The sequence below is a fragment of the Lynx canadensis genome, chromosome D2 (assembly GCF_007474595.2).
Source record: "Lynx canadensis isolate LIC74 chromosome D2, mLynCan4.pri.v2, whole genome shotgun sequence".
NCBI classification, from domain to species: Eukaryota; Metazoa; Chordata; class Mammalia; order Carnivora; family Felidae; genus Lynx; species Lynx canadensis.
In genome coordinates this window covers 6,294,885-6,870,257 of record NC_044313.2, presented here as the reverse complement: position 1 = coordinate 6,870,257, position 575,373 = coordinate 6,294,885, and the positions used below count along the sequence as shown (strand labels likewise).

The 575,373-nt window shown below is 47.0% G+C and overlaps 7 protein-coding genes and 2 long non-coding RNA genes across 19 annotated transcripts; 5 read left to right on the top strand and 4 right to left on the bottom strand.

The window, feature by feature from the left end:
* Positions 1 to 252,986: 252,986 nt before the first annotated feature.
* Positions 252,987 to 259,512, top strand: LOC115527365. Its single transcript, XR_003972896.1, has 3 exons — positions 252,987 to 253,066; positions 257,226 to 258,933; positions 259,093 to 259,512. It is a non-coding gene; the product is annotated as an uncharacterized LOC115527365 (long non-coding RNA).
* A 5,996-nt stretch (positions 259,513 to 265,508) lies between these two features.
* TEX36 (testis expressed 36) lies at positions 265,509 to 277,362 on the bottom strand. The gene is made up of 5 exons (XM_032595133.1): positions 277,312 to 277,362; positions 272,704 to 272,835; positions 271,914 to 271,994; positions 266,051 to 266,299; positions 265,509 to 265,544 (listed from the first exon to the last, which is right to left on the bottom strand). The coding sequence occupies exons 1-5, from the start codon at positions 277,360 to 277,362 to the stop codon at positions 265,509 to 265,511; spliced, it is 549 nt and encodes a 182-aa protein (XP_032451024.1).
* A 28,266-nt stretch (positions 277,363 to 305,628) lies between these two features.
* Positions 305,629 to 349,062, top strand: EDRF1 (erythroid differentiation regulatory factor 1). Its single transcript, XM_030335472.1, is given in 29 exon segments — positions 305,629 to 305,673; positions 306,887 to 306,992; positions 309,350 to 309,578; positions 310,637 to 310,843; positions 312,684 to 312,750; positions 313,403 to 313,528; positions 314,455 to 314,579; positions 314,823 to 314,979; positions 318,453 to 318,554; positions 318,822 to 318,943; positions 319,618 to 319,729; positions 322,504 to 322,651; positions 322,723 to 322,831; positions 323,120 to 323,231; positions 324,669 to 324,929; positions 327,069 to 327,140; positions 327,325 to 327,475; positions 329,728 to 329,916; positions 330,245 to 330,445; positions 331,890 to 331,946; positions 331,949 to 332,107; positions 334,169 to 334,332; positions 334,334 to 334,393; positions 336,324 to 336,482; positions 336,632 to 336,781; positions 338,095 to 338,248; positions 339,681 to 339,796; positions 340,895 to 341,046; positions 348,253 to 349,062. Coding segments are annotated over 29 exon segments (3,969 nt in total). The 3' UTR covers positions 348,410 to 349,062.
* Positions 349,063 to 350,857: 1,795 nt separating this feature from the next.
* On the bottom strand, positions 350,858 to 357,843 carry MMP21 (matrix metallopeptidase 21). Its single transcript, XM_030334795.1, is given in 8 exon segments — positions 350,858 to 351,157; positions 351,414 to 351,586; positions 354,021 to 354,278; positions 355,470 to 355,611; positions 355,812 to 355,951; positions 356,710 to 357,188; positions 357,190 to 357,226; positions 357,687 to 357,843. Coding segments are annotated over 8 exon segments (1,686 nt in total).
* An 8,605-nt stretch (positions 357,844 to 366,448) lies between these two features.
* UROS (uroporphyrinogen III synthase) lies at positions 366,449 to 401,776 on the bottom strand. 5 transcript variants are annotated; one of them, XM_030334776.1, is made up of 11 exons: positions 401,689 to 401,764; positions 392,614 to 392,669; positions 391,677 to 391,765; positions 391,411 to 391,494; positions 389,676 to 389,772; positions 386,221 to 386,295; positions 376,483 to 376,557; positions 371,154 to 371,234; positions 370,145 to 370,230; positions 369,196 to 369,294; positions 366,449 to 366,844 (listed from the first exon to the last, which is right to left on the bottom strand). In XM_030334776.1, the coding sequence occupies exons 3-11, from the start codon at positions 391,737 to 391,739 to the stop codon at positions 366,788 to 366,790; spliced, it is 717 nt and encodes a 238-aa protein (XP_030190636.1). In that variant the 5' UTR covers positions 391,740 to 391,765; positions 392,614 to 392,669; positions 401,689 to 401,764; the 3' UTR covers positions 366,449 to 366,787. The 5 variants fall into 5 exon arrangements, with proteins under 5 accessions (XP_030190636.1, XP_030190635.1, XP_030190637.1 ...); XM_030334775.1 differs by lacking the exon at positions 392,614 to 392,669 and having other exon boundaries at positions 401,689 to 401,776; XM_030334777.1 differs by lacking the exons at positions 386,221 to 386,295; positions 392,614 to 392,669 and having other exon boundaries at positions 401,689 to 401,772.
* Positions 401,777 to 402,203: 427 nt separating this feature from the next.
* LOC115527265 (BRCA2 and CDKN1A interacting protein) lies at positions 402,204 to 416,264 on the top strand. Of its 3 annotated transcripts, none has more exons than XM_030334773.1 (7): positions 402,204 to 402,398; positions 407,108 to 407,182; positions 408,072 to 408,152; positions 412,186 to 412,275; positions 412,914 to 413,101; positions 414,399 to 414,573; positions 415,813 to 416,264. In XM_030334773.1, exons 1-7 carry the CDS (start codon positions 402,231 to 402,233, stop codon positions 415,978 to 415,980), a joined length of 945 nt encoding a protein of 314 aa, XP_030190633.1. In that variant the 5' UTR covers positions 402,204 to 402,230; the 3' UTR covers positions 415,981 to 416,264. The 3 variants fall into 3 exon arrangements, with proteins under 3 accessions (XP_030190633.1, XP_030190632.1, XP_030190634.1); XM_030334772.1 differs by having other exon boundaries at positions 415,810 to 416,264; XM_030334774.1 differs by lacking the exon at positions 412,186 to 412,275 and having other exon boundaries at positions 415,810 to 416,264.
* Positions 416,238 to 468,972, bottom strand: DHX32 (DEAH-box helicase 32 (putative)). Of its 4 annotated transcripts, none has more exons than XM_030334767.1 (14): positions 468,711 to 468,972; positions 459,500 to 459,594; positions 457,307 to 457,538; positions 453,971 to 454,495; positions 442,746 to 442,939; positions 438,884 to 439,256; positions 432,752 to 432,997; positions 431,332 to 431,431; positions 431,086 to 431,244; positions 422,206 to 422,397; positions 421,377 to 421,526; positions 419,686 to 419,873; positions 417,665 to 417,846; positions 416,238 to 416,591 (listed from the first exon to the last, which is right to left on the bottom strand). In XM_030334767.1, exons 4-14 carry the CDS (start codon positions 454,250 to 454,252, stop codon positions 416,420 to 416,422), a joined length of 2,238 nt encoding a protein of 745 aa, XP_030190627.1. In that variant the 5' UTR covers positions 454,253 to 454,495; positions 457,307 to 457,538; positions 459,500 to 459,594; positions 468,711 to 468,972; the 3' UTR covers positions 416,238 to 416,419. The 4 variants fall into 4 exon arrangements, with proteins under 4 accessions (XP_030190627.1, XP_030190626.1, XP_030190628.1 ...); XM_030334766.1 differs by having other exon boundaries at positions 459,508 to 459,594; XM_030334768.1 differs by having other exon boundaries at positions 457,307 to 457,532; positions 459,508 to 459,594.
* A 155-nt stretch (positions 468,973 to 469,127) lies between these two features.
* Positions 469,128 to 574,445, top strand: FANK1 (fibronectin type III and ankyrin repeat domains 1). 2 transcript variants are annotated; one of them, XM_030334770.1, is made up of 11 exons: positions 469,128 to 469,189; positions 548,485 to 548,662; positions 554,797 to 554,921; positions 561,995 to 562,076; positions 563,098 to 563,172; positions 564,349 to 564,414; positions 570,420 to 570,585; positions 573,114 to 573,257; positions 573,782 to 573,859; positions 574,052 to 574,096; positions 574,199 to 574,445. In XM_030334770.1, the coding sequence occupies exons 1-11, from the start codon at positions 469,177 to 469,179 to the stop codon at positions 574,262 to 574,264; spliced, it is 1,038 nt and encodes a 345-aa protein (XP_030190630.1). In that variant the 5' UTR covers positions 469,128 to 469,176; the 3' UTR covers positions 574,265 to 574,445. The 2 variants fall into 2 exon arrangements, with proteins under 2 accessions (XP_030190630.1, XP_030190631.1); XM_030334771.1 differs by lacking the exon at positions 469,128 to 469,189 and having other exon boundaries at positions 548,525 to 548,649.
* Positions 479,899 to 482,429, top strand: LOC115527268. Its single transcript, XR_003972877.1, has 3 exons — positions 479,899 to 480,665; positions 480,956 to 481,042; positions 482,254 to 482,429. It is a non-coding gene; the product is annotated as an uncharacterized LOC115527268 (long non-coding RNA).
* Positions 574,446 to 575,373: the final 928 nt, after the last annotated feature.

Here is a 575,373-nt window from a genome sequence, read left to right as displayed (position 1 = left end):
CCCAGAGCCCGATGCGGGGTTCAAACCCATGAACCTTGAGATCATGACCCGAGCTGAAGCAGGACGCTTAACCTACCGAGCCACCCAGGTGTGCCTAAGTAATTCAGCTTTTAAAATCTATGCTAAAAACAATCAGAAACATAGTCAAAATTTATAAATAACAATGTTTACTATATATCATTGTTTACAGTAGCACAAGACTAGAAACAAAAATAAAATACAAAAGGTAGAAAAAAGGGTGAACTATTGGAGAGACTAAGATTTTTTTCATGCTCAAAAGAGCTTATAATTGAGGTCAGATGAATTTTACTTATGAGATTAAAAAAATGCTAACACTAAATGATGGGAAAGATAATGTAACAGGCAGTATTATAAACTTTGGGTGTGAGTTCGTAGTGGCATAGTTTTTTGGGAGGGAAATCTGGCAGCACTAATAAAAATTTTTAATGCACATACCCAGGGGCGCCTGGGTGGCTCAGTCGGTCGAGCGTCTGACTTCGGCTCAGGTCACAATCTCACAGCTCGTGAGTTCAAGCCCCGAGTCAGGCTCTGCGCTGACAGCTCGGAGCCTGGAGCCTGCTTCGGATGCTGTGTCTCCCTTTCTCTCCGCCCCTAACCCACTCGCATCCTGTCTCTGTCTCTCTCAAAAATAAATAAACCTTAAAAAAATAAAAATAAATAATAAATGCATATACCCAGCAGTTCTACTTTTGAAAACTTCCCAATAGATATATTGGTATAAGAGTAGGAAGACTTTTGTAAAAAAATGTCGTCACCTTGTAATTTGAAACCCTCTCAGTGTCTTAACAGTAGATGACTAGTTGAATTACGGTAGATGCCTATGCTGAAATACACTATCGAAGGCATGTGATTAAGAAAAAAGGGGTTATGTCTCAGTGTGGGTTTCCCTGGACGCAGAGCCTGAGACAAGGGTGCGGTGCAGGTAGTTTCTTTGGGAAGAGATCCCAGGAAGCAGGAGTGAGGTGGCAGGGAGAGTGAGTCCGGGAGGAAGAAAAAGCAATATCATCACATAAAATGGGAATTGAAGGCTTCATCCACCTGGAACCTCCTGAGAAGAGGGCGGAATTGCTCCAGAGATGTCCCCTGACTGCAGGACGGGAGACAGAACCTCTGGGACAGAAGATGAAAGGGAAGGTGGGCAGTATGTGTGAGAGGAGGTTGGTGCTCACATACAACTGCCTGGCCCCGTTGGGGCTGAAATCGGGAGTGGTCCAGGGGATGTGATCCAGGGTCCCAGAGGAGTCCACTATAGACTGATTCAATTCGGTTAAAAAATAGTTTCCATATCTACATAGAGCTATGCACCCGAAGCCTCTTGACCGTGAACCGATGAACTGGTGCCCTCCATTCCTTGACGAAACATGGTTCACACTTGTGGAGAAAGCATGGGACCAGCAGGTTGCTCTGCAGGGCAGAGGTTCTCAAATGTTAGGGAACATCAGAAGTACTGGAGGACTTGTTAAGCCATGGGCTTCTGGGCTCCACCCCCACAGTTTCTAATTCAATAACTCTGGGTGGGGCTGAAGCGTTTGCCCTTTTCACCAGTCGTCAGGGATACTGATGTTGCTGGTCTAGAGATCATTCACTCAGGACATCTATGCATTTTCCCCACCGGCTGGATTGTGTGACCGCCCAGAGTCTAATGTGTTAGTTCCCAAACCTGTTTATGTCAGTTGCCCTTGTAACCAGTCATCTAATTTAGTGTTGACTGAATGAATGACATACGGGGGGGGGGGGGGGGTAAGGGAAGAAGACCTGTATCTATAAAATATGAGTTGGAATGCTATTAAAAAGACACGCTATGGATAAGTCATTGAAAAATTGCTATAGAATTAGGAGCAGCTGAGACAATGATTAAAAAAAATCACAGTAATTGAAAACTGAAGAGTCACAGGAAGCTAGAAAATTTTATTTTATGAAAGAAAGTTTTTTTTTTAACATTTATCTATTTTTGGGAGACAGAGACAGAGCATGAGCGGGGGAGGGGCAGAGAGAGAGGGAGACACAGAATCGGAAGCGGGCTCCAGGCTCTGAGCTGTCCGCACAGAGCCCCGGGTGGGGCTTGAACCCGTGAACCGTGAGATCATGACCTGAGCTGAAGTCGGACGCTTAGCAGACTGAGCCACCCAGTTTCCCCTAAGCTAGAAAATTTTAAAAGATTATTTGCGAGTGTCTAAGTTCTTGTTCCATGGTAAAGTTCCTCAAAAATGTATGCCAGTGTGTTAATGGTGTAAAAATTTCATATGTAAAAAAGACATTGGAAATGCATTTGAATACTTTATACTGAAAGAAGAGGTCTTGTCTCTACATTAGAATATTGTCAAATCCATGTAAATTTATTTGTTTTGATTTTTTAAAATGTTTCCTTATTTTTGAGAGAGAGAGAGAACGTGAGTAGGGGAGGGGCAGAGAGAGAGGGAGACACAGAATCCAAAGAAGGCTCAAAAATAAATAAAAAACATGAAAAAAATTCAAAAATGGCAATTTCGTGTTTAAATTGCACAAACTTGTACATTTTATGCATTGTTGTTGCCAAACTCTTTGAGTCGTTACCCTGCCCCCAAGTACACACAGAATAAAATCTAAATCCTTGGTGTGGCATTCAGAGATTTCTTTGACTTGAGCAACATACGTCTGTCACTCCCCATCACTTCTCTCTTCTTCCCCTTGTATACCTTGAACAACACCTAAATTATCATTTTTTGAAACCGTGCTCTTTCCTTTGCTCAGCTGTCCAGAGAACCCCTATTTATCCTTCAAAGGCCAGCCCAAATGTCCCATCTCTGGGAAGCCTTCTCCAATTCTCTCCTTTATTGCAATAGTTTTGTCCATAATCTTTTTTTTGTTAGAATATTAAAATTTTTTGATGTTTATTTTTGGGAGAGAGAGAGAGAGAGAGAGAGAGCGTGCATGAGCAGGGGAGGGGCAGAGAGAGAGAGGAAGAACAGAGAATCCGAAGTAGGCTCCAGGCTCTGAGCTGTCATCACAGAGCCCAACGCAGGGCTCGAGTCACGAACCGCGAGATCATGACCCGAGCCGAAGTCGGACGCTTCACTCACGGAGCCACCCAGGCACCCTATCCATAGTCTTTGATAGTACTTGTCAGATTGCTTTGAATTGTTTCGCTTTAGTTTCAATAGAAACTGGCGAGTCTTAGCTTTCAATGTCTAGGACATTTATAATCTTTTACTCCATTTTACTTTACCATTTTCCCTGAGCTTTGTTCCAGTCCTGAACTGGCTAGGGACTCAGTAACATTGCTGAAAAATGTGAATGAATGAATGAATGGATACTCACAACCTCTTACATGTTTACACTTCTTACCCAACCACCTGTAGACACAGAAACTCACTGCAGTTTAAATGACAACTTAAGTATAATACACATTGTCTTGAATCACATCAATCTCTTAATGCTTAGCAATTGCTTCTTGTCTTCATAACCCAAACCCATCCCTGTTCTGAAATCTATCTTAAAAACCCAGGAGTGAAACTCAAAATTGCTGCAGAGATAAGTAGCTTTATAAAATATGATAGCGTCAGCATTTTACAATGTGGCAGTGAAAATTCTCCACTGGGAGAACATGACCTTGCTCAGTCTTATCAGCTGTAAAGTGGGGGCGATAATAGAATGACATCTCGGGATAACGGGGGGTATCTAGAGAGAGAATTTATGTAAGGTATCTGAAGACAGCAGGGCACCAAGAAATTAATGGGCTGTATTTCGCTGGGGATTTAACTGACTACACTTTTGTTGAATCGAGTTTAAAAATAGTTAGAAACTGCATCGCTGTAGAGCGGAGAGCCAGCCGTATGCATATCTTAACTCAGGACTCCCACACCGAGGTATTTACCCAGTTGAAAAGCTCCCGCAGGTGCACCAAAGGACACGACGAGCATGTTGATAGCATCGGTCCTCATAATGGTCCCCAATTTGAAACAATGCAAATGTCAGCAGGAGAATGGATAAGTCCGTGGTGTTCTGTTCACACAGTGAGACGCACAGCAACCAGAACAAAGGAAGAACTACAGTGGGAACAACGTGTTGGAATCCATAAGCACAATGCGGGGAGAAAGGAGTCAGAGGCAAGAGAGTGCATGTGGTATATGCGATTGATACACACTTGAACGACAAGCAGACCAGCCTGTGGTGACAGAAATTGTGAGCGGTTACCTTTGGGCGGGGGTAGACGCTGGCAGGGAGGACCCAGGGGCTCTGGGATGCTGGGACGCCCTCGATCTGCAGCCGGGTGGTTATCCGGGTGTGTTCGCTTTGTGAGACTCCATAAAGCTATTTATGATGTGTGCTTTTCTGTCTGGGTGTCATACTTCCATAAAAAGCTTCATTAAAAAGACAAAGGACAAAACTGGCTGGGCGATTGGAAGGACCGACTTGACAAACAAAATGACTAGGAATTCCCAGGGTTTGAATAGTGGCAGAGAGGCGGGAAAGGCAGCCAAGAGAACACAGCAGGAACATATCCTCGAGTCTCTGTGGAGGGACGAGAGACAAAACCTCTGACAGTAATGACTTGCTTTCTTTTCTGTATGACACAGCAAAAATGTCTGTCATCTGATGAGACCGGAGAGTAGCTGTGAGGAAAAGTAAATCTATGATCTCAACTTTACACTGTCCATCAGGATAAACTCTAGAGGGGTCAAAGATGTGAATGTAACCATGCATTTGCCAGAAGAAAAACGGGAGAGTTCCTTTTTAATTTTGGAGTGGAGAAGTCCTTTCTAACTATGACGCGAAAGCCAGAAAATACGCACAGTACTAAAAGCCTCCCCGGTGGCAAAACCACCACGATCGCCTCACAGGATAGAAGAAAGCAAACAGAAATCCTACGAAGCAGAGCCAAAGCACAAACCAAAACTGAACGGATAAAGGGCAACCCATTTGGCTCACCTTGTAGCAAAGGACTGACCTTCTGAATATGTAAAGAGCTCCCAGAAATTGATGACAATACGACGAAACCTAAGCGCTCAATAGAAAAACAGGCAAATGATGGGTGGCTCAGTTGGTTAAGGGTCTGGCTCTTGATCTCAGCTCGGGTCTTGATCTCGGGGCGGTGAGTTCAAGCCCTGTGCTGAGTGTGGAGCCTACTTAAGAAAAAATAGGCGAATGATACAGTTGACAATAAAGGAAATACAAGTTCCTCCTAAACCTATGAAAAGATGCTTACTTAGCCTCTCTCATAAGTAGAGGAAGGCAAAGAAAAATGGAGTCTCCAGTTTTCGCTTATTAGATTGGAAGAAAAACATGTTTTTTTTTAAAAAGAGGTTGGTTGCGTTTTTAACTAAAAAAAAATTTTTTTAACGTTTATTTATTTTTGAGAGACAGAGAGAGAGATAGAGCACGAGCAGGGGAGGGGCAGAGAGAGGGAGACACAGAATCCAAAGCGGGCTCCAGGCTCTGAGCCGTCAGCACAGAGCCCCATGTGGGGCTCGAACCCACAAATCGTGAGCTCGAGACCTGAGCCGAAGTCGGACGCTTAACCGACTGAGCCACCCAGGCGCCCCTGTTTTGTTTGTTTGTTTGTTTTTAAGTTTGTTTTATTTTGAGAGAGAGAGAGAGAGAGCAGGAGGCGCGATCGTGACCGGAGCTGAAACCAAGAGTCAGATGCTTGACTGCCTGAGCCACCCAGGCGCCTCAGGAAAGACGTGTGATAATATCATGTTGGTGAAGGGGCGGGGGAAGAGGCATAGGTATGCGTGACTGCCGTGCGTGTAAATCGGTGCAAACCTTCTGGAGGCTCTTTGGCAATATCTAGCAAAGTGCCAAAGGGCTATCCCTGGGACTCTGGATTCCAATTCTGGGACTTTGTGTACACGTCTTCTGGCCCACATGTTAGTACGGAGTACGTGTCTGGTTATTCACTGCAGCACTGTCACCGGGAAGCCTGGAGACAATCCAAGGCCATCAACAGATGGCTGGTTACACGGAGGATGCTTCCACATGATCTCTATTTAGGTAAAGAAAGATCTCCAGGGTACACCGTTGTGTGGAAAGAAGGAACAGTATATATAGTATGGCACTTTTTACATAAAGGTACGCGTGGTGGGCGGGGGCAGAGGAAGAATCTATATTCGAGCTTGCTTGACTCGGGTAAGGAAACTTGGAGGAATACATTAGGAATCTGAACACAGGTAACCTCCGTAGCGAGATGGGGGTGATTTTAATTTTTTTTTGTTTGTTTACATTTATTTTTGAGAGACGGAGCACAAGCGGGGGAGGGGCAGAGAGAGGGGGAGACACAGAATGGGAAGCAGGCTCCAGGCTCCGAGCCATCAGCCCAGAGCCCCGACGCGGGGCTCAAACTGACGAACCACGAGATCATGACCTGAGCCGAAGTCGGACGCCCAACCGACTGAGCCACCCGGGCGCCCCAAGATGGGGGTGATTTTAAGCTGAGCAGGTAGCGGACTTTTCCCCGAGGACCTTTTCCTATAAACGGTTTACCACAAACACATTATTGCCCGTCAGTCCGCCCCCGGGGGGAGTTTGGGGTAAGAGGCCCTGCCTCCTCCTTAAGCTGGTGACTTGGCAAAGTAAAGATTAGAGAGACAGCATTTGTGACTTTGTGGTCTTTTGTGGGCTCAGTCTTGGCATTAACACAACAGCAGATAGAAGTCACAACACTACCGCAGAATCATATTTTTACCATGGCGTTTGGTAAACGAAAGGGATCTAAGTGGGCTGCCCAGCCTGCTTTTGAGACTCACGGTAAAGCACAGAGTTTTGGAAGTCGACAGCCGGGCAAAGAGGCTGGACCGTGGGACAGGTGTTCCAGTTGCTTCCTCGCAGCTTCGCAGGCAGAGAGAAGGTGAGTGAGGAGAGGGGGCTGGCGGCGGGGTTTGGCGAGAAATTGAGCACACGCCTCAATTTCCTCAACCACCTGCCTATTTGACACAGAAGTAGCTCTCAGGGGAGCAGTAATTCTGGACAAGGGTCAGCGATTTCTTGTTGTTGTGCCTTTGGACGGCGACTCGGACCCCACTGCCCATCCAGGTCGCAAAGGCACAGCCCCTGGCTTAAGGGCAGGATGTGTGGGACGACTTCCTGGGCCAGCGGCCCGGATCAAACCATTCTTTGTGTCTCTGGCGTCTGGGCGGCACGCGCGCGGGTGCAGCCGGCAGAGTGGGAAGGACATTAACATGCGCGGTGCATGTGGCGGCTGGACCCCGCTCGGTGAGTGGCTCTCCATTAATTAAAGAGAACGTGAGGCGCAGTCGTTCTGTGCGAGTTCCAGACTTTGAGAAATTGTCTCAATAAAGGAGAACTTCATTTGGCCTTAGGTAAAAGCCAATCAATAAATTAGTCGGCCGAGGGCAGAGACGTGAAGGGAGAAAGAATAAGGGTCAGGACAGCGATCGGTGTAAAAACAGGACGGCAGCGAAGAGGCGAGGAGGTGGGGGGCGGGGGTGCGAAGCAATCGACGGAGGGCAACAAAATGCAAGGGAAAGCTGCCCCAACCCCCGCGTGCCATTTCCCGGTGATGTATGCACTGGCCGATGCTTCGTTAGCGCAGCGGAGAGGGCGCAAGGGGGGGGGGGGCGATGGCCACCGCCCCCCAGTCATCTAGCCGCTCCCCCCCACCCGGGGATGGTCTCCATTAGGGGAGGGGGCCATCCATCAGCAGCCAGCGGCAGGCGCAGGCATCCCGGGCCCTGTCATCGTGCGCTGAGCTGCAGGTACCGGGGGCGGGGCGGAGGCCGGCGGGGGTGGGGGGCAGCTGGCCTCGCACACCTGGAGTCATGGCGACAGCAGTCTTCCCGTCGGTTCGCCGTCCCGGCTACGTTAATGTTATTTGGCATCCACCCGCCATCCGTAAAGCACTTCATTGCCCGTTTGTTTGTTATTTCTGACTCTCCTGAGGTTGGCTGTTCTCCTTCCCAGTCTGGAGGGGAGAGGGAAGGAGGGATGGAGAGAGAGAGAGAGAGAGCGAGCGCTCTGTCCCAGGCAGCTACCTGCTCCCCCCTCCCCGCGGCCCCCCACAGAGGCCCCTGCACAGGTGAGAAGCCCGCTCCCTCCCGAGGGCCCTGCCCCCCCTCAGCCGCTGCACCTGCCGGTGAGGGCGCCGGGGCTGGAAATACGGGGGGCCTCACATCTGGCCCTCTCTCCCCACTGTTGCCGTTGTACGACTGTGGGCCGATCTTTCAGGGTCCTGAGCTGTGAAACGGACAAATCATGACGGTCCCTCCCCGCCTCCGCCTCCCCCGCTCTCCCCGCGGAGTCAGGCCGGATCTTTTGTTTTTCCCTGCTGCAATAAATCTGGGAGACCAACTATGATGATCAAGAAGCAAATTCACCGAGTTCTAGGAAGGACACGGTTGTCTACCCTCCCCTGCTCACCGGTGTCCTTGCTGCAAAGGCCGCCCTCCGGGGAGGAGTCCCCAACCCCTCTCCCCCTCCACTTCCCCGACTTCATTTCAGGTCTGTCCCTGCACAGTTTCCAAGCCCTCCAAGGGCCGGCCGATCTCACTGGAGGCGAACCGGGTCCCGGGGGCCTTAGGGGAGTCGCCCCTACCCTTCCCTTGCAGCCAGGCCTCCTCCCCTCCCGGCCCTGCTCTCTGTGCTCCAGCCACCCGGGCCTGGAGGCGCCTGCATCGCACCTGCCCGCCTCCGCCCTGGCTGGTTCGCCAGGCAGCGAGCCGACCGGGCTCCGCTCTGACCACACCTTCTCAGGGAGGGCCGCCCTGACCATCCTGGGCACCCCCTGCCTTATTTTCCTCCTAGTATTTACCACCAGCTGGCTTGCTTAGCACCCTCCCTATGCGTTTGCTCCTGTCCGCACCCCCAGACCCGAGCACGCCCCGCCCAGATCCGAGCCCCCCCAGACCCAAGCCCCCCCAGACCTGAGCCTCCCCAGACTCGAGCCCCCCACGCCCCAGATCCGAGACCCCCCCAGACCCAAGCCCCGCCCTCGCCCCAGATCCGAGACCCCCCCCAGACCCGAGCCTCCCCAGACCCGAGCCCCCCATGCCCCAGATCCGAGACCCCCCCAGACCCGAGCCTCCCACGCCCCAGATCCGAGACCCCCCCCCCCCAGACCCGAGCCTCCCCAGACCCGAGGCTCCCCAGGGCAGGCGTTTTGCTGCTTTTTGTGCCCTTGTCTTCAGTAACCTCACTGGTGTGTGACTCTTGGTAGACAATAAATATTTACGGAATAAGTGAACATAGCGCCACTGTCGCAATTAATAGCGATAATAGTAAACATTTGCATTACAATTTGCAAAGCGCTCTGAATGCAAAGCCGCTTTCCCCCTCTTGTCATGCATTTCCTGGTCACAGACCGGGATGTGCAAAGGTGATCACTTTCTGTATACTGGGAGTGAGTGAACTTGTCGCCAGACCCCCGATTCCCCTGAGGGCGGAAGAGTCCTGCGGGTACAAGGGAACTCTCCATTTTCTTCCCTCCCACGCTCCCTGGATAGGCCCCAGGGCACCCACGTCTGCTGTGCGGGGGTCCTCTCTGGCTGGCCTGGCTGGAGAACTGGGGGGGGGGGGGGGGCCTCTGACATGCCTCACCCTGACCCGGTTTTCTGGGGTGCTCACCCTAAGAAGGGCCACATCCTTCCGCCCCGCCAGGCTGGGGATCCCACCGGTGGCCTCTCCCTGGAGCCCCGCGTGCTGGGGACCAGGCGCAACAGCACAGGTCCTCTGGCACTCCGTTCAGGGCGGGGGGACGGGAGTCCTCAGTTTCCAAAGCCCTGAGGAATCACGGGTTCTCCCTTCTGCCCCCCCCCCGGGGGGGGGGGTGGCGCGTGTTGTGAGATCACCACGCTTGAAGACTCTTTCCTCTCAGAGTGCTGATGGGGAACAGTTTTGTGTTACCTAATTTTGAGTCTGCAGGTCCATCTGGGGAATCTCAGATGGCAGCCGGGGTGTGGGGCGGGAAGAGGACCCTCACCAGCGTTTAGACCCTAGCCCCCCTGCCCCAGTTCTCTTAGCTTTCCCCACGCATCCCACACACCCTTCTCTCGGCTGCAGTTCGCACCGGGTTTCAACCGCGATGGGCCGCTGTTGGTTTTAGAAATCCCTGGAGCCATTTCTCTTGGTTCCTGCAAAGGAAAGGCAAGGCTGGCTGTCAAATAACCGCCAGGCATGGACTTGCAAAATTTCTGTGTGGAAACTCGCACAGAAAACACGGGAACTACCCAGAAGGAAAGTATGTTGGATAGTATTTCAAAATATTGTCTGCATGCATACGCATTGGCAATTTACAGCTTGCCAAACATTTTCACTTACATAAGTGATACAGTCCGGTTGTAGAGACAAAACAGAGACCTCCCCGGGGAAGAAGGGCACTTCCATCCTGAAATCCAGTCTCTTGGTTCTAAAACTTTTATTTCTTTCCTTTTTTTAAAATTTGTTTATTTGTTTTCAGAGAGTGGGGGAGGGACAGAGAGAGAGGGAGAGAGAGAAAATCCCTAGCAGGCTCTGCTCTGTCAGCTCAGAGCCTAACGGGGGCTCCAGCCCACCAACTGTGAGATCATGACCTGAGCCAACATCGGAGGCCCAACTAACTGAGCCATCTAGGCGCCTCAGCTATTTTTTATTTTCTGTGTTAACTTTGCGTCTTCGGGTTCTAACTGGTGGTAAATATTTAATGACCTGTCACATTAGCCTAGAGACCATATCTGATTGAATCCCATGTCCTACACTTAAGGGACATGTGTGGATTGAGAATTTCTGCTCTTCAAATGTAGCTATCCTTGAGGGACCTATTATAGGAATCAATTCCTTTTATCTCTTGGTCTGTTTCCCTTCTTCTGGTGTTTGCTTCTCTTTTCCATGTCTGTGGTGTTATCTTGCTGGATAATTTTTTTTTTTTTATATATTTCCCTGCCCAATGTCAGACTAATAGGTACTTTATATAACTTTCAAGTAATAATTGGAAACAGCCAAATGTTCAACAATCGGGAACAGGTTTGTTCAGTGAAATATTATCTAGGCCCTAAAAATGAAATTAATGGATGGACAAGGACATTTTTAAAAAAATATCTGCATGTTAAAAAAATGAATAGAAATGGTCTGTAACTCCAGGCTTACGGCTATGTAAAAATGAATCCGTGTTGCTAAGAACTAGAAGGAAATATGTGCAAAAAGAAAAACAACTTTGGGGTTATGGTGATTACTTTAGTTAAGGTGATGCAGGTAGTTTGAAAAGAGAAACTCTGAAATCTCAGAGGTTTAATGCTCTAGAAGTGAAGTTTTGCTCACAGCAAGTCCAGTGCGAGTTTTCAGGAACCCAGGCTATCTTCCAGCTCATGGTGAGTCCCTCCTGTAGTGCTTTGGAATCTTCTCCATTCAGTGATGGATAAAGAGCCACGTTCTAACCTAATTTGGCCAAACTCACATTTGATTGGCCTGAGGGAGTCACATGGCCCCATCTGGAGGCAAGGAAGGCTGGGAAATGTAGTCCCAGCTGGGCTGCCGCTGCCTAATCACAAGTGCACACTATGAAAGGGTACACAATATTCTAGTATACTTAAGTACTTTAGTACTTTAAAACTTTAATAATCATCTATATCTGTCCTAGTGATATTTTCTTTCCATAAAATTTTCTTTCGTTTCATTACATGTATTTTTTAAATAAATGTAAGTTATTTAAAGACTTCTGTATACTCTTTTATTTCAGGAAAGTGAAACAAGGACATAGAAACTCAGAAAACCAAGATAACCTGGGGGTAGGAACTGGTAGGTAAAGGAGAAAGCATCAATCAAAGTGTACACCTTAGTGCATATCAGCGTCCCCTCTCATTTCCAAACTTTTGTTGAATTATTATCTGTTATGGACTGAATTGTATCCTCCCGAAATTCATACACTGAAGCCGTAACTCCCAGTGGCCATATTTGGAGACAGGACTTTAAAAAGTACTTAGGGTTAAACGAAGTCATAAGAGTGGGTCCTTATTCCAAAAGGACTGGTTTTCTTATACGGGGAGGAAGAGACACCCGGAGTGTGCACATACAGAAGGGAGGCCATGTGAGGACACAGTCAGCTGGCCGTCTGCAAGCCAGAAAGAGAGTGCTCAGGAGAAACCAAGCTGCTGATACCTTGATCTTGGACTTCTAGCCTCCAGGAATGTGAGAAAGTAAATTTGTGTTGCTTAAGCCACTAAGTCGGTGAGATTTTGTTACGTAGCCTGAACAGGCTAACACATGACCACTCCCCCCACCAATTTTGAGTGAGCATTTGTCCCTTAAAGCTCAGGTAGGACACTGCCTCTTTTGGAAAGCCTGCCTCTACCCCAAGCTTCATTGAATGTCTCGCCCTTGGACTTCCCCAGGTGTTACTCTGCCCACATCATTTATGAAACCCAGATGCAGTGCCACCTCCTTATCTAGAATGTGGACCCCACAATGGGAGGGACTATATCATGTATCTCTAGGTACCCAGCACAATGTATGGAACACAGTAAGCACTCAAAAGGTGATGGATAGCAGTTGGGGAAAATAATACACAAACAAAGGGTTTAAAGGAAAAATCTAGGAAATCAGATGTCCACAGGGAGCTTTGGAATCTCTGACATATTGTTAGGAATCTAGAAGGCCATGCACATGTTTGTACACATCTATAGGGCTATACATATGCTTAGGGAAAGGCCTGAGAAGGCTCTAAGCTCTCAAGTTTGAAGAACTCTGAGGCTCTGCACAAGCAGGAAGTGAGGCTAAGACAGAGTTATAAGCCTCGTGGCTGAGTGTTGAAGTTGTGCCCAACATGCACACAGAGCCCCTCATCAAAGACTAGGAGATTGATTGGTTTTGAGTATTTAAGGAAATCTCTGCCCAATGATTAGCTGACCACTAAGCTAACTGCACAGACTTTTGTCACCTAACGAAGAATAAGACATTGCAGAATTGGTTCAGAAAAGTCAATAAAAAGCCAACAGCAACCATAACAAACAGCAATAACAATAAACCTTGGGGTTGGGGGAGAATCTGATTTCAACAGTTGCCCCATTATATTATTTTAAATGTCTAGTTTTTAGGAACAAACAAACAAAAACAAGACACAAAACTCGCAAATAAACAAGAAAGTGTGGCTCAAATACGGGGGGGGGGGGGGGAAGTCAATAGAAACTATCCTTGAGGAAGCCCAGACATTGGAATTACTAGACAAAGACTTTACATTATTTATTTAAAATATGTTCAAAAACTAAAAAGAAATCCTGTATAAATAACTAAATGAAAGTACATGAATGATGTCTTACCAAATAGGGAATATCAGGTAGGGACAGAAATTATGAGAAAGAACCAAATAGAAATCCTGGATTTGAAAATTATAATAATTAAAATGAAAAATATACTAGAGGGGCTTAGTTATAGATTGGAGTAGGCAGAGTGAAGAATCAGAAAACTTGAAGACAGGTCAACTGAGACCTTCCAGTCTGAGGGCAGAAAAAAAATAAAATGAAAGAAAGAAAGAAAAGAAGGATGAGGAAAAACAGAGATCTGTAGGACTCCATGAAACATACCAAATATGCATACTGAAAATCCCAGAAGGAGAGCAGAGAGAAAAAGGGGCAGAAAGAATATTTGAGGAATTAATGGCCAAAAACTTCCCAAATTAAAAAAAAAATTTTTAAACATTTATTCAGTTTTGAGAAAGAGAGAGAACGTGGGTTGGGGAGGGGCAGAGAGAGAGGGAGACACAGAATCTGAAGCAGGCTCCAGGCTCCGAGCTGTCAGCACAGAGCCCGTCACGGGGCTCAAACTCATGGACCGCGAGATCATGACCAGAGCCAAAGTCAGCCGCTTAACTGACTGAGCCACCTAGGAGCCCCCCAGAACTTCCCAAATTTGATGAAAAACATTAATCAACACATTCAAGAAGCCCAGTGAATTTCAAATAGGATATACTGAGAGAGTCACAGCTAAACATATTATAATCAAACTATTGAAAGCCAAAAACAAAGAGAGAGTCTTAAGACCTGCATAAAGAAGCAACTCATCAAATACAGAAGATCTTCAATAAGATTAACATCTGAGTCCTCATCAGAAACTATGGAGGCCAGAGGGCAGTGGGAAGACATATTCAAAGTGCCGAAAGATAGAGGCTACCAACCAAAACTTAAATCTAGCAAATTATCCCTTGAAAATGATAGAGAAGTTAAAATGTTCCCTGAAAAACAAAAACTGAATATTTTGTGGCTAACAGACCTGCTCCACAAGTAATACTAAAGGGAGTCCTCAAGTCTGAGCTGAAAGGACTCTAGGCAGCAACTTGAATCCATATGAAGAAATAAAGAGCAGTGGCAGAGATCATTACACAAGCAAATATAAAAGACAGTATTAACGTATTTTTAATTCTTCTTTTTCTCCCATCTGATACGAAAGACAACTGCAGAGAGCAGTAGTTATAAATTTGTGGTAATTGACCAACAATGTGTACAAATGTCATTTATACACTAATAACAACGCAAAGGATGAGGGAGAGAATGGAACTATAGAGGAGTACAGTTTTTGTAGTACATTGAAATTGAGTTTGTATTAATCCAAACTGTTGTAATTTAAGTTGTAAATTAAGATGTTAACCACCGGGTGGTTCAGTCGGTTAAGCATCTGACTCTTGATTTCAGCTCAGCTCATATCTCATATTTTGTGGGTTTGAGCCCTGGGTGGGCTCAGGTACACGTATGTGCGTTTAACTAACCAGTTTTAATTGAAAACCACCTATATGCGTTAATCTAAAAAAATTACATTCGCTCACATGTGTGTTCTCTCTCTCAAAATAAATAAAATAAACTTTAAAAATATGGTAATTATGATCCCTAGGGCAACCAGTAAGAAAATAGCTACATTAAAAAAAAGAAAGAAAAGCTAAAGTGGTGACAATGGTATTAAAATGATGCACGAGAAAATATTTAACATACAAAAGATGATAATAGAGGAACAAAAAAGACAAAAGATGTAGATAAAGCAAATAGGAAAACTGCAGACATAAATCTTATCCTATCAATGATTATATTAAATGTAAATAGAGTAAAACTCCAATTAAAAGGCAGATATTGGCGAAACGCATTTAAAAAAGATTCCATTGCATGCTGTCTATAAGAGACATGTTTTAGCCAAAGACAAAAATAGGTTGGAAATCGAGGGATGGAAAAAAGATATATCGTGCAAACAATAATCAAAAAAGAGCTGGAGTGGCTATACTAATATCAGAAAAAAGTAGACTTTATGTACAAAATCGTTAGTAGAGACAAAGGACATTTTATCATGATAAAAGTTCAAGAAATTAAGAAGATATAACAATAATAAACATTCATGCACCTGAAATAAAGTTCCAAAATGCATGAAACAAAAACTAACAGATTTGAAGACAGAAATAGACAAGTCAACAATGACAGTTGGTGATTTTAATGCCTCGCTTGCAATAGCAGAGACAACCAGGCAGAAGATGAACAGGGAAATAAACAATTTGAGCAACGCCGTAATCCAACTAGACCTAATAGACATCTGCAGAACATTCCACCTGGCAGCAGAACACACATTCTCCTCAAGTACAAAATAGAATATTCTCCAAGATAGAGCATATGTAAGGTCATAAAACAAGACTCAGTAGATTCACAAGGGTTGAAATTATACAAAATATGTTCTCCAGCTAAAATGGAATGAAATTGGAAATCAATCACAGAAGAAAATTTGGGAAATTTACACATATGTGTAAATTAGTCAACACGTTCCAAAGAACCAATGGATCCAACCAGAAATCACAAGTGAAATCAGAAAAGTCCTTTGAATGAATGGGAACGAAAACACAACACACCAAAACTTATGGCACATAATAACCATAGTTCTTAGATGGCACTAACTACCTATATTAAAGGGGAAAAAATATCCTGAATCAATAGCCCAAACTTACACCTTAAGAAACTATAAAAAGAAGAGTGAACTAAATCCAAAGCTAGCAGAAGAAAGGAGATAATAAAGATTGGAGTCGACATAGGTGAAACAGAAAGTAGAAAAACAATAGAGAAAATCAATGAAGACCAAGAAAATAAAAACATTGAAAAATCTTTAGACTGACCCTCTCGCCCACCAAAAGAACTGAAAAAGGAGAAAATACCACTATGAAAAAGGACAGCGAGGCAGTACTATGAATAATTGTACACCAAAAAATCAGGTAACCTAGGTGAAGTGGACAAATTCCTATAAGGACAGAAATTACCAAAACTAACTTAAAAAGAAATAGAAAATCTGAATACAAGGAGATCGAATTAGTAATAAAGAAAACTTCCCACAAAGAAAAGCCCAGAACCAGATGGCTTCACTGGTAATTTCCATCAAACGTTAAGGAAGAATTAACACTAGTTCTTTGCTAAGTCTTCCAAACATAGAAGAGTGGGGACCACTTCTCAAATCATTCTACAGGCCAGTGTTACCCTGATGTCAAAACCAGACAAAAGACATCACAGGAAAACTACAAACCAGCATCCCAATAAAATACCAGTAGAGACAATACAAAATTTCCCAATAAAATACCAGTAAACTGAATCCAGCCACATATAAAAAAGATGAGGGGCGCCTGGGTGGCGCAGTCGGTTAAGCGTCCGACTTCAGCCAGGTCACGATCTCGCGGTCCGTGAGTTCGAGCCCCGCGTCAGGCTCTGGGCTGACGGCTCGGAGCCTGGAGCCTGTTTCCGACTCTGTGTCTCCCTCTCTCTCTGCCCCTCCCCCGTTCATGCTCTGTCTCTCTCTGTCCCAAAAATAGATAAACGTTGAAAAAAAAAATTTTTTTTTTTAAAATAAAAAAAAAAATAAAAAAGATGACAAACCATGACCACATGAGATTTATCCTTGGAATGAATGCAAGGTTTGTTCAACCTATGAAAATCGATCAATATAACGGACCGTGTTAATGGAATAAAGGACAAGACCCACGTGATCACCTCAACAGCTGCGGAGAGACTGTGTGTCAAATTCTGTCCCTGCCACTCACTGACTTTGGTGTATTTAGCAAATGTCTTGACGTCTCTGAGCCTCAGTTTCCTCCATGGTAAAGGGTTAAATCAGTCAATAGAGCTAGGATGATCTATATATGTTAGTAATTGTTAGTGGAGAATGTGAGAAATTCTGATGGATCAGGAGGAGGCTCAGGTACACGTATGTGCATTTAACTAACCAGTTTTAATTGCAAACCACATATATGTGTTAATCTAAAAAAGTTCCATGGATATATAGGATACAAATCTTCTCCCCAGCGGTGAACGGTTTCAGACGTTTTTGTGTACATTTTCCCACCCCCTCTTCGACGAATGCCGTGGGGCGCCACCAGGGTGCCTCTGGGTGCCTAGATTGAGACTCATCGTACGTGTGAAACATCTTGGCACATAGCAGGTGTTCAGCGAATTTCATTTCCTCCCCTCTTCTCCCGATACATTTCTCATGCCTCTGGTATGGTTTTTATGGAGCTCGTTATCATTCACAGCGTTACGAACTGTATGCTTTGTCTTCGGAGCTAGCTTCTGAACTCCTTTGGCGGGAGGCGGGAGGGGAGGGGGGCTACGTCTTGTGCTTTTGTGCTCACCACGGGGACGGACAGACGGCAGCTGCACAGATTTACTTTTGCAAAATACGTTGCTGAGAACATATTAGAATGGATAAGCCAAAGGAAGTAATGAATTTGCTTTTATTTTCACTCATAAACTCACCTGGAAACGTTATAATCTAGCAACGGTACACTGGCTAGATTCGATACACTATTATTTCCTCCCTTGTAGCACTTGGCCTACAGTCTACCATAACCGCAGACCCTAGGTACATCTCACCGCGTAACACCGAGCAAGTAGTGGGTACGCAGCAACTGTTGAATAGTGGTGAAATATGGGCTCCTTGTTATTGATGAGAAGAACAAAGGAAAACACAGAACCTGTTTAAGACATGAAGGATGTTAGTGTCAGGATGAGCAATGAGTTTGCACCTACACCAAATGTGCAAAGCAGGTTTTTGGAGGCGAAAACAAAAGGTTATTTTGAAGGCAATCAATTTTGTTTAATTTTAACATGGCCACATTTGTGCCAAGCGATTAACATTTTCTCGTTAGCTTAGCAACTGTGATATGGCTAAAATATTTGGCAAAATGCTGATTTTAGAAGTCAGATGTTGTGCCAACCTTGCTAAATGATCCAGATATAATTTTTAAACCACCCAAACGTTTCATGATTATTTAAATGGGCCATAATAGCTTTTCATCCAAAGAACGGTATTTTTCTTCTCGGTGGAAGGGAAGATCTTTCAAGTACTGAAGATCATGCTGAATATCAGAAGAAAAGGAACACATTTGAGGTGTTTGAAAGGTACAGGTATCGGGTATTAAAGAAAAATCGCTCCCTGGAGGAATCCGCCACTAAGGCTTTCACAAGGCCAAGAGCGACGGAAAGGTCCTGTGATGCGGCTCCCGGTCCCCCCCCCTCCCCCGCCCGCCACCGCCACCAGGCCCCGGGGGGGGGGGGTGGCCGTGAGGATGAAGAATCTGTACTGCTCGCGCTGAAATTCATTTTTATTTTGACTTTGCCTTTTCATGTCAATTAGAGACTCTTTGTTAAAATGATTACATAATTTTCACAGAACTATGTTATTGCAGACTGGAGGATATAAACCCTCTTAAATGTGACTAATGTACTCACAAATTCCTGCCCGGAGCACAATTTCTCAAGGGGGCCTTCTGCATAGCGTCTTTTTAAAGTGCAGCCTAGAGAGATGTAAATACCCAAGAGATACACGCGCGGCTTTTGGCTGAGATGGTGGGCAAGCTCCTTGTTCAAACCGCCGGCAGGGGTTACAGGGACCTAGACCGTCCTTTGCCTCGGACTCGTCTCCACGCTCCCTTCCTGTCTTGTGATAAGGTTACACTGAATGGGGCTGGCATCCTTCAAGGTTACTGTTCCAGAAAATATTTGCAAATACGTTGACGGCCTGTCAGCTAGCAGGCTGCAGTGGATTCTTCGAATTCAACATTCTAATGTAGTTTTTCATGCCTTAAGCTATAAATAAGTCGGATATGCAAAAGTTGCTCTAATGTTTATTTAATAACAATATTTAAAAAATAAATCTTGATTATTCCCTCGCGCTCCAGTGGAAGTCTTCCACTCTGATGGTTGTCTGTGACCTCAGGCGGTTTCTTCTTTCCTTTGTCTCGTTTGATATCACTAAAGAAACATGCTTGTTTTTCTTCTCAGGCTTTTGGAAGTAGAACTCTGGCTTCTGCCTACACGCCTCTCATCTCAGCCTCTGCTTGTTAAATGACTGAACTCCGTTCAAGTTGGATAACCCCAGCGGGGTGGCGCCTTCCTTTGTGGGCGCAGGGCTCTAGGCTGGGGCCACAGGAAGATGAAGCAGGCAGCCCCAGACCCGCGGTCCCCGACTCACGAGAGACGGATCCTGTCACCACACGGGTGCCCTTGACATTAAGAGAACGCCGGAAGGGCTTACCGAGCAGTTCGCGGAGGAAGTGGCCCTGAGTGGGACCTGCGAAGAGGTGTGTGAGATGCCACCAGGCACCAGGTGGAGGGACGGGAGCAGGGCAGTGCGACCTGCCCGTGCACACAGGGAGGCGGCAAGAGGGTGGCCTATCAAGGCAAGACAAATTGTAGTGGCAATTTTTCTACCGGTAAGTTTCTGGAATGGGGTCATTTAGACTCGAGATCCGCTGAGGGCCTCCGCACGGCCCCGGGCGTGCCTTGCAGGAAGCCTCCGGGAACTTCTTGGAGCCGGGTTGCAGCCAGGAGCACAAAGGCTCGTGTCCGAAGCAACAGGATCCCAGGTACTGAAGGACACCTGTCCCTCCTGAGGGTCCAGGCTATGTGCCCTTCCTCTGGGTTGCTGTCCCTGGTCCTAGAGGAATCTGGTGGCTGACAAGGAAAGGACTCTAAAGACGTGACCGTTCTTCACCCCCACACCCATGTGGGGTTTGTCCCACACTGTCCACAAGGTTGGAGCGGGGACGCTCTAGAGTGGCAGGGGCTGGAGGGAGGGAACAGCCTTGTGGTTTCACGTGGTCCCCAGGGGTGTCCCCAGAGCCAGGGCTGGTCCTGCCTCTGGGGAATGTAGCCATGCTCACAGAGGCAGCCGGTGTGCTGGGGACAGCTGGGACAGAGTAGGTCAGCATCCGCCCCCTCGGGGTCAGGAGGTGTGGCTTCTCTAGTCGCTCTGTCTAGTTTTTTTTTTAAACTTTCTTTTTAATTAATGTTTTTTATTTATTTTTGAGAGAGAGAGAGAGAGAGAGTGGGGGAAGGGCAGAGAGAGAGGGAGACACAGAATCCAAAGCAGGCTCCAGGCTCCAAGCTGCCAGCACAGAGCCTGACGCGGGGCTCAAACTCACGAACCGTGAGATCATGACCTGAGCCAAAGTTGACGCTTAACCGACCGAGCCACCCAGGCGCCCCTAGTTTTTTAAGAAAACAACTTAATTGAGATATAATGCACACCCCATACAATTTGCCCACTTTAAATGTACAATTCAGTGGTTTTATATTCACAGTGTTGAGTATCCACCACCACAATCAATTTTAGAACATTCTAGTTGCCCCTCAAAGAAACCCCACACACCTTACCTGTTCCCCACCCCCCATTCCTCTCTCCTTCCATCCCCCAGGCCCCCAGACACTTCGTATGTGTGGAATCGTATAATATGTGGTCTTTCCTGCTGACTTGTTTCACTGGGCATGTTTTCTAGGTTCATCCATGTTGGCTCTGGACTGTAAGTTCCTTAAGAAGCTGATACACAGTAGGTGCTGAAATAGGTGTTGAATGAGGGGCGCCTGGGTGGCTCAGTGGGTTAAGCATGGGACTTTGGCTCAGGTCATGATCTCATGGTTCACGAGTTCGAGCCCCGCACTGGGCTCTGTGCTGATGGCTCAGAGCCTGGAGCCTGCTTCAGGTTCTGTGTCTCCCTCTCTCTCTCTGCCCCTGCCCTGCTCACGCTCTGTCTCTATCTCTCTCAAAAATAAATAAACATTAAAAAATATATATATATATACACGTATGTATATATACGCATATATACGTATACGTATATATACATATACGTATATATGTGCGTATATATATACACATACGTATACGTATATATATATATATCGAAGGAAACAGCGCATAGGTGTAAGTAGCTGTGGGAGAGCCACGGCCCCCGCCTGCCACCTGAAGAACTGGGTGCCTTCCCCCCCAGCTCTCCCCTTGCTGGGTGCCTTCTCCCCAGCTCGCCCCTGGCTGGGCTTTTCCTTTAGTTATGCCAGGAACATGATCTCCAGTTCATGGAGACTTGGAGCACTCGGCCACTGTAAATGCGTTTTGGAAATTGTAATGTGCTATCCAAATTTAGGGAAATATTGAGACCAGGGCAGTTAAAGAAGACAAAACATGTTCAGCCTCTGGGGCAGAGCAAAATCACGTAGCAGTGGAGATAACAGTTTTATGAAGACTTCCTCCCCCCCCTTTCCTCCCCCACAATAAAACATACAGATAAAGGTTAAACCAGGCTTGAAAATATTTTCTGTTGCTTTCCCAACATACCCAATTTTGGGGGAAAGAATTTACTCATTGTAGTTATACTCTACTAAGCAGAAATGTATCTGTAACTATGATGTCTTTTTATATTTTAAATAAGTAGACTGGCCTTTTTTTTCTCAAGCAAAGTCATAATTGTATTTATTTTAAATTTATATCCTGTCTGCTTCAAAAAGGAATTTGAGGCAGCCAGGAAAATCATAAGCTATAAAATGAGCAAGCTCCATTTTATACTAATAAAATAAAAGTTAGGATCTCATCAGTGAAACAACTTCTCTTTGTGCTGTACTGTGTGCAAATATTTGGATTACTAAAGTGAATTTATGAAGCAATTACTTTTAATGCTATAAGAGGAAATTAAGTACTCATTGATTCTTGATTTATAAGCTAGAGCTAAAGATCATGAAAAAGCAAATATAACTTAATTAAATGTCCCTTGGCTTTGCTACTATTGAGGTCTTCACTCATAAAGTTAGTAAAACAAACCATTCCTAGGACATAAATGTATATTGGTTCTTCCAGTTGGGAAGGCAAATAATTTACTGGTTAAATATATTCAGCAAAGTTAACCCAAGTGAGAGATTTTCCCAGTGTCCTCTGGGGCTGGAAGAGATCAAAGCTATTGTAGTTTTAAGGAAACCATTGTCCTGGGAATGATAGGCACTAACTTGCTGTAAAAAGGAGTAAACAAAAGGGCATCTCATTTTTTTTCTATTAGAAAATATATTTTAATATGCTCGCCAAAGAGACTATAGATCTGTGAAAGAAATGGAGCTTTATAGTCTATTCATTGGCTATGTACTTGTGGTTTATTCATGGCCGACAGTGAACGCATTAACCTGGGATAATTTAATTGAATCTTCTAGTAATGTTGCTATTTTTCTACTCTGAAGTATAAATGATTTTTAAAAATTGGGTTCTAAAATGTAACACTTCGAGTGATGTACACAGCAAATCAAGGAGCCAGTGCAGGTTGCCTTTTGTCCTCTATGACTTATTGATCAGAAGAGAAAGGGAAAATAAAAGAAAGAAAAAACATTGCCGCGGAAGGGTGGGAGATGGAAAGCGGACCCACTAGACACCAGGAGCGCTCGCTGTGAGGAACCTCCGTCGGCGTGTCCCTTCCCTGTGATTGGTGGTCCTTCACGGCGATGAATGGGGTGGGGTCAGGGTTTCCATCTCCTATCAGGTTGAGTAATGGGAGGATATATTCAAATAAACCATAATGAGCACGTGCAGCCGGACTTTCCAAGTTTCTCCTGGTTAACGTAGGTTTTGACCAGTTCTCTTCTCCATCACTAGGACAGATTGGCATCTCAGCTTCAAGGACATATCATGCTGGTTTGAGGAGGGAACTAGTAAGATCAACGGCTCTTAGATTCTAACCAGGAAGTATTAGGATAACAGTTATGAGAAACCGCATGTGTTCACCTCAAGGGGATAAAATGAGCACCCGAAGCATCTGAACTTCGTGGACAATTTTTAGGAAGTATCCGTGGGCTGGCAGACGTTGTGTCGGGTTGTCTTGTGCTGGGCAAACATTTTTGTCTGGTGGTTACTTTGGCATTAGAGGCATTCTGTGGTGATGGAGATGTTTCCCTCCTGACCCCCACCCTGTGACTGGGCGTGTGACCTTGGCATCATTGGCATCTTTTTTTAAAAATTTTGATGTTGATTTATTTTTGAGGGAAAGAGAAAGAGCGAGTTGGGGAGGGGGCAGAGAGAGAGGGAGACAGAGAATTCAAACCGGGCTCCATGCTGACAGCAGAGAGCCCGACGTGGGGCTCGAACTCATACATCCTGAGACCATGACCTGAATCCAAATGGGACGCTTAAGCGACCAAGCCACCCAGGTGCCCCATATGTTCTAATCACAGGTACTAACTGGCCCCAATCTGCAAGCTGAGTACTAAGAGTACACTAAGAACATAAGAAAATCAAGGTGAAGAGACATATTAGTTTGCTAGGACCGCCATAACAAGTACCTCACACCAGGGGCTTACGCAACAGACATTCATTTTCTTTTGGTTCTGGGGCCTGGAAGTCTGATATCAAGGTATCTGCAGAGTCGGTGTCCTCAGAGGCCTCTGTCCTTGACCTTCAGATGGTCCTCTTCACCCTGTGTCTTCACCTCATCCTCCTTCTGCGTGTCTGGGTCTTAATTTCTTTTTCTTGCAAGAGCACCTGCCATAATGGATTAGGCATTATCTAGCTACCTACGGAGGTAGGCTGGTTTTCCTCTTGGGAGCGTTTGATGAACAGGATAACCTTGAACTTTGATTTTCATAGCTCCTTGGGAATGGATGGAGTCTAAAAGAAGAATCCCTACTGGTAATCTAAAGCAGCTGTTCTTTTTTAACCGAGGGGTGATTTGGCCCACCAGGGTATGAGTGGCAATGTCTGGAGACATTTTTGTTTATTTTTGGGGCAGAGAGAGACAGAGCATGAACGGGGGAGGGGCAGAGAGAGAGGGAGACACAGAATCGGAAACAGGCTCCAGGCTCTGAGCCATCAGCCCAGAGCCTGACGCGGGGCTTGAACTCACGGACCGCGAGATCGTGACCTGGCTGAAGTCGGACGCTTAACCGACTGAGCCACCCAGGCGCCCCTGGAGACATTTTTGATTGTCATGGTCAGAGAGGTGCTACTGGCATTTTCTGGGTAAAGCCAGGAATGCTGCGAAACACCCTTCGATGTACAGGACAGACTCTCACAACAGAGAATTATCGGGTCCAAAATGTCAGGAGTGACGAGATTGAGAAACCCTGCTCTGAAGGGTTATCTCATTAGTATAAGAGTAAACTAGACAGGTGCTTGGGTGGCTCAGATGGTTAAGAGTCTGACTCTTGATTCCAGCTCAGGTCACGATCTCACGGTTTGTGAGATCGAGCCCCACGTCGGGCTCTGCACACTGGCAGTTCCAAGCTTGCTTGGGATTCTCTCTTTCCCTCTCTCTCCGCCTCTCCCCACTCCCTCAAAATAAGTGAATAAACATTAAAAAAAAGAGTAAACTCGAAATGAAACCACTTTTCTCCCATTCCCCAAAATGCCGGTAAAATTGTTTCTGAAACATGGTGTTGGAGGAAGTGCGCCTCCCTGACCATCTATAAGCACAAGATTTATACCTAAAATGTAACCTGAGGCTAATTTATCTGCAGCAAATTTAAAGGGGTTCCAGGCTGGTTGTCTTCCTAGAAGCTTAGCAGAAGCAAATCATCTCTCTCTTCTCTGGACAAATCCACCTTCAGCTTGGGCCCCAACTAACCCACACGTATAAACTTCCTAGAAATATATACACAGTAAAAGCCACAAGAAAATAATCAAGAGTGAAAGCCAGCAGAGAGGGGAGAATCAGATTCCCAAATAAGTCATGGTTGAAATTATCACATAAAGAATACACAATAAGGAGAGTTCAGTGTTTACGTTGAAAGACATAAAATGAGTTAATGAAAAGATGATTAAACAATAAGAGATTATAAATAAATGACTGAGCAGGTTTGAAAAATAAACAGATAGAATTTTAAAATGAAAACCAGAATGATTAATATTGAAAACTCGACGGAAGGCAATGAGACACAGCTGACAAGAGCCCGTAAAGGAAAAGTCACATCTAAAAAATTTCCCAGGGAGCCACCGAGAGATTAAGACATCGGAGAGTAGGAAGAGTGACAAGGAGATGTGCAGGGTGGAATGAGACGGTCCAACACACGTCTGATCAGAGTTTCTGAAAGAGAATAGGGACAAAATGGCTCAGAGGCAATATTTGAAGAGGTAATAGTCAGTCATTCCCCACAACACAGATTGAGAAAGCCCAGCGAAACCCAAGCAAGATGGATGAGTAAAAGGAAATCCTACGCATAGACTCATCACCACACATAGACCACCAGGAACGGAGACAAGCGTAAAAAATATCCAGAGGGAAGGAAATCACCTTCAAATGAATGGCAATGAGACTGACCCCTGATTTCTCAGTAGGAACCACCGAATCCCAGGCAGGAAAGAAAGGTACCATCACCATCCTAAGAGAAAATAACTGTCTACCTAGTTCAATGTACCCAGCAGAACATCTTTCTAGAAAATGGAGAGACTTTGCTCCCTGTAGACCCCTAAGTAAAGGAAATTCTAAAACATGGATGTTAGGCAGAAGGAATGCAATCCAGATGAAGGTCTGCGGTGCAAGAAGGAACAAGGAGTGAAGAAAGTACGTGCACCCAAACATGGGCTGAATAAAACAATATTAGCAATTCTCCTGGTTGAAAAAACAGAATTCTTATAAAATAGCACTAATGTCTGGAGGGGGTTCTCAGAATTAAAGTGTTTTTTTAAAAAGTTATGTATGTATGTATGTATTTATTTTTAAGTGATCTCTACACCCAATGTAAGGCTCGAACTCACACCCCAGAGACGTAGAGTCGCACATTCTTCCAAATGAGCCAGCCAGGCGCCCCTAGAATTAAACTGTCCTAAGGCCTTATATTGTTTCAGAGGAGAGTAAAGATAGTCATGAGTTATACATTTTGGTAAATCAAATGTGTGTGTTAAAATCTCTAGGGTAGCTATTAAAATAATGAAAATGAGAAGCATATTTTCTTAAAAAAATTTTTTTTAATGTTTATTTATTTTTGAGAGAGGGGAAGAGACAGAGCATGAGCAGGGGAGGGGCAGAGAGAGAGGGAGACACAGAATCTGAAACAGGCTCCGGGCTCTGAGCTGTCGGCACAGAGCCCGACGCAGGGCTTGAACTCAGGAACCGTGATCATGACCTGAGCTGAAGTCGGATGCTTAACCGACAGAGCCACCCAGGCGCCCCTAATTTCTAAACGAATAGAGGAAAAAGGGAAGGACTCACATGCAAAAGTTTAAAAACAAACAAAACTAAAATAAATATTGCTTAGCGATACAAACACATGATACAACTATAGAGAAAATAAGAGTGATAAACACCGAATTCACCATCACTGTGACTGGGCAGGGAGCGGAAGGACTCAGATCAGGGAAGGACACACACACACACACACACACACACACACACACGGCACTGACTTCAAAGGTAATTGACAATTTTTTTTCTCAAACTGGGTGATGGGTCCACGACCATTGAGTTGCTATTATTTACATCTTAAATTTAATTCATGGTCTTTGTATCTCATCAACATCTGATTACAAGAAACCCAGCAGATTTTCAAAAGAGAAGGACAAAACAAAACAAAACAAAAACTCCCATCCAAACGCGTTGGATTTTCTGCAACGCTAATCACGCTCTCAGAGTCAGAGAGATTTCTGTAAATGGCTCAGCGCCCTCTCCTTCGAAGACCTTGATGGCTGGGCACAACACTTATCAATCCTCACATCTCCCTTGGCACCTCACTTAGCGTAGCGGACAGAGGAAGTGTTCAACGCACGCTGTTGTGTTTAATTGAGTTTATATAAAAGACGCGATCGCTGTCAGTAAGACGACTGTACCTACAAGTTAAAGGAACGCTCTCCATGCTTCATCAGATAATTTAAATAAACAAAGTTCTGCATGGCAACGGTTCAAATAGTGTCTTTGATCTTGTCTCGCAGGGCCGTATTCGAGGTAGTTTATTTGTAGGGTGATCTTGAGAAATACTGGCAGGGGTGTGAGGAGGTGAGACAGGACAGACAAGGACGCCAAAAAAAAAAAAAAAAAAGGCTGAATTCTGGAGCCACTCACGGGGACGGGCTCCCTCCCTCCGCCTCCAGCAGGAAGTCAACCCAACCACACGCTGAGGCAGCTGGGTAATTGTCACCACGTCCCTGGCAATGGGTGACACTGCCGCCCAGGCCATCCCTCTTCGAAACTTCTGGCTTGTCCTGGGTGCAGCCCAGCCCCCTCCTGGCCTGCAGATAAAGCCCCTGGGCAGAGCTGCGCTGTGTGTAGTAAGGAAGCCTCCTTCAGCTTGTAGAGGCAAAACCTGGGGTGACGCGGGCAGGACACCTGTAGCACGCACTGGCGGCCTTCTGGGTAGAAAGCCGAGACACGTGATCTCAGGTGGGAGCATGGCACTTGGCCTTCGAGGAAACAAGCTGGAGAGAGGAGATGTTGAGATAGTAAAAGGGGTTGGAAATAAAGGGGCAACCGCAGTGAGTGCAATGGTCCCAGCGGCAGAACGAGGGCACAGGTGCAGGGACTTCCAGGACAATGACAGCTATTTGGGGGCTGAACCTGGAGGTGCAGAATTAGGCACATGACAAGCACAAGCATCCTGCCTATGACAAGGGTAGAAAGATCACCGGGGAGCATTGAAGTTACCACAGGACAGGTTAACTTTTTCATGGACGGCAGCTGTGTAAAGGGGTAGTTTGGGCACATGGGTCATAAGGGTGCATCAGTGACGTGGTTTCATTTCTAAAGGACACCAATAGGGGCGCCTGGGTGGCCCAGTCGGTTAAGCGTCTGACTCTTGATTTTGGCTCAGGTCGTGATCTCTCAGTTCATGGGTTCGAGCCCCACAGCAGGCTCTGTGAGCTGGCAGTGCTGAGCCTGTTTGGGATCCTCTCTCTCCTTCTGTCTGCCCCTCATCCGCCCTCAAAGTAAATAAACAAACTTTAAAAAAATAAATAAAGGTGGCACCTGGGGGGCTCAGTCGGTTAAGCGTCTGACTTCGGCTCAGGTCACGATCTCACGGTTTGTGAGCTGCAGCCCCTTGTTGGGCTCTGTGCTGACAGCTCGGAGCCTGGAGCTTGCTTCGGATTCTGTGACTTTCTCTCTCTTCCTCCCCTGCTCATACTCTGTCTCTCTCTCTCTCTCTCAAAAATAAAGATAAAAAAAATAAAAATAAATAAATAAAGGACATAAATAGAAAAACATACTGACACATAGTATATAGGATAGGCAAAACTATGGCAAACAGAATGAATAAAAACAGATTACAGTATGAATATCAAAGAAAGAAAACTTCAAGGAAAGAGGCATCGAATGAGGTCATTGACACGATGGTAGTGAATATTTGTTGATTGCTTTTCCAGAACATTTTTTTCCCAATACTGTATTGTCCTGATCCCCCCTTTGAGGAGTTTAACTTTCTTCTATTAGCCATGTGTCTTGAGCTGGGAAAGACGGACTTTCAGCTTTGGGATGAGAGCACAAAACAATAGGGATGCCTGGGTGACTCGGTTGGTTAAGCATCCACCTTTGGCTCAGTTCATGAGATGTGAGCTCAAGCCCTGTGTCCCACTCTGTGCAGACAGTGCAGAGCCTGCTTCAGATTCTCTGTCTCCCTCTCTTTCTGCCCCTTCCCCGCTCTCTCTCCCTCAAAAATAAACATTAAAAAGAAAAAAAAAAAAAGAACATAGGTACTCATAGATACTCCAAAAGAGTAGAAAGAAGGAAAGTAACCAAGATCTTGGTGATGTCAAATGGGGCTGCTGGATCAAACCTCACCTAAAGCTTGGTTCGTTAGTTACAAGAACCAGTACATTCCATTTATTGTTCAAGCAAGTTTGAGATGGGCTTTCTATCATTTGCAATGTAAAGAGCTTTCACTGACACAAAGGGGATAGTATACAATTAAGATAGAATTGTCATAATCTTTCTTAACTAAATAAAATCTATCACTGGGAAATACTCAAGAAATGCAGGAGAAAAAAATAGAAATAAAATTTTAATGAAAAACCTTAAAACTCCTCTTGGTGGGGGGGCACCTGGGTGGCTTGGTCAGTTAAGCATCCGAATCTTGAGATCAGCTCAGGTCATGATCTCATGAGACTGAGCTTGGTGCGGGGTGTGGAAGCTGCTTAGGAGTCTCTCTCTCCCTCTCCCTCTGCCCCTCTGCCATTCATGGTCGCTCGATCTCTCTCCCTCTCTCTCTCAAAAAAAAAAAAAAAAAAGATTTCACAAAGCTTATAAGCTTAAAACAAAACAAAAGAACCTCCAGTCCTCCACTTTAGGGACCAAATAGGAAACAAAAGTGAACATGCAGAAATCTGAATAATGTAATTAACAAGGCAAATCTAGTAAATATATGAACTTTACGCAGTATGCCTTTTCATATGCCAATGGTACATTTACACATTATCACAGTGAAACCGTTACAAAAACTCGATGTGTTCCCTAAAGAAGGAAAAGTACCACAGTCTCTACCCAATATTCTGGAAGCTAACGGCAAGGGTGGAAAAGAAACTCCAAAAGCCTGCAACCCAAACAAAAACTCTCCCTTTTATCCCATTTTTAAACCAAAAAGGAAAGAAACCCTGTAACTATATATAGAATATCTAGGAAATAATGACAATAAAAATACGATTTTGAAACCTTTGAGTTTTAAAATTAGCTGAAAGTGGATGGTACGGGCATTTTCTGTTAAGCACTTTATTAAATAAAAAAGAAAAATACATAATTCAAGTATCCAATTCAGATAATAAAAAAGAATCTATATTCTGCTCCATTTTGCTGTGACCTTAAAACTGTTCTAAAAATGAAAACCTATTTTAAAAGAGAGTTCAGGGGTGCCTGGGTGGCTCAGTCGGTTGAGCATCCGACTTTGGCTCAGGTCATGATCTCACGGTCTGTGAGTGCGAGTCCCACGTCGGGCTCTGCGCTGACAGCTTGGAGCCTGGAGCCTGCTTCAGATTCTGTGTCTCCCTCTCTCTCTCTGCACCTCCCCTGATCACACTCTGTCTCTCTCTCTCAAAAATAAGTAAACATTAAAAAAATTTTTTTAAAGAGAGTTCACACATTTTAAGAAACTAGGAGTGAAAAACAGACATAAAATTACATGTTAATAAAGTAGAAAATGGCATAACTAAAAAACCCAAGAGATAGTTCTTTGGGAGGCCAGGGGATAATTAATGCATTGTATTAGTTTACTAAACAGCTTAGTCAAGATTTGGGAGAAGAAGCCCACAGGGAAAGTGAGCAGAGATGTTGATAAAATTTGAAGGACTCTACGATGGTGCTTTGCTTATTCCTCTACTAATCAACTTAAACACAAGGATGAGGTAGATGATTTTCAAGGAAAATCCTCAAGATCTTAATCAACTGAGAGGTAACTAGAAAATCTAAATGAGCTAATAACCAAGGAAAGGGCTGGAGGAAGTTAAGTCAGAATGTAAAGGTTTTTATCCAGAGGGTTTCATGGCCAGCTCCTTCAAACCTTCAAGGAACAGAACTTCTGTGCCTCGTTAGCTCTTTGAGAGCACAGAGAAATAAGGAAAGCCTCTCAAATCTTGCTTGAATGCCAGAATTTGTAAAACAGCAGCATACAACAGACCAACCCATGTACGTCACAGACAAATGTCAGGACACGCTCACTCAAAACCCGGGTAAATATTAGAATCCTCTATTGAAATATAGAGCCTATGGGATATCAAAGGTATACAAGACAGAGAGGAGGCCTTAGTAGAAAAGCAAAGCTGACTTAATAGTAAGAAATCTGTTAATATATTCCACTATATATTATCAATAGATCCTAGAACTTTAATTAACAAGCTTCAGCATCTACTCTTTATTTTTAATAAGCCCATGGTAAAACAAAACAATGCTTCCAGATAAACTTTTTATGTGTGTGTATGGTACGTGTGCAAAACAACAGCCAATTTCTGCTTAACAATAAAACACTAGAAACAATGTCCTTTAAAGTCAGTAAGAGACGAGGGTGCCGGTTATTATTACGATGATCACAATTTGAGTTATCCCCAAATTTCCATGCAACGGGTTTTAGCAATTTATTCTCCCATCAACTGAATATGAAAACACCAGTTCCCCTACCCCTTTGCCTACACTGTATGTTATCACTCTTCTAAATCCCTGCCAACTTGATGCAGTAAAATATGTTACCATAGTTTTGATTTTCATTTCTTTTAAGCGTTAGCAAGCTGAATTCTTACACGTTGAAACGCCACGTGTACTTTTGCGAATGACCTGTTCTAGCCCTTCACCCATTTTTGATATAGTTGTCTTCGTAAATTGATACTGTTGATCCTTGGTCATATATCTTACAAATGTTTTCTCAGTTTCTATTTTGTCTTTAATCTTGGTGGTATCTTTTGACATGAAGAAACGTACAGGCTTCATACAATAAAATATTCGATCTTTAAAGTTTTCTGGCCGGGGTGTTTATATTGAGAAAGTACTATCACAAGAGCATAACAGCCTTCCCCACTGTTTTATTCTAACAGCTTTAGAGTTACAGTTACAATTTTACATTGAACCCTTTGATCCCACTGTAATTTATTTTGGTGTAAGGACCAAGGTGGGCATACAAATAGCTGGTAAGGTTTTCCATATCCGCTGATTAAATAACCCATCTCTCACTCACTGATTGCAGGCATCACCCTCAAATACTGTTTTCTTCTCTAACCTCGGGTTTGCGAATGTACGTTCCGTTCTATTTCACTTGCTTGATCGTTGCTGTGCCAGGACATACTGTTCCAGAAACCAGCATTATGGGTTCTGGCATTTGCCAGGGCAGACACTCCATAATGATTCTTCTGTTTCAGAATTTTTCTTGTTATTCTCACAAGTTACTTCTTCCAGATAAGCCCCAGAATTATTTTGTCAGGTTCCGGAGCAATCTCATTAAAACCACCACAGGAAGGTGAGTGAAAGCGGCAATTTCCTCCATCTCCTCCTGGAGTGCTCCGTCTAAATGTAACAGAGGTGTTGTGCTTCTCTGAGCGGCCAGGACCCACACTGACCTGGCCACTCTCTGTGCGAGACAACCGAAGCTCGGTCACATGCTCCACTGCCGTGCGTCCTGACGGATGGCTCACAGCGTGCTCTTAGCATATTACATCACACGCTTCGGCATCGGGATGATTATTCTGTAATAAATGGAAGGATCACATCCTCTGAGGAAGAATAGGCAGCAGTGGGAGATCAATTTCTTAAAAAGATTTTCTCTTTATTACTGTCAAGGGGTTAGATCTAGGATAGTGTAGCATACAGATAATAAAGGTGAAATACAGGATACTTTGCAGATAACTACTATCCACTTTCTTCTTTCTGACAGTTATGGAGGGAAAGGAAAACCACAGATGTCTGATAAGACCCGGAGACGTCCTTTGATTATGTGTCTTAAGAGATAGGAGCAGGGGAGAGGAGAGTGGAAAGAGACATCAGAAAAAATTAGGAGGGCAGAGGAAAAAACAGAACAGTCCTATATTATATGGGTGGTTTCTGATTACTGCACATCTGTGGACAATATTTGAGATTTATTGCCTCTCTCTGGGGATTCCTTTGCTGGGGTAAAGTTGATGTCTGCGGCTCTGTAGAGCTTCTGTGGAGGGGTCCCTTGGCAAATTAAATTCCACGGTTTTGTCTTCATTCATAATCCATACTTTATACATCCCTGCAAAAAAAAAAAAAAAAAAAACCACTGGAATTCAAACTAGAAAGCGACAGAATGGTCCTGGCTGTGGGTCTAAACAAAACTGGAACATTTGGCTCTCTTGCAGTCACCCCTGATCGCTAACAACGTTCGTATGAAAACAGGAAGAAAATCACCATAAACGTTTAAAGAAGAAAAAAGGAAGGAAAAATATCAAAACTCCCCCCGCCCCATGCTGGCCCGGCCTTGAGAACACAGCAGAGGTCCTTTATGAGTGACCACGGGTAATCATGGGCAGCTTCCAGATTTTTAACAGATTTTAACCCATAGGTCCCCATTAGCAAATCCCAAAGTAGTCCAAAGACGTTCATCCAAGCAAGCAGGTGAACCCACACACCCTCCGCCATTGGGGTCGTGGAGATACAAGCGTGCCGTGATCAAATATCGAACGTGGGGTTCCAACTGACCAACTTTCTGGTCAGTTGGAGATGGAAGAATTATCTCGAAACCCTTTAAGTTCAGGTAAAAATGTGTTCTTTTTCTGTATTTATTCATAAGGGGTCAACATTGTGTGTGAAAGAGAAATGAGAACATAGATTACAAAGAAAGGATGAAACAGAGCCCATGAAAAGAAATATATATGAATGTAAATGTAACTGACTAAAAAGAAAAAGGAAAACAAATATCCATAATCACACCACCCTATTATTTTTAGCATTTTAATTCTTTCCCTTCTGATCTTGTTTCCCGTGTGTATATGTATGTAAACACTTTCTTTTTTTAAAAAAAAAAGGTCATAATCACATTGTGATAACATGTGTATCTTGTTTTTTTTAATTTAGCATGATACCATAAGCATTGGGAAAGTTCCTACACAGTCTTAACAATCTATTTAGTGTATATACCACAACTGATGATTCCCTATGAATGCGTGTTGTGTCTCAGTGCTGTGTGTGTGCGTGTGTGTGTGTGTGTGTGTGTGTATAGAATGTTTCCAGCCACATGAAAACATCTCCCTTTTTTTCTTCCTTGCTCCTGGTTTTCCACCTTTATTTTCTTTCACTCTGAATCTCCATCATTATTCCCTTCCCTGCCGTAGGGAACAATTCTAATGCAACGTGTTTGTTTTGGTTTGTAAGGGTTTCTCGAAAACGCGCACCGTTGTTTGCGTGCATGCATTTGTGTTTTCCAGGAATGGTATTTGGTTATGTATCTGACTGTTTCTTACTTTCTTCGCTGAGCACTAAGATGAAGACCCATCCACGCCGCTGAAGGTCATCGCTTCTCTCGGCCATCAACATTCCATGGCTTGCAACCAGGGCCATGCCGAGTAAACCATTCACTCCTCCCCCTCACCCCATTGCTGCCCATCTCTGTGCTTGTCTATGCTCTTTTCCAAGGCTTGGAGTCAGCCCATGTCCTAATTTTTGCCAGTCTTACAGATGTCAAGTGACGGCTCTTCACTGGTTTCACTGTCCCTCTCTGATTACTAACACATTTGAGCGTCTTTTAATTTGCCTGCTAGCCTTTTGGGATTCCTCTGTTGGAAGTCACCCTTACACATCTTCCCCCCATTTTTCTGTTGGGGCTGTCCTTGACTTTTGGTTTGTGGGAATTTCTTGAATAGTCCAGAGATCTCCTGTCGATTCTCTATTTGTTGGGCTTCTGTCTACTGGTCCATCAATTACTGAGAGTGGAATGTTAAAATCATTAACTAGGCTTCCTTCCCCTCCTTCTGCCTCCAGCTGTTTATTTTGTAAGATTTCCCTATGCTCTACGACTGGGTGCAAACACATTTAGAATTGCTTTGTCTTTCCGATTAGTGAACCCTTTTATCGCACCCCCCCCCCTTTATCTCTTGTAGTTCTCCTTGCCTTTAATCTTGTGTCTGATATTAATAGACCCATAGCACTTTTCCTATAATTTGTACTAATGGTAAAGATTATGGAATATCTTTTCTGTCCTTTTACTTGTAACGTACCAGTGCCTTTGTAGCCTTTATATTTAAAGGGAAACTTCTGTAAAAGGCAAATAGTTCTTGCTGTGGTTGTGGCTTTTTAAAAACTCCAGTGGAATTAAGCGAAGAAGAGTCAATTCGGAATAAAGAATTCATTACACCATGATGGGTCCAGGAAATTAGCAGGGAAGTGGGAATTGAAGTAACCAAGGCGGTGTCTGGTTAATTTGGAAGGGAGGACATTTTAAATGTAATTATCCAGGTGGCTTGAATTTACTAAGGTATTTCTTAACCTCTAGCATCAGGTTTTCTTGACAGTCCTGATTCAAGAATAGATTTCAGGAGGGAGGAAGGCACTTAATTTCAACCTCTCAGGGGAAAACGCAACAGGCAAAACATCAAACCAGAAATTTTTGATTGTTTCTCTTTAGAACTCTGCCCATTACTGAAGATGTGCTCACCAGATAATTAAGTACCCTCGTGATAATCAGGGGCGTTAAGAGGCTGGAACAGAAAGAAGAGATTTCCTTATTTTCCAATAACCTGTAGTCTTTAGGCTGTGATGCTCCTAAAATCAATATTTTTATCTCTGTGAGGGCAGTGTGCATTCATTTTGTTACACATCTAGCGTTTCCAAAGAGCCCATTGTTTCACGCAAGTGGAGTCAGCCCAGTGCTCTGTTGTAATGAATTCCCTTCCAAGACGCATGAAGTACTCGGAAAATTGCAACCCCCTGTTTTAACCAGCATGATTTCCAGCGGTTTTAATGAATGTTTTTTTAAAGAAAAAAAAAAGATCACCCTGACAACTAACAGTTATGTTTACCATCTCTGCCACACAATGGTAAAAAGATCTGACTGTTCTTCAGGTAATCAATTTCCGTGAATTACTAATAACAGTTCTAAGATCCAGGAAGTCTCCCAGGCTCCACAACTCAACAGTTGTGTGTAAGCTGTAATTTGCATTAAAAATAGTCCTCTCATGACACAAATCCTGAGATCATGCTAACAGCCAACTTTCATGCAAGAGAAACGGTTTGTTATATACTCAACAAGCACTATCCTGGAAGGCCCCTAACTGCACAGTTGAGGTTTATCGCAGAATTCTTGTGTAGCAACCCTTTTAACTTAACCTCAAAGTTTAGTTTTTGAGCTCTCAAACGAAGGTGAAATAATGTTTTAAAAATTCACAGTTGTAGCATGTAACACAGTTGCAGACTGACCTTTTTGAAGGAGTTTGCTAAACGATGAGAAGAATACAATTTTTAGGGGTGCCTGGGGGGCTCAGTGGGTTAAGCGTCTGATTCTTGATTTTGGCTCTGGTCAGGATCTCGCGGGTGTGAGATTGAGCCCCACAAGCTGGGCTCCGTGCAAGGCGTGGAGCCTGCTTAAGATCCTCTCTCCCTCTGCCCCTCCCCGTTCACATGCTCTCGTGCTCGCTTTCAAAAAGAAAAAAAGAAAAAATATGAATACTAATTTTAAATTCAGGCTTCAAGAAACATACTGGATTAGGGGCGCCTGGGTGGCGCAGTCGGTTGGGCGTCCGACTTCAGCCAGGTCACGATCTCGCGGTCCGGGAGTTCGAGCCCCGCGTCGGGCTCTGGGCTGACGGCTCGGAGCCTGGAGCCTGTTTCCGATTCTGTGTCTCCCTCTCTCTCTGCCCCTCCCCCGTTCGTGCTCTGTCTCTCTCTGTCCCAAAAATAAATAAACGTTGAAAAAAAAAAAAAAAAAGAAACATACTGGATCATAAGCTGGAATGCTGTTTACAAAGCTTGCCCTGACTCACGTTAAGGTTTTCTAGATGAAATAGGTTCTCTGCTGTGCTGTCTTTGAACACTGAAAGGGAAAGATTTAGGTGTGGTTGTCTTCTAACTACATATTTGCATTGCCTCTGACTTTTGTTCACTCTGCTCTGTGAATCTCAACAATGTAAGGGCCACATTAATGTGACACTTGCTAGGACAATGGCCGAGGTCCCTCTTGGTAGCTGAAAATCTAGATCATGAATCTTGATGGAGAAAGATGTCATTCCATAAATATGTAAGATGTCCTTAAGCCAAGAGATCTATCATTTTGGCCCTATTTGTCAGGTGCTGAGGAGCAAGTCATTCTCCTGAGACACTGGGGCGTCCTAGCAGGGCCCCCCTTCTGGAAAAAAGACTTTCACAAGAAGCTGGCCTGCGGACTGTTTACTCCCTGGTTATGTTGCCAGAAGGTCATTCAGCAAAAGTGAAAGACAAAGGGCCGTTATTTAAACTGTACAAAGAGGGGGCGCCCGGGTGGCTCAGCCAGTTAGGCGTCCAACTTTGGCTCAGGTCATGATCTCACGGTTTGTGGGTTCGGGCCCCGCGTCAGGCCTTGGGCTGACAGCTTGGAGCCTGGAGCCTGCTTCGGATGCTGTGTCTCCCTCTCTCTCTGACCCTACCCTGCTTGTGCTCGTGTGCTCTCTCTCAAAAATAAACATTTTTTAAAAAATTGAATAAATAAAGTGTTCAAGGAGAAAACCCCAGCAATCGATCCCAGCTATATCCCTAATCATTTTGATGGGTTAAGCCAAGAAGTTCAGGTAAAAGATGGATGTAAGTATGTGTTTAGGAGCAAACCATGCTCTTTTCTTTTTTTCAAATTTTTTTAAATGTTTATTTATTTTTGAGAGAGAGACACAGAGAGACAGAGCGGGAGCAGGGGAGGGGCAGAGAGAGAGGGAGACACAGAATCCAAAGTAGGCTCCAGGCTCTGAGCTGTCAGCACAGAGCCCCACGCAGAGCTGGAACCCACCAACCGTGAGATCATGACCTGAGCCAAAGTCGGATGCTTAACCGACTGAGCCACCCGGGGCGCCCCAATGCTTTTTTTTTTTTAAGTCTACTGTGTGAATTTCACTTTTTTCTATTAGATATAATTACAAACCACAAGTCAGACCTGGAAACTTGGGCTTGGAATGATTTCCTCCTTAGCCGTACGTAATGCCTGACTCCCAAACATTTAAGCGGGTCGAGGTAACAAGTACGAAATGTGTGCCATAAATTCTTTTTTTTTATTTTTTATTTTTTTTCAACGTTTATTTATTTTTGAGACAGAGAGAGACAGAGCATGAACAGGGAAGGGTCAGAGAGAGAGGGAGACACAGAATCGGAAACAGGCTCCAGGCTCTGAGCCATCAGCCCAGAGCCCGACGCGGGGCTCGAACTCACGGACCGCGAGATCGTGACCTGGCTGAAGTCGGACGCTTAACCGACTGCGCCACCCAGGCGCCCCTGTGTGCCATAAATTCTTAAAGCTCTCCTTCTATGAAAATGATTACCCGTGGTACCAAGTAACTACGGTCTATGGTTCTTGGGGAAAAACAGGAGGAATGACATTATTCACAAAGTCAGATTTCGGATGGTTACCAATGGCTGGTAGGAGAGTAAGGGACAGGTAAAAATGCTACCTGTCAGCACCGAGTAGATGTGACCTCAGGTTCCTTTACCCTTGGCACCCCTCCGATGTTTGAGCCTGTCCTCTACACTCTAACATAGGAAGGCCATGAGATTGTGCGATGCCGATGACTCAGTTTTGTTTAGGGAGATGATACTCTTTGCCACTATTTGTTGGTGACTATGTAGAGGAATGTTGATCAGGAAAGCGGATATTGGGTGAGGGGAACCTTCTGGAAATGTTGACTGTAGAGAGAAAAAAGTTAAAAAATGAAAAGACAGACAACCTTTCTGAAGGAAGATTGCATCTATTCGGCTGTTCGTGAATGCGTGTTGGGTATCCCAGTGTAGACCAGCTTCCAACAAATGTTATGTCTGTCAATTTCAGAGTCTTCAAGTCTAGCAGGGAGGGAGGCAGGGATCCCCGAAGGTACGCAGCTCAGTGTTTCCCCTTGAGGCAGGAATTTCTTAAAGAACATCCCGACAAACAGTTATCTGGATGCCACCAGAACCTTCTGTGAAACTCACACTTCTCTCCCTCATGAGGCAGCTCGCACAACTCTTCCTGGCAGAAAAGTCTTTTCCGTTTGCAGCAGAAGCTCCCTCTCTCTGACAGGCATCCCTCCTGCCACCACATCACCTTCAATGACAGCAGCTTTTCCTGGGATGACCTTCCAACCTGGGGAGAGGGGATTCCTGCGCCTTTCAACCTCCCCTTCTCCAGGCTAACGAGCGTTCGCTTCCCTTCCCCCTAGAAAGCATAGAAAAGTGGCTCTTAACTTTGTTTAGGTCACTGTTCCTTGGAAAGGCAGGTGCCAGCTAGAACGTTCTTCCTACAGGCAACAGACATACGCATAGGGAGTAAGCGGGACGTTTGTTTTTACTTAGATGCTTCTCAGTCAAGCCGTCGACATCAGGGTGTTTGGCTCGAAAACGGAATGCAGGGGAATTGTGGTCAACTGAGGGCTGTGGCCGTGCTGTAAGGCTCCACGTGAGGCCGTGTGCATTTTAGTGTCCCATTTTCCTGGGGAGAACCAGCCTGGCCAGCATCACACGCTGACGGAGCGGGAGACCCAGTGACGGCGAATTCTCTCCCTTCCTGGGCCCCCCTGTGGCATTTCCATTGTCATCAGAAGGGCTACCGCTGGCTCCCCACACCGTGGCCTGTACTTTGGAGTTTAATTGTAACGACACAGGAGTCTCACCGTGACCCGTAAGAGACAATTTCACTCGTTCTCATTTTGCTGCCGGGGAAACAAAGCCTCTGAGAGGGTAAGTGACTGGCCCAGGGTCACGTGGGGAGCTGGGTTCAGGGCCCAGGTGGCCAGGCTCCCCCGGCCAGTGCTCTTATATCTGCACAAAGCCCGCTCCCACCTACGGACCCATGGAGCGGAGTCATAATCCCGTGAAGATGGAATGACAAGAGCCACGTCCCGCCTTCCCAGTGAGCCGTCTAACGCCGTGTCATCACACACACAGGTGGGTGGGAGGCTCCAGGAGCGAGTCCTTGGCTGCTGGTCCCAGAGGAACCGGGGGGGGGGGGGGGGATCAAAGGGGAGCAGCCGCCTTTGCAACGGGGAGGCGACGCTGTCCCCTCGGGGGAGGGGCGGTTCTGGACTTTGGGGGAGCAAACGGCCTTCCCTGAGCTTTTCGTTCAGGGTCCAAGGATATACACTCCTGCCTCAGGATGATTGGAGCCCTTCCGCTGCGGGGCAGATCAAATCTAACAGAAAACGGATTTTTTTTTTTTTAAGAAACCGCATTTTGCCAGTGGCCCCCCCCAAAAAGTGTGAGGATGCCAGCCAGCTCCAGAGAGGCTCCAGAGGGGGGGGCGATAAAACCCCCACAAGAGGAGACGCATTCGGCTGGCAAGCAGCTGCGTGTAGCTAATCTCTGCTTTTGTGGGTCTGATGCCAAGGTCTGTTTGGCTGCGGCAAGGCCCGCTCCGTATTTATGCTCCTTGCTCTCCTTTCTGACCTTGAAAAGGCACGGAAGCATCTTCCTCCGCCGCTGTACTGAGCTTCAGCGATGAAGTTCATTCGCGCAAGGAGGGAGCGCTGGCCGGTCACGCTTTTTGCTGGAAGGCCCTATGGCAAATCGGATGCCCTCTGAGCCGGGAAGCGCGTCCCGGGGAGGGCTCGCAGGCTGGCCAGAGAGGGGGGCAAAGGCCCCTGTGTGCTTCCTTCTGCGCTTTGCAGACAGCTGGAGGCAACACGACCAGGGCAACCCAGCAGGGCACGTCCCGTGCCCGTCAAGCGGAAACCAAAGCGATCAGGGTGCGGTGGACAGACTCGGAGGGAACCCCACGTTGTGCCTTTTGTGGGCTTGCCTTGGCCTAACTAACCCCACGCCATGCAGGACATTTTGGGCGTCGAGGTGGGCCTCCTACCAGGAGAATAGCTGTAAGTGGGTTCGGCGGGTTCCGCTCACTGCCCGTGTGTGGCCTCAGGCACACCCCCGACGGGGTGAGCTGTGCCAGCCGGGGCCCACGGCCCTCCCTCTGGCCACGCTTTGCTTCTAGACGCCCGCTGAGGCTCGGAGGGTGTGGTGAGCAATCTCTCGTGTCAGCTGGAGTGGGCCACGGGGTGCCTCGGTTGGACACGATTTCTGGGTGGCTCTGTGAGGGCGCTTCTGGGTGAGATTAACCCTTGAGTAATCATTAGTGGACTCGGTAAGGGAGACTGCCCTCCCAACCACCCAGCCACCGCGGGCCTGGACAGAGCAGAAAGGAAGAGGAAGGGGAATTGGCCCCTTTCGCTCTCTGCCTCGCTGATTGAGCTGGGACGCCCATCTTCAACCGCCCTGGCCCCAGGATGGACACCATTGGCTCCTGTGGTCCCCAGACCTTCAGACTCCGATGGAATTCTCCCACCGGCTTTCCAGGGGCTCCAGCTTGCAGATGGCACACTGTGGGACTCCAGAGCCTCCGTAACCACGTAAGCCAACTCCTCCTTACAGATATCTACCTATCTCCTACTGGTTCTGTTTCTCTGGAGAGGCATGACCAACACAGAAGGAGACTGCTAGACCAGGGACGTGGCGTAGAGTCAGGGCTCTGACCTGCGTCAAAGACACACAAAGCCAGCGCCGGCGGCCATGCTGTCCCAGGGCCGGTGAGCTGGTGACACAGCTGGCTCCTGGGGTTTTGCCACGGCTGGAGAGGGGACTGAGCCTCACATACAGAGGCACCCAGGCGGTTTGGGCGGCACGGGTGAGGCAATAGTTGCCGACGGACTCGCCCAGTGACAAAGTTACTCAGTTTCCAGTCCCCCTTGAGCCATTCTGGGTCCAGCCAGGCGCAAAGGCCCGTTGGGTGTTGGTCTTAACGCCTTTCTGATGCCAGCCCCAGGCTCAGAGCCTTCTGTAGACAGTGGCTTTAGGCCAACGGTTAATAATACTGTTTTGCGTTTACGGCATTTGTTTTTACGATTATTTTTTCCCATTTGTGTAAGTGATCCTTACTTTCCATTTTCAGAAGCAACAGAAATTTTAAAATTGATACATTTCTTTCACAAAAGAGGATCAACTTTAAGAAAACGATAATTAAATACGAGGATGAACGATGTACAAAGTTCACGAAGTTTGGAAAACATTCGCGCCTGACCTAGGATGCGGTCCTGGCTTTGAACCCGGCTCTGCCCTTCCCTCGTCAGGTAGCCCTGTGCAGATCACTTCATTATTGCTAATAGAATGAGATCATGGAAACGGGAATTGTCCTCGGGGTGTAAAATAATACTATTATTTATTGTCACCGTTACTGAATTGTCTATGAAAAAGTTTCGTATCTCAGTTCTGCTTGTAGTTGTCCTTTGTTGCTAGGACCGTTGGGGGGGGGGGGGGCAAGGGGTGTGCAGAGAGCCACAGTGCCCAGACACGGTAGGTTGACCTGGTGAGGAGTTTGGGGTGGAGTTTGGAGGCCCAGGAGCGGGAACTGTGGACGATTCATCAGACGAACGGCTTCCTGATAGCGTCACAAGGACAAGATATTTGTCCGCTGTGTCAGGGACACAAGCTCCTGGTCCCCCAGGGAAGGGGTGGGGGGGGTCCCTGCCAACACAGGATTCAGAGAGGAGCTTTAGGGAGCCCAGAGCCACGAACCCATCTTTGTGTTCCGGGTAGAGGCTCTCCTGCCAACAGCATTCCCGGTAGCAGGGAGGCCGCCTTCACTGGGGAGACTGGGACGCACATCCCAGTGGCCGTCGGTCTACCCCCGAGATGCTCGGATCCACTTCCTGAGACGGTGTGAGGGGAGCTCTCCCAGGGCTCCAGCTGGCCTCTCATCCGCTGGGGGGCTTCGAAGAGGAAGGTCAGTGGGGTACGTGCAGCTCCTCCGCCATCTTGGGGCCACGGCTGATACTGGTTTTCTCCCTCATTCACTGCTTTGTTTTGCCTTAAAAAAAAAAAAAGAAGCAAGTTTATTAAGGTAAAATTGACATATAATAAGTGACGCGTATGGAAAGTGTGTAGCCTGATGGGTTTTGACGTGCGTGTGCACCCATGACTCACCCTCCACACTCAAGACGACAAACCAATCTGTCTTCCTCAAAGCTACCCGTGCCCCTTAGGAAGCTGTCCTCCCGACCCTCTCTGCGTCCCTGTCCCCAGACATAGCTGTTTTGTGTCATTACAGATGCGTATGTATCTCCCTGACTCTTACGCAAACAGATTCATCCAGTATGGACTCTTTTTTTTTTTGCCTCGCTTCTGTCAGCATAATCATGGTGGAGATCCACCTATGTTGTTGAGCGTATCAGTAGTTCATTCCCTCATGTCGCCGAGTCCGTCGTATGGATTTCCTGCAACTTGATTATACGTTCACCTGGTGACGGACATTTGTATTTTTTCCCCAGCTTTTAACTATCACAAGTAAAGCTGCTACAAATGTTTGAGTGCAGCCTCTGTTGTTTTAGGTTTATTTGCTTATGTTGAGAGAGAGATGGAGAGAGCAAGCGGGGGAGGGGCAGAGAGAGAGGGAGAGAGAGAAGCCCAAGCAGGCTCCGTGCTAACAGCGCAGAGCCCGATGTGGGGCTGGAACTCACGATCCGTAACATCGTGACCGGAGCTGAAACCAAGAGTCAGACGTTTAACTGACTGAGCCATCCAGGCGCCCCTTGAGTACAATCTTTGTGCGAGCATATGCCTCTATTTTGGGGGGCAAATACCTAGGAACGGAACGGCTGGGCCATACGGTAGGCATGCGCTTCGCTTTTTGAAAAAAATGTCGGGGGGGAGGGCCTGGCTGGTTCGGTCCGTAGAGCATGAGACTCTTGATCTCGAAGTTGTGAGCTCGAGCCCCACATTGGGTATAGAGATTACTTCAAAAAATAAAATCTCTAAGAAAATGCCAAAATGTTTGCAAAAGTAGTCACATCACTTTGTCTTCCAACAGCATGTAAGGATTCATTTCAGTTCTCCCAAATTCTTGCCAGCTCTCAGTGCGGTCGGTCCTTTTCCTTCCAGCCCTTGTGGTGAGTGTGTAATAATATCCCGTTGTGATTTTAATTTGTACCTCCCTCACCGAGGACTAATGTCACACAGTCTTTCATGTCCTTATTTGTTGTCTGTAGATCTTCCTTGATAAAGTGTACAAATATTTCCCCATATGTAAATTGAGTTGTTTCCTTTATTATTCCGTTTCAAAAGCTCTTTATATATTCTAGGGACAAGTCTTTGTCCGATGAACTTTTACACATATTCTGTCCCAGTCTGTGGCTTGCCTTTCTTGTTCAGAACAGAGAGTTTTAAAGAGCAAAAGTTTTAAATTTTAGTGAAGTCAATGTACTGATTTTTAAAAATTATGTAGTGTGTGCTTTTTATTTTTGTTAAATTTGAGAAATTTTTGGCAAATCCACATCATTAGGGTTTTCACCTACGTTTTCTCTAAAATTTAAAATTAAAAAAATTTAAAAAAAAACATTTTTTTAATGTTTATTTTTGAGACAGAGAGAGACAGAGCGTGAGCAGAGGAGGGGCAGAGAGAGAGAGGGAGACACAGAATCGGAAGCAGGCTCCGGGCTCCGAGCTGTCAGCACAGAGCCCGACGCGGGGCTGGAACCCACAAACCGTGAGATCGTGACCTGAGCCGGAGTCGGATACTTAACTGACTGAGCCACCCAGGCGCCCCTAAAATTCAAAAAAATTTTAGCACCTACGTTTAGATGTGTGATCTATTTCATGTTAAGTCTTGTATATGATGTGAGGTAAGGGTTTGGGTTCTTTATTTTTTTGCATATGGAAATACAATTGTTCCCGCACTATAAGCTTTTCACTTTAAATTACCTTAGCCCTTTTATTGAAAAGCAAATGATACATGCTTTGATGAGTATATTTGATAGATGCCTGGGTTGATTTCTGGACTCTGTTCTGTCCTACTGATCTCTATGTGCCAAAACCACACCCTCTTGAAGTTATAGCTTTTTAATAAGCCTTGCAATCTCTGTGTTTGGGCTCTATTCTCCTTTTCCAAGTTGTTTTGGATATGCCGGGTCCTTTGCATTTCCACGTAAATTTTATTTGTATTTTTCTTAAGTTTATTTATTTATTTTGAGAGAGAGAGAGAGAGAGGGAGGGAGAGAGAGCAAGAGCAGGGGAGGGGCAGAGAGAGAGAGGGAGAGAGAGAATCCCAAGCAGGCTCCACGCTAACAGCGCAGAGCCCAGTGTGGGGCTTGAACTCACAAACCGCGAGATCATGACCCGAGCCAAAACCAAGAGCCAGATGTTTAACCGACTGAGCCACCCAAGTGGCCCCTCCACATAAATTTGAGAGTCAGTTTTCCAGCTACAACCTGCTCTTGTGCATGACGATGACTCCAGGCATTTTTGCTTTCCTGGGGCACCTTGGAAATACGATGAGTGGGGGCCCTCTGTGTGAAACAACAGACGAGGGACGATGTCCTGTGTCTCTGCCTTCCTCTCTCTCCCTCTGTTTCCCGGTACCCCTTACCCCTAACTGGCTTAATTATTCAAGGAATCCTTCTGGCAATTACAATTCTTATTCTATAGTCATGGTCTATGTCAAACACGTCTTCATGGTTGAATCTCTTTCTCTCATCTGGATGCCAGCAGTCGGGATTCACAGTGCAGATGAAGAGGGTGGGACGCGGATTTTCATAGGCTGGAAGGCTTCCTGGCATGTTTTGAGTAAATTGTGCTACAGTCGTGCAGAACTGGATTAATGTCTGTTTTATAAATAACGTCCAAATGGTATCCCTTTGCAAAGTGTAGCAGCCAGAGTCACCCGGTGACATCCCCGTCTGCTGTGTCAGGGACTGTTCTTGTCCCTATTCTGATTTTTGCCTCAGAAGTGGAGGGAAAGGACTTTAGGTGACAGGGTGCAGGAGGGCTTTGTGTGACAGCCCAGAGCGAACAAACACAGGATCCAAGTGCACGGGCTGTACGGGACGCAGGGCTGGGTCTGGGGTAAAGATGGGCAAGTCTAGAGTGCAGGGCTTAACCGCCCTGTGAGTGAATGCCACATGAAAGGTGGCAGTTGGGTGCCTCCTGGTCCTGGCCCTCGTCCTGGCCCCATGGGACCGGTGGCCGGGGAATACTCCAGAAACTGCATGTGTCTTAGTCATTAAGGACTCGTTTTCAGCCTTGGGTCATGCATTTCCTGCATCCTTTTATATATTTTAATTTAATTTTTTATTTTATTTTAAAATTTATTTAGTTATTTATTTTGGAGAGACAGAGACCGTGCAGGGGGGGAGGGGCATGAAGGAGAAAGAGAGAGAGAGAGAGAGAGAGAGAGAGAGAGAGAATCCCAAGCAGGCTCTGTGCTGTCAGCGCAGGGCCTGATGTGGGGCTCGAACCCCCGAAACCGTGAGATCATGACCCGAGCCGAAACCGAGAGTTGGATGCCGAACCGGCTGAGCCACCCAGCCACCTCCACCCTTTTACATTTATTAAAAAAAAAAAAAAAGATCTTGGCCTCCCTGTGCTCCAGCCACCTCCCAAACCAAATCGAAGCAATAAAAATCCTCACTTCCTGAGTTGAGTTCACAGGGTGGGTTTTAATTAATTCAGTTGTTCGTAAACCAACCCCTTCCCTTTTGTGTGTGCGTGGGGGGGGTGTTTCTACTTTGTGCCGGGCCCTGAGCCATGATAGGAAAGGCTGGGGTGGCCACTGACCTTCAGGAGGGCCTGGCCTCACGGAGAGAGGGATTAAGCCATAAATCATTGAAGGCAGACGGGAGCTGGAAGGGGCCGCAAGGGGACAGGTGCCTCCCGCCGCTGCTTGGAGCAGGGAGGGGCCGCTGCACTTTCAGGGAGACCCTCGGAAGGAAGAAGGCACTTGGCTGAGCCTGGAAATGGGCCCCCGTCAGTTTTCTCAACCTGTCAATGGTAAACAAGGACGACACCACCGTGTCCCAGGTAGGGAGCATTTTATAGGAGCCAGGCATCTGCTGAGTGCTTTATGGAGTTTCTCCTCCAATCCTCAAGACAATCCTGTGCTAAGTATATGTAGTCATTATGTTATATACAATTACGATTATATGTATGTCTTATAATATGTGTAATGTATTACATATGCAGATTACTCCCCTTTCACAGATAAGAAAACTAAGGCTTAGGGAGAGACGAGGCCATTTGGCTGAGGTCTTGCACCTAATAAGCATCAGAGCCGAAATTTGAACCCAGGCTCTTGTGTCAGAGCCCAAACGTTAGCAGAGGAAAAAATCTTCCTTTACATTAAATGCATTCATGTTAATGTGGAAGGGAACTATTTTGGCTCTTTTCTTTGGAATGTTTCAATATTTAAGCTTCATGGTGTTGAAAAGGCGTAGCTCAGCACTCCTCCCCGCCGTAAGGTCACAGCCACCGACAAGGGAGAGCTTCGGGGCGCGCGGGGGAGCGTCGGGGACCATGCGCACCGCCCTTGTGCCCCTGCACGCATTCACGGAGCTAAGTAAGACTTTACTAGCTACAATAACATCCGTCAGTTATCTGTGCTGTAGTGTAAACAATGAAATTCTTATTATGTACTCAGAATCCACAAAGCCATTTCCATGGAAACTGTTTTCATGTCATATCTTTAATGAATAGGTAATGAAAGGTGCCGCGCTTACAACTTCATTACTAGTTTAAAGAAGAGAAAGAAAAGCGTATGTTCGCACACACACACACACACACGCACACCCAGCCATAAATTTGAATTACGGCCACTGTCATGTCTTAGAGCACGGTGAACATCACAGAGGGGTTTTCAAGGCTGTTGTTTTGGATTGAATGAGTGGAAAAAAGAAAACATGTGTATTGCCAAAACCCTACCCACCAGGCCCCAAACTTTGAGTGTTAGCCTCACTCTTGATCTCATTATGATTTTAGTAATTTTGGCATAAAATAGCTACCACCCACCCCCCCCCCCGCCGCCAGAAACAAGCCGTCAGGTGCCCCAGTTGACCTGCTTCTGTTTTTGAGATGATAGGAGTCCGATTTGTCATTAAAACATTGCTTTAATGTAGCATAAAAGATCGTCTAATCATGGCATCTAGTCGCCAAGGGGAACCCATTCTTGCAACATCAGTGCAAGTATCTTAAAAAGGACATTTACAAGGGGCGCCTGGGTGGCTCCGTTGGTTGAGCATCCGACCTCGGCTCAGGTCACGATCTCACGGTCTGTGGGTTCGAGCCCCGCGTCGGGCTCTGTGCTAACAGCTGGGAGCCTGGAGCCTGCTTCGGATTCTGTGTCTCCGTCTCTCTCTGCCCCTCCCCCACTTGTGTTCTGTGTCTCTCTGTCTCTCAAAAATAAATAAAATGTAAACAAATAAATAAATTATTTTAAAAAAGGACATTTGTGAGAATTATTAACGAAGAGCTACGTAGCTTCCATCCTGATGGTGTGATCAAGACAGGTGAGCAGGTCTGAAGGGACAGCAAAACAGCCACCACGTGATAGGGGAGAGGAAGTAGCTGTGAGGCTGTCTCCACATATGCACCCCCCACAATCTTCTGGAACGTTCTCCCGAAGACACGTGGACAGGTACTTCCCTGCTGCTGGCCACACCCCTCTTGACTCCATGCCATGAGCAGGGTACAAAATCTCAGCTACAGGTAGTTCAGCACAGAAGAATATTTAAGATCTTACGCCCATTCCGCCAGTGCATCCTGTCTCCCCATCCTTACCTGGGTCAAGTGACTGACTGCCCAGGAAATGTGGCATGGTCATGAATGATCATGCCATTCAGCGGTGACGTCTTCTTAGTTCATGGGACAGCAGGGTCTCATTCAGCAGACCCCGTCATTTGGGGGTTGTGATATTCTCAGCAAGGACTGGGCTGAGGCTCACCTTTGTGCATTCCTGGAGAGCGTGTGCTAAGAAAGTCCACAGGGAAAGAAGGAAAGCAAAGAAGATATGTAGATTGCTTTCGAGTGCGCTTGGGAAGAAAATGCCCATTTGTCTACAAAATGTAACTTAACCTATTCATTAAAATTCTTTCCCTAAGAGCTTTGAGCAGGTGATAATTTTTTTCAGCGTAACTTTACGTACGTGAAAATAAGGTTGCATTTCTTTAGTAATCCTCTGTGGGCGAGAGGCTTCATGTGATACTGGAGAAGAACGTTGTCTGAGCTCCCTTCTGAGCTGGCTGTGTGGCCGTGGGAAATTCACTTCCTCATCTATACACTGAGTGGGTGGGACAAGATGATCCCTGAGAGTCTTCCAATTTTAATATTTTATGAATTCACGTGCTTTTCACTGAACCCCAGCCGGAGCCCCCACCTCCATTAGGCTGAAGGCCAGAGTCGCCTGCCTGATAGTCTGATCCCAATGCTGCCTTTGGAAGCATCCTCGGGGCCTCTGACTTGGCACATCCCCCAGTTTGTTGTCTCTGTCTATGGTGTCCCTACAGTCTTTGGATGAAGACACAGCCCCTGGTCACTCCTCAGCTTTGGCTTCTCTGGGGGACGTTGGTCTGTGTCTTTGTAGACCCTTCTCGTGAGCTTGTGTGGGCTATGTTGCCAGTATCTTACGTGAGCCCACCTTTACCACACCCTTCAAATCTGGGGACAGTTCTTCTAGCCATTTCTGTGTGGTGAGGTGACAAACCCAGAGACGTACTGGAACATTTACTCTGCGTGGGGGAGCTGGGGGAGGGGAGAGGGGCAAGGGGCCCAGCACCAGCCTTGTAGCTGGACTTTCTGGGTTTGGAGTCTATCTGTGTAATCCTGGGCAAACCATCCCAAACTGTCTGCAAGTGAGGACACTAACACCTACCTCTTGAATACCTCTCTGTGGGGGGGGGGGGGGGGGCTAAGGACAACCCAAGTTGATGAGGTGAGATTGATTTGTCAACTGTTACATGCAATACAAAAGCATTACGGGAAAACCAGGGCAGGCTCAATTGTCTCCCTCTGAGAACTCCCCAGGCTTCCCAACTCCCTCCCACCTCTCTGCTGACGCACGCACCCTTCGGCGTGCACGCTATTCAGAGTTGGGCCATGGTTATGTTCTTCCATGTTCCTCCATAGCGTTTTCGTACAGACTAGTCTTTTGGTTCCTTGTTTGTACTCACAGCACCTTCCACAGTGTTGACAGAAAGGACTCCAGGGGCGCCTGGGTGGCTCAGTCGGTTGAGGGTACGACTCTCGATTTCAGCTCAGGTCATGATCTCACGATTGTGAGATCAAGCCCCTGTTGGGCTCCATACTGGGTGTGGAGCCTGCTTAAGATTTTCTCTCCCCCCCCCCTGCTCTCCCCAACGCGCCCCCCCCCTGCACACGTAAGAAAGGATTCCAGATTTATAACTCTGTATATATGTTTTGGTCATTTGATGATGACCAACTAAAGAATCTACACAAAATACAAAATAGTGTTCCCTACAGCCGCATCCTCTTCTAAAGGACAAATGGTGAAGCTAGAGGGGCTGTGGGACACAGGGGGTCTTTCCCCCACGCTAGGAGCTAGTGGAGCCTACTCGCGGTACTGGGAATGAAGAAGGAGATGTTGGTGACCCGGGAGACAGAGGACGAGCACGTCTCCGAGAAGGTGTTCGGATCGGAGCAGGGCACACAGGACACGGGGGCACACATGGCTGGGCTGGTGGCGCTGGTCACGGGAAGAGGAGGATGACACAGGAGACCTCTCGTGTGTGTGCGTGTGCGTGTGCGTGTGCGGTTTCAGTATAGAGAAGCGACAAAGTGGGGTCATGCTGGGTGCCCACTAGGATTCATGGCTGTGAATTCTAGCCAGGCCCCCAGCTCTCCCAGCACAAAAGTGAGCTCTCTGGCAACGTCCAGCGGCTCGAGTGAGTACGGGGAGGGAAGGAGGACGGTCACATGTGTAGAAAGCCCAAACTAAACAGATGGTGAGGAGGTGCACTAAAACACTCACGGTCTTTCGGTGGTGAGACCATGGTTGGTGCTTTTAATTCCTCCTTTAAATTTTATGTACCTTCCACATATCCTATATGGAGCTTTAATAATAGTGGACAATATAATGATAGCCTATACATAGATATAAAATCATTATATATATCCTTATATAAATATATAAAAATATATATTTGATATTATATTTTATTATATATAATTATATATTAACATATTATAAATATATTTATATATTTATAAATATAAATATTAATATTTATATATTATATATTTATATAATAAATATAAAAATATATTTATATAATGATACATATAATATATAATAATTATATATAATATATTATATATATACATGTATTTACGTTTATTTATTTATTTAGAGAGAGAAAAAGCACTCGAGTGGGGAAGGGACTGAGAGAGAGGGAGAGAGAGAGAGTCCCAAGCAGGCTCCACACTGTCAGCACAGAGCCCCACGTGGTGCTTGAACCCACGAATCATGAGATCATGACCTGAGCTGAAACCAGAAGTCGGGCGCTTAACCAACCAAGCCACCCAGGTGCCCCGATGATAGCTTTTTCAAAGAAAAAAATATGGGAGCAAAAGTGAGGGTAGTCACAGGTCCCTATATGTCAGATATCTTTATCTGCTGGGGTTTCTCGGTGACATTTCAGCAAAGCATTCAGATCTAACTCAGAGTGTTTCCAATTAGCCTTTTTAAAATCAGATTTTATTTGGGGTAATTTGAGATTCCAAGAAAAGTTGCAAAGACAGTACAGAGAATTTCCATATACTATTCACCCAGATTCCATAAACTGACAGCCTCTTATAGGAGCATGTTAAATTTGTCAAAATTAGGAAATTATCACTGTTGTATTACTATAAACCAAGCCACGGGCTTTAATTGGGTTTTGCCAGTGTTTCCACCAACATCCTTTTTTCTTCCAGGATCTCGTCTGAGATACCACATTGCACTTATCCAATTAGCTCTAGAAGATTCCTTGGCCAACGTGCGAAAGTTGTTAACTTTATCGACCTGGGAGAATTAACTGAAACAACCTGTAGGGAAAAGCTTTGTAAACTATAAAGTGCCGTGTTCTATTGGCTGCTGCTGCTACAAACTTCACGTTGGGGCCAGACCCAGGGGCTGGAAGTGAAGGAGAAAAGGTTCACAGACGCTGGAAATGCTTGAAAGTCTCTTCGGCTGATAAAAAGCTGCCATATATTGTTTGCCTTTACGATGAGCTTAGTTTCCTGGGCTGCTGTAACAAAGGGTCACAAACGGAGTGGCTTAAAACCACAGAAGTTCATCGCTCACAGTTTTGGAGGACGGAAATTCAAAAATGAAGCGTCAGCAGGTTTGGATCCTTTCCGGAAACTCTGAGATAGAATCTGTTCCATGCCTTTCTCCCAGCTTCCGGCGATTGCCAGCAATCCTGGCATTCCCTGCGTTGTAGATCCGTCTCTCTGATCTCGGCCTGTCGTGACATGTGTATGTGTGTATCTCTCTCTGTCTCTGTGTCCAAATCTCCCATTTCTTTTAAGGACACCAGGCATCAAAATACAGTGTTCTCTAATCGGGTATGAGCCTGAATTCTAGGGGGACACTAGTCAACCCAGTATAGAGCTTTAATTCATTACCTCATTGCATATGACTTATCAAACTTATGAGGCAGATATTTTTATTAAATCTCAGCTTACAGACAGAAACACGGAGACTTAGAAATAACTTGCCTTAAGTCCAATGGCTTCAGTGGCTGTGCTCAGAGACTGGTCTTAAGCTCCAGATTCTTTATGATCCTGTGTTTCTCTCAGTAGAGTTCAAGGTCATGTCCTTGGGATGCCTCTAAGTCTTAAGAATAATTCACAAAACGTTGTTCTTTTATTCTGATAATACTTGCCTAAAAAATCCATTGGGTCAGCATATTATGGACCCAATATGCCACGTGACCCAACGGGCCCCCAGCGCCTGCCCTTATAGCTGTGGCCGGGACCGTGTTGGGGTCGGGCCGGCCACAAGCACAGAGGACTGTGGGCACTGAGAAGGCCAGAAAATGTCACGGTGTGCTGGACAGACAGGATTCCTGCGGGTTGAACTGAGAAAAGCTTCTGGGGCAGACAGAGGTGAGGACGGCCTCCTCAGGAGACCGTGGGGGTACGATTCACAGAATTCTCCGGACCCTGCAGGGGAACCGCGGGGAGGAGAGCCACACTGCAGAGATTTGGTTTTGTCACCACATCATCTGTCACATTAAATCCATGCTTTTAATTGGACTTTTATAGGTTTTATGGTTTTGTTTGTATTTAATCTTTAAATTTGTTTTGTTTTTTATAGACATATAAAAGCTATAAACATAAGGAGATCGTATCTAATTTACGTTTGCACATATTTAAGTGATGTTATAATGAAACGAATTAAGGTCAACTTGAGGAAGTCGGGAGATTTTTCTCTAGTTGGAGAAAAACCAACCTTCGCGCTCTCTCGCCCGCTGGCCTCGCTCTTGCCGGTGGTGGGCAGAGCACGGCGTGCTCTGGGGGGCGCTCTCCCTCTGCTTCAGTGGGGAGGACACCTGGTCTCAGGGAGAAGGGGTGACCTCCCAAGTGGTGTCGCACAGGTGGCACACGGGAGAGGACCCACCAACCACTCAGGACTCCGAGCTGTGTGGGGCAGTGAACTCCGGTCAAACCAGCTGAAAACTTCAAGGGAGTTTTTTGGTGCGTGTGACGAACTCAATCGGGGGTAAAACTTGCTGTCGGCTGGTTTCTATTCCGGGTCCAGAAATGTGTCCAGGACCTGGGTCCTCGCTTCCTCTTCGGGTCTCCATGACTTCTCAGGTCAGGGGGTCCCCAGGTAGGCACAGGCAGCTCCCAGGACTCGGTGCTTCTCCATTCAAATCCAACAGGGCTATGACAGTCTAGAGGGAACCCCCACACATACTGTTGGCTCTGACTGGCCTACATTCCCTTCAAAGCATCCCTGGGCCCGGCGAAGGAGGCGAGCTGGTTGGTTTCCGCGCACGTCTTGGGCTTACCCAAGAGCCCGTGGTACAGCCACCACCACCAGGAGCGTATGGACTGGCTTTCCCCACGACATCAGGTGAGGTTACTGAGAAAAGAGTAGATGGATGACTGATACAAGTGTGACAGATGTCTGGGAGACAAACACAGTGGTTAAGGTTGTAAGCTTCGACCTCAGTTTTTTTCTTTTAAAGTTTATATTCATTTTGAGAGAGAGAGAGAGAGAGCTTGGGAGAGCGTGTGCATGGGGGAGGAGCAGAGAGAGAGGGAGATAGAGAATCCTAAGCAGTCAGCACAGAGCCTGATGCAGGGGTCAATCTCATGAACCACGAGGTCATGACCTGAGCCGAAATCAGGCGTCCGATGCTGAAGCGACTGGGCCGCCCAGGCGCCCCTCTCACCTGAGTATTTATCCCAACTATACCCCCGTTCCTGCTGTACGACCTTGAACAGTGTCTTAACCCCTTGGTGGCTCAGTGTCCTCAGATGCCAAATAGGGATCGTGATAACACCTACATCGTAGTGTTCGGGTTCGTTCATTTGTTTGTTTTGGTAAAAAGTAAATCAGATAATACACTTAAAGTCATTGGCCTACCATCTGGGACACAGAAGTCCTCACCAGAAGTTCAGTGTTATTCGTAGCGGTTTTTAACTTGCTACCAAAACACAGAGGCAAATAACGAGAACGATGTCCGGGGTGGCGGCGGGGGGGGGGGGGGGGGGGGGGCTCTGCTCCTGGGCTTGACCACGTAAAGAACCTGTACTCATTTAGGACAAATATCCCTGGTTCATCCCTTAGTCACAAAACTTCTTAAAAATGGGACTGATGGCAAGGTTTCCTTAAGGGGGGAAGAGTTCAAGTTCATGGATGTCCAGGATCAAAGCAATGCGTGCACCTGTGTGCACGTGTGTGGAACATGTAAGTATATGGATGCGCGCGCGCGCGTGTGTGTGTGTGTGTGTAGGGGGATTTGGAATAGTGACTTGAGCTCCTCAGACCTAGTCAGGTCTGGAACCACGCATGCAAGGTCATGGTGGTCTGTGGGGACAAAGGCGTGTGAGCCCCAGAAGCTGCTGGAGGCCAAGGTGTGGCTTCAGCCCCAAGCCTGGCGGTTCTCCCTCCAGTGAGGCGGTGCTCTTGCTGCTGCTGAATTTGGCTCAAGAACCGGGAGGAGCCCAGGTGTCAAAACTGTCCCTTACATCAAAGCTCGCGTAGAGACCGTGGACGTCCTGTTAGCATGTGGTGGAAAGCCGAGTACGAAAAGGCGACGGAGTAGGAAGAAGTCCTCTATTTTCTCTGGAACTCCAGCAGAACGCAGCTCTCTGTGCCAGGCGGGGAACGAGGCAAATGGGAAAGGCCAAAAATAAAAAATAAAAAGACACCCCCCAAACACACAAAACCCCACCCCCAAACAAAGCAGAACAAAACAAGACCAAACCACAGAAGCCTTGCCGGGGGGGAGGGGGAGCACGCCGCATTTCCTCAGCTCTGCTTCTCACCAAGTTGTGAATCCTTGGAACTCATACCAGGGGTGTGTGTGTGTGTGTGTGAGAGAGAGAGAGAGAGAGAGAGAGAGAGTCAGAGGGAGAGACAGAGAGACAGAGAGACTCTTTGGCCATCCAGCCAGTGGCTTTCCTCTCCTTCCTTCTCTAGTAATATCTCAACACACAGCCCCCCAGTGGGCACTAGGATGCATGGGGCAGCGAGCCAATAGGCCAGTATTTCTTAGGCAGGACAGGGAACACATTCGACCTTGTTTATCTGCAAAGAGGAACGAATCCTACAAACGTTCTGAGTTTGCTCCGGTTTTTTTTTTTTTAATGTTTATTTATTTTGAGAGAGAGAGAGAGAGAGCACACGTGGTCATCACGACTGGGGTGGGGGTGCTACTGGCCTCTCGTGGTTCCTGCTAAACATCCTACAGCACACAGGATGGAATTACTCAGCCCCAAAGTCGGTAGCGCTGAGGCTACCTCCCTGGCCACCTCCTGGCCACCTCCTGGCCACCTCCTGGCTGGAAGTGTTCTCGTCTCCCCCGCCTCCCATGCAAGAACCTTCTCTTGCGTGTTGTACCTCTCACCCCCAGGTCGTTCACGTGAGTTCCCAGCCCCCACACCCTCTTGCCTCCACTGCTTCCGCGGAGGGCTCCTTCAGGTCTCCTGAAGTCAGCAGAGCATTTTTCGCTCCTGACCACCCACCACACTATGGTCCGAGCTACCTGTCTGCAGTATAGACCTGATCGTTTTGCTCCTCCCAATTTCAAAACCTGTGGCTTCAGGATGTCATTTCTGAGAGCATCACACCATGTGCTCTGGAATGGTGAGCCTCTATCATGTCAAGGACCTTACGACTTTGTGTTTCTACGCATGCCAACTCTTGGGTCTAGAATGTCCTCTTCTACCCTTGACCTGATGGATTCCAAGTAGTCTTCTTTTCCCCTAATGTTTATTTATTTTTAAGAGAGAGACACAGAGTGTGAGTAGGGGAATGGCAGAGACACAGGGGGACACAGAATCCGAAGCAGGCTCCGGGCTCTGAGCTGTCAGCACAGAGCCCAACGTGGGGCTCGAAGTCATGAGCCGCAAGATCATGACCTGAGCTGAAGTCGGACGCTTCACCGACTGAGCCACCCAGGCGCCCCAGGTTCCAATCAATCTTAAAGGCACAGTTCAGATGTCACTTCCTCATGGGACCTTCCCCATCTTGACCCAGGAGGAGTCCGCTGGTCCATCCTCCTGGCTGTCACAGCCCTTGTTCCCCTGTCTGTTCTGGGCATAAACATGATTGTCCACCTTCTTGCGCAGCCTTGGATACTGGGAGCTCCTGAAAGCCAAGTCTGCCTTCAAGGCTCAGAAGCCCAACAGAGATGTTCAGCACATAACAGACGATGTAAAGGACGCCTGTCGAAGAAAGGTATGACCAGGTGTGCGCAAGGGACCGTTCAGGCTATGGGTGTATGTGCATACTTAGTTATGCAGATCCGAAACATCCAGGTAAGAAGTAGATTATCCAGAGGCACGTACAACATTTGGGTCACTGCACGCACCACGATGCTAAGTCTTGAAAACAGGTGAGGCTGGAAAATTCCTTGGGCTCAGGACTCCTGCCAGTCTTCACGTTGTTTTTCTTCTTCTGGAAACATTTTTATTTTTATTATTTTATTATTTATTATTATTTCCAATTCTTTATTATTTCAGAAAAAATTTAATATTTATTTATTTTTGAGAGAGACAGACAGAGACAGGGCGTGAGTTGGGGAGGGGCAGAGAGAGAGGGAGACACGGAATCCAAAGCGGGCTCCAGGCTCTGAGCTGTCAGGGCAGAGCCTGACACGGGGCTGGAACTCATGAGCTGTGAGATCATGACCTGAGCTGAAGTCGGACGTCCAACCGACTGAGCCACCCGGGTGCCCCATGTTTTTATTTTTAATTTGCAAAACACATAAAAGGGAACACTGGAAAGAAAACTCATCACTACCTCGCACTGGATATGGAAAGTAAAAAGGGACTATTTTTCCCTTTCCAGTCCCTCTAATTTCACCCCTGAGAGATAACCACTAATAATAGTTTGGAGTGTATTCTCTGGTTATCTTTCTGGAAGGATACGGATGTGTAGACACGTATACTTTTTGAAAAACAAAATGTGATTTTGCTGTAGGTATTGTCCTACAAATAGCTCTTATCCCTTAAAAACACACCATTTCCCCAGGTCGTACCTATAAAGCCCTTCTTCATTTCTTTTTTAACAGTTATATAGCATTTTTCTACCATCTGGATGTATCATTGCACTCCTGTAATACTACAAACTTTTGCGACGTAAAATAACATATTTGTGACTAATGCTAATAAATTGTTTTGAAGGAACTGCACCCTCAGTAAAGAGCCATGAGCCTAAACCCTTGGCTAAGTGTCAAAATGCATTGTCACTTGCAAAACATGCTTTGCAACTGAAAATAAAGCCTTCTCCCCTCCCCCACACCCCCAGGACTTCTGTTTAAACCTGTGAGCTACCTGTTGGAGATTACAATGATATTTTTACGTTTATCCAGTAAGTTTACAAAAGCTTGGAATAAGAAATGCTCTTCCTTAGAGAGCCTGTCAAAAGAGGACGCCAGCCTCATGCACCCGACCTCCCTCCCAGCCTTTCACCCACTCTCAGCTCAAGGAACCTAAGTGTAATTCTGCTTTCAATGCACTGTAGAAAAGGTCATTTCAATGCATTTGAAAAGAGTCGGTGGGTAACCTTCAAAACTGTTTGGGAGTCTTTTAGGGGCGCCTGGGTGGCTCAGTTGGTTGAGCATCCAACTTCGGCTCAGGTCATGATTTTGAAGTTCACGGGGTCAAGCCCCACGTCGGGCTCTGTGCTGACAGCCCGGAGCCTGGAACCTGCTTCGGATTCTGTGTCTCCCTCGCTCTCTGCCCCTCCCCTGCTTCACTCGAGCTCTGTCTCCCTCTCTCTCTCTCAAAAGTGAATCAACATTAAAAAAATTAAAAAAAAATCCTTTGGGAATTTTTGAGTTATGAGTCCCTGGCACAGGCAAATACAAGTAAATTGCCAAGCAAGGAAGAAGTGCTCGGACTCATTTACCTCTGGGTATATTTGTTTACAAACAATTAGATTCCGCAGAAGCATAGAAGGATATTTCTGTTCTCTTCTACTGAATGCACAATAAAGTTTGGTGGGCCAGAGAAGTCCATGCTCCATACAAAAAACATCAGAAGCTCAGGCTACCACCACAGTATGTTTTTCTTAACACAATTCCTGGAATTCGTGTTGTTGATGAGAGGAATATACTACTCTCAGTTCACTTATAAAGTCAGCAAACACAATTTCAAGACTGAATTTCTTTTGTTGATGATATATGGGGTGTCAGTGAACATCAGAGGCTAAAACCAGCCAATGAACGGACCCAATCTACACAGTGCATACAGCTGAGCCAGGAAATATCAGTGGGATTTGGATTATGTCCTTGAAACTAAAGAATCCATCAGGCCAATCTCTTCCTCCTGCTTTGCTGGTCTCCTGGATCTTTGGGGGGGGGGGAGGGGAGGGGGGAATCGAAGCAACATGCATTGGCTGATGAGCAGTCAGAAAGCAGTCAGTGCCTGCAAGATAGATCTCCGTCAGAAATAAGACTGTGCAGGGGCATGTCGTCTTTAAGACATCAGATGATGAAATGAGGTATTCCCTGATCCCCAAAGTTTACACATTTATTAGAGTTTACTTAGGGTTTATTTAGAACTGGAATGACTCTTGGGGATCACCTGCCCCCCCCCCCTCCAATGCCTGGTTCTCCAAACGGGACATCTGGGGGCCAGTGTGGCAGGAACTCAGTGAGTCACTTGGCTGCTCAGGGGTAAAAATGAGGCTCGATGTAAGGAAGCAGGTTCAGGAGTCATCAGAGGCCAGAATTTGAACTTGGCAGAGAAACTGGAAGTTTAGGGTACCACAAAGAGGAGGAGTCCCAAAATCTGAGTTATTTATTTTTGAGAGAGAGAAGACACAAGCAGGGGAGGGGCAGAGAGAGAGAGGGAGACACAGAATCCAAAACAGGCTCCAGGCTCTGAGCTGTCAGCACAGAGCCCAACGCGGTGCTTGAACTCGTGGATAGCGAGATCATGACCTGAGCTGAAGTTGGATGCTTAACTGACTGAGCCACCCAGTTGTCCCTCTCTTTGTTGTTTTGAAAATCACACCTTGATTGATACACCATTCACAAGGAAAGAATAAGAAAGCTGGAGTGACTACATCAATGATAGACGAAATAAACTTTAAGTCAAAGAGAATCACTAGAGACCAAAATGGATCATTCATAATGGCGACAGGGTTATCACAGCAGGAGGATACAATGATCATAAACGTGGGTCCATGTAATAACAGAGTTACAAAATACACCAAACAAAATGGCAGAACTAAAAGGACAACTAGACTATTCCACAATTATAGTTGGAGATTTCAGCGCTCTATTTAAATGTTGATTTATAAAACCAGTAAAGATATGGGAAGATTTCATCAATACTATTAACCAACCGGACTTAGTTGACATTTATTACATCTAATAAGAGCGGAATGTACATTTATTTTTTCAGGGACATGTGGAACACTTACTAAGGTAAACCATATGCTGAGTCATAAAACAAGTCTCAATAAATTTAAAGTTTGAAAGAGCAAATATTATGTTTTCTAATCACAACAGAATTAAATTAGCAATCAATAGCAGAATGATCTCTGGAATATCCCCCAAACATCTGGAAATTAAACTAACACTTGTAAATAACCCACAATGGGGTGCCTGGGTGGCTTAGTCAATTGAGTGTTTGACTCCTGATTTCGGCTCAGGTCGTGATCCCAGGGTTGTGGGATAGAGCCCTGCCTTGAGCTCAGCACGGAGTGTGGAGCCTGCTTAAAATCCCTTCCCCCTTTCTCTGCCCCTCTCACCCTAAAATAAAAAGAAAAATAAATAAAATAAGTAACCCTTGGGGCACCTGGGTGGCTCAGTCGGTTAAGCGTCCGACTTCAGTTCAGGTCATGATCTCACGGTTCGTGAGTTCGAACCCCGTGTCGGGCTCTATGCTGACAGCTCAGAGCCTGGAGCCTGCTTCCAATTCTGTGTCTCCCTCTTTCTCTGCTCCTCCCCTGCTCATGCTCTGTCTCTCTCTATCTCAAAAATAAATAAAAACATTTTTAAAAATTTAAAAAATAAAATAAAGTAAGTAGCCCATGGGTCTAGGAAACAATTTCAAGAGAAATTAGAAAATATTTTAAATGGAGTAAGAATGAAAACACAACTCTTAAAATTAGTGAGATGCAGTTAAATCAGTGCTTAAAGGAAAATAAATACCTTTAAATGCTTATGTTAGAAAAGCGAACGTTCTCAAGTAAAGTAATCTAAGTTTCCACTTTAAAAAGCTAGAAATAGATGAGCAAATTAAACCCAAAGTAAGTAGAAAGCGGGAAATAATGAGGAGTGGAAATCAATGAAACTGAAAGCAAAAAAAGGTAGACAAAATAATTAAAACCAAAAGTTGATTTTTTTGAAAATACCAATAAGTTTAATAAACTTCTACCTAGATTGATCAAGAAAGCAGAGAGAAGACCAGATGTGCCGATTATCATGAAGAATGAGAGAAGAGACATCACTAAAGATTCCACAGCTATTAAACAAACAATAAGGAACTCGTACGGACAACTTTACACCAAAGAATGCGACAGCAGGTGAAACGCACAAATTCCTTGAAAGGCACAGGTTATCAAAACCTCAAGAAGAGGGATCAGTTTCTTTATCTGTCTTTCTGTTGCTTCATTATTAGTGTATAAGAATGTAACTGATTTCTGTACATTAATTTTGTATCCTGTGACTATGCTGAATTCATGTATCCGTTCTAGCAGATTTTGGTGGAGTCTGCCGGGTTTTCCGTGTATAATATCATGTCATCTGCAAAAAGTGAAAGCTTGAATTCATCTTTGCCAATTTTGATGCCTTTGATTTCCTTTTGTTGTCTGATTGCTGATGCTAGAACTTCCAACACTATGTTAAACAACAGCGGTGAGAGTGGACATCCCTGTCGTGTTCCTGATCTCAGGGGGAAAGCCCTCAGTTACTGATGAATGGATAAAGAAATTATGGTTTATATACACAATGGAATACTACGTGGCAATAAGAAAGAATGAAATTTGGCCTTTTGTAGCAACGTGGATGGAACTGGAGGGTATTAAGTGAAATAAGTCAGGCAGAGAAAAACAGATACCATATGTTTTCACTCTTATGTGGATCCAAGAAACTTAACAGAAGACCCTGGGGGAGGGGAAGGAAAAAAAAAGTTAAAGAGGGAGGGAGCCAAACCATAAGAGACTCTTAAAAACTGAGAACAAACTGAGGGTTGATGGGGGGTGGGAGGGAGGCGAGGCTGGGTGATGGGCATTGAGGAGGGTACCTGTTGGGATGAGCACTGGGTGTTGTATGGAAACCAATTTGACAATAAGTTTCATATTAAAAAAAAAACCTCAAGAAGAAATAAAAACGTGAATAAAATTAAATTCTTGATCGAAATCAGTCCTGCAAATAAGATTCGAGACATTTATGACTTTGCTGATAAATTCTACCAAATATTGAAGGAAGAAATAATGCCAATCCTATAGGAAGTCTTTCTGAAAATACAAGATGGTGGAACGCTTCCAAGTTATTTTATGAGGCCAGAATTACCCTGATATCAATGCCAGACAAAAACATCTGAAGAAAAAAAGAACATATGAGCCAACATCATGCATGAGCATATAAGCAAAACTCCTTAACGAATACTAGAAAACCCAACAGAGTAACAAACGAATGAACCCACACATACCAGGGATGCAACATTGATTTATAATTAGAGAATTAGTCACTATAAATTATTATATTAACAGAATAAGAAGACCATATAATCATCCCAACAGAAGCAGAAAAAGCATTTGATAAATTTCAATTTCTGAAAACTCTGCAAGCCAGCAAGAGAATGAAACTTCCTTAAACTGATAAAGAGAATTTATGAAACACCTACAGCTAATATCATACCTAATGATAAAATAGTGCATACTTCCCTCTGAGATCAGGAATGGCCAAAGGATGTCCACTCTTACCACTTCTATTCCACATTATATTGGAAATTCTAGCCAGCAAGAGCAATCAGATACACACAGATTGGAAAGGAAGAAATAAAACCATTTTTATTCTCAGAACACATGATTGTATACAGAGAAAATGATGCCTAAGGAATTTCCAAAAAGGTCCTAGGACTAATCAGTGATTTTAGTAAGATCGCCAAACAGGAGAGTCAGTATAAGAGACGATGATATTTGTAATGGACTGGCAATGAACAATTAGAAAATGAAATTTTAAAATATCATCTATAGTAGTCTAAAAATGACAGGGTCTTCAGGAAGAAATTGAACACGTGCAAGACCCATACACTACAAACTTTTGATAAGGCAACTTTAAACATATAAAGCAAAGACAAGATATAAACAACATCTGCAAGGACTGGAAGACTCAGTATTGCCAAGATGTCAGCGTTCCCATAATTGATCTGCAAATTCAACAAAATTCTGCTCAAACTCTTAGCAGGTCTTTGTTGTGGAAATTGACAAGCTGATTCTAAAACCTGTATGGAGATTCGAAGGACCTAGAACAGCCAAAACGATGGTTTAAAAAAAGAACGAGGTTGGAGGATCTACCCGATCTCTTTCGTATAAAGTCACAGGAATCAAGACAGTCTCATATTGGCATCAACATAGACAGACAGACCAAGACTCTTATTTATACAGTTAATTGTTTTTACGTAAAGGGACCAAGGTGATTCAAGGTGAACTTTTGGTCTTTTCAATACCTGGTACTAGAACAGGTACTGGAACTAGAATTGGACGGTCCTACGGAAAAACTGAACCTCAGCTCTTGTCTCTCATCTCTACAAATTAACGTAAAATAGGTTGTAGACTTCACTGAGCGTCAAACTCCAAAACTTTTATAAGTCAATGTCAGAGACAAACTTCTGTGAACTTTGGTAGAAAAATAAGGATTTCTTAAAAAGGAAACAAAAAAACCTGAAAGAGAAAGAAAGAAAGAAAGAAAGAAAGAAAGAAAGAAAGAAAGAAAGAAAAGAACGCTTTTGCTCTTCATCAAAATTAAGAAAATAAAAAGCCACAGCCTGGGAAGACATATTTGTGAAACATGTATCTCACAAGGGAGGTGGTGTTCAGAATATGTACTCTTATGACTCAGCTAATAAAAATTAGAAAGAGAAACAACCCAACTTTTCTTTAAAAGACAGCAAAAGATCTGAACAGACGTTTCACCGGAGGAAACCTACAAGGGAAACCAAGAAGCAAATGAAAAGATGCTCAGGGAAGCAATTCAAAACCACAATGAGATACCGCTAATCAACCGTTTGAATGGCTTCAACAACACCTGGGGACACCAAGTGTTAGAAAGGACACGGAGCAAATTGAACATTCCTATATCGCTGGTGAAAATGGAAAATGGAAAACAGGTGGCTTCGTTGAAGTTGAACGTGTACTTGACAGATTACTCTAGCAACACTGTGTCTAGATATCTCCTCAAGAGAAGTGAAGTAAGTCTACACAAAGACTTGAATATGAATGTTTGTAGTAGCATTACTCTTAACAGCCCCAAGCTAGAAACAACGCAAATGTCCACCATACGGTTAAACACATTGTGGTTTATCCATTCGATAGAATATTACTCGGCAATGAAAAGGAAGAAGCGACTGCTATGCGAAACAACGTGGATAAATCCCCAAAACGTGCGAAATGAAAGAAGTCAGACACAGAAGACTCCAGGCTGCACAAGTCTGGGGGATGGGCTGCCGCAGAGCCCAGGGAACTTCTGGAGGGATGGAATGTTCTGTGTCGTGACTGTGGTGGAGGTTATGTGACTGTGCACGTTCGCCCCGAATCATCCAACCGGGCATTTTACAAGTGAGTGAATTTTACGGTATGTCAATGCTAGTCTCCAGATGCATCCGGAAAGAGGAAGTGTAACTTCCGAACCAATGGAGACTTTAAGCAGGACATTTGCAAAAAACGACACGTTCTCCTCCTTTGTTGTACATCCACGGTCTATCACTTGGGAAGCGGTAAGCTGATTCTTGCGTAAGACAAGAGGCCCCTGCCGTTCCTTGGGATTTCGGGGGGCTTTTCCTGTGGATCGCCCACAGCCCTGTACAGCGAGGGTGGCTCCCTTCCCCTCTCTTCTCCGATAGTTGCAAACCTCCGCGACCTGGGCTTAGAATGAATTGCACACCTGCATCTCTCCCCTCTTGTCTAGAATACGTGAGGCAGCACCAACAGAGGAGACCATTTTATTCCAGCAGCTTACCGAGGGGCGTTTGAACTTCCTCTCCTTGCCAAGTCCTCCTTATCCGCTCCAAATCCCTGAGGCTTCCATTTCCTCTCACGCCCTTCGTTTTCTTCCCTGAAAGGCAACGAAGCAAAGCTTATAACCATCTTCTGTAAAATAACCTTTCATACCCTTGAGGAGAATCACTCAATCACACTCCATCGTCACACATTCGTGCCTCTCATGCTCCCCGGGTCTCTCCAGAGAAGGGCTTCCCAGGGCTCTGGCTGAGAGCATGTGGTGGGGAAAAGGCAGCGCCTTCCAGGAGCCTAGGATCTTGTCCTCCAGGGAGTAGGGAACGGGTTCTGCAACTCATTCGTCACGTAACCTTGCAGCTAGGGGCCTCTCTGAGCCTCAGTCTCCTCATCCGATGATTGGCTGCCACAATATCTACGAGAAGTGTGGACGAACGGCAGATGCTCACTGACTCGTTTCCTCCGCCCTTGCTCCCCAATCCAGAAACCTACTAATTCCCCCTTGTCCCTTGGAAAGTGTCCCTTGGAAAGTGTCCCTTGGAAAGAGCTATGGCTGAACTCTACTTACCCAGGTGATTAAGATATTGCTTAGACACTGTATTTTTGAAAATTAATGAAGCAAGATAATAATACCTAGTATTGATATAGTCTTTTAGTGTGTTATCTTAATTATGCTTTATGAAGCTACTATAAAACTGTTTAGTAAGATTACTGCAAATTAATTAATATTTATTATCCTCTTGGAAGCAAAGTAGAGCCTTTCCATTAATCAGGTACAGTGAACTAAAGAAAATTCTTCCTGAATTTGCAGGATCCAGGGCCATGGATGCCGTTGATCCGCAGTGAAATGAACCCTCCAGTGTTGCTGAAATCAGCAGGGACCCCCGTGTGAGAGCTGGTTAGAGGACCTCGAACCCATTGCAAAGCACAAGGTGCTAGATAATGCCTGCAGGACGACAATAGCAGTCCCTTTTCCCTTTTATCCCCCCACTTGGCTTTCACTCTTGTTACTTACTATATACCTGTTCTTCCAGGGGAAGGGGTTGAAGGGGGGCACCAGAGGCAGGGAGGGAGGGAGGGAGGGAGGGAAAGCGTTCGAAGAAGCCCTGGGCCACGTGCCGCTCCCGACTTATCGAACAAACTTGCTTTTTTTTTTTTAAGTTTATTTTACTTTAGAGTGAGAGTGAGCAGAGGAGGGGCAGAGAGGGAGAGGAAGAATCCCAAGCAGGACCCCCAATGCCAGCCCGGAGCCCGATGTGGGGCTCAAAGTCATGAACCGTGAGATCATGACCCGAGCTGAAATCAAGAGCCGGACGCCCCACCAAACTTTGATTCTATCCTGCAGCCACATTTTGTTTGCCTGGCCTCATTTTCCCCCCGTGTGGCCTGGCGGTATCTGCAATTTGGTGACTTAATAAATGAGTAGAAATATTTGGTGTCAGTACCTGTTTTCATGCACGGTGCCTCTGATAAAGCATGAACACGCTTTACATATAGGCTCCCTCCTACTTATCACAGATTTTCTATTCAAGTTTATTTCAGAATTGGTTCACATTTAATTATCTAATGGACTATCTTGACCAATTCAGAGAGAGAGAGAGAGAGAGAGAGAGACTGGTTATCCTACAACTAAGAGTTTACCCCGGGCCCAGAATAGCCACATGTGTATGTGTGTGTACTTGGGCACATATAAATCATATACAAATATTTACATAGAACCATATGTACAAACCATATTTCTAGGATTTGTTTAAGTGTTGGAATTTACCTAGAGCATGGTGTAGGGGAAGGCATATGACATGTAGTAGAACAGGCCTGAAAGCAAATCCTGGATCTCGCACGCACTGGCAGTGAGGCATTGGGAAATCGTTGTGTGTCCTCACTACCTCAGTTTCCCCAACTTTACAACGAAGACCATAACAACACAACGACAATAATCCCACCCAACCCACCAATACTCCTTATTATAAAAAAAAAAAAATTCCTTATTCTATTTTGCGGGCACACATACCAGGCATTTGGAATTGTTTTGTAAACTGTGAAATTCTGCCCCAGGCTAGTCATTGCTTCTAGATTTTAAGGGAATATGGATACCCAGATTCTCAGACCGGAATTGAATTTGGTACAATCTGAATACTAAATTTCTCTAATAATCTAAAAAGACATAACTTCCATGCTTTTCCACGGGTTTCCACCTCATACCCCTTAGAATGGCTACTATAAGACTCAAAAAGGAAAAAAAAAATTCCCCAGAAAACTACAAATATTGTCGAGGCTGTGGATAAATTGGAATTTTTATGCTTTGGCTGGTGGGGATATAAAATGGTGCAGCTACTGGGGAAAACAGTATGGTGGTTTTAAAAAAATTAAACACGGGGATGCCTGGGAGGCTCAGTCAGTTAAGCGTTTGACTCTTGATTTTGGCTCCGATCTCCATCTCACAGTTGGTGAGTTCGATCCCCGAGCTGGGCTCTGCAATGACAGTGCGGAGCCTGCTTAGGATTCTCGTTCTTTCCCCCTCTCTCCTGCTCCTGAGCGCACGCGTTCTCTCTCAAAATAAATAAATGAGATTTAAAAATTTTGAAAAATTAAACGTGGCGTGACCATATGATCCAGCAGTACAACTCTGGGTGTTTACTCAAAGGAATTGGAAGCAAGGACTCGAACAGGTATTTGGAAACCAGTGATCACAGCGGCATTATTCACAACGGCCAGGATGGGGAAACCACCCCTGTCCATTGGTGGATGAGTAGGTAAACGCAATGTGGTCTGTCCATGTGATGGAACGTTATCCAGCCTTAAGAAGGAATGAAATTCTGATACGTGCTACGCCACGAAAGAAACTTGAGGGCATTGTGCTAAGTGAAAGAAGGAGACACAAAAGGACAAAGATTGTAATTTCACTTCTGGGAGGTAGCCGGAACAGTGAAATTCATCCAGACGGACCGTCGAATAGAGGCTACCAGAAACCGGGGAAGAGAAATACAGAGTCCATTTAATGGGTACAGAGTTTCGGTTTGGGGAGAATGAAAAAGGTCTGGAGATAATGCACAGCCATGCGAATGTACTTAGTGCCAGTGAACTGTACGATTAAACATGGCTAAAAAGGTCGATTTTACGTTATGTGCATTTTACCACAGTAAAAAATAAAATAAAATAAAAAATAAAAACCCCCATGATCTTTTCCCCTGATCTGGCTACTTTGATTGGACTTCTGGTCTTTTAAATATCAAATTTCTGTTACGCAGCTCGAAAGGCCCGGTAGAAACTGGTTGACAAAGAACTTCCTGGAGCCTGACCTTGGCCACGTAACCTCGTCCCTTTCGTAAGGGACGCTTTGGCTCAGCCGCAGTGGCTCTTACCGTAAAGCATGGCCGTGGTTTCACGTCTGCTTATATACGTGTATGCATCTCGGTCCATGGTATTTCCTGTACCCTAGTCCACACCTTTTTCAAAGGGGTTCATTTTGCTTTTGCACTGTATCTGTACTGTTTTGAACTTGTGCTGTTTTGCACTCGTACTGACCCCTGGCACCTCTCTGTTGATTTATCATGCATCAATTAAAACGCAACCCTTCACCTGCGTCATCCGTGGAGACAACCTCAGACCTGTCTGGTTTCCTTCCAAGGAACTCGTAACTCACCGGCTGCCTGCCCACATCAGATTTATTTACCCTCCTTTCCTCTCTGATGATGGAAGGCCCTGTCTTCCTCAACCAAGACCTCTTCCACGATATTCCACCTAACAGGTCCCTATTCGCCTGCGGTGACAGCGTTTTCTCATTCCCGGGGACGTTTCCCTCCATTTGTGCGTCTGGTGTGGACACAGTGCTCCCCCAACGCCGCCGGCTTGGTGGGGCCCCCACCGCGTGTGTATCTCGGGGTCAGGACCTCTCTGCTCCTTCCCTTGCCAAGACGTATCTCTGCCTTACGTCAGCCTCCCTCTCTAGTTCACTGTCGTCTCCCCTTGCTGGTGCCTATCCTTTACATCAAGCCTCGAAACAGGAAATTGGAAATTTGAGAATGTTTTCCACGTCCTTCTTCTGCAAATGACATGGTAGTATGAAAAGCATCTGACTCCAAAGAAAATCTCTGAATTTGACGACCGTCCCCCTCCACGGCGGAACTAAACTCACTGTCTTTTCATCCCCTTGGCATTTAATTATGTTAGGCTTCTCGTTCCGTGAGCCGAACTCAGTCTCTGCCCTGCCTCATTGGCTCCAGTTTCCAGCACGCTTCATGGGACAGTGGGTCTGAACGTGGCCCTGGGCAGGGAGGCAGGAGAGCAGGGGACAGCTCAGCACAGCAGTTCGGAATGTGGCTGTGAGCCGGACGTGGGAATTTGGACCTCACATCTGCCACTTGCTGGATTGTTCTAGCTCTGTGAACTCGAGCAGGCAACTCGACCTCTGTGAGCCTCTTCTCCTTGTCTGCAGCGTGAAAGGTCTTTTTTTTTTAATATTTTTTAATGTTTATTCATATTTTGAGACAGAGAGAGACAGAGCATGAATGGGGGAACGTCAGAGAAAGAGGGAGACACAGAATCTGAAACAGGCCCTAGGCTCCGAGCTGTCAGCACAGAGCCTGACGCGGGGCTCGAACTCACGGACCGCGAGATCATGACCTGAGCCGAAGTCGGACGCCCAACCGACTGAGCCACCCAGACGCCCCTGGAAGTTCTTTATAGTATCTCATTCGCTTTGGGCATTGATGAGCTGTCATACGTGAGTGCTGGGCGGCATGACCCCTACCACAGTTGGCAATCATTCAGTGTCCGGACCGCACGCTGTACCCGGGAAGGACCTCGCCTTCCCCGCTGTACCCCGGGGCCCGCGACCCTCCTGGCTGGTGCAGAGGCGAGCACGGACAGAGGCAGGTGGGGGGGAATAAGACGAGTGATGCTCTATGCACGCATGCGCCCAAAGACTCCAGCACCAACTCTCAGAGACTTCTCTAATGACACCCTTCTCCCCGGTCGGCCAGGCTCCCCGTGCTTGTGCCCACAGGGGAAACACATACACTCTTCCTTCCCAGTCTCCTCCTTTCGGTTCTGGCATGTTCCTTATCTTCAGAGATCCTGACCTTTCTTCCACACTTGGATGTCCTCATACCTTTCTACGGTCTCATCCAGAGGAAGCTTGCCTTGTCCTGCCCTATGCCCACCCCAGTCCGGGCTCCCTGGTGGCTTAAGTCCTCATTCACCTTTCCTAGGAGCCCCAGTCCCTCCCTAAGAAAGGAAATCTGTCGTCTGCCTTTTCTTCCTTCCTCCCTCCTCTCCTTCCCTCCTCTCTCTCTCTTCTCCCCCCCCCCTCTTTTTTTTTTAACTAGTGCTTGCGTTTGCTTGCATTGTTTGGGGACCACATCAGCCTTCATAATGAAAGTCTTGTACGTTATTATAATATGATTTTAATAACACAGGGGCTTCCAGGCCTGGAGGAAAGCCTTTTCCCACTTTCAAACACGTCCTCGTCACCGCCCTTCCTGCGAAAGTCACAGCAGAGCACAGGCTCCGGTGCCGGGCAGCCTGGGTTTGCATCCAGCTCTCCTACTCTCTCGCTGTGTGACCTGGGGCAAGTTACTTAGCCTCTCTGTGCCTCCTCCGTATAACGAGGATGATAATAGCTTCCATTTCACAGAGTTGTGGCGAGGACTGAATGAGATCGTGCCCGTAAAATGCCTCGTGTTTGGAGTGTAGTGATGTTCCCAGTGAATGTTTTTATCAGACTCCTACCCCAAGGAGAAGTCTTCCCGTGTTTTCTTACTTTGGCTTGTTCTCAAGCCCGGTCGCCCGGAAACTGCGGGGAGAAACTGGGCCGGGCGGGGCTCACTTCCAGGCCCCACGCTGGGCTGTCCCCGCGTTCCTCCGGCCGCACTGTCATTTGCTCTGGCCCATGCCGTGAGCACTGGGCGAGAGTGAAAAGATGGGTCTCTGGGCATCGCTGTTACGTGGAGCAAGCTTTACGCAGACTTAAAGCTGCCTTTTCTGCTTTTGTGCCTCCAACCATGACCGCCTTCGGTTACTTGACAAACTCCGGGAGCCGGGCACAGGGCGAGGTGGCACAGAGGCGCTTTCTGGAAGCTGGTGGCATGCAGCGCTCGCAGATACCCGCAGCCTCGAACACCCACCCGGAGGGACAGCAGGAGGCGGAGGCTGGAAAGGCCCCAAGGAAGCGGTGCTGGGCCACGCTCGGGACGGGGAAGGGGTGCCGGCGAGGGCAGGGGCGGTGCATCCCAGGCAGGGCGGGCAGCTCGGACTAAGGGATGGAGGTGGAAACCATCTAACCCAGAACCGGAGGGGGTTGGCTCTTACTGGACCGAAGGGGAGAATGCTCGGCTCAGACCAAAGTGCATCAGAACATCCGCCCCCAAGAGCAGAGCTCGATCCTCGGCCACAGGCCGGCCCCCTATGTCCCCTCCCATGTAAACTTCCCTCCCCAGACTGCTGGCCTCTTCCTCAGGGGTGGAGCGTGCCCATGCGTCCACCACGCAGGCGAGCAGAATTGCTTCGAGGAGACGGAGCCAGAGGGGGGCCCTCTCTCTGCTCCCCGGTCCCCCTCTCTGCTTCCTCACTTCCCGCCGCCCAGGAGTGACTTCCTCTTGGGAACTTGTAGAGGGGAGAAGTAGGCCCCTAAAACGATGTGACCCACCGATGCCTGCTGGGCTCCACTCGGTCCCCTGTGGGTGTGCGGGGAGCACAGGCTTTACCCCTCTGTACGAGCTCTCACCACAGTGGGAATTCCTGCCTCCCCTTTTCCAGCCCCGAATCTTGGCTGCCAAGGCCCGCTGCTGCGTATCAGGTGCAGGTATGTATGTATAACACTACCGGGACTCGATTAAGGGTTAAGAACTCTGTAAAGAAGACCAAAGGATGCACTCAGGCATCTTGAAGGCATCTCCAACTCATGATCCTTGTCTATAACCAGTTGCTTTCTCTGTGTGGCCTGTTTTGTTTGGCAAACGTCTCACCAGCCGAGCACGGGGGAGCACTCTCAACCTATCCTCTCCCCCTACCTCTGCTACCAAGTCCCGCCCGCCCATCTTGCCTCCTAAAAGTCTTCAGTCCGTGTTAATCTTCCCCTCTTCCCACCAACCCCCAAGCCCCAGCCACCGCTGTGTCTTTCCGGGGCTCCTAAGAAAGCTCCCAGCTGAGCCTTGCGCCTGCCATCTTGAAACTCCCCCAGTCCATGACGCAGCGATTGTTTTCCAACTGGAGACCTGGTCGTGTCTCCCCCACTCATTGCTTCTCCGGCTTCTGTCTGCTCCCGGGATGAAGAGGAAAGTGCTCGACAGGACCAATGGGTCGTGTGATCCCAGCCCCTTGGCTCCGCCGGTCCCCACGCTGCCTTCTTCTGTCCCCACGCTGCCCCCTTCTGTCCCCACGCTGCCTCCTTTCCTCCGGGGCCTCTGCGCATCCCCTGGGAGACTGCAATTCTGCACCCATGTTCAGCCTGGTGCTCCCTTCAGAACGTCGTCGCACACAGAGCATTCCCGCAGGGAAGCCTCCTGTCACTCGTGGCAGCCCCGGGGGCCCGGGAGCGCGTCCTCGGGGCTCCCTGTTCCTGGCCGGCCTATACCAGGCGGGCCTTGTCCCGCCCCAGTCTCTGCCATCGTTGCCATCATTCTGTCTCTGTCACCAGCTCACAGTTGCCCCGGGGAATGTTTTTGCTCGCTCTGGTCCCTCCAGGGCCCAGGACGGTAGTAGAAACGCAATATAAATTAATGAATTCCTCATTATTAATTTAGAGGCCATCAAGCAGAGACCTACCAGTGGGCTCCTTAAGTGTGGCATTTCATGCCAAATTCTTATGTAATTTTAAACAGTTCTTTTACTAAAATTTGGGGAGAAACGTCAGAAGGAGAGCCACATGGCGGAGGGGGGGCACATTTTACATATATTTGCAGAAGTGGGTGTGTGTGCAAAATGACATTTTCTGCAAAAATTCCTAGACTATTAAGATGAACCCAAGGTGAAAACGAAAAGCCACCGCCTCCGTGAGTTGCACTGAACCAAGAAGCCATGCACGAGGGTGTGGCGTCACCTCAGAGACCTCCAAGCTTCTCGTGACTTTGGAAGAGGAGAAAGAGACTTCTCAAAGCAGACCCGAGTGAAGCAGAAACGTGCTCGCAGCAACTGCTCTAACAGATTCATCTGCGGCTCTCAGATGGTGCACTGGAGACGCGGAATCGGTCGGATCTGTCATTAGGGCCCTAATGAGACAACATCATAGACACGTCCCCCGAAAGCTGCAGTTGAAAGAATGTATCACCGGAAGAAGCCAGAAATGCAGTAATCAACATCAACCGAATCTATTGTTCCCAGGTTGCGAAATTGAGGGATTACTTCTACTGCAAGTCAGAATGAAACCTGTTTGCATTTGTCAGCAGAACGATCACATCGTACACCATTAACATTTGGCAAGACAGAGCGCCCTCCATTAGCTAATCTGCAGATGCCCCAACCACGGATTCAGGAAAACAAAGAACAGCACGATGCTGGCTCATCCCCACTGAGCCACGACGATGAGCTAAGACTGCATCTGGGCTACGACTTGGGTAAGGCGGCGGCATGGCGGGCAAACGGAATGGTTCGTTAAAACAATTCAGGACCTGGTGACCGCTGGGAAAAATGTCACCAGGATGCATTAAATGTCAGGTGGTACTCAGGCGGGGACCGCTGGCACATTAAGATACGCGTGGGGTGGCCATAAAAGGCGGAGGACGCAGCAATAAATAAAAGAAGCAACTCCCCTTAACTTATATCTCAAGGATGGTGAGTGGGCATCACGTATTTGCCTCCAACGTCTTCTCTCGAGCGTTGGTCTTCTCTAGGGCTGAGTGCTGGGTCCTGGGACCCCCTCCTCATCCCCCGGCCTGGCTTTCTCCTGGGGATGTGGCCACGCGACAGTGTCCTCGAGCGTCAGTCCTTCTTGGTGGGATCTAGCCGGCGGCTTTCCCAGCTGTCCTTCCATATTCAAAATCCCCTGGGTGTCGGGGAACTAAGGTCTGGCTCTCATGTACCATCCAGCCCTGGGCCGCTGGATATTCTCTCCAGGGAGAGAAGCCCTCCCGAGATGCTGCAGAACAAAACTCGCCTGACGTAAGACTAGATGTAGCTGAACAACGAGCGGTGAAACCCTGAATGCGGACGGTGCTCCTGATTACTTGGGGAAATTCTCCAGAGGAGCTGTGAATTGCTGCGCACTAGCCCTCAGTCCCCCAGTTTTCCTTGATAAACAGGTTTCTTGAGCCTTATAAATATGAATCTCAGAAAATATTCCGGAATACAAACCCTATAAGATTTATTAAGAGAGAACCATAATTCAGAATTTGTGCCGACGCGTAACGGGTGCTCGAGTGTTTACCGAATGAATGAGTGAATGAATCCTGACCCCAAGAACAGACGTGCTACCGTGGAGTAAAGCGAAGCATTCCATCTTCATACTCAAACTGTCCTTCTCAGCGGAAATCTGACAGCAACCAGTCCACACGAAGCAAATAAATGCAGGGAGCTGGGGGCAGATTGGCCGCAGGCATTTGTTGTATGCGTCAAGATTAGCGATCGTGGAGACTGAGAGTCATCAGTAGACACAACTCTTGGTCAGCAAACACCATCATTGAGTGGGTACCATCACTGAGTGGGTGAAACAGCTTGCAGTGGCCATGACTGGGCTAAAATCCGACTGGCATCTTCTAGCCCAGAAGACGACATTGATGTACTTTCCCAGGGTGGCCCCTACGATAAAACCAGGTTGATCGGGGTTCTAGGAGGTGGCAGTTCTAGCTCACGTTTGCGCATCACTCCGTCTGCACGCACAGCATCTCTGGGAGGAGAGTGGGACGGACCTCATCCTCTGCCGTGAAGATGGAAACCCTACGTTCCAGGAGTCTCCACAGCTTGGCCGAGGGGGGCCGAGGGGTCAAGGGTGAGTCAGACAGAAGCCCCACGCTCCTCCTGTCTGCTTCGGCTGGTCCCGGCAGGAAACACATTTCCACCAGCACACCACATTCTTCCCACTTCTGACTGCCCGTCCGCATATTCTCTCTGCTTAGAAAATCACCGCTCTGCACCCCACTGTTCTACACCGTTCTACACCGTTCTACTCTGTTCTACTCTGTGGGTGGAGAACTCTATTCACATCTCAGTTTAAACAAACTTTACAGACAGGTGCCCTGTTTGAATTTGTCCCACCATCATGTCCTTCTCAGACCTTATCAAACTTTGTCATGACGTGTCTATCTCTGTATATATTTACTAAGGCCCGCCTGGCTCAGGTGCCCTAAGCTGCACGTGGGGGCAGGGACCCTTTCTGGTTTGTTCCCTGCTGTAACCTACTTCATTGTCGGCACCCCATCTGCACCGTGTCTGTTATTAAGCTCTGTTTCCACGCCCCAACCCCAGCCTTCTGCACCCCTCCTCCAGAGATGGGGGCTGAGCCTCAGCAAACACCAACCGTCCTCTGTCAGCTGCTCCCAGTAGGGTGCTCGAGGGGCAGTCTGGGCGGGGGGCAGGCCCCAGGGAGCAGGGATTCGCTCCTTTCTTTTTGCCGCTCTTCCCTCCAGTGTCTCCAGCAGTTTCCAGGGGTTTTTCTGTTCCACCTTCTCAATGTGATCCCTGTAGGCCCTCACTCCCCAACTCAGAGGCTTAGGTCCCCCCTCAGCAGAGTATCCCTGCCAAGGGTGTAAGTTATGTAATATATAATGTATTGTATGTATGATACACACAATATATAATATATACATATATACAATATATATTGTATATGTATACATATATACATATATATACAATACATATATTGTATATATAACATATACACATCTATTGTATATTGTATATGTTATATATACAATATATAATATATATTATATATAATACATTCTGTACGATGTGTACTATATATTATATATACTGCCTATGTATGTGTAATAATATAATATGCATATTATAATATACACAATAATATAATATAATAATGTATATTATAATATATTGTAATATACACTATTACATATACATATGTAGTATATATAATATATAATAATATTATATGTACTTACATATAATATAAAATAATATATTATTATATACCCATCATATATACATATAATATATATATATATATCATGCATATATGACACATATGTAATAATCTCAATGTTCCCCCAGCCCTCGCTCGGTCATGGCTGCTTTCTGCAGTTACTATCGGTGTTCCCATTTCACTTCCTCTGTTCTCCAACCTTTTTTTTTTTTTTTTTTTTTAAATTTTTTTTCAACGTTTTTTATTCATTTTTGGGACAGAGAGAGACAGAGCATGAATGGGGGGAGGGGCAGAGAGAGAGGGAGACACAGAATCGGAAACAGGCTCCAGGCTCCGAGCCATCAGCCCAGAGCCCGACGCGGGGCTCGAACTCACGGACCGCGAGATCGTGACCTGGCTGAAGTTGGACGCTTAACCGACTGCGCCACCCAGGCGCCCCTCTCCAACCTTTTTTTAAACAGTTCCTCATACTAGATTGTCTCTTAAAATAACCGGTGTAGCTTCTGTTTACTAAGCTAGGCCCCTGCTGAGACAATTGCCCTAGTCGTCATCCTCACGGTTAACATCCACTGAGTGTTTATTACACACGACACTGTTCCTCGAGTGTTACGCGGACCCAGTCGAATTCTCCAGCCCCGTGAAGTTCGTAGACGGTTCCTGGAAACTTACAAAAAGAAACGGAGGAAAAGAGAGTCAGTGAGCTGCCGACGATTCACAGCCAGCGAAGGCTGAGTTGGCATGCTTCTGAATGAATGAGCGAGTGACCCCGTCAAGGGCTGCAGCCCCCCGAACCGGCTAACATGAAGGCACACCGCTGCGCTGTGATGGTCCTTGGGTCGTCTGCTTCCCCTGGCTTTGGTCTCCGGTCTGAACGTTTCCAGGTACTGAATGTCTAGCTCATTCTTAGAGACAGGTCTGAGCTGGATGACGAAACTGCCTTCCCTAAACCTCAGTTCCTTCCCGGTCCTCCCCTGCCCTGGTCACCAAACCCCACGAGAAGCCGTGAGCTCCGGCAGGCGGTAGGAACGTCGCCAGGGACGACCTCGGGTGGTACCTGCAGGGATGTGGGTGTCTGTCACACAAATCCCTGGGCTGCCCCGTCTTCTGCCTCTCGACCCTAGAGGGCCACCGGGAAAGGCAGAGCGCTTACTGCGGACACACTTTAGAGGAAGGAAGCTTCGGAATATTGGTGGATGCCCACCACTGACGAGGGCCTACACCTCTGGTACGGCGGCTGCTCCGGCCGAGGGTGCTCGGGAAGAGAAGAGGCTTTCTTCCACTCTGCAGGATAATTACTTCAAGTTCCCTCACTCGCATGGATGTTTAATTTTATAACATTGCTATTGGGCCCAGAAAAAATCCCCCCAGAGCCCATTATTAACATCCTGAAAACGGGAAGCGTAATCTCAGAACAAATAGCTAAAATAATATTGTGCCACGGTTTTATTTTTGCGTTGTGAAGACAGGGAACACTAAACAGTTGCTCCGTGTCTCTCTGCTGGTGGACTTTGGTGTTCTAGAACAAAGTGCTTTAGGAACAAAGGAAACTGAAGCGAATGGGGCAGGGATGGGGGAGGGGGGCTGCATTCCCTTCCAACTTTTCAGCCCCGTCTTCATGCCCTTCGGAGAGGGAGCCCAGCCTCCTTGCACCTCGCCTGGGTGCTCCGATGTGGCGGTCGGGACCCGGGATGGTTCCCCATCCGCTTTGCCTCTTGTATCCGCGAGCTCAGAATTTGGCATCTCTCAGCCAAATAACCTTCCCCTCAAGTACTCCACTTGTTGAGCTCACCGAGCTCTCTCTCGGTCACCGCCAGGCTGTGGGCCCCACCCACACGATCGAATTTTCTGGACCTTTGGGCTGGCAAAGGGTTTGGGACCCAGTTTCTTGGCGCCCAGACTGGGAGGTTGGGTCAGCCTTACCCCGGGGCTAGGGGCAGCTCGGTTCACCCACCACCTGGAGACAGAGGCAACAACAGTAGCTTTTCGGTCTCCCGAGCCCCCTCGCCCTCTGCACCGCATTGGTACCAACGGGCTCCCCACGCATTCCTTCCTGGGTCGCTGTGGCTTTGCTCTCCCGGAGCAACCCCGCCGTGACAGGCATCTTGAAGTAACGCATTTATCAGTTTATTGGTACAGGAAGCTTTCACTCTGAGGCTCCTTCAGAAACACGTCTTAAAACCATAATCCAGGAATGTAATTGGAATTTTAAATAAATGCACGAAACGGCGCAACGTGAACCGGGTTCCGACGTGGTGAGCTTCGGGGGTGAGCGGGGATCTTCTGCGGATGCGGGAGCCTGGGCACGGTGGCCGCTCGCTGGGCTCTGAGGCCAAGGGAGCTGGGCGGACCGTGTCGCCGGGTCACGGGAGCAAGGGACGGACGCTGAGTCCCGTCCCAATGATGCCCTGCGGATCGGATACCAATACATGAGATGCTGAGTTAGAGTCCCCGGCAGAGAAAGCCCCCTCCCTCCTGCCACGATCCCCCTCCTCCCGACCTCCCCTCCCCAAAGCCTCTTCTGCGCACGCTTCAAGCTTTATTTCATCCACTTAATGCACTCTGCTCTGTGCTCAGGTACTTAAAATCTCCCATTACCATCACTCCGGCTCTTTTTACGGCTTTTTTTATTTGCTCTATCATTTCACAGTCCAGTCGCTCTTTTCGGTCAGGTGGACTATAAAATACTCCGATAACAAGTTCACGCTAGGAGCCGACGCCAGGCTCCATCCATAATGACCGCAGACTCTTCTCGTACCAGCGCGGCCCAAATCGGCCTCCGACCCAAGGAACTGGTTTTCCACACTCCTCCGCCGGCTGCTCTGAGGAGAATCTCCTTTCACCCGAACGGTTTTCCTTTGAAATAACCTGGGCCTTTTTTTCACCCTTGCTTTTTAATTACTTCTCTTCCTCTAAGGGCATTTGAGTCCACCGCCGTGCATTTTTTTTTTTTCCAACGTTTATTTATTTTTGGGACAGAGAGAGACAGAGCATGAACGGGGGAGGGGCAGAGAGAGAGGGAGACACAGAATCGGAAACAGGCTCCAGGCTCCGAGCCATCAGCCCAGAGCCTGACGCAGGGCTCGAACTCACGGACCGCGAGATCGTGACCTGGCTGAAGTCGGACGCTTAACCGACTGCGCCACCCAGGCGCCCCCACCGCCGTGCATTTAATACTTTTCTCTCCACGTTGGCGTTTGTAAATACGAAATGAAATCGGTCACGTCGCTCGCTCTGGGGGTGTCTTCGTTAGCACGCTTCGGCAGCTGCGTGGCGCGTCTTTACGGGCCCGGTACCCAGGTGGGGAGGGACAGTGGCCAAGAGCATCGGCCCTGGGCTCAAATGGCCTGTGGGTCCGCCTCAGGCCGTCTGTTCCACGATGTCCAGCCTCGGTGAGCCTGTTTCCCATTTCAGCTGTGAAATGGGCATCATGATAGCTCCTCCTGTGGCGCTTTTCCCGATGACCCTGGTACGTGTAGGTCTCACCACCGCGGGTCGCATTGGAGCGTTTCTCTCCCCCGGGGGCACATCTCCTAGGAGAACGGTGCTGGCTGATCTTGCCTCTGTCCCGACCAGGAAAATTCGAAGCCCACCGTCGCTGCTGCCTGGGCCAAACCCGCACCGGCCAGATGTGACTGCCCAGTGGTTATGGTGATTTGCCGAGTCCCTTAACCTCCAAGAGTTTGAGGAATGCTCTGTCTGACCCTGGCACTGGCTTACACCAGCTTCCCGAAGCTCTCCCCCGCACCCCCTGGCCCCCACATCCCAGAAAGCCCCCCTTTTGCAGACTCCGCTCCTCGGACCACTTGTTCCTTCCTCTGCTCGTTCCTCACGGCTCACCTGTCGCCTCGGATCCTTTGTTGCTCTTTTGCCCGTTCCTCTGGCCTTGCCATTTTGGGGTCTGCCACACTTCCTGTCCTGGCCTGGTTCCAGAAGCTACCGTTGCCTCCTTTGGTCGCAGGGCAGTTCTGTCCTGCAACTTCCCACCCGTCTTCCGAGTTGGTCTAATTCTCGGGACCCGGACCTCCCTCCCGTTAACCCCCATCGCCCTGAGCAGGCCTTGGTCTGGTCCTCAACCTACCACCTTGCCATCGCCTGCTCTTAAGGACTCAACGTGTCTCCCCCAAGCCCTCAATTCACATGTCAAAATACTAACCCCCTATGGGATGGGATTAGGAGGAGGGGATTTGGGGAAGTGATTAGGTCATGAGCATTGCGGATGGCATTAGCGCCCTTATAAAAGAGACCCCAGAGAGGTCTCTCGCCCTCTCGGCCATGTGAAGATGCAACGAGAAAATGGCCACCTGCAACCCGGAAGAGGGTCTCATCCGAACCCGACTGTGCGGGCACCCTGATCTTGGACTTCCTGCCGCCGGGACCGCGAGCAGTAAATTTCTGTCGTTTCGGAACGACATAGAACCTAGGTCTATGGTATTCGATTACAGCAGCTCAAGCGAATACACCGGCCGACCCATCCCCCTTTCCACGGGGCCACCAGGGTCGCTTGCTTATTGGGAGATAAGTGAGCATGTACTGAATAACTGAACGAATCACTCGGTGAGGGAAATGAGTGGATGACTGACAGAAGCCTGGGGCCCTGCCTGGGAGGGCCCATCACCCAAGATCAAGCCCCTGAACCCAGATCCAAGTGTCAGTCTCTAAGCTTTGGGCTCTTTTCTCTGCACCCTGGTCCCATGCTGTGACGGAGCTCCGGGCGTGAGGCACAGGCCGCCGTCCATCCTGGATCCCATGGGGATGATGCGTCCTAGAGCAGTGCCGAGTGGCAGCGCTATCCTGCCTTTGCCACTCCCACGTCTCACGCAGGCTCCCTGGCAGGAGAAAAGTCTAACCATTGCCATTGTCCAGAAAGCTGGGCACAGCCCCGTGCCCTAACTCCTACACAAGGACGCACCTGCTGAGGCACCGCCAGCCTGTCCTCTGGGGGAGGCCACGGGGCTCAGAACAGGACCAGCCCTGGCTCTCCCCAGTGTTCGAGCTGTCTCTGCCCCGGCAAGTGACAGAATATTCCCTGAGAGTGACACTTGGCTTCCTTATGATGCCCGCTCGATAGGCTCGTTTGATGGAAATATCACAAATCCATTTTGTGAAAGCCAATGATATTTGCACCCAAGAACTCAATAACAGGACAGGGAAAGAAATAATCAAATTGTCCATCCAGAGTGGAGTTAAAATTGTCATAAACATTGATCCTTCGTTGCAGGGCACAGAAATAATAAACAGTTCCTGAAATCGCATAGCTGCAGAGATTTCATTCTCTAATTGTCAAAAAGCATTAAACATCAACTATTTATTTTGCAGCAGAAGAAGCGAAAACAGACTTCAGTGCATCCCTTCACCAGGGGTCGCCTCTAATTGTCATGCATAGATTGCGGCAGAGGTTACTGAGAAAAATTGTTTGCATTTATTAATCAAAAGGAGTCAAAGGCATACAAGATATCATCAAGGCTCCCTCGTGCCGGTGGGGGAGGCTGACTACCAACATGCCTGATGAAGTGTTTGCAAGCTGTTCGGGGGGCTTTTTTCTTTGCAGGTGCAAACCTTTCCATCGGAAGCATCAAAGAAACAATTGAAAATTAAACCTAGTAAACACGGGCCAACAGGTTTCAATCTTCCACTTTTTAAGACGATGGGGAGAGGGGGATCGTTAATTTCAAAGCGTTATTTGTGTTCTTTGGAAATTCATTTGTGCCCATTAGCATTTCACCAGTTGTGTAGGAGTCTCGTCTCTCCTCTCTCCTCTCTTTGGCCCCTTTTGTTTTTTAAAAATAAGAAAGTTGAACTACGCCCGAGATGGTTTTTGCTCCCAAGCATCCATGCATAGCTAATCATCTTGCTTGACCTGTTTGATGGGTAGAATAAGTCAGAACTGCCCCAGGAAAGTCAAGTCGGTGGTGGGAAATAGATTAAGGGAAGAAGAATTCCTCTCTGGTAACGGTGAGAACTTTAGAAGCAAACACAGCGTCCCTGAATTTTGCTACTGAATAATGTATTTTAATATACTCATGGTAGGTATCTTTTAATATGTTGGTTTTCTGTAATTGCTCTCCCCGCCTCCACTCCATTTGGTTTTAAACTCCTCTCCACGCCAGATAAATTAAATGAAAATACAGCCAGCATATATTATTTTGCTTGAGCTAAATGTTGGAAGCATGTTTTTTCTATTTTGTTTTTAGCCAGTATCTGGCTTTTGGGCATTGTATTCAACCAGTGATATTTCCTGCATCATCTGAGTTACATACTAATAACCTTTTCCCTTAAGGTCTATTAATTTTATACATCCTGGACAGGAGATCGACTTTCTCAAACAGTATGCAAGGTCACTCACGTTAATAAAAATATAACCCTTTATTGTGCTCCATAAAACGCCATGTAACATGAATTCTGTATTGGTATTTTTTGGGAAACAATAAGGCTGAAGATTTTGATTGAAAATATTTATGGAGTTACTCGGTTACTTTGTCCATTATTCAAGGCTAACGCATATACAACTATTCTACTCGTATTTTAAATCCTTAACTTATGTGGCTCCCGTGGGTGGGGAATGGAATGTTTGCTAGAGAACATTCAGTATGGAGGAGACCAGCTGGGCCTTAACCTTGGGGGTTGCCTTCAGCCCACCCCCCCCCCCCCCCCGCTGGGACAGCTGTGTTTGATGCTTGTTCTGTACACGTCAGGTGCAACAGGACAGGTGCGACCCGCTGTCTACCTATCCAGTGGTACTTCTACAAGCACTGATGGAATGTCTGTTGTAATGTGCTCTTAATATCAGTCTCTTCTCCCTGCTGTAGCGCCCCCTTCCCAAAATAAGCCTGGATGGACAATAATTTATGTTAAAATCTCCATTGACCTTACGGAGTGTTTTCAAAAAGATGTAGCTGGAAATCCATCAATGTTTTCTTTGACTTGAAAGCAATGATACAGGACTGCCCCTGTGTCCCTCCCCCTCCCCCCCCCCCCCCCCCCCCCCCGCCAGCTCGGCACTGACATGGCAGGAGGAACTGAAATTGCAAAATACGAATTGTCACCAAACTGGGACCCATCCACAGAGCCCATGGGTTGCCTGGATCAAGAGTCACCGCCTTGGAGACACGTATGTCGTTCCTGGGCGTCTGCTCTCACATTTGGGGATGTGCTGTCGTCTCTCGCTTGTACCCTTCTACGGGTCTCAGCCGCAGAGATCCTGGGGACCACCGGCAGAGTTAGTTAGCGGCCCGGCCGACTTGTAGTATAACCTCACACCCCAAGGGAAAGAGAAGAAAGGCTCAGCTAGTGACTACATCTCTCCTTGCTTTAAATCCGGCCCGTTCCTCTAGGTTGAGAAGGCGGCGGACTCTGAACGAGAATAAGCGTGTGTGTTTTGGCCTTTTAATCGGGGAGAGAAGTCTCAGGCTTCCCCACCTCATTCAGACAGGCAAGGACTTTGAGGCTTTTTCTTTTTGAAAAGCCAGTAACAAGGTTTGCGTTTCCCCCAAGAGTAGTTCGAAAATGCCCTCTCTCTTCTTTTGTTGCTTTTGCTCTCCCAGGTGTGATCTTTTCACACAAGGCCCCATGTTGTTCAAGCAGCACAAGGAAAGCGGAGAAAATCGGCCACGGGACCGAAGGGTCATTTTTTAAAAAGCTTGACTTCATCACTTCATTATAAGTTCCGGCCAGGAGCGATGTGAACTTCTCGGCTACGGGAAGGCCCCGGGTCCTATGAAATCGCTGAAAAACCGAAAAGACAGATCTTCAAAAGAGTAACTTTTTCATGCCTGCAGGGGTCCCCTTCAGGTGTGTGTCAACCACGCGTCACCTGCCTGACTGCTCAGATACCCCTCGTGTTGAGGCTGCGGGCTCCTCCGACTCCGGGCTGCTTACATCTCTGTCCAGCATCACGATGAAACGGGCGACGGGGTCACTGGAAGAGCACGAGCTTCGCACTGTCAGCCTCTCTCCAGCAAGTAGGTGTTAAAGATCGTACTCGAGCTCCCCAGTCGTTGGCTCGGGCAAGATGTCCCGGAGGCGGCGTTTTGTGCTGGAGACAGTAGGCAGAGAGCGCGGTTTCGGGGCCGAAGGCCTGGCCTGGTGGGGGGGGGGGCGTTTATACCCCACGAGGCTTCCCACGCAGCGGGGTGTGCAGCCTTCCTGCGTCCAGCCCTGAAGGTGACGTCTAGGGTAGCTCTGTTCATTTGCTACGTGAAGCATTTCCGTGACTTCTTGGGGCGCCTGGCTCGGTCGGTTGAGCGTCCGACTTCGGTTCAGGTCGTGATCTCCCGGCTCGTGAGTTCGAGCCCCGCGTCGGGCGCTGTGCTGATGGCTCAGAGCCCGGAGCCTGTTGCGGATTCTGCATCTCCCTGTCTCTGAAAAATGAATAAACCTTAAGAAAAAAAATTCAAAGAATTTCCGTGACTTCTTTTCAAAGACTTCCTTCAGGGGCGCCTGGGTGGCTCAGTCCGTTAAGCATCCGCTCTTGATTTCGGCTGGGGTGGTGATCTCACGGCTCATGAGATCGAGCCCCGCAGCAGGCTCTGTGCTGATGGTGTGGGGTCTGCTTGGGATTCTCTCTCTCCCTCTCTCTCTGCCCCTCCCTCCCCCTCCCCCCCAAAAAAAGGCTTCTTTCAGAGAGGAGAGAAGTTCTGCCCGGATGTACAGTTAAAGCGTGTTCAGTGAGAAACGCTGTGTTTTTCTTCTGAGAGCCTTAGGCCCCATACGGATCAAGACATACACACATTCCGTTTTACACGGAGCACGGCGATTTGAGCTGTGATGAAAAGTCAAAGCATAGAGCTTCCAAATATTTCATATGCCTCCTGAGACTTGAAAATGATTAAATTCTGGAGAGATTAAAATTTCTATTCTACTAAAAGAACACAGGATTATACTCCCTTTTCATGGTTCTAAGACGATTTGCTCCGTGACCAAAGGGGAAAATGTTCGTCCATCCATTCGTTTTGGAGGAAATAGTTACCGAGCACCTACCGTGGGGCAAGCCCTGTGCTAATTTCCAGACATAAAAAATGAAAACCCGCGGTCCTTCTCAACTGGCGTAGGTCTCGGCGGGGAGACGAACACGCAGTCAGGAAAACGTTCGTTTACAAGTGTCACCAAGCTTCAGTCAAAGTCCCCATCATGCTAGGCACTGGGGGACTGCAGCAGACGAGACAGAGCGGCTCTGTCTTCATGGGGCACAGGTGTCCTGCGTGAGACGCAGACACAAAACAAAGGATTATCTAGTTACTTAATGATCTCGGTGGCCAGTGCTGTGAGCCCATGGCACAGGGCGCCCATCCTAGTGCAAGCTTTGTGAAAAAGCGACGCGAGGGACGGCCAGAAGAGAAAATTTTTTTTAAGCATTAGATTGCGGTTTCGAGCTGTCTTTGTGTTTTCCTCCCCATTTTGCAAGCCAGCCCATCTGTGTCAGTGTTTTACGCCCCTGGAAGTCTCGCTCTGGTTCTGGGCTGGTCCTGAGCAGGGACCAGAGAAGGCACGGCCACAGGGATCAACTCGAGGATTCTGGGCATTGCTCTGGGGACGGGGGAGTTTTAGGCAGCTGAGTGGTACTGTCCGATTTGCATTTTGGGGGGCCCCCTTCTCTTCGGTGTGTCTGGGGGAGGTGGGATGGGAGAGGAGAGGAAATGCACGGACACCCGGTGAGCAGGCTCCACACACAAAAATTAGTAATAACTACTATTTACCGAATACTTCCTCCGGACGTGGTCCAGGAGGAGGAAACAGGAAGGACCGCTCATGATGGCGGGAAAAGGTCTGGGGGGTGGGTGCAGGCAGGAGGCACCGCTGGGTTTGAAGGCTAAATAATGAGTTGTTTTCGCAAGGTGCGCTGTGGGAGGCAGGAGATTCTAGGCCCAGGGAGAAGGCTGTGAGGCGGGGGCACCGAGGAGGCTGGGAGGCGATCACCAGGACAGTGGTCATGGGCCGGAGTTGACGCGCCTGCCTTCATGATTTCGCCAACCCCGCCGTCGCCAACGGCAGGAAGGGGAGCCTCGGACTTCAACAAGTAGGACTAAGGCCTTGTTACCGAGTGGGGACGGGTCACTTTCAGTCGCGGACCCCACCTCCCTGGCCCCGTCTCCCCAGCCTCTATGCCTCTTGAGGGTGGCGTGTTCACTGATCAACCCCCGACACCTAATACACGGTCATCTGTACCGTGTGTCCTTAAGAAAAGGGAGGCGGGGGCGCCTGGGTGGCTCAGTCGGTTAAGCGTCTGACTCTCGATGTCAGCTCAGGTCATGAGCTCACGGGTCGTGGGATCAAGCCCCACATTGGGCTGTGTGCTGACAGCACGGAGCCTGCTTGGGATTCTTTGTCTGCCCCTCCCCCTCTCCCGCTCGTGTGTGAGCTCCCGCGCTCTCTCTGTCTCAAAATCAATAAATATTAGAAAAAAGAAAGTAAAGCTCGGCCCTGCCGACGGGCAGACTAAGATGTTCCCAGTGAAATAAAAGCTGTGTTTCTAACGGGTCGTGACAATATCGCATGAATGATTATTCTATCCAGGGTCATGGTTGAGTCCAGAAAAGACTTCTGTGTGATGCTTCTAGCCACTTGGAGACTCAAGATTGTCAGGGTCTACAGAATGAACTGCTTTGGGCTCCCCCACGTTAGTCCTCCCTCCTTTCAACAAAGATTAGTGAGATCCTAGTTGCTGAACTGCCCCCCTTCTTGACAGTATCCACCTGGAGGTGACCCCCTTCTCCCCAGCCCTCCTTAGGCCAACCAGCATGAGCTCACCTCCTCCTGTTGAGATATTCCCAAAGTTCCTTGGGAATACATCCTCCTTTGCTGCATCAAACTAGTCACACCTAGACCGAATTTTGCTGACCAGGGATGCGTCCTTGGTGATCTAGGGCTGGTGGCTCCCACACACTCTGTGGAGAAATGCCAAGGGGAAGGACGGTGTGCGGGGTTTGGCGGTTGGCCAGACTTGGGTCCAATGCCGTTACTTACCGGCTGGAGAGCTTTTGGTGAGTTACTTGACCTCTCTAAATTTCAGCCTCCTTACCTGCAAGATGGGGATAATACCTTCCACCTGGGGTTGTTCATGAGGGCAAAAGGCTGTGACGCGCTTATGGAGTTCAGCGCATGGCTCACAGCAAGGACGTTCCGCTTGGTAAGCGGTGGCCCGGTGGGATATCACGCTGGAAGCTCCTTCGCACCTCTTGTGGCTCTGAAACAAGTTTGTCCACGATAAACAAAGTGGGGGATTTTTCCAAGCGTTGGTGTGGAGACTAGTTGAAGGGCATTTTCTGGGAGTCGAGGCCCCCTTCACGCCCAAAGACTTACCCTGTAAGGCGGCTACAAAAAAAGAAAGGCACCCAACAGATGGAAGGAAGGGTGTTTTTGTCAAGCCTTGTCTTTTGTTTTGAATGGTTGAATTCCTGAGTGATCAATTACTACTGCCTGCAAAAACCTTTCCAGATGGTACACTGTGCCTCCAAAGAAGTGCCTATACTAATAAAAAGTTACATCCACTTTAACGCGTGTGGCAGGGAACAATTTATGAGGGCTCAGTCGCAGCTGACACAGGCTCAAATTCTCCCCGCTCCCTGCCTCCCCCCGACGCCCAAAGCGAAAAGGGGTTTGAGCCACTTGGAGACTCAGGATTGTCAGGGTCTACGGAATGAACTGCTTTGGGCTCCCTGGAGCTGACGTGCTTCTCGGCCTGTAAAAGCTGCTATGTTGAGAAGGAGCCGTGTCCTCGACATGTGATACACTCCCCGCTTCCTGGAAGAAAGACTGTTCGGGACTGAATGTTTGTGTCCCCCACCGCCGCCCCAAGTTCATGGATTGAAATCCGACCCTCAGTGTGATGGTATTAGGACGTGGGGCTTTGGGAGGTGATAAGGACGCCTAATCACCGATGGGACGAGGGCCCTTAAAGAGGGTCCCCTCTCTCCTCCGGCCACAGGAGGACGCAGCCAAACGTCATCTATGAGCTCGGAGGCAAATTCTCCCCACTGAACCTGTGGGCGTCTTGATGTTGGACTTCCAGCTTGGAGAATGGCGAGAAATAAATGTCTGTTGTCTATGAGCCCGCAGCCGCCCTGTGGCGTTGTGTCATCGCAGCCCGAGCTAGGACAGTCTCTTCCAGAATCAAGACCAATGGATGTCGTTTAAAAACAAACATCCCATCTCTGTTTTATCTCACATGAACTCGTAATTAAACGCCCAGTGACATTATCCACCGAAACTCAGCAACAAGTGTATCACCTCCTTTAATGGCAACCAAGCTCTTCCAGACTTTTCGCTGAGTGTTGCCATATTGGGTGGACACGTTCGGAGCTACAAAATATTGGAGTCCCATATATCAAGTACTATTTCAACCAAGTTCTAATGTGTATGAGACAGCTTTTCTGAATTGAAGTCCTGGCCACAAAAAGACAAGGTATAAATACCAGCAACGGAGGCAGAGAGAGAAAATTCGGGAAGACTCCGGTTTGCCGAGTTCCGCGAGGACTGTTTTGCAAACGGTGTCAATGCTTCCGGATTCCCCTTTTTTCCTTCGGGATATGTTTTTAGAATAAAATTTATTATTTCTTTTATCATGAAATAAGTCAGTCATTACTGAAGATTTGAAATGCACAGTAAAATAGAAAACAAAGGGAAAACGGTCACATAATTCCTGTTTTGTGGGTTTTCCCTCACTTCCTTTTCTTGTTCTTCCTCCATAATTTAGATTTTATTGTACATGCCAGTTTGCATTTTCTTTCTTTTTTAAACAATTTTCTTTTATTTTAGGGGCACCTGGGTGGCTCAGTGGGTTAAGCATCTGACTTCGGCTCAAGTCATGGTCCCACGGTTCATGGGTTCGAGCCCCGCGCCGGGCTCTGTGCTGACAGCTCGGAGCCTGGAGCCTGCTTCGGATTCTGTGTCTCCCTCTCTCTCTGCCCCTCCCCTGCTCGCACACGCTCTCTCTCTCTTTCAAAAATAAACATTAAAAAATTAAAAAAAATTTATTTTAGAGAGTGTGTGTGTGTGAGCAGGGGAGAGGGACAGAGAGAGAGAGAGAGAGAGACAATCTCAAGCAGGCTCTGTGCTGAGCCCCATGCAGGGCTCAATCCCACGACCCTGGGATCTTGACCTGAGCTGAAATCAAGAGTTGGACACTCAACTGACTGAGCCACCCAGGCGCCTCTGCATTTTCAATTAACATCACAGGATCTAATTCTACTCTAGCTGTTATGGATTTTCATAAATATCATTTTATACATTTCCAAACATTCCTTCGAGTGGATGCTCTCTGGTTTGTATGACCATTCTCTTACTGCTTTAGACTTAGGTGGTTTACCATTTTTTCTTAGTAAACATACATAGCAACTTACTTGTGCATTAGGGGGTTTTATATTTTAAATTATTTGCTTGGCTCAAGGACGAAATATGGGTTTACTGGATTTAAAAGTGGGTGAGATCTCAGGGCTCTTGAGAATTATGGCGCATTTGCAGGTGTTTGGCTCGTAAATCACTAACCGTGGGTAGCTGAGGCAGCCGGAAGCGCTTTGTCACATCGGCCACCTGATTGGGACCACCATTGGCCGGGTCTCTCCACGGAGGGCCCCGTGCTAAACTTTGCGAGAGGAAAAAATTGATGATGCGCTTCTTGACCTCAAGCAACACATATTCTATTAGCTGGGGTCGCCAGGGGAACATTCGTGCGTCATTGTCACCTTCTTCGTGCCCATTCTTTCCTCTGGGGCTGGTTCTCTCCCGTGCTCCCCCCCCCCCCCAACCTCCTGACCCATTCTCGTGTTCTTTGACTTCTCTGTTGTGCAAGGGTCTGACCTCTGGGAACTGGACTGCCTGGGGTTCTCTGCCCGCCGATTTGGGGTTGCGTCAATGGACAGCGTGGACAGGTTGGAGAGAGAGTGGCAGGGGTAGGAGAGGCCCCACCCCGCCACCCCCACCCCACCGCAGTTCCAGTGGCTTCTGTGGCTGCAGCTGCTGTTGGACGACCCTCTTCCAAGCTCTTGCCGGGCCCTGGTAGCATCGTTCCCTCCCTTTGCTCCTCCGCTCCAGGATCGGGAATGGTGTCGTTACCGCCGCCTTTCTCCGGGGCGCTTCACCACGAAGCATCTCTGCCAAGAGAACCTTCATTAAGCCCTCCTCCAGTTGAGACCTTGTCTGACCTTTTCATCCGTTTCCTTCGGGCAGATACCCCTCCTCCCCCAGCTTCGAGCCACGGTCCGTTCCCAGCACCCACCTGCCCGGCCGGTCCCAAACTCTGGGGACCCTGAGCTGTCCGCTCACCCCAGGCCAGCAGCCAAGCTGGGGAAGTGGGTTCTGCCCTCAGAGTCAGCACGCGACACCGCCTGATGACCCTTCCGAACGTCCTGGGCGTCATGCCCTTTCCTCATCTCACAGTAGCCGGGTCGGACCCCTCGTCTTACCCCCGGGGCCCCGCGGGCCTCCTCTCCGTTGGTCGCTGTGGTCGCCGCGTGCTGTGCACTCGCTGCCGTCCTCCGTGTCTCTGGCCTCGGCCGCTGACACCCTCCCACGTGCTGACCCCGTTCTGGCCGCTTCGGTTTTCCCTCTGTTCCCTAAAGGTCTCAAGCTCCTGACTGGCTCCCGCCCCGAGAAAAGAGACGCCCTCCTGGGTCCACCGGCCGATGCGCCCAGCTGCTTGCACTGGCCCACACGCTCTGGGCCTCCCCTCTCACGCTAGGAAAGCAGCGTCCTTGCTTCTGTGCACAGCAGCTCCCCACCTCGTGTCCTGCCTTGCAGCCCCTGTTTTTGGCCTGGCCACGCAATCCGACCCCCTCGCTCCTGCAACACCAGTCTCTTCTCTCCCCTGCATCATCTCCACGAGCGTGCAAGAAGGTTGGAGTATCTGCCATGGTCAATGCCACCGCCCAAGCCCCGCCCCTGACCCCTCAGACCCCTGCTCTACTCCACGGTCGGATCCTCAGTTCGGGTAACCCTTTGGCACGCTTGAGACGCGCTCCTTGAAAGCGTCTCTCCTCTCCTCTTGGCTTCAAGGTTGCCCCCCTCATGATGGCTTCTCCCCAGTCTCCACTGCATTTTCTCCTCCCCCCGTAGAGTCTCAATGTGTGTGGAGGCCGGTCTCAGCGAGCTGAGGCTTGGTCTTTACCTGTGTCCCCGTCTTACTGATTTCCATGGCTTTCGACGCTCCCGGTGGGCTGATAAGACACCGGGTTCTCGGGTCCAGCCTCAACCTTTCCCTTGGGCATATGTCTCAAGCTGTTCGCCAGGTGTCTCCGGGCACCTCCGGCTTCATCTGGCCACACAGACTCTTGACTTCATCCTTGCCCTTCCTCGACCCACACATCCGAACACGTACCGCGGGAGGAACGTGGGGGTTTCAGCCTCTCCCACTGCGGAGACCTGCATATACGAGACACCGTCCGCCGCTCGCTCCAACGGAGCCCCGCTCGTTCCCCGTCCCTCTTTTGTCTGCCTCTCCCACGTGGGCGGCCCGACCTCCTAACTACTGCCTCAGTCCATGCACATCGCTCCGTCTCACTGCTCCCGCCTCGCCCGAGACCGGTTTATGTCTCACCTGGGTTGGGACGCTTAGCCTCCTGACCAGTCAGTCCCCCCATGTCCCTTAGGACAGAGGGGCTCAAGGCGTCTTGAAAAGAAAACCCTTCCTATGTCATTGCCATGTGTGAAACTCTTCACCAAACTGAGTCCCCGTGTATTGGGAATAAAAGGCAAACTTACGGCCTGGCCCGTAAGCCCCTACTCGTGCTGCCAGCACCCACCCCCCTGTGACTTCAGCCACCAACACCCCTCCTTCGCTGCCCATTCGCCAGCACCACGCTGGGCTTTCTTCTCTTCCTCGGGCGCATTAAGCTCCCAGCTGTCTCTGGGCCTCTGCCCCTGCGGTTCCCTCTGCTGAGAATGTACAGTCTTCGGAGCATCTCAGGCTGGCTCCTTCCTGGGGTTCAGGTGACGGGTCAGATGGCACCTCTTCCCTGAGGCCCTCCTTGACCGACTCACCTGCTCTTGTCTCTGCCTTCCCACCCGGTGCGTTTTCGGTACGGCACTTCTCTTCTGACCTGACCTCATTAACGGCGTTTATTTGACTTATCTGCCCTCTCCTGCCCCTCTAGACCACGTGCTCCGGAGAGTGGAGATCTGTTCTGTTTATTCACAACTAGGTCCCCCCGCACAGAACCGCGCTGGGCAGAGAGTATGTGCTCGAAACTATGTGTTCGATAACACGTGAACTCAGCAGCAAGGTAAATAACCGTAGCTTCCAGAGCTACAACGTGCGGAAGGCAGGACACGTGCTCCGTGCCCTGGAAAGGAACTCAGGCATCTTTCAGCTCTGAGCCCGCTGTTGTGTACAAGGCTCTCGATGAGTCTGGGAGGGAGAGGTTGTTATCCCCGTGTTACAGATGAGGAAACTGAGGCTCACTGAGACTGAGTCACTTGCCCAGGGTCACACAGGGAAGAGCAGAGACAGCGCTGGCCTCGGTGGTACTGTTTCGCTATGGCCCGAGTCCAGTTCTGACCTGGGGCGGCTGTGACATCACAGCTCTTAGATGTCTGTCACCCCTGTGATCATTTTATGTGACAAGTTGGCTGGGCCACGGTGCCCAGATATTTGGTCAAACATCATTCTGGATGTTTCTGTGAATGTGCTTTTCAGATGAGATTGGTATTTAAGTCAGTAGACTTTGGGGCACCTGGGTGGTTGGGCATCCGACTTCGGCTCAGGTCATGGTCTCACGGTTCGTGGGTTCGAGCCCTGCGTCAGGCTCTGTGCTGACAGCTCAGAGCCTGGAGCCTGCATCAGATTCTGTGTCTCCCTCTCCCTCTGTCTCTCCCCCGTTTGTGCTCTGTCTGTCTCTCAAAAATAAAGAAACATTAAAAAAAAATCTTAAATCTGTAGACTTTGGATAAAACAGATGGTTCTCCATAATGTGGTGGGCCTCGTCCCATCAGTTGAAGGCCTTAAAAAAACAAAGACTGACCTCCCCTGACCAAGAGGACTCCATCTGCAGCTCCTCCCTGAGTCTCCAGCTTGCCGGCCTATCCCATCTGAAGGGATTTCAAATTTGAACTACTGATTTATAAGACTTCAGAGTCTACGTTTTCCCCCTGGGCCATGGTGCTTCCCAGAGAAAAGGGAAGAGATAGAGAGGTGTGCAGAGGTTCAAACAAGAGATGACTCCATCTTTCTGTGGCGGTAGTAATCAGGGACCAGGCTCTGTCCTTCTGTGGGCCCAACATGCTGGTCAAGTTCCTGATGAGAATTTCTGGGCCCACTGAGGTTGATGGTATTGATTTGTGGCAAGGGTACCAATGGGCAAAATATCTTGCTAAGACCCCAAATTACGACTGGATGAAATCTGACATCGCCATGTCCCGTGATTTCCCAGCACAACCCGTGAAGCCATCCGAGGACCCTGACATTCAGACAACCCCTGATCCCGGGTCAGGCCAAAGGGAGCTTTGATGGGGTTGTTGTCGCTCCGTTTCCCACGTGGTGTCTGCGACGATCTGGCCCAGGGGCGCTTTGTTGAGAGGTTCGGAGCGTGCAACCCAAATAGTAACTCAAGCCCTTAATGTGGCGTCGTGTCCAAAAATGCTTTTAAGTTGCCGCGCTTTTAATAGAAAGACGAGAACAGAGTATTTTATGAAATATTTATCCCGTTAATAAACCCGAGATAATCACCGCTTTTTATTCTGAATCGACTTTTCTGCTTGGGTTCCACGCACCTTGCGTAGACGTATTCTTTTCTCTCGATGTGAAGGAGCTTAATGGCAGAGGTACAACTGGACTGTCGCTCCGTGTGAAGGTAAAACAGTGGCCCCCACAAAGGCTGTTGTGACGCAGAAACACAATTGAATATGACGGTTCTCTGCTACCCGGGAATTGTTTGGGGATGAAGTTCGGGGGTGATGGGCAATTACACAACAGTAAAATTTCCATGACCATTCGTGTTCAAGGGCTGATTTTCAACGTCAGACGAAAGCCCAGGTACGGAATAAAAGAACCACGACAATGAGCACCCTTCACCCCCCTGTTACCGCGGCAGAACACATGGCGTTGGGTTTGCGTATCAGAAATGAGTGGAATAGAAAATGCACAGCTGAAAGCAAAGAGTCGGTCAGAAAACCCTGTCAGCAAGGCGTGGCAGCTCTTTGTACCTCCTCGGCCAGGCCCCAGGTAACCGCTCTTCCTCCCTCTCTGGTGAGACAAGACAAAGCGGAAGGTGAGTGACCACGGCGTCTGGCACTTGGCACCGTGTGGCACCCGTGGGTGGATGGACGTGGCTGGCTCCTGGTTGGCTCCCCCAGTTCCCAGAAGATCAGTCTGCGGATGGCTTCCCCCAGCAAGAACCGTGGCCCCGGGACCCTGCTGAAAGCCTTGCGGGCTACGTGTGACACAGTGGCCACGGGCGGGTGGTGAGGTGGACAGAATTCACAGACAGCAGTGAGATCGGAGCCCCTGGAGACGTGCGTTGGTGCAATCTAGTCCCCAAACCACCCCCTCTGGCTGGCCTCTGGGACCTGGCCGTGCGGCTCCTTGTCTCCAAAGATAACGGTCCTTTATAGCATCCGGCCCTAGAGCCCTTTGCATCTGGGTTCACCTCCGTGTTTATGCGGCCCCTGAGCCAAGACACTCCTGCCTCCACTGCTTTCGTTGGCTCAGGGATCTCTGACCAGGCTTTTGACTCAGTTTCCCTACTTAGTGACAGTTGGCTGTCCTTCTCCATAGCCTCGTTCCTCATTCTAGGGTGGAACCCGTTGCTTCATCTAGCTCTTGCTAAGCCCCTCCCACAGAGGCTGCATCCCTCCCTGATCCTACCTCGGAGCTCGTTGTCAGATCTTCTGGAACAATGACTACTGCCGGCGGGACTTCTGATTTGTCTCTGGATCCCATCATCCTGGCTAGAAGCCCAAAGATTCCAAAGTCTGGGATGAGCTGGAAGGGTTGCCCTCTCAGACACACTGTTTGGGGTTGTCTGGCTATTCTCTTTATGCCCCCCCACATGCTCCCCTCCCCACAATGGTGACTGGGCTCCTATGACCTGGCTTCCATCTCATTCTGGGAAGGGAGTGAGTCTCCAGCCAATCCCGTATGCTGCCCCATCTCTGACAAATGTCCCTTGAGAAGTATTTGAGGAAAGAATTTTATCTGATCACTACAGGCAATGATCAAAGAAAACTAATTCCACTGTGTTTGTTACAACAACATCAGTGAAAGAAGTCAAGAATATAGTCTCAGAAGGAGCATAAAGTATGCAATAAAGGCCAATACATAATTAATGAATATCATGTCTCTAACATAGCGTTCTGCAAAACTAAGCACACAATGTGTAATTATTCCTCACATCATCATAAAACAGGGAGTGGGCAGATGTTGGTTGCCTCTTACGTGTCAGGAAACAAGAGCAAAACCGAACAATTTTTCCAAAGGAAACCCACTAGAAATTAGAAACGAAACCCCATCATCTTGAAACCCAGTTGTGATGCGCCTAACATGTCAGTAGGAATCTCCATCTCAAATTTCCAGTCGTCTAAGCCAATCCCTTGGTATATCTGTTTTACAGCGTCTGCTGTTGAGAATCCCTGTGCACTCCCCCAGCTCCAACCAGTTCGGGAGTCACCCAAGAAAACCAGTCCGATTAGTGACCACTGGCCACGGGATACAATGGGTAAGGGATTGGAATCCCTGTCTTGGTGCTTCGGGGCCAACCCTAATTTACTACTACTTATATAGCTCTTTTGTAAGATTAATTAAAATCACTACATAGATGGACAGCTAGTTGGTGATGTTTTGATTAATATATGTGCTTGGCATATGGTAAGCACAATGTAACAGTAGCTCTTACTATTACAATATAATCACATTTCATCTTGACCCCAAATGGGAATGAATTCCCCATCTCGATCACCCTTGTTATTCATCACAATTGATGTGAAAGATCTCTTGTTTCAAAAAAAAAACAAAAAACAAAAAACACAAGACAAATATATCTTCTCGGTTAGATAAATGGAATACAGTCAACAGAATCACCCTACACATTCTAAAGGTATTATTAGAATATTCTGAAGGGCCCACAGATTCAAATGTCTCCAGGTGGGTTGCATGAAAGGGAGATGTAATCGGGTGTAAGACAATAGGATAAATTTGCAGGAATATTGGTTAAACAAAGCATCCTTCAGGTGGTGCTCAGAATGAATTCGTTTTAACGGATTTATCTGCACCTTCTTTGGTTATCTTTATCAAATCACTGCTGTCTCTCACGCTTGTAAAAGAAAGGTTTATTTATATATAGTATATACAGACCTTTCATCTACGTACTTTAAAGGAGCCCGTAACTGATTTTAGGCTGGCGCTGAATGTATGGAGCCGGTCCCCTTTGGTTTGGATGATTCTAATGATTCCACGACTCCTCAGCCTGCAATTGGTGAAACATCTTTGTGCCTATTTATGTAAATCTGACTTGTGTTCTTGGGAATTTGGTTTCTCTTTTCTCTGTTAGGATAAAAATTCCTCCAGTGTAAAAACCGTATTTCGACTCAGCCTAATAATCAGACATATCTATTAAGTGCCTAATTGTAGCCAGTGCTGAGCTAGGCAAATAGGAGGGGATTTCAGAGCCTTTCGTTCTTATTGTCTCAGAGGTAGCTAGCTCACGCGCACTGAAATCCTCCATAGAGCTGTGACTACCTCTATGGAATATTTGCCGAGGGGTTATGCCGTGTTAGATCTCTTCTGCGTGCTTTATTATTTCGTTGACTCCTTCAACAACCCTAGAGGGCCATTCCTATGATTATCTCCATTGTACAGATCAGGAAACTGAGTGGAGGAAATTAAATACCTTGCTAGGTAACGCAGCAGGTCAATGGAGACTTCGGATAAGAAACACACTCTAGTCCCCTGTGTGCCTTCTACACAGCACTCGTGGGCACAGCAGACCTGCAGTGAAGGTAGCACCCCTGGAATTCTTGTGCAGGCCTTTTTTGCCCCCCAACACAAGCACTTTCTAGACTATGAATTTTTGGACACATAGAATAACAATACAAGGGCAGGCTAATTAGGTTGGGTGTATGTATCTACTCTTCCTCCTGAATCCAAGCCCTGGACAGTAGAACATTTATTTTAAATAGTTTTTTGAAGTTTATTTATGCATTTTGAGGGGGGAAGGGCAGAGAGAGGGAGAGAGAGAATCCCAAGCACTGACAGTGTGGAGCCCGATGCGGGGCCCGAACTCACGAACCATGAGATCATGACCTGAGCTGAAATCAAGAGTCGGATGCTCAACCGACTGAACCACCTAGGCGCCCCAGGAAGAAAAAAATATTTTTTTAATATTGACATTATAACACCGTGGAGACAAAGAAATTTTAGTGGTTTCCTGGATAAAAGGAAGCAGAGGGGATAGGATTTATGGAGAAATGAGAGTGGAAGAAATCATGGCCACAGGAGACGCTTCTCAGAAACCTACAGATCAAATAGACAAAAATAGAAGTGCGACCATGGACTATTGGAATAGCCCAATTCATAAGCTTGATCTAATAGCTATATAGAATTTCCTAAACCAAAATAGAGAATAAACATTCTCTTCAAACATCCATAAAGCAGTCACAGAAACTAAATATGAATTCTGCTGAAAATAAAATCTCAACTAATTCCCCACAGCAGAAACCTTAGAGGCTACCTTTGCTGCCTATGCTGTCTTAAATCTGAAACCAGGACTACAGGATAGATAAGGAAAAACACAAACTTTGGATAGGAGAGTAAAGACACATCCTTTTGATTTGCTCCACGTTATTCCTTCCAATGTGTGCCAAGTACGACGAATGTAATGAGTAGCAAACATGCCGTGAAGGCAGTTTTACTAGGAGTGTGGACTGGATGGAGATGATCCCGGGCTAAGAGCGATCTAGAAGCAGAACTAACAGACCTTGGGAATGGATTGGACCATCCGCCTCCAGGCCCTCACAGCCTTGCTTTGCCGGAGTAAGAGCTCGCCTGGCTTGTTCAGCATGGGATCCCAGGACCGAGCACAGAACCAGACCCAAGCCAAGGGATTCGTGTAGCTTTGGTGAAAATTTTTATTTAAATCTGTCCACTCAGCGTATAATCCCACCCCGATGGGGCACTGGCATTTAATTACAAGCCTCCCCCCTACCCATCTCCAGCAAATCCTATGCCTGGCCAAGCTTCGAGAGATAAAGGCCACCTTCTATTTACATACAGTCTATAACTGACAAAACTCTTCAGTGCAAATTACCTACTTTTGATCCTAAAAGAAGATTACTATTCCCATTTTCCAGATGCTGCAACTGACGCCCAGTTTACCCAAGGTCACGGCTGGCAAGTGGCAGAGCTAGGATTTGACTCAGTCTAAATGAAAATGGAAGAGTCCATGAAAATAAGTAAATAAGCTAATATGTCTTGATTTCTTGAGTGCCTACTATGTGCTAAGCCTGGTGCTGGGGCTTTATAAAAATGATTACCTCACTCTGTCCTAACGAGGACTTGGCAAGGTATTTATAATCTACAACCATTTTCTTTTTTTTTTTTTTTTAACGTTTATTTGTTTTTGAGACAGAGAGAGACACAGCATGAACGGGGGAGGGGCAGAGAGAGAGGGAGACACAGAATCGGAAACAGGCTCCAGGCTCTGAGCCATCAGCCCAGAGCCCGACGCGGGGCTCGAACTCACGGACCGCGAGATCGTGACCTGAGCTGAAGTCGGACGCTTAACCGACTGAGCCACCCAGGCGACCCTACATCCGTTTTCTATACCAATGAGGAAACCAGATAGCAATGTGCCAACATCACAAGTAGAAGAGCCAGAATTTGAACCCAGGTGATGGGTTCCAAGCTCACGCTCTTTTCCAAATGTGTACTGCCCCTTACTGGACCCCTTCGTTTCAGCTTAACCATCATCAGGGCATTGACATGTAAAACTTTGAATGCAATTTAATTCTGATGAAGGAAGATGCTGCTTTTGTAATAGCAAAGTGATGCTTTATGAAACTAACTAAGCTTAGGAACTATTTGGGAAAGTGAAACGCTATTGATTACCTAATAGCGGCTGCATAAATCACCTTGGACACAAATCGTCTATTACTCTTTAAAGGGCAGGAACCCAATATCTGGAAAAAGCTGGATAAATGGAGCACAATGTGCATTAGAATCTAGGTAGAAAGACCCACAATAAAGGTTTATAAATATTTCACAGGCTCACTAGTTATTTGTCCTATAGTTTTAGTTTTTATAACCATCATAATTAGTTATTTTTAAGAGAATATCTGGAAGGGAGCCTTAAATTCTGATAGGTAACTACAGCAATATTATAAAAAGCACAAATCATCTGGATTCATTTTATGTGAACTGTAGTCTAAGAGATATCAATTTATTGATTTAAGAAATAGGTTTGAAGACAGAAGCAATTCTTGATACCTTCATAGAACAAAATGAATAGCCCTAATTACTGAGTGTGATACCCACATTGTGTTTGCTACAAATTTGAGAGCCATAAATTTTAAAGCTACTTAGTGTTGCATATTCTTTAAGTGTTCTGAAATTGGGATCAATGCCTGGCCACACAAGAAAATCATCCTGAAGGAATAAACTTTACGTTCCCATTTTTCAGAGGGAAATGGACATATGGAGGAGTTTATGTTAGGACATATAACAGGCTGGTAACTGGGCGAATTTTATTCATTCTTTTGCTCATGCACAAGTTCAAGGAGCAATTGTGGGATAGTTACTAGGTACCTGTAGGTTAATAGCTTGGGGGAAGGGGGTAAGGTTTAGGTAAGCTGGGGGTAGCATACTTCACTGATTAGTATCCTTAAAAAACAAAAACTTTACTGAGGGGCGCCTGGGTGGTTCAGACGGCTAAGCAGCTGACTTCGGCTCAGGTCACGTTCTCACGTTCACGGGTTCAAGCCCCGCATCGGGCTCTGTGCTGACAGCTCAGAGCCTGGAGCCCGCTTCGGATTCTGTGTCTCCCTCTCTCTCTGCCTGTCTCCTGCTGGTGCTTTGTCTCTCTCTCTATCTCTCAAAAATAAATAAACATTAAAAAATTTTTAAAAATTCCATTAAAAAGACTTTATTGAGATATAATTGACATATGATAAATTGCACAAAGGGTACAGTTTGATACATTTTGACGTGTATATACACCTGTGAAATCTTCATCACAATTAAGATAATGAACATATCCATTACCCTCAACCCTGTCCTCATGCCTCTTTGTAATCTTTCTGCCACCCCTCTCCACATCCCATACTACGCCGCCCCCCAATTCCCCAGGCCACCACTGATCTGCTTCCGTCAGTATAGATTAGTATGCATTTTGTAGAATTTCATATAGTTGGAATCAGCATGCGTTCTTTTCTTTCTTTCTTTCTTTCTTTCTTTCTTTCTTTCTTTCTTTCTGTTTGGTTCTTTAACTCAGTGTAATTATTTTAAGATTCATCCATGGGGTTGTTACATGCATCAGTAATTTATTCCTTGCATCTCTGAGTAGCAGCCTACGGTGAGGATGTACCATAACTTACTTTTCCCTTCACCTGCTGATACTGTGCTGTTTCCAGATTGGGTCTATTACGAATAAAGCTGTGGGCACTGGGGTACAAGTCTTTGTGCAGATTTAAGCTTTCGCTTCACTTGGATAAATACACAGCAGTGCAAAGGCTGAGCCATATGTAGGCGTATGCTTACCTATGTAAGACCCTGCTGAGCTGTTTTCTTACCTGCTTGCCACGTCACATCCCCTCCCCACCTCCCCACGGCCCCACCCCCCCCCCTCAGCGATGAGAGTTCCAGTTCCTCCTCAGTCTCTCCAACACACCTTTTGGTCAGCCTTTTTAATTTTAGCCACTGTGGGATTCGCAAATATTTTTTCCAATTCTGTAGTTCATCTTACCATTCTCTTACTATTATGTTTGGAAAAGCAGAAACACACATATGGTAGGATCTTGGGTCGTTGCTGTTTTCAATCCAGTCAAATGTCCCCGCCTTTTAATTGGAGAGTATACTCCATTGACATTTCATGTACTTATTGAGGCGGCTCGATTTACGTCCGCCATTTTGCGCTTTGTGTTCTATGTTCCACGGGAATTTTTGTTCATCTGATCCTTCTTTACTGCATTATTTATAGTTAAACAGGTATTTCCTAGTACGCCACGTTTCTTCCTTTGTTGTTGGTTTTTTTAAACCGTTGTGAGTGATTTTCTTGGTGGTTGCTCTGCGGATTGCTATGTCCATGTTACTTTATGATAATCTACTTTAGATTAATACCGACTTAATTTCATGAGAATGGAGACGCTTTACTCATACCTCCTCCCTTCTTTGGGCTACGGCTGGCATATACATTTCATCTATATGTGTGACAGACTCAATAATGCAGTTTGGTAGGCATTGCTTTTGACAATCTTCTGTCTTTTAAAGAAGTTAGGAGAAGAAAGAAGAAAATTATATGTGTAGAATCTTTTACACTAACCTACACATTTATCATGTTGGTACTCTTCATTTCTTCACATGGATTAGAGTTATCATTTGGGGTCATTTCTTTACTCCAATATACCTGCCTTCCGTACCTCCTCCGTTATGCCATTATCTTCATGCAAGTCATGTATTTATATGTTATCAGCTCAATAATAGTTTATAATTATTGCTCATGTAATTGTCTTTTAAATCAATTACCAGAAGAAAGCATATATTTATACTTTTATAATTACCTGTGTAATGACCTTACTTGTCTGCTTTATTCCTTCATGTGGATTTGAGTTACAGCCTATTATTGTTTCTTTTCAGCCTAAAGAGCTTCCTTTGGTATTTCTTAAGCATAGATTTTTCTGCAACCTACCTCCAATGAAGTCAGCCTCTGGGCCACACCCGGGGAGAAGCACTATACCCTGGAGCCAGGGCAGGGGAGGAAGGCAGCCGCCTTTGGCTAAAATTCCACAGGCTCCCATGGTTCCTGCCCAGTTCAATAGTTTTCCTGAATGACTATTTCTCAATCTGCTGTTTGCCTTTGCTCGATTTCTACAGTCTCAGAATGATTCTTTTTGACCATTTTGGCTAGTTTCGTGCTGTTTTTTTTTTTTTAGGGAGAGGACTTGCCAAGACCTGCCCTCTGCCGTTCATAATCTAACACAACCATCTTGATGGCATTGTGGCTCTGCCTTCCGTTCTCGGTTCTCTCCTTCCTCTCTTTGCACCTTCTTCGGATGAATTAGTTATGTTTTAAAATTCTAGTTGATCTATTTTGTTGATTGATCAGCTATTACTCTTTGTTTTGTTATTTTAGTATTTGCTTGAAGGTTTATATTATACATCCATAACCTACAATCTACCTTCCAGTGATATTATCCTGCATCGCATGTGTCATAGGAACCTTACAGGAACATACATCCCCTTCATTCCTCCTGGCCTTTGTGCCACTGCTGTCACACATTTCATTTCTGCAAATATTATAAGCCCCATAACACTTTGTTATTTTTTGTTTAAATAGTTGATTACCTTCTAAAGACATTAAAATAGTAAACAAAGCAAGAAACACCTTTATATTCATCTACGTAGTTACCATTTCTGTCCGGTGCTCTTTGTTTCTTTGTGTAAGCCCATCTTTCCATCTTTCCATCCTGTATCATTTCCCTTCTGCCTGAAAGACTTCTTTTAATATTTCTTATTGTTCTTGTCTGCTGCTGCTGAATCGTTTCCGCTTTTGTATGCATATCTATGTATTGCCTTCAATTTGAAAGATGTTTTTGCTGGGTAAAGGATTATAGGTTGAGAGTTGCTTTTTTCTTTCTTCATTTGTATGTGATGTCTTTTTTTCTCTATTTCTTATTCAGATGTTTTCCTTATCACCTCTCTTTTTTTTTTTTTTAAGTTTATTGATTTATTTTGAGAGGGAGCATGGGTGCGTGTGCTTACACTCACGTGAGTGGGGGAGGGACAGAGAGAGAGGGAGAGAGAGAATCCCGAGCAGGTCCCATGCTGTCAGCCAGGAGTCCAACATGGGGCTTGGTCTCGAGAACTGTGAGCAGAAACCAAGAGTCGGACACTCAACTGATTGACCTGAGCTGAAACCAAGAGTCGGACACTCAACTGATTGACCTGAGCTGAAACCAAGAGTCGGACACTCAACTGATTGACCTGAGCTGAAACCAAGAGTCGGACACTCAACTGATTGACCTGAGCTGAAACCAAGAGTCGGACACTCAACTGATTGACCTGAGCTGAAACCAAGAGTCGGACACTCAACTGATTGACCTGAGCTGAAACCAAGAGTCGGACACTCAACTGATTGACCTGAGCTGAAACCAAGAGTCGGACACTCAACTGATTGACCTGAGCTGAAACCAAGAGTCGGACACTCAACTGATTGACCTGAGCTGAAACCAAGAGTCGGACACTCAACTGATTGAGCCACTCAGACACTCCACTTACCACTTGTTTTTAAGTGACTTGATGATGGTGTGCATTGGTGTAGCCTTATGTTTCTTTAGTTTGTGTTTGTTGAGCTTTTTCTATCTATGGATTTATAGTTCCCATCAAACTTGGAAAGATTCTGGCTATTTTTCCTTTCTTGCTCTTTCCTCTCCTTTAGAGACTCCAATTAGGTAAATTAGGCCCCTTGAGGTTGTCACAGCTCATTGATGCTCTATTCATTCTTTGGTCATTTTTTTTTTTCTCTCCATACTTCATTTTGGATCATTTTCTGCTGCTGTATCTTCAAGTTCACTATTCTTTTCTTTTGAAATGTCTGATCTGCCATTAATCTCATCCACTTTATTTTTAAATCTTGGGGAGTGTAGTTTTCAGTCCTAGGAGTTTGACTTGTGTCCTTTTTTTTATATCTCCCATGTCTGTAACATATTCAACTTTTTCCTAGCTTCTTGATACGGAGTATAGAATATAGCCACAGTAATTGTTTTAACATCCTTGTCTGTTAATTTTATCATTGCTGGCACGTCTTGGTCAGTTTCAGTTGGTTGGTTGTCTGCTGCTCTGTATGCCTGGAATTCTTTATTGGTTATTCTTTCCTAAAAAGTATTATTGTACTTTGATCTGGGATCCAGTGATTTAGAAACCACTTGATCTTTTTGGTCTTGCTTTTGGACTTTGTTAGGTGGAACCAGAAATGCGCTTAGTTTAAGGGTGAATAACCCCATCACTGAGGCAAGAGCCTTCATAGTACTCAGACTAATACTTCATGAGTTATGAAGCTTCCCACTCCAGCCATTACAAACAGGCACTATTCTGTGCCGTCCACGAGTTCAGGCACTATTCTCTCTAATCCTTTGCCTTGAGTCATTTCCTCATACGGATATGCTAATCAGTATTCAATTGAATACTTAAGTGGGACCCCTCTGCGGATCTCCAGAGCCCTCTCCTGTGCAATATTCTTCTTTCTTATCCCTCAGCTGCCTTGGTGTCCCAGGACTCCTTGCTCTGTCTCCTCAACCCAGGGAGTCCAGTCCTCTCGGCTCTGTTTGCATTTCCTGTTTCTGTACCATGGCCTGGAAACTTTCTGTAGGCAGAAAGCCAGAGAAATTATAAGACTCATCTTGGGGTGCCTCATGGCTTGGTTGGTTAAATGTCCGGCTCTTGGTTTTGGCTCAGATCATGATCTCACAGTACACGGGATCAAGCCCCACGTCGGGTGCTGCGCTGACAGTGCAAAGCCTGCTTGAGATCCTCTTTCCCTCTCCGCCCCTCCCCTGCTCACATGCTCGCTCTCTCTCTCTCTCTCTCTCTCTAAGTAAATAGACTTTATTTTTAGAAAAGACTCATCTCATTAGTTCCTCACCTCTTAGGAATCTCTTTCTTTTGTTGCTTAATGGGAAATGTCTTAACAGTCATTGTTTCATATAGTCTGTTTCGCTCTTTAGTTGTTTCTGGTGGAATAGTAAGTCTGGAAAACCTGTGTCTTCATTCTGGCCAAAGCAAAAGTCTGATCAATATTCTTTGGAAAGGGCTTTTATTACAGCTTTTTATTCAACATCCACCCTGTGCAAGGCACTGAGCCTACTATTTGCATGATTCCCTATGGGGTTGTTTTGTTTTGTTTTTGAGACGGGGCAGTAGAGAGGGGAAAGGAGGTGGAATGCACAGGTGGTAAGACAAGATCACCCCCGTCAAGGAAGTCAAGAAACAAGATGGCGGTCACAGTTCAGAGTTAAGAAAACTAACACTACAAACAAGATAAGGATCCAGAAACATTTATTCAACAAGTATAGAGTGAGAGCCTGTTCTAGTTGCTGGGAGGTGAAGTGGTGAGTGAGCCAGACACGATCCCTCCCTACACAAAGCTTCCATTTTAGTGGGAAAACAGACAATAAGCAGATAAGTCAATAAATGTAATCTTAGGAAGTAAGAACAGCAAGGAAGGAAAATTAAACAGGGTAAGGGGACAGAGGATGGCTGGGGTGCTATTTTAAAAGGGGGAAGCTTTTCTGAGGCAAGGCCATTGGAAGGGAGACCCGAACTCAGTAAAGCAAGTAGTAAAAACAAGTGATCCATCCATTTCAAAGGAAGAGGTTTCCTTTCAACGAGGGTGGTCAGGGAAGGCTCAGGAAGAAGGTTACATTTGAACATCCACAGGATTTTCATAAAGAAGGATCCACTGCTGGTGAGAGACAACGATTAGAAAGGGAAAGGCGGGCGCCTGGGTGGCTCAGTCGGTTGAGCCTCTGACTCTTAATCTCAGCTCAGGTCATGATCTCACGGTTCGTGAGTTCGAGCCCTGCATCAGGCTCCATGCTGGCGGTGCAGAGCCTGCTTAAGATTCTCTCTCTCCTTTCTCTCTCTGTCCCTCCCCTGCTCATGTCTTCCCTCCCAAAATAAATAAATACATTTTAAAAAAAGAAAACGAAAGGAAGAAAGGGAAAGGCATTTTTGTGGGACAGGGAATAAAGATGCTCGCCTAGAGATGAGTTTTTGGCAAGGAGTATGTGAAATAAGTAGGAGAGAGTCTTAGCGCCCGACCGCAGAAGACCTGAACCAATGCGTTAGGGAGTCTGGTCAGCTTTGCGGGAGGTGAAGCCATCCGAGCTTTGGGATGACCGCTCAAGTCCCCACAGGTACAGCATGAATCACACATGGCACAATGATGAAAGAGGAAGGGCAGGGGCAGCGAGGGTCGGTGTGTCAGACCTAGGGTGGAGGCAGAGGAAGCGTCAACAGTGCTTGGACACCTGGGGGGATGTTGGGCAGCCAGGGGGTCAGGGGTCAACGATGCCACCGGAGCTAAAATTCACTGTAAAGGCTTAAACTTTAGAGACTCCAGAGTAAGATGGTAACACAGCCTTTCCGCCAAGAAAGACCCAACTTAAAAAATAGGACTGCTGATTTTAAACTAGTTTTTCCCAGTGCCTTTTCTTAATCCACTGATAGGAGGGCAGCGATGCCAGCAGGCTCTCGTGCTGTAACAGACTGGATTTGCAAGTGAGCAGCTCAAATCCAGCATCTCTGAAAGTCGGAAACATCCCACTTTCCCTGCCAACTGAAGGCGATACATTCAAAAAGAAAAGATCGCCATTTGCAGAAAGTCTTTTTAGTTTTCCCATCAGGACAAGGGTTTCTGAAAAGACAGAGGGAAGCTTCTTTAGACATCACAGAAAGCAAACTACGCTCGAGGGACAATTGCAAATGAACTAAGGGAAGCCGCCGCCAAATGAAATGCGACAAACAACTGTCATATTCCAAACGGTCAATCAAAAGCTGGAACAGCGTGAATGTAACAGAAGTCCATTATGATAAAAATAATGATCTCAGGACAAGGGATACTTAATGATTTGCAAATTTAAGTACAAGATAAATATTCATCCGTGCCCACCCGGTAACTTTCAAGTTCTAACCATTGTGTAGGGCTGAGAGTATTACCTGCAACCTTGGGGGCACTTTTAAAGTGAGAGGGGAAACAAATAATTCGTCTTCATTTTAATTTCAATACAATTGCAGAATGCGATGAGAAATGTGAATGATACACTGAGGGGTATCTTTTTTACATTCCGGAGTATCTCACTGGGCAGAATGGTTCTCTTACTGGAATTGTTCACAAAGCAACCTATTATATGGTGAGAGGTACCCTCCGGGCACCATTGAAATTAATATGAAAGGAACAATCAAGAATGCCAAGTGCAGTGCATAAAACGCAGGTAGGTGGTGGAAGACAGATAAGCAGCCATGAGGTTTAAGTTGCCGAAGCTGAAGCTCCAGAAAGAGGTGTCACACAATTTACATTACAACCAGTCACGATTTCAGCATGGGTAATGAAAATCTCATAGAGTTAAGTATTGAGTCCATTAAAACACACACACACACACACACACACACACACACACACAAAACACAAAAAGCTTTGCAGCACAAGGGAACTAAGTCATGGGTAAATAGACAAAGAAGATAATCAGGGAGCAGGGGGGCTGGGGGGAGAAAGCCGGACTTGCTTTCACAAAATTCCTCTGGTTTTTGGTAACTTCACCTGCCCATCACACCTAATGCTATCTCCACACCTGGATTATTTTAAAGGAGGGTTTTTCTCAACCTTGGAGCCAGTGACATTTGGGGCCAGATCATTCTTTGTTGTGGGGCCGTCCTCCGCCTCCTGGGATGTTTAGCAGCATCCCTGGCTCTCCCCCCACCCCCTCCCGGGGCATCAGCAGCATCGGCTCTCTCAGCCGTGAGGACCAAAAATGTCTCCAGACACTGCCAAAGTCCCCACGGGGGACTTCCCGCGCGTTTGAGAAAGCAACAATACGAACTACTCCAGTGAACTACTTATCCCTCGAGTCAATCCTTGAAAGAGCATTACTTACAATAAAATACTAATTCTCGCTTTAAAAAAGACGTGCACACCAAGTTAATCCGGAGGGTAACCTAACAGTAGTTTAAAATAAACAATTTACATGAGTTCTAGAAAATCTCTTTACTGACTTCCCCACCTCGTTCTACCTTAAAACAATTGGGAAAAGTGCTTGGTCTCCTGTCCATTCGCGTAGCGAGCAATATTTTGTCACAATACAACCACGGGCTGTTACCCTCCTAAGCTATGGCAGCAAAATAGGAGTTCAACACTTTCCCCATTTGATGAGATGCAAAAAGAAAGCCAGGTACATTCTGTGGATGAGGGAGAGACACTGACGCAGCAGGAATGGTCTCATGGTCACCAGGCTATCAGAGATATGAGGGAGCCATTTTGATTTTTCCCTAGCACGTTAGTCTTTAACATTGCATGCCCGCTCCATGGTTACTGCTATGAATCAAACAAGTTGTCACTATGTCTTTTCCTAATCTGGAAATAGAGCTAGATTATTACCTCCATGAGGGCAGGGGCGATACCTGGGGGGCCTTGCGCGACACCGAATCTGTAACACCCAGCCCGACGCTTGACCTATCGTCAACACCCAACAGAAGCTTCTTGAGCGAAAAAATGAACGGATGAGGACCGAAATGACTGACCTCTAAGCGAATAGATGAGGATGTCAGTGCCTTACTCTTTTACTTCTGTGCCACGGCCAACTCTGTGGTTGGCAGTTGGCTCCTGGGAGGTGGTCAACAAACGTTGGGGGAACTCATCTGAATGTGAGGTCTCTGCCTGTGTCTTTGGGGCAGTAAAGCCCATCCGACTGAGGCCCAGACAGGTGTGCTACCTGAATCTGGTGGCCAAGCTCACCCATCTAGTTGTGTCCAAGTATGACACAAAGACATATTCCACCATGAAGACCCAAGTGAAGACATTTTGTGTGGAAAGATTTCAATTCGTGCTTTGCAAAAGGACACTGTCACCTTCTTTAACCGCCAAGGAGGCAGATTTGGTCCCTCAGCATCCTGATTCTGTTACTAGAGGATGTCTACGGTGCCACAACAGCGGCCCTTACGCAGGGTGCGACATTATTGGCCGTGCCGCAGTCTAGGCAAAGGCTTGGAAACACACTGTGCAAATGAAATCATTACAGGCATCAAGGAGTTTATCCTCATCTTAAATGGCATTATCTCTCATATTGAAACTTTAACAACTCATCTAAAATGAAAAAATCAAAAGGGTGCCAAAAAGCTGAGCTGCTGGAGGAATAACGATGCGGCTCTTGGGGAAGGTGCCGAGATTCTCTCTCCAAGAACAGAGGGCCCTGCGAGTGGCAGGCTGGAATTCGTGTTAGGCTGGGAGAATGACAGTGCGCAGAAGCTACTGTGAATGGTAATGACAGGCAATAAAATACCCCTTTACGAATCCAGCGAAAGATAAAGACAGTAGATTGTAACGGTGCCTCAATAACCAACCGTTAGTAGATTAGCATGGGCATGGCGAGAAAACACAACTAAAAATTATTCAATCATACCAAATGCTTGCAGGGAAACTGGGCCAAGAAAGCAATCAAAATCAAATAGAAGCAAGGTGTGTTTATATAATTCAGTAGTTCAAAAACATTGAGAAACGCATTGCAAAGATATTTCAAGGGTTTATAGCTCCAGCTTAAGAAAAAAAAAAATTAATGAAGCCTTCGTTAACACGAAGAAAGAGGGAGACAATTCTCCATTCCCTGCCCACCCCCTCAACCAGGGTTACTAGGAGACGTCATATTCCGTGTGAGAATTCCAGGACGCAATCATAAAATACAACACACATTTCTGCAATTTGCATTAAGTTTGGCTCTACTGCATATGTGGCAGACCTCTTGAATTAATTGCATTCAATGTTTTCGGTTATAGAAAGAAGATTCATGACTCATAGATGCCATAAATGAAATACGGCATACAGGTAGTAATTACGCAAATTGCATTCTTGAGTCTTTGAAGATAAATTAGCCAACAATGAGAAATTGATAGCTAATGTTGCAATTAGCCACAGGTACAACTGAGTGACCTATATAACTTCCTATTTTAAAAAATTCTAAAATTTACACAGGTTAATAGCCACGAAAGCTTCTTCATTGTTACTCACGGCAGAAATGTAGTTCTATAAATGCGCTGGCGTGGCCTCCTGACGATAATTGCCTAAGTCTTCGTGCAGAGGAAGAATTAGTCGTGTTAATTCTTAGGACAAGAAAGGCTCGGATTGAACTAACGTTCACTGAACGCTACTGTGTCCTATGCACTTGGACGCATGGCATCTCACTCCATCTTTCCATTGGTCGCATGTGGTTAGATATGCTCCCATTTCACAAACAAGGGAATGGGAGCAGGGGCGGTGCTCACGTGGCCTTCCCAAGGCCACGTGAACTGTGCTTCATGGCCCTGTCCTTAGTGGGCTGGGGATGGGTGTGTCATATGAGATGCCGGTCAAAGCGCTCTTGCTGAGTCAGAAGGTAGGGTTAGTCTATGGGATACAGGGATTTGACTGCACACATCCCTTCTTCTGAGAAACCAGCTCTCCCTCCATCCCTAATTTCTGGGTCTATGGGCTTTGAGTGCAGCTGACCACCGCGTCCTAGTTCGGGAAGGAACACATGAACCAGAGGGCCACTCAGAGCACTGGAGAACCTATTCCTGGGTCTTAAGCCGATAGGACCACATGCGCCTGAGCTGCAGGGGTCTGGTTGTTCCGTGTAAGATAAGTCTACTGAGAAACGGCCAACCCAGGAACCAGGAGATGGAGAGACATAACATTATCATTTAATTGTGCTCTCAAGCCAACTCTATCTCTTAAAATGTTTGCGGCCGTTGTTAACTCCATTCTCTTTTCCAGTTTCACTAGTCTGCCCCTAATGTCCTTCTTCTGTTCCAGGACCCCATCTGGGATGTCCCATTACATTAGCCATCAGGTCTCCTTAGACCTCTCTGGGCTGTGACACTTTCACGGACTCCCCTAGCTGTTATTGGCCTTGACAGTGTTGAGGAGTACTGGTCAGGTATTTTTGTAATATGGCCCTCGGTTTTCGTCTGTCTGGCCCTTTTCTTGTGGTTCTTCGGTCATGGGCTTCGGGAGGAAGATCATAGAGGTTAAGCACTAGCCTCATGGCTTGATACCAAGGGTCCAGGATTTATCCCTGACGATGTTGTGAATGTCCCTCATCGGACCACCAAGAACACCCCTGCAGCTAAAGGAGCTGAATCCATCCCTCCCCCTCCAGTGGGGGTGCACATGTACAGTGGGGAGCTGCGGGCATCTCAGCAGGAGGGGGTTAGAAAGAACCTATGCCAGGTTTTGGAGATTTGGTTGGGGGATTTGCGGGTGGGTCTAAGGAATCAGGAGTTTCCTTTAGATCGCTGTCAGAAAGCGGAAAGTGGGGCAATTTTACGATCGGCATCTCAATAAATCTTATCTACGGGAAAAGGAGACTAACACAAGTTCTCCCCTACTCCGCCCCCCACAGTCAAACTCTATTGAAAAACTGATACCGCATAAAAGATCACAGATGTATACTTTGAAAATAAGACATAATTACGTTGTCTGGCTCGAGTCACTAGAATTACTGAACGGATGGGCCTCTCTGCGACGAAACACAAAGTCAGGAAGGTGTGCGATGAACAGTGCTGCTTCCCTCTAAGTGAACGTTCCTCACGGAGTCTGACCTCTCCTCCGGTAGGTCTGCACGGCCCTGTTGAAAACCCGCACAAAACAGCATTGTCCGAGCACGGCTGCAGACCAGGTTGATCCCGGGCCCCAACCGCAACACGTCACATCTACTCCCTCAGACTGGGTTTTGAAGCAGCTCTTTCTTTTTATGGTTTTCCTTCTCCTCTTCCAAAGACAGACACAGTAAATCTCTAGCCAGAGGCGTGTTGATCCTTGTCTATATTTATCTAGCCGCACATAGACAGATGTCCTTATCTACATCTTGTCGGTGGGCAGGCGAGGCTATAGCGGGAGAGAGAGCTGTGCTTGGTAAAGAGACGCAGTCGCTCCTTCGTGGCTGGGAGAGGGAGCGTTTGCCCTTCTGTGGGTGGCATAGAGACCTCGTTTTTGTCCGTGTTTCGCAAAGGTCCAGAGCGGCCTTTGTCTCCTCTTATCACGGTCTCAGGATAACTTTGGGTTTGATATTCTGTGAGATGGTTCGCGTCTCATCAGAGACTGACGCGGTCCAGCTGTGAGAGCCGGCCCAGCCTCTGAATGTCCGGGGCATTTTCATCCTCAGTGCTCACCCTGGTCACCCATGTTCCCAAGTCCCCCCACCGTATAGTAACTTTCCTGCGTCTTTCCATATTGTCCTCACGCAAGGAAGTCACGTGGCATAGCTGACGTTCGTGGGGTGGTTAGCTGTGTTCCACCTCCCTGAGGGGTCGTCCTTGGACTTGTACATCTTCTTTTCGCTTAAGCTGGTTTGAGTCAGGTTTTGAGGAACGCCCCATCCTCCTGACGAGTGTTCTCAGACCTCAGGGTCTTTCCTGCTATTGGGACTTACTTCAGGCCCTCTTGCGGTTGCTGTTGTTTATTTATTTTTGAGAGAGAGACAGAGCGTGAGCAGGGGAGGGGCAGAGAGAGAGGGAGACACAGAATCCGAAGCAGGCTCCAGGCTCCGGGCTGTCGGCACAGAGCCCGACGCGGGGCTTGAACTCACGAACCGTGAGATCGTGACCTGAGCCGAAGTCGGACGCTCACCCGACTGAGCCACCCAGGCTTCCCTCGGGTCCTCTTGTTAATGAAACCCTCACAACGAAGGCAGCGAGGACATGTCTTCGAAGACAGGTTAAGGAAGATGATCCGTCTAGACCGATGAACTGCATTCTAGGTTTTTCCAGGTACCCCGGCGTGGTCCCATGTACCAAATAAGAAATGTATTTCTGGGAGCCTGGAGTGTCCATCCCGGCCCAGATAAGAATTTAGTCTGAACGTTCATCCTGGCCACAAAACCAAACACTACTCGATGTTTCTGTCTAGAAACAAAAACGTGCCGTACTATGGGGAGAAGAGTTTCTAACGAATGAATGAAGCCTCACTCTGGCCCTGAGCTGGGATGATCCGAAGAAAACAGGTTGCTTTTTAAAAAAAAAAAAAAACAAAAACAAAAAAACCCAAAAAAACCCCAACAAACCAGGAGCTTTTGTTCTGCACTAGAAAAGATAGAGTTCTTTCCTTTCAGCAGCCAGCTTCTATTCACCGCAAGCTTTTTCCTCCTGTGCAAGAAAATCAATAAAGACAATAAATAAATGGCAATCCCATTGAGGGCTGCTTACTAAGTGATTAAATGTTTCAAACCCCAAATACTTGCATGCTTCAGGGATACAAATCTGAATGAACATATGTAAATGGAATTAATGCTCAAATAATTTTCTAGTTACTTAGCACAAATGTGCAATTATTAATACTGCCATAATTTATGTTTGAATATTTATCCCCGTTTTCCTAAGCACCAAACCTTTAATCTACTTTTCTGACATAATTTGGAAATAGATATGGGAATCTTTTTAATCATCTTATGCTCTTTGTGGAGAAACGAAAGAGACAAAACAAAAGCCTCAGGTAAGGAGGGATAATTTCTGACGTCCTGGCTCCCCCCCCCCCCCCACCAGAAAGGGAAACGAATTGTCCTCTCATTTCTGTGATGAATTTGGTGCAAGGATCTCAGTTTCAGTTTGACTCTTTGTTGCAAGGACCCTGACCATGCAAATAAGGGTTTTCACCTCAGCTTGAGAATTATGATCCTTTAGATGCCACCCAAAGGTTTATTCAACTTTGACGCGGGACGGGGAAGGCTCCCTGCGAAACTTCTTCACCGGAACTTCTGTCCTCCCCATCCACACCGGAAGGGGAAAAACCAGGTTCAGCGAAAGGTTGAGAAGACAAGGAAATAGGTTCTTATGCCTGCATCCTTTTCATGAGAGGGAAGACTGGGGTTTGAATTCCAATTCAGCCAGTCCCTCCCTGGGTAACCTCGGAGAAAGAAGTTCTCTGTCCCGCCATCTGTTAAAGAAGGAAGGAGGGAGGCAGGAGAGAGGGTGGAGATGGAAGAAAAGAAGAGGGGAAGGGTGGGGGAGGAGGGCAGTCTCCAAAGCTTCCCTCCAAACTTGAGAGTTCACGGCTCTGAAATTCTCAGAGACGTTTGTCGTTGTTTGCTATGCCTTCCGCTTCCCTGATGTCCTGCCAGCCTCGGCTCTCCCACCTCCTGGCAGCAAGATGCCCGTGGTCCTACTGTCTGGGAGGGTCCAGTGAGCTAAGATTCGTATGCAGAATCTTCACTGGCTACAAGCCTCCAAGGTCCCAGGCACCTAGGGATTGGAGGAGTGACTTGGGCCCCAATGACAATGAGATCAATGTATTTCTAGTTTAATGAAAATTTAATTATATGGTGTCAGGGGAGATTGTTGACATTGACTGTAATAATAGAAAGTGGATGGGGCGCCTGGGTGGCTCAGTGGGTTAAGTGTCCGACTTCAGCTCAGGTCACGATCTCACGGTTCGTGGGCCCGAGTCCCGCGTGAGGCTACATGCTGACAGTTCAGAGCCTGGAGCCTGTTTCAGATTCTGTGTCTCCCTCTCTCTCTGCCCCTCCCTTGCTCATGCTCTGTCTCTCTCTCTCTCAAAAATAAATAAACGCTAAAAAGAAAAAAAAAAAAAGAAAGAAAGAAAGAAAGTGGAGAACCAAGTAAGAAAAGAAAAACAATAAAAAGTTGGTTTGTGGGGTGCCTGGGTGGCTTAGTTGGTTAAGCGTCCCACTCTTGATTTCTGCTCAGGTCATGATCTCCTGGTTCGTTAGTTCTGGCCCCATGTCGGGCTCTACGCTTTGTGGAGCCTGCTTGGGATTCTTTTTCTCTCTGGCCCTCCCCCACCTCGAAAATAAATAAACATTTTTTAAAAGTTGGTTTGGCTATAAAAATAATACAGTAAACAATACAGTCATATATGGTAAGCCCTAATTTATATCTCATTACTACACGGAATCTTGTTATATGTTAGATTAAATAGTTAAAAATTTAAAAATATGTATTTATTATTTATTTCGAATGAAGCATTTCCTTCTCTTTGTGAAAAACACAAATATTTCCAAGTGTATATATAATGAAAAGTCTTCCTTGGTCATCCAGTTCCGCACCCAGGGGGAAACAATGTTCCTACCTTCTCATGTATCCTTGTTTATAAAAGTAAATGTATAGATCAAATACATAGATTATTCTTCCTGCCTTTTTACACAAATGATGATCCACCTTAAGTTGTGTATATTTCATGTCATTAACAGGAGATCATCAGGTCACCTAAGCTCAGCCCTCATAAACTTAAAAAAGTGGGCATTTTTGATTGTCACTGACTGTATTTATTTATGTGTATAATAAATATATATACAGAGCTTACAGCATGCCAAACATTGCCCTAAACTCTTATAAGTATGAACTCATTTGATGTTCATCCATCCTGGGGCCTAATAAAGGAATCCTAAAAGCAAACTCAGTTTATTCAAACAGTTTTTTTTAAAGTTTATTTACTTTGAGAGACAGAGAGAGAAAGAGAGAGCCTGGGCAGGGGGGGGAGCAGAGAGAGAGAGAATCCCAAGCAGACTGTCAGCGCGGAGTCTGGTGCGGGGCTAGAACTCCCAACCGCAAGATCATGACCTGAGCCGAAACCAAGAGTCGGACACTTAATCACCTGAACCATCCAGGCACCCCTCAATTGGTGGTTCTCAAGGGGGCTGTACCGCCCACAGGGGGAATTTTCGAAATTTGCAGGTGTAATTTTTGGTTGTTACAGTGACTGATGGGCACCGCTGGCAGGTATTTGGTTCATACTCTGCAATGAATGGGATAGTCCGACACGGCAAAGCATTATCTTACCTTCAGTATAACTTTGAAATGTCCCATTGCACATTATCATCATCCAATCCTAGAACTTAACTCCGCTCAACATAAAAGCACAAAATACTTTTTGTGCATTGAATTGTCCAAAAATGCAACAATGATATAAATTGAGGGAAGGCTATATTTTGTTTCATTGGGCATTTTATCATGAGCTTTCACTTGTTCAGACAATCATATTGCTGACAGCAATTTCTCTTGTGGGACTGGAGTCTTTGATGCAATATACCCGTATCAGAGCAGACCATGCCCTTGCTAATTAATTCATCAGGCTACATCACCAAGAGGCCCAGACTCACTTGCATATTTCTAACTATGGTTTCAAATCAGGACACCCAGAGATGGATGTTAGGATGTGCTTTCAAACACCTGTAAAAACTCTTTCAACTCAATAGACCATGATCACTACCAAAAATGAGACTCACACAAGAACTCCGGAATGTGTGTGTGTGGCTGTTCCCTTAGGATTGTCTATCCTGCATTATTCCTGATCCCGCTTCACCTCTAGGCAAGTGGGAGCCTGGAACTCGGTACAAGCAGGACTTCTGAAGTGTGGGAGAGGGAGGGACTACTCGAGTCTGTTTCTGAGGCCAGGGCTGGCCCAGGAAAAAAGAAGGCCCAAATATCCAAAACACGTGGGGTGGGGGGCGAGGGAACAGAGACAGGGGAATCAAGAAGCAGAACCTGGAAGATTCTTAGGGTGAGAGCAGTGGGACCTTTGTGATAACCAGAAGGGGAGCCGGGAAACAAGAGGGAGCTGCGAGGACCCTGAGGTGGTTCCCTTCCCAGAAGCAGCTTAGGGTAACAACCAACCACAAGGAACACACACGGCAACTCTCTTCAACTAGCTAGCGCCAAGGTAAAAGACTTTACCATCTGGTTTTGCAGATGTGATGGTGACTTTGTTATCTTCCTCCACATAACAACACAGCTGCTTGAATTTGAGGAAGCAATGGAGGTAAAGGAAAGAAACATTGAACATAAGCAGACTTAGACAACACGTTTATTGACTTTGGAGGGATTTGAATATAGGACAGGCCGTTTAGCCAGTACTGGGTATACATTTTTGATAAACATGACCTAAAAACACTTAGTGTAAGACCAAAGATCCCTGTTCCTTGTTAAGCAGGAAGGACTGGGAGGCGAGAGCCCCGAATGGAGAAGGTCATGAGCACAAGAACTTTAAGGAGCAACTTTGCAGGATTTTATTATGCATCTAGCGTTTTGCTCGTGGAAAGTAAAAGCTACGTCATTAAATTTAACTTTTGGTAAACCGTGCACACTATTGGCGTCAACAGTTGAAAGTGTTTTCAACTAAACAGGTTATACAATCCCCCATCCAACCTCTGTCTTTCCCTTTTCTTATTTCTTAGTTTCTCCGTTTCGGTTTATTATAACGTCACTGACCGTGCTTTTTAGCTTGTCTACATCTGATTTTGTGCCCAGTTCTAAAACACCTTCCTCTGAGTCTATTCTATTTGTTCCTTCCTTGATATCCTTGCTGCGACCTTTCCAATGTAGAGCCTGGTTACTCTTTTTCCTTTTTCATCTTCCATCTGAACATCGTTGACATTAATCTTCACTAAACGGTGCTCAGAGATTGTTCTTCCACTCAAATATTCCCCAATATCTACTCTATCAGGATGCGACTTTCTGCTTCTCTTCGACGTCTTCTAAAATCTGTTTCTACATTTCTTCTCACATTCACTTCCACTCTTTACTCCCCATTAATCCATTCTTAAGTCCTACTGATGCTACCACTGAAATATCTTCCGAATCCATCCACTTTCCTCCATTTCCTCTCTTGTCACTCTGGTCCAAGCCACCATAATCCCTCACCAGGGTCTGTATCCCAGCCAGTACCATCATTTTATCACTTCCCTCTCCTATTCATCCTCAATGTTCAGCCAGACTAAATTTTTACAAATGTACATTTTACAAATGTCCCTTGCTTAAAACCATTCACTGGTTTTCATTAGACTTAAAAACAAAGCATAACTCCTTAATGTGGGCTGTAAGTTCCTGCACAATCTGTCTCCTGCTTACCTCTCAAGCCCCAAATTGTGCTGCCCTTTCCCTCACTCACCATTTTCCAATTATATAAGCAACTGTCACTTCTATCTCTATGCTCCATAAATGTTCCCAGCTTTTTTCCACTTGTGCCCTTACTTGTGCCCATGTTATGACTCCAAAGCCTCTATCTTTCACCTGGAGGATGCCTTCTTATCCGATGGGTCTCAGCTTACATGATAGCATTGTCAGAAATATAAACATTCTCAAGGAGATTAATTAAGACAGGATCCTCATGAAACTCAAGATCAACAGTGAGGTGAAGAAACACAAAAATAATATAAAAAGAGAGCAGGGAAAATTAGAAATTGAGGGTAAAATAAATCTGAATGCAGAACTAACCAATCCATGACAAATAAGGAGAAGAGAATGTGGCTTTGTAGAAAACGGAGTCGGAGATACGGAGAAGAGTTTTCAGAAAGTTGAACAGAACATGGAAAGAAACAGCACTGAAAAGGTAAGAGGCATGATGATAGATGTGGAGGGGAGGCAGCAAAGATCCGTATTCAAATAACCAATGTCCTAAAACAGAGAACACAGAAAAAAGAGCAGAAAGTATATTCAAAAGATAATGAAAAAGAAAAACTTCCTGAAGTGGAAAACCTGAATCTGCCTGTATTAAGCTCTCCAGAGAAACAGAGCCAATATGATATATAGCGATATATATGAAAGTTATCATAGGGATTGGCCCATGTGGTTACAGAGGCTGAGAAGTCCCATGATCTGCTGTCTGCGAGCTGGACAACCAGGAAAGCTGGTGGTGTCATTCGGTCTGACCAAAAGGCCTGAGAATCAGGAGGCCGATGGTGTAAGTCCCAGTCTGAGTCTGAAGGCCCCCAAACTAAGAGCACGGTGTCCAAAGGCAAAAGTAAGTGGTGAGCAAATTTACCCATATTCCACATTTTTTGTTCTCTTCGGTCCTCAACAGATGGAGTGGTGCCCACTGGGATTGGTAAGGGCAATCTTCTTTGCCAGTCAACAGATTTAAATGCTAATCTCACCCAGAAATAAACCTCACACACATACACATCCAGACAGGGTGTTTTACCAGCTATCTGGGCATCCTTAGACCAGACAAGTTGACACATAAAATTAACCATCATACTCCCCATCAAACAGGCTCACCAAATTCCACAAATAAACAATGATCAAAACAGGAAGATACAGCCTGGCAAATTTATTGAACTTCAGAAATAAAGACCACTGCACGCAGCTAAGAAGATAGGATGCGTCTCTTCGAATGGCTGGAATTAAGCTGGCCTCACACAGAGTTCAGCTTGGCAATTTTCGACGCCAACAGACAGTGGAGCAACCTTTATAGATTTTGAGGAAAAAGAAAATGACTCAAGATTCTATGTGCAGCCAAACTGTCAATCATATGCTATGACAACACAAAGACATTCACAAGTGTGCAAGGGACTAAAAACATACATTGCTCCTGTATGTGAATCAGAAAAGTCTTAATGAAGCAAACTAAGGAGCTCAGAGATGATATAAAATAGAAGAGCCACTGTTCTAAAAGATTAGAGATGAACCCTGCATCCACATAAATAAAGGTAAAGAACTATGGCAGTTATGTTATTCAGGACAGAATGGAAATTTACATGAAAACATCTTAACATTTTTCATGAAAAAGTTTAATAATTTAACAAAACTTGTTATTCCAGAGGCTGTAAATGTTTTGTGCAAAAATAAAAACATAATAAACTAGAATAAAAAAATATGCATATACCGATTAAATACACCAGAATATACCAATGAAAGCTAGGGGAAAAAAGAATGAAGCAAGAAAAAGCAATGTAAGGGTCTTAATTTCCTCATGTTTAATTTCCTAAATTGATAAGTGGAGAAAGATCTAAGAATATTGTTTAAAGTTGTAAAGGTAGCCCATTAGTTGGAAATTAAAACAGTCGATGTATCTTCCATATGCCTCCCGGGGCAATAAGCAATCAAAAACAAGCCAAAATTTATAGTGAAAGAGAGAGCACACACACACACACACCAAGAAAACAAAAATTACTACATAGAATTACAAAGTTGAAATGAAATATAGGTATTACAAAAATCAGTGAAAATGACATCAAAAACTAAAGTCATCTATTTGCTCTTAGGGACAAACGTTGAAAGTAGAACAATGGCCAGTGATGTACCAGGCAGTCACAAATAAAAAGAAAGTGGGGTTTGCAATATGAATATTAGACACGCTCGGATGTAGAGGGGGAAGCATTATAATGCTAAGATATAAAATTCATAATGGAAATGCATATTTAATTCATCTTTATACACCAAGCAATATAGCATCAAAATAGATAAAAAGTAAAAATTGCAGGTGGGGTGCCTGGGTGGCTCAGTCCGTTAAGCATCTGATTCTTGATTTTAGCTCAGGTCATGATCTCACGGTTCGTGAGTTCAAGCCCCGCATTGGGCTCTGCACTGACAGCATGGAGTCTGCTTGGGATTCTTTCTCTCCCTCTCTCTCTGCCCCTTCCCCACTTGTGCTCTCCCTCTCTCTCTCTTTCAAAATAAATAAATGAACATTAAAAAAAGTAAAAATTGTAGGAAATAAAAGGATAAAGTATTTGAAACAAAATAGGATGAGGAGACTTTAAAACACTTCTCCTAGTCACTAATGTCTTCCATAGACGAATAATAAGTAAATAAGTAAATAGACCAAAAAAAAAAAATCCTACTGGATCTGATTAATATAATTAGTAGCCATTTCTTTTCAAGTGCCCATATCTTTTGCAAAAATTGGATCACAAATAAAACCTCAGTCAATTCTAAGAAAATATAAATGGCACATGTTTTCTGACTACAATTCAATAAAACTAAAATTAAATAGCAAAGAAAGAAAAGTAAAAATGAAAAATCCCCACTAATAGTAAATGCACACACATCTCCTAAACTACTCTTAAGCCGAGATAGAAATCGAAACCATAAGCAGAGAGTAACTAAAAATGATAACAAAAATAATACACATTAAATCTTAAAGCTGAACTCAGATGAAAACAATTTTAAATTCTTTCACTAACAACCATGAATGAAACAAATGAATTTGACATCCAAATCAAGTATTTAGAAAAATAACACTAAAATAAACACAAACGGGGGCGCCCGGGTGGCTCAGTCGGTTGAGCGTCCGACTTTGGCTCAGGTCATGATCTCGAAGTTTGTGAGTTCGAGCCCCGCGTGGGGCTCTGTGCTGACAGCTCGGATCCTGGAGCCTGCTTCGGATCCTGTGTCTCCCTCTCTCTCTGGTCCTCCCCCACTCACACTCTGTCTCTCTCTCTCTCTGTCAAAAATAAAAATAAGCATTAGAAAAAAAGATTTTTTAATAAATAGAATAAAATAAAATAAACACAAACCAAAAAAAAAAGGAACGAACAAAGATAAATGCAGCTATAAATGAATTGGCCTACAAAACTGGAAGGACTGATACGTAAAATCAAGAGCCAGGTGATGGGAAAGAAATAAAGACCTGGGGTGAAATAAACTACTTGCTAGACTAATCAAGAAAAAAAGCGAGGAAGCACAGAAACACAAAACTGGAAACCAGAATAGGAAAATAACCATAGAGACAAAGGGAATTAAAAGAATTCAAAACGGTATTTTGCAAGACTCTGGCTAATACGTTTGAAAACCTGGCGGAGAAGTCCATTATCGTATATCTGTTCCCCAGCTTCCCGGCCTCCCTTGCCCAAGGGATGTCCGCTGGGGGGCCGTTGGGAAAGCGTGTTTCGGCTACAGAACCAACACGGGTGCACTGGCTCTTCCTGTGTTCCCAAAGCTGCCGCGGTCTCCTTGCAGCCACGAGGGAGACACTAAGAGCCTCCCGGACGACAGGCCACGGGCTGAGCCACAGAATGAACGAACCCTCCATCGGCAGCCTTCTTGTTATCCGAGGAAAAGGAACGTTTCACGTGCATCTTTATGACTCAAGTTTTCTGTTATTTGCAACAAAACGTACTTCTGACTGGAGCACCTACTTGGTTAACTCTGAGAAAGACAGCACCTCACATTTGTTCCAAAAAAGGAGCAAAAAGCAAGGATGCCACTCTCGCTGTTCTCATTTATCATCGTGCTAGAAGTGTTAGCCAACACAAATGGGTGAGGGAACTAAATAAGAACTATAAACAATAAACAGAAGAGGGCAAATTATCATGACCTTAGATGCTATGACTGATAGAGTACCTACCCAAATGGATAAACTGAAAACCATTATTGGGGGCGCCTGGCTGGCTCCGTGGGTTGAGCGTCCGACTTCAGCACAGGTCATGATCTCCCAGTTGGCGGGTTCAAGCCCCACATGGGCTCTGTGCTGACAGCTCAGAGCCTAGAGCCTGCTTGGGATTCTGTGTCTCCCTCTCTCTGCCCTTCTCCTGCTCATTCTCTGTCTCTGTCTCTCTCTCTCTGTCTCTCTCTCTCTCTCAAAAAGAAATAAACATTAAAAAAAACCTTCATTTAAAATATGACCTAATGAGGTGGCTGGCTACACAATTAATATACAAAAATAAATAAGCTTTACTATATAAATATAATCACTAATTAGAGAATATAATGGAAAAAGGATCCCATTTATAATAGCAGAAAAAAAGATAATTACTAGGAACATGCTTGGAAAAATGGGACTTTTTTTTTTTTAATTAAATCCAACTTAGTTAACATATAGTGTCGTAACAATTTCAGGAACAGAATTTAATGATTCATCACTTACATATAACACCCAGTGCTCATCCTGACAAGTGCCCTCCTTAATGCCCCTCACCCCTTCAGCCCATCCCCCACCCAACAGCCCTCCAGCAACCCTCAGTTTGTTCTCTGTATTTAAGAATCTCTTATGGTTTGTCTCCCTCTCTGTTTTTACATTATTTTTCCTTCCCTTCCCCTATGTTCATCTGTTTTGTATCTTAAATTCCACATATGAGTGAAATCATATGATAGTTGTCTTTCTCTGACTTACTTTGCTTAGCATAATACCCTCCAGTTCCATCCATGTTGCTGCAAATGGCAAGATTTCATTCTTTTCAATCGCTGAGTAATAGTCCATCGTATATATATATATATATACCACATCTTTTTTTTATAATTCTTTTTTTAATAATTCTTTTTTTTTAACATTTATTTATTATTGACAGACAGAAACAGAGCATGAGCATGGAAGGGGCAGAGAGAGGAGGAGACAGAATCCGAAGCAGGCTCCAGGCTCCGAGCTGTCAGCACAGAGCCCGATGCGGGGCTCAAACCCACCAACCGCGAGATCGTGACCCGAGTGGAAGTCAGACGCTTCACCAACTGAGCCACCCAGGCGCCTGGATGCCACATCTTCTTTATCCATTCATCAGTCGATGGACATTTGGGCTCGCTCTTTCCATGCTAGAAAAATGGGACTTAAAACCCAAACTCTACTTATTCTTCTGAGGTGATGCTTAACATGATGTTCGTTTTTTTCTCTATGAATTATACACTCAGTACAAGCTTAACAAAAGAAAGCTGGAGGGGCAATATTAAACCAAATGCAAATCATGAAGGAAAATATTAAATGGAACAAAACGGGATGCTTGATCTTGATCAAGAAGCAGTCTCCTAAGAAGATAAAATAGTTATAAATTTTAATGGTTTGAACCATGTAATGCAAAAATGGTTAGAAAAACCAAAACAATATTAATGAAAAGAAAATAGTAGTGGGATAATTTGGCACAATTCTCTTAGAAATTGACAGATAAATGACATGAGGATTTGAAAATCATAATGAACAATCCTAATTTAGAAACATACGTAGAAATACATGCCCAACAAACAGAAAATAGTCACTCTATTCAAAATCATTTAGCTTTCCAAAATGGTTGTATATATATATATGTGTATACACGCATGCCATAATTTATACATGTAGTAATACTATCATGAAAAAATCTAGTTCCTAAAGGAGAAATCATAAATGCCACTTTTTGTCATTATAATTCAATTAAACTAGAAGTTAAAAATTCTAAAACTTTGGGCATTTACACATTTTCTTCTGGATAACACATGTCAAAAAGAAAATAAAAATGATGGAATATTTAGAAACTGATCAAAATCGAGGCACTACAATTCAAAGTTATTGAGATGTGCTCGAAGTAACATTTCAAAAAATGTAACGCCTTAAAGTGCATTTACTAGAAAACAATGAAGACTCAAAATTAAATAATTAAGCATTCAATTCAAGAAATTGAGAGAAAGAACAATGGCCTAAAAGGAAAGCCTGATCTATTCATATCTCCTCTCCAGGATAAAATCAGAAATTACTGCAACAGAAAGCCAAATGGGAAACTTGATCATCACAATCACTAGTGGCTTCTTTTAAAATAGCTGAGGAAACAGACAAATCTCTGGCAATTCTAACCATGAAAAACATAGAGAAAACATACATAAAAATATTAGAAAAGAGATAGGAGACATAATCAAACTCATGGAAAAAACTGAATCAGAGAATATTTGCATACTCTCTCTTCTGCAAAGCTGTTTTAATAACTCTTGTACATTATGTTAAGAGAAATATAACCGCAGCCGGACAGAGGAGAAGATTGTGGGGGCCGTCCCTGCCTGCACGTGGCAGAACTTAGCTTCGCTTAGAAGCGCGCCGTGCATTCCATTTCCACCTCAATAAAGTCATTTCCACCGGTAAAAACACAAGCATTTGGATTTTCAGCTTAAATTTAGACACTGAGGGGTGGCATGAAGTGTTTTTAAAACTGATCGCACTAACATGAAACACTGAGGGAGCAGGGCCATCGTGTTGAGGACCAGCCCTTAGGTCTAAGGAAGCCAAAGGCCTTCTCCACGCCACTGCAGAGACGGGAAGAGGCAGCCCAGAAGTGCGAGAAAGGATTCCACCTTCTTCGGTTTTCTAGAAGAGGGCACCGAATTGTTGGGAAGTTCTTGCTATGAAAATAATATAGTCACCGTAGCCGAGGGCAGATATCAAATCAAAAGAAAACCGAAAAAGAAACAACACCCCAGTAGCAACAAACATGCCAAGGGCCCAGATTTTGGTTTTTAATTCCATTCTCCCGTGAAAGGAACCAGGGGTCCTTGGAGAAATGGCTGCTTCTAGGACTGGGGCAGAAAATATAACAGATGATCCAGGAGCCTGCTTAAGATTCTCTCTCTCTCTCTCTCTCTCTCTCTCTCTGTCCCTTGCCCCCACTCACACTCTCTCTCTAAAATGGAAAAATTTTTTAATTAAAATAAAAAGGACTTAGGTAAAAACTAAAGGAATCTAAATGAACTGTGATCTTTGCTAATCATGTATCAATGTTGGTTCATTAATTGTCACAAATGTCCAATACTAATGTAAGATTGTTAATAACAGGGGAAACTGGGTGCCAGGTACATGGGAATCCTTAGTTTTTCTGAAAATCCAAAACTGGAACGAAAAACAAAGTCTATCACAAAGAAAAAATGGGTAATTGGTGGAGCTAGGGTATGGTCAAAGCAGCCTGACTCTACAGCCCGTGGTGTTAATAAGTAGATAATTTTCTAGAAAAATTAAAATGATCATAATTTCCTTAATAAAGAGAACACAAAACTAAATAGAACAATGAGTCAAGATAAAGGCAACAGGTCCAGATGGTTTCATAAACAAGTTTTTCCAAAGGAACCAATGAGTCCTTTGACATGTATGCCGTTCCAGAGAATTAAAAAAAAAAAAAAGATGTTTCCCCACTAGTTCTGTAGAACTAGTATGATTCTGACACCAAATAGGACAAAAAAATAATACACACACACACACACACATGCACACACACACACGCAAACACACACACATTAAACTAATGCTAAAATGGGATGCAATAATAAATTTTATGCTGAGGAAAGTCAGAGTAGCCCGAGTGAGTCACCAGAGGCCTGGCAGCCACACTGTCTACCTACGAGTACAGAACGAGTTTAATATTTAACAGCTTTATATATGCTTATGTATATGAGCATTGCTGTGTTTTCAAGTCTGTAAATAGATCAGGATCTGGAAGGACATAGACCACACTGCTTACAAGGGTGAGAGAACTGACCGGAGTCACGGTTGGTTTAAAAAAGGGGGGTGTGGGGCGCCTGGGTGGCGCAGTCGGTTAAGCGTCCGACTTCAGCCAGGTCACGATCTCGCGGTCCGGGAGTTCGAGCCCCGCGTCAGGCTCTGGGCTGATGGCTCAGAGCCTGGAGCCTGTTTCTGATTCTGTGTCTCCCTCTCTCTCTGCCCCTCCCCCGTTCATGCTGTGTCTCTCTCTGTCTCAAAAATAAATAAAACGTTAAAAAAAAAATTTAAAAAAGGGGGGTGGATTTTATTCGATTATCTTCCATTATTTAAAAAAAATTTATTGGTTTAAATAAGATACATATATTCAATCCACCATGGGGGAAGGGAAGGGGAAAAAATAGTTACAAACAGAGGGCGGGAGGCAAACCATAAGAGACTCTTGAATACAGAGAACAAACTGAGAGTTGATGGAGGGGGGTGGGGAAGAGGGGAAAATGGGTGATGGGCACTGAGGAGGGCACTTGTTGGCATGAGCACTGGGTGTTGTATGGAAACGATGAACCATGGGAATCTACCCCAAAAACTAAGAGCACGCTTTACACACTGTGTGTTAGCCAATTTGCCAAGTATATATTAAAAAAATAAAATAAAAGTAAAACACAATGTGAACAAAAAAAGATACATATATTCAATCCAATCTAATCAAAATCCTAATGAAAACATTTTTGATGTGATAATATGATATGATGATTTGGTGCAACGAACATAAGACTCATCTGCGGAAAGGAGCATGCGCAAATGGAGAATCACAAAGTTGGGGAATACAAAATTTGGCCTAAACTGATAGTAAAATACCTTATAAATCTCAGTGTTTTAATAAGTGTCCTAGTGACTCAGGAATAGACGGAAATGTCAACAGATTATAGTGTCCAGAAATGAACTCAAGTATATGTAAATTTAATGTATGATGAAAGTGACATTTCAGATCAATGGGGACATAATGGAGGGGGAAACTCAGATGTCTAGCCATTTGGAAAACATTAAGTTAAATCTCTATCACACTGTTTTACCCTGAAATAGAAAGCAGATGTGTCAAAGATTTAAACGCAGAAACCTAAAGCTACACAAGTACTAGAAGAAAACACAAGTGACTTGTATAATGTTGGCAGGGGAAAGCTTCTCTGATACGGCGAGGAGAGTAGAAACCACACAAAACCACACCATTGGGCTCCCAAAGAATACTTGTGCACGATAAGGAATACTGTAAGTAAAATCAAGATAAAAGATAAGCCAGGGAAAATGTCTGCCACATGTACAGGATGAAAATTCATGTCCTACGTAGAAAAATAAGAAAACATGAAAAATCCCCAGACAAACCAGAAAAAGGAAGCAACAGAAAGGGAAACAGGCAAAATCCTCGTTTAGTGCCACGTAGCAATTCTTCCGCACACAAAATGTGCACCCCCTTTCGCCAAGACAGTCCACTCCTAGGGTTCAATTCTCTAGATTGAATTCGCCACAGAAATTGGGAGTATGGTTTGCAATAAGAAAAGAATGTAGAAAAACCCAAAGTACGCTGACGGAGTATTGGTTAAATAAATTGTGGTATATCCATATAATGGAATACTCTGCAACCATCAAAAATGAAAAGGTCAATCTATATGTACTGACATGCCAGTCTCCAAGGTAATTTTTAAGTGGAAAAAAGTTGCACGGCAAAGTGATCACATCTTCATAAAATAATTGGAATATGTATAATTGCATAATCATAGGAAAGGATCTTGGAAGAATGTATACCAATCTGTTACAAGGATGATTTCTAAGAAGTGGGGGGAAAAGTGAAGTAGAGACATCTCTATGCTCTTTCTCACATTTACGTATAGTTTGGATGCTTTGAAGTTTGTACCCTATAATCAAGAAAAACAAGACTTAAAATTCAGAAAGCACTTTAAAACTGTTAAGGTTGTCTTCTCACTTTTACATTCTGCATTTCCTAGCCAAGTGAAAATTTCTAGAACAACAAAAAAGCAACCAACGTGACTGATAAGCCAGCTGAATGAGTTCAGCATCAAAGGCAATATCAAATTTTCAGCCAGAGAGCTAGTTCATTCACAAAGAACATTAAAAACCGGGATTAAGAGAAAAGCCCCACAGAAAACCATCACAATCGCGTCCACAAACTCCACTAGTCCTTCACTCTCCTAGCAGCCTGGTGGTGGCATTAGCCGGGCTCAATGAGCGATGAATAAGCAGCTTTGGATAAGTTGCCATTCCAATGGGATACTTGGCCAGAGAACTGACTAAATGGAAACTCTGTGACCTGAAGAAGGCCCCCAGGCTGGTTGGGACGCTGGTGGCAGCTGTGGCTTAGCGAAGGAACCCTGGATTTGAGAGTCCTGAAATCTGGGTTGGGTATTTCCATCGAGATTGAGTTAGAAAATTAATTATCTTCTTGGAGCCTCATTTTCTTCCTCTGAAAAATGGGATTAATGATATTTATCTCATGGGGTTGTGGCGAAAGATCGAATTTTGGGGCGCCTGGGGGGCTCAGTCGGTTGGGGGTCAGACTTCGGCTCAGGTCATGATCTCATGGCTCGTGGGTTCAGGCCCTGTGTCGGGCTCTGTGCTGACAACTTGGAGCCTGGAGCCTGCTTTGGATTCTCTGCCCTTCCCCGCTTGTGCTCTGCCTCTGTCTCTCTCTCAAACATAAGTAAACATTTAAAAAAGGAATAAAAAAAGAAAGATCAAGTTTAAACATGTGTATGGAACACTGTGGAAACAGTAAGGCAGTGTGAATGTATAAACTGTTACTACGCTACTTGTGGAATGTGTGGGACCGTAACTCTCAGCTCCTGAATTCAATGCACCGTGATAGGGCCAAGGTCGCTGGATAAAATACAGGATGCCTAGTTAAATCTGAATTTCAGATAAACGATAAGTAAGTTGTTAATGTATGTCCTATGATAACTGAGCACAAGTGAGCATTTAGTTTCAACTAGTTGCTATTCTCTCATTTCAAATCAATTCGATGCACCTCCCCAATTATTTTGAAAGCTCTGCAGGAATACAGATCGTATCCTCCGTATGATTACCTACTATCCAGGTGTGCTCCAGGATCTCAAACACTTCCATGCTTATACCAAACACTAAATAAATGATAACGAAAACAAGGATTTGGTTTGGGTGTCGTTAGTCCCTCTAACACCTTTTCAGGGCTTGAATAAACTTGCTAATGTCTACAGGGTGCTCTCATCTGGCCTCCCTGGGAACCTATGATGTATCTAGTGCTCAGGAGCTCAGATACTACATTTCTAGAAGCTAAGGAAAGAAGGTTCCAGAAACCGAAGAGGACATGAATGGAGCTAAGCTCATTCCTATTTGCTCTCATACCACTGTGTAACTCGGGTGCTTGAGTCGCCCACCCTTGGCTTAAAATCTTAATTTCTTCCTCTACTCTGCTTGAGCGTTGCTACATGGCTACGATTCACTACGAGACAAACAAACCTTTGGAGTCTATTTGATTTCTTAAAAAAGAAGAAAGACAATGTGCACTTTTAAGCATGGACATGAACTCAGGTTTTGCTGGGTTTTAGGCTACCAGATTTTGCAAAAAAAAAAAAAAAAAAAAAAAACCCAAAAAACAAAAGACAGCATTTTTAAAACACTGGTCTCTGTCGTTCTTTCTTACTTGGCTCTTTCTCGCTAAACTTTTCAGTGAGGCTTTGGAGCAATCACAAATACCCCTGGGTTAAAAGAACATATTAAATCAGTGCTGGGTTAGAAGAAAGGAGAAAAACCAAAGACTGTAAGAGTTACTCTACCCATAGACAAGATGATGTCTAGACGCACTATGCATAATACGTGGTGTTTTTGTGTTGGTTTTTTTTTTTTTTTTTTTTTTTGAGGGAAGGTACAGGACTTTCTCAGAACTCTTTGATGAACTATACACTTGAATCACACACACACACACACACACACACACACACACACAAATGTGACAAGGAAATACTTTGCATATTGAGTTGTGACCATGGTTATGTAGGAGTGTATACCATTTCCAATTAAACAAAGAAATAGGCAGCAGAAAACACTTTTTTAAAAACCATGAAGTCTCTTTGAAAGAAAAGCAGAATTTGCACTCTACCTTATTCATTAAAGTTAGAAACTGCCATGCCTCTAATGAGCCGCCTGAGGGTGGAGAAAGTGTCTTGAATAGCTATATTCCGAGGAGTACTTGGCATCATCACTGAAACATAATGTGGGATTGCAATTGTGTGGGGTTTTTTCCCCAGTGAATAGGAAGTGATCAAAGATAACACTGCCTGAGAAAGAATTAAAATAGTGTAACATTGCATCAAGTTATAGCCAATGCCAATCATTATATGGATGAATGAACAAGATCCTTTAAATAATGGTATAGACGTGCTGTGGCATTCAAAATATAATGACCAACTTCAGTGGGGTTCAAATAAAAACGCAAAAGCATGTGCCCACTCATCTGGCCAGAACACTGAAGTATAAGCACGTCTCTTTAAATAGATCTGTAAGCCACATCCTTCATTTACATCATCTATAAACCGCTGGACTATAGGCAGTAGATTAATTCAAAAAGGCTGCCTTCGGAATTTTATTTTAGCAAAGGGAAATGCTATCTGCTAGAAGGATACTAGAAAAATTAGAGGCACGAGAAGAAAAAATAAAGTAAAAAGGACTTCTATAATTACAGTGCGATCACCTTTCCCTCCGTGAAGGGACAGGAAAGGAAAGGCACAATACAAGAATTGAAGTCATCATTGTGTGTGAGAGTTCCTGGCGTATAATGCTAGACAGAGCTATTTACTGGAAAAAGTGTTGGTTTATTTACATGCTAAACAGCACCACCTTCTAGCTTCTGCGACTGACAAATAATGGCACAGCAAGGAAGAGAAAGAAAAGGCAATCTTCCTTCTTCCAGAGAGAATCAGAACAAGACAGACAAGGGGTTGTCACAAATCCAAACATCTTGACCCCATCATTATAAAATGGAGTGCCCAGCCTCTCCAAACATCTCCAAAGAGATAATCTTTGCTTTTTCGCTAACAAGAATCGTAGCAAGGAAACTTGACTCCGCATCCAGAAGAAGGGATAAGAGAGAGAGGGAAAATAATCAATATTTGCCTCCATCTGGGAGATCTCCATAGCACAACTCTTTCAAAAGACGGGGAAAATAAAATTTAGTCTTTGTCAGAGGACTCATAAACAAGGCTAAACGCGTCCTTGCGCGCTTGATAAAAACAAAGGTGAAAAATATCTGATTTGATGAACAAAGACTGGGCCAATGAATGGAGTGAATCATTTTAATACAGTAAACAGGAGATCTGAATAAAAAGATCAAAGGAGGCCAGAGAGTGAAATGCACCCACAATTGCAAATGCTCCCCAGGGAATGACAAGAACAAAATCGGGAGATTTTGCTCAGAGAGATACTGCCACTGATTTTAATGTCGTTGTCTGTGCTAATCAAGGCACCGCCTTTGAGCTTTCCTTAAAAGTTTTCACTTCTTTGATTTAGAAAATAATGCTTGCAACTTGCAGTCGGTATATATAAATTCTGGCAGATACTAGGAGGGGAAATGCGGGCACTGAGTGGGGAAACAAATAAAATATGCGGGATATCGTTCTAGTTTGGCCCATTCCTTGGGCAACTATTTCTAAATTTTATATGCTTACCTTATTCCAAATATCTGTGTTTAATAATAAAGCACACTACTTCTCCCCACCCCTCCTTTTGTTTTCGTTTTTTAAACAACTAAGACCGGGTAGAGAGAAGTTACGTAAGAAACTTTATTGACAGGATATCCATCATTTTATTTCCTCGTTTGACATTTAGTTTACTGAGTGGGATTTAGTCCATAAGAAAGTTATCCGTGTACTTTAAAATTTACTTTAAAATTTATTAGCAGTCTACAGTTAATTACGGATTAAAAAAAAAAAAATGTCGCAGCATTCTGGTTGAATTTTAGTTTAGCTAGTCCAAGGAATGACGGTAAGCTCACAATGGTGCCACGCTTGGGAAGGTGGTGATGAAAATGGTGGGGAAAGGGGGGCTGCGGTCATTAGCAGCCTAGAAATTGGCCACACGTCCCTCACAGAATCAAGCGTGTCAGTGTGTTCGCTGAGGGCCTCACGGGTGGTGAGCGCTCACTGAGGGCTGGGACTAGGCCTGGATGTTGGGCCAGGGCCCAACAGACAGAGCCAGCAGCCAGAGCCCATCCGCCGTGGCCCAGCAGCCTTCGCCCCCGCCACCAGTAGCCCGCAGTCTTTGCCCGGAAGCCATTACCCGGCAGTCCTTGCCCGGAAGCCATTACCCGGCAGCCTTTGCCCGGAAACCACTACCCGGCAGTCCTTGCCCCACAGCCATTACCCGGCAGTCCTTGCCCCACAGTCATTACCCGGCAGTCTTTGCCCGGAAGCCATTACCCAGCAGTCTTTGCCCCACAGCCATTACCCTGCAGTCCTTGCCCCACAACCATTACCCGGCAGTCTTTGCCCCACAGCCACTGCCCCATCCAGTTACCTGGCACCATTACCAGGAGATTGTTGTCCCCTGCCATTACCCGGCAGCCATTGTGTGTGTCCCCAGTGAGCCAATACGATGCCCAAGCCGCATTCCTGGAGGGATGGCTGGGCAGTCTTCCTCCATGACCCCAGAGTCCTCGGAACCCGGAAGGCCCGGCCACACACCGCGGAGCGTTCTGGCCCCAGATGTTTGGGAGGCACCCTGGGACCTGGGGCCTGGGCTCCTCGGGAGGGAGAGTAAGTGACTCCTGCAGGGGCAGAAGCTGAGGCTGAGTAAAGCCTGCCCGCCTGGACGCGTGTCCAAGGCGCCAGCCCGCCGGAGGCCTAAGGACATTCTGGAATCCTCCTGGAATCCTAAAGAGATTCGGAGACCGTTCCATTTACTAGATGCCCCTCGCTCTAGGGTTGGAAGAGTTCGTTAAAGCGCTGATTTGGGTAAGATAAATTGCCTAAGTGACGGAATTAACTAGAAGCTTCTGCTTCGCCCAGATAGACGTGCCCTCAGCCTGCCAAAACCCATCCTCTGCGCTTGGCCCAGCCCTGGCCCCAGCAGCGCTCTGCCTCGCCTATCGGTAAACGGGGGAGGAAACTCCTAGAGGCTGTGCCCCGCGGTGGCCAGGACTCGGCCTTACGCACGGTGTCACCCACGTCGAACCCCGGCCAGGGCTTTCTCACTGTGATGTCAGAGGGGTCCGCCTGGGAGAGCTCGGCGTGGAGGAGGGCCCCCGGACAGCAGGCCACGTCCCCCGCGGCAGCTGCAAAGGACGAGAAGGAAGTGGGGGGTAGCATTCGAGAAATCTGTTCTGTGCCTGGCACAGCGGCTGCCTCCTACCCGCCCCTCCCCCCCCCAGCCGTGTGGCCTGGGAAACGTGGCAGGCAGAAGCTGCCGTGGCACCTCAGAACCTGGCCTTCCGACAGGCACTGGCAGAGAAGCCTGCCGGCTTTGGGAGGCATTTCGTAAACAGGCTCCTGTTGTGGAGAAGGAGCGACTTGGGTTTCGGAACCCGGGACCCCTCCGAGGCCCCACACATTTCCAAGCCCGATGAGTGAGGTCGCCAGGCAGTCTGCGGAAAGGCTTCTGTGAAGAAATCAGCAGAAATTGGATTCGTTCCTATTGATGAAATGTCAAACTTCGTGCCAGACCTAAATACAAATCGTGGCCTACGACTACGTCCTCGAACGGCATACAAAGAGAAAGGGTTTGGGGCAAAATATGGCAGTTGCGTTCTGGAAAACAAAATTTGATCTCGGAAGCTTACAGTGCAGGCCTTAAACATTAAAGCTGCAAGCTTTTCACAGTATTTCCAGCATTGACTGGTTATGCAAGTAAAGGGATGGGTTTACCATTTCAAGAAAATACTTCACATCATTTATACACTTTGGGTAAGATCAATTTTTTTGTGGTTTTTTCTTTTTTCTTTCTTTTTTTTTTTTTTTTTTTTTTTTTTTTACATTTTTAGAAGGTATTCTGGATGAAAAAAATTCACAAGGAGAACTACAGAAGCCCCAGCCCCCAAGAAGGCCAGTCTGCAGGCTACAACTATAATACAGCATGCCTCACAATTGTTACTTTTTTTTTAAGATTTTTTTAATGTTTATTTATTTTTGAGAGAGAGAGAGAGACAGAGCATGAGTGAAGGATGGGTCAGGCAGAGAGAGAGGGAGACACAGCATCCGAAGCAGGCTCCAGGCTCCGAGCTGTCAGCACAGAGCCCGACGAGGGGCTCGAACTCACAGACCGTGAGATCATGACCTGAGCTGAAGTCGGATGCTTAACCGACTGAGCCCCCCCAGGTACCCCAACAATTGTTACTTCTTAACTCTGTATTCCCTAAAGGTGGTGATCTTCAAGCAGGAGGAGGGACAGAAAAAGTGGAGGGGCACGTTGGAATTTCCAGGGTAAACTCCACAGTGCAGTGAAGAAAGACTATTCTATAGACTATTTTCATGATACAAATTAGAGACGTTAAGCCTTGACAAAATCTCTGTCTAGCGGGGGATATGCATAAAGAGGAGAAGTTAATTAAACTAAGTCAGCCTGATGCGGGGCTTGAACTCACAACCCTGAGATCAAGACCTGGGATCAAGAGTTGGATGCTCAGCCGACAGAGCCACCCAAACACCCCAATATTAAGTTAATTCAAATAAAAAACAAAGATTGGAAAATGTTCATAATATTAATATTAAGCTGGTAATAAGGTAAAGAATTTATCTACTAAGAAAGGACTTGGGTAGAGGGGCACCTGGGTGGCTCAGCGGGTTGAGTGTCTCACTCTTGGTTTCGGCTCAGGTCATGATCTCACGGGTTGTGGGCCGGACCCCAAGTTGGACTCCTCACTGACAGTGCAGGGCCTGCTCGGGATTCTCTGTCCCCCTCTCGCTCTCTGCCCCTTCCCCACTTCTTCTCTCTCTCTCAAAATAAATAAGCTTTTTTTTTTTTTTTTAAAGAAAGGAGTTAGGTAGAGAAAATAATCACATGAAAGCATAAATATATAGTATAGGCTGATGGAAACTTTCCTAGCTGAATTAAAACTTAACATTGCATTGGAGAACTTCGTCTTTAGGCAGTGAACGATAGACTGTAGATTGCCAAAACTGAGGAACTAAGATCATGAAATTCACCTTTCATTTCTATATTTAGACCCAAATAAACTTATATTTAAATTTGAAAGCAGACAAGTATTCAGATCCTTAATACTGTGATTTTATTCTGAATAATTGCCTTTTATTTTCAATGCCTTTTAGGTCTTTACAGTACCTCATGTCACAATTTAATCTCTCTTTAAACTTAATTTAATGCCCAATTTAATCTCCATATGACAGCTAATAATTAAGAGAACTCATTTGTGTGGCATAATGTTTGGTTGTGTTGGTCATGTATATGTGTCATGTACGATACTGTTTTGTACCATGCAATTTAATGACCAGTGCCACTCGATATGTTTATTTAGGAAGAGCAAAAACCCAAGCTGCCGTCTTCTGAGAGTCAAAACATAGGTTTTCATGGTGATGGTGTGAACAGCAAAAGATTTCACAGGCTACAGGGGGCCTGGGTGGCTCAGTGGGTTAAGCACCTGACTTCGGCTCAGGTCATGATCTCAGTTTGTGAGTTCGAGTCCCACTCCTGGTGGAGCTTGAGCCTTGCTCCGGGCTCCACATTCTCTCTCCCTCTCTCTCTGCTCCTCATGGGATTCTCTCTCTCTCTCTCTTCTCAAAAATAAATAAATAACTAAATAAAATCTTAAAAAGATTTTACATGCTACAGAGGCTTACTTTTTTTTTTTTATCGTTTTTTTTTTTTTATTTATTTTTGGGACAGAGAGAGACAGAGCATGAATGGGGGAGGGGCAGAGAGAGAGGGAGACACAGAATCGGAAACAGGCTCCAGGCTCCGAGCCATCAGCCCAGAGCCCGACGCGGGGCTCGAACTCACGGACCGTGAGATCGTGACCTGGCTGAAGTCGGACGCTTAACCGACTGCACCACCCAGGCGCCCCTACAGAGGCTTACTTTAGTATTTGCACTTTGCACGTATACATGCACAAACCTATAGCATGTGTATCTTACATGTACAGATCTGAACAGTATATATGCACAAATCTGAAACGATCGTTTTGTAAGTATAGTAGGTGGATTAATAATTTGTATTAGTGGTTTTCACCCTTTTCCCCTTCTTTGTCGTGAAATCTTTCAAAGGAATTCTTACTTGGAAGCCCAGTTTGCAAAACAGACACACAGGTATCTTTGCTCGGAGGAAGGTGTTTGTGGGGGTGGGGAATGGGGGGAGGGGCTAAAGGCAGCCTTGTAGGTTCACCCGTCAATGGCTCTCGAGCCCTTTCATGGAGGCCCTTGAACTTCTGAGCACATTTTGGAAATTGTTGTCATATGTGATGCCCTATATCTCTAGAGCACCTTTATAGTATTTCATTCCCCCAGTATTCGATGTTTTTTTCATCTTACGGGTGAGAGAAGAGGGACTCAGATAATTCATTTTCCCACTGCCACATTATCGAGTGATCAAATTTAGGGCTTGAATTCAAATCTTCTGTTCTGACTCGTGTTATTTCCCCATTATTTCATATTGTCTATAACAACAGAAAACATGCTGGGATGTTTTCTAACGTCCAAGTAGGATGAAGTAGAATTTATTGAAAGCATGTGCGTTTCTTAACGTCCTTCTACAGCAAAAGTGAGTGACAACAGTCCCGTGGATCACAGTCCTGTGGTTTGCCCAGGTCACCGATTGCAGAGATGCCTATAACCCGCAGCCTGTGAGCCTGGCCCTTTCTTTCCCACTCGAGAAAGCATGTTGGGATACAGGTCACGAGGGTGATGTTATCATCGGCGTCAATTTTTATCTACGGACAAGATGAACAGCTCACAAACTTCATTTTTAGTGGAAACAATTGTTTTTCATCTTCCTGGTTGACAGGCGGTGCACCTAAAGAAACACAATTAGCGATCAGCATCTTGAGAAATACTATTAGACTGTAATATGAAAATCAAAAGTCACTTTAGTGGGAGAAGAGACTTAATGGGAGCCAGTGAAAAACAGAAAATTAGGAAAGAAGAACAAACTGCTTGGGTATAAGATGGGAAGCGTTTACTGTAATTGGAATTAATGGAGCAGGTGACAAGGACATTCAGTGCCGGTCAGATGTCCAATGACGAGTGTTGGTAAAGATGTGGAGAAAAGGGAGCCCTCGGGCCCCGTGGATGGAATGTAAGTCGGTGCAGCCACTGTGGAAAACAGTGGGGCGTTTCCTCGAAAAGTTAAAAATAGACCTACCGTCTGATGCGGCAATTCCACTTCTGGGTATTTATCCAAAGGAAATGAAAATGGCAACCGATTTTTCAGTTTTTCACCTGCATTGTTCACTGCAGCATTTACAATAGTCAGGACAGCGAAGCCACCTGGCTGTCCACTGTTGGACGAATGGGTGAAGAAAATGCGTGACTAGACCACGGACTACCACTCAGCCCTAAAAAAGAAGGAAATCCCGCCATTTGCAACAGCGTGGATGGGCCTTGAGGGCATTATGCTAAGTGAGATAAGTCAGGCAGAGAAAAAGGTGATCTCACTTATATATGGAATCTAAAGCAACACAAAACAAAACACACCTGGACCCATGGATACAGAGAATAGATTGGTGGCTGCCAAGGGCGGGGGGAGGGGAGTACGAAGTATGTGAAGAGGGTCAAAGCATACAAACTTCCAGTTATAAAATAAGTCCTGGGGATGTAATGTATAGCATGGTGACTATGGTTTATAAGACCATTGCATGTTTGAAAGTTGCTTATGAGAGTAGGACTTAAAAAAATAACTGTAACTGCGTGCTGATGGTTGTTAACCAGACTTATTACGGTGATCGTTTCACAATATATACAAATATTGAATCATTATGTTGTATACATGACACTAATATAGTGTTATATGTCAATTATATCTCAATAACAAAAATCGGCCACAAATTAAGATCTTAGAGAAGATGGAGAATAATATGAGTGTAGGGGAAAAAAGGCTAAGGTTTCAGCTGAACCATTTTGAAGAGAGAAACCTAATAATGAGTGTGGAACCATCTTGTGTCAGTCTCGTAAAGGGCAGGACAAGACAGAGGAGATACACGAGAGAATTTTGCCATGACAGGGGTGGCAGACAAATTAAAATGGGAAAGCCAGTAAAGCTAAGAATCTCATTAAACATAGGAAAATCTCGGGATGCCTGGGTGGCTCAGTCTGACTTCAGCTCGGGTCATGATCTCGTGGTCTGTGGGCTTGAGCCCCATATCGGGCTCTGTGCTGACAGCTCAGAGCCTGGAGCCTGCTTCCGATTCTGTGTCTCCCTCTTTCTCTCTGTCCCTCCCCCACTCACACTCTGTTTCTCAAAAACGAATAAACTTCAAAAAAAAAAAAATTAAAAGTACAGGAAAATTCCTTACTTATCTAAACAATTGAAGTTTGTATTTCAAGGCAAAAGTACTGGGATCCACTTTGGATCTCATACATACAGTTTTGTGACTCCCCTGGCCAACAGAGTGCCAGAGAATTAAAAAAAAATTTTTTTTAATGTTTACTTATTTTTGAGACCGAGGGAGACAGAGCGCGAGTTCGGGCGCACGAACCGTAGGATCATGACCTGAGCCGAAGCCGGACGCTCAACCGACGGAGCCACCCATGCGCCCCTCGAATGCCACAGAATTTTTAGCAGAGGAATTGTAGACACGCAACAGTAGGGGTGTCCGTGAAACGTTAATAGATGGCATGGGAAAATCGGTCCTGCGCTGAAGTCACTCGAGGAGGTAGGTTTACAAATGTATACGGGTGTCTTCAGGATAAGACTTCTCGGACCCCTTGATACGTTCATGTACGTGGTAAAGCTGAGAGCACGAGAAAGTCAGAAGCATTTCCCAAACAGCTCAATAAAGGACTTTCCCCCTACCCTTTCGTACCTCACAGAACACGGGAGTTCTGGAGAATGCCAGTGTACAGCAATGTTGTTAAGCAAGTCAGAAAATCGGCAGATACCTCCTAATTCAGAGGAAAGGCCGATGCGTCTGGAACCAAGGATAGCAATTTCACACCAGTGAAATTTTCCCGCCCCACATCACACCGCACTGGGGTTCCACGGAACACCCTTCGTCCTTTGGGTCGGGCTTTTCTGGCCCAGCTGTTTTCGCTTACCCAGCACAGACTACAGATTCCCACCTTCCTTTCTCTGTTTAATTGACTTTGTCCGCTTCAAATGTCCCGCACCAAACACCTGTTAGCCACGGAGCACGCAGCCCAGGCAGAAGGAGGACGAACTGAAGGATCCCGCCCTCCACAGGCTTCCAGATCGGCATTGCTGCCTCTGACCCAAAGCCTTGCCCATGTTTCCCTGCACTGACTCTTCTGAAGTCGGTGGATGTGATGTTTCCACCTCTCTTATAACTCTTGCCATATTTTGCTTTGTTCCATAGTTATTTTAAACGTAGTATATTAATGTCTTCATAGATATCAATTGCTGTTGAGCGTTCTCATTAATTAGGAGCTATCTGCCAATTACTGACTTCCTTGGGAACACGGCCCTACCGTCGGCATTCTCCAGAACTCCCGTGTGTTGTGAGGTATGAATGTTTGAACTAGTTTGCAGGTATTGAACTATTTGTACAATGCTTCTGGTTCCCTTGGGCTCAGAGCCTTACGGTGTACAGGAGCAGATCAAGGGGTCTGAGAAGTCTTGTCCTGAAGACACCTACATAGTTTTTAAAACTTCGATAGGTAGTAAATATTAAATATTGCCAGGCCCTGTGCTGGATGTTATTCAAGGTGAGGAAAGGAACCTCACCTTCAGAGCAATTAGCACCCAGGGTAAAACGTCCTATGGTACATAGGGAGTTATTGATATTTTTTTCTTCTTTGACAAACTGACAGGTAATTGACAAATAAAAGTTTATGTCTTTATTTTTTTTAACGTTTATTTTTTTTTGAGACAGAGAGAGACAGAGCATGAACGGGGGAGGGGCAGAAAGAGAGGGAGACACAGAATCTAAAACAGTTTCCAGGCTCCGAGCCATCAGCCCAGAGCCTGACGCGGGGCTCGAACTCACAGACCGCGAGATCGTGACCTGAGTTGAAGTCGGACACTTAACCGACTGAGCCACCCAGGCGCCCCTAAAAGTTTATATCTTTAAAGTGTACGACACGATATGTATACATTTTGAAATGACCACCACAGTCAACTTAATGAACGTCCATCACATAATAACCTTTTTTATTATTATTATTTTTTACTAGGAAACAGTTCGCGAGTTTGCCTATCATCCTTGCACAGGGGGCGTGCTAATCTCTATCATTCCAGACATGTGCTGCCAAAGGGACACTAGTCTTCCACTGTTAGCACAACTCTTAAATCCCCTGACCTACGAAGAAATGTAACAATTTGCCATTAGTGGTAGACATTTAAGTATACACCCTCCAGTGCTGTTTTCCTTTGCCTCGCCTCCACTCCCATAGAGGAAATTAAAGACCCTTTCCTAATTTAACTTCAAATTCATGTTTCTTTGTACACATAAATGTGACCATGTCTAAGGTCCCCTGAACCTTTTTTCTTAAAATCGATTTGAAGGAGAGGTAGGAAATTTAATATTAATGTTGTACGGTTTTTTTTAAGTCTTTTGGGGTTACCCTTTATTTCTTAATTGTTTTCCTCTTCCATATTTATTTTTCCACTTAAAGCTAAATAACAAAAGGAAACGAAAGTGGAACTATTAAAAAGAAAATAATGAACAATTAGATATTTACAATACTTAGAATTTTGCTTTATAAAAATATTGTTAAAGCTATTACTCATGTTGAAGTTTTAGCGTTCATTAATGCATGTATTTTGTGCAAAATCAGCAAATTCCGCATTCCCAGTTTGGCTGTTATACACACAAATTAATGAATGTACTTTAATGAGTTTGATTAATATGCAGCAGCTTAAGATCCATTTTGTATTATTAGCCCATGAAATGTTCCTTGTTGAATGCTGCTGAATCAGAATGCTGTATTTGCCTGGGAAGGCTGTCTCTCTCTCTCTCTCTCTCACTCTCTCTCACACACACACACACACACAGACGCTCTTCACAAATAATGTAAAGCTAAGATTTTCATAATTATCATAATTCACTCATTAAGATATTAGCAAACTGTCACAACCACAGAAGAGTCTCTATGCATGGAATTTTCCATCTCTTGCCTTCACCCAAGATATACATGCAGTGCCTGTGCCAGAGAATGTTAAATGGAAACCCTACTTCTGCATTTTATTAGCAAATTTTGCAAACTACAAACAGCTTGAGTGTTGTATAAATTTATAGTTGTACTTGCACATTTGTGACGGTGGTTTTCGGCATGCAAGTTTTATCTAAGAGTTTTTACTTGGAACTGCACACAGCAATTCCAAAACCTCAAGAACTAAAGGAAAATAAAATTGAAGTGCCTTTACAATTGTGTGATTTGTACATTATTTATTTCAAAACAAGATTAAAAATACTGTACTCCCAGAAACATTCTCTTCTGGTAGAAGCCACTGAGATGGAAAATTTCATCTATTTCAAACTGATTTTTTTGCCTGAATGACTCTCACGTATTTTCCTAAAACCCAGTCATGTCAAACAATTTCTTCTACCTTAATAATACTATGCAAGTAGCCAGGAAGATTCGAGGGTTGAACTGGTAGAAGGCACTTGGCCAAGTAGGTGCCCGACTATATTTTGATTTCCTACGCTCAGACGTACTTACTCTTTTTTCATCTTCTGATCCCCTGGCTCAGCAGTACTTCTAGATAAGAATTTCTGCATATTTCTGTCCTAGGAACACTTGGCCAAATTTGAGTTAGAGAATGCATTTTAGCTCAAAGTCTCAAATACGAATACGGTAGCGAAACCCATTTTCCCAGTTTAGGAGGTAATAGAAGGAGCTCAAAATGGCTGACAAAGGGCACATGTATTTTCAGTGTCCTTCCCAAGATGCCATTTGTGCCATCACAATGCCTCTAGTGACAGGAGTGCTTCTCATCTTCTTAAAGATGACTGGTCTACGACAGAGCTACCTGGTTGCGATATAAGGAGTCAGATTTCAATGAAATAATTGATGCTTTTTCTTCAGACTTTTCTCTCTTAAGTAAAAACCTATTTTTGGGGGGGGGGCGCCTCGGTGGCTCAGTCGGTTGAGCGTCCGACTTCGGCTCAGGTCATGATCTTGCGGTCTGTGAGTTCGAGCCCCGCGTCGGGCTCTGTGCTGATGGCTCGGAGCCTGGAGCCTGCTTCGGGTTCTGTGTCTCCCTCTCTCTCTGCCCCTCCCCTGCTCATGCTCTGTCTCTCTCTCTCTCTCTCTCTCAAAAATAAAAATAAAAACATTAAAAAAGATGTTTTTAATTAAAAAATAAATAAATAAGTTGTTTTTTGCTTCAACTACTATTGTCATTGACTCACCACCTTCTCTGGTGACATACATAATTTTTAAAAGAACTGATTTTAAAATAGCATGTAAAATTTTCTCATAGAAACCACTGCTAAGCGGGAAAGGTAATGGGAATGCATGCTTTGGATGGGTCCTTGTCACGATCTTGAATTAACAAGGTAAAGAATGTGGCATAAGTCTTAATTTATGATCCCGAGAAGTATATGAGAAAGCTACAGAAGTAAATTCAGACTTGGAAATTTAGGATTTTCTTTGTAGGAAAAAGATGACAATGTTAGCAATGGCTGGTCAGTCTTCTCAAATGGCTGTCAGCTATTTTGATTCTACTCAACAAATCAAAGAAGCCATCATTTTTCTAAACAGCAGGGGTGAAAAAAAAAACCAACATTCTGAACTAGGTTCTTGATCCACTCACACTCATGAAGAATCTTCTGGGTGAAGGAGTATGATGCTTCCCATGACAGCCCTGGACCATCTACAGAGAAAGAGGGACGTGGCCAGTTAAGCCTTCCCCGAATGACCACGTAACTCATTTTCTGATAACAGAAAATTGAAAAGGCATAAGTCCCGAGCTTTTTCTTTTATGATGCCCCGTTTGCAATAAAGAGGTCATCAGAAAAATGGATTCTTACTTGCTAACCTGACACATGCCGTCCAGGGATTAGAAGGAGATAATTTGTCAATACTGTCAGCCAAATGCAGCTGTGGTCCCATCAGTTACCTAAGGTCTATTTTCATTTTTCCCAATTCCAAGATGTTTGTTTAATTAAAATGAAAAGTGGAATGATCGTGCTCCCTAGAAGTTCATTTTGTCTCCTTCCAGCGGTTGAGTGACATACTTTTAACTTTGTAAAGTCACTTGTTGCAATTTAAAGTTTAGTTACTGCACAACGTGCTTACCTGTATATAGTAGCTAATTTGCCAAGACAGAGGAGAAAGAGAGCCCAGTACCACTAAGTCCTGTGAAGAAAGCACACTCAACAGCATTCTGTCCCCAGTTTGGGGGAATCGTATGTTGTGCGTGTATCAGTAGGGCTCTGTTGTAAATGGTAGGAGGCATTTTCACTATTTTAGGCAGAAAGGGTGCTTTACAGGGAATTGGGAACCTAAACGTGCATTAGAGGGTTTAGAACAACAGGCTCTCCACTGACCTCCGGGAACCACTCCCAGGACAACTTTGTAGAACCCGGCGTCCAAGGGCACCGAATCGGGAAGCTGCCGTAGCAACTGTCACCCCCAGGGTCATGGCAGATCTCTGACTTTAGCTGCCTTCCAGGCGTCAGGAGGCCACCACTGCAGTTGTCGGGTCCAGGAGATTGCCGCCTAGGCTGCAGTCTGCTAAGAGAGTGTGGCCCAAGGTCTTTAGGGCCACGCTGAAATCGGAAAGAGGAAAATGGATGTCCCCACACTGCTTCTCCCTCCCCTGAACCGGGCTCCACATACAGGTCTCAGGAGCTTGCCTCTGATTGGCCAAACCTAAATGGCTCCTTTAACTGCACGGGAGCCTGGGAAATGTACATTTTGTTTTGTTTTAATTTTCTGGCCTTCTCAATCCGGGAAAGCATGCTAACAGGAGGTTAGAACAGAGTTGAGCTAGTTTACCAAATCTCCAATACCCTTAGATTCACTTTCTGCTACTGGTGACCAGGCATAAATTCCTTCACCGGTCCCTATTTTTAACAAACTGGTGTTATTCCTCCTTTTATCTTTTTGGAGATTTTATACTAGTTTTCTTAAAGCCTTTTCAGATTGTTCTATGACTTCCTTCTCACCGGGAGTAAATAAGTCCTGATGTGGTAGGCAGAATAATGTCCTCCTGCAAAGATGTTTATGTCCTAACTGCTTGGAACCTGTGAACATGTTACATTACGTGGAGAATTAAGGTTGTTCTTTAAAAACGATTTTTTTAATTTATTATTATTGAGAGAGAGAGAAAGCACGTGAGCAGGGAAGGGGCAGAGAGGGGAGGGGAGAGAGGATCTGTGTGGACAGCGGAGAGCCTGATGCGGGGCTTGAACGCATGGACCGTGAGATCATGACGTGCGTGGGCTGAAGCCGGACACTTAACTGACTGAGCCACCCAGGTGCCCCGAGAGTTAAGGTCGTTAATCAGCTGCCTTTAAGACAGATTATCCTGGATTATCCAGGTGGGCCTGGTGTAATAACAAGGGTCCTTAAATGAGGAAGAGAGAGAGAGAAGAAGAGTGCAGAGTGTTGCGGCCTGAGAAAGACTCAACGCTCTGTTGCTGACTTTAAAGATGGAGAGGAGCCATGAGCCAAGGAATCCAAGGAATGCAGGCAGCTTCTAGAAGATGGGCAGGGACGAGGTAGTGGAATCCCCCCCAGAAAGCAATCAGCCCTAATAGCACCTAGATGTTAGCCCACTGAGAGCCAGTTCAGATTTCTGAACTACAAAACTGGAACAATAAATTGGCGGGGTTTTTTAAGTTTATTTTTATTTTTGAGAGAGAGAGGGAGAGAGAGAGTGAGCACAGGTGGGGGAGGGGCAGAGAGAGGGAGAGAGGATTCCAAACAGGTTCCACGCTATTGGCCGCAGAGGCTGACTCGGGACTTGATCTCACGAGCAGTGAAATCATGACTTAAGCCAAAATCGAGTCAGACGCCTAATCGACCGAGCCATCCAGGCGCCCGAAACTGCTGTTGTTTTAAGCCTTTACGTTCGGGGCCATTTGTTACAGCAGCAATCAGAAACCGATACATCCGATGGCTGAGTTCGCTGGCTGCGTTTCTGCCCACTACTTCGTCCGCATGAAGTTTGACATTACAAAAAAATTTTTTTAATGTTTATTTACCTTTGAGAGAGACACAGAGTGTGAGTGGGGGAGGGGCAGAGTGAGGGGGAGACACAGAATCTGAAACGGGCTCCAGGCCCTGAGCTGTCAGCACAGAACCCGACGCGGGGCTCGAACTCATGAACCGTGCGTGAGATCATGACCTGAGCCGACGTCGGACGCCCGGCCGACGGAGCCACCCAGGTGCCCCGAGCTTTGACGTGTCAGTTTTTGGGTTCATCTTGAGTGGGGTTTTCCCCTGCTCTCTGTACTTTTCTCACTTTGTCAACCTGTTTGTGGACACACAGAAGCTCCCTGGGACCCCAGGTTATAACCTGGTAATTCCGAGCCCAGTCCCACAGTGATACCCGTGCTGCCCCAGGGTTAGCCGGGGGACCCGCTGCCACGTCAGGGAACAGCAACTGGAGATCCTTCTGGCTCCTTTTACACACTGGAAAGCATGACCCAACCGTTGGTCGTACGTAGGAAGCAAAGCTGTGGTTCCCAGCTGTACACAGGATCTGCCTGTCCAGGCTGCCCCGCAGGAGTCAAATCTTCACCCCCCTGCCTGATTTAGTGTTAAAGCTCTGTAGGCCTCTGGCTCATGACACACTTTGCTTTGTGGTTCTGTTTCTGGTCCATCATTAGCTCATTTTTTTTTTTTTTTGTAGCATAGCCATACTTTTCAATGTATATGTAATATATAATATAATTTATAAAATACACACAAAATACTGGCTGCATATTTTGTCCTTGCTGTTGTTCTGAGCAGAGGGCAGAAAGGCCGGGCACCACCTTGACCACAAGACGGCCGCGCGGGGGGGTGCGTGATTAACATTTCACGGAACACCGTGCACCAGGTTGAAGAGAAAACAGAGCGAGTGGTTAGGTACTTCTGTTGCCATCAGTGATTGGCTTTCTGCATTCCCAAGGATGCACAAATTTCTTCCGCAAATAATACCCTTTTGGCAAAGGCTTGGCTGGTTGGAAATTGTGAGAGAGAGTTTCATTGTATTGCACTTTAAAGTGGTCGTTCCAGAAATTCATCTTAAAACTTGCTATTTCAGGAAAGCCTGGCTCAGCTTCTCCACTTTCTCTGGAGTCCATCAATTCCATAAATTGGCTAGGCGTTGCTCGAGGATGATTGTTAGGGTCAGGACGGGGAGGAACGGAACACCAGGTGTCACCTTACAAAAGGTGGCATGAATCCCTTGTTTAGTCATGTACTTTAAGAGTGTGGAAAATAGCTGTTCCCAGTTAACACCAGAAGTGCTCATTAAACTGATTTTCTGTTGGGAATGATTCCCCCCAAAATGTCTCAGGCTATCAAGTAGCTAAAATTCTATCAGGATTATGATACCCACTGAGTTACAAGTTATAAGAAATGATACTTGAAATAAAGGCTTTGCAGGCAAATTAAAATAGCAATAATTTCAGTTAATGTAATGATATCTTTTTTTTTTTTAAATCCCTTAATATCATTCAGCCAAAATTACATATTTGGGAAAAAAATGAGCTACTAAAGAAGATTTCCTAATTGTATGTAATATGCCCGAAGGCATATTGCGGATGTAATTCAGATGCCTGGACACAGAGGAAGATGGGCTCTGGTGATGATATTGTGCAACAGAACTACATTTCAGTCCCCCACAGTCATCATGTAAAATGATTTCCCGGAGAAAGGAAGCCGGGAGTGTGTTACAGCTTCCACAGTAAGCACTGTAATCCTGGCTGCACTCTGGAGATCATATTTTCGCATGTGCAGGCTTCTCTGTGAGCTCCCGAGCCTTGCAGATCACATTTTGACATCTAGCATCCCAGTATTTTGCAAGTGATGGCACTTATTTTCCCGAAACTCAATGGAGTCTCTTGCTCTCTTTGTTTTGTTTATGCCAACGTGGTATTCTCTCCGCCAATTCATTCTGGCTCGCCCTCGTCTCCTCTGCAGGCTAACAAAGCCCCGAGCTGCTTCTTGAGGTGAAAGCAATACTTAAACCAAGCATGAATCCTTTTAACCATTTACAACTAGAAGTAACCGTTTTAAGACTTTGGTTTTTTTTTTTTTTTTAACTTTACATTGTTGTGCTACAAGTTGTTGTCGAGCGATCTGTCAATTAAAGTTTTTATGTTTACTATAGTTCAAGGGCCACGGTAGCGGGCATCGAATTTCCTGTCGGTGAACATGTGATCTTGACAAGCGACTAAAACTATGTTCTGAGGTGTGATCTAACTCAGGTGAGTAAATTTCGTTCTTGTTTTTGTTTTTTTTAAATGCCCAGGCAGGGTTCACAGACCATACTGGCCAAGGCTCATATAAAAGTAGGTCTCGTGGTGGTCCCTCCAGCCCTCCCCTGTCCAAATCCCATGGTTTCTTTTCTTTGTTCTTGCTGGCTCAGGGGTCAGATACCATCATCTCTGACCTGTTGATTTTAGTCTTCCGTAGATAAAGGCTCAAAACTCATCTGGGCCATATTGTTGTGAGCTCGGCTTTCTTACCAGCGTCAGAGCTCATGACGGTGCCTTTTTCTTCAGCAAGGTTGGTTCCTTTTCTATCCTCCCATGTTTCTTTTATGCTGGGCTAAATGCATTCCACTGGGGCAGCTGGGACAATGGATTCCTTTATTAGTCTGGTTGGCTTCTGGGATAGCCATAGCTCTAAATAGGCTTCTTGGCTGGTGCGTCTGAGCTCAACAGTTCAGCCTCCCTTCTAGGCCTGCAGTCAATTTACGCCTATCTCCCCAAACCCTCAGAGCCAGCTTCGTGATGGCTTTTCAATTGGATCTCGGCACTAGCAAAGGACAGCTGTGGGCTTTAGCCTGTCATTTGGCCTGAGTTGTCACTGGGTTGGGCTTAATACATCCAAGGGAAAACCCGGAGATGGGAGAGCAGGAAGGAACAAACAGTTGTTTCTCTGGCCCCAGTCAAAATTCTCTTCAACTGTTTCCAAACCCTGGGTGAGGCACTCAGTGTTCAGGATCAGCTCAGGCTCAAGTCTTTCCAGAAGACAAAGGAAGATGAGGACCCGTCCTCACCTTCAGGGCAGGCTTTGTAAGAAGACCTTCACCTCACTGCAAAGGTTGGGCAAGATGCCTTCAGAACAAGAAAGCCCCCCTGCGTTTGTTTGTTTCCTAGGAGAGCCCACTGAATAATGGGACCATCCTAGCTAAGAGGATATGGTGGGCACTAGCTGGTATGACCAACATCGGATACTGTGTGAAGATCAAGCTTTGGTTTTTTTCAGGCGACAACATGATGCTTAGACGAAGGTGCAGAATTAGGCTCCACTGGGTTGACACAGACTACCCCTGACCTCTTATCATTTCCTGTTACCACAGAGCTGCCTTCCTGTCTTTACCCTCTGTGTGAAATAAAGATAGTGGGTATAATCCTTTCTCCCTTCACAAGAGAAGGAGTTCAGGTAGACGTTTATGTACCCCGTCTGACTTCTTGTCTGTTGAGCTATGGGTGTGTAGCCTTCCGTCTGAAATGGGTGGAAAAGAGACATTCATGTCACCGAAGAACCTTTAGACTAGGACTCTGAATATGAAGGATTTGATTTGTCACTCATGAGACAGTGTCCCTTAGTTCTCAGTTGCCTCGTCTGCAAAGAGAGTTGACATATGTGAAAAAAAAAAAGCTATGAGGGCTTCCCAGTTTTGTTGAGATCACAAAAGGGCTGTGAAAGCTCTCAGAAAGAAGTCTACCGACATGTGTGAGGAATACCTAGTAAGCAGCAGACTATGTGCCAGACCCCGCTAGTCTCTACAGACTGGAAGTGAAGGACACCAACCCCGCCTCATGGAGACCAGTGCTTTCAGCCACGAGAGGTAAAGTCACAGCCCCAAAGACAAAACATCATTGTAAGTAGCATCTTCAGTTAGGGACTTTAATTCAGTCTCCCATGTTGATGCAGGTAGCTTAATTCCAAGTAACGATGCATATGTTTCTTTTCCTCCACCTCTGCCTAGTTTCTCCCCCCACCTTCCCCATATCTTCTTCTTCCTGCAAAACTGAAGTCGTTTTGCTTCAGTTGGTACCGAGAAATATGTCGGGGATCGGGGAAGGCTTGTTGCAGAGGGGACATCTTAGTTGAGACCTGAAGTTTGAAATGGATTTGATGAGGCCAAAAGGGGAGAAATGATGGAGGAAGAAGCCTGGGCTAAGAGGAAATAGCGTGTGCCAAAGCCCAAGGATGAGAGAGAACACTGGACATTTGGAGAAATGAGAGTAATTTGAGGTCATCGTAGTAAAGAGTCTAAAGGATGGAGGGAAAGAGATGGAAAAGATGAACATTTCCGTTATCTGGATGACAGGTGTGTGGGAGAGAGGTTAGGTTTGCTCTGTGCAGCTAGCCGGCTCCGGGGGCACAACCAGAATCCAGGAGTGGAAATTCCAGGGAGAAGGACATGGACTAAAAATTAAACTACAATCGTGGCTTCCACTTAGTTAGTCCTTCCGGTATCCCAGATACTATGTGAAGGATTTTATATCCATTGGATTTTATATCTCGTCAGATCCTCTAAACAACCCTACGACATAAGCGTCGTGAGAGGTTAAATTAATTAGCTCAGGGTCATGCAGCAAGGACAGGGTAGAGCTCAGATTCCAAAATTGCTTCTCTCAGTCACCACCCTCAAACGGCTTCCTTGTGAGGAGCGTGTTGTTACAGAACAAACGGATGGCTCTGAAAGTTGCCGATCGTTACTGGGATATTGTAGAGGGTCTGAGCATTAAGAGAATCGGGAACCTGCGGAGGATCTTCCCATTGTGAGATCCAGGGATTCGGTGACACGTCAACAGTTGTTAGATACAGAAAACAACCCTGAGAGACAACCACCTTCTGCATTTCGGGCAGCTTTATGTCATGTGTGATGGCTCTCCTGGGGTACCTTTAAGGGGGGGGGGGCGTTCTCAGGTTCCATCACTGCAGTAAAGAGCACTGAAAGTGAGGCAGAGTGAAATGGACCGAATTAGGGCAGCTCAGCCCTCCAATAAAGACCATGCATCTTTCACAAACATCTGCTTTAGCTAATGCTGGCCTTGGGCAGTATTAAATTATGTATTCAGCTCTTAAACTATCACAGATTCATGTTTCGAGAACATAACCATGAGAAAATATTGCACCACGAGCAGAAACAAAACAGCTCTGCTCATTTTGCATTAAATTTTTTTTTTTTTGGTGAATTTCGATAATAATTCTTCATTCTCTTTCAAATTAAAGGGCATTGTGGGAGACCAAATAGGTCAGGATGCATAGGCATTTTTTTCTTCTATTGACTTATTGAAAAAAGGATAAAAAATTGCCTCTTTTGCTCACCATTCAGCGAAGGGTATCCGAATAGCAAATAACAATAAATTATACAATGAATTTGGGCATGGTAGAGGTAGAGAGACCTTAGAGAGTATTCCAAACGTGTTTCCTAGAACTGCCTCTTATTTATAATGAAGTGCTTCTCTAAGGTCAAAAATCATGACCTTCTTGAAATATATCCTGGGGAGGCTGGCTCCCAGCCCCGTTCCAGCAGTTTCTTAAAACGCGAACAGTTGTGGACTATCACAGTATGAGGACTTTACCTGTGAATTTGAGAGAGAGAGACAGAGGCAGAGACAGAGACAGAGAGAGACAGAGAGGGGTGTTGGGGGAAGGCAGGAGGACTCTTGTGTCATCAACCCTGACATATTTAGCCATCAGCAGTCGGGAAATAGTATTTGGAGTTCATCAAAATATGTGCTTCTCAGAAATCTCAATAAAATAAAACATCCAGAGTCTTCAACAAAGGTGTCCTTTGTGATGGCAGCCCAAGATCCTAGATCCTGATGGAAGACATTTTCCATAGCAACGATGAGTGCGGGTGACCTTCTGAGGCCAACTCCAAAAGTGTTGATTGTCCTCTCTCTATAGCTGAGACCAGACATTTCATCGCCTGTCCCTTTCCCCTCCGAACACATAGTGATGCTCACAACTTCTAAGTACTTGCTCAGTTAAAAGCCTGCATTCTGGACTCCTTCTGGTTCTTTCCCTTCTTACATGAAGGGAAAAATCCATCCCACCTATGTATCACCAACATGTGCAGAGCATATACTCTTAAAAAGTTGTGACAAACCGAATTTTTGAAAATCGTAGTCAAAGGCATTACTTTCGCAACCATCGTTTCCAGCCTTACTCCTTCCATAAATATTTAAATATGTTTTCAGATCATTCTTGTTTAAAGAAAGATATACCAACAGCCTTATAAAAAAAAAAAAAAGGATCTTTCTGGCAACTTGAAAATGTAGTTGTATACAATAAATAGTAAAGATTTTACAGCAAGTGCCCTGTAAGTAACAGAATATCTGAGCTGGAATAATCATGTCAGGGAGCAGGCAGGTGGGCAGGTAATTTTTCTTAAATAGAATTCAACCCGCTAATGCCAGCCGCAGTCCAAATGAGACAACAGCTGTGGGTCAAGGCGGGGAAGACTAAACTGTACAAAGACAGTTAGAGCTGCAGTAAACTGAAAACATCTCTGCTCATTTCCTCTCTGGTCTAACGCGCGCAGGAGAGGCATTGATCTTTGCCAGCCAGTCTTAAACACAGTCTGGAAGAAGAAGATGAATTAAACTCAGCCGAAGCGTGCTTGCTCCCGGGCTTCTGGAGAGGAGGGAAGGGTTTGGCGTGGGGGACGCCGCGACTGACGGCGTCTGCAGGTGGGCAAGTGGAGGGATGTCGGTCTGTGTCCGGAGGTCATCAGAGGTTAGGACTTCCAGACCTGACCCCACCCAGACCCAGCAGGAAGTGTCTCAGCATGCATCGCAGTCCAACTGGCGAGGCCTTTCGGACCCCTTGACGACCCTGTACCAGGGCTTAAGTGGCTGGAGGAGGCGTAGAAACCAACGCGAGGTTCTTCTTGACAATGCTTTTCTGTCTAAGGTCTTCAACTAGTCTAAGCAACGGTTGCATCGCATCCATTAAGTCAAGCTGTCCAGACTCACACGAGTGTCTTTGTCAAACATGTTATTCCTCCAAGTCAGCCCCAAACCTGAGATCCGTAGGGTGTCCTGCCAATATTTGGTTTCCTCGTTTCTCCAAAAGCCATTTTTCAGGTTGCATGTTTCTGTACGTGCGTTAAAAACTCAAGACGTCTGTCAAAAACCTTCCATTTAGTATGGTTTTTTGCGTCTGTCTTCTCACGGATAGGGACATGTTTTGTTTTCTTTACTGTTTATCTTCCTTCATCTGGCAAAGCCTGAGCCGTCCCGTCTGCCCCCAGCGATTTAGGACAGGGAGGGAATTAATATCAGGGCTTTGTTTAACAGCAGTGTTACATCTGCCATTAGACGACTTTTACTTCCTCCCTGAGCAGAAGAGAAACTGTCTTTCCTCAACCAAAATGTCAGATGAACGGAGGCCTTAAATAAGAACATGAATTTGACCTTTACCAGATGTCTTTATTCTTTAGCATTTTTCAAAGATACACACTTGAAAGAGTGAAGAGTTAGTGATACCCAGCACGGAGAGCGTATTGCCTGTTGTTTCCAAGATGCCCGAGGCTTTGTTATGTGAACAAAATGACTATTTCCGTCATAACAGAGCACGATTATTTATTCACCTAGCAGAGCAGAGGAAATCATTTTAAAACCAAAAACACGAAATGGGTTGTCCCTACCACAAACTCCCCCCCCCCCCGCCGGCCCCAAGCAGGAATCTTAACTTCGTAAGTAGAACCAGACCCTTACTCCATGCTCTGCCCAGCACAAAAATTACATGGCTTTTAGCTTTAATGGCCTTTTAGGCTTGTCGCCAGAAGAAGTTCCAGAAAAACTTCTCTGGTCCCCATTTGCCCTCTCAGCCCGGCCCTTTGGAAGCAGGGAGGAGAGCCGCTGGAGACCATCCAGAGCCGGCTCTGTGAAGCGGAGGCCAAAGAACCACTTCGCACCACTGGGAGGAGAGAAAAAGGAGCCCCGTGACCATAGTGAGTCAGACTGGAACAGAGCGGGTTTGCGGACGGGGGGCGCAGCTACCGACACCATCCAGGCCGGCGCATCCCGGCGAGGTGGGGCTGCAGGAAACCCCTGCGGTGTGGCAGGGGCCCTCCTCTCCATCACTCTGTTGATCTCCTCTCGTTTCTGTCTTCCAGAAACAAACATGGCCTTTGTTTTTTGTTTTTTGTTTTTTTTTTCTTATTAAGGATTTGAGCTTTTATCTGAACGTTTCATATCCCGGTCCTGGGTCCAGATTGTGAAGCAGAGAAAATGCCTCTTTGGTTCCTCACAAGGATCTTGAAGCTAAAGGGATTTCAGGGAGGATCTAATATCCATCCCTGCTTGCCTAGACATTCTCCCCTCCATTCGCTCCGAGGAAGGACACGCATCCGTCGCCCACGTGATAACGCCATCGTCGGTTGGTTTTCCTCTCCAAACATTAGATTCTCTCCTCATTCATTCGATGACTCTTTACGTGCTCCTGGGCACGCGAAGAGATCCCGGGGTTGAATTCCATTCAGTACTTGACTTCAGAGAGCTTGAAGTTACCCAGAGAGATCAGAGGATGGCACAAAGGACAGGGGTAGCCATCACGATTTGTTCAAATGGGTGAGGGCCACTAGGAAGGCCCCGGAGGGACAGCAGTTCTGTGGTGGTCAAAGATGGCCCCAGGGAGAAGCCAGCACCTGAGCCAGTCTTGAAGGCCCTTTGAGTTGAGATATGCAGAGGCTCTGGGCAGGCATCCCAATTTGAGCCGATGAGGAAGCGGGAAGAATCGTTTTCTCTCCACTTCCTCCAGTCAGGTCAGTTCCTAAGGGAGCTGGAAAATGCTTCAGCAATGCCGGTGGCTGTGCTCCAGGCACTTGCTTCCCCTCACAGCCAGCTAGGTTAATTTTTTTTTTTTTTTTTTTTTTTTTTTTTACAGCTGGCACAAATAGACAAAAATAAAACAAAAACTTAAAATGATCTCGATTTGAGGAACTTAAAAAAATTTTTTTTAAAAAACAAAGAGGGAAGTGCCCTGTAGCTTCCATACATAATTTGGCTGCGTTCTCAATCACGCCTAGATGATCTCTGGGCCCCGCCTTGGAGTTGCTAGAATGTTCCGTACGTCTGAGAGAGTCTCAGACACAACAGGAAGACTAGAGCTCCTCCGTGGAAGCCTCCGGAGATGGAGCTTGTGTGACTGTTATCAAAATAAAGGATGATTCCTGAGAAACAGACACCTGCGAACAGCGTGACAAACTTACACCTCGGATTTCACATGAACAAATCCAAACCTGTGACTGGAATGTTCTCACAGTTATTTAAGTTCCCAGAGTGTGGCAAGTTTTCTCCTAACCATATCATTATTGTTGAAATGTAAGAAAAGGCCAACCGAGAAATGACATCCTTCGGAATAAGTGTCCAAGCACGGGCACTTCCAAACCTTCCAAATATAAGACAACATGGTTAAATCATTTTGACTACAGGCATAAAATAAAAATTAGTATAAAATATTGAATGTTTATGAGCACGACTCTGCTTTTTAACAATTTCTAATTTAGCCGTCAAAATTGTCCCATAATCACTCTCCTAAATACATGAAGTTCACCCAGTTTCACCTTCAGGCATTTAATGGCAAAAGGCCGTAGTATCTTCAGCCACATTTGAAATATTAGCTGTACAGTCAAGCAAACTCTGCCACTGAGGCCTGTCCTTCTCTGTTCCCCGGTCTCTCGATGGCACATGGGATGACAGCAGGCAGGGTGGCAGTGGACAGAGAGTGCAGTTCCATTTCGTGGCACAGACATCAGCTACACCCTGGAGCTTCTGTTTTTAGCAGAACTTAAAGGATGGCTTGGAGAAAGTCAGGATGCTTAATGGGGAGGGTTTTGAAGGTTGCAGAGGCCCTTATGCAGACCTCCCCATGCCAGGGAACAGCACATTCCTCACGTTTGTGTCATATGAATGTCTGTAGCGGTGACAGCTCGCATGGGGGCAGGCCAGGTGGAGCAGGGGAGGGGGCTGTCTCCTGCAGGCCGTGCTAGGAGGCCCCACTAGCACTGCCCCCCTTCCTGAGACACTGCAGCCCCCAGAAAGTCCACTTATATTACAGTGTCTCACCAGGGCGATATGGGCTGGTAAAGAGCTTGATGGAAACCCAGTGCAAAAGCTGGTCAATGGGTTTGAGCAATAGAGGCATCTGTCATGGAACAGATGGGGTTGCAGTGGCCCAGAGCAGGGGTTTGCACCTGGCCGGCCTGAATAGGTGGGGTGTCCATGCTTTGGGGAAGGTAGCTGCCCAGTGCAGGATTTTGGGGTGGAGAAAGCAGGGCATCTTCCCTGTGGGGAGACAGAGATAGAGGTAGAGATAGAGACAGAGATAGAGGTAGAGGTAGACAGGGATGTAGATAGAGGTAGAGAAATATCAGCATAAATGTGTGTATGTATATGTACATACGTTCCCTAGATCTGACCATCGAAAGGACCTGGAAGTGGGGACTCCTCGACTGCATTGAGCAGCGCTAACCCCAGATACTGCTTCCGAAATACCATTCTTTACTAAAAGAAACCAGGGATCCTTGGAGAAATGGCTGATTCCCTGGCTGGCACAGAGAAAGAACGAAATGAACTTGAAACTTCTCTTTGTGCCCCCAAATGAGGAAGTGCTTAAAGAATGAGGCCAGAGGGACACAGGAACCAGACTGAAGGGGCTCCTACTGGCCAAATCTGGTACAATTTGAGTATCAAACGAAATCATTTTAGTAATGCGTTATAACCCATTGAATAAAATTAGGAAACCATGGGGCCCACGCTGATATAAACGAATGAATGAGTAAACTGAAAATATGGTGAGGAACAGGATGTGTTTGTTCATAGTCTCACCACACCTCCCCACAAAATACTTATTAGTTACAAATAGAAAAGGAGAACTGACCCGTGGAGAAGCCTGACAGATTCTACCCTGGACGAAGGATCAAAGTAACGTCAGTAAGGGGACAAACTGAGATAGTATGCCACTTCAGCATCATGTCTGTGCTCTCCCTGCCCCAGATACGAAGTGTGAATCCATTCACAAGGAGATAGCAAACCCTGAGAGGAGGGAAAGTTCACAAGATAACTGGCCTGTGATCTTCAAAGTGTCAAGGTCATGATAATCAGGAAAGACCAATGGGATTAAAGAGAAATGACAGCTACGCTCAACATGTGATTCTGAACTGGAGTATTTTGCTATAAAAACATTATTGGGATAATTAGAAAACCTTGAACGCCCACGAAGGGTCAGACCGTAGTATAATATCAGTGTTGATTTCCTTCATTTTTTTTTTTTTGGTTGAATTTTATTTATGCCGGAGAACATCCTTGGTTGTAGGAATACACAATACCTACTAAATATTTGGGGATGTGGGGACATCACGTAGGCAACTCTGTCTGAAATGGTTCACAGAAAGTTCTTTGTACCATATTTGCGATTTTCCCACACTTTGAGTTTGTTTGTTTTCTAAAGCAGTTAATTATTTCCTCCTTCAATGAACATGGACTCCCCTGATGAAATCAGCCGTGGTTAGCCTGATCAGGATTTGTATTCTCAAATACAAATGTTCAGGAAAAAAAAAAAAATGAGAGTTTGGGAAACATTAGGAATAACTGACTGTACAAACAATTCGATTTCTTATTACTGCAAACAGGTACTCAGTTTTCTTTGTTAATCTTATAGTCTCTCTGTTTTTTAGGGATCGCTATATTGGAGAAGTTTTCAAGCTCGCGATCATGTCCAAATGAGTGCATCGTGTGACGTTGAATATAATTCTTCAGTAGTGTGTCAACAGGATCTTTTCTGAAAAATGATATACTAATGATGCAAATTATTTAATTACACCATTATGAATGGGCCTATCATCTTGATTTATAGAACTTCCGGTATAAATCCTCCAGGCTCATGGAACTTAGGTACGTGAGCCTTTGAGCGTGATATGTCCCCATGAGTAAAAACTTTTTCGCAAGCAGTCTTGCTAGCGATTTACTATCTTTTTTTTTTTTTTTTTGATCCAAACTATCATTTCTCTTGAAGTTATGTTATAGCTTCTATCCTCAGGGAAATCTTTGAGCCACAGAGTCACCCCCTGCCTCGGAATTTTTCCACACTCTTCTTGTGTTATATAATCATTTTGTTGCTCTCTAAGAAATTAAACAGTGTATTTGTATGAATAATTAATGATGTAACATCTTTCAAGTGAGATATTTATGTATCTTGCTTTTCAAACTCCACAAAAACTCATGGAAATCCCTGGGCAACAACTAGTACAACTTTCATTCCTTTGAAAGTGCTGCATAGCATTTCATAACGTGGATGTTACCTGAGCTGTTCAATCATTCTCCTACTGATAGGGTTTATTTTAATTTCCTCTTGTTGTTTTTTTGGATAAATGATGCACAAACATCGTCTCTGTATGTGTTTATGTCGTCCGCCTTTATTTCTGTGAATTGGATTTCTAGGAGTAGAAACACGGTATCTTTAAAAAAAAAAGCTGTAACAATCTACAACGTATGCAGATCCTTCTTTGCTCATCCCTAACGATACTAAGAATTAATATTGAGTTATTTAAACTTGTTTCTAATCCAGTGGCTGTGATTCAGTCACTCACTTAATAAACATTTATTGAGCACCTTTTCCATACCGGGCATGGTTGCTGGCAGCTGTATTGTATACACCTGTGAACAACGGAAGTCAAGTGCACCTGTGCTCCGGGAGGTTCTGTCCTAGAGAGGTAAACTGACGGCGTATAAGTAGTGAGTCAGAGGGGACCGGAAGAGAATGGGACAAGACTGACGGAGGCGGTGAAGCAGGCCGTGCTATTTGAGACAGGGTGCTCAGAAAAGACGTGTCCTAGGTGGCATGGGAGCGGAGACTTGAAGAAGTGTGGAATCGAGTCACAGGACGAGGGGACAGCCAGTGAAGGAGGGCTTTCGGGAGGAACAGTTTCCCTCCAGGGCCTCTACTGGCCAAACTGGCACCTAATTATGTTACAAATACTCTCGCAATCGTTTTTGGAATATTTTACATTATACAGAGTCCTACAAATATTTTTTTCCAAAATTCTTCATTGCAAATATTTTTTTCCAAATTTACCGTTTGTCTATTGCCTTTGTACAAAGGCCGATTTCTCTCCTCAGAGTTTAAAAATTATGTTGAGTCATATACGTCTTTTTTTTTTTTTAAATCTATAACTTCTAGGTTTCCAGTGGTGGTTAAGAAGGCCTTCTCAGCTCCTAGATGGTGTGGATACACCCCTAGATTTTCTTGAGGTTTTTAAAGTTCTATTTTTTACATTTAAATCTTCAGTCCAAGTAGATTATGTTTTTAGTGTGATGTAAGTGAGGATCTAATTATATTTTCTTTCCGACAGCCCTGTACTGACACTATTTATTAAATAACCTTTTCCCACTGAAATGAAACTTTGTCATCTATTATATTTTTGTATTTGCTGGGATCTAATTTTGGATTCTCTATTCAGTTGCGCTGATCTACTTGCCTATTCTTGAATCCACAATGATTTGCTTGCCCACCCACTGTTCTTTTTCGTAACTTTCTTAGCTATTCTTATTCTTCCAAGTAAGTCTCAATATCGTCCCATCCAATCTGGAAACAACTCATTGAGATTTTAATTAGAATTGGATTACTTTTATGTATTAACTTGGGAGAACTGACGTTATGATCTGTCTCCCAATCCAAGGAGAACATCTGTTCAGATCTGGTTTTATACATTCAGTTAGGGCCTTCGGTTTTCTTCTTTTAGTGATTGCACTTTTTGGTTAAATCCATTTCTTTTTTTTAAAATCATTTATTTATTTTTGAAAGAGAGACAGGGCATGAGTGAGGGAGGAGCAGAGAGAGGAGGAGACACAGAATTGGAAGTAGGCTCCAGACTCTGAGCTGTCAGCACAGAGCTCGAGACAAGGCTCCAACTCATGAGCTGTGAGATCATGACCTGAGCCGAGGTCGGACGCTCAGCCGACGGAGCCACCCAGGCGCCCCTGGTTAAATCCATTTCTAAGTATTTGTGGCTTTTGTTGCCATCATGAATGAAACATATTTTCCAGTTTTTACTTCTAGGTGTTTGGGTCAGTATCCCGGCAGGAGATACATGGTATGGGATACTGAGAAGAGTTTTAAAAGAAAGCATTTGTAAAGGTGTGGACGAAGAAGCATGCCGGGGCAAACCCAGGTGGGACAGCAAGGGTCAGCAGGGAGCACTTTACAGACTTGGAGAGAGAGCTGTGGTGGCAAGACAGGACAGCTGGATGGGAGCCTTTGGTAACGAAGCAGCCATCGCCCTTCCCCAGTAGCACAGAAAGGGAGATACCCTCTCTCTCCCACCTCCTGCCAATGCTTTCCAGGGGCTGCACCCAGCTGGAAGTCAGAGAGCAAAGAAGGGGGACAAGGGAGGATCAGGAAGCCACAGGGAGACAGACTGCCCAGCACCATGTCCAAATCTAGAATAGAGAAAAGCTGTTGAATTTTTGTGACTTCATCTTGCATCAGGCCACCTTACATATTATTTTATTAATTCTAATAAGTTAAAAAAAAAAAAACCCAGATCCGTTTAGGTTTTCTGGCTGTACAATGATATCGTTATTTAAAACGGGCAATTCTCTTTTGTCCGATGTTTATATAAATTATTTCATCTTCCTGTTGTATGAGCTTGCGAGGGTTGCCACAACCAAGTACCAAAAATCGAGTGGCTTACGCAGCAGAAATGTGTTGTCCCAGGCTTCCGGGAGCTAGAGGTCCGAGCTCAAGGACGCATCAAGGTTGGTTCCTCCTGAGGACGGAGAATCTGTTCTGTGCCCCTCCCCCAGCTTCTGGGGGTGCGCTGGTCATCTTTGGTGTGTTCCTTGACCAGCAGATGAATCACCCTGATCCCTGCCTTCACCTTCACAGGGCATGCTCCCTGTGCGTGTATATGTGTCCAAATTTCCCCCTTTCATAAGGACATCTGTCGTATTGGATTAGGGCCCACCCTAACGATCTCATTTTAACTTGATCAGCTGCAAAGACCCTATTTCCAAATCAGGTCATACTCTAGGTACTGGGGATTAGAACGTCTTTTGCGGGAGGTGGGGGACATTATTATTATTAAGATAGTGCTTGATAATAACAGCAGTGGCAGGCATCACTGTCTAGTTTCTAACTTAGTTGAAATTATTTTGAGTTTTCCTCTTATAGTATATATTTGCTGTTGATTTTTTGGTAAATAAATCTATTACATAACTTAGTGAAAAATAGTTTAGTAAACAAATAACACTTATTAAATTATTAAATTAAATTATTTTCTCTTTTTCCATTGGACTTAAAAATTGTTTCTAAGTTTGTTTATTTTGAGAGAGAGAGAGAGAGCGCGCACACAAGTGAGGGGAGGAGCGGAGAGAGAGGGACAGAGAGAATCCCAAGCAGGCTCTGCACGGTCAGCACACAGCCCGACATGGGGCTCGATCTCATGAACTGAGAGATCATGTCCCGAGCCAAAATTAAGAGTCAGACACTCAACTGACTGAGCCACCCAGGCACCCCCGACTTAAAATTTTTATTAGTAATGAGATTACCACTACATTTTATCATTTGCCTTTCTAGCGTCTGTGGATTTGTTCAAGTGACTTTACTCTTTTAATTTACAGACATAATGCATTATGTTGATAATTGTAGGATTGTTAAATCTCTCTTGCTTTTCTGTAAAACACTCATTTTGATAAAAATGTCCCATTCGTTTGATATATTGATGGGTTCTATCTGTTAATATTTACTTAGAATTTTTACATCGATTTTTAGAAGTTAAATCAGACCATGCTTCTTTTTGGCAACTCTTTATCAGGTTTTGGTATTAAAGGTAAGTAAACTTCATAAATTTAATTGGGAAGATTTCTTTCTTTATCTCTGGCCTAGAATCATTACGTAATTGGGTTTATTTGTCTGATCTTTGAAAGTTAAGCAAATTTCAGCTGTGAACCCACCTTGTTCTGTATGTTTCTTTTTTATTTATTTATTTATTTATTTAATTTTTTTTATTTAAAAAAATTTTTTTTAACGTTTATTTATTTTTGAGACAGAGAGAGACACAGCATGAACGGGGGAGGGGCAGAGAGAGAGGGAGACACAGTATCGGAAGCAAGCTCCAGGCTCTGAGCCATCAGCCCAGAGCCTGACGCGGGGCTCGAACTCGCGGACCGTGAGATCGTGACCCGAGCTGAAGTCGGACGCTCAACCGACCGAGCCACCCAGGCGCCCCCTGTATGTTTCTTAATGATGCATCTTTATGAAGTTTTACAATTTCTTCTTTGGTAATTGGTCTATTCAAGGTTTCCACTTTTTATTGGGTCAATTTAGGCAACTTATAGCTAATTTGGTATTTTCCTCCTCTACATGTTCAATGCATTTGCCATAGTATTACATGTAACACTCCCTCGTGTTTTTTCGAAGTTCTCTTGTATCTGTGAATCTCTCTCTTTCCTCATTCTTAATCCTGTATATTTTTGCTCTCGCTCTCTTTTCCTTCATCAAACTTGAAAGGAATGTAGATTTTTCAGTGTTATTTGCAAAGAAAGAGCTTTTGGATTAATTTACCCTTCCACTGTCTTTGTTGCTATGGTTTTCTGTTTCATTAATTTTGTCTTTTAAATGAATAAGTTCCGACTTTCCAGCTTCTCTAGGTTTATTTTATAGCTCCTTTTCTAATTTATTTTTAATATTTTATCTTTTAAAAACTTCTATTATTTTTTCCTTATTTTTCACCTTTGGTAGGTAAATACTTAAATCTATAGATGCTATTAAAGCTTTCCGGGGTGCACCAGAGGTTTCTAGAAAAAAGTGTTCTCTTCATTATTTTCTGTGGTTTGCTATTTCCCTTTAATTTTCTTTGTGTATGTGTTTAGGGTTTAGTGATTTTATTGATTTATTTTTTATTGAGGTAGAATCGGCATATAACACTATATAACTTTCAGGTGTGCGACATTATAATTTGACATCCACACGCACCACAAAGTGATCACCACCAAAAGTCTAGCTACCAACCATCACCCCGCAGTTGACCCCTTCACCCACTGAGCCCAACCCCCAACCTCCCTCCCCTCTGGTAACCATCAATCTGCTCTCTGTATCTATGAGTTGGGTTTTTTTTTTTTTATTTTTTTTAATCTTTATTTATTTTTGAGAGAGAGAGAGACAGAGTGTGAGCAGGGAAGGAACAGAGAGAGAGGGAGGAGACACAGAATCTGAAGCCGGCTCCAGGCTCCAAGCTATCAGTGCAGAGCACGCTATAGGGCTTGAACCCATGGACCAAGAGGTCATGACCTGAACCAAAGTCGGCCGCTTAACCAACTGAGCCATCCAGGCGCCCCTCTATGAGTTTGTTTTGTTTTGTATTGTTTTGTTTGTTTGTTTTTAGATTCCACATACAAGTGAAATCAGATGACATTTGTCTTTCTCCATCTGACTTACCTCATTCGGGTCATACCTTCAGGGTCCGTCCATGTTGTCACAAATGACAACATTTCATTCTTCCTTATGGCTGAGTGGGATTCATACACACCACATCCTCTTTATCCATTCATCTATCAAGGGACAGACGTTTAGTTTCCTTCCACATCTCGGCTATCGTGTATGATGCTGTTGTGAACATACGGAAGCATGTATCTGTTCCAATTAGTGTTTTTGTATTCTTTGGACAAACACTCAGAAGTGGGATCCCTACATCATGTGGTAGACCTACTCTTAGTTTTTTGAGGGATATCCATACTGCTTTCCTTGGTGGCTTCACCAATTTACATTCCACCGACAATGCAGAATGGTTTCCTTTTCCCCACACCTCACTTCTTCTCTTTTTGATAACAGCCATTCTAACAGCGGTGAGGTGATATCTCACTGTGGTTTTGATTTGTATTTCCCTAATAAGTAATAATGTTGAACATCTTTTCATGTGCCTGTTGGCCATCTGTATGTCTCCTTTGGAAAAATATCTGTCCAGATCCTCAGCTCATTATTTTTATTTTTATTTTTTTATTTTTTTTTTTTAATTTTTTGTTTTCAACGTTTTTTATTTATTTTTGGGACAGAGAGAGACAGAGCATGAATGGGCGAGGGGCAGAGAGAGAGGGAGACACAGAATCGGAAACAGGCTCCAGGCTCTGAGCCATCAGCCCAGAGCCTGACGCGGGGCTCGAACTCCCGGACCGCGAGATCGTGACCTGGCTGAAGTCGGACGCTTAACCGACTGCGCCACCCAGGCGCCCCTCAGCTCATTATTTTTAAATTGGGTTTGGTTTTTAGTGTTGAGTTGTGTGAGTTCTTTATATGTTTTGGATATTAACCCCTTATCAGATATATGATTTACAAGTATTTTCTCCCATTCGGTAAGTTGCCTTTTCATTTTGATGATAGTTTCCTTTGCTGTGCAGAAGCTTTTTTTGAGTTTGATATAGTTCCGCTTTTTTATTTTGACTTTTGTTTCCTTTGCCATTGGAGTCAGCTCCACAAACATGTCACTGAGACTGATGTCAATGAGCTTACTGTCTATGTTTTCTTCTAGGAATTTTATGGTTTTAGATCTGACACTGAAGTCTTTAATCCATTTTGAGTTAATTTTAGTGTATGGTGTAAGATAATGGCCTAGTTTCATTCTTTTGTATGTGGCTTCCCTTTAATTTTTGATTTGACCTAATGATTAACTGGGACTGTGGTTCTTCATTTACGAGATTTTTGGTCAATATTTCTTTAATGTTTATTAATTTTTTTTTATTTCGGTATAATAACATGACCTTGGGGCACCTGGGTGGCTCAGTCGGTTAAGCGTCCGACTTTGGCTCAGGTCATGATCTTACAGTTTGTGGGTTTGAGCCCCACATTGAGCTCTGTGCTGACAGCTCAGAGCCTGGAACCTGCTTTGGATTCTGTGTCTCCCTCTCTCTCTGCCCCTCCCCCGCCATGCGCTCTCCCTCTCTCTCTCTCTCTCTCTCAAAAATGAATAAGCGTTAAAAAAATAATAAAAATAAAAACAACAACAACATGGCCTTTACATATCTATTTTTCATCCTTCTGTGTCCATGCTTACTTTGGATTTTTCATTGTTGTTTCCTCTTTCTCCTTTAAAAAATTTTCTTGTTTAGTCAAGTTATTCATTTTATTTTCCCCTAACTAATGTAGAATTCTAACTGAACATTTCTCTTCAATAAATCGTTATTGGACTTCCCTGAGAACTCTTAAACAGAAACATATTCCTAAGTTATTATCATTATTCTTAAAGTTTTTATTTATTTATTGAAGTAATATCTACACCCAACGTGGGGTTTAAACTCACGAGCCCAAGATCAAGAGTTGCACATGAGCCAGCCAGGCGCTCCATGAAGTTATTATTTTAAATCAAGATACTAAGTATTTCCCCCTACCAGGAGGCACTGTTTTCTTTTTTCTTCTGGCCAACCCGATAAAGCCAAATCATTTTCAATTTATTTAATTTTTTAAAAAATTAATAAACTCAGAACCAAAAGGGAAACTGGGATTGTGTTAGAAACTGTATTAAGTAGATATTAAGGAGCAGTGGCATTTGAAAACATTTTCTGGATCTGAAAACATGATCTGTCTCTATTCATTAGGATATAATACCCTTCAGAAAAGCTTTGTCAATGTTTTATACCAAAGTTATGCATGTATCAAATTCATTTCCCAAATCTTGTACTTTTCATTGCTACTGTGAGTAGATCTCTGTTTCCATTATATTTTCTAGCTGATTATCATTATGATAAAGGACAAAAATTGAATTTTGTATACCCATCATGTAAGTATTTAGAAAATCGCCAGCTTCCTAAATTTCAAAGTTGATTACCATAGTTATGCGTTTGATTCTCTTGGGTTTTGTAGTAAACAATCATATAACCTATTAATAATGATATATCCAATACTTCATCCAATTAAGTCCAATACTTAATTTTCTTTTTCTTGTTCTATTGCACTGGCTCAAGCTCCCACCCAGGGTAGACTAATGGCTCTTAGAGAAGATATTCTTAACCCTAACTTTAGTCCAAATACCTTTATTTAAAAATATTTAAATATTGTTTGTTTATATTCTAATATGTATTCTATATCACTCGTATGGTTTTATTTTATACCTATTTCCAGAGTTGTTGCTTTTCATTTAAATCCAGAATAAATCTGAAATGTTGTAGGATGCCTTCACGTCTCCTGAATTGACCACCAGACGTTTTCTTAAGCTTTCATTGCAATGATTTACATTAATAGATTTATTAAGAGTGAATTCTCATTGCATTCTTAATCTATTTTATACCCCGTTGTAATTTATCTGCTGAAATTTTCTTTCAGTTTTGCATTTTTGCTCACGAGCGAATGACCTTTAGTTTTTCTATCTCAACTGCCCTCGTCTGATTTTGCTATCAGGAATATGTTAGTCATTTAAAATGTGTCTGAAAGACACTCCAAGTGTGTTTTCACACACACAAAAATATGAAGTACATCTTAATTCTATTGATAAGTGTCAGTCATGCCAACTAGCTCTTGAAAAGAAAGGATTCCATGGTCCAGCAGTTCTGGTTAGAGATTCACAATACATCAGGTACAAAGGCTTTGGAAACTCCTGCTGAGAAGCTTTTTTCTTCAACCCAGGCTTTCCAAACTAATTTGAACACAGACACTTCTTTTTTTAAGCTTACCTATTAAAACATCCTACGCGATATCTTTAAAGAGGTATCCGTTTGGGAAATGCTGCTTTAAGCACAAAGCTGTTTCTTACAAATTATTTATAACAACAAAGATTAGAAAACAACCTAAACCAGAGGGGATGTTTAGGTAAATTATGGTAGAATGGAACATTATGCAGTCATAAACTGCTGTGTGCAAAGATTTCATAAAAGCATGGAAATGCATTCTTTAATGTTAAGTGGAAAATCAGGGTAAAAATATATTATGTCGGGGCGCCTGGGTGGCTCAGTCTGTTGGGTGTCTGACTACGGCTCAGGTCATGATCTCACAGTTCGTGGGTTCGAGCCCCACGCCAGGCTCTGTCCTGACAGCTCGGAGCCTGGAGTCTGCTTCAGATTCTGTCTCTCTCTCTCTCTCCTCATTTTCTCTCTCTCTGCCCCTCCCCCACTCTCACTCTGTCTCTCAAAAATAAACGTTAAACAATGTCATCACATGTACATTAAAACCAAACAAAGAAATGAAAACAGAAAATGATTAGGAATAAATCAAATAAGATTCAAATAGTCATCTTGGATGGTCGGGGTGTTTTGTTTTGTTGTTTTGTGTGTGTGTGTGTGTGTGTGTGTGTGGTTTGTTTGTTTGTTTGTTTGTTTGCTTTTTCCTGTTTCTACAAGCATGGATTGCTTCTGTATTTTTGGGAAAATGGAAATATCAAAATAATAGAAATCTCCCAGTTTCTTCCACGGAAGTGGATGTTTGCTGGCAGAGGGAGGAATGTCTAGGAGAAGGTGGTGGGTGCCAGAGCCTCTGCCTAATATTCTCCTCCCTGTGGAAGGGCTTCCTAGGGCTGGCTGTGTCCCGGGTGTGGACAGCGTCTCGTATGCGCCAACACTAGGCTCTAACTTAGCAAAACAGGCTGCTGCGCCGTGTTTCTTTTCCATCCCGTCCTTGTGGTAACTCTCTCTGCCTCTCTTTCCCATTTGACCGTAGGCTTCTCCAAGGACAGGGACAGTATCTTAGGGACCTCTGAGTTCCTTCTGGTAATTAGCACAGGGCCTTAGGCATGACACATGTCCACAAATGTTTTCTCATATGCTAAAATAATGTAAGTGGTGTCCTTCTGTTTACATGCTCCCAAATCAATCCTGCTCAGCATAAAAGAGTGGAGAAGGAAGCAGAAGAATCCCATAGCTCCCGGAGGAAGAAATGTCAGAGGAACAATTGGCTCTATACGGTCACTGAGGCCACGCTGCATTCTCTCCCTCCGAATCTGTGTTCTCTATTCGTGGCCTTTGGACTCCCCCCACCCCCCTTCAGAGTAGGGATTTTCTATTTTGCATAATGTAAATTGATTGATCTTAATCGGCTACATATGACCGTTCGCCAATTTCAGAGTAACAAGAAAAGTTTGTAGATTGGACAATCACCTAGTAAGGGACATCTTCTTTCATTACAGAGATAGAGAATTGGGATGTCTAGAGACAGCTCCAAGTCTTGACTATTTATCAATGGTGTTCTGGTTCCAATTAATTACATGACAGTTTACATAATTCTTGACCTCTTCTAACACAGAGAACATTTTGCTACACAATTTTTGAAGGCTAAGGATACAGAAGCTCCTATGAGAGCTGAATCCACGCACACGCCTACACACACACGCAAAGTCAAGAGTCTATTTTTCAAGTCAGAACGGAGGAACCTTTTTTCCGCTTTCAAAAATCATGTGCAACGCAGAATCTCTTTGGCCACTGCCTTCCTCAATATTATTTTTAACTTCTCTGCCAGGTAAGGTAGAGCCTCGCTTTCGTAAGACTTTAACCTAGCTTAGACAGTGACTACTTAATACGAAGAGCAGCGTGATCCTAATAGCTCTCCTGGACTGAGCTCCTCCTCGGGGCCAGACCAGGTGACTGTCACTCATTTCATTCACAGAATCCCCCTGGGTTGTAGCTTCTGCTGTTGCAGGTGCACAAGCTGAGGCTCAGGGAGGCGAAGTCACGGCATACAATGGTGTGGCTAATAAATGCGCGGAAAAAACCAGGTCTCACTCTCTCCAGAGCCAAACCGGTTGTCTGTAACAGCTTCGCGGGGAAAATTGGAACTGGCATATGAAAGAGACAAAACTCATACGATAGGATAATAATAGAAGGAACACCCCCAATTGGCTAACCCCCAAGCAGCACTCAATATGCATCAGACACTGTCGTAAGCATTTGTCAGATACGAATTCATGACCTTCATCTCAGTATGACCCTAGGAGGTAGGCGCCATTGGTATCTCCAGTTTGTAGGTGACGCCAGCACTGATAGGTCAGACAACTTGCCCAAGGCCATGCCCCTGGCAGCGGCGGGGCAGAGCTTGGACCCCAAGGGGTCCGCTCTGGATCTGAGGAAGGAGCCACTACTCTATGCTACGTGAGAACTCTCCTCTTGGCTGTCGGTCATCGCCATTAAAACTGATGAATTCAACGCTTGCCCTACTGTCCCCTGCTTGAAGAGACTTCCGGATTATCTTTGGAAATCAGCGAGACATGTTTATTCTGGGCCAAGCAAGCCATCCCAGACTCCTTTCGACAGAACCACAGAACGTGTATCTTCAAGCACCCTTGGGGGCAAACAAGCAGCCAGAGTAATCCGGCTATTGCCTCAATATTTGTTAAATCCACACGGCACTTTGGTAAAAATTGGGCTTTGGGCTGACTGCTTGGCTTTACCGAACATCTATCTCCTGGTGTGCGTAAAGGGATCGTCCTTCAGGTTTTCCAGAATCCATCAAATAATAAGATGGTGGGGAGGAGAGAGAAAGTTCTGGAGTTGGCATCTTAAACTGCCTTAGGGCCACATTAGTGACACTTGGGAAGCTTTATTTTCCCGAGAGACTATCGTCAGAAGAGTGTCTCAAGTTAACGTTTTCCAAGAGCTTCCCATCCCCTTCGTATTTATTATTTTGGCTTCAAATTACCTCAGTCAATAAAATTACCATTGTTGGTTCGCACCTTTCAGAAAATTTGTGTGCATTAAACACTTTGGCAATATTTATTTATTCTGCCATCTGTCTCACCATCTACACACTCTCAACAGTCTGGCCTAGAAAGGGCCCAGAATCACCTGAGCATCGTAAAATTAGTCCGTGGCTGTCAGAGTAACGCACGGAGAACACAGCTGCTGTCCTGCTGCCTGATTTAATGAGGTTCCGAAAGTATGTGGACAAGGATGCTTTCCCTTGGTTACCATGGAAACAGGACGGGCTCTCAGAGCAGGTGTCGGCAGCATCGAAATCAAGACGAATCAGCCGATGGCTCGTCATCCGAGGGAGGCGTTGACCAAGCCACGGTGGCTCCAGTTGGCGCATAATGGCACCCTCCTGCTCCTTCCTTCGAACTCCAGGACAGAGCCCCAAACTCCACCCCGACTTGCCTCCGAACATACCGTGTTACCATATAAGCTTTGTGAGCCTGAAAGGACTTACCCTTGGAGAACTGCACAATTAGAGATGCCCGGGGCACTCCCGTCCTTTCAGATCCTAGTTAGTGGGTGATCCGTTGTTTGATCTGAAATAAATAAATAAATAATACATAAATAAACAAGGCGTGACGCACCCCTGCACCTCCCCTCCTGCCCAGTAAACTTGAGTTTATTTGATTTTTTTCAAAGTCAAACTCATCTCAGGAGGAAACTTGGCGTTTTCATGAGCAGAATAGGATATCCGGCGCGTCTGGCTAAACGCGCCCTTTCTAGGGTCGGAGGCTTTTGACACGAAGCTGGTTTTCATCCTAAATTATGTTGTCGCAAGTGAAGCGGTGTAATTTATGGACTCACGAGTCACTTCTCAGAGGCCACGTCACTTGCAAAGAACGGGGTACTCGAATATAAAATCATTCTTTGCCATTCATCCCGTAAGTGTGGGATATTTTCAGCCGAGAAGGTATGAATGGAGAACGGGGTTGACTAAACTGAAATATCCCTGGAGCATTGAGGACACACGCGAGCACCAGTGCCCGGGAAGGTCCAGTCTGGCACAGAAACTTAAAGCAGAAAACCTTTGGTAAATATAGATCTCTCGTCCCCGACTCGCGCAAAGAGAAGGAATCTTTAACTTCGTGGCTTCGCCTTCTTAAGATTTTTCTCCATCTTCGGACAGGGTCAAACAGAATCCATTAGCCAATTAGCTCGGAGAAAATAAGGCAGCATAGATGCTATTTCATGTAGAAAAAGAGCAAAGTGTTCAATTTTTCTGCTTTTCGGCTGAACTGACAGATATTCTTTGTTCTCTAGGAATGTGATGATTTAGGCCAAAATTCTGCTTCCTGAATAATTTAGATAATTGCCTTCACCCCACACTTTGCTGGAGTTGGAGAGATTTGACTTCAAAAGGCAGGTGATCAAACGAAAATCATGTTTGGACGGACCTTACTTTGAGCTCTTTTTGAAAGAAAAAGACAGATATTTACTGCCTAATTAAATGTTTCTGTGTATTTTGAAAACATAAATCAACCACACAAATACTGACTGTTATTAGTCGAATGTTAAGTGGTGAGCAGTGAAAAAGCTCTTTTGAAACAGAGCTCGATAACCGAGACTTTGTTCCCCAAGAATCATCCAATCAGACGTGTTTGTCGAGCAGATGTTACAGTTTAGATGTTGGAGGAGACAAAGCTTTCATCCGGGCCCTCAGGAGTCGTGGGCACAAAGTGATGCTTGTTACCCGGCTCTGCAGCTGTCAGCCTGCATCAGTCACTCGGCGCCCGGCCCGTGCTGCCCACGGAAGACGGGGGTCAGCGCTAGCCCCACCCAGCGTTCCCGGGGGTGAGGCTGGCACAGGGGCACCCAGCAGGCGCAGAGGACAGAAGTTAGCAGGGAGGAGCAATTCAATTTAAAGCAAGGGGACCGCTGTCACAATCGTCTCCGGTAGTTGGGCAAGAGCGTCATTCGGCCTCGTGTGATTGTTTCCTCACTGTGTGGACGTTTTCTCACGCCCTTGGGTAATGCTACTCGCCTGGCAGGATTTGGCCCGAGCCGCGCGCCTGCCCTGTCCGAGTGACCCGCCTGTGGGGTCGCTGCCTGCGGGGAAGAGGGGGGCCTCACGTGCACCTGTAGCTGCGGAGCAGAAGGAAGAAAGGCGGAAGGCAGAGGGACTCATCCGGCCCTCGCGTCCGCTGCCCCAGGCCCTACCCGGGATGGACCCCACCCTGAGCCAGGTCTCAGCTCCCCGAACATGTCACACCCCGGGCAGGTGGGAGCCTGTACTTGGTGGGCCTCAACTCTGTCCTCTCCAGCTTCTACCGAAGACCATCTTGGATCTCGGCCCTTCCTCCAATGTCTACCCAACTCTCTGGGCCCTCCTCCCAGCAGATGACCTCGTCCCCCGCTCCCTTCCCTCCAGTTCACAGAGAACACAGAAGCCCGCAGGGAGGAACGCGCCCAGCCCCGTAAACTGACCTGGCCTCGCCCATCCTGTCCTCATTTCTCCTGCCTTAATAATCATGTCACCCAAGATAAAGCTTCCAGGGCCCTTACCATGAAGTCTCTGCCTGTGCTTTTTTACTTCATCCTCATAGTACCCCTGTGATGGTCTCATCCCCATTTTGAGGGGCAGAGAGGCTAAGACACTTGTCCGGAGCCACACACTTAGCAGCAGCACGCGTCAGAGCCGGGAGGTGACCACCGTCCAGCCACTGTGCTTAGATGGACATCAGTCCTTCACCCCAGGCGGGTCCCTCTGCAGCCTCGGGGTCCTAACCCACCCCGCCTTCTGAGGGATTCGCTCTAACCATCCCTGCCCCTCCGGGATCATCGGCCTCTCCCTTCTCATTGACTCGTCCCAATCAAGAATGAAATACGCTCAAGCCACCCCCCACCCTGCCCCCAACATCCACCCATTTAAAGAAGTCCTGGATCCCTCTTCTGTCTTCTCCTTCCCCCTCCCTCCCTCTCCCCCATCCCTCCCACCCTTCCCTCTTTCTCTCTCTCACTCTTTCCTATCCTTTTCTTCAAACCCAAGCTTCATGACAAAGCCACCAGCACTCACGGCCACCATTTCCTCACCTTCCACTTGCTCAGCCCGTGGGCGGCTGGTGGCTGCCCCATCGCCCTAGAGATGTCCCTCAGGTGCCAGTGGTCTCCACTGGGTTGTTTCGGTCATTTTCTGGGCACATAATTGGCCTTAAAGAAATGTTTGTGTAGGGGTGGCTGGGTGGCTCAGTCGGTTAAACGCCCAACTTCTGTGCAGGTCGTGATCTCCGCTCTTGGGCTCGAGCCCCGCGTCGGGCTCCGTGCTGACAGCTCAGAGCCTGGAGCCTGCTTGGGATTCTCTCTCTCTCTCTCTCTCTCTCTCTCTCTCTTTCTCTCTCTCTCAAAAATAAACGTTAAAAAATTAAAAGAAAGAAATGTTTGTGTAAACGTGAACAAATGGATACACAAATAAATGGATATAGAAGATCTTACAAGAAAAACTCAGCTTGCTTCTGTCTACTCTGTTCCGCATCCCTCTAACAGCGCCTCTCTGGAGATCCCCCACTCAGCCCGAGGTCCCGGGCCCCCTGCGTGGGAGTCTCACGCCCACCCCCACCCCCACTCGACCCACTAAGTTAAAGTTGTCCGGGTGGGGTCCGGTGTCCTCAGGGTCAGCAGATACCGGAGTTAAAACCCAGGCACATGGTGGCTGGAGGACCAAAGCTCCAAATCTGCCCTTCTGTTAATTTGCATGATTCAGGGGGCTCCTCGTCCACAATTAGATTTAAAGCCAAAAGAGGGGATGGCGCCTTTGAAAATATTCGCCAGATACAAAGGAAAAGCCGGTGCTATCTTTGGCATTCAGTCATGCTCGTGGAATTTCATCGATCCTTGCTGTTTGCTTACAACACTTACCCTTTTCATCAAGGCCGTTATTAAAGGTTGCCACAGCAGAACGGCAGCGGGAGCAATCCAGGCACGGACGTGCGCTCTGAGCAGCTTACGTGTGGGAACTGACATCTCAGAGACCGATGATCGGTTTTCTCTGCTCCCACTTTCTGGGACGAGAAAATCTTCTTGAGAAGGGAGAATTGCTTCTCAGACAAACGCAGATAAGGGAAGGCTTTTCCCCTTGTGTGAACATGCTCAGTGTGTTTCGTTCCGTGCGATCCATAACTCTACGACTTCCTGCTTAAACGTGGGATTGCCACTTACGTACCACTTCCTGTACCGTAGCACGTTTTACTCTAACAGTACAGAGAAATGGGCAGGGCATCCCAGGCCCCGTTCCTTCCACGGATTCCTGACTGCAGGTGCCGGCCGTGAGCCTGACCACAGCCCGGGTACCAGGGGAACGCAGAAGAGGCTCTGACTGGGATGCTGCTGCCCTCTGGTACTTTGAAGGCTGATGGAAGAGACAAGCTAGAGGCACAGCAGCTAATACAACCTAGAAGGCACCTTGAGCCTAGATGGTAAGCTCCCTGAAAGCAAGAACTCGCTCTTTTGTGTCTCTGCACCAAGAGAGGGTCCGGCAGGAGCCAGCGTTCACTTAACTTGGTTAAATGGATGAGAACCATCAAACGCTTTGGAAATTTGGAGCTGGGTTGGGATTAGGGGGTGGATCGCTTCCTGCCTGGGGTAGACCGGTGGACCGGGGCCTCCTGAACAAGGAGATGTTTGGGCCCAGGGGCTCCTGCTGATCTGTAGAACTTCAGAAGATCTCATTTCAACTCTTTACAGATTCTGTATAAATTCATGGGAAAGAGAAGTCAGAATATCAACCTGCCAACTTCACAGGTTGTATCTGGGCAGTAGGATTTCTTTACCCCAAGTGACCACTTGAATTCAGTATTCTCTGATGTAGGGTTAGTTTCAAAGACTTTTCTCCCGTTTTGCCTTTGTGTTTGTTTTTACTCTATTTTTTCATAAGAAAAAAAGCAACACAATCTCATAAACATCTTGGAAAGTAGAGACAGGTTTGAAGAATTAGGGCAAAAATCACCCATTATCCCATAACCTAGAGGCAAGCATGAATATTATTTTTGGCAGATTTCTTTACAGCACTCGTATAGATATGTATTGTTAACATTGATAAGTGCTATTAAAAACACTATTTCGAGTACTTTCCACTGCCAGTAAAACTCAAAAGCAGCCTTAAACCACCATGGAATGAGACATGTTGATAAGGCTGTAACTTAAATTTTCGTCATGTTCGGCATGTGGATTGTTCCAATTTTATGTTAGTATAAATAAAGCTGAAATGAAATCTTTATAAAGTGTCGCCCACATTTTGGGTTATTGGCTTAGAACAGATTCTTTAAAAGGGAAATTCTGGAATCAGTGGAAATAAACATTTTAGAGATCTTAATTAGATTCGTATTATCAAATTGCTTTCTGGAAAGTTTGACTCGGTGTATCCTGCTCCCAGAGGGTTTGCTGCTCTCAACACCTCAGTTCACCGGCTCTTTCGTGATGTGCTGTCGTGGAACAAACTATCCCCCAAACGAGCTGCTAAAAGTTACAGCCATTTGGGGTGCCTGGGTGGTTCAGTCGGTTGAGCATCCGACTTCGGCTCAGGTCATGATCTCGCTGTCCGTGAATTCAAGCCCCGCATCAGGCTTTGTGCTGACAGCTCGGAGCCTGGAGCCTGCTTCGGATTCTGGGTTTCCCTCTCTCTCTGCCCCTCCCCCACTCATGGTCTCTCTCTCTCTCTCTCTCTCTCTCTCTGTCCAAAATAAATAAACATTAAAAAAAATTTTTTTTAAGTTACAGCCATTTTATTCTCTCTCGCAATTTTGTGGGTTAGGAATTCAGGCAGGGCTCAGCCGGCTGGCTCTTCTGCCCTGAGCGGCACTGACCAGAGTTTCTTGGAGGATTAAGTTGGCAGGTGGTCTGGTCTGGAGGCTCCAGGTTGGCTTCTCCACATGTCCTGCACCTTGGTCCCATCAAGTCGCTCCCCTTTCACAGGGTGGCCTTTTCACATGGTCTCTCCCACAGGGAGTCAGACTTGTTGCAGGGAGGCTCAGGGAGCCACAGTGAGCCAGCATTGCCTGACAAAGGACGTGGAAGCTGCCAGTCTCTGAAGGCACACTGTCACTCCTGCCATATTCTGTTGTCAAAGAGGTCACAGAGCCCACCCCGCTTCAAGGGAGGGGATTCAAGCATCATTTCTCGGCGGAGAGAATGTCAGAAAAGTTATGTTCCCTTCCGATCCTCCGTAAGAGCATCGAGTATTAGCACAAGGAATGTTTATTTGCTTGCTCATATGCAAGAAATGGTTAGACAAGAAAGTGGTGTTTTCATAGAATGTATTCATTCCAGTCCTCAACTTTCTCGTGTATTTATTGCCACTTGAATGTTCCCCCCTGCGAATTGTTTGGTCCTGCCCCCGGGTCCCTCCTAGCTCCGCCATTTACAACTTGCAGATGGTGGACAGGTTATTTCAGCTCTCCAAGTCTCCATGTCTTCATCTGCAGGATGGGGGTAAAAATGGGATCTCCCTGAGAACCTGTGAGTGTCTCCGTGAAAGAATCTAACGAGCTGGTTTGACACTGTGCCTGACCCATGACAAGCGCTCGGTACATGCCAGTGACTATCGCTAATCGTGTCATTCGTTCCGAGTCCCGTCCTAACACTCAGGTGCCAGATTGAGGACGCGCAGACGGCAAGATGCGGGGCCCCCGGGTCGCCGGGGGCAGCGAGTGACTTTCGACAGAGGAAATGCCAGGCATCCTCTGTGCTCTGCTCGATGCCAGTTTACAGCCCCAACTCCCTGGCACCTCTGCCCGAGGGCAGGGAGCTGATGGCTTGTGAGTGGGCACAATGCCATGCTTCGAGATGGGAATGAGAACAGGCAGCCAGGGGAACATGTATGTGTCCTGCCGTGTTTGTTAAACAAACCGTTCCCAGCCGGGGAGCGCTAAAACAGCTGTCAATCCTGGTCTTACAAATCCCGCTAATAGGAGATACGCGATCATCAATCCAGTTCTGGGAAGAATTACCTTTCAAACTTTTTTTTTAAAGAAACGGTATAGTACACCCGGCAAATACAGAGAAGTTGATTTATGTCTCATCCATCAGACTGAAATAAATGTTATTCCGTGGAAACGAGACCAACACTTTGAGACTGGAGGTAGTAAATTCATTTGCTGGGCACTGAGGGAGGGGTACTCACATTTGTCACTCCCCTCTCTTGTTTGAAGGTGACACTCTGCACCCGGCCACCACCAGCACAAGCTCTCTTGGTGGCTTTTTCTCCCCCATTGGTGACAGTGGGCTGTGTCCTGCCAGGCACAAACCCCCTTCCTCACGTGAGCCCTGTAGTTCCTGGCCACGGCTGGTAGCCTCTTGGGGGACATGTTGGACCACACAAATCACACAATCAAGTACATCACACAAATCAAACCTTGCCAGTCCTTGGCCCCTCGGGATGTTTTAGGTGGGCGATGGGCTCGGACAAAAGCCGGGCAGGTGCTGGACGTAGTGGGGAGGGACCGGCGGGTGGCGAGGACCCAGAAGGCAAGGGCTCCACCCGCTACCAATCATGTCACGTAGGCTTCCTGAGTCTCGGTTTCTGCGTCTGCTAAATGGGGATACAAATGCCTGCCTTGCTTACTTCACGACAATAGGGAACCACACCAAACAAAAGCCCTGTTACCGTACGAGATGTAATCGTAACCGAAGCAAACATACGTATCCTTTCTGTAGTGTTCTTTTTTAAAACAAAAATTATGTTTCTTTTTGAGTGAGGGAGAGAGAGACAGAGCGTGAGTTGGAGAGGGGCAGAGAGGGAGACACAGAATCCGAAGCAGGCTCCAGGCTCCGAGCTGTCGGCACAGAGCCCGACGCGGGGCTCGACCTCACGAACCGTGAGATCATGACCTGAGCCGAAGTTGGATACTTAACCGACTCAGCCACCGAGGCGCCCCTACCTTTCTTTTCTAATGAAAACATAACGTGAACATTTTTGTGTCATTCTGTGTTTTTCGATGACTCCATTGGGTTCAACTTTATGATTCACTTTCCGCAATCCCCACGGGAACACACTGTCTTCAAGCGGAACAAGGGTATGGTCTGGGTTCCCAGGGCCTTGTTTTTATGCCCCCGTAGGTCAGTCCCAGCCGGGCTGCAGTGAGTTGGGACTCGGCTGGTGTGACTGCAGGTTTCTCACCTGGAGAAGCGCGTAGACACCCATCCTTCATCTTTCTGTCAGTCCACGGGACGCTGGACGGGGAGCCCTAGGTCACTGGGAACAACTCAGTCTGGCCCTTGGGCATAAGTCTTGGAAAGGCAAATGCCCTGCTGTGAAGAGGCTGGACTTGTCAGTCGGGCAGAACTGGGTTTTCATCTCTGTGCTTGCTAGTTGAGTAAGGGACTCCAGCTCTCTGTGTCTCAGTTGCCTCAACATTTGGGGAGAGTAAATCATGACGCGTGCAGCTGTTGGGGGATTAAATAATGTTCAGTGTGCACAGGATTGGGCCCCGTGCCTGGCACAGAGGAGGGGGACAGGCCTTCTTCCTTCTTTCTGTATCATCCTTCTTATCTTCCACTGTTTCCTCCTTCCCTCGGCGTCTTGGAAATAGCTCAGAGATGAGCCACACCCAGCTGACCTTGGAGATTTCTTGAGTAGTCAAGTTCTGCAGATACGCTAAGGCGATGCTAATGGTCCCGGAGCTTGGAAGGACCGGGCTCTGAGGGTGGAGAGAAAGCAAGGCAGAGGTGTTTGTTCATATAATTCAATCCATTTCACCCACGTATTCCTTACTGGGCGCACAGCTCCTCAGGTGCTGGGTTGCAAAATCACCACGGAAGCCCTCGAAGCTGCTCCGTCCGACGTTTCCAAGATAGCCGTGTGTGACCTGAGTGAATCCCGGGGACTGGATTACAAATTCCAATCTCCCTAGAAGATTATCAGGGGAAACCCAAGTTATAATACCTAGAAACACTTCTGAAAACCCCTTTTCCTTCTTTCCTTTTCCCTCCGATTCTTACACAATTCCTGCAGGGACTCTCGGACGCTAAACATTTTACTCTCAAAATTCTGCTTCCCAGCGGCCACCTGGGTGGCTCTCAATTCCATTCTTTCTGTTGATCCCCTCTTCCCTCTTACCACTCCAGCCCCATGTCCCCTGAGCCATTTTTCTAGGTTTGTATCTCAAAAGACTGGCACTGAGTCGGAAAAGGAGGGTATCTCTTCCGAGCGCAGTGGAGACAGAGAGGATGAGCCGGAGAGATGGGAGGTGGGGCAGGTGACAGGGTGGGGGCATCACACAGGAGTATCTTGTCCCCACTGCACGTGCCTGTGGACCAGAGAGGCTCTCTAGCCTTGCCGGTGGGGAAAGCCATGATGATGGAGTGGAGACAAGACACCGGTGAGCTGGTGTCCCCTCACCAGAATCGTCGAGGGTGGATCGTGTCGGAATGGCACGCAAGGGTCTGTGTGCATAAAATGGGGCCGTGGCGCGGTTCCCCAGGACTCTGTGGACACATCGCAGTGCTTTTCAAAACTCCCCGAGCAACCAGGGACAAGTTAGGTAAATTTCACGAGGGCTTAGTTAGATACACAAGTCTCTGATCCAACCAAAGACAATGTATTTTTATCTCCCTGAACGAAATAAAGTTAACTGCAAACTTATCACCTTGCAGGCTGTCACTTTCATCTGCTGAGTGATTCGTAATCTTACCTGCGGCTACGCCTTGTGCGCTCGGCAGTGACTGCCGCTGCAAACCTTTGCCTTCCGCCGGGTTTTCCTGCCTCGCATTGTTGCTTTTACACTGCTGAGCTCAGTTTCTAGAACGCTGGCTTAGGAATTCCCCTGCCCTTTCATTTAGCTTAATGGTCAATGAGCCTGTGTTTGAGCAATCCTTGAAAGAGAGTAGGATATTGTGGGCACCACTAGATGTTTTTAGAACGGAGACTTTTGTTTTCTGTAACGTAGACTTTGTGATACTGACTATGCGACTTAAGTAACACAGTGTATTAAGAGGGTCATGTAGCGTGTTCCTGGGTGGTATGGGTGTGTGTGTGTGTGTGTGTGTGTGTGTGTGTTTCACTGGGCTAGAAGAACGAGCAGGGGGATGGGCCTTTCCTGCTCACCAAGTTGTTGTTCTATCATTGCCATTACCGCCAATAATGCCTTCCCTTGTTAGGGCACACGCCTCACCTGTTACCCCCTCTAGTTTCCCCCAAAGCCCTGTGGTGTTTTTTGCTGATACTCTCTCTTGCACAAAGTTAAGATGTTTTAAAAAAAATTTTTTTAATGTTTATTTATTCTTGAGAGAGACAAGAGACAGAATGCAGGTGGATTAGGGGCAGAGAGAGGGAGACACAGAATCCGAAGCAGGCTCCAGGTTCTGAGCTGTCAGCACAGAGCCCGACGCGGGGCTCGAACTCACGAACTATGAGATCATGACCTGAGCCGAAGTCGGATGCTCAACCGACTGAGCCACCCAGGCGCCCCAAAGTTAAGATGTTTAAAGTGGTCAGGCTTTGGAGCGGGAGGGCTGTACTTCATGATCTAGGCCGATGGGGCCCCATAAAACTTTCAGGTAAGCCTCGGCTCCTCCTGCCAGGAGGGACGGTCGTGAGCCCTGGTCTGCCCCCCCTGCCAACCAGGCCTCTGGCGTGACCGGAATCATCACTTGGGTCCCTCTGCCGGTGTCCTTCCTGGGAATGGACTGGATCCCAGAGGGCTAGAGCCAGAAATGACTTTGAAGCTCACTGCATCTAAAGCCCGGGAGAGCACAGGACTTGCCCTCAGGTCACACTGAGGGTCGGTGACAGGGCTGGGACCAGATTTCCACTGCCCTGAGTGTCTTCACACAGCAGGTGCCTTTTCGAAGGAACTCGCAATCACCCCTCTGCAGACGCAGGTGCTCCCTTCCCCCCCCCCCCCCCGCCGCCCCAGTTCTAACCACTGCCACATCTGGGGACATCAGTGACCCTGGAGAGTGTTCCGTTCTTATTACCCCTGCCCCGGCCCCAACCTCATCTCTTTATTTGTTTTCCAAAAGTCAGGCTGGCCAAGCTACTAGCCAACCTCGGGCTGTCACAGTCTATGTGTCTCCCCACCCCTTGGAGCCCCGGGGCCCGGCCCTGCGGTGCCTGTTTCTCCACCTGCCCCTGCCGCTCCAGCTCCGCTCACACCCCTTTGCGTCCAAAGGAAAAAGGAGAGCTTCAACCCAGGGTCCTCTCACCGCGAACCGCCCCGTCCTGATGGCAGAGAAGTCTGGGGAGAGAGGTTCCTCTTTCCACTTCCTCACGCCTGTCCAGCGCCCTCCTCTCCAGCCTCAGGACCCGAGTCCCGCTGGGTGGTTTCTACTTCCCCACTTCTCCACTTCTCCCCACCCCAATCTCTCCATCAGGCTCCTCCCGCGCTAATGGCCTTTCAGTGGCATCCGCCCTGAACCCAGGGGCTCCCTGGCTCCTCTGAGTCTGTGCTGCCCCTTCTCAGGCCCCCCGGGGCTTCACAAGCGCCCGCCCCTGCCCCATGCTGTTCCCTCTGAGTGCAACACTGTTCCCTCGCCTGTCTTCATCCAGCCACGGCTGACGCGGCTCAGCACCAGCTCCTCCGGGAAGCCTTTCTGACCACCCTCGTGGTCCAGGTGGGGAGCCCCTTCCTTGTCATGACTCTCACTCAGCAAACACCTGGTGGCTGCCTGCCTCCTGCGTGCTGGCCACGGGCGGGCACCGGGGACACAAAGACAAACGAGACGTGGTGTTGACCTGCAGGAAGCTTGGAGTCCCCTGACCCAGAGCAATGATGTCGGGGAGACAGGACAGGACAGTACGTTTCACAGTGTTCTTCCCGGACCATCATGCTCTGTTTGTCTTTGTCTACTCATCTGTCTTCCTCACTGCGCACCCTGGAGTCCCGGGAAGGGTCAGAACTGTGCTCGTATCTCCACGGAGCACGGGTCCTAGCACGTAGAGTCCTGTGCCCTCCGTGAACACAGGAGCGAGCGGGTGGGTGAACAGATGGGCTTGGCCGTGTAGACCACGCGAGCCGCTACTTTCACGCTGCCTGTCACAGCGAGAGGTTGCCGATAACCCTCTTGGGCAGACATACTGATGGGGCAGTCGTAATTTGGAGTTCCCCGAGCAGACGTGGAGGCACAGAAGCCAAAGGGCTTCCTGCCACGGTACTTCTGCTTCCTGCTGACGTGCTCTTTCTCGAAAGCTGGAGCCGTACGCTGGGTTCTGGCAGGACAAGGTTTCAAGTGTGAGTGATTCACAAAGGAAGCGCTCCCGGAAACACGGGTGGGAGTGGGGCGATTTCGGTCTGATCACGTGGAAAGTTCCATAGCATGAGTTACACCGTGATGGCTTATTTTATGCGTCCGCTTGGCTGGACCAAGGGATGCCAGAGAGCCGGCAAAACATTATTGCTGAGGGTGTCTGTGCGGGTGTCTGCAGAGAGGCTGACGTTCGAATCGGTCCACTAGTTAAAAGACGGGTGGGCATCATCCGATCTGCTGAGCGCCTGAGTAGAACCAAAAGGCAGAGGAGGGGCAGATTCTGTGTGTGTGTGTGTGTGAGCTGGGGCATCTCCCGCCCTTGGCCATCCGCACTCCAGATTCTTGAGATTCTAGACTTGGAAGCCTCTGGAAGCTTCCAGACTATACCACCAGCTTTCCTAAGTCTCCAGATGGTAGACAGCACATTGGGCGACTTCTTGGCCTCCATAACCACAAGAGCCAATTCCTATAATATATCTCCTCATGTCTATACCTGTATCTACATCTATACTGTCGGTCCTGTTTCTGAGAGAACCCTGACTAATACAGCACCTCAAAGCTGAGGCCAGGGAAATGAGACCTTGAAAGCCCTTTGGGACCCAGTAGTCCCCAGATGGGCCTCTGAAGGGGCCGCAATGCAGGGATGGCCCAGGAGAGACCAGGGCTGGGAAGCTGGGGGTCTGGGGGGAACATCTACACTTTGTGGGGACAGGAATGCCCAAGACCCCCCCTCCTTGTTTCTGTTTGCCTTCAGAGTCTGTGTCTAACTGAGAGGTGCCAGCTGCCACACTCACCAGGGACCTGTCCCGGGATCACGCTCTCCAGCGGGACGGTGAAGGTTGACGCCACAGCCATGGGCCGAACCCAAACGTGAGCTCCTTCTCCAGTTCTAAGAGGGGCTCTTCCTGTGCCCTCAAGTTCCTTGCTAAGGGCTTTGCCTTGTGGTGCTCGGGGTGGGCAGGGGTGGTTTGGTTAATCCAAGAAGGCAGAGAAAGTTCTTCCTGAAGATGGGAGCCTGCACTTTGGGTCTCCGGCAAACGGGTGGAGATGGTGAATGAGAAAGAAGGTAGCTACAGAAGCCCTGGGGCTGAGCACAAAGAGATCAGAGCACACCTCCCTGCCTTGTCTGGAGTTCATTTCCAGAAAACATCACTTCTAACAATATCATTCAAAGCTACCTTCGCGAACGCCGTGGCCACGATAATTTAGTAGGACGTGCCGTCAGCACCTTGCTCCCTGCTGTCTCGAGTTCCTAGGAACGAAAGCGTTTTCTCCAGAAAAGGTAGAAGGCTGATGTTAGAAGCGCTTGGGGAATTACACCACTTAACTAATTTCCTAAGTGTTTCCAGCCACACAGCTTCAGCGGAAACTTTGGAGGGAAAGAGGGAGCCTTTCAAAGCCTTTCTAAAAGGCAGCGGCACCCCCTCTGCCACCGGGTGGAAGAGGGGGGCCGCGAATAAAAGAGCGTCTCAAGACTCAAAAGGAGGAAAGGATAGCTGGAGGGCGCGAGGGGGGGGCGGTGCGCAGAGAACACATGAACAAAGACATTATTCCCACTTTGCTGATTATAGAGCTCCACCAAATCCTCCCACGCCGGAAAGAACAAAGTGCTCATTTCCAGCAGCCCCAGAACAGAAGAGGGGGATATTGGCGGAATCCCTTCATATTAAGGAGCAATTAAGGTATTAGGAGATTTCAGAGAAGTTCCAACAGAACAGAGCCTTTCTCGTCCATCACGAACCACCCGAGTCCTCGACGAACTCCCAAGACACGAGGCTGCTGTGTTACTTGTTATTTATTTACTTATTTGGGGGCCGTTGCAAGCACTCAGTCACTCAGCAAATATTTGCCAGGTGACTTCTATGCACAGGTCATGGAAAACGATTTTCAAGACCCATCCGCGTCCTGGAGAAGAACGAATCCGATCTGGAGTCGGAAACGCCTTGTAGATTCAAGCCACCGCTTGGCCCCTTGTGGGTTTTGTCACACGCCTTTCAAACTCCCCCGTGGCAGGTTTCCCGCCTGTAAAGTGATCTGATGACGCTCCCCCGGGCCAGGCGAAAGGGCTCTGTGAAGGATACGGTCCTTCGGAAAGCCCACTTGTCATCCTTTTTGAAAAGTTCCTGGATGGGACGGAGCGACCCACGCCCTGGTGTGCCCAGAACGGTCGGAGGTTACACCTGTTAGCAGAGCCCCGCTTCACTCTTCCCGGTGTCCCAGTTTGGCGGACAGATGACAGGATCCCCTACTGGGAGCATCATCTGTGCGGGAGAGAGTGTGAGAGGAGCACCAGAGCGCCAAGCTGATGGCTCTGCCACGGTACGTTGTGGCACCTCGCTAGCTGTTTGCAGAAGCTCCTTCCTGCCTCGCGACACCTGCCCTTTACGAAGGCCCAGCCCAGCTCACGCGGGCAGATCAAGCGTGTTCACGGAAATCAGTGCCCTGCTGCACATTTGCAACACACAGAAAAATAAAAGGAGAGAAAACGTCATCTGTGGAGCACCCATCATGAATGCGGACTCTGGGAGTGAGGGTCCCCCGCACCAAATGGCCTTCGGTTCGTGCACCGAGATCATTTCTTTCCAGGCAGCGGTCCCGCCGGCCTCTCCGATGAGCGCAGAGCACTGGCTGAGTCTGGCAACGGCTGAACCCCAGGAGATCTGGGGCTTCCCACGTGGAATTAGGCGGCAGGGTTGTGGCCGAGCGGGAGACGCGGCCAGAGGCTGGATCCCGGACTTCGGCTCTGGACTCTCGCGCCCTTGGCCGTCTTCCTCAGTCTCGCCCTCCTGCCGTCTCCGGACGCGGGAAGCAGGTACGACTTGAGCACCTGCCTCCTGATGCCATTTTGAGTGGGAAGGCCGAGGCATGCGGGGCGTTGAACACAGCCCCTGGCACACGGCAGACTGTCGTCAGTTGCGGAAGGGCTTAATCATTCTGCTGCTCCCAACGGAAGGCTCTGCAGCGGTTAACGTGCGTTCTCATGGTCAAGAGTAAGGAGCCAGCGTCTGCCCCAGCTTCGAGAAACCCTAGGAACCCATTTTACAGATGAAGAGGCCGAGGGCTGAGGTTGAGCCATCAGGTTTTGCCGTATGACAGAGCACTCCCGACCAGTATCTGAACACCACCATTTATTTAGCTTACGGCGCTGCCCCTCAGCAGTTTGGGCTGGGCTAGACGGACTCCCTCAGCTGACCTCAGCGGAGACCGCGATGCCTCTCTGGTGGGCCGGCAGGTCGGCCGGAGGCGGGTGGATGTGAAATGGCCAACTGTGTGGTGGTTGACGGGGCATCAGCGGGGCGACAGGGATCCCTGGGCCACACTCTAGCCTAGGTTCGTTTACATGCAGATACCCTGCATCCCAGGGCAGCAAGAGGGCAAGCCCCAGTGTGCAGGCACTTTTTCCGCCTCCTCTGGCTTGTTTGCTAAGGTCGAAGTGGCCAAAGCAAGACGTAAGGTCAGCCCAGGGCCGGCGTGGGCGGGGATGACCCAAAGGGTAGATTGAGAACGTGACACAAAAGGTGGCCATCCTGGCAACACAGGGCAAGCGCCTCGCTCGAGGCACATGATAAACACATGGGGGACTTCCTTTTTTGGTCCTTTGGGCACGTGGTAGGCACAGCCTGCAAATCATCTGTGTCCTCGCTGTGTTCCAGACCCGCATAGCACTTCCCGCGACGGCCACGCAAACTTCCCGGTCCTCGCTGGGGCCCCTACTCGCACGTTATCTCAAAGCCTTATGTCTCGGGCATTACATAGAAGTTAACGAATAAATGTATTTCACGACCTTCGGGAAGGCGAGGCGAATCTCTTAGTAGCGAAATTACCTTTCAGAAAAAGAGAAACCTTGCATACGCGATTCTAGAGCCATTCTCCGAAAGCATTTTTATAAGCGGAAGTGGGGGAGTTCGGTAGGTCTGTGCCCTCGTGCCCGCAACGGGTCGCCCACCTGTCAGGCTACTGCTGGGCCTGGCTTCTAAAGAAGTGCCTAGGATTCGAGAAGCGTGCGAGGTCTTAGCATCTAAGCTTTTACTATGTAAATATGCTCAAGTGCTTCACCCATTTTGCACCGTTTATCTGGAAAAGGGCAAAATCATTTTCCAAATTGGAGCAGACAGGGAGGGGGGGGAACGTGTTCGGTGTTCTTGCAATTAGTCACGCTTTGGAATATCCTGGGGAAAGTCTACTCTTGAGTTATTATTGACATAGTGAAGTGGAGGAGGTTAAAAAGAAGTCTGCCGGCACCATTAATTAACCTCTCCATTATTTTTATTTCCCCGTGCATTTTTCTGACAGATAGAAGACCCCTGGGTCAAACCCTACTGGAGCCACCCGCCTCCCGGCATTCACGGAGCCCATGCCTCCTGGTTCCCCAGTCGCAGCGGGCTACTGGGTGGGCATGGCTCCTGGTCCCACCTTGCTTGTGAGCTGGTCCTTCCTCCTAATCCTACCATTCCTTCAGCGGTTGGTCACAGGCCACTTCTCCAGAAAGCCTTCCTAGGATGGATTTCCCCTTCCATGACTCACAGCTCTGCCTTAGTGCCTCTTTGGAGTGGATGCTGGGGTTTTCTGTCTGGTTTCCTTCTTTAGGATGAAAACATACACCCACCCCACCCCCCACCCCCACCCCAGCGGCTCACAGCTGCAGCCCTCACTGGCAATTGCCTTTGGCCACAGGGAATAGACTTGCCCAAGGTTAAACCATCAGGGGAGCCCACAGCCAGTGACTGGCTAAGGCAGGGACACCAAGCCCGGCCCATTTCCCTAGATTTGGACTCGTCTTGACTTCAGAGCTCTTGGAGGGTCGGAGGGGGCTCATGCCTATTGCACCTGCATCATGGACCCACTTCTCCTTCTGCTCAGCCCTTCCTTCCTTCCAGGCCCACCTCCCAACCCATCCAGCTTTCCCTCTCAGAGTCTGTTCCGGGGAATTTGAACTGAGGCGCTCCATGGCACCCTGTGTCTAATTTTGTTAACTGCTCTGAGGCTGAACTCACCATGAAGGCTATTTTTTAAATACCTTGATGGCTAAAAATGAGGGAAGGTGCCGTTTTAAAGTTGCTCGCAGTTTCCTCCTCAGCTAGACATGGAGGCCAACCTGGGAAGAGGCTACACATCTATTTGTTTGGGGGTGGGAGGGACATTTAAGCGTCCTGGTGGTCACGCAGAGTGGAGCCCCAAGCCTGCTCTGGGATGGGGAGGGGGAGGCCACAACACAATCAAACACTGTGTGCTAACGTTCGAGGCTATCTCTGCAAGGCACGGAGTTCGGTCTGGTCTGGGGAACCAGACAAGGAGGGGTGGAGAGGAGGCATGGCTTTGAATCAACTCTAGCTAGAGGGATGTGACAGAAGCTGTCCCCTCACTCCTGGGAGGAGTTGGCTGGTCCCGTTGAGGGTGGACATCTGGGATGGACACCTAAGAAGAAAGATCCAAAAGGGGACCTTGGTGAGGGGCATGGCCGGTAGGCTCTAGCAGATGTGAATTCTGGAATCTATTTTACAAGTTTCCTCATTGGGGCGCCTGGGTGGCTTAGTTGGTTGAGTGTCTGACTCTTGATTTCAGCTCAAGTCATGATCCCAGGGTTGTGGGATCGCGCCCCATGTTGGACTCTGCACTGGGCTTGGAACCTGCTTAAGATTCTCTCTCTCCCTCTGCTCCTCTCCCCCGCTCACATGCTCATGTTCTCTCTCGGAAAAAAAAGAGAGAAAGAAAAAGCTTCCTCATTTACACCTGCAGCCCCTGACGTTACCCCCAAACCTCCACCGCCATGTATACAGAAGCGAAGGGCCCACGTGCAGAGTTGGCACGTAGAAGAGTTCCAGCAGCCTGGATGACGGGAGTGACGGAACGAAGCGGACACGAGGTGATAAACCGTAATTCTGTCACATGCATGGGAAGAAAGCATTCTTGAGAGACTCAGAAATACTTGGAATGGGGGAAGGGGTTCTGAGGAAAACCGATTGTCGGCTGAGTGTTGGAGGGCAGAGGCTTGGGGGAGCCACGTCTATGGACTCTGCTGGTGGGTTGTCTCCCTACTCCCCTCCTGGGAGGAAGGAGTTCATGGATTGCCTCAAGCTGAGAATGCACTGGTGTGTAGGGCCAGTGGTTCCCAGCCCATAGTCTGTGGCGGGCAGAACGTTAAGATGGCTCCCACTCTCCTGGAAGCCCTTCCCCTGCGTATGGTGGGCGATCACTCCTGTAGTCGTGGTACCGCTGTAACTAAGGTTACGAATCAGTTGACCCTAAGATAGGGATATTACCCAGGTGGGCCCCACATCGTCAGAGACACTCCGGCTGGTGGCAGAAAGAGAAACCAGAGATGGTCGAAACACAACAAAGATTCAGCGTATCACTGTTGACTTTGAAGGTGGAGAGGGCCACATGAAGAGCCTGCAGAGTGGCCTATAGGAGCTGAGAGGCCACCAGTCCGCCAGGGCACGGGGACCTCAGTCCTGCAACGCAAGGAACCTGATATTGCCGACAACCTGAAGGAGCAGATCCTTCCTCAGGGCCTCAGGTAAGAGCCCAGCCGGCTGACACCTTGATTTCAGTCTGGTGAGGCCCCTAAACCCAGGGCAGCCAAACCCAGGGGACTTCTAGCCACGGAACTGTGAGGGAATGGGTGTTGGCTCAAGTCTTTGTGTTGGCGTTCATTTGTTACACAGCAATGGAAGACCGCTACAGTCTTCGTTGAGAGCTCTTTGCAGTAGGTTTGGGGGCACTACAGGCTGTGGATGAGTTCCTCTTCTTCTTAGCTTCACCACCTCCGAGCCTCAGTTTCCTCATCTATAAAGGGCTGGATAGCCCTGTCTTTCAGGGAGGTCTCATTTACTGGAGTCTGACATGCGGATGCTCTCAGGGGACTCCATAATCATTCTGCACCTCAGCTGTCTCCTTGTAGAAAGGGCCTCATTAATACTTATCATATCATTGTTCTAAAGATCGTATCAGACGAGACAGTGGAGGAGGGCACGACATCAGTGTCTCTTATTTACATCGCCAGCCTGAGCACAAACCACACACATCACACACCCGAGAACGGGTCAGGAAGGGCCATTTCCCGCAAGCGTATCATCAGGCACTGTCACGTCTGTGTAGCGCGGGCCCCTCCAATTAAGAAAAGTAGCGAATGCTCAGGAGACGTTGCCTAGAGGTTATATTATCCTTGAAAGTAGCCAAATCTCTCCAAGCAACATTTTATTTGCATCGGAAAACAAGATCCCGCGAAGGCTCACCAGGAGAGGTTTTGCCCGAAGTTGTCAAATCAGAAAGCAGGTTGCCATCCGTCTTTTCGTTCAGATCCCACCCCGTGTTGTCCCACAGGGAAAGCTCCTAGTTGAGGGAGGGGAGGCCAGTAAATTGGAAAAAGGAGCCCACACGTCCAGCGCGAAGAAGTCACGTGGCCGGGTGCCATCGTCTCCCGCACATGGCGGCCCGTCTGCGCCCCCGTGATTCACGGGGGCCCCGATCACAGGCCCCACGCTATCTAATAGATTTCTGAAGTTTTCCACCAAGCATTTTATTTTAAGTGACAGTTATTTCTATTAATGGGTGGGCCCTGTCAGTTTCCTGACCCCGGTCGGGAAGGAGATTCTTCTGTTCAAATGGCAGCCATCATTTCTGTGAAGTGATGCATGTAAAGGAGGCAGCCGGTGCAGGGCACCTCACACAGGGCTGTCACTCAAGTTGACATCTCCATGTCGGAGCATTTTCTCAAAGTTTTCTCCATGTGACCCGCAAGTTAAAGATCGGGGGGCTCCCTTCATCCAAGCCATCCAGGTGCCAATCATCCTTACCTAAAAATGAAAGTTACAAACAAGCCGGGGCTACGATTTATACTCGTCCGCCTGGCCCATCTTTTTCCTGTCAATCTCACCCCCTCATTACGGATCCCGGCACCTCTTCTGCGGTGCTACAGCTCAGATTAGCTGCTCCCACTCCTCCCCTATTTGTGTTCCCTCACCTCCTGTGATGCTTTGTAAAATCATCATGTCCGCCTGGCCTCCGTGCCTTTGCTACCTAATAGGAGAAGGGGACCTTTTCCTCTCCTTTGCTTTTCTTCGCCTTCTCTTCGCTTCCCTCCCTCCCTCCCTCCTTCCGTCTTTCCTCTCTTCCTCCTCCTCGGTCCCTCCTCTACTCCCTTCCCTGTCCCTGAAGTCTTCCCACAAGGAAGTCAAGCTATGACGCCGCCCTGCCCAGCTGCCTCCTGCACCCCCCGCCCCAGCCCCTTCCCAGCCCCCAGCCTGAACCCCGGGTTCGTCGGACGTCCTTCCTCCTGGCCCCACTGAGCCATCACGTCCAACCCTCTCCCACCTTCAGCACCCCCCTCCATGTGGGGCCTTTGCCTCCCTTCAGACACCCTCAAGGATCTTTCTTAGCGCCCCCTGATAAAAGGGCTGCTTGAAATGAAGACTCCATTCATTCATTGTGAAGCTTCTCATTGAGCACTTTCTACCCTCCAGACTTTGTATGAAAAACTGTGGATCCTGTAGTTCGTGAGACAGTCGTAGACCCAGCTTGCGAGCCACATGAAGGCCAGTAGGGAAACAGACGCCAACCAAATGTCTAGCAAACTTAGTCATCACGACGGCCACGTATGTCACAAAGGAAATCTGCCATCGATCAACACACGTCCTGTGTGCTTGCCTCCCGGTCAGGACCCTGGGCACTGATGAGTACTTGAGCTGCGGCCCCCGGAAAAACACATTCTGCTTTGGAGAACGCCTGGCCCCTAAGGATGGAAGGCAGACGTGTCCTCAAGGGTGGACATGGCCCTCCGGTCTTCTCCCACTCTTCAGGCACTGGGATGGGGAAAACCACTGGGCTGTGATCCCTCCCCTGGACAGGAAGCTTGGGCCCATGTGCCTGCACATCTAAGCGTTTCCGGCAGCCTCTAGCATGTTCTCCAGCGTTTTGTTCTCACGTGAAGCATGAGCGCGTTTTCTCAGCCTTCCCTTCCAGGCAGACCGCTGCTTCCCAGCCCTAGTCGTTAGCCGTTTGTGTCCACACGGCCAAAGCTCAACTGTGAACTTGAAAACACAAGTGTGTGTACTGAGCCGGGAGAGCCCAAAGATGCCTGTAATGCAGAAATGCATTTTTGCGGAATGCAGAAAAAAAAAACTGTGAGTCTTAAAAGGCACAAAAGTAGCAAAGAAAGAGAAGAAATTCATTAACTCACGTCTTCAGCCTCTATTTCCCCTTGTGTGATGTGGGATAGCCATAGCTCAGAGAGATTTCCCAAGCATTGCACGCATCGTTTGCCCCAATAAATGTCCGTCCCCTTTCCCTGATATATGCCATTTAAGAGTCCCAGTTGCGACCCCAACACTGACACAAACAGGCATGGGAAACTGTACAAAAGGCCTCGGTGTTCCTGGGGGTGGGTTCTGGAAACCCCCATCGGCAGAGGAATCTGCAGATCTCAGCCCAGGACCAGGGAGGGACAACGTAGGGAGAGGAGAGCTAGGTCCTTACCTCTTTCCATTTCCTGCTTCCCTTGTGGATTGTGCCATGGAAGGAGGGGAATGGAGGTAAACTGAGGAACCTGGCCGAACGGGAGAGACTGAGCCCGCCTTAGGGACTTGAGGTTTGCTCTGCAAACCAGCCTGGGTGTCTTCTGCGCAGACATTGGCAACTTAGGGCCCGTGGCAGCTTCATGAACTTTTCTACGAGATGTTCCTCCTCGAGATTTCAGGAAGTTCGCTATATACGCAGAACTGAACTGAGGCAGACGTTGCTGACCTAACCGACAAGGTGTCATCGGGAGATTGAATAACTCTCCCAGGAGTTGAGGAAATTAGGGGTTAAAAAAAACACCCAAAAAACAAACAAAAAAACCCTACCGTTAACTCTCAAACTAAAACAGCAACTGAAAGTCAGACAATTAAGTGGGGAAACCATGCACAAATGTCACACACAGGGGAGGAGATCAAAGGAAACTTCGATCTCTGATAAAGATCAAGAGGGACAACTCAGAATTTTATGGCATATGCTGACAAATGGCTGAAGTGGAAAGAAAAAAAAAAACACCCAGTAACTTGATTTCTCAATACGCTGCGGAGATCAAAGGCGATGAAAGAGCACAAGCAATGGCACACCCTTTGTTTTTATTATTATTCGGGGGGTAATTTGTAGCTCAGAACCATAACTCAGGGTTTGGAAATTTATGAGCCAGTGTCAAGACAGGTCAGTCAGCTGGCTGAACGGGGAGAGATCTCGCGCTTGGAAATTCTTTCCGTACCTTCTCATCCTGCCCTCTCCCTAATGAAGGGAGACCTTTGTAAATTACACGGTATCTCCATTAAACCCTCTGATGTCCCAGAACACTGCTTTTCCTGAGTTCGGGACTATGTGACTCGGTGCACGTGTCAGATATATTCCATCACTATTGCTTTCTGGCATTTTATCTTGTCGTAATACACCCACATCCCCCGGACTTTGCTCCCACCCACCCGCTCTTCAACATCATTTTATCACCTTTGAAGTCCCGTCTTCTTTGAATTGTGTACGGTTACATCTGTTGGCCCGGCGCTGAAAACTAACCACATCCCTGATCTGTCCAAATGTGTAGATATTTGACAGCAGGTAAATAAAACACCCGGATGTGTGACTGCCTCTGTTTTCATCTGGAATTTTCTCATAACGTAGAGATATCTAGCGTGAAAGCTAGCCTCTTCTTTTGATTTTCCACATTTGGTTATTATATTGCTACTTATTTTTATTTATATCTATTTTTATATAATTTACCAATTCATCTAGGTAGCCATCAACAGGCGTAATAATGTGGTTAATATTTTGCACAAACAATTATCCTTCAAGTGTAAGTTAGTAAATGGATTACGAATGAATCCAAGAATATTTTGGCAAATATCCCCGGAAAGCTGCATTGGGACTAAAGCCATGGTAACAAAGAGGCATATTCTGGCTGGGGGATCGATGATGTGTTTGAGAAGCTTAATAAAACATTAAGAGTGTTGACACTGCTGATTCCAGAAAGGTAGGCAGAGCAGTTTAAGCAGGTAACAGGCAGATAACTAGAGAATGTAAACAAAATAGATCAGAAATACATGCCCTATAATCAGTATTATTTGCATCTCTCCGGTAGAGAATTACAGTCAGGCTAATGCTCGGATTCTCGTAATGTGTTAGAGGAATGTGAGAAGCAAAAAAAAAAAAATGCGCCACCTTCTGTCACTAAGTTCCTAGCAGATGCGGTCCCGCGTCTGACCGGCAGCCCTGAGCTCTCTTCCTCTTTGTCACCGGAAGTGACCCAGGTGGTAAACCTGTGTGTCTGCCCAAGTTCATGCATCCTAAATCCCGCAGGATGTTTCAGAGATCCGGATCCCCGATGGTCTTCCTCCGTGTGGCTTTTGCTAAAAGACCGGTGTCCTTTTCTAAGTTACTTTATGTTATAGGAAATGTTAAGCATTTACTAAAACAGAGCAGCATAACAAATTTCAATGTGTCCATCCGCCCCCATTAGTGGAGACCTTTCACCAATCTTCCAGAAAAAAAATTTTTTTTTATTGTGGCAAAAACATTACATAAAACTTACCAGCTTAGCCTTTTGAAATATACGAGTTCAGTGGTAAGTATATTCACACTGTTGTAAAACACATCTCCAGAACTTTTTCATCTCGTAAAGCCGAAACCCTATATCCTCTGAACAACTTCCCTTTTCTCCCTGCCCCAGCCCGGGGAAACCCCCATGCTGTTTTCTGTCTCTAGGAACTTTCCTACTTTAGATAAGTCACATTAATGGAATCGTACAGTATTTGTCTTTCTGTGACTAGCTTATTTCATTTAGCATAATGTCCTCAAGGCTTATCCCATATTGTAGCATTTTTTTCATTTATTTATTTTAGACAGAGAAAGAGAAAGTGAGTGAGTAAGAATGGGGAAGAAGAGCAGAGGAAGAGAGAAAGAGAGAGGAAGAGAGAGGGAGACAGGGAGAGAGAGGGAGACAGGGAGAGAGAGAGGGAGGGAGAGAGATCTCAAGCCCGCTCCACACTCAGTGTGGAGCCCAACATGGGGCTTGATCCCACAACCCTTGGATCATGGCCTGAGCCAAAACCAAGAGATGGATACTTAACCAACGGAGCCCCCCGGGCGCCACAGGATTTCCTTCCTTTCTAAGTCTAAATAATATTCCACTGGATGAATGGACGGCACTTTGTTTATCCATTCATCTGTCAATGAACACTTGGGTTGCCTCCATCATTTTGGCCATTGTGCATAGCGCCGCTATGAGCATGGGTGCCCAAATACCCGATGCCCAAGGTCCTGATTTCGATTCTTGTCAATATATACCCAGAGGTGGAATTGCTGGATCACATGGCACATCTAGTTTTAATTTTCCATGGAAACTTCCCAGCAGTCCCATCATTTTCACAATCATGCCAACAGTGCACAGGGTTCTAATATCTTTACACCCCCACCAACACTTGTTATTTTGTTCTTTGGGGTTTTTTTTTAATAGTAGCCTTACTGATGGACGTAGGGTGATACCCCATTGTGGTTTTGATTTGCATTTCCTTCATGATGAGCGCTGTTGAGCTGGTTTTCACGTGTCTGTTTAGCCGTCTGCATATCTTCTTTGCAGAAATGTCTAGTCAGGTGCTGTGCCCATTTTTTAACTGAGTTATTTGACTTGTTGTTGTTGTTATTGTTGCTGAGTTGTGATTTATTCTTTTTTTTTTAATTTTTTAATGTTTATTTTATCTTTTGAGAGAGAGAGAGAGACAGAGACAGAACACAAGCAGGGGAGGGGCAGAGAGAGAGACAGACAGACAGAATCTAAAGCAGGCTCCAGGCTCTGAGCTGTCAGCCCAGAGCCCAACACGGGCCTCGAACCCACGAACTGTGAGATCATGACCTGAGCCAAAGTCAGCCGTTTAACCAACTGAGCCACCCAGGCGCGCTGTGTTGTGATTTATTCTTAAGTAGAGACGGAAAGAAGGTTTCATGTCTTGTCTTTAACCATAAAAATTGTAAGAGAAAAAACGACTAGATTACTCAAATGAGGATCCAGCTAATTGTACAGAGGTGGTTTCCAGGACAAGCCAGATAGCGTTAGTGGGTTACTTTGAACTATCCATACGGCTGATGTGAGTCAGCATTTAATCATCAAACATTTACTGGCACCCTTCTGAGCCAGCCCTCCTACATTTGAGATATGAGTGTGTAAAAGGCCCAGCCTCTGCTTCCAAAGAGCTTACAACAATTCAGAGAAAGGCAGATTTTTGCTTTAACAGCTTTATTGAGATATACCTCACATATCCAATAACTTACCCATTTAAAGCATATAATTCAATGAGGTTTTACATATCAATTTTTGAGATGATGATGAAATGTATGTAACATGAAATTTGCTAATTTAACCATTTTTTTTAAGTTTGGGTGTTTTTGTTTTTGTTTTAATTTTGAGAGAGACAGAGACAATGTGAGTGGGGGAGGAGCCGAGGCGGGGGTGGGGGTGGAGGGGGGAGAGAAACCCAAGCAGGCTCTGCACTGTCAGCACAAAGCCCAATGCGGGGCTCGATCTTGTGAAACTGTGAGAAAATGTCCTGAGCCAAAATCAAGAGTTGGATGCTTAACCGACTGAGCCATCCAGATGCCCCCAATGTAACCATTTTTAAGTGCACATTGGGACACGAGGCTTTGGGCTAGGCCCTCCACAGACTGTCCAGCAACGTGCCAAGTGACCGGGTTTCTTCTGCTACCTCAGACAGTCAAGCGCTCTTCTTAAGTTGCTTGTGAGAGATGACAAATACACGAGCCCTTATTTCTGCCTGGAATATTCCCTTGAGTCAAAGGACACACATTAAAGAGAAGCCCGTGGGGTGTCTAAATACAGCCTTCCTTCATTTAGCCCCTAAGCACCGATCCTTGGTATGAAGCATTTGAAATTAAATAACGACTTGGTTTTCTTGCCAAGTTACTCATTTATATGGTTCAAACATTGAAAAGAATCCCCAGATGATGCTATTCTCCCATGTCTCCCAACAGAGAATCGGGATTGCTAGATTTTTGGTTTTGTTCTCTTTTTCCTTCCAGAGACTTTAGAGCATTTACAGGCCAATACAAAGATCTCTTATCCCCCTACCTTTATCATAAATGGTAGCACAGTATATGCATTGTTCTGAACCTTGCATCTTTCACTTAACAATATATTTGGAGAGCTTTTTGATGATGAGTTTTTGAGCATCACAAAGACTAAGAAATCAAGACTTGTCATGGGAGTGATTTTTGCAAAGTATTTGGTTATTACTTGATGACTCATGTATGAGTCACTTAGAATCAGCATCTACCAGAGTTCACAGCCTGCATTACCTGGAATTACCTGGAAGGAGACCCCATTTCCACCCCTGACTCATCCAGGCAATTGTGGGTGAGGAGAGGGGGTCTAAGAATACACCACCCTTTCCCATTTCCCGTGGGGGACATACCCTTTCCTAGTTTGAGCCTAACTTAGTTTAAAGATCAGCACAGCTGGGATGTGACTTGAATTGATTCATTGATACTTCAAATGGGAGACGATGGCTCAGGAAGGTGAGAAATGACTAAGTGGGAGCCATCTTATATCCTAGAAGCCCCTCTTCAGAACACTCTGAAGAGTGAATAGCGCACACAAAAGGTGAAAGCTGCTAGTCACCAGAACTGCGGGTTTGACAGACCTTGAATCAGAGATCACCTCCTCCAAGCAAAATGGCACCATTCATCAAAGAGAAAGAGAGCCGCTTGCAAGAGTGGTTTGTGTTGCTGGAAACTGGACTCAACTTGGAAATTTGAGTGGAAATCTAGAGCCCTTCGGTGGGCTCTTCCTGAGCGGAGTTCTTGCTTATCAGCCGGCGAGCTCAGGACGAACAGAACGGTGAAGGTGGATGGAATTAATTGCATCAAAGGAAACAGTGGGGTACAGAGGGGGGTTACTGAGGATTAAAAGGGATTAATTTTCACACATCTCAGCTGATGAAACTTTCCTCTTGACCTTTTGTGGGGAAATAAAACAAGGCGAGAAAATGGGAAGATGTCATCCTGGCTAGAAGAGTCCATCCATGGGCCTCTGTGATAATATTCGCCATCGCCCCATTGGGTCTTCCTCTTCTTGTTAAGTTGTCATCCAGGCCAGACCACCAGCTACCTTCATTCATTCATTGCATCAATCCTTCCATCCCTTTGAAACAGGTACTTCCAAAAGGATCCATTTCTATCTGAGTTCCGATGAAACGAGCAGGCTTCATACAGGTGTGCAGGTTCGAGTCTCCCTCCGCCTCTGGGTAAAGAAGCCCCAGCCCCACTCCTCCCCACCCCCACTCCTTCTGCAGCCCCACACACCCCTCCCTCCCTTCCTCGGGCATCCTCAAGAATTTGCAGAATGTTAGTATCTTCCCCAAATGTCCCACAGTGGTGCCAGTACGATGTTTTCAAAATAGGGGCCCTTGGGTGGCTCAGTCGATTGAGCAGCCGACTTGGGCTCAGGTCATGATCTCGCGGTCTGTGAGTTCGAGCCCCGCGTCGGGGTCTGTGCCGACAGCTCGGAGCCTGGAGTCTGCTTCGGATTCTGTGTCTCCCTCTCTCTCTGCCCCTCCCCTGCTCATGCTCTGTCTCTCTCTGTCTCTCAAAAATGAATAAACGTTAAAAAACTTTTTAAAAAAAATAATCTCTATTTTATTTCGTTAATTCCACTCACACATTTATGACTTAACATTTCATCTTTAGCACCAACGTGTGGGCTTTTAACCAGAGCAAGCGAGTTGAATCACTGGAAATCGAAGCCACAATTATCCCTGAACCCCGAGTGAGAGAGAGAGAGACGCTGGTGGTGAGGCCCAGGTGTGTCCGCCGGGGGATTTGTACCGCCTGCCCCCGAAAGGAACAGGGCCCAAGCAGGAGGGAGGCAAACCCTGGGGTGTGGAAGCGCATTGTTTTGGAGAAGGATAAGATGGCAGGAGGCTGTTATTTAATAACCAGCTGCCTCTGAGCTGGAGACTTAATCACTACCATTAAGTAGTGATCACTCCAGGTGAGGATGTGAGAGCAGGGTCACCTTCGGTGAAGTTTGGAAGGTGGAAAAGCAAATGGGCTGATGCAGTCAGAAGGCCGCCCCTGTTCCAATTGTGTTCCAACTCCAGGGCCTTGCTTTTGGGTTGTGTCCTCTCTCTCTCTCCCTCCCCCTCCCCTTCTCTCTCACTCTGGTCCTGGAAATTAAGATAAACCAACTTGATGCTGGGGACTGGCCCTTTCTGGTTTTACCTACCACGCCTGAAAGTTTTTACGATAAGCCTGTATAATTGTGGTCATCAGAAAAAGCAATTGACATTCTTGACAACAAAAGAAAACAATAGAAAACAATGGGCTCCTTCATTCTCCTTTTTCGCCCGAGCTCCCTCTTCTGAGGATAGGGTTCAAGGCTGTTTACCCAACCGTGGTAAACAACAGCAGATTCTGGCTTCTGCTTTCGGACTCTGCGAGAATTGAGTTACAAGAGCACGGTTTCCAAGGAAGACGGCAACATGGAAAACAACAACGAAGATGGAGATGAAAATGGTCATCATTTCTATCCTGCTGGGTGCGTCTTCTGCTTGCCCTACAGCTCCTGTGAGAAGTAAGGGAGAGGATTCATTACCAGAAATACCAGGGGTGCCTGGGTAGTTTAGTCCATTAAACGTCCACTTCGGTTCAGATCATGACCTCGCCGTTTGTGAGTTCCAGCCCCGCCTCAGGCTCTGTGCGAGCAGCTCAGAGCCTGGAGCCTGCTTCAGATTCTGTGTCTCTCTCTCACTCTGCCCCTCCCCCATTCGTGCTCAGTCCCTCTCTCTCTCTTTCAAGAATAAATATTAAAAAAAAAAAACTATATTAAAAGAAATACCAAATAAAAGCTGTGCTATCTAGTTAGCAGGTTTACAACCTGTTGGAAATGTGTACAAACCCCATCCCCCAAAATGGAGTCGCAACCCTTGGACGCTTCACATCCTGGTTCTCCTTCCCCTCTCCATTTCTGGGGCTTATTTTTCGTGTGCTTTGCAAGGAGCACGCGTCAAATACCTGAAGCGTCTGTGTCACCTCAAGGAATGCACATTTGTTCCAACCACACTGCTTTTTGCCCTACCTGGGCACAGGCGACTTCTGGGGAAGGCTGTAACCTCTGTAGCACTCAGCCAATGAGGGACCAGGGGAGGGACTTACCTCTGTAGTGCTCAACCAATGAGGAACCAGGGGAGGGACTAGCATGCTAGGAGATAAGTTGTCTGCTGTCATTGCCCCCAGTGTGCCTGCCCATCGGGCGCCCACTCTTGCAAGAACGTTGATTAAAGCCTCCCTTCACCGTGCTCCCAGTATCCGCATCCATGTCCGCGGCCCTCCTTTGGGCTTATTTCCCACACTCCACAAAGCCATTCCATGAGCTCTCCCGGGAATCCTCTTTGGCATCAGGAGCCAGAGAACTTACTACATGGGAGCAGGCATGGCAAGGCTCAGGAAGTCTGGACTCAGCCACTACGGCTTCTAAGACCCGCCGCCCAGCCTTGCCTGCAGTGTCAATCACCTGGGGAGCTTTACAACACGCTGGTCTCAGAGTCCACCCCTCACAGACTCCAATGGGATGGCTCTGGGTCCAGGCAGATGATTGTATCGTGCAGCCAAAATCAAGAACCTTCCCCCTTCTCTCAGCTCCACCTCCTGCTTCAGTCAAAGCCCTCCTGCGTCCAGTGTGGTCCAGGGAGCAGAGCATCGGTGACATCTGGCAGTTCAGTAGAGATCCAGAATCTCAGCCCAGGCCTTCTGAATCAGATCCTGCATTTTAACGAGACCCCTGGATGTGTCGTGTGCATGTTGAACTGTCGGCAGCACCAACCTAGGCTCTAGTATCTTCCCGGTACGCATCCACAGTCTCCCAAATTCCCCCTCATTTGAAGGCAATCTCCATAGTATTGAAGGGGCTCAGAATAAGCCACTGTAAAATTATCTTGAGCTGAAGGCATTTGTGATCCTGAAATCTCTTCTCTGTCTAAAAGCAGAGCCTCCCCAAAAGAACTCGGTGGTCATACATCCCCTCTGCAGATCAACAATCTCTAACCCCTACAGACATTGGCACCTGCCCATCCCATTTCCCATCTATCCTCTTGAGGGACCATTTGTCTTTCCAAAATGTCATTTGCTTTTCCATCAGTGTCCTCTCTCCCCTCTTCTGAGAAGGCATTTGTTCTCCCAAAAATACCCCTCTGGCCTCCCCATCCCCTATTAGATGGGACAGAATCCCCAGATTCTAACCACCTCCTGAGTCGCATTCTTTGTGAACTCTGGTGTGCGTTTAATCTGGTTTCCTCTCCTGCTGGTCTGTCTTTTGTCGGTTTAGTTTGCAGGTCCCAGGCACTGGGAGGAAAGCTTTTCCTCCCTGACGTGTTCTTGAAGAGCGAGAGATCACCAGGGAGAGAAGAGGGAGAAAGACCATTGAGAGTCACAGTCTGTGCAAATGCAGCCTGCTGGAGGGCTGTGATGGCTGGGTGCGACCACGGCTGGAGGGCAGGGGCCAGGGGGCCAGGGACCCACAACCCCTCTGGAGAGGTCTGAGGCCTGGTTTTGAGTAACCTTGTTGCCCATCCACACAGCCTTTCGAGTTTTCTCTCCCCAAAGGGCTCTCAGCGCCTCCAGTCGGTGACTCCAGCACCTGGCACAGTACCTGGAATGTAGGAGCTACTCAAAGGAGTAGTTTCGTTTGGGGCACCCTGCTGGCTCAGTCAGCAGACCATGTGACTCTTGATCTGGGGGTATAGGTTCGATCCCCACGTTGGGTGTAGAGATGACTTGAAAAATAAGGTTTTTTTTTTAAAAAAGGAGTTTAATTCAGATCAGTGGATAGAAGACCTTGGCTGCGGGTTCTGAGCCTCTGAGGGCTCTGCGTCTGACACACGGCTCACACGACGATGTTTCGGAGAACACACGGGTGCCGCTGTCCTGGAGGAACCCGTCGGGCAGAGCGCTACGTGCCGCCCCAAACACCCACTCACGCAACAACCGCTCGGGCCCTGGGGAGACACTTCTCTACGTCTCTTGCCCTACGTCCTCGAATCAAAAAGTACCTGAACCCCAGGGCCATGAAGGTTTGTGGGGTGTGCTGTGGGTGTCAGAAACAGACATCGCTTCAACATAGGGGAGGCTTTGAGCAGCAAAAGTGCTCAGGTAAGATAAATGATGAATTAATTGCCATGTCAAACCCTTCCGCCTCGATAGGATGAACACAAGAGATTCTTGCACAGTGAGGCGTTTTTTGTGATGCAGAGAGTCCATTTTCTTGCTTCCCTTTGTATTCCAATGTGCGGCCCAGCTGTCCCAAGGAACACTTAGCAAATAGCTAGAGAATTCATATTGCCCTTAAGTTGGCGTACAGAGGGATCTGGGCTAGATACGACGTGCATGAAGCGTGGTACCAGCTCCTGCGGTCGCCACTAGATGGACGCTGAAGACTGGAACGGAAAGTAATCCTGTTTTTGTAAACTACTTAATAGGATTAGCGAGGCTTTGAAAATTAAATAAAAATTCATCTCTTAGAAAAATAGCTTCCCTTTTTATACCTGTTAATGATATTTTCTATTTTTCCTTTTGAATTTCATGCATAATAATATTCTAGAAGGAAGTAACTTTTAAAAACGTGAAAAATAGGAGCGCCTGGGTGGCTCAGTTGGTTAAGCGTCTGATGTCGGCTCAGGTCATGATCTCATGGTTGGAGAGTTGGAGCCCCACGTAGAGCTCTGCGCGGACAGCTCAGAGCCTGGAGCCTGCTTCGGATTCTGTGTCTCCCTCTGCCTCTGCTCCTCCCCTGCTTGCGCTCTGTCCCTTTCTGTTTCTTAAAAATTAATAAACGTTAAAAAAAATTTTTTTAAACATGAAAAATTATGTTGACTTTTTGTCACATTTGCTTTCATTTTTTTTGATATAAAAATATTTAAATTGTACTTACTTTAGATACAACTACCTTCCGTTTTTAATCTTTAAATCACTGAGAACAAATAAAAGGCAAGATCATGATAGGAATAAAAAAACAGACTGTAGAGGTCAGAAAAGAAAAGAAAACTGAGAAGAAAAAAAGAAACATAATACCTTCAAATAAGTGATCTGCATAAATTTTTTAAAGCCAGAAACAATTAGTGAGAAGTCTATGTCAGGCATGACCCACATAAAACTTGCTAGTAAGACATTAGAAATTCTATATTTAATAAAGTTTTAATTACTGATCAAAACAATGAAAAGGAGCAAGAAAATTGTTCTAATCAAATTCACAACTTCAAGAGGTCAGAGGAAATCCCTGGGACTTCATATTCTCCACTACGTGTAGATTTAATTACTGATCAAAGCCATGAGAATGGAAAAGAGGATTGTTCATAACACATTCACTACTCAGAAGGAGCAAGTGGAACTCTGCCCTATCTGTTGGAAGATGAAGAAAAATCCATTCATGGGTCATCTGGAGCCTCACTCATTTATTGTAGGATGGTCCTTAAAATGGTGTCAAGACCTCTTGGACAGCAGGAGAATGTTCTAGCAAAACACAATCCTATTCAAATTAGCAAATACAATTTTTCATTGGATGAGCATGGCGGAAAACTTAGTATTTCACTTTATACCAACATCCTTTCCAATGGGGAAAGAACCTCTAAAAGCAGTTTTTCATCTTCCAAAGTGAAAGACAAAGTATTTTGTTACATGTGTTATGTAATTCACAACCAATTTCCAAGATCAGCTTTGGCCAGAGGTGTTATTTGTAGCCAGAAACATTTGGGGTTTTTTACTGGAATAACACAAAATGTCATTTGTGCACATATGAACAAAATACACATGCAAGTACTAAAAATTTAATAATAGGACGAAAAAATAGCAAACCACTAACAGTATTCAACAACGACGAGTAAATGCCAGTCTACAGCACTGTTGTGACGTTCTGAAATAATATATTTTGGGCTCAACATTTAGCCAAGAGTTATGGTGCTTTTTTCAGTACTGAAACCCCAATGTCTACAGAAAGCAATAAAAATGTCTTAAGCTTAATAGAAATAATCCCAATTTTTAGGCTAGGATGGCCAAAAATGTAAGATGGATAAAAGCAATAAAACAAACAATCACTATTTAGGATGGGATAATTCAAAATGAGATGATTAATTCAGTAGGGAAGAACATGAGAGAATCAATCCTACATACAATAAAAACATAAGTAACCATTACTCAATGCAACTAGATCGTACCACTGACAAAAGTCATGTTGAATAACAAACATTGATTACATATATTGTTGAAGAAGAAAACAAGAGCATATTGCATTGTTTTTATGCCTAGAAATAGTTTTTTATCCAAGTGAAGAACGGGAAAAATAAATTTGAGGGGCACCTGGCTGGCTGTCAACACAGCATGCAACTCTTGATCTTGGGGTCCTGAGTTTGAGCCCCACGTGGGGTGTAGCGATTACTACTAAAAATGTTAAAAAGCTGGTTGAGAATAAGTCTGTGAAAACGGCACAAACACAGTAAAGGAAAAAGTGTATGGCCCAGAATTTTTTGGCCAAAAATTCAGAAGCATCCCATGTATAGCTCATCATTTGACTTTGTTACGAGGACACATGGTCTCACGCTGGCCCCTAGTGATGCATTATTCAGAATAATTAAGGAAGAATAAAGGGTATTTTCGAGATCTGCCCAAAAAGGGAACAGCTTGATCAAACATACTTCAAATCTGACCTTAACAACCTCTAAGACTTGAAATGGGAATGCCAAGTAAATGCTGTTCAAGCAATTAGATTTAATTTAAACAAGAGTTAAGTAAGCAAAAGAACAGAAGATCCACCAAAAAAGTGAATGTATGGAAAACGAAGTCAATTTTCAATTTGCTTTGTCCGCTGTTGTTGGGTATATATCGTTGCTTGCTCTTAACATTTTCAGAAGCTGCCAAAAGAAAAAAAAATAATGTTAAGTGTAGCTACTTCATTTTTTCATTATGAAAAGATATTTTTGGAAACTTTAAAGAAAACGAGTTTTCTTAATCAACAGAAAATACGTGCAGAATACGTGGCATTCCATTAAAATGTAGAGAAGTTAGAACAAAGAAATGGAACAAACTGGGTAACTATGAAGATCTACATGCAAATAATTCCCAAATTTGTTTCTACAGAGAATATCTTCTGGTCATTATGGATCAAGGAATAGTCTCAGCTAAGATGTGAAAAAAAAAATGAGTATTTTACTGCTATTTTCAGCTTTCTTAATAATATTGAAAAATTTGCGAGAAGAAATGAAGAAACATTAACTCAATCTAGACATTGCTTTAAGAGATGATAAATGATAGTGATTTAGATGATAAAATTCCATTCTATGATATTTTCTAAAATAATGTATCATATGATTCCATTATAACACGTGAGCATGATGTGTACAATCATGGTCCATCTTGGAATCTAAGTATTGCTTGAAGAAGTATAGTGATGACTTCAGTGGTTATTAACACACAGAACAAAGTTTCTCTAATTTGAATTTAAAAGCTAAGAACTATGATAACTCATGAAGTGTCTAATTTGACATTATTCCATAGTATATGTTGTGTGAAAATCTTTATAATGACAATGTAATAAGTGATTTTGGTGAAATTCAAGAAATATAAATTTTATGGAATAAGTATATAATTTATGAATTATGCATTTTTTTTTATTTTTTTTTTTAATTTTTTTTTTTCAACGTTTATTTATTTTTGGGACAGAGAGAGACAGAGCATGAACGGGGGAGGGGCAGAGAGAGAGGGAGACACAGAATCGGAAACAGGCTCCAGGCTCTGAGCCATCAGCCCAGAGCCTGACGCGGGGCTCGAACTCACGGACCGCGAGATCGTGACCTGGCTGAAGTCGGACGCTTAACCGACTGCGCCACCCAGGCGCCCCGAATTATGCATTTTTTTATTACCCATCCACCACTGACCCATCAGTAAAATGTATAGACATACACAATAGTAATTAAATTTGGGGAGCGCCTGGGTGGCTCGGTTGGTTAAGTGTCTGACTCTTGATTTGGGCTCTGGTCATGATATCACCATTCTTGGGATCAAACCCCGCACCAGGCTCTATGCTGACAGCCTGAAGCCTGCTTAGGATTTCCTCTCCCCACCTCTCTCTGCCCCTCTCCAGCTCACATGTGCGCACACACACACACACACACTCTCTCTCTCTCTCAAAATAAATAAATAAACTTAAAAAAATTAGATTTGGTTATCTTTGATATTTTGGCCAACCTCCTGCCATGTAAAACTGTAGTCAGGGGCACCTAGGTGGCTCAGTTGGTTAAGCGTCTGACTTTGGTTCAGGTCATGATCTCAAGGTTCGTGGGTTTGAGCCCGGCATGGGGCTCTTTGCTGACAGCTCAGAGCCTGGAGCCTGCTTCGGATTCTGTGTCTCCCTCTCTCTCTGCTCCTCCCCTGCTCTCTCTCTCTCTCTCTGTCAAAAATAAGTAAACGTAAAAACAAAACTTAAAAAAAAACTATAGTCAAATATATTTTTAACATATTATAACATGTATTTCAATGTGTTAATATTTAACATCTGTCTACCATATTGAAACTTTTTTAACTTCTTCTTATGAAGGTATAGGTCTCAAGTGAGAAAGATGGGACATATTCTATTTAAGAGCTTGTGAGATCGGTGTTATTTGTGTTTTTGTTGTTTGGTTTTGGTTTTGGTTTTTTTATTTTATTTATTTATTTATTTACTTAAATATTTAAATATTTTATTTTAGAGAGAGTGACCAGATGGGGAGGGAGCAGAGAGGGAAACAGAGGATCTGAAGTAGGCTCCACTCTGACAGAAGAGAGCACAATGTGGGGTCCCAAGTCACAAACTGTGAGATCATGACCGGAGCCGACATCAGATGCTTAACTAAGCCACCCACGTGCCCCTGGCTTTGTTTTTTGTTTTTTTTATGATTTTATTTTATTTATTTATTTTAATATGAAATTTATTGTCAAATTGGTTTCCATACAACACCCAGGGCTCATCCCAACAGATGCCCTCCTTCCATGCCCATCACCCACCTTCCCCTCCCTCCCACCCCCCATTAACCCTCAGTTTGTTCTCTGTTTTTGAGTCTCTTATAGTTTGTCTCCCTCCCTCTCTAACTTTTTTTTTTCCTTCCCCTCTCCCATGGTCTTCTGTTAAGTTTCTCAGGATCCACATAAGAGTGAAAACATATGGTATCTGTCTCTCTCTGTATGACTTATTTCACTTAGCATAACACTCTCCAGTTCCATCCACGTTGCTACAAATGGCGAGATTTCATTCTTTCTCATCACCAAGTAGTACTCCATTGTGTATATAAACCACAATTTCTTTATCCATTCGTCAGTTGATGGACATTTAGGCTCTTTCCATAATTTGGCTATGGTTGAAAGTGCTGCTATAAACATTGGGGTACAAGTGCCCCTATGCATCAGTACTCCTGTATCCCTTGGGTAAATTCCTAGCAGTGCTATTGCTGGGTAATAGGGTAGGTCTATTTTTAATTTTTTGAGGAACCTCCACACTGTTTTCCAGAGCGGCTGCACCAGTTTGCATTCCCACCAACAGTGCAAGAGGGTTCCCGTTTTTTCTCCACATCCTCTCCAGCATCTATAGAAGCTGTAATCATCAAGACAGCATGGTGTTGGCACAAAAACAGACACATAGACCAACGGAATAGAATAGAGACTCCAGAATTGGACCCACAAAAGTATGGCCAACTAATCTTTGACAAAGCAGGAAAGAATATCCAATGGAAAAAAGACAGTCTCTTTAACAAATGGTGCTGGGACAACTGGACAGCAACATGCAGAAGAATGAAACTAGACCACTTTCTTACACCATTCACAAAAATAAACTCAAAATGGATAAAGGACCTGAATGTGAGACAGGAAACCACCAAAACCCCAGAGGAGAAAGCAGGAAAAAACCTCTCTGACCTCAGCTGCAGCAATTTCTTACTTGACACATCTCCAAAGACAAGGGAATTAAAAGCAAAAATGAACTATTGGGACCTCATGAAGGTAAAAAGCTTCTGCACTGCAAAGGAAACAATCAACAAAACTAAAAGGCAACTGAAGGAATGGGAAAAGATATTTGCAAATGACATCAGACAAAGGGCTAGTATCCAAAATCTATAAAGAACTCACCAAACTCCACACCCGAAAAACAAATAATCCAGTGAAGAAATGGGCAGAAAACATGAATAGACACTTCTCTAAAGAAGACATCCGGATGGCCAACAGGCACATGAAAAGATGTTCAACGTCGCTCCTCATTAGGGAAATACAAATCTAAACCACATTGAGATATCACTTCACGCCCGGTCAGAGTGGCTAAAATGAGCAAATCAGGAGACTAAAGATTTTATTTTTAAGTAATCTCTCCACCCAGCGTGGGGTTCGCCCTCACAACCCCGAGACCAGGACTGACTGAGATAGCCAGCCACCCCAGATTGGTGTTATTTGTAGTGATCTCCGTTGACATTTGGTCTGAGGGCTCCCACTCTGACCCTGTGAGGAGATATTTAACCCCTGTTCCTCCAGAGACACCCATGAAACTGTAACCATCCTGTCCCTTCTCATGCTGCCTGGTTTAGCTCAGCTGGAAATGGGGGTGGGAGGACAACCTGGCATCAGCCTTTCCCGAGCACCTCTGGACCCAAGCTGCCATTGGAGCGCTCAGTACCTGCCCGAGGGCCCTTCAGCGGGCCTCCCACACAGCAGGCCCCATCGGCTCCCCAACACCCTGTCCCCTCAGCCGTGGTTGGAAGATGGCCCACTTGTGTCATCTTGACCCAGCCCAGACAGTCCACGGCTGGAGTTGGCCTCTCTCTCCCTGTAGGGGTTTCTTACCGCTTCTTGCAACAAAATGACCACAAACTTAGTGACTTAAAACAACACTAATCTATTATCTTACAGTCGTGGAGTGGAGAAGTCTGAAAATCTCCCTGAGCTAAGGTCAATGTGTTGGAGGCTCTTTGGGGGAATCCATTTTCTGGCCTTCTCAGACCTCTGGAAGCTGCCCGTGAACCTTGTGTTGAGGCCCCTTCCATCTTCAAAGCCAGCGATGGGGTGTTGAGTCTTCCACACAGTTGTGTCACCTTGACTGTCCTTCCTGTCTTTCTCTTCCACTCACTGGGACCGGGGGAAGGGCGTGGTAAGACCCGGCTTGAGTCCCACGCCCATTCCTGAACTGGGGTCGGGGAAATGGGGTAGCACTATCGGCTCAATTCGGATCACCTACATCTCATCCCTTCAACCCAGAGGGGTGGGACGCAGCCATGGGCAGCCCAGGGCAGGAGCGCAGGGTCAACGCAGAGGAAGAAGTTCTCTCGTTTCTTGTGAACAAACAAAATAAGAAATATCTGCTACAAATACTTGTGATTTTTAAATCACGGGAAAAGATGAAAAACTCAGAGCAAAAATGTCCCCCGTCATCCTGGCGTCCCCAAACAACCGTAGTGAACACCATGGGGGTGTCGGCCCCGAGTGCTTTTGTCCTAGGCACAGGTGCATGCTGAATACAGTCCTACCGTAGACGTAGACAATTTTGCATCCTGCCCTTTTTACTTGGAATTGTAACAGAAGGATTTGCTCGTGTTACTTCCTTTGACTCCGTGCCCTGCACAGATCCCTCTCCTTTCCCACCCCAGCTCTTCGGCGGAAGAATGTGCAGCCTGCACGAGTAACTGCAGGGAGTGTGGGCTTTTTTGACTTCGGGGAGTTTGAGCAAAGAGAGGAGGAAGGATTAAAAAGCCAAGGCTCTGTGACCTTGGCAGTGCTGCTGAGATGTGAACAGATGACACATTATATGTGAAATCCTTACACCGGTTGTAGTCATTTTCCACCAGATACATTCTTCCCCGATTTTTTAAGTGACCGAGTTCCCGGGACAGTCCCAGGGTGGTGGGAGGTTGTGCTGTCCTGCCACACGGTCCTACCGAGAAAGGAGGGCTTTCCCCAGAGAATCCATAAATGCATCGTGAGGTGTGGGTGGTAACAGGGTTTGTGCAAAGCACTCCCAGCATCAGGTGAGGACAGGATGCTATTCTGAGAGCTGCTGATAATAATGTGCATCCAAACCCACAGACTCTGAAGTTGCTGAATTGAAGCTCACATCCAAACCGCATTCTCGTTTAGCTCAACTGGACTGCCGTGGATGGTGAAAATAAATTCCTGGGTCCCTCCCAAGGAGGGTGTTGGTGTAGAGCTTGTTTGCTGGCCCAGGAATGACATTTTAACTGGAGTTAAATGGTCTTCACTTAACAGAACTAAATTTTATGCTATTCTCTGGCTCGGCTTTTCCCCCCAGGACAACACAGACAGGACCCAGGTATTATCAATGACTCAGAAAACACAGTTCGCCATACAACGCCAAGTTTGGCTGTGGGCGTACTCGGCAGACAACGGGCTCAGCTTTCTTTGAGCAGAACTGAGGCAAGGTGGGGGTGCCATGTTTCCCGCCCCCTCCCATTCTTTTCCTGTGTATCCTGTCCAGCAACAAGAACTGGGTGAAAGGAGGGTCTTTCAAAAACCAAAACCTCAAGCTCACAGCTCAAAATCTTTACCGTGGCCCATGGCCCCGTAAATGGAATCCCTTCCTGACCCACACCCTCCCTCCCTTTCCCTGCACACTGCACCCGGGCCACTCAGGCCTCCCCCTTCTAGTTTCCCCAACATCACAGACTGGTTCCTGCCTCTACCTGAGCTGCTTCTCCCCAGCTCATCACGCCAAGGATTCCCAACCATTTGGCTCTTGACTCCAAGTCAAGATCTTGGGGTGCCTGAATGGCTCAGTCAGTTGGCATCCAACTCTTGATTTTGGCTCAGGTCATGATCCCAGGGTCATGGAATCGAGCCCTGATGAGCGTGGAGCCTGCTTAAGGTTCTCTCTCTCCCTCTGCCCCTCTCCCCAGCTTGCTCTCTCGATAAAAATCAATCAATAAATAAGTCAAGATCTTTCTCAGTGAGGCTTCCCTGGCTACTTCCCACTTTACCGCATTTCTAGCACATTCACTCTTGGAAGAAGCTCGTTTTTTCACTCATGCATGCTTATCTTCTGTCTCCCCAACTCAAAAGTAAGGTCCTCCAAAGCAAGAATGTTGCTGATCTTAGTTAACACTGCTTCTTAAGCACCTTCTGGGTACTTAATAAATGCTAGTTGGATGAAAGCATGAATGAACACCGAGTTCTGAAAAGACATGTTTGCTGTTAGGTGAGGACGATGGTCTGTTGGAGTATCAGTTTCATTCCAGTCAACGTCCCTTTGGTTTTTACCACTAGCTTCCTACACATACTGCCCTTGTCTTTGAGCAACGAAGGAATTCTCTTAACATTCATTAAGGTCAGGCAAGTGAAAGTCTTATTTCTGGTAAAAGAGAACAAAAGCATAAATCTAAAATGTCAATTGCCCTAAGGTGTGAAAAAGATTTTAAAACTCTCCATTGGCTCTTTTGTGGTAGTATCTTTTGTCAAAACTTTTTCTCTAGGGGCGCCTGGGTGGCTCAGTCGGTTGAGCGTCCGACTTCGGCTCAGGTCGTGATCTCACAGCTTGTGAGTTCGAGCCCTGCGTTGGGCTCTGTGCTGATGGCTCGGAGCCTGGAGCCTGCTTCGGATTCTGTGTCTCCCTCTCTCTCTGCCCCTCCCCTGTTCACGCTCTGTCTCTGTCTCTCTCAAAAATAAATAAACATTTTAAAAAATTAAAAAAAAAAAACCTATCCTCTAAATTATATTCATGCCTGATGAATGGGAGAGCATTTTCCTAGAATACCATAAAACACACCCAGCTAGGTAGAGTTCAGGGGTTATAACTGCCTACTCACAGTACCTGGTGCATGGGAAGCAAAAGCAGAGAGGAGGGAGGAGAGAAATCACTGATATAGAGACTTAGAAGACTGACAGGGAGTGAGAAAGGGGAAAATTTAAATTTAGAGTCTAGAAGCCTTCGGAGAGGGAAGGATCAAGACCCCAAACCCTCCTTGCCCGGGTTCAAATTGTCTGAAGCCTGCCAGCTATTTGGGTTGGTCCTGGCCAATGCCCGATGACGAAAATACCCAGCCACTCCCTGAAGCCTCACACCCCCTCTTCTGGGAGCAGACCCCATCCCTCTGATCACGGGGGAGCGAACGACCCATCGTGGGCCAGTCACAATCCTTCAGAGCCTAGACTACCCTGATTGGTCCAGGGATGTCACGTGACCCAGCCAGGCCAATCAGAGTCCTTCCCTGGGACTCTGCTGGCTGGAGCCAGAAGAGAAGAGTCCTCCATGATCTGAATGGACATCGGCCTGGAAGGGATTGCCGTGTAGCTTCCTGCAGACAAACCCTTTGCTGTCAGAGGGAGCCAAACAACCAGCAGGGGCAGACAAAGAAGATGCAGAGTCCCCAGGGCATCTGGGCCTAGAGCAGAAAGTTTGGGTGCCCCTGCCACAGAGCATGGCCCACCTGGGTTCTCCAGCTTCCCGCCTCAAGTCCCAGGGGCTGGCTTCTTCTCTGCCAGTGTTTTCTCCAACATACACAACCTAAAATACTGGGAAGTTTGGGTTCGAGGCAGCCTTCAAGTGGCAGGGGAAGGGGTTTGGTGGGAAGGGCCCCCTCCTGCCCAGCCTGTATTGGATGATTGTGAGGCTGGCTTCTCAGAGGGTCCCCACCAGAGAGCCCAGCTGGGCAGCTCACTCACCACGCTGACACATCTTCATGGCTGTTCTCAGTTCCCTGTTCCGCTTTCCCTTCCAAGTCTTCACTTGGGCTTTCTGGAAACACCTTCTGAATAAATGTCCTACCTTTAAGTCCTCGTCTCAGTCTCCACCTTGGGGGGAACCCAAACTAACCAGGGAGGGTCTGGCTGTGGTCGTCCCGAAAGCCAGTTCTGTCTAAGACCCTTTGGGGGCCAAGCTGCCTACAAACCCCCTTTTTGCCTGAACTCATGGCACTGAATTGGGTTCAGGTCACCTCTAAAGGGTCCTGGAAAAGAGCAGGTGAGCAAGTCACCGCCAGACCAGGCTTGGAGGCAAATGGTCGCTCGCTGGGGGCTGGGGGCGGTGGTGGACTCCCAACCCCGTCCAGGTTCCCCTTCCCTGGAAGTGAGTCTGAAAAGTGGCAGCCCCAGGGGGTCACTGGCTGGGCACACACGTACTTTGGGGGGAGGGGAGGGGGATTACTGTTGGTCCTGCCACCAGGGAAAGCGTCAGCTGCAGCAGCAGCAGCAAGACTGGAGCCTGAGCCCTGCTCCCAAGGCTGTGGTGACACACGCTCTGCAGAGCAAACAGGGGTCTCCGCGCGCTGCGACCCCAGCCCTGCAGCTCAGAGTGGAGAGCAGTCAGCAGGAGTGGCCCCTGATGGCAAGGCGACTGAGTCGGGAAGCAAAGGGACACAGCCTCAGGCCAGGGAGGTGGGTGGGCAGACAGCGGGGGGCACCCTCTGGGTCACCGCTGGGCCCGTGGTCCTTGAGGCGGGAAGCTGGTCCCCACCTGCCGCTGCCTCATCCGAGGGAATAACCGTGGCTGGCGCTTCTGTGCCGTCCGTAAAACACTGTCGCGCTCATTGTCTGACTCCAGGCTTCTCGGCCTTGAGCCTGGAACGCGGACTTGGCGCGCATCTCCAGGAGAGAGAAGCTAAGACCCCGGGAGGAGAGGTGGCCGCCTCTCCTGCAGTGGGGGAGCGTGTCTGGAAAGACGGAGAAACTCCCCCACACCCCAGAGCATGGCCGGGTCTCCAGGGCACCTTAGCTGACGTCACATTGGGTCCTCCCATTCGGCTGGATGCAAAGTGCTTACAGACTGGAACTGGGGACCCAACGCAGTCGATTTCACTGTTTATTTGTGTGAAGTCAACTATTTAATTAGCTGCTTAAAAGTTGAGCTGAAAGGAATGACTCCACGGCACAGACACCGAGAGGCAGAAATCCGTTTGTTCATTTAGACAATCAACAAATAAACCCTAGGAATTTCTGTGGATTAACAGCCCAAAGTCTTCTTGAGATGTCATTTTTCAGAGCTTATTTCACTTTGGGTTGCTAGGAGATAAATTGGTTTAAAAAAAAAAAAAGCAATTTGCATAGAGACCAGGAAAGCATTTTAATAATGTCAATATATAGCCCAATGGACGAAAGTGCTAAAGTGACTATTTTTCACTGGATAATTAAGCCTCCAAATCTAAATGTTATAAAAGAGATAGACTTGTATTCCATGGAGGTCTATTCCACTTAAGTAGCTAATTATTTCTCAAGAACAACACTGAGTCATGTTAGACATCTTCTTGCTAATCTAATAATATTAAGCTACTCCGAGATGGCTCCTGTCCTATCACATCATCGGGAATGGAGAGTGGGTAGGGTTTTAATTGCAGAATGGTGAGAAATTCATTTTTTAATCACTGGCACAAATCTGACAATCTGTCCAGCAGCCAGGAACTAAATTAAAGAAGTTTTCTTTCCCTGATACGTATGCTGTAAATCTCCCTGATTCAAATTGATGGAGAGGAAGAGCCAATCTATTTTGGTAATAAATAAATAAATTACAGATATAGATAGATAGATATAGATATAGAAATAGATATAGATATAGATATAGATAGATCTCCACTGTAGGACTTACTTAATACTTTTTTGGGGGGTTATTTATTTTTGAGAGAGCGAGGGGAAGGAGTAGAGGGAGAGAGAGAGGGAGAGAGAGAATCCCAAGCAGGCTCCACGCTGTCAGCATGCTGCCCAATGAGAGGCTCAAACCCACTGTGAGATCATGACCTGAGCCGAGATCAAGAGTCTGACCCTTAACCGACTGAGCCACCCAGGCGCCCCTACGTAATACTTTTTAATTTTGTCTTTCAAGTTGCATGAGAATCTTGAGTCCTGCACGAAATGATGGATATGAAAGCATTACTCGTGAGTACTGTCTCAACCTAGACTAGAAGAAATAATATCTGTCCCTATAGACAGACTAGAAGAAACTTTGGAAACGACTTCCAAACGGTATGGTAGCTTGCTTATCAGTGTTTACGAGGAGATTGCGATCGTTCTGCCCATCCCTGCAGACCAGACAGAGGACGGATCTGTTCCCCCGCCCTCGAATCTGGGCAGACCTCGTGACTTGCTTTGAGCAATCGTTTGGGGGCGGAAGTAACATTGTGTGAGCTTAGAGCCTGGGCCTTAAGAAGCCTTGCAGCGTCCCGGTCGACCCTCGTGGAATGCCACTGTCATGTAATAAAGCCCAGCTGTCCTCTACAGATGAAAGACCACTTGGAAGGAGAGGCCCAGACATGCTAGGCTACCGGGGACCAAACGGCCCCAAGAAAGTTACCGGAAAGACTTCAGGCAAACTAGTAGAACTACCCACCCGAGCCCAGCCCGAAACCGCTGACCCACAGACTCATCAACAAATTGCTGTTTGAACCCACTGAGTGTTGGGGTCGCTTTTAATGCAGCAAGAGGTAACTGGTACCAATGTGTTTTTTTCCAAAAAAATGTCGAAAATTCAGACATTAGAGTCCAAAAAGAGACAAAACATCCCCCCAATCTTACCTCTAACATTAACCACTATTACTGTGTTGGTATTTTTCTTTCAAATGTTTTCTTTTATGTTTGTTTTTTATAAGAATGGAAACGTATTGTTTTATAAATGGGGGGGTTGTTTTTTTGTTTTTTGTTTTGTTTTGCTTTTTTGAGAGAGAGAGAGATAGAGAGCAAGCAGGGGAGGGGCAGAGAGAGAAGGAGACAGAGTCCCAAGCAGGCTCTGCGATGTCAGTGCAGAGCCCTAGAGGGACTCGAACTCCAGAACCGTGAGATCATCCCTGAGCCAGAAGTCGAGATTCAGACACTGGATGTGTGTGCTTTTTGACACACCCAGCGTGAATGTTTTTCCGTGTCATAAAAGAGTCTTTGTTCGGGGTTCTTTTATGTGATGGTCAGTCAAGCATAGTCACAGGAGGAGACGTAGGAGAGGCTCAAGGAAAGCCTAGTTCATTATGCTCCCAGGTGCTAGAAACAGGAAGCAAACCAGGCCACGCACGGTCACGTGATGGGGAAGCACAGGGTGGTCCTGAGGCAGAAGGGGCAGAAGTAAAGAGAACTTAGGCTTCGCTTTTATTGGAGCCTCCTTGGGAAAGGGAAGGGAAGGCAGGGTATACAGTCTGGATTGGCTAGTTTGAATAATTTGTTCAGGCTCTGGGCTCCAAGGGCGGTCTCTCATTGCCTGCACTTGACCACCCCGCCCCTGCCCCCCGGGGGGGAGGGGGTGTTAATTAAAGGAGAGGAGTGTTACCTCCAGGGGTCTGCAGGACAAAGGACGTAAGGCTCTGGATTACTTAGTTTGTGTGCTAAAGGTATACTCCAGCTGAGCCATTTGCTACCTCTAAGAATTTGCTAGGCCTGGGAGGGGCAGTCTCTCCCCAGCCAGAAACGTTCTTACCATGTCAAAACCTATCCTCCCATAGAGAAAATGAAAAATGTATATAAACAATAGAGTCTTCAACATCATTTAAAATGATGGCTTAGTATAATGTCTTCACATGAGTCTTCTGGAAAAGACGGCCTGGAGCAAGAATCGAAGTGCTGATACTTTATTTGGGAGGTGCAGGCCCAGGGCCTAGACGGCAAGAAAAATGAAGAAAAAAATACAAGGAAAACACAAAGCGATGCCCTGTGATGAGTCACCGTGCTGGCAGCGATTCAGGACAAGCTCCAAAGAGATACAACAGGTCGTTCAACAGACACGCTCCCTTGGCATCAGAAAGGATTCGGGGAGAAAACTTATCACAGCCTCGCTCCCCAAGGGGAGAACCAAGATGGGGTGTATCTGCCCAATTTCCAAGAGGTGGAGGGTCACCCCCATCAGGAGCTAAGTCTCCCACGCTCACCGGGGTCTCGTTCAGTGCATTGGCGGTCACTCAGAAGACCCTGCCTTGCGGTACTTGGTCTAAGTTCGGTACCAGAGGGTGCCCGTGCAGGGGAGACGTGAGCCCGGAAGACAGAAACGAGCGGGCTGTCTGGGGACTCTGAGAAGACACACAAGTTTGTGTCCGGTGCAGGTGTGTATAACGTAATTCATTTAATCAACGCTGCACTCCTGACTTCATACATACAGTTCATTTCCAATGGATTAGTTTCACAAGCTGGGTTGTGATTAACATTCTTGCCAGCCAACCCTTGTTTTCATCTGTGACAACTTCCTTGGCATAAACCCCTAGGAGTGAAATTGTTGGGGCGCCTGGGTGGCTCAGTCGGCTGAGTGTCCAGCTTTGGCTCAGGTCACGATCTCACGGTTTGTGAGTTCGAGCCCCGCGTCGGGCTCTGTGCTGACAGCTCGGAGCCTGGAGCCTGTTTCGGATTCTGTGTCTCTCTCTCTGCTCCTCCCCTGCTCATGCTCTGTCTCTGTCTCTGAAAATAAATAAATAAACATTAAAAAAAATTAAAAAAAAAAAGAAAAGAAATTGTTGGGTCAGAGGTTATATACAATTTTGAGGGTTGTGATAAATATTTGTCACCCAGATAACCACCAGTATACATCATGTAGTTTCGGGTCCTGTGCCTTTCTTTTTTCCTTTTTTTTTTTTTTTCAACGTGTATTTATTTTTGAGAGGGAGGTAGAGTGAGCACGGAAGAGCGGGGGAGGGGCAGAGAGAGAGGAAGAGAGAGAACCTCAAGCAGGCTCCGTGCTCAGTCCAGACCCCAAAGCGGGACATGACCCGGGGATCATGACCTAAGCCAAAACCAAGAGTGGGATGCTTAACTGACTGAGCCACCCAGGCGTCCCCCCACATAGACATTCTTTACCTTTGTAAAAGAGGTCTGTCTATTCCCAGCTTAGTGAGAGATCGTTACTAGAGTCTTGAAAAATATAATCAATATTGGATGTTAAATTGTATTAAGTAGATTTTCAGAATATATTCAGGTAATCATATTTTTTCTTTGCATCGTAATGCATTATATTAACAGATTCTTAATCCCAAACTACCCTTGCATTCCCAGAATGATGTCTTTTCCTTATTTAATACAGTGCAAGAGTCCATTGCTTAGTATTTTATTTGGGATCTCTGCATTTCTTATGTATATTCACATGAGAAGTTACTGTCTGGTTTTCTTTCTGATAATATCTTCGTAAAGTCTGGGCATCACAACCTGTCAGGTGGTTCTTGAGCAAGTTCACCGCTGGGCATCAGTTTGCTTTTTCAAGTCCACATAGATAAGGTCTCTTTTCCCTCAACTACCATCCCCTGTCCACAGAATGTTGGCGGAGAACCACTCATTGGCATCACGTGACCTTGAGGGAGCTCCCCCATACCGCTCTGTCCCACTCTCCACTTTTATTTAAAAACGGGGAGCGTTGGGGTACCTGGGTGGCTCAGTCAGTTAAACGTCCGACTCTCGGTTTCAGCTCAGGTCATGATTTCTCAGTTCGTGAGATCAAGCCCCACATCGGGCTCTGCACTGACAATGCGCGACCTGCTTGGAATTCCCTCTCTGTCTCAAGTTAAATAAATAAAAACTTAAAGTCACAGAGTAAGTGCTCCAAAGGTATCAGATTTAATGTTAGCCTTTATTAATGGTTAATAGCCGTCAATGCCAACCGTATTAGATATTAATAATTCATATTAACTTTAAAACACTCAAATAAGACATTTGCACGTCCATGGGAAACAATTGTCATGTATGATGTCAGCTGCCATCAGCGTAACCGTCTGATGAAGAAATGGTTCCCATCGTGTTCACCTCTTAAACAACGTGGTTTACAGGAAGACACTGGGGCGTAACAGAGATTCACTAGATATAAATACTGGGCATTCAGGAGGTGCACAGTGCTCAGAAAGGTGTTCTGCGGAGCCCTTTCTCCGTGTCTCTGCAATTTTGTTCACTTCAGTCATTTTAACGCCATTGCCCTCCCCCCCCCACCCCCCACCCCGGAGGTAGCGGTCCCAGCAGTGGGGCTGGGAGGGGACCGGAGTCTGAACAACCCCTCAACCTCTCTGTGCAGCCCGGGCCAGCGAGGGTCTTCTCTGTGTCTGCGTCTTTACCTCTAAACGGCGAATGGCCACCTGTCTTGGGAGTGCGAGCACTTCAAACTGAGTCACTGAAGGGGGAGCGTTTGCATTGTGGCTTTGCCCCCCTTCCCCGGGCCCGCCGGCCGGGAGACTGTCATTCAGTCACTTTTGTTCCCGCTCTGGGCTCTCAACAGGAGCGGAGTCAGCTGGGGTGTGATGGCAGTTGGAGAGGTTGTGGACGGCTTGTTTCGCTGGAGGTCCCGGCCCCCAGACCGCCAACAAGCTGGCCATTGAGTTCTACCCATAGTGACGGGGAGGCAGCGGGGCCCAGGGGTGAGAGGCCCCATGCTGCACAGAATCGTCGAGAAGACCCCTCTTGTCAGACCCGATAGACGGTCATCGCTTTGGGTGCAGACGCACGGGCTGGGAACCCTCGCTGAAGACACGCAGTGTCAGCCACGCTTCTCCCTACGCTCCGAGTCGCCGAAGTCAACAGAAAAGCGGTATTCCTGTGTCAAAGCAAATCTTGGTCTTAACGTTACAAGTGTCCTTGCAACGCTCACGTGTGTGCACGGCGCTGCCGTGTGCAAGTGGAAACCGCCTGCGGCTCAGAGTTATCCACGAGCAGGTGCATTGACCCCGGTCTGGTTGCGCAGCTCCGGTCAGCTTTTCTTTGTGGAGACTGACCTCCTCGGGCCCGTGACTCTTGCTCTCAGGGCCGTGAGGCCGAGCCCCACGTTGGGCGTAGAGCTCTACATTCTACGTGGCTCTACGCGGCTTATTTATTTGTTTTATTATAAAAACACATAAATAAAAGCTGGCCTTCCCCGCCCTCGGGACAAGCATTAGTGCCCGCGGAGGCCGGACCCTTGCCCGTCACCAGTCCCGAGCTCTCGTTTCCGAGCAGGGTCCCGGCTCCCCAGGTTCTTTTTCACGGAGGGACAGCTGCAATCGAGTCCTCAGAAGTGACCGTCCCGCGCGATAGAACGGCAAGTAAAACCCTACGTGTCGAGTGAGCTTATTGTGCCCTCTTGTTTGCAAACATGTACACAGCGAGATCTTGATTATTTCGGGGCTTGGAAAAACAAGATTGTCTTCCAGCCTGTTTGAGCACTGGTTGATTTTTCTGGCTCCTGGAGAAATGCCCAACCTTTTTGGAAGAGCGTATCTTCAGCATCCGGAACCCTCCCTCTGGGAGAAAACCCTGATAAAGACGGCAGGCCTGAGCTGGACGGGGTGGTGGGGAGACCTTGGATGTGAAGACACACCCCTCCCCCTCGTGGGCTCCCCACCAGCGGGCCCTGCCCCCACTCCTGCTCTCCCCTCACCACACGCTCACAAATCAACGGGAGTCTTTCTTCGCATCTGCAAAATGTAGTTACCCAAACTTCAGGTTTAGACTCCGGAAGGAAGAAATCGTCCCCGCCTCCGGACCAGTTGCCAGACTCTAGAAAAGTCTGAGTCGACAGACTCAGCCTTCTCGTCCTAATCCGGCCACTAGCTGTGTGACTTTCCACAACATAAGTAGCTTCTCTGAACTTCAGTCTCACGAGGATAACAAGACCCGTGCTCGCCTCAACGAATTGTCGTGAGACTCAAACATCTAATTCGTTCGAAAATTCTTAGAAGGTACAAAGCCTCGCCCAACACGTAGGACACTGCCCTTCACAGGACCATGGGAGGTTAGCAATAACATTCAGAGAATGAGCAGACGCACCAAAGGACAACTACTGTAGGATTCCTCTTATCTGAGGCACCTAGAGTAGGCAAATTCATGGAGACAGAAGTGCAACAGAGGGTCCCCTGGGGGTGATGGCGGTGGGGGGGAGAGGACGGGAAATTGGTGTTCAGTGGGGACAGAGTTTCTGTTCGGGAAGGTGGAAGGAATCTGGGGGTGGATGGTGGTGATAGTTGTGCAAAAACAGTGAATGTACTCAATGCCGCTGAAATATACACTTAACAATGGTTAAAATGGTAACTTTTATGTTATCTATGTTTTCCCACAATACAAAAAAAAAAAAAAACAACACCAACAAAAATAAATGAGCAGATGGCTTAGGGAGACACAGGATTATTTACAACAAGGAATTTCACTTACATATCATCAGAAAGAGCTGTGTCCTTGTGTTTGCTGTGTATATGGAGCCAGGTCTCTTTCTCTGGCCAGACTCTCCGCAAAGCCAAATCCTCATCAGAAGGCATCCGTGGGACTGGTCGCACAGCAAGGGCAACGTCTCCTGCCTTGGCCGGACACAGACAGACACTACCAATATTTGCTCACTCTCCTCCTTTTGTCTTGTGTCCAAGACATGTCCCCTGCACAGAAGAGTCTCCTTCCCTTGGACTGGTCATAATCAAAGCAGAGAGAATACACAGACTCCCTGCTTATGGATGACCATATAATTTGTCCTCCAAAACGGGATGCTTTTGAGAAGGGGGGGGGGGGCATAGCCATACGTTGGGACAGTCCCTGGAAAACCGGGACTTACCGTACCTCTCCCGACCCATCGAGGCGGCTCCAACAGATAAAAATCCTGGCCATTTCTTTCCCCTCACTGTCACTCTGTCCTCTCTAAGGAAGGGGAGAAAACAGCACCCAGGGAGAGAAGAGAGTCATTCTACGCGGCTCTTTGATAAACACTCTGGAGCGGAAGCCGAAACTCTCCATGTGAGCGAGGATAGAATGTGGCTGATGAGCTGGTGAGTGTCGGTTTTCCAGAGGAGGAGGCAGGGGGGACGTGGGGTGAGGCCAGCAAGAAGGCGGAAGGTCGCACACAACGAAATGTTGGGTGAGGTTCCCGCAGGCGTTCGGGGTCCGCGCGCAGGTGGGTGTTTGGGGGAAACCAGTGACGATGTAGGCTTTTACACAGCGAAACACGGACCAACCTCAACAACACGAGGCTAAGCGCAAGATGCCAAACACAAAGGCTCAGAGGGCACGCTTTCATTTCTGTGAATTACCTAGAATTGGAGATCCACAGAAGCGAGAGTGCAGACCAGAGGAGCAGGGAGCAGAACGGGCAAGCAACTGCTGAATGGGTCTGGGGTTTTAGTTTGGGGCGATGGAAAGAACTTAGAGCTAGAAAGATGTGGTGGTTGGCACAACACCAGGAATGTACTAACCGCCACCGAATTGTTCACTTTATTTTTTCAACGTTTATTTATTTTTGGGACAGAGAGAGACAGAGCATGAACAGGGGAGGGGCAGAGAGAGAGGGAGACACAGAATCGGAAGCAGGCTCCAGGCCATCAGCCCAGAACCCGACGCGGGGCTCGAACTCACAGACCGCGAGACCGTGACCTGGCTGAAGTCGGACGCCTAACCGACTGCGCCACCCAGGCGCCCCCGAATTGTTCACTTTAAAATCATTCATTTTATGGGGCGCCCGGGTGGCTCCGTCGGTTAAGTGTCTGACTTCGGCTGGGGTCACGATCTCGCGGTCTGTGAGTTCGAGCCCCACGTCGGGCTCTGGGCTGACGGCTCGGAGCCCGGAGCCTGCTTCGGATTCTGTGTCTCCCTCTCTCTCTGCCCCTCCCCTGCTCATGCTCTGTCTCTCTCTGTCTCAAAAATAAATAAAAACATTAAAAAAAATTTAAATCATTCATTTTATGTTACATGGATTTCACCTGAAATTTTTCAGGTGAATTTCACCTGAATTTCACCTGAATTTTTTCAGCGTGGGCTTCCTGGTGGATCTGATGCAGGCATAGACGGCAGAGGAGCACAGAAAAGGGGCAGAGAAGGAGCCAAGAGCCCTTACAACCGGATTTCCAAGCAGCAGGGGCCCCAGCTGCCATCTGGGTTACACGGGGAGGGGAGAGGGCTCACCTCACTGCTGCCCACACGAACTTAAATTTTCAACTTCTGGTTTTCGGCCTATAGTAGCCAACTGCCTTCTCGAATAAGTAGGGCAATAAGACGATTTACTGGATGCACATTTCAACCGGAAAAGATTGCAAACAAAGGTATGAGAAAGAGATGTCCCAGCTAAGCGAAGACAAAAAGAAAGCAGATGTAGGAAAATTAATACCAGACAAAATTGAATTCACGGCGAAAATCACTGAAGGAAGCACCAGGGATATTTTATATTGATGAAATGTTTAAGCTTAAGCTTGCGTATGCTTGGCAACGTAGCTTCAAAATCTGTAAGGCATTTAGAAAGATCAGATGGGGTCGATGAGCCCACGTTATACACAGCTTAACACACCTCTGCCTGAAATTGATCACATAGACCAAAAATTCTTCCCCCCAAACCACCCCCAAACCCACATTTGTAGCAATTTTAAACACAATACAAAACAAAGTACAAAAATCTGCACATTTTGCTGAATCGCTATTTAGAGGGAAAGTCAGAATCTGAATTGCATATACTGGGGAAAAGATTAAAAATTGATGAACTGACTTCACAAGTTAGCAGCACAATCACAAAGGAAGCAGAAGGAAGGAAACTGTAAAGCCGGCAAGAAATGAACAGAATAAAAGAATAGAGAAAAGCCACAAAACCAACACTATTATTTTTCAAGAGACCGAATTAAACAGACAAATGTTGGGCAAGGTTGAGTGAAGAAGCCACAGAAGAGACAGAGAAAGAAGGCAGAATACAAATGGTGACGCATGGAAGAGGGAAGATAGTTACAATTCAGATTTTAAACATGAGAAGAACGGAGGTGCCTGGGTGGCCCAGTCGGTGGAGGGTCTGACTTCAGCTCAGGTCATGATCTCGCAGTTCGTGGGTTCGAGCCCCGCGTCGGGCTCTGTGCTGACAGCTCGGAGCCTGGAGCTGCTTCGGATTCTGCATCTCCCCCTCTCTCGGCCCCACCCCCCACTCACGCTCTGTCTCTCTGGCTCTCAAAAATAAATAAAACATTTTTAAAAATGTTACAAAAAAAACCCTTTATACTACAATGTTTGAAAACTTAGGTAAAAATAAGTAATCTTCTCAAAATATGTTACGCCAGTGTGATTTTAGAAAAAAAAAACAGAAAGTCAGAAGAGATACATTAAGTAAATGGAATCAGAGCCAAAAATCTCACACAAAAGTCCTCTGATCTAGCTGGCAGGTGCGTTTTACCAAACCTTCAGGTAATAAGCAGATTGTCTCTCGCTTACATAAATCATTCCCTCTCCAAAATATGTATATTAGTAAATAGAGGGAAAGTTCCCCAAACTGATTTTATGGAGCCAGATTCACGTCAATATCAAAATCAGACAAGAACACCTTGAAAAAAGGAAAATTTTGGCCAAGCGTCCGCAGTAGCCTCTTGGCTAATCTCACCTCTGCTATTCTCATCCCCCTCACAGTTTATTCTACTTGCAGCCCAGAGTGATCTATTTAAAGTATAAGTCAGATTATGCCTGCACCTACCACTCTGACCCCGGCCACCTCTCTGCCCTATCCTCTACCTTGCCCCCTCACTGTTCTTCAAGCACACCAAATACTCCTGCCTCAGGACCTTTGCACTGGCTGTTCTTTCTGCAGAAACCACTCCTCTCCCCACATTCACATGGCTCCCTCCCCACCTTAATTCAGCCTCCGCCCAGAGTGACTGCCCTGACCCTGATTACTTTTCTGCACGGTGCATAGCATTGCCTGGTACTGTGGGCTATATCGTGTCTCCCCCTCCCCACAAAATTCCTATTGAAGTCCTAACTCCCAATATGATGGTGTTCGGAGATGAGGCCTTCAGAAAGTAATCAGGTTTTTAAAAAAAATTTTTTTAATGTTTATTTATTTCTGAGACAGAGAGAGACAGAGCATGAGCGGGGAAGGGGCAGAGAGAGGGACACATAAAATCCGAAGGAGGCTCCAGGCTGTTAGCACAGAACCTGATGCGGGGCTCGAACCCACGGACCGTGACATCATGACCTGAGCCGAAGTCAGTCACTCAACAAACTGAGCCACCCAGGCATCCCAGAAAGTAATCAGGTTTGGATGAGGTCATGACAGGAATGGTCCCCTTAGAAGAGAGACCCTGGGGAGCTTTGGAAGAAGAGACACCACAGAGCTTTCTTGCTCTCTCTCCCCCTTTCTCTGTCACGTGAGGACACAGTGAGAAGGCAGCCGTCTGCAAGCGAAGGAGAGAACTCTCAACGAGAACCAAATCTGCCTTGGTCTGGGACTTCCCAGGCCTCAGAAGGCGGAGGAAGAAACTGCATACCGGTGAAGGCTTCCAGTCTGTGCTATTTTGTTCTTGCAGCCTGAGCTAAGACACCTAGTACACTCAAATATTTGTTTGCTCTTTGTCCTTGTTTCCCCCTTGGGAGCGTAAGTTCCTCGAGGCAAAGACTTTGTCCATCTTTTCCCTGAAAAATCCCAAGTTCTTGGAACGGTGCCTGGCACATCATTAAAATATTTGTTGAACGGGGGCGTCTGGCTGGCTTAGGGGGTAGAGCATGTGACTCTTGATCTCAGGGTCATGAGTTGGAGCCCCATGTTGGGTACGAAGAAAGAGTTCTCGGGACGGTAGATGTCAAGATCTTGATGAAAATATTGGCAACGGGAATCCAGCTGTTCTCTTAAAATGCTGATAAGAACAGCATCGTGATGAGGTCGTGTTTATCTCGGGAATGCAAGAGTGGTTTCACATGAGTAAATGTGCATCTACGACTGCTCTGGGCTAAATCTTGGCCCGCCTCCCCCAGATGACTGTGTCCTAGTCCCAGGAACCTGTGAAGGCCACCTTATGTGACAAAAGAAACTTTGCAGGTGTGATTAAGTCAAAGATGTTGAGATTGCAATGTTATCCTGGATTATGCAGGTGGGTCTGCAAGCCCAATGTAATCACAAAGATCCTTAGAAGAGAAGACACGAGGGTCAGAGAGGGAGGCCTGAGGACAGAAATAGAGATAAAAGGGGCAGGGAGAAGGGGGGGGGTGGGAAAAGTGGAGAGGAGCAGGGGAAGGAAAGGGAGATGAATATTTGGACATGATACCCTGCTGGTTTTGAAAATGGAGGAAGGGACCATGAGCCAAGGAATAGGGGCAGCCTGGAAAAGATGGGAAAGGAAAAAAAAAAAAAAGGACCATCCCCTAGAGCTTCTAGAAGGAATGCAGCCCCACCCACACCTTGGTTTTTAAGACTTCTGACCTCCAGAACTGTAAGATATGACACATATACGTTGTGGTTTTTTTTTTAAGTTTTTATTTATTTACTTTGAGAGAGGTGGGAGGAGGGGCAGACAGACGGGGAGAGAGACAGAATCCCAAGCAGGCTCCGCCCTGTCAGCCTGGAGCCGGACATGGGGCTCGAACTCACGAACCGGGCGATCGTAACCCGAGTCGAAATTAAGAGTCGGGGGCCTAACCGACCGAGCCACGCAGATACGTGTTGTTTGGAGCCATAAACATAACTATGTTTGTGTTCATTCGTTAGAGCAGCGATAGAAAACAAATATAGTAACTTATGTTAGCAGCTGAAAAAAAAAATCATCTCCGTGGATGATTGGATGATGAGAGGGCCGTGAGCCACCTGCATGTGACACGGGGACAGCCTCAGCGCTCCTGGCAGGGCCCAGGCACGCTGTTCGTTGCGGGGCTCAGTGTAACGGATGACGCGCGGAGCGACCCGGGGACATTCCTGGGTGAGAGACTCTTGGCTCACGACCCAAATGCGTAAATTTGGACAAGTGACGTCATTTCTCCTATGACTCTTCTCGGATGTAAGGAACCGTACCTACTTCAAAGAGCCCCGGTGGACTGGCCCACGCCACGCTACCAGAACAGGGCCTGAGCTCGGGGAGCGCTCAAGCCACGTCTCTCCTATGAGCTGCCTGGCCTGGGATAGAGCCCTGCAGGTTTTGGCGGGGGGGGGGGGGACCACATCACACCGTTGACTGCACCGTCCGTAGGCCTGCCCGGTGCTTGACCGTCTGGCCTCTCACCCCCGCCAGCGTGGGTGGGTGTCTGGACCTCAGGCCTGGACAGACTCTACTCCCCTTCACCGTGCAAAGTCAGTCCACGGTCCCATCAGTGAAGTCCCTCCCGAGCCCAACCACCCCCTCCGGCTTTGGGCCACCTACAGGTCTGACTCCAGCCTCTTGTCAGCATCAGCAGGATACACGGACTCCCCACCCTTCCCACGTGTGCTTCCAGCCCACCTTCAAAGACCCTAATGCCAATAATCTAACAGCGACAGTGGCGATGAGCATTGGTTGAGGTCACAGTCCAGGGCGGGCCTTGCCCATCTGTGATTTGTGAACCCTGGAGTGTGACAACGGTGGAGGAAACCAGGTCCCGCCGGCTGAGTTAGCGCCCCCGTCACCTGGCCCAGGCCAGGGCTCTTTCCTTCAACCCCGCCTTGAGCTGGGTTTGCACGGCTTGACTGCTACTTCCCCTGACCCGGAGGAAGTGGGTCCTTGGGAAAGTCCGTGCTTCGGGCCCTGGCAACGTCACTTCTCCCCAGACCAACTCAGCCCAGTGCTGAGCATTCATTGCTGAATTGGCCTGGTCTTTGTGCTGAGACAAATGAGTTGAACAAGTGCATTCCTGCCCTTCTTGATGCTATTTATAACTCCAGATTTCACTAATCAGTAGATTTTACTGATTTTTTTCCTTGGAGGTTTCTAGAGACCCAGCTGATTGATTATAGGAAAGTAAATCCATCCAGAGAGGGTAGCCCAGCTCTGTTTCATCACCGGCCAGTCTCAAGATTGTTTCAACAATAACTTACTTTACCTGAATTTAATCGCACCTTTTTTTTAAGAAAAGAATGTCTACAACTGAGTGGTCTTGGAACTTCCATACCATTGTTGGAAACCCTAGTCCAAAATTATATCCTTGGTCCTAATGATAGATGTGAAGCTAAAAGGTGAACTGATCATATCAGCCATGGTTCCATAAATGGGAAACTCCCTGTGGGGTCTTATCTTCTTAGACCATGACCTTGCTCCCCTTCCCACACACTGTCCCTTTGCTGCTCCCCCAAATCACTCACTAAACTATTGAAAGGTATACTCAGCTTAGATATCTCTTCTTTAAAAAAATAGGCAAAAGGGGCACCTGGCTGGCTCAGCTGGAAGAGTGTGTGACTCTTGATCTCGGGGGTGTGAGTTTGAGTCCCATGTTGGGCGTAGAGTTTACTTAAAGAAAAAATAATAATAAAGGGAAAACACATTCTTTCATTATAAGATGTAACCATATTAAAGAACATTTGGCAAATGGAAAAGGAAACAACAACAACAACAACAATACCCATAATCCCAGCAAACTGAAACAGCTAATGGTTTACGGCGGACATCCACAGTGTGGTCCTTGCAGGCATTCCAATGAAAATTCCTCTCAGTGTGTGACTGTGGAGCATCATGTCCAGGGTTTGGGGACAGGCTGAAGACCACACGACATGGGGGACAGGCCCCCATGCCTTCTGTCAGAGGGGCAGCCTTCTAGAACTTTCTGGAACTTCTAGAACTTTCTAGAACTTTCTCCTCCTCTGCATAGCCTCTCTTCATGCTCACCCCTGTTCATTTTTCAGTTTTGACCTTGTTTCTGCATTTCCTTCCAGGACAAGTTCTTCAAGAGATGAGTTATTCGTTACATGTGTTCTCTAGTTCCACACAGGCAGGAGGACGTGATAAGTAGCAAACAGAAAGTGGCTGTCTGCTTGGGGAAAGATGGCTCATCAGTGCACCGAGGTTCCTTGCTCCCAGGGCCACTCACCTCACCAAAACTGGTCACATGTCACGGCTTTGAGCTACTTGGCTAGACAGCGCTGCAATGAAATCTCCTCCACGTTGGGGTGCCTGGGTGGCGCAGTCGGTTAAGCGTCCGACTTCAGCCAGGTCACGATCTCGCGGTCCGTGAGTTCGAGCCCCGCGTCAGGCTCTGGGCTGATGGCTCAGAGCCTGGAGCCTGTTTCCGGTTCTGTGTCTCCCTCTCTCTCTGCCCCTCCCCCGTTCATGCTCTGTCTCTCTCTGTCCCAAAAATAAATAAAAAACGTTGAAAAAAAAAAAAAAAAAAAGAAATCTCCTCCACGTTGTAGCTCAATATTTTGGGACGGGGGCCGGTCAGAGGCTCCAAAAATGTCAGCAGATCCTAGTTGTGATCTTTCATAAATGGCTCGCCCTCTCTGAGCCTCAGTTTCCCCATCTGTAAGCCTAGGAGGTCTCTAAGGACACCTCAGGGGGGCTTTCACCAGCTCCCTGGCCACCCCAGCCCTCCTGGATGGGAGCTGGGATACAGAGACACCCCCCCCCACACACACACACATCCCCAATTCGGCCCTGCCCCAGACTCCAGGACCCGTGCTGACCTGAGGCAGAAGTGATGTATAAAGCTTCAGCCCCTTGTCTGGGATTTGTCATGCGATCCAGTCCTGATGTCCCCAGCCCAGTTCAGGAAATCGGGCGTGGGTCCAATTTATTTAGGCAGCAAACACAAATGAGCCCCCACTCAGAGCCGGGCACTGCGCCAGAATATACGCAGGAGTGGCCCTGGTCCTGCCCCAGGCAGCCCCCGGGGGAGGCAGACAGGACAGCACAACACTGTCCTCAAGCCGGTGCCCAGCCCACTGAGCGGATGTGTCTGGGTCCCTGCACCTGAATTTAGACCTAGCCCGTACCCGCGACCGGCCCGGTAGCCACCTCACACCCCCACTCTCACCCTCGACGGAAACCCCCTTCATGTCTTAGAGTCGTGCCTGAACTTGGTCTGGGGGCACGCAGCCAGGATTTCTAAGAACTCACTCCTCCCAGCCTCCCTGCCTCTGGGCTTCCCCTCCCCTGGAGACCCCGAGACTCAGGGGTAGGCATCCTGGGCACCCCACAGGCTGCGGGGCAGGACTAAGCTGGGGACACCCCCACGCTCTGGGACATCTGCTTGGACCCTCTTCTCTGAACCTTCCCTCCCACCCACGGGGACCCCCAGCAGCCACCGTCCCCTGTCCACTCTGCCACGACTGACTGGCCTAAGAGGGGAACGTGTGGCCCGGTCAAGATTGCCAGAAAAATGCCAGACGCCAGCTAGGTGTGAATTTCAGATACACAATGGATCGTCTTTTAGCCTAAGTGTCACCGTGCGATATTTAGGCGTCCTTTATTTGTATTCACTAACTCCGGCCACCCTACCCAAGGCCGGCCGATCCAATTCTCTTAAAAGCTTCTGAACCCACGGTTCGGCAAGACTATAAGATAGTAACTTGGGGTGACAGGGGGCAGCTACATCCCACCAGGTAGGGAGAGAAGAGAGGAATTTGATCTGCAGAGAGAACGCACCTGAAGAGGGTAAGAAGCAGGCACTTTCCTCTGTGCCATGGTCTAGACTTTTCCCAGGAACGGCTCTCATCCCCGGCTTTGGTGTCCTAAGAGGCCCTGATGTCCTCATCGGTAATTCCTTTCTTAGGGTGAGGGTCCTGCCCGGCATGTCTAAGGTGGAGCCCCCTCCCCGGAATCTGGCAGAGTCTCTGGTGAAAGGTGTTTTTTGGCTGCTTCCTCCCCAAACACCAAGATGGGCTGTACTTTGCTGTGGGTCCCTTAGTGTCCCAGGGCCACTCCAGATTCCTCTCTCCCCTCGCCCCCCCGCGTCCAAATCCTGTCCACTCCGTGTTCTCTGCACACCAAAGCTACCGCCCTTCTTCCAGCCACCAGCGGGGCTTGCCTGGGTTGCTACGATCGCTTCCTGGGTTTTTTTCCAGTATTGTCTCCGCTCCAGCCAAAGCAATCGTCCTAAACATAAATCTGACTTGCCTCCCCCACCGCCACCCCCTCACTTGAAACCCTTCCGTGGTTAGCCCTCGAGTGGTTTAGAGGTCCCTCTGTGATCTGGCCTCCACTGAGCTGTCTGCCGTCACCTCCTCCCTTGCCGTCCACCCACCCTACGCCCGGGATGACAAGCTGCCGCGTCCTCCTCCGGACTGTCCCTCACAGGAGGGCCTTCCCACTCGTCTTCCCCTGGCCCTGCCCTCCACCTTTGGGACTCAGTGGCCGGGAGTCACCAGCCTGTCCTGCCGCCCCTCCCCCGCTCACACTCTCTCTCTCTCTCTCTCTCTCTCTCTCTCTCAAAAATAAATACACGTAAAAACATAAAATAAAATAAATGTAGCTGCTCAAGCCCCCTCTGGACTCCCCGAATCAGAAACTCTGCGGTTGAGGCCCTGGCAGTCAGGGCTCTAAGTAGCCCTCCAGGGTTAGTGATGCTCAGCTAATGTTCGAGAACCACTGGCGTATTGTGATTGTGTACTTAGTTGCTTGAAATAAATAGCTTCACAGCCTTGAGAGGATTAGAAAGACCACGGCATCTTCACCAGCTAATATAGGAACTGGCACATAATAGACTCTTGGTCAATGTCTGTGGGTGGAAGGAAAGGGAGGCCAGGAGAGAAAGCGGAAGAAAGGCAGGAAAACAGGGGGGCGGCAAGGAGGAAGGCAGGCAGCAGCCACAGTCCTGCTCTCTTTGTCTTTCTGACCTTCCAAGTGCTTCTAGATGCAGGCAGCCCATTTTAGCATTTCCCTGCCTCTCCCCTCCGGTCACTGTGAGTTTGGGCACAGAGACAGTGCAGGACACGGGCCCTGTGCACCTGTCATCATCGCTGGGCCAGGGGGCCAAGGAGAGAGAAGATGACAGGCTTATCCCAAGTGTCAACACCTTTCAGCACATGGGAAGGAGGTAGGAAGCGAGGGTAGTCAGGCTGTGAACGCAGGACTTCTGTTATTTTCTAGGTGGGTTTCATACTGCTTGTCTACCCAGTGCACAGTTCCCACTCCCAGGCCCGCTGAGGGCAGGGCGACCTGGGCCACCGCTGACTGGCCCACAGGCAGGCAACTGATCTAAGGGGAGCATGTCCACAGGCTCAGCGGTCACTTGGACCTGTGTCGTCTGCTTGGTAAGATGAACTGGGCCAATCTGACTCTTTTCTCAAGAGGTCGTCAGCGTGAGAAAGCAAGAGACAGGGCAGTTGCTGTGGGAATCAACCACGAGCTGTGCAGAGGCCCGGGAGTGGGTGATGACGGAGCAGAGACTGGGAACCTGAGGGAGGGAAGCACAAGATCTGGGCAGATGCAGGAAGAGATGGAGAGATGTCCCCGGAACGATGGCCCGGCTGTCCCGCCACTGTCCCGTGACAGCCGCTCTACGGGCCACACGGATCCATAAGCCATCCTAGTTGTACTTAGACAGGACTGTCCTTTACTCCAGTTACTGTGGGTGAGTCTCTTCCTTCTTTTTTTTTTAATTGAATTTTTTTAAAGTTTACTTTTGAGAGAGAGAGAGAGAAATAGAACATGAGCGGGGGGAGGGGCAGAGAGAGGGAGACACAGAATCCGAAGCAGGCTCCAGGCTCCGAGCTGTCAGCACAGAGCCCAACGCGGGGCTCGAACCCACAAACCACGATGTCATGGCCTGAGCTGAAGTCGGACGCTTAACCCACTGAGCCACCCAGGCGCCCCACTCTGGGTGAGTTTCTATCCTTACCTGACTGATGTAAAGCGGGAGAAAAAGCAACGCTCACATCTAGGCCACATTCCACACTTGCAGAAACCAAGGACCCCAGCAGCCAAGGAGCCTTCCCAGGCCACCCAGTGATGCCCAGAGGCGCGGTGACAACCCTCAACGCGACCGTCTTTGCATTATGGCGCTGAAGAGGGCAGCGCACAGGCTCCCATCTCTAAGCCAAACACGGATCACCCTGTTTCTAAATGCAGCCCCATGGAAAGATCTGAAAAGTCTCGTGGCATCATCTCATCAGCCTACCAAGGGCACGAGAAGCACCGTCTATGGGAAAGTCACATTTGATTTTGTACATACGAGATGCTGAATACCATGCCCATTTCTGTTTGGGTCTGACCTAAAACTGCATTAATAGCAGAAGCCTATAAGAAACAACATAGATGAGCATAGGGGAAGGGGGAAAAAAAGAGAGAGAGAGAGAGAGAGAGAGAGAGAGAGGGAAGCAAACCATAAGAGGCTCTTAACTAGAGAGAGCAAGCTGAGAGTCACAGAGGCAGGTGGGTGGGGGAGGGGCTAGATGGGGGGTGGGCATTAAGGGGGGCACTTGCGATGAGCACTGGGTGTTGTAGGTAAGTGACGAATCACTAAATTCTACACCTGAAACCAATTTAACCACACGTTAACTAACTAGAATTTTTTTTCAATATATGAAGTTTATTGTCAAATTGGTTTCCAACTAACTAGAATTTAGATAAAAACTTGGGGGGGGGGGGAAGCCTAGCTGATGATTTCAGCCAGCGAGAGCAATTGTTAAAGAATACAGTATCTTTGCCAAGCCCAAAAGCAATTCTGTTTTAGCTTTCTCATTTGGCCAGGGGAGTTGGCACGTGTCAGTGTTGATTCAATTTGGCTGTCTGGTTGAAACAGAAGAATTGGGAAAATTAAACATATTGGTGAAATCTAAGCATACTTCTATTAATGCCCGCATCGTAATATTTTGGGTTTGATTTTGGGCTAATAATAATAGCGAGCATTTACTGTGTGCTTCCTACGGGTAAGACACTTCTAATCGATAATCATATGGAATCTGCACGGGAGCCTATGGGACAAGTACGTCATTTTAGAAACTAATGATTCTACGGGGACTTCCCAGGAACCTGCCCAGGACGCACAGCCAGGAAGTGGAGGCACCTCCTGGGTCTGCACCTGGGAGGCTGTTCTCAGCCTTTCAGCCACACACCCCCGGGGAAGGTGAGCGAAGGAAACGGATGATTGCTTGTTTGCTTGAGGTACAGACAGAGGAGATAATTCAGGAATTTGCCATTGCTCATCCGGGCTGGGGGATATTAGCTAGACATTAGCCTTGACACGTGAATCATGACATTTGTTTCCGGCTGACTTATTACCTATGCACAATGGGGCTCACCAGCTTGCCAGCCTGGGTTTAGAAGATGCTGGAAAAAGATGATCCTCACTGCTTCCAGATGCTCCCACTGTCCCTGGCTCACACAGGAATTCAGGGCTCCCGGCTGCCCCACACCCCTCCCTGCCGCATTGTTAGCCTGCGGTCCCTGGCCTCACTCCTACATCTTCCTGCCCCTGGTTATCTCCTATCTGCCTTTTATTTTTTATTGTTAAAAATTTTTTAATGTTTATTTATTTTTGGGAGAGACAGAGCAAGCCGGGGAAGGGGCAGAGAGAGAGAGGGAGACACAGAATATGAAGCAGGCTCCAGGCTCTGAGCTGTCAGCACAGAACCCGACGCAGGGCTCGAACTCACAAGCTGCCAGATCATGACCTGAGCCAAAGGTGCATGCTCAGCCGACTGAGCCACCAGGCGCCCCTCCTGTCTGCCTTTTAGGAGTCAGCCTGAGGCCCCCTGCGAAGCCCCTATCTCTGGAAGCCCCCTCCCCCCTGGAATTCGTGCGTCCTCCTGCGTGCTCCCCAGCAGGACGTAACATCGCTCTGACTCCACTGTGAATCATTCATTCACTCATCAAACACCGAGTGCTTGCTCTGAGTGCTTGCTCTGTGCCCGGGACGCTGCACACAGGGACCGAGAAGAAAAGGAGGAGGGGCCGGTGCCCGAGGAGGTGCACGGGCGGAGGGGTGCGGGGATTAGGCCGCGTTCATCCCGGACCTCTGTCTGCCCAGTTTTTTCATTCTTGCTTATATTTCCACGCGGTATAGAATTTCATTCCTTCTTTAAAAATTCTCAAAATCTCCCAAGGAATGCGTGTTAAAACTGCACCCCTGGTACGCGGGGCCGATGAGCCCTCGGCGCGGTGTGGGGTGGTGAGTAAGGCGAGCGGAGTTTCCCGGGGCCCCGGGAGCCCCACCGCGGGACCAAATGTGGCAAATGTGGCAAAACAGGGGCAGAAAGAGACCAGGGACAACTTCTCAAGCTCAAGGACCCCGAAAAGGCGAAGGCCCAGCGGTCTGCTGTTCTCAGCTCCCCAGATCCCCTCCAACTACGAGGGCTTAAATCAAAGTACCACCCTCCCCACCCCACCCCTTCGACGCTCCGGAAGGAGGCGGTTTCCACTTGGATTTCTCCGATGGCCAAGGACCCCACGTCCCCATCCCCACGCCAGAAACCTTGGTGGAGGCCGGTAGCTCCCAGGAAAGCCCTCGCTCCCCGCCTCCTCCCCATCCCCCTCCCCATCCCCCTCCCCATCCCCGGTCCACCCTCCCTCACGTCCACCGCCCGGCTCCTCTGCCCTCCTCTTCGCCCCGCCCACCTCTCTGCCCCTGAGCTCGCCCTCGCACCCCCCTCCCCGCCATTCCACTCCCCCCGCCTCTCCCCTCCTTCACTCCTCGCTCTGCTGAGCCCGCCGGTCCTAACCCCCTACTCCCCCTTGGCTCCCACCTCCGTTCCCGCCCTCCTCCCACCCGCACCTCCCCTGCGCCCCTCTGCCACGCGGGGTTTTGCTCCTTTAACACGGCCTCCAAACACAGTAGCACTCCAACTGCGGACTGCGCACGAATAGGGCTGTGCCATCATTCTTGCCTCTAAAATGTGGGCACGGGGCTCACCGCCCATCTGGGGACCCGCTAAAGCCGCAGCCTGAGCGCGGCAGCTGCGGAGGCGGGTTCTGGGGCGGGGGGCGCGCAGGGCCACCTGCTCGGACCTGGGCCCACGGCGGGGGCGGCGCGGGCCTTTGGGCTGCGGGACAGGCCTGCGTCTCCTGGAGAGGACAGAGTATCCACGGCTCCCACCCCATCGTAGTGTTGAAAAACATACTCCCCCACCCCCCACCCCTGCCTCCGCCCAGCCTGGGAGACCACCCGAGAGCAGGACCCCGCGGGAAGAGGGGACGGAAAGGGGGCGCTGCTGGGGCGCAGGGGGCGCAGAGCGCGCCGCGTGGCGAGAATGCGAGGCCCGGGGGTGGGGTGCGCGACGCGCCGCGCCTGGCAGGTCCCCGGTGGCGCACAGACAGCGCCTGGGGAAGAGCTCCGGACCAGGACCAGGGTCGGTGTGCTGGAGTTGCCGACTGGGGAAGGAGACCTGCTCCCCTTTCGCGGGAACTGGGGGCGAAGCGGGCCGCGTGGACCCACCAGGTGCTCGCCCCGGCCGCGCTGTGTTCCTTCCCCTCGCATGTCCGCCTCTCCCTTGATTTTCTCCCCGACTAAATTCTGAGGTGGGACCAGGGCTTTCCAGCTCATCTCAGTATCCGGCACACGGCGGTGATGGGTGAGTGCTTAATACGTTTTTTTGTTGAATGAAAAAACAAACAGGTGAACGAAGGAAGAAGCTCTGTGTCCAAGATGGGTCTAATCTTACATTCTAGTTACAAAAAAAATAAATAAATAAAAAATAAATCTCTCCATCTTTCTCCTTATCTATCAAAACCAACTTTGTACTTTTAAAAAAAAAAAGATGTATTCAATTTATTATCTTAGCAAGCTTTTTTTTTTTTAAGTTTATTTTTGAGAGAGAGAGAGAGAGTGAACAGGGGAGGGGCAGAGAGAGACAGGATCTGAAGCAGGTTCTAGGCTCTGAGCTGTCAGCACAGAACCCCACGGGGCGGGCGGGGGGGGGGGGCTCCAACTCAGACGGTGGGATCATGACCTAAGCCACCCAGGCGCACCCAAGCTTTTGTTTAGAACCTACTGTACAATGTTTGTATTTGGGAGTCTATTGGCCCTGAGGGAACTTTGTATCTGAGAATATGCTTAGACTCTACCAGTGCCCTAAAGCTCAATTTCTAGAATCCCAACCGTTGTATAACCAGGAGTAAGAAAGAGACAGTCCTTCTAACTGACCACCCTTATAGGATTCTTTTCCCCTGTAATGAAATGTATTCAAGAATGACGAGATGTGAATAGATTGCTGAGTTTTCAAACATCTCTTTGAAAATGCAAACCCCGGGCCACATCTCCCTGTCTGTCCAAACAGGTAATTATACTTTGTGTATTAAAGTCTTATATCTTTGACCTATCCAGTGCACAAAAAACAGTTTAACCTTTATACCAAGTCATGTACACCATTTTACTCCTAGACAGAGGAATTTATGTTATTCCGTCAAATCAGCATCAACCTGACCTTTAAACGCATCAGTGTTTCTTGGGAAAATATTATGGCTGGGATACCTACCAGAGTAAACAATACTGGCTGCTCTAGCCGGTGCTGAGCCATGCTGCGCGGAGACCCGTCGGAATAAGAGGGTGGAAGGCGGCAGGGCCCAGGGCTCTTTCGACAGACTCCGCAGGATATGAAGAACAATGTAAATGCCTCAGAGTTGGCAGATACATTTCTACATTACTGTTCCGGAGATAACAGCTTAAGGTGAATCATTTCCCATCACCTACCATTCCAAATTATTTCAAATTCTGAAGGGACCCTATTTATTTCATTGGTAGCTAGCAATTTACTTAGCTGAAGATCATTATATTTATGTGTCTGCGAAATCCTCACAATAATTACACATTTGCGCTGTCTCAGATGTGCCATACGTATTCTCATTAGTCATATACTTGGAAGGAGATTACCCCGTTTTTGTAGCAACCTTCGCAACGTACGTGTAAAGCGCCCAACTGCCTGGGAACTTCGATTCTCTTGGTTTTCTCACAGATCAGATTTATCAAACAGCACAGCAGCCTACGTTCACATGCAAATGCGAGCAGAATGCTAGGAGATTGTCTTAATTTCTCGTTTCTCTCCCTGGCGTGGCAGCCCTGGAAGATATTGTCTTGGGCAGCAGGGAAAAGAGGCCTCGCTGAGATCTAAAATTGCTTTAGAAGCTTCCCGAAAAGTATGCTTCTTTCCCAGTCATAAAGTCACTGGAGGAGAAGCACGAGCGAGGCCTTTGAAATTCCCGGTGTTCAAGCAAGCGTCCCCCAGGCCGAATTCTCTTGGACAGCGTTTGTGAGGCTGGTGGGTTCACCTGAAAGGTCTAGTTTGCTGCTTTCAAGTCGGAGACTATTGGAAGGAAGAGACCGCCTGGTGCTTTTGCCTGTTTCTGCCCTCCGCGCGTTTATTTCGGAAGGGTCCGCTATTATCATAAACGAGACGGTTCTCGAAACGCGTCTAACCTTGATAGCGAATAACCATGATGGGAGCACGTTTCTCCCCGCCCCGAGCAATGGGTTCCAAGAAAACATGACGATTCATGTGCGAGAGACATTACAAGACCGTTATCCTCAGGACGGGGCATGGGGGGCGGGAGGCATTGTCCTGTGGCCCTTGCCATGCTTTACTAGAGCGTATAATTTTGTGTGATCATCGTATTTACGTGTGAGCTCCCCCACTAGATGGTGGGTCGTGTCTGCTTCTGTTGACCTTCGCATCCTCTGCGCCAGAGCCGCGTGTAGCCCATAGCAGTGCCTGGCACAGAGGTGCTCGATAAATGCTTGCCGGGTGTTGGAATATGCCTGGGGGAATTATCTGGACCAACGCTGCTCTGCGCCTTTCCCCTTGAGATGCAATACCGTAACCATCTTCTGGCCCCCAAAGAGCTTCTAGTCTCATGGGAGAGCAGACGTTTAGGCACGAGCTCCCAAGAAAGGAGATTCCCAGAGCAGAGAAGATAGATACGAAATGAGTACACGGCAGAGCGAGGAGAATGTCATTCCGGTTAGTGTTTCTGTGTAACGAACCACCCTGAAGCTTGGTGGCCTAGAAGGGGACTCTGTTGGGTAATGGAAACCTTCTGTGTTTCGGCTGTGATGGTAGCCTCGTGTCTACCCATTTGTCAAAGCTTGGCAACCTATATAACCGAAATGGGTGAATCTTTAAGTTATGCTTTGTAATAAAATGTTTATTTCTCCTTGAAAGAGAGAGAGAGAGAGAGACAGAACACAAGTGGGGGAGGGGCCGAGAGACAAAGAGACACGGAATCCCGAAGCCGGCTCCGGGCTCTGAGCTGTCAGCGCAGAGCCCGACGCGGGGCTCGAACTCACGGACCGCGAGATCGTGCCCTGAGCCGAAGTCGGACGCTCAACCGCCCGAGCCACCCGGGCACCCCAGTATCGGTTTTAACTGCATTTTCCTGACTGCGGGGTGAGCTGAGCATCTCTTCACTTGTGTCGCAGACTGCCAGCTAGCCACCAAACACGGTCCCTCTTTTTCTTGGGTCCAGTTAGACTACATTTCCCAGCCTCCCGTGCTGTTAGCTATAGCCTGGGGTGGAGCTCCCACTGATGGACCGTGAGCAGTAGCCACATCTGGCCCCTAAAAACCTCCTTTCTCTTTCCAGCTGCCCTGTTCCTCGGGCACCTTTGGAAGTCCCCCGTCGAACACGGCAAAGCCTCCAGCAGCCTGGAACCCTGCAGGGCTGTGAGGACCAGAACTTTACCCCTCCTCCCACCAGGCTAGTCTATATGAGCAAGAAATAAGCTTCTGTTGTGGGTCCGTATTCACGGCAGACAGCCCATCCTTGCTGATCTGTGTTCATTGCTCATCCGATTTCCCTCTTCTGAGGATTACCTGCTCACACCCTTTGCCAAACTGACTAGGGGGGTGTTTATTCTTTCTTTCACCTCGCTGTAGGAGTCCTCTATATCCTGGCTATTCAAAGTGTATGTAGTCTGTGGACCAGCAGAATAAATTTCACCTGGGACCTTGTTAGAAATGCAGCATCTCTGCCCCACCCAGGCGCCCCAGAACTTGCATTTTATTTATTTATTTAAAAAAACATTTTTTTATATATTTTTTATTTTTTTAACATTTTTTTTTAATTTTTTTTTCAACGTTTTTATTTATTTTTGGGACAGAGAGAGACAGAGCACGAACGGGGGAGGGGCAGAGAGAGAGGGAGACACAGAATCGGAAACAGGCTCCAGGCTCCGAGCCATCAGCCCAGAGCCCGACGCGGGGCTCGAACTCACGGACTGCGAGATCGTGACCTGAGCTGAAGTCAGATGCTTAACCGACTGAGCCACCCAGGCGCCCCTTAATGTTCGTTTTTGAGATAGAGACAGAGTGTGAGCAGGGGAGGGGCAGAGAAAGGGAGACAGAATCCAAAGCAGGCTCCAGGCTCCGAGCTGTCAGCACAGAGCCCGACGCGGGGCTCGGAGTCACAAACCATGAGATCATGACCTGAGCCATAGTTGGACGCTTCACTGACTGAGCCACCCAGGCGCCCCAGAACTTGCGTTTTAAAAAGCTCTCCCGGTGATTCTCATGCACAAGAAAGTCTGAAAAGCTGCTTCGGAGGTTGTGCCGTAATGCCTCATCTTTCACGTGGGTTGAGCTCATTTACTCCGTTCTGTACCCATCTTTCCATTTTTTTTTTGGTTCTATCTTCTCATGTATAGATTTAAAAAAATGTGTTAACATTGTAGTATTTATCAAAATTTCATTTTCTTGCTTGTCTGTCCCCTATGTGTCCTAAGAAAGTCTCTGCGTGCGGCCAGATACCGAGCTGCATTTTCTTCTCAAAGTTTTGAAGTTTTTCTTTTCACGGATTGTTCTTCCGCCTGGAACTCGTATTTGTGATGTCCCATAAGGCACTCATCTTATTTTTTGTGTGCATGGGTAACAATTATCCCATTCACTGAATTAATCATCCATTTTTTACAGCTCTGTCGTGCTACCCCAGTCGTAGGCTGTAAATCACGTTTCCATACACGTGTGGTTCACATCTCTGGTGTCCCCATTCAGATTTTTCTGTTGGGTAAACTGTTCCCCCCACCCCACCCCATTCAACCGTATATTTCAAACAATTGGTCCACATCCTGAGGTTCTCTGACAATGAATTTGAATGGCTGCCTCGTATCCTACCGTCCATCATTCTGTCCGTCACCTTGTTTTGGTTTTACTCTGTTGTGAATAACTGTGGGGTGAATATCCTTCACGCGATCTTTTCGCGCGTGCATGTTGATTTAAGATAAATTCTCTGAGTGAAATTACCAAGTAGGCACTTTTTTAAAGCATTTGATAAACATTACCAAATTGCCTTCCAGAGAGATTGGACCAATTTATATTCCCACCTGTCTCCTGCCGCCTTCCTTCACATTTTAGTACCCCGGTGTTTAAATCCCTGCCAATATCAGAAGCAAAATAACAGACGTGCTATTGTTGTAACTCATGTGCCTTTTATGACAACTGAAGACACACATTTTTTATATGGTTTATTGGCCTTTTGTACTTACTTTAACATACCTGAGCCCACTTATGTGTGGGTGCACGTGTCTTTATCTTCTTGACGAATAAATCTCTTTACATATGAAAATGACAACTCTCACGTACGTTGCATTTTTTGGCAATTTGTATTTTACCTTTTGCTTACCATGATTTTTCGATGTGTAGAAGCTTTAAATGTTGATATGGTAAAATCTAGCAATGTTTTTTTTTCCTTTAGCGTTATACTAAAAGAAATAAGTCCTACCCCAAAATGATCCCTGAGTGGTTTGTTTGTCTGTTTTTAGTTCTTTTAGATGTCAGTTTTTACGTTTTACTGTTTAATTCGCTTGTTAATGACACTCAACCCTCAGGTGGTAACTGACTTCTCCAGCCAGGTAAAACCCCCCTGTTACGAGCTCGCAGAGCCCCCCCAGGTACCCTACCTCCCTCTCAGCACTTTTCACAATGGGAATGTTTTACGGGGTGTGTGAGTCTTTGACTGATGTCTGTGTCATGCTGTAGCACACAAGCCCCATGAAGGTAGGAGTCTCTTTTCCATCGTGTTAGTCCCAGACACCCGCATCCACTCATGCGTTACCCCCTCTGGTTTTGTGTAGGACACCTGCGGATTTCTGTTTCTATTGGCCCTTACCTGTATCTATTTAGCTCAGCTAATAGGCACATGTAAATGTATGCACACACATACACACACATATATGTGTATAATTATGTAGCTATACAGTCGGATCCTATCCAGGCTTTTTCTGACTTTGCAGTCTCCAAGGGACTGGCTGGGCTCATTTGACCATGCCATTCTCTCCTCCCCTGGCTTGGTAATCCCCCCGGGCTTTATAAACCGGCGAACATAATACCTAAAAATAATTTAGTCTGTCTTATTTCTCCCAGTCCTGATTCACAGCTTTGATTTGTTTATCGCATGGGCTAAAACCTCCAGGACACGGAGCTCTTTCATATTGGGATGGGGGAGAGGGGGTGGGCGGACACATAAAGCCAAAAGAGAAGAAGATTGTATTTAGGTCGTAATTTTTTTCAATTCTAAATTTCGAAAGATCCCCAAATGGTCTCCTGATGTGCGCACAAAGATGATTTTCATCTTTCTCCTATCAGCACTAAAAGCAGCCACCATCCACACCGCCCCCCAGCAGCCAACCGCCCCCGGCAGCCTGTCCCGGTCCCCTCGTGTGCCACGGCAGTGAGATGAGTCTTCCAGTGGGGAGCGAGGGTCGCGTCCCTTCCAGCAGCAGGGTGCAGTGTATCGGTACAACACCTGGGTGTCAGGAAAGCTAGGACACAGTCCCAGCTCTCGCCCGAGGCCGGCCCCCTGCCTCGGACAAGCCACAGCCGCTCTGCGGTTCTCCTATCCCTGCTTCCCGATCGAGGTACCTGCCTCCCACCTCTGCAGCCTAAGACTCCAGGCTTCTGCTGGAGTGGCCCTTCAGGCCATGTGGGTCCTGCTCCCTCCCAGACCTTGATCTCCGAGCAAGGGGATCCCTGCCCAAGTGGATGCAAGCCAAGTGATGATTTAAATAAGCCCTGACTTGAAAGCCTGCTACAGTGAGGGTATTAAGGAGATAAACCTTGGAGAGTATCCTATATTGGCTGAATTGAGCCTACATATACCATGGAGAGAATGAGCCCTAAAGCACTGTCAACTGATGGCAGGAAGCAGAGTGTCCCAGACGAGTGATACCAGGAGAGGACAAAGTCAACAGGAAGCACGAGCAGCAGGTCCAGAGGAGGCAGACAAGGGCTCAGACCGCTCCCCTCCCCGGGGAGCCTTCCCTGGTCCCATCTCATCACCCCCACGTCTGTGCTCCCCGAGCAGCAAGGTAGATGTCTTCACCGCCTTGCAAAGGCTCCTTGAGAACAGGGACCTCGCCTTGTCATTTTTCCCTTCCCCGAGTGCTTTTTCGATGCTCAGATGGTGACAACACTTTTACTCTTGTCAAGTCACGTTTTGTTTCGAATTCCAAAAAGATCAAATGGTTGTTTTAGAATATTTAGAAGCTAAAGAAAGGTACAGGAATATTTGTGATAATCACGTCATCCAGGAATCACAGATTACATCTTGATGTGTTGTATTTCTTCTCTGAGGCTCGTTGGTTGTTTTGTTTTGTTTTATTTTGTTATTGAAAAATTTTTTAAAAAGTGTTTATTTTTAAGAGACAGACAGAGTGCGAGTGGAGAAGGGGCAGAGAGAGAGGGAGACACAGCATCTGAAGCAGGCTCCAGGCTCTGAGCTGTCAGCACAGAGCCTGACGCGGGGCTCGAACCCACAGACTGTGAGATCATGACCTGAGCCGAACTCGGACGCCCAACCGACTGAGCCACCCAGGCACCCCTGTTTTGGTTGTTGTATGAAACCGATCTCATATGTATAACCTACTTGCGTATATCGCTGTAGAAATTTCTTACATCATTAAATATTTTTGTTAAACATGATTTTTTTGATAGCTATATAATTTTCACCTTGTGCCTGAGATTCTCCATTTGTCAGATAGTTTCCTTTGGTCTTTGAGCTGTTAATAGTACCTCTGTGATAAGTATCTTTGCCCCTAAATCTTTGTCTACGTATCTTGTTGATTCCTCGGGATATGTTCTTAGATGGGAGATTATTGGGTCAAAAGATAGGCATTTTTATGGGGCTGCTCGTAGGTACTACTCCGTTTCCTTGTAGAAATATGCCAGTTCTGTTGCCAGCGTTAGGTATTTAAATTATAATAATAAATATCTTTGCTCATTTCATAGTGAGAAATGGAAACTCATTGTTGCTTTAATGGGCTTTTCTTTGATTACTAGTGAAGCTGAAAATTTCCTCATTTGGTTACCGTCCATTTGTAATTTATCTTTTGTGGATTTTCTATTCATTCCTTCTTCCCTCTCTCTCCCTGTCTTCCTCAGACATTCAGTAAAACTGTGCTGTTTACCAGCCCCTGCCCCGGGGGCCACGGTGGATATGGGTCAGGAAGATACAGTCAAGGACTCCGCATACGTGGGCTGATACACACCCCAGCAGGACACTGCCGGACAGAACGCTACCCAGTGACAATTGCTGTGAGGAGGCGACCTTGCATGATTTTTAAAAATTGCGGTAAAATACACATAACATAAAATTTACCATCTTAACCACTTTTCCGTGCATAGTTAAGTATCGTTAAAGTGTATTCGCATTGCTGTGCAACCAGTCTCCAGAAGTTTTCATTTTGTAAAACTGAATTTCATGCCCGTTAAACAACTGCCCTTGACAGTGACCGTTCCATTCTCTGGTCCTGTGATTTTGACTACTCCGGGGGTTTTATATAAGTGGAATCATTCAGTATCGTCCCTTTGCTGCTGGCTTATTTCACGTAGCATAATGTCCTCGAGGTTCGTTCGTGTGATAGCACGTGACAGGATTTCCTTCCTTTTTAAAGCTAAATAATATTCCATTGTCTGTACGTAGATCTATCTCCCACCCACATTTTCTTCATTAATCCAATGATAACACTTGGGTTGCTTCTCCCTCTTGGCTGTTGTGAACCACCCTGCCATGAACCGGGTGTACAAAGACCTCCCTGAGACTCTGTTTTTAGATCTTCGGGATGAATACCCAGAAGCGGGATGGCTGGATCATAAGCCAATTCTATTTTTAAATTTTTTTTTTTTCAACGTTTATTTATTTTTGGGACAGAGAGAGACAGAGCATGAACAGGGGAGGGGCAGAGAGAGAGGGAGACACAGAATCGGAAACAGGCTCCAGGCTCCGAGCCATCAGCCCAGAGCCCGACGCGGGGCTCGAACTCACGGACGGCGAGATCGTGACCTGGTTGAAGTCGGACGCTCAACCGACTGCGCCACCCAGGCGCCCCTGGCCAATTCTATTTTTAATGTTTTCAGGCACTGCCGTACCATTTTCCACAGTAGCTGCGCCATTTTGCGTTCCCATTGACAGGCTGCAGGGTTCCAGTGTCTTCACCTCCTTGCCAACGCTCGTTGTTTTCTGTTGCTTTTCAGTGGTAGTCATCCTGATGGGTGTGGGGGTGCTATCTCATCGTGGCTTTGAATTGCGTTTCCCTGACGATGCGCCACGTGGAGTATCTGTTCACCTGCCCGTGGGCTCTCCGCGTGTCTTCGCAATGGGCGAGTTTTCACGCCGCATTTGCCACGGTTGCGTGGAGCGTGGCGATACTGGGGGACGTTCATCTTTCTGCGTTAGCCCCTTCCTTCTTAGTAGTATCTTTAATATGAAGCTCACTTGAAATCACCCCTGTGATTTGCCAGTTTCTAAATGAGGGGAAAAGCCGGGCATGGTCCTGATCAACCAAATCCTCCACTCTGGTGCAACGTGAAGGGGAGAGGCCCTGTGAGCGTGGACAGGCGGGTCTGAAGTGACTCCAGGTAAGTATGAGAACGGGACTTTAAGTCCACCTTTTTTGCAGCCTCACTGTGAATGTTATATCAGCAAATACGTACCCAGGAATTTAACAGCACATTTAGGAAAAGACTGGAGGTCGACTATTGTCAATGGCTCTCTATGCAGTTGGAATTTACCAGTAATCAGGTGCCTCTTTGCTTTGGCTCCGGAGACACGACCCGAGGGACATACTAATGGTGGCTGTCCTGTCCTTGCCTCAGAGTGGACATGTGTGGACAGGATTCAGACATGTGTGGACAGGCTGTGAGGTTTTCTAAGGCATTGGTGTTTCCCCCGCGGTGTCATTCGTGCTCGCGTCTCCGCTCTTGGAACTATCTGCAGCATCTTTTTTGACGCTGAGCTGGACAAACTGTGGTCTTGGAATGCTTCTCCCGGTGTGAACCGTTGCAGGCTTCAACGAGGTCACAGTAAACCGGCGTCCGCGGACACAACATGTGTTCTGGCTGTCGAATCTCCTCGTGTCTTCCCGGGACCCTCCGCTGCCCGGTATCGTCCTAAGAACGTCCTGATCCAGAGTCAAAGGGTGTGGAGATGGCGCCGGGTGCTTATGTGAATATTGGACAGACCCTCATTTCCCCTTGGAGCCCGAGCCAGTGCGGAGGGCCGCGCTGGGAGTGGGCTGTGACCAGACAACAAAGGGAGAAACCGGAAAGCAGATCGCTTCGTGTCCTACGCTCCTGAGCTGTTCGGAATCCGAACTGAACCAAAGGATTCAGTTCTCAACACTGCCGGGAGAGCAGGGAGGAGGTGAGGTGGGTCCTTACTGGTCAGCTCTTGGAGAGCCAGGCAGACGGCACCACTCAGGCCCTGGGGTGTCCCCAGCTCACCGCCTACCTTGTTACTGGGGTGCTAATCTTAGTTGGAAGTTTTAAAGGAGCGGGATAGGGAATGAACTTCTGCGGGAGGACCTGATACTCAGGAGATGTGCAGTCCTGTGGTTAAATAAATAAATAAATAAAGGGGCGCCTGGGTGGCTCAGTCAGTTAAGCGTCTGACTTCGGCTCAGGCCATGATCTCGCGGTCCGTGAGTTCGAGCCCCGCGTCGGGCTCTGGGCTGACGGCTCAGAGCCTGGAGCCTGCTTCGGATTCTGTGTCTCCCTCTCTCTCTGCCCCTCCTCTGCTCATGCTCTGTCTCTCTCTGTCTCAAAAATAAATAAACATTTTAAAAAATTTTAATAAAGTAAAAAAATAAAGAGGCAAGAAAGCAGGAACTGACACCGTATGAATTTAATGGAGCAGCCTCCAGGGGGACCAGGCAAACGGGGCTTTGTGACAGGAGGCTCAGGCTCAGAGGATGCTGGGAAAGCCTCTGTCCCTCCAACAGCAAGCTCAGGGATCTGAGAGCAAGCCACCTTGTTGCATAGAAAGATAAGGCACCAGTATGAATACAGAAAGGCAAGAGCCTCGAACATAGGGGCCGTGCCACGAGGAGGCCGGGCTGGCCTGGCCTGTGGAAGGAAACGAACAAAAGCAAAATGAGGTTTCCAGGCGATGCGCCAGGGCGGTTAGACGGCGATCTCTCCAAATCTGGCAAGGGGGCACCCGTTCCAGAAAGTTCATGCTGATCCCCGCCCCGTGCGTCTGGCTCAGCCACTGGCTTCGCTCTTAAGTGTGCACCAGCCTCCCACCAGACTGGGTCCCCTCGTCAGCAGGGCCCGCGCCTCCTTCGACCCGGACACAGTCCCTGGCGGAGCAGGTGCGCCATGAGGGCGTGCTGGGAGGGACTGAAAAAGGTGCAGACTCCGCCCCCCCCCCATAAAAGTGTTTAAATGTTCCTTCGAGTGAAATGCAAGCTAACAATGGGCTAACGCGGAGAACGGAGAGGTGTCCACACGTAGAGTGAAGATCAGGTTCGTTCCAGAGAGAATTTTGATGTTCTGGCTCAGTTCATAGTTTCGTGTTAAAATAATTTGTTCCTGTCTGGGGGCTGGCAGAATCGTGTCGTAAAACCCCACTGATGTTTTCTCTTCTGAAAGGAGAAATGGGAGGCAGACTGGAAGGTTAACCCTGACACATTTGTTACAAACATTTAAAATAATTTGAACAGCATTATTGAGATGTAATTTACATAATGTATATAGAGAAGTCAGCGTGTCACAAGAGCGCAACCCAGGGTAACCCCCACACCCAGAGCAAGAGACAGAACGTTGCCAGCACCCCAGAGGCCCTGCCCCGGTGTTTGAGGGTCCTGGCACCTGGCCCAGTCTTTGCCGGCACTTTGGCGGCCGACTCTCATGGATACGCTAGGCTGTGTTTTCCTAACTGAAGCCTGTCTCCGCTGCCGGCGAAGGATTTGGCAAGCCCAGCCTCCTCGGCTCTCAACAGGCTCCCTTGGGTCGTGGACCCCCTAAGAGCTGGTGTAGTGGACACTATGGTGGGCTGCCCAGACCCCAAAAGCACACACCTCCGCTCAAGTTCACACCCCTTCCTGGGGCAACCCACACCCGACGTCTGACCAGGGCAGCGGATAAAGGCCAAGCTGTCGCGACCCAAGTCGGGACCGGTCCGAAGGGCCGTCCTAGCTCAGGGCTCCCCATAGGGACAGCCAAAACCGTCATCGGGCCCCCGCTTCGCAGCTCTCCTCCTCTGGCGGGTGCCACGTCCTCCCCCGGCCCTCAGGTTCTCCCTAGTCTAGCGTCTTGCGTTCTGTAGTCCTCCTGAGTCTGCTTCCTGGGCACCCGGCCTGCAGCCATGGGCTCCCCCAGCCTTCCGGCCTTCGTTTCTGGGCGCCGGCTGTGACCCGGGCCGAGGCCCTGAATCTGACGACTAAAAAGAAAATGGTCATCACCGACGACTGCGCTTCACTGGTCGTCTGCCGCTCTGCTGATGACAAAGCTCTTCCGTGCACACTGCCCACGTGCTTTCTGCTCATCCATCCATTCATTCATTCATTCACTCATTCAGCCCGCTGATCGGTGACGTCCCTGCCCCACGCCAGCAGCGACGATACAGTGAGGACTAAGGCCTCTCCCTCCCCATGAGAAGTCACAGGCCAGCGCAGAAAGCAGATGTCCTGGTGGGATTCTTCGGGTGCTGAGGGCCACGACAGGACAAGCCACGGAGAGGGGAGAAGAGGCGCGACGGGGGAGGCAGGGCCTCTGGGGGGGTGAGGCTGCCGGGGCCCGGGGCCTGCGGCAACAGTGAGACCGCAGAGTGCCAGGGGAGACTCACGGCCGGGCCCTGACAGCCACAGAGCCCGCACACCGACCCCGGGCGCCCTGGGGTCCCCACGGGCTGAACCCCGGTGGCCCGGAGCCCGAGAGGCCCAGCGGGCTCTGGCTTCCCCCTCACGCGCACACCGCTGGTTGGGGCCCAGGCAGCCGCAGGACGGAGAGCGGAAGCAAGGAGTCTGGAGGCACCGAGCGCCGGGTGGTGGGATTCCAAATAAAAGAATCGTGTGATCTTGGCACGTTGTCCCGGGTCCCACGTCAAGCACTAAATTAACTTCAGTCCTTCTTTGCTACTTTCCAGAGTCGACAGGGTTTGTGGAGTTTTGTATCTCTAGTAGGAGAAGAAGCTTGAGAGAACGAGACAAAAAAAAAAAAAAAAAAAACAAACGAAGAAAACCAACGACAACAACAAAAAAACATGTAAAGTGAGACGTTTTTCACTGATCTGAATTTGCAGCCTATTGACACTTGCCACAAAATTGAAATGCTTAATCGTGGGGCCAGACACGCGTCTTTGGAACATCACTGCTCAGAAGAACAACGAACATCAGATTGTGCTTTTAGATGTTACGAAGATGAAAATATAGCTTGCCTCTTTGTGAAATTAATCACCCTAAAATCCAAAGACAAATGGGATTCCTAGGGCAGTATGCAGCCAGTAATTTAATACCCAAGTTTTTCTGATCAATAAGCCATCGGCCTGTTAGAATATTTAAGTCATGCTTAAAGTCACTCGGGAAAGAAAAAAAGATCCATCAACTTAAGTTCTTTGAAAGCATGTCTTTAATTGAAAATGCCATTTTTTTAATTTATGCGTTGCCTTTTGCATTTTTATAAAACGGTAATAAAAAATGGTTAATAAAAATACTTAAAATTTTTTTGAATCAGAGATGTCACAATTTATCATGTCTTTTATTTCACCAGTGTTTGAGCGCCAAAATTGTGTGTCGCTGCGTCGTACAACTCCAGGGGGCGCCATCCTGTTGCGATCTCAGGAAATGGGAGGCTCTTGAGATACTGTTATGGACAGCATGTTTGTGTCCTCCCCAAATTCTTATGTTGAAACCCTAATGCCCAACGTGATACTGTTTGGAGATGAGACCTTTGGGAGGTCATGAGGGCGGAGCCCCATGATGGAGTTAGTGCCCTTAAAGAAGAGTCCAGACCTTCCTCATGCTGACCATGGGTTAAAGGTTATGCAAGTTATTGGTGCCTTAAAAAAAAAAAAAAAAAAGAAACTGGGGCGCCTGGGTGGCGCAGTCGGTTAAGCGTCCGACTTCAGCCAGGTCACGATCTCGCGGTCCGTGAGTTCGAGCCCCGCGTCGGGCTCTGGGCTGATGGCTCAGAGCCTGGAGCCTGTTTCCAATTCTGTGTCTCCCTCTCTCTCTGCCCCTCCCCCGTTCATGCTCTGTCTCTCTCTGTCCCCAAAAAAATAAATAAACGTTGAAAAAAAAATTAAAAAAAAAAAAAAAAAAGAAACAACCACCTTTTACTACTATGTATTTCAGACCGTGTAATGGTAAGAAACATTTGGCACCTGGAAGGGAAAGAAGTTCAAGTGTGCCGTTGTAGAACTCTACCCGATGAAGACATCTGACCTGGGGTGTCTGACCTGGGAGGAAGCAGAGTTTGAAAGGACTTCATGTGGACTCAGAGTTGAAAGCGGAAGATGGGCCGCTTTAGAAACTGCCACCTCTTGTAATAGACCGTCTCCGCCAACGCCGAGCGGGAAAACGGGAGGGAAGGCTTCCTTCATGTGGAATTTTTCCCGAATGATAGCTGGACCTTCAGATGCAGTAGAGAAGCGCGGAAAGGAGCACCTGTTCCGGAGGAAGCTTCTGGAAGCATTTAGGGAGGTCATGCGTGGCACACAACTAGGAAGAGAGACATAGCACTTTCCTAGCATCTTTGTTTTCAAAGTCATCTGTAAAGGTTGTTATAGGGGCGCCTGAGTGGCTTAGTCGGTTGAGCGTCCGACTTCGGCTCAGGTCACTATCTTGCCGTTGGTGGGTTCGAGCCCCGTGTCGGGCTCTGTGCTGACAGCTCGGAGCCTGCAGCCTGCTTCGGATTCTGTGTCTCCCTCTCGCTCTGTCTGCACCCCCAACTCACGCTCTGTTTCTTTCTCTCAAAAATAAACATTAAAAAAATTATAAATCAATTAATCAATCAATCAAATAAAGGTTGTTACAGAACCAAAAGCAGGGCAGTAAAAAGTAATACTAGCTGGCTGTCTGCCCCGCGTCTGCTGTCCCAGGCAGCACGTACACGTCCCCAGGTGCAGAGCTGTGGCCCATTCTCTCAGTCCCTGCAGCGTCCCCTGGAGAGAAACAGAAGCATGGGTCCATCTTACGGAGGGGAAAGCTGAGGTTCAGAGAGGCTGCTGAGGTGCCCGGGGTCACACGACTTTACACATCCAAACTGGCAGCCTGCTGAGCTCCGTGGCCCCATCCGGTGGCTCCGCAGGGGCACACTGCGGGGGGCGAGGGGGTGCTGATCAGCCTTGGATGATTCAACACTATGGGCTCCGGAGGTGCGGTTGAACACCCTGCAGAGACAGTGCTGACCAGACGCCAAGAGCACTGTCTGCATAGCCGGTGAGATGCACTCTGAGGGGCGAGGCTTCCTGAAGTTTATAAGAAATGTTTTGAGGGGCGCCTGGGTGGCGCAGTCGGTTAAGCGTCCGACTTCAGCCAGGTCACGATCTCGCGGTCCGTGAGTTCGAGCCCCGCGTCGGGCTCTGGGCTGATGGCTCAGAGCCTGGAGCCTGTTTCCGATTCTGTGTCTCCCTCTCTCTCTGCCCCTCGCCCGTTCATGCTCTGTCTCTCTCTGTCCCAAAAATAAATAAACGTTGAAAAAAAAAAAATTAAAAAAAAAAAAAAAAAAAGAAATGTTTTGAGGAGACGATTTGTAATCAGAAAAACCCCAGGGTCTGAGACGCCCGTTTCCTCATCTTTCCCGGAGAAATTGAGCCGACTTTAAATTACCCAACAAATTAGTTCATTTTAATGTCAGAATGCATGGAGGGGGGGAAGGGGTTCCGAGGTGAAGGAAAAGTAAGTGTAATTGCTTCTTTTTTTTTCGAGATCACAATATTACTTTGTTCATTATGAAATAATGAAGCATTATTTAATCCCATTATGAAATAAATGAGATTGAGTAAATAGCACATCTGCGTTCACGCAGTGATATAAAGTCAGGAAATGTTTATCCCACTGACATTTAAAAATAGCAGCTCAATTTTTCTTCGTAATGAAATCGTAGGTGTTGTCATTACAGAAATATATTTTATAAGAAATACAAATACGGCATTGTTAAATTAACTGTTAGGGAGCCTCTCCGACCGCACTCCTTCCTGGATCAGGTTGGGTTCTGAAACGTAGATTCACTTCTTCAAAATGGAGCTGATCCGTGGGCAGCGATCGATATCAAACAAAATCATCAGTGAAATGCAAAAGGGGGGGAAACAAGGCAGCAGGAGAGAAGGTGAAGTCAACGAAACCCTAGTTCAGCATCTACACCTGCCCTCTTGTGGTATTCGTCTGTATGGCCGCCCACCGTGCACGTTCAAGACTTTCGGAAATGGGGTGCCCCAGCCAGCGTCCTGAATGGCCGTGTATACTCACCACTGAGCCCTGTCCCCGGATCGTCCTGATTCCTTCCAAAGAGCCCTTGCTGGACACCACATCTGCTAGGGGGTAGAGCCCTCAAGGGGCGCTCACGTTTGGTGACGGCGACATTGGAGCTCAATCCATTTCACTGTCCTGCTGCAGCTGCTAGGACTGCCTCACGAGTGACCCCCCAAAATGTGATGATACAAAACAAGCGACCTGTGAGCTGGGAATTCAGACAGGGGCCGCTTTGGCCGGGGCTTCGCGGGGACTATTGAAAGGCCGTGGGGTGGAAACATCTGAAGGCTCGTTCGCTGTCAGGGGGGTTGGGGCTGGCCGGACGCCGGGGAGTTTCTTCTGCGCGTGGCTCTTTGTGAGCGCCCGTGGGCTTCTTCAGAGTATGGTGGCTGTGTTCCAAGGGTGAGTGTCCCCAGGAGAAAGAATGCCAGGCAGAAGCTCTGTCCGTTTTTATGACCCAGCGTCAGAAGTCAGATAGGGTCGCCTCCACCAGATTCTGTTGACCACAAGGGACCAGCCCCGATGCGGTATGTTAGGGAACATGAACACAAGGAGGCGTAGATCACTGGGGTCATCTTGAAGACTGCCCACAATTTAATAATGAACCTATACTGTGCTTTATTTTTCAGTAAGGTGTGACTGCCTTCACTTCCATGCACTGGGCCCTAGCATGCTCTCCGTCCGGCCAGCATGTGGCACTGAAGTCCCCTCTCCTTCCTGCGTGAGTGTGTCCGGGAGAATGATTAAGGGAGATGTCCCAAATAGAGTGAATCATCCGAGGAAAGAGGCGAGATCTTCCGGGATCTAGCTCTGGAAGGAAAAAGGGAGGGCAGAGGAGGGATGCCAGCACAGATGGGTGGGAGGTGGTCAGGGTGGGGGGTGGAGGGTGGGGAGGAATGGGGACTTCTCTCTTCTCTTCTGAGGCGTCTCCCTCCCAGACCCCCATTCTCCACCCCCGCCTCCACCTGCAATTTAAGAGATTCCATCAAGGACTTCTGGGCGAAATCAGAATGACTAATAAACATTAAAGAAAAAAAACATCTCAAAGAAAAAAAAAACTAGTAACCCTGGAAACAGACATTGAAGCCATAATCAGATACCCTGAAGGAAGGGTGGGGTCAGAATGCTTTCTCAACGAATGGAACCTCCTTTAATCCGAAAATTGACTGCTGCCTATAATTATCTGAATGTAACTCAAGTCTTAATTCAGGTTTTCCATTTTTAAAAATATAAGTGTTTTGGTTCTGAAAAAAAAAAAATAGCCTCGTATTCAGGAATACCACACGCTGGTATTGGCTCACTACCCACAAGCTCTCTCGGAACAGCGGTGTAGCCAGAAGCCCTCACGGTGTGGTCGTCAACTGTAGGACAGAGAACTCACCCCTGATCTGGAACATTCTGCATTGTGGTCAGAAAGGAGCTGATGGAGGGCAGGGCTGGAGAGTTGGAGAATCCTGAGAAGGTGAAGTTGGAGCTAAGTCCTTAACAACAGGTGAGTGGCATCCAGGACCTCCTCTGTGGGGTGTTTGGGAGAGAGAGCACTGTAGGTAGAGGGAAAGCATGAGCCAAGGGCCAGTATGTCAACAGGAGCCGTCTGCCTGGGAAATGACAGGTACCAGTATCCTGATGGGTGGCACGTGGGTGTGGTAGTTAATGGGCATGGCAGGGAGGCTGAACTCGATCCATTGAGATGCGTCCTCAGCGTTTGTAAGCAAGGGCACCAGCACCTGGGTAAATTTTAGAAGAATCCCTGTGTTTGGTGGCCATCCAAGAAGCAAGAGGTGTGCCAAAAGATGACAGCCGGAAGCTGAAAAGCAGGGGTGGCTGGGGCAGTGCCGGTGGGAATGGAAAGGAGGAAAGTACTGGAGAGACCTCTCTGAAGCAGGCTGGCGTTCCAAGAGGGACGCGACTCTTCGTGTCGTATCTCTGATGCCTCGCGTGGGACCTCCGAATCCATGGCTGTCTGCGTAAGTGATTGGCCAACAAAACGCATGTGAGGGAGAGGGGAGGGAAGAGGCGGAAAAGGGGAAGGGCCGGGGAGGCACGTTTGAGGACCCCCATTTGAGAAACGGTTGAAAAAATTCAGGGTAAGAGAACCAGCCCCGCTGATGTTCTGTCCCCAGCTCTTCCCGCGTCAGCAGACCCCGCAGCAGCCCAGCGGTGAGACCCTCAGACGTGGTCCCGGGATGAGAAGATCATGCCGGCTCGCTCAGCCCGACGGTGTGGGCTGAAACGGGTCAGAATCGGTTCTGTCCATTTTCGTGCACAGTCTGCTCTCTCTAGACAGTTCATGTGAATAGTCCGGCTAGTTTCTCCCCATTTTCTTCCTAGACCTGGAATCACACCCCCAGTTCACTGCGTCATCTTCCCATATCATACTTACAGAGGGGAAAGTTTCCCAAATATCATTAATTACCTTAAGGAATTCCGTAACTGGCTGGGGCGCCTGGGTGGCTCAGTTAGTTCAATGGCCGACTCTTGATTTTGGCTCAGGCCATGATGTCACGGGTCATGAGATCGAGCCCCGTGTTGGGCTCGGCGCTGACAGTCCAGAGCCTGCTTGGGATTTTTTCTCTTCCCCCCTCTCTCTCAAAATAAATAAACAAACATTAAAATAAAAAAAAAAAAAAGAATTCAATAAGAACAAAGACCTAAGTAGGGGCGCCTGGGTGGCTTGGTCGGTTAGGCGTCCGACTTTGGCTCAGGTCATGATCTCACGGCCCGTGAGTTCGAGCCCCGAGTCGGGCTCTGTGCTGACCGCTCAGAGCCTGCAGCCTGTTTCGGATTCTGTGTCTCCCTCTCTCTCTGCCCCTCCCCTGTTCATGCTCTGTCTCTCTCTGTCTCAAAAATAAATAAACGTTGAAAAAAAATTAAAAAAAAAAAGGAACAAAGACCTAAGGAAGGATTACTTTTTATTAGTGATAGGAACTTCAGATACCTGTTCAGGAGTCAACAGCCCTCCAGACGAAAGCTAAGAAACGGAATCCGAGGATACCTGAATGGATTTCTCAGTTTTCGGTTGGTTTGCTTCACATCGGAGCCCTCATGTGATGAGCTGGTCCTGAGTACTAGCACCTGATAAACAACTCACTAATTATTTTGCTGATCACTTTCAATTTGGGGGCTTGCTGTAAAACTAAGATAGCAGAAAATTTCGAAAACAGGGGAAGCCATCTCCCGGGATCCTGCGCCCATCACGAAGGTCTGACAACGATTGTAGGGTTCCAGTCCTCGGCCCAAAGCGGATAGTTTCTTAGCTGTAAACACAGTGCACTTCGTGTCCTGCTTTTTTCCACTTAGCGTTATCTGATTCCTTTTTACGAGCAATGAAATGTGAGACGAGGTGGCTGGTCACACGGTGTTTTGAGAGACATTGTTGGAAGGATTGGGGAGTATTTTCTAAGCCCCATCGACTTCAGGGAATCAGGAAATTAAACTTTTTATTTATTGGTCTTTGACTTGCCCGTAAATGGACACAGTTCCACTGTTCCACAGTTCCATTGTTTGGCTGCATTGGTAAAGCAGACACTGGCGAAGCAAAGGCATGCCGGTGAGTAATTAGGCATTAGGTGAAGGCCGGGCAGTGCTTTATGGGGCCATTAGCAGTCAGTCGCTCAGCTGCCTTTAAGGTTCGAGTCTGCTCCTTGGACATCAGTTACCATGAGTTTCTTTGATTTCCAAAAACTGGGGCGGGCGGGGGGGGGGGGCGGGTGCAGTGCAGACGTTTAAAAACAATAAACTGGCTTTTGTCCAGTCTTTTAAGGGAAAGGATAAAAGATGTCTGTTACATACGTGCTTTTTTTGAAAAAAAAAAACATTTTCTGAGTCTGATCAATGTTGTGTAGCACCTGAGGGCTTGGGGACTTAAACTATAGACTGTTCCAGCCACCTCGCAGATGGTTCCGGCCACTGCGCAGAGCCCGCGGAAGCCGCCTCCCTGCTCTCCCAGCCCAGCGGAGGAGGGGGCTTGTGAAATGCGCCTCTGCATATATTTAGTTCAGAGCAAAAGTTGTTATCACAGTGATTAAATAAATAAAGAGTACCTATCTTCAGAGGGGAAAAACCGGAGCATTCTTTTCCCTAAATGTGGCCTCGGTAAAACGCTGTCCTCTTTGTAGAGCTGTTTTTTTTTTTTTTTTTTAACGTTTATTTATTTTTGAGACAGAGAGAGACAGAGCATGAACGGGGAAGGGGCAGAGAGAGAGGGAGACACAGAATCGGAAGCAGGCTCCAGGCTCCGAGCCATCAGCCCAGAGCTCGACGCGCGGCTCGAACTCACGGACCGTGAGATCGTGACCTGGCTGAAGTCGGACGCTTAACCGACTGAGCCCCCCAGGCGCCCCTGTAGAGCCATCTTTACTCACCTGCCACAGCTTTGTAAAGCAAAATGATCGCTGCCGTTTCTAGAATGGAAAAAGCCCGTTTTGTTAAAAATCATTAGGTTCGGGGCACCAGCTCAGCCGGTTAAGCGTCGGACTTCGGCTCAGGTCATGATCTCGCACTTCGTGGGTTCGAGCCCCACGTCGGACTCTGTGCCGACAGCTCAGAGCCTGGAGCCTGCTTCGGATTCGGGGTCTCCCTCTCTCTCTGCCCCTCCTTTGCTCTCACTCTGTCTCTCTCTCTCTCTCTCAAAAATGAATAAACATTAAAAAAATATTAAAAATCATAAGGTTACGGGGCACCTGGGTGGCTCAGTTGGTTAAGCAGCCAATGCCAGCTCAGGTCAGGATCTCGCAATTCGTGGGTTCGCACCCCACGTCGGGCTCTGTGCTGGCAGGCCAGAGCCTAGAGCCTGCTTCCGATTCTGTGTCTCCTTCTCTCTCTGCCCCTCCCCTGCTCACGCTCGGTCTCTGTCTCTCAAAAATAAATAAACGTTAAAAAAAATTTTTTTTTTAAATCGTAAGGTTAAAAAAAGCACCAGAGTTTTAATGGTTGGCTGTTTGGAGACACTCCCTCATTCATTAGTGTCCTGAACGGTGAGTGAGCGTCAGAGGATGAGCTAAGCAAGTGCCAAGGTAAAGGTGAAAAGCAAGGGTGTGAGCCTGTCCACCAGGTGCCAGTAGCCTGGGAGGATGGGGGAGCAGATACTTAACGTACCCTCACACTCAGGGCTGCGAGGAAGCTCAGAGGAGAAAGAAGAAACATTGCTTCCAGCCAGGGCAGTGCAGGGCGGGGGGGTGGGGGAGGGGGGTTGGAATGGCCAGGTCTTCCCGTCACAAGGCAGGATGAGGGGTCAAGGCCACATCAGACCCATCACCAACCCAATACTGTTTGGTTCTCTAGGAATCGATGCAATCCACTGTTGTTGCCGGAGAATCATAACTAGGGACCCGATTTTGTGAATGGCAAATGGCAAAGAGTCTTGACAGAAGGGGGCACCGTCCCAGTGCTCCACTCATCCAAGAGAAGGGACCCAGAGGGGTCAGCCTGCAGGCCTCAGTGGCCATTGGGGTCTTCCAGGAACGCGAGTGGGGAAGGGGCAGAGAGAGAGAGAGGGAGAGAGAGAATCCCAAGCAGGCTCCGGGCTCAGCAATGCGGGGTTCCATCTCGTGACCGTGAGATCACGACCTGAGCCAAAATCAAGAGTCGAAAGCTCAAGCGACTGAGCCTCCCAGGTGCCCCGCCTCGCACTTTGAAGAACGCTTTGCGTGTACCTGTTCCTGTAATCCTTAATTCTAGGAGGTGGGGCCCCGAATTAGACCCCGTAAAAGGATACGAAAACCAAGAGTTAGGAGTGATGTGATCAGCCCACAAAGGTAACAATTGAGCTGGGTCCCAGAGCTGCACTCTCACCCAGTAAGCTAGGACCACCCTTCACAAATGGCCCCTGCAAAGACTTTCCAGAATGTTCTTTTGGCAGTCTCCTTGCACCCATGTTCTGTATGCCAGGCAGATGTTGGGTCCTAGGGAATGGGGGTATGGCAGACAGGGGAAGTGCACAGTCTTCTGCTGTCCCCAAACACTGCCATCATCCAGGCCTGAGAAGCTGGAAGCGTCCTGGTATCACCTTGTGCGCTCAAGGTCCTGCCAGGCCCCGCACGTTGGCTCCTGTTTTCCACACACACTGGCCATTGCTGCACCTTCACTGCGTGAACGAGCTTCTGGGCTGGGGGTTCCATCACAGCCCAGACTGGACCCCAGTCCCCAGAGACTCTTCTCTCTCTCTCTCTCTCTCTCTCTCTCTTTCTCTCTCTCTCTCTGGTGACCGGGCAGCCTGAATTTCTAGGACACCTCAAATCTCAACACATCCTGTACTGCTCAACCATGTTATAAAGGTGATGCATTAAATGAATAACCAAATGAGACTCAGTTTTGATGCCTTTGCAAAAGTTCTAAATAAGTTCACAGATATGACTCATTGAAAGCCCGTGTTCCAGCTCTACAGATGTGCTCCACGCCTGCGCCCCACCATGGCACCGTGGCAGTGCCCACGCCTATGCCCCATGGCCTGCTCAGTGCCATTCCCTCATCCCCATGCTCTTCCAGCTTCTCCAAAAGCCCGGGTGTATTGACAGTATGTGTCCTTCTGTCCCTCCAGCAGCTCTCAGCCTCACTGGCCCTGCAATCATCTGGGAGCTTTTTAAAAATACCAAACTCAGGGGCGCTTGGTGGCTCAGTCAGTTAAGCGTCTGACTTCGGCTCAGGTCATGATCTCATGGCTCGTGAGTTCAAGCCCCGCATCGGGCGCTGTGCTGACAGCTCGGAGCCTGGAGCCTGCTTCGGATTCTGTGTCTCCCTCTCTCTCTAACCCTCCCCTGCTCACATGTGCGTGCGCGCTCTCTCTCTCAATAATAAATAAACATTAAAAAACTAATAAAAGTAAAAATACCAAACCAGACCCCAGCACAGGGACCCAATGTAACTGAGCTGGGTGGGGCCCCGGCCTCAGCTGGTTTCAGGTCCCAGGAGGTCAAGGGTGCAGCCAGCCTCAAAAGCCTTGCCCTAGGCCTTCTCCTGGCATCCACCTGCTGGGAAATCCCAAAGCAGGACCAAGCCCTGTGTCCATCCAGACCATCTCCCCGTGGCTGGCTTTCCCGCCATCACCCGAAAGGACAACTCTACCCACCCCCACCTTCCGCAAGGTTCTGCTTCAGGCACCTGGTTCTGAGCTGCAGCCCTACCCTTTTTCTCCCTAGGACCATGGTCACTCCAGAGGGACTGAAGTCCTCCCTCGCCCTTGAAGTTGCTCTCCTCTCTTCCTCTCCATGCCTGCCCCCTGAGCCTCGCCCGGAGGCCGGCCCCCTCTGGGTGCACACCCACCCAGCACTGCTCTGGCCTCACCTACCTCCCCCTCCTCCCCAGGCTGTCTCAGTCCATCCACGTTCTTCCCGTCTTTGTCTCGTACACGCTACTCTTTCCTTGGTTTAAAAAAAGAAAAAGGCTGAGAGGGAATATGACGACAGAACCGGGCCACGTGGGTAGGACTTGGAGCCACTCTGGCTCTGAGAATGGAGGAAGGGGCTGCAAACCAAGGTGGCCCCAGAAACCAAAAAGGGAAAGGAATTGGATTCTCTCCGTTAGAACCTCTGGGAAGGGATGTGGCCCTGCCCACACCTTGATTTCTGTCCTTTGAGACCTATTTTGACTCTGGGTTCCAAAACTGTAATAAATTTGGGTTGTTTTAAGCCAAAACAAACGAACAAACAAAAAAATCCTTCTGTCGACCCCCCCTCCCCGCATCAAGCTGTCATCCTATCTCCTCCTTGCAGATCTGGTGTTCTTCCTGAGCTGAACCCCAGCGCCCAGCTGCCCGCTGGAAGTTTCCTCTGCTGCCCCTGGCACCTCGAGCCCGACTCTGCTCCCTCCACTCTCTCATCACCTCTCGAACAACCCAGTGCGTCTGCTGTCTCCCCGCACAGCCCTTGCTGCGTGAACGGGGGAGGGGGGAGCACCTCAACTTCACGTCCCAGCCATCGGTGGGAACACGGACCTCACCCCCCTCAGCTGAGTAAACCCACAGTCCCTCCCCATTACCCCACTCGTAATTTCACCTATCATTAGGCTTTCCGTGAGTAAATAAATGAAACCCAGATAACTGCTTATATCCATAAGTAATCAAAATGTATTTAGTGCTGTAGCAAATAGTTTGTTTTTCTAATTTTCCTTTAATTAGCAGGGAAAGAATTAAAATCAATTTCTCATCCAGCAGATAAAAAATTAGGCTCTGCTTCTGCCCGCCCTTACACAAATCCAAATTTTCATGTACACCAGAAACACAAATTCATAATTGTTCTTTAATATCGTATGTATCCAATATTAAGCACATTTCTATGACATTTATCTTATCTCCCTGATCACAGCTTAATAAAATTATAATTACGACCTTTGCAAGTATTATTGCCCGATCCACATTTAATCGGCATTCTTAGCTTGAAACCTCGACTCTTGCAAGGGGGTGCATTTCCTCGGCTGACAGGGAGTCTGGACGGCACGCTCTGAGAGGGAGGGCGAGTCTGTCCCTGCTCAGCCTTGTTCCCCAACGCCCAAGGCAGAGGCTCGAAAAACAGTCGTTGAGTGATGAGTCAACACGTGAGGTGTTTGGGCATGTCTTACATTTATTCAGTTGGTGCCCGTGAGAATGTGGCTCACGAGGCCCAAAGGGAAGGGGGCAGAGCCCTGTTAGGAAGGAGCTAGAAATTAGGCCAGGTTGAGTTGGCAAACATACCTGCTTGGATCAGAACTGTCCTGATTGGCTAAAGACGCTGAGCTCTCCAGTGACTGTGGACGCACAGAGCCAAATCCCTCCTTTTAAAGATCCCGAATGTGACAGATGTCAGGCATTGGTTTGCTCAGGCCTGGGTGCCTGTCTGTTCTCAGGGGAACAATCTGATTTCTCCCATGGGGTGTTGTTGAGACTTGCCCGTCCTTTCTGGGGACCGCCATGGCGTGTGCGGAAGGACTGCACACGTCACTCGTGGCCGACGAGGGTCCTGGGTGCTTTGACCAAGGTTATAAACGGCGGGAGAATATTTACGACGGCTTCAACGTTTCTCCTTCAGGCCTAAGGAACAGCAATGTGTTCTAGGGCAGGGAAGGCCAGATGCTACCGCGGTCACTTACGATCCCGCGAACAACCCTGTGACCCTGGGTCGCGAGTGCACTCGTTCTTTCCCCTGGGAACCAGCTCCACGGCTCCAAGTGACGCGACCAGACCAGCGCCCAGGTGGAGCCGAAACAAAGCTTCTCGGATCTGACTTTCTGACGCTGCCTCCTGTTTGGGCAGGGGGGAGGGAACGAAGGGAAGAAAATGTGATGTGTGCTCTCGTGCCGGTATGGCCCAATTTGGAAACCTGCAGATCTGTTTGATTTCGACTGGGGGAGAGAAGACAGCGTTTGAAGTTATTTTGGTTCTTCTGTGCAGAAATCACACGCTACACCTCACAAATTCGACAATTTCATAGAGCCGTAGTCAAGCGTGTGAGTTACAATTTTATTCATTCCATTTATTCAGTGAGTCAGGCTCTGACAGGGGGTTGATTTGTTGTTTAATATTTGGGGGGGATTATTTTGGTATATTTGCAACGTGTTTACTTAAATACTGGGTGTTAAATGAGATGTTTTCGTTTGTTTTGATAGGTACTTATAAAGGCAACGTACAGCATTTCACACTTACACAGCGCTTTCCGAGTCCTCCGCACGGCACGGGCACTCGAGAATGACTACCCTGTGTGTTTGGGAAGTGCCAGCCTCACTCCGCCCAGAGAAAAGCAGGACTTGAGCCGTGGTGTTAAGCCACCAAGCCCAGACCCGAGCTAAAGGGGCTCGACCCACATCTTGGGCTCCGGATATCGCACTAGGACCCAAGATTGTGGGCAGCAGCAAAGAGCCCAGAGGAGGAAATGGATTCTTCTTGCTTGTTTTATGGTCCTCAGGGTGTTACCATAACAGCATGGATTCTTTCATGAACTCAGCGGAACATATGGGGAACCTATACTTAGCTTGTCATTTCAAGCCCTTCCTCCCCCACACACAGCTCCCCCCCCCAGGAGTCCTCAATATGGTACCAGTTCTGTAGATTAAAAAAAAAAAAAAAAAATGCTCCATTGGGTGAAGCGTCCTTTTGTCTTGGCCCACGGGACAGCGGCGATGTGTCCTGAACTTTGATTCGAGTTGCAGATGACCGCAAAAATGCCAAGTGGACCCTGTTCCGGGGATGGCTAGCCTATCAGCCACGGCAGGAACAGCCAGCCACCGCGTCTGAACCCGGTGCGCAGCCACCAGAACAGGGATGGCTTTGGCCGAAGACGGCGACAAAATGTGCAAAACAAAGAGACGGCACAAGGCAGTCTTTAAAAATAGTCGTAAGTGTCAAAACAGACCAAACGAGAATGTGCTTCTCTGCCTAAAAATAGACAGTGTTCAAGGGTGGGCTTCAAATAGGAGATCATCTCTCTGCTCTTTTAACTCTGATCTTTAAGGGCCTGAGATCTGATTTGTATAAACGAGAAAGCCAGTCGCTAGGCACATGCTTCCAACATGCACAGTAAGTGACGGAAGCTCCCCGGTGTGGCTCCGGGAGGGATATTAGGCAGCATCGCTCTGAAAGAGTATTGCCAAACCATCAGCTGTTCTTTTAGCATCTAAGTCATTTCTAGGATGGCACAAGTCCAAGTCTCATTCGTTAAGACAGCAGAAATCTATAAACACCTGCATGTAATTGATTAGTAAGTTGGGGTTTCTTTAACTGGCTGTTTATTCCTCTGTTCAAAACAACACACTAAAACAAAGAACCAACAATGGCAAGTCATTGACATTGTGCCAAGTTATTAGAGACTTTTATTTCGGTAAAGTGGGTTATTGTACTTGGGGAGTTCACCTGAGTCCCTGAGGGCTCCCCTTCCATTAAAGTGCTGTGTCCTTTGTTCTTGGTTCACCGGATTGAGGTGGTGGGACAGTGGTATTTACATTTTGTGTAGAAAACAATTAAATGAGAAAAGACTGGGTTTAAGGGCCAGTTCTCTAATTTGTGTTTTTGTCGATGGTAAACATACCCCCCATTCTTCAAGCCCCAAGAGCAGAGGCTGATCTTCCCCCATCGCTGTGTCCCTCCTTCACCCAATCGCAGATATGGTTCTGCAAACCTTTTTCGTGAGTTTGTGAATTTCATCCCTAGCACACTGAGTTTGGGGTAACTCCTGTTGGCGATTGTTGGTGTTTGGGCAGAGAGAGGCGAGGCGAGGCGAGGCAGGAGTGAGGCAAGTGAGGGTTTGTGGGGGCACCTGGGAGTAGGGGTGGGGGGAGAGGAAATGGGAGGAAATTCATCCCACATCAGGCTCCTTGTTGACAGCATGGAGCCTGCTTCGGATTCTCTGTCTCCCTCTCTCTGCTCTTCCCTCACCCCCTCAAACACTTAAAAAAAAACCCACAACTTTGTACAGATCTATACTGCTTTCAAAATAAAATTTTTAAGGGGTAATTACACATCCTTTTCAAACACATAAAACAGTTACAAAAACTGACCAATGTGTTAAGCCACAACACTTTCAACCTTTCCGTAAGCAAAAATTATACAGATCTTAATTACTGACCACAACGCAAAAATTAATCAGTTAATGAAATATAGACCATGAAAAATAACAAAAGAATTAACGGAAAAATATAGTCCTTTTTTTAAAGTTTTTATTTATTTATTTTGAGAGAGAGCATGCTTGTGCGTAAGCAAGCGGGGGAGGGGCAGAGAGAAAGAGAATCCCAAGCAGGCTCAGAGCCTGACTCCGGCCTTGAACTCACGAACTGTGACATCATGATTGGAGCCAAAATCAAGAGTTGAATGCTCAACCAACTGAGCCACCCAGGCACCCCACAGAAAACATACTTCGTACTAATTCTTGGGTGAAAAAAGAAAATGACAAGCTACTTGAAAATGGATGTACTTTCGTGCTTTGTCGAAGATTAATTGACCACAGAGTTGTGGGTTCATTTCTGGGTTTCCTATTCTGTTCCATTGATCTGTGTGTCTGAGAGGCAAACCAAGAAACAGACTCTTAACTCTAGAGAACAAAGTGGTGGTTACCAGGGGGGAGGCGAGCAGGGGGAATGGTGGAACGGTGATGGGGACTAAGGACCGCACTTGCTGTGATGAGCACCGGGTGTCGTACAGGAGCGTTGAATCACCACGCTGTACGTCTGAAACCAATATTACCCTGTATATTAACTGGAATGTAAATAAAAACTTTTGTAACAAGGGGGAAACAAGGTAAAAAAATAATAAAAATAAAGTTAACAATAAGTAGAGGAGCATGATGCGTCTACAAAGTGGCATTGGAAAGAAATTGCCTTGCCTACATTTACAAGACAACAGGAAAGGCTGCAAATAATTGAGTTATGCTTTCACCTGGAGAAGCTAGGAAAAATAAAAATAAGCCCTAGAACAGAATACATAAACAGGAAAGCATAAATTAGTAAGATCAAAAGCAAACAGCAGCGGCGAAAATGTAGATTCGGTAAACAGAGCAAAGACATGTGACCAACATTTAACGTGTCGAAGGACAGGATGTAACTTTGAAGCATTAGAGAGAATAACTAGATTAAATACCCAAAATTCAAAAATCCATAAGAAACAGATGATTTCCTCTACAAATAACAGCAACCAAATTTAGATGGGGACCCCTGGCTGGCTTAGTTGGAGGGGTGGGCAACTCTTGATCTCGGGGTCGTGAGTTTGAGTCCCACGTTGAGTGTGGAGATTACTAAAAACAAATAAATAAGCTTTTTAAAAAAGTGGCCACAATTAGAGAAAAAGAAAAAAAAAGGCAGAGAAGATACAGACTAATTTCTATAAAATCCATTGCAAAGATGTTCAAGGATCAGGATATGGACCTGAAAACTGCACCAGGTCTAGGAGATTTAGTAGCAAATTCTATAGACACTTGCAATTTGTACAAGCAGTGTCAGGGCATAGTAAAAATGGATTTTAAAATCCTTTCAAAAATGGCATATCAAATCCTCAATTTATCAAAAGAATAATACATCATATCAGAAACAACCAACTACGGTTTGTCTCTAGGAATGCTAGAGCGGTTCACCATTAGAAAATCCATGGATGTACTTTATTACACTCACAGATTAATATAGAAAATGTATATGATCATCTCAATAGGTGCCAAAACGTCATTTGCTAAAACGTCACCCCATATATTAACAAGAAGAATCATAACAAAGTTGGGGCGCCTGGGCGGTTCAGTTGGTTAAGCATCCAACTCCTCATTTCTGCTCAGGTCATGCTATCTCACGGTCGTGAGATCGAGCCCTGCGTGGGGCTCGGCGCTGAGCTTGCTCGGGATTCTCTCTCTTCCTCTCTCTCTCAAAATGAATGAATGAATGAATGAATGAATGAATAAACAGACATTAAAAAAAAAAAAACTACAACAAGCTCTTAGAATTATTTCATAGTCTCAAAGGAGGTCCTAAGCAAGGCACGAAATCCAGAAGCCATTACATAGGAGATTCATACATCCTATGACACGAAAATATATGCAGAACTAAAAATATAGTGCATACCACACCTGTGCAAGATGTTAACCATAGGAGAAACCGTGGTAGGTGAGGAAGGGGGGAGAGTGGGTGTATGGGAACTGCATACTTCCCATCCGATTTTCCTGTAAGCCTAAAACTGCTCAAAGTCTATTAATTAAAAATATGTACAGTAACAACGAGGGAATAACCAACAAACTAGATAAAACACTCGCAACACATTTGATACAAAAGCCTCCGTATCTTAATACATCAAGAACCAGGAGTGCCTGGGTGGCTCAGGCGGTTAAGTGTCACGGTCCGTGAGTTCAAGCCCGGCATCAGGGCTGCATGGAGACTGTTTGGGATTCTCTCTCTCCTCTCTCTGCACCTCCCCTGCTCTCTCTCTCTCTCTCTCTCTCTCTTTCAAAATAAATAAACTTAAAAAAAAAAAGAAATCATACAAATAATTGAAGAATAAGACAAAAGAACCAATAGGAAAACTAGTGAAAGATGCAGAAAAACAGTTCACAGCAAAAGAAACACCAATGGCTTTTCAATAGCCACACACACACAATGAAAGAGATGCAAATCAAAATACAATGCCAGTTTTTTTTTTTTGTTTGTTTGTTTTTTTTAGCTAACAAATGGGTAAATATCGAAAAAAAACTTTGGCTGTGCAAGCGTGTGGGAAACAGAAGCGCCCGTATCTTGTATCTTGTTAGCGAAGTTGTAAGCTGGAGCATAGCCCCTTTTAGAAAATTTGATCTTAAGATTTTTTAAATGTAACGTAAACTAGGGGCGCCTGGGTGGCGCAGTCGGTTAAGCGTCCGACTTCAGCCAGGTCACGATCTCGCGGTCCGTGAGTTCGAGCCCCGCGTCGGGCTCTGGGCTGATGGCTCGGAGCCTGGAGCCTGTTTCCGATTCTGTGTCTCCCTCTCTCTCTGACCCTCCCCCGTTCATGCTCTGTCTCTCTCTGTCCCAAAAATAAATAAACGTTGAAAAAAAAAAATTTAAATGTAACGTAAACTAAAATTTAAAATCCATGTGTTCTTCGGTTGAACGAGTTTATTTTTATGAATTTTACCACGTAGAAGTGCTTGGAGATGGCTGCAAATACCTACCTATCAAGGTGTTTACAGGAGGAAAAGACAGAAAACTGCATAAATGCCCATCAAAAGATTCCGGGAGCACGACGCACCCGTGTAATGAAATGCCAGGCGGCCGCGCTTAACAAAAGAAGTAGGTTTGTAGGTACTGATACTTACTTTGAAACTTCAAAGACACATTCGTAAGTGCAGTTGTTAGTGGAACAGCAGAAACCAACAGTGGAACGGTGTCTGCCATTGATGTTTGTTAAAGGGTGTGAGAGAGAGAGAGAGAGAGAGAGAGGGAGGGAGAGGGAGAGGGAGAGGGAGAAGGAGAGGGAGACGGAGACGGAGACCGAGGGAGAGAGAGGATCTATACAGGCTGCCTGGAAACATAGGCACGTAAAAAAAGTGTCAGTAGGGCTGACACTGGGAGGAAAAATGGGGACTGAAGTCAAGGATATCAGGGAAACCGTATTTCATTGTTTGATTCTCTTTTTCCCATGTACATACTTTACATGGACTTAAAAAAATATATCTTAGGGGGAAAAAAACAGGAAATAAAGAATAAGAGATCATTCTGGGTGGCTCCGTCAGTTAAGTGTTGGACTCTCGATTTGGGCTCAGGTCGTGATCTCACCGTTCGTGAGATCAAGGCCCTCATCGGGCTCTGTGCTGACCCTGCAGAGCCTGCTTGGGATTCTCTCTCCCTCTCTCTCTCTGCCCTTCCCTCATTCATGGGCATGTGAATGCACTCTCTCTCTCTCTCTCTCTCAAAATAAATAATAAACTTAAGAAAAATGAGATGATTCTTAACTAGATAGAGATTATCTATCTAAAACCTACAGCAATAGTCAGACTTCAGAGTGGCACATTAGAAGCAGCCTGGTTAAGTTCAAAATAAGGACTATCTGTGCTAATATTCAAATTGTGCCTGATGCAAAACCAGAGGGCGGGGGGAAATGTATAAATGGTAACAATGACATAAATTACCATTTTCACGAGCGATATAATTGTCTGCATAGAAAATCCAAGAAAATCAAAAAAAAAAAAAAAAAAAAAAAAAGGGCGCCTGGGTGGCTCAGTCGGTTAAACGGCCGACTTCGGCTCAGGTCATGATCTCTCGGTCTTGAGTTCGAGCACCGCTTTGGGCTCTGTGGTGACAGCACCGCTTTGGGCTCTGTGGTGACAGCTCAGAGCCCGGAGCCTGCTTCGGATTCTGTGTCTCCCTCTCTCTCTGCCCCTCCTCCCTCACGCTCTGTCTCTCTCTCCTTCAAAAATAAATAAACATCAGAAAAAATTTTAAAAAAAAAGAAAGTTATAGAGCATTATGGGCTGTATAACAGTTTATGTTCAAAATGTATATGTAGTTACACATTATAAGCGCACAGAATAAAAACAAATGGTTAACTTACTTCTGGGGACAGGACAAGGATTGGAGATGTGATGAAATCAAGGGGGACTTCTGGTTCCTCTGTATTGTTTGAACTTTCAAAAGAAAAATAGAATCATATATTAATTACATAATTTTTAAAACTTCACCCAAAGGTAATGTGGCAATTTTAAAGTTCCTTCAAATACATTTTTTGTTCAAAATCCTTTCATTTACAGTGTGTGTATCTTCGCATATCTTTATTTTATAAGGACTTGAATGTTTTTCAACCTTATTAAAAAACAGAAATATTTTCAAGGTGGGGAGTGATAACATAACAACATAATGACATGATGATAACGTAATCTGTAGCTTTTCCAGTTTCTCAACATAAGGACTTTAGTCTCTGTTTATCACTGCAAGAGTACTTCACCTCCGCGTAAGGCGTATATAGTCTCTAACCTCTAATGTAAATCCTATTTCAACTAGTGGTGCTGGACCGGAAAACACACGCTTTTAGAATGTCCAGGGCGATACCAATATTACAAAACTCATCCACAGTCTTCTGGAAGGATTTAGGGCTCCCGTGAAGAACCAAAAATTTGTCAATAGTGAAACTTACTTTGGGATTCTTTTTCAAAAACTCTGTATAGCTTCTCTGAGGAATCAATTTAAAAGAGTTCCATATCTCATTATAATGCTTTGGGAAGCGTCTGAAAATTGGGACCACCACGATTTCTTGACAGACATAAGATATTTGGTTATTTGAAAAGCCATCAAGATAAGATGGGACATAGTCACATGCCCACAGATTGAAATTTCTTGAAACGTGTTGCCTTTTCTCTGGGGAGATCTTCCTACGTCCCAGGCCCTGGAGAAGAATTGTAAGAAGATTAGGAGAAAAATATTCAAAGTCAAAGAGTTCTGAAGTCTTTAATAAAACCAGCTACATGATGGCCTATGTCTTAATATACAACATGGCAACGGCTAAGAGAGGTATCCTTTCCCAACCTATAAATCAACACCGAAAGCATGCTGGTGGAGTTTCGTTATTGTTCTCGTAACCTTCCACTTCCACCAATGGATTTACTTGCCAAGGGGATTGGTCTTCTAGAGACATAGAGGGCAGAACCAGAGAGACCACAGCTGGAAACAGCCTATTAGCCAGCCTAGACTCCCAGGCACCCCAGTCAGGTTCTCTGCACCCAGGTGGCACCTCGGTGAATCTGCCTCTGGCTGCATCCCAGCATTCAATGGGGTAGATGGTTCTCACTCCGAGGGAAGCTGAACTCTTTCCCACTCAGGAAGCAACACCCTTGGGGGTCTGCCCACAGGATTCCTCATTAACTCTCCGGACCTCACATGTGAACCTGAGAGTTACCCTGTATTCAGAATTGTGCTTTCGATCTGACCCATAATTAGAAGAAAACACTATGCTTCGACAAAAGACTAGAAGGAAAGGGACATGAGATTACCCAGACTTTACATTATAGATCGTCCTGGACTCATGATGGAGTGACATCCGATAAACCCACGGGAAGCTGAAAAAAATCACACAAGGACCCTCTGTAGCAAAGTGAGTTTGTTGTTTCATAAGGACCGGTATCATTCAGAGTGACAGCAGGTGGCACCCTCAATTTAGGGTAATTTGAAGGGAGTTTAGTAGCGGGACTATTTGTGGGGAACCTCACGGGGACAGTGTAGAGGCTCCAGATCCAAGGGGTTTGAGGAGGAATGTAGTCCCCATAGATGTGTCCCTGGTGCTGGGGCAGAGAGAACGGGAGAGGCTGGTTCTAGAGACACGAAGGGAAGACGCTGCCCGAGCACCTTTCTAACAAGGTACTTGCCGATAGTCCAGGAAAAAAAGTGAAATAAAATAAAAGAAAGAGACAAAATGAATAGGGGAAAGAGGTACAAGGACAGCAACAAGTAAAGCTTGTAATTAAATCTAACTACTTGCCGGGAATAACAACGGGAGCCCTAATCCTTCCAGAAGATTGTTGATGAGTCGGTTAAGCGTCTGACTCTTGATCTCGCCTCAGGTCATGATCTCACGGTCTGTGAGTTCAAGCCCCATGTCGGCCTCTGTGCTGACAGCACAGAGCCTGCTTGGGATTCTCTCTCACCCTCTCTCTCTCCACCCCTCCCTGCTCTCTCTCTCTAAAAAATAAAAAATGAAAAAATGAAAAAAAATGTAAACACATCTAAATACTTGCTGATAATGTAACTATGAAAAATTGAAATAGATTGAAACTTCAGGTAAGAATCCACAAAAAGGAAGGAATGGAGGGGGAAGGAAGGGGGGGAGAGAGAAACAAAGCTGGAACTGAAATTTGCAGGATTTCAATTTGATAGCTGTGAAACCCAGGAGGTGCCACTTAACAGTATCCCATGAAAATGGCACCTCCATGAGTAGGGACAGCACAGTCTGGCCACTAAAGTGAGGAAGGTCAGTACGTTGAAGAACTTGCCATACCCTTGGGGGCTGGGAGTTGGGGGGTAACTATAGATATTACATTTTATATTCATAGGGTAATATAATATCAATGTATTTCTTAAACATTTATAGTTAAGGGTAGCCACTGGTAGACAATAGAAGCCAGTGAGCAAATAAATTCAATCTAGCTAAGTCAGGAGAGGGACAAATTAAAAGAAACAAGGTGCAAACATGGTAAATAGGAAACAGACAATGAAACAACAGAAATAAAACCCAAAACATAAACTATCATTACAATTGGAATGGATGGAATTCTTATACAAAGAAACAAGGACTCTTAGATTTAAAAAAAATGCTCTATTCTATTTATAATTTAAAAAAATACAAGGGCTCCTGGGTGGCTCAGTCGGTTAAGCGTCGGACTTCGGCTCAGGTCATGATCTCACGGTTCGTGAGTTCAAGCCCCGCGTCGGGCTCTGTGCTGACAGCTCAGAGCCTGGAGCCTGCTTGGATTCTGTGTCTCCCTCTCTCTCTGCCCCTCCTCCGCTCTTGCTCTGTCTCTGTCTTTCAAAAATGAACATAAAAAAACCTTTTTTTAAAAAATACAAATTGGGGCGCCTGGGTGGCGCAGTCGGTTGGGCGTCCGACTTCAGCCAGGTCACGATCTCGCGGTCCGTGGGTTCGAGCCCCGCGTCAGGCTCTGGGCTGATGGCTCGGAGCCTGGAGCCTGTTTCCGATTCTGTGTCTCCCTCTCTCTCTGCCCCTCCCCCGTTCATGCTCTGTCTCTCTCTGTCCCAAAAATAAATAAAAACGTTGAAAAAAAAAAATTAAAAAAAAAAAAATAAAAAATACAAATTGACTAAAAAGTAAAAGACAAAGGAATAAACCATAATGTAAGTAATGAATGTTAGCAATAGGAAAGTAATAGTGGTTGCTAGGAATTTACCCAAGGGATACAGGAGTTCTGATGCATAGGGGCACTTGTACCCCAATGTTTGTAGCAGCGCTTTCAACAATAACCAAATTATGGAAAGAGCCTAAATGTCCATCAACTGACGAATGGATAGAGAAGATGTGGTTTATATATACAATGGAATACTACTTGGCAATGAGAAAGAATGAAATCTGGCCATTTGTAGCAACGTGGATGGAACTGGAGGGTGTTATGCCAAGTGAAGTAAGTCAGGCAGAGAAAAACAGATACCATGTTTTCACTCATAAGTGGATCCCGAGAAACTCAACAGAAGACCAGGGGAGAGAGGAAGGGGGAAAAAAAGGTTACAGAGAGGGAAGGAGGCAAACCATAAGAGACTCTTAAATACTGAGAATAAACAGGATTGATGGGGGGTGGGGAAGAGGGGAAACTGAGGATTGATGGGGGGTGGGCATGGAGGAGGGCACCTGTTGGGATGAGCACAGGGTGTTGCATGGAAACCAATTTGACAATAAATTATTTAAAAAAAAAAAAAAGGAAAGTAATAGTGGCAAAGCTAATATTGCAATTCAGAATTCATGCCTAAAAACACTAAAGTATGTAAAAGATGCTTCGTATTGATAAATAATAAGAGCCACCAAGAACATAAAATATTCATGAATTATTATGCAGAAAAATATGATATTAAACTATATAAGGTTGAAAGAATTACATAAGGTTAAAAAAATTTAGAAACTCAAGAATAATCTTAGAAGGAAAAATTGACAAATGAAGACAAAAATTAAGAAAAGGTTATGAAGGATTTGAATAACATAATTAATGGCCTTTAATAAAATTAAGAATTTTGCAACCAACTTTGTAAACACCCATGAAATTTTTGTTAAAATCAATCATGTACAAGATAACAAAGATAATCTTTATAATTCAAAATTCATATTCTATAGAACTTATATAAACCATAGAACTAGATATTAGCAACAGAAGTTGATCTGAAAAAATTCTAGCTACGTAGAAAATTCAAAACATTCTTCTAAATTATTTTTAGAGTTAAAAATTAAATCATAGACTATTTGGAAGCAAATAATAACGAAACTCTAGTTTAAAAACATGTTCAGATTAGCCAAAGCAATAATCTAAGGAAAATTCCTAGTTTTAGTAGGTTTACTAACAAAAAACAGTTACAAGTATATGAATTAAACACGCAACCAAAACAGATATAAAAGAACAGCAAACTAAGAGTATTTTAGGAGATGTTACACCAACAGATTTGGAAACAAATACACTTTAGACACGGGTCAACAAAATCTACCCAAGAAGAAATAGAAAGTTGGGGAGCACCTGGCTGACTCGGTTGGTGGAGTGTGTGACTTTGACCTCGGGGTTGTGAGTTCAAGCCCCACACTGGGTGTAAAGATTACTTAAAAATAAAATCTTAACAATGCACCTGGGTGGCTGAGTCGGTTCAGCATTCGACTTTTGATTTTGGCTCAGGTCATGACCTCACAGTCATGAGAGGTTGTGAGATTGAATCAGGGATTCTCTCCCTCTCCCTCTGCCACTCCCCTACTCAAATGCTCTCTAAATAAATAAATAAACCCTTAAAAATTAAAAAAAAATAGACAGTTTTAATAGATTAATAATCAATGGAGAAATTAAAAAGGGAAAACAGTACAAAAAAACAAAAACTAAAAACGTTCTCAAACTCAAATAATTTTATGGGCAAATTCTACCTAAACCTCGTTAAACTGAAATTCCACACTTTATATAAACCATCCCAGAATGTAGAGGAAGTTGGAAAGCTTCCAGTGTTTTCTATGAGACTAACATAGCTCTGATAGAATATATGTGGTACAATCCTGTTTATATCATTAACAACATATACGCTTATATGTGTATATTTGCATGTGAATTGCAAAAATTTCTCAAATTTTGCCCACCAAACCATTATCTGTGAGTCCTCAAGGTAGGATTGTGAGGAGGGAAAGTAAGAGTGCAAATTTTTAAGAAAATTTATTTAATTCTGTATTCTTTGAAAGTTGTAAAGGACATCTGTTACTTTGATAATTTAAAAAATGATGTTAAACATTCCATTTAGAGAGTCAGGCAGAGTGGGTATTCTCGCTCTGTGTTCAACACTCTGCCAGGGAAAACCAGATTCTTTTTTAGGTTAAACCACTTCAATTTAGCTTAAAGATGGTAGCCTGGAGGAAAGAGTAATTTCGGGCAAGCTTTTTAGCATCACCGTTCTCAGGTTCCTCATCTCTAAATCGGGGATGATAAGAGTAATTAGCCAGCAATGTTGTCGTGATGGTTCAATGAGATCGTAGGAGATGCTAGCACAGGGCAAATGCTTTACAAATGGTGGGTATTATTAACGTCGTCGTCGTCGTCGTCATCATCATGGACTTTCAGAGTTGGTAAAGAGTCTCAGAGATCACGTGATCCAACCCTCTACCTCAGCTGTGTTAACCCTCCCCTGCCTACTTTGACAGCCCCGTGGCCACATGAGCACCGCAAATGTGGGTCTTCTAAACTCAGAGGTGCCACAAGAATAAAACACAAAACTGGATTTTAAAGACTTCGCTTGGGGAATGTGAAATATCTCATGAGTAATGATTACATGTCGAACTGATCATTTGGGGAATTATCGAGTTAAATAAGATACATTAGTAAAATTAATGTCACCTCTTTTTTACTCCACGGGGCTACTAGAACCTTTCCAGTCACGTGTCCGCTCACAACATATAGGTTTCCACGGCACGGTGCTGTGTTAACCACCACTACGTGCTCTCAGACTTTATTTTCTCCGCTGAGGGCAACTCACCCCCTCTAGGGGAAAGACAACTCCAGTTATGGGAAGTCCTTTGTACGTTGTAAGCTCGCCTCCCTCTGACCTGTCCCGGGGGGGGCTTGGTTCTGTCCACCAGAGACACACCTGGGAAACCCCTCTTTCCCGTTACAGACCTTCCCACGAAAGCTCGCAAATGGGGCAGTTCATACTTTGAGAAGTGGGAGGTGCACACATGACCTTGTTCCCGAGTTGGGGAAAGTCGTCTAGCATCACGTGCTAGAGGCGCTCCCAGTTTTGCTAGTACTCTGGAGGGAAATACTCACAGAGTCAAGGTAGCATCCAGAGCTCTGAAAGCTGTAGCGATTGTCGTGTACGGAGAAGGGGAAGTTGTTATCTACCGCTTGCTAGAAGAGATTGGGAAGGAGTTGGAAAAAACACACATCAGAACCCCAGCGTGCTGGCAGAACCTGCAGACAGAGCTAAACCCATCACCGGAGAGGAGCAGACGGCGAGGGACAGGAGGTCATGGGTGTGCCTGTCAACTCAAGGCTTTAAAAGTCAACCTCATTGGTGACCTTGCGGAAAATCATAAAAATTCTCTTTCAAAACACCCTCTTTGGAGGCAAAGAAGGAAAAGTGTATAAGCTCGTGGAATTGAAAGCTGGAAAGGGACTTTGGAGGCCATCAAGACCAAAGTTCTTCCTCTGACCAATAAGGATCCTGGCCCAAGTTGGCTGCGTGAGTTAGCTAAGGGTGAAGTCCACACTGGCTTCTCCCTGAGGCCACTTCGTGCCCCTGAAGTCGCTGGTGAACTGGCCAGGGAGGCAGAACGTGCATGTTAACGATCTGCGAGCTGTAACGAAGATGGTGTTTTCCTGTCCACAGAGGAGCCTAACTTGATTGTCTCAGCCAGGAGGCAGTTCGTTCTAGGAAGTATTTGGGGTGTCAGAGTGACCAGGATAGGAGGTGGGATGCTACCGGCATTTAAGGACCCAAAGATGACGAAAGAGTAGTTCCTTCCGAGGAAGAATTGACAGGCCAGGAATGCCAGTGGGTGCCGCCCCCTTGGAGAGCCACAGGGACGCGTGGCCCGGGCCAGCACTCGGGACTCACCTTCTCTCGAACCTTGTAGATTGGGGGTAGCCTCCCCTCCACTTGCTGAGACACACGTGGGCTGTGGGGTTCTTTCAACATAGCACTTGTGATGGATTCTGGTGTCTTCTGCGTTAGTCCAATCTGAGGGAACTAGAAAACCAGCACAGGCCGTGATTAAAACCAGACACATCTGAACCTCAAAGCCAAGTATCGGGGCTTCCTCTGTAACGTGATCAAAATGCAATTTGGGTGCTTCTGGTGGGCGAAGGAAATGGCGTAATTTTCGTAATTTGCAAGTATTCTTTCCAAGACCAAAAAATATTGTAATGGCCCAAGGCCATCACTGCGGGCTGTTTCAAGTTACCGGGGCCCGCCCCTGCTGTGCTGGAGCCTGGAAATGTTTCTGTGGCCTGGTGAGGGGGGGTGTGACCTGTGAGCAAAAGCTGATGTGCTCTGAGAAGACAGAAACGGGTTGAGCTCTTTCTTCCTGTCAGGGCGCTCCCCGTACTGGGGCTGAGGACCCAGCCCACGTTCACAGGGGTGAGCCAACCTCCCCCGGTAGGAGGTGGAGGAGAAACATAGCTGACTCTGCCCTGAGAAGGTAGAACGGTAGAGGGGAGAGGGAAAAAATAGGGGATAGGATACAAAGCAAAATAGTAATAATAAAGATTATCTGGGGAGGCTGTTGGCATCTCCCTATGAACAGGAAGGAAGGAAATAGGACGGGGCAGAGGGAAGACGTCCCAAGAGAGGCCTTGACCCACCCCACAGAGAGTTCTGGGCGCGTGATGGCCTCTCAAATCATCCTGAGTTAGGGCGACGGGACTGGGCTTTTCTGCACCCTCATCCATCAGTCACCAGGTGTGGGTTGATCTAGGAAGAAGGGGTGATTTTTGAGGAGGCAGCTCTCTTCAGCCAGAGGTTATCTCCGGGGTCAGAGCACCGAGGCCTTCCAACAAAGGGAGGAAGCAGAATTTGGTGGCTGGGTCATAGACTGTGGATTCAAAGTTCCCGAGTCCAATCCCGGCTCTCTCTCCTATGAGGTCAGCCCTATGCAAGAGACTTCACTTCTCCACGCCCCAGTTTCCTTGTCTGTAAATTGGAATAATAACACTTCTTTGACAGCGTGGGTGCGATTAAAAGAGAAAGTGCACGCACCAGAGAGTGCTCGATGACCGTTAGCAGGTTGTATCTTTGCTCACAGCTGTCCCCTCCTTGGTCCCCAAACCTACCGCCAGGCCTCAGGCCAGTCCTCCTTGCTTTCTGCCGGATTATAAGGAACTTGACCAACACTGCCATTCTCCCTCATGCCTTCTCACGTCACAGCGTACCTGTACACTCAGGTGGCTCCTGTTTCCTGCCTGTGCAAGTGCGTTCAGTACGTGACTGTTTGCGTCAAAAGGGGGGGAGATTACGTCCTACATGATGTGTACTTAGTGGGGTGTTCTCGGCAGCAATGAGCAGCACTGGGCTAGGTGACACACAGCGGCCGAGCGGCCTTTGAAACACAGTGCTGAGTGGGGAAAAGAAAGAGGCGAATGAGATCTATAGCCCAACGCCATTTATGTGAAAAAAAATAATCCATGCACGCAAGACCACAGTGCCTAACTTACAGAACACCTCCGAATCAAAGAACTCTCAGGAAACACTTTGGAATGACTGCACGTGGAGCGAGGAGAGATGGGATGGGGATCAGAGCGGTGCCCGGCCAGTGCCCGCCTTGCCAGCCGGGAGCTAGGGCCCGGCCAGCCAGCAGCCAGCACCAAGGCTCTCTGAAGGAGGAGGAATGGAGGAAGGAACCAGGAAGGAGGATGACTTTTTTCCCCTATTATGTTCCACTATTTAAACATTTCTTAACTAAATGCATCCATTACATTCTCTTTTTTTCCACAACAAAGATAATCGTATTTGTTTCCGTTTACCGTTGTAACACATACTCGTGGTTTAAGAAGATGTGAACATAAAAACGTAAAGCAATCAAATTCCCCTGAACTCAGTGGTGACCATCTTTTTTTTTTTTTTAAATGTTTATTTATTTAAATGTTTATTTTTGAGAGAAGCAGAGAGACAGAGCACGATCAGGGGAGGGGCAGAGAGAGAGAGACAGAATCTGAAGCAGGCTCCAGGCTCTGAGCTGTCAGCACAGAGCTTGACGCGGGGCTTGAACTCACGAACTGTGAGATCGTGACCTGAGCCGAGGTCGGACGCTTAGCCGACTGAGCCACCCAGGCACCCCAGATGGTGACCATCCTTGGCCTACATCCCCATTACATGCACGTGCAGCCACGGACGTGTAGATGTGTGTGTGTACCTGTGTATAATGTGGCATATCTAGGATCATAGTATACATGCGGTTTCTAAACACCACGAACGCCTCCTTATCGAACAGTCATTTTTGGTGACTTTCTCCCCACCTTTCTGTCACCCCGGATCACAATATTCAATATTTGCGGCTGCGCGCTCACAGACGCAGACACGGCCACCTGCAGAGGAGGTTTCCGTCACTCTACAAACATCAGACCGTGCGATACGTACTGTTCTGCTCTTTGCTTTCCCACTTAGCAAGATACCCTAGACATTTGCCAAAGTCAACCTATAGGCTTCTAACTCCTTCTGTTATATTTTTTTCATGTCTTAAAACAATTCTTTTTCCAAAGTAAATACAAATAATACAGAGGGCCTCCAGACTCGTAACCTTTCCTTTCTCTCTTCCTCCGGTCTGGCTGTGTCAACATTCCTGTCTGGGCAGCTCTGGAAAATCAGGGGTGGGGCTGGGAGGGTGGGAGTTTCTGCAGCATCAGGAACCATCGCTCTCCCCAGCTAAGTGACAACTGATTTGAGTTCATTTGTATTCCGGAAGTCTATGGACTAAATCACTGAGGGGGGGAAAAAAAACCACGGCTCTAGCATTTTAATTTTACTCTTTTAAAATATATATTGAATGGTGATAACATGATAGCTGTGACATAAACCCTTCTGTTAGATATTGTAACCGTGAAATACAGCTTTTTAACTAGTTGGCGGTGAAATCTGTGCTGCATTCAATCACGCAACGATTGCAATATTAAACAGGAAGGTGAAAGTGTACGGAGAAAGCCTCTCCTACCCGGCGACAGCCACATTTCAACCAGCAAGGTCAACTGCAAAATGACGGTCACCTCTAATGTGGCAATTACTGTCCTCCCAAATGGGCCGCTGCTGACTCAAAGCCAACAATTTCTTTCATTTCCCCGACGTGTCTGCAAGTTACTTTGGGAAGCTTCAGGATCAGCACTATTCTGTTCATGCTCTTGGGTGCTGGCAGCAGAAGGGCCCCACAGCAAGTGCTCAAGTCAGACCCCGGGAGGCAATGCCTCTAGACCCGAGACCGGGCTCTGGGAAGTCGTGGGATCGCAAGAGGAAACGAAACGCTCTCGCTTGCTTTCCCCCATATAGCAGAACCCTGACTTTGTTTGAGGTGGCGTATAAAAAATACCTCCCCAAACTCCCGTGCAGCAAGCTCAGCCACGTGACCCAAAGAGACGCTAGCGGGGGGTCTGCGGGGCGGGGCCCCTGGGATAACTTTGTTTTCCCCCACCAAAGAGACAGACTTAGAGGACAGGTGCCAGGGGTCGTTTTGTTCCTTGACCGTCCCCCCTCATTTACCTGCCTGACTTGAACAGCCCCACTCGAAGGATAACAGAACAGAGGACCGAAAAACTCCCGATGACCCCCACGGATGTGTGTACCAGCCCTGAGCTGCCTACTTCTGGATTTGTTGTTGCTCGAGAAATACAAACCCTTATTTATAAGGTGACGACGCTGTAGTCAGCTTTTTATGATAGCCAGGCCAACACAATCCTCATGGGTATTGTAGCTGATAGAAAGAAGGGAAGCTAGTCTGAGAAACTTGTATTCTTCTCTTGGAGACTGATTGGTGTTATGTAGTTCACGCTCTTTCCCATTTTACTTTGGCTGCCAGGAATCTCAGTGTCAAATCTGATGATATTATATAAATAGCTGTCATGTAGGCCATATGGCCTGTATGTGTTCTGTATTTTCCCGGTCTCAGCCTCTTCTTCTAAAATATATTCAAACTGATTCTGAATTTTTATTTTTTTATACTTTCCTATTTTATTTTGAATATTTTCCATATATTACTGTAAATCTTTGAAGAATGAAGCAGGGTGTATAAGGAGTAAAAAATATATATGTATATGTATATACATTAATATATATAATAGTTAACAAGTAATGAATGGTTACTCTGTTTCCATGAATCCTACTAACCGCTCCATATGAATTGTGTCATTAATCCACACAATAACCCTCTAACCCTGGTGTATACTATGATCCCATTTAACAGACAAAGAGACTGATTTAGAAGCACTAAGCACACAGCAGCGACTGCCTCATGGACGTTCACGAGTGTGCTGAGTGTTTTACGCACCAGATTTATTTCGTTTAGTCCCCCCGAGAACGCCATGAGAGTCCCATTCGACAGGTGAAGGAACCGAGGCTAGGCGAGGCGATTCCTCAAAAGGGATGCCAGGAGAAGCAGCAGAAGCGGGATCTAGACCCAGTTCTGCGAGCTTGGCCACACCCACGTGACCTGAGGAAGGCGAGAGGAGTCCCCATCTTTCTCACCCATCTTCCGTCCTTGTCGAAAGGTGGGTTGAAGCGTCGTCCTCTGACCATTTTCTGCGGGAAGCGGAAGGTGGCTGAGGTTGGCTCCCTTATGTCCCCATTGCCTCGTAAACTCTCTGCATCTGGAAGACGTCCCTCCTCCTGCTCCTGACCCTTGGCCTCTCCTAGAAGGGGAGGTCCAGGGGGACCCACTGTTGCCATAGAATTCCGATGCCCCCATCACAATGGGGGAGGGCTGGGGGTCTTCTAAGCCCTCTGAGGGTTCCTGCACAGGCTACCTGCGGCTGCTCCCCCCAGGCTCCCGGCTGAGGAAGCCCCATTGATGGGTCAGACAAGTGAGGACAACACAGCCTTAAGGAAAAGGCAGGAAGAGCTCGGACAAGGCGAGGGCTGCTGGTCAATGCTTGATGACCGGGTCTCTGGAAGACAGTCCGATTTGTAGTGCTGTTGGCCAATTTCCATGGTGTAAATACTTGTACCGTGATTTTTTAAGCTAACACCGACGAACATGGAGTCGGGAAGAGATGTGCGCACAGGCTCCAGGCCCCCTCCCTGGGTCAAAGGATTGATCTCCCAGGCTCCCTCCCTCCCGGGCCAGACTTCGGAAGGAGCTGTGTTGTCCTACCTACATCCACTGCTCCCATCAGTCTGGCGGCCCCTGGCCCACGGCTCCAGCCCCTGCTGTTAACAGCGACCTCTCCCAACCCTTTAGGCCTAGGGGTGGGCAAGGCTTTTGGCTCTCGCTGGGCCTTGTCAGCCCCCGAACCCTGCCCACATCTCTCCAAGGACGCTCTTCGTTAGACCGTCTTCTGTCTTGGAATGGGCCACCTGGTTCCTCCTGGGAGGCAGACCAAGGCCAACACAGGCATTGGCCATCACCTCCACTTACAGAAGAGGAGACCGAGTCTCAGACAAGCAGAGGGACTCCGCACAGTCACACAGCCAATACTGAGCCTGAACTAGACCCCCCAGGTACTGAGACCAAGTTCAATGCCAGCAGGAAACAGAGCTCACTTCCTCGACCGGGCCAAATTATTGGGCAGTGCTGATTTGCATAAAACAGGGCCCATCTAAGTGCCTGTCTCTAGGCCACCTTCCCTCTGCCGCGCACGTGACGGGGTGGGAGGTGGGGGGAGAGGGGGCACAAGCCCAGAACGTGCCCCTCTGACACCCCACAACCGAGAGGAAAGCAAGAAGGACAGAGGAAGCCAAAGACTTCGAGCTTAAAAGTGCCATTTCCAACAGGGTATTTCGTGTGCCTTCACTTGGTCTCCACCAACAGGGCCGAACAGTTTTTAGAACGGAAATCTCATGTTTAAATATGTTTTGCATCTCCTCTCCAGTTAGTCATTCGCTCTGTTAAACAAGGAATATGATCACTGGCTAAGGTGTGTCCCAATTTCGCCCCTCTGAATGATTGTTCAAAATTCTTAACAAATTTGTCCAAGGAAATCAAAACTGAATAAAGGACACCCGGCCAGGAAAAATAAAATTCAGTTTTTCTTCAGCTAGGATTTCTCGGCCCCAGATGGGGGTCGGGCTGTTCATTGTTGATGTTATTATTTGCAGAGGTTTGAATTACTGGGCTGAACTTGGCGACGCCTCAGTCTGCACACAAGTCCTGGAGCACTCAGAGCGCTTGAGTCCCTGGCGCTGAGGTCAGCGGAGATTCATGCTTCATCCTGCCTCGTGCTTTGCACACGAGGGGCCCCTGCTTGGAGAGCAGTGGCCCAAGACGGCTCGTTACAGACCGTCCATGAAGACAATGGTGTGAGCTTGTGTCAGAATCTATTCATTCGGTCAACAAATATTTACCCAACACCCACTATAGGCCGGTACTGTTTTCAAACAGTACTAAGGCATCGCCAAAATTAGTCTTCATGAATAACGAATTATGACTTTACCAACACATCCAATGATCAGTACCCCAAATCACTGATGAACCAAAAATTATTTTCAGTGAACTATCTACATTTGCACCAAATAGTTTTGCCCAATATACATATTTTTTAACGTTTATTTATTTGAAACAGCACGTGTGTGAGCACACATGCATGGGAGCGAGTGTGGGAGGGCAGAGAGAGGGAGAATCTCAAGCAGACCCCATGCTATCAGCTCAGAGCCCAATGCGGGACTCGATCTCACCAATTGTGAGACCATGGCCTGAGCCAAAATCAAGAGTTGGATGCTTGGGGCGCCTGGGTGGCTCAGTCGGTTGAGCGTCTGACTTCGGCTCAGGTCATGATCTCGCAGTTGACGAGTTCAAGCCCTGCGTCGGGCTGTGTGCTGACAGCTCAGAGCTTGACGCCTGCTTCGGATTCCGTGTGTGTCTCTCTCTCTGCCCCTCCCCCACTCGTGATCTGTCTCTCTCTGTCTCAAAAATAAAATAAACATTAAAAAAAAAATTTTAAAAAAGAGTTGGACGCTTAACCGACTGAGCCCCAGGCGCCCCACCCCATATATTTTTTTGACTTAACAGTTGTGTGTACTTTGACTTTTAGATCTTGCACATCTCAAGCGTTAAGGAGTTTATGAAGGATAGATGTGTCTGTCTCTTCCATGCGTTTCCAGTGTGGTCTGCCAGCCATTCCTTGTTTACTTAATGATGGGTATCTTTTCTAGGAGAGAAAGCGGTGGGACCATGGGCACTCTGGAGGAATGCTCTCACTCATGTGTGTGCCCGTGCCCACCTGTGATGCCCCCACAAACACTCAGACCTGCACACACGGGCGTTATCCCATTTGTCATTCCACCAAATGAACGTTCCATCTTCACGTTCACGTTCATGCACCCTGGAAAACTTAACCTGCACGTAGAGAAAGCCCATCCATCTGAGAAATTCTCAGGCATCTGAATTGTAAAACACATTTTATCTATCTGAACTCTTTCTGCAAATAGCAGCCGAATCAAGGTGACTTAGCTGCACTTTTTATTAGGATTCCTAATTCATATGGTACTAATGGAAAGTGTAATGGGTGCACAACAGGTTTGCACACCCTCTTGGAAAGCACTCTGGCACCTGTAACGGGAGCACATTTCTCGTTGTATCTTACGTTGCAAACTGTTTGGAAAGTTAACTCCATCTTTTTCCTTTCCGCTCAAGAAAACAATTCAGTGGATCCAGACAGGTAAGACTAAAGTGAAAGAGAAGAAGCAGGGGCACCCGGGTGGCTCAGCAGGTTAAGCATCTGGCTCTTGATTTCGGCTCAGGTCATGATCCCAGGGTCACGGGATCGAGCCTCATATCGGCCCAGCATGGAGCCTGCTTGGGATTCTCTCTCGCCCTCCGCCCTCTTGTATTCCCCCTCTCTCTCTGTCACCCATTAAAAAAAAAAAAAAAAAAAAAAGACAAAGGAAATCTATTGAATTGAAAGAAACTAACTCACCGGGACATTTACAAAAACCCTTGACTTTGCTGACGTACACATGATACTCCAAATTCAAATCACGTGCACTGTCATTGTAATGACTGAATTTTTGATAACCCTGCTGAAACATGAATTGCTCTAAGCCTTTCAAATTGTTTCCAGAGAAGCTTTTGGTAATTGATAATTTGGCGAATTGGTCACCCAAGTGAGGCAATCTGGCAAAATGTGCCGGGGACAGCGAAAGACACGGTAAATCCTGCCTCTGTCCTCGTGGTGCAGACCCTCCTGGCGACAGAGACATCGCCACACGAACAAAGGGTAGTAACAGAGAGGCACAGGTGCTCCAAGGCCACATGACAGAGGGACCTGAATGAATCAGAAAGGTGACCAGGGCGATAGGGAGAAGATGAAGCGAAGAAAGGCTGCACAGAGCCAGGGAGGGCATGCCAGGCAGCAGAGAGCCTGTCACAGGCCCTGGCAGTGGGCTCAGTGTGGCTCACTCAAGAAATGAAGGGCGGCCGGGGCGCCTGGGGGGCTCAGTCGGTTGAGCGTCCGACTTCGGCTCAGGTCATGATCTCACGGCTTGTGGGTTCGAGCCCCGCGTCGGGCTCTGTGCTGACAGCTCGGAGCCTGGAGCCTGCTTCGCAGTCTGTCTCCCTCCCTCTCTGCCCCCACCCCCAGCTTGTGCTCTGTCTCTCAAATATGAACATTAAAAAAAAAAAATTGTTTTAATAAAAAAAAAGGAAGGGTAGCTGACATGGCTTCAATGTGGTCCGAGGGGAGGAGCAGAAGGCAGGCCACTCGGGGCATCCAGGCGGTCCAGAGAGGTGCACAGGCACTTGCCCTCTGTGACCTTGACCCGACAGCCAATGCCCGAAGGAGGTAGGGACACAGGGAGCGGGCCGAAACCACAAGAAAGGCTCCTGAGAGCTGTGGTGTTTTAAAGAAAAGCACCTTAGAAATAAGACGCCCCCAAGATGCACCACCTGGGTTGAGTCTATCCTCTCTCCAAATGCTGAAAAAGACAAGCGGGAGCATTTAGTTGGGCGCCCGCTTCTCCGCTCGTTGGGATTTCGATTCCTGCCTCCACTTGAGTGTTCGCGCGCTTGTAGAGGTTGTCGCGAAGGCTTGACGCTTTGTTTTCGCCCCCCTGGAACGACGGCTGCTCTGGTCCCCTCTCGCGGTTTGAATGGGAGAGTCCTCCGAAAACACAGAATAAAAGACAGCGGTAATTACATGTGTGGTTCAAAACGGAGAGCACTAAAATGGAAAATGCCGGCCTCCAGAATCGTAGAGCAAACCGGCAAAATAAATATATATTTTTCAGCTGAAGAGAAAATGAGCAGTGTCTCGGAATGTGACAGAAAGTTCATCTCTACGCCACCGGGCGGGAGCAGCGGCGGAGGCAGGGTCCTCAAACGGAGGAGAGAGCCATAGGCCCTTTAAAATCTCCTTTATCCTCTTATTTTGCACTATAAACCATAATGGAGATTTCATCAACTTGGCAGGAAATTGCAAGCTAATAAAAGAGCCTTGTTACAAAGATAAGAAGAAGAGAACGTCGTAAAAGACAGACATGGGCTGAGTTCTGGCTTTAGGCCCTTCTTTCTCCCAACTCTACAGGGACCTGAGGTTCATCAACTCAGTTAATGGTGTGGATGACCACCAATTTGTCCTTTCCTCCTCCTGTCCTTTCTTCATATTCCAGGGCGTTTCTGCCCATCGGGGGTGCCTTGCAAAGGCCAATCGGAAATACATACAGCATTAAGTCTCGCAACGCTGCCTGTTCATTGGCTCCGTAACCGATACCCTGACGGAGGAATCAGACAGGACGTGGCTTTAAAGCCAGCGTGGATATACCCCTTCACCCAAGGGAGGACCGGCTTGTTCCTTGTATCCTTCTGCCTCCCACTCTGGCTTCCAACTTACCTTATCACCAAAACATCGGCTCTATTTTTTTTTCCCTCCTCCCCTCTCAACGTTTGAGTTGGCTGTAAAGTAAGGAACCCGCCCATCAGGGCCACGCTGTTCCAAGTGTGGTCCTTGGACCGGCAGCCCCCCGGGAACGCTTTCGAATTTATTAGAAACGCCGATTCTCGGGCCCCTGCCCAGACCCACTGAATCAGAATGTGCACTTTCACAAGACTCCCAGATGATTCACGTGCACGTAAAGTCTGACAAGTGCACCGTGGAGAATCAGGAAACACGTGAGACCTCTCTCGGCCATGCTGGCATTGGATGCTCAATCCTTCTATGAAAGGAAAGTGGGGTCCGAAAGCCCCGTGGGCACGTTTGCTGTTGCACCTGCAGAGAGGCACTAATCCTTGGACCGTGATCACTGTCGTACTAGACTTTTAAAGATTCAGAAACCGTATAGGAGGCTAGAAGGTCTTCCGTCAGGTGCTCAAACCCTTTCTAGACGGTACCACACAAACCTTCAGTGTGCTTGATATGGAAGTAGGGAAGTAAATAATGTTTCCCCCTAGAGGACCCCGAGACACACGCTGTTTCTTTGCACAGTTACATAAACATACTGCAGTGTGCTTGTCTTAATGTTTAATTTAGATTGCTGCCCCATTGATTCCACTGTGGCTCGGGCAGATGAGAGCAAACCAGATTCATGGTGCTGCCGTGCCACGGTCCAGTCGTCTTGAGTGTAGGAGAATGGCCACATCAGGGTTGTGCGCCTAATTAAGCACTTAGTCAATAACCCACTCCCTCTGGACTGAGCCATTTGCTTTATCCATTGCGGGAACGAGATCAAGCTGGGCAGTGAACGTGGGTAATTCATGCAGCAAGAACTCGTTTTAGGTGAGGCTGGATTGATGGGAATTGGTTGCTTCGGAGTCAGAGACGGCGGAGAGAAAGCGCTGTCTCTCCCCGGGCGATTCCAGCATTCCTCCACGAAGGCGAGGTGGGGACTGGGTCCACCCGCCTGGGGCGCGTGAGTGGGGCCCACCTCGCCACGGTGGCCCCAGAGGTCTGGGAAGAGGCTCCATCGTTGGCGTGCACACAGCTCGCTGCCGGGTGATGCCTGTAATTGTTCTGCGGTGAGATAAGAACTCTGCGTTTTATCTGAGGTCTCAAGACAGCTTATTGACTGCACTGTCTTACTGCGCAGCACATAATAACGTTGTTAGGGGAAATGTCAGCGAAGGCACTGAAGGGTGGAAAAACATGAAATCAAATTTCTCCTATGACAATGGCTTGAATATTTGTTGGGTTTTCGCCTCCACCGAACGAGGCTGAGGATTCTTTTCAGGCTGATTGGCTCGGCCCCTGCACGGGGTTTGTCCAGCCAGCCTACCCAGCAGTCAACACGTTTTAACAAGCCCTCCACTCTTCCTGCTCTCAGAAAGGGGTCTGGAACAGGCGGATGCTGTCCCCGGCTCTTCACAGAGAAATCATTTCCATAACATCCCGAGCGTCCTAAGACTTCGTGTCGTATTTTTCCATCAGCCATCTGCTAGGGTGGATGTATCCACAAGACATCTTCCTTCGCTGGCGTAATTAAAAGAGATTCTCCTCTGCCGAACGTTGCGTTACATTTACATTCGAAGTTATTTTGCTCTTTCTTTGCCCTTGCCCTGCAGGAATTGTGGGACTTCAAGTTAATAGGCTTTTAATGGTTCTGTGATAACTGTGATTATAAACTGTGAATCGGATCCGGGGAGCATCCGAGTTTCAAAAAAATAAAATAAACAATACCTCGTTTGTTTCGCAATCGCAAAGCCTTTACCGACATCTTCCTTTTGATATATTAGCAGCATTTAGAAACACATCCTGTTGCTAAAAATTAAGTCTACACTTGCGTTTCCTGCTTCCTTTTTGAGGGGAGATGCTGGGTTTATTTAAAACACATGCAACCCGTTGGACACACACGCACGCACGCACGCACACACCGCCTTCAACTTTTCGCTGCCAAATATTTAGAAATAAATTTTTACTGTGTTCTCTGAACATATCATTACTGCTTTGAGGCTCGTTAATGAAAATATATTTTTCTTTGAAACGTGTTGGCTCTACTAAATGAGCCTTTCCTTGGGAGTCCACAGATGAATTGATTGTGAGCCTCCTTGAAAAAAAAAAAGGCATTCTGATCATTGTTGCCAGATGTCTCAAGCAAGCCTTCCAAGCTGGGGCTAGAGACACAGCCTTAAAATAGAAGGCACGGAGTTGCACCATCGGCCAATGAGCCCTTAGAGCAAATGAGCTCTCGCTTCTCATTGGCCGGAACATCTGTGACCTGTGCACGGACGGCCCAGGGTCGCGAGCACCTCTTGCTCTGGCCAATTACTGCTGCCATCTGAACAGGCCACAAATAACAGCCCGCAGTTTTTGCAACACTGCCTTGCAGAACACCTCAGCTCACTTCCTAGGAAAATCGCCGAGGGAGACCAGGGCATCACCCAGGCCGAATGATCCCTGTGGTGGGAATAGCTCCACCAGGCAAAACCCTCGCTAGAGTTGGGCTCTAGAGAGAAGGTCTTCTTCTCAGGCCAGGGGGGGCCCTTGCCTACAGGCCCTCCCTGGGGGAGAAATCAACTGGATTTGCTTACTGGGAAATCCACAGGAAGGAAAGCTGAGTGATTAAGCAGCAGGCAGCACCTCACCGCCTTCCCGAATAACCACGATCTCAAGTTGGAGGTGGCGATCACCGTCAATTTGAAAAGAGGCATTTCGGGGCGCCCGGGTGGTTCCGTCGGTTAAGCGGCCGACTTCGGCTCAGGTCATGATCTCGCGGTCCGGGAGTTCGAGCCCCGCGTCAGGCTCTGGGCTGATGGCTCAGAGCCTGGAGCCTGTTTCCGATTCTGTGTCTCCCTCTCTCTCTGACCCTCCCCCGTTCATGCTCTGTCTCTCTCTGTCTCAAAATAAATAAATGTTAAAAAAAATTTTTTTTAAATAAATAAAAGAGGCATTTCAACGAGAAGCCATGGGAAACGTGGAACCCTAAAGGCCCGTTCATCTGTAAGGAACGAAGAAACACCCTAGGCAGAAGTCTCATGGACAAAGTTCAGCTCTTGGCAACATAGGCCGGACTGGGCAGCCAGGAGCACTTTAGACACTGCTCAACGGTGCTGCGGGACCAGCATCGGGACCAGAATTAAGAAATTACTATTGGCATCAAAGAGTAATTTGGTAGCAATAGCTCCCAAAGAGCCTTAAACATATCCATATTTTATGATCCTGCAATGTTACTGCCGAGAATTCACCCCAAGAAAATACCCATATATTTGCACAAAGATTTATCCCCAAGCATGCTTATTATACTATTTGTTACAGAAAAAAAAAATGAATCATAAAGTTGAACCCAATGGAGTCGTCAAAAAACACAGAATGACACAAAAATGTTCACATTATATTGTTCATTAGAAAAGAAAGGTAGGGGCGCCTCGGTGGCTGAGTCGGTTAAGGGTCTGACTTCAACTCAGGTCATGATCTTGCGGTTCGTGGGTTTGAGCCCTGCATCGTGCTCTGTGCTGACAGCTGGGAGCCTGGAGCCTGCTTCAGATTCTTTGTCTCTCTCTCTCTCTCTCTGCCCTCCCCGGCTTGTGCTCTGTCTCTGTCTCTGTCTCAAAAATAAACATTAAAAAAAAAAAAGGTAAATGCATATATAGAATGATCTTCTTTTGTAAAAATATATATATATTCATACTTATAGGAAAACAGAAGGTTACACAAAAAGTTTTAGGATTACTTGAATTTCTTTTTTTTTTTTTCCTTCACTGGGCTTTTCCAAATGCACATGTATCGCTATTGTGGTCAGAAACAAAATTAGAAGATTTTTTAAGAGAAGGCATGGGAAAGCAAGTAATTTATGATCAATGTCTTGGAACAGGTCAAGACCCAGCCAAGCAGAGGGCACAAAAATTAAGCTATAAAACACAGTGATGCATGTGATGGTCTACTAAGAACAAAGCTTGACTGGCTGTGGTCAAGTCATGAATTTGCATGTATTCCAGAAAAAGTGTTTTGCAGGCAACGCTCCATATCGCGCTAGGTGCTGAAGATACCACGGTGCATAATCGGTGGTCCCTACTCTGAGGGCTTCCAGCCTGTCTGAGGAATGCATCCACGTTTCCATGGAAGCATTTCCATCCCACCCTTGTAGCAGGTGGAGAAATTCCCCCATCGATCTCCGTGAAATCTGCCTCAGTAAGCCTTCGCATTATGGGAAGTAAAATCAAATAAAGCTTAAAGCCTGCTAAAGCATGACACTTGGCCTTAACCTAGACTCTTAAACCAAGAGTGAGACCTTGAAGTCAGACAATGAGGAATAACGAAGTTCCAAGCTCCAGCAGCAACCCTGCTGAGATCTTGAAGCAGGAAGGCTAGAACCTGCTAAAAGGTCTCCATGGGCCCCTCTGAACACAACCGTGAAACGTTCAAAGCTTCCATTCTTGGGAATCAGACCCCAAAAGATAGACTGTGTTGATTTAAGATATTATCCTTCTGCTATGAAAAAGCTTTTGGCATGAGTTCCTCAATACCAGTGTTCATTTTTACACTAAATAGACCACCTGATATATTCTTCCTCAAAGGGGTTAGGGAAGGCCCCAAGGGCACCAGCCAAGTGGTCAGGCCGCGGTTCAGTCCTAGGGAACAGATCTTAATTTAAAGGGGTAGTGATGGGAGACTTGGAGACAGGAGGAACTGGGGGTAAAAAGGACATTTGTGGGGCATCTGGGTGGCTCGGTTGGTTAAGCATCTGACTCTTGATTTCAGCTCAGGTCATGATCTCATGGTTTGTGAGTTTGAGACCCACATCGGTGCTGACGGGACAGAGCCTGCTTGGGATTCTCTCTCTTTCCTTCTCTCTGCCCCTCCCCTGCTTGCTCTCTCTCTGTCTCTTAAAAAAAAAAAAAAAAAAAAGACATTTGGGGCTTCCCTCTCCAGCATCTATCATCGCCCTTCTTCCAGTAATAACCCCCATTGCTGCTTGTCACCACCATCGGTCCACCCAGGTTAGGTGGAGTTGATTCTGTCCTTCCCTCCAGCACTAGCCAATCAGAGCATCGTTCCCCTGGTGGTACTCTTTGGCTCTGGGTGGGCACGTGAGGAAAGCAGGCCAATCAAAGTAAAGTAAATTCAGTTCTAAGACAGAGAAAGAATCTCCACGTTTCCTGACAAATTTGAACCCAAAAGCATGTGGGCGGGCATCTCTGCTGCCACCTTCCCACCTCCCGACCTCGACAATGAAGCCAACCACAGACAGGACCCGCCCGGAGGGGCCGTGGGACTGTGGCTCCTCATTACACCCGCTGAACCTGCACCTGAAGCCAGCAATACCCTTGAACGAGCCAGTGCCTGAGCCAATAAGTGTCCTTCTTTCGGTGCAAAAGGAGTGAGGATTGAGGGAGAAGTGGAGAAAGAGAGAAGACTTGACCTCGTAGGCATAGGGGGAGGGGAGGGCCCATGGGAAAGGAAGGTGGTGGACAAAAAAAAGCACAGAACGCACTTCCTCTGAGATGAGGGAACCCTACCTGGGACCGGGCTAATGCCTTCGAAGCCCCAGAGTCTGCTGCCCAGACAGGGGCCACTCCACCTGCTTCCTCCTCATCCAAGTTCCTGGCCAGTCCCCTGCTGTCACCACCGCTGAGCACGCCTCAGACACCTGTCACCCTTATCTCCTGCAGGTTGGACCTCTTGGTATGGATTTTGCCCAAGAATGACACTGTAGGAGCTGAGCCCCAACTGGGGAGGGGAGGGAAGGAAGAATTCCTACTCCCACGTCCCCTTGGTACCTGGTCTCCGTGAGCTCGACTCCAATCCTGGCCGCCAAACACACACGCTGGATTTGAACTCACCCCAAAACACCAACTGCCCCTCCCTGAAAAGGCCTTCTTTTGGCAAATTCCAGGACTTCCACGATGGCCCCACTGTTCAATCTATAATTTCTGCTCCCCCTGTGGCTGTCACAGATGGCCACCATAGACACAAATCCTAAGGTTGGAGTGATGTCTTCTGGCCCTAAGTGTGGCTTCCTTCTTGTTAACAAGACCTGCTCATTCGTTACCCACAGGGCCCAGTCTCTGTGTTTGGGGTTACGACAGGCAGGGTAACGAAGCTCAAACTTCTTTAAAAACTCTTTTAAAGAGCAAATGGCAGAAGGGTCGCCAATTCGACATTGACAGAGTTGTTAAGTTCATATTTATTTCCCTATTAGTCATCGTATCAATATCATCAGTGTAAAGTTATATCTTTTTCTGTTAAAAATAGGCATTCTCGGGGCGCCTGGTGGGCTCAGTCAGAAGAGATTGTGACTCTCGATCTCAGGGTTGTAAGTGCAAGCCCCACGTTCAGTGTGGAGATGACTTAAATAAATAAACTTAAAAAAAAAAAAGGGCATTCTCATCCTGCATCTTTGTTGACCGTGTTGTTGGGATTGTGGCGCAAGGGAACTCTTGGGTCTGAAAAAATTGCCAACCTCTCTTCTAAGCTAGCCCAGTGGAGTAAAATAGAACTTGAAAAAGCACATCCAGAGTTACCTGTCGTCTGTTCCCTAAGTCATCCTGGAAAGCAAAAGCCACCGGAATGGCAGTATTGCCTGTGGTTAGAACGCAGCTTAGGTGTGGGAGGCTGGCTTGCGCCCCAGCACTGCCATTTCCCAGGTGTGTGATCTCAGGCACCTTACTTCACCCCTCTGTGCCTCAGCTTTCTCATCTGCAACATGGGGATAGCTTTTTTAAGTTTATTTATTTTGAGAGAGAGAGAGAGAGAGAGAGAGCACGTACGCACACGGTGGAGGGGCAGAGAGAGAGAGGGAGAGGGAGAGAATCCCGAGAAGGCTCTGTGCTATGAACACAGAGCCTGACATGGGGCTCAATCCCATGAACCTCAAGATCATGACCTGAGCCGAAAAGATGTAGGTATTTAGAAACTCACCTCCATTTGGGGGCACCTGGGCGGCTCATTCGGTGAAGTGTCTGACCCTTGATTTCGGCTCACATCATGACCTTACCGTCCATGGGTTCGAATTCTCAAAATAAATAAATAAACTTTAAAAAGTAATAAATAACTAATTTAACAAAGAGCGAAGTACCTACCTGTTTGGGCTGTTGTCAGGATTAAAGTCACGGATACGGGTGAAAAGCCCAGAAAAGCTCCTGATCCGTAATTAGGCGTAAATAAACGCTAGCGCGTTTTACCATATACCGCTGATTCTTCAAAGTGCACGGATCCTGTCAAGAAACCCATGGGAACACAGCGGTGGCTGAGGACGGAAGGAGGAAGCGGCCTAGGAAGCCAGAGGTGGGCGGGGCCAGAGCTGGGGGCTCCGCCCCGGGTCTGGGTCTCCGGAAGGCTGTCCACAGGGCCAGAGCTCTCAGATGTAAAGGAGGCTGTGGCGGACGCAGAGGCAGAGGCTTTCCACGCCAATCTGGGGGTCCCCCCAAAAGATGTCCTGGTTCCCAAGGGCTCTCCCAGGCCCTGACCTTAGATACCGTCTCTTATTCTCCTCTCCGCTCTGACCCGAGATCTCCTACCGCTGTTTTGGCCATCCACCCTTTTTAAGACTTGAAGATGGTGGGGTGAAGCGGGTGGCATGTAGGCAGGAGAGGGGTGAGGAGGGGCGCTGTGCAAGAGAGGACCCCCAAGCACCGAATGGAAGTCTGGAAGTTCCAAGGCAAATGGGGATTCTGTACAGACTTGCTGATGGAAAGCCTTGCTTCGGTCTGAATTCGGGTCTTCCAGAAAAATCACCAGCAATGACAGGCTCTTCGGTGTGGGTTCCAGCCGCAGGCCAATGATTGAGCTTCGCGGAACCGGGGTAAGGGAAAGAATGACAGTCCAACATCTTCTTTTTCCGCACGCAGACTGTAATCAGCTCCCTTCAAGGTCATCCTGGAACACCAAGGACAGTCCAGACCCCTCCTGGCTCTCCTCAGTAATGGACAGAAGCAATGGTGCAAATAATCTGGCCAAATGGTGGGTAATCCAAAAGCCATTTCCATTTGGCCCTGGGAGAAGTCTCCACGTTCATTCTGAGCGGGTGTATGCGATCCTCCCTGCCAGATCTGGGGCGTGCAGTGGGGTCGGGGCATACGTATCCTGAGATCAGGCTGCACACAGAGGAAGGCGTCTTCAAGCCACAGTGGCACAGGCTGTGGTCACTGCAGAGTTCAGACGGCAGTGTGGCACGTTCCAGAAGGGATCTGTGCGGGGGTTCTCCATGTGCCCCTGGCCCATTACCCGTGCTTCTCAGGCCCTGCTGACAGCATCCCCTTTGCTGTCTGGCTTCCTGGCAGGTTCGAGTGACAGGAGATGGGACCAAGGAAAGGAGAGGAAGCACAGGCATCCCCTCCTGCTTCCTTCCGCTCTGGCTGTTTCTCCAGTAATCTTTGCTTCCCCCCACCTCCTCCCTGGCTCCAGTGCTCACTGGGCTCCGGGAACACCGTTCTCTCTCTCTTCACTCTGTCAGCCCCGGGGAGGTGACAGAGTCTTGCCATCCCATATGGGACCTTTGCCTGCCCATACCTCCCTGAGTGGTGCCTTCATTAAAGTGTTTTCGTTAAGGGCACCTGGATGGCTCAGTTGGTTAAGCATCTGACTTCGGCTCGGGTCAATGACCTTGTGGTTCAAGAGTTTGAGCCCTGCATCAGGCTCTGTGCTGACAGCTCAAAGCCTGGAGCCTGCTTTGGATTCTGTGTCTCCCTCTCTCTCGGTCCCTCCCCCATTCACGCTCTGTCTCCCTCTCTCTCTCCAAAATGAATAAACATTAAGAAAAAATAAAGTGTTTTCATTAAACCATCTGGGGCAAGCTGTTTCCCATCGACCCCTGATGGATAGAGGGTGGTAGCAGAAGGGGCTGTAGTTGGGGTTGGGGACCTGGGAGGGTTTACTAGAGAGGCAGCTAAGTGCCCACCTGGAGCACAGCCCCTCACTAGACCTCACGGAAGCCCCCCACCCTTTTAGGTTCAGAGGCCACCTGACTCTGCTTGGCCCGCTCCTCATTTCAGTCAGTTGGTACCAGGTACAACCCACGTGAATCTCCATCCAGCGTCGGAGGCCAATTTGTCTCTTCCTTGCGGTCATCTGGGATGATGGGGTCCTCCAGAGATGACTGACCTCCCTTGGAAATGGATATATCAAATTACAAAAGGAGCAACTTAGCCAACCTCCTTGACTTTTCCTCCTCCTGAGACACTTCTCCAATTCTGTCTTCTCAAAACTGGGATTGGGATTTTATAAGAAGGATTTTTTTTGGGGGGGGGGGTCAATCACTGGATCCATGATTTGACCCAGACCTTATTGTCTAGAATCATGGTCCAAATTCTTCCTCGTTAGCCTGTTCAGCTTTCTGGTTTTCTGTTGGTCAACACCATGGGCTGCTGCCACTTTGCCTCTGTAATGCTCTATTTGATTGTTATTTGGTTGATGGACAATCCGGTTGTTTCCAACAGTTCTTCTTCTTCTTTTTTTTTAATGTTTATTTATTTTTGAGAGAGAGAGAGACAGAGTCTGAGCAGGGGAGGGACAGAGAGAGAGGGAGACACAGACTCCGAAGCAGGCTCCAGGCTGTCAGCACAGAGCCCAACGTGGGGCTCGAACTCATGAACTGTGAGATCATGACCGGAGCCAAGGTTGGCCACTTAACCAACTGAGCCACCCAGGCACCACTGTTTCTGATAGTTCTTAAATCTAGTTATTTTCCATGGGGCGCCTGGGTGGCGCAGTCGGTTAAGCGTCCGACATCAGCCAGGTCACGATCTCGCGGTCCGTGAGTTCGAGCCCCGCGTCAGGCTCTGGGCTGATGGCTCGGAGCCTGGAGCCTGTTTCCGATTCTGTGTCTCCCTCTCTCTCTGCCCCTCCCCCGTTCATGCTCTGTCTCTCTCTGTCCCAAAAATAAATAAAAAACGTTGAAAAAAAAAATCTAGTTATTTTCCAGAGTTCCCTGCCCCTGTGAATGGTATCACCATCCCTCTAGTTCCATACATCAAAGACTTAGGAGTCATTGACATACCTTTCTCTCCTCTGCTCCCCAAATCCAAGCCATCCCCGAGTCCTCACATATCTCTCAAATCCATCCATCCCCTTCTTTCCAGTTGGTCTTCCAACAACCTGGTTGAAGCAATCACTATTTCTCAAGTGGGTGCCTGCCTCATTCCAGGAATCCCTGTATCTACACTGCCCTCTGCACCCAAGCCATTCTGCACCCCATAGGTTGGAAATGTGAATCAGACCATGTCAACTGTTAAAATCACTTTGGTGATTGATAGATACATAGATGGATAGATAGATAAAATCCCGTCAGTGGCCACCCTCACGCAGCATAAAGACAATGTCCCTCACAGGGCCCACAAACTCCTGACTGCTCTGGTCCCTGGTTTTGTCTTTGGCTGCATCTCATACCATCTTCCCCCTCCCTTTCTGCACCCCCCTCCACAAACCACATCCTGTGACACCACATGGCCTTTGTGCACTGCTCTGCCCCACACCCACCTCGCCCCTGTGTCTATCCAACGCCTGTCCATCCTCCAGATCTTAAACATCACTTCCTCCAGGTCAAGTTAGTTCCCCCAGTTTCGTGTAGAAACCTGAACTTTTCTGCAATGCACCTGTCACAGTTTGTAATATGTCATGTATTCATGCCTCCCCTGTAGACTATTTGCTCCATAAACCCAGGAATTATCCCTGGTTTTGCTCTTTCCACCACATCCCTAACTCCTCTTACATGACAGGTGCCCCATAGTTTGAATGAACCATGTTTTCTCTATTAAAAATGCTACAGGGGGAAGTTTTGAGTCAACGTGGCAAATTTATCACACGTTTCTTCTGGAGACCCTCCAATGAAGGGATTTTTCAAAAGTGTAGACCCATAAGAACAGGAACAAAGAGAACTAAAGAGGAGACAATAAGAAAAGAAAGACCTCAGCAAGTTTCTGGTGTGTAGAAAGCAGGTGGAGAAGTAGTAGTTGCTGTAACAAAGAGCAGCCGCTATATCCCAGGTGCCGATGGAAAGGTAGCCAGGTGACAGAGAGGCTGGGACCCAGAGTCCTGGGGACACAAATATTGTGGAATATGGGGGGCAGGGCAAGGCAGGGGCTGAAAATACTCATTGAAAATCTGTAGCTAGAGGGCTAAAATCTCACCCCCTTCCCACCCTAGGTAGCCAAGCAAGGGCTTTTTCCATTTCTACTCGGATACCAGCACCTGCAGAAGAGCAGAGGCTTCTCCTCTGGAGAAAGCCAACCTGAGGGTCTCCACAGGGGGGAGATAAGGCATGGGGTGGTAAGGGAGGCACAGGACTAAAACGGGGAAGTTCAGTGAACATCTAATAATCTGCGGGTCCGCGGAAAAGCCCTCAGGCACAGAGGTTGAGGCTTTTCACAGCTGGAAGTCAGCCTGAGCCCAATGATTGGTCCCAGGACATAGGCAGGGACAGACAGTAGGGACAGACGGTGTCCACTACAATAAACAAATGCCATGTGGGAGCCTCGATTCCACCCTGGGTCAGAGAAGGAAGAAAGGCATCTCTAAAGGATGAGTGTAGAATGTTGGAGAAATTCAAATACGGACTCTGTATTGGGCTTTGTTACACCAATGTTACATATCTTTCTGTGATAAAAGTATTGTGCAAATATAGGCAAATGTCCTTGTTCCTGTAAGCCATGCTGAAGTATTTAGAAGAGCTGCACCTTTCAAATAGCCATCAAAGGCATTATACACATACAGATATATATGTGTGTGAATGTACCCATAGATGGATGGATGGATACTCCACACATACATACATACATACACACATAGACAGATGGGCAGAGAAAAGGGGGGAGAAGAAATCAGAGGGAGTCAGTGTGGCAAAATGTTAACAATAATGAGACTAGGTATGGGGTATTCACTGTCCCATTCTTTAGTTTTTATACTAGGTTTGAAATTTTTCAAAATAAAACAACAATAGAAAGGATCCCAGAATAAGATCCCTCAACAGCAACAGTAAAAGGGAAAACCAGTAACAAGGTACTTTATAGGATATTGAGTACAAGTGCTTCCGAATCCAGATTTTTATTCCCAGCCAAACCATCTACCAAAGTAGTCGGGGCAGGAAAAAATATTTCTAACACTCTCTCTCAAAAATAAATGAACGTTTTAAAAATTTTTTTAAAAATGGGGGTGCCTGGGTGGCTCAGTGAGTTAAGCGTCTGACTTCGCCTCAGGTCATGATCTCACAGTTTGTGGGTTTGAGCCCCGCATCGGGCTCTGTGCTGACGGCTCAGAGCCTGGAGCCTGTTGATTCCGTGTCTCCCTCTCTCTGCCCCTCTCCTGCAGGCTCTCTCTCTGTCTCTCTTCTCTCTCCCCTCTCAAAAAGAAACAGGAAAAAGGGAGAGGGAGAGGGAGAGAAAGAGAGAGAAGAGGGAGGAGAGGGAGAGAGAGAGAGGAGAGAGAGGGAGAGAGGAGGAGAAAGAGAAGAGAGGGAGAGAAAGAGGGAGGAGAGAGGGAGGGAGAGAGAGAAATATAGGAGAGATAGAAAGAGGGAGAAAGAGAAATAGATATAGTAAAAGATAGATATAATTTTATATATAATATATTGTATATAATTTATATATAGAATATAAATATATTTAAATTTATATAAATATATAAATATATTTATTTAAATATTTATTTATATATTTATTTATATTTATATAAATATATTATATTTATATATAATATATTTATATATTTATATTTATATTTCTAACATATGAAAGAAGTCAACATTTTTATCTCCCCATGTACCTTTTCTCAGAAAGTTAGCAGAAGATATGCTTCAGACAACAAAGATGGGATGCAGGAAGGAGGAAGGGAAAGAAAAGAAAGCCCAGGATGGTGGAAAAGGGAAGCTACGGGATGCAGAGGTGCAAGAAAACCCCCGACGCAGGCTTGAGCGGGAGGGCACTGTGCTTTTGGGAAAAGAGGGAAAACAGGAAAGACTGAAACAAAACAAAATAAACTGTCCCCGGCCTGCTCAGATGGGACTCATCATTGGGAAACATGTAGCAGAGCTTTAAGGGAAATGTAATGACGACACATAGAAAACCCGGAAAATGTAAAATCGATGCTGTTGTTATTTCCAGAAGAAAATGACGAGTGTTCCAGAAGAGAGACGAGGAACAAGAACATGTCTGCCTCAGCAGTTAACAATATTTGTAATGTTATAATAAAGGAAACACTGTTTTTTTTTAATTTATTTATTCAAAACTGTGTGGGCGTGGTGATGGGGAGTGTGTGCATGGAAAGGTAGGGAGTTGTTTATAATTACGTCCTCACCTGTCCGATTTACCAGGTCTGAAATTCAAAAGATCACATAAAAAAGTGGCAAAATCAAGAAACGGCTGCCAAAATTAATTGAAAACAGAGGCTCAAACGGGAATGTGTGCATTAGTGTTCATAGCATTACTCACAGTGGCCAAAAGGTGGAATGGCCAAATGCCCGTAGATAGGTGCATGAATAAGCAACATGTGGCATATACACGCAGTGGAATATTATTCAGCCTTTAAAATGGAAGGACATTATAACACCTGCTACATGGGTGAAACTTGAAGACACTATGCTAAGTGGCATAAGCCAGGGACAAAAGGACAGATAATGTGATTCCCCTTGTCGGGCATACCTACGTTGGACAAATTCATAGCTTACCAGGTGCTAGGAGGGAAGAGGGGAGTGGGGAGTCACTGTTTGATGGGTACAGAGGTGCCCTTTGGGGCAGGCAAAAACTTCTAGATGGTGGAGATGGTTGCACAACATTATGGGTGCGCTTAGTGCCACGAAAGAAAATGGTTACAGAGTGATAGCTGTGTGAGAATAATATTCAAAGTTACGGTGGCAAAGAGCAGGAGAAAACAGCCGAGTCGGGAGCGCTTTTGCCACTAGGAGGTGAGGCGCGGGGAAGAAGAGGGGTGTGGCAAGAGACAGCTGCTGGTCATGAAAGCCCTTGTTGTGCTGTTTTACTTTTAAGTTGGTCGTGTTAACATTATACTGCCAGCCGCCTGTGTTTTAGATACTTTGTATATATGTTCTTTAACCCTCTACCACCAAGAGGCAGGTGTCTCCTGGGTCCCGCTCTCAGTCCTCTCTGCCTCTCCCTGCACGTCTCTTACAGTGATCCAAGTCAAAACTAATTTGAAAAAGATGCTGCCGTGAATATCCTTGTATACATATTTTATGTGCTGGTATGAGAACATCAGATTCCTAGGAGTGAAGTATCCCTAATTTTTATAAAAGACAAAACAGGGTGTCCAGCCAGTGAATGGAGACCTAAAAGTTAAGAATGTTGCTGATGCGGATGCTATGTTCTTTGTAGAACTGAGCACAGAAGCAGATGACTCGCCTCCGTATTCACAATTTTTAACAGGTCTCCCCAGTTTTTGTAGCGCCCCCCCCATTTCCCCTCCACCTCTCCTATGACAGTGATCATTATAATGGTACCTGGGGAATGAAATAAATATAAAGACAATGAGCATTGAAAGGGTAAATCGAGCTTCCATTAGAAAGAGAGACAAATAATTTTGCAGTTGAGAAAACATGTTGAAATATTATTTCTATGGTGAAAATAGTTACATCACAATTCTAAATTACATTTCCATTTGAAACAGAGTCGATTTGCACCACCTACTGGAATACATAGCTCTATATAGTCCAAGGTTTCAAAATTGGGAATCCGTTTTTGAGAATTTAGAGTTACGTTCTCGGTTATCTTTAAGAGACCAGTCCCTTTGATATGTTGGAAATGCCAAGTGCTAATTTACTTCAGGGACCATTTTCTAAAACAAACTCTCTTTAGAAGCCAAATTTAATCATCCGGCTAAATTAACAAATTGTACAACTGCTTATAAAAATAAAATGATTAAGCCAAATACATCCACCAAAGAGATAAAAATGTAAATTAGAAGCAAAACTGAAATCGATACACATTATCAGTTGCTAACTCACTATGAAAAAACAAGATTCAAGCAGACAACTGGAAAATGACAGAAACAGAAGCAAACAGGATAATAAACAGAACATAACTCAACGTTAATTAAAAAAGAACTCGCCCAATGAAAATTTGATAGTGTTTATACCCAAAGTAATAATCATTGTCAAGGCTTAATTATGGCTGAACGTCAACACACAAAGTATTCATCTTTAAGCTCTTTGACACTGTAAAGGAAGCCCCAACAAGAAAAAATTCCTTTTTCATGACAAACTACTTCAAGCAATACATTTCTGAATATACAGTAGCAAGAGTCACTGTCGTGTAATTGTCAGAGATTCAGGAAAAAAATACCTCTACAGTATCTACTTTCTATTCTAGATGAAATTGCTTTAGAATAGAAGGCTAAATTTATTACATTTTAATTTCTTAAAACTTATGATAGCATTTCACTTATTTTATGGGTATTTTGTCTGAAAATTGATTTTGTTTTTAGATGTCAACTAACTGAAGCATCAAACATGCTGGCAAGATACAGTTACAAATACATCCCCCCAAATGGTGTGCAAGTAACCACCTGATGTAAACCCTAAGCACAGAAAGACCTTGTGTGATAGCAACGGACTCATCCGTAATCCTCTTTGCCATTGCAGGTGATGGGTGCGCGACCAGCCTGTTTGCGGTGATAAATGTCCTGTGCAAGGTTGCCGGAAGGTGTTTCTTTTCGTTTAGTTCACTGCCGGTGCGATTTCATTTCTGGAGGTTCTCATCTGCATTGGAAGGCTCGGTTGTCTAATTTCTGTATCTAAGCTCAAAGCCGTTCACTGAGGATACAGAGAAAATTCTTACCAAGCCAACAGAGGCCTTTCCTGGTCAGAAAGCACCTGTCTCTCCAGTCCCACCTGCCATCTCGAGCTCCTGGGGCTTCTGCCCTAGCCTCAGCCCTGCCTTTCCTTCTGTGCCCAGCCCTGGTGCTTCTCCCCACTGCCACCAGGGCTTTGCCTCTGCTTTTCCCTGTGCCTGGAATTCTCTTCTCTCCCCTCATTGGCTTAGTTACTTCTTCCCTGACTTTCCCGACTGGGTCCATTCATAGTGGCAAATGTGCATTTTGGGGATACTTACCTGGATTTTCTGCATGCCCCCACTAGACTGTTTTCACTTACCTGTGCATACCACCTGCACGTAGGAAATATGGAATGACTCACTCCGATCAGGGCCAGAGAGTCACCTGCTCTGGCCCTTCTCTGGCTACATACCTCACCAGAGAGAGATGAACCCACCCGGAGCTCCCGGCAGCCTGCTATAACTGCTCCAAGCCTGCTCTAGGGCCCATGCACGCTGCTCCCCAAGACTGTCCCCCAAAGGACCTGGTGTGTCCACTCCTAAGCCCAAGGGGTGGGTGAGGGGCATACTATTAGGTCAGAGGATAGAAGGTAGTTCAATAGTTGCCAAGGGGTGGCTGTGATGAAGGTGTATGAGTCAAGGAAAGAGGGTAGAATCTGTTTTATTTAATATTTTGTTGGCTTAACACATAACTTGAGATATTTGGCTGTATGCTATGCAGACCTCCGTTTGTAATTTTCCCTACACCCTGTCAACCACCTCCCCCCCCCAAAAAAAGAACCCAGACACAGGACTATTTCGTGCATATCTGAGAATAAACTTTACCTCTCACTTAATATCAGGATGATCCCCTTTATCCCATCTGAAATCTGAGTTCAAAGGAGAAGTGACTCTTAAAGTCAACAGAGAGATAAATATTTAATGCCAAAACTCCTTGATAAGCATAATGAATGGGGACGGGGGTGGAGGGGGGCAGGGATAAACAATTGAAATCATTCGGTTTGAAAACATGCTCCAAAATCATTATATGATGCTAAAATATTAAAAACTATGTTCTTTGGGTCACGGGACAATGCATTTTGTTGCCTTTTTGCATTTTACTGTTTGACTTTTCTAACGTAACAGTGCTTACATTTGTAATGAAAACCTTCTTTTGAAAAATCAAGTTACTACTCTATCGCATTTGCAAAATGTGAACATTTCACCAAAGCTCACCATCTTCTTTGCTATCCTTCACATGGAGGAAACAGTAGGAATTTTCTGCCCACGTTATTAATTGCAGAGGCAAAACCCCTATCTTCTCAGAACTCGGTGGGAAAGGACTGTGGCTTATCTGACATTGGATGAAGCACAGAGTCACATACAAGCTTCGTTTCTAGGTTTAAAAAATGTGACGCCTGGGTTCGTGAGTTCGAGTCCCACATGGGCTTGCTGATGTCAGCACAGGGCCAGCTTCAGATCCTCTGTCCCCCTCTCTCTCTGTCCCTCCCTGCTCACACTCTCCCTCTCAAAAATAATTAAAACATTAAAAAGAAGAATGGTTTAGTTAATAACCTAGGAAGAACTAATCACCTCCCTTCCCATGCCGCACCCCTCCCACCAAGTCCCTCGCACCGTGATACCTGTCAGTGGGGTGACACTCCTGTCCCTGCCCCCTCGCCTGGGCTGCTCCCGCCTCCACCCTTTGGCAAGCATTTTTCCTTCACCATCCCACACTCTGCCCAACCTTCCAAATCCCCCCGAGCGCCTCAGGCTCCAGAGCCCTTCCTGACCACCCTCCACCCTCACCCCTCCCAGCCAAGTGGAATGATCACATCCTGGAAGTTCTACCACACCTGGGAACTTCTCCTTTTTCAGGGCTCACATTTTTGCCTGCGACTCCTGAGTACTTGCTACGGCTCTTATCCTCTCCCCAGAACTAGATCAGAGGCCCCTGTTGCATTACTGTCTTCAGCCCAGCACTGTACCTAGGACTCAGTGAGTGTCTGAAATTAACGAAGCATGCCTTGTTTGATCAACCCCAGCGTTTCTTTCAGAACTGCTCAGGGTTCTCTTGAGAAATGTGTCTTTTCAGAGCCAACTCAGCAGACTGACTTAAGACAGTGACTGACGGGCAAAAACGGCCAGAAAAATGCAACAGGGAAGATTAAATTAAAAATGGATTCTAAATAAAAATTAAATAAAAAAAAAAATTAAATTAAGAATGAACCAATTTCAATAATAATTGGAGGCAGGGGAGGGTCGGGGGCAGGAGGCAGACGGGATGTGTGTTGGCAACTGTTCAAGGCGGGTGATGGTGATGGGTGAAAAGGGGTTCGCCTTCCCATTCTCTCTACTTAGGTGTATCTTTGAAATTTTTGTGATGGAAAGATCTGAAGAAGAAGGCAAAGGAGTAAAAGCAGCAGCGGCTGGCTTGCAGACTCAGAGGAGGCCCCAGGCACAGGTATGAGAGACAGGATTGGGATACAGGTCTCTCTTCCTCCGGGTACCATCCTTTGCTGTGGCTGCGCTTCTGTCCTCCAAGCTCCTGTCCCCCCCGAATCTACACTCGCCTCCACTCATTTACATGGTCTTCACGCTCAGACCTTTGACCCAAGTAACACCATCCCAGGCCCTGCCTCTTGAGTAATGTCCCATGTTCTAGAACATTCCCCGGGTGAGAATGGGGGCCCCTCAGAGCTGGGCTCAACTTCAACTAACCCGGTTGGCAAACCCTAACCCGTGTGTGTGATAAGCCGCACACTGAGCTCTTCTGGGACATAAAGTCCTTGATGTTTCTTAAATCACACCAAGTAGAGTCCCCTGTGAGGAAGGATTTGCCACAGGTCCCAGGAGACATCTCAGTGGAAATGTCTCCGCTCCGGAAGCCTTCCTGTGGCAGGTGGAGGCCAATGCAGATCACCCTCTGCCCAGAAAGATTGGTTCCATTCTAAATGACCCCTCTGAGGATTTTCCCCGTGGCTGCGATCCTCCCATGAGTCACTGCAACTGCATATAAACATTCATCGCACACAAAGCATTGTAGTACTCCCATACCCCAGTCTTTCCGAAACAATTCACAGCATCCACACTGGTGATGTGCACCCAGTTTTAGGGATAAACAAGCCTAGATCTTCCAACAGGAGACCTCGAGTTTCTCCGCCCCCTCCCTTCTTATGCTGTCTCTTTCCTACTTGCAGACCATTAAAAGAATGATATTTGTAATGTAGATGAGGCCAGTCTTTTTGTACAATGTTGACAGACAAGAGGAAGATTCCAGAGAGAAATGCCACAGCAGCAAATGAATATAAATGATGCTTTTCCACTTTGTGCTTATAAAATGCCTTTTGTACCAGAATCTCAAAGCTCTCCAGGAAGCAAAGCTTTCACTGACACTTTCACTCCGGGTAAATGTGAATGGTCAGAGCCACTCAAGTCATTTGTGATAAGAACAAAAGTCCAGACCCTTTTAAAATGCAATATCCTTGCCTTCTGGGTAGTAAACAGATGTATGTAGATGGATAATGACATCTGTGGATTCTGGCTTCATTTCCTAGAGAGGAAAAATGTAAATAAATATGTAAAAAAATTGTCATATGTGGCTAACACCCATGGTTCATCCGGTGGTTTATCATTCAGCCCGACCTTTACATGCAGTGGATTCTATTACTGGGTGCCTTGTGACTGCACGACACTGAGAAAGTAAAATGCCCATGCGAAGACAAATACAGAAATGTTTAGTAAAAATGTCTGTCCCGTCGGTGGCTTTGACATCTGACACTTTGGCACTAAGTGATGCCTTCCTTTTGTTGTCTCCACTGGAAGGCTCCTTGTAAATGCTTAATAGCTCAGCGATTCATTAGCGTCTGCAAAGGCCAAGCCCTTAACTAGAAAGGCAGAGAGGGGGACCCACAGGCAGAGCCTGATTGAGGGATTGATTTGAAGATTCATCTGAGAATTCCCTCCTTCTCACTCTTAGCCGAGGGTACGTGCACAGCAGGGACCACCACTTGGGCTCCAGCCACCGAGTTGGCCTGAACAGCAGATGCTCAGTGACTTTGAAACTGTTCCTAGGCTTCATTTAGGGTGACGATCAGCTTCGGAGGATAAAACTCACAAAGACTAAGAACGTTCTTGCTGTGAAGGTAATACCTAGCAGAGACAGCCTGCCCCTACAATCACTTGCATTGTATTCTGAAAGCCAAAAATGAATAGCTTACAAAAGAATTTAAGTTCTTCCGGAATCTAGAAAAGCAACTCCTTCAAGTGCCATCAAAATGGTTTCCAAAGAGTTTCAAATAATTTGCTTAAATGTTATTAGTCTACAGAACAGCACTTAAATAATTATCACCTAAATTAAACAAGGTATCGTGTAGTTTTAACCAAGAGGGTTTTGCTATATTATGCTGGTAAATTGCACATCAAAGTTTGCATTGTCTTATACTTTAAAATTCTTCTACTCTTGTTAAAGCGTAAAGGAAAATACTGCATAGATCATTAACTTGATAACTATTCTTGACTTAAAGAATAGCTGGCAAGTGGTGTTAGGTACCATGGTGTGCCTAAACAGTCTTTCTAAAAACAGCTGTCTATAAACTTTCTTATCACACATTATTATTGGTTCAAAAAATGTTCTGGACGTGCAGCCTCAATGTCTGTGTATTTACTTACTTGTAAATGACCCAGTCACAGTAGCACATTAACATGAAAACACAAAAGTAGAAAACAATATTTAAAATATTTGTGTTTTACGTGTTGACTTCAAACTGGTTCTGTTCCACTGATACTCTTTAAACGAGAGTAAAGTGGTCACACGATTTTATTTTTGTGGCTCTTGGTGGAAAACTTTGTGATAGAACAACTTGAAGTGTCCTTCTAAGTTCAGTTTATTTCAAAACTCAGTTGGAATGGCTGCCGTTACTTAAAATGTCTCAAAAGGCAAGTAAATAGGACTGAATCACACGGTTTCAGAGCTTACCAAGTCCAACTGCTCATTTCACTTGTAGCCATAGACGATGCAAACATTGTAGCTAAAATTTGGTTACATTTCCAACTTCTTTGAGTCAGTCTTTTGCAAACCAATTACATGGTGTCAAGGAATAATTCAGATCTATTAAGTTAGTTGTTTTGCATGCAATTTGTTTACCCCTAGGTGAGGAAGAAAGGTCAACAGGCTGTTGTCAAGGAGCAAAATTTAAAACAGGATGTATAAGAGAAAGCAGAAAGGAAGACACCTGCTGGCAGCTGGGAATAGTGAACTTTGCAGGCGCATGTTTGGGGTAAACAAATCAGTTGGTGGCTGACAAAGAGGTCAGTCTGGGCATTCTAAGAATGCCAATGAGTGGTATCGAAGAAAACAATTACCACGTGGATAGGGTTTTCACAAGCCTTCAGGGTGTGCAGGGCAGGCTTGCCGGTCTCTGTAGTCGTCTGCTCTGCTGTCTCCCTTCCCTCCCACACCGCCTTAGGTAAAACAGATCCAAACCACTGTCCTCCTTAGAAGTCCTCAATACACTTGTTTCCTTTTTAAAAAAAATTTTAGCGTTTATTTTTTAGAGAGGGAGAGAGAGGGAGGGAAAGAGAGAGAGTCTGCGGGGTAGGGGCAGCGAGAGGGAGACAGAATCTGAAGCAGGCTCCAGGCTCTAAGCTGTCAGCACAGAGCCGGACGCAGGGCTCTACCTTGTGAACCACGAGATCATGACCTGAGCTGAAGTCGGACTGAGCCACCCAGGCACCCCCCTCAATAAATTTAAAACAAACTCCATTTGGAAGAGTTTTAAAGGAGGTGAGAAATTTCAGCTCTCAAGTTGACTGTGTGGAAATGAGTTTTTTTATACACGGTATAGGTCAGTTTTAGCAACAAAATCACAGAATGTTGGAAAGATTTGTAAACATTTATTTTCCAAAATGCTCTCTAAGGTTTTTTTTTTGTTTTTTTTTTTTTTTAAACCAATGACTTTTCTCACTCGCTGTTCAGACACCACCTTTATCTTGGACGAATAGATTAAGTCTGTTTATTTTTGTGAAATTTTCTCCAAAAACATCCTAATGACAGCTATGTGCCATCACAGAAAAGGTGAGGAAATGTGGGACACTTTTTATAAAATATTGTAACTCATTCTTTAAGCTCGACAATTCTTTTTTTCTTTAATTTTTTTTTCTTAACGTTTATTTATTTTTTTGAGACAGAGAATGAGCGGGGGAGGGTCAGAGAGAGAGGGAGACACAGAATCCGAAACAGGCTCCCAGCTGTTGGCACAGAGCCCGACGCCGGCCTTGAACTCACGGACCGCGAGATCACGACCTGAGCCGGAGTCGGACGTTCAACCGACTGAGCCACCCAGGCGCCCCTCGACAATTCTTTTGAGTGTTGCAAGATGATCTGTGAACTGTGTTTGGTACGTGAGATTTTCGAGATCACCCCTCATCACAGAATTCTGAAAAGATTCTCCTAATGGCCTTGTTTTGTCATGCTGCACCCACTATTCAACTGGAAATGCCCCGGGTTGAGGTGGTCTCTCGCAGACTAAACGTTATGTGGATTAGTGCAAGTAGGTCTCAAACTGCACAGGACACACTTCCAATAAACATTCGGGACATTCTTACCCTTAAAAATGTTTTCACAGTTTACCTGAAATTCACACGTAACTTAGCATCCTGCATGTCGCTTGGGAACCCTGCTTGTAGGTCACTACGCTCGGGGATCATTGGTTTTGGCTGCAGGACCCAATCTTACCTGACTGATACGTGGCCCAAGGAAGGGTGCCTGTGTCAATCTGCATATTCACTATCAGCAAGGCTTAATTTTGCCCTTACTTTCAGATTAAAGGTGTACCAGTTCTTCCTGTGCCCCAGCAGGGTGTCTGTGGTCCTAGGCCACGGGGGTCAAGAGACTGTAATCGTGCTGAAAATGCAGATTCTTGGCACTAGCCTAGAATATGGATTTTGAATCTGGAGATGGCCGGAGACGTTTCACAATTTCCTCTGGAGATTCCGAGACAAATTAAAGGTCCAGGGGCCCGAGACTGCAATTCAACTTTCTCTAAGTTTGCGTGGGTCGCAGACTCATCCTGCCTTTGCTGTTAAACTGGCTTGGTCTGATGTGCAACAAGTCAATTCCATTCTCCTGTCCAGACCTCGCTGCTCGCATCTGCAGAGGGATGGGGTGGCCTCAGATAATCTCAAATCTCTCTTCCAGCTCTGAGAGTCCAGGACGGAGTCAGTAACCCATGGCCTTCCAAGGTCCAGCAAGCAAAGTAAACGAGCGAGGGCGGGTAGGTGGAAGACACTGGGTCGTGGAGGGACTGTGGCAAATTGAAGTGGTCTCTGTATGTTCTCCTCTCTGCAGGTGGAACTCCAAGGGCCCTAGGCACATCGGCCATACAGAGAACTGTAAACGTTTCTGGCAAGATTTCTAATTTTGCTTCGGAAAATAATGTGTGCCGTGAGTCACTAAGCAATTTATGATTGGCATTTCTCTGAAGTCATCATGTGTGCCGGGGAGGATATTTTAAGTGCAGCCTAACCTACAAATTGGAATTTGTCTTAGAATGGAACGGGCTGCGTGTGAATATGAACTTTAACAATTAATGGCTGACGCAGCAATAGTCTGGAGATACTTCATTAAACATTTGTAGCTTTGGTTTTGCAGATTAAAAACACTAAAACTGGAGCCAACAACATTATTTCAATGTCTCAAACACTCTGATAAAGCATTTTAAAGGCCCTGTCATACTAGTTATTGTACCTCTGTGGCCTAAAGCTAAACAGTTTAGTGTGCTGGTGCTATGCCTGGTGTTGGTAAAAACGGATGATCAGATGGGACACTAGCCCCCGAGGAGCTCACAGGAGGCAGGAGGTGTCAGGAGAGACTTATTAGAGATGATACCTGAGATGAGTCTTGAGGAATAAGCCAAGTGAGGAAGGGAAAGGTATTCTAAGCAGAGGAAAAGCACCAGTAAACACAGGCTTCTGGAACAGCTTGTTGAACAACCGTAAGCGGTTCATTCATTCAACAACACTTTCTAAGTGGTGAAAGCATCAGGTACTGGGGAGCCAAGTAAACACCTGAGAGTGCTGATTGGTTACAAGAACTGATACCGACAAGGCAGAGCAATCCATAGATGATGAAGTACACCCCGAGCTGGGCTGAGAGCTGGGGGGATAGGGAAGGAGGAGGAAGGCGACACTGATACAATACAAAACCAAATATAAATAAGCTTCTTAAAGTGTGAAATTCTGGAAGTAATGATCCATGTCACCACAACATTAAATTTCAATCACTTACATCAGAAACAATAACACAAACGCAAACACAGATCACTACAATGTCTGAACAGAGGAAAGAAAGCAATTAACAAGCCACTTCAGAGCTGGAAGAATGGATCCACCTTCTGTAACTCACATGGGCCCAATTCTCCTGCCCTGAGGCGCTCCCCTCCCTGACTGCCCACTTCTCGCGGGTTCTAACCCTGGGCGTGGCCTCAGGAAATCCAGTCCCTTCTCCAGTTTTCACGCCACAAACGGCTGCTGAAAGTCAATGGTCCCCCTCACAGCCTGAAGAACCCCTTCTGCTCCCGGGACCCTTTTGGCAGTGACCTCTCTATGCCGAATTTCTGGGTCTCTCTGTATCATTGCCTCTTACCTTTTATAGGCCATTTCCAGCACATTTTTCTACTAAGCAACATCAGCAAGGGTTCAGGAAACCTACTTCTCAAGAAGACTACAATATATTGAGTCCTGAAAAAGAATTACTGCTGCCTCAGAAAAATCCTTCTTACGAAGAATATACAGACTTAAAGATTATACAGAATTAAAGATTACTGGAAGCTAAACTCTAAATGTGTTTAAAAGCTTAATAAAAATGGTATTTTATAAATAATGCATACTCAGAAAGAAAATTGGAAAATAAACTTTAAAGAACAAATTTTAAATCTCTTCATCTGATCTCTCAGACGTGTGTTTATGGACACACAGAAAAAGACATGTTTTAAAAATTAGGATCATAACGCATATTTGCTTTTTTAAAATGTTATCATTACCATATCATGCACCAATTTACATGTTCTTGAACATTCCTGAAAAAGAATAGTTAAGCATAAGTTAGTGGTATTATATACCAAAAGAGTCACCAATCTTCCTAATGCTAGATAAGTTAAATTGTATCCAATTAAAAATTTTTTTTAATTTTTAATGTTTTTATTTGAGAGAGAGAGAGACAGAGAGGAAGAGAGAGAGAGAGAGGAGAGAGGAGAGAGAGAGATAGATGAGATGCGAGTGGAGGGACAGAGAGACAGGGAGACACAGAATCTGAGGCAGGTTCCAGGCTCTGAGCTGTTAGCACAGAGCCTGATACAGGGCTCCAACTCATGAACTGCGAGATCATAACTGAGCCGAAGTCAGACGCTTAACTGAGCCACCCAGGGCGCCCAATTGTGTCCATTTTTTTACTGTAATAAATATTACCCTGCAAATGGGACTACAAATACAAAAACGATAGCGAAATCAATACAATGCCTACAAAATGTACTATAGTATCTAATTCATTGTTAATATAATTTGTAAGAATGTTTTCTTACATTTGAAAACAGTTGGTAAGTGGAGCTTCCTCAGTCAAGGACGTGTGAATATGCACATAACGGCGTTATCAGAGCCTAATGTGAGCTACAAGTTAAGAGAGCCAAATAACCAGCAGGTGAAATAATTTTTCAAAAAGCTCCCAATATTTTACAGCAATTGCGAAGGATGTGGCCATATTTAAACTACGCTTGATAGGACATTAGATGCGGAGTTTTGAGCGTAAAAGAGCTAGCATCTCCCAACCTTTCACACGGCCCTAGCTATTTCTCTACCTCTTGACTACTTCCAACCCACTGGCATCGTCTCCTGTTAGTCCGTTAGAAATGCAGAATCTCGGGGCGCATGGGTGGCGCAGTCGGTTAAGCGTCCGACTTCAGCCAGGTCACGATCTCGCGGTCCGGGAGTTCGAGCCCCGCGTCAGGCTCTGGGCGATGGCTCGGAGCCGGAGCCTGTTTTCCGCTTCTGTGTCTCCCTCTCTCTCTGCCCCTCCCCCGTTCATGCTCTGTCTCTCTCTGTCCCAAAACTAAATAAACGTTGAAAAAAAAAATTAAACAAAAAAAAAGCAATGCAGAATCTCGGGCCCACCCAGACCCTATTGAATCAGAACCTGCGTGTCTACAAGACCCCCAAGTTGTTTCCTATGCACGTTAACGCTGGACAAACCTTGGATCACCCAGAAAGCCCTTTGCTAGCTCCCTGGGGCCTGACAAATAGCATGCATTCCGCAGATGCTCCACGAGTCACTAAGCAAACGAGGGACCTTGCAAACACTGGTGAGGTGCCATCGCCTTTGAAATGCATCCCTTTAGCAAAGGCGGAGGGTCGTCCTCCCCACGGAGCCCCGCCGCTGCTACACTTGGGGCTGCACCCACACCAGCATGTGATGCTGGGGCAGGACGCCGAGCCCCTCACCTGGGCACCGGGTCTCTGCCTCACTGGGTCTGTCTGCCCCTCGCCTGGGCACCTGCTCTCTCCTTCCCTGGGGCTGTCAGCCAGTTTGTAAGCTGAGGGTCACTGACGGCTGGAAAGGCGGGAGTGCTAACGCTTGGCCACTTATTTCACGGGAGCCCGGGTTAAACGGCCACCCTCACCTCCCCCGCCCACGCAAGGACGACCTCGGCGGAAACTGACATCCCAAAGCCCACGTCCCGAGAACTGTTGGCCAACAAAGATGAAAAGCGTGCAAGGGGTGGAGCCTGAGAATCAGATACCGCGAGAAAGTGGTCTCCTGAAGAGGCTCCGACAAGCGCAGGCGCACTACAGCTCTCCGCCCCTGCCGCAAAGGTGGCTGCCACTGGAGAAGGCCGGAGCCGGGCCGCTAGCATAAAGCTCGCGAGATTTGGACGCGTCACCGTACCTCCTTCCGGTCAGGAACCGGAAGTGCAGTGAGCGGGGCGTCTCTGGCGCGGGCTCTGCTGTGGCACCGAGCCGCTGGCCCGGTGCTGCCGCGGCTCCTCGGGTCCCGTTTTGCCTCGCCTACTCTGGGCCGAGGTGATGGGGGACTCCAAGGAGCTGGGGCCGAGTCGCCGCCGGCCGGGCCGCTGCTCGGGGAGGGCTCAGCCTCCTGTCCCAGGGAGAATCCGAGGAACCTTCAGCACAGGTGAGTCCGCCCTGGGGCGGGACCTGCCGGGCTCCGGGAGCTTCGGGCCCGCTTCGCCGGGGAGGGATGTCACGATTCCTGGCGGCTTCGGGTGCCTTCTCCGCGCCTCCCGGGCAGTCCCCTCAAACGGAGTGGAAGCCGCGTGTCTGTCGTCAGGTATTCGGGGTTTTTGCGGGCAAGTTACTCCTATCACAAGCAGTTCTGGCTTTCCACTCGGTTGTAACCGAGAAGTGAGTTAGAGACGATCTCCGCTCTCAAGGAGCGATCCCGTAAATACGTGGTTCCAGAATGTGACACAGTCATGCAAAGCTGGAGGGCAAAGAGAGGGTGTCGGGGGCTGGGGGGAGCTCGCCGACATGGGAAGGAGATAATCCTGGAAGGGTTGCAGAGTGTCTGCCGGGCCGAAAAGGGAGCGCGTGAAAGGTTAGTGAAATCGGACACTGAGCTTGCTTGGGGGGTGTGCGAGTGAAGAGTGTGAGGAATCCCAGCGCCTTCCTATGAAGTTAAAGGTTGAGAGAGTATGTGTAATCAACTGACGACTCAGTTACCAAACGTTGCTTGAAAACAAACAAAAAAGCCCCAGGGATGCCTGGCTGGCTCAGTCGGTAGAGCATTTGACTCTTGATCTCTGGATCCTGAGTTCAAGCCCCACGTTGGGCGTAGAGCTTACTTAAAAAAATGAAAACAAAAAAGCCCCAGATACCGTGTAACAAGCTACTTTCTAAATGATATTCAGGTGAAAGTAATACATCTTGAATAATGAGCAGAGATTTTATCCAATCTCACATTTCATTACTGTAACACTATTGACTCTTCCTTGGTTCCTGCTTGACCACTGTCTTAGCTGATAACCGTAAACATTATACTCATTGACTCTTGTTTTTCTTTGAAATTATGTGAAAAACAGCTAAGTAAATGCTTGCGTTTCTTGCCATTAGAAACATGTAGCACATAGTCTTGTGAAGCCTGACGTGGTGGGATTTCTTTTTCTTTTTTTTAAAGGTGGCATTTTAAATTCTTAGTAGTGTCATTAAAGTTTCATCCAATGTGTTAATTAGGGATCATTTATTTCTTGGAGGCAATGAAGTGAAGAGCCGAGCTGTGGTGAAATACTCTTCTGCCCCTCCTCGAACAGCATTTGCACGCCTTGAAGAGAAAACAGACTTGAAACTCCCACCTGCCAACTGGTTGCGAGAGAGTGCCAAACTAGGGCCGGCAGGAACTACCATTCTTGGCAATAGTAAGAAAAGCAAGCCATTTTCAAGGTAAATATTAATCAGTGGCGTTTTTACCTGTCTCCCAGCACCCCCCCCACCCCCGCCCCGAACTCTGATATTTGCTTTTTCAGTTTAATTTGTAACGCTCATCATCTTGATGAGATTTCCCTTTAGGAAAAGGTTGTGTTTGACTTTCAAAGTCCTCTTCCCCCTCCTAGAGGGCTTATGTTCCAGTCTGAAGATATCAGTTGCGAATACTTCTTTCGGGTCTGCATCATGTTCTCAACAGATCTCAGTTTTAGCCACTAAAATTCAATCAGCTGTTTTATTTTTAGCCAGTCTGCCTACCTTTTGACTATGTGGATACCAAGCATCAGGGGTGGCACCTGAGGAGGAAAACCCTTAACACTACCTAATCTGTCCTGGGGAGTTTTCATTAAATGGTACTGGATTATTTGGTCTGAAAAAGCCTGATGTAGAAACCCAGCATGTTGGGTGACCTACACTCTGACACTTGCTGAGTCAGTTGCTGGAAATTCTGCTGATGGTATTTAAGGGAGAGAGTGGCCTGGATTCTTACAGAGAAACCTCTACTAACATGTAGACTATTTAATGTGTAGGATTCTCTATTTTTCCTCTCTGTGATGAACCGTAAAATATGTCCATATAACTACAGCAGAGCCATAAATGCATTAATACCTAATGAGTTCTGGGGCGCCTGGGTGGCTCGGTCAGTTAAGAATCTGACTTCTTGATTTTGGCTCAGGTTATGATTCCCTGGTTAATGAGATTGAGCTCTGGCTCCACACCCAGCCCAGAGGAGTGTAAGATCCTGTCTCCCTCCCCCACCCCCTTTTGTCCTTCCCCCTGCTGGATTTCTTTCTCTCTCTCAAAAAAAAAAGAAAACCTAATGAGTTAGTAGTTTAGAAATCATCCTAATGCCTCAGAAGGTAAAAGTTGTGTTCGCAAAATGTTGCAGCATTATTTATACTAGCAAAAATTTGGGAGTAGTCCAAATACCTTCCTCTAGGAGAAAGACTTAATAAATTATATGTCAACACAATTAAATATTATGAAGTAATTTAAATTTTAGTTACATCGATTGTGTGCAAACAGTGCATTGAGTACTTTATATGTTTATCTCTTTTAATTCTCAAAACAGCCCTTTGAGTTAGGTTCTGTTAACTGATTTTTAAATGGAAAAACTGAAGCTTAGAAAGGTTAAGTACTTGCCCAGCCTGCATGGTAAATCATCAGCATGTGAAATGAGGTGGTCCTAGGTAAGTATTCTGAACCTCTGCCGCTTACTAACTGAAATGTGGCGACCTCAGCTGCTGTTCAGACTTAGAGATTATAGATGTGCCTCACGTGGTACCTGACACAACATTTTTTTTCTTTTCTCCTTCTGGCTGAATTAGTGTCAGGTTCTGGTTTTTTTTGTTGTTGTTGTTTTGAAAAAGTAGTATTGATTGTATATCGCTAGCAACACAATCCTAGAGACTAAAATCCTGATAAATGTTTCTGTTTATATTTTTCTTATCTCCCCACCTAAAAAAGAATAGTATCTTAAAGTGTTTTTGTTTGGAGGTTTTTTGGGGATTTGTAATTACAAAAAAAAAAAATTGTTAATTTTTTTCTAGATGTTTCCTATTGCTTCTAACAATGATTACTATATTCTATCAAATCTAAGACGTGATTAAGTCACATCATTGTTCTGTGTACCACTAAGAAGGAAAGGCTACTCCACTCTAATGGCTTTAGGCAGACTGATTTCAGAGATGGTAAAATGTGGAAAATGTGTATCCTGGGAGTGATGAAATACTGTATTATAAACTCGTACTTATGTCGTCATGGGCATGACGGTTGTGGCCTTTGTTCCCCCCATTAGCTTTGGAATGGCGTACGACTTTATTGATTCTGTGGGAAATGATGTGGACGTCGTTTCTGACTCTGAAGTAAGTGTCTTTACTGGGGACTGTAGTTGGGGTGTTTATGCCCGGGATTTGTAGCATGCTGTGTTCTGTAGCCTTGAAAAATTACTGGTGAAATAAGGTACAGTCATCTGATTATCGAATATCTCTTTTGTTAATAAAGTCATGCTCGGCCACCTCTCCTTTCAAAAAGGAAGGAGCAGCGCCCAAACACTGGCAGTGGCAATAGTGATATTGGTGGTTGTATTTTATAGTAGCAAGTATAGGTGATTATAATGTTTGGGATGATTTATATAATGTTACCAATTGAGAATTAAAAATGGTACTTAGAACAGACTCTCCCACTCCTTAGTTGGGTGGTTTTATTTGATATGCTGAAAGCCTAGGTCCTTGTGAAAGTGTGACCTACACCCTTAACTTTAGGAAATTCTTTTGTGTAAAAATAAATCTTTGACTGTCATTTACATTAATGTAGCATGACTGGTAAAGTGTAGGTGATTGTGTTTGTAAAGCTCTGTCTTCTGTATGTTTGTATTTAGCTCTTCGTGTCCAGTACAGTTTGTATAACGTTAGGGGAATGAAGTTTATTATGCTTTCAAACCATGAAGATTTGAAAGAGCTCAAGTCACAGTAATAAGGTCTTTTTCTTAAACTGTCTTCTCTTAATTTTTCAAAGAACATAAAAAAGCTCCTGAAGATTCCCTACAGCAAATCCCACGTGAGCATGGCCGTACATCGCATCGGAAGGACTCTCTTGTTAGACGAGTTAGATATTCAAGAGCTCTTTATGAGATCGTCTCAGGTAATACTTTTTTGTGGAAAAACAACCATTAAAGCATTATTTTAATCCAAAGAAAGGCTTGGGTGGGCACGCAGTCCAGCACTTCGGCAGCTAAGAAGTAAGATGTTGCACAGAATGTAAAGAAGCTTTACTAAAGAAAAAAATAGAAAAGAGAGTGAACGAAGAAGAAACTTCCTGGTAACCAACAGCCAGGAATCTTGCAAGGAAAAGGGAGGAAGCCAGTGAAGAAAGTTGTGAAAAAAATGGAAATTTAAGGGAATAGTTAAAATTTTTGAAAGATCCTTTGATGTGTCCATTGAAGAGATTCTCATGAAACATGACTGCCAGGAAATGTGAAAAAGGTTAGAAGTTCTTCCAATGAAGACATAGTTATTGGAATTAATTGGTTTGCTGAAAGCAGAGCTTCTCAAACTGTACCTTGATAAATGCCTATTCCCAAACCCCCCATGTGTTGATGGTGGATACTTTTTATATAAAGCGTAATAGCAATGTTTCAGTTTCTCAAGGCTTGCGGTCAGTTTCTGTACTCAGACTGTTGGCCGTTCAGTCTGTACGTGTATGCTTGCTGCTGGTCAAGCTCTCGAGACGTGACAGTAAATCACAGTGGTCGTTTGCTAGCAGCTTAGAGTTTTGGTGTTGCAGACACATACACAGATAATTTCAGTGTGGTATACACACTGGGGCTTATTCCAGGTACCGAGGAACGTGTTACAAAGAAGAATCACTTGTCTTAGCCTGGCTCACAGAGAAGAGAAAGACAGATTTCCCAAAAGAGGTGATAGACGTTGAGTCTAGAAAGATAGTGTTTGAGTATGTGTTTAGGAAGTAGCATTCAAAAAATAGAGTATTTCCTGTAAAAGAGTGGTGGCTGACAGATTGTTTTGACTACGGGTTTGCTGTATTTATCGTTTTCTCTTGTCACTCAGACTGGTGACTGGACGTGGCTGAAGGAGTTTTATCAGAGACTTATCGATCAGAAGTGGCAGAGGAAGAAAAAGAGCAAAGAGCACTGGTATCAGAAGGCTATTCTTTCCAAGTTTTTATATTACAGGTACTTGGCGACTTGTTTGCACTTCCCTTAAGGAAGGGGAAACTGATCCGAAATTTAATTTTAAGCTCGTAAAAGTAATAATTGAAGTTTTGCAACTGGGGTATTGTTGACATTGCAATGTCTTGTCTTCCTTTTTGTAACGGGATTTATACTTGATCGTGGACTTTGGGTTTTAAAAGCTGGTAGACTGTTCCGTGAGGTTAACTTTAGTAACCGTGCGATACTTTTCTTCTGACTGGCCAGTATCAATGGCGATGGAGCTGCTCAGCCCGTCCCCTCTGCTGCGGAACAGCAGGGACCGTCCAGTTCACATCAGGCCACTGACTCCGATGGGGCTTCCTGGCCAGCCCCCTTTGAAATGCCTTCTTCAGTCTCTGAGGATCCCAGTGCTTCCAGTCAGGTTAGTTAGTCCTTAGACGTTAATTCGGTAAACTCGTTTAAGAAGACAAAACCAGTGATCTTGTTAATAAAAATAGATGAATGGGAGTAAAAAAAAATGCTCTAGTTTATGGCCTAAAATTAATTAGGAAAAATACTTTTTTTAGACTCTCAAGACAGAATCTACCAAAAATACTATGAATGGCTAGATCAAATTTTTTAATTCAAAAGATTTAAAAATTTTTACCAGCATTTAAAGTAGCTTGCCAGTATGTTTATCAGTACCAATTATCTCCTGGAAGTCCTGAGAGTAGTATGTAATCTGGTATATCTTACACTTTAGATTTATAATAATGCCTGTGAAATATTGAGACTCACAGGCCTGTTTGTAAGTGAATACTGACCTTCTTATCTTAACTTGTAGATTGTTAAGCGTCAAACTGCCCTTAGGATTTCCTGGATGAAGTTCCTGCGTTAACGTTGTAAAGCTTTTAGAAGGAAGAGAGAGTAGGGTGTCTGTTTTGTGTCTTATTTTCTGGGATTCTTCTTATTTCTTGTTTAGTCTTTTTTACTGTGTCTTATCAAAGAATAAGGTAACTGCAGAGATGTAAACTGTGCATGTCTGTTTTTAGGAAAATGTACTCACAAGGTTGAAGAAGATAAAGTAGGATTTTTAACGTGGTAAATTGTGTTTTTTCTCTTGTTCTATACTCCCAGGTATTGAACTTATTTGTCCAGATTGGTGCTATCCTCCCAAACTATAGGGTACAGGAGGCAAATAGATTTAACTTGATGTGAGTTTTAGTAGGTTTTAAGATGGAGAAAGCTAATTAAGCTATGTAATGTATTTAAGTTTTTTCCAAAGGCAGGCAAGCTATAATGAAAAGGAAGGAAATCATTACCGTGCAAGTTCACATGGTGCTGACTTCCAGGAGGTGAGGGTGTTGTGTACATGAGAAGGGGCTGGGTGCTTCGTGCCAGCAGGGTCCCATGTTCTGACCTGGGTAATGATTACATGGATATTTTGTCTGATAGTTAGTCCTTCTACCATCGGATTTCGTTTATGCACTTTCTTGTATGTGACTGTATTACACTGACAGAGTTTTTGTTTTTTTTTTTTTTCCAACATTTATTTTTTTTGGGACAGAGAGAGACGAGCATGAACGGGGAGGGGCAGAGAGAGAGGGAGACACAGAATTGGAAACGGGCTCCAGGCTCTGAGCCATCAGCCCAGAGCCCGACACGGGGCTCGAACTCACGGACCGCGAGATCGTGACCTGGCTGAAGTCGGACGCTTAACCGACTGCGCCACCCAGGCGCCCCCTGACAGAGTTTTTAAAAACTCATCGAATGTTCCTTGACTTCAAACCCCACACGTTACAAAAGGACCACATAACGGAAGTACCTAATCTGCTACCCATCTGCTCGTCTCCCAGCCTCCTCATTCTGTCCTTCCCTTGTTTAAGGCTCACTGTGAAAAGTCAGGGAAGCTTTTGAGAATCTATAGACTTGTATGTGGAGGAAGCGAACTGGCATCTGCTTAATGCCTTTTACGCCGCGTACTCTGTGCCGTGTGTATCCGTATGTGTGTACGTGCACATTTTTTTCATCCTTGGAGCTTTGTGTGTATTAAGCGTTGGTGGTATCGTCTTACAAATAAGTAAACCAAAGTTTGTACAAGAGGATGTTCACCCGCGGTCACAGCTGGTGACATCTGAGTGAGGATCTAAACCCTGAACTCTCTGACTTCAACCTTGCAGCAGCACCCCACACAGCATCTGTGTGCTCCACGCGTGTTTAGAAGGGCCCTGGGAGCAGTAGGATTATCCGATTATCCTGGCAATGGCGTGGTCCTGAGCACTGCTAGCCTGCCATAAAGATATTCTTTGACAGAATATTTGATACGATATTACACTGCCTAAATTTCAAATTTAGAGATTTTTGTTTGTGAATTCTTGTTCCCAAAACGAACCTTGCTAGTTTGAGGCCTGTGTTAAGCAAGGATGGAGTTAAATAGGTGTCTGGGTGGCCTTGGAGCCAAACTTTGATTGAGAACGTTATAACCTAGAGCCCGGACTCCCACTAAAGCTACTTACTACCTGACGAGTACAATTTGGGGATTTGGTCCAGAGGTTGATAACTTGTCTGGATAAACAAAAAAGTTTTGAAGTTCTTTTGGGACTCATGAAAGAGATTACAAGACACAGCAAAAGCAGTGGAGGTTCTCCCCCACTCCCACCCCACCCCAACCTCACTGCGCTTGTAGTCGAGTATACGCACTTCACGGGCAGGTGCTGAGCCGATGAGCACACACGTAGGTCAAGAGGTAAATTCATAGAACAAGCAGTGCGCGTGGCACGTAAGCTTTCCGATCTTGGGATCTGTTGCGGCATTGACGGTAATGCTTGAGGCAGTTGTCCCCAGTGGTTGAAATTTGAGTGGCGGACTGAGTTGCCAAAGATTCCTCTGCCTTAAATTTTTTTTTTTATATTCCACAGATTGTATTAAGAATAAAACGTATTCAGAGATTAAAGAAGTTTGAGAACATTGGGTTTTACAGAGGGGAAGTTGATTTTTCTACTACAGAGTCTCTTAGAGGCTTTTTTTTTTACATAATAGGCATTGTTATTCTCCAAAATCAAGCCTGTAGTGAGCGGCAGGCTTCAAATCCTCTGGAAGTTCTTCACCGAATATCCTAGGGACTCGTATTCTGTGAAGCACACATTAGACAGCAAAACTAGAGGCTGTTCTGATGACGATGTCTCCAGGATAATACTGCTGAGGGTCGCCTGGCTGGCTCAGTCAGTAGAGCATGCAACTCTTCATCACGGGGTTGTAAGTTCAATCCCCATGTTGGGTAGAAAGATTACTTAAAAAAAATCTATATATCTATATATCTATATCTTTATATGGCTGAGGGTGTTTTGTTTTTTTTTTTAATTTTTTTTAACATTTGTTTATTTTCGAGAGACAGAGTGAGAGCAAGGGTGGGGCAGAAAGAGAGGAAGACCCAGAATCCAAAGCAGGCTTTAGGCTCCGAGCTGTCAGCACCAAACCTGACACAGGACTCGAACTCACAAACCATGAGATTATGACCTGAGCCGAAGTCAGATGCTTAACCAACTGAGCCACCCAGGCGTTCCATATGGCTGAGGTTTCTTAAATACTTTAAATTCAGTAGAGATGGGGTGGGCTGAAAGAGCAGTGGTATTCAAATTTATCCAAAAAAGAGAAAAATGTTAAACCTTTGAAAGCTGCAAACAATCTTTAATCTTTATTTGAGATCTAAGTGTGATTGGCTTATTAGAATAGCTGTAATACTTAAGAGCTGAAGCAAGCCACCCAGTGGTGAGAATTAATGATTTGTAGTAGCTTTAATTCACAAAAATAGATTTGAGGTTTATGTTTTGAATGTTTAGGTAATACTCTTTAAAAGTAGGCCGTTTGTAAGAAATGATGGCAGTGGAGTCACTCCTATCCTTGCACTTTTCACAGGGAAGTGAGCCTCTTGAACCCTCATACATAGTGGGGCATGTGGCCTCAGCACCCAAAGAACAAAACCTGACTACTTTATTCAATGACGGGGAGAACAGTCAGGTATGCTTTCCATGGTGTCCGAATCGAGACACCTAATCCCCAGTCTACTTTGCCATTTAAAAACTAGTCTGAATTGGAATTTGTAGGGGGAAAAATCCACTCGATCCTGAAAATTGCTTTCTAAACATCTCTGTGATCTTCTAGCTCTGTGACTTTAATTTACTTTGTCTCCTTTATCTTTTTCTAGTCTTTCTGTGACTCATGGGGGAAACTATGGATCTCTTGTTTACTATGTAATAGTCTTTCCCATTTTGTTTTAAATCAAAGGGTCTTAAAAACGATTTCGTTCGGAACATCTTATGGACATTTGAAGATATACATATGTTAGTTGGCTCCAACATGCCTATATTTGGAGGAGGCAGATACCCAGCAGTCAGCCTACGTCTCAGGTAAACCAAAATGATACTCCTTTAGAGTCTGTGTTTCATCTGCTTTCACTAAATCTCTTTGGGCATTATCACCTTTCTCTGGGTTTTTTACCTTCCTCCTGGGCCCCATGAATTGAGATGGGCACGGTAAGGAAGAGGGGTGCTATCATCAGCAAATGCTGAAAGCCCTGTAGCTGGGTTTTCATTCCAGTCCTTAATGAGTGGAGTCGGAGATCTGTTGCACAGGCTTAGTCTTCTGTCTGAATGTATAACTTGTAAGAATAGGCTGTCATTAGTTAAGGGGATAGTTTACCAGCTTCCTACTAACTGATGGTGAACACTTGAGTTAGTACTCCGGAGATATTTTGGCCAGTGTGAATTATAACTTGGGCATTATTATACACGGGTGGTTAGTCTCTCACCTCAGGTTGTATGAGGAGCGTGCTGTAGGCTCACAGTCATCTGCTATCGTATTTACTTCTACTCTTAATGAAAACTTGTATGGATTCCTGTTAGAAACTCAAGCGAAGCTTACGGAAAGATGTTAACACGCCACGTGAGCTACATGTGTGTATCTCATCGGAAAAGAAAGCGTATGTGGCATTTTTCATCTGGGGAGAAATGGTGGAAGTCAGTCTCAGATGGTTTTATTATGGAACATCTCAAACTGAATAATTGGAATTGTGTATTTCTAGGGACAACAACAAGCCGATTAATGTGCTAACTGGAATTGACTATTGGTTGGACAACTTGATCTGCAACGTACCAGAGCTTGTGATGTGTTTCCATGTAAATGGAATTGTACAGGTAAGTAAGATACAGTGTGACTTTTCTAATTTTCTCTCAAATGCAAATGGGTGTGGAGAGTACCTCGCCAAATTTCCCGAGGCCCTTAAATACCAGGCTGTCTTTTCAGCAAGGAAGATGGCTGTAAATAAATGAATGAGCGTTTTCACATTTGAGTGGGTGATAACAGAATTCCAGATATTACAGGAGTATAATTTTACAGGTAATTTGTGGGAAGGTCATCATACGTGGAAACCTACATCTGTAATCATAGATCTCTGATTTTAACGCCAGGCACTCATAGTAGTTAATTACCTAAAAGTGTCTGTACAGTGGAGATATTTGTACACTGAACAGCTATCTACTCCGTATATGTGGAGTTTTAAGGAAAGACTACAGCAATAGTGTGTAAAATCAATTGCTTATATAGCAGATTGTTACGGAGCTGGTGGTATTTATGAGGCACTTTATCCCCATTGCAAATGTTGGGGGAAAACCACTACCCAGAAAGGTAAAATACTAATGGGAAATAGCAGGGTGCAAAGGAAAAGATAGGAGACCATCGATTATGTGTTCGAAGTGCAGTACACACACAGAAGCCTGGGTGGTCGGGGAAGGTGAGATCACTTCTGTTTTGGTCTAAAAGAAAGACTTCCTGGAAGAAGTGGCCTCTCAACTGGGTTTTGAATGATAGCGCCTCGGAAAACAGGAGATGAATGTTCTAAAAGACTAATGTAAGGTGTAAGTAAATGAAGGGATTGATGATAAATACAGCTGGGGGACACAGGATGCACATAGCAGAATGGCAAATAGATTAGAAAAGCTGGGGTCAAATGATGGAGAGTCCTGGATTCTGAGTTAAGAAGTGTGGGCTTGGTTCACTTAATAATCTGGAATCTGTGAAGGCTTTGTGTCTGGGAGGTGAAATTCGTTGTGTTGGAATCATAATTTGGAGAAGGCACGAGAAACAGACACAGAGGACTTGGAGACAAGACTGGGGAGCCTCGCGTTATCGTGAGCACCAGGATGGACTTCTACTACAGAGGGAATACTCAGAAGTGACAGCAAGAATGGCTAGCATTTACTGAGTACTTGTTTTGTTCCAGATACCTTGTTAAATGCTTTACCTGCATTACTCATTTGATCTTAGGTGCTTGAATACCATTATTCCCTCTTGATGAAGAGGGAGACTTGAGGATCAGGGCGCTCAAATGAGTCGCCCAGGGCCACATTGCTAGTAAGTGGTGGTGCCAGTATTTGAACCTGTGTCTGGCTGAGGCCATCCTTTTAACCATTGTGCTCCAACCCAGGGGCCTGTTAACATACTTGCTTGGGTCCCTCAGTGTATCGGGATAGGTGGGATCTGTGTATCTGTCAAAGAAAGGAAAAGAAAGGGGGCGCCTGGGTGGCCTAGTCGGTTCACGTCCGACTTCGGCTTAGGTCATGATCTCAGCGTCCGACTTCGGCTTAGGTCATGATCTCACGGTTCGTGAGTTCGAGCCCTGCCTCGGGCTCTATGCTGACAGCTTGGAGCCTGGAGCCTGCTTCAGATTCTGTGTCTCCCTCTCTCTGCCCCTTCCCCGCTCATGCTCTGTCTCTCTCTGTCTCTCCTCTCTCTCAAAATGAATGAACGTTAAAAAAAAAAAAAAGAAAGCAAGCTTGTATATGATTCTGATCTGCACCCTGGGTTGGGAAACACTGTACCATTACCCTAAATGGCAGCCTTTAAGGAGAGGCTGGGCAGGAGGGGGAGGTGCGTCAGAGGGAATCCCAGAGCCTGGGGACTGGAATAATGGTGGTATCCTTGTCTGAGATGGACATTGAATTGGTTTAGGTGAGGAAGGGGGTCTCTCTGCGATCATGTGTTCTGCTTGAGGAAAGCATCGAAATGTCCGTGAGCATTTGAAGTTGCAGGCTTTAGAGAAGGTGGGCTAGAAAGAGAATCTGAGGCGCCATCTGCTTGGATACTGTTGAACTTCATCACCATGGGAATCTTCACCTCCAGTGTTGGAGCCTTTCCCCATGTGGGTGAAAGGGAAGGGGGCATTCAGAGGGAACGAGATCCCCAGTAGCACGGTGTACAATCCAGGAGAAGAGCATCTTAAGGAAGGAAATTACAACTTGGGGCTTTAGGTGAACGAGAGGGATGAAAACCAACCTTGGGAGACTGTTGGTCTTATTTTCCAATTGCTTTGGAGTTTCTTCAAGTGTGGTAAGAGGCATTCAGGGAAGCGTGAACAGAAGAGAAGCTAGAAAAATGGAGATCCTTTAAAAGTCGTGGTAGTCGTGTCCCACGCAGCCTGTGCTCTCACTGCTGCCTCCCAGCCCCGTCTCCCTGTCTGCAAAGGGGTAGAGTCTGTAGCCTCAGGGAAGAGGACGGTCTACCGGGGAGACTTTCCAGGTGAGTCTAGTGTCTGGGGGGGGAGAGCTTGCTGGGTGAAGTCCGCCTTGTCTGCCACCCTCCCAGGTGAAAACCACTAGGTGGAGAGAAGAAAGGGTGTGCTATGAGCTGCTGCACGTGAGGCCCGGAATAGGATCACGCCTAAATCTGTGGTTCTAAATCGGTGGTGATTCTCCGCTTGAGACTCACTCCTGTGGCAACCGACGGCATTGCCGACAGGTGGGTCCCATTTCCTTCAGAATGCTGGAGCCGTAAAAAGATTGAGAACCAGCGGTTGACATTCTTCCAGGCTGCAGAGATCTCTGACTGCAGGATCTATGTATTTGGTTCCTTTTTAGTAAGAGAAGTGTTGCCGTCTAGGTGTTTTTCTGAAAATGTATTCTGTGTTTTGCAGAAGTATGAAATGATAAAAACAGAAGAGATTCCCAATTTGGAAAACTCGAACTTCTCTACGAAGGTCATAAAAGACATTGCACAGAATATTTTATCGTTTCTGAAATCTAATTGTACCAAAGAAGGACATACCTATTGGCTGTTTAAAGGTAAACGAATTCTTGAATGACCAATAATGATTGAGCGACTCCAGTAAACTGAGGTTTGTTTTCCTTTTCAGCAAGTGGGAGTGATATAGTGAAGCTCTATGATCTCACTACTCTTTGTGAAGAAACTGAAGACAAGTACCAAAATCCGTTCACAATGCCGGTGGCTATTCTCTTATATAAGTGAGTGCTTGGAGAAGTAAACTTAATTGAATTTTAAGGTGTATGGCCACACTATCTAGGTTAAATTCTTTAATACCCTTTCGGTTTTTGTGGCTTAAGAGACGAAGTATGCGTATATGTATACAGACTCTGTCAGTGTCCACTTGTAGGGGATGAATGCCATATTCAAAAGACACGGTAATGGTTTCTTGTATTTCTCATACTATTAGAAGGTAGGAGGAGTATGCTTATACTTGAATCTTGCAGAGAATGAGGAATGGGTGTGAAATGATACAAATATTTTTCTAGGGTTGCTTGCAACATGATGATGAAGAAGAATCAAAATAAGAAACACTACGGAACTATTAGAACATTGCTTCTTAATTGTGTTAAGTTGTTGGACAAAAGCAGACATCCTCAAGTAAGACTAACATTTACGTGTTCTTTGAAAACAGTCTAGCATTCTGATAGAGAATTGTTGGCTACACATTAAAGCTGCTAAACGCATAGTCTGAACTGCCCCATTACGGCAGCCAGTAACCACATGTGGCTGCTGAGCACTGAAAATGTGCTTCATCTGAATTGGGATGTGTTTTAAGTGTAAAATACACATTGAATTCCGCATGTTGTGTGTACACGTTGCATGTTGAAATGATCGTGTTTTGTGCAGTGGAACAAATACATTAAAATTAATTTCCCCAGATTGATTTTTTATAATTTAGGCACTAGAAATTTAAAACTTCCTATGTGGCTGGCTTCCATTACATTTCTCTTGGATAGCCCTGTTCTCTAAATTTAGGACTCCCGTAATTTTCACTGAGTAGTGCTGTTTTTTCCTTTTGTCTTACCGCGTCTAGAAGGTAGAGAAACTATTTTACGGTATTTACAGTATCTTTTAAAAGATCCATTTACACACGTGGACCTTGTTATCACTTTGTTGTGTAAATTAGGTTCGCACTCCATACTTAAATGTACAAAGCCTCTCTCAAAACAATCCTTGAGCCCTGTGCCCCACGATTTCCCCATTCTCCTTACCCTCCGGTGTCTGAGTCCGACAGCAGCTTTGTGGTTTACTGCTAGTTGTATCCCATTTACATTAGAAAAAGTTGTGTCACGTGCACTTTTTTTAAAGGCCCAAGTTAATTTTAATTGTCACCACATCCAGTTTGACTATAAAAGTTTATCCTAGAGACTAAACCAAGAGAAAACTTTTTTGAAGAAAGTGGCAAAATAATTTCTGACTTAAATATTTAATTGATGGAGGTGGTGATATTTTGTGGAAATTGGATAGTTTATGTGAAAGTTGGAAACTGGTGTTAACATTATTGAATGTGATCAAGAATTAATAACAACTAATAGAGTGGAATAATAATGGTAATACATAAACACTAATTTTACAAGATGCCCGGATGGACTTTTCCTTCATTAAGCTAGTGGAGGTTTTTTCCCCCTAGAACCAAGGATCCTGTAACATGTATTAGTTGCTTATTAAAACCCTTATTAATTCATAGCTTATAAAGAGAAATTCTGGTTTCTCAGTTAATGTGGAGTGTTCTCTTGCTAATACTTCAGTTAAAACACTACACACGTGAAAACTTTTGTCACCAGTTGCCCCCTTTTTTAAGACGTGGGCTGGGGATGGAATAATTTCGGGAAATAAACATACCAACCCAGGAAGATTTTATGGCAGACCTTTGACTTGGGACCAGTTCTTTCTGAGTGTAACGGTCTGGTGGAAAAAGCCTGTTGCAGACCTCCAGAAATCTATTAGTACAGTAGTAACATTCATTCTGCTTTAGAATGCTCGGTTCTGATGACAATCACACACATTTCCTTTTGTTTTTTTTCTTTTTGTAAGATTATTGCTTCAGCCAATTACATGCTTTCAGAACTTTTTCAATTAGATGAACCTAAAAAAGAAGAAAGTTCAGAATCTCCTTTAAATGAAAATTCTGATGAAAGTTACAGTGAAGAGGAGGAAGAGCTGGCAGACAGCGATGAAAATGGATCCTATGGCACCGGTTCTGATCCATCAGATGATAACAAAGCAGTAGCTATCATTAAGTCTGTTGGAGAATTGTCAGTTCCGGAGAAATACAAATCCATTCATCAAATCCGAGTAAGCGTTTTTGTTAAAGTTTTACCAGTGGTTAATGGGATATAGCTAGCCTCTCACGAGAAGGCATTACTTCGGGAGATCCTTTATGGTCCAGGGTCAAATTTGTAATTGCCCCAGGGTAACTGATCCAACATGCAGACCGATGGCAGGCAACGTGCAAATCGCACATCAGTATACTAATTTTTACGTAGGAGACTTTCCTTTGCAGTGACCAGCAGGTAGTCATGTCTCCTCACTAGGGTCTTCCTTCTCCGTTTCTGGGTTGCTGGGAAACTGCATATATTGCTTGGTGAACGTAGAATAAGTAGACAGGAGGTGGCTCATTGGTCCATTTGCGAGGAACCCGGTACCTTATCCCAGGGCTACAGGACAGGACTTTTTCAGTGACTGGACCATGTCAGCTCGATTGAACGTATCTCTGTCCTGGTCAAGGTCTGGTAGACTCAGTGATTGGGCCATGTCAACCAGGTTGGACATATCTCTGTCCTGGTCAAGGTCAGACAGACCCTAACAACTTCCCACCCTTCGATTTCTGGTGATGTGGATTGCATCGACTATTCTTCTACCGTCAGTCTTTCTCCAGACATTAGAATGAAGTTTCTGTTTTCTGAATCATAACTACCTTCCAGTCCAGCCTGTGATCAGATCCAAGTCAGCCTTAAAAGACACTGGCTATTCGCTGAACTGAGATACGGTCCTATTTACAAATCATCTCTTAACGTAAGCTCAGAGTTTAAACTTTCAGGTGGAAACTTTACATCCGGGAAAGCTTTTAGAGGACCTCGCTGTCCCCATGAAACATTGCCTAGCTCTTTGACTTCCTGCACTCTCCCTCTCCTTTACCTTCCCCTCACCGCCTTTTTTTCCTGCCTCAAGCTCGTCAGGATCATGCCCAGTGGAGGCATCTGCCGTTGCTTGTGCTCAGCACGTCCCGGAAGTTTGCGTGGTTGCCTTTTTCTAAGCCTTAAATCCTGATGAAAGCGTCGCTCCTTTCAGAGACCTAGACCACTCTAGCTAAAACCATGCTGTATTTTTCTGTCCTTCATGGAGGTAGTGACCTGTCCCTGAGGTTTGCGTTTGTTTCCTTTCACTAAAACAGAAGCTCCCTGTAGGTATGGACATTCTTGTGTCTCCTGTGTCTAGAACACATAATAGGTGCTCCGTAATACTTGATTAAACGACTGTGGGAAAAGTTACTGTCCATCCGAGTTTTCTTGCACTTTCAGCTTGAACTCCACAGTAGAATGAAAAAACTGTTTTCTCTGATTATGAACAGAACTTCTGCAATCAATAATTTTATGTATTTGGGGAACTGCGTTGTAAAGACCCTGGATTTATGGGTCTTTTAATTAAAAGATTTTAAGTAGATGATAATTAAAGACGTAGTGATACGTTAGTTGACTTTTTTTTTTATACGTAGGCCGTGATTTTTATTGCTATCCGAGGCACTCAAAAATACAGTCATGGTATTCCTGTAAATGTGTCTTTAGTGAGCCTTGCCTTATAAACGTACTGTTTGAAGTACAGTCAGCATGGCTTCCACGCCTCCGTTTCAGCCTCCTGTGTCTGTGGACAGATTACTTCACATCTGTGCTCGCTGTAAAATGAGACAGTGATTCCAGCGTTGCAGGAGTCCCCAAAAGTGACCTGCCTCGCAGAGGCCCCTACACGTACTATCACTTAGTAGATGTAGGTCATTAACTGTTCTGCTCCTACTTAAGCACATAAATTATACGCCGAGACCACTGGCGATCCTCGTTAACTTACTGCCAAATTGGGGTACTGTTAACTGCTTGTTGCCAAGTAGCCGTGCTGACCAGGGGCCACATTGCCTCTGAGATGGGTACGTGTTTACCTAAAACATTACGTTCTTGCTGTGTCATAACAGAATTATGTTTAAAACTTTAAGAATTGAAAAGTCACATACACTTGGGAAGATCTTTTCATCAGGCAAGATTTTTGTTGATGCTTGTATCAATTTAATGTGCAGTTAAGGCGGTACGTTACCTCACGAAGCTGAATACGTAAGCAAATGTTGAAGTTATTGACGTGTGGAGTTTTAGTAATTCCCAGGAGCCGAGAGCTGTGGAATTTGTCATGGGGGCGGCCTACTAATCACTGAAATGTCTGTTTCTGAAGCCCAGTTGCACCTTTCCGGTTTGCCATGACACCGAGGAGCGCTGTAGACTTGTGCTCAGCTATGTTCTGGAGGTAGGCCTTCGTTTGGTCTCACTGTTTCGGTGAACTTGCACTTGATATGCACATAGCACTTGTTTGTTGGTGACTAAAGTCTATTTTCAGAGTGTAAATTTTCCTACATGTGTTCAGTGCCTTGTATCTCGTTTATAGTTGACCTTTCATTATGTGTGTGATAACTGTTTCTCCTTGCTTAAAGGGGCTAAAATCTGTGGATAGCAGCATTAAAAAAGAAAGCGACCTTCCTGCAGCTGACCCCAACACCCCGATCCCATTAAAATATGAAGATGAGTCCACAAGGGGGGGTCCTGAGGGTCTGGAGAAGCAGATGGCCTTGTTTTTGGACAAAAGTAAGTTGGATTGATGTGCAAATAAGGACTCTTGTATAGAATGGTGTACTAGTCCTTTATCAGTGGCAGACTTCTGTCAAGGCATTCATTGAAAGGAATTCAGGAAAAGGATGCCATGTGAATGGAAAGTAGGGGGAAATACCGTTTCATTCAAAGTATAAAACAGGATAATTTTGATCCTTCATAGCTACTCCTAATAAGTTCTGCTCCTTCCCCCTGCAGCAAAGAGCTGATGCCTTCGGCCCAGTAGGGTTCTCCTAAGAAATGACTTCAGTTAAAGCAGCTGAGTGTTGAAGAGCAGACTTAGGAACCAAACTGCCTCGCTTCAAATCTTGGCTTTGCTAGGGCAAGTTCCACTTCTTTGAGCCTTGTTTTCTCTCCAACTGGAGACAGTGGTGCCTGTTTTAGAGGGTTTTATATGGATCAAATGAATTAATACATGTCAAGTGCTTAGAGCCTCGGCACATGTAAGCCCCATGGAGTTGTTGGCTGTTGTTACCCTGTGGTTCTTGAATAAACCAGAAAGGTCACTTATACGTTGTCTGGTTGGTTCCTCAGGGAAGTCACTTCAGGAAGAGCATGTGGACTTTTGAAAAGTCTGTTTTGTTTAAAAAATGTTTTGGAAGCCTGTGTGTATGAATACCAAATGCTTTCCTGACTTTTCTTCTCTTCATGAACATAAGTTGTAGGTGGGGAAGTAAATTTATTTCCCTAGCGTTTATGTAGTGCTTGCTGTGTGCCAGGCTTGAGCCCCTCTGCAGTGAGAACACCAGGACTTGAGACATCACTGCCTTTTTATGGTATTTTTTTTTTTTTTTTTTGCAATGCCTTTTCTTCCTTCCTTTCTCCCCACCTCGGCTGTTGAAAATCCTGTTGATGTATGTTCGAGATCTTTACGCTCCCGTCTCTAGTCAGAATTGATTCTCTTAAACACTTTGTCCTTGAGCACTTAATTTTGTCTTCTGCTATAGTTAGTTGTGCCGAATGGTTTTCTGCGCGCACACCAATATGGTTGTGAGCAAAGATTGTGTCTTCTTCATCTCTGGTGTTCTCACAATACCTCAGATGCAGAAAGTTCATGCAGTAGCAGAGGGAAAAGAAATTCATGCATTAAAAAAAACCATAATAGAGATTGTGCCTTCATTGCTTTGAAAGACTTGTGTCGTTGCTGATCGAAAAAAGAGAAATCTTGAGGCTGAGAGACTGGGGAGGGAGGGTTCCTGCAGCCATTTTGTTTTCATCTCTGTACTTGCACTTAATCGATTTTTGCTGTGGTTTATGTTAGCAGCCTGTCTGCACCTTTACTCTGGGAGATCTTCAAGGAAGGAGGCCATACAACAGCATGTCACTGTTGCTGGTGCCTAGGACAGTGCTTGGCACAAAAAATGACCATTTGTTAGATGAAGAAGATAGTAATAGGCTGGACTTTAAGTAAAGAGTGTTCCTGGGAGAGGAAATAGTCCACTGCGGGGGGGGGGGGGGGTGGAAAAAATAGGCCTCTGTGTAGGCAACAAGCAGTAACTTGACTTTGGCCGATGGGTAGTAGGGGTGGAATACTGCGGAGGAAGACAAAAACGTCCTGTAGAAAGTGGGGCTAAGGCGCATAGACAGGATTTAGTAAGTGGTGAGAAACCATTTCAGTGTTCTAGAAACAGGGGTTCCACCGCAATTAAAGTTTGTTTTAGAAGGGTAACTTTTGGGGCGCCTGGGTGGCGCAGTCGGTTAAGCGTCCGACTTCAGCCAGGTCACGATCTCGCGGTCCGTGAGTTCGAGCCCCGCGTCAGGCTCTGGGCTGATGGCTCGGAGCCTGGAGCCTGTTTCCGATTCTGTGTCTCCCTTTCTCTCAGCCCCTCCCCCGTTCATGCTCTGTCTCTCTCTGTCCCAAAAATAAATAAACGTTGAAAAAAAAAAAATTAAAAAAAAAAAAAAAGAAGGGTAAACTTTCTGGCCGGTTGGCATGTAGACTGGAGAAAGGACAGGCCAGTCATGAGTTTAGTTAGTGTGACCCTGAAAGAGAATGACAGAGTTAACGGCTGCAGGGAGCAGAAAGCCTTCAGAAATCCCAATGAGGGTCCATTGAAACACTGCCATTATACTCTATTGTTAAGTAGTAAAGCACAGTATTTACCGGTCTTGTTGTAGTTATGGTACCTAAGCCTGGACCGTTTCTGTCAAGAAACAAATTATTTTTTTATGGTGAGACTTAGGTTCAAATAAAACGTGCTGCCTTCTCTCCCCCTCTCCTGTCCTAGTGGGCTCCCTTCAGAAGGGTAATTATTCCAGTCAATCTGGAATGATCCCTGGTTCTTGGCAACATAAAATGAAACTCCAGCTGATTCTCAAGTCATCAAAGGCCTATTATGTTTTGTCTGATGCTGCCATGAGTCTTCAGAAATACGGAAGAGCGTTACGATACATTAAATTAGCTTTGCAGAGCCACGGTAAGTCACTGTAAATTAATATGTTTAATAGGCATTGGGAGGGAGAACAGAAAAGCCATCTGAATCACAATGGAATTTCACTCCTGTTTCTGTTGTAAAACTTAATTTTGAAATAACTTTCTGTTCTTGAGTCTGTTACTCAGGATTTTATTTTCTGCTCTGAGTGGTTAATTATCCCTTCCTTTTGACACCCAGGAAGCCATATGTAACGTAAGAAACTTGGGTACAGTGGTACAAAGCTTTCAGCTAGTAACAGATTTTCTTAATATTCATGATATTAGTTTTTCACGCACCAGTACCTTTTCTCTTTTCCGTCCTTCCTGCCTAGATACTTACTGCTGCCTCTGCACCAATATGCTTTCTGAAGTGCTGCTGTTTCTTTCTCAATATTTGACGCTCTGCGGTGATATCCAACTAATGCTGGCCCAGAACGCAAACAACAGAGCCGCACATCTTGAGGAGTTTAATTATCAAACAAAAGAAGACCAGGAGATCCTGCACAGCCTCCACAGGGAGTCCCCGTGTCAAGGTGCGCCGGCCAGGCCTGTGACGCGCACCGGGCTCTTTCTTGGGTCCAGCATAGGTGACCAGGGTGTGTCCGGAGAAGTGGCGGAAATGTTAGCGTTTCAATATTGCAGTTCTGTTGTTCTGCTCTCTTAACTTTAAAATCGAGTGTGATTCCGTGTGTATTTGTGCGTAAAGTGTTTCGAAATCGTTCTAGTTGTAAAATTAGAAATTCTCAAATAACGATAAAATAAGCTCTAAGACAGTTGTGTTGACCTTTTACTCCTCTTTCCGTCGAGGTTTTTCTAGGTGACCTTGCAGTCCACTAACCAAGCCATGATTTTCTTTTGAAAAGGAATTAACAGTTGGTAAAAGTGAATGAATTACCTTCTGAATGATTTCCAGGGGCTCAGATACAGAGATCATTTTTTAAACTCCGTTCATAGCTGACTATCTTAGTGAATATATATATATATATATATATTTCTTTGTTCTGGAGTTGTCAGATATTAAAACTCTGAAATCGGAGTATTACTCCTAGCGGCTGTATCCCTGCCTCTTTGGGTACAGTCGTCAGCACACTGCAGTTAGGGCAGTAAGTGAGCCAAGAGAGCAGTCCTTTTACTTACCATGGAATTGTCTTCTTTTGCTCCTGAAATGTTTATTACTTGATATCCACTTCCCAAAAACTTTTGGACATGTAATATCTAGAGAAGTACATTGGGGGAGAAATGTAGTATTTCTTCATTTTTTTGCCCTCTCCCTTCCCCTTCTTTCCTTCTGAGTTTCTCAAATGATCATTTTATTTTCATAGACACAGTGAGAAAACCTTCAGTGTGTTTTTACCACTCCCATCAAATTAATTTCATTGAAAACACTTGTTTGTGAGCGTGGCATTCTCTCCTGTTCCAGTGTTAACGGCAGTAGCACTCCCTTTTCTCCTCTTGAATTTTGAGCCCTGCACTTAAGTTTATTCCATTCCCACTCCATAGCAGGTTTAAGTCTTTGAGCTTAGGTTTTTGAGCTAGTAGTTTCTTCAGTGAGTTAAACTTACATCGCAAGCCATAATGTACTTAAATAGCCTGGTAGCAATCAGAGCTTTATTTCAAGAACTATTTCCATTGATTAAAAAGAAAAAAAAAAAGATTTACTCTGTATCCACAAACAACTTTAGGCTTGTACCAGTAAGCAGGTGTACTTGGTAAAATCCAGGTCTTGGGAAGTTTTTGGTATTTTTAGGAAAATATTTCTTTATTCAAACATTAATATCCCAGGAAAATATGGTTTTTTAAATAAAGGATCTTTACTTTGAAGCTTAAAATTTTAGTTGGCATTGATTGAATCTTAGGTTTATACAGTATTATATTTATTTTGTGGTCTTAAAAATGTGAGATTATGTAGATACTAAGGAAGAAGGGTTCATGTGACTCACGGTGATTTTTTTTTTTTTTTTTTTTTTTTTTTTTAAGGATTTGCATGGGCAACTGATTTGTCTACAGACTTAGAGAGTCAGCTTTCAGTTAGTTGTAGTGTTACGAAGCTGCTAATGAAATCTTGCAATTTAGTGACTTAAAAAGCCAAAACCCAGAACACTATGTACAAGTATTGAAGAGAATGGGTAATATCAGAAATGAAATCGGTGTGTTTTACATGAATCAGGCAGCTGCACTGCAGAGTGAGAGAGTAGGTGAGTATCTCTTTGGAGTCCTCTCTTTATTGCCTATTCTGGTAGAAAATCATGCTGGTTTTGTGGTTTGGGCAAAGAATTGTGGCATTTGATTTTATGTATAAAGGGGTGCTCTCTAAAGAATCTTTTATTCTTGAGTTCTCGAGAAATAAACAAAAAGCCATTGCCCTTTGAGAGTCCTCATTTCCATGTCCTCCATTCTGCACCTGATCCATTCAAAAGTGAAGCACACAACCGGCGATGCTAGGCTCTCTGCTGGGTATGTAACTGACACCTAGTTTCTCTTCCGTGTCAGGAAGCCAGATAGAAATGTAAATCTTTGGAAAATGCCACGAGCACAAGTGCAGTCCAGAAGAGTGGGGACAGAGGTTCATTGAAGGTGTGAGGTTCTTGGAGGGCTTTTGGGGAGAAGGTGTGGTTCGAGCAGGTTGGTACGTGATACACAGGATGTCGGCAGGCAGATATGGGAAAGGGGGTGCTGTCCACACCGAGTAGGCAGCCTAGAGAAGGAGCCAGAGGTGGCACGGTCCAGTGGGTGGTGAGAGTTAGTAACGCAGGGGCCTTGTGTGATTCAGGCACAGGATAGTGGATTCAGCTGGGCCCATATCAAGTTTGAGATACCAGCGGACATGTGAGCAGAAGGTCTCGCTCAGTTGTTGGTTAGAAACCTGGACTTAGAGCTATTTGGGATAGCAAGACGCAGGTTGGGGAATCGCTCAGATGGAAGGTGGGGGGATAGTTGGAGCCCTGAGAATGATGGAAATGTAAAGACTGGACCCGGTGTGAGGAGGCAAAGAGCTGAGAGGAATGAGGACAGCAGGTAATCCGAGAGCGAGAGAGAGCGTGAGTGTGTGTGTGTGCACATGTGTGCGGTGGTCTGTGAACTGTGCTTGGCACTAGAGATACAAAGGTTCATGCTTTTTACAGTGTTGCCGTATCGGGAGGTTTGGGTGGCTCAGTTGGTTAAGCGTCCAACTCTTGATTTCAGCTCAGGTCGTGATCTCATGGTTCATGAGTTCAAGCCCTGTGTCGCTGTTAGTGCGGAGTCTGTTTGGGATTCCTCCCCCACCCCCCGACTTGCACTTGTAAAAATAACTTTAAAATTTTAAAAGGAAAATGTGATCATATATATATTTTAATGTTTATTTAGACAGAGAGCTAGCAGGGGGAGGGGCAGAGAGAGAGGGAAAGAGAATCCTAAGCGGGCTCCCGGCTGTCCGTGCAGAGCTGACACAGGGCTTATCCCAGGAGCCGTAAGATCATGACCTGAGCCGAAATCAGCAGTCTTAACCGATCGAGCCACCCAGGAACCCACATGCGTATTTTTGATTGAGAAGTAAGAACCTGTGCTTTTAAGGTGCGTTTGGAGGAGGAAGTTGGTGGTGAAGGAGCATCAAAGCGATAGAAACCTAGGAGGGTTGGATACAACACAGATTACACCTCTCATAACTCCATGGGACCATGTGTTTTGAATCTTCATAACATCGTGCTTTGTCAGATCATTTTATTGGCTTGTTTTATTAAGAGTGAAGAAGGGCCACGTTTTCATATTGTATTAGTCTGCTCAGGCTGCCGTAACAAAATAGCATATATTGGGTGGCTTGAACAACAGAAATTGTATTTCTCACAAGCTGGAAGCTGGAAGTTCATTATCAAGGTGCCAGCAAGGTTGGGTTTTTCTGAGGCCCCTCTCTGTGGCCTGCAGATGGCCACCTTTTAGCCATGTCCTTAGTTGGTCTTCTCTCTGTGCAAGCCCTGGTGTCTGTCTCTCCTCGAAAACCACCAGTCGTGTTGGATTAGGGCCCATCCTATCCTCCTCGAGCTGTAGTTGCCTCTTTACAGGCCCCGTCTCCCAGTACGGCCACACTGGGGGGTAGGGCCTCACCGTGAATTTGAGGCGAGTGAGGACAACGACAGCAGCTCAGCAGCTCGCTGTGGTGACTCCACTTGGCTGCCTCCTTAGCCGTCCTGTCCCTGCCCTCCTCCCCTCGTCCTTCCCTGGGACACACGGGGTTTTCACTGATGTCCGCTTACGTGTGGTTTTTTCTTTTTTGTGTGAAGTGAGCAGGAGTGTGTCTACTGCGGAGCAGCAGCTGTGGAAAAAAAGCTTTTCTTGTTTTGAAAAAGGAATTCACAACTTCGAGTCAATCGATGATGCTACAAACGCTGCCCTTTTGTTGTGCAACACGGGGAGACTCATGCGAATTTGTGCGCAGGCGCACTGCGGGTGCCGGTGATGAATTGAAGCGGGAGTTTTCACCGGAAGAAGGCTTGTATTACAATAAGGTAACACACCTGCTTCCATGTCGGACGTCATCCACTTCCGCCGAATCGGCCCTCAGCTTTGCCGTGGCTCCAGGAAAATACCATACATCTAGAGAGAGCTGTGGCGATGGTGTGTGACGAGACAGTTACAATGCTTAGAAACCGACCCTGGGATGTGGAGAATTTAGTATAGAAGCTGGCATGTCGAAAAGACGATCAGTGGGTTGTGTTGGCATAACCAGAGAAGACGTCAGGTGGCAGGCGGGGTAAAGGCTGACATGAAGGGAAACTGGGAAGGTGCCAGGAGAAGATGAAGGAAGAGCCTTTGTGAGGAGACGGGACGGGACTTGCCTCCCACGATACAATAAGCAGGAAACACAGAGTAAACGATGGACACGTGTAAACGTGTAAAAAAGAATGGTTTTTAAATGTATAACAGAAAGCAAAATTGAAAAGCACACCACAGTCTCGTGAAAATATTTGTAACCTGTGACAGATCAGAGGTTAATAAATCCTTCATATATAGGGAAGAGTTAAGAACCGTTGAAAATAGGGGCGCCTGACCGGCTAAGTCGGTAAAGCACACTGCTCTTGATGTCGGGGCTGTGAGTTCGAGCCCCACATTGGGCATGGTACTTACTTCAAAAATAAGATAATCATTGAGAATAAACTGCCCCAATAGAAAAAAAGGCAAATAATCTTGAACAAAAAATTGGTGCACGTAAAAAAAAAAATGGTTAAGACGTAAGAAATTTCAAATTTTACATTTTTATGAAATTTAAAAATTGAGTTCTTTTGTCTTATCAAATTATCTGCAGCGTAGGAGAGGGGGAAGGAACAGGTGCGCTCCCTTAAGTGCTTCAGAGCTCTCAGAGCATGCTAGTGAAGCATGGTCACAGCATGCGAGGTTATAAAGGGAGAGTGACTGTGTTTCAGGGGTTTTTTCCCACCTTACAGATACACACAGAGTAGATAGTTACAAGACATGTAGAAATTATTGCCGGGCGGTGGAATTAAATGTGATTTTATTTGCTTAAATGTAATGAGCATGCCTCTCAGGCAGGGGGCGTGGGGGGTTGCTTTTTTATAGTCAGGTAGCAGCGATTTTTTATCCTTAGACTCTTCTAGTTATTTTTTCTCGTTTACTAGTCATACAAACAAATTTTCGCTTAAGAAGGAGAAAAACCAGGGGCACCTGGGTGGCTTAGCCGGTTGAGCGTCCGACTTCAGCTCAGGTCATAGTCTCTTGGTTTGGGAGTTTGAGCCCCGTCGGGCCCTGTGCTGACACCTCAGAGCCTGGAGCCTGCTTTGGGTTTTGTGTCTCCCCCTCTCTCTGCCCCTCCCCTGCTCATGCTCTGTCTCTCTCTCTTTCTGTCTCGAAAATACACAAACGTTTAAAAAAAAAAAAAAAAAAAGAAAGACCACAGGAAGAAAATGCATCCTCATGCATGAGCAGAAGTCAGAAAGCATCAAGGCTTAGGGACTTGCCATGGAAACGTGGACTGGCATGCGGCCAGCCACCTTGAGTAGCTTTTCTTCATTGAAACCGTTTCATAGATCGTTTTTTCCTTTCATAATATTGCCCTTCTGTAAATTGTCCCCAGATCAAATCAACTTCTGGGTGACTTTAAAGGATGTTTTATTTGATTTTATTTTTTTAATTTTTTTTTACGCTTATTTATTTTTGAGACAGAGAGAGACAGAGCATGAATGGGGGGGAGGGTCAGAGAGAGAGGGAGACACAGAATCCGAAACAGGCTCCAGGCTCCGAGCTGTCAGCACAGAGCCCGACGCGGGGCTCGAACCCACGAACCGCGAGATCATGACCTGAGCCGAAGTCGGCCGCCCAACCGACTGAGCCACCCAGGCGCCCCAAGGATGTTTTATTTTTAATATGCTGTTGGCATAGATTTAAACTGAGTGAGAACTGTGTCTTTTCCTCCCTGCACAGGCTGTTGATTACTATTTGAAAGCTCTAAGGTCCCTGGGCACGCGAGACATACACCCAGCTGTTTGGGATTCAGTGAATTGGGAACTGTCCACTACTTACTTTACTATGGCAACTCTACAGCAAGACTACGCGCCATTATCTAGAAAAGCTCAAGAGCAGGTAATAATACTTGCTGGGCTATGAAAGAAGTCTGCAACTTTCAGCCTTTAACAGATACTGAACATATTTTCCTTAACAAGCAGTATTTAAATACTTTTAAGATTATAGGCTTGTCATTGTTTTCTCCTCCCCCTTAAAAAAAAACCCAGATCGAAAAAGAAGTCAGTGAGGCTATGATGAAGTCCCTGAAACACTGTGACGTGGACTCCGTGTCTGCTCGACAGCCTCTTTGTCAGTATCGAGCTGCGACCATCCATCACAGGCTGGCGTCCATGTACCACAGTTGTCTGAGAAATCAGGTACTGCCTTTCCAACCTCAGTTCGATGCCAAGTCCATTTAGAAGCGTTCTGGGTGTTGGTCTTACATTTCAGTGTGTGTTTGTAATGCCATGTGTTCTCTTAGCTGCTTTAAAATAATTTGGAGTGTAGGTAATCTTTCCCTCTTGCCTGCGCTGCATTTTTTTCCTCTTATAAGTTGAGTGGGTATTAGTTGACCCAGTTAGGTCTCCTCTGTGTGCTCCCCCTCCCTGCTGAGTCTCCCTCCACGCCCACCCAGAGTAACTGCCGTCCTGGACTTTTCCGTTACGTACCCTGTTGGACCACTTAAAACAGTGTGTTTACATTTTACCTGGTTGTGAACTTTATAGATCAAATCATACTGTACACAGTCTTCTGTGGTTTATTGCCTTTTCCTGGACATTGTGTTAGTGAGATTCCTTCTGGTCAGTGCATTTTCTAGTTCAGTAGCGCTCATTTAATGACTGTACCACAGTTTGTTTATCCTCTCTGTGATTCCTGAACTTTTGGGACGTTTCAGTTTGAGGCTATTAGGAATAATCTGGGATTGTTAATTATTTATTATTTTTCATTAATTATTGATAGCTGTGAACAGCCTGGTACATGAATCCCGGTACTCAGATGCATGTGTGTCTTAAGAATCCGTTGCAGCCCAGGTTGATGGTGCATTCCTCCAGAGAAGTTGTGTGGCTTCTACCAGGAATCTTGTGTTGGAAGTTTCTCAGGGATGTTTTTTGTTTGGTTGTTTCCCCCCCCCCCCCCCCCCCCCCCTTTTTTTTTTTTTTTTTTGTTTTTTTTTTTTTTTGCTCAGGACCAAGATAATTTATCTTGCAGTCCCTTGGGCATAGGCTGCGTTCTGGGTACCCTCAGCCTGAGAATATTGTCCTTTTGAGGTCCAGCTTAACCACAGAGGATTTCTCTTCATGTTCCACTGTCCTTGGACTCTCTAGCCCTTGCCCCGGGAGGTCCTAATCAAAATCCAGGCGTGTCCAGGTGGCCTAATATCCCCAAGGCAGAAGCAAGCCTTAGCGTTCCAAGACCACGTGATGGGGAAAGAATTTTCTTTTCAGCACATGGTGCTAGCACAGCTGGATGTCCATATGCCAGAAGAACGAACTTGGACTCCTACCTCACATCGTATACAAAAATTAACCAAAAGCGAATTAAACACCTAAACGTAAGAGCTAACACTGTTGAAGACTTCTAGAGAAACAACACTAACGTTTAGTGATCCAGAGACTTAGTTAAGTAGTTATTGTGAAATAACTGAAATACTGTGAAATAACTCAAGGCTTAGGATTGTTTTTGATTCTAGGTTGGTGATGAACATCTTAGGAAGCAGCACCGGGTGCTCGCAGATCTTCATTATAGCAAAGCTGTTAAGCTTTTTCAGCTTCTGAAAGATGCTCCTTGTGAACTACTTAGAGTGCAGTTAGAAAGAGTGGCGTTTGCAGAGTTTCAGATGACCAGTAAGTCTTACGTTTTCATTTCTCGTGTTTGTGGGCATCGACTTAGTGTGGGATCCTCTTAGAGTGAGGCAGACCCGGAGATCTCTCTTGATTATAAATAACGTTTTCTTTTTAATTTGCCATAGTTGATGACTTTGGGTAGGGGCCAGAAGTCTCTACACTTTTTGAAGTTTAGAAAATGGATTTGATTACGTTCAGTGACCTATTTATTTCATAGAAATAGTGAAACGTAGCCCCCGCTCCCTTATTTGAAAAAATGGGGCAAGTCAGTTGAGACCATCAGAGATTGAATCATCATGAACGACTTAGGAAGGGAGAAGCGGTGGTAACGGAGCAGTGAACCCCTTGAAACACGGTGGGTACGGGCAGCGGTGGATTGTGGCAGCAGAACCGTAGGCCCGCGCAGGGCACAGATCCGTGGGAAGGGAAGGGCTGGACGAAAGCGAGCGCGCCCGCTGTGTCCGGGCTCAGCCACAGCAGGGAGCAAGCTGCTGCCGCACACAGAGGGTGCTTGCCGCGTTCTCTCACTCGCGCCCACCTGCTACCTTGTGCAGAGGGGTCCCTGGAGACCTAGCTCTTGTGCGGTAGAGACACACGTTCATTTGAAGTACGGCTGCTCATTTGGTTTTCTTTCAGTTGTTTTCTTGTATAAAGTTAAAACAAACGTGCTGCTTACCCACGTGGAGGACTCTTCCAGTGGAGTGTCCCCCGAAGGATGCACAAGGAAGTCGCGGCACTGCGGGCGGGGCGCGGGTGGCCGGGAGGAAGTCTCTCACCCGGCTCTGATTTAGACTTGGCCCATCTGTGAAAGCATGGCCTGTTCAAAGCCGGTTTTAAAAATCCTGTTTACTGAGAGTACGTCTGTTAACATTTTGCCATCCTACGGCAGGGTTAACCGCCACACTCTCTGGGAGTGGGTTTTGGGTGACCTTTCTTGATTTACATCTTTGAATTTTCTGCCATGTTTGAATTCCTTCGAGAGAGCAGGCATCGTTTTCATAAAAGCAGTAGGTAGTGGGAACAAATTTGCTGAGATAGGATAAGTATGGTTAATTTCCCTTTAAAAATTGAGTACCAAAAAATATATATATAGAGAGAGAATAGAATAGAATAGAATAGAATAGAATAGAATAGAATAGAATAGAATAGAAACGAAACATTTGCTTCCAGCTGGTTTCTTTGCCTTAACACTCAGGTCTTTCAGGGAGGTTGGGTTGTCACCCTCACAGAACCAAATGGTGCAGCAGGGAGACCGTTGTAATTTTTGCTTTGTCTAGGGATAATTACTAAAAGCTGGATTGAGAAAACCTGTTGAGATTCTCATGAGCTACCTTTACGGGATTCGAAAATCAACGTTCAGTAATACATTGACATTGGAATGGTTTCTAGATTTATATTGAAAGGGATGATCATTTTGTGCTTCATACTGTAGGTCAGAATAGCAACGTTGGAAAATTGAAAACACTATCTGGGGCTCTTGATATAATGGTGAGAACTAAACACGCATTCCAGCTCATCAGAAAGGAGCTTGTAGAGGAATTTGACCAGGTAAACGGAGAAGTATTTATTTTTGGTTTTTGTGTGCCTTAAGCTAAATGGTGAATGTATATAGTGGGCGTATGGTGGGGGTGAGGTATGTATATTGTGTGTGTATATGCATATATAAACGTATGCATACATATATGTGCTTTGCATAAAAACACATTAACAGTGATGTATTATATTTTCTTGGTGGAATTATTAAACTCTTTAAGTTGGAACTATAGCTTTGTGTTAAATACTTTTTTCTTTAACCACGTAGACCTTAGTAAGGCTCTGATAGTGTAACGTCTCTGTTTTCTTTTATGGTTTTTTGTGTGTGTGTGTGTGTGTGTGTCTTTTTTATCATTGTTCTGGTTTTGTTTTGTTTTTTTAAAGGAAGTTACTGGTTGTTGGTTTTTTTTAAGTTTTTTTTTGAGAGAGAGAGCAAGTGCCAGAGGGGCAGGGAGAGAGTGAATTCAGAGCATCCCGATGTGGGGCTCGAACTCACAAACCGTGAGATCGTGTGAGTCCAAGTCAAGAGTCCGACACTGAACCGACTGAGCCGCCCAGGCGCCCCTGTTGGGTTTGTTTTTAAGAAAGAGGCACGTAGCTCTTTTAGAACTTCCGGTAAACTGCCAGGGAGCAGTTAAACGATGAATGGGCTTCAGCAAGCTCCTTGGAAAGCATCTCTGGTTTGCCTGGCCTTCCAGCATTCATGCCACCTTCTGCTGGGGCGAAAAGCTTCCCCGAGTCCCCGTCGCACGCCAGCCTGTCCAGCCCCGTTCTGTCACACCCCGTCGAGCATCCGTTTTCCTCCTGCTCCGTCAGTGTGCACTCGGGGGAAGTAGGTTTCCATTCAGGATTAATTCCTACGCAAGTGCCTGTTAGGTGTGAGACATTTTTCTCGGCTTTTAGTCTGTCGGATGATCTCCAGGATGAGGGGCTCGTCAGGGCCCCTGCCACCGACGGGCTGTGCCTGGGGGAAAATGACCTCGGGTCTGCTTTTGGTTTGTTTTGTTTTTTGGCTAAAACGTTTACTGGGTGGACAGCACCGCAGCCCCATCCCTGGGTGCGGAGCCGTAATCGTCGGCTAGCTGAGGTGAAGTGACCTTTTGTCGTTGGTAGCCGAAGAGTGACGAGAGCGCTCCAGCCGCTGATCCTTCGCCTGGTCTCAGTCGAGAAGAAGTGATCAAGCTCCTCAGTATATTTGAATCTCGGTTGTCATTCCTTCTCCTTCAGTCCATCAAACTGCTGTCTTCAACTAAGAAGAAAACGAGGTAAATGGAATTGTTCTCTGGAAATTTCTTCTCTAGCACCTTACTTTGTGGAAAGGTAATTTCTACCGACCCCGGGAAAGGATAGGTTGTATTTGTTCTTGTTTTGTATGTGGGCGACCAGGGATTTAAGTGGTGCTGTGACCTGTTAAACCAGATGAGACTCCTCGAAGTGTGGCCTATGATACAGTGAAACTGTAGAAACAGATCTTGCTTCCAAAAGTAAATACCCTATTGGTTTTAATATTTGCCCTGAGAGACATGAATGACCCTGGAATGAAGACCTCGACTGTTTCTAGTAACCCTTCTGAGCATTGTCTTTAAATGGGAAGTCAGGACTACAGTTTTGATACCCGGCACCAAATGCACCAGTAGAAAGGAAGCAGATGACAGAATGTCAGAATCCTTGTAATGCCCAAGAACTTGGTGAAAAGAGTGAACGTCTTGGCAAAAAATGTTCTTCTACACCTGTTTCAGTTTATACGATTCTGTTGTTTTACCAGACTTCTTATATTGGCATCATTAATTTAACTTGGAATTCTAGCAGTGAGTACTGGATCAGGAAGGTGACATAAATAATGTCTTCTTTTATTAATTTTTTTTTTAATGCTCATTTATCTTTGAGTGAGAGAGACAGAGTACGAGCAGGGGAGGAGCAGAGAGGGAGACACAGAACCCGAAGCAGGCTCCAGGCTCTGAGCTGTCAGCACGGAGCCCCGACGCGGGGCTGAAATCCACAGACTGGACTGTGAGATCATGACCTGAGCCGATGTCGGACACTTAACTGACTGAGCCACCCAGGAGCCCCAATAATGTCTTTCCTTTTAAAATATACGTACAATCTGGCCATATTACAAAATTTGGAAAATAAGGGGAAAAAAATCATTCATCTTAACACATACATTGTCAGTTATCCCATGCATATTTTACCAATTTATAATCTTCAGATACAGGTAATTTTTGTCTCTATATTTACTTTATTTTTTATTATTATTATTTTTTTAACGTTTGTTTATCTTTGAGAGAGAGGCAGCAGGTGAACAGGGGAGGGGCAGAGAGAAAGGGAGACAGAGAATCTGAAGCAGGCTCCAGGCTCTGAGCTGTCAGCACAGAGCCCGATCTATATTTGTTTTAATTTATACATAGTAAAATTTACTTTTTGTGGCATACAGTTCTTCAGGCTTTAACAAACACTTAGAGAACTGTGTCTCCTGCCAAAATCACCATCCGGAACCGCCCTGTCACTTCAAGAATTCTCTTTTGCTGCCTCTTTGTGGTCAGCCCCAGGATTTCAGGGAGAAAGTGTGCTGTCTTTTACCATTAAGTGTAGCATCAGCTGTGGGTTTTTTATAAATGCCCTTAATCAGGTTGAGAATGTTCTGGGGTGCCTGGATGGTTCAATGAATTAAGCGTCTGACCCTGGGTTTCAGCTCAGGTCATGTGATCTCACAGTTTTGTGAGTTTGAGCCCCGTGTCGGGCTCTGCTCTAGCTGGTGGCACGGAGCCTGCTTGGGATTCTCTCTCACTGCCCCCCACCCGCCCTTTGCCCCTCCCCCACTCACACGGTCTCTGTCTCAAATAAACTTAAAAAATGTTTTTTAAGTTGAGAATGTTCCTCTCTGTTCCTAACTTTTATCATTAGTGGATGTTGAATTTTTGTTAGATGCTTCTGGTCTAAGCATTGAAATGACCACATTGTTTTCCTTCTTCGGTGTGTTAATGTGGGGCTCATTGCGAGTTTTTTGTTTTGTTTTTTTAAGGTTAAAGCAGCTTTGCATCCCTGATATACACTACACTTTGTTGGGATTCATCATTCTTCTTAATATCCCTGGGGTTTCGTGTGCTAATACCTGATTTTTGTGTGTGTTTGTGGGGGTGATTCTCTCCTGTTAGTGGTTTTGTCTGCTTTTGGGAGTAGAGCCTGCTGGCCTCGTGAAATCAGTGTGCCCGTGTTTCCTCATCTGATTTTTAGAAGTGTACAACTATTTCTTCCCTAAAGCTTTGTTAGAATTTACCAGTGAAAGTATCTTAACCTAGAGTTGGCTTTATTGAAAATTTTTCACAAAGAGTTTAGCTTCTTTTCATAGGTAAAATTTTCTGAGTGAATGAAAGTCTTTTTGTCTATTGTCAGATGTATAGGTTCACAGTATTCACTTATTATCCTGCTAATGTCTAAAGGTGTTTGTGGTGCTAGCTTTTTTTCATTTCTGATATTGGCAACTTTGATCCCCCCCCCCCCCCCCCCGTCAGTTTGGTTAGGAATTCATCGGTTGTATTGATTTTTTTTTTTTTTTAATTTTTTTCTAATGTTTATTTATTTTTGATAGAGCATGAGAAGGGGAGGGGCAGAGAGAGAGGGAGACACAGAAACAGAAGCAGGCTCCAGGCCCTGAGCTGTCAGCACACAGCCCAATGCCGGGCTCAAACTCACAGACTGTGAGATCATGACCTGAGCCGAAGCTGGACGCTCAACTGACTGAGCCACCCAGGCGCCCCTCCCCCAGCAGTTTGAACCTGTCGTTCCTGGGTGCCTTGTGATGGTTTCTTCCCTCTTCGGTGTTCTTATTTCTCCTGCTCCATTGTCTCCTGTTTCTCCGTGGTTCCAGCTGTTCCTGTGCTAGACTGATCTTCTGCATAGCTGTTATGTGTTCCCTTGCCTTTGCACCCTTTTTCGGGGCAGCAAGGGTTCAGTGTGATTTCTATTAACCTATCTTCAGGTTCGCTGATTCTTGATTTTAGTCACTTACAGTTGAACTTGATGAAGGCATTCTGTTTACTGTGCTCATTTCTGCTATTCTTACTGGGTTCTTTGTGTGGGTTCCACCTCTCTGCTGAAGTTAGCCAGTCTGTTCTTACGTATTGTTTTCCATTTGAGCCTTTTGACATAGTGATCCCTGTCCTTCTAAATCCCCTGTCGGAGAGCTCCAGCATCCGTGTCATCTGAGTCTGGTTCTGCTGTCTTACACGTGTGGTTTCCTTACCTTTCTCCATCTCTTAATTGTGGGAAAATGGACATCTCAGACTGAGGGGCATCATTTTCATCTCTCAGGAGTTTTTACACCTTTAGGAAGGGGGGTTGAGTTCAGTTTCCTAGTCTGGAGCTGAGCTGTGATTGAGATTTTTTTTGTCACTACGGTTACTTTTTCACGAGTCACAGGCTTCAAGTTCTCGAGTAGTGCCTGGGCTTAGTGTGGAGCAGGTCTCCTGATGTCTTTCTTACCATCTACTCCACCTTTCGTTTTAGCATTTTCATGAGGAAGGTGTGTGGTACTTCAGAGAGGCTCTGTCTGCACCCTCTTAGCTCTAGTCCGGAGTCCATGTTCCGTTCCTACCTGTCCTTCGGTGCGTCTAGTCTCTTGCGGCGGGAAGGGCGTTGGCCAGGCCTTCTCCTTTAGTTTGGGTAAACCTCTCTTAGGCAGAAACTGGGTCTCTGAGTCTCAGCGTTGGGCCTCACGCTGCCCCTGCCCCAGGGGAAGAGTGTGCCCACCCCCCACCCCCACCCCCCATTCACTGCTCTGTCTGCATCGACTCTCACCAGTGCCTGAAGGCTGACATGCCTTGTTGCCCTCCTCTCCCTCCTACCCGCTCCGACTCCACCCTGCAGATTAGGCTTGCTTTTTTTTTTTCTTTTTTTGCAACTTGATTTTATTTTATTTAAAAAAAATTTTTTTTTTTTTAACGTTTCTTTATTTTTGAGACAGAGACAGAGCATGAACGGGGGAGGGTCAGAGAGACAGAGGGAGACACAGAATCTGAAACAGGCTCCAGGCTCCGAGCGGTCAGCACAGAGCCTGACGCGGGGCTCGAACTCATGGACCGTGAGATCGTGACCTGAGCTGAAGTCGGCTGCTTAACCAACTGAGCCACCCAGGCGCCCCTATTTTTATTTTTTTAATACAATTTATTGTCAGATTGGTTTCCATACAACACCCAGTGCTCATCCCAACAAGTGACCTCCTCAATGCCCATCACCCATTTTCCCCACTCCACCATCCCCCATCAACCCTGTTTGTTCTCTGTATTTAAGAGTCTCTTATGGTTTGCCTCCCTCCCTCTCTGTAACTTTTTTTTCCCCTTCCCCTCCCCCATGGTCTTCTCTTAATTTTCTCAGGATCCATATATGAGTGAAAACATACGGTATCTGTCTTTCTCTGCCTGACTTATTTCACTTAGCCTAATACCCTCCAGGTCCCTCCACGTTGCTACAAATGGCCAGATTTCATTCTTTCTCATTGCCAAGTAGTATTCCGTTGTATATATAAACCACATCTTCTCTCTCCATTCGTCAGTTGATGGGCATTTGGGCTCTTTCCATAATTTGGCTATTGTTGGGAGTGCTGCTATAAACATTGACCATTCCCTGGAGAGGAGGATCTGGGTGGGGTTGCCTGCCCCTCTTGTAGCCGTAGCTGGTCCCGTTGCCCGGCCCACACGAAGGGAATTTTTTTAGGACTCTCACCAGGTTTTTTATGTGAGCATCTGGTGGGGTCCTTGAAAAAAAGCCTACCAGGCCAGGTGACCTCATCCTATACCTGCAGCTCCCAGGGGCCCCACGCTCCCTCACTCGGCCTCTCCCGGCTCGTTCACTGTTGTAGCTAAATCCTTAGCAGTTTCGGCGTCTGCCGCAGGCCAGGAAGTACTTCTCCCTCTCCCTGCCTGTCCTTAGTCTGCAGCCTCGGTGGCCCAGCAGCCCCAACCCTTTGATAGATTCCAGCAGTCCCGAACTCCTGAAGTGGTAGTTTGTCCTGCTTTGTGCTGTTGGGTTTGTCCTAAGGGTGGGAATGATGCTCTAGCGGTCTCCGTCTGAGCAGAAACGCCTCCAGTAAATGCTTTCAAACAATCCTCTGTGGCCTTAAGGAGAGCGTTTGTGGGGCGGAGCACTCAGCGGCGGGCGCCTTCTCCGCCCTGTCCCTGCTTCTCAGCAGGGGGTGGTGGTCCGGGCAGTGGTTGGCAGACACCCCACCTTCTGAAGAACCAGAGGAGGAGAAGGCGGAGGGGACCGTGCATGTGGGGACACACGCAGTTGAAAAAGTTAGCGCTTTTCCTGTTTAACGGCAGCGGGTAAATTTTGAAATGTTTTATTGGTTTCCACAAGGTGGCGACATAAATGTGTGTGAGAACCACCAGCTCTTTGTGGGTTTTCGCAAATTGGTGGTCTGAGTAATTGGCCAACGGGTGACAGTTCCGTCCTATGGTACCTTTTGTAAACATACCTGTCCTCTCCTCTGTGTGTGGCCTAAGTAGTTTTATTTTAGTGGAGGGTCTTCTGACCCGTCTTCTCAGGTTATTAATATCCTGTCAAAAAAAACCGCTTAAGGTTTTTGGGTAGGATGCATGAAGTCCTCTTGCGCTAATTTGTGTTAATTTTTTCAAAGTTTATTGAAGACTGTTAAATGTGGTATTTGTGTGCATACAGTTAATATGTTGATAGGGCTCCAAAACAGACTGGTTCCTAAGTCAGTGTGTCTCTTGTGTGTCACTGGCCGGCACAGGAGATACACGTGACTTTATCGCTAGGAGGGAGACCTGTGCTGTGGCCCTGCTACCTCACCAGGAGTCCGGGAGCGTTTCTGTCTGCAGTAAAAGGAGATCAGAGCTAGACTTGAAAGGAAATGCTAGTAGGTTTCTGTTTTGTTGATTATTTTCTACCCACCCCACCTGTGCTTTAAAAAAAGAAAAAGAAAAACTGAGCTTAGTAGTTAAAAATCTTAATTTTTTTCGGGTGTCTGGGTGGCTCAGTTGGTTAAGCGTCGACTCTTGGTTTCGGCTCAGGTCATGATCTCGTGGTTTCATGCCCCACGTTGGTCCCACATTGGCTATACGCGGGCAGCATGGAGCCTGCTCGAGATTCTCTCCCTCTCTCTCTCTGCCCCTCCCTCACTTGCACTGTATCTCTCTCTCAAAATAAATTAAAAAACTTTTTAAATAAAAAATTTTAATTTTCTTTGAATCCTCTTATGACAATTTCCTCTTATGACAATCATGTGGTTCTGTTAGAAATGCTTTTTTGGCTGGGGGAGTGGGGCTGGGGCCTGGGTGGCTCAGTCGGTTAAGCGTCTGACTTTGGCTCAGGTCATGATCTCATAGTTCGTGGGTTTGAGCCCCGCACGGAGCTCTCTGCTGGCAGCTCAGATCCTGGAGCCTACTTCGGATTCTCTGTCTCCTCTCTCTCTACCCCTCCCCTGCTCATGTTCTCTCTCTGTCTCTCAAAAATTATGCGTTAAAAAAAAAAAAAACAAAAATACTTTTTTTTTTATGTTTATATTTGAGAGAGAGCATTTATGTGAGTGGGGGTGGGGCAGAGAGAGAGAGGGAGACACAGAATCGGAAGCAGGCCCCAGGCTCCGAGCCGTCAGCACAGAGCCCGACGAGGGGCTCGAACTCACGGACTGCGAGATCATGACCTGACCCGAAGTCGGACACTTAACCGACTGAGCCACCCAGGAGCCCCCAGAAAGGAGTTTAAATTTCTTGTAAGATTATCAGAGGTTTTGCAAATGTCAACCCCAGCCCAGAACTAAAACCTAGCCATCTTAGGCCCAAACTGTACATAGTGAGTGCATTTTAAACAATCACTTTACTGTGCCATGGGTGGTTTTGAGAGGAAGAGAGATTTGCCTGATTAAAGAAGTTGGAATAAGAGGGAGAAGAGAAATGAGGTTCTACAGAGGGTTCTCCAGGGAAGACCTCCCCACGGTCGCGTTACATGTGTGCTTGTTAACAGGGCTGAGGGGTGTCAGGCTCAGCACGGAGGAGGGAGGAAATCCTGGGTAGCTTTCCAGGCCCCAAGCTGCCCCAGGCTGGATTTTCATCGTAGCATATCATCGGACATGCTGTTTTCTTCTTGTTTAACGCACTCCCCCCTCCACCCCTTCGCCCACTGCTACCTCAGTAGCCCGCAGATGCCGTGAGCACAGGGACTCTGCTTGGTGTGTTTTGTTCACGGCCACGAGCAGTTCCCAGTACATAGTAGGCACTCAGATATTTGTGAAGAGAACGAACCTTGGTTTTAATTGATGTATTGAAGTAAATATCTAAAAACGGGCCTGGGAACAGTGACTGCGAGAAGGTAAGCACGGAATAGGCCTTAACGGACCACCCGCTTCTCTGTGGGCAGTGACGGTCTGGGACTGCTTATTTGGGTTTCTTTCTGGATCGTCGGTGGACCTCACTGTGCACTTCTGTTTTGTTTTTGTTGTAACACGGCAGTAATACTGAAGAGGATGTAGTCCTCAAAACCAACAAGCAGATTTACTCCCAGCTTTTGAGAGCTACCGCTAACAGAAACTCCACTCTTCTGGAAAGGATCGGCGTCCTCATCCAGTTGCTGGATCAGCTTGCTCGCGGCGGCAGTGGCGGCCAGTGACTCGGGCCTGAAGCTCCGTCCGCAGAGACGCTGTCAGTGCCTTCTGCTCTTGGGGGCCGGTTTGTCCATTCGGTGCTTCGTGTCATTAAATAGGAGGGAAGGACTCTCCTGTCACTAAAGACAGGCACAGCAGTGGAAACACAGTTCTCTTTTCCCGTCACGGACACATCGTGGTTGAGTTCCTTGCTTCATTTGAAGTGAAGGCGGAACCAGACTGAAAGCCCCCGGCGTTGGTTTTTCAGAGACATACGTGGTGCCTCCGTGTTCACACCCTTGCTGTGATGCAGGTGCACTTGTAAACAGGTTTCAAGTCTGTTGGGCTCCATGGGTTTAAGATAGAATTATTTTGGATGATGTTACCGTGGTCAGGGGAACTTGGATCCAGATGCCTTTAGTGGTTCAGGTGGGTTCAAGAAACATCCTGTGTCTACGGCGCTTCCCGGTCGCATGGAAGGCGGCCCGCCCTCCCCCCGTGTCGCGGGCCCCGCCGTGTTGAGTTCGGGGCGCGCTCTGAGAGCGCCCGCTTCTCTCTGACTGGCTAGGACAGCTGATCGAGGATAGGTACTGCTCCCTCTTTCTTTCATTGTAAACTGGAAACTGTGAATAAGGTAAGAAAACTATTTTGAATAAATAAATTATTTATTTAAAATGTCTGTTATTTTTCCTGAATTTCACATTCTGCACTTTGAGTTTTGATTTGAACTGGTTTAATCAATCTTCCAAAGTGAAGATTAAAACATTAAAAATCTCTGCCATTCACCGCATCGTCACAGGAATGGGACGCTGCTTGCAACTGTCACGCACGGCTCTCGTCTGGGCACCCGCGCGAGCTCTGCTTTCTCTGTGCCCACCTCGCGCTGCCTACCTGCCCTGGTGCCACAGCCTCCGTTTCAAGGAAACGGAACAGAAATCGGGCATGCCGTCTCCCGTCGGGTTGACGGCTGGGACGTGTAGACGGGAGCCCGCTCTGCCGCCACGTCCGTCGGCCTGGCCCCGAGTGCGGGCTCACCCCCGACCTTCAGCGCCTCCCGCAGCCCCTGCGCCTTGGCCAGTAGTCCCTCCGCTCAGTGGCCGTGCCCTCTGGAGGAATCTGAACCGTACCGGAAAGTTGTCTGGAATAAAGCTGGCCCTTTACAAAGTGCTTTCTTGAAAGCGCGCCGAGATTTTCAGGTGTTTTCCTTGGCGGTGAGTTGACACCTGTCCCAGCTTGACGGGACTGTCGCTGGCCCCGTCCTTTGTCTTCTTCTTTGTTATCTGGTTTGCGTTTCCTTGGGACAGATGTGCATCCGTTCTCAAAAACCACTGAGGCATTTAAAGTTTTAACTAAGTCGTGAAACAGATGTACAAAAGCAGACATCGTCCGTCGGGACAGCCGTCCCTCCGCTTCCCCTGCGGCGAGTGCTGTCCTCACTGGTCCAGCCCGCACACTTCCCCCGAGAAGATCCAGTTTTGAAGTAAGCTGGCATCAGGATGTCGCGTTCCTGGTCTTGTCTTCCGGCCTCTCCTTGGCTGAACCGCCTTTTAGTCGAGGAATATTCGTTTCTAAGCAAGAAGATGGCAATTCTAGCCGTCTTCACTTGTCGAAACAATAATATGAACGTTCCCTACAGGGGGAGAAAAAAAGTCTGTCTAAATGTTGTAATTTGCTGATTTTAAATGAGTGCTTCTTAAAGTGCTTGAGCTTTGGCTGGTAGGTGGGCAGAATTGTGCTACTTGTGGCCTGGTCATTGAGACAACTTGTTTTTCAGTTAATTTCAGGGCAGGGATGGAGAGAAGGTGCCAGGGCCCTGGGGCTGGAGTCAGAGGCAGGGGTCACCAGCAGCCACTGCGTTGACCCTGCTGGGAAGGACACAACGGTGAACTTCAGTTTCTAGGACTAGAAATGTGCAAACTAGTGTGGGCCTTGGCACTCCAACGGAGTTGTGAAGATGGAGAGAAATGCGTGGGGAAACCTTCCATACGCCGTCCGTGAGGGAAACGTAAGTTACCACACCAGCAAGTGTGGAGCACAGTAGTGGAGCTTTTCCGATGAATCCCTATGTTTTCAGGGCAGTAACACCACTTCTGTGTTCAGGGAGCCGTATCTCCTTCCGTGATTGGATCCTTTGGCCACGGCTACGTTCCCATCCAGCCATGAAATCGGTACAGGGGTGAGGGGTGGCAGAAGGACAGGGATGTGTCAGGATTTGTTTTTTTTTTAACCTTTCCTAAAAATGTCCTAAAATCATTCGGTAATTTTTTTTTTTTTTTTTTTTTTTTTTTTTTTTTTTTTTTGGCCTGTAAAACGGACTTCTAAACCACGTATTTGAAAAGTTCAGGTAATAGCTTTTTCCACTGGGTTTTAGCCCTATTTGTTTCGGTTACTAAAGATCTGGTTTATTTTCTTTGTAAAAGACCCGACTTTCTCTCAGAAGAGAAATCCCTTTCTCCACTTGCCTGTTTTTCTCCTTACATGTTGAGGGTGGAGGCATGGACGTCACAAATGTCAAACCACCTCCCTGAGATGGGCTGCTTTGGAAATAAGCCATTTGAAGGAAGCCAAGGCTGGTGCTGTTTGTCCTTGGCATTAACCACTTTCCAGTACGCATTGCCTTTGAGCAAGAAAACGGAGTTGTGTGCGTAGGAGTAATAGGCTGAATCTATATTTCTGAAAGGATGGTTTTGTGGCTCTATTCCTGGAAATACCTCAGTAATCTTCATTGGATAAGAATCAAGTACTTGATTTCTGTTGACATCAAATGCAAACACCTGCAAAGCAAGTAAGAGAGTGAGACCGGCATTTCTGAAAACCATTGATTTTTTAGATTAATTTTAGGAATGAGCTAAGTAAATCTGTAGCTTTGCACCAAATTCTCTGGGCTTGAATTTCTTAATTTTCCACATGATGGGACCCACCATGGTCATACAGGGCCGAGGCAGTTGAGAACAACTTTTAACAACTTGGCCCTCTGACAAACCTCAGGGGGTGATAGAAGCCACACCAAGCTGGAAAGCCTCTACTTACGAGGGACTCTTTGAAGAAGTAAATTAACTGTTTTCTCCGGTCATAAAAGGCAGTGTCCAGAGGACTTGGAATGCCAGGAAATCCTTCCGAAATCAATCTGGGGTAGCTTCTCCCTTGTTCATCCTCCGTGTAGGCCTGATCCCTGTCGCTGTCGTATCTCCAGTACTGATTTCCTGAGAGCCAAACAAAACATGCTTATATGGCTTATTACCATTTAATTATGGACGACAAAGAGGCCCACTTTCAATCTAGGTCTCCGCCAACCGTGATGTTTCGCCATGACCCCAGAAGAAGGCAGGATCACAGCATCTGAGTGAAGCCTCCACTCAAGTGAACGATTCTCCAGGTCTTGAATTACTTCTAGACCAGTTCTGACAATCATTGCCGCTATTAAGATGTTGGTTGCCTTTTGCAGGGCACGCCGGCCCCCTGGTGCTCATCAAAAACAAAAACAAAATGACAAATCGTACGGTCTTTTTCACATAAGCATCTTCTGCTTTTTTCCCTTCTTCCTATGTAGTCTCATGATCTTCCTTTTACGTGTTAGGATCCCAGGGGTTGCCGTGAATCGTTTTCCCACCATAATAAATATAAGCCCTCTTTTTACAGAAAACAATCATGATGCTTATGATCAGGTCTTTTAAAGATTTTGTTTAAGTAATCTCTACACCCAGGGGGGGATTAAACTCCACCCCAAGATCAAGAGTCACATGCTCTACCAACTAAGCCAGCCAGGCACCCCAGCTTTTTGTCAGGGTTGTAGAATTCTGCAGTTCGACTACCATCTCGGTTGTACAAATGAGGAAACCGGAGAAGCGCTGAAGCACTTCATCCGGATTCACGGCCCAGGTGGGACCGGTGCGGCCCGAGACTCCCTTGTCCCACCCCAGCGACTCTACCCTCTGTCCTGTGAAGGCACAGCTTGTAATGTTGCTCCGTTTCAGTTCACGATCCAGATGCCTATTTCGTACTCTGAAATAGCACAGGACTCTTCTGGACTCTCCTTATTAGTTGCTCATCCCGAACCCTGGCATATGGTCAGCATAAAATAGAATAAATCCACCGAGCTGGAGGTTTTTGTGTTCACAACCTACGTCACATCACAATCAGTTCCGTTCCGTAGCAGCCGCCCACGCGAGCTCCCTCTCGCCCTCGGCCCCTGCTTCTACCCCCGTCCCCAAAGGGTTTGCCTCTGAGAGAAAGCAGTGACGTTTGTCCAGCCAATGGCACAGTTCACTCTAACTGGAATATTTGAATTTAAAGTATTCTCGGCCAGTTAAACTTAAGAGGTTTTTTACAGCTCCGAGACTAAAATACACGTGTTATTACAGCCGTCGCCCACGATGACCTAATTCTGTAACGAAGAGTCTTTGTTGCCCGTGGAAGCTCTCGTCCAGGACTTCTTAGGACCCTGAGAGATGTGCTCCCGACTCTGAGAGCCCTGAACTAGACAAGTCCGCCCTGGGCAATTTGTTTCTGTGACTGCACTCCATTCTTCCTTTGTGCGATGGAAAGAAAATTAAGGCCAGATTCATGCACTGGTTTCTTGCGGCAAAATCTGCACACAGCTTCCTTTGGGTTTGGCTCTTGCCTCTCTTGACTCCTGAGCCATTGAAGGCCAGAGGGTCCTGTTGCCAGGGCTCAGGCAGACGGAGGGCACACGGCTTACCTCGGGGGGCAGTTCTGGGAAGGGAAAGAAAAAGCAGCCACAGAATCTTGTTTGTGCTTAGACTCCGGGCATTTGGTTTGCAGACAGCCAGCCTCCGTGACACGGGCAGAGGCCCCCGGGCAAGGCGGCCTGTAAGGGGAGCGGCAGGACGGTCCCGGCCTGTCTTCTCTGCGCATCCACTGACCCCAGACCCCCGCCTCGGTCTCTGCCTCCCAGCAACACGCTGATCCTCCCTGCTCAGAAACTGCCACCGACGCCTCACTGCCTGCTGGCTGAAGTCCAGCCCCCGGCCACGGTGCTCGAGGCTCTCGGGGCTCAGGCTGACCCTGTCTTTCCAACCTAATCTCGTCCCGTGTGAGTGCCCTGCCCCTGAACCCCGCGGGTTCAGCTGTCTCAGACATCTTTTCCCCTTCCTCTAAAGCCTTGCTTCCGCTTCCTGTGTCTTACACCCCAGCCCTCACCCCCGTCCACACTTCCCCCATCACACCCCCGCTGTCCCGGCAGGGCTCCCGGGGTCCCACACGGCCTCCGGGTCTGGATCAAAAGCCCTGACTTCTGGGTGGCTCCAGCCTCTGGTTCCAGGTGGCCGTGGTCACCTTATCGGCTCTTCTCCTTCACCACAGACTTCCAGCGGGGGGCTTCTAAGGCTCCTCCTCTCCAGAGGAAGGGTTAGCTAAAACTGCTGTCGGGGGGGCCCCTTTCTTACAGGTCTCGGGCAACCACCTCTGCCTGGCACAGCCGGTTCACTCATTCATTTGTTCATGTGACGCATTCGGCGCCTTCATACCCTGTGCTCAGACCTTACAGTCCGGTGGGACAAGCCAGTCAGGTGAGTCACTGCAAGAGCACTAGAAGATTCCCTGGCACGGGGCTCAAAGCCCTCGTTCCGAGCGCGCCTGTGTGATACGAGAAATCGAGCCATCCGGGAGAACCTCTACCTTTAAAGAAATAGCGTTCGTCTCTTCTCCACGTCCAGAGGTGGACAAAAGCGTCTATGTTTTGTGTTGGGATTCCGCGCCAGCCACTGAGGATTCGGATGGGGTCCCCGTAGCGTGTCCGGCTGTTTCGATTTTCGTAAAGCCAGTACCAGCCGTTGCGGAAGAAATACGTGCTAAACCTCATCATCACTGCTCCGTATTGGTTTCTCTCTTTGCGAATCCAGTCAAATGCGGTATCAAACGACCCTTCACACGAACCTTCGGAAAAAAAAAGTCCCTTGTCACCTGGGGCAAAAACCACCTGTTGCTACTTTCACGTGTGATTCAAATAGAGACCATTGCAAAGCTGGAGTTTTCGATTAAACTTGGTTTTTTTTTAGTGTTTATTTTTGAGAGAGAGAGAGCGCGTGCGCGAGAGGGGGAGGAGCAGAGAGAGCGGAAGACGCTGAACGGGAAGCAGGCTCCAGGCTCCGAGCCGTCAGCACAGAGCCCGACGCGGGGCTCGAACCCATGGCCCGTGAGATCGTGATCTGAGCTGAGGCTGGACGCTTGACTGACTGAGCCAACCAAGCGCCCGTCTCTTCAACGGTCTTAAAGCAAGACGCCACGCAAGGCCGGAAGTAGGCCTGCCCGGAGGTGGCGGGGAGGGGGGCCTGCAGCACTGCTGGCTCACGTGGGCCGTTCCGGCTCATCTTGGTTCTCTCAGAGGTCCTCTTAGAGGCGCTCCCGGGCCTCTAAGTGTCTCCATGCGGGTGCTGGTCATGTGATCACCTTCACCACAGCTGATGCCTCCTGACGGCCGGCCTGACCTCATTAGAGGCAGGAAGCTTGGTTCCGGGCACCCACCAGAGTAAGACGGCCTGAGGGAAACGCGTGCCGTCCTGGCACCGCTTACTCTCCCCAGAGGCCCAGGGCCAGGAACACAGGGTCCGAGGGGAACAGAAGGGGGGTGGTCTCTGTGTTCGGTGGAAAAGGGGAGGGCGGCTCGCTTCCCCTTCGGCCTCCAGGCTAAGCCATTAGTCACTTTGGTTAACTAACCACTCACACCTTAGCCTGAACGATTAGAGATGAAAGTTGATCCTCCCTGCTCTTTGCTTTGGGATGGCAGGAACCTTCTCCCTGGGGCACCTTCTCCCTGGGGCTTCCGGGATCTGTAGCTCCCGGGGGAGGGGGGAGGCCACCCCTTGGGCGGCCCAGTGCTGTTTGGAAAACCGCCAAGCCCTGCTCCTTCCTCCCAGAGATGTGATGTAGCACGTGAAGCAGAGGCCACAGGAGGGACTATCCACGCCGGTGGCCACCTGCATCCCAGAGCTAGAAGGCAGCTACTGCTGGGTGCTCTTGGAGTCGTACTGTTCCGTGCTGTTGGGGGGCCCGGCCTCCCGATAGGGAGCGGGGTCCCGTTGAGTGTCCTCTGGGAGCTCTGAGGAGGCTCTCCCAGAACAGTCTTACCGTACAGCTTCTGAATGGCTTTTCTGTCCGACCAGTCCAGCTCAAACGCAGGCTCCTGGGGAGTATAATTCGGCCGCATTATGGATCCTGTCCTGTACGTGTGAGGCAGGCCGAGTACGTGGCCAATTTCATGGACGGCCACCTAGAAGGGGACACAAACCACGGGTGCAGTGCCGACCGTGGGCGTCCGAGCGCCTGCCAGCGGCGGGCCTCGCCAAGGGGAAGGGGGACGATGGTGAAAATCGGGGAACCTTCCCAGAAGGCTGTCCGCTCTTCCCTGAACTCCAGCCCACCCTGCACCGCCCTCTGCCCGGTCACTCCCCGCGGCCCGAGACCACTTACTTTGAGAAGGCTGATGCCCGCATCACTGCTGGGAGGTGTGAAGTGCTCATCATCGTCAAAGTGGATGTCGCCCAGGCGCCAGGCGTGTGCAAACTCCTGCCCGCTGCCATCAAAAACCCGGGGACAGCCCAGGTGCCGGCCTGGCAAGGGGACAGGGAGCACAGACACGTTCCCCCAAAACGGTCACGGCCTCGAGGAGCTTGTAGTCCAGGAGCGGAAGCCACAAGTCGCCTGCGCCACAGCGTTTTGAAGTCTAAACACTAAACACGCAGACTCTGTGGGAGCCCAGAGAAGGGTGCGGGGCATGGGGGTGCTATCAAAAGGCGAGATCTGAGTTGGAGCCTAACAGCGGACGGGCCAGGACAGGAAGAAGGTGCAGCCCAATGATCACGTCCCCTTGCACGAATGCTGGGGACTTCTCACCGCAGGGAGTCAAGGGAGTCAGCAGGGCAGCCCCTAGCACCCCTCGATCCCAGCGGGGGCGCCTGCAGAGAGGTTACTTTGTCCAAACCCACCTGGCTAGGAGGGGTCAGTGCCCTGGCTCGTACCCTGCTGAGCTCGCTCCCTGCCGCAATGCTCACTGGGCTGACCTGCTCCAACACCAGCAGTGAGGGGCCTTCACTGATGGCCCTGTGTGACTCCCCCGCCCCCTGTCCTGTGCAGGGTGGTGTGCCCGCTCCCTTCCCGGTGAGCTGTACTGAAGCGCCTACACAGGGTTTACGACCATGGACCACGCCGCCGCCAGGGGCCATCTCGGGACACCCCGGGAGACAGCGGTCGTGGCACCGCTGGACAGGTGACCAGGGCGGGGCTCCCTATGCTAACCGGGCCCTGCCTGCGGCCGTGGGGGCCGGTGACCGGGAGCCCAGGGTTGGCTCGCCGTCTTCGCCCTTCTCACCTCGTCCGAACCCCAGTTTTATGTCCACCGCGGCCCCTGGGGCGGCGAGGTCCTCCCGGAAGTCCAGCGGCGTCACCTCGCTCCACATCCTGAAGGCCAGTCTGAGGATGTGCCGCTGCTCGTCCACGGACAGCTGGCCGCTGGCGCCCTCCCCCAGCAGCCGCCACGTCAGCGTCCTCTTGGCGAAGGCCCGGGTGTCCCCGCGGGGCGCGTCGTCCTCGGGCCGCGGGCTCCGTGGCGGTAGCGGCCGCGCGAAGCGCTTGGGCCGCACCCGGGGCGGCGGGGACGCCGGCGGCCGCGTGTCGGGGACGCCGCAGCGCGGCCTGTTCATGGCCGCCAGCGTGGCCGCGTCCAGCCGCCCGCTCGCAGGCAGCGCGTTGACATTATGGAAACTGCGCACGGCCTCGGACAGGGAGTTGGCACCGGGGGCAAGCGGGCGGCGCGGCGGGGCAGGGGGTCCGGGAGCGGGCCCGGGGGGGCGCGTCGGCCCAGCCGTAATTGGACAGGAAGCGCTGCGGAGAGAGGCGGCGAGCGGTGGGGCGCGGGTGTGTGGCGTTTACGGAACGGGCGGGCGGGGGGCCTGTGTGTCGCTACGCGTGTCTGCAGCCACGGGGCGTGGTCACCCGTGTCGTGCGGCACGGCCAGCCCATGGTTATGGGTCGTTTGCGGGAGGCCCCCCGCCCCCGACCTGAGGCGGCTGTGGGTGTGCACGGACCTGCGTGTGCGCGTGCCCGCGCATGCATGTGCCCGGCTCTGCACGTGTCCTAATGTGCACGTGCCTGCGTGTGCGCAGGTTTGCACGTGCACGGGTCCGCCGGCGCACGTGCCCCCGTGTGCACGTGCCTGCGTGTGCTAGGGCTCACCTGTGCGCGTTGCCCCCGTGCACACCTGCCTGCGCGTGCTAGGGTTCACCGTGCACGTGTACGCCCGCGCAAGTGCCCCCGTGCCGCTGGTGCCGGGGCTCCTACTACCTGCGCCGGCGAGGACGTCCGCGATGGGCTGGGCCCGGCGCAGCGGGGGCGGCTCCAGGTCCGAGCGGTCCCGGCTGTGGAACAGCGGCTCCGGCCCGGCGGCCCGGGGGGCAGCGAGCCAGCAGAGCAGCAGGCTCCGACGGAGGAAGGAGGCGGCCAGCATGGCCCGGTCTGCGCGCTGCCCTCCGGCTTCCCTCCCGTCTCCGTCCTGGGGCCCAGGCCCCCGGGGACGCTTTTATAAGCAGCACCCCCGCTCTGGGGAGCCGTGCGTGTCCGAGGCCTTCGCAGCCGGGTCTGAAGTGTGCCCGCCGGGAGGCCCTGGCCCTGCCGCCCTTTGAAGACCCCAGGAGTGCCCTTCTCGTTGGGGTGAGAATGTTTGCCCCGTCCTCAGGTAATTACATCCTGCCCTGGCAGCCTCATGTGGATTCCGTTTCTGTGGTGACGCGCTCCCGGGCAGGCTGGCTGCCCCGGTGAGCGGTGGAATGTTCGCGAAGTCCGGGGGTCCTGTCGGTAGAAGTGCAAAACCTGGCCGCCAACCACCTGCTGTCGCTCACTGCACCTGCGGCCTAACTACCTGATCATCAGTTTGCTCACAGCGTGGGTCCTTTCTTTTCTTGGCGGCCCGGGTTGCAGATCTTGTTTCTCGGATCTCTTCTTGTTCCTTTTTATGCAAAGGATGCTTCATCAGTATAGGAAAACGTAAAATTAAAAAGTACTGAGAATCAAGGAGGAAATCCAGTGATTCAGAGGGTGAACATTTGGTGAACATTCTTGCAGGTACACGTATTGTGTACGTTCACGGGGAAGTACGTGTGTATAGTTTCACGTAAACCGTGTTCTCCATTAGCTAAAACTCGGTGATTCGAATGTCACGGGCAGCTTCGGTGTTCGTGAACGTAGGCGTTTGTCTTCCTTGTCGATGGCTGTGTGGTGTCCTAGTCTGTGGGTCAGGGATTTTTATATGAGGGTAAACTAGGATCCCTGGAGGTTCTAGAACTGGCCCCTCTCCGTTCACCCTCACAAAGGAGTCTTTTGAAGGAGGGGAAGGGAGGGGGTGGGGGGTGGGGGGTGGAGGGTGGAGAAGAAAATATTAAGCAGGGCCAGGCTCAGCTGCCTGGACCTTGTAACTAGTCACGTCTGGAGAGGCTGGGAGAAGTGAGTAAGGCCCTCCAGGCACTTGGCTGCAGGTGAGAGCTTGGAATGTCAGTGTCAAAGGTCTGAAAACAGCAAGTGTGCAGGTGTGGGGCTGGCCCTTAGCTACTCATTCATCAAATCCTCATGACCGTTTTAGGGACATGGAACCTGGAAATAAATGTGGTGGACCCATTCTTTGCCATCAGGGAACTTTTTTTTTAATATATATATTTTTTTAATACTCATTTATTCTTGAAAGACAGCACGAGCAGGGGAGGGGCAGAGAGAGAGGGAGACACAGAATCCGAAGCAGGCTCCGGGCTCCGGGCTGTCGGCACAGAGCCCGACGCGGGACTCAAACTCAGGAACCATGAGATCATGACCTGAGCCGAAGTCGGACGTCAGACACTTAACCGACTGAGCCACCCAGGCGCCCCCATGGAACTTCTATTCTAAGTGGAGGAGACAGACAATAAACCAAACAATGAATGAAAAATTCAAACAGTGACAGGGGCTAACGGCGTAAATCAGAAAAGCGAATGCTTTGGAGGTGGGGAGTCCATATTAAGATGGGCAGGAGAGACCTCTTGTAAAGATGAAATGGAAGCAGTGAAAGAAAAGAGAGACACTGTCACGTGTGACTGGGGATTCATGTGTGGTGTGGGCAAAGGAAAGGACAAGTGCAAAGGCCCTGAGGCAGGATCCGGCGGAAGTAGCAGAGGGCTGGTGGAGGGTCAGTGAGGGGGGAGGGGGAGGGGGAGGTGAGGATGGAAAAGAGAGGGTGGATGGGAAGATGACGAAGGACGTGGAGGTCAGGTAAATTGGATTCTACCCTCAGTTCAGTGGAGATCTTTTGAGCAGGAGAGTGACTTTATTGATTCGTTATTTAAAGAATCCTCCTGGGGTGCCTGGTTGGCCCAGAGGACCAGGCGATTCTTGATCTCAGGGTTAAGTTCGAACCTCATGTTGGGTGTAGAGATTACTTAAATAAATAAACTTAAATCCTTCCAGTTGCTCTATGGAAGACGGATAAAAAGGGGTGCAGCCCGGAGGCAGGTGTAGACGGCACCGGCTGGCCTGGCACTCCTTCCTGGGTGTTCCCCGCCCCAGCAGCCCTTCTGTGCCAGGTTGGTCTGTCTGATGGCCCTGTAGCCCGAGACCTGTCACGGGGCTCCAGGACATTGGCTTTCCGAGGCAGGGCACAGTACTAGGCTGTGACCCAGCGGAATCCGTTCCTAGTGAGGTCCCAGGAGCGGGTGTTTGGCCTCACACGGGGGCTGCGGCGGCGAGGCCAGCACCTGTGACATCAGGGTGTTGTGCTCAGTCAGCTCCGGTCAGCTCGGAGACCTCTGGGGCCGGCCACGCACCAGGTGGGGACACAGAGGGAGCAGGGTTGGGGGGGAGACGTGATTAGAAACCCTCCCAGGGCTTCCCGGGTGTAATCGGAAACCCACCGAGGGAGGGTGACGGGGAGAGACGGAAGAAGGAGGCCCCTCCGGGTCGGGAGGTGGCAGTTTTAATAAGCGAAGGGAACGTACATTCCAGGTTCGTCCTGGGCAGCGGGCGGGACTAATGGATCCCTGCACCTGTCCGCTGGATCTTGAAAGCTTATCAAGAGGCTCTACCTGGGCCGAGTCCCGCGTACCCTGCGGGTGTCTTCAACCCCACATCACCTTTCAAGGCTGTGTCCTCGGAGCAGCCACCGGGAGCGGGAAAGGCAAGAGGAACAGAACCCACGTTCCAGGGACTGGGAGGGGGTGAGGGGCCTCCGGGTGCCTGGTCCTGCTCGCGGGTCAGTCGGCAGTCACGTCTTTTAGATGACCTTCTCCAGCAGGGCCCTTCTGGTCACTAAGGGCGGCTTACCCTCAGCTGTGTCCACAGATCCCCACCCCCACCCCCGACTAAAGCCCCTCTCCCCGTCTCCTACCGACGTGATCTCCCAGCTCCCTGAACCGGCACCACTGGGGTGAGAGGACTCGTGGTCGCCCCTCTGGGAGGAGCCTGGCGGAGGGGAGGGAAGCCCGGGTCCGCAGTCAGGAGACAAGTGTGGTTCAGGGTGTGGAATTTCTCATTACCCTCACCCCCGCTTCGCACACTCAGAAGCAAGCCCCAGGCACCCTGTATAATTCTGTGCGTGAAGATCCTACTGTGGGTCTGCACAAGATAGACGCGTTGGGAAGCAAAGCAAAGCACCATCCTGCCTTAAGACGGAGCAACAAGCCTCTGTTATCACATTTCCCCGGGCAGCCTTCACGGTTTCAACGCTGGCCTCGTTCTGTTAGCTTCTAAGTGGCCTTCCCAGCGGAAGGCCCATCCGGACGCTTCTGTAAAAAGCGAGGAGGGTGAGAGGCAGGCTCGAAATGACGCCAGGCGGCACGCAGGCCCTTTGCCCTTCCCACGTTGACTGCGGCCGGGTGGGGGGGCGGAGCCGGGCGGCTGCCGGTCCCCACGGCCGCGCCCACGAGGTCCGCTCTGCTCCCGTGCGTGACCGTGACCGTGCTCCCACGACAGGCCCCGTGAAGCTCCTCTCGCCTCGCCTAACTAGACCTGGCCTGGCAGGCCGCTCCGTTTCTCGCCATCAGGACCCCTGCCGGAGCCGGCGCCCCACTCCGGTGGCCTCTCACTGCGCGGCGTCCCGCCTGCCAGAGTTTTTGTCAGTTACGTGCGGGTGTGTGTAGAACGTATATAAGCACATACAGTAAACCCTTGGGTCGCGAGGCACTTGTCCGGCACCTGTGTCCGCAAGACGAGCAGACGTTTCGAATCGATTTTACCTTGATGAACGAGCGAGGTCTTGCAGTACAACTGAGCCAGCGGTGGTTCTCTCTCGCTCGCTCGCTCGCTCGCTCGCTGCGGGATTATGGGTGAGCATCTCCCACGCTCAGATGCTCGGTCTCAGGCTACAGCCTTTGACAGAAATGAGTGCTTTTTCGGAACATTGGAAGGTGCCCACAACTGGCGTTAGTGTATCTTTGTCACTTCAAAGCACCTCTGGACAGTCCTTTGCTTTTCCAGACAAGAGTGAGCTTAGGCACGCTTTGCTTCACTCTAGGTCATTGGACAGGTTCCCTGTTAAAGTTGCACGAAAACAAAAAGAACCCATTGAGCCAACAGACGGCAGTGATTCCGTTAGAGTGAAAGTCGTCCTACACAATAACCCTCCTCTCTCTTGTCCCTCCCACACCAGCCACGAAGGTTTTCAAAGGGAAGTGCAGGTTAATTTACTTTTCTTTATATTTTGTGTCTTCTTTATTATTTTGTGTTACAGTATCGCAGTCCTTTTTACCTGAATATTTTTGGGTTGTGGAACGAATCATCCGAGTTTCCTTTATTTCTGCTGGGGAAATTCGCTTTGATGTACAAGTGCATTGGATTACAAGCAGGTTTCCGGAACAAACGAGGCTCGCAAATCAAGGTTTCGCTGCGTGTAACTGTGACACGTCAATCACGTGTCCATTTACACGTGTCCCTCATATTTATTAAAATAGTTCACGTGTCCATATATGGTGGACGGTGAACACACATCTGAATAAATGGCTACACAGTGTTGCCCGTGTGGCCAAAACCAAGTGTAAGGGCACTGTTCACCTTCCCACGTGATTGCAGTTCTTTTCTGTTTTGTTTTTTTTTTTTAATTGAAATCGCAAATTGTGTTTTCATTAGAAGATAAATCCTAAATGTTTTCTCTTGGGGAAACAAAACCTGCGAAGGCACAAGATTTAGAGCAAAATGTTTCTATATATTACGCGTTTCCCGGGAGGCTGACATTCTGAACATGGAACAGAATGGAGAACTATGTGGATGAGTGAGTGCGGGTGTCCCGAGAGCTGATGTCACACAGCCTGGGTTCTGCGGGGTCAGAGAGACCCATCGGTGACTGTTCACCCAGCAAGCTCCGGCCGGAGACGGGGCATCAGAATGTCCGGTCTTAAAACGTGCATGACAGCTGTCCGTAAAGATGACAGTGGGGTCGTTAGGGCTTTCTGACGCAAGGGTCTTGTTCCGGAACATTGTTCTTTTCTGCTGTGGTGTGCGGTTGGCCTCATGCAGCTCAGGGCCACGGGACTCAGGGGTTGTTGCTTTTTCTCTGGGAGTGTTCCTCTCCCCGATCTTCAAAGCCTTTGAGTAGACTGACTGGCTTCGCGAGGCTCCCAGTGTTTGATGAGCTAAATCGCTTACTCCAGGTAAAGTGGATTTTGAGGAAGTCAGTTAGCTTTAGCAGGGAAAATGGCAGAGAAGAGCGTGCGATCTACGGTACAGACAGGAGCGGCGGGCTCCCGGTGGGTGCAGGGCACTCCTTGTCTCTGAGCTGGGGGAAGGGTTGGCTGGAGGCTTCCAGAATCTTCTGAAATGTTGAGATGTCGTGCTCCGGTTGTCAGTGGGAGGACCGGAAACGTTTTTCCCCCTCAAGTATATGTCATTTACGAAATGGGTTTGCATATTCTCAGCAGCTCACCGCGTGGCATTTTGAAAAAAGACCTTCCCTTCATTATTCCCATGGGAGATTAAAAAAAATTTTTTTTCAATGTTTATTTTGAGAAAGACAGTGCAAGTGGGGGAGGAGCAGAGAGAGAGAGGGAGACACAGAATCGGAAGCAGGCGCCGGCTCTGAGAGCAAAGAGCCTGCCGCGAGGCTCGAACTCATGAACCGGGGAGATCACGACCTGAGCTGAGGTCGGACGCTTAACTGGCTGAGCCGCCCAGGCGCTCCCTGGGAGATTTTTAAGCCTGATGTACGGTGAGGGGTCAGTCCTGGCTCTGAAAGTGCATACACCTGTCATGGGCCCGGGTGTTTGGGAAACCAGTTGCGCGAGGATGGGCCTCTTGTGACTTAGCAGCCTGGGCAAGGAAAGTTCTTCCTGCTCCCCGACCTCCTGCCTTCCTGCTCTCTGCACTGGGCACTTCAGTCGATTTCCATCATGAATAAACCTTCTACCCCCATGGCTGCCCCCCCCCCCCCCCCGCCCACCGCCCCACCAAGTTCACGCACGTCTTAAACGCATGGGGGGCTCTGCGGCTTGGGGCTCGTGGTTCCCCGGCCGAAGGGGGCGTGCTGAGGTTGCTAGGTGGCCGCGTGGGAGGGAAGCCACGTTCACTGTTTGCCTGCGCTTCTCTGCCCTGGTGGGTGTGAGATGCTCCGAGATCATGCTGGCTATTGATTTGGAGATGATGATCGCCATCGGCGTCTGCTTACTGATGGCCACATGGGTGCTGATGTGCTGTTTCCTCTGTCTTTGCTGCAAAGTGTCCAGATCGCTGGAGTGAGTGGGAGAGGCGGAAGGGCAGAGAGGTATGTATACTCGATGGTGTGATGTGCCCTGCTGACGGCCTCCAGTTGTAAGAAATGGGCTTTAAAAAAAAAAGACACCTAATCTCACGTTTATCATAAAATCTCCGAAGGGAAATAGGACAGTGGCATCAGCACAAAAGGCAGGTGACTTGGAGAAGGCCATCCGGGAACTCGGCTGTCACCTGGCTCCCTGCTGTCCGGTTCCCAGCAACAGAGCCTCAGAGAGCGGTCCTATGGCAGTGGTCCGGAGAGGTGGCCTGGCCCGCGTCTCCCGGCCCCAGCCCCGTTGTGTGAAATACAGGCTGTCTGTGTTGAGCTCGGGTGCCTCTGACTCTGTTCTTTCGAGAGGTCTGCGGGCAGCCGTGCCGTCTCTGATCCCCAGGCGCCTGGGACTCGGGACCAGACGATCACGTCTGCCATCCTACCAGAGACGCCTCCAAACTCAGACGTAGCAGTAAGTGCTGAGCGGTATTATCTTATTTATGAGGATATGTGACACGCTGCTTATCCACCACCACCTCTCGAGGGAGCTCCACGGGGTTCCAGAAGCAGTTTTCTGAGCTGCGGGGGACACGGCCAGGGAGGCGGGAGCTCACCCCCTCCCGACAGCTGGGGAATTGCAGCCCAGAAGGCACGAGTGAGTCTCAGGAGGTGGCAGGCAGTACACGGGTGACGGGGAGATGGGGCTCCGAGAGGGTCACTCCGCCCCCCGCCGGGTGCCATGCTCCCCCCACCCCGAGCTTCCTGGACCCTTGGGACTGTTAACTTGCTCCCTGTCCCCACAAAGAAGGCTAGGCACGGTCCATCGTGGAAGGGCTGGTTCCTGTCCTCACCCGGACACCCTACCTGAGTGGGGGCAACTTTGCAGGAGTGTGGGGGGGACGGGGTCAGGGGCCGTGTGCACACAGGACAAGGGGGCAGGGCAGCAGGTGGGTCAGAGGCGGTGACGTCGTTTTTTGGTGTATCGTGCAGCAATCTGGCGTGGCTGTGACCTCCAAGCTCACGGTCAGGGGGCCAGCCTCGCCCAGCCCGCATGACAGCCCGGTGTGGCACAAGCCGTGCCCTCCAGTTAAGGCGGGTTTAGCCAGCTTGGTCCAGGGGGTGGCGTTCTGTCCGAGGCTGGCCTCAGGACATTGCCCCGGCAGCTGCGGGCGCCCGCACGGCCGGGGCGGAGACCTCAGGGAGGCTCAGTAGACGGGCCTCGGGGCTCCTTGGCCACAGGGGCTCCCGGAGGGCACCACCCGCGCTGCCTGGGGCCGGGCTCTTCCCCAGCAGAGAAAAAAGGCTCCTTGAGAATGGCAGGGATTCCGAACTCCTGACTCCAGATTTGACTTTCTCATCAGAGAGAAGCGGTGGGACGGATTCTGGCCTGTTTTCAGAGAAATGACTACAGAGGAGAACTACGGGGTCACCGCGGCACCTGCAGAATTCTTGTTCAGGTCACGCCAAGACTTAGAGAACTAGGTATTCCCGGGTTCATACTCGTCCGCCAGTCGCACGCCAGCCGTGTGACCCTGAGCAAGTCCTACGATGCCCTGAGTCTCCGTTCCTTCCTCGGAGAAGTGGGAATATAGTGGTGTCCGCTCCTCAGGGCATTAAGAGGAACGGGGACGAGGGGCAGAGCCCCGTGTGCGGGCTGTGGCAACGTGGGAACTGTTCACTATGGCACGCCTTCCAAAGAGACAACGTGCGGGTAACGCAGTCCTCTTTCCTGCACCGGCTCCCATTACTGAAAGACAGACGGAGTTTCATTCAACCCCGCCCAAGTTTCCCGGCCAAGATTTTAAAAGCAGAAATAAAGTTGGGGTAGATTTCTGAAGCCTCTCTGCGGGGCACTGTGCCTGCAGATGAACCCTTCTTAAATTTTTTTTTTTATATTTATTTTTGAGGTGGGGGGGGGGGTGGGGAGGGCAGAGAGAGAGGGAGACACAGGATCCCAAGCAGGGCTCCAGGCTCTGAGCTGTCGGCACAGAGCCGACTCGGGGCTCGAACCCACGACCGTGAGATCATGACCTGAGCCGAGGCCGGACGCTTCACCGACTGTGCCCCCCCAGGCACCCCTGGACAAACCCCTTCTAAGTAAACTGAAAAGCCCCCCCCCCCCCCTCAGATGCCCGGCCTGACCTACGCTGCGTCTGGTTTCCGAGGGAAAGAACCTCTCCCATACGCGGACCGCAAGTGTCCACAGCGCACACAGCAGGAGCCTGAGGGTCCTTTTAGAAGATGATAAACTACTTCCCACGCGGCAGATTTCATCATTCCCACCAGGGCCGGCGGATCTCAGGACGTGGGCACATTGGTTTCCTCGGCGAACACAGCTTTGCGTGAAAACACAGGCAGCAAGTGACAACGCAGTCAGCTCGGGGAGCCGGTGCTTTATTTGGTTTCCTTCCCGCTGCCGGAGGAGCCCCGGCCGGGCCTGGGAGCCGGGGGCGCCGGCCAAGCCCGACGCCAGCCCTGGGGCCCACCCCGCTCCCCGGTGTCCCCGCGGGTCCGCGGAGGCATGAGGCAGAAGTCCGGGAGCCCGCCGATGCCTGGCTTCCCCGCAGCAGTGGTGGTGCGATGCCCGGGTCCGGGACAGCCGCGCGGCCGGAAGTGCCAGTGACTCAGCAGGCCGGGGGCCTGAAGCGCCAACCTGAGGCCCTTGCCAGGGCTGGTGGCGTGGGGCTCTCGGCCGTGCAGCTCACGGGCAGGCCCTGGGCGGCAGCGCACGGGCGGTGCGGGGGCCGATGGCGGCGAACTGCAGGGGGAGAGAGAAGGGACCTCAGTGCACCCTGCAGGCCGGGCCGGGAGCGGGAGGGCGGTGGGGCAGGGCCTGTGGCCTGTCCGGACGCCACTGCTCACACGTGAGCTCCTAACGTGTGTATCACGCTCCTGACGGAATCCAGCCACCACCCGTGCAATGCCTGGCCCGCACAACCTCCTTACAGCCTCCCCGCCAGCCCTGCGGCTCCGGTGCGGGGCCGGGGTGCCAGACCCCGGCACTGGTGCGCGCCGCCTTGGCCACACCTCCGCACGCCTGGGTGGGGCCCAGTGGAGCACAAAGTCTGGAAGGCACCCGGGCACGTGGGGGCCCCGACGGGGCGCCCCCAGGAAAATGGAGCAGTCCGAGAGACCAGGCCCTGGAGCCAGAGGGACAGGTTCCCATCCCAGCTCCGCAGGATCGTGGCCGTAGCAAGTGACCCTCCCTCTCTGGGCCTCTGTCTCTTCGTTTGTGAAACAGCAGGTGAACAGGCTTCCTCGGCTGCCGTGAGGGTCACGTGGGGCAGCGTGTGTAACCACTGGCGCCCGGCACCAGAAGTGCTCAGTGACCGCCAGCGGCTGCTGGGAACCCTGGTGTTGTTCCGGACTAGAAACTCCGACGGCATGAGCCTGTCGGGATGCCGGGTGAGCTGTGAAGCCGCGACGCTAAGTGAAAGACCCGGTCCTGAAATCCCGCAACAGGCAAGTCCGTAGACACAGGAAGTCGGCTACTGGCTGCCAGGCCGCCCAGGCACGGCTACCACGTCCGGGGGGCGGTGTGGTGCAGGGGGACGAGAACCGGGGCGGCCCGGCACCCCTGCTTATCCCAGCCTCTAAAACGGTACCCGCTCACTCCGTGCCAGCCGCTAACACTGAGCGCTTGAGGGTCTAATCTTTTTAATCTTCTGTCCCCAAGAGTCAGACAACGTTCTCTTTCCCCAGCGACCTAAATGCACGTCCTGGGCCTCCCCGTAACTCACCATATGACTTTGGCAAGTCATTTAACTTCTCTGGGCCTCAGTTTCCTCGCCTGTAATAAGGACAAAAGTCCTGATTCTGCTTGATTTCTACCCCTGGAACGGTGTGAAAATCCTACGAGATATTGCCTAGAAATGTTCCGTCAACGGGCCACGGCTCATGTATCACCGAGGCTAACAACGTGGACTCAGGCTTCCTCAGTTCCAACTGCGGCTCTCCCTTCTTCCTGGGAGACCAAGGGCGAGGCGCACAACTCTGAGCCTAACTCCAGCTGCAAAATTGGGAAACGGTGCCGACCCCCGCAGGTGTGCTACGAGACATCCTGTGATAAAGGGAAGAGCCCTCACTCCGCGTGAGTTGGGACAGTGCTGGCGGCCTCTGTCCCGGGGCTCCAGGTCACCTCCGCCCTCTCCTCGGTCCCACTGCAGCTGGCTCAAGAGCATTCCCATTACCGGCCCCCTAGGCCTGGTGATGCGTGTAGACTCCTGACAAACAGAGTCCCTAAAAGTGGGACTTTCATCCTTTGAGTTAAAAGACACGAAAAAGGGGAATGGCTTTTTGGATCGATTCCAGGATGAATTCCAAGGTGCTTAGATGGGAAAATGGAAAGGATGCTCACGTGCGTGCCAGGCTCTGGCTAAGGGACTGACTTGAATTTTCTCATCGAATCCTGAGACTAATCCATCGCGAAAACCCCTTACTCGGGGTTTTGCTTCCCGTGGTTTCAGTTACACACGGTCAGCCGCGGTCCAGGACCAATGACCTTCCGGGTCCCGTGTGGTCAGGTCCGGAGTACCTCACGCCTCCGTCATTCACCCCCCCTCTGCTCAGCACGTAGGCCTTTCTCATCTCTCATCGTCACAAGAAGGTGTGGTAGAGGAAGATGTTTTGAGAGACCACGCTGGTAGAACTTTTATTACACCGTATTGTTAAACTTTTATTGTTAGTGTTGTTGTTAATCTCTTACTGTGCCTAATTTATAAATTAACTTACCACAGGGATGTCTGTGATAGAACAAAACCTAGTATATAGGGTTCGGTATTAACCGCAGTTTCAGACATCTGCTTGAGGGTCCTGGAACGTACCCCCCACGGGGGGTGGGGACTACTGTATACATCTGTACAGGCCACAGAGGATAAGTATCATGTTACAAATGAGGAAACAGGCTCTGAGAGGTTAAGTAACTTGTCCAGGAGCACCAGCCAGGAAGCGGTGCTTGGGAATTCTAGAACCCTGCCTTCCCAGTGCTCCAGAGCTGGCATCAGGGTGTCTCCTGGGTCAGGAGTGCTCTGACTTTACACGGAAGCTCTAGGATAACTAGTAAAAATGTTTAAAAATCTGAAAAGACCAAAAGCCCACTGAATGCCTCACCTTGATTCGACCAATGTCGTCACCAGACAACTCTTGAATGTGCTTGAGGCTGTGGGTGAGGCCAGAGGGGCTGAAAAACGTGATGCTCGCTGGGATGCCCTGCAGGGAGGAAAGATCAGTCTGTTGTCGTAGGCCAAGGGGAGAGAATGTTGCCCCAGTGCCGTAGCTGGGCCCTCGGGCCACATGAGGCAGACCCGAGGATCCACAGCAGGAGGGTCCCTGGGGGACGTGGTCTTCTCTGCTCCCTGGAGGGCCGAGTTCACGGGAGGCACTGTGTGGAGAGCAGGGTGCCATTGGCGCTGCTCCTCATGGTGCTGCCGGCTGGAGGACAGGGGCACTGTGGACCCACATGCCCGGCCCTAGTGGACAGTGTGCCTCTGCTCATGTGCCAAAGTGGCACTGATCAGTGAGGCAGCGGTCCAGCCCAGCTCCCTGTCCGCTCTGCACCCCTTCTGAGGACGCAGAAGACAGGCTAGCTGTGTGGCCTTTTGCTTTGCACTAAGGGGACATCCAGAACCAGCAAGGCATCTAGAAGCCTGTCCTAGGAGAGGGACGGGAGTCTTACTGAAAACAGGAGTGGAAAACCTTGACTCAAACAGGCGCCGCCCACTCTCCTGTCTGAAGCCTCCAAAGGTCCTGTGACCTCCCAATTCAACGTAGACCCCTCCGAGGGCTTTGTGGGCCTTCCCAGTATGGGCCCCAGCCTCTGCCCTATAGCTCCGCCCAGCCCCCTGCATGACATCAAGGCCCCCAGCTGCCCAGGCTTACTATGTCTGGGATGCCATGCATGTGGCTTCGTGTAAATTATCTCCTTTAATCCTTACAAAAACCTTAAGAGAGCGGTCCGGTCCCATTTCACAGGGGTGGAGATGAAGTCACACTGCTGGGGATGGGGGAACGACGCGCAGGTGCCCGCCCCGCTGGAGGTCTCCCGGGGAGCACCACGCACCTGCTGAGAATAGTAGCTGTGGAGGTTCACCTGGATTCCCGGGTGTGGGACCTTCTGATAGACGATGATGCTTTCCATGGGAATCCCTGGACACGAGCAGAACCAGGAAACGGGCTTTATTACACGAGGAAGGCAGCGGGGTCCCTGCTCTGCAGGGCGGTCCGTGCAGACGGGACAGCGCAGCACAGCTCTCCTGAACAAGCAGCCGGGAGCTGAGGTGCAGACCGCGCCCGGGCACCCGGCCGGCCCTCGGCAGCCCGTGATCCTGACCCCGCGGCCTAACGTCCTCTGCCGTTATTCCCGGTAGCGTTCAGGAGACAGAGGACAACACCAAAGACACATGATCTCTGCTTTAACGCAGGGGGGATCGTTACTGGGTCTAAGATCCTCCTGGGGAATATTCTTTACGTGGGTCACTGGAGATCGAGGACAGAGGGCGGGAAGAGGAGAGCTGCGGCTCCGCGCGTTTCTTGCCTTTGGAGAGCCGGGCCTGGTGCCACCTAGCGTCACAGCGGCCCTGGGCGGCAGGCCTCTGTGGTTGTGCTCATTCCGCAGGCGGGGATGTGGACACGTGCACCACGTGTGACCCTGCCCTTGCTCACACAGCTAATGAACAGCAGAGGGAGAGTTCAAACCTGGCTTAGTCTCTCCTGAAGTCTGCACTCCAACCTGCCGATGACCCTCTGCTCTCAGACCCGCCCGTGACAGAAGGTGTGCGGGCCACACCCCCTCCCCCCCCCCCCCCCCCAGCACTTGAGTGGCTGGGGCTGACGTGCCGCCGGGGCAGAGGGCTGGTCTCTAGACCGTGACAGTGGAGTGGCGAAGGCTCAGTGACACTCCGTGGGCTCCTGAGGGGCAGCCCGCCACTGCCCCCCACCCCTGCCACGGCCTCCTCTCCCCAGGGGGCTCTACGGGGCTGACCACAAACACTGACCACGAAGGCTCCCGGTAGACCCGAGGAGGCGGACAAGGGAGGAGGTGACCACGAGCCCCAGTGCATTCTCATCACCTTTGTCCTTGAGCATCTTCGGCAGGATTTCCCCTTTGACGGTTCCACAGGGAAACAGGAGAGGCAATGCCGGTGACTCCCCTGCAGATAAATAACCGGACTTTGTGAACGCTTTTGAGAAGGGGGTGCGTCTGCACAGGGGTGGGGAGGAGCCGCTCTGGGCCACCCGGCATCTGAGTGGGAAGAAGCGCTGACCTTGCCGTAGGAAGATCACAGGAAGTTTGGCCGAGGCGCTCAGAAAACGGGCGTCCCCACAAGCCGGGAGCCATCCCCCCCAGGCCCCTCCGGCGCCCCCTGGTGCTGACGGGGCGCCTGAGCAGCAGGCATGAGCTCTGCCTGTCACTGGAGTCAGAAGGCCAGAGGCTGGGTGGTGTCGGCACTGCAGACGCCCCCCCAACTCGGGAGGAGCCGTGGAGGCGACCGAGGTGGCTGGAGCCAGGGCTCATGCCTCCGAGGTGGCAGGGTGAGGGCAGCCACCCACGGCCCGGCAACCACCCCCAAACAGAGACAAGCTGCAGGTCTACTGTCCCCGCCAGGACGGCGGCCACCCGGCCAGGGGCCCGAGGGGCTGCTGGGCGGCCATGTAGGGGCCTGGTCTGCTGAGAATGGCCGTGCCTCTCACCTCCACTCCCCATCTCCGCTCTAGGAAGACCTAAGGGTGTGTTCAGTTCTAAGCTCTCTGCAGAATCGTGAAGATGACGTGAAATCCAAACACCAACTCGAGGTAATACCAGCCAAGAAACCAATAGGCCGTCACATGTTAGAATCCTCCCCAAATGTGAACATTTTCGTAGAACTAACCGTTTCCCCCCATATCCATCCATCCATCCATCCATCATCCATTCATCCATCCATCATCCATCCATCCAGCCATCATCTATCCTTCTATCCATCCAGCCATCAATTGGAAGAAGCTTTAATGGCTGTTCCTTATGCACACTTCTATATCCATAGACCTCCCTGAACACCTCTTTGGAGACTGCAGATACAGGAGGGAGCAGAGCAAGTTCTTTCCATCTAGCACCATCTCCATGAACACCCAGTTAAACAACAGGAATAACTGTAGACTTCTTTTGAGTTATTAAATAACTATATATTGGTGAATGTTTTCTTTGAACTGTTCTGTAAATATCAGCACTGATATAAAAGAACAAAAGGAATGGGGAAAAATTTAAATGTAGATGATAAATGCCCACCGATTTCTTTTTTCCAGTGTGAAGAAATGTTACATGCATGACACGTCCGATCCATAAACGCATATTTTCAAAGCCACGTTCAGGTGCTATTTTCTTAACCAGAGCCCAGGCATCCCCTCAGCATCGGTATCTCTGTGGGTGTTAGGTGCTGGGGCAGGATTCCAGGGGCCAAAGCTTTCCCACAGACCCCAACTGCCTGTTCTGGGCGGCTTCGAGGATCCAGCAGGGAAATCACGGGCCCGCCTTGTCAGCAAGCCCGGCCCTGGCAGTGTGCAAGAGGTCTTCGGAAGATTCCAGAATCTGCCCTTTGAAGCATCTCTTCTGAAAGCAGCAGAGTACTGAGCTGCTCATATGCTCATATTCTCTGATTCTTGGCCACTAACAAGGGAGATGGGAGCTTAGCATGTGTGTCCTAGAAGAGGACAGACGCCTGTCTTTCCTCACTGCACCACCAGGGCCTGGAGGGCCAGGCCGCACAGGCCCAGTCAGCCCAGCTGCCTTCATGAAAACCTGAGGCACCATTATCCAGGGAGGAAGACCGCCACTGTCCTGGTCGAATCCTCTCCTACTGCTGAGCGGAGATCTACCACAACTATCCTTCCTGGGACCTAACCCCCTTCGGACCAGCGGCAAAGAACTCATTCTTTTCGGGGGATAAGTTTATTGCCTACAGAGTTTTAACACAAATAGGCCAACGCTAAATAGGTTAACGCCAAAGCTGTCTGATTCCGCAGAGGCGTGACCTGTTTCCTGGGACAATAGGAGAGATGGGGCCTGGCAGGGGTCTCACCCGACACAGAAGACACAGAATGGGGACTCACACGGCTCCGAGGCTGTCCATCCCTTTAACAGGAAGGAGGCCGGACTGCGGGGCTGTGGGGGCCGAGGACAGCAAGGGTGCTGGAAATCCCAGGAGAGGGTTGTACGGTGGGATGGGGCAGGCGGGGACTCCGTAAGTAGTCGCTGTAGTGATTAAGGTAACAAGGCTGATTTTTTACAAACGCCATTTCACTGGAGGACACATGAGGGACTATAAAGCTCCAACAGTTGCCGGGTGAGCAGGGATTTCAGCCTCCTAGGCGCTGCTGTGAGAAGCAGGCCGTGCAGGCAGATGCTCATGGTGCGGAACCCGGACAGTGAGACTGATGGCGAGGGAAGGAGGAGCCGAGCAAGTCTGCAAGGCTGCGGGAGCCGTCTGCCTACCAGCGCCGAATCCAGAGGACATTTCAAATAGCTGCGCTCCCCTCTGACTCAGGCAGACCCTCTCTCCTGCAGAATGTTGCAACTGTCTTCCCCCTTTTACCATTTTAATTGCTGCTCTCTCTTCCAGTAGAGGAGATACCCTGGGAGGGCAGAGTTTTCTATCGTTAACAGTGAGCTATCTGGTGCGCGTAGGTGGCTCAGTCGGTTAAGCGTCGGACCTGTGGTTTTGGCTCAGGGCGTGATCTCACAGTTCCTGGGTTCAAGCCCCACATCAGGGCTCTCCCCTCTCAGGGTGGGATTCTCTGCGCCCCCCTCTCCCTGCCCCTTCCTCTCCATCTCTCAAAAAAAAAAACACACACACACACACACAACAGATGAAATGAGTTCATAGCTTTAGTGCTCACAGTGGTGTCTGTCACAGAGTAAAAGTGTCAGCTAAAGTAAGCAATAACTATGAACTGGCCTGTTCACTCTAAATACTGGAAGTAGATTCTTAGCTTTTCAAATCAAGCTTCAGATCTTACTGGGGAAGGAAATCATTAATGCCTTGGTAAAACCACGGTTAAAGTATTAGCAGTCAAGAAGGATTCTTATGTGGTATTCTAATTGCGAATTAAAAATTTATTAGGACACACAGGCATGCCGGTAATGAATGAGAAGTCACAAAGGCTTTGCAAAGAGTGTGGACCCGTGTCTGCCGAGATAAGGGCAGAGTAGGCTCCTATCTACCCTCACACCGTGAGGCAGTTAATTGAAACACCAGTGTGATATCTCAGAAGTGACACGGATCCTTCCTGCCTTGTGTATGCAGAGCAAGGAACACCAGCTTGATGGCTTTGCACCTGATGATGAAGAATGACTCAATTTCCCTCCGTCTCTTTCCAGAACTAGTGCATCAGCTGTGAGGACGGCCAGATCATCTGCCCTGGGAGCAGGCGGCAGCCCCTGTTCCATTAAGGAGTAATTGTCGTGCCACCCACAGAACCCATCATGAGTCTTCTTAACCAAGGCACTTGATTCCACGGGGAATGCCAAGAGCTACCGTTCACAGCGATTTCTACATGAAGACATTAGAAGGGCTCGGTTACCACTTAATGGTGACCATTATCCCCTAAAAACATCAGAAATAAAAAGCCTGGAGTTGGATCCTTCTGGAACATATGCACCCACACTATGAACGGCTGGGGGAAGAACCCAGTCGTGACATTCTTCTCGCCCCAGAAGAGGTGAGGCTCAGTGACCCTCGAAACGGTGCCATGGGCCTGAGGACCCCGAGGTGCCCGGGACCGTGCTCACCCTTGGACCCCCGGCATAATTCCCGCTGCTGTTTCAACACCTGACTGGGCAGCGGTGGGCAGCGGCACGCCCATGCTGAAGCTAAAGGGCTTCTCAGCCCCGACAGGCCGGCGGGCATTGGCCAAGCCCTCCCCTGCCTCACCCTCCACGTGCCCTCCCGTCAAGCTGGAACAGTCCGACAGCATTCGGCAAACACCTCGTGGGAACACCTGTGTGCCGGGCCCTTTGCAGGGCTGGGGGGGGGCACCAGGGAGGAGGCGACACAGACCAGTGACCCTCACGAGGCCGGAGTCTTTGGGACAGTAATGTGTAGAAAGAGCACAGCCTATAGCAGCCCTGTCGTGAGGGGCTGTGCTTAACGGGAACTACACGAGGGACGGACGTCCGCGGGCAGCACCGTCGGGGGAGGGGGGGGACAGGCAGAGGTGGGAGGGTTGTGCAGGAGGCTGGGCGGGACAACGTGCCGGGAGCAGCCATGGGACCGGCCACTAGAGTCGTGGGCCCTCGACTGTCGTGTCTGAGAGCCCCCGAGGCACCGCGGTTTCGGGTGGCGTGGTGGATCCAGACCCGAGGCAGGAGGCCCGGAGGTGCTACCCTGGGACAGGAACACAGTGCTGGGTGGCCCGGTCCTCCTCCCCGGCCCAGGCCAGCACCTGCTTCGACCAGGCTTGGGCCCAAAGGGTCACTGGCTTAGGGTCCACGTCCATTGTCCCCGGGGCTTTTGGGAGTGTCTGGGAAACACACTCCTTTAGTAAGAAGAGCGTTTCTCCAAACTTAGACCTCACCGAACTAAAGGGAAGAGCAGGGCTGGGGTGGCTGCGACCGAGAGGAAGGGAGCACCCTCGGTCCTGCTGCCCTGCTCCCTGGCCCCCGGGGGGGCCACCACGCTGGCATCTGGCACGTGTTGTCTCTGTGTACCTAATACGTCGTCGTGCTGGGCCCGTGGCGTGGGGGTGCTTATTCGACCCGCTTTTACCGATGGGGGAGGGGGCGACAAGGGCGCAAGGGCAAGTGTCTGCAGCTGGGTTAGGCTGGGGGGTGGGGGAGATGGCGAGGAGGACTGCTCTGCGGGCACCCCTTAACCTTCCCGCCCCTCTCGCTCCAAGTTCCCCAGAAGCTTTACTTGCATCAAGGGTGAACCCCTCACGGAAACGCAACATGTCTGCAACCAGCGACACCTACAAACGGCGGCCACACGCCGTCCGGGGACGCGCTCGTGGGGGTGGGTGCTGCTCTGAGGAGGGGAATTCAGAGAAGGAAGCAGCCCCTAGGAGAGAGGAGGAGACACAGACACAGGGACGGTGCCCAGCGGCACCTGCCCGCCTCCACTCCCTCTAGAATCACCACAGATGGTCTCCCTGTACTTGTCGCCGAACATTTTGTTTTGTGTAACGTTCGCATTGTCCCGAGTCCTTTGGTGGAGGGGGCGGAGAGACTCGAATCTCAGACAAGCAGAGACACACATCGGGACCAGGAGCCTGGGGTCCCAGGAGCGGCTTGCACACGGCACACCAACCCCCGTCACCACGGAGGATGCACAGGGGAGACGGGCCCTTCCCGGGGCGACGGTCGCGAGGCCAAGAAGCCAACGTAAATAAATGGCCTTCACTTGGGGGTGAGCTTTTTCTACTTACTGGAACAAATGTATTCTGCGAGCTTTTCTGCATTTCCACAGCTCTCTCCTTCTGTGTCCAGGCCGATTTTATTCACTGCAAAACAACCAAGAAATGCACGTTTTCACATGGCTATCGAAGACCTCTGTTCCCGTGTTGTTGATGTGCGAATACAAAGGCACATGCTTTACGAATCACAGAGAAAGTCTCTCCTGAAGGCTGTACCAGAGGCCCACGGGCACTGTCAGAGGTGAAGGTGCTGGGTCCTGGCCCCACCTTTCCTGGACGTGTGACTTTGGGTCACGCCCCCATTCCTCTGCACCCCACTGAGCTCATCTACCAGACAAGATGCCAGCCACGTGGGACCCGCTTTAAGGAATCCAGGAGAGGGCGGGAGCGGACCGCGGCCAGAACTGAAATGGAAGGGACGGCGGGAGAGGTTTCGTAGTGACCCGCCGACGGAGACCCACAGCACCGCGAATGCGGGTCATCTGGGGTGACGGGCATCCCAGCTGCTTTGAGAGACCACTGTCACGAAGGGAGCAGAAGCAGACACCCAGGCTCCCCCCGCCCTTTGCCACGCGGGGAACACTGGCCACCGCGGAGGATGCTGATGTGGGAAGGGCCAAGGGCACAGCTCCGTCAGCTCCCACTACCCGTTCACAGGGTGTGGGCCTTCCCGGACATGGGTGCTGTGGGCTCTCCACTTAGGCCACGAACTGCAGCTTTAACGTAAGCACCATCAGCTTTTAATTTACAGGTCATTTCAAGTGTCCTGAGTCCGGGGGACAAAAGTCACATGCAGCTGTGAACTCTGTTCAGGTAGAGCCCCTCTGAATGCTGCACGGCCAGCCCAGGCTGGGCCGCCGCCTCTGATTGAACTGGGGAGGTCTCGGTTCACCAAAAACCCTGAAAACCTCCCAGGAAGTGAACTGGGACATAAGTACTTAGTGTCGACATTCATACGCTTTCTTCCTGAGTTAACTAGACAAGAGGAACCAGACCCAGAACCTGGCCTCTCCCACTGCCGCTGGCTGTGTGGAGCGAGGCCTGACGCATTTCGTCCCCGCACAACCCTGGGACGTCTGGTCCCGAGAGGAGGCAGCTGGGACCCTGAGCTGTCCAGCGCCTGTCCTCTCTGTCTCTGCGAGCACAGGGACTGGGCTGTGCGGCCTGCCTGCAGCCCGCAGGGGCTCTCGGTAAAGATTGGGTGGGGAGGCGCCTGGGTGGCTCAGTCGGTTAAGCGTCCAACTCCCGATTTCGACTCAGGTCGTGATCCCACGGTTCGTGGGTTCGTGAGATTGAGCCCCACATCAGCCTCTGTGCTGACAGTGTGGAACCTACTTGGAACTGTCTCTCTCCCTCTCTCTCTCTGCCCCTCCTGTGCTCTCTTCCCCTCTCTCAATGTCAGCATTTCAGCCAGCACCCGGGCCAGGCAAGGCCACCTTCAGGGCCTCCCCAGGTGACAGGGACAGTGCAGCTTAAGCTTATTCACAGCGGGGGTGGAACAAGCCAGTTTGATCCCGGACAAACCTGCCATCATGTTGTTTACATTTAGGAGGTTGAGGCAAGGACTGCCACAGCGCATCCAGTCCGGGTGGGTGGGCGGGGGGGGGGGGGGGGGGGGGGGCTCTTGTAAACCAGGGGGTGAGCCCCCCCTGCTGGCAGAGGCCTATGGCGAAAGGTACCGTGTGGTTATGTGAAGGTAAGACAATTCTTAGTGCGAAAGCACATCCGTAAGAGTCAGCAAATGGGCTTTGAAGACATTTTAACAAGGTTAGGGGTAAGAAGACCTCAGTATTCTCCCAGAATGAGTGGGAAAACAGAGCAATGGAAAATACTAAAAAAACCAGATAGGGTTTAAAAGTGGAAGGACATCTGCGTGCTTAGGCCAGTGGGTCATGGTGGCTTTGGAAAATGCAGTCAGGGATTTGAACGATGTCTGTACCACTTTTCTTTTTTTTTTTTTACACGTTTGTTTTTAAAGCTTATTTATTTATTTTGAGAGAGAGAGAGAGCATGAGTGGAGAAGAGGCAGAGACGGAGACAGAGAATCCCAAGCAGGCTCCGCACTGGTAGCAAAGAGCCCGATGCGGGGCTCAGTCCCACGAACCACGAGAACGTGACCTGGGCTGAGATCAAGGGTCAGATGCTTCATCAACCGGGCCACCCAGGCACCCCATCTGTACCACTTCCGAGGCGTGTGACTGGTAAATCACGCCTCCTCTCTTAGGCTTGGTTTTTTTAAGTCAGGAAAATGGGCTTAGTAAGACCTTCCTTGTGAAAAGACATACATAAAGTGCACGGCGCAGTGCCTGACGTGTGACGGGGACGCAGAAATGGCAGTAGGACTTACACGAGTAGGTGTAGACGGTAATTCATTCCGACGGTGCACATACACACCTCAGAGTGAAGTTACCTTACACAGCGTCTGTCCGAGTCCTGAGTTGTTCAGTGCTAAGCTGTGTTCCACAGAGGAATTGTTCCGGGTCGACAAGGCCAAGTAATGAGGGCCACTCAGTGGCTCCCAGGTACCAGACTGGCGGTCAGGTGGGGGAGCTAGGGGACCCCACTTCTGGGCGGCCAGGGAGGCGGCTTCCCCCCAGGGAGGCCGGCTGAGCCGCGGGGGATCAGCCCGCAGCCAACCAACGCTGCTTTTTCGATACAAATGGAAATCTTATTAAGATAAGCAGAAACTTTCCAACCAAAATGACGTTCTCAGAGGTTTTATGCAGACCAACAACAGACTTACAAAATAGTCTCCATCTATTTTTTTTTTTTTTTTAATTTTTTTTTTTCAACGTTTTTTTTTTTTTTTTTTATTTTTGGGACAGAGAGAGACAGAGCATGAACGGGGGAGGGGCAGAGAGAGAGGGAGACACAGAATCGGAAACAGGCTCCAGGCTCTGAGCCATCAGCCCAGAGCCTGACGCGGGGCTCGAACTCACGGACCGCGAGATCGTGACCTGGCTGAAGTCGGATGCTTAACCGACTGCGCCACCCAGGCGCCCCAGTCTCCATCTATTAGTAGTTAATAATATCTACAGGACTGTGAGTCAAGTCAGTATTTATGAAGAGACACAGACACGTTTCCCTGATGGACCTTGACTACTTGCTGCTCACGGGACCCGGTTTCCATTTCCACTGTGAGACACATCCCTACCTTTCCGTCTCCTGCCCTGATCCACAGCTTCTGGGGGAGCCAGAGGGGCTCCTGTGAAAAGGCTCCCAGTCACCTCGGTGCTCACACCCCTGTGGCATCCCCTCCCCTTGGGTGTGGGCTGGACTGACTCCATTCACACAAAAGGAAGGTGGCAGAAGGGAGATAGTGTCACTTGCAAGCCTGATTATGGAAAGACCGGCTTCTGGCTTGGATGCTCTCTTTCGCTGGCTCTTGGACTGTCTCACAGCAGGGCCGGGAGGTAGCCCTTTAGAGAGGACCACGTGAGGGCTGGGGGGTGGATCCACGTGCAGGGTCTTGGAAGCAGAGCCCCCGAGTCAAGCCTCGAGGTGTCTGCGGCCTCGGTGACAGACACTGAGCCGGAGGGACCCGACCTAAGCCATTCCCAGATTTCTGCCTCAAGGAAACGGTGAGCAATTAGATGCTTGTTGTTTCTAGCCACTACGTTTTGGGGGCAATGGGTTACGCAGCAGATGATGACTAACACACGGGCCTGGATTCCTCCGGCTGTCAGTGTTTAACGTCCTCTAACTCTCCAGTCTCTTGGCTGAGCTTCAGGATCAACAGAAACGTCCAGGCGTTCAAGGAAGTCCTCTTCCCTGCGCCTGCCAGAGAGAGCTCCTTGTGCACATGGTGTCTGCAAAGTGAACTAAGAAGGTTCCAAAGTTGGGTGACTGACTTCCGTGTTAAGACCGATTGGTTTCTCCAAAGAGATTTTTTTTTTCCTTCTCTTTCAAAGTAATCTCTGCGCCCAGTGTGGGGCCCAACAGAGCCGGCCAGGGTCTCTCTCCCAGGAGATTTTTTTTACGGCTGCGAAATTCGAATGACATCGCTCCTCTGGTCATAATGTTTCTAGCATTTAGAACTCTCCCTTTTCCTTCACAGCTGAATGAACAGGGAGCAGGCTGGGGCCAGCGGGTCCCCATCGGACCAGGCCCTGCCGCCTGGGCCACATGGGATGCTGGCGCACGCCTGCCAGCTCCGTCTCGGCTTTCTCTTCCCGTGTCACCGCTTCCGCTGTGGGGTTTTCTTCTCACTTGACAGAACAGTGAGATGCAAAGCACGAGACCAGACTGAAGGCAGCACAAGAATCAAAACGGAACAATTTACAAACACACTGTCTTTGATGGTCGGAAATTGCCTCTATGATTTGCTTCCCTCTTCTACTTCAGAAAACAGCGAAAGAAGGAGCAAGCAAAGTCTTAACTGATTTGGGGGGGGGAGTGGGGGCGGTTTCCTTGGCAACCAAGGCCTGATTCCCCCTCTGCTGATCTGCAGGGCTCCCAGGCGCAAGTCGCACTGTACTGAAAAGCTAAGCATCAGCTCTTAATTAGACAGGCAGCTCGCAGCTGGTGTCCGCCTTACGTCATTTTGTTCTCTGGAAAGAGGGCTTTTCATTTTTAAACTACTTTCACTCATGCCGCAACTTCCCCCAGTGTTTCAAAATTCATTTGGACAAACTGAACTGTTCTGCAACAAAGCTGTACATTGATTTACTCATAATTGCTAAGCATTGTTTAATGCTTACTTTAAAAAAAAATTTTTAAACGTTAATTTATTATTGAGAGACAGAAAGACACAGAGCATGGGCAGGGGAGGGGCAGAGAGAGAGAGGGAGACGCAGAATCCGAAACAGGCTCCAGGCTCCGAGCTGTCAGCACAGAGGCCGACACGGGGCTCGATCTCACGAACCATGAGATCATGACCTGAGCCGAAGTCGGACGCTTAACCGACTGAGCCATCCGGGCACCCCTAATGCTTACTTTAAAAAAATTTTTTTTAACGTCTATTTATTTTTGAGAGAGAGAGAGAGAGAGACAGAGGGAGAGGGAGACACAGAATCCGAAGCAGGCTCTAGGCTCCGAGCTGTCAGCACAGAGCCCCACGTGGGGCTCAAACTCTCGACAATGAAATCATGACCTGAGCCGAAGATGTATGCTTAACCAACGGAGCCACCCGGGTGCCCCAAATGCTTAATTTTTATGTTCATTTGTAAGGTTGACTTTTAATGATTCACTGTTTACCTCTGTGCTTTAAAAATAACATATGGGGTACCCGGGTGACTCAGTCATGATCTCAAGACTCGTGAGTTCGAGCCCTGCGTCGGGCTCCGTGCTGACAGCTCGCAGCCTGGAGCCGATTTCAGATTCTGTGTCTCCCTCTCTCTCTGCCCCTCCCCTACTCACACTCTGTGTCTCTCTCCTTCAAAAATAAACATTAAAAATTTTTTTAAATAGCAATTTCAAGACTGTTTGGATAATGTTGAAGTATTTAAAAAATGATTAAAAACCATTGTAATACCACATCTGGAGATAAATACCTTTAATGTTTCGCTATTTCCTTTCAGGTTTTGTTCTTACGGTAGTAAAAATACAAAACATAGAATTTACCATTTTAACCATTTGTAAGTGTATAACTCAGCGGCATTAAGTACATTCACAACCACCACCAGTATCCACTTACAGAACTTCTTCATCCTCCCAAATAGAAACTCTACGCCAAATTAAACAATAATTTCCTACTTCCCCTGACTCAGGCCTTGCAAACCTCTACTGTACCTTTGGTCTCTTTGAGTTTGACTGCTCTATGAGCCTCATGTAAGTGGAATCATACGGCATCATTATCTTTTTGCATCTGGCTCATTTCAGTTAGTGCAATGTTTTCAAGGTTCTTCCATATTGTAGCATATGTCAGAGTTTCCTTCCTTTTTTTTTTTTTTTAATGTTTATTTTTGAGAGAGAGAGGAGAGCTCGAAAAAGGGAGGGACAGAAAGAGAGGGAGACAGAGGATCCAAAGCCGCAGTGTGGGGCTCAAACTCATGAACCATGATCACAACCTGAGCCAATGCCAGACATTTAACCAACAGAACCACCCAGGCACCCTTCCTTGCTTTTTATGTCTGCATGATGTTCTATGGCCTGCATACGCCACATTTTCTCTATCCATTTATCTGTCAATGGATATTGGGTTGTTTCCACCTTTTGCCTGTTGTGACTGATTTGGTTACGAACATTATATACTCCGGCAAGTATCTCCGTGAGGCCCTGCTCCTTTCAGGCTCCTTGGAGGATAGAGAGGACTCTCTGGTATAGTATAGTCCCTGCATTTTTTTGATTAAAGTGAATTATTATCAGATATCTATCTGTATTGCCTCCTGCTTTTTCCTTAATGTTATATACTGTATCTTTCCTATGCTATAAAAATCCTTCAAAATCATTTAAAAGACCCCCTAGCCTCTCTGCTCCCCCCTCTCCTTTTGAACATTTCGGTCCGAAGGCCCTTAGGTGGGGCAGAGTAACGTGAGTGTCATTGTGGAGGAGTGACCGATGTGGGGTGTCAGAAACCCTGTGAGGGTGGGGCCCAGGGGAGACGATTCCTTACAGGGACACCGGTCAAATAGGTAAATGTATTAGGTTTTTCCCTGTCATAGATGGGGGCCACAAATATAGAAGTGAAAGACCCAGAATAAGCCCTGTGGTGTCAGACTGTAATTGGAGGTGGTGGAATAAACTCATGGTTCCAATATAAATGAGTATATGTGAACATTGGAATGTGTGTGTGTGTGTGTGTGTGTGTGTGTGTAAAATTATGTATTCCCTGTCTCTGTGTGCTGAAAATGACTATGAGCAGTAAAGTCCAAGGGTGATGAATACACTGAGCAGCCACATGATGGCTTCTAAATACCCCTCTCCACTAATAGGAACCCTGGTTCTTAGGGAAAATGCTTGATTTCAGGGCTGTGACAGGAAAGACAGAACATACCGGGAACATCTTTTTGCATCAGCAAAGGAGGAAGTATTCAAAGAATGATGGGACATGCCAAAAGGACACAAAAATCACCTTAAAGGGGTTGCCAATGGCCACATCAGGGATAATTTAAGCAATAAAATAAATAGACTTAGTAATGGGTTGTAATCTTTAAAAGAGGAAACCACGAATCCATACTGATATAAATAAGTAATTGAATAAATTGAAAGTGTGATGACAATTAATCAGGGGCACCTGACCGGCTCAATAGGTACAACATGTGGCTCTTCATCTTGGAGTTGTGAGCCCAAGCCCCACATTGGGTGTAGAGACTACTCAAGAAAAAAACAAAGAATACATTATCATATATTCTCAAAGTACCTCCCCACAAAGCACTTATTAATTTCAGGGGAAAAACAGTAGCTTCACAGTGGAGAGACTGACATCACCTAAATCAAAGGATGACAAAGGACATTCCCAGTACGAGAGCAAATTGGAATGATGGGTAAGCGTCAAGGAGAAAAACAGCATCGCTTGTGATATTCCTGCCAGACATATATAACCTGAATGAATGTAATGATGAGAAAAATATCAGACAAACCTGAATTGGGGGACCGTCTACAAAACAAATGGTCTATACTCTGAAAGCGTCAAGGTCACAAAGCCAAAGACAGATGGAGGCATCGTTTCAACCTGCAGGAAACTAACCAGACCTGACGAGATGTAAGACGTGATTCCGAACTTAACCCTTCAGCTATGAGAGATGTTAGTGAGAATTAGGAGGTACCAATATATGTGTGTTAATTTCTTAAATTTGATGGTTGTGGCTATACAGAAATGTCTTTGTGGGGAATCTACACTCAAATATTTGCGGGTGATGGGGGCATCATATTGGCAACTTACTCTCCAGGAGTCCAGGAAAGACTGAGTTCTTTGTATTGTAAGTTTTCTATAAATTTCCTTCCAAATAAAAAGTATGTAAAAGAAGAAGCTACCTAATCATCACATAAATGATTACTGTTTCCCTATTGGGGGCTTTCCTTTTTTCATGACTATAACTAATGCTAGGATATAGTCTCACATAAAAACCACTTCAAGGGTACCTGAGTGGCTCAGTCGGTTGAGCGTCCGACTTCAGCTCAGGTCATGATCTCACAGCTCATGAGTTCGAGCTCCACGTTGCTTTCCGTGCTGACAGCTCGGAGCCTGGAGCCTGCTTCAGATTTTGTGTCTCCCTCTCTCTCTGCCCCTCCCACACTCATGCTCTGTCTCTCTCTCCGTCAAAAATAAACATTAAAAAAGTAATAATAAAAATAAAAACACTTAATTTCTCCTATTTTGGATTATTACCTTTGTCTAGATTTATCAGAAAAGGGATTAGTGGGCCAAAGGGTACAAACCTTGTAATAGAGCTTTTAAAATTTTTCTTATTTTTTAAAGATTTTATTTTATGGGTGGGGGGATGGGCTAAATGGGTGATGGGCATTAAACTTACTGGGATGAGCACTGGGTGTTATATGTAAGTGATAAATCACTAAATTCTATTCCTGAAATCATTATTGCGTCGTATGTTAAGTAACTTGGGTTTAAATTTTAAAAAATTTAGTTAAATTGAAAAAAAAAATGAATTTCAATATGGGGACAAACCCAATGCAGAACGCTGTGTTGAGTTTATAGGGTCCTGCCCTGAACCCACTACATAAGCCTAGTCAGAGTTTTCTGGAGCCAGGGTACCATGCCTCTTAAGCCGATAACTTAGGCACCAATGAAAAATTCAAAATTTCCATTGTAATAGAACTTAAGAACTACAGCGAATAAATATTTAATAACTGGAAAAAAAAAGATTTTACTTCATTTTTTTAAGTAAGCTCTATGCCCAACATGGGGCTTGAACTTACAACTCTGAGATCAAGAGTCCCATGCTCTACCTACTGAGCCAACCAGGTGCCCATGTAATAGAGCTTTTGATACATACTGATCAAGTATTTCTGAAAACATATGAACCAATTCTCAATGCTACTTAGCAATATTTGAATATATTTGTTTCACTGTACCCTTACCAGCGGCATTCTATACTTAACTAGTTATTTGTAAATTTAATAAGCAAAAAATCGTATTTTGAACTATAGTGTTTTTTGTTTTTTGTTTTTTGTTTTTTTAATAAACAAGGCTAAGTCATTGCAGAATGAAAAACCCTTGGTTTTCTCTCCTGTACTCTCTGCTACTACCATAGTCATGCTTCGGTACTCTGGTTAGTGAATGTGGGTTGGGTTGGATCATTTGCTCACAGAACTCAGGCAAATGGTTTGCTAACTATTGCCTACTTATTACAAAGGATATTTCAAAGGACACAAATGGAAGACATGCGCAGAGCAAGGGGGGCGGGTGCAGAGTGCTTCCACACCCCCTCCAGGTGCACCACCCTCCCAGCACCTGTCTGGGGCACCATCCTTTTGGGTTTTATGAAGGTTCCATTACACAGGCGCGATGAATTACATCACTGGTCGCTGATGATTAACTCAACCTCCAGCCCCACCCTCCTCCTTGGAGGTGGGGGAGACAGGAGACCACCCTCTCTAATCCCAAGGTTGGTTCCCCTGGCAACCAGCTCCCCCATCCTTTGCAGTTTTCCAAAAGCCACCTCATTAATATAAACTCAGGTGTAACTGAAAGAGGTCTGTTATGAATAACTTCATCTTTCTTATCACTTAGCAAATACCAAGGGTTAAAACCTCCTAAAGGAGCTTTGTGCCAGGTACTGGGACAAAGACCAACAAATACATAATATCGCAATAATTCTGTGGTGTTTTACCTTTACCTGGATTGCTTACCTAGAGAAGAGGTAGCACTTCCAACCACGTACACTGACTTAGCATTCCACTTTTCTTTCAGAGAGTGTTTCCAGACTGTAAAACATGGAATGATATGTGAGCTGCAGATATCATGGTGGCCATTTGCACTGTTGCCCGAGGCTGCCTGTTCATCCTAAGACGCTTGTGAACAAGGCAAACTATTAATGACCAAATATAAAGAGAAGCATCTCAAACTAAAATTCCATTTTTATTCTGTTCGTATTCAGCAGGCAAATTTTTAAAAATCACCTTGGTAAATGTTTCAGTATGCCTTGAGTAAAATATTAACTCGTTTCCACAGTTGGCACTAGAAGCATTTTTAGTGTGTACCAGAGAACAAATATGACTTAAAGAATTGATTTGAAGGGTGACATTAAAAATTTAAAATCTAGGGGCGCCTGCGTAGCTAGGTAGGTTGAGTGTCTGACTCTTGATTTTGGCTCAGGTCATGATCCCAGGGTCGTGGGATGCTCTCTTTCCCTCCTTCTCCTCCCTTACTCACAGATTCTCTCTCTTTATCTCTCTCTAATTAAAAAAATTTTTAATGTAAAAATCTAGACTTACAGTTAATAAAAAAAATTTTTTTTAGTCACATCTACACCCAACTTGGGGCTCAAACTCATGACCTTGAGATCAAGAGTCGCATGCTCTTCTGAATGAACCAGCCCCTAAAAATTTAGACTTTTAAAGAAAAAGTCACTGGTCATTGAAAGGTGGCAACTTAATATCTAATAAAGCAATACAACTGGTTTTATTTGGGACCTAAATCTAGAAGCAGTCAAGAAGCTGTGATCTCCGAGGAGAGGACTCGTGTTTCCATTAGGTCAAAGAAAGATAATAAATTTCAAGTTCATAGCAGACACGCTTTAATGGAGAACACTACCATTTCACGACAAAAACAAACATCTCTAAATGTGGATTAAAGAACTACAAAGAGAAAATGGGTTGTACGAATACATCAGGCCACTGGGGGTTCAATATTGAGCAGTGTTCAGTATCGAACATTTTTTTAGAAGACAAGAAAATATGCGCTCTCCCTTCTTAGAATCCAGTTATGAGCAGAACTCTCCCTTACATTTAAGTGTGACACAACCCTTTGCACTCCCATTGGAAATCTCCTTTTATTTACCTCTTTTTAAAGATTTTTCTTTTTTTTCTTTTTTTTTTTTTAATTTTTTTTTTCAACGTTTATTTATTTTTGCGACAGAGAGAGACAGAGCATGAACAGGGGAGGGGCAGAGAGAGAGGGAGACACAGAATCGGAAACAGGCTCCAGGCTCTGAGCCATCAGCCCAGAGCCCGACGCGGGGCTCGAACTCCCGGACCGCGAGATCGTGACCTGGCTGAAGTTGGACGCTTAACCGACTGCGCCACCCAGGCGCCCCAAGATTTTTATTTTTTTAAAGTAATCTCTACACCCAGCATGGGGCTTGAATTTACACCCCACTGTCGAGTTGGATGCTCTACCGACTGAGCTGGCCAGGTGCCCTGGGGGTAATTTCTTTTGAAAAAGTAACCGGAGATTGAGTTTCACCTTCTTTCCTCCCCGGCCCATGTAAATAATATTTATCTGAAAATTACCTATCGCATGTGAGCAAACCACTCTCCGAGCCTCGTAGCTGATATTTCTCTTTAGCAGGAGGTGAACGTGTATACAACACCATCAAGAAGGTGATTTTTTAGCTTATAACGGAAGCCTAATTAACTGTAGAGAGCCAATAACCATTCACCACTGCCACTTATTGCCCACTAGCCTGCCATGTGCCAGGGAACATCCTGAATGCTTCTTTTTGGGACTCAGACTGGTAGCTGGAATCACCAGTCCACGACTTACAGACCCTGTGGTCTTGGCAAGCTTCATACCCTCTGCTCTTCAAGCTCTGGTGAGTCATATCTACCTCAGGGGTAAAGCATTTAGTATGGGGTCTGGCACAGAGAAGGCACTTGGTAAGTTTAGCTAGCTAGTAGTTAGACGTGATGATCCTGGGGGCACCTGGGTGGCTCAGTCAGTTGAGCATTTGACTTCAGCTCAGGTCATGATCTTGCATTCATGGGTTCAAACCCCACATGAAGCTCTGTGCACACAGCTTGGAGCCTGGAGCCTACTTTGGATTCTGTGTCTCCCTCTCTCTCTGCCCCTCCCCTGCTCGTGCTCTCTCTCTCTCTCTGTCTCTCAAAAAATAAAACTAAAACGTTAAAAAATTAAAAAAAAAAAAAAAAAAAAAAAGAAGTGATGATCCTGGGATGGAAGGATTATTTATTATGCCCACTTTACAGACAAGGAAAGCAAGGCTCAGTGAGGTCAAGGAACTCGCCAAGGTCAGAGTGGCCATCTGAATCCAGGCCTAACTTGCCGCAAAGCCATTCTGTAATGACCCCTGACTGCTGCCTCCGCTGCTTAGAATAACTAGGGCTGGTCACGCCTGGGTCTGAAGCCTGGCTGTGCACCGACTGGTTCCATGGCCTTGGACAAGTGCTTCCCAAACCTCAGCTTTGTCATCTGTAAAACAGGACCACCGTCTGTAAAACAGGACCACCGTACATATGCCTCTGGCCAGCAGTCTAGTGATAAATGAGGTAACAAATGGAAAGTATTTAACAGGGCCTGGTACGCATTAGGCACTCCACAAATGTTGGCCACAAAGTGGTCTGACTGCAAAGACTAACGTGGCTGTTCAGTTTGAAACCTGGGCCCTGTTCACATGTTCTGATGGCGAGAGGAGGAGGTAGGAAGAAGGGTTTAAGGGATGGTCCTGTCATTAAGTGCCTGGCACGCACGGACCATTTTCTCAAAGTTGTTGGGTCTTCTCATCATCCCCTTGAGGAAAGAGACTGCAACCAGTATATGCTGAGGACAGAGAAGATCACCTGGCAGGTGAACTACTCAGGGACTGGGGACTTCAGGAGCCAGCCCTGTCACCTGTGACCCAAAGCAGTATCTGTGACACGGCGCCACTAGGCGTAGTGGTAGAAGGCTACCGGGTTAATGTGTCACTTTGTGTGGGACATTAAGAGTCAGCTTAGAAGGAGAAAGGTCATTTTCTGCTTCCTCCAAAGTTTACACGAACGTGAAGTGACTTGGTACCTGAATACTTTTTTGAACTAAAAGTCATTGAGATTTTTCAAACCTGAAGGGCAGCTGTTTCTGGAATCTGATATCCCCAGTGGGAAGAATCAGAGTAAAGTCCAGTGGAATTCACAACAGTGTCTCCCCTACCTTCAGGTTTTGGGTTTGTTTTTGTTTTTGTTTTGAGAGCGAGAATGCTAGCAGGGGAGGGGGGACGGAGAAGGAGAGAAAGAATCCTAAGCAGACTCCACACTCAGCGCTGGAGGCCCATGCGGGACTCGATCCCACGACCTGAGCCAAAATCAAGAGTCAGGTGCTTAACTGACCGAACCACCCAGGTACCCGCCCTCCCCCCACCCCCACTTACCTTCAGTTTTATTGTCTTTCTCCAAACACAGTTCCACTGCTTCCACTGCTCTGGGGCTGGTAAAAATGAGGCCCCCGTAGCCTTCAGGATGAGACAGCTGCACACCAAACAGTAACAAAGGCGTTTTACATAAAGATCAAGTTCAACATTTCCCAGAATTCCAATGTTTTACACAAATAAATTCCATCCATCCATCCATCCACCCACCCACCCACCGGTCCACTCAGCACCTATTGGGAGCTTCCTAAATGCCTGGAACTGTGCACCATTCATGTGAATTCACCATTCATGCACTCAGGCGAATGCAGGTGAATTCACTGTTCATGGCATTTCCCTTGAGCAGCTCACGGTCTAGGGGAGGGACAGGAAAGAGAACTGTAGGGTGGCAGGTATGACAGGTGCAGAGAGGGACAATCTGACCCAGCCTGGGCTTGGGTGGGGTGCAGGCAGGAGGGCAGACTGGACCTGCGTCTGTAATAAAACTGGAATCTTCAAGGGGCAATCTCCATGCCAAAGCACTGATTTTCAAAGATAATATGATAAAATCTACTAAACATTGCCGTTTTTACCTAGTCTCTCCCTAAAATCTGTGAAAGTACCATGTGAGATGGGTGGGGTTATTGTCATCTCATAGATGAAGACAAAGCCTAAGGAGCTGGCCCAAGGTGAGTGGCAGGGCCAGGGCTCAAGGACATGCCCGTGCCCCTCCTCGCTCCGTAGGGGGCTTCATGAGGGCTCTGGAAGGCTCCCAGGGAGCACGCTGGCTGGTGGAGATGGGAGATGACCGTGTGGAAACTCTGGTATCTGTATGAGCACGAGTCTAAGACGTGATCTCAAGCGATGAGGTCTTTGGTGCCTTTCAGGGCTGCTTACGGAAGAGCATGCCTCTTGGGGCCCCGCTTACATGGTTCCCTCAGCACTCAGCCCAGTGCCTTGGACAGAACAGATGCCAGATGGATGTTTGCCGGGTAAATTTCTGAATGAATAATGCAGTATTCGGCCCAAATCAAAAGGAAGAAACATGCTTCCGTACAGAGCTGCTGGCAGGGTTGTGCTGTGCACAGCAGGAGGGGTGACCCTGGCGCTCACACAGGTGTGGGGCCCGGGAGCAGGGCTGGGCACCCCAGTCCCATGGAACCACCCTGGCTGTGGGCCCGCGTGTCTAGAAAGGAGCTCCGGGGGAGGCGCCCCGAAGGCGCTCCGCCCCTAGGGCCGGTTGCACACTGATGAGGTGGCCTCAGCACTGAGTCTTTGATCTGAAATGTTTGCGAGTCTTTCCTGAGGCTTTGTCCAGCAGGATCTACGACGGCATCACCGGCAGCAGAGTGGACGCCCTGCGCAGCAGCCTTCTTACTTGCTGGGGGCCTCGGCCGAGTGGCCCAACCTGGGGCCTGGCTCTAAGACGGGATGGTAACACCCATGTGGCGCGTGGTCAGGGCGGGCGGGTGAGCGGGAGGGCAAACTGGAAGGGCCCCACTGCTGAGAGCCCCCTGCAACCTGCTCTCCCGGCCCCCACAGACCCCACCTCCGGGACAGGGAGGCTTTCTGGGGGAGCTGGTGGGGACTCACGGGCGGTCCAAGAGCCACCTCCCCTGGGGCCAGGTGAGGCTGGGCCACCCCTGTTTCAAGTTTGCTAGTGAAATGAGGGGATGGTGAAGAAATCCTTCCGGTTTGGGTGGGCAACGATTCTACAGAGACTCGGAAATTATGGTACTCGGACACTGACACACCTTACCTTCTCAGAAAAACTGGAAAGAGACAAAAACTCAAATGATAAAACAGGGATCAGAGTGGCTTCAAGTCCATATAATCCTAGTTCCTGCAAATACAAGAATATAGTTCTGCATTGGCCAGGGTTGTGTGGAAAATAAGGAAAGGGTCACAGTCACGACTTACTTGGTGTCGGCCCCGTAGAGGGTTAGCAGATACCCCACCACCACCCCTCACCCTCGTAGTAAGCCAGTGTTAGGCCTCATGGGACCAGGAGCCTCAGGCACTTACCCTGATATATGGATCTTGGCCACAGTCATCCTCCTTAGGGTCTTTTAGTAAAAGAACCTTCATTATCGTCTGGCAATCCTTACAGGGTGCTGTGACAGAGCAGGGAGACGGATGGATCCTAATTAGAGCTCAAGGACTCTTCCTGAGCAGTTATCGATGGGACAGAAGCAGGGGAAGAAGGTAATCAACTGCTGGCTGAGGGGACCTGTCCCTCGCCCACAATGACTTAGCGTTCATGTGCTTGTTCCTTCTGAAGACCCTGTCACTGATAAGGCCAAGGGACAGCATGCTGGCACTTGATATCACTCGGAAAGGCAGATGAAAGCCATTAGAGAAAGCCAGTGTCCGGGCCACACATTTAAGGCTCATAAAGAGAAGCGATGCAAATTGGGGGTTGTATTGTCAATAACAGAGAAATTATTTTAAGGAAATAAACAATTACTTCTGTTTCAGGGTAAACATACTAAATAGTTCATAAGCTCTTTAGGAAATAATTATATTGACCTTTCTACTTTTCAAATGATGGGTTATAAGTGTTGTCAAATATTATGAGACACCTTTCAAAAGTCATCTAACGACCTGGAAAATAATTCGTTGATGTGTATCAAGAGCCTTGTATATTTCATACTCTTCCTTCCTATAATTTCACTTCTAAGAATAAATACGAAGGCACTACTCATAAATGTGTGCAAAGATTAACATGAAGATGTCCATCCTGGTATTTTTTTTTTTGAGATATAATTGACATAGGACACTGTGTAAATTTGTAAATGTCCGGTAGTTAGCTGTTCATTTGATACATTTCCATACTGCAGTGTGATGACTACAGTAATGGCTTTACCGTGCCTCCTAATTATCTTTTTGTGGTGAGAACAGTTGAGGTGAACTCTCCCGGGAACTCTGAGGTTTATAATACAGTATTGTTGACTATAATCACCATGTTGTGCATTAGGTCTCCAGGACTTACTCCTCTTCTAGTGGTCAGATTGTATCCTAGTATTAACAACGGGAAACAAAGTAAATGTCCAACGTTGAGAGAATGGTACATCATTAGATGAAATCATTAGAAGAGTCATTAATAACTTAATTAGATGGATCACCAAATAATGTTAAAAAAAATAGGATGCATGAATAGTGTGACTTTATTGATCTCGTATATACATATATATGAAAGAATATGCATCAAAATACTACTAATAATTATTCCTGGGGGGCAGGTTAGGGTGATTGTTTTCTTGTTCACCTCTTTCTGTATTATCCACATTTTTTTTTTTTTACAATAGACATTAAATTCTTTTGTATCAAGGCATAGGGTGGGGGTGGAATTTAATATGACCACCCCAAAGGCCTCAAAATAAATGCTGCTGGAGAACTGTGGAATAAATCCTGCCTGAAATGTGGATTACTATCCCGTGAGTAGCATGAGGCCCACCAGTTACTTACTAACTACTATACAAGTGGTTGGTAACAGTCAAACAGCACATATTGTTTCGAGCAGAAATGTGTTAACTTTGAGAGCCATTACTTGTTATTACTGAATAGGTTCTGGAACATTATAATATCTGCGGGGCGTCTTAAGGAAAATCTGGCTCAAAATGAATTGCTTTGTATCTAAGCAACCAACCCTGGGTGAACAAATAATAATTATGAAATCAAGTTCTAATTACTGCTGCCACTGAGCTGTTAGCTGCAGAGACTGAGGAAGTAGCAGGATTGTTTCTATTGTTTCCTGAGGTCGTTTGGAATGTGTCTGTCTTTTGGGAAACCGGGAACCCGCCTTTCTGAGATGGTCATGCTCACGTGTCAGCCCGGCTAGGATCTAGTCCCCATTTGTTCACGAGCGCTGACCTAGGTATTTTGGAGACACAATAAAGTCTATCATCAGGTGGCTTTTAGCCAGGGAGATTATCCTAGATGATCTGGGAGGGCCTCCTCCAGTCGGTGGAAGGCCTTAAGGGGCACATCCCCGCCACAGTTGTAGGCTCTGGGGTATGGAACCCCAAGTTTTCAAAGGATGTTAGTGTTGCTTTCAGATTCCAGGAGGCAGTCTCTCACAAAAATGTTTCTATATTGTTCTCAGGCAGTGACGCCTGGAATCTGCCTCAGGGGCATTAGGTCTGCATTATTTACTGGGGAAGGGGGGACAAGTTCAAGTACTACCAAGTTTTATAAGGTGATGTAGGAGAGGTGACCGGGTGCTGATAGCTGGTTGCCTCTCCAGGGCCACCTCTGAGATGGTGTCTTAGTTGAGATCAGAATGACAATGGCAGTGAGGAAACCTGTTCCAGTGTCAGGAAGGGCTGGGCATGTCCCCAGGAGAGAAGGGTAAGCGTGGCTCCAGTGCGAAGGACAAGGTGGACTTGGGCCCCACGAGAAATGGGAATCCACAGACGGGTTGCAGCAGGACCAGAAGCGATGACACTGGTTCACGCTTTAGAAGGGTCTCTGGCTTGTGTGGCGGGGATGACCACCCAGGACACTGGGCAGTGGCGCCATTAGGAAGCGGCTGGATCGGGGATTCATAGTGAAGACAGAGTTAACAGGGTGCAGTGACGTAATTCAGGGTGAAACCATCTGTCCGTGGCCTGATGGTTGCCGCTAGGCGAAAATGTCTTTCTTCTTTGAATCCCACCTAAGCTTGAGGTGTGTTCAATGTAATCCTATCAATGAGGCAACAAATATTTCTAAACAGTTACTGTGTACTAGGCACTGGGGAAACAGTATGATTCCTGCCTCATCTTTACCGGAGGATAAAACCGACATTTTACATGTAAAGACGATGACAGAGTCGGTGTAATAAGCACGACAAAGAAAAAGTCAAGATGCCATGGAGGCCGAACTGGCCAAGTCTTACTTGGAGTGGCAGGTGTGGCCAAGGTCGCCACTGGCTCCCAAATACCCAGTCTGCCCTTTTCTCTCATAGAAATGGACTCCCTTGTTGTTAACAGGGCAGGGCACGTGGTTGCCCCAAATGAAAACGTGCCTGGATGTGGCCTGGTGACTAGATTCTGGCCCTCAGGACACAAGCAGAGGGCGGAGGGCGGGGGGGTGGGCGAGGTGCACACTTTGTGGGTCCTGCCCTTAGCGGGAAGTGCCACGCCCCTACTCTCTCCCCCGCCTCCCTGCCGGCTGGAATGTGGATGGGAATGTTCTGGACCTTTCCTTGGTCTGGGAGAAGTTGCAGTAATGCCATTCTCTAAACCCTGATGATTGGAGAAAGAAAGCCATTTGGACAGAAGCCATTCCAGGCACAGAAGTCATCCCCCACGTGTAGGGCAGCTGATGCCATGCACACGAGTGCCTGTGGAAACACCTGCACCTCAGCTGCCCCGTGAGCCAGGCCTCCCCCTGGTGACCATTTCCTCTGCTAAGGGCAGTGTCTGTCACCCAGTCCCCAGGCCTTTGCTGCAGATCCTTTGGCTCTGCAGGACCTCTTGGGACTCCCCCTGTCCACTCCCCTCCACCCCCACGCCCTGTAGACCTTTCTCTGAGCCCTGGGATTCTGCCCTGGACCGAATGTGCTTAATATCCAGTGAATGGTACTAGTCAATTAGTGGGGAATCTATTCTCGAAACATGATCAACTTTAATTCTTAAATGACTAAGAAAATGAGTGATGTGTTAGCAGGACTATCTCTGTGCACTTATCAGGTGATGGGTTTCTCACTGAACTTGATGACATGGGGCGCTAGCCGGGCACAGAATCATCAGCAGTGGTTTCTCTGAATGTTGCATTAGAGGTGCTGTGAGCACGGGCAGAGAAGGAATAAGGGTAATAATCTGATTTTTAGTTCTCAAGGCCAGTAGCACAGCTCACGGAATCTCTTAATGGTTATTATCCCGGAGCCATCAATTTTATTACCCAAGACGACCATAGAGAAGAACCCAGAAGAAATAGTTTCTCTATTTGCGGTGGGTAGATGGGCTTTGCTTTCACGTGTCTGCGTTATTAATCTAAGCACTCTGTACCAGAGTGATACTTTTTATTTTCTGTTCTCCCAAACACTGGGTGGGGTCTGCAAAGGATAGGAGAGGCAGCACAGCCTAGGCGTTGGGAGCACAGCCTTGAGAGCCAGCCCGCCTGTCTGTGAATGCCACCCGGCTCTGCCACTTATCAGCTCAGGGACTCTGGAGGAGTTCTGTCCTCTCTACGGCAGCTTCCTCACCCATAAAATAGGCCGACCTCATCGTTTTCATACAACCGAAGCATTCAGTCAGTCTTTGGTGTATGGTAGGTGCTCAGTAAGCGTGTTAGTGGCCATTGTTACGTCCTCTGAGTCACTTGGCACCCCGACAGCTTGGTAACGCCGAGGTTTGCCCCACTCAACAGAGGAGAAACAAGATCACATCGTGGGCAGTAAAGCTGGCGTCAGATCCCTTGCCCCCCAGTCCTGTGCCTGCTCTGTGATACCACACTTTCCGCCTCCTGTTACCCTGCAGGAGGAAAGGGCGAGCAGAAATGAGAAAGGGCCAGGAGAAGTAAATCTGTCAATAAGAACCTTCCCACTCCTGTCGAGATCAGATCCAAACTCCCTGATACGACCCAACGAGGCCCGGCAGGGTCCAGCCCCGGGGTCTCCACTCCCACCTCTGCACTCCGGCCGCCCCAGACTTCTGTCTCTCAGGCTCGCCCTCCTCAGGCCTTCTTGTGCCAACTCCTACCCGTAGGGCCCAGGTAGGCGTTGGCAGGCGAAGTGGGGAGGCGTCCCCTCGGATGTGTTCTGAAGGTGGGGCCAACAGCATTTACTGGGGCTGGTGCAGGGTGGAGGAGAGAGGAGTTGGGTTTATAACCCGAACAGCTGGAGGATGGGAGCCCTGTCGGGGCATGCGAAGGGATGGGGACAAAGATTCATTCGGGACGTACCGTGTTTGAGGATGCCTGTTCCACACCCGTGCGCCTCAGCCCGTTCGTTTGTGTGCTGTGAACGGCCTACAGGCATGCCTGCGGGCTTGGTCCTCTCGGCCCCCGGGGCAGCTGGTGGGGCCCAGGGCAGCCAGAACCACGGCAGCCCCAGCCAGGGCCGGCCGCCTTTACCTGGGAACTGTATACCTCATCTGTTTACCACGATGTGCTGTACGAACGTTAGCATTTACTAGGTCCGCTGCAGTGGTAAATGAGTCGGAGAGTCGTGGCACCAAATGCCCAAATGGAGAAACTGGGTAGGCAATCTGGGCTCAGGGGGGAGTCGGGTCAAAGGACAGGGATCTGGGTGGTGTCAGTGTGTAGAGGGAGTCTTCTGAAGTCCCGGGACCTGGGTGACGGGGGAAGGAGGCCCAGGTCAGAGCCCTCCAGCACCCAGGCAATGCCAGGTCAAGTTGGGCAGTGGGCAGGGGAGACCCTAGCAAAGGAGAAGGAAGACACCTCTGCAGAGTGGAATCCCATCGATACCGGAATTCCAAAGACTCGGGGGGCTAAACAGCAGACATTTATTTGCTCACAGTTCTGGAGGCTGGGAGTCCAAGATCAAGGTGTTCTCACGGTTGGTTCCTGGTGAGAGCTCTCTTCCCGGCTTAGGGGTGAGTGCCTCCTGGCCGTGCTCACGTGGTCTTTCCTCTGTGCACAGAGAGAGACCGCTGGTGTCTCCTTTTCTGGTAAAGGACACCGGACCCACAGGATTAGGCCTCCACCTGGTGGCTATTGTATTAGGGCTTGACCTCCCAGTGACCTCATCTAATCATTACTGCTTTTTTTTTTTCCTTTTTTGAATAGGCTCCATGCCCAAAATGGGACTTGAACTCATGACCCTGAGATCAAGAGTCACATGCCAGACCGACTGAGCCAGCCAGGTGCCCCTCTTCAATACCTCTTTAAAGGCCCTATATCCAAGAAAAGTCACATTGGGGATTAGGGCTGGAACATATGAATTGGCGGGGGCGGGGGGGGGGGGGCGGCACAATTCAGTCCATAATAGAGCAAGTGCCAGAATAAAGTGGAGGGAAAGAGGTAGGTACAGGAAGGGAAGACGACTCAGTCTTGCTCTGAGGAGGAGAAACAAGGCCATCACTGGCAAGGCAGGCCGTGGGGTGGAGAGTCGTTGCAGGGGTACCTCCCCACCCCAACGGACACATACGGGAGATACCAGAGCCGAGGCAGGCACCGAGCGGGCAGTTCCGGATGATGGGCAAGTCAAAGAGAACCATGCGATGCGCTTGGGGAGCAGCTGAGCCCGGTTCTTTGGCAGGACTTACTCTTTGGAGTTCCTGGTGTGCCGCATTCTGCCTTGCTCACCTTGCAGAAGCTCCTGGATTTTATCAACAAGGGGAACTAAGAAAGGACCGGCTGGCCTTCCAGGCCAGAAACGTGGCTCTCAACGAGACAGGGAGGGGCTCTGCAATCCTACTTTCGTTTACCCAAGATACACTGAATCTCTTCTGTGTGATGCTGGGAACTGGGTGCTGGTTAAGGGACAAATAACACTTAACACCCACTCTCAAGATGCTCCAAGGCTGGTGGGGGGAGACTGACAACCACAGAACTGTGAGCTAAGTGTCAGAGAGAGAGAGAGAGAGAGACAGACACACACACACAAGTACTGCCTACAGCAAACTGCCAGCACTCAGAAGAAAGGCTTTAAAAGTCTGCGTCTGGGCCCAGGGCTCCTCTGACTCAGAATTCATACTCTGCTGTGGCTGATGACCTAGGATGTTGTGTGCACATTCCAGCTACTTTGTATGGAAGGTCTGGTGACATTAAAACAGGAGTCCAGCAGCAGGTTGGTGCCGAACAGGTTGGAGATGGGTGAAGCCAGCTGAGATGCTTTTGATGACTAGAGCCTGGAGTATTCTAGGGAATGGGGCGGCGACGGGGGGGGGGGGGGGTTCTCAAAAAATGAACGATGCCCCTCTCGGCAACGTGCATCTCCACACAGGCTCCTTCAGTTGTTCCCATCAAGAAGTTCACATACCCGTCATCCGGTCGCTTGCTGTGGAGAGCTAGCAGTGAAATGGTAGATCCCTGCCTGCACTTGGGCTGTTAGGCTTTGAATCCAAGATTTATGTGTTGAAGTCCTAACCCTCATCCCTCAGAATGTGACCTTATTTGGAAACAGGGTCCTTGCCATGTAGTCAAGTTAAAATGAGGTCATTAGGGTGGGCCCTAATCCAATAGGGCTGGTATCCGATGACAAGGGGAGAGGCAGACACACACACACACACACACACACACACACACGCACGCACGCATGCACTGGGGGAAAGACCTGTGAAGATAAAGCTGAGATCGGGGCGAGGTATTGACAAGCCGAGGGATGTCAGATGGCCAGAAAGCCACCAGAACGGGGGGGGGGGGGGGAGAGGCACAGAGCAGATGTCTCCTGACAGCCCTCAGAAGGAACCAACCCTAATGACATCTTGGTCGTAGAATTCTAGTCTCTACCACTGACTGAGACAATATATTTCCACCATATACACTGCCCAGTTTGTGGCACTTAGACACGGCAGCCTGGGGAGCCAGTACAGCCTCAGGAATTCTATTATCCCTGCATTTGTCCCGGACCAAGTTGAAAGCTTCCTGCTTCAAGAAACTCCTGCTAACCTGCCTCGCAGCAGGAATAGGAGGGAACCAGGAACAGGAAACAAGCCGGGGCTATTCCCAGGCTTTTAAATAAGGAGGATTGTACCTGAGCCGCTCTGGACTTTGGGAAGAGGCTTGGGGGAGGGGAAGGGGTTTGCGCTGGGGGGCGGAGGCCTGTGTTCTGGTCTAGGCTGCTCTGCTCTTGGTCTCGGGCCCTGCGATCGTGCAGTGGACGGGCCCTCTGGACTGCTGGCTGTTTGACGGACTTCCTTCCCCACAGTGGATGCTCGGTAAATATTAGTTCACACTGAGGGAAAACAACACTTCAGATTTACCCAGCATCTCCGGAGCAGGGGAAATGATCTCTTTTCCTTACACAAACAGAGAAAACGACTTGATCAAGACCACTTTGCTGGTAAGAAAGAGCCAGGTTCTCGAATGCACACTTTCTAGCTGTGTCCTGCTGCTCTCTCAACAGTAACAACAGCTGCCCTTTTATTAAGCGCTTACTCTGTTATTTAAGGGGCCAAGCATTTTACATGGCAGGATCTCCACCCCCATTTAGACCAGCAAGGTAGGTATTATTATCCATATCTCACAGAAGAGGAAACCAAAACTCTGAAGGACTGAGCAATGTACCCATAGTCACACAGCACAGTGAGCGGCAGCGGTGGAATTTAACCCAGGCCTACCATCTTGGCTCTTTTAAGATACTCTACTCTACACCCTGACCATGACCTCAACCTGGGAGCTAGTCTGAGGGTGCAAGTAAGGCTTTTCCCCCGATCTCTTGTCAAAGCCATGCCTGCTCACCGTGGAAACTTTGCAAAATACCAAAAAGTATAGGTCCTCAAAAAACAGTAAACGCAGAATTATCGTATGATCCCACAGTTCCACTTCTGGGTATATACACCCCAAAATTTAACAGCAGGGACTTCAACAGGTATTTTTATGTCCAAGTTCACAGCATTATTCATAAGAGTCAAAAGGTGGTGGCAACCCACGTGCCCACCAGTGGTCAAATGCATAAACAAAATGCGACATATACGTACAGTGGAGTATTATTCAACCCTAAAAAAAAAAAAAGGAAATTCTGACACCTGCTACAACATGGATGAACCCTGAGGACTTTACACTCAATGAAATGAGCTGCCACAGAAGAATACACATTATATGATTCCACTACAATAGCCCGAATTCATAAAGGCAGAGAACAAAGTGGGGGGTTTCCGGGGCCCGTTGTGCAGAGGGTAGGAACTGAGGAATTACAGTTTAATGGACACAGAGTTTGGTTTTTGCACGATAAAGAAGGTCTGGGGATGGATGGTGGTGATTGTTGCACAATAATGTGGATACACCTGGTGCCACTCAACCGTATACTTAAAAATTACCCGTGCTGTCTGAGCGCAACTCTGTTCGTACACTGGCACCATGCCTTCCGAGTCTTTTTTCTAATTTGAGCCTTGTGATAGGTGTTTTTTCCCCCCTACAGCTTCCTGTCTTGTACGTTACAGGAAGATGTTTTTACACAGCTGTGGGACCCAAAGGGGTCATTTTAAGCTACCCCATCAGATGTGAATTCCTGATACGCGGGTCTGCCAACATCCATATGGTGGCCTGGTAGCGGAGACTCTCAGGAAAGGCGAAACTTACAGAAAACAGTCATGGGGACTTGGGCTCTGGCAACCCTTACGTCACCCTGACTCCATTTCCTGCTGCTGAAAGATCACTGAGAAAGGGTCTGCTTAACCCTCTGGGCAGTAGCCACCTCACCACTAGGGGCAGTGCCTTCCATTTTTAGGGTCACAGCTCTCCAACCCACTTTCCTCATTTTACAGAGGAGAGAATGCTTAAACCATAGACCTTCTGCTCAGAAAGCTGATGTCTTCTTCAAGGACCGTCTTTCCGAGTCATCTTTACAATGGTTGCATACTGGTGGTCCAGGTGAGAAATCTGATCAGGAGCTGAATTTTATTTGGCACAGGTGTTAACAATCAGGATGGACCTTGTAAAACTCCAGAACCCCGGGGGCTCTTGCCACGTAAAGATCTGACAGCACTGGGCGGGGAGGTCGACTGGGCCACAACCAGCTGCAGCAGCACCATAGTCCCCTCCACTCTCTATTCTCTCAAAGTAGGCTCTGGTCTGTAATTCAGATTTCCCCACTGGACCCGAAGCATTGAAGGTTAAAGACACTTTCGGGTCCAGAAATGCGCTTCAAGAGCGTTGGCGAGGGGCAGGGCTTGGGGGGGGGGGAATTCGTTCAGTCGCTGACATGGTTATGCCACTGACGGTGTTGGGGTGCCCCCTCGGGGCCGGGCCTGAGCCTGGCGCGCGGGCATCTGTACGCATCCGGCGACCTTCCGTTCGGGGCGACCGCTGCCCCGGAGGCCAGGGACCCCCGCCCAAGCCAGCAGCGGCCTCGGAGCTCCGCTCGCTACTCGTCACGCCCCCGCTAGGCCTCGGTGTCATCGTCGGCACCGTGGGCGGCGACACCTACCTCGCCGGGCTGCAGAGGCCCGAAAGGCTAGGGGCTGGGGCACTCGGCGGGCGCCCCGTCGGGGGCGGTATCTCGCGGTGCCAAGGAGCCGGAGATGCAGCTGTGGGAGCTGGGAGCCGGGTGGGAGGCCCCCTCACCGCGTGGCCTCTGCTGCCATGGAAACGGCCTGCGCGCGGCCGCGAGGCACCAGCGGCGCGGCCGGGGTCTGGGAGCCAGAGCAGCGCACAGCTGGAGTTCGCGCATGCGCACCGACGCCCAGGCCCGGGGAGGTGGGGCCGAGAAGGGTCGAACCACTGAGCGAAGGGGGTGGGGAGCGTTGTAGGGAGTAAGGGAGGATGGAGGCGGGGGAAGGAAATGCCAAAATAGGACCCCAGACTGGACTCGACTCCTAGGTATCAGGGCCGTGGAATCCAGCAGGGGCTCTGAGGTTGACACCGACTCAGCGCCGAGGTTCTTCGTGGTCTCTCACCCCCTCGACTTGCATGGGTGGGTCCGGTAGGGCGGGTTGGAGGGAGTTGCGCAGGCGCAGTGAGGCTGGTATCATGGCGTCCAGGGCCAAGCGGCGTGCCTTGGGTAGTGGGGCTCCGCGGGTTCCAGGTGTTCCGGTCCCGCGAGACGAGGAAGAAGAGGAAGATGAAGTGGAGGACGAGGACGAAGACGATGAAGACAGTGACGAAGAAGAGGATGAAGACGACGAGAGCGTCGACGAGGTGAGAACCACAGTCGACCCCAGCTTGGTTTACGGCTGGGTTCAAACATTCTGGCCGCCAAAGCCTTGTGACTGAGCTGCTCGGAGTAGCGACCTCCAGTACCTGAGGGTCTCTAAGCAGAAACTGGAGATGATAAACTAAGTCTTTTTGCACATGGCAGACACGGAAGTTATTTTCAGAAGTCCTACTCCGCCGGGTCGCCCCCCCCCCCCCGCCCCCTCCTCTCGGAGAAAACCCGCCGCGACACTTCTCAGTGGCTTTTTTAAAATTTAGTTCCAAAGCTAAAGCCCCAAACCCGTAGTAGACCAACAAGGGCCCGCAGTTTTTTTCTCTGCCCACCCTGCGGTCACTCCGCCCAGCTCTTGTTCCGTGGCTCACTCACAGCGGCCTTCTTTCCTTGAAGGCCTTCTATCCGTTCTACCAAGACCCGTATCAGAGGCTGGTCTTCATTCTGCAGTGTTTTCCATCCTTGTTTAGATCTCCCCTAAACAGTGTTTCTGCCTCCGGGGCGCCTGACCTTGTCCCGTTCACCAAGTCCGGGTGATGGGTTCTCCTAGAACTGGGTTCCTGTGTTTCAGAATAGCTCCTACCGTGCTGCTGGACATTATAGGTACTTAATATCTGTTGAATGAGTAGTTAGGATCGAATGATCCTTAAGAGCACTGAATGCCCGATGGGTACCTAAAACTTAGTAACGCCCAAAGCAGAATTTGCATTTCGTGCTCCGGCTTCTAACCTTTGCCCTCTTTCTATAAATGGCCCCCATATTGGCCAGTTGCTCAAACCCAGTAGTTTAATTCCTCCCTTTTGTCATCCTGCGTCCAGTCTATCAGTAGATCCTGTTAGCTTTATCTTTGTATCCAGACGCTTTTCATCATTGATTCTCCAGCATCTTAGTGCACACTTCATCACCGCCTGCCTGGACTCCTTCAGTAGCTTTTTTCCATTCTTGTTCCTGAACTGTCTCTACACCTGAAGCAGGAGAGATCTTTTATTTATTTATTTTTTTTACAAGATACTAGGAATGCTAAGTACCATATTTTGAAGTTTATCTTTTTTTTTTTTTTTTTTTTTTTTTTTTTTAGTAATCTCTAAGGCCACGGGGCTCAAACTTACCACCCTGAGATCAAGAGTCACACGCTTTTCCAATTGAGCCAGCCAAGCACACCCAGGGAGATCTTTTTAAAATGTAGGTCTATTCCCTCTTCCTTATTCAGAATATTCCAGTGACTTGCCATTTCATGAATAAGAAAATCAGAAAGGCAGCTTGAGTGGCCACAACAGAATAATCAAGAGTGATGGGAAATCAAGTCAGAGATAAACATGAGTCAGAAGGGTGGATTCAGGGTTAGGGCTGAGACTGGCGTGGGTATATGATAAATCTTGAGTGAACAGAGCTTTCTCTTACAAATTAGCTCTTTGGCCCCTTGCCTTGAATGTGGTCTCACCTTTTTTCACTTAGAGCTTTAATTGGCTATTTTGCTAACTTTGGGTTGTAGAAATCAGTGCTTCTTGCATTAACATGGATAATCTGTTGCACTCTGGTGGTTAAAATCATCAATGTGGTAATCGTCATTGACATAGTAGTATAAGAAAATAGGCATTTTACATATACCATTGGAGTATAATTTGTTGCAGTGTCTTTGGAGGACAATTTGACGGTATCTATCAAAGTTTAAAATTGTATGTATTCCCTGATTCAGTAATTCTACTTGTAAGAATTTATCTTCTGATAATAATGATAATACATGCTGTTCCAGGATCTGTATACGTTGTATTAACTCATTTAACGTTTATGTCAACTCTGAAGTTGGGAATTGTCACCATTTAAGACTGAGGACACACAGAAAGTTTAAGACCGCACGTGTAGTGCAGTCTATGTAGGAGAAAGAAGAAACAGGAAATAAATTTGGTGATGTGTTGAAAACTTCCTGAAAGATTAACTTACTATTGGTAGTGACCTCTCAAGAGTAGGAGTTGGGGGGTGGGTTATAAGAGTTCAAGCCCGGGGCGCCTGGGTGGCGCAGTCGGTTAAGCGTCCGACTTCAGCCAGGTCACGATCTCGCGGTCCGGGAGTTCGAGCCCCGCGTCGGGCTCTGGGCTGATGGCTCGGAGCCTGGAGCCTGTTTCCGATTCTGTGTCTCCCTCTCTCTCTGCCCCTCCCCCGTTCACGCTCTGTCTCTCTCTGTCAAAAATAAATAAACGTTGAAAAAAAAAATTAAAAAAAAAAAAATAAGAGTTCAAGCCCTAATCTCTGTGGTCTTCGTAGTGTTTACCAATGACCTGTATCACTTTTTTGACTGAAGAAATTGTAAGGCTTTCAGGGCAGTTCCCGCACACTTAGTGGATAGAGTCCTTTATTTGAAGGGGGCGGGGGGCTTTTAGTTTCTGAGATGTTCACTATCCACAGCTCATTACTGTGATGAAGAAATCCATGGGAATTATTTTGGAAATTGAAAATCTGCCTTAGATCTGTTTAAAAGGAAGGAAGTGTTTGTGTGTGTGTGTGTGTGTGTGTGTGTGTGTGTGTGTGTGTGCACGTGCGCACACTCGTGGGCAATAAGCCCGATTTAAAAAGCAGACCGATTGGCTTTGAGGCAGCTGGCAGAGATAGAAAGTGGGTATGTGAACTTCAGGAAACGGGTGGGAGTCCCGAAAAGATGAGAAGAAGAGCGCTAGGCACGTTCAGTGCTCCCGGCCGTGTGGTTGGGGCTCTTGTTCGTGCTTATTCGAGACCCTCAGAGGATAGCTTCAGCAGAAAGGGGAGTTTGTGGTAAGGGTGCAAGGGCATCTTAGACCTCCAAGGGCAGGAAGTAGCTGGGCTTCTGGAACCGGCTGGGGAGCCTGGGATGCCGTGGAGAACACGAAAAGTCTTTCACGTTTGTCTTTGCTTTACTTTGTTGCATTCAAGATATTTGGTTCTTTTTCTGTTCCTACTCCATATAGCAGAGAATAGAAAATCAACAGCTTCTGAGATTTGTCGTGTTTCGTCTTAATTCTAAATCCTGTCACTTGGGAGTGAGTGGCAGGGCTCTGTTTTACAAAGATGGCCGTTTGCCCTGAAACCTGGCGGTTGGGGAGGCCGTTCCCAGGGAAAGCGGTGCTGGGCACATGATCCATCGGGTATCTGTAGCAGTGGGGCGGCCAGTAATAGCCTGGGACAGATGTCTGAGGTTTCTGTCCAGACGAGAAAATAGAAAACAACACCGGAAGGGTATTGTTTAGAGAAGTTCTTCCTTTATAAGGAATACCTGACTAGTGGTGAATTGTTTCGTGGTTTTGTTCGGAACACCCTCCTTCCCTCCGCGTTTTGCCGCTCACATCTGGCCGAACCTACCTCCGAGGGTCAGGATTTGACGTTTATAAACTGACCTTGATATCCAGCCCTTGGCAAATTTGAACAGCCAAGGGAATGCTTAAATATACACACAGGCAGGGTGACTAGGCAAAAGCACGTGTGATTTTCCTCCGCGGCCTTCTCCGACTAAGACCCAAATTCCAGAACCTGCTAAACTTGGAAGTATGTGGGAAAACACTATTTCATCAGAGCCCCCAAATAAGTGTGTCACTTAGCAGGCAAGGTATGACACAGGACTGACCTTGTGGCAGTTTTAAGTCTAAGCCTTCTCACCAAAAACCAGGCCTGATGTTGTCATTGTTTTGCAGAGGATCAAGGAGCCCAGCCACACCCAGCTTCCTTTAGTCTCTTGCACTCACTCACTCACCAATTTCCTCCTGCCTTGGGGCCTTGGCGTGTGCAGTTCTTGGTGCCAGGAACTCTTATCCTCATGCCCAGCTCAAGCGTCCCTTCTTTTTTTTTTTTTAATTTTTTTTTTAATGTTTATTTTTGAGACAGAGACAGAGTGCAAGTAGGGGAGGGGCAGAGAGAGAGGGAGACACAGAATCCGAAACAGCCTCCAGGCTCTGAGCTGTCAGCACAGAGCCCGACGCGGGGCTCGAACCCACGAACCGTGAGATCGTGACCTGAGCCGAAGTCCGTCGAGCATCCCTCCTCTAAGGGAAGACTTTGTTACCTGTTTTCCAAGCTCTTACGGCACCGTGCACCTGTGTTTTATAGCACGTATAGCTGCAACCTCACATTTATTTGCATTAATGTTTTCTTCAAGTCTGTATTCCCCCCTAAACCGTACCCTCCACGAGGGCGGGACCCTTCCTGCCTGCTTTGCTTACCTCTCCATCGTGAGTGCCTGGCACGGTGCTTGGTACGTGTGGCACTCGGTCAGTACCTGCCAAGGAAATGAAGCGTAGCCTCGGAGCCATGGGCTGAACCAAACTGTAGGTCCTGCCAGGGACTTTTGAAGTGATTGTGCTCTTTGTTCGCCCTTGCAGTCAGGTACATAATTTCTCTTTTGCGGCTGCTGTGGTGGTTTTCTGTGGGGCCGACTTGCTCTACTTTGAAACTAGATCACTCAGTTTTTTGTTTCTCAGGCTTTTGTGTCAAATGAGGAGATAGTGTGAAGGTGCTTTGTAACCTGTGCAGATGGCTGTCTTGGCACTTTTCTTGCCTCCTTAAAGCTCAGGCAGTGATAACATTTTCTTTGCGTCCTTTTTCTGGCATGTTCTGTAGATAGACATAGAGCCCAAAAGAATGGAGGGAGCAGGAGAAGAAAAATCTGCCAAGTAGAAAATAATGCCTGAATTATCTTAGGAAGTTATGTGTGATGACCCATTTTGTGTGTTATTTACAGGAAGTGAACGTTGAATTTGAAGCGTATTCCATCTCAGATAATGATTATGACGGAATTAAGAAGTTACTGCAGCAGGTATGGTCTCTGACTCTGCACAGAACTTTGCTCTTCTGAGAAAACCCAGGCCACTCAAGCAACGCCAACTAGGTCAAATTCCACCCTTTATTTTAGAATTCCGTTCCTATCCTCTGGACCTGCAGAGAAGGAAGAATGGTTTCCCTTCTTTTCCAAGGCTAACATACCCTGTTTTTTGCCTCATTAATATGTTAATAAGTATCTCTTGTCGTAAAATCTTTTCCTTTTCATGTGCTAATTACTTGAACAACTCTTCTGTTTTTCTCTAATTCACATCCAAACTTGGTGGGGTAGAAGTTTTGTTTTGTTTTGTTTTTTAAGTTTGTTTATTTTTGAGAGAGACTAAGAGACTAGAGCAGGGGAGGGGCCCAGAGGGAGGGAGGGAGGGAGGGAATCCTAGCAGGCTCCACCCTGACAGCAGAGAGCCTGATGCGAGACTAAAACTCCTGAACCTCGAGATCGTGACCTGAGCTGAAGGAGGACGCTTAACCGCCTGACCCACCCAGGCTCCCCGGGGCAGAAGAATTCTTGCGGAAGAGTCTGTCCCAAGTGCACCAGCTGGCGCTACAAAACCCATGCTTGCTTCTGCTTCTAGTCTCCCTTAGCCCGTTTAAGGCTCCAGTGTCCTAGTCACACTCTTTGGCCTTATGTCCTCCTTCTCCTGTCTCTTTTCCCCTCTTTTGTCTTCTTCTCTCCCACACCTCCTGTATTACCACTGCCTCTTACATTTCAGTGCTTTTAGCTTGCATTCTCCTGGGCTTTTCCTTTCCTCCTGGGTTCTCTTTGTGGTCCCGTCATGGATATCGCATTATTTGAATGTGGATATTAGAAGTTGTATTAAAATTTTTGCTTTGATTTTCATTTAAAGTAAGTATTTTTCTCCTTTCAGCTTTTCCTGAAGGCTCCTGTGAACATTGCAGAACTAACTGATCTCTTAATTCAACAAAACCACATCGGGAGTGTGATTAAGGTAAGCGGGACGGTTATGTTTGTTCTTATCAAATTAGTTCTTTGGCCTGTTAAGATCCTCCTGGTGTTTAGTTGGCAGGCCAGGGGCTCAAACTGGAAAGAGGTGTAACTTCAGGAAGAGAGACTGGTTACAAGCCATTCTAGTAATTTCCAAGATTATTGAATGCAGGTACCCAGGAGTGGCAGCAGACGGTGAGAGAAGGGGGTGATTCGGAGGGTGTTTGGGAGATGAGATGTGATGGGGTTTCGTGAGTGGCGGGAAAGGAGTCGAGGGTGGCTCCCAAGTGTCCGGCTCGAGTGACCGAGATTGCAAACATGGAGGAGGAGCAGGTCGGGAGGGAACGTGAGCTTGGGAGTGCACATGTCATGTTAGGTTTGCCTGTGACACACGCACATGAGGTGTGAGCCTGAGACTTGGCCCCTCTCAGCAGATGGGCGCTTGCCCGGGAGGGCGCGGGCAGACCCTGCTGATGCCACCGTTACTCCGTTACTGGCAGAGCCTGCGGAGGCGCCTCCGGTGGGGGCGGGGGTGGCCCGGGAGGGAGCATTTGGGGGATGCGCAGCGGGAGGGTGAATCCCGCCTGTGCGCCCAGCCCCTGGCGGTGCCTTTGGTTACCTGTAGCTGCCTAAGTGAAGTGTCCCGCAGTTTAGTGTCTTAGAATAGTAGGTCGTCTGTGTAGCCCGTTTGGACAGAGTTCAGTGAGGACAGCACACACCTGCTCCGTGTCGCACTAGCCCGAGAGGGTCAGGGGGGCTGGAGGGTTCCCTTTCAGGATGGCCCACTCACACGACTCGCAGGTTAGTGCCGGCTGTCCACTGGGAGCCCGGATGGGACTGTGGGCCAGGGGCCTCCCTTCCTCTCCAGGGCAGGCCCTATGGGAGCGGAGATGTGGCCGTTGGTGGGAAACATAATCGCTACAGTGACCTTAGCCTGTTTCCATTTCCGTCTCTGAAAACGAGGATGGTGCCGGTCCCTCCTTCGGACGGTGGTGAGAAAGGAGCAGTGGCGTGTGGCAAGTGCTGGAACGTCACGGTCGCCGACTCTTTACCGTCTAGGTTATTTATGGTGAAAAAGCAGCCACCTGAGTCTGATGTACCCCTAACCACCTCACCTTTCGACATCTCCCTTTGTTTTCAAAGCCAAGGCTCTCAAAAGAGTTGGCACCCACAGCCTCTACTTCCTCTCCTCCCAAGCACCCTGGTCTGGCCTTTACCATCAGTGCTCCACTGACGTTCTGGAACTGTTGGGTAGGGTCGCCGGCATCTCCGTCACTAACCCTCACGGCACTGAACGTAAAGGAAGTGAAAGGAACAGCACCTCCAGTAGCTTCCTTTTCTTAGAGCAGTGGGAAAGGAGACTCCCCACCCACGTGTCCTCCAGCCGAGGGGGGTCTGTAGGCGTGCTGACAACGCTGCCTCCCCCTTTGGTCCTCCGCCTTGTTTGCGCCTGCACAATGACCTTTGGGACTGCGCGGTCTAGGCCCCGTGGAGGTTAACGTGCCCCCTGGCCGGAGTGCGTGAGGCCTTCTGATCTTCCATCAAGGGGCGCACGGAAGGCCCCGCTTTAGGTGACCGCCGTGTGACCTCCCCTCTGTGCCCCGGGCGCCGAACAAGCTGTAGGGTAAGGTCCGGGCTTTGTGGAGAATAGCTTCACAGCGTGATTGTTTGTTCACCTGATCCCTCAGACAGGAAGTTACCCAGAGCAAGACTCTGTAAGTGGTATGGAGTGGCTTGCTTCGGTTTTCCGTCTCGTGTGCCTTTTCAGTCTGGGGGATACGTTACTGACCCTCCTCTACCTTCTGACCCTGTCCTGTGACCTTCCAACAAGCAGTCGCTTTTATCCTTGACACCGCTTACTGTCAGTGACGGGATTCAGCCCTCCCTTGGATGATTTCACAAATAGCCCCATGGTTTCCGCGGAGATACTTGAGGTGTCCCAGGGACAGAGGTTTGTGTCCTGAGGAGAGGACTGCCCAGAACTTTCACTGGAGCCTCTGGGACTGGGGAGGTGATTTAGACTTTTCTAGAAAAGACGGTCCGTCTGTTGGGCTGTGGAGGGAAAAGGGCGGTGGCGGGGGAGGGCCATGAACTGCACTCGTGGGTTGTGTAGAGAGGCTCCACTTGTGGTGGAGTTGCTCAGGACTTAGGTGCTAAGAATTGTTTTGAACCAGAAGGCTTCAGGGGTGAAGGGAGGCATGGGGGGGTGCTGTGAGCGGGCCAAGCAGATGGGGGGCTCTTGCTGGGGGGGGGCATGTGGAGGAGACCGAATGGGATTGGGACTCCAGCCCCACGAGAGGCACCCCCGTGTGACGTTGATGGTTGACGGCCTGTCAAGGAGGAACACTGAGCGTGCTCCGGGGAATGCTGACTGCTTATGAGCCCAGTGACCATTTGGGGTTGGTTTTGTTTTTTTGTTTTTTTTTTCCCCAAGTAATTTTTGTGCTCAGTCTGGGGCTTGAACTCATGACCCCGAGATCAAGAGTTGCATCCTCCTCCAACTGTGCCAGCCAGGTGCCCCCGTTTTGGGGATTTCTTAGGATTTGACACTGAAGGTTCCTTTTTCGTCCTCTGGTGTTCTGTCGGTCGGTACTGCGTGTTTTGCCACGGTAGCTGGGAGACCTTGAAAAACGGTCTCGGGTTGATCTTAAGGGACCAAGGCTGGCATACATACTCTTTTCTTTCTTTCCCTCTCTCCTTCCTGACCAGACATGGCCGGTCCTCTCACGGGCTGTTAGTGCCCTGAGTTACCTCCTCAGTCTCCATTAGTGTATCCACGTGATTACCTGAAACATCTCTCACCTTGGCATATAGTTTTACTTCCTAGGCCTTCGAGGCCTTACCTGAGCCACCGCCCCCTTCCTTGTTCCCGCAGGAAGAAACCGGTGGTCATTTACAGCCCGGGCCCGCAGACGAGCGGGCCTTAAAGCCTGGTGGCCCCTTTGCCCGTCTCCTCCGCCCCGCTCAGCGTGGCCGGGCCCCTTTCACTGAGGTGTGACTTCCGGTGCGCACAGAGGCAGGTCCTGCTGTTCTCCACTCTCGCCCGGCGGCACCCTGCCACCGGCGGTGCATCTGCTCCCTTGGCCTCCCCTCCGTGAACCGGTCGTGCTGAAGCGGGTGGCAGAGCCCTGTAAGCCCCTTCCCACGGGACGGTTTCCAGGACAGCGGGCAGCTGTGGGTCCCTGCTGTCCTTCCGGGGGAGAGCAGCAGCCTCCTTCTCATTTTGTTCAGCACATGGTCCCCAAGGACTCAGTCCGTGCCGGACCCCGCGCTCGGTACTGGGGATGTGCGGAGAGTTCGCAGCTTGAACAAGCAAACAAGCCGCGTGAGGCGGTCCGTGTGGAGGGCGCGCTGAGGCCGGCAGGGGAAGGGCCGTCATCGAGCCGGGAAGTGCAGGGTAGAGGCCGGCATTTCATTCTTAGTTCTCGGTTCTTAATTCATTTCCCTTCTGGCCCTTCCTCTCCCGCGCGCGTGGTAGGCGTAAGTGGCACTCGGGCCTTGTCCTCCTTCACCGGGGCTCTGGAGTGTGGCTGTAGGTGAGCCAGTGTCGCTAGGGCTGGCTGCAGCCGGATTGCTTGGAAGACAGAGTGGCTTCTTTCAAGAGGCTTTAATTGTTCTGGGTTTTTTTTTTTCTTTTTTCTAACGTTTATTTTGGGGGGGATGGGGAAGGGGCAGAGAGAAAGGGAGAGAGAGAGAATCCCAAGCAGGCCTCTGTGCCGTCAGCCCAGAGCCTGACGCGGGGCTTCATCTCACGAACTGTGAGACCATGCCCTGAGCTGAAGTCAAAAGTCAGACGCTTAACCTACTGAGCCACCGTATCTAGCATGAAGAAACCTGGAGCAGGAAGGGATCATCCACGGTGTAAAACAGGGGAACAGAATCGAGGGAGGTGAGCTGGTAGGGCCGCGGCCACACGGTGCTTAGCGTGCGATGCTTCCCTGCGGTGACGACAGCCGAGGAAAGTTTGTGAAAACCGAAAGAGGACTTCGTATTCTGCTTCTTCCCAAACATACAACTCTCGTTGCTTTTTCAAACAGCAAACGGATGTTTCAGAAGACAGTGATGACGATGTGGACGAAGATGAGATTTTTGGATTCATAAGTCTTTTAAATTTAACGGAAAGAAAGGTTAGTTTCACTGGATGACTGTTCATTAGACCGAAATCGCTTGTATTTAACACACGATGATAGTTTTTTATATCAGATAGCGATGCTATAAGGGTATGTGCCCTTGTGAAATCTCACTGTAATCTTTTTTTAATACGAAATTGTCTGTGTTACGAGTAATCTATGCCGTTCAGGGCCTTGAGTCCCTGTGGCGTAGAGAACCATCGGGCACTGGTGGCCTGGTGTCGGTACCGACACGGGATCCGATGGCGCTGCTGTCCCTGCGGCCCTTGCTTTGACTGTGAGGCTTCGTTGCTTCCTGCCGCGGAGGGCGCTTCGTCACCTTCGCTTGGGTTTCCATCCATCTCTTTGTTGACGGGAGTTCTGGCCAAAAAGGGAAAACCGGCTGTTTACGGAATCAGGTGCAGGTTACACTTCACCTTCAGGTTTTAGATGGACTGGAGTTGCCACACCAGTGTGTGGTGTCCGTGTGCCCCTCTCTCACCGCTGCTCACGGCCGGTACGCAACCCGGGTGGTGACGCTTCCGCAGTCAGCACTGAGGAAGTGTGGGAAACCGAGGACGTGGCGGGAAACCGCCTTTGCCGTGAGACAGAAGTCACAGCTCTCACTGTCACGTCGCCTCGTCTTTGCTTTGCAGGGTACGCGGTGTGCTGAACAGATTAAAGAGTTGATCCTGAGCTCCTGTGAGAAGAGCTGTGGGAAGAGCTCGGTTGAACAGCTGGACGCGCTTTTCAACGACGCCTCCAAGCCCGTGGGCTTTCTCCTCAGCGAGAGGTTCATTAACGTTCCTCCTCAGATCGCGCTGCCCATGCACCAGCAGCTCCGGTAAGAGACCGGGCCACGCGCCTCCGCACGGTTTTTCCCCGGTGGGTTCGGCAGAGCGATGCCAACCGTGTGTGTGGGGCGGGGGGCAGCTGGAGCGGCCAGAGGGGAGGCCGTGTCCCGCCAGCCCTTGATTACTTGTGGCCATAGTCTGAACGGCCTTACGAGATTGAGGGGGGTACAGGAGCAGCTCATGTGGCCTTCTTACCCGTTGGACTAAGGTTTCCCCCCTCTTCCCAGATTTCTGTAGCACGGGTGAGGTGCCAAGCGATACGCCAGTGACGAAAACTGGGTACGGTTCCTAGATTCCACAGGGACATTTTGTAACTAAGGAAGCGGTCCTGACACCGTGTGTCTGGCTTCTCAGGGTTTGTTGCTGTTGTGTTTTTATATTATGGGGGGGGGGGGGGGGGTTAGGTTTCCACCAGTTTAACCGTAAGCAGGGCTCAGGCTCGGGATTGACTGGACCTTGAGGTAGAGCAGGGCGGAAATACAGACCGGCCCCCGTGCCGTGCAGACGCCCCTGCTCCGGGGCCACGGCGCTCGTGTGCTCCCGGCGGTGCTCGGTGGGAAGGGAACTGCCGGCCACGAGGACCCCCGGCTGCCGTGCGACGGGCTTCTGCCGCATGTCCTTTGTTGCGCTTCGCCTTTTTTCTGATCCGTTGGAGCTCGTGTTTGTTTGGTTTCACGGGAGGGTGATCTCCCTCCTGATCCTCTGTTAAGGAAAGCCAGAGGCTTTCCATCTTTGTTCAGCCAGATGCAGAGGGACGTTGTGTAGTTTCCGGAAGGAAAAAAGATCTAGGCTGCATTGCCACTCCACAGACTACTCTAGAATTTAGGGCACCTGTGTCCTACCGTGCCCTTTGTGCAGCAGGTCGGGAGTGAGTTCCAGACTCTAGTGCCGGGAGCCTAGTAGTCACCTGCTCCGAGGGCTTTGGTTATGGCTCTGTGCCTTTGTGGCTTTTTGTTAAATATCTGTCCTTAAAAACGCACCTTCTTACATGTTGATGTCGAGTGAATTTGAGACTCGTTACTTACCGTGTATCCACAACTCAGCATCATCTGACTCATCAGACTACTTACTATAAAACACTGCTGTAATTAATCGAAAGCGCAGTGGACTTCAGAAATAACACTCGGTGCTTTAGAAGTGTCCAGACCTAACGTCGGTTCATTAAGCCTGTGTCAGACACGACAGAACCCACCGAAGAGGCCTCCCTGCTCTTCTCTGTGCTCGGGTTCGTGGGTCTCGTGGATTTCACCTGACTCAGCAGGCAGACCTCTGTGTTACGCCTTTTAGGGAGGAACTGGCAGAGGCACACAGAACGAACAAGCCGTGTGGAGAGTGCTCCTTCTACCTTCTGATCAGCAAGACGTTTGTGGAAGCTGGAAAAAACAATCCCAAAAAGAAATGGAGCAGCCAAGAGAAAGAGGAGTTAATGTTTGCAAATGCAGAGGAAGAATTTTTCTATGAGGTAAGACTGGCCTGTTTTCACCTATTCGTCTCGATGTCAGCAAGGACCTTCTTGACCGTCAGCAGGATCTGTTGCTCTCCCATTTACGTCAGAGTCCTTTGAGTACGGCCACTCTTCCTCCGTGCTGGCAGCAGCCGGCAGCTGACACAGGGCCCACACCTAGTAGGTTCTCAACAGGTTAAGTCGCCAGCTCCCCCCGGCCCCGTCGGTGACGAGCCTGGGGAGGAAAAAAGCTATGGACGCTCAGTGGTGGTCAGGCACTTACAATATGCTGACTAGAAGATGTTTAGTTCTAGAACCACTCCGTGAGGTAGACGTTAGTCCTGGTTTACAGATGGGGACGTGGAGTCCGAGGGAGATGGGAGCCATTGTCCGAGTCACACAGCTGGTGGACGTGGAAGCTGGGGCAGGCCCATTCTCCCCCATGACGGCTCACACGCTTCTCCCTGCCCTCAGTCCTGGATGTCCTCCCGCTTTTGGGCTTTCTGGCACTTTCTTCCTGTAAGGGTATATTGTGCTACGACGGACCACCAGACACCAGAGAACATGCTTTCTCACCCTGACCTCGTCTCAGTGTTGAATCTGAGGGGTAACTTACTTTCCTGGATTAGAGGATATCTATCGCTATTAAAAAGACGCCCACTGAATACTAAACCACTACCAGATTGAGCACCGCCCTGGTTTTTCAGGAATAAATAGTGAAAATGTTTAGGCCTAAGCAGCACCTTAGGTAGATTGTTTCAGGGAAGTACGTATGTATGGTTGGTTTAAGATGGCCTGGTTACGCAGACTTCCCTGTCGTCACACGACAGCTTTATGCCAAGGGAGCAGCCAGGACAGTGAGGAAAAAGCCCAGTGTCGGAAGACCATGCTCATTAATTGTCAGATGTTAGGAGTCTTTCTTTGGCTTTGCTGTTGCAAGATTATTTTGAGAATCAAATGAGATCATGAATACGAGCAGAATTATAAATACTGATAAATGATGGTGGCAGTACTCTCACTTAGCTGCCGTTCCCCTCATCGCGATGGGGCACCACTCTCCTCGCTCCTCCTGTGAGTTAGGAATTTGGTAAGCATTTTGTGACTCCTGCCTGACTGCCCCTTCTGAGCTATTTCTGTGTTCTGCTGCCGTTCACCGTCATTCTTAAACACGTACCAAATACTATTCCTGGCTGCCACGTAAATGAGTTTTGCCTTTAGGTTGGCTGAATTTTTAACTTAATATATTTGCTTTAGAAGGCAATCTTGAAGTTCAGCTACTCGGTGCAGGAAGAGAGCGACACCTGTCTGGGAGGCAGGTGGTCCTTTGACGACGTCCCGATGAAGCCCTTGCGAACTGTGATGTTGATTCCAGGTGACAAGATGGACGAAATCATGGGTAAACTGAAAGAGCATCTCTCTCTCTGACCCGTTTCCCGTGGGCAGCAGGGGGCTGGTTTTCGTTTTTGTAAAATTACCAGAAGACAGCTCAGATTTACTGAAAAACTCATCACTTTATTCAGATTAAGGTCCTCTACAAAAAAGTAGGGTTCTGTCACCTGTGTCTGTGACACATTTACAAAATAGCTTTTTTAAGAAAAAAAAATTTGGTCGAATTACGAATGGTTGATGAAGAGCTTTTCCAGTAAGAAGGAAAACGTGGAGTAGTAATTTAAAGAACTCAATAAAAACTTCCATTTTTTATTTTTAAATAATGTACAAAGTGTAACTCTTTTCGAGACTTCTTGTGTGGGGTATGATGTCCGTATTCAAGTTGAAGGTCCTCACCTTGCTCCAGTGGATCAGCTGTGCGGCCCGGCTGGGGTACTGGCTACGCAGCACGCTCTAAGGGGAAGGTGCAGACGAGTCACTGCAAGGCGCACCTTTGCTCCGCGGTTTCCGGGCACTTCTCACACATGTTCTGTTCCTTCTTCATTGTTGACATGGGTGATAGGTGATCCATCACCTGGTGTAGAATATCCTTACTCTCACTGGGAGGCAGGTTACTGAAATAGTATTGTGGTGCCAGTTGCATAAATCTGTGGAAAACAGAGAAATGAGACTCGTTTCTTCTTTGGTGAGAGATACCAAACGTTACGAGCGGGTCCTTCCCACCCCCGGAGAATCTACTTGTGGAACTGCTATTTAATTTGAACTCCTCAGTCTCCGTCTGCTTTTGGAGAGTAGATACTTCCTGTGGTATGCAGGGAACCGGTCCAGCTGCATTTCTAGAATCTCTTCTCTAGGGTTATGCCACACGGTGGAAGACGCCCACCGCTAACCACCAGGGGAAACCCGTACTCGCCCTAAGGCCCATCGTCACAACACGTCACATCAGGTGTTTGGGGAGCACTCCGGGTGAGTAAGAGAGGGAGTATCTTTGCCTCTTCCTCTTATTAACTGATGCCACTCTGCACCCCGCCACTGGCTACTTTGGGTTCCTGCCTCGCACGTCACTCTGTCCGGGTCCAAGTGTACGTTCAGGTGGACCCAGCATCTGCAGTTAGCACCCGGGAGAGGATGCACTCCTGCTTAAAACTCTCTAGTCGGTTCCTACTGCACTTAGGATAAATTCCAAACTCTCGTGTGGCCCGGAAACCCTCCACCTCTGGGTACCTGCCTGTCTTCCACCTCCCCCCTTCACCCCTTCCTTCCCCACCAGCTCCAGTCTTGGCACATCCGTTCCGAGCGGTGGCTAAGCCGTTCCTCCTCAGGTTTCCGCCTGCAAACACTACTTCTCTGCAGCTTTTTGTTCCTCTTAAGATACTCTATACTTTGTTTTGTACTTCTACACTCTTTTTTAAATTTTTTTTTTTTTAAGTAATCGCCACACCTAACGTGGGGCTTAAACTCATGACCCCAAGATCAAGGGCTGCCTACTCCCCCACGGAGCCAGCCAGGCGCCCCTCTGCGCTGCATAGTTTTTGCTGTGTTCTCAAAGGCAGGAACGTTTAGATAATCATCCACAGAGACCTGCCATTAGGAAGTACTCTCCATGGAAATTCAGATTGGTGCCAGCATAAACTTGTACCTGAAAATGTAATAAAAACTAAATCTGTCATTTACTCAAGTAGGAGTTCAAAAGAACCCCTTTTTTGTCCATTAAACTTACAGTTCAGGAGAGATTTCTGAGGTAATCCTGATGTAGTTGTTCTCTGCTATGCTGAACTTGTGGAAGAGAACCCACTCTGGCATCTTCTTGGTGATGGAGTAACCGGACCGGGGGTGCAGCTGGGCAACCTGCTTGTGGGTCAGCATCAGGTAGTTACCCGATCCGTCCACGTCCCGAGCAATCTACAAGGCAAAGGTTTTAAGAACGAAGACTTTGTGTTAATATGGAGATTGACAGACAAAAATGTTTTCTTTTAAAGATTCCTGACTATTTTGGGGCGCCTGGGTGACTCGGTCGGTGGAGCATCCGACTCTTGGTGTCAGCTCGGGTCATGGTCTCAGGGTTCATGAGTTCGAGTCCCACATTGGACTCTGTGCTGACAGCATGGAGCCTGCTTGGGATTCATTCATTCTCTCTCTCTCTCTCTCTCTCTCTCTCTCTGTCTCCCTGCCTTCCTCTTCTCTCCCTCTCTGCCCCTCCTCCACTCACTCTCTCTCCCCTTCAAAATAAACTTAAAAAAATCTTTATGTAAAAAAATTCCAAAGTCTTTCATATAAAACAGTGAAAACTACAAATCTGCCACCCAAGTTTCCTATTTTCAGATCTAAAAAATAAGCCAAAACTGTGTTTTGCCCAAAACTTGGAGACAGTGACGACATTAACTTTAGTATGGGCAGGGCAGTAGGTGAAAGACAGCAGCGCTACAGATGTTAAATGTTTGGGTCAAGGAGTAACCTTGCCACGTGACAGGCAATGTGCTCAAAAGTCAGGTGTTTTGTGCCGGATGTTCTAGCTCATCTGACACGGTAATGCTGATGTAGGGCCTTTTCCCACACAGGTGAGGAAATCCACGTTGAAGTGCCGTGTTTTTTTCCTTTATGAAGAGTAGAGTTTGAGTGGAAATGCCCCAGTATTTCTCTTACTCTGATGCGAAGAGCATGCTCACACCTGTAGCGTGCTGTAATTTACGGGAGCTACATTCGGCAGCCTTCGTTTTGGAAAAGAAAGAAATGAGATGTTATCTTTATTTCTTTGTTGGGTATTAGTATCGCCCGTTAAATATGAACTAATTTGTGGGGCGCCTGGTGGCTCAGTCGGTGGAGGGTCTGACTTTGGCTCAGGTCATGATCTCACGGTTTGTGAGTTCGAGCCCCACGTCGGGCTCTGTGCTGACAGCTCTGTGCCTGGAGCTTGCTTCCCACCCTGTGTCTCCCTCGCTCTCCGCCCCTCCCCCGCTCACGCTCTGTCAAAAAATGAATAAACGTCAAAAATAAAATACGAAATTTGCAAACCGGTGAAGTGAGGGACTGTGTCTGATGTTCAGCCAAAAAGTGTTTTAATAACTTCCCCTCTGTAATGAAGAAAGACCTTTTGTCCTTTTGGACCAAGTGAACATATTCTGTCTTGGTCCTTCATTCAGTTCCCTCGAGAAAATGTATATTTAAATATTAAATCTTTAGTAACCTAGAGGCTTCTCGGTTTTATTTTACTTTTTTTTTTTTTGTTAATGTTTATTATTTGTGAGACAGAGACACAGCATGAATGGGGGAGGGTCAGAGAGAGAGGGAGACACAGAATCTGAAGCAGGCTCCAGGCTCTGAGCTGTCAGCACAGAGCCCGATGTGGGGCTCGAACTCAGACTGTGAGATCATGACCTGAGCCGAAGTCGGACGCTCAACCGACTGAGCCACCCAGGTGCCTCTATTTTACTTTTTTAAATAAAATTTTGAGAGAGAGAAAGCCTTCACGCATGTGTGCGGGGGAGGGGCAAAGAGAGGGAGAGAGAATCCCAAGCAGGCTGTGAGCTGTTAGTATAGACCCCAGCCCTGAACCCACGAATGGTGAGATCATGACCTCCAAATCAAGACTAGTATGCTTAACTGACTGAGCCACCCAGGTGCCCTGGTTTTCGGTTTTAAAGTTAACATCAATCAAAGAATCATCCTAAGTGAGAGATTCCTAACAGAATCATGGGAGATTTTGTAAAGACCCACCCCGAAGACGGCCCTCCCCGTTCTCACCTGCATGAAGTAGCCGGACAGAAGAGCTTTCTTTATGTTCAGAGCGTTTTCCTTGGAGCCAAAAGCAGGTTCTGCGCAGGGAAGCTCGATTCGCTTGACAATTTCTAAGAGTTCAGCTCGGATGACATCCGCCATCCTGAGTGCGCAGCAGTTGAGGAAGTAATCGTGACACCACTTTTCAACACAGTCTGGGAGGGAAAGAGGAGTAAAAGAAATGACTTGTCATAAGCTGGAAGAGCCCAGGCCGGGAACAAGGCATGATCTCCGTGTCCTCTGGACTCCTCCCCTAAAGAGGTGGTCACCTAAGTGACTGGGAGGGAGGCTGCGGTGGTTCCGGGACCCCGGCGAGCTCCAAGAACCGCATGCTGCTGGCACTGACCAGTGAGTGGGTCACCCTTCGTCTGCAGCTCTGAAGGGGCACAGGAGGCTGGCCCCGACTGACACCCGTCTCGTGTACACGGCAAGGATGTACGAGGCCCCAACGTTTGATCCAACTAAGGAGAAAAGCGTACGGTAGAAGTCCCCTGAGCCGTGAAACTCTCTCTGCAGGTTTATAAGAAAAGGGTCACTACTGGGCCGAGTTGGAAATCGTGGGAAGCTCGCCTACCTGCCCTAGCTGCAAATTTGTATTACAGTTCAGTCACCTGGTTCGGTGTGAAGTTCTTTCGTGCCACCTGCAGTCACTTAGGGTGGATCCGGCGTTCAGCCTTGCCCTGGTGGTGCCCCCGACCTTGGCACAGTGGGCAGAAGAGCCCGGCCGTGCCCTCAGGCCCACTCAGCGCGACAAGGGCACGTACTTGGGCAAACAACGGCCACCCACCCCCCCCTTGCTCTCAAAAGAGGCCACCAAACTCCCCGTATCTTTTCTGGCTCCACCGACAACTTTTTCTTGTCAGCTGTGAAAAATGAGTCCCCCACTCTATGGAATTCTGCCATTCAAGCGGCTGTCCTGTCTTCCAGTTCACTTCCCATCCTATCGGAGCAAAGGAGGTATAAGATACTTCATGGAAAACGAAGGTCCCCTTGCAGGAAGGGAACTCACCGGCTGCCTTCGGGGGCCCAGCCTTCACCACACCGCCCTGGCCTGTCGGCCCCTTGGGCTCCTCTTCCTGTCTTTATTAATGCCGAGCACTGGAGTCGCCCACGTACGTGCTTCCAGTTCCCTTTCCACTGGGTCCCTCTCCTGGAAACCCACGCACTCGTCCTTTCACATCAGGACTTCTGCCTCCGCTTTCGCACGCGCCCTTCTGCTCTTTGCACAACTCCCCTCCCTCCCTGACCGACCTGTGGCCTGGTTCTCTTCTCCGGCCTCCTGCGGCACACCTGTCTACTCTTCCTGTTATCTGGAGCGGGGATCTGTTCGGCTTTGTTCTCCATGTCTGCATTCTCTCTCCATCTAGTGAGTGTGCGAGTCAGGGAACGCACAAAGCACAGCTCTGACCCAAGGGCACTGAGAGATGGCAGTGCCCTTCTCTCCTCCCTGCACCCTGGAGGACGGGAGCTGTGCTGTGCAAGACTCTGGGTCCCCATGTCATCGTGCCCAGGCACAGCAGCCAGTGCGTTTAGGGACTCGGGCGCCATCCGCTAGGTGACCAGCAGGGCCGGAGAAGGGTGAGTTACCAGCTCGGTTTTATTTGGGGAGGGAAGGGTGGAAACGAGTAGGTTTCTCAGAATCGCGAGCATTCACTTACGTTCACTCGTGGAATTCAGAGCCGTGTCCTGGTAGGCCTTGTAAATGTTGATGAGGGTAAAGTGATCTCCTTCAGGATGTAAAAATGTCTTCCAACAAGTCAAGGCAGCCTCCTCAGCTCCACGCGGCAGGTTAGAAAAGCAATTGGGAGCTTTAAGACACAAGAGGTCACGAGGTCAGCAACCCTGGAGCCGCTTCATGACCTTAGCACAACGCAGAGGGAGGGGCTCGCCACTGTGTGCAGAACCGCTCCTGTCTGCTTCCCTGAATAAAGGTTATTCTTGCTTACTTAGAAGTCAAAGGGATGTAGGGTGAGTTCTCATGAATGTGTCTGTCCCTTTTCACGTTTGCTTCTCGCAGGTCTGGTTAGCAGAGTTAACAGCCTGCTGGTATTACCATCAGAGCAGGGGCACCCGAGATGCTTCGAGGGCAGTGGCTAGAATAGGATGGGAACTTTGAGGTCTAACGCGGCACGGCCTATGGCCTGTTCTGCCAGTAGAAGAACGAACTAAAACATAAACCAAGAAGAATGAAGGTGGTAGGAAATAAAAGAAACACCTATTTCTTTGGAGGAGAACACTCCCAGCAATGCATTTTTACTTCAATGTCTGATTAAGAAATTCACTGGGGTTTGATGGATTTTTTCATATCAAGATCATCCTTCTAACTTTCTACCTTTCAAATCTAGTAAAATACTTCGTTATCACTTCAAAAGGTGAAACGGATTACTGCCTCCGTTAGGTACTATCATAAAATACTTCAAACGGACCTCATTTAACTCTGTCCCCGGGAAAGCCTCACAACGCGGAAGAACAGCCCTTCAGGGGTACCTGTCACCATGGCGGCGATCGTCAGCATCTCCTCTACGCAGTCGAATTCACAGGACGCCAAGATCGACTTTGAGAGTTGGGGGTCAAGAGGAAACTCCGACATGATGATCCCAAACTCAGAGAGATTCCCGTCATTGTCCAGCGCCGCCAGGTAGTCCAAGTCTTCCAGAGCCTGCATCAGACTTTCCGGCGCTAGCCAAGAAAAAATCAGCAGCAGCTTACGTCATCTACAGCCAAGAGGGCGTAACGTACTGGACCTCCCTTCCCGCACGAAACAACCATACGGGGCAAAATATGTGAAACAACCATTTACGAGACAATGGACGTCAGGCTGTGAAGGACAGTGATTCCTGAGAGGGGGACGCTAATGAAGTGAGCCCCGTGGCTGCCCAGCTTAAGGCCTGGGGAGAGTTTCCCGCCTGCAGTGCCAGCGGGGACCCAGGTGGGGCCTGCCAGACTCCCTGAGTTATAAAGATGGTGCTGAGCGTGTGGGGAGACTCAGGCGGCCAGGGCCTGCAGGTGGGGGAACACCTGACAGGAGAGAGCCATAGAGAGATAGGACTCAGAAGATCTCTGAAAGGTCCCCTCGATGCATCGGCAGAGCACGCGTAAGAAACTACGTCAGGCCGCAACAAGAACCATCCAATTAGTGCCTGATGCTCACACGGGTTCTAGGACACTGTCCACTTCTACCCACTGGGCTGGGAAACCTCACAACTCAGGGGCCCTGGGCAGGAGACACGGAAGGGACGAACTACCCCCCGGACGTGCACCGCTCCACTCCGCTGAACAAAACAAAACCAGGATCTGGAAGGATCATCCTGCAGCCAGGATAAAGGTCAGGCATATTTATAGGAATACAAAATATCCAATACCCAACACAGCAAAGTGCACAATGTCTAGCATCTGATAAAAAATTATGAGGCGTGAAGAACAGGAAGCTCCAGTCCCATAATAAAGAGAAAAATTAACCAAATGAAACTGACCCAGGACTCGGATGACAGAAATAGTAGACAAGGATGTTAAGAGCTACTTGCCAGTGCACAGAAGGACAGAAGGCTGATTTTCTCTGTATCTATGTTTCCCCTTTAAGTTCATATAATGTCAGTAATGGTGTGTTCATTATATATGCTTAATCTCCACCAAAAAAGATAATCCACCTATTCAAAACAAGGTATTCTTGCCCTTGTAGAATAAGATTATATTAAAAAATACACGTGTTTTTCACCTGTCTAGTAGGTGACAAAGCAATAAAAGCCACAGAAAGAAGCAAATCACACAGTATTAAGCTGCTATCCTGTTCTGTCCCCAAAATGGAAGGATTTTTGAGCACGACTGGATAGCTTTCCTTTGTCTGAACTCCAGCACGTGCCCGCTGAGCAGGAGACAGACCGTGGGGACCTGAGAGGCAATTTTAACCTACTGGCATCAGGGAGTTCGAGGTAACAGTAAAAATTTCCTTATTTGTTGTTCAAACACTGCTAAGCTACTTGTCAGAATTTCAGGCAACTCGCATGACTCAAAAGCCAGTCGGTCACCAACTCGGATTTGATAACGTCCCCTCTTTCCTAACAAGACAACACTGAAAACACCGGGAGACACTACTGTGGGTTTTGGCAAACAGCTCGCTGCGGCTGCCCACGATTCAGTGCGTCTCCAGTCCTTTCACTGCAGAGTAGAGCAGGTGACGGGCCTGCTCTCGGCCTGTGCCACCCGGGCCGCAGGCAAAAGCAGCGGCCCCAGCGAACGTGCCCGGACCTGACATAGGTTGGAGCACAGTTTTCATTCCCAGCTGGGAGAAGAGAAGTTGAACTTCCCTGTTGGTTTGGAACTCTCACTGAGACTGACTGCGGAGCACAGCAGGGCTGCCCAGGAGGTCCCCCGCCCTCCCTGGGCCCTGACGCCTCGGTCACGCCTGGGTGCCACACGGAGCCCTGGCGTGCCCCTCATCCGTTCTTGGGGACCCCCAGGCAAAGAGGAGACCTCGAGAAGATGGTCCCGGGAAGGAAACAGATGGGCTGTTGAAGAAACAAGTCCGAGGGTTCTGTCAGTGAGCCATGAGATGGAGGAACAGCTGACTTGCCGGAGAAGGTACGAGAAGCGAGAAGGGAAACAAGCCTCGCAGATTAAACGCAGCTGGAGGCGTGAGGAGCTCACTTAGTTACAGAAAATGGTGTAGGAACAGTTCCTGTAAATCAGCGACACTGGTGCGTTGTACGTTACAGGACCTTCAGCAACTGTCCCTGTAAGCATCTGGCTTCACGACCAGGCTCTGTCCCCAAAAGGCGCTGCTTGTCCCCGTTTTTATGCCCTGCGGTGGAGGCTGCACACGGGATTACCGGCAGAAATGACTTCTTAATTCTCCCACCCTCACACCAGAAAAAGGGTGTTCCTGAGGCTTGATCATATTAGAAGCAACAAGTTAATGAATGTAGATTTTACAGGTGAAGGAACTAATAATGAACTGAATAGAATTTGCCGATATTGCATGCCACACTTTAAGACCTGTCCCCAGTGTGGCTCCTAAAATTGTCTTAGCTAAAGATCAGGCTTAGAAGAGGCTCTTTATGGCAGTGTCGCTTAAGTGTGACCCATGGGAAATACTGCTAACAGATGTCTCGGGCAGAACAGGGCAAGGAGCCTCTCCCGGTAAGCGGTCCCCAAAGCCAGGGCCGGTCCCTCTCCTCCCGCCATACTCCTTACCCTGCTTTCTAACCGGTAAGGATATAGCATCAAAGTTCAATCGGAGTCATTAGAATCGGAAAGGATTTTCGAGGCAGGGTGGCCTCCACTGGTAAACGGAAGAGACCCATTTTCAATGCCACACCCACTCCTTTCTGGCAGGAGCCGAGGTCCTCTGTACCCAGCCTTGCTGTGGCCGGGGCTTTTGGGCAACGGCAGTGCCCGCCTGGCACCGTCTGCAGCACGAGGCGGGGGCGGCCTGGCCCCTCCAAGCTGACCTAGCTGTGTGCTCAGACTTCTCACACGCCCCCTCTGCCCCTGACCGTGCCGTGGAAGGAGACCCAGACGAGACAGCCATGGGCACCTCCGTCACTGCCACCCCGGCACAAGCCTAGTGAGGGACCACGAGGGGAAGAAAGGAGCCGAGGCTGCTCTGTTGGCTGTTTGCTGATTGACTTACTCCCTTATAAGGATGACACTCAACTCATTCACTCGCTTCCTCCTAAGCCACTCATGGCTTCTCGTGCGGCTGGCACTTGCAAGGCCCTGGGGGCAGGTGCACACGTGGACGGGCTCAATCGTGGCCTTCCAGAACTGGCGGTCTGAGGAGGGACATCGACACAGAACCCAACAATCCCTTTCCAATGTGCTGGGAATGCGGTTTTACCTAGGAGCGTGCCTCCACTCCCAGAGAAGCATGTGAGCTGTACCGTGTGACCGCCTCCTACACTGCCACCAACCTCCACACAGGGCTGACCGGTTCAGGGTGGGCCCCTTCTCAAACAGAGCCGATGACTCTATGGTGGCAGTCTTAGGAGTCTGGACCCAGAGAAACCGGGATTTCCAAGGGCTGACTCAGGACATCGTAAGGCTCGAGGCAGAACATGGCCAACTTTCTGCCATGTGGACTGAAAAGAGAGCAAAGGAGAAGAACCACGAGAGAAGGATATGGTTCGTGGGAGCCATGTTGGGCTCTGCGCGGAAGTGTGGAGCCTGCTTGGGGTTCTCTCCCTCCTTCCTCCCTCTCTCTCTCTCTGTCCCTCCCTCTCTCAGCCCCTTCCCTGCTCGCACTGTTTCTCCCTCAAAAGAAACAAACGTTTTTTAAAACTGTAGCTTCTGGTCCCAAGTGGTTTTAGGACTGGGACTTGGGCATTGCGTATGCTGCAAAGTCCACAGAAGGAAGAGACTGAGCAATCAGATGGCTCTGGGTTGACACCATAGACTCTCAAGTCAGGACTTTTAGGGAATAGGTTAAGAGTTTGATTCTGAAAATAGGAAGGAAACACTTCTGCTTCCCTGAGTTTCAAAGGACATGCTCATAAAGCCTGGCATTTGCCTACTTCCTACCCTCTATACACTATACACGGCACTTTTGCATAATCTCATTTAAATCTCTTTTCCCCAAGTTCATTTATTTTGAGACAGAGAGAGAGCGAGAGCACTCTTGCCCCCTCATTTGAACCTCTTTGTAACCCCCTGACACAAGAGGGCAGACACTGTATCCTCGTGCTACAGATGAGGAAAAGGTAAGTGACCTGCCAAAGGCAGAGGCCTGAGCGGCCCAGCTCGGCGAAACGGGGATGTGAGCCCAGGCCTCTGCACCTGCAGCAGGCCTCCTGGCTCCACGTCCAAGCTCCGCTGTGACCCACCGCGATTCCTCAGAGGCAGCCTGGTGCTGCCTCCCAACGCCTGTGGTCTGGTATCTGCTTTTCCCACCGTGGAAACCGCGTTGTGTGCACCCGTCCGCAGCTCAGGGCCCACGTGCCTGTCGCAGAGTGTGGGTAGGAGTCATGCAGGTGGTGACAGACATAGTATTTACCGTGCGCCTGTGCGTTTCTTAAAAATTTTTTTAACGCTTATTTTTGGGAGAGACCGAGCATGGGCAGAGAGGGAGGGAGACACAGAATCCGAAGCAGGTTCCGGGCTCTGAGCTGTCAGCACAGAGCCTGATGTGGGGCTTGAACCCACAACCCGTGAGATCACGACCTGAGCCCAAGTCGGACGCTTAACCGACTGAGCCACCCAGGTGCCCGTGTGCCCATATTTCTAAGGGCCCCACGCATGGTAACTAATTCATCTTGACAATTCTATGAACCAATGACTCTGATTACACTCCCATTCAGATGAAGAAACAGACCCTGAGAAAGTGACATAATGCTGGATGTGACACAGTGAGCCAGGGGGGCGGGACCGGAGCCCTGGCAGTCTGCTCAGGAGCCTGAGCTTTCAGTGTCCCTCTGCCCTGGCTCCCCAGGGACGGCCCACTCCCATGTCTCGTCCCAGCTTAATCGTGCACCCTCGAATGCCCCTTTCACCCTCGAATGCCCTGGCCTGGCTAACAAGTCACTTGCTCACAGGACCTATGAAGAGCCTCATGCGGATCAAGAGCTGAAAATGCTTCCTTCCATTCTGCGCCTTACAAAATCTCTCCCATTCTCAGCTTCGCTTTCTGAAAAATTACTTTGTTGCTTCCAGCATCTTCCAAGATCCTCATTCAGCCGCCCCTTGGTTGTTCTACTTTATCTGTGCCTCTTTTTCCCATTCCCACCCGGCCACCTGAACACTGCAATAAACTCCGCGTGGCCTCAGACACTCATTCAGAAACCCACGCTGGGCCTTCCTGCCGGAATGGCCAGACCACCTGCTCACCTCTGGGGCTGTCTGGGGGCGGCGGGCAGCGGACAGAAGCGTCCTTGGCGAGGCTGTGAGTGCCACTGTGAGCGTGGAGTCTGCAGCCCACACTCCCTCTGTTCTCCTCTCAGTACAGACTGTAATGTGTAAAGACCCTTCTGTGAACCCCGAAGCAAAATATCATGTTTCCAGTGAACATAGAGACCTGCACGCGTGCTTCTCCAGTGTGCGCACAAACGACTTTACCGTGGCGGCCAGAGTTCCAGAAGATCCTGATTTCTTGACGCCGGACTCCTCACCGCAGATCAACCCATTGCAGCATCTTTAATCCCTCTTTCTGCCCACACCGATGCTGGCCTCTGCAGCCCCGACTTTATTCTGTCCCTGCGTGCTCTCCCGTTTTCTTGAGCTCTCATCCTGCACATGATGTCTGGCAAGTCTGTGTGTAGGGGTTCATCTCTCCTAGGTCATTCTGAAGCCAGTGGTCTGGCCACCCCCAAAATGGGTTCTGCCTCCTGATACACAGATGACCTCTGATGTAGCCCAGTGCACCGCAGCTAGTTTGTCTCCAGTTGCTGTGCGGGTGCCATCGCCTTCCCGGAGGAGGAGACGTGGTCAGTCGGTCCGACGCCTCCCGATGCAGACTGACAGTGATGGCGTCGCTCGTGATGGAGGCCAACAGTCAGCACTAGGCAGGAAAAAACTGGTTCTTTTTTTTCTTTTTTAAGAGATCGGTATCAAGGGAGTTCAGTGAATAGCCGGTAGCCTAGTTATGCCAGATTCATTTTCACATGGCTCATGAACCCTGAAAAGGGTAACACGTTTGCTGCATTTGCGTATTTCAATTAGCAGCTGAATTAATGCAGCAGCTGCAAGCGTCATCTTTATTTCCTTCTAAAACGATGAGTCAGACTTCGTCCACAGTTCTCTTTTCCCCGAACACAGCAGAACATGGGTGTGTGCACGCTGTCGAGACAAAAAGGAGCTGCCCCCCTAACCCTCTGTCCCCAGTTCTCAGCGGGAGGCTGGCGGGAGGAAGCGGGGTCTGCCCTGCTGCGGTTTGCCGTCTGCTCTTTGGAATCTTTGACGTTACAAAGCCTGCTTTTCTTCTCCCTTCCTGGCAAGGCCACCAGACACCTACCGTCTGGAACAGGAAGATACCCGGAGACCCGACACGTGGTGACTCTGGGGCTGGAGCGATGAGCGGTGCAACTGGAAGAGTGGGTTTCAGAAACGAAGCACGTCTCTGCAGAGCTCGGTGCCCGGAAGCTCTCGGCAGGGCTCACTGTGGCCGCCGGCCTCTGACAGAAGCCGAGCCGTCTGAAGCTGAGGTCACCGTGAGAAACCTGAGAAACGGGGGCGCGTGGCCCAGACCCTCGCTTGCTTCCTCAGCGACCAGAGGAAACGCCGGGAGAAGGATGGGTGGCCGTTTGACAGCCCCAGGGTGGAGGCTACCGGGATATTGTCCCCCGGCCCCGTCGGACTCCCCACGATTGCCGTGACCCCACACTGTCCAGTAAGACAAATGCGCCGAGCCGAGGTCGCCACACACACTCTACAACCTTACATCCCCAGAGCTCCTCCTGCCTAGGTCGGTGCACCCAGCAGACACGCATTCCCCGCTTCGGCCGGTGACCCAGGAGCCGGGCCCCAGGAACGCTCTTCTCAGGCAGGGAGGCCGGGAGCCAAGCAAAATCGGCTCACGTCCCCCGAGGCCCGCGGGAGGGTGGCGCCGCGTGGCCGCCACCCAGGTGCAAGCCCATTTTCCCAGGTACGTTTCCTCGACGCACATCCTACTCCGGCTTCTTCTCTGTCCTGTCTGCGTCTCGGCTCCTCTGCTGCTCACCCTGGAGAAGGTCTTCCCGCTGCCCTGTGCTCTGACACCTGCATCCTCTAGGCCCTTAGGGAAGCCAGTCTCCCTCCCAAGGACAGCCTTTCTGGGGGCTCCATGCCCCCCCCCCCAGGTCATGGTGGCTTCCAGGGGCCCCGCACATGGTCCTGCAGACTTGGCACAGTGGGCAGATGGGGCAGGGGCACGGACACTGCAGAAGAGCTGTCCGCAGTCCTTCTTCTGGAAGGACAGAGAGCTCCCGGGAGGAAATGGCTGCAGAGGAAGTAGACGGATTTCAGAAGGAGCAGCTCGGGTCCCTCTCCCTCCTGGAGATCCCCCTGCTCCTTAGGTGGGAAAGTCTGCACTGAAAATCTAAGACCCCAAAGGGTTCCCCAGAGTAATTGATTTTTCACGGTGTTTACTGGGAGAGTTTTGTTGTAAAACTCTGAAAGGCTCCAGGGAAGGACGCAACACTGGTGCAGAGCAAGGTGCACCTGCCGGGCCCTCAGGGTGAGGAAACTTCTGGCGATGCTCCTGGGGCGCGCTGAGGCGGCAGGTGCCGCTGGTCCCGCCCACATCGACTTCTCGCACCCTCCGCACAGGGCCGCGCCACTTAGAAGGACAAGCTGTCTCCACTGTCGACTTTGCACCTGTCACCTTTAGAGCACCTTCCTCTTAACCCACTCCAAATCCTACCAGTCATTTTTGGAAATATTTGAGAAAGAGTTACTCTAAAATAACGTACTTCTCGGGGCGCCTGGGTGGCTCAGTCAGTTGAGCATCCGACTTCGGCTCAGGTCATGATCTCGTGGTTTGTGGGTTCGAGCCCCATGTTGGGCTCTGTGCTGACAGCTCGGAGCCTGGAGCCTGCTTCGGATTCTGTGTCTCCCTCTCTCTCTCTGCCCCTCCCCTGCTCATGCTCTGTCTCTGTCTCTCAGTAATAAATAAACGTTAAAAAATAATTTTAAATAATATACTTCTCAAGTGCTTGTAAATGCTACCAGCACTGCTGGGCAAAATGACAGAAAAACAGGAACAGAGAGAAAACATCCCAAACAAAGAAGAAATTCCACTGTTTCCAAGTATGCTCTCTGCTTACACAGTCTTTTGTGACTCTCTCGTGTGCATGTGATACAGAACCCGGATCAGTAGGTTGTCATCCACCGTCCCCCCCCCGCCCCCCACCTGCCATCGTCTGATACACATACTGAAAATTTCAACCACTGGCCTAAAGTGTGAAAAAAATTAAGGACGTTCTTTTTATCAAAGCACAAGTGAACTAAGTTATCAGTGAAGGGCAACCAATCCTTTCAGTCAGGACCCTCCATGGGGGACTCACGTACCCACTCTGTTTCGGTGAGGTCAAGCTGCTGGTCCGAGAACAAAGCAGCGGTTCCCAAGGTAAAGACGCCTGGACGCGGGCAGGGGGCAGTGGGAAGGGGCTGCCTGTGGAAGAGGCCACTCTCGGGCCGGGACTGGCCACCCCTGCCCAGCCGCCCAGGCTCCAGGGTCCAGATCATTCTCCAGTGTCAGGGCAAGAAGTTCCTACAGGTTTGTCGAAAAATGACCTCAGAGGACATGTGCCTCTAACGGGGACAATGCTTGTACGACCAAATCTCCGCGCGCCTGCCTGTGCCACTGAGTGCCACCTGCTCTCAGGCCCGGGCCCGGGCAGGGGCACACGTCTCCACCACGCCTCCGCCACGTGCCCCGAGAACACTCGAGCACACAGCTACCTGGTCTGTTGATGAAGTCACAGTGGCCTAAGCCCGCGATGTCTATTCTCTTCACGAACAGCACCATGCTGGTCAGGTTCGCCTCCTGCATCTCGGCTGGCTTGAGCGGCCGCATGTCTTTGGAGGCGAACTCCTCAGAGTACAGACGGAAGAGTTTTCCTGGAAGAAACCAAGGGACATGGTTACGATGGCTCCCGGTCGCCTGCCTCCGGGGATTTGCAGCCGTGTTCGTGGCCGTGGTGCTACCTGGAGAAGACGAACCGACAATCTGCTTGCGAATCTCCGCTTGGCTTTGGCTGATGGGCTGCGTGACGAGTGAGTTCGCTCTGATTCTAGGGTTGTACACCTGTGAACGGAAAGACAGCATCTTTTTAGTATCACATCGCTCAAGATTTCGCAGGCTCACCGGACCGGAGGGGACTGCGTGGCCCAGGGCGCTTTGCAAAATGCCCAACTACAGACTCATTTTCTCGGGATGACATTTGTTATTGTTTCGCTTGCCGTGAGAGAGAAACGGCTAGTGGCTTGATAAATGGATTTAGAGACTGTCTGCTTTCAGTGTAGGTTCAATAAACACAGGGCCTCCGCACCATGTCCCGAAATACTGGTGGTGTCGCTTCTCAAAGCACGACCCTGTGAACGATGACGGATCGTCACACGCCACACAGAGGAAAGGATGATCACCCGCCAGTCCGCCAGTGCTGTGTCTCTTCAAGGTTCCATTCAAGTTGTGATCTCAGCGGTCTGACCTTGACAACATATGCTGAGCCCTCTCAGTGCTAGGGGCTCAGACAAAAACGGCATATGGCACCAAGCGGGATTTTTCCTACGGGTGGTTTGAGGGGGAAAGTGACAGCCCTGGGTTCTCTGAACGGTGGACGAATTCAGTAAGAGCCCAAACCGGTTCCCAGGGAGACTTCAGAACGGCTGGAATTGCTCTGTCACAGTAACATACTGTGGGGACCCAGTTTCCTAAAGGGGTAAAAGCTACGTAAACCTCTAATGATGCCAAATGGATCAATACCCTGGTACATTTCTTTTCAAGTTCTTAAATGCTATGATTCCTTAAGTTCTAGTGTCTTTGAGAGTTTGAGATAGCCTACTTCCATTTTCCTAATTTTTTTTTACTTACAGGTAGTTATAAAAGTATTTTTAAAAATTTAGGATAGGATTTCATCCTGTCAACATTAAACCCAAAATCTGATAAAATTAAAGCCAGTGTACTCGAAACTAAATTCTGGTAAATCACCAAGATGCTAATTACTTTGAGAAAGGGGGTCCCCCCAAGACACTCAGATGATGTACGTAGGAAAAGACTGGTTCAGGAGTCAGATCCTTTGCCTTGCTAGCACCTTAGCTGAAGAAAAACCACTGACAAGAGGAGCCATCACCTTTCTGCTTTAGTAGCTGTGTCTTTTCTCAAAATGTTTTCCTCTGGCACCTCAATTAGCGTGGGGATTACCGACAAGCTAACGAAAGGCAGTAGTGGGTAGGCAAGACTGGTCACCGGCCACGATAATCCTCCTGTGTGTGCGCATGGGCAACTCAGAGACTCATCAGATCGCAGAGTTCATCCTCACTTCCTGCTCGATACGATGGCAGGAACCCAAGAAATGGATTCTCGATGCTCATCAGCAGGCTATTTACGCACGTGACAAGAATTTACCTTTCTCCTTTCCACACCCACGTCGATGACAAATTTGACTGTGTTACTCCAGATCAAAGACTCTCCAGAGCTAGTGGTTAGCACCACTCTCCTCTGATAAACTTGGCATCTTTTTTCTGTTTCCTCATTTGGCTTGAACAACGCACATTTCTCTTCTGGGTACAGAGGAACCACCACCAGCTCCCCTAGATCTGGGTTCAAGTTAGATCCTTCTTGACAGACAATTTCATAGGCCTTTTCAATATCCTAAAGTAAAAAAAATAACATCATCCATGAGAATAAAATATGTTACAACTTCATCACTTTAAAAAAAGATGTCTAAGTTAAATAAAACTATAGGCAAAAGGTACATAATGTATGCAGGGAAAGAAATACCTGTGTTGTTGTCTCTGTGAATCATTACATGAAAAGAAGACCCGACTAGATGAGTACATTTCTTTGGGGAAGTTAAATGTAACTTATAAACAATTTCATTGCTTTTCGTCCAAAATGGTCTTCCTCTTGGGAAATGTACTGCCCGTGCCTTTTTATGCATTTATCTTATTTTTCTAGATTGATGCAATTTCTCATATCCATTAACAATGACAGGTAAACAGAAGCTATCCTCATATTGATGGTGACGCATGGTGCTTTAATGGTGGAAGAACTAAGAATTCTAAAACAATCTCTGGGTCTGTAATAAAAGCATATACACACCCATTCTGTAACCAGGGTCTCTGGGTCACTCGGACCCATTAGCCTTTAAGATAGTGTAAATGGAATGAAGTCGGCAGAAGACAGTCACTGCTGATTTACACACTGTGGCATGATTCAAGCATGCAGAAATATCCTTTTAAATTGTTTCACTGACAAATGTATTGGGGGAAGAAAAAGTAAGTTATTGCCCCTAAAACTACGCATAAGTAAGGGGGCAAAATGCTCCAAAGGCAAGGCATTTTAGATACTATTTTTCTTTCTTTTTTTTTTTTTTTTTAACATTTATTCATTTTTGAGAGTGAGAGAGACAGAGTATGAGCAGGGGAGGGGCAGAGAGAGAGACACAGAATCCAAAACAGACTCCAGGCTTTGAGCTGTCTGCACAGAACCCGACGCGGGGCTCAAACTCACGGAGTGCAAGATCGTGACCTGAGCCGAAGTCAGATGCTCAACCGACTGAGCCACCCAGGCGCCCCTAGATAGTATTTTTCCATTTCTCAAATACAACTAGATTTTTAGGACCTCAAATAAAAGAGGTGTCATTTAATGTAACTCTTAAACCTTTGGAATTTACATTTCTGAAGTTTCTACTTTCTTCAGGGCCCAGCTAACAAACTACCGAATGGAAGAAGTCTCATTTCGTTCATCAGATTGCACTAAAAATCTACATGAAAAAGATGACTTCTCGTGACCACTAAGAGTTTTGAAGACCTAAGACCTATTCCATTTTCCAGTGTCCAGCTCGTTCTCCTTCCTTCCCTTCATCTGTAGAAGAGGGTTGAGTTGACTCAGGGTTTTGTAGGGGACACATCTGCCTAGAAAGATGGCATCACAGGTCTCTAAGGCCTGGGGAGAGCTGTTTGAAAGTGACTCCCGGGCCTCCAGGAGGCCCCAGGAAGCAGGGCAGAGGCTTCCACGGAAGCAGCTGTCAGGGACACCCTCCCGTGTAGACCCCCCTGTTCCGCACAGAGGTGGCGTCCTTGGGGCAGATTTCTACCAAGCCAAGAGAGTACCTGCTGATCATAATAAATGAAAACTTGCCAGTTGGAACACTCAGAACAAAACGATTTCTCCGTATTTCTAATTCTGATCACATCACCATTCCACGTGCGGACAGCCTATTAGAAATCACCAGGAGGAGGACAGAGATGTGAGCTGTGTCTCCTGCCCCTGGCTGCTGCTCGGCCCCCCAGGACAGGCCCCATTCCATCCCTCCCAGAGGAATCCCGCCCCTGAACAGGCTGCCACAGGCGTTCCTGGAGCCGGAAAAGGAGGCTGATTCCAGCAGTATCTTTCTCTTTTTGCTTGCGGGCAATTATTTTTCAAAATAAACCTTCCAACTGCACTCAAACATTTCTTATTCTCTTCGGATACTCTTTAAAAAGTGATTTGGGCCACTCAGTTTTTATTTGCTTCCCATTGCTAAAGCTTTGTGGTTGTAGGTGGGTTCTAAGGTTGAGTTTTGTTCTGAATGGAGAACGAAAAAAAGAAGAAAAGAACTCTTCAAAAGGAAAAAAAAAGCAGAGCAAAATAGACACTGACAGTGTGCACAGTGTAGGCGCTTCAGGCTCAGCTAACAAAGGATTTGAGGCCATAACCTTCAGAATTTGAAGGAAAAAGACAGCTTAAAATACTGTTCACTTTTTTTTTTAATTTTTATTTTTGAGAGAGAGAGAGAGACAGAGTGCAAGCAGGGGAGGGACAGAGAGACACAGAATCCGAAGCAGGCTCCAGGCTCCGAGCTGTCAGCACAGAGCCCAAAGTGGGGTTCGAACCCACGAACCGCGAGATCATGACCTGAGCTGAAGTCGGACGCTCCACCGACTGAGCCACCCAGCGCCCCAAAATACTCTTTATTCATTTCCTTCTTACTCAATGTGTCTGTGCACTTACCCATGTGGGGCCTTCCTGAGTCACCTGCAAAGCCACGGAAAGCAAGGTGACACATGCAGGGAGATCCCCGGCCCCAAGACGAAAAGGCCCACAGCGACGCAAATACGCAGGGCATTTCCCAGAAAACCTTCCAGGCGACAATGCCGTCCTGTTTAAAGCAGCACAGCAATCTGGCTGCTGGCACCATGAATCCCAACTTCATTTTCTACTTCACGTATTTCACTTTTTTTTTTTTTCAGGTTAAAAGTTAAAAGGATAAGGAACTATAAACACTGAGGGCTCAAAGTCTCAATTGAGTGTCAAAACACAGGACAGCCTGTGACGATGGGGATTAATTCACAGCAGGCTGAGGTGCTGAGCAAGTGGTTACAGACAACGGGAGGTACCCAATGCTCACCAACCCAAAATGTGTGAGGGCATTTCTACAATTTCCACTGTATCTCTTAAGGGGCGCCTGGGGGGCTCAGTCGGTGGAGCGTCCAACTTCAGTTAAGTGTCAGTTAAGTGTCCAACTTCGGCTCAGGTCATGATCTCACAGTTCGTGGGTTCGAGCCCCACATCAGGCTCTGTGCTGACAGCTCGGAGCCTGGAGCCTGTTTCGGATTCTGTGTCTCCCTCTCTCTCTGACCCTCCCCCGTTCATGCTCTGTCTCTGTCTCAAAAATAAACATTAAAAAAAATTAAAAACAAAATAAAACAAACTAAAAATAAAACAAAATAAAAACAAAATAAAATAAAATAAAATAAAATAAAATAAAATAAAATAAAATAAAATGTATCTCTTAAAGGGCACCTGGAGGGCTCAGTTGGTTAAGTGTCTGATTCTTGATTTTGGCTCAGGTCATGATCTCACAGTTTGTAGGATCGAGCCCTGTGTGGGGCACTGTGCTGACAGCACAGAGCCTGCTTGGGATTCTCTCTCTGTCTCTCTCTCTCTCTCTCTCTCTCTCTCTCTCCCTCTCTCTCTGCCCCTCCCCTGCTTGCACTTTCTTTCAAAATAAACATTCAAAGATTTTTAAAATAAAAAAAATGTATCTCTTAAAAAATGACAGTGCATTTCTGTTAATGTACTGAACTGCTTGGATTTGCTTTCACGGGACATTTAACTGCTGTGGCAGGTTTTAACGTTTTATATGGAAATCAAGAAAGTTTCAAATAGTATGGGGGGTGGGGGTGTGACCAACAGCAGCTAACATGGATTTCAGAGCAAGACACATTTGTCGAAGAGAGAAATTGCGAGACCACAGGAGAGGGAGAGGCGTACCTTAATGGTAATCCTGGCAGACGTGGTAAAGAAGAAAAGGGAAAAGTCCGGCAGGGGACTGAACTGCGTCCAGCCTGTTAGGTGGGATACGGGGACAAGCGAGCCCAATGCCAGCTGTGGAAGGCGGAGCTGGACTGGGAGAGAAAGCTGGTCCCGGCAGAGGTTTGCTGAAGCCAGCGGGACGCTGGTGACCCAGACCTGCCGTGAGTCGGTGCACCAAGAGGAGCCTGGCTCACGGGTTCCAGGCTGGCCCCAGGTCAGACCCGCGGCACCTGCCCACCATCGTGGCCTCGCTCCCAGAGGCTCGGAACCGTAAGATCTGCACGCGACAAGTTTGTTTTCCAAAAATCCATTTTGGAATTTTTGTCTACTTTGACTTGAAAGATGACTAATTCTATCAGCCTTAATTATCCTTTCTCCCTCCCGCCCAGAAACTCATGTCTTCTTTTTCACCTGGTGACTGACCATTCATTCTGCCAATCTTCCCTTCCTCAGGCTTCACCCGGTTACACTGAGAACCTGTAATCGTCCTCATGGATCCTTCCCCTGGCCGCCTGTTCATCTTACCACTTTCCTCAGGACTTTCTTGAATCATGCAGGCTTAGGAAATGATCACAGAATAAATCGCTATAATAGGGAGAAGACCTCCTATTGAAGAAACTGTATAGTCCATACATGAAAAATCACTAAATCTACGGTAGTTATATATTTGAGATTCTGAATTACTTTCTTTATGGAAGCAGGTAAAATCTACGTTGTGAGAAGGCTGTCTGAAGTCCCCGAAGCTGGGAGGGCCCGTCGTCCTTTATGCTTTGAACATCAAGCCGCATAAATACTTTACAAGTATTTTTGAAAGAGGTGAGTACTTAAGGCTCTGAGGGAGAGCTGAGACACTTGTCTTTGCTCAGCTGGTGCCTCGGCCAACATCAAACAATCTCCCTTTCCCTTTGTGGTTTCTGCTTAATCACTGGAATCACTACGTATTTGGGTCATGGTCTGCTAAAAAGTAGCACTTTTACTGAGTAAGATGATGAGCAGGAAAAAAAGACCAGGAAATTAGTCCCTAAGAAGAAAGAGATAATCCTTGAGATTCTGGGGGCTTCTAGATTCAGCCAACAGAATACTACAGGGGAAGTAGGGTCGGGCATAGCCACAAATAAAAACAAAACCCAAATCCACTGCAAGCCTGATGGCACCTTGACCACATAAAAGCAGTAGCAAAGACTCAGTTACACATTTCTTTCTTTTTCTTTTTCTTTTTTTTTTTTTTTTTTATGGTTTATTTATTTGGGGCACCTGGGTGGCACAGTCGGTTAAGCGTCCGACTTCAGCTCAGGTCATGAGTTTGCAGTCTGTGAGTTTGAGCCCCTCATCAGGCTCTGGGCCGACAGCTCAGAGCCTGGAGCCTGCTTCCGATTCTGTGTCTCCCTCTCTCTCTCTGCTCCTCCCCTGCTCAAGCTCTGTCTCTTTCTCAAAAATAAATAAACATTAAAAAAAATTTTTTTTAAGTAATAAAGTTTATTTGAGAGAGAGGCAGCATGAGTAGGCGAGGGGCAGAGAGAGAAGGAGAGAGAGAGAATCCCAAGCAGCGCAGAGCCCCACGTGGGAGTCGAACTCAAAAAACCGTGAGATCATAACTTGATCCAAAACGAAGAGTTGGATGCTTCACGGACTGAGCCACGCAGGCGCCCCTCGGTCATACATTTCTAATTACTCTTTTGAAACCACATTTTCCCGAATCCATGTGAGATCTTTGTCATCCTTTTTTAAAAGGACCCCAGTGCAGGGAGAGGGTCCTCTGGGTGGGCTAGACATTATACTTTCCCGCTAACACTGCGGTGACGACTGGAGGGACATCTGTGGGATGGGTAGAGGCCTCGTCTCCGGCACACGCCCCTGGTCACACGGGAGACAGTGAGAGCATGACGGGAGTCGGCGTGCATCTTCCCTCCCGAGACCATCTGGGGCAGACGGACACTCGGCCCGAGCCTGGTGTCAGCGGGTCAGCTCTGGGGACCACGGGCTGGAGACCCCCAAGCCGCCCCCCGGGCCCTCTGTCCTCACCGCCTGGGACTGCAGAAGCACTTCCGTGCTCTCCTTCCAGAACACGTTGTGTTTACCCTGCCTGCGTGTCTTCTCAAGTATTTAAAACAAGCAAGCGTTTCAACGGCGACTCAGCAAACTGAAACCCGTACGTTAATTATTAACAGCCTCGCCACAGGGTCAACAGGCTCCCCACTACGTAACCCAGCTCCGCCCTTAGGTCAGAATATTACTTACTTGTTCACAGGCCAGAAAGACCACAATGTCTCCCTTCTCACCAGACTGGTGAATTTCAAAGATAAGGCGTAAAATGGACTCAAAAGACTCCTTCTGGGCCCCGCTCAGGTACACAACCTCCACGGGGTGCTGCTTCTTCACTTCTATGAGAGGCACGTTTCCGTAGTAAGAAATGAGCTTGCTGATCAGGTGAGGGGAGGAGTTAATTATAAGCTTCAGCTCGGGTCTCGCCATTAAAACGTCCTTAAGAAGGCCAAGTAACACATCCGTGGCAATGCTTCTTTCGTGGACGTCGTCTAAGATGATGACCCCGTAGCTACCCAGAAACGGACTGGACATCATCTCCCTCTGCAACATGCCATCGGTGCAGTACCTACAAAGAAGAGGCGGTCAAGTTAGCGGCTCTTGGGAGACACCAGACGACGACTCCTGCCGCCACCACAAACGCCTTTGCCGTCCCCTAACTCACTCAGGAGTTAGTGTGATAGAATCACAAGTTACTACTGACTCTCGTCCAAAAGCAAGTTATTTAAATCTATGCCTCTCCCGTCATGTCAGACGAATTATCCCCTTCTCAGCAAACTCCCTCCTCTAAGCACCGATCTTCTAGGAAGAAATGTTCCCCGCCAGGAGGAGGCAGTGTGTGGGTTTTGTACATAACATCGAGGCTTAAATAAAAAGGGGAAGATGGGGATTTATTTAAAACTCCACTAGACTCAGCAAAGCCTGGCCTTCCAGATTATATAATGCTAAAGGAACACTAAGGCTCAATCCTAAAGCTATAAGGACCTTCGATTTTCCCTACAGCACAGAGATCTACTTCCTACCTTGTGTTCATAAGATCGCATATACAGTGCTTAAAAAAGCACTGTTCTGATGACTATGTAAAAATATATATATATATATATTTGGACACTGTTAAAGTTTCATCAAATGCAGTTTATAATTTAAATTCCTAATACAAAACTCCTGAAGGCTAAAAATGAAATCTAGAAAAGTTTTATTAGTTTCTGAAATGAAATATATTGAATTTGACCTTGAATGAAAATCTGAGTAATTCTTTTAACACCTGTGTTCTAGAGGGTCCATATTTGAAATTTATGTGTCATTCTACAGAACATCTTCATACATAGTTCAGAAAGACTATTCTAGGTATATAATATTTAGGTACATCTACGGTTTCAAAAAGGGCCACCAAAAAAGCCTAAAGAAGAACTAAATTGTTACATATAACGTGGGGGAGGGGGGAAGACAGTGGTAGGCATAAAGATTGTATTTACTAAGTGTCTATTACCTACCTAAAAGATTAGATACTAAGGGGTTACAAACAAGTGGAAAAGACCATACCAAATACAGGACCTTCCTTGCCTTCCATAATCGGTAGTTAACCTTAAACCCTCTCATTCAAATAGCCATTCACTCTGAGCTTATTAAAAATTATGGCTAGAATTAGATGTCCAAGGAAATGAATCTGGTTCCAATTTACCTTTGTAATGAGAAAGTCGCGAACACGGACAAGGGGCTTACGCGTGTCGGTCACACGCGTGAGCTCGTCTTGCCCCCGCAGCCCCCCTGTGAACAGGGAGAGCGGGCACCCCATCTCACGGACGGGGAAGCTTAAGCACAGAGAGGTTCGGTGGCTTGTGCGGGGCTCAGGTGAGCAAGTGGCAGAGACACGCATTTGACAGCCACGTCGCCTCCTTTTCAGAGCACGGAAAACCGAGGGGGAAAATGGGGGATTGCTTTCTTTGATCAGAGGGGGCTGTGCACTAGCTGTGGCCTCTTTGCTGCCACTCCCACTCTGTTAGCCACAAATCAGAGTATCTGCTGACACCGCACCGGCTGGGGGCTGGGGGCCGGGGGAGGGGGCGGTTGTCAGGGTGGGAAAGAAAGAGCGGTCTCCCAGCAACAAGAAAAACTGCCAAGTGAGGATAAAGAGGCAATGTGAGGGCCGGGCCCCCCAGCAAAGGCAGCAAAAGGGGGCCAAAGCGGGACCCCAACTCCCATCCACCTCCGGGATATACCTGCAGTTCAGCCCCCTGCAGCCGAGAGCTACTTTCCAGAAAGAATGCTACATGCACGTAAGAACGAAACAAATGTCAACATAAATTGTAGTTCTTCGTGCGGCCGCCAGGATTGAATGCTTGGGGGGCGGGGGCTCTGCCATAAAATAATCCCCTAGAAGCTACGTCCCAACACATAATAGACGTTTAAACGGGAGATGGGTCTTCCACCTGCTCTGACAACATTGTTCGATTTCTCCAAAATTATTTATCTCCATGGCTTTCTAAAAAAAAAAAAAAAAAAAAAAAAAAAAACTTAATTAAATTTACACTTGATCCATAAAAGATAAAAATACTGTAATACTTCATTTTGGAAGTAACTGTAACCGAGAGTCCCTGCCAAAACGTTTCCAGAGTCCAGATGGCATTAAAGATATAAAAATACATACATTAACTTTAGAATATAGTCAGAGCTGTCCTTTAATTACTACCGCGAGCATGTGAAAGGCCACTTCAAAATGTGAAGGGTAAAGAATCAATCTGTCAAGGTCAGGGACCCTTTACTCTTTCGGGGACGTAGGTCCTGCCCTGTCTGCCACCGGCAGGGAGGTTTTTACCTATTTCATCTGTATCGTTTACAGACCATTTGCATCATAGAGTTTATGCCTAGGTACTAATTTGAGGCCCTGGCTATCAAAGCAGAAGGTGACCAGCCTATCTTCGAGAAGTTCAAGTCATAGCGCTGTTGACGGAAAGATCCCCCCTGGTTTAACACTAGCCTGACGCCCTGCGTCCTCTGTTTTTGAAGATAAACACTTGAGGGGAAACGGCTCAGTAGCACGCAAATGAGTCACACGGGCTTTCTGAACGGGAGAAGTCCCCAGACTCTTCCACTGGAGGATCAGGGCCCTCTGGCTGGCTCGGGGAGGGCACGGCTCCTTCCTTCCACTGGCAAACTTGCTGACGTGAGATGCTGGGGAGTCCGAGGAGGAGCACGCCGGGACGGCTGTCCCATACCACGGCACGGCACGGCACGGCACGGCGCACCGCGTGTACCCCCTCCCTGCTGGGGCAGATCTTCCCCCACCGTGGGCCCCACAAAGGAGTTACAGGTGTGCAGATACACTGTTCCCAGCACACTGGTCTCCCGGCCCTCGGAGCGTCCAGGCTGCGCCTGGCTGGGACGAAGCCCACGGGATGGCCAAGCAGCCTTGACCATGTCCTTGAGGTGCTGCTAACTACTTTCCACGTGGGCTGTGATGCAAAACTCCTTGAGCAACACGGCCTCAGGGGAGGGCTCTCCCCCCACTTATCCTTTCTCTTGTCCCTTTTCCTCTGTGTGCCAAGCCCTTGGAGCCCCCGGGGCAGAGGGTATCTCCCGATAAGTAGAGATAAGAAGAGGTCCCCCTCCCGCAACTTGTGGTGGCTGCTGAGAAGACTCTCTGGAACCGGGGAGGCTCCGACAAGTGCGGCCCGGAGAACGCCGGTCGAACCTGCCACGAGGAAGGCTGGAATCGAGGAGAGTCCGGCAAGCACCGAGCTTTCTAACTGACACTCCAGGAGCGGGAGGGAAGCCTTCCTGGAGGAGGTGACCCTTCGCGGCTGGAGGGAATCCGCCCCGCCCGGAAGAGGCGTGGGCATGCCAAGCGCAGGGCACACAGAGAACCACACGGACTATGTCAACCCACGTAACTGGTACCGACCCGCCCCGGGGAGGAGCTCGAGAAGCATACGCCGGATGGTCTCTGGGTCCAAACGAACAAGGTCGTGGCCGTCTCCCGCGGGTTACGGGGCGACGTGGGAGGAGTGGAGGCGGGGGCACAGCAGAGCAACCCCCCACCCCCCACCCCGACACCGACCTCAGGATGGTCTCGCTGGCGCAGCAGTTTTCAAAGGGGATCACGTAGCCGACTTCGTGCCCGATGTTAACGTCCATCTCGTCTGCCACCCGCAGGGCGAGCTGCACGGCGCTCTGGGGGCGGACCTGCGTGCACACCACGCCCCCGTGCTGGTAGCGCACGGACAGGCAGTACTCGGCGCACCACTGGGGAACCTTCAGCGGGGAAAGAGGACACGGGATCAGCCTCCTCCGGGAAGGAACTCGCGCTCTGCTCCGCCAGGGAAACCGCGGGTCGTGCGGCGGGGCTGCAACGCACCCGGGTTAGGGACACTGAGGCACAGGGTGATTCCTGGAAAATCACTGAATAAAGTTAGGACCAAACACGAGGTTGCAGGGGCTGTGAGAGTCTGACCACTTCCAGATGGGGGGGAGACGAAAAAAAAAAAAAAAAACAGATAAAAATAAAAGGCAAAGTTAAAAACAAACAAACACATTTTCAACCTCAGCTATGTTTCTGAAAAGATTAATTTTTCTTCCAGTTGCAAGAAAGCTCCATGAGACCTATGGCTTCTGGTATCGACTACTGTGTCTTAAACAATGGAATTATTAAATAGCACCGCTGTGACTCCAAATTAAAGCATTTACATTTAAACCTAAATGGCCGTAACAAAATAACCAAATAAGCCTCAACATATCCCTGGTAAGAGAAGCTAAGGTACACTAGCATTTATCATATGCAATGTAAAATGAGCCCGGGGAGCTAGTCAACCACTCCATCCAGGTTTGGAAAGAGTCGATTCCGACGCTGCTGCTGAGTCATTTACACTAAAAATCCATTTACTGTATCAAGTTCATTTGTGCGAGAAGTAGTATACTAGAAAGTACCTGTTTCGGGGTGCCTGGGTGGCTCAGTCAGTTGAGCGTCCGACTTCGGCTCAGCTCATGATCTCGCAGTCTGTGAGTTCCAGCCCCACGTCGGGCTCTGTGCTGACAGCTCAGAACCTGGAACCTGCTTCGGATTCTTCTCTCTCTCTCTCTCTCTGCCCCTCCCCCGCTCATGCTCTGTCTCTCTCTCTCTCTCTCTCCGTCAAAAATAATAAACATTAAAAAAAAATTTTATAAAAAAGAAAGTACCTGTTTCATCTGTACGCTATAACCTGAGGTGCTATCAATAAATAATACTTTGTTACATGTTTTTTTCTTCTTTTTAATGTTTATCTCTTTGAGAGCAAGGGAGCACCAGCTGGGGGAAGGGCGGAGAGAGAATCCCAGGCAGATTCCCCACTGTCAGCACAGAAATAACACAGGGCTCAAAACTTCTGAACCATGAGATCATGACCAGGGCTGAAAATCAAGAGTTGGATGTTTCACCGACTGAGCCACCCAGGTGCCCCGTGACATGTGTTTTTAAAACAGATCATTCTAAGAGTGTTTTTAATTTTTTTTTTTTTTAACATTTATTTAGTTTTGAGACAGAGAGAGAGAGAGCATGAGCAGGGGAGGGGCAGAGAGAGGGAGACACAGAATCTGAAACAGGCTCCAGGCTCTGAGCGGTCAGCACAGAGCCCAAACGCAGGGCTCGAACTCACGGACCGTGAGATCATGACCCGAGCCGAAGTTGGACGCTCAACTGACTGTCACCCAGACGCCACTCTGAGAGTGCTTTTAAATAGATCTAAGATCTTTAGAGGTTTTCACATGTTTAATTATTTTGAGGTTTGCTATTTACTAGACCCGTCATAGAACTCTTAGATTGTAATCCTCACTGTAATTTGACACTCAGCCAGAAATCATCAGTAACTCCAAAATGAGCCACTGCTGTGCACTGCAAATCCCTAACCGTCAACACTGCAAGTGTACTTCCCCCATTTAAGATAGGGGTCAGCCTTGTTAACAGGTCGAAAACTAATCAGTAATTAATGGGTTCAGTGCCCGCTCTGTCCTATGGAAGATGAATGTGTAAGGTACCAGCCTCAGGAAATCTAGAATCAAGGCACACGAGGAAACAACAAGGCACTACAGGGGCCAGAGGCCAGCATTCCAGGTCTGGTTTGCTACTAGCTTGTTCTGTTTTTGTTTTGTAACCTCTACAACCCAGCGTGGGGCTCAAACTCACGACCTCAAGATCGGGCATCGTGCACTCTTGCAACTGAGCCATCCAGGTGCCCCAGCTAGTTGGTTATTTGTAAATCACAATTTCTCTAAGCTTCAGTTTCCTCTCCATAAAATGGGTTGCACAGAGGAATTAGCCTTCAAGTCTAAGCTCCTGGGACGTTTTCTCCACAATGCTTACTGTGCCCGCGCCCCCCAGAGGCAGAAGACCCTCTAGGGTGCTACCCAAGACCACACACGGCTCACACGTCCTGCAGCTCCTGGGTTGTTCCCGGTGTCCACCCACCCCGCTGGACCATGAGCTAGCCCTGGGAGACCACAGGCTGTCTCTCTTGGTCACCAAATAATTGCAAGTCATTTTACTCAATAAATTTTTGATGAATAAACAAATTCCTTACACTTTCCAAAAATATTTTATTTTTATTTATTCAAAAAAAAATTTTTTTTTTTTTGAAATAGAAGGTGAGGGGGGCAGAGGCAGAGAGAGACAAGGAGAGAGAATCCCAAGCTGGCTCTGCGCTGTCATCACAGAGCCCGAGGTGGGGCTCCATCCCATGAACCGTGAGATCGTGACCTGAGCTGAAATCACGCGTCAGATGCTTAACCGACTGAGCCACCCAGGTGCCCCCGAAATATTTCAAAAGCCCACGGTTCTGTATACTCTACCTTGAACTGCTCACCATCCCAGGTCACCTAAGAGGGAATTCACATAAAATTTTCTGTCTCCCTCATTCCCCAGCAAATAGTTTTTAAATTCTTACCAAACCCTTACTTTTTAAAACCTCATTGCCTTCATGTCGGGATCCACTCTCCAGGTCGCTAGCTGAGACTCTACACAGCATTCTTGTGAAAACTGTATTAAAACCAGTTGTTTGAATTTTTGTCTCTCCACCAGACTGGAGAATCCTTAAGCTGGACATGTGTGGTTCATAATTTCCCCAATACTTAGCAGAGGACCTGACACATAACAGACATAATAAATATTTGGATGGATGGCTAGTTAAGGGTATCATCGTAATAGAAGGACGGGAAAAGTCCTGGACTCGGAACTCAGCATGGGAGAGAAGTGATAAAACCAAGGTACGTTAACTGCAAAGGAAGCTTGAGCAGTACTCACTAGCAGACGAAGAAACAAATATCTGGGGCAACTGGGGGGCTCAGTCGGTGAAGCGTCCGACTTCGGCTCAGGTCGCGATCTCACGGTTCGTGAGTTCGAGCCCCGCGGCGGGCTCTGTGCTGATAGCCTGGACTGCTTCGGATTCTGTGTCTCCCTCTCTCTCCGCCCCTCCCCTGCTCACGCTCTGTCTCTCCATAATGAATAAATGTTAAAAAATTAAAAAAAAAAAAAAAAAACAATAAAAAAGAGTGCAAGACTGACCACACACACACTGTGCTTAATGTAAGGACGTTTGCGGACACGGCCCAGTGACTAGATGAGCACAAGTCGTGGCTAATTGCAGGGAACCCCCCCCCCCAAACGTGGCTCTGACTGCGGACCACGCACAGCCCCCTCGGGAACAGCCACACGCAGGCAGCAGCAGTGAGTGACGGACACGCCAAGGGAAAGGAAACGGGGAATCATCTGGCCCGTTGTGTACAATTTCTCTGGTCCTACACACATTCTGGATCACTCCAAGCCAGCTAGGGCTCATCGACAGGTTTGGTGCCTTAGCAAATTGTGGACATTTCATGATTCCAAGGGACGCCAAGAAGACCGCTTCACAGGGCATGCCCGCCCGCCGCCCGCACCTACGATAAACCCCGTGCCGTTCTGCCCGGATTCTGATTCTTGGGAAGTGGCTTTGGCTTTGTCCTAATATACCTTAGCCTCTTACCAGCGAAGTATGCACCTGTTCGAGATTTCATTTCTCTCTTCCACTGTTTCTCTGTGGGAGAGAGTCCCCCTACCCCCCCTACCCCCCCCCCCCCAGTATTAAGAACGTATCTAAGTTGCAAGTGCCAGAACTCGGAGCACTTAAGTACCTGCACCCTTCCATCCATCATTTGGCTTTACTCCTTCCAGAGAGAAACACTGAGTTCTAGGCCACTGTGTGCCTTAAGTATCCTTTTAGAACTTGGCATAAGCTGTGCAACCTGGTGAACAAAATAGGAAACTGCCCCTCTGACACATGAATAGAAGAAAAGAAAATAAACCCATCTACAGATTGATCTGGGAGTGTGGGCAGTAGACAACACCCAATTTCATATATTTGGTCTAGAAACTCGCCCTACTGGAAATTATGACTGCAAATAGTTTCATTCTGAACTCACCGCACAACCGTTTCAAACTCCCTCAACCCAGGTTTTGAATGCCATTGCCCGGACTGCGTGACGTGCCACACGTGTGAAAGCCCGAGCCGGGAAGCACGTCTCCGTTCTGTCCCAGAGCCCGGCTGGGCCGCCTCTGGGCCGGGCGCGGTGGGCCATCAGTGCCGCAGTGCGCGGTGAGAACGTGCGTCCCCGGCTCTCGTCTCCTGCCTGCAAGGAGATCCCCGGGACGCTGGCCCGGGTGCGGCACGAGACTAGGCGAAAGGAGTCCTCTGAGTAACCAGATTCTAATCTACCTCAAGGCTCCATCAATGCAAGTTAGTAGCTGGACTTCTACGCTGTACAAAGTCACAAAGGGAAGAAAAGGCACTCTGTTCTCCAGGCAGCAGGCGCGGAGGCCGGTGGCTGGACCTGGGAGAGCCGGGACCCGGGGTCCTCGGGGGGCCCGATCCGGCAGGCCCAGGACAGCAGCGGCAGCGGCATCCGTGTGTGGGCCCACGGCTGCCACTGTGGCGAGAAGACAGCCACGTGAGTTACATCCGTGGAGCACTTGCTGTCCTTCCACCCGCTGGCAGAGATGGTCTCACCTCATCGAATGGACACATGCAGAAATGAAGGGAGCCAGACACGGCTCTACCCGTTAATATAGCCTAGTCCCGAAGGCCTCCGAGCCCTCAGGTCATGTCACTCACCTGTCAGCGACAGCCTGGTTCCCCTTCTGCTCCGTAGGACCACGGAAGGCGCAGCCAGAGCCATGGCTCCGATCGCTCACTCTTGTTCCGGTGCCAGAATCATAGGGACCCAGAGCTGAAAGGCACCTAGAGGACCTCCGATTCACCCCAAGGTATGCATCCCTACAGAAACATTCCCGCAAAGTGACCACCCCTGGGACACACTAGTGAGGAGTGGGTCCCCCGCTGAATTAAATGTCACACGTCCCTGGATACCATAATTTGTACGTATCTCGACGGTGAGTGAACACAGGTAGAATGTACCAGCAGAAAGTGGTGGACAAGTTTGCTCAGTTACTGGGGTGGAGATGTTCTATACCATAGAGTTTCTGAATTTAGGTTAAATCTCAGGTACATCACGCTTACTCCCCTCACTAACTCGTCCACTTCCTGGGAAATTTCAGGACAAAAGCCAGAAAGCGAGAAGCAAAGAGAAGAGACAGTTCTAAAAATATTTCGTTCTCTGTTGGGCTTTTTCATAAAGCTGCCCCCAGAAAAGGCAATAGGAAAAGGTCCTATAAATGTATGAAAGGTTGTCCTATTTTCCCTCGGGCAGTCACAAAACGCCAGCCGCACCGGAGAGAGATGGAATTTTTTGGACCCTGCAAAATGTCTGTGGTCCTTTTTACAAGGCTTGGGTCTAAAGACAAACTCTGGTTTGAAAGGCTGAAACTCTGAGGAACCAGAAAATCATCTCGGAAGCTAACAAAAATAACCGGGCTGTTTCCAGAACCGAGAAAACAACCAATGCTCCCGATACTTAATTTGGTTTAGAACAGGCCCACTTTCCCATCTATTTAGATTTCCCATGCTACGTAGATTTCTCTCACCCCAAGATACACACCGACTTCCCGATGAACAGAAAACAAGCATTATTTGTGAAAACGGTTGAGAAGTCGAAGACAGCACGAGAGACCATTGCTAGCTATCGACGTACCATATTCCACGGTGTAGGGTGACAAGTCTTGCCTTTAGCGGTCGCAAATTCTAAAAGAAAACTCAGCGGGTACATATTTGGTGTTTTCCTAACCAAAAGAGCGGGTTAAAGCAATTCTGAAACTACACGGAGCGTGCATTCCAGGACTGAACAAGTAACGATACCATGTATTGTGATCACACGGCAGGTTCCTCAAGGTTAGAGAAGGGAGTTATTCAGAGGCAGCAAGACGGGCCACAGCGAGCCCTGTGCTTTTGGAACTGGCATCAGAGGCACCAGCACGAATTCATGGTTTTGGAGACTCAGAGAGACAGAAATAAAGATGGAAATAGAGAGAAACGCAGAGAAATAGAGCTACAGACAGAGAAACAGTTACAGGGGGAGACGGGGAGGTGGCACACATACCCACACACCTGCCTCCTAGCTCTGTTACCTGACGGGGCCTGGAAGCAACGACGAGCTGATGGCAATGCCACTTGGTGCCCAGATCTTGGTTTCTAAGTATAGTTCTCCACCTAAAGGGACCAGGGCTCCCTGAGGAAAATGGCTGTTTCTTTTTTTTTTTTTAATGTTTATTTATTTTTGAGAGAGAGACAGAGCATGAGTGGGGGAGAGACAGAGAGAGAGGGAGACACAGAATCCGAAGCGGGCTCCGGGCTCCGAGCCGTCGGCACAGAGCCCGATGTGGGGCTCGAACTCGCGGACCGCGAGATCGTGACCTGAGCCGAAGTCGGACGCTCAACCGACGGAGCCACCCAGGCGCCCCGAAAATGGCTATTTCTAAGACTGAAACAGGGAACACACTAGATGGGCCTGTCACGTGTTACGGGGCCAGAGAGCAAAGAAACGCGCCAAGAATGACGGGGACTGTCAGAAGGACGCAGAAGTCATCCCACAGGCCACGTCGGGGACAATCCGCACAACAAAATAAATGGGCTCAGTACTGAATAAGGAAAGAATTTATGAGCCCACATTGAAACGAATAAATGAGCAAATAAACAACGAAGAGGAAGTTTAGCTTTACAGAAGAATTCCGAACGCTAAACGTAGAAGGAATGTCAGAATTAGAAAAGTCACCACTTTGGTTGGCACCTGGCACCAGTGTCCTACTGTCAAAGAGTGATCTGAGGATAGTAACACCAGCAGGTGCACGTGTGACGAGAAGCATACTTTACGTGGTCTCAAATTGCCTCCTGTATCTTTTACTTCCATTTTTTTAAATGTTTTTATTTATTTTTGAGACAGAGAGAGACAGAGCGTGAGCAGGGGAGGGGCAGAGAGAGAGGGAGACACAGAATCCGAAGCAGGCTCCAGGCTCCGAGCCGTCCGCACAGAGCCTGACGCGGGGCTCGAACCCATGGACTGTGAGATCATGACCTGAGCCGAAGTCGGCCGCTCAACCGACGGAGCCACCCAGGCGCCCCACTTTCATTTTTTTAAGTGAAACACTGACTTTTTAAAAATTCCATTGTGTAAAAACTCTTGAAAATATCTCACAGAAGACTTACGCAAAATGCTCGTCACAACACTTGGGAAAAGCAAAACCCCGGAAGCAACCCAAATGCCCATCATCAGGAGAAAGGATACACAAACCGCAGTAGATTCAGGCAAGGGGCTACCCTCAAAGGGAAAAACAAACGAAGCCCAGCCATAAAGCATCAGGATCATTTGTGGTTCTCGAAGCTCGGTTCCGAGACCGCCAGCATCACCCGCAGGTTTGTTAACTGTGCCAGCTCCCCTCCCCCCACCTATTGGACTAGAAACTGAGGCCTGGCAGGAGGGTGGGAAATGGCAGGTGGGTTTTAGGAAGCCTCCAGGTGAGTCTGATAGGCTCAAGTTAGAGAGCCACTGTTGTGGATGAGTGTCAGTAACACCTGGGCAGGACGGGCTGGTGTCAGAGCACAATAATATGTCCCTTTACAAGTGAAACCTGGGGACACCTGGGTGGCTCAGTCGGTTAAGCGTCCGACTTCGGCTCAGGTCACGATCTCGCGGTCCGTGAGTTCGAGCCCCGCGTCGGGCTCTGTGCTGACGGCTCGGAGCCTGGAGCCTGCTTCGGATTCTGTGTCTCCCTCTCTCTCTGCCCCTCCACCACCTGTGCTCTGTCTCTTTCAAAAATAAATAAATCTAAAAAAAAGTGAAAACTGGCTAACCAGAATAACAGTGCTCATAACCAAAAAATATGGTAAGTCTATAAAAAGAAAAGCAAGAAATAACGCATCCAAGTTACTCCGTGGAGGAAAGAGGGTAAAATATGGGGAAGGCAGCCTCTGAGAACGACGGTGTTTTACCTCTTCAATTAGGCAGTGGGTACGAGAACCTCCTCACATCTCTTTTTTTTTTCTGTTTTATTTATTTTTGAGAGAGCGAGCAAGCAGGGGAGGGGCGGAGAGAGGGGAGGACAGAGGATCGGAAGCAGGCTCCGTGCTGACAGCAGAGAGCTCGATGCGGGGCTCAAACTCACCAACTGTGAGACCACGACCTGAGCTGCAGTCAGACGCTCAACCGACAGAGCCCCCCAGGCGCCCCGCATCTCCCCACCTCCTCAAGGATGGGGAATGATGGTGACTTTACAGCGAAGCACAAGACAGCCACCACCCTACCGAGGCACCAAACTTCATTAGCATCAGGGACAGAACCGTTATGCCTCCGCGGAGGCTGCACCGAGGAGGCTGCCACAGCACCTCCACGGTCTTCTTGCCGCAAACGCACAACTGGAATTTAATCCTAAGGAAACATCAGACAGACGCCGGCTGAGGGATGTCCTACAAGACACTCTTCCAAAATGTCAAGGTCAGGAAGGACAAGGAAAACCTGAGCCCTTTTAGACTATAGGTGGTTAAAGAGAAATGACCGTTGAGTCCAATGTACTTTGGATTCTAGACCGGAAAAATGTTTTTTTTTTTTTTTATAAAGGACATTAAAAAAAAGGAGGTGAGAGAGGGAGGGAGCCAAACCATGAGAGACTCTTAAAAACTGAGAACAAACTGAGGGTTGATGGGGGGGTGGGAGGGAGGGGAGGGCGGGTGATGGGCATCGAGGAAGGCACCTGTTGGGATGAGCCCTGGGTGTTGTATGGAAACCAATTTGACAATAAATTTCATATTAAAAAAAACAAATAAATAAAAATAAAGGACATCAGTGGGAAAATCGATGAGATTTGAAAGTCTGTAAACTAGAGAATCATGAAATGTCAATTTTACATTCCTGACTTGGATCATTACAGCGCGGCTGTGCTCTGTTTTTGGTAAATATTTGCTGAAAGATTTGGAGGCAAAGGGCCTCGTATCATCAACGTTGGAAGGGTTCAGAATAAAAACTGTGCGTGTCTGTAGGTGTGTATGTGTGTGTGAGCGTGTGTGTAGGTGTGGGTGTGTATGGGAAGAGAGAGAATGGTAAAGCAAATGTGGTGAAATATTAACATCTGGGGAAGCTAGGTAAACAACATGTGGAAAAGCCTTGTCCTATTTTTTAAACTTATTCTAAAAATCTGAGCTATTGCAAAATAACAACTTTAAATCATTTTTCAATTTTTTTAACGTTTATTTCTTTTGAGAGAGAGAGAGAGAGAGAGAGAGAGAGAGAGAGAGAGAGAGAGAAGCAGAAGCAGGCTCTGTGCAGAGCCCGATGCAGGGCTCGAACTCACCCTGAGAACTGTGAGATCATGACCTGAGCCGAAACCAAGAGTCAGCCGCTTAACCAACTGAGCCACCCAGGTGCCCCCAATTTTAAATAATGTTCAACTTGCCATTTGTCCACAGTAACCAGGAATATTACACCCACTCAGTTTTCAGCAGGAGCTTCTTGCCGACATGCCAAAAGCATTCATTGTAACAACAACTCACCCTAACGAGTAACAGTTCATAGCAAACCCTTGACATTGGCAGCTAAGTGAAAGAAAAACCACCTATTGTCCAGCCTTCCTCCCTTCAAGTCAGAACAAGTAAGCCCCAAAGGTAACAAACAACCTGAATGTGGCAATGTACTGTAGAAAGTCCTCTTATAATTCCAACTCAGAAAAGTATGTGACATGAGTTAGACAAATTATCCAATCCCTCTGGGCCACTGTCAGATCATCTTTATGGTCTATTTTAATTCTCATTTTTCATAAGAATCCATGCATGAATTTTATAACAGAAATACTGCTTGCTTTATAATTTAAAGGTAAAATATAGATACCACTAAAATCAAATCTAGAAGTTCAAGCAGAACAGCGGCCTGGACAATATACATTTTTCATGAACTATCTACCCTAATAGATCCCGAAATGTATGACCTCAGGCCAGGATGATACGTGACCACTTCCTTATTTCTCATAGTCTGGAAAATAAAAATTTTCTTGTGCTGTTGGATTTCTGGAGCTTAACCAGCTTCACCAACAAGCATGTCCAAATGCCTCGATCATCAGACTGCTGGACATGGAAACAGAGCAATTAACCCCCAAGTCTATGACAAGCAAATAACATCGATCACATCTTTTAAGATATGTAATGAAACAATTTGAATGGATTTTTATCTACCATTCTAGAGAAAATGTTGTGGTACGCTAAACACAATCAACACCCACATACATATAATTAATTGTTATTCAGCTGGCTTTAATAAATAAAACTAGGTAAGTCACAACTGCTGTGTCTGAATTGCTAATGCTTTGTTTTGTTTTGTTTACATTGCAATCCAGGCCTATCTCAAGAAACAAGAAAAATCCCAAATACAAAATCTAACAGCACACCTACAGGAACTAGAAGCAGGACAACAAAGAAACCCCAAACCCGGCAGAAGAAGAGAAATAACGAAGATCAGAGCAGAAATTAACAAGACAGAATTCAAAAGAGCAGGAGATCAATGAAACGAAGAGTTGGTTTGTTGAAAAAAGAAACAAAATTGATAAGCCTCTAGCCAGGCTTCTCAAAAAGAAAAGAGAGAGGAAACAGATAGAAGAGAGAAATCACAAGTAGATAAAATCTCAAACGAAAACGGATTTGTCACAACCAATCCCTCAGAACTACAAGCAATTATCAGAGGATACTGTGAAAAATTGTATGCCAACAAACTGGACAACCTGGAAGACATGGACAAATTCCTAGACGACCAGATTATTACTAAAACTGAACACCGTGCTGTGACACTATAATTACTTAAGCGACACAAAAGTACCCCTCATAAGGCAAATGGTATTTCGTAGCGGCTACTCACCTGAGAGCTCTTGCCGCATTTAGCATCTCCTGAAACGATCACAATTTGATTTTGAAGCAGGTTCTCCATAAAGGAGTATTTTTCTTTCCATATTGGCAGATCCTCTCTTTCTTTTAGGAGTTTGTAATAACGTGACGAATAAGGCAATCCATCAAAAGGGTTAAGTTCCAAGTCCTCGCAGGCCAAAATCCCCTCCTCATCCCCATCGCTGGAATCAAGGGATTCTGGGAAATAGCGCTTCTCGGACGCAGAGTTGGGACCTTCCAGCTCTTTTTCTTCCATCTCGTCCGAGAGGGAGCTTAAGCAGCTGGCATCCTACATCGGCTTCCTCCGACAATCACCCGCCGCCAACAGGGTTGAAAGTCCACGGACACAGACTCCGGTGTCCTAACTGCCAAGACTTCAGTCCGCGGTCCGGGCAAGTTGAGTGCCTCAAGTCTGCATCCGGTCGCCTCCGCTGGGTCCCCTACGGTCCCGGCTCACGAAGCACTCTTGAGCACGTTAAATGACAGTCAGTAAACCACGCTACCAACAGACAAACAAAGAAGGAAAATCAGACACGAGGTGTTCAGGAGAAAAAGCACCGGTGTTCAAAACAAAAGCGTTAACTGGTTTTTTGTTCTTCTTTCCTGGGAACTGGCTACTGTCTGTCATTTCTGTGGCCTATTTGAAAGCCGAGGAATAATTCAAGGCTCGCTCTTCAAGTTGGGGCAGCTGCGGTTTCCTCCCCGCCGGCCTGGAGACGGTGCCACGCTGGACCTCGTGCTCTCGGCCTGACCTCGATCGCAGGCCCTGACAGCAAAAGCAGCAACCAGGGGATGAGGTGGCCGTTAGGCCCCACCACAGGGTCTCTAACGCCACTACGAGAGACGCTGGGCCCTGCGACAGGGAAGACTGTCAGGGCCCAGGTGGTGACCCCCTAACACTGGTTACCAGTCTCTATTTTTTTTTTTTTTTAATTAAGAAACCCTCTAGTTTAAAAGAGAGTATTTTTTTAAAACTTCATTTTCCATTTGCCTGTGCCAGTTGACAATGTCAGGCGAGGGAGGTGGATTTCTTTTCTTTTTTTTCCATTTGAGGCTATCACTAGCTTTTATTAGTAAGGTCGTGTCTGTGGAAGTGAACCAGAAATCTCAAGCCTGTTTCTTGAGGTTCCAGGGTCTGCAGCCCAAAATGTCAGACTCAAGAGGCAATAAAAAGAAAACATTTATTTTATTTTATTTTTTTTTTTTAATTTTTTTTTCAACGTTTTTTATTTATTTTGGGGACAGAGAGAGACAGAGCATGAACGGGGGAGGGGCAGAGAGAGAGGGAGACACAGAATCGGAAACAGGCTCCAGGCTCCGAGCCATCAGCCCAGAGCCCGACGCGGGGCTCGAACTCACGGACCGCGAGATCGTGACCTGGCTGAAGTCGGACGCTTAACCGAATGCGCCACCCAGGCGCCCCGAAAACATTTATTTTAAACGAACAAGAGAAACTCCCCCGGCCAGGACAAATCGACACCAGTAACGTATTCCCTACCTGTCGGGTAAGTGATCTTCCAGTCAGGAGTGATTTTTAAAAAAATCCAAATCAACATTGCTGAAAATAAGCGTCTTTTCACATTAAGCAGGTGAACGCACGAAAAAGTCAGAAAAACTCAAGTAAAAAAAGAGCAGAGCATAAAATGCCGTTCATGATACTGTCAGTGAAATTACTCTTTTTACAGCACTCCATTTATCCTCACTATTGCTTTAGAGTGTTGGGGCTCAAAGGGCCAACTCCTCAACGTACATAATAAAAAAGGCTTCCCCAATGGTCAAGCCAGGCTCCTGGGAAACAGTCAAACACTCCAGAAGCCCCTGCTGAGTGCCTTCTCAGGGCCTCCATTAATAAACCAGCCATGAGACACACACATAAGGATACGTTTGGGGTTAGGACCAAGAGTTTTAAAACTCACACAAAAATAGGCCAAAAGAGGGAGAAACTAATAACCAGAGGTGGGGGGGGGGAGGGGAAGGATGTTGGAGCTCCTCAAAGGTAGAGTTCTTCAAAATTCATTCTGGAAGCCACTGTTTCCAAATTAAACTGGAGTTACAACGATGTAATAACACAAATGTAATATGGATTAACGGCCCAGCTCTTTGCCACCCCCCTATGGGTGGCACAGAATAGATCCAAGAAACACGATGGCTTGAGATCACAGGACAAGCTAACGTTGAGAAGGTATCCAAGAATCAGAAAATCCCAATGCTTAAGAGAAGTTAACATTTAGTTTTATGTTCAACTTTTGCTTTATTCTGATTAGAATCCCTTCTAGGGGGTTCTCATTTGACAGGTAAGTTAAATTGTTGCCATGACCGATGATTGTTGGAGGTACTATTTCTGAACTGTTTTACTTCAAAAAAGAAAAAAAGCACAGCTATTATTTTTACCAGATATACACCCCTGAAATGCTTCTCTTAGTTTTACAATACTCCTTAAAGATGAAATTATCTTGTACTGAGAGTCACATTTATAAAGGATCGAGCGCTTTGAACCCCCAGGGAACAGTCAAGTTTTCTGAAGAGTCATCTTTCTAGAGATCTCAGGGTCCCCTCGCCCCTTCACCACACATACGCTGTACAGCTCTATCACCCATTTCTCTGTCACGGTGAATTCAAGATGGCGGCAGATGCTCTGCCCCTGCTCCCCTGGAGAGGTGGACTCGATTTCCTCTCCCTTTACTCTGAGCTGGCCCTGTGAATCTCTGCCGTCACAAGAAGGCAGTCAAGTGATGCTGAACCACTTCCAAGGTATTCACATGCCTGAATCACCCCCGTTGGAGCCGGCTGTTATTGGGTGAGATGCCCAAGCCACGTGAAAAGGCCACTGGGAAGAGACCAAAACTGGGCTTCTGCTGACAGAAAGCACAAGCATGTCATGTGGGTAAGCCACGGACAGTGCTCCAGCCCAGTCAGGTCTCCAGATGCCCACAGGCCCAGCCAACACAACAGCCAGCAAAAGCAGCACCCACAGGAACCCAGTCAACCCAAAGAATTGTGAGAGGGAACACAGGGTCACCGCTCCTGGAAGCTACTACGTTCCAGGGTAGTTTGTCGTCTTGCAGCAACAGATAACCAAGGCTCTGCCTACTAAAACGATCTAACTTTCTCTTCATGACTCAGGGTCACCATTACGTCAGTTCCTAAACAGAATGATGTCCTCAGACTTCCCTTAAGCGTCCACGGGTCAAAGGCCAGACTACTGGTCTGAAGAGCCACTTTTCTGCAGAGATTCAGTCCCCACGTCCCACTTTGGTCAGTGAGCTTGCCCCGTGGGGCCCCCCTCTGCTTTTCTAACCTGCTCTCCTACCTGGCATGTTAGAAACCAGTTGGGCTTGTTTGACAGGAAGACCTGTAAGGTCGAGTCCTCAAAGGGTTCTATGTTGACTCCAGTAAGTCTGAGCAAAGCTATGAAGTCTGTGACATCTATTTTCACTGCTCAGATGCACTTCTCGCCGCTCTATAGTTCGGAGTTCGGGATTTCGACGGGGCAGTGGCTGAGTCTTCAAGATGGAGGACACGTCTCTGCATTTATCCTGCAACTGACATGAGCCGTGTCAATATTTTCTGGGATATAATTAAATACACATACAAGAGATCCATGTTTCGGCCTCTGGCAAATTTAATAATACCATCCTAAGTAAGGGAAAACAAATATGGTAGGTTACGTGCCACTCAAAATAAAATTTAGTAAAAATTGTTCCGTTGCCAGTAGCAACTATGTTGCACTCCAAAGAATCTGAGAGATTGGTAATTTGCTCCTTTTCAAAGCTATCTTACCTATAAACTGGGGACTGCATAATTTGTCAAGGACCGCCCTTTGAAGTGAGTCTATTACAACTTTTAAACGAGTACTTATTAAAATACTACAGACCTAACGTAACACGAAACCACCTCAACAACAAAGAATCAGAAGTTGATGTAAGAGGAGCTACATCTTAGTCATTCAGATGCTTGGCTCTGGTGCAGTAATTCTAGAAATACAGTTCACAGAAACGGAAAGATAAAGTTTGCAAGGGGCTAAGTAAAACAAGGTCGTGAAATCTGTCCGGAGAAACTCTGGTTTAGGTTTCACAGTTCAATGCTCCTCTTCTGCATTTTTCTCCGTGTTCAATTTACTATAAATATATATTCCTCACACCGATCAAATTCTCAAATGTACAACTTTAGGACTTCACGGAGATCTAAAAGGGCCAGTGTGGTCTCATCCGGTCTCACGGCTTCAGTGCCATCCACACGTGGGGGACTCTCACTTATAGGTCCTGTTAATCCTGGCTCTTAAACTTCAGTCTCCTGTGCTCAACCACCGACTGGTCACCTCCACCTTGGATATTTGACAGGCATTTCAACACGTCCTAAACCGAGCTCCTGATGTTTACCCCAGAGCCACAAACCGGGTCCTCCCCTTCTCGACGACTTCCTCCCTTTCAATGGCTCAGACCCAAAATGCTGAAGTTATTCTTGATTTCTCTTTATCTCAAATTCCCCTGCCTACAAAGATGTGCACATCCTAATCCCTAATCCCTGGAACCTGTAAATCTGTACTTTGCATGCCGTCTTCGTGAAGACGTCCTGAAGCTACAGACTCGAGACAGGGAGCCCATCCTGGTGAATCCAGGGTCATCTTGAGTCCTGAAATCAGACGACCTCTCCCAGTTATAGTCAGAGGGAGACAGGACTATGGAAGAAGGGCCAGAGGGATGCCATGTTGCTGGCTTTGAAGATGGAGGGAGGGCCACGAGCCAAGGAGTGACGTGGGTGGCCTCTGAAAGCTGACAAGGAAGTGGATTCTCTCCTAGAGTCTCCAGAAAGGAACACAGCCCTGCTGGTCCCTCGGCCTTAGCCCAGTGAGGACCTTGATGGACTTCTAACCCACACAACTGTCAGATCGTAAGTTACCACTAACTGCGGCGACTTGCCCGACCACCCGATCACGTCAGTCCTACTTCCAAAACGCCTCAAGCACTGTGAGCGGCTGGTCACCTGGGCCACTACAGCAGCCTCGTGACTGGCCTTCTGCTTGCACCCTTAGCCCCGCTGTCACTCCTCAACCCAGTCGCAGCGACCCCGTTCAAGTCAGCACGTGGTTCCTCTGCTCAAAGTCTCTACCGGCTTCCCAGCTCCTCTGACTCCAAGGAGAACCCCAAACACTTAACAGGACTGATGGGTCTGGTGGCTCCGCCCTCACCTCCGACCACCCCCCTCGCTCCCCCCACTTCTAGCCCCGTGGCCCCCTCGGTGTTCCTCGGACACCCTGACGTGTGTGGGCCTGGGGACGTCATGGCTGTTCCCCTCTCTGAAAGGCCCTTTCCGCGGGTGTCCCCACGGCTACTACCCTTTCTTCGTGAAGGTTTTCTCACACGCCCACCCGGCGAGGGCTCACCGGCCACCCTAAACTTTGACCCACCCCCCCCATGACCCAGACCCACTTCCTAGCCTCTCTTCCTGCTTTGTTTTTTGCCCCTTCATGCTCACCACCGTCTAACAAGGTATGTATTTGTACCTGTTTACCTCGTTTCTGGTGGAAGGCCAGCACCACTCAGCAGAGCTGTGTCTCTCTTGCTCACGGCCATCTACAGCAGAGTCCGCATGCTAAGCCTGTGTAAATATTGGTTGAGTGAATCATGTTAGCACTTCAGAGATATTTTTGTTCAGCTTCCCAAGTTGCCCCACGTTGTGTCAGGGACAAAGTCCTTCAAAGCGCCTCAGGATCTGGTTCCTCCCATGTGCCGGGGCCTTCATTTCACGCCGAGATGCTGGTGACAAGCTATTGTCACTAGGCTTCCGGGCCTCTAAAGGCTCTGGCCCGAAATGCTGGTGAATTCCCAGGTTCCAAACCTGAAACGTTTGTATGGGCTCTTGGTTTTCCCTCGAATCACACACCCAAGCCACAGTTAACTCTTGTTTCCACACCGAAGGTGGGTTTCTCTCGAGCCTTTCAGAAGAGTTGCCGAGCTGCCCTGAGTGGATGGAGGCGCACACCATGCTTGGGGCAGGCCCCTGACCTTCAGAGCTCCCGGAGATGACCAGTACTGGGGAGCAACATCCTTCTGGATTAGGAAACTACTCAACCATCTGTGCTTATTATTCTTTCCCCACGTTTTGAGTCTCTCTACTCAGACTGTTATTGGAGCGCTACCTACCCTCTCGGGTAATTTCCACAGTCTGAGCCCACATACAGTGGGTGCTCAGTCAGCGATTAGAGGCTGAGCAGATAATGACCGAATCGCTTTCTGTTCTTCAGGGATCTTCCACTTTTAAGACGAACATCTGTTTTATTACAGGTACTATTCATGATCTAAAAGGTTCGCCCTGTCCTCAGGTTTTCTCATCCTCCACGCCTAGATTTTTGGTCTTTCGTTCACTTATTCGGCCAGTACCTGGGGGCCCACCAAGTGTCTGTCCTGTAGACACAGTGGTGCCACAGAGACAACAGGCAGGTTTGGGTCCTGTCCTCAGGGAGCTCACCGTCCCTCGAGGCAGAGCACGGGGTGTGAAACACGGATGGTCTGGGACATGCAGACTTAGTCTTATGGTCAAGGAACTAAAAGAAGGAGGATGTGGCTGGTACCTGAAAGGAGAGAGAAGGTTCTGGGACAGATGCACTCACAGAGGAGACGTGGCCACGTCACCAGAGACTCGATGTGCTACAGAGATGGCGTTTTATTTTAAGTGCCATGGGCCAAACTCACCCGGTCATTTCTTAACCCAAACTTTTATGTTTTACACTTTTGGTTTTCTTTATAATTCTCCTCCTAAATTTGATATATTACTCTATTTGTTAATACTAAAAATTATAATTTTCTTAAAGTCATTAGTGAATCAAGTTGTAGGAGAGCTGGTAACAGTTGAAGGCAAAGGGCAGAATGGAACAGAGAGTGGGGTTATGATCTGGCTTAGCAAGCAGGGCAATAAAGCATTTTCACATAAAAAAAATCTTAAGATTAAAAACTAAATAACATCTCTTGAGCATTTTAAATCATTTTCCCATAGTCTATGAAAATAGTCTGTTCTGTGTGATCTAATTTACAGCCAGTCCCTTTCACGTCCACTCTTTAGAAAAAGGGTTGTGGGAGAAAAGGGAATGAACACACACACACACACACACACACACACACACACACCCCTTACCTCTCAAAAAATTATTCTTTTTATAGGACTCCCAAATCTGTTGTGACCCTATTTGACCAATGAATTTTTCTTGAAGAATCAGTGTTAGTTTGTATCGAAACCTTAAAAATAGTTTAGTATCTATTTAATGTCTCTTCGTATTCTGTACAGCAGTAAATGTTTTATTACTAATATATTTGCATATAGGATCAAACAGAACCAGTCATAAAAAGAAAAAAAAAACCCTAAGGATGAATCTTCTATAAATACTAAGCTTCATAAGTTGTGCTTTTGTCATTTGTATCCCCAAACTCAGATATTCCCCAGTGTCCCAGATTTCGGGATCTCCTAGGAGAAACACTACCCTTGATAAAGTGAGCTCTGATCTCTATTATGATAGTCTAAGGGCTGAAAAATAAAAAGTATTAATTCTGGCCATTTACGGGAGCAGCGTAGTAAAAGGAGAGCTCTGTCTATGCGGAATCTTTGGAACCAAGCTGTAACACTAACACAAACACTCAGAACACGCACTCAACACGTTCACTCGGATTTTCACTTTGCCCTCTTGCTCTAGGTTCACGGCAGACTTCCTAAAGTCAAGATCCATTTCCAAGCCCTCTTTACAATTCTATGAAATAAGACAGAAGGCTTTGTACAGACGTGATCAATAAATATCTGCCGAACTAATAAACAATATCCTTGTAACCCATAATTATAATGTTTAGAACACAGAAGGTTAATGAGGCATTACGAGTGACTAATAACTGTCTTCAGGATAAAAGGCTATTATTTTTTAGAGAACAGGATCACTGATCCAACATTCCATGCCAATTCTATTCAGAATGCTTATTTGTGGCAACATAAAGAGCTTGCACCGCATGTAAATCAACCCATTGCTTCCTTCATTGAAGAAGTCTTGCTATTAAAAATGTCAGCTCAGCAGAACAGTATGATTAGTGCCACAGCCTACGGACATCTGGCACAAGCCCCTTATCTCACTGCAGACCAGTAACAGTCTGTGGACGGACACCGGTTCGCAGACCACACTTTGAGAAGCACGGTTCGATACTGCTACTAAAGTTGGACCAGTAACAATAATGGTAATGACGATAATTCTATCAATTAGCCTTTATAGAGCGTGCTTATTGGGTGACAGATGCTCTAGGTACTTAAACACTTTGTATGGATTATTTCATTTACACTCTTAAAGACCCCATGAGGGTTCACTTTATTATTTCCATTTTTCAAGTGGGGACATTTAAGCCATCAGAGCTTTAGTTAATTTCTCCGGCTTCTAAGAGCTCGTCTGTGGCAGAGCAGGTGCGTGAAGTCGGGAAGTCTGATCTCAGCTTCACCTCAGTTAAGTGTCGAGCGGGGGCCTGACCGCGTTGTGCCACACTGCTTCCAGACTGCACACAAGAACACGGGCTCACGCCGGAACACTGTGGGCTGAAGAAACACTTGACGCTATGGGGGATGTCAGGCAGGGTGGTCTGGAAGAAATACCATGCAACAGAAAATGTGTAGTTCCCTTATGGAAAGAAAAACGTTGAAGATGTTTGAAAACCATGGTTGTAATCACCCACGTGGAGTTACAAATATTTAATATGTAAACTTTATCTCCCAGGCCTGTTATACTTTAATTGACACAATGGGCTTATCATTACTAGGACTTTTAGAAGGTTATCCCGTTGTTTGCTTTTGTTTTAATTGGCTCGGAGCTCCCCAAAGCACATCCCTTCGGTTTCTAGCATCTACTTGAAACCTTTCTTGGACGAGATAAAAGCTAAACATTTATTAAAAAAACAAACAAACAAACAAACAAACAAACAAACTTTACTGCCAGACTTCTAACAAGTTGACTTTGTTTTGATCTTAAGTAAGCAAATTAAATCAACTGACTTTAAAAACACGCCAATTTCAAAAATGATTCACTTTTAACTCAATATTGGTTCATTCCAAATACTGCTTGGGGGCGCCTGGGTGGCTCAGTCGGTGAAGCATCCGACTTCGGCTCAGGTTCATGATCTCGCTGTTCGCGAGTTTGAGCCCCGCCTCGGGCTCTGTGCTGACAGCTTGGAGCCTGGAGTCTGCTTTGGATTCTGTGTCTCCCTTTCTCTCTGCTCCTCCCCTGCTTGTACTCGGTCTCTGTCTCTCTCAAAACTAAGTAAACATTAAAAAAAATTTTTTTTAAGTTAAAAAAAAATACACCTTGAATAACCAGTCCTGCACAATTAATATAAGAATCCTACGTTCCACTGGTAATTTAAGTTCTTTTAGACTTATATACAGGAAGATCTCCCAAGCACAATCAATACTTACGTATCATAACAACCTATCACTTCTCATATGCAAATTCAGAAAGGGTTTTATTAGAATCTCAAATGACTGGGCCATTTCATGCTTTCAATATGGCTTTGTTTTACTGAATAATACTCTAGAAACTAATATCTGAGTAAAGGTCTGCTAAAATATTAATTTGGCTTATTTATGCAGTCTAGTTAGATATCTGAGCAAACGGGTGAGATCTAGTAAAACCTGAAATCTTAAGAACAGGTTACTGCAGCCTTCACTAGGAAGTTAACATTGTTATTTTACCTCCAACAAATACAAAAGGAACTTACACCCACCTTTTTGTAAAGACCGGATTTGTTTGGGGTACCACCATAACTCCTGAAGCTATGTTTTGCTTGAATTATTCCAAATGGAGATTGTGAAAAACCACAAATATCAGCAAATTGTCTTTTCTTAACAAAGTAATGGATAGTCACTTTTCAGTAACTTGAATAAACCAATAATAGTTTGACAAACTGTGTCATGCATTCTATGGCGGGTGGAAGAGAAGAGAATTATTCCAGGCAATGCCAATGCATGAACCCCTCAAGAGTAGGGATTCTGTTTTATTAATCCTCCCACATTTGGAGCTTCCTTTTTTGGCCACGCCTCTTTCGTCCCCTTGGGTTCTTCCACCGCACCCACCGCATGTCAAATAACCGTGCACCCCAGGGTTCCATCCTCCACTCTCTCTTCTCGTTCCACATCCTCTCCTGGGGGAAAAATCGTTCATATTTTTGCTTCGATGACTGAATGCTTCATCTCAAGTTCTACCTTAATCTCAGACTTCTTTCTTTAGGTCCTGACTTACATGTCCAACTACTAGTTAAGGGACATCCCCGTTTAGAAGATGGGCATTCAAAGGAACTGAACTCATCCCGTCTGTACTTCTCACACTCCTTAAAAATAGAAAAGCCCTCTTTCCTTCTTTTGTGTTCTGGATTTCAACAATTAGCAGGGCAATTCCCCCCATCACCTGGGCATCATCCCTCTCCACATGGCTTCTGCCTCTTCACATCCTACAGCCCCAAACTGGCTGTTGGGACCTCTCTCCCTATTCACGGCCCTCCCAACCGCCACTGTGATTTGATCATTTCTTCATGGGATTACTACAAAGCCTCCAACTTTGTTTTTTTCTGCCTCTAGTTCTGGCTCTCCACCAATCTGTCCTTCACACGCAGCCAGTGGCCCCTTTCAAATGGAGAAGTGATCACGTCACTGACCCAAATCCTTCTCATTACCTTCACGATAAAAATCTCACTCTTTGCGTTCTTTCTGATTTAATGCCTATCTGCCCCTCAGCTCCACTTCCTTCTGTGCTCTTCTAGTAAGTTCTCTCTGCTCCAGCCACAATGAACTCCTGCTTAGAGTTGCTTTCCTGTGCCTCTGCGCCTTTGCCCAAGCTGTTCCTCTGCCTAGGAAGCCCTCACACAATCCGTCAGTCATTTCCTAGTCCCTTTACGAAGGGCGATCCCCAGGAAGTACCTAACATGTTACGGATGTTCCGTAAACGTTTGCTATACTCCTGCAATGACAACCATTTATGTTTAAGGAGTTCTTTACAATATAGGAGATATTTTCACTCATATCTATAATCACATTTAATTGACTTTGATTTTCAAAACTGGACCGTGAAGACAATCACTGCAGATCTCATTCTCCCCAGTTATCCACGAGGAAACAGGGCTCCGAACTTTCCAAAGTGGCATAGCTCAAAATTAACGCAATCATCCCTGACTAAAAGCTTGTCCTTTTTTATTATTATCCTAAATTATGAGCTGAAAACCCACGATGAGCTAAAAGGGGGTACTGGACTTAGCTCCCCAAATGTTTAATCAGAGGCACAGCCCCAGGCACATCAAATGACAGAAAACTCTACAAGGGCGTATAGTACAGGGCCGGGTGCCAAACTGGCTAGTGCCCCCAGGAGGCGAGAGAGAAGTGCATTTTGTGAGCATTAGCCTAATCCTGGAAGACTTTCCAGATGCGGGGGCAGCAGCATGGGCCTGATGCCCAATTACGCTAAGAATGAGTCAACGCTGAAAGAGCATTCCTTGAATCCAACTATTTGAGTGCGGACCTCTACAGGTCTGAAGGACAAAGAGGAAACAAGCAGACTCGAATCTGTTTTCCTTGACTGAACTTTTGTTAAGTTTCAGAAACGAGTGGAGATGGGGGCGCCTGCGCAGCTCAGTCGGTTGAGCATCCAACTTGGGCTCAGGTCATAATCCCGACTGTGTGTTGATTTTAGGGGATAGTGTGCTTAGGGGAGAAATAACTGGCTGAGGGGGTGAAAGTGGGAGAGGGAAAGGTATAAACACATCTAAAGACGATTCGTGGGTTGGAGCCCTGTGTCAGACTGTGTGCTGACAGCTCGGAGCCTGCTTCGCATTCTGTGCCTCCCTCTCTCTCTGCCCCTCCCCAGCTCGCAGTCTGTGTGTGTGTCTCTCTCTCCCAAAAATAAATAGACGTTAAAACAACTAAGACAAGGGGCGCCTGGGTGGCGCAGTCGGTTAAGCGTCCGACTTCAGCCAGGTCACGATCTCGCGGTCCGTGAGTTCGAGCCCTGCGTCGGGCTCTGGGCTGATGGCTCGGAGCCTGGAGCCTGTTTCCGATTCTGTGTGTCTCCCTCTCTCTCTGCCCCTCCCCCGTTCATGCTCTGTCTCTCTCTGTCCCAAAAATAAATAAACGTTGAAAAAAAAAAATTTAAAAAAAAAAAACAACTAAGACAAAAAAAAAAAAAAAGTGGAGAAAAAAGTACCCTCCCTCTGGCAAAACAAAAAACAAACAAAAATCCAGTAACAAAAATGAAAACTTCCTCTGACTTATGATACTAAGGCTAGGAAACAGCAGTAATTTGCTTTTCTTTCTTTAAAAAAAAAATCATCCTATTTGCGTTAAATAACGTTAACTTCCTATGACAATTATGTTTACTTTGAATTGCTGCAGCTAAGAGATTGGAGTAAGAAAAAGAGAGGCTATGTCTGTCCCTTCACTGAAACCTTATTCCCTGGTGACAGTGCTTTGGTTTGCTATGTTTAGTTAAGCCATCAGCAAAGAACATAATGTAACTATTCTATCTAATTTGATGAGCTTGGCAATTTCATTAAAAATCAGGACTTTATTGTTTTTCGCCTGGCCACCAATTACATCCTGAGCAGGCCAATGAAAGAAATAGAAAACATGTGGCCGGAAATCCCCAAAAGGGGCAACCAATACCTTCACCGTTCATCTCAACCCCTATCCCCTTAGCAACTTTCTGACCTCAGGATAATGAAACGTATCCCTTTATCTAAAGCAATTTCTCTAAAACGCTCTTTTCACTCGTTGGACAAACACAAGGACACCGTACCAGGTGCTGGAGGGAGAAAGAGAAATGAATGTTGTCTTTAGATGTGTTTATACCTTTCCCTCCCCCACTTTCACCCCCTCAAGCAGTTATTTCTTCCCTAAACACACTATCCCCTAAAATCAAATGTGGCTTTTCACAGTTGCCAACTATTACCTGAAATATTTCAATGCAAGATTTCCTCAATGTCAAGTTCGTAGCTACTGATAAAATCATTTTTTCCATACCGCCAAGCATAAAGTACTTTCCCAACACACATTTCCATTTTTCCAACCTTAAAATCTGCACGCAACCACCAAACTCTTGAGTCCTTGTTACTTCAGCATGGAGATCTACAATATTGTTTCTTCGTTCTTTTTAAGTGCAAATAGCAAATCCTTTCCTGTCTGAGAAAATACAACCCTACCTCTTTTATGTGTTCATAAAGACCAGGTTTTTATCACTCTCTTGTCACTTTGATTATGATATTCCTAATGGACACCGCTATGTTGGTTTCTTGGATGAAAAGACCAATTCACAATGTTGCTAATGGTTTGAAAACTAGCGTTTGCAAACACGGGTACTCCAGAAGCGCTGTTGACCTTAGATGCCGTTCGTCTGAAAATGCATCCCCTGTCTCTAAGTTTCAGGGAACAGGTAATTAAGGTGCCATGAAGTGTTTACTTTCCAATCTGAATTTATTACTTCAATATTTTAGTTCATGAGTTATGGGTTCTGTAGAGATCACACTGCTTGTCAATATCCACGCATAAACCTTCTTGCTTTGACAATTAATCTGAAAAAGGCCCAATACAGTCCGAGAGAGGAACAGCCGAGTTTGGTGGAACATAATAAACGTCCACTCCCATCATAGAATATATGCTTCTCAGGTTCAATTAACCTCTGAACGATTCTCTTTCTAAGAGGAAAGCAATTTACCTTGGCGTTCTTGTCATCTACGGAGTGGAAATCTCTCTAGTGGCAAAGAATGAGTAATGGCTTACACGACCCAAAAAGGGCTCTCTTCATTTCCCTCCGGTGCTGTCTAGAGCAGCCGTAGGAACTGGCAGAGGAGCCATAATCGGCAGATACGAGCACGAAATCAATCATGCAGTTTCCACCCGCCCGCACTTGCCTTCTCAATCTTTTTCCTGCCTCTCCTCCATTTTTCTTCCCTCTTTAAGGCTGCTCGTTTTTCTTAATCTTTGACTCTCTCTCCTGGTTGTTTGCATTTTTACAACCTACCAGACACAATCTCCTGTGATCCTCAAAGCTTCCTTAACAGCACAACGGGCACCAGGACTTCAAAACCCACTTATTAGGATACTATTGTGTGGGATAACGTTACGTTTGTTTAACAGCCCTCTAAAGTTTTGGTACAAAATATGTGGACTCCGCAGCTCAACCGAAAACGGGGAGGACTGAAATAAACAACACACACACACACACACACACACACACACACACACACACACACACACACGATCCAACCGGAAAGATCCAACCCCAGGCCCACTGCCTGAAATGTGATACTTGGGATGACAGTGCAATGTGGGGCACCGGAATTCTCCTGGGTTTCATGATTCCAGGGACACACTTGGCCCACCGCCGACCACAGAAAAGGCTCTCATTGGCTTTACGCTTCCCATAAATGCGGCCCCGGGGGACCACCCTCCCCGGGCCCGGCCGACGCCCCGGCTGCCCAAGAAGCCCCTGTTAGGAGGGCTGGGTTCGCTCCTGCCGCTGACACGCGGGCTGCGGGAGGCAGCAGCGGGGACGCGGCCCCCACCCGGGCGGTTCCGGGAGTGGGGGCGGGGTCGTCCGGGGCCAACGGGCGGGCAGGGGGGCCCCGGGGCGGCGGGGGGCGCGCGGAGCCCCGGCGGCCGCAACAGGTGCGCCGCGGCCGCCCACCCGCCCCTCCCGCCGCCCGGCCGGCCTTTACCTGCAGCGGCGGCTCCCGAGTCCGGGGAGGGAGGCCCGGGCCCGGCCGCCCTTCCCAGCCGGGCAGGCCGAGCTCGCCGGACGCACGGACCGACGGACCGACGGACACCTCGGGAAGGAGACTGGGGGCCGGAGGCCCCCGCCCCGAAGGCCCGGGCACAGACCCCGCCGAGGGCGCGAGGGCTACTGGGGGGGGGGGGCGCGACCGCCCGACCGGGCCTCAGGGGCAGAGTCTCCAGCCGACGGCCGGGTCGTCACCCTCGCTCGGTGCCCCCAGCGACGCGCGGGCCCTCGCGCTCGCCCGCGTTTCTGGGCGGTTTTGGTCCCTCCCTCTCGCCGTCCTTCTGGCCCCTCCTCCCCGCCCTCCGGGTTGTCAAGGCAACCCGAGCGACGCCGGCCGCGGCGGAGAGGCGTTAGGAGGGGCGGCGCCGGGGGCTCGGCCCTTGGGGGCCCGGGAGCGGCTGACCATGGAGCCCCAGAGTAAGGGGGCCCGGCGGGGTGGGCCGGGGCCTCTCGGGGGCGAGGGTGGGCGCCCCGGGCGCTGTCCGCCGGCTTTTGACACGGAAACAACGGTTCTCCCCCGTCGCGCTTTTCTCTCCCGGAGGGAGCAGAGGGGCTAAAGCGGCGGGAGGCCCGCGGGGTCAGGAGCGCCGAGGGAAGGCGCTGGGAGCCGGAGGGACGCGAGAGCTGGGGAGTGTGGCCCGGGGGAGGCAGCGCCCCCGCGGCGTGCTTTCCTGAAATTGCAACCGAGCAAATCCGTGCACTCTCAGGACCACGCTCATTGTTGTCATTTTAGTTCAGTCCGTTTCGCTGTAAAGAGCCGTCCTGCTTCTAAAACGTCAGCAACTGAGCAGGCAGCGAGGCTGGGTCTTGCATTTACGACGGAGACCCCGTCCCCCCCCCCCGCCCCCTCCATAGTCGCTGATTTAAAGGAGAAAAAAATGGGGCTTTTGTCCAAGCTTATTCGATTCATCGCTAGGGGTCCTACGAGGTAGGACTCTCCAAAACCAAACAAAACAAGAATCCTTTTCCCGTTTCCCACATTGTTTGGCAAAAGGTGGGCAGTCTGGAGTGGCGAGATCTAATACGCGCTCCGACTTATCTGGGCTCCCCAGCCCCCAAACCTCTCTAGGGCCGTTGTGCTCTGTCCTCCTTTTCCAAGCTAATGCCTTGTTGCTCCTTTTGCTCTTAAAACAAGAACAGTGTTTTCTACGGACACTTGGAAGACCTTAAACCTTTATAGAAGGATACATCCCGTTTGACTCTCAAAACCAAGTCGTCTTTTCTTGGACAATTTGAGAAATGGAAGTAATCAGACCAAATCCATTCTCTGGGAGAAAGGCTGGCATTTAAAAAAGTCATTAGTTTCCAGCAAGAAGGTTTTAAAGGTTGGTTTCCTTTCTTTTCACTCATTTGCTGGGGCAAAGCTTACAAGTTGTGAGTTACAGTTGCTCGAGTTGAATTTATACACTATTTCTGCCATTTGCATGTATCTCACTGGATGCTAGGTCTTTAACGCAACTTGTTGAAAGATGCTGAATGTGCAACGGTGCTAAAATGTTTGCGGTCAAACTGATGCTGGGCTGTGTATGTTCTCTGTTTAGGGAAGAGATGAAATGAAATCTATCTTTTAGAAACAGCCCCTCTATTCCTTCAGATATATGTTATTGTTTAAATGTGTGAAGTTTACATTTCACTTAATTCAGTGCTCACTGTCTTTATCCACTCACTCATTCATAGTATGTATTATGTTCCAGACACTGCTCTGGAGATCGGGAGTGGGACGATGAACAGGGCAGTGGTTGGGTCATCCCAGGAAAACCCGGGAGAGACCCGGGGAACAAACCTCGCCTCTCTGAGGTCTGAGACTGGGGGAGAGGAGATGGACAGAAAGCTTCTGGGAGGAAGTGATAGGAGGCCTGCAGAACGACCCAGTGAAGAGTAAGGGAAAAGGGTGGACGCAGAGGGAACCCCTGATATGTAGGCCCTGAGACTTGAAGGGCGGTGTGGGTTTGAAACTCAAGAGTAGGAAGACGAGTAAAGCTGTAGCTAGGAAGACTCGGGCGTTACAGTGGCAAAGAAAAAAGACAAGTCTGGAAAAGCCAACAGGAGCCAGATCGTGAAGGCTTTATAAAACTATGTAGTAAATGTATTACGTGTATGAATTATACACTTATATCCCGTCGCATTGGGTTTTGAGGTGGGTGGAAAATTTTTGTTAACTAATCCGTGCCTGGGGAACAACTGTACGTTTATTCCTTTCCACATATTCTTAAATGCTTTTATCAGTTTAATGCTTCTATCAATTTAATGTTATAATCCAAACAATCACCATTTACCTTAGGAAATTCTTTTTTTTTTCTTTTAAGATTTTCTTTTGTTTTTTAATTTTTTTTAATGTTTATTCGTTTTTGAAAGACAGAGAGAGGCAGAGCACAAGCAGGGGTGGGGCAGAGAGACAGGGGGATGCAGAATCCGAAGCAGGCTCCAGGCTCTGAGCTGTCAGCAGAGCCCGATGCGCGGCTTGAACTCGGGAACCGCGAGATCATGACCTGAGCTGAAGGCAGATGCTCAACTGACTGAGCCACCCAGGCGCCCCAAGATTTTATTTTTAAGTAATCTCTACACCCAAGTTGGGGCTCTGACTTAGAACCCCAAAATCAAGAGTCACATGTTCCACTGACTGAGCCAGCCAGGTGTCCCAGGAAATTCTTTCACAGTCTAATGAGCACCCTTTTGGATAAATATTTACTAAATCATTTGCTGTTAGTTAATATTTAAAGGACACCATTAAATGAATTTTGTTTTTTAAGTTTATTTATTTTGAGAGAGAGAGAGAGAGAGAGAGAGAGAGAGAGAGGAAGGGGCAGAGAGACAGAACACAAATGGAGGAGGGGCAGAGACAGAGGGAAAGAGAGAATTCCTGACAGTGCAGAGCCTGATGCGGGGCTCGAACCCACGAACCTGTGAGATCATGACCTAAGCCGAAATCAAGAGTTGGACACTTCACTGATTAAGCCACCCAGGCACCCCACCATTAAATGATTTTTAAGGTTCCTTTTAACTTCAAAATTCATACCTAACTTTCAAAATTCAGATTTTACCTGAAACTCACAATATTTTATCCTCTCAAAGATATTGGAGAGCACTGAAGATACACTATTAAGTACTGTAATTATCTATAACTACAATTAAACTATTGTCAGTATGATATTAACAATGTTGTCATTATCTAAGAAATTGTAAGCCTTGTGTTTACATGACACCTTTTGTTAGTGACGGGTTTCAAAGAACATTTTACAGCTACAGTTGAATGTACCATCAGTAAATTGATTGAAAGGAAGGATCCTTCTTAATTGCTTTAAGGATGAGACATATACCCAAGGACACCCCAAGGAACTGCGAGAGTCAGTCTTATCCATTCTGTTTCCACACACTTAGGTTTCTATTACTCTTCAGAATGACCTTTATTAACTGAATCATTAAAATCCAATAAACATAAACTCTTCAGACCTCACAACTGGTTCATACTCTGGCCATGGGCAGAGGAGGACAGGGGCTACCACTATTATACAGAATAATAATAAATCAATGAGCCGAGAAATGACTCCCCAGGGTAATGGCAAATTAAGTTCACAACCTTGGGCTGTTCAGAGTGGTTTTGGCTCTTGGCTCACACATTTATATCTTTAATTATTTTCTTCCTAAACTAACTACACTGTTGGAAAGATAACCCACATATGAAATAACACGGGAAATATACATCAAATTTTTTTCTTGATTTGTTTTTAGAAAATATTGAAGTTCAACAGTACTGTCTCTTTCCTAATTTCCTAGTGAGTGACAATACCAAAAGGTAGCTTTGGGGTCCTTACCCTGGCTTTCATGATCTTTCCTAACCCCACCAAATCACCCTAAGCAGACACACAATCGGTGTTTATCAAATGCAACATCAAGATAAGCCCCCAGCTCCCACTTAGGACCCTGTTGAACTGCCTACTCTCTGTGTAAAAAAACTGGGGTCCAGTTTAGACCAGGCAGCAGCTGACTGACACATACCTGCCCTTTAAAAGAAGTGCTCAATGGGGATCTAAGTTCTTCCAATGACTAAGAGACTGAGGCATTCGCTTAAAGGACTGAAGCCTTCTCCAAACCTGTTTTTCTACTGGTCTATCATCTTTGATGGGATGACACCATCTTCTCAGTCATTCCAGCTGGAAATGCAAGAGTCATCCTTTACTCCTCCGTTCCACTCACTACCCCTCGCACCACCCCACCCACCAGCGTGCCTGTTTATTGCACCTTTAAAATACACCCGAACGTGCACCTTCCCCTCCCTGTTGGAATCACCGGATTCCAAGCCACCATCTTGCCAAAGCCATGAACGGAGCCTTCCCTGATATCTGCAGTTCCTCTCCTCTGCCCCGTCTGTGCTCTACCTGGAAGCCAGAGTGACCGCTTCAAAATAACATATTACCTCGTGCCACTCTTTTGCCAAAAGCCCTCTAGAGTTGTCGTAATGATCTAGTTGCTTCTTCAAACTTACCAGGTGTATGATAGATAATTATGCCTCAAGTCTATGGGTGTTTTACTCCCTTAAACATAACAAGCTCCTTTCAGGGCGGTGAGACTTTGCACAAACTTTTCTCCCCTCCTGTTCTGAGGGTGTTCCGACAGGTCTGACTCAACAACTTCTGGTCTAAGCTTAGCCATCTCCTCCTTTTCTTCTTCTTTTTTTTTTTTTTTTTTTTTTTTTTAAGATTTCTTTTTAAGTAATCTTTATACCCAACGCAGGGCTCGAACTCAAAAAATCCTGAGCTCAAGAGTCACAGGCTTTACTGACTGAGCCAGCCAGGCGCTCTATAGCCGTCCTCTCATTGAATCCCTCCCTTACACCCTAAAGTAGGTAGTGCCCCCTTCCTCATGTTATTCCTACCTTTGCGGTTTTTCTCTTCCTGATCGCAATTGTAATTCTTGTGTTAATTAAAAAAAAAAAAATCTGTTTTCTCCACCAGATTGTAGGATTGTGGAAAAGGGCCCTGCCTGCCATTCTGGCCCTGGTGCCTGACGGGAAGTAAGCCCCGAAGAAGCATTTATTGAATGGCTGGCACGGCTGTTAACAGCTGAATGCCTTATCTAACTTTATTTCCTTGAGAACGAGGTGTAGTTAAAACCAAAAGCCATTTTGCTCTGCCACAGAAAGGGCTGTGCTCCAGAGGAATCTGAAGTGGAGATTGTTTCAGGTCAAGTTCATTCAACTCAGGCGCTTGTAAATGTTAGCTTGGTTACACACACGGCCTTCCTTTTCACCAGCCTCAAGGAGACGTTTCGAGAATCTCATTTTATCCAATAAAATTAAGGAAACGGGCAAGCCATCTTATATTTGAGACCAAAGGCTCCCCAGATCATCCACCCAGCAAAATCTGCTCACTGCCATGAGATACTGGTGTGTTCATTACCTAAGAGACTGGTACGAATTTAACAGTAATTACATAAGCCCAGGATCGTTTTTTTAAAAAATCTGTTTAGCAGGGTTTTTTTTTTCTCAAGTAGTCTTGACCCCTAAAGAATATTAATTCCATCAATTAGGTTATAATTTAAATATTATCATTAAGAAATGCACATATCCCTCTCTCTCTGCCCCTCCCCTCTCATGCTCTGTCTCTCCAAAAGAAATAAATGTTAAAAAAAAATTTAAAAAAAAGAAAGAAATGCTTATATAAACCAAGTTCAAAACTTACGAAAAAAAAACAATTTCAAAGCAACATCTTTTAAATAGCTGTAGTTTCAAATCCCCATCAAAAGGCTAAAATCATGGCAATCCTGACCTCCGGATGCTCAGCCAGCCCCGGAAAGGGGGCAGATCGACTTGATGGTTGCCGCTGGGTCGCACCAGGAGCTCGGGTTCACCTCAGCATTATTCCTCGGCCAAGTCTATTCGGGCTAACTTGGATTTTACCTCCTCTGGACGGGAAAAGGGAGCGCTGTTTGGACGCGCCTCCTCGCCTCCTCTCCGGAGGACCCGCCCGGTCGCACCCAGGAGCTGGGCGAGCCAACCAGGCTCCAGGAGGGGTTTGTGCACACCCGCATCAACCCGGAATGGCCTGCATGACTCATGGAGGACCGAAGGTGGTGCGAACTCCTCACCGAGTAAACAACTCACAACCCTGTTCTTGCATTTTTGTGCTCGCAGGGCTGGTGACGAGCCAGGGGCGTAGATGCTTATGGTTGGGAGCCTCCAGCTGCACTGGGGGGTTGGGGGGGGGCATTTCTCTCCTGGGAGGTTGAAGGAAGGGAGGAGGCATTCCTTTCTCCTAGACCCCAGGTGCCAGTTCTTGTAGCTGTGCCCTGTCCCCTTTCAGGTTGTCAGGGACCCTTCTCTGGTCTTGTGTCTTAGGAACACGGTCTCTCGTTCTCCTCTCCTGCCTCCCAGTCTCAGTCTGGAATGCACTCACTGCCCACCCGTCTATTGGTTAAAAAACAAGTCTTGGGGCCCCTGGGTGGCTCAGTCGGTTGAGCGTGGGACTTAGCCTCAGGTCATGATCTCACGGGTTCGTGAGTTCGAGCCCCACGTTGGGCTCTATGCTGACAGCTCAGAGCCTGGAGCAGGTTTCGGATTCTGTGTCTCCCTCTCTCTCTGCCCCTCCCCCACTCACGCTCGGTCTCTCTCTCTCTCTCTCTCTCAAAAATAAATGCTTAAAATTAAAAAAAAACCAAAACAGTGTTTATAAAAAAAAAAAAACAAGTCTTGCAGGGGCCTGGGTGGCTCAGTTGGTTAAGCATCCAACTTCCAGCTCAGGTCATGATCTCATGGTTTGTGAGTTTGAGCCCCCCACCCCCACCCCCGCATTGGGCTCTCTGTTTCTTAGCACACAGCCCGCGTTGGATCCTCTGGCCCCCTCTCTCTACCCCTCCCCCCCCAAAAAAAATAAACATTAAAAAGAAAATTTTAAAAACGGAAAACAAGTCTTGAACTTCACTGTCTCTTGGAAACGTTGCCTATTTCCCATCTCGCAACCTAAATCAGAGTGACTTTCTCCCTCTTGGGTTCTGGGTCTGGATTTTATTAATACTTTTATTATTCTAACATGTTGTAACCGATATATATTTATCTGTTCAACTCTCCCATTAGAAGTTAACTTGAAATGGATCGAGAGATCAAACATAAGACCTGAAGTTTTAAAATTCCTGGAAGAGTGGTGCTGGGTGGCTCGTTGGTTAAGTGTCCAGCTTCGGCTCAGGTCATGATCTCATGGTTCGTGAATTTGAGCCCCGTGTCAGGTTCTGTGCTGACAGCTCAGAGCCTGGAGCCTGCTTCAGATCCTGTCTGTGTCTCTCTGCCCCTCTCCTGCTTGCTAACTCGCGTGCGTGCTCTCTCTCTCAAATATAAATAAACATTATTTATTTTACATTTATTAATTTTTGAGAGACAGAGCACAAGTGGGGGACAGGCAGAGAGAGAATGAGACACAGAATCTGAGGCAGGCTCCAGGCTCCGAGCTGTCAGCACAGAGCCTGATGTGGGGCTCGAACCCACGAACCATGAGATCATGACCTGAGCTGAAGTTGGACGCTTAGCCGACTGAGTCACCCAGGTGCACTTCTTTTTTTTGTTGTTTGTTTTTCTCTTAATTATTTATTTTTGAGAGAGAGAGAGAGACAGATAGACAGACAGACAGAGGTGAGCAGGGGAGGGGCAGAGAGAGAATGAGACACAGAATCTGAGGCAGGCTCCAGGCTCCGAGCTGTCAGCACAGAGCCCGACGCGGGGCTCGAACCCACGAACCGTGAGATCATGACCTGAGCCGAAGTCGGACGCTGAACCGACTGCGCCACCCAGGTGCCCCAAGTTTTCTGTTCCTTTTTAAAAAGCTTTTGACGGGTGCCTGGGTGGGTCAGTCAGTTAAGTGTCTGGCTTCAGTTCAGATCATGATATCATGGTTTCTGAGTTCAAGTCCTGCTCAGTGTAGAGCCTGCTTCAGATCCTCTGTCTCCCTCTCTCTACTCCTCCCCCACTCTCTTTCTCTCTCTCTCTCTCTCAAAAATAAACATTAAAAACATTTTTTGAGATAGATACTAACCTTATTGTTTTTCAGCCTACTTTTTCAAATATGTGCACTGAAGACTGTGAATTTCCCTCCAAGCCCAGATTTAACCAAAGTCCCCACGTTTTTATTTTTTGTGAAGTTGTATTAAAGCATGACATGTGCGCAAGAAAGTGCCCGGTATTAAATATACAGGTTGATGAATTATCCCAAAGTAAACACACCTGTAACCAGCTGATAACCACACTTGTAACCCAAATCAAGAAACAGCTATTAGTTATTTCAAAGCTTGAGTCTCATAATATTGCCTGTTCCTTTAAAGTTCATGCCGGATCATTCCAACACCTGAATCACTTATAGGTTCGTCTCTCTTTTCTGTTTTTCAGTTGTTTGGTCACGTATCTTGGCATTCCTGTTTTTTTTTTTTTTTTTTTTTTTAATTGAACACTCAACACTCTTTGTGAAAATCGCAGAGGTCTTGGTAGTCATTATCCATAGAGGATTTCATTTACTTTCGTCATCAGTTAATGATGGCTGAGGGTGGTCTATTTTCAGTTTGCATTTATTCTTAGGATGTAGCCATTTCAGGGATCTGAGCTGAAAACTCGGGGTCTTTACTAGTGCCCTTCCCTTTCAGCAGGCCTTCTGATTCATTTTGGCTCCCAGCACCTAACACCGCCCAGACTTCTGCTCTTCTGTGGTCGGCAAGTTCCTCAAGTGGGTCTCAGGGGGCTCAATGTCTGTGCTCCCTTTTCTCTAGGGAGAAACCACCCCTTAAGCCTTGGTTGTTTGGGGGGAATTCAACCCAGTGTTTTTGTCTCCCAGCTCAGTGCGCCCGTTCAAAACTCTATGATATTGCTTTGTGTTTGTCATCCACGACCCAGTGATGATTCAGCAAATGCCAAAGGTCCAATGTAGGGGGATGTACGGCCAACTTCACTATGAGTTAACAGTGCAGAGCCCGCTTGGGGTTCTCTCTCTCTCCCTCTCTCTCTGCCCCTCCCCTGCTCGAATGCCTCTCTCTGTCTCTCTGTCTCTCAAAATAAATCAACTTAAAAGATGGGGTGCCTGGGGACTCAGTGAGTTGGGTGTCCGACTTCGGCTCAGGTCATGATCTCATGGTCTGTGGGTTCGAGCCCCACGTCGGGCCCTGTGCTGACAGCTCGGAGCCTGGAGCCTGCTTCAGATTCTGTGTCTCCGTCTCTCTCTGCCCCTCCCCAATTCCCACTCTGCCTCTCTCTCAAAAATAAATAAACTTTAAACAAAATTTAAAAAGAAATGAAAAGATCTACGTCCTGATTTCAGTGGCTCAGATAGTTGTAATGATAGGATATTTCAGGGTTAGCTTGTCCCCTCTGTGAATTGTGAGGTGGGCTTTTCAGATTGGACGTAGTCTCCTTGGGCACTATAGCTACATGAATATGCACCTTGTCCTAACTTATGCTTATGCATTCTGTTCTGTTCTGTGTGTGTGTGTGTGTATTATTTTTTTTTTGAAAATGTTCAGAGTCCTAGAACAGTTCAAAGTTATACAATGAACACTTCCATACTCTTCACATGGATTTGACTGTTTACATTATGCCAGAGTTGATTTCTCTCTTTCTCTTCCTTCCCAGATACACACACACACACACACACACACACACACACACACGCACGCACACTTTTTGAACCATTTGAAAGATGCACACACCATAATACTTCAGTCCTCAACACTTTAGCATGTTTTTCCTAAGAATCAGGACATTTTCTTCCGTAACCACAATACCACAATAATACACCCCCAAATTTAACATTGATACAATAATATTATCTAATGTTCCGTCCCTATTCGTATTTTCCCAGTTGTCTTAATAATGCGCTTTATGGTTGCTGTTGGGTTTTTTCTTTGTAAATGATTGGGACCCTTTTCAGGATTACACTTGGCATTTAATTGTCTTAGTCGTTCAGTCTTCCTTAGTGTAGAGCAGTCTCCGTATTTTTTTGTTTCTTTCACGACACTGATATTTTTGAAGTGGCTGGGCCGGTTACCTTATAGAAGGTTCCATGCTGGATTTGTCTGATTGTCGCCTCGTGGTGTTTTGAGTCAAATATTTGTACCAGGAATGTAATGTTACACAGACGATGCTCTGTCTCTTTCGTTGCGTCTTATCAGGAGGTCCATGATGTCAGTTCTGTATCCTGATACAATGTCACTGCTGCCACTGAAACAGAAGAGACGAATGTTCTGGAATGAAATGTACTTAGGAGTTGGGGAATCCGTTAAGAAGACAAAGACTCGTTTCTCAAGGCTGCCAGGACTGATGCTACAGGAGCCGGTCAATTTGTATTGCTTAAGCCACAGCTTGGCTCTTCTTACGGGTAGAGGGTGGCAGGTAGTATGAAAATGAAGGACATGCCCCTCCTCCCTAAGGCACCTCCTAGCACAAGAGAGACGCTAACATGTATGAAAGAATTTTCCAGTGTGATGGGAGAGAATATTTTTCAGCTTAGGACTAGAACCCAGATGTGAGCATGGCAAGAATAGTGACTCAGGGGGTTGGTAATTGGCACAGACCCCACTCTCCATGTTTTGATTTTCACTGCTTCCCAGTATGTACTTACGATTCTAATTACGTCTGTTTCCTCCTTGCCTTCCATATTCACTGTAGTCATTCACATTTCTATTCCCTCCCTCATGTTGACTCACCGGAGCCCTACCCTGCACTGCCCCGCAGGACCTGTGGTAGCCTGCCTCCAAGATGGCTCCCTGTGAGCCTTCCTGCCTCCTGGTGTTCTCACCTGTACCCTGCCTCACTGTGCCAGAGCCGGTCTGTGTGACCAATGACATATGGCAGAAGTGGTGTGTCACTTCCAAGATTAGATTATAAAAGGCTGGGGCTTCTGTCTTGGGCTGGTCTTCAATCTCTCTCTTTCTTCCTCCCTGCCTCTCTCTCTCTCTTTCTTCTTCTTCTTCTTCTTCTTCTTCTTCTTCTTCTTCTTCTTCTTCTTCTTCTTCTTCGATCACCTACCAATTGCCATGTCATGAACACACTCAAGCATTCTATGGAGAGACCTACATGGCGAGGAACGGGGCCAAGGATCAGAGAGGACTGACTCCTGCCAAGAGCTCAGTGAGTGAGCTGGTGGGCAGATTCTCCAGTCTCAGCCAAGCCGGGAGAGGACAGCAGCCCCAGCTGTCAACTTCACCGTAATCTCTGAAGAGACTGAGCCAGACCCACCCAGCTGAGGCATCCGAGACTCCAGACCCTCACACACTGTGAGACCATTATTTATATATGTATATGTGTGTGTATATATCATATATCATATATATATAATCATATATACGAGCGTATCATCTATACTACATTCCTCTCTGTTCTGTACTTTCCTTTGTTTTCGCCTAACGTTATATTTTGCTTTCTTTTTATTACCATGGTTTCTCATACTTTAAACAACTATATAATATTCCATTCTATAAATTTGCCATAATTTATTTAACCGGTCCACCACTGATAGGCAGTTTGTCTTCAGTCTTTTGCTACTGTGATAGGGTGAGTAAACACATGTCAACAGCTTAATCCCCCGAACCTGTGAATGTGTCCCCTTTCGTGACCAAACGGGCTCTGCAGCTGTGATTAAGTTAAGGGTGGCGGAAAGGGGAGAGTAGCCTGTATTACCCAGGTGGCCCCCATGTAACCAATCACAAGAGTCCTTTTTTTTAAAAGGGAGGCAGGAGCTCTAGAGTCAGGATGAAGGTGTGAGCGGCGCTTCGGGTGATAGAAGGTTGGAACCAGAGAATGTGGGTATCCCCCGGAAGCTGGAAAAGGCTCGGAAATGTACTCTCCCCTAGAACCTCCGGAAAGAACAAGCCTTTGATTTTAGCTTGGCGAGACCCATTGTGGACTTCTGGCCTCCAGAGCTGTAAGGTAACGAACTCGTGTTGTTTTAAGCAGCTATGTTTATGGGAGACGGTTCCAGCAGCCGCAGGAAATGCACAGCCACTATTACGATTACAAACAGAGGTGCATTGAATTATCTCGTACATTGCACATTTTGCATTTTGTGCAAGCATACTTGCAAAAGAAACGCCTAGATGTAGGATTGCCCAAAGGCAGTGTTCGTTTGGTTCAGTCCCACTTCCAACGGTAATTTTTGTGAGAACGTCTTCCACAGCCTCTCCAATGAGTGCATAAACTTTTGGATTTTTACCTTTCAGCAGTTGAAAAACCCTAATTTCTTTGAACGAGCTAATTATTACTACGTACTCCTCATCTGCACACCATATTTAGAATCTCCGTCAGAGGTAGGACTAAGTCCTTGTTTCTATTTTATTCCATGCTGTTTGCCTGTGTCCCTCCTATTATCTTACACAGAGCGGGCTCTCCTCATAGAGTGATAAAAGGATGTATATCCAGAGGTATCCATTCTACAATAGTGGGCAAGAAACGTATATAGAATTCATTTTACCCATCTTTCTATCCAACAAATACCACGTATAAAAACATTTCCTCTGTTTTGGACAAAAACATCCTTCATGGTAACCGTTGCTGAGTGTAGAGTTAAGGAATGGTTGCCTGCCCTCATTGTGTCCCCTGCCCCCCTTTTTTTGTTGCTGTTTGACTGATGGATGGAAGGTGGGATCACCAACGGGTGGCCTCCCCCTGCCTCTGTGCCCCAGACAGCTACCGCAGACCTTTCGCTTTAACAGCAACACGATCCCCGCCCCTGGAGGTAGCCAATCTTATTGATTATTTGCACAACAGCTAAAACTTGTTCGTGCCCTATTTAAGGATGCACAGCCGCGCCGCAGACTGTAACCTTCTGCTTTTCCGGTGAAGAATGAAACCTCTAGAAACTTCCACCTCCTTCCTTCTCTTAGCTTGGGAACGGTTCCTTAGGTTTCTCCCTGTCTATTTACACTGCCAGCGTCTTTCCTGTTTTTGAGATCTTAAAACTTCACAGAACGAAAAAGCTGTCCCTTTTCCTAAAAAACGTTGGAGACTTTTCGTTGTTTTAAATTCGTTTCTTTTGTTTATAATGTAACCCGGTTGGTTTGAAATTTAATTAAAAACGTTGTTTGGCAAAAGCTCTGACCCGAGAAATCTCCTGGGTCATCACTTAAGCTGTTAGCTAAAACATAATTACATAGCACTTAGCCTCAATGCGAATCAGTGCGCACATTCAGAATTTTCAAAACTTGCAAGAGACCACAAAGCTTAAGTATTGTTTTTTTAATGTTTATTTTTGAGAGAGCGAGAGGGACAGCATGAGAGTGGGGGAGGGGCAGAGAGAGAGGGAGATAGAATCCGAGGCGGGTTCCACGCTCTGAGCTGTCAGCACCGAGCCCGACGCGGGGCTCGAACTCCTGGACTGTGAGGTCATGACCTGAGCTGAAGTCAGACGCTTAACCGACTGGGCCACCCAGGTCCCCCACGACCTAAGTATAGTAAGTCCTGGAAAGACAAAACAAATCTATTGGCAATGAGCCTAATTATGAAACTTCTTTGGTTACAGACAGGGGTACAACAGGATGAAGCCTTTTAAGAGAAACCCATGACTTCTGTCCTCTTGTCATTCTGAATCGGTGGCAGTTAATACCCCACGAAGACTCTGAAGATAGACTGGCTCTTCTCCATCCTTTTCTGATCGCGTGTGCCCACTTTCTGATGGTCTCTTATTCCACGCGAGACCTAACCGTGAGTCGTTTCGCGGTCCCCCAACAGGAGGGCGCATTTGTGACGCACGCTGTCCGAGGGCCCGGCGCTTCATGTGCCGATTTGTTGATCATCGTGGGGTCGTGACTTGATGACCCACGACTGTAACCTGAGGTACACACGATGGGAACGTGGTTACGCAGGAGAACGTGATGACGCAGGAGCACTGAGGCTGTTAGCGCGAGAGTCGGGTCTGTTTGTCCCAGCTGTTTGTGCTAGAGCTTTCTCCCGGTGATCGTGCTGGCCACCGCTGCTTCCAAATGGCATCTCTTCAGCTTGAGTTAATTTTAGATAAAGATGAACTAATATCGGGATAAGCCCTGGGTGTTGTATGTAAGCCAGTTTGACCATCAATTATATTAAACAATAATAAAAAGGAAAAAAACATGAACTAATGTACAGACATGTGGTCGTCCCAAGGACATTTAAATTAGCATTAGAACTAGTATTTCTAAACTCCCTACCTCCCCACTACAGTGTGGGACACTACTCTTCTCCCTTAGGAAATCAATTTCCTATGGACAGTATTTTTTTCCCCCCAACACAGAATGTATAACAGCCCTCATTCTTCTGTGATGTAACAATCTAAATTTCCATTGCTGTTTCGTTTTCCAAAGCTCCACTGTGCCTATTTTTATGCCTTAAAAAAAAAATCTCTGTAATCTCTTATGTGGTAATTTCCGCACCCCACTCCCTGCCTCAGCTAGGTGGTAAGCCCCAGGAGTACAGGGATCACACCTGCCTGTTCACTGTGTCACCAGCATTTTCGCAGTGTGGACACTTCGTTAGGGCCTTAAGGATTGAATAAGTAAATGGAAGTGTGGGCAGGATTGAAAACGTCCAAGATTAGAGAAAACTTCTAGTGCTATGGATAAAGAAACATTGACCCAGGGCAGTGTTTCTTTACCATATTTTCATCATTTTTTCTCAGGGAGAAAAATTCTGAGAAAAATCAAATACATTGAAGGGAATTAAATATTCAGATAATGTTGAGCTTTGAAAGGCCACTGTAATAGCTAAGATTCCCCCCACCCCCACCTCCAGGAATTAATTTGGGACCTATTGTTCAAGTGGAAGGTCTATGATTTGAGGTCTGGTCTCCTATTTCTCTGTGGGCTTCCTTTTACTTCCTGAAGATTTGATTGACCGTAGAAGGGTAGGGGAGGAGGGTGGTTGTCCTCAGAAGTGTGGTTTGCGAGCTCCTGGGTTGGGTGAGGCATGGAGGTGAGATGAGAGAATTTCTGGCAATGAACTTGTATCCCATCTGCGGGAGGTTTGGTGAGAAGGAGCCAGGGAGACTGGAAGGGGTTGGCAGAACCTTGGGAAAGACTGGTGGATCCAGTTCTACCAGGAATCGATCCAGGAATATTAAACTTGACAACGATGCAAAAGTGGCTTTGCCCTGTGTGGGGAGAATTGCCCCTCTGGGGGACAGATTCATTTGCATCCTCTGTTACCACTGGTTCTGTTCACCTTAGTGTGAACCAGGCTGTGCAAGACAAGACTGGAAAACCCGAAAGGGCGTGATGTGAACGTTGCGTATTTTTTCCCACTGAAGCACAGACTTTTTTTTTTCCCCCTATAATTTCTAAGTGACTGGCATTTTCAAATTTTAGATTGCTCTCTATTAACTTCACAGTTTGTAATAACTGTGATTAGTTGTTTGCTTCTTTCCTCACGGTTATACTATTTTGTTCCTCTGGGTGTGAAAAAGGAATGAGAGGTTTTTAAATAAGATTTTTATCAATGGAAAGTAGGAGCTGTGTGCATTTCGTGGAGAAGGTAGTCTAAAGGACAACCTTTATGGACCCGGGGCAAACTATATTGATTGTGTAATGTGTATATTTGGGGGGGGGGGAATCTATAGTTAAAAAAAGCTTGCCACTTCATTATTTATAACAGCCAAAAGATGAACAACTCCGGGGTCCATCATCAGATGAACAGATAAGCAAAGGGTTTATACATAAAACGGGATACGTTTCAGCCTTAAAAAGGCAAGCAGGCTACGGCCTGGATGGACCTTGAAGACCGTACGCCAAGTGAAATAAGCCGGTCACAAAAGGATAAATGCTGTCTGATTCTACTGTCAAAGGGCAAAGATAATTTAGGAACGCTTGTCCTTTGTTTAAGAGCGAATAAGCCACCGAGGGGGGACTATAGTGTCTCTCAAGCAGTGGATACTCTTCCTGAGGGATTTTGGGCGAGAGTGAGTTTTATAGAGCTTTAGAGGAACCATGCAGAGCAGGGCGTGATTGGCTGGGGTGCATACGTGATCTTATTTAGAAAGCTCTGGGAGGAAATAAGTAGAGCCCAGAGCTGGCTCAGCATTTGGCATTTCTGGTCAAGTGGGAGCAGTTACTGGAGCACAAAAGTTTGGTTTGCTGATCTGGTACCTGGGGCTGGAGTGCCTCTAACGTGGGCCTGGAAGTTTAGTTCTCCTCTTCCCTAGAGCAGTCAAATCCATAGACCTGGCATGTAGAGTAGAGCTTGCCAGCAGCTAGGGAAAAGGAGGGGGGTGCTGTTTGGTGGCTAAGCATAGGATTTTAGCTTAAGATTAAAAAAGTTGTGGAGATGGGTAGAAGTGATAGTTGTACAGTAACGTGAGCGTCCAAAACACCGCTAAGCTGTATACATACAACGGTGACAGTGGGGGCGCTTGGCTGGCTGAGTCGGTTGAGCGTCCGACTCTCGATTTCAGCCGAAGTCACGATCCCAGGGTCATGGGCTCGAGCCTCGGGTCAGGTTCCACACGGAGCACGGAACCCGCTTAAGATCCTCTCGCTCATGACATGAGCCGAAACCGAGAGTTGGATGCCTAACCTACCAAGCCACCCAGGTGCCCCGACGGTGACTAGAGTTTAGATTTCTCAACCGATCCGGTCAACAGACAGAGGACGTTGAGAGCATGTCTCAAAGTGCAGGGGAAGCCTATAGACTCGGGTGGTAACTGCTGCCTCTTGCACAGAACTGTGCTTTAAAAAAAAAAAATCCCCTTTTTTATAGAAAATCAGGAAAATATGCGTAAAAAACTTTTGCCACTTAATGGGAGAAACTTAAGCTAAATAATGTTTGGCATCTTCATCCTTAAATGAAAAGATGATTTAAAAATCTCTAAGATTACTACTTTGTAACTGATCAGCACAGAACCATTGAAACTTTGGATGTTCAAGAAAAACATTTTTAACTCCCTGTGTTTTGTCCCCTTGCCGAGGGGCACTGGCGAACATAACAAGTAATTTCAGACACTGAACAGGCTCGGTACAGGATGCAGGAGAAGAAAGCCTTACATTTAGTCTGTACGTTTTGCCTTTTATTTTTCTGGAATTCAAGTGCAGCCTGAACCTTGAAATCTCTGGCCTCTGAGTCTCTCAGAACCGCGGTGGTACGTTGGCTCAGTGGTAAAAGTGAGATGTGACTTTCGTGAAAAAGTGAAATGTGTCCTGATAGCCGTTTTCATGAGACACCTGGATGAATTGTTTTTCAGCCCTCCCTATTCGGTAGATTTATTAAGTAGAAAATTTCAGGAAGGTTTTGTTTGTTGTTTTTTCTGAAAATGTTTTCTGGGGTAAAACTTTGTAATCTTTTTTTCTGTCTCCTGGAGTAGTCCTAGTAATAAATGCAGATACCAGGGAATGATTGTTTTTGGGCAGAAGGCCATATAAAATACTTCGGGTTTTCTATGTGACTTATGTACAGGGTCAACAGACACTGTGAAGATCATCATCCTAAATAGCAAATGTGTCCGAGTTGGGCTCGGCCACTGTGGTTGCTGTTGGCCCAGAGCGAGCCCTGGGAAGCAGGTACGCCAGGGAGCAGTGGTGCAAAGCCTCTAGCAATGGTTTTGCACACTGCTTTCCAGAACTCCAGTCTATCAGCAGATTAAGGCTTTGATATTAGGTGAGGCTTTTTGGTTAAGGCTTGTATGGGTTTATATCCAATTAAAAATCAGCTTTCAATGTATTAAAGAACCCTGTTTATTTCAAAGCAAATTTGGGGGATGCTTCCTTACATATGTCCACTTTTGTTCTTTCGTGGTGCTACGTACTAATTTCACGGCCCATCTGATTATTTCCTCCACGAGTCAGAAAATCCTTGTGTCCATCTCCCTGCTTCCCCTCTCTTGATCTTGGCTGCTCTTGGCCTCTTGCACTTAACTGCGAAGTCGATTCTAAAATTTGTATTTTCACAAAAGTTGTTGGGATTTCCATTGGGATTAAATCGATAGGTCATTCTGCGGAGAGCTTTACGGTAGCGAATTTTCCAATCTCCGAGCTTCATTTAGTTCCTCATTTCTTATGTCTGTGGTACATTCTAAAATGCTATGATTTTCTCCATTAAGGCCTGACACGTTTCGTAGATTGATTACTAGTTTCATTGCATTTTCAGTGCTATTGTAAATTGTTCGAATTGTTAACGTTTAATTTTTTAAAAACATGCATTATTTTGAGAGAGAGAGCATGCGTGTGCACGCAAGCTAGGGAGGGGCAGAGAGAGGGAGAGAGAGAATCCCAAGCAGGCTTGCGTGGTCAGCACAGAGACCGACATAGGGCTCAGTCTCATGAACCATGAGGACATGACCTGAGCCGAAATCAAGAGCCAGATGCTCAACTGACAGAGCCACCCAGGCTCGCCCAGTAATTTGTCTTTCAAGGGGCTGATCCATTTCATCTAGTCTGTAGGCTTTCTAAACAAAGTTCTTTTTAGTAGTATCTTTTATTAGTCTAATGTCTGTAGGGCCTGGAACATGCCCCCTTTCTTTATTCTGGGTGTTGGTAATCTGTGTTTCTCCCTTTTTCTTGGTCAGTCTGCCTAGAGCTTTAACCATTTTATTTCTTCAAACAACCAGCTTTGGATCTCGTTGACTTTTCCAATTTTCTGTTTTAAATTTTACTGATTTGTCGTATATTTAGTCTTCTGCTTGACTTGGGGTTTATTCTGCTTTTCTCTGCTTGAAGTAGATACTTAGATGATACTTTTCTGATGTAATAACTTAGTGCTATAAATTTTCCTCTTAGCACAAATTTGGATAAGTTGATTATGTTTGTTCAGTTCAAAATATTTTCTAGTTCTCCTTGAGATTTCCTCTTTGACCCACACAGCCTTTACAAGAACATTGTTTAGGTGTGCCTGGGTGGCTCAGTCGGTTAAGTGTCTGACTTTTCCCACCCCACCCCGCCAAATTTTAATTTAAATTCTAGTTAGTCAACATACAGTGCAATATTGGTTTCAGTAGTAGAATTTAGGGACTCATCACTTGCATACAACACCCAGTGGTCATCACAACAAGTGGCCTCCTTAATACCCATCACCCATCTAGCCCATCCCCCGCCCACTTCCCTCCATCAACCCTCAGTTTATCTCCATGGTTCAGAGTCTCTTGTGGTCTGTTTCCATGCCCCCCCCTACACCCCGCCCTTTTACACTATATACAAAATCCTAGAGGAGAACACAGGCAGCAACCTCTTTAACCTTGGCCGCAGAAACTTCTTACTAGACATGTCTCTAGAGGTAAGGGAAACAAAAACAAAAATGAACTACTAGGATCTCATCAAGGTAAAAAGCTTCTGAACAGAAAAGGGAACCACCAACTAAACTAAAAGGTGGCCTACAGAATGGGAGAAGATATTGCAAATGGCATATTGGATAAAGGGTTAGTTATCCAAAATCTATGAAGAAGTTAACACACTCAATACCCCAAAAACGAATAATCCAGTTAAGAAATGGGCAGAAGACATGAATAGATGCTTTTCCAAAGAAGACTTCTGGGAGACACATGAAAAGATGTTCAACGTCAGTGATCATCAGGGAAATACAAAACCACAATAAGATACTATCTCAGACTTGTCACAACGGCTAAAATTAACACGAGAGGCAACAGGTGTTGGTGAGGATGCAAGAAAGGGGAACCCTCTCTTGCGCTGTTGGTGGGGATGCAAACTGGTGTAGCTGCTCTGGAAAACGGTATGGAGTTTGCCCAGAAAGTTAAAAATAGAGCTACCCTATGATTCAGCGATTGCACTAGTAGGTATTTATCCAAAGGATACAAAGATACAGATTTGAAGGGATACATGCACCCAGTGGTTAGAGCAGTATCATGTACAATAGCCAAAGTATGGAAAGAGCCCAAATGTCTATTGACTGATGAATGGATAAAGAAGATGTTGTGTACACACACACACACACACACACACACACACACACACACACACACACATGCTGGAATATTACTCAGCAATCAAAAAATTTTTTTTGCCATTTGCGATGTCGTCGATGGAGCTAAAGTGTATTAGGCTAAGTGAAAGAAGTTAGAGAAAGACCAATCCCACATAATTTCACTCAAACGGAATTTAACCAACAGAAAAGATGAACATATGTGAGGGGAGGAAGGGTCTGACTCAAATAAAAACCCCTTACAAGGCACAGAAGGTTATGCAGTTTGCCCCAGGAGACCATTAAGAAACCAAATACTAAGGGATGTATTTCACGCAGGAAGAAAGAGACCCCGAGTGATAGAAGAAATGAGCAACGGGGTAAAAGAACAGTGAACGTGGGTAAAAGAACAGTGAACGAAATATGAAGGGTGTAAAACAATAAAAGTAATTTCCCACGAAATATAAAAACAACAATGATAAAATTAAAATAGATCAAAACAACTTGAAGGAATCTCAAGAAAATTAGGCTGAATGAAAACAGTCAATTTCAAAAGATTAGATACTACATGGTTTCATTTGTATCAAGTTCTTGAAAACACAAAATTAGAAGGGAAGAATAGGTTCGTGGTTGTCAGGAGTCAGAGAAGCAAGGGTCTGTGGCTAAACAAGGACAGCACAAAGGATCTGTCTGATGAAACTGTTCTCGATCTGGACAATAGCCCTATATGTGATAGAGCAGAGAACAAAGTACACCCACACACCTGTGCATGTAAACCTGGTAAAACCTGAACAAAATCAGTGGATCGCATTCATGTCTGCCTGTTTCCTGGCTCTGATACTATATTTTAGTTTTGAAAGATGTTACCATTGGGAGAAACTGAGTGAAGAGTGCAGGAATCTCTTTGTATTATTTCTTTACAATTGAATGTGAATCTACATGGTCTCAAAATGAGAGGAAAGCGAAGAAATAAATTTAGACAGGCTATAATAGCATAACTCCAGAGGAATTAAAGTATTCTAAAGTTCTTGTATCACCCAGGAGGTAAACTTGAGACTTTCAGGACTTAAATATGCATGTTTAAGATTAGTAGGATAGCCACTGAAAAATTAAAAAACAGAGGACTTCCAAATGACTAGAGAAGAAAAAACATCCCCCCAGTCCAAAGAGGGTAGGAAATCAGGGGAGAGGGAAAACAAGTAGAAAACATAAAACAAGATGATCAAACACGTACCATACACATCAAACACACAACCACATAGACAGGATCCAAAAACAGCAGGATAGGTAATAAATGCAAACTGACTGATTCAGTTAAAAATTGTTAAATCCAATCCCATACTGTTTACAAGAGTCTGATCTAAAATGTAGAGATACGTGGGGCGCCTGAGTGGCTCAGTTGGTTAAGCGTCTGACTTCACGATCTCACAGCTTGTGAGTTCGAGCCCCATGTTGGGCTCTGCGCGGACAGCTCGGAGCCTGGAGCCTGCTTGGGATTCTGTCTTCCTCTCTCTCTGCCCCCCTGCCACTTGCGTTTGGTCTCTCTCTCTCTCAAATATAAGTAAACATTAAAATATAAAGATAAAGGAGGGTTGAAGAATATTGTAACATACATGTAACATACACATATGCACAGTAGAGCGTAGCTGAAGCCACTGTAGCTATTTTAATCATTTGCACAGTTGACAGGATACACCAATAAGGAAAACATTTAAATAGAAATTCAAGGGGCACCTGGGTGGCTCAGTCAGTTAAGCGTCCGACTTTAGCTCAGGTCATAATCTCACAGTCCGTGAGTTCAAGCCCCATGTCGGGCTGTGTGCTGACAGCTCAGAGCCTGGAGCCTGCTTCAGATTCTGTGTCTCCCTTGCTCTCTACCCCTCCTCCACTCACTCCCTGTCTGTCTCTCTCTCTCAAAAATAAACACTAAAAAATAGGAATTCAAATTATAAAAAACAAAACAAAACATATTATTTGAAATCCTATGCCCCAAATATAGTCCCAAAACTGAAAGCCAAAGTTGACAGAATAGGAGGAGATAGACAAACCCATAATCATAGTGGGATACTTAACATCTCATAGGCAATAGAAAAAGTAAAAAATAGATACTGAAGATGTTAACAAAATTACGAAAAAAGACTCAATGGACACGTCTAGAACACAGTATCTTAACAACAGCAGAAAGAGACTTCCTTTCGTGTAAGTGTGAAACAATTTCAAAAAATTAACCACATATTTCAGTGGCAAAGAAATTTTAAACAAGCAGAACACAGATCATAATCTCTAACAATAAGCTAACAATGAGAAACAAAGAATGAGAAGGTCTGCATTTTAGAAATTGAGACACACACTTATGAGTAACCCATAGTTCAAAGATCAAATTACAAGGAAAATTCATTATCAGTTCTACCTATCAAAAAATGTATGGGATGCCTGGGTGGCTCAGTCAGTTAAGCGTCCCGCTTCAGCTCAGGTCATGATCTCACAGTCCATGAGTTTGAGCCCCACGTCGGGCTCTGTGCTGACAGCTCAGAGCCTGGAGCCTGCTTTGGATTCTGTGTCCCCCTCTCTCTCTGCCCCTCCCCTGCTCATACTCTGTCTCAAAAATAAATAAAAACATTTTTAAAAATTTTAAAATTGTGGGATACAGTCGAATCCATTCTTAAAAGTAAATTTATAGTCTTAAACATGTACTTTAGAAAAACACTGAAAAGTAGAATCAATGAACTAAGCATCAGTCAGTAAATGAGTACAAGATAAACTCCCAAAGAAACAGGAAAGACACAACAGAAATGAACAAAATACAAAAGAAACCCATAATAGAATCAACCAAGCTAACTATCGGTTCTTTAAGAAGAATAAAATTCACAAACCTTTAGCAAGAGTTAGCAAGGAAAAAAAAAAATTAACAGCACACAAAGAGGATCATACTCTAGATCAGAAGACTTCCAAAAGATAATATGCAATTATAATCTTATGCCAATAGATTGTATAGATGAAAAACAATTTCTCCAGAAAAAAGGTAGAAAAACTGACAAATTTTCTACATAGCAAACACACTGTATCAGTAGTCAAAATCTTCCCTTAACATTTCCATATTCCTATGGCTTCACCAAAATGGTCCATGAAACATACAAGTATAAAAAAACAAAAAAAGAACTCTCAGAGAATAGAAAAAGAAGAAATACTCCCCAGTTCATTTTATCAGGTTAAAATAAAAATAACCTTGATACCAAAACCCAACAAGGGAAGTGTAAGAAAAGATACTTATAGGCCTGCTGTTATTCAATGTGGATGAAAAGGTATTTTTAAAATGTGTTGGGGCGCTTGGGTGACTCAGTCGGTTGAGTGTCCGACTTCGGCTCAGGTCATGATCTCACAGTTCGTGGGTTCGAGTGTTGCCTCGGGCTCTGTGCCGACAGCTCAGAGCCTGGAGCCTGCTTCCGATTCTGTGTCTCCCTCTCCCTCTGCCCCCCGCCCTGCTCACGCTCTGTCTCTGTCTCAAAAATAAATAAAACATTAAAAAAATTAAAAAAAAAATAAAGTGTGTTGAGAGTTTATGGTGCTGGCCAAGATGCGGGATTCATGTGACAGCCCATCCTTCTCCCTGATTACAATGAGAAACTCTAGACAAAATATGAGCGGCAATGGCTCAAGGACCTAAAAAGGAAATAGCAAGCAAATTAAGTAGCAAGCAAACGGAGACAAAGTCAAAACGTGGAAGAATTACCAATAGGGCAGGATGCAACCAACAGACTATATTCTAGGTCATAAAACCAACCCCAACAATGTTAAACAATTGAAATCAAGCCAAGTACATTTTCTGATAACAGAATTAAACCAGAAACCAACAAATATTTCTGGAACATTGCTAAGTACATGGAAATTAATGTACCTTTTCTTTCTTTTTTTTAAGTGTCTATTCAGGGGCACCTGAGTGGCTCAGTTGGTTGAGTGTCCGACTTCGGCTGGGGTCACGATCTTGCAGTTCGTGAGTTCGAGCCCCATGTCAGGCTCTGTGCTGACAGCTGAGAGATCAGGGCCTGGAACCTGCTTCAGATTCTGTGTCTGACTCACTCCTACTTGGAGGGAAGGAAGGGAAGGAAGGGAAGGAGGGAAGGAAGGGAAGGAAGGGAAGGAAGGGAGAGAGAGAGAGAGAGAAAGAGAGAGAGAGAAAGAGAGAAAGAGAGAGAAAGAGAGAGAGAAAGAGAGAGATTAAAATAGCTACAGTGGCTTCAGCTACGCTCTACTGTGCATATGTGTATGTTACATGTATGTTACAATATTCTTCAACCCTCCTTTATCTTTATATTTTAATGTTTACTTATATTTGAGAGAGAGAGAGACCAAACGCAAGTGGCAGGGGGGCAGAGAGAGAGGAAGACAGAATCCCAAGCAGGCTCCAGGCTCCGAGCTGTCCGCGCAGAGCCCAACATGGGGCTCGAACTCACAAGCTGTGAGATCGTGAAGTCAGACGCTTAACCAACTGAGCCACTCAGGCGCCCCACGTATCTCTACATTTTAGATCAGACTCTTGTAAACAGTATGGGATTGGATTTAACAATTTTTAACTGAATCAGTCAGTTTGCATTTATTACCTATCCTGCTGTTTTTGGATCCTGTCTATGTGGTTGTGTGTTTGATGTGTATGGTACGTGTTTGATCATCTTGTTTTATGTTTTCTACTTGTTTTCCCTCTCCCCTGATTTCCTACCCTCTTTGGACTGGGGGGATGTTTTTTCTTCTCTAGTCATTTGGAAGTCCTCTGTTTTTTAATTTTTCAGTGGCTATCCTACTAATCTTAAACATGCATATTTAAGTCCTGAAAGTCTCAAGTTTACCTCCTGGGTGATACAAGAACTTTAGAATACTTTAATTCCTCTGGAGTTATGCTATTATAGCCTGTCTAAATTTATTTCTTCGCTTTCCTCTCATTTTGAGACCATGTAGATTCACATTCAATTGTAAAGAAATAATACAAAGAGATTCCTGCACTCTTCACTCAGTTTCTCCCAATGGTAACATCTTTCAAAACTAAAATATAGTATCAGAGCCAGGAAACAGGCAGACATGAATGCGATCCACTGATTTTGTTCAGGTTTTACCAGGTTTACATGCACAGGTGTGTGGGTGTACTTTGTTCTCTGCTCTATCACATATAGGGCTATTGTCCAGATCGAGAACAGTTTCATCAGACAGATCCTTTGTGCTGTCCTTGTTTAGCCACAGACCCTTGCTTCTCTGACTCCTGACAACCACGAACCTATTCTTCCCTTCTAATTTTGTGTTTTCAAGAACTTGATACAAATGAAACCATGTAGTATCTAATCTTTTGAAATTGACTGTTTTCATTCAGCCTAATTTTCTTGAGATTCCTTCAAGTTGTTTTGATCTATTTTAATTTTATCATTGTTGTTTTTATATTTCGTGGGAAATTACTTTTATTGTTTTACACCCTTCATATTTCGTTCACTGTTCTTTTACCCACGTTCACTGTTCTTTTACCCCGTTGGTCATTTCTTCTATCACTCGGGGTCTCTTTCTTCCTGCGTGAAATACATCCCTTAGTATTTGGTTTCTTAATGGTCTCCTGGGGCAAACTGCATAACCTTCTGTGCCTTGTAAGGGGTTTTTATTTCATTCGTGTAATTTTTTTTTTTAAAGGAACTTTTTAATTGAAATATAAGCTACATATAGGCAAGTGCATACAGTTATAAGAAACATACAATTAAGATGATGAAAGTACAACTGGGTGAATTTTTACATAGTTAATATAAAAGAAATGGAGTATTACCAGCACCCCCACAAGCCTCTTTTATGTTCCCTTCCAGTTGCTACCTTCCTCTCTCCCCCGCCCCAAATTCCCATCCCATCCCTATAGAATAGTTCTGACCATTTTTGCTTTTTATAAATGGAGCTTTACTTTTTTTGTCTGTCTTCTTTCTGTCAGCATTAGCTTTGTGAGGCCCATTCATGGTGGTGTTCATAGCAATGGCTCGTTCGTGTTGTATACATTCATGTTCATTGTTGTATAAATTCCATTTTAGTAATATTCCATAATTACTCTGCTGGTGGTAGAGATTTGGTTGTTTCCACTTTGGGTCTATTATAATCAATACTGCTGTGAACTTTCTTGTACATCTCTTTTGGTGCACATGTGTATACTTCTGTTGGCTACATGCCTGGGAGTGGAAGTGTTGTTTTGGAGAGTACATTTAGGAGATCTTGCTAAATTTTTCCCACACTGGTTATGTCAGTTTATACTTCCACAAGTGGTGTATGAATGCATCAGTTGTTTCCCATACGTCCCAATAATTCCTATTGTGTCAGCTTTAAATATGGTTTTAATTTAGTCATTCTGTTGGGTATGTAGTAGTGTCTCATTGACTTAGAATTTCCATGATGCCTGTATAGGTTGAGCATCTTTTCATATATTTTAATATTGGCCACTTGGATATTCTCTTTGGGGAAGAGTCTGCTCATGTGTCTTGTCTCAGTTTCTCTTGAGTTGCTGGTATTTTTAAGTTTTTTTTTTTTTTTAATTATTTTATTTATTTATTTATTTTTGAGCCAGAGAGAGAGCAAGCAGGGGAGGGGCAGAGAGACAGGGAGAGAGAGTCCCAACCAGGCTCTGTGCTGTCAGTGTAGAGGCCGACGTGGGACTCGAACCTACAAACTGTGAGATCGTGACCTGAGCCAAAACCAAGAGTGAGATGCTTAACCAACTGAGCCACCCAGGCACTCCTCTTTTTATTATTGATGTGTGGGAATTCTTAAATCTACTCTAAATCAAAGTCTGTTGGTTAGATTTTCTTAGTGCTTTTTCATTCTCCTAACAGGTACTTTTTCATAGAATAGTTTTAATGTAGTCGAATTTATCAGTCGTTTCCTTTATGGTTAATGTTTTTGGCATTCTTTATAAATTTCTTTTGCCTCCCTGTTTTTACATTATTTTTGTTTCCCTTCCCTTATGTTCATCTGTTTTGTCTCTTAAATTCCTCATATGAGTTAAGTCATACGATTTTTTTCTTTCTCTGACTAATTTCACTTAGCATGATACCCTCCAGTTCCATCCATGTAGTTGCAAATGGCAAGATTTCATTCTTTTTGATTGCCTTGTACCCATAAATACAGAGAACAAACTAAGGGTTGCTGGAGGGTTTGTCAGAGGGGGGGATGGGCTAAATAGGTAAGGGGCACTAAGGAATCTACTCCTGAAATCATTGTTGCACTATATGCTAACTAATTTGGGTGTAAATTTAAAAAATAAAATTAAAAAAATTTCTTTTGCCTAATCTAAAATTATGAATATATTCTGTTATGCTTTAGAAGCCTTTTCACATTTACATCTATAACCTGGATTTTCATGTAGGGTACACATTTTTTTTTTTTTTTTCATCTGGCCATTCAGTTGACTTAGCGCTGTTGTATTAAAATGACATCCTTTCTTTACCATTCTTCAATGTCCCCTTTATTATAAATCAGGCACCATAGACAGAGATGGGTGCTTTTATGGCCTCTGAGACCTTTACTTGATTTGTCTGTAATTTGTTGTTGTTGTTTGTTTTTGTCCTGGGAACAAGAAGCATAAAACACAGGCCCTGCTCTTAAACTGCTTACAGTCTAAGGTAGGAATCCCTTAAATTACTAATTTCAACATGATGTGGTGTGGAAGCAAACCATGTTAAAACTGTGCTCATGTTTATGTTTTTAGAATTAATCTGTTAAGATTCACTTGAGTGAAGAAATTCTATAGGAAGACTGTTCTCATAACTGAAAGGTATTTTGCATTTCACTACTTGGATTGTCTTTCTAGTGCACCATACATGAATATATCCCTAAACATACATTATTTAGTTTTACCTGCTTGGTTTTACTATGAAATGGCATTAGTCCACATGTATTCTGTACTGTTTTGTTACGGTTCAATTTAAGCTTTTAAGACTAATTACATTTTAGTGATAGAATTTCCAGCAGTCGGAAAAATTTTGTGCCAGATGGTTTCCATTAAATCGGTAGTTCCTAAGATCTCGTATACGGCATCATTTTAGATCGTATTAAGACCAACATTTAAAAATGATCACTTTATCTTTTAATAGTGTCTGTTGGTTAAAAGCATAGTGTTGGTTTTCCAATTACTTCTAGCCCCAAATTTCAAGTCAGTGTAAGAACATTTAGGTCAATTTTCCAGGTGGTAGATACTTTGTTCTTCTTTGTAGCGTGGCAGAAATGTGAAGTGGTGTGGGATACGCTTGGATAACCGTGCTGCATACAGGGCCTTTCCTGGCCCAGGGAATGAGGGAGGAGGATTCATCATTGCCTCCTTTTGGTCAGGGCCACTCTGCAGTCAAGGCGACGTTGCTTCCTAAAAGAAAGTTACCGTTGGCTGGGACAGCAGCAGCACCCTGGGCAACACCATGGAAGAGGTGAAGTCTGTCTCAGGTTCACTGCTCTTCTTCTGCGAATGCCTACTTGCCAACTCAGCATCTTGGGGATGCACGTAATTCAATGTCAACAAATCTATGATTTCTCGGATTATAAGGTGAAGTCCCACCCGTGTCTGGTGGTACCACCCATCTTCTCTGACAAATGGAAAGATAAAGGGTGGTATCAGGTGTGCTTGTTGGGGCTTTGGATTGAGAGGCTGGCGATCATACTATGCGCCGTATCCTGAGAAGGGCTTCAGTTCCAGAAAGAGTATGTAGCCAGGAGGGTGGGTTTCCAAGGACAGAAGAGCAGCAAAAGGCAAGGCGTAGAGCCAGAGTTGGGGGTGGAGGCGAGTGAGCCTGGGGAATATTCCTCATCCAGAGCGAAAGCGCCAGGCCATGGTACGTTTTATGGTGGTAAGTGGGGCAGATTTTATCAAGTCACGCAGTCCTCTGTCTCTGGGGAAGAAGCAGGAATCCACAAGACCTGACCGTGCCTGCGGGAGAAGAAGAAGCGCCGATAGTCCAGGAGAGTTCCACAGGAGTTCAAGTGTGGGAGGGTATGAGGATGAACTATCCGTGACAGCCAAGGACCAGGCTAGAGGAGAGTTGATCTGGAGAAAAAGAAAAGTTCATTTTTTTAACCTGTTAAGTTTGAGGCGACTGGGGCCCATGCAGGAGGCTGGGATGAACAACAACAGAAAAGCTAAGTGACCGTGCCAGGGGCATGGGGCCTTACCAGGCTGGGGACCACAGCCCAGAGCTGTCGGGGAGAGCGTGGGAGAGAGACAGAATGGCTGATTCTGCACATAGCTAAGGAGAAGGGCACAGGCCGCAGTTAGTGACGTTGCTGGTACAATATGGTCTTGTACGTAGCATTTCGTAAATATTTGTTGAAATATTTTTGAAATACCGGTGCAGACACTGGATGGCAGAAATTTAAAAGGTGTAGTGACATTTGAACTTCAGGAGGTGGCGCTTCTGGTACACTTCACCTTGGAATATGGTTTTATACGCGGAGGTAAAGGAAAAACTTGCAGCAGTCAGTCGACTTGAACTAGAGCCCAGCTCTTCTCAGCCTCCTACCTTGTATGGCTGCTGCTTAGTATATAATTTTTAATAAGCATAGCTTGACTTCCCGCTCCCACCGTAAATTGGAAATCAGCAATGGCTGTTTAAAGGCTTATCAGTGCAACTGGAGGCAACAGCTGGCAAGCTGGCTTGGAGGGAGGAGACTGGAAACAAACTAAGTTGGTGCTAGAGTACCATATGTTGCGAAAGAAACAGGCATCTTTCAGACTGTGTGTGTGGCGGGGGGGGGGGGGGGCAGGTTATATGGTTATATGTCCAGTCGCAGGATGAACAGCGGGCCAGGTCATAGCTGGTGCCGCATCTTTCCCACAGTGTTGAGTAAAGGCTGAGAGAAACCTAGCCCTGAGGGAATCTAGCCATAGGCAGGAAGTATGGCGGTGGTGGGCAGGCAGCTGAAGGCCTCAGGGATGCCCGGCTGTTCGTGGGGTTGGAGTTGTGGGCAGAATTCTAGTCTCGGATGAATCAAGGCTGATCCTAGAACTCAGTGGATGGAACAAAACTGACTAGAGGAGAAGAGTGGGGGAAGGGCCACAGGAGGGCAGCTAGTATTGATTTAGCACTTGTGTACTGAGCTCCGTGCAGAGCACCCAGTAGCTGGAAGGTGGGAGAACCAGGATTCCATCCCAGTCTGTCTTCGGAACTCAGGCTCTTCACCCCCAGGCCACAACAGTGGCTGGAACTGCCCGCTGTTGCAGCTTGGGTACAGTTGATGCCCTGCAGGCACACTGCCATGGGTCTTACTGAGCTGTGGATCCCAGCACCATGCAGCTTCCCCCTCCGGGGCAGCTCAGTGCTGGAGTCCAGCTGGGCCGAGACCATTTGCCCAGATCCCAGGTCTCCTCTGCGTGGGCGTGTGTGGGCAGAGCTTCTCTCGTCTTGTTTCACCAAAGACCACTTCTCTTCTAATGGAGATAACCTGTCACGGGGCATCCCCCTTCCCCCACCCCCAATTCGTGCCTTTGCTAAAGTCTTCCTATTTTACTCTGTGATTATCTTCTCTGTAATCTTCCTTTATTGTATATGTCCTCGTTTTTAAGGGGGGGATTATCCAATTCTTCCCTCCCTGCCCCATAGAACTCTAAGCTTCATGAAGGCAGAGGCTGCAAATCCCAATCATACAAAGGATTGACACAATTCCATTGAAAGAAAAAAAACCTGACTAAAAAATGGGCATTGCAACTGACTAGGACTTTTCTTAAAGAAAATATACCAGTGGCCGACGGTTATAGGCCTACCTCGGAGATATTGTGGGTTTGGTTCCAGACCACCACAATGAAGCAAATATTGTAATAAAACAAGTCAAAATAATTTGGGGGGTTTCCAGCGCATATAAAAGTTATTTTTACCCTATATTGGAGTCTATTAATTGCAATAGCATTGTGTCTAAAAAAAAAAAAACCAACAATGTACATAATTCAATTTAAAAAATACGATTGCTACAAAACCCTAACCATCATCTGAGCTTTCAGTGAGTCTCAAGTCTTTTTTTTTTTTTTTTTTTCTGGTGCAGGTCTTGCCTCAGTGTTTCTGGCTGCTGACTGATCTGGGGTGGCCGTCACAGTTTCTTAAAATAGGACGATGAAGTTGGCCGCATGGGTTGACTCCTCTTCCTTTTACAAACAATTTCTGTTGCATGCGGTGCTATTGGACGGCATCTTACCCACAGGAGAACTTCTTTCAAAATTAGAGTCCGTCCTCTCCAACCCTGTTGCTGCTTTATCAGTTAGGTTTATGTTCTATTCTAAATCTTTTGTTGTCCTTTCAACAGTCTTCACAGCATCTTCACCAGGATCACACTCTACCTCAAAAAACCACTTTCTTTGCTCCTCCATGAGAAGCAACTCTTCACCTGTTAAAGTTGTGTCACGAGATGGGAGCCGTGTAGTCCTGTCTCCAGGCCCCACTTCTAGTTCTGGTTCTCTTGTTATTTCCACCACATCCTCGGTCACTTCCTCCGCTCAAGTCTTGAACCCCTCAAAGTCATCCAGAGGGTTTGAATCAGCTCCTTCTAAACTCCTCTTGTTGACACTTTGACCTCTTCCCATGAAGCACCAATGTGTTTAGTGTCCTCTAGAGTGGCGATGCCTTTCCAGAAGGTTTTCAACTACCGTTGCCCAAATTCATCTGAAGAATCAATGTCTATGGCAGCTATAGCCTCATGAAATGTATTTCTCAAATAACGAGACTTGAAAGTCAAAATTACTCCTTGATTGATGGGCTACAGCATGGATGTTGTGCTCACAGGCATAAAAACATTAATATTGTCTATTTCCAGCAGAGCTCTTGGGTGACCTGCTGCATTGTCGAGGAGCAGTAATGTTAGGAAAGGAATCTATTGGTCTGTTTTTTTGAGCAGTAGGTCTCAATAGTGGGCTTAAAATATTCAGTAAACCGTGTTGTGAACATGTGCTATCATCCAGACCTTGTTCCATTTATAGAGCACAGGGAGGAGATGTAGCACAATTCTGAAGGGCCCTAAGATTTTTGGAATAGTAAACGGGCATTGGCTTCAACTTAAGTCACCAGCTACATCAGCCCTTAACAAGAGAGTCAGCCTTTCCTTTGTTTTATTTTTTTTTAATGTTGATTATTGAGAGAGAGAGAGAGAGAGAGGGAGGGAGGGAGGGAGACAGTGTGAGTTGGGGAGGGGCAGACAGAGAGGGAGACACAAAATCTGAATGAAGCAGGCTCCAGGCTCTGAGCCATCAGCATAGAGCCTGTTGTGGGACTCAAACCCATGAACTGTGAGATCATGACCTGAGCCAAAGTCGGACACCTAACTGACTGAGCTGCCCAGGCACCTAAAGAGTCAGGCTTTCCTTTGAAGGCTTTCCATTGACTTCTCTCCAGCTCTAACACAAACAGTCCAAGATGGCATTTTTCTCCAATAGAATGTCTGTTTTTGGCCACCTTCGTTATCGTAGCTAGACCGTCAGACGAGTTGCTACATCAGCACTCACTCTTCACCTTGTACTTTGATGTTATGGAGACCGCTTCTTTCTTAAACCTCATGAACCGACTTCTGCTAGCTTCAAACTTTTCTTCGGCTTCCTCAGCTCCTTGTTCTGGATTAGGCTTTGGCTTAGGGCGATGTTGTGGCTGGTTTGATCTTCTGTTACCACTAAAACTTTCTCCATGCGGGCAATGAGGCTGTTTTGCCTTCTTGTTATTCATGTGTTCATCAGAGTAGCACTTTTCATTTTCTTGAAGAACTTTACCTTTGCATTCACAACTTGGGCGTTAGGCTGAAAGCTAGGACTCTTGTGCCAATCTTGGCTTTCAACCTGCCTTCCTCATTAGGCTTAATAATTCTAGCTGTTTTTTTTTTTTTTCAAGTTTCATTTGAGTAATCTTTACACCCAATGTGGGGCTCGAACTCACAACCCCAAGATCATACATTACATGCTCTACTCACTGAGCCAACCAGATGCTCTGGTCATTTTAGTTTTTGATTAAAAGTGTGAGATGTGGGGCACCTGGGTGGCTCAGTCGGTTGGGTGTCTGACTCTTGATTTCAGCTCAGGTCATGATCTTGCGGTTCATGGGTTTGAGCCCCACGTCGGACTCCACACTGACAGTGCTGAGCCTGCTTGGGATTCTCTCCCTCTCTGTCTCTGTCCCTCCCCTGCGCACACATGTATGTTCTGTTTCTCAAACCGGTTTTTAAAAGTGAGAGATCTGTGACCCTTCCCTTCACTTGAACATTTATAGAGGCTTTTGTAGAGTCGGGCATTAACTAGCCCAGTTTCAGTATTGCTGTGTCTCTGGGACTAAGGAGGCCCAAGGTGGGGGGGTGGTAGAGAGAGAGAGACAGGAACAGCCAGTCATTGCAGCAGTCAGAGCACACACAACATTAAGTTAACCTCAGTTAAGTTTGCAGTCTTAGATGGGCGTGGTTTGTCATGCCCCAAAATAAGTGTAATAGTAATACCAAAGATCACTGATCACAGATCGCCCTAACCAATGTAATAATCATGAAAAAGCCTTAAGTATGGTAAGAATCCCCAAGAAGTGAGACACAGAGACGTGAAGTAAGCAAATGCTGTTGGAAGAATGGCGCTGATAGACTTGCCTGACACAGCCTTGCCACAAACCTTCCATTTGGAAAGACCACCACCTCCCCCACATCCCCCACCCAAACCCTCAGTATCTGCAAAGCACAATCAAATGAGATGCGCTTGTATGTGGAAGGGTGCTCAAAGTCACTACTCCTCAGGGACATGCAAATGGAAACCGCAGTGAGACAGTACCTCAGACCTGATAGATTGGCTGTTATCAAAAAAGACCAGAGCGAGCAAGCATTGGCGAGCATGTGGAGGAAAGGGAACCCTGTGCCCAGTTGGTGAGGACATAAACTGGTGCAGCTACAATGGGAAACAGGATGGAGGTTCCTCAGATTAAAGGGGCCCCTGGGTGGTTCAGCTGGTTAAGCATCTGACTTCAGCTCAGGTCAGGATCGCACAGCTCGTGAGTTCGAGCCCCACGTCGGGCTCTGTGCTGACCGCTTAGCCTGGAGCCTGCTTTGGATACTGTGTCTTCCTCTCTGCCCTTCCCCTGCTTGAGTGCTTGTGCTCGCTTGCTCTCTCTCTCTCTCTCTCTCTCTCTCTCTCAAATAAATGTTGAAAAAAAATTAAAGGAAAAAAAAAAAAAGAAACAGCAGGGCACCTGGCTGGCTCAGTTAGTAGAGTGTGTGGCCCTCGGGGTTGTATGTTCAATCCCCATATTTGGTGTAGAGATTACTTAAAAATAAAATCTTAAAAAAAAATCCAGCAATTTCACTGTTTTGTACATATCAGAAGGACACAATATCACTATCTGGAAGAAATGTCTGCACCCCCATGTTCATTAGAACATTATGATAGCCAGACACGAAACGACATAAGCTTCCATTAACAGATGAGTGGATAAAGAAAATGTGCCATGTATTTAAACATATGGTGGAATATTCAGCCATGATAAGGAAATCCTATCCTTTGTGACCCCATGACTAGCCCTTGAGAGCATTTTGTGAAGTGGCATAAGTCCGAGAACGACAAAGATTATATGATCCCACTTGTAGGTAGAATCTGAAACTGAACTCCCAGAAACAGAACAGGTTGGTGGTTGTCAGAGGCATAGAGCTGGGGAAATGGATGAAGGTAGTCAAAGGTATAAACTACCAGTTAGAAATCCTGGGGGTGTCATGTAGAGCATAATGACTATAGTTCACTCTACCACATTGTGTATTTGGAAGGTGTTAACCTTCTCATCACAAGAAAAATTGTAATGATGGGAGATGGTGAATATGAACAATCTATCCATTGTACTCCTGAAACGAATACAAGGTGAGGTCAATCATACGCCAGAGAACTAGGAAAAAAAATACTATTTGATGAATGAATACATAGATGACTGTCTTCAATTAACTTTGATGAGTTCTTAGTTGCCATGTAGGTTATTCGATCACAGTCCTGTCTTCTAAACTACATTCAGCATGGGAAGAGACTACAGGCTTGCTAGGAACTTAAGTCCCATTCAGGGGCAGACCTAGGTTTTGTGAGTTCTGGAGCTATTTGGGAGGCCCACTTTGAGAAAAAGAATGGGAGTTATAGTCTATGTGCTGCCAAAGTCAGCACCAGAATGGAAATTATGAACATGAAATTGGTTATGAAGGTGTATACTTACTTGGAATGACAGAAAGCACAACTAATTAAAGATCTAATAAAGCTGCCCAAATAAAAAATGCCATAGAAATCCAGAAGGAATAGCATTTTTATTAACTGTTATTTCTGTTGTTTTTCTTACATGTTCTGGGTGCATGATAATGTATCACCTTTTTTGTATGACCGTGATCTTGGAGTTTTGCGACTAGAACAGAAAGATAGTCTTTCCGTTAATGTGGTTATTCAACTTCGTGTTCTAAAATCATTAGACTTTTTGCTTAATGTTCTTGCTATAACTGTGTGTGTGTGTGTGTGTTTTTTTTAACCTAATGAGGGTCACCAGGAGGAGAAAGTTTTGTACACTTTCTTTATCTTCTCTTATACACCTAGTAGCTAGCACGATTGATTGGCGGTAGGTTTTCAATCCACAGGAAGCCACCATGGTCCTTCTTCCTGGAGTAGCAGGTGTACTTGTTAGTATATACATTGAAACATTTTTATTGTTTAATATAAAATTTTTTTTTGAGAGGAAGAGCAAGGATGATTGGGGGAAGGGGCAAAAGGAAAAGGAGAGAGAGAAATCTTAAGCAGGCTCCGTGCCGTGCATGGAGTCTGATGCGGGGCTCAATCCCATGACCCTGGGATCGTGACCTGAGCCCAAACCAAGAATTAGCCGCTAAACAGACTGAGTCACCCAGGTGCTCTGAAACATTTTTATACTAAAATAAAAACAGGAATATCTTAGAATGGAATGAAAAATACATTAGTTTTTAAAGCTCAAAGACTAGATTTCATAAGGCTATAATTTTGAGTTCATATCTCAACACTTTAGAAACCAGATGACAATCTTAGATTCTCTTATAGTGCTTCCATTTGTGTTTAGATTTAATTGAATGTAGTGATTTTTTTTTTTTTTTTACTTCATTACTTAACTGGAATTTAAGACCCACTTTTTTTTTTTTTTTTTTAATTTTTTTTTTCAACGTTTATTTATTTTTGGGACAGAGAGAGACAGAGCATGAACGGGGGAGGGGCAGAGAGAGAGGGAGACACAGAATTGGAAACAGGCTCCAGGCTCTGAGCCATCAGCCCAGAGCCCGACGCGGGGCTCGAACTCACGGACCGTGAGATCGTGACCTGGCTGAAGTCGGACGCTTAACCGACTGCGCCACCCAGGCGCCCCAAGACCCACTTTTTATTGAAGTACGCCATAGACACAGACATTCAGGTTATGGCTTACTGAATTTTCACGAAGTAGACATACCTGTACATCCAGCACTGAGGTCAAGAAACAGAACTTGAGGGGTGCCTGGGTGGCTCCATCGGTTAAGAGGCCGACTTCAGCTCAGGTCATGATCTCATGGTTGGTGGATTCGAGCTCTGCGTGGGGCTCTGTGCTGACAGCTCAAGAGCCTGGAACCTGCTTTGGATTCTGGGTCTCCCTCTCTCTCTGTTCCCCCCCCACCCTTTCTCTTTAAAACAAAACCAAAACCAAACAAAAGAACTTGATCACCATCCCAGAAGATCTCCTTACAGTCCCTCGCACATACAACCTCCACTCCACTGCCTCGATTTCTAACAGTATGGTTTAGTTTTGCTTGATTTTGAACTTTAAGTAGAGCCGTTCAGTCTGTACCGGTTTGCCTCTGGCTTATTTCCCCCAACATTATATTTATGACTCCTTTGTGTTGTTGTGCATAGTAGCAAATCCTTCTTTCTTACTGCTGTTTCTTTGTCTGAATATACTACAACTTATTTATCTGTTTCACTGTTGGGCATTTGGATAATTTTTGTATCTGGGCTACACGAATAAGTCCTATGATCCTTCTAGTTCATGGCTTCTTGTGAACATGTGTCTGTGTTTGAGTCTAAAACTAAGTGGAATCGTTGGGTCGTAGGGTATGCATGTGATCACCTTTGGTTAGACACTGCAGTCTACACACTCACCAACAGTGTGTGAGAGTTCTAACTCCTCCGCCTCTTCACTAGCACTTGGTAGTGCTTTCTGTCTCTCTAATTGTAGATTTTCTGGTACCCATGTAGTGGTGTTTCATCATGGTTTCAATTTGCACTGCATCTTTTATAAAGGATCGATGGTTCAGAAAAGATTCTTCTTTACAACTTGTTTTGGCAATGTGAAATTTTTAGCATTGTTATCAGATTTGGGAAGACCTCTAAGGTTTATTTTATGCATGAACTTTAATATTTCAGGAAATTTTCAATACGTAGATTCTAGATGAATAAACTGTGATACACCCACACAATGGAGTGCTATGCAACCATTTTTTGTTTATTTGAGAGACAGAGAGAGAGAGAGAGCGAGCCAGGAGGGGAGGGGCAGGGAGAGAGAGAGAGGGAGACAGAGAATCTCAATCAGGCTCTGTACTGTCAGTGCAGAGCCTGGTGCAGGGCTTGAACCCACGAACCGTGCTTAACCAACTGAGCCACCCAGGTACCCCCCCCCTTTTTTTTTTTAAAGAATGAGCTGTGTGAAATGATAAGGGATAATATATTTTTTTGGCAAATGTTAGGATTGTCTGCTAAAATAACATTATATTATACCTTATAGAAACTGAAGACAAATTATCATCAGAGTCTCACAATGTGGTTACTAGAAGATCAACCTGCAAACATCAATGGCTACATTTATATATATTAATAACAAATTGTGAGGAAGCATAATTTTAAAATGCCACTATTATATACAATTCAAAGAACCCTAGGAATACATCTAACAAAATATGTCCGTCTTATATACAGAAACTTTCACAACTTCATTGAAAGACTGAGACTCAAAAGTATAAAGACTTAAAGGTAGTTAGGCTGAGAATTGTAAAGTGACCAATTTCTAATCAAAATGGTGCTGGCTATTGTATCAATGCGTGTGTGTGGGGGAATCCTATGAAATTGGGTTGTTATCTCACTTTATATGTAAAAATCAGAACCAAATGGATTAACGGCTTAATTGTAAAAAGGGCAAAACTTTAAAACATTTGGAAGACTATGTAGGAAAATGTATTTCTAAGCTTGGGATAGGAAACAACTTCTTTCAGAAAGGTAGATCATAAAGTCAAGAAATAAGATACAATCTTGCAGAAACTCCACGTTTGCAACATCAGGCAAAGGATTAGCCTCCAGAATATATAAAGAATTTCTACAAATGAATTAGGTATAAGCAACCAATGGAAAAATAAACAGCGTATAGAAAATGAACATTTTGCAGAAGAGGGAACAATTTTTTGGCAAATAAAATTACATGGAGGCATTGAATCTCTTTGGTTAACAAGGAAATAAAAAGACTGTAATGAGATGCCATTTTACATCTATAGGATTGGTGATAATAAAGAAGTCTGATAACATGTTGGATAGACTATGGATCAACAATTCTTATACTTGTAAGAGCGGAAATTTTTATAATCAGGTTGAGAACCAACCAGAAATAAGGGTGGACATTTATTTACCTACGGACAAGCAGACTTCATTCCTAGATCTAGACTCCTGAGAAGCTCCTGTATGTGGATACCAGGACACCAAGAATGTTCATAGCTGGACTGTTCACAGTAGCAAAAACCTGGAAAAAACCATACGCCCATTGTCAGAATGGCTAAGTAAATTCTGGCATATTCACATGATAGATCATAATGCAGCAATGAAAAGCTGTTCACAACTTGATAAATCATAATAGCAAAATTCAATGAAAAAGCAAGTTTTAGAAGACCATACGGTTTAATCTCCTCCAAAGTGAAGATAGCAGCAAAACTAAGTAAGTAGGGCTTCATATAAACAGTGTTAAACAGATCAAAGGGCGGGGGAGTCTGGATGGTCAGTCAGTGGAAGATGCAACTTTTGATCTCAAGGTCATGAGTTCAAGCCCCATGTTGGGCATGGAGCCTACTTAAATAAAAAAAAAAAGGGGGCGCCTGGGTGGCGCAGTCGGTTAAGCGTCCGACTTCAGCCAGGTCACGATCTCGCGGTGCGTGAGTTCGAGCCCCGCGTCGGGCTCTGGGCTGATGGCTCGGAGCCTGGAGCCTGTTTCCGATTCTGTGTCTCCCTCTCTCTCTGCCCCTCCCCCGTTCATGCTCTGTCTCTCTCTGTCCCAAAAATAAATAAACGTTGAAAAAAAAAATTTAAAAAAAAAATCATAGGAATAACCAACACAAATCGGTGGTCTTATCTCTGGAGGATTAAGGGATAGGACGGAGACAGCATACAAGTCAATCCCTGGTATTTGTGCTTTGCTAAGTCTTTCGCTGGTGGTTACTTTACAGCGTCTGCTTATGTTTATATATACTCCACATACTCCAGTGATACCGAGGGTTACCATGATGAAAACAAAATTACTAAGAAAGATTTGGTCTTGAAATATATAAACAACCACCAATTAGAGGATATAGGAAAGGAACTTCCTACGTGACGTTCCAGGAATAAATCTCATCGGAAACCTGCAGGATCTATGTGAAGACAATTTTGAAAGTCTACCGAGAACCATAAAAGGAGACCTGGAAATGGAAAGGCTTTTTTTTTTTTTTTTCTTAGAAAAACTTATTTCATAAAGGTGTCAATTCTCCTTGAGTCTATAAATTTAATGCCTTATGAAGTTTCTGAAGTTTTTTTTTTTTTTCTCAGCCTAGATAAGTTAATTCTAGAATTCACATGGAAAACAAAAATAAAAGTGACTAGAACTGAATAGAAAGCTTAGTAAACCTGCCTGGTACAGGTATATGAATGGACATAAAGGCCAATGAAGCAACCAAAAAGGACAAATAGACTATTTATTGAAGAAATAATTGTTATATGCTATATATAATTATTACCAATCGGGGTGAACTTGGGATTGTTCAATATGTGATATTGGGGGAACCAGATAGCCCTGTAATTTCAGGGGCTCCTGGGTGGCTCAGTCGGTTAAGTGTCTGACTTTGGCTCTCAGGTCATGATCTCACAGTCCGTGAGTTCGAGCCCCGTGTCGGGCTCTGTGCTGACAGCTCAGAGCCTGGAGCCTGCTTCAGATTCTGTGTCTCCCTCTCTGTGCTCCTCCCCCACTCATGCTCTTTTTCTCTCTAAAAAATAAATAAACATTAAAAAATTTAAAAAAAAAACCTAATTTCAGAATGATCCGAGATTTAAGTGTTGAAGAAGTAAATCTAGAAAAAAAATATGAAATTCAAAAATAACCTAGGAGTGGGAAAGATCTAAGTGTGACTCAAACTACTGAAGCTATAGATGAACTTAACTGTCTAAGGAGGAAGAAAATGAAACTGTAAAAACGGAAAGGTGGAAAAATGTTCATCTTATAAGGAACTTAATATGTGAAGGATTTAATTTGTAAATTGAATATGTAAAGAATTTCTACCATTAATAAGACCGATTATGCAATAGTAAAATAGGCAGAAGTTTCAAATGGACATTTTGTATATTTTCTAAAAGCAAATGCAAATGGCTTTTAAACATCAAAAAAAAATGTTCTATCTTAAAATGTTCACTCTTAGAGAAATGGCAATTAAAATAACAAGAACTGAAAAATTAGCAAATGAACAACCCAGTTAATAAATGGGCAGAAGATCTGAACCGACGCCTCACCGAAGAAGAGCATGAAAGATGCTCATGCTCGGATGGAGAATAAGCAAGTGAAAAGATGGTCAGCATCCTATGCCATTAGGGAATTGCAAATTAGAGTGACAATGAAGTAACACCAAAACAAACCACTTCATACCATTAGAATGATGAAAATCCAAAACTCCAATAATACCAAATGCTGGCGAGGATGTGGGGTGACAGAAACTCTCCGTCGTTACTGGTGGGAAAGCAAAATGGTGTGGCCACTTTGGGAGACGTTTTGGCGGTTCCTTATGAAACGAAACCTGCTTTCACACAGTCCAATCACGCCCCTGGGTATTTACCCAAAGGAATTGACAACTTATGTCCACGTAGAAATCTGCACGTGGATGTTTATGGGAGTTTTGTTTATAACTGCCAAATTTGGAAGCAAATCCGTTCGGCAGGTGAATGGATAAATACGCTGTGACGTGTCCAGACTATGGTATGTTATTCAGTGCTAAGAGGAAATGAGCTACTAAGACACGAAAAGACACGGAGAAACCTTCTGGGGGCGTGTTACTAAGTGAAAGATGCTGATCTGAAAAGACAAAACCATGGAGACTGTAAAAGGATCAGTGGTTGCCAGGGGTTGGGGGGGGTGGGAGGAGGGATGAGGAAGGGGAGCCCAGAGGATTTTTAGGGCAGTAAAACCGGCAAATCACGCTGCATGACACTGTAACGGTGGTTACACTTCATTCTACATTTGTTCAGACCCACAGAATGTACGGCATCCAGAGTGAGTCCTAATGTAAACTATGGACTCTGATGACAACGTGACAACGCAGGTTCATCAGTTGTAACAAACGTACCGCTGTGGCACCGGATGTTACTAGTGGGGAGGGTGTGCACGTCTGGGGTCGAGGGTGTGTGGGAACCCTGTACTTTCTGCTCCATTTTGCTGTGAACTTAACCCTGCTCTAAAAAACGAGTATATTTAAACGATGACAAGAAGATACCATTTTGAACTCCTCTAAATATTTGACACCCTGTATTCCTGAGGGCAGGGGAGTAGGGATGATTTTTGCAGGGGCACGGAAGGAGCGTCTTATTGATCCAACTTAAAAATGTATAGTCTCTGACTTAGCAATTGCACTTCTAGGAATTTACCCTACAGACCCATTCCTAGGTGAGTGAAAATGTATACGAACCCAGGAAAGACATTGCGTCAGTATGTATAACAGGTAAAAGACTGGAAATGTTCTAAATGTCCTACCCAAGGGATTGGGTTAAATACAGTACATTCATAAAATGGCATCCTTGTAGGTATCAAAAGAAAAAGCAGAAGGATAATTCAGTCTCTGGTTGATGGCATTGAAAATGTTTGGCAGAGTTTTAGCTCTGCCACGCGTTAACTGGTGATGCCGCGTACGTTTTTGAGATTTTGCTGTCCAATTTGCTGTGATTTCCATCAGGTTTCCTTCCTGTGGAATCATTTCACCTTTCTGTGGGCCAGGGCAATCACAGATACTCAGTATTAAATGGTTTGTCCTCGAGGTGTTCATGATAGTAACAATTGTGAATTTCCTTTGTTTTTTTTAAATGAGAATTTAGCAAAATATTCAGTATTTTCCCAAGCTTCCTATGATTCACTTCTCTTCATTGTTTGGATTATCAGAAATCCAGAACCTATTCACCTTATTTGAGATTTATCCCTGCCATTTAATCAACTGCTGTATTGAGATCTAAAAATTTTTCTCTTACAAGTTGCTTCCTAATGTCAAAAAAATTTCTGTTAATTTCATTGCTCCTTTTTAATCACTTATTTCATACTCTGATAATTTTATACTTTTCTTCTGTACGTAATGGATTGAAATCCTTCTTCTATGTCCAAATCTGAAAATTTTAATTTACTGAACTAGTCTAAAATGACTTTTCCAGAATGTAGTTAAGATGACACAGTCAACCTTTCTTAATTTTTACAGCCTTAAAATATTTAAAAATCTACATATCATAAAGTATGTCTTTTAAATGTTTATTTTGAGAGAGAGAGAATGAATGAATGAATGAATGAATGAATATATGAATCCTAAGCAGGCTTCGCACTGTCAGTGCAGAGCCCAATGTCGGGCTCGATCTAACCAACTGTGAGACCATGACCTGAGCCAAAATCAAGAGTCACTTAACCAACTGACCCACTCAGGTGTCCCTAAAGTATGCCTTTAAAAAAATTGTACAGTCCAGTGTTTTTTTGCTCTCTGTCTCCACAGTTATCCCTATTCTGGACATCCCTTATAAATAGAATTATACAATACGTGGCCTTTTGTGAAAACTTTAACTTTTTGAATAAACTCATGTCTTGTTTGCAAAGTTTTCTTCTCATAGAAAATATATTTCAGAGTGGTTGAAATGTCCTTGTACTTTAAAATGTGCCGTAGGGTGCCTGGCTGGCTTGGTCAGTGGAGCAGGTGACTCTTGATCTTGGGGTCGTGAGTTTGAGCCCCACGTTGGGTATAGAACCTACTTAAAAAAAAAAAGTTCTAAAATGTTGTGCTGCAAGAGTTCTCTGCTTTGTTGGTAATGGGCAAGCCATCTCACTTAAAAAATCCTTAGACTTAAAAAAACAATTTGGCCTAGGTGTTTAAAATACTGCATCTAATATAAGAAAGAATAACTGTTGGAAAATCCCAAAGTAGTCAGCAACTTTAGGAATTGGGAGGACCTCTTCCTGATGTGATTTATGGATTAGTTTCATCCAGAATATGTTGTAAATGCTTGCTAATGTTGTTGAAGAGCGCTTGAAAAGGTCATCTTTCCTGAGAGTGACATCACTGATTGCAAATGTGCAACGTGGGTTACGGTGGTCCAGAGCTTCCGTGAGTCTGAGCGACAGCCAAAACTGCATTTGAATTCTTCTTGTGTGTGCCTTAATTCCAGAGGAATTTTGGCAGACAGGTTAAAATTTGGTTTCCTGCATAACGAAGTGGGGTTTTTTGTTTGTTTGGTTTTTTTGTATCTTAGAGTAGTATACACATAATGGCATATGGGAAGCAATTCTCTACTGCAGAATTGGCATCAGTAGAGGGTTATCTGATGTCTGTTTTTTTTTTTTGGTTTAATTTTTTAACGTTTATTTTTGACAGAGAAAGAGCACGAGTCGGGGAGGGGCAGAGAGGGAGACACAGAACGCGAAGCAGGCTCCAGGCTCTGAGCTGTCAGCACAGATCCCGATATGGGGCTCGAACCCTCGAACCTGCGAGATCATGACCTGAGCTGAAGTCGGAGGTTTAACTGACTGAGCCACCCAGGCGCCCCTATCTGATGTCTGGTTTTGATTTCTCAGTTCATTTTGTTCAAGTTTTCCCTTATTTTGATTTTTCGTGAGCTGTTTTGGGTAAATAAGTCAGTGTTGTCCTTTCATTTTGACAGTTTTCCAAGCACTCGTGTGAAAATGGATCAAATCTAGCAGTTTGAGGATTTCCCCATATTCTGAAGGGCGTCACTTGTTACTGTCTCTGATGGGTAGTCCTCTTTGATTTAACAATTTAATACCCTCAACTACTCCTTTTAGTATGTCAGAATAATATCATGTGTTCTTTCTTGTCTGTTCTTCAAGGCAATGGTAAAGCACATTTTAATTTATGTGTAATCCAAGGAAACATAGCCTCCTTGTGTTCTGTGACATCTGACTTCTGAGAGTTCTTAATATATGTAATTCTGACAACTTACCTGGTATAGGTAATGGGTGTCTTGTTAAAAATATTTAATCTCAATTAAAAAACCCCTAATACATACATTCATCTGTTGTGGAACAGACTAGTCAAGATCTCATAACCATTTCATCTTGAAATTTGTTTTAGAATACCTATTTGAGAAGCATTTTAACAGATTTCTTGTTTTGATTCTCTGTAAATTGAGATCAGGATGGCAGGCGAAAAGCTGGCATGCAGAGTATATATAGCAGAGGCTGAGAGTTCACGCTGCTCAAGAAGTCAACACATTTATTCACGTGAGGCTGTGCTGACACATTGTTTTCTCTTTGGAAATTCTGTTTTGTGTTTGATTCTCCTAATCTTATCTGTTCTGTTGTTCTTTTTATTATCAGGATTTTCTGGACTATTATTCTTTTTGAAATAATTTAAATGGGAGAGGTTGTTTTTTCTAGCATTTTGAACATCCTGCCAATTTTTTTGTTAATGTTTGTTTCCTTTTGATAGAGACAGAGCACGAGTAGGGGAGGGGCAGAGAGAGGGAGGCACAGAATCCGAGGCAGGCTCCAGGCTCCGAGCTGTCAGCAGAGAGCCTGATGCAGGGCTCAAACTCACAAACCATGAGATCATGACCTGAGCCGAAGTCGGATGCTTACCTGACTGAGCCACCCAGGTGCCCCCAAGGTCCTGCCTATTTTTATTCTTTCAGTCCTGTCTTTAGTTTCCAGTAGGATCCTTACTTTCCGGTATATTTGAATTTTGGAATGATCAATAATCGTAGAAAATAGAAAATGTATCTGAAATTAAGGCAAACACAGGAGCAATACAAATGCACTTAAAAATTGCCCACCGTGTTCAATTGAACCCCATAATTATGTAATCAAGTTATTCTCCTACAAATAGTGAATCATTGATGGGATGTGTGCAGGAGTTTTTCACTGGAACATTTGTTTCTTCTGGCTACTTTGCTGTATTGGTGGCAATTTTGCATGCTGTTTTATCTGGAACTGTCAGACTCTGCGGGCGAGATGCCTCGGATAAGTGGAGGTGTGCATAGCCATGCACGCAGCCTTCTGTTCAGTTCTCCTTGCTATTTGAAGTAAGGCTTTGTGCTTGTGTCCCACAAGCCAAGAATGCTGACGTTTCGTTTCATGTGATCTACTGCAAAGAGAGAAAAGTATGGTGTGTTTATAATTTGTACACATGGCTTATTGGGTATATTTCTGCCAGGCGAAAACTTGGGTTTTAATTAGTTATCAACAAGATCCACATCCCCGGCTTCAGATTTTAAATGTTGGATGTTTGGGAGAGTTTTCCGCAGACTAGCTTCTGGCTCTCTCCACCTCACCCTCTTTCCCTGAAGGGCCCATTCATAGGGTAGCAGGCCCGCTCACCCTGAACTGTGTGATGGGGGGTGAGTCCCGTAAGAGCATCCCCGGAAGTGACCGTTCTGGGGGGGGTGGGGGGCTAACATTACCACCTCACTGGTCCACAAGAGTGACTTTGAGCTGCATAAACACCTCCCCAAACCAAATGTGTTTCCAGCTCAAGGCCCCTTTGCTAGAAGGAATACCGTTCCCTGCAATACCACCAGACCCAGGGGAGGTGGGCGGAGGGGAAGTCGGAGTAGGAAGAGGGCGCTCTCCTAACAGTTTGGAGTTCTGACACCATTTGCAAATTTTACCAGAAAACGTCTTGCCATGTGAACACGTTGCTAAGACCCCTTGCAAGGGGCACATGTGCGTACGAGACCCCAAAGATTTAGGCTTCGTGAGCTTTGTAGTAAACGTCCCTCTGGGTCTAATTATTTCATGGCTTTGGGACCCCCTCCTAAGTATTTAATAAATATGGGTTCATTTGGACAATGTCTGTTGGGCCCACACCATGTGCAGAATCGCCAGTGTGAGCGTTTTGTGGGAGCCGCCTCTGTGCCAGGGAGGCTCTTTCCTTCATGCTGCCCTGGCCGCTGCAGTAGCCATCTGAGTCTGCCCCAGTGTTGGTGCGGTCAAGGTGCCTTAGCCCAGCCTGGGGAGCAAAGGAAAACCATTTTCTGTAGCCGGGGAAGCCCCTTTGATGACCAGATTCCTGGGTGCTGTGATTTTACTGGGTATAGCTGTGCCCCGCTCTTGCATCTTGGTGGAAATCTATCACCTCATGAGGACAACGGTCCACATCAAGAGTATTGGAATTTGGGGGCAGACATTCTTTGGTCCTTTTTCCCACTGTATCCAAACTACGGCTGATGACACACGCGTTTACGAAGGTCTTGCTCAGCTAAGAGCACTTTCCTGAAGCTTTCTGTACCAATGTAGGTAAACGGTCAGGCCCACTGGCCAGTGAATAGGCCGAGAGTCGACCTTTCTGGCCCAAGGGCCCCACTGCTAACTCAAAAGCTGCTTTAAAAGAGGTTTGAGGGGCGCCTGGGTGGCTCAGTCGGTTAAGCATCCGACCTCGGCTCAGGTCATGATCTCACGGTCGGTGAGTTCGAGCCCCACGTCGGGCTCTGTGCTGACGGCTCGGAGCCTGGAACCTGCTTCAGATTCTGTGTCTCCCTCTCTCTCTGACCCTCCCCCCTTCATGCTCTGTCTCTCTCTGTCTCAAAAATAAATAAAACATTAAAAAAATTAAAAAAAGAGGTTTGAAATGTTTATACTCTGTGAATACACTGAAAACCTCTGAACTGTATGCTTTAGATAAATGAATTTTATGGTATATCAATTCAATCTCAATAAAGCTGTTTAAAAAAAAGTTTAACAAAAAGTTCAGTCAGGCTGCTGAGTCGTGAGATATTAACAGCAGAGACCAGAGGAGATGTCCACACGTCTCCAGAGTAAGTGCCTGATGAAGTGGACTTGGCAAAGGGTAGGGTGATGGCCCTGTGAGATATTGGGCAACCTTACCTCCACAGAGATGTCTGTAGAAAATGCCAGGTTCTCTTCTCCTCAGCTGCTGTTTCAGGGCGTATCTTACCATCTATTTCTAGGGTGGTTCCGAGACTTGGGTATATGCTGGAATCACCCGAAGTCTGTAAAACTCTTGAGGCCTCAGCCTCAAGAGTTTCTGCTTCAGTAGGTCTGGGTCAGAACGGAGAATCTCCATTTCTCACAAGTTTCCAGTGATGAGCCGGGAACCACACTTTGGGAACCACTTGGCCTATGGCTGCCAGAGCTCACTGTCCTGAGGTGGGGTGTGGGTGGCTGCTAAGTCCGGCCTCTGCTGGGGCAGCTCATGGTTTGCCTCAGGCTCTTGGTTGAGGTGGAATCTCCAAGAGGCCCCCCGGATCCAGCGGAGTGGTGGGAGCTGAGGGCTATCGAGTGATTTTCAAACGGCTCTTCATGCCCCGTTAGTAGAAAGGAGCTGCCTCAGGGCGCCTGGGAGATCTGGGAGGCTGTGTGGGTGGTCTTCGGACCCCTCCTTGCCTACTTTTCCACCAGATCAGCTCTGTTCTTATGCCAAGTGTATTGGGATCCTATAGATGAATTTGTTTGAAGAATGGGTTCCATTGCATGGGCAATAGCATCTATGGTAACAATCTGGATTCTGGGCTCTGGAAGAGGAGGGCTCCGGAAGATTCCTCTGAGGGCCGGGTTCCAGGGAGCCAGCAGGACCGGGATGCCCCTTGGTTGCTGACTTGTACGCACTTTTCGGTTCCACGTAGAGTCACGCCTCCAGATTCAACACAGCTTTGTGATTAAGAGCTCGAGTCCGGGGGCGCCTGGGTGGCGCCGTCGGTTAAGCGTCCGACTTCAGCCAGGTCACGATCTCGCGGTCCGGGAGTTCGAGCCCCGCGTCGGGCTCTGGGCTGACGGCTCGGAGCCTGGAGCCTGTTTCCGATTCTGTGTCTCCCTCTCTCTCTGCCCCTCCCCCGTTCATGCTCTGTGTCTCTCTGTCCCAAAAATAAATAAAAAACGTTGAAAAAAAAAATTAAAAAAAAGAGCTCGAGTCGGACAGAGGAGGGTACAGCCACTCCCGGTGGAGTGTCCTCCTACCTCCGGGAGGTCTCTGTGCCAGATCTAGTCTTTCTTTTGGGCAAGGATTCTGCCATCATCCACGGGTGTTTGTGAGCCTGAGATGAGACTGGCTCTAAAGCCCTCAGCACAGCATCTGGCTCAATGTCAACGCTCACACAAGTATGAGTATTGCCATACTGGTTTGGTCATGTGGCGAAAAGTATAACGTTATTCTAGAATCAAATAGTTACACATAAAATCAATATGGATTCCATATCACAGAAGAATTTCAACAGTTAATGGATTTTTTTTTTCTCCTGTAGTGGGAAAAAATGGGTTTTTAGTTTTAAAAAATAGGAAAACTAATTACTAGAGCAACGGGTAAAAAATAGTTGAAAAGGAATAATTGCTTGAAACGATAACATTAGCAGAAATCACTCTGGTACTTTTTGTCACTTGCTCTGCTTGACAAAGGATTTCTGTGAAACACTTGTAATACTCCTATTTGCTATAAGTATCTTATTTTTTTTAATGATTTAATAAAAACTCATGCTTCATCTCGAGTGATTATTCAGCTCCCAGACAAAATCAAGTTCATTCCAAGTAAGAAAGAATATATGTTCTACAGCAAGGCAACGCTGGGGCTTGGGGACAGTTACTCAAGGAATATTCAAGGAATTTAAGTCTTGAGTTTTTTATTTAAAGGAAGTATGATCAATTATCCTGTCTCTGGCAGAGTGCCATGTGAGGCCACATTCTTATTTCTTCACATTTGAAGTTCAAATCAGGAGGAAAATGGAGATACAGTAAAACCTTGGTTTGCGAGCATAATTCGTTCCAGAAACACGCTTGTAATCCAAAGCACTCGTGTGTCAAAGTGAATTTCAAGAACCATTGGCTCAGTTGTGATCATGTAGGGTTCAGTGTGACGTCCTAGTCATATTGTGAGACATCATCTATTAAGTTAAAATGTATATCAATTTTGGGGCGCCTGGGTGGCGCAGTTGGTTAAGCGTCCGACTTCAGCCAGGTCACGATCTCGCGGTCCGAGAGTTCGAGCCCCGCGTCAGGCTCTGGGCTGATGGCTCAGAGCCTGGAGCCTGTTTCCGATTCTGTGTCTCCCTCTCTCTCTGCCCCTCCCCCGTTCATGCTCTGTCTCTCTCTGTCCCCAAAAAAATAAACGTTGAAAAAAAAATGTATATCAATTTTATATTTATATATGTAATAAATATATATAAATATAAAATAAATATATATAAATATAACATAAATATATAAATATAAAATATAAATATATATAAATATAAATATATATAAATATAAAATATATATTATATATTGATATATATTGTATATATATTATATATATATATAAGTACTGGTTTTAAAATGTTTGTACTTTTTAAAAATGTTTGTTTATTTTTGACAGAGAAACACAAGCGGTGGAGGGGCAGAGAGAGAGAGAGACAGACAGACAGACACACACACACAGAATCCGAAGTAGGCTCCAGGCTCTGAGCCATCAGCACAGAGCCTGATGCGGGGCTTGAACTCACGAACCTGTGAGATAGTGACCTGAGCTGAAGTCGAATGCTTCAGCAACTGAGCCACCCAGGTGCCCCTAAACCAGCAGTTTCGTAGTACTTTTTTGGGTTTGGAGGAGGGACATCAGCCAGGGAGAGGATTGAATATATTTGGAAGGGGATTCAAAGTGTTATTCTGTTGAGGATTTCACTGTAGAAAAGTGAAAAAAAAAAAAATCAGAGGCTTTCTTTAAGTTTGTACAGAAAAGAAAATTCTTTGGAGATTTCTCTTGCCTGCTCTACTGTTGAGCCATCATCTATAATGCAGGTTATACTAGCATAGAAAATGGGAACGAGTAGTCAGGTTGACTTATGTATGAGCATGAATAATCTTTAGTTTTCTTTCTTTCCCACTTCAGGTCAAGTTGAAATTTTTTACTCTAGACCAAAGGCCTTTGTTGGGTTTGCAGAAAATATAGCACAGGTGCATGGGTTGTGATATACTTACTGTATATGCTTGTAATGGTCTGAAGTAATTATAGCAATTTTCGTGTTTCGCACTTATGGTCAGGCCTTTTGAATAAATTTAAAGTGGTAATAATTACAAGGGCGAAATGATTGTGTGGTAACCTGTGGGTGTGTTCATTTAGCAATTTTTTTGTGCCAAAAAATTGAAGGGACTTGCTCAGGCTCCTTAAGAAAATATATGGCACACTAGAGGGAAGATGGTTCTAGTAAACCATTATGAAGGAGAAACGGGAACGCATCATGAACTTGTGTATCTGGGTGGCATAGAACTCACCAAAATCTTCAGGTCGCGCTACGTGACATTATGGGTGGGAATCTTATGAGCTGTACTTCTGCCCCTGCCCTCTGTGCCGTCACAGCATAGGTTTGTTCTTCATGTACTGTCAACCCCACGAGACCCTGTTGCTCGCTTTAGGCAGATGACACCTTTACCCACATGTGTGCCGTTTTTAGCACGCTTTATTCCTTTGCGTAGACCCAGATTTTTGTCTTGTATGATTTCTCTTCTGCCTGAGAAATTTCCTTTAATGGTTTTTATAGTTCAGGGTTGCCGGTGATGAATTCTTTCAGCGTTTGTTAGTCTAAAATAACCTTGATTTTGCTCTTATTTGATAAAAAATTTATTTTCATGTTTATTTTTGAGAGAGAGAGAGAGCGAGTGAGTGAATGTGAGCGGGGGAGGGGCAGAGAGAGAGGGAGACATGGAATCCGAAGCCGGCTCCAGGCTCCGAGCTGTCAGCACAGAGCCCCACCCTGGGCTCAAACTCACGAACCGCGAGATCATGACCTGGGCTGAAATCGGATGCTCAACTGACTGAGCCACCCAGGCACCCCTTCCTTGGATACTTTCTATTTTGTGATTGCCTAGATCATTTCTGAGGAAAGGTTCTCTGTCCTTGTTTGTTCCTCTGGGTTGGTCCCCCACCCCCACCTCCACCTATGGCTGCTTTTAAGATTTTCCACTAAATTGCTGGGTACGTGGGTGGCTCAGTTGGTTAAGCGTCAGACTTCAGCTCAAGTCATGATCTCACAGCTCATGAGTTCGAGCCCTGTGTCCGCCCCTGTGCTGACAGCTCAGAGCCTGGAGCCTGTTTCGGATTCTGTGTCTCCCTCTCTCTCTGCCCCTCTCCCACTTGCGCTGTCTCAAAAACGAACAAACATTAAAAAAAAAAAAAAAGATTTTTCACTGAATTTCAACCATTGGGTTAAAATCTACTTGGCACGGTTTTCTTAAGTTTATTCTTCTAGGGGCTCTTGAAATTCTGGATCTGTGGGTTTATGTGGGAGATCTTTGGCTATTATTTCTTCAAATAATTTTCTGCTTATTTTCTTTCCCTCTCCTTCTTGAACTGCAATTACCTGTAAGTTAGATGCTTGATGTTTTCCTTCAGTTCACTGATACCCTGTTAATTCTCAGGGTTTTTTCTGTCTACACTTCATTTTACCATTAAAAGTTTTTATTATTTAAGTAATCTCTATACCCAGCATGGGGCTCACAGCATGGGGTTCAAACTCGTGACTCCAAGATCAAGAGTCTCACACTCCATTGACTGAGCCAGCCAGGTTGCCCCATTTTACCATTTTCCAAATTGCTATGTCTCCTAATTTATTGATCTATTTTTCTGCCATGTACAATCTGCTGTAATTGTCTTCAGTTTATTTTTCATTTCATATTGTATCTTGAATTTCAAACAAGTCCAGTTAGGCATTTTTTTTGTCTTGTTTCTTCATCACGCTCGTGTTTTTATTTTCTTGAACACCTAGAGCATACTTCTAGGTCAGTGTACTGCTTATGAATTCTATTATTTATGTCATTTCTGGGTTCATTCCTATTGATTTTTCTCCCTCATTATAATAATTTCTGCTTTTCATATTGGTGATGCTTTTTTCTAAAATAACTTATTTTTTATAATCTAGATTTACAAAAAAAAAATCACAAAGCTAGTATGTGATTTCTACATAACCCACACCCAGTTTTCGCTATTAAAGTCTACACTTTATTTATCTTTCCTTAGTTTTTACCAGATGCCTTTTTTTCCTCCCATGATTCCATCCAGGAAACCACGTTATATTTAGTCGTCTGTCTCCTTGCCTCTTTAAGTGGTGGTGGTTTTTCCAGACTTCTCTTGTTGTGGATGACCTCGGCACTTGTGAGGAGCGCGGGTGTTCTGTACAACGTCCCTCGATGGGATTTATCCAACGTTTTTCTCAAGATTAGGTTGAGTTTATGGGTCTGGGGGCAGAAGACCAGGTAAAAATGCCATTTTTATTGCACTGATGTCTCACCGTTGATGTTAATTGTAACCACCTGGGTGGGGTAATGCTTCTCAGGTTTTTCCAGTAGAGTCCCCTTTGCCCCTCCTGTCCCTCCTGAACTTCACACATCACCAGGAACAAGCAGTTATATTCACCTCCTCCAGGGCGGATCTTTCACGTAAGTTATCTGGAGTCCTTCCGCATGGGAGAACTGTGGCTTCTTTCGCATTTGTTGATCCATTCGTATCAGAATGGACTCATGGGCATCTCTACTTTGGGTTATGGCCCAGTACTTCCATAGTGTTGCTCAAATGTTCCAGCTTGAGTCATTGGGAGGTTTTCAGTTGATGCCTAGGTCTCTCTGGCATATCCTCACCATTGTGGGCTCTCTGTTTGTTTTTAACACTTAATTTAATTTCTGGCGCTATAAGATGCCGCTCTAAGACTCATCTTGTATGCTTCCTGCCCCGTTTCTAGAATCAGCCCTTTCTCCAAAGGGTCCTGGTTTCCTTAATTGAAGAATGGCATTAGAAACCAACATCTAGGTGCTAACTATGCTTGTTGCTAATGGGGTGTCATTGCTTTTAGGACTTCTCAGCTGACAGAGCAAAGAAATCTATAGGAGCGTATACACACGTAAATATATGGACATGTGAGTTAAGCTACACATGAGTTCATACTGATGTTCCAATTATAACTTAACATGTGGATCATTCTAGCCTCTTCTCCTTGCTTATCTATAAAATCTACCTTCAGTAGGGACACATATGGTTCTCACCATCTGCCATTCATTTACTTAACTGTTCAATTCCCCTATACATGCTGAGCAATGAACAATTGTGGGAAACAGTGTTATCAGCTGGCGTATAGTGCTTGTGTGTGGTTTCTTTTCTCTTTTGATTTGAGACTCTGCATATTTCCAAGTTACCTAGGGTGGAACCCTTTCCCCCCTACCCATCAATGAGGTGGTTTCATACATTTGTAACAGAATTAAAGACTGTTTTGTCATATTCTGCATTCCACCTTGGGAATATCCAACTATCTAAATGATTAAAAGTGCATACAGGTGCATGTGGGTGGCTGAGTGGGTTGAGCATCCGACTCTTGATTTTGGCTCAGGACATGAACCATGGCTCAGGGTCATGGGATCGAGCCTCGGGTCTGCCTCTACACTGAGTGAGCCTGCTTAAGATTCTCTCTCTCTCCCCCTCTCTGTCTCCCCCTCTCCCCCTCTCCCCCTCCCCCACTCGCACGTTCTCTCTCTCTCAAAAAAATTTTAAAAGTAGAACGTGCATACGTTAAGCTTTGCTGTTCAGTAAAGTCCTACAGTTTTTGACAAGTGCGTAATATCATCCATCCACCTTTACAGATTCACAAAGAATAGTTTCACTATCCTAAAAAAATCCCCTGTGTTTTACCTATTCATCCCTCCTTCCCTCCCCTGACCCCCCTGGCAACATCCTATGGGTGTATCCTTTTGGGACTGGCTTCTTTCTCTTAGCAATATACATTTGAGATTCTTTCCATGGCTTGATGGGTCATTTCTTGCCTTGTTGAATAACATTCCCCCGTAGGGCTGTACCATAGTTCTTTATCCATTCCCCAATGAAGGACCTATAGCTTCCAGTTTTGAGCACAGTATACCTGTTATAAAGATTCTCACACACGTTTTTACGTTGATATAGGTTTTCAAATCAACTGGGCAATTACTTAGGCTCTTGATTGGTATGTCAGATGGTAAGACTATGTTCAACTTTGAAAAACCCAAGAAGCCCACCCCCCTCCCGCCCCCAAAAGCACTGCCAAATTGTTTTCCAAAATGGCTGTACCAACAGCAGTGAATGACCATTTCTGTTGCTCTAGGCTCGTGTGTGGTATTGTCAGGGTTTTGAATTTCATCTATTCCTGTAGATTTATAGTGGTTCTTTTTAATTTTCAGTGTCCTATTGAGTGATGTGGAGCGTCCTTCCGTATGCTTATTTGCCATCTGTGTGTCATTTTGGTGAGGTATTTTTAGATCTTTTGCCAATTTCAGAATTATTTTCTTAATGTTGAGCTTTAAGAAGTCTTACTATATTTTGAATACGAGTCCTTTATCTGATAGGTTTTGCAAATATTTCCAAATGCCTTCATTTTAAAAAAAATATGGAATTTATTGTCAGATTGGCTAACATACAGTGTGAAAAGTGTGCTTTTGGTTTTGGGGGTAGATTCCTGTGGTTCATCGCTTACCTACAACACCCAGTGCTCATCCCAACAAGTGCCCTCCTCAACGCACATCCCCCATTTTCCCCTCCCTGCCTCACCCCCGCCCCTGCCATCAGCCCTCAGTTTGTTCTCTGTATTTAAGAGTCTCTTACCGTTGCCTTCCAACGTCTCTGTTTGTAACTATTTTTTCCCCTTCCTTTCCCCCATGGTCTTCTGTTAAGTTTCTCAGGATCCACATAAGAGTGAACACATATGGTATCTGTCTTTCTCTGTATGACTTATTTCACTTAGCATAACACTCTCCAGTTCTGTCCACGTTGCTGCAAATGGCCAGATTTCATTCTTATTGCCAAGTAGTAGTCCATTGTATACATAAACCTTTGTATGTATAAAGAAGATAAAATCTTCTTTATCCATTCATCAGTTGATGGGCATTTAGGCTCTTTCCACAATTTGGCTATTGTTGAAAGCACTGCTGTAAACATTGGGGTACATGTGCCCCTGTGCATCAGCACTCCTGTATCCTTTGGATAAATTCCTAGTAACGCTATTGCTGGGTTTTCGGGTAGTTCTATGTTTTTTTTAATTTTTTTTTTTATTTTTATTTAAAAAAAAATTTTTTTTTTTCAACGTTTATTTATTTTTGGGACAGAGAGAGACAGAACATGAACGGGGGAGGGGCAGAGAGAGAGGGAGACACAGAATCGGAAACAGGCTCCAGGCTCTGAGCCATCAGCCCAGAGCCTGACGCGGGGCTCGAACTCACGGACCGCGAGATCGTGACCTGGCTGAAGTCGGACACTTAACCGACTGCGCCACCCAGGCGCCCCTGTTTTTTTTAATTTTTTAAGAAATTTATTTATTTTCAAGAGACAGACACAGTGTGAGTGGGGGAGGGGCAGATAACAAGGGAGACACAGAATCCGAAGCAGGCTCTAGGCTCTGAGCTGTCAGCACAGAGCCCGATGCAGGGCTCGAACCCACGGATGACGAGATCATGACCTGAGCCGAAGTCGGATGCCCGACCGACTGAGCCACCCAGGTGCCCCAGGGTAGTTCTATCTTTAATTTTTTGAGGAACCTCCGCACTGTTTTCCAGAGCGGCTGCACCAGTTGGCATTCCCACCAACAGTGCAAGAGGGTTTCCGTTTTTCCACATTCTTGCCAGCATCTGTTGTTTCCTGAGTTGTTCATTTTAGCCACTCTGACTGGTGTGAGGTGGTATCTCACTGTGGTTTTGATTTGTATTTCCCTGATGATGAGTGACGTTGAACATCTTTTCATGTGCCTGTTGGCCATCTGGATATCTTCTTTGGAAAAGTGTCTATTCATGTCTTCTGACCATTTCTTCACTGGATAATTTGTTTTTCGGGTGTTGAGTTTGGATACTAACTCTTTACTGGATATGTCATTTGCAAATATCTTTCCCCATTCTGTCAGTTGCCTGTTAGTTTTGTTGATTGTTTCCCTTGCAGTGCAGAAGCTTTTTACCTTGATGAGGTCCCAATAGTTCATGTTTGCTTTTAATTCCCTTGCCTTTGGAGATGTGTCAAGCAAGAAATTACTGCAGCTGAGGTCAAAAGGGTTGTTGCCTGCTTTCTCCTCTAGGGTTTTGATGGTTTCCTGTCTCACAGGTCTTTTATCCATTTTGAGTTTATTTTTGTGTATGGTGTAAGAAAGTGGTCTAGTTTTAGTCTTCTGCATGTTGCTGTCCAGTTCTCCCAGCACCATTTGCTAAAGAGACCGTCTTTTTTCCATTGTATGCTTTTTCCTGCTTTGTCAAAGATTAGTTGGCCATATATTTGTGGGTCCGAGTCTGGGTTCTCTATTCCATTGGGCTATGTCTCTGTTTTTGTGCTAATACCATAGTGTCTTGATGATTACAGCTTTGTAGTAGAGGCTAAAGTCTGGGATCGTGATGCCTCCCGTTTTGGTTTTCTTATTTCCATATTACTTTGGCTACTTGGGGTCTTTTGTGGTTCCATACAAATTTTAGGATTGTTTGTTCTAGCTTTGAGAAGAATACAGGTACAATTTTGATTGGGATTGCATTGAATGTGTAGATTGCTTTGGGTAGTATTGACATTTAACAATATTCTCCCAATCCATGAGTGTGGAATGTTTTTCCATTTCTTTGTGTCTTCTTCAAGTTCTTCATAAGTTTTCTATAGTTTTTAGCATACAGGTATTTTACACCTTTGGTTAGGTTTATTCCTGGTATTTTATGGTTCTTGGTGCAATTGTAAATGGGATCAATTTCTTGATTTCTCTCTCTGTTGCTTCATTATTGGTGTATAGAAATGCAACTAATTTCTGTACATTGATTTTGTACCTTGCGATTTTGCTGAATTCGTGTATCAGTTCTAGCAGCCTTTTGGTGGAGTCTGTTGGGTTTTCCATGTAGAGCATCATGTCATCTGTGAAAAGTGAAAGTGTGACTTCTTTGCCTATTTTGATGCCTTTTATTTCATTTTGTTGTCTGATTGCTGATACGAGGACTTCCAACACTATGTTAAACAACAGCGGTGAGAGTGGACATCCCTGTCGTGTTCCTGATCTCAGGGGGAAAGCACTCAGTTTTTCCCCATTGAGGATGATATTAGCTGTGGGCTTTTCATAAATGGCTTTTATGATGTTTAAGTATGTTCCTTCTATCCTGCCTTTCTTGAGGGTTTTTATTAAGAAAGGATGCCGTATTTTGTCATGCTTTTTCTGCATCTATTGACAGGATCATATGGTTCTTATCCTTTATTACTGTGATGTATCACATTGATTGATTTGTGAATATTGAACCAGCTCTGCAGCCCAGGAATGAATCCCACTTGATCATGGTGAATAATTCTTTTTATATGCTGTTGAATTCGATTTGCTAGTATCTTGTTGAGAATTTTTGCATCCATATTCATCAGGGATATTGGCCAGTAGTTCTCTTTTTTTGCTGGGTGTCTGTCTGGTTTGGGAATCAAAGTAATGCTGGCTTCATAGAATGAGTCTGGAAGTTTTCATTCCGTTTCTTTTTTTTTTTTTCTTTCTTTCTTTCTTTTTTTTTTTTTTTAGAACAGCTTGAGGAACTGCTTTAAATGTCTGGTGGAATTCTCCTGGGAAGCCATCTGGCCCAGGACTCTTATTTGTTGGGAGACTTTTGATAACTGATTCAATGTCTTCACTAGTTATGGGTCTGTTCAAATTTTCTGTTTCTTCCTTTTTGAGTTTTGGTAATGTGTGGGTGTCGAGGAATTTGTCCATTTCTTCCAGGTTGTCTAGTTTGTTGGCATATAATTTTTCATTGTATTCTCTGAAAATTGCTTCTATTTCTGAGGGATTGGTTGTGATAAGTCCATTTTCATTCCTTATTTTATCTGTTTGGGTAGTCTCTCTTTTATTTTTGAGAAGTCTGGCTAGGGGTTTTTAAATTTTATTTATTTTTTCAAAAAACACTCTTAGGGGGCGCCTGGGTGGCGCAGTCGGTTAAGCGTCCGACTTCAGCCAGGTCACGATCTCACGGTCCGTGAGTTCGAGCCCCGCATCGGGCTCTGGGCTGATGGCTCAGAGCCTGGAGCCTGCTTCCGATTCTGTGTCTCCCTCTCTCTCTGCCCCTCCCCCATTCATGCTCTGTCTCTCTCTGTCCCAAAAATAAATAAACGTTGAAAAAAAAATTTTTAAAACAAAAAACACTCTTAGTTTCATTGATCTGTTCCACTGTTTTTTTTTTTTTTTTTTGATTCTATATTATTTATTTCTGCTCTGATCTTTATTATTTCTCTTCTTCTACTGGCCTTGGGTTTCTTTGTTTTTCTGCTTCTAGTTCCTTTAGGTGTGCTGTTGGATTTTGTATTTGGGATTTTTCTTGTTTCTTGAGATAGGCCTGGATTGCCATGTATTTTCCTTTTAGTACTGCCTTTGCTGCATCCCAAAGGGTTTGGACTATCCTGTTTTCATTTTCATTTGTTTCCATATGTTTTTAAATTTCTTTTTTAGTTGCCCGGTTGACCCATTCATGCTTTAGTAGGATGTTCTTTAACCTCCATGCATTTGCAGGTTTTCCAAACTTTTTCCTGTGGCTGATTTCAAGTTTCATAGCATTGTGATCTGAAAATGTGCATGGTATGATCTCAATTCTTTGCTATTTATTGAGGGCTGTTTTTTTTTTTGTGTGTGTTCTGTCATCTTTATTTTTTATTTTTTTATTTTTTATTTTATTTTATTTTTTTATATATGAAATTTATTGACAAATTGGTTTCCATACAACACCCAGTGCTCATCCCAAAAGGTGCCCTCCTCAATACCCATCACCCACCCTCCCCTCCCTCCCACCCCCCATCAACCCTCAGTTTGTTCTCAGTTTTTAACAGTCTCTTATGCTTTGGCTCTCTCCCACTCTAACGTCCTTTTTTTTTTTTTTTTCCTTCCCCTCCCCCATGGGTTCCTGTTAAGTTTCTCAGGATCCACATAAGAGTATTGAGGGCTGTTTTGTGACCCAACATGTGATCTATCTTGGAGAATGTTCCATGTGCGCTTAAGAAGAATGTATATTCTGATTTAGGATAAAAGGTTCTGAATATATCTGTCAAGTCCATCTGGTCCAGTGTATCATTCAGGGCCATTGTTTCTTTATTGATTTTCTGTCTGGATGATCTGACCGTTGATGTACGTGGAGTATTAAAGTCTCCTGCTATTACCATATTCTTATCAATAAGGTTGCTTATGTTTGTGATTGTTGTACATTTGGGTGTTTCTGTATTGGGTGCATAAACATTTATAATTGTTAGCTCTTCTTGATGGACAGACCCAATAATTATGAGATAATGTCCTTCTTCATCTCTTGTTGTAGCCTTTAAAGTCTAGTTTGTCTGATATAAGTTTGGCTACTCCAGCTTTCTTGTGACTTCCAGTAGCATGATAGATAGTTCTCCATCCCTCAGTTTCAACCTGAAGGTGTCCTCAGGTCTAAAATGAGTCTCTTGTACACAGCAAATAGATGGGTCTTGTTTTTTTATCCATTCTGATACCCTGTGTCTTTTGGTTGGAGCATTTAGTCCATTTACATTCAGTGTTATTATTGAAAGATATGGGTTCAGAGTCATTGTGTTATCTGTAGGTTTCATGCTTGTAATGATGTCTCTGGTACTTTGTGGTCCTTGCGACATTTCACTCACAGAATCCCCTTAGGATCTCTTGTAGGGCTGGTTTCGTGGTGATGAATTCCTTCAGTTTTTATCCGGGAAAACCTCTATCTCTCCTTCTATTCTGAATGACAGGCTTGCTGGGTAAAGGATGCTTGGCTGCATATTTTCCTCTTCAGCACATTGAATATTTCCTGCCATTCCCTTCTGGCCTGCCAAGTTTCAGTAGATAGGTCTGCTACTACCCTTATGTATCTACCCTTGTAGATTAAGGACCCTTTGCCCCTAGCTGCTTTCAGAATTCTCTCTTTATCTTTGTATTTTGCCAGTGTCACTATGATGTGTTGTGCAGAAGATCGATTCAAGTGGCATCTGAAGGGAGTTCTCTGTGCCTCCTGGATTTCAATGTCTGTTTCCTTCCTCAGATCGGGGAAGTTCTCCGCTATGATTTGTCCCAGTACACCTTCTGCCCCTTTCTCTTTTCTTCTTCTGGAACTCCTATGATATGTATATTACATGGATATTCAATGAAGGTTTCATTGAATCACTTACTTCTCTAAGTCTCTCCTTGTGGTCCAGAATTTTTTTCTCTCTCCTTTTCTCAGCTTCATCTTTTTCCATAATTTTTATCTTCTAATTCACCTATTCTCTCCTCTGCCTCTTCAGTCTGTGCTATTGCCACTTCCATTTTATTTTACACCTCACTGATAGCGTTTTTTAGCTCCTCATGACTATTTCTTAGTCCCTTGATCTCTGTAGCAATAGATTCTCTGCTGTCCTCTATGCTTTCTTCAAGCCCAGGGATTAATTTTATGACTGATTCTAAATTCTTGTTCAGTTACGTTGCTTTATCTGTTTTGATCAATTCTTTAGCTGTCATTTCTTCTTGGAATTTCTTTTGCGGAGAATTCTTCTGTGTTGTCATTTTGGCGAGTTTTCTGTCCCTTATGTGTTTTAAAAGCTTGTTATGTGCCCTGCACTTGTGAGCACTGCTATATTAAAGAGGGGTCCTACACTGTCCAGGGCCTGGCCCTTCAGGAGGTGTTTTTGGAATGTGTTACTTGCTCTCTGTTCTTGTGACTCTGATTGCTTTATCTCCCTCCTCGTAGTGATGTTTTGGACCCTCCACCCCGTGTGCTTTGATTTGTTCCTTGAAGTAGACCTGGAAAGGAAAACAAACCAACCAGAAAAAAAACCAAAAACACCAGCTGCAGCAAAATAACAGGGTGGGGGCGTTGTTGATGGAAGAGGCCTTATCCCAAACAAAAAGAGAAATGACAGGGGCAGGGGAAAACGAAAAGAAAATTGACCAGGCAGAGAAACTACAGGACTTCATCCAGAGAGAGACAGAGAGAAGGGAAAATAAAGGAGATCTAGAACAGGTATAAAGAGAATAGATTAAATATGTCTGCTTACACAAACCAACAGCCAGACTAACCAGACTGGAGGAGGGAAGAGATAAGAAGAAGAAAAGGAAGGCAGAATATATACACGTAATAAGAATTGTCTGAGAATTAAATCAGGCAATGCAGCGGTGCTGGTCTGGTGGAGGGGCCTCTGGTTTGTCAGCGTCAATTCCGCTCCTGTAGATACGCAGTTAGCAGGTGCCGGGGGGTGTGGTTTGGTGTGGGCGGGGCCCACCTCTGCTGTGGGCCCTGCTGTCGTTCTCTGAAGCCCCCCCTTGGTGGTGATGGGGAGTCAAATGGGGACACCCCAGTCTCTCTTCCACGGACTGGGTGTCCCAAACCACTCTGTTCAGGCCGTCCTCTCAGTGCCTCGGGGGCAAAGGAGGTGGTTTGTCCTGCTCCACTGACTCCTGTGCCCTCGTGGCACTCAGCTGGGATTTAAACCCGGATGCCTTAAAGGGTCCCGCTCCATGCACCCCGGTTCCGGGGAAGTGCCACTCCGTGCCACAGATACGTGGCCTCTGGTTGGCGGGTGCAGGCAGTCTTTGTCCTTTGAACGGTTATATACCTTCTTCCCACAGCACTCTAGGGAGGGGACTGCCCTCTCCCACTGGGGACTGTGCCTCTGAACAAGTTATCCCCCTCCTCCGCAGGTACCCGAACTGGGCAGCTGGCCCAGTCCAGAGAAAGCCCCACAGTTAGAGATGGGATCTTTGTCCATCCCCGTCCGGGGTTTTTCTCTTGTCCAGATACGGTCCTACGCTTCCCTCTCTTTTTCTTCCCTTTGTCTCTGCAGAAGGGGATCCCTCCCATCCATGCCTACGAAGCTCGGTTTCTCTCTCCCAGTTCGGAATTATGCACTGATGGCTCACCAGGTTCTCCCTGTGAGCCCCTGGAGATGTCTTTGTCGCTCTGCAGACTGGACTCTTGGAATTCAAAGTCCTTTGGTCTCAACACTGCTGTGTTTGAGGGACGAGGGAACTTTGCCCCCCCCCCACCCCAGTTCTCTGCCATGTTGGATCTTGTGCCTTCATTTTTTTTTAATGTTTATTTATTTTTGAGAGACAGACAGACAGAGTGCAAGCAGGGGAGGGGCAGAGAGAGAGGGAGACACAGAATCCAAAGCAGGCTGCAGGCTCAGAGCTGTCAGCACAGAGCCCGACGCAGGGCTCGAACCCACGAACTGTGAGATCGTGACCTGAGCTGAAGTTGGACGCTTAACTGACTGAGCCACCGAGGTGCCCCAGGGTATTTTTAATTATAGATGGGGGCACACAGGGAAGTGCCAGGTCAGTCAGGAGGCAGAGGGAGTGAGGAGGACCCTGGGAAAGAGCCTTTATTGTGGTCTCTGTGGAGGAGGCAAGACAAGGCAGAACCAATGGGTTAAGATGGCTGCTTTGAAGAATTCGCATGGACTCTGGGGCGTAGGGGCTGACCCTGGGTGGCTGGTATCTGACAGATGGTTCGGGCAGGTGGATATTGGCCTAGAGGTTAAGAGTCTAGAGGAGGAGGGAGGAAGTGTGTGTTCTGGGATGGCTAGTTTTCATATGAAAGGTGTCCTGGGAGGGACCGTCTCCCTGGGGTCAGTGAGGGCCCCCCCCACCCCCCAAGTCAAAACCTCAGAATGAAAAAGGCGTGCCTACTGCGAGGGTCCATATCCCCCCCTGGGTGGTGGCTTGCCTTCCTTTGAGTTTTCTGATCTTTGTTGGATCTTAAACCGCACGGCTAATAACTTGGGGAGTCTTTCCTTCAGAGAGCATTTGCTTCTGCCCTCAACATAGTTGAGGGGCTAAAAGGAACCAGGGCCCCTTTGGATCCCCTGGAGAGACTCCTTTAGAGCTGGAGAGTCCGGCCCCACCGCCGCTTTCTTGCTTCTCGCTGAGTCCAGTGCCCCAGCATACGGCGGCTGTATTCCTCTGGCCTGGTGGTGACTTTATGCGCCGCTGCCTGCAGATGAGGCCGACTCGGGTTCTCCCCAGTGCTCGGACTCCCTGCTTCTCTGCCTCTGTAGGTTCCTTCCTTCCTGATTCCTGGATATTTCTATGTTGGCTTTGGGACAATGAAGCACAGGTCTCTGTTCCTGTTGGTTCCTGATAGATCTGAGCCCTGTGCACATTTTACATTCTTTTTAAATTGGGCTAGGGGTGAAGCAGGGGGCTGTCTCTGGATAACTCTACCTCTGGTGAGACCAGCAGTGCCTCAAAGGGTGTGTCCCATCCTAGCTGCAATGATTGTGGAGTGGAGGGTCCTTCGGAGAGTCACGTGGGTTTTCTTGCTTCATGACCGGCCCCTTACCTCCCTGGCGCTCACCTCCATCACAGCCCCACCTGGATTTCTGCAGTTGTCTCCTGACGGGTCTCCCTGCTCCTTCCCTTACCCCACATTGGTCTGTTTCCAGTATGGTAGCCAGAGGGATCCTGTGAAAACGTAGATCAGATTGTGTCGCGCCTGTACTCAGAACTCTTGAGTCACTTCCCATCTCATGCAGAACAAAAGTCAAAGATTTTGCAGTGACCCAAAGACCCTGGAGATACTCTCTCCTGTCGACCCCCTCACCCGCACCGACTTCTCTCCCCTCATGCCTCTTATTCTTGCCTATGATCCTGTAACAGACTGGCCTCCTTGCAGGTGAGGAAGCATGCTGGGCTTGCTCCCGACCGAAAGGTTTTGCATTCGTTATGCCTGCAGACTGGAGCACCCTTCCTCCAGATGTTTCCATGACTCTGCTCTCAGCTCTCTGGGTTCTTGATCCTTGCTCAAAAGTCACATCCTCAGTGGAATCTTCCTTGGCAACCCTAATCCTTAGCTTTATTTTCTTCCTAAGCACTTAGGATCACCTTACATACCATATATATATTTTTAAATATCAACTTTACTGAGATGTAGTATATATATAATACAGTAAGTATACAGTTAGGTGTGTTTCAACAAATGTACTCACATGTGTAACCACCACGTCAGTCAAGATCTAGAAATCAATTTGACAATACATTATATTAAAAAAAAAACAAAACCTCTAGAGCATTTCTGTCACCAGAAAATCCCCCCAGGTGCCTGTGTTTTCTTGCAGGCACGTTTCTAGGCCATCACTGATCTGAATACTGTCACTGTAGGTCTTTGCCTCTCCTAGAACTTCATACTCAATAGAACTTCACTCAATATGAGCACATACATCCGGCTTCTTTGACTCAGCATAATGGTGTTGAGTTTCATCGGCTACTGCGTGTATCAATAGTACAATAACTATTCGGGGGCTCTTATGAATTAACTATTCCCTTTTATTGCTGAGTGATATTTCATTGTATGGACCTATCACAGTGTCTCCATTTACCCACTGGTTGGTATTTGGTATGTTTTTCAGTTTTGTTGGTTATGAATAAAGGTTCCCTGCACGTTCATGTACACATCTGTGTGTGGACAGAAGTTTCGTTCTCTTTGGATAGATACCTAAGGGTGGAACCGGCGTTTCATTGTGTAGTTTCTGTATTTCACTTGATTAGAAATTGCTGAACAGTTACACAAGGTGATCGTACGGTTTTAGCTTTCCACCAGTAATGTAGGAGCGACAGTTCTGCATCCTCGCCAACACTTGGAAGCCTCAGGATCTTTTATTTTTTGTCATTCTGGGCATTTCGTCGTTTTACCGAATAGCCAAAGCAATCTTGAAAAACCAGGGGCACCTGGGTGGCTCCAGTTGGTTGAGCGTCCGACTTCAGCTCAGGTCATGATCAGTTCGTGAGTTTGAGCCCCGCGTTGAGCTCTGTGCTTACAGCTCAGAGCCTGGAGCCCGCTTCGGATTCCGTGTCTCCCTCTCTCTCTGCCCCTCCCCCTCTCATGCTCGCTCGCTCTCTCTCTCTCTCTCTCTCTCTGTCTCAAAAATAAAAAAAATAAAAAAACTGGAGGCATCACAATTCCAGACTGTATATATATCTATATATCTATATATATCTATACCATATCTATCTATCTATCTATCTATCCATCCATGTATGTATCTATCTAAACAAAGCTAAACAAAACAGTATAATACTAGCATAAAAATAGACACGTAGGTCAATAGAACAGAATAGAAACAGAATAGATAAACCCAGCAATAAACTCCCAATTATATGGTCTTTGACCAAGGAGGAAAGACTAACCTTTGGGAAAGAGTCTCGTCAACAAATGGTATTGGGAAAACATGCAAAAGAGTAAATGTTTTTAAATCTTATATACCCATACTAAAGAAATCTTTGAATTGCTAGTGGTCATCTGTGGGGAGGAGATGATAGGAATAATTTTATTTCCTTTTTCAATATTTCCGTATTGCTTTTTTTTTTTTTTTTTTAAACAATGAGTAAGTATTGCTTTTATATCAGAAAGAAATGCTATCACCATTTTTGGAAAAAATGTGCTTAATCCAGAGAATTCTTTTCAAAAATTTCCAATATCTGAATAACTATCTTTTTCTTTTTGTTTTTTTGAAGGCAGTATGGCATACTTTATAAAACTCATTTGACTGGATGTTACTTTGCCTTTAAAAAAATGTTTTATTGGGGCACCTGGGTAGTTCAGTCGATTAAGTGTCCTACTTCAGCCCGGGTCATGATCCTGTCGAGGTCTATGGGTTCGAGCCCCGTGTCGGACTCTGTGCTGACAGCTCAGAGCCTGGAGCCTGCTTCGGATTCTGTGTCTCCCTTTCTCTCTGCCCCTCCCCTGCCCATGCTCTGTCTCTCTCTCAAAAATAAACATTAAAAAAAATTCATTCTTAAAAAAATGTTTTATTTATTAAATTTTTAAAAATGTTTATTTAAAGAGAGAGTGCAGGTGGGGAGGGGCAGAGAGAGAGGGGGACAGAGGATCTGAAGTGGGCTTTGCACTGACAGGCTGATAGCAGCAAGCCGGATGTGGGGCTCGAACTCACGAACCCTGAGATCATGACCCGAGCGGAAGTGGGACACTCACCCAGCTGAGCCACTCAGGCGCTCCTTTATTTATATTTTAAAAGTCTGCTTATTTATTTAGAGAGAACACGCAAGCAGGGGAGGGGCAGTGAGAGAGAGTCCTAAGCAGGCTCTGCGTTATCAGTGCAGAGCCCAGTGCAGAGCTGCAGCTCACCAACCGTGAGATCATGACCCGAGCAGAGATCAAGCGTCAGATGCTTAACCCACTGAGCCACGCAGGCGCCCCGATTTTGCCTTTTAATTGAGGTTATGCTTGAATGCTTACACGTGCTAGTTTTCATTGGCAGGGTTAATTTTGTAATCTCTGTTTAGAAAGGGGATCTACATTTACATACTCTAGTAAGATGGTGTGAATGAAAGCAAAAGCTTGTGGTTGAAGGATCATTTCAAGTCAAGATCTTCTAAGCATTTTTTTGAAATTTAAGGGAAGAGTCCGGGTGGGGTGGGGTGTGGGAAGAAGGAAAGATGTTGAGGAAGGGAGCTGGCGAGGGTAGAAGGGGGAAGCTACGCTGGAGGCTGGCCAAGAGGATGCAAGAAATTTATTTGCCTTCAAGCTGAGATCAAAGCTGTACATTTGTAACAAGTGAAGGGAGGGGAAGGAAATCTATTTCAAGCTGTTTCTTACACATCGGAGGAGAGAGACTCTTTGGAAGGACAACCATGGCAGCAGCTGCTTCTGAATTTTGTTTGCTGAACAGTGAACAGACTTAGTTACCGTTTACAGTGAAGTGTCTGATTATGAATCTTGGCCATGGGCACCTGGTGGGAGCCAAGAAACTGGTGATCTGAAGAACCAGAATCACAAATCAGGCATTAATTACAATAATGGCCACTGTTCCTTGCAGTTGTCAGAATAACGTCCCGAGGTAGAAATCCCTTTCCCATTTCCCTCGTCTGCAATCAGCAGATTTCAATTTCCAATTTTCATAAATTCGATTGCTGTGAAATCTTTTAATTGCTCTGTCTGTCGGTGGGGGTGGGGGGATAGACTTCATTGGCATTCTACGCCTGCTCTCTGAAAGCACGTAAGCTAAGCAGATGCGTGGGAACGGTTTTTCTACTGCTACTATTAAAATATCCCGCCATTTAAACTGAGGGTTGATGGGGGGTGGGAGGGAGGGGAGGGTGGGTGATGGGTATTGAGGAGGGCACCTTTTGGGATGAGCACTGGGTGTTGTATGGAAACCAATTTGTCAATAAATTTCATAAAAAAAATAAAATAAATTCATAAACTTAAAAAAAAAAAAATATCCCGCCATTTGAAAAATATCCTGCCATTGCACTCTAAATGTACCTGAGACTTCAGGGGCATGCTCTGCGCCCAAAGAACGTAAACAGCAAGTTGACTTCTCATACTGGGTTTGGGAAGACTGTGGTTTTACAAGGATTCATTATTCGTCTCCACCGAAAAGCTCCGGAGCGCCGCACGGTCCCGCACATGGGGAGGAGCACAGACTTCGGAGTTAGAGACCTGGGCTGAGACTCCTCCCCAGATCCCAGGTTCGTGGCTTTCAATAAGCTGCTCTACCTCTTAGGTCCTGTCTTTTCCTCTCTGTTCCTCACCTGTGCAGAGGGAGCATCGGGTCGTGGTGACGTTTAGACCCACCGTCGCTCGGGCGTCTGGTTCAGTGCCTTGCGCAGAGCAAGCCTGCAGTAAACCGTAGTCATCATATTAGGCCAAAGAAATAGTTCTCCTATTTAGTCTATTACTTGTGACCCATCTGGGATCCAAGCAAGGTTTCCACTTAGCAAAAAGTACAAAGTAAGTGAACATTTTCAGAAGCATTCCCTCTGTCTCACGTGGAAGCCCCTTCTACATTTTCAATCACTTTTCGGTATTTCATGTTGTTTTTCTCTTCGTAGGAAACCCGAGAGGGAGGCAGGTGGGCATCCGTCTCTAGCCCCCTTCTCTTGAGGAGGGACACCTGTGGTGGAGCCGGGACACGAAGCCGTGGTTCCTGATTCTTACTCTGGGAGGTTTTGTCTCGTTGTTGTTTGTTTAGTTTTGATTTTTGTTTGGTTTCTCTTTTGCCCTCTGAAAGCTTATGAGCAAAGTGGAGAGAAGCAGCTTTAAGCAGTTTGCATTTCATATTATTGATCTTTTTTTTTTTTTTTTTGAGACCGTGAGCAGGGGAGGGGCAGAGAGAGAATCTCAAGCAGGCTCTGCACTGTCGGCACAGAGCCCAGTGTGGGGCTTGAACTCACGAACCATGACATCGTGACCTGAGCCGAAGCCAAGAGTCACGCACTTAACCGACGGGGCCACCCAGGTGCCCCTACATTATTTTCTCTTAGTACATGGTGTCTTCTCTGCCCACAGGCTCTGCTCTATTCCCCCCCCACCCCGACCCTTCACACCTCACTCGAGAGCATTTTACTCCCTCTCCCCTCCCCCCAGATGCACCTGCCACCTATGGTTTGTGTGTGTTTGGCGTCCCTCCTCTCAGCGTCCACCCCCCTCCGTCAGGGTTAGGCTTGTGCTATTGGGGTGTAGAAGGTGTCCCACAAGTATGCTGAATGAATGGATGTAAAGTAAACTTATTCCTTAGAAGTAAGTGCAATCCAGAAAATCTGCTGGGCTCTAAAATGGTCAATAAATTGAGCCGGAGTGTAATTGAAATGTCTCAGGCTGTGAAGCATCTGCATTGACTTACTGGCTTACTTTTATCAGGCTTGTTTCTTCATATACATGTAAGCTCACGGACAGAGAATCGAGGCTGATAGTTGATCTTAACTGAATTTTGTTTTCATTAAGAGTGAGTGAAAATGTGCAATAGCATTTTGTGTTTTTTTTCCACATTCAGTGCTGTAACGACAATAAAACTTACCCCCCAAATCAGCCATAATTCTGCTCTAGTTGCCTTTCATTTTTCTAAGTTTTTCTGTATATGTATCTGTATATTTTATATCATTAAAATCCTTGTCTTTGCAAATCTGTATTCTTCCCTGAGCATAGCAAACATACTGACATTAGTCATATTCTCCCACGTGGCTTTTTAGTGGCTGAGTTTTCTTGCATGTAAATGATGTACCACGGTGTATACAACGCATTTCATATTCTTGAACATTTAGATAATGTTTGCGGTTCTTACGGCTATCGATGATGCTAAGGTGATTCTCTTGGTTTTTATGTTCTCATTTGGGTATGTGTGTGTATATTTAAATGTAGGGAGGGGGTGCCTGGGTGGCTCAGTCAGTTAAGCATCCGACTTCGGCTCAGGTCATGATCTCGCGGTTCGTGGGTTCAAGCCCCGCATCGGGCTCTGTGCTGACAGCTCGAGCCTGGAGCCTGCTTTGGATTCTGTGTCCCCCTCTCTCTCCACCCCACCGCTGCTTGTGCTCTGTTCTCTCTCTCTCTCTCTCAAAAATAGATAAACATGAAAAAATTATTTTAAAAAATGTAGGGAGGTAGTAGATGGTTCTAGAGAGGTTAAGGGGCATGGCTCCGGTGTCGTGTGGCCTGGGTTCAAAGCCTGCCTCTGCTGCTTCCTGGATGCCCTTCCTGGCAAGTCATGTGACCTCCATCCACAGTCCGTTTGTAAACTGGGGGAAATTCTAGGATTTCAAAGGGTTGTTATAAAGAATAAGTAATAGGCAGTATCCTCGATCCAGGAGATGAGATGCGATCTATAAACTGCTTAGAACACGGTCTGATACAGAGTGAGGGCTCATTAAATTGTAGCTATTAAGTAATCCAGGTGTAGGGCAGGGATGGAGAGAAGTGGGAGCACACACGAAAGAAGACCGGCCACGGTCGTGCTGATAATTGACGAAGCTGGGTGCCAGGTGCGAGGGCACTGGGCTTTCTTTCCACTCTTGTATGTGTTTGAATGTATTTTTTTATTATATTTTTACAACATGAAGCAAAAAGCATGCACGATACAAAAACACTGGAGGTTTCAAATTGATTTTTTGGTTTTGGATTATTTTCTTTGCACATGTTTCTAGGAGAGGGATCACCGGGGGGCGGGGGGGGGTGTTTTATAATCCTTGTTGAATATGGCCAAATTGCTTTAGTGAAAGCATCGTTTATAGGACCATCCACGATCTGTAAGTAAACCAATTTTATCAGTCTTAAAGAGTGTGGGGGTATTAACACTTTATTTTTTTAAGTCAAATTTTATAAATAAAATGGTACCTTCGTTATTGTAACATCTCCCCCCCCCCCACTTCTTTTTTTAATGGAAGGTATCGTTGACCCACAATGTTACCTTAGTTTCCGGCGGACAGCCTAGTGATGGGACAAGTTGATACATTATGCTGTGCTCATCAGGAGTGTAGCTCCCAGCTGTCACCACAAATGCCGTTGCCGCGTCATTGGGTCATTGGCTATATTCCCTCTGCTGTGCCTTTTATTCCTGTGACTTATCCTTTCCGTAACTGGAAGCCTGGCTCTCTCCCCTTCACCCACTCGGCCCGTCTACCCCCTCGCCTCCGGCAGCCGTCAGTTTGTTCTCTGGACCCATGGGTCTGTTTTTGCTTTTTTTTAACCTTCCCTTTTTTGATTAGTAGTAATTTTTTGAGCATTTTCATTTTACTGGTGGTTATAATTTTTAAAATTTCTCTGCTTCTGTCCTTGGTCCTTTTATCTATTAGGGTTTTGTAAGATTCCATTTTATGAAAGTAATATGATAGTTTGGTAGAACTAAGCTCATTTGGGCCGTCACAGTTCATTTTTAAGTTAAAGGAGAAATAGTCATCACTATGTGGCTATGGTGATATTTGATTGAAAATTCCTTCTTCGGTACGTAGTCACGGCACACATTTTTGAAACTTCCAAAATCCAGGGTGTAGAAATGATTACGATCTCCTTGTCGTATTGATTTGGAAGATGTTTTTGATTCATGGTTGCTATAAATATATGGTCAAGCCATGATGAATTGCTTCGAGGTGACAGCCTCCACAGTCGTTCTTTATATAGTGTCCCCCTCAGTGTGCTGTCATCTTCATTACAAACCATCTGCCACCGGAGACCAGGCTGCAGATGTCCCTTGTCAATGAAACTTGACCTCCGTAAATTTGCAGGTGTCTCTGGAAGGACAGGGAAATGACCATTCCGTTTTTATGGTATTCTGTATTTACCGTGAATATACTCCTGTCTGTTTTCTCCACCATTTTCTGCTGCCCATCCCACTAATCACAATTTGCCGATTCCGGTATGGACCGTGATCACTGGTTTTCTCTGTAGCCTTTTATTTATTTATTTTAATGTTCATTTATTTTCGAGAGAGAGTAAGAGCATGAACCGGGGGAGGGGCAGGGAGAGGATCCGAAGTAGATTCCGCACTGACAGCAGAGAGCCCGATGCAGGGCTCCAACTCATGACCCACGAGACCATGACCTGAGCCGAAGCTAGATGCTTGGTTGACTGAGCCACCCAGGTGCACCACCTCCCCCCCTACCTTTTAAAACACTACCATGTGCCTCTCATTGGGATACTAGATAATGTGATGTTTTTACTAATTCATCTTGTGAGTTTCTTTTTATAGGGCTGGCACATTTCTGTCGCATTATATGACTAAAAGCTTTTTTTTTTTAATTTTTTTTTTAAATTTTTTTTTTAATGTTTATTTATTTTTGAGACAGAGACAGAGCATGAATGGGGGAGGGGCAGAGAGAGAGGGAGACACAGAATCGGAAGCAGGCTCCAGGCTCTGAGCCATCTGCCCAGAGCCCGATGTGGGGCTCAAGCTCACGGACCGCAAGATCGTGACCTGGCTGAAGTCAGACGCTTAACCGACTGCGCCACCCAGGCGCCCCTAAAAGCTTTTTTTTTTTTTTTTAAATTTTTTTTTTCAACGTTTATTTATTTTTGGGACAGAGAGAGACAGAGCATGAACGGGGGAGGGGCAGAGAGAGAAGGAGACACAGAATCGGAAACAGGCTCCAGGCTCTGAGCCGTCAGCCCAGAGCCTGACGCGGGGCTCGAACTCCCGGACCGCGAGATCGTGACCTGGCTGAAGTCGGACGCTCAACCGACTGCGCCACCCAGGCGCCCCTAAAAGCTTTTTTTTAAATGTTTATTTTTGAGAACGAGGGAGAAAGACCTTGAGTGGGGGAGGGGCAGAGAGAGAGGGAGACACAGCATCCGAAGCAGGCTCCAGGCTCCAAGCTGTCAGCACAGAGTCTGACGCGGGGCTCCAACTCGTGAACCGTGAGATCGTGACCTGAGCTGAAATCGGGCGCTAAACCACTTGAGCTACTCAGGCGCCTCATGTTGTGTTGTATTGTTACAACCCATATCTAAAAAAAATTAGGATCCCAAGGCCTAATACTGTGCAGCGGTTTACTTAAACTTGACAGTGTTCTGTGTTAAAACCTATAATTTGTAAATGAGAGCTTTTAAAAATGGATTTCTGGTGTGCTCGAGAGCCGTATTTTATGCCATCATTGTAACCTTAGGGACTGAATGGTGACAGCATATGAAGGCCTCTATGTTTTATGTTCATATTATTTATTACTTGACAAATGGCAGGAGGGGCCTAAAATTGTTTTATTTGTCAGATTTGCATAAGAACTTTCTTACGAAGAGCATTTATGGCACACAACGCATACCTAAATCCTCATACAACTGTCCTTTGGCGGTCTGCCTTGTTTTTTTCCCTTTTCATATTTCGGAAAACCTTTTTTTTTTTTCCTCTTTTGTTTTTTCATCGAGGTGTAATTGACCTATAACATTAGTTTCGGGTGTACAACATACTGATTCGATATTTGTGATCCCCACAGTGAGTCTAGTTAACATCCGTCCCCGTACGTAGGTAAAGATCATTTTTTTTTTTTTTTTTCCTCCTGGGATGAGGACTTTTAAGATCTACTCTTAGCAACTTGGAAGTTGCAGCACGGTCTTGCTTCCTGGGGTCGTGGTGTGGTGCGTTATATTTCCATGACTTATCTTATAGCTGCAGGTTTGTCCTCTCCTCCCCTTTACCCACCCCTCCCCATGACCTCTGGCAACCACCAGCCTGTTCCCTGCCGGGAAGCTTCTCAGGTGAGATAAGTTTGCCACGATGGAAAGAACCTACCAGCTGTTGAAGGGAACCTCGCAAAGTCGAAGGTAGGGTTTTTTCTTTCCTTCTTTGTTGGTATCTTTAGGAAAGTTAAAGTTTAAGCCTGAGCTTGTGACGTGAGATTATGTGATTGGTTAGATTTTGACCCTGGCGGGTGCCTGGGTGGCTCAGTTGGTTAAGCGTCCGGCTTTGGCTCAGGTCATGATCTCATGGTTCGGGGGGTTCGAGCCCCGCACCGGGCTCTGTGCTGACAGCTTGGAGCCTGGAGCCTGCTTCACATTCTGTGTCTCCCTCTCTTTCTTCCCCTCCCCTGCTCACCTCTGTCTCTCCGTCTCTCTCTCTCTCAAAAGTAAATAAACATTAAAAAAATTTAAAAAATGTTTGACACTGTTTATCAGACTTAAACAAAAATACCTTCTAAAAGATCTGATACTCTTAATCAGGAAAAAGAGTTCTCTCTCTTTTTTTTTAATGTTTACTTATTTTGAGAGAGAGTGCGAGCAGGGGAGGGGCAGAGATAGAGAATCCCACCCGTGCTCTATGCTGTCAGCGCAGAGCCCGATGCGGGGCTCGAACTCACAAACTGTGAGATCATGACCTGAGCCGGAACTGAGAGTTGGATGCTTAACCAACTGAGCCCCCTGCCAGGCACCCCCGGAAAAAGAGAGTCCTAAAAGTTCTGTATAGAAAGTAGCATCTAACACTGTATCCCAACTATGCTGGAATTAAAATAGTAAACAAGTAGCATCTAACTTGTGTCTCTTAATGTGTGTGTGTTCGTTTTATAAAATTTATAAAGAACAGTTCCCCAAGTAGTGTTTCTTATGGTAGAAGAGAAATACAAATGTGGATAGGAACACCCCGGTTAAATAAACCGCAAAAAGGTGAGCTTTTGAGGTTTTCAAAAATGTTGATTTTAGTCACCTTCAGAAAGATGATTACTTACCATACCGCCGGTAGGTTAATCCTGGAGTAGAGTGAGCCGGGCCTGTGGTCCTAGATCTGCTTCCCTCCCCGTGCAATTCTCGGTTCCCTATAAAGCGTGGGGTGACAAAATGTAAACCTAGAGGAACTTGTTCACGTACTGGTAGTGAACTCAGGTCAGCACGTTTCTCCAGCAGGATGTGTGCACCCTGCCCTGGTACGAGTATTCATATAGGGTCGTCTCACTATTTAACCCGTGTTCTTTTTTTAAATTTTTTTTTTCAACGTTTATTTATTTTTGGGACAGAGACAGACAGAGCATGAACGGGGGAGGGGCAGAGAGAGAGGGAGACACAGAATCGGAAACAGGCTCCAGGCTCTGAGCCATCAGCCCAGAGCCCGATGTGGGGCTCAAACTCACGGACTGCGAGATCGTGACCTGGCTGAAGTCGGACACTTAACCAACTGCGCCACCCAGGCGCCCTTTAACCCGTGTTCTATAACCTCTTCTTCACCTGTTACTGCCCTCCTCCCACCCCACCCCCACATCTCGTGCTGGACGGAAAGAGGCCCCTGGCCGGCTTCCTTTCCACACGTGTGGTGTCAAGGTGGACCACAGCGAAACCTCTCTCTCGTCTTGGTGCCCACTCCTGGTCCTGTGCTCTTCTTAGACCACGTTCTTTTTCGTGGACCGAGTTCCCGACCCCGGTGCTGTGAGGGGGTTGGCCTACTTCTCCCTCCTCCGTGCGCCCTCCCTGCGCTGCGTTGAAACAATGATCGCCTGCCCTCGTCCACTCTTCTTACTAATTTTGAAATTTCCTGGGGGTTCAAGTTGGTTCACAAGTGAAACCTTATTTAAAAAGAATGGTTTGACCAAAACACACTTGTTTTTTTTGTAAAGTTGATTTATTTATTTTGAGAGAGAGATGCGGGAGGGGCAGAGAGAGAATCCCAAGCAGGCTCGGCACCATCAGCCCAGAGCCCGATGCGGGGCTTGAACTTGAGTCGGAAGCTAACCGACTGAGCTGCCCAGACGCCCCCAAAATAGACTCTTATCTAGAGAGAACAAAATGGTGGTCACCAGAGGGGAAGTGGGTGGGGGATGGGTGAAATAGGTGAAGGGGACTGAGAGCACACTTCTGATGAGCCCTGAATGATCTCTGGAATTGTTGAACCATTACATTGTATGCCTGAAACTAATAGAACGCTGTTTGTCAATTACACTGGCGTTAACATAAAAATAAAAGAATGGTTTGAAGAAATCTGTAGCTCTAACGAATAGATTATTCACCCAGCTCTACATTTTATGTCTCTGCTCCCAAGTGGCAGTATGGTATAGGGTTGAGAGCTAGGGACCCTTGGGTGCCTGGGTGGCTCAGCCGATTAAGCAGCCTCTTGATTTCAGCTCAGGTCATGATCTCACAGCTCGTGAATTCAAGCCTCACATCAGGCTCTGCACTGACAGCTCCAATCCTGCTTGGTACTTTCTCTCTCTCTCTGCCCCTCCCCCGTTTGCATTCTCTCTGTCTCTCAAAATAAATAAAGTAAGTAAGTAAGTAAGGGACTCCTGAGCCAGACTGTCTGATTCTGCCGATTACTACCGTGTGAACGTGGGCAAGTTCTTTAACTTCTCTGTGCTCAGATACTTAAAAACAATTTTTTTTAATGTTTATTGATTTTTGAGAGAAAGAGAGAGAGGGAGGGAGGGGCAGAGAGACAGGGAGACACAGAATCCGAAGCAGGCTCCAGGCTCCGAGATGCGGGCACAGAGCCCGACGCGGGACTCGAACTCACAAACTGCGAGATCATGACCTGAGCCGAAGTCGGACGCTTAACTGACTGAGCCACCCAGGCGCCCCTGTGCTCAGATACTTTATAATGAGAATACTAAAATTCCTTGCACCATATATAGTTGTAGTGAAGTTTAAACAGATAAGTATGTGGAAAGCATCTATGAGAGTGCCTGGCACAGAATGAGCGCTATACAATTTTTGCTCTTCTCCCGGCCACCAGGCCCGTCACTTGCCATTTCTGGAAGTTCTCATGCAGGCTCAGTGCTGACCCAGGCCTCTGTTCCCTTGGCATGCTGATGGTTTGCACTTGGGCTAGTGACGTGTTAGTATATATATTTTAGGATCCTAAAGCCAACATCCTAAAATATGTGTATGATCAGGTCACGACAAAAATACCAGAGTCTTTATCAAAGAGAAAATACAAACTACATAAGTATGTATATTAATATATATGTATAAATGTGTAAGTATATATAATGTCGTAAGTCACTTGTCAAATGACTGACTGTAGGTTGTTCAAAGACCAAAACGAGCTTGCTCTCATCCGCTGTTTATTTTTGGGTCGCCTGAAAAACCCTCAGGGCTTACCTGGCGAGAACACTCATTCGTATCCTGACCATCCGAGTTCTTTTTGGCATTAATCGCTTTCTGCCAAAAGCATCTCTTACCCAGGTTGAGATTTGCGTCGTGGGAAGTTTTATTGTTAAGCGAGGAAGACATAGAATATCCCCACTGGTCGGTGCACGGATCTTCCCTGTTCTGGTAACTAAAGCAGGTGTGAAGTGGCGTCTCTATCACAGCCCGTTGCTGCTACGACGGCCGTGCATTCGTGTGGGGGCAGTGAAGTCTGGATCGCTCCCCCCCACCCCCAAAAGGGGGGCAGCCCCTCAACTTTTCCAAACACCACGCATTTTCCGCTGAGCCAGATCAGGGGGAGGGCTGGCGAATAGTAGGGGGTCCTGTCCGTGCTGAGACTGTAGCCGGATGGGGGGCATGTTGCCAGGTCTGGTGGCCCTGGGGCCGAGCTCAGGGATAGAGGTCTGACCATCTGTGGCCAGCGCTAAGCTCTCGGATGGAGGTCTCTGGTTATTTGCCTGTGTCAACGATTCGCTTGCGTAACTGGGAATATTCTCTCTTTATTCCTCCTGTCGATTTATGGCGAGCCATTTGGTTTTTCCATTTCGAAATTTGGTGTTCATTTTGGTTTCTCACCCAAAAATCTTGATTTTTAGTGGGATTCTAAGCTGGGCTTCTTTGGAATAGAAGTATTATGTGGCTTCTACTTATTTTGGGGGTTATCCGTAACAGCCTTCAGTCCTGGTCTTTGGATGGTTTTAGAAGGTTCTGGAAAGAAAAAAAAAAAAGAGTTACTCAACAATGGTGTCCTAACCTCAGGTGTGAGTCTTAGGATATGTCAGGCGGTGTTGCTGGGATTAAATGAGATGCTAATACAGAAGGGCCATTGGCTGGCATGTGGAGGGTGTGTGTTCCTTTCCCCACAGATACTAACATACTAGTTAGTATGTTAACATTGACATAGGTTTTTCTAAGGAAGCCCGGAGCCCCGTAAGAGTAACGTTTATCATTTTTATACTTTTTAATATTGCAAATATTTCAAAGTTATTGAAAATTGTACCCCCCCATATACCATATAGGTTTAAAACGCAAGCATTTTGCCAAATATGTCTTAGATTCTCAAAGAACTGAAACCCTACAAATGTAGAGGTAAGTGTCCCCTCCCCATCACAGCTCTGTCCCTTCCCCAGCTTCGAGGTAACTCTACCCAGGTGGTAGGTAGGCATTCTTCCCATCCACGTATTTAACTTTTATGCACATGTGCGTATTCATAGATAATATCTAGTGTTGTGTTCTAAACACTAACATAAGCGGTACAACGTAGTGTGTCCTTTAAGCTTGTGTTTTCCACTCACTGAGGTTTACGTGTGTCACATGTAGCGCTAGTTTCTTTCAGGTGCCGTGTAGGATTTCATTGGACGAAGTACGCCGGAATTCATGTAGCCACTTCCCTTTTTTAAAAAAAATGTTTATTTTTGAGACAATAAGCGAGCAAGCGGGGGAGGGGAAGAGGGCGTGGGAGACAGAGGGTCTGAAGTGGGCTCCGCGCTGACAGCAGAGAGCCTGATGGGGGGTTCGAACTCACGAACAGTGAGATCATGACCTGGGCCAAAGTCGGACGCTTAACCGACTGAGCCCCCAGGTGCCCCTCTTGAGCTACTTACTGTGTTATTTAGTCATCACAAAAACACTGTGTTTTTGACTGTTTCAGAGCATGAATTTAAACCCAGGTTTATCCCATTCCACCATGCCGTGCTTTTAATAAATATTAGGAAAATGAAGTCGAGAAACGTGAGTTTGCAGGCTGCCCCCGAGAGTATCTCTGGGAAGTAAAGGAAAGCGGTGTTGTCTTCCTGGCTTGGAGCAGGCAGGGCCAGGGCAGCCCTGCCTTCCTCAACGAGGGCCACGCTGCCAGGAGGGCCCCCGGGTCTGCGGAGCCGGTGGCGGGCCAGCTGCCCCAGGACTGGCTTAGGGGAAGCAAAAATCCTTTCTTGATAACAAGCGGGCGAAGTCAGTGATACTCTGGAGGCCCGAAAGGCCCTGCAGGATGGGCAGAGGTCTTAGAAGGAGTTTAAGAACCCAGCCCTCCAAGAATTTAACAGTCTCGCCCGAGTGGGTGAAGCTAACATGAAACACAACCACCAAGCCCTGACCAGCCTGGTGTGTGCTGGGCCCCTTGTCATCTTTCATGGCAATGGGATAGTCTGTGTTTTTCTCTGCCTCTTGCTTTCTCCTTCGGGAATACCTTCTGGAAATCCTCTCAAGGCATGTAGTATAGAACTACCTCCTTTTGTAAAGGCCATATTATATTCCACGCTATGGACACGTCATCATTTATTTGTTCCCTTAGTAATGGGTCATCTCTCTCTGTCTCTCTTTTGCTGTAAGCTGCTAAAAACTGTAGCCCTTAATGCCCTTGAATAGGTGTCCCTCTGTGCTTTGATTTCTGCAGGCGTGGGATGGCTGGAGAGAAGGCTTACATGTCTTTTTAATGTTAATACATGCTGCCATATTGCTTCCTAAAAAGACTAGAATTCCTATTTCTCAACCACCAATGTGTGAGAGTGTCCCCTCTCTGCATTGTCACCGCCAGTAGTTATGATAGGTCTTCTTGAGTGTCTGACTGGATATAAAGTTATACACCATTGTCATGTGGCCAGTAGGGAATACGAATGTCTGTTTGGACATTATGCTGGCTGTTTGTTTTTGACATTTTTTGGTGCACAGCTCATCTTTTGCCTGGTTCGTTATTAGCGGTTGGGTTTTCCCTTTGGTTCGTTTGTAAGAGCTGTTTGTATAGAATAGATATCAATCCTTTGTCATCTGTGCTACAGATTCTTGAACCAGGTATATTTTTCTATCGGCTCTGTTAACCGGCCGTTTCACCGATGGATTATGGCGGCATACTGAGTTTCATTAGCTCAAAAGCAACCTAATTAGTCTGGTATGTTAACCATCATCGTGGAAAGGTCCACAAGTGAAATATGGTGTTGATGGGTAACGGTACTATCTACTCGTTCAGGTGTGGGGTAGCTCACTAACATCACCTGAATTTTGTGTCACTTAAGCTTTTCAGATGTTCTCCAAGCAGGGCAGGGGGGCGGGGTGGGGGGAGATACTCACACGTGTGCTTGATGTGTGGGAAAACAGTCTGATCTCTGAGCAGCTATAACGCACTCAGAGGATCTCTGGTCCTTCCGGAAATGGAGTCCTGAAATTCTGTATCATTCTTTTTTTAGAAATCACACCATCCTCAAAGCCTCATCCACCTGTTGTGGGCAGAGTGACTCATCACAGCATTGAATTATACTGGGATCTGGAAAAGAGAGCAAAACGGCAGGGACCTCAAGAGCAATGGTTCAGGTTCTCGATCGAGGAAGAAGACCCCAAAACGCACGCTTACGGTATCATTTATACGTAGGTGCAGTGTTAAATTGCTTAACGTTTTGTTATGATTTCCTGACGAGCTGGAATGGTTTCTGTCATTTCTAAAAGGACTTGTTTTGGGGCGCCTGGGTGGCTCAGCTGGTTAAGCGTCTGACTTAGGCTCAGGTCATGATCTCACGGTTCGTGAGTTCGAGCCCCACGTCGGGTTCTCTGCTGTCAGCACAGAGCCTGCTTTGGATCCTCTGTCTCCCTCTCTCTGCCCCTCCCTTGCTTGTGCGCCTCTGTCTTAAAAAAGTAAATAAAAACTAATAAAAAGAGAGAGGCTTGATTCTACTCCTATTTTAAAAGGACCCATTTTCAAATGAAAGAAAAGAACGAGTCACACCATCTGCACGACTTTTGCGAATTATAGAAGCACGAATTTGTGCTTTTGCGAATTACAATTTTTGGAAGATAAGTGTTAGCACCAACTTTGAAATTAAACCTCCTATACCTTTGAGAGCTTCTTCGGCCTCTGTAATATTCTGATGGTATATTTTAAAACTCTGAAACGTAGAGATGGAATCAAGAGAATCTGAGAGGAGGTGCCGTCAGGCCGCTGGGTTTGGAGATGGCGGCTGGGCCCCCAGGTCTACCCTGGATGCCTTCTGGACCACCTGTCACATCGCTGTCCTTTGTTCGCTCTTTCCAGGCCATGCCGGTTCCCGGGTCAGGGCCTTTCTCGTTACCTTTTCTTGGAAGGCATTTCCTTCTGTTCTCGTATGGCTGGTTCCTTCACACCACGCAAACGTCAGGTCAAGTGTCCCCTCCCCAAAGGTCATACAAAGTGGAGGTACTTCCACCCAAGCAACCCCTCTGTCAGGACTTGATTGCTTGTGTCTTATGACATTTGGCTCTGCTGGCTTTGTCCAGTTTGCATGTTCATTTTGTCTCCCCACCAGTATTTAAACTCCATGAGAGGCAGGAAAGATTTCTGCTTGCTTAACACCCTGTCCCCCAGTTCCTAGGCAGTGGAGCCCTGACACACAGTGGGTGCTCTAAATATCTGTCGCACGAGTTAGTAAATGAACATCCCTTGAGGGCAATCAGGAAGTCCCTTATTTCTTAGTCTGCATTTCAACTCTTATTCCTTTGACAGCTTTGCCACTTGCAAAATGACTATGTTAGGTATACCAAACATGAGATAATAATAGGGTTTGGAACTGAAATGAATTTTGAGGTCATTGTAGATTTCGTATCCGGTCGTAAGCAGTAACACAGGAAGATCCTGTGTCTCTCTGGCCCGTTTCCCCGGGGCTAAGGCTATGGGAAACTTTAGCACAGCCTCACAGCCAGGATGCTGGCACTGGCCTGGTGAAGGGACAGATTGGCTCCAGCATGTTGCTAGCCTTTCCTCAAGGTGGCATCATGATCATGCGAGGTATTCACAGAGCCTTCCACTGCCCTGACTGATGATAGCCCTGAGATTTAATGAACAGTTCTTTGTATCTAAAACAAAAATAAAACAACCCCCCAAAAAAACCAACCAAAAAAAAAATCCCAGAAAACAACCCCAGACGCATTTATCTGAAATGCAGTTAATCTGAAAATAATTCCTCGCCCGACTACTTAAAAATGTTCTTTTAATTATGTCAGGTCGTGTGTTATTCTCTATCAGGTAGTTTCCATCTAAAAACATGAATTCTTTTTTTAATGTTTATTTTTGAGAGCAACACAGAGTGCGAGTTGGGGAGGGGCAGGGAGAGAGGGAGACACAGAATCCGAGGCAGGCTCCAGGCTCTGAGCTGTCAGCACAGAGCCCGACGTGGGGCTCGAACTCACGAACCGTGAGATCCTGACCTGAGCTGAAGTCGGACGCTTAACCGACTGAGCCACCCAGGCACCCCTAAAAGCATGAATTCTGATATTAGAGGTGATTTGTATGGAGAAGGGAAAAGACTTCATCCCCTCCCCCCCACCCCGTTTCCCTCACACACACACTTGCACTTGGGCAAGTGGGGCCCTACTGGATATGCCTCTACTTGCTCTGGTCTCCCTTGCGGGGTGGCCAGGTAGAGAATGTCCCCAGCGAGACACCACGCGCCCTGGTTTCCAGGCGGAGCTGTCTGTTTCCCCCGGGGACCTGAGTGCTGTCTGGCTGCGGGATTCACCCGGACGAGGTCCTGACATTGCGGAGCTCACAGCGAGGCCTTCCAACCGCCACCCCCAAGAGCCTTCTGAAATGCTTGCCTTCCCTCGGAGAACTGATGCCAAAGCTCGACACTAGGTGGCAGAATTAGACTGTGTTAATCTTGACCTCTTTTGCTCCATTACACCTTCTCTCGGTGTCCTTAAAGCTGGCAAGGCCGGACTTTGAAAAAGCGGTTTCGAATATCTGACCTTGGAATGATGGATTTGAGAACTTCTTTTTGACTTGTCGGTGTCCGTTCCCGTTCACGGCCAGCCAATGCTGGTGCCCTCTTTGACGTGGGCTGTCCTCACAGCCAGTTACCCAGTTTTGTGAGATTTCCCTTTGCAGATGCTCCCCCCCCCCACCCCGCCCCTGCGTCCCCTGATGATACTGTGGCACTTCCCCGCCATGAGGGTGCCAGCTCTATCTCCTGGACCATTCGTCTCCAGGTCCTACGACCATCTAGCACATTTGCTGACGGCATTGGCCTCTTGCCCTTTCTTCTGGCCTTTTATCCTTCCCTTCTGTCTTGCTAGGTTAGCTTTGTTAATCTTCCTTTTTTCAAATTCCCTTCCGTGGAGTCTCCATTTCTGGAAGGATGAAGGTCCAGCTCTTCAGACGATGCCTTTCGCAGCTGGCCCGAACCTGCCTTTCTGGTTGTCTCTCGTTTCTGAGCACGAATCTTCCAGTGAGATCTGTTTACTGTCCTTTGAATAGGCCTTGACTTCTCCTGCATGCGTGGTCAGCCGTTTTCCCTGATCGGACCAATCTCCCTGCCCCCCCCCTTTCTTCCTCGCAGTCAGACTCAACCTGGACTGAACAACTCTTTACTAGCCTATTGTCTACCCCTCTAAATTCCTATGGCAACTGTGCATTTTGTTCATGAATCATTCACTCATGGTTATCATGCATTTCATTCAGTCAGTCAGCGTGTATTAATGAGTATCTACTGTGGGCCAGACGTCGTTCTGGATGCTGGGGATGCGCACTGAACAGAGAGACACCCTTTCCTCCCTCATGCTCAGAAAAACAATAAATAAGAGACAGAAGTGAAAATAGAGGGTAGGTCAGATGGTGATAAGTGCAAGGAGAAAAAGCATAGGGGAAGTTGGGGGTTTGGAGCAGAGGTAAAGAAGGCTTCCCTGAGAAGGTAACATCTGGGTAAGAAGGGAGGGATGTCCGGAGCCTTGCGAGGATCTGAAAAAACATTCCAGGCAAAGGGAAACAGCAAATGAGATGGGCCTGTGCCTGTTACATACGTTCCAGGAACACCGAGGAGCGGAGTGAGTGAGGAGAGCCACGTAGCATGAGGTCAGCGAGACGATGGCAGGTAGTCACCGGGGTCCGTGGGCCGGACAGAGCTGTGGCTTTTACCCCGAGAGACAGGGAAAGCCAGTGGAGACCATTAATTCTGAGGAGGGGCGGCCGGGCAGATGCTTTCCGACGATCACACTGGTTGCTGAGGCGGGAACAGGCTTCAGGGAAGTGCTCTTGCCCTAAGTGAGGTGGGGGGATGATGGAACAGAGCGTGAGAAGTGGTTGAACTCAGGATGGTTCTAAAGACAGACTGGAAGTCTTTGCTGGTGGCTCAGATACGACACGGGAAGGAAGGAGCGGCCTCAAGGGGGCTGAAGCTGTGTCTGAGCCTCCGGGACAGGAGAGCTGTGCGGCGTGAAACCTCAGAACCTCTGTGCTTTGGACGACAGTTTATTTCCCCGCACGAAATCCCCACTGTGTCGGCCGTGGCTCCCTTCCACGTTGTCCTCCTCCCACGTCCGCCTGGGCTGACGGAGCCGCCTCTGCCTGGCTGTTGACAGTCACTGTGGCGGCGGGCAGAGGCCAGGGCACGCTGTTTCTGGAAGCTTCCATCCAGAATGACACGTTTCACTCTTGCTTCTTCATTGCTCGAAGCAGATCCTATAGCTATGTCTGGGTTCAGCAGGACAGGGTTACGGAACCCTCGGGAGGGCACCGAATACTGGGGAACGGTGATCCAGTCTTCTGCTGGTGGCACCGAGGCGTTGGGCCCGGGCAACTCAAATAACAAAGATGGGAAGACGGGAAGGAGCAGAGCTCAGTTGGGACATGGGCTGGAGGTGGAGACATCGGAGCAGCTGGGGAGATTGGGCTGCGGGAGGGTCAGGGCTACAGAAATGAATTTCAGAGTCGCCAACAGGAGGCTGGATTGGAGCTGGGGTGGGTGGGGGGGAACATAGAGAAACAGCAAGTCTGGCAACTGAGCCCTTAGGTGTTCCAGTATTTGGTTTCTTTTCTTTTTTCTTTCCTTTTTTTCTTTTCCTCCCTCCCCTCTCCCTCCCTCCCTCCCTCCCTCCCTCCCTTCCTTCCTTCCTCTCTTCCTTCCTTCCTCCTTTTTTCTTTTCTGTTTTATTTTCCTTTCTCTTTTCTTTTCTTTCTAGACAGAGACAACACGAGTAGGGGAGGGGCAGAGAAAGAGAGGGAGAGGAATCCCAAGCGGGCTCCAGCTCAGTGCAGAGCCCAGCACAGGGCTTGAACCCACAAACCGTGAGATCATGACCTGAGCCGAAATCAAAAGTCAGATGCTTAACCGACTGAGCCGCCCAGACGCCCCTGGGATCTTGTTCCTCACGTTCCATGTTTGCTGAGCTGCTGTGTCAAATATTTGCTTATTGACTGATAACGAAAATACGGGTGTGCGTTGTGCTTTCCTCTAGATTGTTTTGTCTGTTTAGGTGCCGCGCCTGGGCCGTGGGAAGTTGTGCTTCTCCCACAGGCTTGCTGCGCGGCCTCTGCTAGCCCCCCCCGCGGCTGGGCTGCGGTCCTTGTGGAGCACGGCCACCGGCAGCGGTGTCCCTGGGCCCCTGTGTGTGTCAGGTGCTCTCCTTGGGGTCCTCTCGATGGAAGCGAGAGCCTCCAGCCTTCCATTAATGTGCTCAGTAACTCCTGCTTTCAGAACAGTTGTGTAATTTCTCTTTCCAGGGGTTACGAAGGAGCTGCTCGCTTCAGGGCGACCTTACGATATTTGGCAACATTGGGTTTTATCGGGGGGCACTTTTGGCTTCATTTTGGCTCAACTACGTTGAGTCTTTGACCCTTGACATCGAATTCCACCGAAGCTGGGGTGTTATATTCAATTTGAGCTCCTAAAGGTCTTTTCATGTGCCACAAAGCCAGGGTTCATTTTCTGATTCGCGTACCTATAGATATGGCTTTACGCTCACCTAATGACAAAATCCACTTGACTCTTGAGACCGTGTGCCAGCCTGATACATTTTAGGTGGTGACGACGATGACCTTTGGACCATGCGGTTTTTCTGAATATTTACCTTGGTTTTAGAGCTTTCACTTTGATGGCAAATATATTTATACCGACTTTCAACCCTTCTGTTTTCTTGGATTCTTAATTCAGGTTTTTTTATTAAACAATTTTTTTTGACGTTTATTTATTTTTGAGAGAAACACGGAGCGTGAGCAGGGGAGGGGCAGAGAGAGAGGGAGACACAGAATCCGGAGCAGGCCCCGGGCTCTGAGCTGTGAGCACAGAGCCCGACACGGGGCTCGAGCTCACGGACCGCGAGATCACGACCTGAGCCGAAGTCGGATGCTTCACCGACTGAGCCACCCGGGTCTTCCCCTCCAATGTTTTTTTCTTAATGCTGTTAGTATCATTTCTTCACTGTCTTCCTTATCGTTTCTTCTTTGTTGATGTGTATCAGTTACCCCTTGCTGTGTAACGAACCGCCCCCAAACTTAGTAGTTGTGCTTAAAGCAAAAAAATCATGTGTTTGCTCCCGATTCTACGATTTGGGCAGGGTGGGGAAGGATGGATGCGTGACCTGTCCTTTGCCCTCAGGGCCCTCGCGGTCTAGCCTCGGAGACCGACCACAACCAAGATGGGGTCGTGGTAGACGCAGCCCGCGTTCACAAAGCACTTCCGCTTGGTCTTTTAGGGACTCTCAGAGCGTGCCGATTCGATCACCTGGTATCATCATGACGCGTGTCTCCTCTCCTCTAGGGGATATGCGACAAAGCATGTTGTGGAGGGTCTGGAACCACGCACGCTGTACAGATTTCGGCTGAAGGTCACCAGCCCCTCTGGAGAATATGAGTACAGCCCGGTGGTCTCGGTATCTACGACCAGTGAGTACACGCACGCGGAACTCATTTACCTAAAAGTCAGCGAAGACGATAAGCGGTGCGGAGGTAGAAAGATCCTGCCTGTTGCCCGGCCTTCCTGAAAACAGACACGGGTCCACTTCTGAACACCGGGACGACACTGTTTATGGGCCGGGCCTGGCCGTTGCGTTGAGGGAAGTCTGCTTGTGCTTTAACAAACGGGGAGAACCGTGCTGGGGCCGGCACCGCCCTGTGAGTGCACATTCAGTACCAAAGGGTGGGGTCCCCTGTCTTGGGAAATGGGCCGCAGGGGTGTGGGCTGAGGGCCGCAGGGGTGTGGGCTGAGAAACAGGCTGCCTGTTTGGGTGTCTTCAGCGGAGGAGGTCTCCAAAGCGGTTTGTCCATTTTGGACAATTTCAGTTCTACGTCTTGACACACACATCTGATTTCCGGCGATGCCGTGAGTGAGGAAGACTGAAGAGCGTGGCTTCCACAGGTGGGGCGGGCTGTGCCGCCTCTGACCAGCGCGTCCTTTCCCCAGGTCACGTTTGAGGGCGTGAATATTTTCTGTGATCGGTGATTTTTTTTTTATTATGAATGAATGAGTGAATGAATGATTTTTTAAATTTATTTTGAGAGAGAGCGAGTGGGGGAGGGGAAGAGTGAGAGGGAGGGAAAGAATCCCAAGCGGGCTCTGCTCTGTTAGCGCAGAGCCCCCCACGGGGCCCCAACTCACAAACCACGAGATCGTGACCTGAGCCGAAGTCAAGGGTCGGAGGCTTAACCGACTGAGCCATCCAGGCGCCCCTCTGTGATTGCCACTTTAAAACGTTTTAAAGATGTGTGTGTGTGGTAAAGATGAAAATGGTCAGGAATGTTCTTCGTGGCCTGCTCGCTGAAAACACACATCTTTTTTGAGTTGCACAAAGAAAATCTTCCTCTTGGGAGTAAAAGTAATCTAAATGTATTCACTTTGAGAGAGAGAGCATGAGCAGGGAGGGGCAGAGAGAGAGAGAGAGAGAGAGAGAGAGAGAGAGAGAGAGAGAGAGAGAGAGAGAGAGAATGAACCCCAAGCAGGCTCCATGCTGTCAGCAGAGAGCCTGATGTGGGGCTTGAACTCATAGGCTGGTGGGATCATGACCTGAACTGAAATCAAGAGTCACATGCTTAACTGACCCACCCAGGTGCCCCTCGTAAAAGTTACTTTAAAGTTTTAGTGAATATTGCATTTGGCATGTTTGTGTGTACATGCACACACACGTACGTATATATTATATATATATATCATATCATATATATATATGATTCAGGTTGTGAGCCTCTAAGATCTTCATTTGCAAACAAGGCACTGGGGGAGTTGGGTCTTAGCTTGGCAAACTGAGAATTCAGCGACAGCCGTGAGTCCTGTACTTCCCCCAAGGTGCTCCGCTCACTGCGAAGGCCCAGAATTTCAGAGGAGACTTTGGAAGGGAAATGGTCAGTTACAGAGACACAGGTCCGGAAAGAGGGCTCGTCCTTAACGTGGTGGCCACGGAAGCATTTTCTTCATATGGGGGTCAGGTTGCTCCTGGAGCTTTTAGGGGAAAGAAAGGAGGCAGAGCGTGGCCTCTGCTGTGTTGAGGGCAGGCACGGGGAAGGGAGGAGCAGGGACGGGAGGAAGGTTAGCCAAGGAACCTGCTGTTTGAATAGAGTCTCTGTAGGGGATGCTGGGCCAGCACGCTCCCCGCCGTCCTCTCTCCCCAGCCGCCCACAGGCCACCCCCACACCCCACTGCCTTCGCCCCTTCTCTCTGGAGCGTTCCCACCTTGGAGCCCCCCGTTCCCGGCACCCCTTCCCCTCCTGCCTCCTGAGCCCGCTCCACAGGTAGAGCCTGGGTGGTTCCTCGTGCTCCCCACCGTCTGCCATGCTCCTCCCTCAGCACACAGCTTCGTCTCACCGCTTCTGATAACACTCTGCACCTTATTTTATGTATTTTTCATCCTCTTTGTCTCCCACCAACTTGTGTGCTTCTGAAAGGAGGCTGGGATGGGACGGTCATCTAGCATGTAGAGGCCCATCTCGCATAGTGAATTTTTTAAAAATGTTTTTATTTATTTTTGAGACAGAGAAAGACGGAGCGTGAGCAGGGGAGGGGCAGAGAGAGAGGGAGACACAGAATCTGAAACAGGCCCCAGGCTCCGAGCCGTCAGCCCAGAGCCCGACGCGGGGCTCGAACTCACGGACCGCGAGATCATGACCTGAGCTGAAGTTGGACGCTTAACCGACTGAGCCACCCAGGCGCCCCCCATCTAGCATATTAAAAGTACCATCTGGAATCTTAGAAGTCCTGTCTACCCATCCAGCATGTAGAAGTCCACAACAAATGGGTGGGTGGAAAGGCCCAGGGGCAGGATTAGGATGAGGAGAAACACTAATTGTCTCAGTTCACACTGGCGTCTCTCGGGAGATGGGCGTGTCTCCCCCCTGGCTGGGGCGAGTCCACGTGAGCCGGCAAGGTGAGGGTGAACAGGACGCAGGACCCGCCACGGTGAACCTCGGGTGGCACTGGCGTCTTTCGTCATACCGCGTCAGGGCAGGGGCTTCTGGGCCTTGTGGCCGGAATTGACAGGGTGTTTGGGTACCATTGGGAGCTCTTTAGGAAGGGCAGAAACCTTAGTCCCTTTCAGCTGACGGGGATGGTGCCGCCTTCTTGCCAAGCTGGCTCCCGAGAGGCGGCCACGGAGAGCGGGTCCAGTAGTCTAGGGCATCTGTCACTGCGGTCCATGGCTTCCATGGCTCATTAGACAAGACCGGCTGCGGGGACCAGGCGTGACGGAGATGTGGTTCCTGGTGATGACCGGGGTACTGGGGCTGGCGGAGCATTTCTCTGTCAGGTCACAGCGCGGTGCTGCAGCCCAGACGCGGCCTCGGGGGCTCTCCTGGGTGACGGGGGTCAGGTACCGCCTTCCTGCTGGCTGCTGTACTATTATTATATTTATAACACCCGCAGCAGACTCCCTCAAGGAGGGCAGATCATGCTAAACAAAGAATTACAAATGCGAATATTCTACAAAACCAGTAAAAATGCTTCCGTGGGCTGATCATTTGCATTTAGTTTGAAAGTGTTTTAATGAGTCGCAAAAGCATGTACTTTGTTTGAATAAAGGATGCTCGGCTTTTTTTTTTTTTTTTTTTTTTTTGAATTCCAGGTAAAGTACACGAGACTCTTGCTTAAATGAGGCATGCAATTTTAATCAGTTGGGCCCTTAAAAAGAGAAAAACAGCTGCTGCTTGCTAATTGGCAAATATCTCCTCCAATGAGCTCATCATTTATTCACTGCTTCTAATAGAGACTTAAATTCCACCAAGAAAGGTGTTCCCCCGTTGTGATATCTGCTGGCATATGTGTGGCCGAATGACCCTTTTTCAGAACAGGGTGATGGCTTTCTGCCTTCTCCTCCTGGGTGGCCCCTCATGTGGTCCTGCCTGATGAGTTCCATCTAGCGTAGGTGAGCATTCCCGGACATCCTCCCCAAGGGCAGTATCCATTCTGTGTCTGTGTGTTTGTCATTGCAACACTCGGGGTAAACATTAGCTAAACAAGCCCACGGAGGCAAAGCCTGCCTTCTTTATAGTCACTTGCACTTGACTGATGGCAGTCCCTTGGGCCAGGCCCACAATGTCTTAAAGGATTCAAGGGTAGGAGGAGTGGAACATTTGGCTCACCTGGAATTTCCTTTTTTTTTGGGGGGGGGGGGGGACTCCCGTTTATGGGGGGAGATAGAAATGCTCTGCACTGCGAACATGAGCCTTTTCATTTCTGTTTCTCTGTCAAGTTCGCATAAACCAGGACTGTTCCATTCCTTGGTTGATTCACGTCTGGTGCGAGCCCTCAGAACCTCTTTGCCTTCCTGGCAGTTTTCTGAGACGGGTTAATGAGTTAACGCTGCGGATGATAGTTTTTTATGCCCCGAATGATGGTTCTTGCTTCCTTTTGCTGAATGAGACTCAGCAAGGAATGATGAACAATTATGCTGCGTTCCTTCTCTTCCGTGAGACGTCCTTTTGTTTTCAGATCAAGTTACGAGGGCACTGGTTACCTCTTGCAGAAGCCGGACTAGGCGATACGTTCATTTAAATTATGTCCTACTCTCAAAATACTCCAGTCTTGGCTGCACGCAGCACTCAAGCTACTAAGGCCAAAATGAGCTTCTTCCATTTCCCGATATTTGCACGCTGCGGGGCTTTGTGGGTAGGACGCGCCAGGGGGTGCCCCCTACTGGGACAGCTGTACAGGTCATGTCAGACAGATGATGCCGATTGGAGGCGGTCCAATATGCTGGGATACCGCGAGTGCTTTTAGAGCTTTCTTTAAAATCTCAAGAAGTTAGCACTTTTCTGGAGCGTTTTAGTCTCTGGCATTCCCTTTCCTTGAACACTTTGTGAGGGGGATCATAGTTGTTTATTTAAGAAGTCTGCTTATATTCAAGGTTTAATACGATTGGAAGCATGCGATGGCTTGGTCAGCTACCTCCCACCCGAGGAAGGAGCGTGGCCTTGTGAAAAGACTCGTTTTGAGGTCCGATGTTGCCCACTCCTACCTGCTGGACCTTGGACGACTCGCTCAGCCTTCCTGGCTCTCCATTGTGTGTTCTGAAGAAGAGTCTAGGAAGCCTTGTGTCGAGCCCTAGGTAGAGCTCACTCAGTAGGATTTGAGTTAGGATGCCATATTCTAAAAGTCAGTAGGAATAGGATGAGCTTCCTGTGTCCTTCTGGATGAGTCTATGCAAATTGCTTGTTTTTGTATTTTTAGTGGGGATTGAAGTTTGAGAGTCACAGGAGGGGGGCTATTTGGTGGGGTAGCAGACGCACAGTTGCCCTCCTGCTTTTCTCCTCCTATCTGAAGAAGAAAGGGAAACCTTCCATGGGTTTGTCTACTCAAGTATGGATGGGTCATCTAATAGATCACTTGAAGTCCATATTACTCTAGCCCAGAGTTTCTCAACATTGGCACTGTTGACATTTGGGGCCTGGATCATTCTCGTCCTGTGTGCTGTAGGATGTTTGTCGGCATTCCTGGCCTCTAGCCAACAGATGTGACAACAAAAAAACGTCTCCAGACTTTGCCGAATGCCCTCTGGGGGCGTGGGGAGGGTGTACAAAACCCTGCTCCCTTCCCTAGCCCCCAGGTGGAACCCCCAGGCTACCCATGATCTTCCTGGGAAGGCCTGGGGACAGCGATGGGTCCTGTCCCTTGACGGTTTATCATGATACTTTTATTTGAAGCTTTTGGTCTAAAAATATGTGCGGAATGATGAAAAGGAAGTACAATGTGGCTAAAAAAAAATCTTTAGGAGATTGGCAAGCTCTAGCAGACAAAATTGTTATTTCAAAACGGTTTTAACTTGGCTTAACTTTATTTTTACCAGAAGAAAGGGTATCAGTTAAAAGGTCACTCTGATAGCGATCCCTACATTCTTCCGTCCCCGGTTTCCCAGCAAAAATCCTCCAAGGAAAATCCTCGGTAGGAAAGTGGCTCCAGTGCCCAGGAGCTGACATCCCGCAGAGTTTTTCTACCATAAGGAGCAGGAGCAGGGAGTTTTACTTCCCACCGGGCAGCGACGCGCAGGGGGCCTCTGCAGAGAGGGCGGTGAGGTGGTGGGTGGGCCCCAGGAAGCAGTCTGGGGTGCAGTGTAGGGGGTGGGTGTTTTAGGGTTTAGGATACTAAAGGGAGGGGAACGTGCTTGTCTCGTTCTCTCTGGTCAGTGTCAAGACCGGACGTGTGAGTTACTTAATGAACGTTTGTTGAATGAATGAATGAATGAATGAATGAGACCTTTGAGCTGCCGGAACTGGGGATTATCAACTCGGTACCCATCTGGGTCAGGTGCTAAGTGCGTGTAGGGGGCTGGGCGTGGGCAGAAGAGCATGGTGGGGCTGTGCCACATAAGGGCAGCCGCCACGCCCTAATGCCACCAGCTCGACCACAGACCCGTGTTGGATATTAACCGGGTGCCAGGTGCTGTTCTGAGTGCCTCCCTTGTGTCTCATTTAAGCGTAAGTGTTCACACAATTAGGACGTCCATGTGAAACAAGTCAAGTCGTGGAACAAATGCCTTGAAAGATGGGCTTCCTTCACCTGGTCCTTTTTCCTCCCACTCTGCTCATTTCTGAACTTCAGGCCTTTTCTCCTCTCTGAGGAGTTCCTGTTCTCCAGCACAGAGGGACGCCCTCCCTTCTGCCCCACTTCCCGTTGTGCCTTGAGTATTTTGCAGAACCCTCTTCCTCGCTCTTCTCCACTTGGCAGGCTCTCCCCCACAATCGGGCTTTCTCACGGCGGTCCCCCTCTGTGAATGAGCCCTTCCTGCCCCCGGAAGCTCGGGAGAGACTGGGCCAACCTGACTGTTACATTCTTGGGAAGAACTGAAATTTAGGATTTCAAGTATCAAAGCAATTTAAAGCAGATTTTTTTTAAAGGTTTTATTTTTTAAAATTTATTTTTGAGAGAGAGAGAGAGAGAGACAACCAACATGGGAGGGACAGAGAGAGAGGGAGAGAGAATCCCAAGCAGGCTCCGCCCTGTTAGCATAGAGTCCGACGTGAGGCTTGAACTCCCGAATCGTGAGATCATGACCTCAGCTAAACCCAAGAGTCGAACGCTTAACCGACGCAGCCACCCAGGCGCCCCTATATTGAAGCAATTTATTTTTATTGTCTCTTCAAGCAGTTTAGTGACTCTTTGGCAAACAAAACCATATTGTGACGATAGTGGGGCTTTTCCTGGCTCATAAGAGGCGTGTATTAAGTCTTAGGAAATCTGAAAGGATTATTTTCACATATCAAAACCACACTCACAAAGTAATACTCTTATAACTCGAGACTATCCCAGGTCCTTAGGACCATCTAAATGCTCTTAATCTGTGGAAACAAGGTCTTTTTCAGTAAAAGAAGTTCAATAGGAAACCGAAGATCTACTTAACGGAATAGCCAAGTGCCTTCTTGGAGGTGAACGTGTGAGCATCCACTCCAGTCCACTGGGTGGGGGGCAGGGGGGAGGTAGCCAGGATGAATCTTCTCTCTCTGATTTTGGATGACTGCTTTCCATCTTCTTTGTTCAGGAGAACCCATAAGTAATGAGCACTTTCACCGAGCTGTCAGTGTGAATGATGAAGATTTGCTGGTTCGAATACTTCAAGGAGGGTGAGAGAAATCTGCCTTAAATTTTTTTTTTTTTAATTTTTAATGCCCAGCAAGTGCGTAAAATCACACTTACTTCCCCCAGATTTTCCATGCCTTCGACATTGCTCCAAAATTGATCTCCGGTGACTAGTGTGAGTTCAGCATAGTTAATAAAGATGACCTTCATTGCCCCGTGTAAATCCTATATTTTATAATTATCTAATGAAAATTGAAGATGAAAATGAGAAGTCTGGGTGTCCTGTGTTCTTTCCCAGAAATAATTTCTGACTCTGGCTTCTCTGCCATAGCGTTTAGGCACCTTTCACCCCCAAGGTGCCCATATTTATCTCATTCCTGATGAAATTAAGGAATCATGACATCAGCTGTTTCTTGTTCAAAAGGTTGGTAAAACGCTCAAAGAAAGGTAGCCAATACAGTGGCTACCGATGGGACGTTGAGGCTGCCTCCTAATGCAAAGGGGACAGTGTAACTTAGATTCTTTTTGAGTATCAATAGTTTGGAGTGTGTGAGAAGACAGGTCATTTGCGAGTGGGGCTCTTAAGTTGGAGAAGAGAGGTATCCCACAAAAAGCCAAGGCTTCTAAACTGGTAGAGTTTAAGAGCTCTGCTTTCCTCCTCCAGTGGCAGCGTTTCTTGTCCGTTAGGTGAGATGGGAGATGCATGTCTCCCCCAGTGTAGGCTCGTGGTGGACCAGTGTCTGAACCGAAGACCGTGTCCCCTGCTACAGGCGGGGGAGGTACTCCTCATAGAGTGTTCCATCTGGTGGCATCGTGGTTCTGAGTTGAAGGGATTGCTTAGTCTAAGTGAAATCACAACACTTTTCTCTCCTTGTGCCTTTGAATCCTTTTAAAATATTAGGCAGGGCAGTTGAAGACCACAGAAACTTAATGGCCCAGAAGAAATTGGAATTTTTGGGAAAATGAATCATTGTAGCCACCTGTGCCCTGCGCGAGACATCAGCGGTGACTCTCCAGGGAGCCAGGCCAAGCACGTTAATCTCTTGTCTCCGTGTTTTTCCCAAGAAACATTAAGGTGGATGTTCCCAATAAGTTTGGCTTTACCGCCCTGATGGTCGCTGCCCAGAAAGGATATACCAGGTGGGGCTCTTCCTCTCGTATCTCTGAGTGGTTGAACATTTGTCTTTCCCCAAAGGCTCCGGTCAGAATATGGGCGGGGAGGGAACAGAGCATGCAGGAACCCCACTTCTTCTCCCTTTCCAAAACTGTGCCATGTAAGGGCGGAACAAAAACTAAGCTGTGTTTTTTTCCTTTTTTAACTTTTTATTTATTTATTTTCTTTTTTTAATGTGTTTTTTTTTATGCCTTTATGTGTTTTTTCTTTTTGTTTATTTTTGAGAGAGGGAGCATGTGTGTGAGCGAGTGGGGGAGGGGCAGCGAGAGAGAGAGAGAGAGAGAGAGAGAGAGAGAGAGACGGAGGGGGGGAGAGAGAGAGAAGAGAGGTGGGGACAGAGGATCCGAAGCAGTCTCTGCGCTGACAGCAGAGAGTCTGATGCGGGGCTCAAACTCACGAACCGTGAGATCATGACCTGAGCCGAAGTCAGATGCTCAACCAACTGAGTCACCCAGGCGCCCCTCAGCCGTTTTAATCACGAAGTTCTACAACAAGCAGGAGGCCATGTAAAAATGTATAAATCCTATGGTGAGGAAGAGAGGTAGTCACTTAATTGTATTTTCTAATATATTTTATATGTCCCAGGAAAACTGGTTATTGGAATTTGAATTTCGTTAGAAAAAAATAGAGTGGAAGGGATATTGATTCTGGAAAACCAACTTTCCTGATAGGTTGCTAAGATATAATTTTCACTGACACACTCCATTATCTCTATGCCACGCAGAAGCATAAATACGAATAGCCTATTTTTCAATCATGTTTATATTGAACTACTTAAGTGCCCATTTTGGAAAAAAAGACCTATATTTTATCAAATGCTGCCGTTCGAAAATCTATTTAAAAGGGTCATTAAAGTGACAGTGGATTAGTTTGATAGTACAATGTGTTTCATGTGATATACTTTGTTTCCAATGAATAATTCATGTGAGGGATAGACTCCCCCTCCCCCTTTTTTTTGGTGTTGAAGGGGTAGTTTTCTGGTTTAAAAACCTCCTGCCTTTGAAGCCAGCTGGCCTCTGAAGATAGAGAAGAAAGTACGGAGATGGGTCTTAAATGTAGTGCTGTTTATGGTTAGTGCATCTTCCTGGGTTCCTACCCATCAAAGCTATGGATCTAGTGACATTCAAATTTGTCTCCTTTAGGCTTGTGAAAATCCTCGTTTCTAATGGCACGGATGTGAATCTGAAGAACGGGAGTGGCAAGGACAGGTAGGTGGCTAACGTGCCCTGAAATGTCCCCCGACTTGTGTGACTAGGCTTGTGCCCAGCAGGTTTTTGATCCAACCCAAATATTTGATGCAGCTTCTTTCGACAGGACTGTATCCCAACTGAAAGATGTCGATGACAAAGGCTGGCTTGTTCATTGGTATACTCATTCCTTCGTTCAGTAGGGTGTTTATGGGCCACAAATTATAATGCATGTACCCTCAGTCAAAGATACGACCCGAGAACTTTGTGCGGCAAAAGCTCGGGGTGCAGTGTGGGAGAAGTTTTCGAAAAGATCGTGCAACTTGGCAACCTATATTTAGAGAGATAAAAGAATGTTCTACAAGGACTTAAAAATCATCACTGTTCTGGCGATTAGGTTTAATTAACTAATTCTAAGCAACCAGTAGTTGTTGGGTAGAACGGCGTGGAAAACGCAAGGGCTTTGCTCAAGGAGCTTAGAGTCACATCAGAGTGCAGCTCAAAGGTGTGTGCCCTACAGACTAGTGTCTAAGGGTGGCTACAAAACACTGGTCACCTTTGGTGGGCCACAAGGGAAAAATAGCAATTCCTAAGCTCAGAAAGCCTAACCCACTACAGGCTATGAACACACACAGTAATGGATTTTAAGGAATGCTTAAAAAAATCCCTTAAAAATTTAAAAAGTTTTCTGAGTAACCCTTGGGTTAATTTGGAATTAAGCCTTCAACTCAAGAAGCTTGAAAAAGAATAATACCAACTTAAAATATGGACCTTGAGAGGTAGGAAAGAGGAAAGAAAAGGAGTTGATTAGAAAACTGAAGGATTGTTTGGGGCACCTGGGTGGCTCAGTCACTTGAGCGTCTGTCTGATTCTTGTTTTCGGCTCAGGTCGTGATCCCAGGGTCATGAGGTTGAGCCCTGCATCGGGCTCTGCGTTGAGTGTGGAGCCTGCTTAAGATTCTCTCTCTCTCTCTCTCTCTCTCTCTCTCTCTGTCTCTCTCTCTGTCTCTGTCTCTCTGCCCCTCCCCTGCTTGTGCTTTCTCTCTAAAAAATAAAGTTAAAAAAAAAAGAAAATAGATCGTTGAATAACGTAAGAGCAAAAAAACGCAAGCTGCTGCATAAAAAAAGCTACACAAGAAAATGGACCAATTTATTACAAATCTGAGAAAAATTAGAATTTTGAAATGGTACATAGCCATAGTTAGAAGATCTTTTGGAAATTTAAGAAGAATAAATAGAATTTTGGAAGGGCCCATAATAGTGGCGATAGAGGAAATCTCCATGTAAAAAGAAAATGGTGCACTTGTGTCTATGGTAGTAGAGTTGAAAATTTCATTCAAATTATCTTTTCGATGATACCTTTTCTGAGAAAATTTACAAGACCAAAACCAACCCAAGGCGCAGAAAATCTGCAACAACCAATATCCATGGAAGACATGAGAAAATTATTAAAGGATTACCTCCAGCACAGGTTCTGTGGCTTGACGGTTCTACCCATAAGCTTGCTCAGATTTTAGGTACCGATGACTTTGAACTTTTCCAGAGCAGAGAGGAAGTTGGAAAGTTACAGAGGATAACCTGACTGCTGAAGTCTGATACAAAGAAAGCTGCTCACGTGTTGATATGTACACAGGTATTGATGTCTCTTCCATCCCAACTCAGAGGATCATGCAGGAGGGTAAGAAGGTCTAGATTAGGAAATTTCTTAATATAATGCTTCCTGTTAGTAGACCAAAGGTGAAAACCTGTGTATGTGTAGACACAAAACAAAAATTTGGTGCAGCTCGGCCCCTTTAGTAGTTAAAGTCTCTTCGTCTTTAAAGTGCAGGATGCTGGGGCGCCTGGGTGGCGCAGTCGGTTAAGCGTCCGACTTCAGCTCAGGTCACGATCTCGCGGTCTGTAAGTTCGAGCCCCGCGTCGGGCTCTGGGCTGATGGCTCAGAGCCTGGAGCCTGCTTCCGATTCTGTGTCTCCCTCTCTCTCTGCCCCTCCCCTGTTCATGCTCTGTCTCTCTCTGTCTCGAAAATAAATAAACGTTAAAAAAAATTTTTTTAAGTGCAGGATGCTTTTAGTCCTTAGTGTCTGGTACATGAGAGGACCTGCCTCTGCTGATGAAGTGAGTCCTTTGATTCCATCACACCAAGTTGTGTATCGTGGAAGACGGTCAGCTGGTATCCTTCTCAGTGTTGACAGATTCCTTTTAAAAATTAGTAGTGAAGCCCACGAGAGTGGGTGAGAGCCAGAGAGCTTGATGTCAAATCCAGATTCCTCTATGTTCGGGGCGTAGGACGTTGAGCAGGTTACTTAACTTAACCTCTCTGACCTCAATTTCCCCGTCTACAAGATAAGGGTAACAGAAGTACTTCGAGAATTGTGAGCCCTTAACAAGTCAATATATGAAATGCATAGAACGGTGCTTTGGCATCTGGTAACTACACGTTGTATGTTATTTCGTGATCGGTATTCTGGAACACCGATCAGTCTGGCGAGATATGAAATGGAGTAAGAGTCCTGCACCTTCCTTGCAGTCCCCAAGAGAATCAGCTTTCAAACACTTGGACTTGATAAGGAGGTTCGGTAAAGGGGCCAGCTACAAGATAAAGGAAGAAATCGTCTTAAATAACAGCAATAACCAGTTAATAAATATAATGAGGGAAGCAAAATGGAATAAAAGTATCTAAGGAAAGTGAGAAATTTGTATTCAAAGCCTATAAAAAGTACTGAGAGATCTAAAAGTTTAAAAAAACAGGGACATATTCCATAAGCTAGAATGGCAGGACTGAATCCTGTAAAATTTTCAGTTTTTCCCAGATTAATAATATATTGACCCAGTATAGCCTCACAAGGAATTATTCTTGGGAGCCCATCAAAATGGTTTTTGATTCACCTGGAAGAACGAAGGGACGACAACAGCTATTAGCTTTGTTGGAGAGAAGTGTGGAAAGACTTTGGACAGTTATTAAAATGCCTTATAAAGTTATAGTAATTAATGTAGTATGATACTGGCATAAATAATTGGAAACAAAGATCTATAGTGTGAAATAGAAATAGGTCCCCATGGATGTAAGAAGATTATGATGATGGGGGCGGGCAACACAGCCTAATGAGGAACATGTTAGAAAAAGCTATTTGAAGAAAAATTAAATTCTGGCCTTATATAGCCATGCACCCAAATAAATTCCAGATGAATTAAGAATTAAATGTAAAGGGCACCTGGGTGGCTCAGTTGGTTAAGCGTCCGACTTTGGCTCAGGTCATGATCTCACATTTCGTGGATTCGAGCCCCGCATCGGGCTCTGTGCTGACAGCTCAGAGCCTGGAACCTGCTTTGGATTCTGTGTCTCCTTCTCTCTGCCCCTCCCCTGCTTGCACTCTGTCTCTGTCTCTTTCTCTCTCTCTCTCAAAAATGAATAGACATTAAAAAAATAATTAAAAAAGAATTAAATGTAAAAAACAGAACCATAGAAAACACAGTATATATATCCATCTGATCTTGCAATGGGAAAGGCAAAATCATAGATATAAGTCCCTAAGGAGAAGATTAAAAGCACCTAACACATTTAAAAAAAGCTTAATTACAAAGTTGAGGATAGTCCGGGGGAAAGATTTGCAAATACATTATAGAGAAATGACTGGCATCTTTAAACCAGAGAAGATCCACATACAACCCCCCCCCCAAAGATACACAGTAGAAAAGAGCAGTTTACACAAAACGACAATTCATAGCAGAAAAAATTAAAAAGCTAACATGCAGAACTGCTAGTAATAAAAATTACAAGCGTATTGTCATATTGTTAATTAAAAAATGACAGTAGGGGCGCCTGGGTGGCTCAGTCGGTTGAGGTCAGGCCTCAGCTCAGGTCATGATCTCGTGGTCCGTGGGTTCGCGCCCCACATGGGGCTCACTGCCGTCAGCCTGTCAGTGCAGAGCCTGCTTTGGATCCTCTGTCCCCCCTCTCACTGCCCCTCCGCCGCTTATGTGCACGTGTGTGCTCTCTCTCTCTCTGTCTCTCAAAAAATAAAACGTTAAAAAAATGTTAGTAGTGCTGGTGTAGGTGAATAAAATGGGCTCGTGTTACTCGGATGCAGTTGACCGAAGTGTAAGTTGATGTACTCTCCGTGGAAAGCGATGCATCTAAAGGGAGCCGGAAACAGCTGCACGAAGCATTGGCAGTCTACGTACTCAGCAAGCACCGCGCGCCTTGGGCAGGTCAAGGGCCCGCTGGCTCTCTTCCGGGAGTCTCCAAGAAGTGAAGGCCTGCATCAGGATACAGAAGTGTGGACGTCTGGTTCCAGCCCAGCCTAGGCTTGGGTCTCAGAGCTGGACATTGTCTTTATCACTCAGAGACTTTGTAGAATTGCCCTCTTGGGAAGACCTTCCTCCCCCTCACCCCCACTCAACTCTTTATTTTGAAAAGTCCAAACATTTAGCGAAGTTGCAAGAACAGTACGAATGAATTTCTATATACTCACCACCTAGGTTTGGCAGTTGTTGAATCTTAGCCGTATTTGCTTCTCTGTCTACATTTTTAGTAGCTTTTAACTATTTCAAGGCTGGTAGGCACCATAACCCTCTACCCCTCAATGTTTCAGTTGCCTAAAAACCAGGCCGTCAACCTGCATAACCTAAGACACTTCACACGAATTCCTCGACATCGCTGATGCTCCCGTCACTTATTCAGGTCTCCTCACTTGCCCTCCGAAAGGCCACCATGGCTTTATTGGGGAGGGGGCTATGGGGCAAGACCATGATCCAACTAAGGCTCATACATGACATCTGGTTGTCCTATCTGCTTAATCTCTTTTATTCCAGATTGGTCCTCCGTCCATGTTTTTTTTTTGGTTTAAATATTTTATTTTTCTCCTAGCAACGACATTTTGAGGAGACCAGACCAGTTATCCTATAGAAGGCTCTCTGTTCTTGAGTTGCCTAGTTGTCTCCTACTTGTGGAGGCAGCGTTCACCTTGTTCATTTGTCCCTTTATTGCCAATGAAGTTAAAATTAGGTTTAAAGGCTTGATGAGGTGCAGGTTAACTTTCAGAGCTAGTGTTGTGACTGTCCATCAGGAAGGCATGTTGGCCCACAGTTGGTGATTCTAGGTTTGCTCATTTGGTTCAAGTGTAATGACTAAACCTCTTCTTTGTAAAAATGTGGTTTCCCACTGAAATCAGCAAATTATCGACGGGCTGATCATTCGGCATGGCGTGAGTGTCCTGTGCTCCCTTAACCTTTTACCCAATAATTTTGCCATCCACTGATGGTCCTTGCCCAAATCAATTATTTAATTTGGAGTTGCAAAAATGTGACTTCCTAATTCTGTAATTCCTTCCATGTTGATTAGCTGGCAGGCTTCTATGAAAAAGGGCTTTCCCTCATCAACTGAGGATAGTCTACATTTCATTCTACAAAGGCAGACTAAATGTTTAATTATTTTCTTTAAATACCAATATTTAGAGTATGGAATTGGCCAAATAGCCATCTTCAATAATGTCAAAGGAGTTATTTTCTCCCCTCTATTTTTTTTGAATATCTTCATGGACTCATGGATATTTTTACATCCAATGTCTTACTCGGTTACAGTGATACTTTATTTTTTTGTAATTGCAATATAATTCACACACTCCTTTAAAATTTGGCACTTAAAGAATGTATTAACAAAGTTGTGCAACCCCTGCCACTGTATAATTCCAGAATATTGTCAATCAGCCCAGAAAGAAGCCCTCTACTCCTTGGCAGTCCCTCCCCACTTCTTCTCCCCCTGCCCCTGGAAACAGCTAATGTTCTGGTTCTATCCCTGTGGGTTTGCCTGTTCTGGGCATTTCATGTAAATGGAATCATAAAATATGCCTTTTGTGTCCAACTTATTTAGTGCAACGTCTGAAGGCTTTTTCAACATTTCACATGAATAACCTTTGGGGCTCTTCTACTCACGTTAGGATTTCTTGGTTTAAGCCGTGGAGGGTGAGATGTGGACCTGAGTTTGGCAACTGCACTTACAGCTAATGCTGCTTCTTCTATATGTTGCAGTCTGATGCTTGCGTGCTATGCGGGACACCTGGATGTGGTGAAATATCTCCGGAGACACGGTGCTTCTTGGGAGACCAGAGACCTAGGAGGCTGTACGGCTCTGCACTGGGCCGCGGATGGAGGCCACTGCAACGTGATCGAGTGGATGATAAAAGATGGCTGTGAGGTACGGGATCTTCCTTGTCAACTACACCTGTGTCCTTAAGACCTTGAAACTCTGTTCCACAGGGTTGAGGAGAAGCAGAGTCTTAGGTGGATGCCCTTGATTAGTTCAACTTAGAAATGCTGCAGAAAGTTCTCCGACTTCTCAGTGAGAAGGTTCCGGAAGCCTTGGGAAAAGAGATCACCGTAGAATTGATAGGATAGTGAAGCTTCAGATTGTCATGGAGGTTTGTCTTGTGTAGGAAAAAACAAAACAAAACAACTGATGAATCCAGAGCTGGACCTGACCATGCTTCCATTTTGGTTGTTCCTTTGTTCATTCGGTCATTATCTGTTCACTCGGTCTGTCAGCAAAACTTGACTGAGCACCTGCCACGTACCGGAGACTCTCTCAGGTGCCGTAGACACAGGATGTCAAGAACCCTCACAGCCATAGGGCTCTTTGTTGCCCTTGGAATTAGACTCTCTTTATTCTTGGGTTGCTTTAAAGATTCTTCATCACAAAACCCTTCCAGAGAGCAAAGGGATCATGTCACAAACAGAGCATTTCAGCTCCTAGGGCCTTTACCTTGAAGCAGGCGGGTGGGTATCCTTCTGGTATTTTCATGTTATCAGAAAGTACAAATTTGGTTTAGCAAATGGCATTGTTTGGACTTCTGTAGCTGTTTGAAGGTCAAGAAGAAGGATTAGCTCAATCATGGTGATTGCTGATAACTTTGAGAACTTTAGCGCAAGACTGGAAAGAAGTTAGATAAAAATTTCAAGGCCTGGAAGTAAGGAATCGTGGCAAACAAAATGCTGTCCTCACTGAGATTGCCGGATGGCGGAGAGCACTGAGAACTGAAACCGTTGACCTGGAAAATAAACCCAAACTGGGAAAAGTCATGTCTCTTGGAAGATGTGGGCGGATTTGTTCTAGCTTGTCCCTGAAGTGTGTTTGAGGGAAGCCCAGGCCTAATTGTGGGGTCTCACTGGCCCCTGCTGATGCCTTCAGCGGCCTGAGGAAGGGGCCCCTTGAAGGAAAAACTTCAGTCGTTAAGGTAATTCCTTTTTATTACGTTTCTTGTTATCTTTGTTTTAGAAAGCTGCACAAGAGGTCAGAAGGATTAGCCTGTGGGCCTCGGTGGCAGGGCCGGGCCCCACCCGCCTTGTGTGGTAGTGAGAACCTCAGTCTCCTAGTTTGGTTTATGATGAACTCTGCTCATGCTTTGGTCCCAGTAAAAGTCTGTAGTTAAAAATGGAGGTTGACCTTTGCTGAAAGAAGGGCGTGTCTCCGCCATGATCCTTTAAATACTGTAGTTTTGGAAACATAGACTTTCTGGGCTTCAGATACGAGCACACTTATTGGGGGTAAATTTTCTTTCCTTAGTGCTGGAGTTACATAAATGTGTCCACTGAAGATCTCTACGTGGCTGGCGGGGGGGCGGGTAGATGATGTCAACATGAGTGCCTCCGTGTTTTTGCCAGAGGGGTCACCCATTGTTTGGGTGACTTGGCTATAGGAGGGATCTGGGAGCCAAGCAGGGCATTGGGGCCACCCTTCTGGAATATGATGATTTTATACCAACAGCGGCTGACTTGTGTGGGGAACCATCTCCGCATTTAATGAGCCATGTGACCTCGGGAAAGGCGTTTGACTTCTCGGAGATTTGGTTTCATCATTTGTAAAGCATCAATAAAAGCACCTACCCCTAGTTAACCCTCAGAACCAAACGAGAAAACGTGGGTCAACGTTCACCGGAAGACCGCATAAAGCACGATGTAAAACAAGGCGATTATTTTATTATTTAAACATAATGGAGTCTGTTGCTCCAAGGTTATTTGTTATTTGCATGACAAAGAGGTGCAAATCCTAATGATGTTGCAGAGGATAATCTCATCCATACAAATAACCTGCAGCGTTCCCAGGATTTACTGGCAGTTTCTGGTTATGTTATTCCATTCTAGTGTTTTACTAACATCTTTGTGTAATCCTTCCGTAACACAGTTAGGGGTGTTTGTGTGTGTCTGTGCACACGCACACACATTTTTTTTTTTTAATGTTTATTTTGGGGGGGGGGGGGGGGGGGGGGGGGGAGGGGCAGAGAGAGAAGGAGACACAGAATCCGAAGCAGGCTCCAGGCTCGGAGCTGTCCGCACAGAGGTCCGTGTGGGACTCGAACTCACGGTGAGATCATGACCTGAGCCAAAAAGTCTGACGCTTCACCGACTGAGCCACCCAGGCGCCCCAGGGGCGCTTCATTTTTTCTATTCCGTCTTTCAACCATTTGAACGAAACGTAGATGAAGATACCAGTGGGAGGTCCCGGGGCCTCCCCGCACCCTGTACAGGTGCCTGAACACAGCACCTCGCTGCATGTGAGTGTGCGGTCTGTGGGCACGGTCCCCTCGCTCCTCCCCGTGTCTCAGTCCTCACCAGCTCTCCAACTCGGGGCGGGGGGGTTGGGTCAGTCACCATTCCTTTGTAAGTTTCTGATGAATACTTTTAGGGAAAAGAGACTGGACTCAGGGCAGCTCTTCCTCTGGCATAAAGGTAGACGCTGCGGACACGGGCTCGGGATGGACCCCGCTCATGAGGGTGTCTGCGGTCTCAGGAAACCAGAGGGTAGCCTCTCTGCTGATCGAAGCGGGAGCGGAAGTGAACATGAAGGATAAAGACGGAAAGACCCCTCTAATGGTATGCCACCCTTCAGAAAACAGCCCGGCTTTGTGTGCGCCATTGGGAGGACAGCCGCTTCTGTAATTAGCCAATTCTGGTGAATTCGGCCGTGCGCGAGCCCTGGGCCTTGGCTGCCTGTATGTATTCCCCACCGGCCTGTAGCGAAGGCATGACAAGGTCACTACAGTAGTTTTGTTGTCTTCCTACAACTCTTTCCTTAAGGATTACCAGCCCCAGCCCCCTGGGCCTTTGCAGGGTCCCAACAGATCTGTTAAAGCAAAGGACGTGCTGCTTTCTGTGCTGGTCCCGCCTGGCGTTTCTCTCCCGTGTCATCTTCGTGGGGAGAAAGGCAGACTCTGTTTCCGTGTCCCTGGCGCTCAGCTTCGCCGCAAAGCCGCGGTGGCCCTGGCTGGCTCTGCCTTCCGGAGAAAGCGGCCGGCCGATTTTCCGGGCCCGCCTGCACGGGGTCCACCCTGACCGCCGGCCGCGTCCTCCGCAGGGAGGGCGGCCTCTCTCACACCCCGCTGACTTTTGTTTCTCAGGTGGCCGTGTTGAATAATCACGAGGAGTTAGTCCAGTTACTTCTTGACAAAGGGGCAGACGCAAGTGTAAAAAATGAGGTAAATAACTCCTTCTTTATCTAAAGTCTTTCCCTGGAGGAGAAATATATACATATATATACGCATATATACCTATATGCGTATATATATGTATATACGTGCACATATATATATATACGTATATATGTACACGTATATACGTATACACACACACACATGCATACGTATAATCTTTGTTGTTTTCGCTTTCAGTTCGGCAAAGGTGTCCTAGAAATGGCCAGAGTTTTTGACAGACAGGTTGGGATGCTCTTGGTGATTTTCAAGGCTAATTTTGTGGTACTTTTAACATAAAAGAGCCCCGGACCCTTGGATTACCTTCATCTGTTTTTGTTTCTCTAGAACGTGGTCTCCTTATTAGAAGAAAGGAAAAGAAAACAAATGGCGAAGAAGCCCTCTGTCTGCTGAGCCGGGCCCCACGTAGCCCGACAGCCCCGGGGAAACAACGTCCCACGTTTGACTATTTGATTTTATTTCTTCGATTGGTTTGATTTTTTTTATTTGATTATTTATTTTCGTGGAAGGTTCACCGTGACTTTTGTAACGTACAACTGTTTCCCACTTTGAAATACATCTTTTTACCTACGCACGCGGGCCTGTGGTGTCCTCACTGGGCGTCTCCGGCACGGGGATGTTTTCTTGCACTTGGGCCTTTTGGAGTGAGACACGAAACAAAATATTTATGCACTGGAGCTGCACAAACATACATGGATCTCCCACTTTCCGCTCCCCCCCCCCCCCCCCCCAAGGCTGTCCTCTGAGCCGCTCCGGGACCTTGTGGAAATTCTTCCCCTCATGTGTTTTCAATTATGACCTCCCCTCCCGACTCCGGGCCTTCCAGGCTGCGTGGTCAGGCTGGTGTTCCCTCCTGGAGGGACAGCTCCTCCCGAAAGCCCGGGAGGCCACGTGCAAAGCTTTCTCCTCAGCTGTTGGCCTCACATCAAAGCACAAAATCCATATTTCAAGACTCCGATTCCGCTCTATTAGAGGTGTTTGGTGGAGGGTCAGTCTGTTTTAGAACAGACCTGTCTGAGAATGTGTTTGCATATACTTCGGCCCTGACAATGAAAGGCCCAGCCTGCTGGCACAGTGACGCCTCTGCCGAAGAGAAGCGTCTTACGTTCCGCCTTCAGAGCAGCAGAAGGGTTTTTGATGCCGATCACGCGGTTGGGAGACCAGTAGGAATGAACCAGAGGTAGGTGTGCCGGTTGGGAGCTTAGGCACGCGTGCGCGGGAGCTTGAACGTGGCAGACACACACGCGAAGCGGGCCAAGTGGGCTAGCGGACCGCGTGCGTTTTGTGGCTCCGGGGACAAGCGGGTTAACTCAGCCCCGTGAGAAGGCCAGCTACGAAGGTCTGCCCAGGAGTGGAATTTTCTCTGTAAGGAAACACCGATGAAAAGGTAATTAAAGCTCTAAAGCTTTGGGGGGAAGGGCACAGAGAAAAAGCGCAGTTTTCTTGATGTTGGCAATGCTCAGCTTTATTCCACACAGTTTCTAGAATATCCATCTCAGGAA

Bases quoted from the DNA above. Each gene is read 5' to 3' on its own strand.
- TEX36 (XM_032595133.1), bottom strand. From the start codon at position 277,362: ATGGTCAGAGGACGACGCTTCAACCCACCTTTCGACAAGGACGGAAGA. The intron at 272,836-277,311 runs GTGAGAAAGATG...CTGGTTTTCTAG, and splicing joins TCGACAAGGACGGAAGATGG to TTCCCTCAGATTGGACTAAC. The intron at 265,545-266,050 runs GTAAGTTTCACT...TTCTTTTGAAAG, and splicing joins TTTTGAAAAAGAATCCCAAA to TTCAAACAATACAGAGGAAC.
- UROS (XM_030334775.1), bottom strand. From the start codon at position 391,739: ATGAAGGTTCTTTTACTAAAAGACCCTAAGGAGGATGACTGTGGCCAA. The intron at 391,495-391,676 runs GTAAGTGCCTGA...TTGTATTTGCAG, and splicing joins GCCAAGATCCATATATCAGG to GAACTAGGATTATATGGACT. The intron at 389,773-391,410 runs GTAAGGTGTGTC...TTTGGTGTGCAG, and splicing joins TTTCCAGTTTTTCTGAGAAG to CTGTCTCATCCTGAAGGCTA.
- FANK1 (XM_030334770.1), top strand. The intron at 562,077-563,097 runs GTGAGAGAAATC...GTTTTTCCCAAG, and splicing joins GTTCGAATACTTCAAGGAGG to AAACATTAAGGTGGATGTTC. The intron at 563,173-564,348 runs GTGGGGCTCTTC...TGTCTCCTTTAG, and splicing joins GCCCAGAAAGGATATACCAG to GCTTGTGAAAATCCTCGTTT.
- DHX32 (XM_030334767.1), bottom strand. From the start codon at position 454,252: ATGGAAGAAAAAGAGCTGGAAGGTCCCAACTCTGCGTCCGAGAAGCGC. The intron at 431,245-431,331 runs GTAGCACCACGG...GGTTTCTTCCAG, and splicing joins TGTCGGTTCGTCTTCTCCAG to GAAAACTCTTCCGTCTGTAC. The intron at 421,527-422,205 runs GTACCCCTGAAG...TGTGTCTTAAAG, and splicing joins GATCGCCGCCATGGTGACAG to CTCCCAATTGCTTTTCTAAC.
- LOC115527265 (XM_030334772.1), top strand. From the start codon at position 402,231: ATGGCGTCCAGGGCCAAGCGGCGTGCCTTGGGTAGTGGGGCTCCGCGG. The intron at 402,399-407,107 runs GTGAGAACCACA...TGTTATTTACAG, and splicing joins ACGACGAGAGCGTCGACGAG to GAAGTGAACGTTGAATTTGA. The intron at 407,183-408,071 runs GTATGGTCTCTG...TTCTCCTTTCAG, and splicing joins TTAAGAAGTTACTGCAGCAG to CTTTTCCTGAAGGCTCCTGT.